The sequence below is a fragment of the Pezoporus wallicus genome, unplaced genomic scaffold (genome assembly GCF_028554395.1).
Source record: "Pezoporus wallicus isolate ANWC-B61680 ecotype Strahan unplaced genomic scaffold, APGP_CSIRO_Pwel_v1 contig_6597, whole genome shotgun sequence".
NCBI lineage: Eukaryota > Metazoa > Chordata > Aves > Psittaciformes > Psittacidae > Pezoporus > Pezoporus wallicus.
The window spans coordinates 789,454-1,366,169 of NW_026635331.1; the positions used below are offsets into that span (position 1 = coordinate 789,454).

The 576,716-nt window shown below is 38.5% G+C and overlaps 3 protein-coding genes and 1 long non-coding RNA gene across 15 annotated transcripts; 2 read left to right on the forward strand and 2 right to left on the reverse strand.

Annotated features, from left to right (window-relative positions):
- The first annotated feature begins 47,923 nt into the window (after nucleotides 1-47,923).
- On the forward strand, nucleotides 47,924-75,646 carry IL15 (interleukin 15). Of its 2 annotated transcripts, none has more exons than XM_057419284.1 (7): nucleotides 47,924-48,022; nucleotides 57,097-57,226; nucleotides 71,811-71,920; nucleotides 72,411-72,492; nucleotides 72,957-72,998; nucleotides 74,602-74,745; nucleotides 75,318-75,646. In XM_057419284.1, the coding sequence occupies exons 2-7, from the start codon at nucleotides 57,164-57,166 to the stop codon at nucleotides 75,429-75,431; spliced, it is 555 nt and encodes a 184-aa protein (XP_057275267.1). In that variant the 5' UTR covers nucleotides 47,924-48,022; nucleotides 57,097-57,163; the 3' UTR covers nucleotides 75,432-75,646. The 2 variants fall into 2 exon arrangements, with proteins under 2 accessions (XP_057275267.1, XP_057275275.1); XM_057419292.1 differs by lacking the exon at nucleotides 47,924-48,022 and adding an exon at nucleotides 53,506-53,621.
- A 65,595-nt stretch (nucleotides 75,647-141,241) lies between these two features.
- On the reverse strand, nucleotides 141,242-452,539 carry INPP4B (inositol polyphosphate-4-phosphatase type II B). 11 transcript variants are annotated; one of them, XM_057419360.1, is made up of 26 exons: nucleotides 430,668-430,692; nucleotides 409,940-409,991; nucleotides 340,346-340,430; nucleotides 329,562-329,786; nucleotides 327,813-327,857; nucleotides 307,766-307,884; nucleotides 305,892-306,008; nucleotides 263,607-263,657; nucleotides 260,559-260,638; nucleotides 251,661-251,772; nucleotides 248,649-248,721; nucleotides 241,836-241,983; nucleotides 231,270-231,400; nucleotides 225,499-225,603; nucleotides 218,382-218,490; nucleotides 209,095-209,272; nucleotides 204,608-204,820; nucleotides 199,408-199,552; nucleotides 189,657-189,829; nucleotides 188,507-188,630; nucleotides 187,352-187,469; nucleotides 182,730-182,870; nucleotides 179,368-179,465; nucleotides 175,524-175,636; nucleotides 171,301-171,455; nucleotides 143,329-144,709 (listed from the first exon to the last, which is right to left on the reverse strand). In XM_057419360.1, the coding sequence occupies exons 2-26, from the start codon at nucleotides 409,949-409,951 to the stop codon at nucleotides 144,535-144,537; spliced, it is 3,045 nt and encodes a 1,014-aa protein (XP_057275343.1). In that variant the 5' UTR covers nucleotides 409,952-409,991; nucleotides 430,668-430,692; the 3' UTR covers nucleotides 143,329-144,534. The 11 variants fall into 11 exon arrangements, with proteins under 11 accessions (XP_057275323.1, XP_057275311.1, XP_057275343.1 ...); XM_057419368.1 differs by lacking the exons at nucleotides 409,940-409,991; nucleotides 430,668-430,692 and adding an exon at nucleotides 452,012-452,539; XM_057419349.1 differs by lacking the exon at nucleotides 430,668-430,692 and having other exon boundaries at nucleotides 409,940-409,994.
- A 36,349-nt stretch (nucleotides 452,540-488,888) lies between these two features.
- LOC130604425 (uncharacterized) lies at nucleotides 488,889-490,675 on the reverse strand. The gene is made up of 3 exons (XR_008973451.1): nucleotides 490,607-490,675; nucleotides 489,422-489,523; nucleotides 488,889-489,090 (listed from the first exon to the last, which is right to left on the reverse strand). It is a non-coding gene; the product is annotated as an uncharacterized LOC130604425 (long non-coding RNA).
- A 28,700-nt stretch (nucleotides 490,676-519,375) lies between these two features.
- USP38 (ubiquitin specific peptidase 38) lies at nucleotides 519,376-540,925 on the forward strand. The gene is made up of 10 exons (XM_057419405.1): nucleotides 519,376-520,323; nucleotides 521,340-521,475; nucleotides 526,117-526,246; nucleotides 526,511-526,612; nucleotides 529,424-529,582; nucleotides 530,690-530,883; nucleotides 531,417-531,510; nucleotides 532,544-532,650; nucleotides 533,669-535,013; nucleotides 540,585-540,925. The coding sequence occupies exons 1-10, from the start codon at nucleotides 519,639-519,641 to the stop codon at nucleotides 540,744-540,746; spliced, it is 3,114 nt and encodes a 1,037-aa protein (XP_057275388.1). The 5' UTR covers nucleotides 519,376-519,638; the 3' UTR covers nucleotides 540,747-540,925.
- Nucleotides 540,926-576,716: the final 35,791 nt, after the last annotated feature.

Sequence of the window (576,716 nt, forward strand, 5' to 3'; positions counted from 1 at the left end):
GCAAAGGAAAAATGGCTTGAATACACTCTTAAAGAAGAATAGGCTTCACATGTACATGTTCTCTTTTCTATATTACCTGGTCTTAGCAGAAAAATGCTTTGCTGGCAATGCATTACACTGTGTAGAAGAGCTGAAGGGGTGCCTATATCATAGGACTAAAAGATTTCCAAACATTCGTGATTACAGAACTTAACTCCTATCTCCCCACAAACAAAGCAAAAACCCCTGAGTCTCAGACTCCAGGACAGCATTAAAGCTACAGCCTAGCAAGGCAGCTTTACTTTTGCCATGTGGCCTGTTTTACACTAGCTCTGTACACTGTTTGCTACGGTATCATCCCAGTTTAATTTTTCCTTAACATGGAAAAAAAAGCAGCCCATTTTTAGCTTAGTGGATCTGAAGGTAGAACGTAAGTCATTGTTCTGGCATTTCTCAGTTCCCATCTTCATCATTCTGAACTTTCGGACAGCTGCAATTCAACTTGACAGAGATGAAAAGGTTTCTTGTATGTTATCTTTCAGCACATTTCATGAAAGTGCGTAGTCAGGAAGAAAAGAGGAATGCTATCTGTACACCAGTTGAGAGACAGTGTTCTTTAGACACTGCAGAAATTAAATGCTAACTCCCCCCTGGGGACAGTATTCCACAGAATCTGTGCTCAAGTAACTCCATGTTCTTATTAATGAGCTTGATAATAAGAACTGGTCCCAGATCAAAGCCATACTCTGCTGGGTTTTGTACACAGATAATCTCAGCTTCACACCTTTCATAAAACACAAATCAACAGATGCTGAGAACAAGAGACAGCAGAGATCAGGAAGGGAGTCAGTATCATGGTACACAGCCTGCTTGCTATCTGTGCTTCTTCAGGCATCACCACAAAAGAAAATTTTAAAAGGGGACAAAACCTTTTTATCCTCTTTTGTAGGAGGAAAAAGCACAATCATGCCAGGTAATGAAGTGAAGCTGAAGAGACAAAACATTGATGCATTCCCTTTTGTTCAAAAACTCACAAAGTCAGCCCCCACAATGGGGAACACCTAAGTGCCTATGGTTTTTCTACCTACTGTATTTGCAGACTTCAAAGCCAGTGACTCCTTTGTGGTGACCCATTTAGCTTACATTTATGGTGTGCCACTTATTGCAATGTATCATTACATTTATGAGACTATTAACATATAATTTATTAATTATAATATATTATTAATATATAATAAAATATTATCTTCTTTCTTTATTATAATATTATGATATTATTTCTGATAACTATTTATGGTGCAATGTATCATTACATTTATGACACTGTTCCAATATATCAAGCTCTATCCTTCTGTCAGGAAAAAAGAAGCAGTAGGAAGGTTTTGTGTTGGATAAATAAACACCCCCACCCCCAGCTCTTACTTTTTCATCTTCTTACTCAGAACTAGTCTTGTGCTTGTTTTAGTTTTATTTTGCCTGTATTGCTTTCACAAATGCACTTAGGACACAGGCTTCCATCAGGGATTGTGATGCATTCTGTTTACATGCATCTGTACAAGTGTGTTTGGCAGATAGGAAAGAAAAGCATCTAACATGGATAAATAAGAACCTGAACGTACACAAGTCCATGGGACCTAATGAAATCCATCCACGGGTCCTGAAGGAGCTGGTGAACAAAGTTGCTACGCCACTGTCTATCACATTTGACAGATCATAGCAGTCAGGTGAAGTTCCCGATGACTGGAAAAAAGGAAATATAACCCCCATTTTCAAGAAGGGGAAAATGGATGACCCAGGGAACTACAGACCAGTCAGTCTCACCTCTGTGCCTGGCAAAATCTTGGAGCAGATTCTCCTGGAAGGCATGCTAAGGCACATGAAAATCAACAAGGTGCTTGGTGACAGCCAGCATGGCTTCACTAAGGGGAAATCCTGCCTGACCAATTTGGTGGCTTTCTATGATGGGGCTACAGAACTGATGGACAGGGGTAGAGCAGTTGATGTCATCTACCTGGACCTGTGCAAAGTGTTCGAGACTGTCCCACACGACATCCTTGTCTCTAAATTGGAGCGATATCAACTTGATGGATGGACCACTCGGTGGATAAAGAACTGGCTGGATGGCCGCACGCAAAGAGTTGTGGTCAATGGCTCAATGTCCGGCTGGAGACCAGTAACGAGTGGTGTCCCTCAGGGATCAGTGTTGGGACCGGTCTTGTTCAGCATCTTTGTTGCTGACATGGACAGTGGGATTGAGTGCGCCCTCAGCAAGTTTGCCGATGACACCAAGCTGTGTGGTTCGGTTGATACCCTGGAGGGAAGGAATGCCATCCAGAGGGACATTGACATGCTTGTGTTGTGGGCTGATGCCAACCTCATGAAGTTTAACCATGACAAGTGCAAGGTCCTACACCTGGCTCAGAGCAATCCCAGGCACAGCTACAGGTTGGGCAAAGAAGAGATTCAGAGCAACCCTGCAGAGAAGGACTTGGGGGTGTTGGTTGATGAGAAAATGTACATGAGCCGGCTTCAGTGTGTGCTTGCAGCCCAGAAAGCCAACCGTATCCTGGGCTGCATCAAAAGGAGCATGACCAACAGGTCGAAGGAGGTGATCCTGCCCCTCTCCTCTGCTCTTGTGAGACCTCACTTGGAGTGTTGTGTGCAGTTCTGGTGTCCTCAACATAAAAAGGACATGGAACTGTTGGAACAGGTCCAGAGAAGGGCCACGAGGATGATCAGGGGACTGGAGCAGCTCCCGTATGAAGACAGGCTGAGGAAGTTGGGGCTGTTCAGCCTGGAGAAGAGAAGGCTGCGTGGAGACCTCCTAGCAGCTTTCCGGTATCTGAAGGGGGCCTATAGGGATGCTGAGGAGGGACTCTTCATTAGGGACTGTAGTGACAGGACAAGGGGTAATGGGTTAAAACTTAAACAGAGGAAGTTTAGATTGGATGTAAGGAAGAAGTTCTTTACTGTGAGGGTGGTGAGCCACTGGCACAGGTTGCTCAAAGAAGTGATAAATGCTCCATCTCTGGCAGTGTTCAAGGCAAGGCTGGACAGAGCCTTGGGTGGCATGGTTTAGTGTGAGGTGTCCCTGCCCATGGCAGGCAGGTTGGAACTAGATAATCTGAAGGTCCTTTCCAACCCTAACTGTTCTATGATTCTATGATTCTAAATACAGACATGCATCAAATGGAATGGCAGGAGGAGGGGTGACAAAAAAAACAACCAACCAACCAGTTACAGACTGTGCATGTTTTGGATAGTAAGCAATAGGGTATACACCTTTATCTGTCCTTTACACTGTTTGTGTATTGAGAGACTATTCCCAAAAGCTGCACATTCTCTTAATTCCCCTTCCCATCCCTCCAGGAGCAGGGGGAGGGCAAAAGGGGGAGGGGGGGGGGGGGGGGAAGTGAGAGAGCAACTGCATGATTTATGGCTGACTTTGTTTAAACCACAACAGTTCTTTTTGGCACCCAACGTGGGGCACGAGGGGTTGAGATAACGGCAGACCTGACCAGATTAATAGTCACTCATCACAATGCTGATTTATTGGGTATCAGAGTTGTTTCTCTTGATCTCACAGTTTCAGAACGCTGTATCTTACTTAGACCCAGTGTTTGCTGTGTTAGTGTTTATCAAGTGTGGGGCTTGGGCTAAGGTTCTTGTCTCACTGTGCTTTATGGCAATGGCTTGTAACACGGGCGGGCTCCAGCAGCAGGGCGGGACGGACGTGGCCGTGGACTTGTACCTGGCCGTCCGGCTGCTCTTCACCGGCCTGGCCCTCGCCCTCGCCTCCGTCTTCGTGAGGCCGCGGGGAGCCGAGGGGGAGCGGCCCCGGGGACCAAGCGGCAGCGGGAGCTGGGCCGGAGGTCGGCAGGGAGCGGCTGCCGGTGGAGGAGGTCGGGGCGGTCGATGAGTGGAAGGAGGCAGCTGCCGAGCAGTGGGAGGAGGTGGCGGAGGAGCCGGGCCCTGCGGCCGAGCCCAGCCCCGCGGCGGCCCAGAGCTTCTCCCGACATCCGCGAGCCCGAGCCCCAGGAGGATGCAGGAGACCAGGCAGCATTTCCCAGCAAGGCAGAGGAGGAAGAGCTGGACTCAGGAAAAGAGAAGCCGGTGGTGGGAGAGCCGGCAAGCACAGCAGCTACACCAGCCCCAGTGACAAGTACAGCAGCATCAACTGAGAGTTCTGAAGGTTTTGAATGGCCTTTGGGTATCCTTGGGACCTGCCTGCTGATTGTGATGGGGATCAGCATGTTGGCACACACACAGACTGTGTTCTACCCACAACCATTTTGTCTGATCTCGAAAGTTAAGCAGAGTTGGGTTTGGGTCTTGTCTGGGGTTAGACAACGATATAGGACCAGGAGATTTTCCCCAAGGCTGGACAGTCATGAGTGGCAGGGTGTGGGGGACAATATGGGCGAGTATCAAGTCCACTGGGCCCCTCCAGTGCTTCAGAGATGGAAGGCAGCTGTATGGAGTCCCCAGCAAGAAGATGCAGAAACTGCTGAAGGGGACAATGAATTATTTTGAGCCTGGTGGGCCCATGGCACATCAGGCCAGCAGAGCAGAGATGCAACATACAGAAGGATGATCGAGGGGTGGACTTAGCAAGGGACACTATTGCCCAGGTTATTAACGAGTGTGAACACTGCACACAGCCTCTCCTGCTGTGTGAGGCCAACATCATGGACCAGATGGACACAGCAGCTTTATAGGGCCTGGTCCATGCCCTAAGATAAGAGTGCACTGAGATAAGAGCGATGGTATGTTGAAAATGTGGGATCTGAGCATGACGTGAATGGTATGGAATAAGGGGTGGATACTGTCCTGGGTTCAGCAGTAGCAGTCATTTTTTCTCCTTCTTAGTAGTGGTGCAGTGCTGTGTTTTTGACTTTTGGCCTGGGAACGGTGCTGGTAGCACCGATGTTTTTAGTTACTGCTCAAATGTTTGGTCTGGCCAAGGACTTTGTGAGCCTCATGCTCTGCCAGGGAGGAGGGGAAGCCAGGAGGAAGCAGAGACAGGACACCTGACCCAAACTGACCAAAGAGGTATTCCATACCACAGCACGTCATGCCCAGGATGTAACTGAGAGTTACCCAGAAGGGCTGGGACTGCAGGGTAGGACTAGGTATAGGTTGATGCTCGGTCGGGCTGGGGGGGGAGGCGCGTTATTGGTCTGCGGGTGGTGAGGTGTTGTATTCTCTTCCCTTGTTATTTCCTTTATCATTATTATTATTGGTGGTAGCAGTAGTGATTTGTGTTATACCTTAGTTACTGGGCTGTTCTTATCTTAACCCATGGGAGTTGCATTCTTTTGATTCTCCTTCCCATCCCTCCAGGAGGAGGGGGAGGGCAAAAAGGAGGGGGGGGAGTGAGAGAGCGACTGCGTGATTTATGGCTGACTTTGTTTAAACCACGACAGTGATACAGTTAAAGAGGACTGGACAGTACCAAGAAAATAGGCAGGAGTGGGGTGCATAGATGATTAGAAGGAAACTGGTTGTGCTGGAGAAAGAGGCTGTATTTTGGAAAAGAAACTGTATGCAGGGCTCAGGAGAACAAATACTTTCCTCAGTTTGATTTAAATTTACTGAATTCCCTACAAAAGGATGAAAAACTTGTGCAGGGGAGTACATACAAGTAATCTGGAGTGATTCTGGCTGTGTTCTTCTGCTGATTCTAGAATAATTGATTTCCGTACCTCTCCTGAAGTCTGTGCATCTGTCTGAGCTGGTGATGCTGTGCCCATGAGGATGTGACCTTTAGACTCAGCACAGCGACAGGACAGCATCTCGGGAATCAGCAGCAGTGAATGGAGCCGAGATTCCTCATCCCTATTTCCTGTAGGCAGAGCATTAGTATGAAAAAGGGAGAAAGGCTGGAGATCACCACACAGCTGGATCCTACTGCCAGAACACAGCAGGGATGGAGGGAAGCACGCAGTGCCACCACCACATCCGGGCACCCAGTGTGCTCCAACACACCTTCTCAAGGGACAGACAAACTGCTCTCCTTGTGGGCACAGCAAGCATAGTGTAGGAAAAGCGAGAGACTCCCATGGCTAATTGAACCTGCTGGTATCATTTTTAATTCCCTTTCTTTTGCTGTTATGATGGTTGATGTTCACCATCAAATTTATGTTAAATTTGGGTGAGAAGGTAAGGTGAGATTGCCTCAAACACCTTAGTGCTCTTAAAAAACTAAACCTAGGAAAAAATCTTACTTACGTACTTAGGGAATTATAAAGCATTACCTTTGTGGCTCTTGCTTCTATTTATGTGCAAACCAGAGGAACACCCTACTTTCTAGCAGCAGCTAAGCCTGAATGAACTGAGGGCTCAACACTCCCTGATTACTCTGAGCAAATATAAGGGCAGACTATTGTCAAAATGTGTAGCTGTATCTTTGTCAGCAGCCTGTGCTTGTGTCAGTACAGAGTGACTGCAGAATCACAGCCCCAGATTTATTTATTTTTTACAGACTTGTATTGTCTTGTGAAGACAAAAGAGAAACTTTAGACCATGTCTTGAAGGCATGCCCTTATATGTTACCTTCACTTCCACAGCCCCTCGTGTCAGTCCTATTGAATAGCTTTATGAATAGTGTCATAATACCTTAATTTGGATACTCAGTCTCAAGACTGTGTAACAAGGAGTGAGGCTGTCTTGTACTATCTTGTACCTTCCTCAGATTACTCTGAGGAAAGGAACTTTTTCCTGTAGTCACTGGATTTTCACCAACAAAAACATCAGCATGACCTGAAGAACTTCCTTCTTGCCTGAGAAAGAGAAGTGATACAAAATATTCCTTTTTGTTCTTTCCTGACCCAAAGTTTACTTCTGTTTTCACCTTGTTAGGGAAACAAAGTGCTAAACCAAACAAAAGCCAAAGGCATCATACCTTTCTTCCCCAGCACAACTTGAGTGTGGACTCCTCTCAGCACTGACATCCTCCAGGAGAGATAACTGGCTCCATGTGCTTGCAGTTCTTCTGGCTACTCATCTCACTCTGGTGTGTCATGTCCTATCACCTCCTTGTGCTTTCAAGCCAGAGGGGTTATTTCTTTCATTGTGGGCTACATACCATAAAGACCAATCTAACACAACTACAATTTATGCTAAATAGAAATTGTAAAAATTGCACTTGGAAATTCCTCAGTAACATCTGTTGTACTGGAAAACACCTGTACCGTACCGTAGAAAAGGGGTTCTATAGTTGAAAGTCTAAGCAACTTCTCACAGATTCAGATACCATTTTTTTTTTCCAGCAGACCTTAATATTAGCTGTAGAAAGATAACAGATTCTGCCTTCTATTTTTATTTAATTTTTAAAAAGAGTGTTCCTTACAGCTCACAATAAGCATTGGTCTTTGCTCATATTATGCCAATCCTTGGGATTCATGAAGTAAGCTTGGTATTAGGGTTTAAATTTGCTCAGCTCAAGCTCACTGATATGAAAGGAAGTATTTCTACAAACACTAGTGGGAGCTAGAACAAGGTTTATTTAAAAAGCCCAGCGGTTGTGTAAGCTTTTGCTTTTATTAGTGAAATAAACAGGAGGATAAAAATAGAGGAATACAATTTGGGTAGTGTTAAAGTTTTAGGTTCCTGAACAAAAACCTTCTCACAGGATTTCAGTTTATATGGCCAAAGACAGAACTATAGAATAATGCTGTGTAGGCTGGGATTACTTTTATGGGAGTATATTTATACATAATGGCTACATCAGAAATAACAAGTGAAACAAAAGTTGCAAAAGTTTGCAGATTCAGGCAGAGGAACTAGTTTCAACAATAAGAGGAAACAAAACAGAGAGAACTGAAATAATTAGATTAGCTTAATTGTAACCATTTCCAAATAGCGACAGACACAGAAACGTTCAGTAATTTTGTTAGGGGAGTAACCTGTGAATGGCAACGAGCAGTGTTCTCTTTAATGTGCACAGCTTGCAAGAGCCAACCTGTTCAACATAAATCGTATTCATTCTTCCTGCATATTGCCTTAAAAATTCAGCCCCTTTTTCTTTGGTAAAGCTCTGGTTCAGGTTTTCATTGTCTCACATGTCCACAACTGAAGTTTCCTTTTCCTGATTTCAACAAATCTACTTTCCCTCCCTGCAAAACCATTTAACACATTGCAGTAAAAATTACCTTACTGACTTACCACCTCTATTGTATTTTCATGCACCCTTCATCCATCATCTACGTCTTTCTTCTCCTAATGCATCATACAAGCTCTATACCTTGCTATTACCCACTTTTCTCAAAACACATGCTGGTCAATACTTGCTTGCAGATGACCAAGAAGATAAGAGATGGCTCTCCAGCTGCTGGTGCACTCCAGTACAGCTCCTTTCTCTTTTATCAGTTTCCTTTTGCAAATGAAAAGTTTCCTCTAAAGAAAATCTACAAAGTCATTTCAAATTTCTGCTTAAGACTTACTGACGCCTTCCCATGCACATAACACCTGGCAGTGATTCTTTGTCCTTATGTTGTGGTTACTCCCTGTATACTTACTCCCAACTCTCAAGCTCAGCTGGATGCTACATTTGGTTTTGCATCTGCTCATTTTCATATCACATATTAGGTTACAAGGTCTGTGAGGTGAAAGTTGGGCTATGTTTTCTACAGTATGTGACTGCTTTAGAAATACTCTATTACAAGATGAGAGGTTAAGCCTTTCAGAGGTGTGTGCATAAGATCTTGGCTCATTTAAAGCCTGGATATACATGGCTGAAAGCCAGCTTCAACATATGCCCCAGGGAGTGTTGATCCTGTATTTAGTTTTGAAAACGTCTCTGGCTTTTGCCTTCAGCTGGGATAAAGCAGTATGCCTCCTGGCAAACGGCCTAGGGTAGGTGGGAATGGATCACTGTGATAACCTGGGTTAGAAGGAGCAGTCACCCGTTGATACCCTTTCAGATCATTCTTTGAGAAAGATATAGAGTGCCTTAAAGGACCAGGAGACAAAAAGTGGCATTGCTGCATTACAATCTACTTTATTAGGCTGCTACATCCAGTGTTTGGTTCCCTCCAACTGTCTTCAGTCATGAGCTGAGGAAGTGCTACTGAAGCACTGCAGGGCTCATCACAGTGAGAATCTCCTCATTGCAGCTTTTCATTAATGAAGAATTGTCATGGGACAATCACTTGAAAAATAAGCAGTTGTATAGCTGTACACAAAATAGAGTCTATGCACATGGTTTTCTTCCCAGAGCCAAACTGCAGTCACCAGTCTTGTCACTGAGGAAGATGGCCCTTGCTGTGGAGCACTACAGTAGAAACAAAGGGTGATTTTTGTGGAATATGGAGGACCAGACATCAGGGAAGCCTCCTCCCTTTGCAGTCTTTTTAGCCTTCTGGGGCACAAATTAATGTCTGTCAGTAGATACGTTGGCAAACCAGGTGAAAATTCTTGCATGATGAAGGCAAGATTCTAAAAAAATTCTAGATTTTTAATTTAAACATTCTCATTATTTATTATATATAAGGAAGACTAAATGCAGCTGCAATGCAAATCACTACTCACGCATCATTCATTCACATCAGTAATTGCTCTCATATCTCTTAGAAAGGAAATAACAAACGCATGCAGCTAAAGACAAAAATAATGAGAGTGTGTGCATGATACTTGAGTGTCATGACCACTCTAATTAATCAGGACTGACAGCAGAAATCACTGCTAAACCACTATGAAATCATAGAGGAAAATGTTGGGTAAATGGGAAGATCTACTGGAATTTACAATTTACTTCAATTCTGTGTATGTACATGCACACACATGTAAAACTATATCCTGTAAAGAAAGAATGAGTTAAGCAGAGAAAAGAGAAAAGAAAAAAAGGCAGGAGGAGGAATGGAACAAAGCATCATTGCTGAAATGAAAAAGAGGTTCAGAAGTTAGAAAAGAAAGGCCAGCAAAAAAGGACTTGGCCATCAAGCAGCAAAGTCTGTTTCTCAACAAGCAGTGACAAATTGCTCAATCTCCTTCCTTTCTGACTGAAAGAAACCTATGCTAGGGGGCACGGGGGTGGGAGATACGCCCTGTATAGATTTGGCAGAGGTCACGAGATCTCTATCTAGTCCACAGCACTTGCACATCCAGGTCACTGCACAGTGAGACACTGCTGACAGTCAACAAAAAGAAAGCTATTTACTTTAGAGATTAGCCCTGGAAAATGGGAACAACCATGCAGGACCCAATGGCCTACAACAAAAGCAACATCATTTCTCATTACTGGACTCTTTCACAGAGTGAGTAATCTTTTCAGAAAGCTTCTAGGTAGCAGACTCTTAGGTTCATCTCCTCTTGTCCCTGTTGAACAGTCTTGCAACGGGCAAACATTGCAAACGCGAGTCATCTGAAGGAGAGCAGCCTCTCAGAAATCATGGGCTGCTCAAGGTGAGTGAAGGTGGCAGCAGCAAGCTCTTGCAGTGCTGAATCCTGCCTGACCTCAGAGGAGCCACTTCATTTAGAATAGCCTTCTCTTCAATTTCTGAGGCTTAAATTATCATAGTGTGTTTCTCGCTTAATAACATTTTAACACTGACATTATATTGCAATGTTAAAATTGGAATGTCATTTCAGGAAAACCTATAGCCACCCATGAAAATAAAATACAAACTATAACAAATAAAGAAGTCAACATGAAAAACTTTTTGGGAATAGTACAGAGGTATCTGTAAATAATACAAATACAGGTTGAATAGAGAACAGTCACAGAGATTGCTGAAAGTAACCCTGAGAAAGCCGATAAGGGAAAAAAATGTGAGGCTATGTGTGTAAATTCAGAGGAAGAACAAGGACCTTGTGTGTCATGCTCAGAAAATATGGATTCTAAGCATACCTCTATATTAGCAAATTTGGTAATGTCTATATTAATCCATTATATGGAGTTTCCTTCTTCCAAAACTTTTCCCTAGTAGTTACTATTTCCCACAAATATATCATTTTCAATGATATAAATACTAAAACAAACACAATACTGCTTCATGAAAACTGTACTTCATGAAATTGGCCCAAATGTCTCAAATAGCCAGTATTTGGAAAAGGATTTTGTTAAGAAAATCTCCTTTTCCACATCCTCTTTTTTAATTCAGTTTTACTTTTCATATTTAGTTAGAACTTCTGAAGATCTCTCTTTCTCTTGCTGTCAACATAAACAACAAAATACTGCATGTAAATTTTCCAAAGATTTTATCAAATGATATTTCAGGTAATTTTTTAGGGAAAAGTGCAGTGTTCTCTTTATGCCCTTAAAAGCTGGGAACCTGGCAAGGTGTGGCTGAACACCTGGCACTCAGTCAGTGCAATCACTTACATGTTCAGAAAAAGGTTATGGTTACAGTGCTTTAAGGTTAGCAACCAGTAGGGAAAGCATCCACGTGTGCTTTGCCCTGCAGCCTAAGGGGCAACTAATGACAGCCTGCTGGATCATGCAGAGCTGCCTGAGGCATGGCCTGAGACCCATAGCCAGGGCAGGTAGAGAGGCGGTGTTTGGGTGCACACCTGCTGTGCTTTGCATAGCAGGTAGATTTACTCCTCTGTGTTCCACAGAGAGCAGAGTCTGTAGCTGCGCTGCTGAAGTGTTCTACATAAAATAAGGCACCATACGTAGGGCGAAATTTGTGAGTCACTGGGGTCAAGACCACCTTTTGTCATCTGTACCTTTAAAGGCTGCATCATCCCTGACATTTTCTGGCATTTCTTTCTCACAATTAGAGCTCTTTTATCTTATTTCGTTTTTATTTAAACCAGCTGAACTGAAGAGAAGGCTCCATTTTAAAATGTGGCTGCCATTAGAGGTGGTGTTTCAGTGCAGGAAGATGTAATACAACTCTGCACTGTACCACTGTGTATTGTTTAATTCTCCAAACGGCCAAGGGGCAGATAGCAGTATAAAAGATCAGCTGCACAAACCCAGTAGTGACACAAATTGCTGACGTGGAGCCCTTCTGACCAATATTTTTCTCATGCTTTCTGATTTTGCCTGTCACCTGGGACAGGCATCTTAATAGTACAGACACACTTTAATACGGTACAATCCATGTCCTCCAAATTGTCTCCTGGAGCTATCCAGGTGGTTGTTAAGTGATATGATCATTAAAAGAGAGTGACAGCCTCATACAGTACAGAGCATTAGGGAATATCAAGACCTGGGGACTGTCTGTGAGTCCTCCCTGACCCAAAAAAGACACAACAGTAGGTGAGTGGAGAAATACAACTAAAGAATATCTCAGCTAAGCACCTTCCTTATTTTGGTCTCTTTAGGTGAATCTCTTACTCACCACTTTGATGTGGACCAGGCCTGATAAACAAACCGGGTGACTCATTTGTACATGCAAGTGGGAATTCAGTGGCTGAAGCAAAGCTCAGACTTTGGCTTAGATGTTGCCAGAAGAAACCTGCGTGTTCCAGCCCTGTACTGCTCACTGCAGCACTGAATGCAGCAAGGATGAAGTACCATCAAACAGCTCAGGGGAGAATGAAATAGTATCTTCACTTTGCTTAGGATGTAAGTTTTACCTGCCTTACAGGAATCCAGGGCTTCACTGGTAGACAAGGCACGTGTGTCCCAGATCCTTTGTAACAGTTCTCATTGGTAGATCCAACACAGAAAATCCCTGTGCTTCTCAGTGGACAGAGATATTATGGATTCAAAGCAAAAGCACAGAAAAAGCTGGGAAGAGCTTGAAACAGGTTCACCCAAAAAAAAAATAAAAATGAGATGAATCATACCCGCTGCTAATGCAATTGGTCTTTTATTGCAAGAGCGGCTTTCAAATTCAAAGGCCATCCTTTCTTAACTTCTGAGTCATGTATCCAGAGAGCCACTGGACAGACTTCTGTTCCTTGGAGTGCCTAGATGAAAAGAAGGATATGGCTCTGTTAGCCAGATCTCCACTGAATACACAGCTGGGATCTAAGGCAGCTTTGCAATTCTGACCTTTGGTCACTCCCTTTCTCCTGCAGATGGTGGGACTCACCCAGAAGAGCTGCTCTGGCACTGCCCCACTGCATTTGAACTGTAAGAGAGAAATCAAATAGTTATCTCAGCTTAGGAAATAGTCCAAATCAGTTTGAATGCCAACAACAAACTACAGGCAGGTGTGCGAAGAGATAATACTTAATAATGCATAGCCTAAGCTATGGGTTCTGTACGATTAGCAGAACAGGGTGGCTGCATCCAGTTAATTCAAATATCTCTTCCCAACACATCAGTGCCTGATGAACAGAAGAGCAGGCAGAGAAGGGACAGTGCCTTGATTTTCATTCTGCAAGGGAACTCAAATGATAACTCCTGTCGCTAACACCTGACAATGACAGCTAGCCTGGGCAAACTGGAATTCTGAACACAGAACATGTTGTAGGGTTCTGGGGTTTTGTTTTTTTTATTTTCAACACACACCTCCCCAGCCCCATTTCCTCAGAACACTGAACTACTCTGAGGTTAGCCCTGGCCAAGCTGGCAATTTATTAGAGAAAAAAACCCAAACTTTTCCTCAAAGGATAAGTGAGGGTGAGGAGACGTTCACCATGTGAAAATATTTCTTCTTCTTTTTTTTTTTTTTTTTAGTAACAGATCCAGCAAAAAGTCAAAATGGAACACCAATGAGGGAATGAGAAAAGGGGGTGCTTAAGAAATGTCACCTCCTCTATCTTCTCTTGAGATACTGTTCACCCTATACTGCACCGATCAACAGCATAAGAGTCTCATCTTAACTTTGATCTGATCCACACATGTTCGTAAGTGCTGCAGGGGAAAAGCTTGGCAACAGAAAGCATTCTTATGACTTGGGGTGTACTCCTGCTCTTCAAATACTGGAAACAGTAAAAGATAAAGAGACAATGAGGAACAAGTGAGAACCGTTTCCCACAGATGCCGGAGCCAAACCAGTCTGCTGGCTAAGGCTGAAGAAGAAAGATGTTAATTCCTGTGGCCTCAAAGACAAATGGCGTTAGCCATGTCTCCGGCGGATTGAATAGCAGCACGAGTTCTGCCAAGAGCTCAAGTGCGCTTACTGGTATGTATTTGTTACTGCAGGTCCACAGCAAATAATGCCAGGGCTGTGCATGATGACCCAGCAGTACTAATTTGATCTGGATCATGTCCTGGTATTTCTGGCAGATTAGCCAAGGTGCACACCATAAAGAGTGCTTTAATGCTGGTTAGATGAGAATAAGCAGTACTAAATCTGACATAAAGCATGATAGTACAATATTAAGCTGTTGAATCTGCTGCTTTTAAACAAATCCGAATTGGCAGGGTGAGTTTACACTGGATTAGTGTGATGTGCAATGTGGCCAGAACCTCTCCAATCCCAATTTAAAAATTCTAAAGTTGGATTTACTATATAATCAATAGATGGCCTCAACTGAACTCTTTAAAATGAATCTGCTCAATGCACTGCACACCACCTGGTGCACTGCTACTAACTATCTCAGCAGAGAAGTATGTTTCAGCGACAGCTGGAAAATCCCTAGCCCCTCTCCCTCTTGCTTCAGCAGTAGGCAGCATCCCAGTAGGGTGAAAAAGGATGAGCATATGGCTAAACCCATTACTGACATTCTTACAGCATTTAACTTCTGTCCCTGGGCTTGTTTAAATGCAATTTGTGGTGCACCTTCTCTTTTTCCCAGCAAGGACCACTGAGATGGAACATGTACACAGGCTAAAACTAAAAGAGACCCGGTGGAAAAAAGGCACTTAAACTGAGGATGTGTGTGTCAAGGGCCAGGAAATGTTCTATGGAAACATCGTGCCTCATAGGGAGATAAATATGCAGCTTAGAGGCAATAATGTAAGAGTTATGGGAAACAGCGGTCCTGGGACCTGTTACCACAGCTACCTCAAGAAACAAAAACAGTAATTCATATTATGAAGCAATGGTAATGAAACAATGGTAATGGTGTGACTAATGCTTGCAAAGACACTCAGTTCACGTGCACACAGGCTACAGAAGCTGGCTTCCATTACTGCAAACAGAGTGTATACACAACGGGCAGCTTATTGCAGCTGACATATAATCTCAGGAGCAGTGATAAAGGAGAAATATTAGACTTGATATGTAGATAGAAGAATTAGCCTCATTTTGAGGCTAAGCAGCAAATGTGGTTGCCAATAAGATAACTCAGAAAAGCAAGCCATGCCACTATTTAAAATGTATTATGGCTGATGTACAGAATATCAATTGCAGCTGGCTAGCGGGGCAGGGAAAACCACAGGCTGGAGTATTGAATTAAGTGCCAGACTTCATTTGAAATACAAGGTGGAAGAGAACAGCAATCAGGAAGTCTCTCTTCTCTTTATAAAGCATCTATAATTATAAGGAGAGAGTCTCCAGGAGAGCAGATTGAATTTAAAAGCAAACCCCTCTGTGTCTGTTGGCCAGTCTATTCCAGCCTGCCAAAGCACAGGATTCCCAACAGGGAACTTGGTCAAGCCCAGGCAGAGCTGCAAAGAAGAGCCATTGAAACTAGCAGCAAATGCATCACAACCTCTTTCACAAAGCTGGTGTTACCAAAAGACACCGAGCAGTGCACTGTAAATAATGGAGGTCACCTGACCTGAGCAAATAAGCCTTCCTACTTTATATACCTGTAGCATCTGCAGGTATATAAAATAGGAAGGCTCTGCCAGGCAGAATTTCTACTGTGACAGAAGATAGAAATCAGATGTTCAAACCCTGGCCACATCACTAGATACAATTATTAATGGAGGACCTCAGCTGCCTGCCAAAGGATCCCGTGTCAACTGAACCAGCTCCAGAGAGACTCATTGTCTTAATCACAACACCCTCACCTGAAAATATGAGAGGTCAAAGAAGAAGGTGCCAAGATGTGACAACTGTTTAATGTGCTGAGAATGCAATATTACACTGAATAATCACAGACTGCAGCTGAGCAGAAATGAAATCCCATAAACATTAGGAATCTTCTGAGGAACTGAAAGGCATGAAGCATATACTGACAGGACTTGAGCTATTGCATAACTCTTGCAGCTTGCAAAGCTTTTAAAACGATTGATTTGCAATCAATGCCGTAAGGTAAGAATAGACACAGGAACTGGAAGTTGTAAAACAAAGTAAAAGAACCCAACATTACTATGAGTGAGACATCAATTTCGAAGTATTACATCTTTTACAAGTACAGCAACAGTTCTGTGCACAGAGAGGAGTCCAAGAAACAGCAGCACTGGTGTAAAGCTAACAGCATACATGTGTAGACAGGCGCACAAATGTGGGTGGGTGGAAAAGTAGATCTAATCTATGCTCTTGGGCACAGAGCAATTATTTTGTGACACGGAGTGGATACATGGTCTGTTCATAACCAAACAGCACCAAGCAGAGTTTGTTCATGTTGTACCACTGGTTATTGCACAGTAACAACTGGGCAGCTTACTAACTGTAGCAGACATTTACAGCAAGAACTGTTTCCACAGACAAGCACTACACCCAGACGCTAAAGGCTCCATAGAACTGTAAGCACTCTCTCAACATAAATCTCTCCACTGGGCTTTTACCGAGACAAAACACACTCCAGGGCTGGCCATTCTATCATGAGTAAGTGCCACACAGACTGCTCTCTAAGGAGTAAGCAGCTGTCTAAGCAAGGTAAAGTTTACTTAGAAGGCATAAAGTATAATCCAGAAAATCATGGATTGGTTTCTTCACACTTGGGACATCAGCCATTTCTAGGCATGTCAATAATGCTGAACTCAAGACTAACAAGTTAATTCTTGTTGAAAGATCAAGATATTTACTGCTACTGCCCTATTGCTAGTTCTTGAACTTTGTTGTTTTGAAGTTCAGGTTGTAATCCCAAATACAATTTATTAGAAGAGGCACTCCCATTTCCCTCCTGTATTTATAATGAAGAATCTACAGAAGAGTAATATGGAGTACCAAGATTTTAGCAGCTTTTTGGCACATGTCTCATCTGAAAGAGGATTAAACCCAAGACAAACTGCTCTTTCAGGTCACTTACATGATTTTTGAATTACATTTTCCTCCAGCTGATCCTGACAAGGTATGACTCTAAGATTTTTAAAAAGCTTTCCCAATAACATTTTATAATAGCTGTCCAAGGCAAGAAATGGCACATTGGTGATGCAAAGAGCTTCTAACTCAGTAAAATGCTGTTTTACAAAACAATCTTTTATTTATTTCTTTTTTCCCTTTTAGAAAATAGCCTCTTTGTCCTTTCTAACTCTTCATCCATCTTCTCTGTTTCAATGTCCATTTATGTAAGGTATTTGATAAAGCTTGTTTACTTGCTTGCGAACTGTTGTGGTTTAAACCCAGTCAGGTAACTTGTTCACTCACTCCCAGTGAGTGGTGCCGAGCTGACAATCGAGGTCCGTCCCCCCCCCACCGGGGCTCTCCCCTTCCCCGCTCCCGGAGGAACGGGGAGGAGGATCGAAAGAGTGCAACTCCTACGGGTTGAGACAAGAACAGTCCAGCAACCAATGTACAACACAAATCACCACCGCTACCACCACCAACAACAATGATAAGGGAAAATAACAAGGGAAGAGAATACGATACCACCGGCCAAGAAAACGAGTTCCACCCGGAAGCCCGTGTCCTTCCGGGTAAACTCCCAGTTACCCCCCACCCCGGGCATGACGTGCTGTGGTATGGAATACCTCCTTGGCTAGCCTGGGTCAGGCACCCCATCTCTGCTTCCTCACAGCTTCCCCTCCTCCCTGGAAGAGCATGAGCCTCACAAAGTCCTTGGTCAGGGTAAACATCACTTAGCAACAACCGAAAACATCAGCTTCACCAGCACTCTTCCCAGGCTGGAAGTCAAAACACAGCACTGCACCAGCTAACACAAAGGAAAAACATGACTGCTACTGCTGAACCCAGGACACAATCCAAGGAAATATTGTGTACTATTAAAGCCAGGCCAACACTGTTTTAATAGTCTGTCCAGGAACTTTTGTTTGGTATCAATCTCTGCCACTGTTTTGCAATAGTAGCTTATTTGAAATCAGTGTCTAAGGTCAAAAAGCAAAGGAAAGCTCTTTACCCCTGAGATATCTGGAGCTGAGCCTCCCCAACCCACCCCCCCACCCCCCCAAGTGTTTTGCAGTGATGGGGAGGACAGATGAATGAAAAGGACTAAGGAAATGTAAAGGAGAGACACTTTTTTTTGCTTATATAGTTTGGACAGACCTGCAGTTTCAGCAGAGCAAATTGTCTGTGCCCAAAGCGGACATAGAAGTTTCGGCATTTGCATTTTTAGCATTTACTTTTAGAACAGTAATTTCCAGGCTGGGGATGCAAAGGTAGCCTAAAAAATATATATATAGATATATATATAAAAAAAGGAAAGGGAAAGTAAGATTCTGTTAAAATGACTCTTGTAACTGTCTACTGTGGAAAGCTTTTGATGCCTTCTGGGAACCAAGAGACAAGAATCTATCTAGAAGTCTCCCAAATGCTCAAGAAGTTAAGTCCTTCACACTAGAACCTGAAAAAAGAGCTGCTTGAGCAGTGGTGCAAAGCAGAAGAAAGGAGGAGTAGGGATATGAAACAAATACCAGAGATAGACGTGCTTTGAAAGTGGGGCTCAGCTACTGACATTTATGCCAGTCACTGTCAGATGCTGGTGAATCTGGCTCAGCCTGGCAATGACAAACTCGATAGGAGCTGCTGTGGGGCCAAGGCTGGTGTTTTGCACAAGCAGAGGTGACGGCTGTTTCCAGATCCCAGAAAGTCACAGTCCAGGAAAGTCGCTAGCACATTGATCAGTTATACATAAAGGCATATATATACCTGGATTAGCCATTATGTGGATCAGTAACTACATGTACAACAGGCTTGGAGAGTGGCATGTGGATACTATAGGTGCCTTTATTGGTTTCCTCAAAATGGAAAAAACCCACCCAAATATCTACATATCATGAATTAAGCATTATGTGTTACTCTGTCTTTCTGCTTTGTTGGTGGTCTTTCTTTTTGCTTACCAAGATGTCATTGATGTCAACTAACTTGTTTGAATGGTGGAAGCATTAACACACTAGAAAACTGGGTTTCATGTTGCAAAGCTTATGGTGGAGAGGTTTCAGCTCATTTTTGTCTCTTCTTTCTTTAATGTGGTAGCACCTGCTATTACCAACTCATTTGTTGTTACAAAAGAAGAACATCAGCTCATTAGGACCAGAAAGCTTAGACTGATCTTTCGCATTTCTGAAGCTGTGTTTCAGTAAGGGTGCATTAAAATTTGCCGCTGGTCCCTGTTACTTCCAGTCTAGTCATGGAAGAGCAGCTTTTCTTAAGTGTACTGTTGGAAGCAAGGATAGATATGTGTTTCCCAGCATAACAGTGATGTTATGTAGACTTCAGTGGTCTGGCAACAAAAGTAAGGATCCTGCAGAGAACCATCCATAAAATGTCCATCCCAGCAAAGACAGGCATAAATGGTTCAAGTGAAAATCCAGGCAAACTTCTCAGCAAAGAGGCTTCAAAGACAGGAGCAACAGAATTTGGAGAAAGAAAAGGAGAAAGTTCAGACATCAAGAACTTAAACACTATTCATGCCTAAAAATTAAATCTGAAACACCTTTGTAAGTAGGCATGTAAATGAGCTGCTTCACTACTGTGTGTAAATATGCAGTACTGCCCATGAATTCATACCTTCAGTCAGCTCATTTGTATATATGATTGACAGCCTCAGATGGAAAGCTTGATAAACATACAACATCCAGAGGCTTCAACTTGGTTTAAGTATATATATTTTTTATTTTTATCATACCTGTTCCTGGCTCTCAGACTGTCACTTTTACCATAGAACTGCTTACTTCTCCCTTCCTTCTGTTTTCACCATTTTCTTTTCAGCTTTAGTTGTGTATAGGGGATAATAAAATGGAGAGTGGAATAAGTGAGATATAGATACCCAAAGCAGTTCAAGCTGGCTGTGCTTCAGCTGCTGAATTGTAATTTGTTGAACTCCTGCCAAGTTTTGTGCAAGGATATGCCAAAAGGGTGTTTCCTTAACGGTTAAAGAATGTTTCACACGAACCAGATTGACCATTTATACCACAAAGCAACCAGCATCAGTGACACTAGGAAATATTTTGCTTCTAATGCATCTTGAAGGAAAATTCATTGAGCTTCCACTGTGGAGAAGTCTATAAGGACTTTTACACATGCTTTATCTCAATTACAGCTTCAGGAATGCAGCTAAATATGTTGGAAATGAACAGGGAAAAAATATCTGTGCATCTGTAATAGCATTCTTAGGAGGCTCTGACCATTTGGCTCTGATGAAGAAACATCTGAAAACATTAGAGAAATGCCCTGGGGGAAAAAACTCCCTCTCTGGTAGTCCTAGTTTTCAAAGGGCACAAAAGAGACTTAGAGACTGACACAATCTGTTACCATCAGTTATCATCAGTATCTTTGCTCCTTTTATACACCTTAAATTGCTATTGGTTTTTGAAGGTTGCTTAAAATGAAGACCAGTTTTGGAGAAAAACATTCAAATAGTTAATAGCTTTAAGCAGATTACAGGGCCTTTCTTGGAATGGACAGTGCTAACTGAAAGTAGATATGCAGTTAGAAAGGAGCTTATTAAAATATCGAACACACAACACAGTAGACTGTAGAATGACCCAGTTCAGGAAAATGGTGCAGCGTGTACTTCTTTAGCCTTTTTCGACTGAATAGCAAGATAAACACTGTGCTAATGTAGGATATTTTTAACACCCTGGTTTTGAAAGCCAGGCCCCACGCCAATTTTTACCTGGAATGAGATTAAGGAGAATAAGATTTATTTGGCTTAAAAGATAGGACTTCTGTTGTTATGAGTCAATGAATAGTTATAATTGTTTTTTTTTTTGTCTATTGTTTTTCATTTGATGTTTTTTCCCTTTTAGAGGTTACTTCTCACTGAGACATCAAACCAGTTTTGATACCTACATTATTGCCAAATTGTAAAGATGGTTAAGGTCATGGTAGACTGACCACGAAAATGAAAGAGCTATTTTGCTAAGCATAAAAATTTGCAAGAAAATCTTAGCCTGTTTCTACTCTCTGAGATCGCATTAGTGGTCACTCTGTTAGTCTTTGAAAACCACTAAAATCCTGGTACTAATCTAGGATCTTTAGAATGCAGCAGATTACCTGTAGAAATGAAAATTTTCCCCATTATATCAGTTTTTTTCTTCTCTAGTTTTATCTTCAAGCAGCAAACAAACAAGCTACATTGCACTAAAAGGCAAAGAAGAAATCCAAATATGCCATATTTGCACCCTGAAAAAACATGCAAACCTAAAGAGTACGTTGTTACTTAGTAACTCGTCAGACTTCCTATTGTGGCAGAGTTTATCAGCAAAACATTATACAACAGTAACAGTTGCAAGATAGCTACTCATAGTTCAGGAAAATCAGAAAGATAAGTTTATTTTCTTAACAGCACCAGAAAGCCTATTTTTTATCTTCTTTCTTCATTTTTTTTAAGAGGCTGATGACAGTAAACCACATGATACATTTGTGTAATTATGTGATAAGAGCATTGTGCAAGCCTATTGTAATACTGGATTCTTGGAGGACATCAGAGAATTGTATTTGATTCTGCAAATGCGTTGAAATCAGCTGGGCTGACAACACTAGCCAAGGATCTGGTTGTATGTGTGAAGAATACATCTGACTGACTTGAGTGAAGGAAGGTCTCTCCTTGATCACCCTCATAAGGACTAAAGTTTGTATCATAGTTCAAATGATACCAGTAAGAAAGAAGATATCACTAGCACTCTTGATAATAGTTTTGTTCACATACTTGGTCAAGTTAATTTCTGAGGTAATTCTAGCTGAAGCTGTTCAGACTACAACAGGCATTAATTAATCCATTAGATTTGTCCATTAACTGTTCTCTTGAGACATAATCTGACTGACCAGCATGCGATGTACACACACTGCTAGGAAAATAGCTGCTAATAATAGTGACTTTAGTGAAGTGAAAACACGTGCCAACTGAATTCCAATGCATGCAGGAGAATATGCTGGCAATTGAAGCAAACAAAACAACACAGTAACTATGCCATTGTTACCCTGCAATGGCTGTGACAACACAGAGCATAAGGACAACTGGAAATCTAAAGGAAGATTAAAGATGCCACCCCTGAAGAGGAAATCTACAGAACAATTCACCTAGGTCCATAGCACCATTTTACATCAAAAGCAAACAAAAATATCTCTGAAGTGACACCAGGCACTTCATGTCACCATTTGTGTCATACACATTGAGAAGAACACTCAATAAAGCTCACCTCATCCATCAAAAGAGATCTCAATGAGAACTCTGCTCTGAAGGACAGCTGGGCCTTTGAACAAGTCATTGCATATTACTCAGAAACTTACCATGAGGCTAAAGGATAAACTGGCACTAAATACAAACCTCTGATTGTTATATTCTACCCTAAGCAGAAACTTTAATAAAAAAAAATCTTAAAGAACTAAAATGTATTCTAGAAAAGCGTAATATTGTGAAAAAACTTTGCCCATAAACCTCTCTGCTAGCCTTAAAGCTCAGAATCTTGGTGGACCTGATCACCAGCAGCAAATGACCTAAAGGAACTTTGCTGCTGGTGATCAGATCAGTCAAATTTCTGACCTTTATTTATAAATTTCATCCTGGAAGCTGGTGAAGCTTCCAAACTATTGGTGCCATTTTTGTAACTCTGTCAAACTCTATAGAGGTAGCTACGGACTACTGGACTGATCTCAGAAATGCTGCCAGAACAAGAGCAGCACTTGTTAGTACTGATTGTCAGAAAGAGCAGAAACAGAACTCTGGAGTCAGGGCACAACAGTGGAAAAGCAAAAAGAACAAAAGGTTCTTAGTATGTGCTTTGAGAATTGGTAAAATATGTAAATTCAGGGCAGCTGAAGATGTAATATCTGCTATCGTAACATCTTTGGTACCTGAAAATGAGGATCAACTTTACCATTTAAAACCCCACCATAATATTTCAGTCCTATATAGAAAGCACAGACATTTAATCTCTGCTGATTTACTCTGCTAACCCTTTCGTCATGGGCATTTGCTCAGCACTTGCACTTGGGTACCAAAGTGCTTATTATATTCTAACACATTTCTAGTACGTGTCATAAAGTGTTGTGTTTGTTTTTTTTTTCAAATACAGCATAATCTCTTGTGCTTTTAACCAGAGGCCTTTCCATGGCACGACCCACTTAGATCTGCAGTTAATACTGTTAAGCATTTTATTTTTTTAGTTCTCCAGGATAAGCAGTTACAGAATGGCAAGGCCACCTATACCATAAAACACTCACCAAGGACACTGCAGAATCACTGTCACTCCAGACACGTAAGATGGGCTGAAGAAAGCAGTAATAAACATGCAGCACAAAACTGCTCAACACTGGATGTAAAACAGTTAAGTAAACACTTCCATCTGTGCTCTGACACTTGGATTATTGCTAAAGCTTAAATTCTGAGACTCAGTGATCAGTGGCACTAAACAGACTGTACCAGCTCAGCATTTGTAACATATACCCTCTCAAATCTTGACAAGGGAATGCCATCTAAAGCTAAATACCTCTTAGTTTTCTTTAAGATATGAATGAACAGTAAACCAGTGAAAGAGTTTAACAACTTCCAGAAAGGATTCCAGTTCCTTTGTTGAGACTGACTGGAAATAGCCAGAACTATACAGTATCATGTTAGTCATTCCAAAGCCCTTTCACCAAAACACTGTCACTTCATTGCAACAGACTGTTCAACTTTGTCAGACCTTAGTCAAATTAATACAATCATAAAAATCCATTAGCAGGACAAAGCAAATGCAGGACAAATACTCTAATGTACCATCACAGAGCTGCCATGCCTTACACAGCTGTGCTTTGTTACTGTACTTTGTACTTTGGTGACACAGTTTTCCTGGAAAGTTGCTTCTGGCCAGCATGGGATTTGTAGAAATATGTTTAAGGCAACAAAGATGAGACAAAGAATGCCTTTTTGGTGCACAAAGGAAATCTGATGGTAAGAGCAGTGTTTTGATGTTATTTCTTGTGTAGCAATTCCTCTGTTCCAGTGCTGGCTCTCATTGTTTCTGAGAAGTAATGGAAGTGCTTTAGGGCCAAGACTCTACTCAAGAAAGGCGGCAACAGCAGAATTGTTTCAGCCAAGGTGGCCTAACACTCTGTTCCTTTTCTCCTTTTTATTATCCCACTTGTCTCTGTGAGTGCAAAGTACAGTTTTCTCCTACGTGGCTTCCTCTGGCAACCCAGGACAGCTGTTCAACTCCTGACAGTTGTTCCTCATCTCTGCTAGATTGCATTTTGCCACCTCTGCTTCAGAAAGGAGTGCCAGGAAGCTTCCCACATCCTTTTGCCTAATCTAGGAGGCGATCCAGCTTCTCTGTGCAAATCTTGTCTCTTTTATTCCATGAAGAGTTTCAGAGAGGAAAAAACCTAAAATAAGGCATGTTCTACAGTATCCCCAGCAAGTTATTATAGACTATTTAACATTATTGATTTATATGTGTAAACTTTAATAGAGACTTTTAAAATACAGATTTTTGTATCAGTTATGCAATAAAACCAGACTGCTATTAGGCAATTAAGCAAGCAATCCCAGATTACAGCTTCTAATTACAGTCTATTTAAACAGACCATGATGGCAAAAACAGAAGAGCAACTAGTTTTGATCTAATAAAAGTATTGAAGTCTGGACAAATATTTTAAGAATAGAATTTTTATGTTTTCGTTTTACACCCATAACTTGTTTTGTTTGTTGTTTTTTTTTTTGGTTGGGTTTGGGTTTTTTTTAAGTGATGAAAATACAGGAGAAAAGTTTACAAATTATTAAATATTGACTGCCAAGATTATGGTGAGTGCTTGACAATTATCATTCAAAACCATTAGATTAGCGCCCACTTTAAGAAAGCCCAAGGAACATTTCCTGTAGGAAGCTTATGCAGAAGAAGCAATATATTTCATTTGCATTGTTAAAACTTCATCCAGAGACTCCTAGATGAAGACCACACTGCAAAGAACTGCTCGGGGCACTAATCTACAACAGTAGCAGTTCTATGCTTGCTAACGAGTATAAATACCAGAAAACACAGAAGTTAGATACAGGTGACAGCAGGAAAGGAAGTCAAAACTTGCTGAGAAATCTGTGCTACCATTATCCTGTTGCAAACCAGCAGTCTGGCAGGCGATCATGGAGTGTCATGGCAGAGAAATTTAGAACCAGTCAGCTGGAAAGACTATGGAAAATAAATCAAGACAGCATTTGTTATAGCTAGAAGATGACAAGCAGCTTATCAGGGACAGTTCTGTGCCTGCATTTAGCAAGAGTTCTTCTAATCTTACGTTATCAAAAAGTACATGAAGATATTGCTATAAAGCTAAAAAAAAGATTGAGGAGCACTAAAAAAAAATAATTATCTTACAAGAAACCCCAAACCAAAAAAATGCCTTTTGTGGCTGCATTCACTAAATATTGTAGAAGAAGATTAAGAAGATTATTGTACAAGAAGAAATATTGTACATCTCTTAGATGTCCAAGAAAATAAGCAATATTAAGCAAGTGGAAAATAGGACTTCATATTAAGATCATTAAAGACAGCGGGGAAGAAAAAACAAAAGAGACCTGTTAATGCCAGCATCATTCACAAGACACCTATATTTAGTTAGTATTAAAACTGGATATTCAGAATCAAGTTCTGAACTGTGAATCACAGATAGTGCTCTAAGCAATAATTTTGGTTTTACTATACAGAGATGTTTTAAATGCTTCCAAACACTTGCCATTAAGCTTTTTCTTTTTTCCCTGTCTTTTTTTCTTTTTCAAGCAAGAAGATATGTTTCCTAAAATCTTTTCAGCCAGCTGGCTGCACATTGCCCAAAGTTGTATCCATATGTCTTATGACTTTGGCTTTGTAGCATATGGCTTTACAGCACTTTCAAAGGTAGCAGAAATAGGTGTTGTGAACCTCAGATAATTAAAGGAACAGGAAGACAAGTTCATTTAAAAAAATTCTCACAACACATCAAAGAACAGAAGCAGTAAGTGCAGTGATAAAAGTCCTGCAGTCAATTTCACTGGACATTCTTCCCTGCAAAATCCAAAAATTAAGGCTACTATTTCTGCACTGGAAAGTTCCAGAATTATTTGACTTGAACATTATTTTTTTTTTTCACTTTAGAGTCTAAATGGGCCAACCTGAATCTCCAGCAAATGGGTTCACAACTGAATGAAATTTAAAGACAGGAGAAATAAACCACAGCAAATAAAATAAAATGAAATAAAATAAAATAAAATAAAATAAAATAAAATAAAATGAAATAAAATAAAATAAAATAAACCAACAAAACTAAAGAAATCAACAACTCAGCAAGTCAATGGAAGCAGACTGCTAGAGATGGGCAAGCCATGGTGTCCATAATTTTATTCATTATGAAATTAACTTCTGGTTTTTAAAGAAGGTTACAGCCCCCAGGTTTAGCCTTCTTGAGCCACTAGAGAAGCAAACACCAGGGTTCATTCAATGGTTTGCATACAGCAAGAAATAAATTTCACTTTCATGGACGTTCTGAGAAAAGCTCCCATTAACACACAGGGAAGTACAACTGAAATTTAAAATAACCTACAAACCTTAGCATTTTTATTCTATTTCTACTCTTGCTTCTAAGTTTCAACTCTTAATTCTGAATTGTCAACATCTCTCCTTGAGCTTTATTGTCAGTGCAAAACTGTCCTAAGCAACCTGACAATTTTCTCCCTACTGCTCTTGTATTTATGAAACTAGATCCAAGAAAAGGCTAATATGAACAAAAAATGATCAGCAATTTAAGAGTTCATGCCCAAACCTGTAATTAATAGGCACAATAAATTAAAGGCCTAGAAATTCAGCTGAGGGCTACATCTGGAGCTACACTATTAAAAGGGGTGCCAAACAACTAACTTGTAAAAGGAAAGAATGGCACTGGGTTTTTTATTGAAAAGGAAGGATGTAACTACCAAACTCTGGAGGGCTCAGGGCTGTGGATTTGAACAGAGAGGAGCTAAGAAGAGGAAACCAAATGGCCAAAAAGTCCAGAAGCTTAAAATTCCAAGTTGATAACTAAACATATACTCATTCCCAAGAGATACAAAAAGAGAAATGACATACACACAAAAAGACCCCTCTCTCAGTTTCAGAGGTTATACAAACAAGTACAGACTTCATATATTTAAAGAATCAAAGGTGTTATTAGTTGGAAGATAAATAATATTGGATATCACAAAGAATGCCAATAGGAATTTAAGTACAGTCATTGTCTACAGCCAACACTGGAACTTTGAACATAACCTTGCTATATGCTCCCAACATAAGAAGAGTTTAAAAGAAATGATATGTTAGTCACAAGGCGACTAAATGCTTTCATGCCATTTCTTCATTTGTTTGATCCATTATGCTGCAAGTTAGAAAGGTCTTACAGCACCTAGTAAAATCCCTGTTAAGAAAGATTCTGGACTGGAACTTTCCTGACCATTTATTCTGCTATTTATACTTAGAAGAAGTCAAAAGGAGCAGAAAAAACTTCTTCTCCAGCTTGTGTCGGAAGAGCTGCCTTTGTAGTTACAATAGTGACAACTTTAAACAGAAAACATGTTCGTGGTCAGTGGCATATCTTGATGTCAATATTCAGTCAGGAAAGAGAATAGGTGAGGGCCACATACAAGCTATGCTTATGGGAAGGACTGAGGTAGGCCTGTATTTAGCTGTACTCATTATTAAACCCTAGATTTAAGCTATTTTCGTGTCCTCAGTATTTTGCTTGGTAACCAAGGAAGTTCTTCATGAGAGAGGCAGAGATACAAAGAATCCTACATTCAGATGCCTGGTTAGTTAGAATGTCTTTACAGTGCACTGCTTCATTACAGGAAGAAAATAGATGCTGTGTTGCATGGACCTCACTGTCCTTGGCTATCCCATCATTAATTGGAATTTAGGAAACTCAACATCTTGAAATACCTGTTTTTCAAAATGTCAATTCCCTTAATGAGTCAGTCTGAAAGAAAGCATATAATCTATGGCATCTCCAAATTAAACTCTAAATACCCAGTTAAATGATCTATTAAATAATGCTTCTTCTGGGCATACTCTACAGGAAGAGAAGGGGCACTACAATAAATTTCACAAAGACATGATGTCCAGGAAGGATTTCTCACATGAAAAAGTCTTATCATCTAGTCTTCTATCTGCTTGCCTCTCCTGACTGTGGCTCTTCTACACTGCAGTGTTCTGCGGACTGAACCCCAACCAGATATTGTTCAAATTTTTGTTGCAGACTGTGACAACTTCTTTAACTCTGTTCACCGCCAAGCTATGCTTCGTTCACATTCTCATTTCTTTTTGGTACTAAAAGAAAAAGAAATCTGAGAAGTTATTCTGAAAGCTGGGCAACAAATGCCAGATGATTCCTAAAGCTGGACAAAAAAAAAGTATCTTACAATATACATAAGGCAGAGTTAGTGTCACCAGACACACAAGTGATCTGACTTCACAGTTTGTTTTTGAAGTTTTGAGCCATAAAACTTGTTTGTAAAACTAGTGTGGTTCAAACTATTCTATTTCTTGCTGTTGAATTCAGGTAAACTTAACAGACATGTATATATCAAACTGACATCATATTGCAGGATTTTCTTCCCTGACCACTTGTTTATCAATCCCCAATCCACCTTTCTTCCTCCCTGTCATTTGTGATCCTGAAATATCCTTTTTGTTTGCTTTCAAGCTTCTCTGAGGATTATTGTTATTGTTTTTATAATTTAAATCTCATTTTAGCTCCTATCTGCCTTTAAATTTCATAGCTGCTCTTCATTTCGATGTGCCTGATAACACATTCTTGTCTCCTCATCCCAGGAGGCTTCTGCAATACCATTTGCCTCTTGAAGGCCCTCAATTTTGCAAGATACCAGCAGCACCTACAAGTACACTGAGAACCGCTGCAGACACAAAGCTGTTCCTCATGAGCCTTTGCTATGTTAACTTGGAATTAACTCTTTCCGAAGTCTTAAAATTGCCACCTTTCTTTGGCAATATACATATCCCAGTTGGTGTGGTAAATAGGGACAAGGCACAGAGTCATTTAGGATACCTTTTCCACATTTCCCTCTGAGATAATGTGGGGCTTCTTTGCTAGGCTATTAATTTGATAGACTGTTTAGTCTGGAGAAAAGGATGCTCAGGGGTAGACCTTATCTCTCTCTGCAGCTACCTGAAAGGAGGTTGTAGTGAGGTGTGTGTCCATCTCTTCTCCTAGGTAACAAGCAATAAGAAAAGAGGAAATGGTCTCAATTTGCACCAGGGGAGGTTTAGATTGGCTAACAGGGAAAAATTCTTTACCAAAAGGGTTGTCAAGCATTGGAACAGGCTGCCCAGCAAAGTGGTGATTTCACCTTGCCAAATATTACCTCAACAGATAAAACATTAATCACTGGAGGTTTTTTTTGGTTTTGTTTCTGTTTTAGTGGTGGTTGTCCAAACAGTCTCAGTTGTTATATATACTCCATAAGGAGCAGAGATGTGGCTCCTACTTTTAAAATGTTGTGATCTAATAATGGGAATGGTGTCTTTCAGCATTAGATGAAGACCTGGTAACCAAAGAGATGGAACAGTGTGCACCAAGATATCTACTGAAACTAGTGGTGGAGCATGTGCCCAAAATGTTCTGTCAGTGGTGCAGGATGGCCTTTTTGCATCTGGTCCCTTCTGTATAACCTGGTACTGTAAAATCTATCCCGTATCCTCCCCCTTCTCTGCATGATGCTGTAGCTTGGGCCAGAAAGAATGATGGCCCTAAGAAGCCTTTGCTACTTCAGGGTAAGGAAGACTCTCTGGAGATCTCCTACACACCAGCTGACCCTGCACGTTGCAAATCAGTATATTTGCACAGACAGATTATTCTTGTAGTTCCAATTTTATAGAAAACAAAACACAGTAATCCATTTTCCTGTAGTTTTTAGAAAGTTACTCACAAAAAATCAGATAGGAGAATGTCAGCTGAAGAGAAAGGATACATCCTGCATTCAGACCTGCATGGTGAAAAATTCTTGTTACCCTCACTAGATTGCTTCTACTATTAGTGGGAGTGCTTCATGTTGTTGAAGAGATACGTAGTGTTAGCTGAAACCAGAATAGGACAAAGCACTTTCTAATTCATTGAGTACAAACAGCAAAGTCCTTTCTGTAACAAGCAGCTGTAAACAATGAAGCACAGGTGCAAGGTACTTAACCTGTCACAGCTAAGATACACAAGCTGCAAACACAAGGGTAAGCTCCTGATTTTCCACCAAGCAGGAAATTAATAAAATGTTTGAAGCTGAGAAGAAGCCAGACGTGGCAATGCTTGTAAGACAGGGCATAATAAGCACTTATTGTTGTATGGAACTCACTGAAGTTACTTTAAATTATAATTTAGAAACATTAAAATGTATACTACACATTTATTTGTATTGGTACCAGAGTTACTTGTATTGGTACCAAGGAGACCCAGTCAGGATTTCAGTACTCTTGAAAGTAGCATCCTGGCTTGTATCAGAACTACTGTGGCCAGCAGGACTAGGGAAGTGATCATCCCCCTGTACTCAGTACTGGTAAGGCTGCACCTCAAATACTGGGTTCAGTTTTGGGCCTCACTACAAGAAAGATATTGAGGTGCTAGAGTGTGTCCAAAGAAGAGCAACAAAGCTGATGAAGGGTCTAAAGAACAAGTCCTGTGACCAAATTCTGTGAGGAGATGCTAAGGGAACTGGGATTGTTTAGTCTGGAGAAAAGGAGGGTCAGGGGAGACCTTATCTCTCTCTGCAACTATCTGAAAGGAGGTTGTAGTGAGGTGTGTGTCCGTCTCTTCTCCTAGGTAACAAGCAATGAAATGGTCTCAATTTGCACCAGGGGAGGTTTAGATTGGCTAACAGGGAAAAAAATCTTTACCAAAGTGTTATCAAGCATTGGAACAGCTGCCCAGGGAAGTGGTTAAATCACCATCCCTGGAGGTATTTAAAAGATGTATAGATGTGGCTGTTAGGGACATGGCTTAGTGGTGGACTTGGCAGCACTAGGTCTATAGTCAAACTTGATGATCTTAAAAATCTTTTCTAACCTAAATAACTTTATGATTCTATGAAACTGCTGACCAGGTCCAAGGGTGACTTATGGGCCTAACAGCAAGATTTATTGAATTCAGCAAGATGAGAAGAAAGCTATTAGACTTTTGTGCTTTGTAATAAAGAGAAGCGTGTAACATCTAAGCAGTGCTCTGGAAGGAAAGACCTATCTTCCTTTTTCCTCCCCTGAAAACTCTGACTGGCATCTGCTACAGAGAGAGCAGCTCCTAGAGACAGTTTTCTGCTTCAGTCTTTACCACTTTGTAGTTACCTTACTTTACTTGTCAGTCATGGGGAAATGACCCTACGAGGCTGTCAAGGATTTTGCTTCTTCAGCTTCCACTTCTGCTTCACAATCACAGATTCTTCCAGCACAGCCCACCACTGCTGCCTGCAGCTTGTCTTGTACTTACAGCTGGCTGTTCCCTCTCACCTCCAGCTGTGAAGATGCATTCCCCTTTCCCTCTCCTTTACTTGCTGCATCTCCTAAATTCAGCATGCTTCCTGGCAGCTACCTTCTTTGTCAGATTCCTGAAATACCTCCAGTTTTTCCTTCATCAGCCTGTGCATACAAAACTATGTCTTAGCTCTAGACAACACTCAAAGAAGCCATAGGATTTTTTTCAGAGCACAGCTTCTCTAGAGTCAAATAAATAGTCTAGGATAAAAGTGTCTGCAATCATCTCCAAATTCACAGAGAGACAGTCAGTATTGGAGCAATATTCAATTGCATCAATTTGACCTTGTCATTTGGAGCCCACCAAAGAAGCTGTGAAATCCTTATAAAAGTAGGACTGTAAGGTCTAACAAACTTCAGAAATTGTACTGGTTTAGACAGCCTGCTTGAGGAGGAGGATGGACTCGGTGACCTCTAACATCTCGTTGAATCTTATTTTTTTATCAGCTCCTGCAGAGGTTCTCCAAAGGGCTTTAAATATGTGTGGGCTAAAAAGATAATTATTTTTAATGAGAGCCATGATTCTAATCTCACTGTGCAACTTCCAGGGGGCTGCATAGTGCTAAGCATATTATTCAGGTCCTGTAGAGTTTTCCCAAGTTAAAAAATACTGCAAGCGTTGCTTGAAGTTCTGTCTAACCAGCAGTATTGAGTCACTAATGACACTGGCAGCTCTTTCACCCTTTCTCTTGCTATTAAAAAAAAAAAAAAAAATTTCAAAAGAAAAATAATTTTTATGGCCTCATTCTCTGTATTGTTGACTTTTCACTGTGTCTTCAGTGTATTTACTGAAAACCGTAATGTTTCTTCATATTTGCCCAGGTAGGGATGTTTGACCTTTCATAGGGATTTTGCTTTAATTAAAATCATCTGAAACAAGTGAAGTTTGCTCCTTTTCAAAGTAATTGGACTAATGCAAACATTTTCTGTGCCTAATTCAAACAAGTATAAATGGTCTGACATTAAATGAGGTTAAAAAGTCCCCTACAAACTACCACCACTGTTACTAAATTTAATTAAGATAGAACAGCATGCAATTTAAATGGGACAGTGTTGCACAAAAATGGCAGCACAGAAAAATGATTCTAATGTCATTAAAGGTAATTGGAAGCAAGGGTTATTAAATGACAATGTAATTAACAGGCTAATGAATACCATATTAGGGTTGTTATTAACAATGAAATTTGCAAACACACATGGAAAACTTGTTAGGAATATCACACCATTAGAGATATTACAAGGCAAAACTCTACAAACAAATTATGCAGCAATTTATCTGATGATGATACAATGCTCAAGCCATGTAGCAGTAGTTAAGCCTCTTGCCCTATCACCCTTCTCTTCTATCAAGTTAAGTGATAATTATCACAGATTTAACTATGAAATATGTGCTTCAAGAAATTTTGCCGTTCTAAAATTCTGTGTAGAACTCACCAAAGTAACGTTGTTTGATAAGGCAATGATTAAAGTTGGGGGAAGCCCAATGACTGCAGGCAGCCTATGCCCTGCAGCTATAAAGAAGCCACCTTTGGGATTCAGCACTAAGTAATCTACACTACTCCACACAGATGAACAATAAGGGTTCTGCTACATAGGGTTAATGTAGTTTTATGCATAAATGAAATTATTTCCACTTTTAATAGGAGTATTTGGGCTGGCTACTTTTCCATGAACCCCTGCTAAATAGCAGTTGGAAGAGTGCTGGCTCAGATCTAGACGACTATCCTTTGCATGGCAGTTTGTCAGCATTTCAGTGCTTGAAGGGAAACTTCAGGGACAGGACAGGAAGGATGACTGTTCTCAATGAGGAAGAGACCATAATGAACAATGTAAAAACTGATAAAATTAAAGAATTACAGAAGAGCCTGACTGTGGTTTCAGATTTCTTGCTCCAGAAGAGCTTGGATGTGTTCACAGTGATTTAAGGAATCTATAGTATTCTTGCTGCCTTGAGATAGTTTCAGTAGAAGATGTTGCAGTTGAACAAGTATTAGCTATAGCATGCCCTTTTCACTGGATATAGTTTATGTTTCATTCTGGTGCTGTAGAACGCTTCAGCATTTTTGAGCATGAAAATCACATTTACAAGTTTGGGCTTAGGCATGTGACAAGATGTCCCACTTGTCCTGCGTCTAATTGTTAATAACAATTTGTTATTTTGGATTTTAAAGGCTTTTCCATAATGCAAAGGCAATTGGTTAATAAGACAGTAAATAAGTAAACTTGCGACAGATCTTTGATTCTGTTTGGTTTCTGCAACATTGTTATTTTTACATGCATTTTACAACACACTCTTAGCAAGATGGATTTATCTTCTGTTAAACTTGTTAACATGAAGAGCCAAGTAAAAAGACCCATCTTTCCAAAAAGACAAATATAATCTCAAATGGCTTACCACAGTCAAATAAGTTAACGCTGGTTTCCCAGAGGCTGCAAATGGACAAACATACAGGGCTGAAAGGAATATGAAGTATGCCACAGAACAACCAAAATTGCTGGAATTGGATTATGGAGAATAGTGGAATGGGGAATAGTGAAGTGCTGATTAAAAATTTAACACTAGAATTTTAAAGAAAGATTTTACTTAACTAGCAAATACTAGGTAAGAAAATATGTTACAAAAGTGTGATTACAAAGAGGAAGGACAAAAATATTAGTAACAACCACTTTCTTGCAATTATACCAGACTGATTTTCTTAGAAGACCTTGCAAGTAACTCCAGTTTATAAGCATTTTTTTACAGGTCAAAATGCTTAAGTTTTCACCAAGAAAAAAATTTTTCTTGATGAGTGATCAGATCTGAAGATTCAGACTCCTAAGCTAGAATGCAGAGTCATAAACAACAGGCAAACTATTGAATATATACATGAAAAATTACACAATTTCCTCTTCCTCTACAAATAAACTTTTCTAGGTAAACATATACTTCATCCCTAGCTGGTCTGTCCAAACAAACTGAAGTGTATTGAACAAATTATCAAAACATATCTTCAACCCAAATCTATTTAATGGAAAAAAAGAGAACCAAAGACATCTGGAGGAGACAGGAAGAGAAACAAAGACAATGGCAATATGTAGGAAATTATAGTTTAAATAAACCCAAGATTTATCTCCTAATAACCCTTCACTCAAAAATTGTAATTGCTTCATATTCAAGATTCTTTTCTTCACAGTAGTCATTTTGACCCAAAGAAAATTTTTCAGCAATTACTCTTCTGCCAAGATTCAAAACACTGGCATTGTTTAAATAAAAATCTATATATGTAATCACAGTATTTGGTGGAGCCAGTAAGCTCAGAGCCATAGTCAGTTATAGAAAACATGAATGAAACTCTTAAAATATCAACAAAAAGGATCACACTGAACCCTGAAAGAGACTGCATCTTGCAAGATAAGAATTAGATTATTTATCAGTTCCCAAAATGATATCCTATCAAAAGTTGAAAATCTTTGGTTGGCATATACATTTCTTACCTGTAATCCTTTGGAAATGAAAGGTATACCTTTATTTTGAGGTTGCTATTGAAGTGATCTGAGCTAGAATCACTTTATTCCTGAATAGAGGCAACAGAACACAGGTGGTAATTCTCTTCATTTATGCATATCACTCTAATTGCTTTGCCTTAGTTTTCTAAATCTCTCTGTAGAGAAGCTCTTACGTGGATTAACATCAAAGCTGTTACAATATGTTCAGACTTTTGTAACACTTTCTTTGGTTGTTAATGAAAATATTAACAAAAAATTGACATTCATGCTAGTGTGAAGTATGGCATAAAAGAATCTTCCTAAAATTGTCAGCAAAAGCAGAACTAGTAATTCAAACAACTATGTTTTGGGATTGAGTTTTGATGCTCCTTGAAACAGCAGGGGAAAAAAAAACACTACTTGCTTCAACATACTAGAAAAAAACATTTATTTATCTCAGAGTAAAGCACCAGCTTAATCATGCTATTGATAGAAACAAGATAGGGTTTTATTTGAAGTAAGAAATGCTATTTCTCTTCTGCTGTAGGCTGCTTTAGTTGTCTGTAAGAGTTTGACTTCTATACAGTCCAGGAAAAACATGCACACACCGTTTTTACCTAAAGCAGTTGCTGCCATTCAGACCATGTAACTTTCCTGCAGACAAGATACTTTTCAGCAAGTGCCTACATGGAGTTATAAGCATTATATCATATATTCACAGAGTGGCCCTGCTTTTCAAATCATAAAAGTATACCAGTAGTGTTTACAATGCTTTCCTTGGTAATGAATATAACAATATATCAAGAAATTGAGCACTTCCAAAGGGTCACTGCCTTTTGCAGCTTCTGTTGTGAGTAGTCCTAGGTTTTTAAGCATGGTAGAAAGGGCCAAGGGAAGATGAAGAAGGGACTGGGTTTGTGTTCCCTAGACAGAAACTTTTCCCTGGTATGTGTCAACAGATAGACACAATAGCTAGTTCTGACTGCTGGAGCCACCAGTACAGTAGTTAACCCATTTTATTCATACTGTTGATTGGCTTTTTAACAGTGATAAAAAAGTGTAGTTCACACAACTCTTCTCCTTATTGTTAAAAACACTTCCTGGAAAATATCCCATCAGTTACATCTAGTGAATTTATGGAAAGCTCTTTTTACTTAAGCTATGTAGCCTAGAAAAAAAAAAAAAATCTTAAATTCTGCAGAATAAATCTCCATTGACTGTGTGAAAAAATCCATTGTGTATGGATGTAAGCTGAGCAAACAAGCTAATTCTTCAACTACACATCTTTTTAGTTTAGTATTCATTAATATCCCCCATTTGACGATGGTTTCATTTACAGATATGCAATTGAAAACTGAATTGTAATAGTCATTTAGTCAAGAAGAAGCAACTTATAAAAGTCAGTTCATTTAAAGAAAGAGGACACATTACTGCATGCTTTCACTTACTACTCACTATGAATAGCACAGAGTAAATAGATAGCATTTCCTAGCTTTTATTTAAAACTTTTCAGTTCCACATGAAACAAAGCTAGCACTTCAATTTGCAGTACTAATTCCAAATACATAAATGAAAGTAATCCTAACAATGTCAAGATTTGTTCACAAACCACAAAAAACTTGATTTAAGGTACAGTTCTTCTGTAGAAATTGTAAAATCATTTTTCACTCAAAAGTTAAGAAATGGCTGTTTCCATATTGCCTTATCTTCTAAGGTGGGTGAGGAAAAAAAAATAATAAAAAAGGTTAGAAGAATTAAACACCTATCTAAATTTCTTAAAATCCTAACATCCCACCTGAAAATTTATTTTACCTGGTCACTTGGCTATCTGGCTAAGAGAAGTTAAGATACTTTTATTGAACTGAAGCTCATTTAAAAACTTACAAACTTCAGTGAACTATCCTGCAACATTAAACCACTAGGCTCCTCTCAACATTTACACTCTTTTCAACTTAGAAATAATATGTTTTCTTTTCCTGTCAACATGTCTTTTTGACTTCTCTTCTTTGTTTGCAATAATGCTCATATATGTTACTAGAATGGTCTATTATTTCATATCTCATACACTCCACAGAGTCAAAGGTTCTAGAAAACCAATTAAATTGGTTGTGGCTTTTGAAACACAAATCTTTTCATCTTCAGAGATATCTGCACATCTGCTAACTCCGCTTGGTAATCTACTGTATGGAATTGTCTGTTTTTTAAAGTCAGCACTTTCTCCTATCCTTGTGATTCCTAGATGTGAAAATCTTCCATAAACCTTCCTTAAGAAGTCCATATTAACAGTTTCACTTACAGGATAATCATCTCAAATTTTGATATTTGTACTTTATAAGTACCTTCATCTTTCTGCATGACCATAATGCAAGTGAAATTTTTCAGAGTGAAAAAATCTTAGAAAACTGACTCTTTCTTATAAACACCTATTTCAGATATGCTAACTAGCATCCTAATGTTTATTAGTTATAACACCACCAACCGTTATTGCAGAGAAGAACGTGATATAATATTGTGTTTTGGGTAGAAATGTAGTTTCTCTGGAGGTGAAAACTACAAAATATTCTATACTGGTACGCATTGATCATGTAGCAGCAAAACTGCAGGCTATACCAATTTATAGCAGCTGCTGTTTCCTCACCTGACATGTGTTTCAAATCTGTCAATCTCTAAAACGGTTTAGTGGTGGACTTGGCAGTGCTGGATTAATGGTTTTACTCAGTGATTTTGTAGAACCGTTAAGGTTGAAAATCACCTGTCCTATCCCTGTTGCTTACTATTTTTCTGATACTCTGCTTGGGATAGGTTTATAAGTGAAACATGCATTCCAGTGTCAGACAAGTTTTTACTTTGCCTGTTTGTAATATTTCTAGATGTATAATCTATAAACTAGTAGCAATACATTATGGATATTTTAAACATATCACCCTCCCTGCCCACTCATCCTTGCATGGAGGAGCAGCATTTTTGGCCCTGATTTAGAGCATATAATGCTCACTTCACTCTGGTCCTCTATAAGTTCTTTTTGAGTACCTCCAAGGCCTGTCTCTCTGCTATGTGTTTTCTCATTCTCTCGGTTCCCCTACATTTCCCACAGCATCCTACCTTTGGTGTGCTCCTCTCTTCACAGCCCTGTGAAGTTCTTCAGTGTATTGGAGGTTTTGAAGAGCACTTCAATAAAATATCCACTAGGTATGGTTTATACACACACATTCATGCCTTGAGGCAGAAGGATGGAATAAACAATGTCACAAAACCTTTACAATTCAATTTTTGGTTTAACACAGATAACTAAAAACTGCATTTTACAGGCAACTGAAGAACATTTCATATACATCAGAAAAATCAGTGATGTATTTTAAAGCAAAATATTAAAAGAAAGTGTAATCACAAATGAGGGGGAATCACAAATGAAAGACTCATCTAAATCTGAAGGGTCAACCTCCTTATTTGGGAAAGAAATGGAAAGGAGAGAAAGTAAATAGTAGAATCCTTGATAAAATCTCAGATCCTAACAGACCCTTTCAGACAGAGATATTACATATATATCCACCATTACCTCTTGAATAACTTTTAGCATGGCACAGGAAGCTTTCTGTTGTTGACTGATGTTTACAGAGTGTGAAGTTGCCTCCTTATGGTAGCAGTGCTCATCTTCACAGCAGAGTAGTATGGGTCAACACGACCATGAAATCTAAGTTTTGCTTTGGAAAGGAAAAAGGATCAGTGGAGACTAGTGCTGTAAGAACAGAACTTGTGAGCAGATCGTCAGCAAAAACTGGAGCAGGGAGGAGGAAAGAGAAACCCCACAGAAATCACGATGTGAATGACCACAGGAAACCATCTCTGCTCTTCTCAGGTGAGGAAGTTATTTTCAAATGATCAGGTGGAATATATTAATATTTCTAATACTTTTAAACCCTCAAGTTACACAGCAATTGTCCTTCACCAGTCACACAATGGCCATTTACATTCCCCAGGCAGACATGAGAGTCACCAGTTCAGATATTCACCCTGCTTCTGAGAAATGTACAAAATAGCAAAACCCACCACTTTAAGCTAAACTTCCTATTTCAGCCAAAGTAAAGCATACGGCATTTTATTAAAAGTTGCTAAATATAGCTTTTGTTAATTAGGGTGACTGGCAATGAAAAATGCCTCCAAGACTTTGTAGTTCAGGATGTTATGAACTTACACCACCACCAGAATTCCAAATCACTTTTTCCTACATTCAGTGCAAAGACTTAGCCCTTTCTCCCAGTCAAAGTGGATCTCTAGCTCCTCTGGGGTCCCAGATGACAACTGTGTTTATCAGATTTTTAGGTCTCAGTTTCTATTGATATGTGTATGAGGGTAGATTAAAATTGATTTCATACAGTCACCCAGGAATGAAACAAGTAAAGCATGCAATTTTATGTACCAGCGGCATGTAATGCAAATCTAGGAAATTACAGAGTCTCCACTGGTATAAATACGTGGAAAGGTTTGCAAGAAAGTGTAATATCAGCAGGAACTCCATTGTATCCCTCCCCTAAGCCACACAACATTAATTTTAAAGACAGGAAACTATTTACATTGGGACCCGCACAAAAATAGATGTGCTTTGCTAAATTCAGTGGGAGTCATTTCAGAAGGAATCCTGTGGTAAAAAAGCCTGAAATGACAAGATCTTGCCAGTGATTTAGGTATCTGGGAAGTGACAAGAAATGCTACAATTTTCTGCATCTAAGATTTTGGAGAGATTTTATCAGCCTTTCTCAGGTGACATCAAGTCGACTGTTCTGTGGTGTGCCTACACTGACTACCTTTCCACATCTTGCAGGTTCACTACTTAGTATCTTCATCACATAGGATTTATGGACTATATGTAGTTGCACTCTCACAAACAGAAATCTTTTTGAGGCGATGTATTTTCCTGAGTTTGAGATTCATTTGTTTATTAAATACATACATGAAGCCTAATAGCCATATAGATCATTACTTGCATTCTTAATTGAGATGTCCTCTAGAGTCTTTTAAACTCCATTTCATAGCTTGTTCCAGTGAAAAAATGTCTTTGCCTATATTGATTAAAATTCAGTATACATTACTTTTATTTATATTCCAGCTATATCTGGATGCTACTCTTTGATTATACTTGACAAAGTACTGTATAAGTAGCTTCTGAAGACATAGAAAAGAAGTCAAAGTTATCAACAGTGGGTGGTTTGACTCTCATCTCTTCAGCATTGTTTTATTACAAAAAGCTGGGTTTTTTTCTCTCACATTTTCAACTCTGCAGAGTACCATAATCTGCTGAGCACCTTTCATCTTTTATTTCAATGCACAGAAACTTTGATCTAACTGTAATGACAAAAGATTTTGGTTTACTATCAGTTTCCTCAGATTGGACATCATTGCAGTGGCAATTTAAAGGGCTGCTGCTACTTCACACTCCATGTTTGGACACAACCCAGAAGTCAGTCTTTGGTCTTCCCCTATTTTGCACAATCTTGAGCAGGTTGCAGATTTCCTGGAATAGCAAGAACTGCAAGTAATAGATCAGCGGCAGCTAGACATGCTGATATTAGGAAACACTGAAATTCTCACGCAGCTAAATGTCACATTATAGGCCTCGTATCTCTGGAAAGCAGGGATCTTCTTTTTTCACTGTGGGTGGGCCTGGTCTGGCCAGGGGTCTGAGCAGTTGCAAAGCCACCATCAACAGTCTCTGCTTCTGTTCTTGTCCACTGTTTGTACTTGCAAGTCAGCTCCATTTTGGACCTTGATATAGACAATTCACCAGAACTGCTCACTAGATCAGAGGCCTGCTACAGGAAATCCTGTCCATGAGCATCTCATCTTTGGCTTGTTTCAGGGTACATCAAAGTACACATCGATAAATAATCAGGGAAATGGACAATTTTGGAAAATCCCTGTACATTTCTGCTGCTATGTGCTTGGTGTGGTTTAAGCTCAGTCATAAATCACACAGTCGCTCTCTCACTCCCCACCTCTTTCCTCCCCCGGCTCCCAGAAGGATGGGGAGGAGAATCAAAAGACTGTAACTCCCACAGGCTGAGATAAGAACAGTCCAGTAACTCAGGTATAACACAAGCCACTGCCGCTACCACCAATAATAATGATAAGGGAAATGACAAGGGAAGAGAATTCAATACCACCCGCCGACACCCAGCCCAAGTGAGCAGTGATCTAGCCCTTCCAGGGAACACTCAGTTTACATCCTGGGCATGACATGCTGTAGTATGGAATACCTCTTTGGCTAGTTTGGGTCAGCTGTCCTGTCTCTGCTTCCTCCTGGCTTCTCCTCCTCCGTGGCAGAGCATGAGACTCAGAAAGTCCTTGGTCAGAGTAAACATTTGAGCAGTAACTAAAAACATCTGTGCTATCAGCGCTGTTCCCAGGTCAAAAACACAGCACTGCACCAGCTACTCAGGAGAAAAATGACTGCTACTGCTGAACCCAGGACAGTGCCATCATATGATTTCCTATAATGAATTTTAGTGACACAGTCTAATCAGTCACAAGACAGAGGATAGAAGAATTCAGGGAAAGCAGTGGAGGTTAAAAATGGGGAATCTCTATTGTTATGCATATCGACCATTTCTGTGTCCCATGCAGGGCCAGTGAAAGCAGAGGCACCATTCAGAGGAAGCTGCTGCTTCTGAATAACAGATGCTGTGGGGAAAGGTAAGAAATAACAGATGGGACAAATTGCTGATCTGAGGACAGTAAGCTAGCAAAAAAATCCAAGGACTGAAATGAAAAATTACCAGTTATTGATAGTAAATTTCAAAACACTATTTTTTCATCATCTAATCAAAACTTTTGGTAGCTCCCAGTGCATTCATCCTTTCTGTACATAGTATCCTACATATTAAGACTTCCCACAGAAAGCACATTGATTTTTTTCATGTAAAGGAGCAAGCAATATATTGTGGGTTGATGTGAGAGTTTAATATTGCACAAGTGTGTCATAATACACAAAAAGGCTCTTTATATAGCCTAGTAACCTGAAAGTGATGCAATAAAACCAAAGACAACCTTGAATTTGGTATGATTCCTAACTTAAAGTTAAACTACTTGGAGAAATCCCTTTCCTTCCTTTTGGCTAAATACAGTATGTTGTGCAGAATCTCTTCAATTTCCAGTGTTTACAATACATTCTGTCCACTTGGTAGCCAAAGTTCTTGTTTTCTCTATACAAAAATTACTTTCCACTGAGTGATTTATACCTTTGTCACAAAAGCTGAGTGTTAAAGAAACCAGTGGTAATACAGTATAATGAAACTATGGAACAGTATTATCAAATGAGAAATATGATACATATGTCATGGTTATTATATTTAGTATTAAAAAGGAAAAAAAGGGGAAATAATCTTGATAGAATACACATCATTGCTCAGTTGCATTCTTACATCTTTCAGCTCTCTTTTGTGTGTTATTTCTTTTTGGTAAGACTTATTGATCTGTATCGCCATATGAGTTAGGATCTAATTCTCCTATATTCCTGAAAGCTCCAACTGCAAATAGTAAAGTGAGACACAAAGCAGGCTGTTAACCTCAGACAGGGTGTCCACAAAACTAAGACTGAGAAATCTCAACAAATTGTTTTGACAAACAGTTAACTTTGAGGAAAACTATCCCCCTCCCATGTGACACCGTTTCATTATTACGATGTTTCATTTTAACTCTTCAATTTACTGTTCTTGAATTTCTGTTGAGTAACACTTATAAGACGCTTATCTAATAAAATAAAAGATTAAATTTGACAGGTATGTTTTGGATGTTGTGGTTTGAAGTGAAGAAAGGTACTGCTTTCAGGGGCGGATCCTGAAAAACCCGCAAAAGGCTTTTCCCAGGCCTGCTAATTCAGTCTGTGTCCTGTTCAGCATGTGAAACCTAACAGTTACATCTGCCTGACTCCCAAGGCACACTGTGCTAGGCTTCAGCTACCCAGTTCAGAAAGTGCCAAGTTATCTAAAGAATGTGCATAAATTCCTAAATTCACACCTAAATTCAAGAAAGCATTTCAGTAGAGAATGATTCCTACAGGAACTAGCTGGGAACTTAAATAAGGATTAGATTCTCCAACAGTTTTGTGGATTTGGCATGTAGCTCTCTCCATCAGAGACCACTGAGACAGAGTGGACTGCAAGACTTTTATGGTCTGGCCACTGTGCTCCAAGTTGATTGACACAGGGAGAAATAACACAGTATAGCTTGAGAGAACTGCTATAATGAAGACATGCCTTTTGGGATATTGGCCAGCTTTTTTATTCACATATTTATTCTATTTTATGCATGATTTTTCTGTATCTGTCATGCAAATTAGGAATGGATCTTTAAGGAAAACTTTTAGGCTGCAATACTGCAAATATTTTGTCTCAATAAGATAGTGTTTGTTCACAAGGCACTAAACAGAACACTTAAGATTATAGGTTCCTCACATGACTCCAACTAAGAGCTGCTCATTTCTCTGTGTTAGCTTTTTTCAGATACAAAAACATATTCCTACTAATTTTAAGCATTAAATAGCATTAAATGTTCTCGCCTTTGTTTTCTTTTTTTGTTTTTTTTTTTTTTCTAATTTAGCAATTGATGTGGTTTATTTTGGAAAGACTGTATCTTTAAATAGGAATGTCTCATGCTTAGCGGCAATAGCTTATAAATTATAACATGCCAGAAATACTGTGAATGCTTCTGAAAGGCAGAATATTAATATATCTCCAGATGTGTGTAGAAATTAAATAGCATTTTTTAGATGTCGTAAGTTTTTAAGAACCAATCTGAAGAGTTTGTAATTTAGAACACATTATAATTGAGTAAGAAAAAAGAAACAGATTATCCAAAGTCCTATACCAGCCATGAAGTTGCATAGATTTTCACTCATTCCTACCTAGTAATATGTTTCGTATACTGCATATCCTACCACAGCAATTACTCCACCATACAATTATTTCAGTCTTGAATACAGGTTTACGTGCTATTACAGCACTAGTGCAGGGCAATTCCCAAAGTCAGTTATGTGTATGGTTTGCTGAAGTTTTATGATTTCCAGAAATACACCTTCCTAGCATATATCAAAGACCTAAGTCCCTCATCATAAAAGTTCCCCTCTATCTTCTCCTGATGAGGAGCAAGGCACTTGACTGCTAGCCATTACCACTAGAATCAAGGCTCACCTTATCTGAATCAACATGCAGCAATGAGGAATGCTGGTGGGATGACTGGGATGTGAATCCCTACAGGCAAAAAACTGTTTCCCCTTGACTTAAGTCCTCCAGCTGCCATGCTGGGATTGGGAGGAGCCAAAGTTGTACATGCTTATCTGCTCTTTATATCAACTCTGTCACCTAAAGCAAGAAAACAACAGCTCTTTAATTTTCTGATGCAGAAATTCATGAGATTAATAATTGAGGGTGTAGTAGTTCAGCCCTGCGGCAAAACTTCAAACATAGCAGAAACAGTATAATAAAAAAATACTCAGGAAGATACATTATTCAAATTGCAATTACCATCCTCTGCATCTGCCTGTACATTTGGGTTCAGGTTCTCTAAAAATCTTGGAGTTCAGTGTACATAAATAAAAAGAAACTCATTATGCTTATGAGAGCATAATGGCTTATCAAAGCTGATGTCTTATAGAGCAGGCCTCCATTTCAAGACTTTTTTAAAAAAGAACTGATACCAAGACAGCAGGTGAGAAGAGCACAGCGCAGTCCCATCTTTAAGCACTCAGAAATTTAGCAAAGAAAGTTGGCTCTGAGCTGGGTGTTTTGGGGGCCGTCCTGAAGGTATCCTGCTCTGCAAGAATTGCCATTTTTTCCCAGGCCGCCTTCAGAAAACATGGCATTTTTCTACAATCACTCATATCACATTGCTCTGAAAGAGCCTTCTTCCCCCGTTTTTCACTCTTGCCCCTGTAGCAATACTTCCTCTCCTGGTGTTCAGCAGCAGAACTAATACTAGTTCCAAAGGAATGAATTTCATGAAAGTACGGACAAACTTTTAAGAGTATAGCAAACCCAAACTTTTTGTTGGCTATTCTGCAGCCACACAAAACACTTGGGTCCTGTTCCTTCAAATCAGGATGGTCATGTTTGATTTTTCAGTTATCCTGTTGTATTTTCAAGATTATATTCATGCATCTGTTTTCACTTTACTTACATTCTTCCTCACTTCGCTTACAATACTAAATAAGAATTTAGTAGCTCATTAGTGAGAGCAATTGCCAATATCTTGCCAAATAGCCTGTGTCCACTATAAATGAATCTTGCATAAACTAGAAAGGGGTATTATGCTCGTAAGAGAGTAATTTATGCTACAAATAAACACCTTGATATGGTTAGTAGTGTGTAGGTGACCATAAAATGTCCCTTGTGTAATTAGGAAGGATATTTTTGTGTAATTAAGAAAATGAATGAGAATTAAATTTTGAGGGAGTGCAGGTGGTATTGCCACTCTCTTGTAACATGTACTGATACTTGCATTATTTTTGCCTGCAATGACTTCAGTGTTAGGGGCAGTTTTTATGTTAAGCTAGAAATTAAGACTTTTTAACTAGCCAGCAAAATCCAATTCTTAAAAAGGAACAAACCCAGAGAGGTAGTTAAAAACAAAATAAAAATCCACCCTATGTGCAGTATTTCCGTTTCCCAGTGTTCAAAGGAAATTGTCTGGAAAGTGATAAAAAAAAAAAAAAATTGAGTGATTCTTCCTCTTTTCACGCAGAATAACTCATGAATACCTAAAGCTTTGTGTGCCTGGTTTTGGCTGTTTGCTTATAAATTTTTCCTAGTTGAGAAAATTCTGACAAATTATAGTACAGAGAAGGCACCATGTCAAAAAGTGAAGACAAGCGGAAAACAATCTATTTTCCTTCAGTTTTAAACAGCAACAAATATGAGAGACTTTGGGATCCCAAGTCCAAATACATTCACATGTATACTTGAAATCATTCACTCCCGTTCTTTGAGCTGGAGTAAACTGAAGGTGTTTATGTAAACAGAGGTGTTTATGACCACTTTGTCTTAGAAGAAGTACGCCTTATCACAAGACAGTAAACAAGCATGTTCCTTTGGTTTATTTATTCAGGCTGGTGTTTTTTCCTGCAAAGCTGGTACCTCCCTTTCACTTCATTTTTGTACAATTCCAGCCAAGTCTGTATTTTCATTTTCTCTTTCAGATCCTGCTCAGGTTTCTAGCAGCCTCCAGCTGAGTTAGATTCCACCTCCGAGATCTCCACAACCGCTTAAAAAGTGACGTTAAAACTCTACACTGAGACATAGTGCAAGGTAGCTGCTTTTCTGGAGACACAGACGCAATGTCATCTGAGAGAGACAAGAGTCCCTGGAGAGCATGCAATTGTGCGTTCTGCTTTTTTGTCTTGTGTTCAACTGCTGGAAGGTTCTTTGCAGTGGTAGTGACTGCAAACCAGATCCTGTACAGGAGCTAATCAGTGTGGTGACATTTCCCTTTGGCGCCTCCTCTGCATCCAGAACAGATACTAGACCCAAGCATTGGACCACAGGGTACTGTGCACAGGGATGCTGAGAAATGACAGTAAGCTGCTTCATGTAGTGAATCTGTCATGGGGCGCTGTTAGGGAACACTCAGTTCCAGTCCTGATTTCTCTCTTTTGTACAACAGTTGTTCAAGGTATAGCAGTTTTACTAATGTCCTTAAGTAGATTTTCTGAATCTGATGGTAATAGAATATCACAGCACATGAAACTGACTGCTATTGTTCAGCAGTTTTGTAATAGTATTCCTGGTAAAAAAAAAATAAAAAAAAGTTATTTCACTGAGAAACAGGAAGGAAATGTCTAACTCTAGAAACATACCTCTCCTTCAGTAAGGAGTCAGTAGTTTCTAAACCATTCTCATTTAGCTGCAGAATATTTTTACCACCTCACAGAGTGTGACATGCACAGAATAACAACCAGCACCCACAGAAGAAGATAACTCTTCTGGACAAAAGAAGACCACACAGACAGGAAGTACCACTTTCACTGGTGCCTCTGGAGTGTATGACTCTTCAGAGGTGGGTCTTGGAAACCTGAGAGCACTCCCAGGCAGCTGCCAAGTTTCACCTGCAGGGCAATGTTTATGAAGTTTAACTCAAGTTAGAAAGTTTTTTCATTGTGAGGTGTCTAAGCAGGATTTAGAACTACAGCTGCCATACCCTGTGATTATCATAGGCACTAACCGCCTGTTCTTGACAGCTAGAATCCGCAACTTTAGAGTTCAGTGCAATTTGCAGAGAATTGTTTCAGTTCCTTTACAGGGATCCTCTTCTGATGTCACCTGGACTTATGACACCTCTCTGCCCTGTCCTCCCACAGCATGTCAGATGCTGCACCTTTTGGAGAAGCTCTTTGGTATCCTTGAAACCCTCTTCCACGGCTGTGCTCTTCTTTCTCGGTCTTGCCGAGAGGCAACTCATGTTTCCCCCCTTGTGGTAGCTGCGCAGTAGAACACTGAAAAGGCTGAGGAGGAGGAGTTACAGCATAAAGCTACAGTGTTTGCTTCTAAGTTACGCAACTCTTCAGAGCTCAGGCTGGGAAGGATACATTTAAGCTATGAAGGGGAAGTGACCGTGCAGAGACAACTGTACACTTTCTTCCCTTTGTGGAAGGATAAGAGGTCGCATGTATAAATGTTGCTGTTTGGACCAGCAATAAGCTGCCTTTCTTGTTTGTCAGTCACTTGGTTGCCTTCTGAATCACAGGTATATGTCTTTCACCACGATTTAGTTCTGTTTTTTCACAAGTTTCAACTTTTCTCAGAAACAGCAGTAGGAAATCCTTAGTATCTGCTCTTTGTGGTGAGAATAAGTTCTGTGCTATATTTAGTACATAGTCCTATGTTATTATATAACAACTGAAAGTAAAAGAGAATGGAGAAGGAGGGGTGGAGCAGTGCCGCTGTCACTAGTGCAAACTTTATTCTAACTTCTGTGCTGGCTTGCTGCATGGCTTTTCTGAGACTTGTGAGTATTTTACAGCTTTTAACATCCTCTTGGTTTGCTTTCTTTCTCGTATCGAAAAAATACATCATTTAGCTTGCAATTGGTTTTGGTTAATGTTTTTTAAAATTGTCTCATAAGGTTTGTTATAAATATAAAAGACATAGCTCAAGTACTGTATTTAACCTTATACCTGGTACCTGTTTCTCCGTTTCTGCTGTGTGAAAGACATCAGCAAGTACAGAGGGTTGGTGCTAGCCAGTGAAAATTCATTGTTGTTTCCTAACAAACTCACACAGCAAACATGAGAAAACAACAGATATTGCTGTGGTTGTGGTTTACATTGCAAGACAGAAATAAAAAGCTGGGAGAAAAGTTATTTACTGTCTTAGTGTATACACTTGAAGGAACATTAAATGCAGGCAAGGAACTGAAAATCTTCAGTCAAGTGGAAACCTACTGAAAACAGTCATATGGAGACACTGTAGCTGATAGCAGTATGATAGGGAGGTATTAGCCTGTTGTAAATCTGAGTAAGCAAATGCATTTATAAATCTGTTGTTAAAAATACTACTTTCCACCTAATAAAACTTAAAGGCAGGAGGAAAAAGAAGTGGGGCAGAAACTTGTGAAGGATTCTGTTGTCAGAACCTGCAAAATTTCATATGTAAAAGTCAGTGTTAGGAAATTCTTCTTGCTCTGCACAACCCCTACCTTGTGATTCTTTCTGTATATAGGAGGTATATTTGTGCTGCTTTCTTTTAAGAGTCTGATCTTGCAGAACAAATTTGTGATTATAATTATCACAGTATGTTTTTATATACTTTCCAAATAGTCATTAGCACAGTACTTGCTTTGCCTGTTATGATTGTGTTTGTTTCTTTTTACAGTTATCAATTTATACGATGTACTAGATAAATGGAAAGGTATCACACTTATATCTTGGAAGGAGATACTTCATTAGAGATCAGCTTAGTATAAACCAATGAGTTTTATAGATCAATAGAGGTATTCAATTCGTTCTTTGGAAGCCTACTGGACTGTTCTAAACTCTTTAAGAACAAGTAACATGGCTTTATAGCCTGTCACAATCAATTCAGCTCTATGAAAAACAGTGAAGGTCGGCTTTGCAAGCTCTTTATAGTGCAGCATTATAAGGAGGCAAGCAGCTCCAGTCCCGGCATGATCGGCCGTGGAGAGCTCTAGTGTGGTGCACAGGGAGGTTCTTGAACTGGGGAACCTGATAGGAGCTGAGAGAGCCACCAGGAGCCTGCAGCTTAGGTGACGGTGGCTCACGGGACCTGGAGCAATGGTGAGCAAGCCCCCTGCTCCGTGTGTAAAAGTCACTAGGGAGCGTGAGCCACCAGGGCAGGCAAGCAGGGTGTGGTGCGGCAGTCTGCGCAGCAGCTCAGGCAGAAGGGCTTTCAGAAAGGGCCCTGTCAGCTCGATTAAGGAGCAATGGTATCTATCTGACGGAAGTCATGGCCTCTCCAAGCTCTGCAGCCACCATGACTGACACAGCTGCCAGCCCAGTGTGAGACTGCAGCATGTAATATGGAGGATCCCCTATCCTCTCTCTGCCTGGCTGAACACAACAACTTTAAAGGACAGAGGTCAATGGCAGCAAGTTCCTGCCTGGCACAGCAGGTGAAGCCTTTAACACCATTTCCCACAGCATTCCCCTGGAGAAATTGGCTGCTGATGGTTTGGACAGCCGGACTGTTCCCTGGGTGAAAGAACTGGCTGAATGGCTGAGCCAAAAGAGTTGTGGTGAAAGGAGTTACATCCAGTTGGGGGCCAGTTGGTGGCCAGTCACAGGTGGCATTCCCCAGGGCTGTTCAGTTGGGCCAGTTCTGTTTTATATCTTTATCAGCGATCTGAATGAGGGGACTGAGTGCACCCTCAGCAGAGCTTGCAGACAACACCAACTTGGGTGGGAGTGTTGCCTGGTGGAATGTCTAGAGAGCAAGTCATATGAGGAGTGGCTGAGGAACTGGGGTTATTTAGCCTGGAGAAAAGAAGGCTGAAGGGAGATCTTATGTCTCTCTACAATGACCTAAAGGATGTTGTAGCAATGTGAGGGTTGGTCTCTTCTCCTGAGTAATAAGTGATAGGACAAGAGGAAACAGCCACAAGTTGTGAGTTGTGCCAGGGGAGGTTTAGATTGGCTGTTAGGAAAAATATCTTCACCAAAAAGGCTATCAAGCATTGGAACAGCTGCCCAGGGAAGTGGTTGAGTCACCACCCTGCAGGCATCTAAAAGATGTGTAGATTATGCATAGAGACATGGTTCAGCGGTGGACTTGGCAGCACCAGGTTAGCAGTTGTTCCAAAATGATTCTGTGATACACTGCTGTCTTCAGGAATGTGTTAATTGTTTTAGGAAAAGAATATTATGGTCAGATGAATTCTGAGGCTTCCTAGATCTTCAATGAAAATAGAGATCACAGGGGACAGAGGTACAAGCTGATGGGGAGTAATTGGGTTGTATGGATAACACAGTGCTAGAATTTTTGTGGAGATTGAAATGTTCCTTCTTACTTCTGCTTGCAGTCTCTTCCAAGCTATGGCCAGTAATAGATTTGACACAAACTTCCAGTGTCAGGTCCAGGGTTCTGTCAAATGTTTCCTTCTTCTGTGCTGAGGTAGTTCAGCTTGCTGCAGCAAGTAGATCAAGGAAAAGGACAATCCAGAACAGCCCCTCTGTGAGACATGTTGTTTTATCAAAATAACTGTTTTGTGGTGTAAAGCAGATCACTGTTCTGCAGGTCAGTAAAGTGTTATTGCCTGTAGGGATTAGTAATGCACAGCAGCCCAACCTTACCTGCTCGAACAAAGTACATATTTTATTCCTTTTTTTTTTTTTTAATTTTTTTTTTTTTAATATGACATGGTCTTGTTGCTATATCCTCTATTTCATGACTGCACCATCAGTAGAAGTTAAACCCTGGAGAGTGAATTGGATTCATGTTTTTCATGAGGTCTTTCCATGGACTTAAAAACTCAGACTGGAAAAGAGTGACTTCAAAGTTTATGTTAACTACAGGAATGTAATGCACTGCCAATTCTCGTTATTATAATACATTTTCACCATAATACACCAATACATAATACACCAAATTATAGCATGTTAGGCAAAGCAAAAACATCTCAAATATGCTCATTTGCTGCTCATGCAGGCTAAAATATTTCTAATTTTCAAAAGTATTACAAAAGTAATTGCTCAGAAATGGAGGGGAGAAATCCGTGCTATCAATTATTTATTATCAGCTATTCATTATTCAGAGAAATATGTATAAAGCAAAACCTTTGTTTTTATCAGGAGTTCCCAAATTTAAACACATTCTTCTTACTCAGCCCAGTTTTCTGATTCCCATTTCATAGGATTTGATAGGACAGGATTTCACTCCAGGAATAAATGCTGACATATTAACGAACATGCTGATATAGCTGTCTTTGCAAAGACCAAACTCTGGTAGAATGCATTATTAATAGGTCCTCATGCGAATATATGCTTAGAACTCCTTTTTGAGCTGGAGTTGAAAGAGACAGGACCATGTTGGAGATCCCCAATACCTGGGCAGACAGATTATTCTTTCACAGAAAAAAGGACTTCTGATTTCATATCATTAATCACAGATCAATTTACTTTCTCACTGCTTATTTGCCAAATACTGAGCCTTAGCGGTTGGTGTCCACCACAGAGGTTCCTGCCTACTGAACGGTCCCCTGCTCTTGCTGGGCCAGAGCTGTTCCCATGATGGGTGCTATGATCCCATGCCCAGAATGAACCTGAAGGAAAAGAAGAAAGAAGTAAGAGATAAGAGAAAGACATTTCATTCAAACTGTCTGTACTGTATCAATACAAGCAAAGACCCCGCTTGGCCAGGGCTGAGTGCCACCTTTGAGATAATATTCTCTACATCCCTGTGAGAGGTCTAGTCTGGAATTTCCTCCACATCCTTTAGTTGATGTGGGGCCTTTTCTCCACCATCCTTCAGGATTTACGGGCAGCTGGGGCTAGATTTTTATATCGTGATGACAATACAAAGAATTCAGGCACCTCATCAGGTAATTGTCCTGGGTTCAGCAGGGCTGGGGGGGTGAGTTATCGGTCAGCTGGTGGTGAGATGTTGTATTCTCTTACCTTGTTATTTCCTTTATCATTATTATTATTGGTGGTAGCAGTAGTGATTTGTGTTATACCTTAGTTACTAAACTGTTCTTATCTCAACCTGTGGGAGTTGCATTCATTTCGATTCTCCTCTCCATCCCTCCGGGAGTAGGGGGAGAGCAAGAAGAAGGGGGGGGGGGGGGGGGGAGTGAGTGAACGAGCCCTCTGCCTGGTTTTAAACCATGACAGTAATAAAAGCTTTCTGTCTTCCATTCATAAATTAATGTACTAGTGTAAAATAAGGAGACTGATACTTGTTTTAGCCAAGAAATTAGTGAAGAGCAGCAGAAATATTTGGAAGCCAGCAGGAGATGTGCAATATAATTAAACTGTTGTCACTGCTGATAGGTTATTATCAGCAGGTAACAAGATATATGCATGATTACAAACCGTCTTACAGTATTTTGTGCTATAACAGACGAGGTATGTCTTTAGTGGCAGAACAGGGTGATAACTCAGATATTCTTGCCATTATAGCTGCTATAAATTGCAACTTAACAGTTTAATAGTTTATCAATTAACTCGAGTGCCAATGCTTAAAAATTCTTTACCAAAAAACTGCTGATATTTTTACCCACAGAAAAATTGTTTCTAAGATCCTGCTTTATAAAAATAGCTGTAGACTAGAAGGATTGCAGTCTGTGACTGTTAAAAAAATCTCCTAGCAAAGTTGTGAAGCCAGTCCACCCATGACTAGAATTTACCAAATTTTTAGGGTGCCTTTTTGTAAATATAATTTACTGGCTGTAATTTATTTTTGAGTAGAGGAATCACCATATTCTAAACCACTGGCCAAAACTGGTTTACACTCTGCTTTTCCGTGGCTTTAGTCTCTGCCAGAAGGCTATGAATGTCAAGTGCTCAGTAATTTTCTTTCCTATTTAAGCTATAAATAAGGACAGTGTAGAGAAATTTATTGTCTCAGCTGAAGAAAGGACTTGAACTCATCAGGGATGTCAGGTCACTGTCTGCCACATATCCTGTTTGTTGCAGATACAAAATATGATGATGCAGTTGTTGAGCTTATGATCTTATCAACAACATTTGCAGTAGAAAACCCATTTTATGTAAAGGAATAACAACACTGACAAGTTTTAATTTCACATATCATAAGTGTATGAACTTCTTATGAATAGTTAACATGTTACTAATTATTATTAACATAATATCAATTCTGTAACCAACATGATGGAAAATCAGGTATGAACTCTGTCACTTGCCAGAGATAAATGCATACACCACTGGTACAAGTGCCATAATTCTTAATTAACCAATGCAGCATAAAAAATGGCCAAAGTGTAACTGTCTGTGTTCCTGCAAAAGGAAGTAAGAACCTTGCCTGCCCTTCCCGGACTAAGGAGAGGTGTTGCAGGAACACGGAAATCTATGTGCCTGACATCTGAAAGCTGCAGCTGGTTACTGCCATCAACCTGCTTGTGAGAGTAAAAGGTGTCAATGTAAGCACACCTGTTAAAAAATAACTACTTATACCTGTTTGTATAAGCCATACTGGCTTTCTCCTGGGCCATGGAGCCTCAGTTTGAATGTCATTAAAATACTAGACATCTGCCTATCTGTTGAAAATGAGTGCATGTAGTGTGTTTTTAAGAACACAGGAATGGGAGTCACAGTAATTCTTGCAGGCGCATCTACTGTAGCCTGTGGAAGAAAAAAAACATGTATGGTTTGTTACCCTGCTAGTGTACTTTGGTAATGGTGTAGTTGCTAGGTGGAGTTTTTCATTATGCTGTTTCTTGGCAGGGTAAATAAATAGTGTTTCATATTTCTGAGTTTAGATCAGTTCTGAGTTAACCTGATTAGTTTTACTCAGGGCTGCCACATGGAGTGTAGCTCACTGCTGGGCAGCAGAGAGGATGAGAAGGAATATAGCACTGGGAGCACACCTGGGATTGCACAGGTCTCTGTTATCAACCTGGGTATTCCAAGTGTAATCCTGCCCTGTGATGACCAGCACTGGATGCTGGTGATGGCAGAAATCATCAGACTGAGGCTTACATGATGCCTTGCTGCTTACAGCTTTCATTCATTTTATTTAATTCTTTTTTTTTTTTTTAATTTAATAAAAAAATGTCTTCAGCCTTAGTTGCACTATATCTTACAGTAATTTGTTATACAGGCCCAAGAAATGTAATTTTACACCGGCTAGAATATATAAATATATAGACAGAAATATAAAACCAAGGAAAACCAGGAAACGCAGATGTCCTGTATTTCATGTATTCTTTTTTCTGGCCCCATGTCTGATTTGCTACACATTACTTGCACCACATTGTAAATCCAGAATAATTAATTTTATTTGCCCTCCCTCTTTGGCATCTATCAGTATAGTATGCAACTGCTTCTTGGACTTGAATTAGTTCATTTTTCTCTGAAGTCCTGAAGTGTAAGAAAATGGGAATTTTACTTTGAAAAAAGACTGGAATATTAGAAAAACCTACGATTTCGGGTCCAGTATATGATACATGGAAATAGATACTTATTTTTTTTTTAGGAGATTGTTTAGCACTCTCAAGGATTGTCTTGTGTTCACCCAGTATATTCTGTTGCAGCTGTGAGAACTCAATGCTTTTTTGAACTAAACTCTGTAGAGGGCACTCATTTCTTCAAACTGCAGCATCTACATTGGAGAAACATGCATCTGAGCTAACTGACTATGACTAGAAATATATACTTGGGGACCATGAAACACCTCATCCTAAAGGCAGATACACAAAGCAACTGAAAGACTAGATTTTTTGTAGGAGGGAACTCACTTAGAAAATGATCACCGCTTGTGAAAAATATGGGTTAAGGAACTTGTCTGAATCGTATGAAGATGGTGATGAAGGCAGGGATGGGACTCTTCTTCAGGGCTGCTTTCAGCTGCCTTTTTCATTGAACTCATGTTTTTCTTTCTGTGATCTTCTGTCTCCTTTTCTATACATCTTTCATGTTTAAATAAGGACATTTATATACTGTTTTTTTTCAAAAGCTTGGTCCATTTAGTGAACAGAATCCATTTTGTTCATCAATCTTGTGAGAGAAAAAGGAAATTGTTACATCACAGAATCATAGAATGGTTTAGGTTGGAAGGGACCATCAAGATCATCCAGTTCCAACCCCTCTGCCATGGGCAAGAACACCTTCCACTAGGCCAGGTTGCTCAAAGTCCCATCCAATCTGGCCTTGAACACTACCAGGGAGGGGGCAGCCACAGCTTCTGTGATTAAAGATTTAATACCTTATGAAAATTAGGAACTCATAGGAAAGCAGTGAACATGGGATTGAGTTTCAAGTTCTCAAGAAGAATATGCTTAGTGTTCATAAATCCTTATGCTCCACTCAACCTTTCCTTATTCCTTTCACCTCTACCCTTTCTTAATTCTTTGCAGTGCTTTCCATTCATAGTACTCAAATTCCACTGCTGTGCACCAGCAGCATCACAGATTTCTGTTCTTCAGCATTCACCATGTTTTTCCTGTAGGAAATACAAAGAGTTCTGCCTGCCTCTGAGCTTCCAAGATGGATTATGTTCATTGTGAAGAGACTGCTGGAGACCAACTACACAGTGCCAACAAATCACTTCCACAATTATGTAAACTAAGGCACTCATGACTTGGCCAAGTTTATGCAGGTTTTCTGGGCTGCCAACTTGAACACATTACTAAAAAGCACAGCTTTAATTAGATGGTTATAAGCATTTTCTTTAGATGAAAGAAGTGCATATTTCTGCTAATTTATTTTTGGAAATGACTGAACTACTCTTGATGGAACTTAAAAGAAAATAACTAGCCTGAGAAAGTAATTCAGTGTTGGAAATTTCAGCTCTAACAATTTCAGCTTGACCAAACTGAGAGCAACTGAGAGAGTCTTACTGTTTGAGACCCAGCTGCAGAAGGCCCTAAGAAAACTGTAGGCAATAGTCCCTTTACCTATATGGAAATAGGACTGTGTTCCTAGCCTATATCTTTGAAATTATCAGTGTTTAGTTTAATTTTCTAGGAAAATAATGCTCACACAATCACCCATCTGTGCATTTTTGTATATTTCTTCCTCCCTCATCCATCAGATTTTTTAATTCAAGGCCTAATTCATTGAATAATTTATGTTGGAAAAGGCATCTACAGGTCACCCCTTCCAGCCTCCCATCTAAAGCAGTGCTAACTTCAAAATTAGAGCAGTTTGCTCCAGTCTTGGTTGATTTTTTAATACCTCTGAGGATGGAGCTTCCACAACTTCCATAAGTAGGCTCCTTCAAAAAATTATTTCTTGCTGATTGCATTGGGACTCCTTTTATTGTGTCATCTGTAAAAAGTTAAATGAAGTGGGGAATGAGCTGGGTTAAACAGTTGCCATGATCCTTACTATGAAAACACTGCTTAAATGGTATAGTGGGTTGCTGCTGACCCAGCCTTGGTTCTTCTCATTTATTCTCTTCTAATTTATTTTATAAGATAAGGGAGACCAAAAGTAAAACCACACAGCTGGACTGTACTGTGTCTATGTAAAAGGCAACTATTAAAAGCAATTGTCAGGCTGTGCTGTAACAGGAGATCTCTACCAGTCCTTTATAAAAAGCAGAATTATACTGATATCAATGACTTTAATATTAGCTACTTGGGCAACAACCTCTCTTCTGATTATCATCAGAAGTCACAAAAATTATCTTCTGATGACAATATAGATTCTTGAGGGGGAACACCCTTTACATTGCAAAATTCAAAGATGAGTCTCTATTATCTAGACAAAAATAACCCTTTCAGAAAGTTTGTCTTGTGTTTTCCTTTAATTTAGAAGACTTAAAGAGATTTGCAATAATTACTTGCGAAATTTCAGCAACTTCCTGCTTTGGATGCTCTTAATAACAGGCTGAGAGACACTCAGAACTCTATTGACACATTACATATGCTTTTTCCTCATTTAGGTCCCACAGTGTGCTTTCCTGATACAGATTCTGTGCTTCTGTTCTGAGTAATGATTCAGCAGGCAGGATGCTGGGGATGGTGCAGCCAACACAAAACTCTGCCAGGGCATTGAGCAGGCTGGAGAGTCAGGTAAGTGTCACTTAAACATGACGTTTTAGGAAATTTCAGGACAGCTTTAAATGTTATTTTACAGCCCAACAAGAAAGCTAGGTAATACAACAAATCTAAGGCTTGAAAACATTTCCAGTATTTTAGATGAGATCACTAGCACCCTGTAATTTTCTGCTCTGTTTTTCTCACTCCTTGTTGTCCATTTGTACCAGAATTACATAGTAAATATGTCTGGACTTTTTCACGTTTTTCAGTTTATTTGTGGCCCATCAAGTTCTAGCAGAGTTTTTCTTTTGCTTGGACTTATGTCTCTGTCTAGCTGACCTTTTGTAACACGCAAGACCATAAACCCTGAACCTCAAGTGTTTGATACATGAGGAAAATCCTTGCAAGTGTCCAGCCTCTGTAGTACTATTCATAACTCCCAACATACTTTCTAGGTGATTAGGTATCAGTTGCATTTCCACTGTGCAGCGTGGCCAGGTGACCTTGTTATAACCCAGAAGCCATTAGCATATGGCACTCAGTACCCCCTAGGCTCACGTGCAGCTCTGCACTGGCCTTCCCTTCTTCCATGTAGGCTCCTCCTTTCCTGAGCAGTGAGGGAGTTCCCTCCTGGAGCTGAGGGATGTGGCAACCTGAGGTGGGATTCTCCCCTTTGATTGTCCAATGGCAACAAGCAGAACAGAGATCTGCCTGCATGGTTCCTTGCCATGGAGATAAAAACTGAGTGCCTCAGCTGTGGGCCCTCATCTGTGCGAGAGCTGAAGCAGGGTTTCAAGGCAAGCATACATCCCTGCCACCATGGCTCTTCCATGTCTTCACAGCCCCATCCCTCCCTGCCAGCATACTGCACTGTGGATAGACTGGTCCCTGTGTAAAGCCAGTCTTCCTAATGTGCAGGCAGAAAAAGCAGTATTTCAAGACTATTGAAACCTGGCCTAGGTGTCATTGCAAAGTGCTTGGCTTAGTAGCCTATTGCCAGTAGCACACTTGGTTCCATTTTAATGGATGTTCTCAGTTTGCTTCCATTAGAAAAAAAGTAGTATAGCATTAACACAGTGTAGTATAGAATTAACACAGTGTATACATTCATAAAATTTTCAGTTTTTCAATATACAGATGATAGTGCCACTTTTATTTTCTAAAAAAAAAAAAAAAATCCAGAGGCAAATATAATGAGTTTGTTTCAGCAAAGCTATTATCTTTTTCTGATATTCATCATGCTGATAGTCAAGCAACTAAGTAGCATATAAATTATTGAAATTAATTCCTATTATTCACTGCACTTTATAAAAGACAAAAATCAGACATAGAGTTTGGCTGTGTATTAGTGAAATTTTGCTAGCAAAATTTTAACCACTTTGGAAATGACTCATTAAGTATCCCTGAACTGAGCTTATCCCCTGACTGAATGTTAATCCATATCTTCTGCAATTGTAAATCAAAAGGAATATGAATATACTATGGATTGAGAAATTCATGTCTTTAGGCAATCATCACAATTAAAGTAAACAAACACAGCTAGAGCTTTATGGTATTTTGCTCCACTGATTTTGATCTCCTGTGCTTGGTTTTGCTCACTTCTGCTTAGCTCCTGGAGACCCACGGAGGACAATTAAAAGCAGGTAGGAAATTTAGAAAAATGTAAATCTGCCCCATCACATCCGAGATGGTTAGGAGCAATGAGCAAATTCATTCTTTCCAGAAACCTTCAAAATCATTCATATACTACTGAGATTCTGATATACAGTATGTTGCTATCAGGTCTGAATATGACTACTGAAGAAAATTTATACCAGACCCTATTCCTAGAAAATATCTTAAAAGATCTTATAGCTCTATAAAACCCACAAGGCTTTAGAATATTAAAGGGATGCATTAAGCTATTCTAATGTAATTGGTGCATGAATCAACGTGCTTGGTTCTGTTTCTGCTAAATTGCATAGTTAAAATGTTATTGCATTCACTCTTTCTAAAAATAGAATTCAAATACATGAGAGCTAACAATATCATGTAGAAAGAGTCTATTTAGAGTAAGAGACACGTACCTTTATGAGGACTCTGTGTAGGTTAATTTTGAGATTAAAATATAAAGACTTTGGTAAGTCAGTCCACCGTTCATTTTCTGTAAATGTTGAAACAAATGCTTATTACAGAACACACACTTATTTAATTTGTATGGTAAAACTTGAAGGAAATACAGTGGAGATATTAAATTTGGTTTGATTTTAAGGAGACATTTTCATTGACAACTTCATCTCAGGAACACTCCCACCCTTTCATAAAGGCTGGACTTTTTCAATGTAAAGTTTTTCAGGATGTGATGAAGCATTTGGGGTGTAATACTGCTGAATGATGTGAAATAAATCTGCCCTTGCAATCCTGATTTATGAGGGGGATTGACTTATTCCTCTAGCCAGAAACACAGTGTATGCATATGTGTTGGAGAAAGAGTGATGTGCAAGCTGGAGCTGGCAAAGACCAGAGGGAGAAAGAGTAGAACTGAACACTGTTCTCAATAGAAAGCTCTGTATAAGGAAGTGCTTCAGAAGGCACCTTGGAACATGAGAGGAGCTTAAGATTTTTGAAGGAAAATGGGCCAAGTTGTTGTACTTACATGATTCTTTTTGTGTTCCATTTTCAAGCGGAGAACTCTTGAAACATCTATGTTGTCTTTGTAAGTTATTATGAGGTAATTTTGTTTGGAATACTTCTGGTTATCAGCTTAAGGATGAAGGAGACCTTCTAGAGGTTTTGTTCCGCACCGTAACTTCAGTGGTGCTGGGAAATGTGAAAATAACACCAGGAGCTAGAAGGTGAACTTCATAGGCTGAACTTACTCCATGTTTTGGTATGAATGTGATTTCTACCACATCTATTCTGTAACTGAATGGATGCCTACCTTGATTAGTCCAAAATATTTTTGGAATATAAAACAGTAGAGTTATCACTACAGACATTGATTTTATATGCATTCCTTGGCTGATGCCATCATTTCTCCCCAAAGGAGTCAGTATTTTAAAATCAGGCCATTTGCTTTCATTTTCTTACCAGATAGAAGCCAGTTGCTGGAAGCTAGAGAGAATATAGGGAAACCCTAGTGAAGAGCTCTGAATTCCACACAGGCATAAAAAAAAATCTGTTATGGGTATCTACTGTTACCAATTACATTAGCTGATCAGCACACAAAGTGTAGCTCTCCTTTCTAGTACTCAAATTTATCTGGATCTTTGAGAAAACAATCTTCAGCAGTTGGGATACCTATAATCCAGGCAACTTAAATGGCTTTCCTACTCTGTCTTTCGTATTATTCCGTACTGAAAACCACTTAACTTGTATATTGTACACAAAACCCCTTACACCACTAACATTTGTTACCTAATAGAACCTGAACATATTATAAATGTATGATGATACATTATTGATATATTCACTCTTCAGGTATCTATGAGAATTTTTCCTGAGGGAATCTTTGTGAAGCTTTTCTCATGTTCTACTTTTAAAAGGATTTTTTTTTCCTGTCTTCCTTTTTTTAAATTTTTTTTTCAGTTTTTTGAAGGACAAAATTTCCAGTCATCTCTAGCCATTATGTAACTGAAAATATCTCTCAGATTCATAAGATTTTATGGATGTCTGTAGATTATTTTGTATAATTTAAATGGCACATGAATATTTAAGGTCTCATTTAAAATTGTGTGCAATTTCAAGACACATAGGTCATAGTGAGGACAAAGTAGTTATCTGGTAGTTTTCATCCAGCTAAAGATGAGTATCTTGACAATAACACAGATTTATGTGCTGTGCATATGTGACAACTTTTAACAGTAAACCAATGGGTAATTTGACTACCACTCTGAGTTAGATAAGTGTTGAAAGTGAAGTGTGAAAGTTGAGACTGCCAACTCAAGCTTTGTATTACACTTAGTAGAAGTGATTGTTCAACAATAAGGTTAACCACAAGATGGAGGGCTAGTAATGATCCCCTGTGCTTTCTAGGTTCTGAAGGCCTTTGCAAGTACCTTTCCTAACAGCTGAGTGCTCATACCATAGTGAAAGTACAGTATCATCCAAGAACTTGGACTGATTTATCTCAAAGCAATTTAAGACACCTGTTTTGTCCTGACTGAAATATCAGCAAACAAAAACCCCTTCATTTAAATCATGGGTCTTAATTTTGATTTATATTTATATTTCTGTTCTGTTCTAAAGAAAAGGTCATTTTCTCTAGTTCACATGACCACTACATTTTTCTGCAAAGGAAAGAAGCCTTTTCTTTAAAAATACTACTTAGTATTTCTAATAGAAGAAAAAAAAAAACAACAATGAGCCACATTTCTTAGGCATTTTTGTAACATACACATTCAGATTCTTAACTATTGCAATGTTTTATCCTATCAGATAATGAGTGATGTCTTTACTTGCTTGTTTGTTTTGTAATTTGCTTACAACTTTGGTCAGTCTTTAATTCCAAAGAAATGGGAATTGAAGTAACATGTTCAAGAAATATTTGAATCTTGTCTTGTGTGAATTTAATATGATTAGCTAAACTATTTCTGATACAGAAGAAAAAGTTGCATTCTCTAAGCAACAGGTCATTCTTTTTGCTCAGATTTTCTGAAGGACAAGGAAACATCTTTGGAAAAAAAAAATACTAAGCATTTGACTAGTATAAAAGCCTCCTTCTTACTGAAGCTGAAATAATAAGATCATATTTATCATCCCTTCATCTGATCACAAGCTTGGGTCATGGGATACGACTTTGCTATATACTCTGAAGAACTTTGTATGCACCTTGGTGCCAAAAGTAATCTTAAAAGTGTGATATATCGTTCCAGGTAATCAGAATTAGTAAATGGTAGCACTTCCATGCATTTTTTTAATTCATAGTTTGCAACTACTAGAGAAGAAAGTTTGTTTACTCTTTTTCAGCTAGGTTGCTCAGTTTTGAAATAGCTATTGTAAATGATGAAAATGTTCTCATAGTGCCTGCTGGACTGAAACAAAAATAAATAGATTGAAAACAAAGAAATGAAATACTTGTTTTCAGGAAAATGGTAAATACCAGAATTTGTTCCATTGTAATGTCTGAAAATAATATGTGCATTTATCAAGGCAGTGACATTGTGACTTTTAGAAAACTCAAGCTAACCTGAAAAATTGAAGGTATGCTCCCTTAGGTTATGCATGCTTGTAAAAACAGTACTCTTTAGAAAATTATATTATGAAGAAGCCTCATTAATGCAACATTTTGCATTTTTACATTACTTACCATTAGATTTTAAGTTTAGAGCTTAACATTGCCTGTCAAAATTTGAAATGTAAGCTGAAAAAAAAAATTATGTGGAAGAAACTGCTACATAAAAGTCTAAAAAATCCATTAAAAAGCAAATATTTATCTATGCCAATAAACAGCAGGAAAAAAAGGCTAGAGAAGTTATAAAATTGAAAACACTAGCCCCGAATCTGACAAGCTTTGGAGGATGTTTCAGTATACTCTTCTCTTGGCATTTACAACTGGCTGTGATTGGAGACACCAGACCTAGAGGACTTTCACTTACAGTCAGCTCTGCTATTCCTAAATTCAGTGTGCTCCTTTAATTCATATCAGGGATATGTACCTAATTTTTAACCTGTAAGGACTACAACCCTTCCTTATCTGCCTATTACAAGTTACCCTCAAGGTACATACTACCTGAAGACCACCAGGGGCTAATGAAGAGTTATTTTTTGTGACATGAATTTCTGCAGTCCTTTGAGTGTACAGGACCTGTGCACAGAAGATTTAATATAAAACAGGTTTTCAACAAGATGATGCCTGCACGGCCACTTTGATGCAAAACTGTTATTGGCTGCCTATACAGGCCTAAGACAAAGATCAGTAATGTCAGTCAGGCTCTGAAAGCAAAATGTAGAGAACCCCATGTGCAGATACAGCAACTTGCAGGCTCAATATGCAAGTGTAAAACAAATAATAGTATTAAGTCTGGCCTAACCAATTTGAAAGAAGACCGTGTGGAACTTACATGGCATTTGGGTGAATATCTGCCAAAACCAAAATCTATTATCTTGTCTTAGAAAGAAAACAAAGTAAATTATTTCACAGTGTTGCCTTCCTTTGGTGTCAAGCAAGCAGTAAGATGGTGGAAGAGCAAAGAGAAATCTATATAAAAGAGCAGGCCTAATATTGCCTTCAGCAAGCCCAGTATTACTCAGGCAAACAGTATAACACACAGTTCTTAATATCTTTGTTAATTTAATTTTTTTTCCACAAAAAAAAAAAAGACTATGATTGTGAGTCAGATCAAACACTATCTCAGCCCTTGCTTAGAATGACATTGAACTAATCCCTAGCTTTACCATTCAAAAGTGATGAAAAAACTTGCTTGAAAAGATGCTATGGGGAAGTATTATCTTTAGCTTATCCTCCTCTAATGCCTTCCCACAAGGTGGATGTGGCAAATTTACTAAACCAGTTACCTGCAGCTGATTCAGGCATTTATTTCAGTGAGAGCTGCTGAAAGCAGTCTGTTTTGAAAATGAGACTGATTGATTGACAGATGTTGATCTGCAGATGTGCACTTTCTAATTTATAAGTAAGTAGTATTAATTTTTCTGTCAGGCTACATTTTCTCCCCAAATGTTCCTTTTACTTAACAAGACTAATCACAGCTTTGTAAAAAATTCATATATAGATATATATTAATTTAATAGAATTGATTGACTTTTTGCCATGTGATCATGAGTTCAACTCACAATGTATATTTCATCTCTTACAATTTATCTTGTGTCTTGTAGGAGCTTATCAGAAACATTTATTATCACTCAATTACCGTCAACAAATTGAGTTGCTTTTGGCTTAACATCTTGTATGTTAAATCAATGAAGTAAGAAATCCCAGAATGCAGACCTGTAATTTTATCCAAGAGTTTACTGCTTTTCAATATTGTTCCACACAGCTTTATAATATAAAGGCAACCAGGGATTTATTTGTGCTTTGCAGTATTGCCAATTATTTTACGTACAGCTACTTTTAACATCTGCGTGAAGTTCTTTTTTCAGTCTTTTTAAAAGTACTTTTGTCTAAATGAATGTACTCACTAGCACAGACTCATCTTGCCCTGTCTGAAAGAAAATTTGAAGTTTTCCAAATGAGTGCTGTGCTGCACTGTTAAGAACTATGACTACCATTTATTCTTTTTTTTTTAAGAGCTACAATACAGAAACCACTTTGTTATAATTTACTATTGCTTGAGCTCTCATTAGTTTGCACACACATAACCTCTTCCATTCTTCTATATATTCTGGGCTTGACTGCCAAGAAGCGAAGGAAAACAATCACCCGTACAAATGGAAGAAACCTGAAATAATGATGACGACTGCATCGCATCCACCACTATATATACAGAAAAAGTAGTTCATCATGCAATCTCAGAATTTGTTGCATTTCACAAAAATACAGTCAAAATTTACATGAAAGTGGGTGGCTTCTGTAGCACATATTAGAGCTTTTCCAATAATCATCTTCCTATATCCTGGGGCAAGAGACTCAGGATGACTGTTCAGTTGTTGTAAGTTTTACTGCATTGTTATTTTTAAGTGATTTAGAATAATATAAAGCAGAAATAATTTCCTTTCTAAGTTTGTTTGCATTAGCATATATTATTTAGTTTCTGAGATGAGTATTTTGCTAGGACTGAGATATTTTTTGTCCAGCAGTTGCTCATGTGAAAACTATTTTCTAACTCTCATGCATCAGTATGACATCCTTTATACTTTTTACTGTTTAACTTTCCATGTTTGGGACTGGTTTCTATGTCAACATTCTACCCCTAAGTGCACAAAAATTTTATCCGTAATTGTATTTTTGGTCCCTGTTGGATATTTGTTTCTGTGATGTAAAAATATCACAAATATAGGGAGTGCCTAACACTATATATATGTAGATCAGGACACCTTCTGCTAAGCAAACTTCAGTGCTGACTAGTTCTCCCTCTTTTTTTATGTGTTTTATTAATGCCTTTTACATTTCAAATATCCTGTAATTGAACTGCTTACTAATCTGGGAGAATATACTCTGAAAGGTCTTTCCATTAATTATTGCATCCTGAGGGTGGTCATTTGGGGATAGATGGTCAAAGCCAACCGTCTGTACCCTACAAATGAGATTTTTTTTGTTGTGTATTTTGTCTTTACTGACTATGCCTTTAACTCATAAATTCTGCCATTACCAAGGCTTGGGGCTTCTCTATTTATCAATCACAGTGTTTGTCAAACCTATCATTAATATCATCTATATCTGCATCAGAACCACATTAAGTTGATCTTTCATAATTTAAGAAGTGATCAGTACCTTGAGAAGACTGACATTACATGGAAGGATGTAAAAAGAAGGCAACATGTATTAGCTTTCTCTTCTGGCTGGATTTCGCCAGCTGGCAAAAAAATGCTTAAGAGAGATCCTGAATTGACACGCAAAGGGTAAGTCTAACCTATGGAGTATGCAACATGTTTGACATCCTGGTCTCTCAAGCATGTAAATAGGAACCTGGCACCCCCATTTCAAGCAGAGCTGTTAGTGGAAGAGGCCTGTGGTCATGGAGTATGCGTGGTTCTGAGGCTTTGAATGACAAACTAGCAAAAGCAGACAGACTAAAAGGAAAGCTTTTAATTCACAATGTTTATACTTACATTCTACTCCTAATACTGCAGCCCTAAATACTGCAGTGCTTCTGTTGGGCTTCACTGCTACTGTGACTGTGAGGCTCTTTGCAAAGGTATAGGATGATTCTTTGCATGAAGGACAAACTTCCTTTCAGGCCTATAGCCAAGCCGGGATAGGACACACCTTCATAAGGCAATGGTATAAGCCCCAGGTCTCAAATATGTTTTGCAAAAAAAGGTCAAAGGAAATATTTAACTTCTTATATTCCAAATTCTGAAGTTTAAGGTATTGAGCAGAATAGCAACTACTCTGTGACCTTTTCAAACAGGTATTGCAGGTATTGCAAACTTTACTTTCTGGCATAAACGCCAATCAGCAAAAGCATATAGGAGAAGGAAGTCCTACTCGATGACTGTCAAAAGCAAATCAACAAGTATTTAAGCAAATCAGGAACACATAAATGCATTAGTGATTAAACGGAAAGTTTCCTGCTATGCTGATAACTGAGAATACTCTTTTGAAGGTCAGCACTATGCACATACAAGCAGAATAAGCTGGGTAGGATAGTACTCCACAGGAGAGTCACCACTATGCGATAAAAAGAAGAAAAACTATAGTTCTTGGGGGAGGGGAGTGAAAGGGAAGTAATAAAACAGGAATAATGCTTAAAGAATGCCCTATTTTAAAATGACAGCTGCAAAAATGATTTATCCTGCCTAACTCTAGCTAAATACAGAACTTCTATAAGAACACTTTAGCTTTGTGAAATAAAGGCTTGAAGGCATAACGATCTAAGGCATGCTTTGGCTCTCATCCAGAAAAGCATTCAAGCATGTGATTCAGTTTAACACTCAGTAATTCCACTGACTTCCTTTTTGGATCAGCACAAGCTAGACAGAAACTTGGAAAACTTGCTTTTTGCCTTCAAACCTTGAGGAGGAGAGCTGCTGGTAACACCTGGTGGAGTTTGAGGGCTGATTTCATAAACTTATATGCCAACATGGGAAGGAAGGGAGAAGAGAAACTAGAAGGGCTGTGGAACCATACATATTCAGGCACCATGATAGCAAAGAAGCAACTTTTTAATGACTGCTGCATAAAATTTTGTTTAGAACAGAAATTATCAGAGCTGTAAAACATATTTGTTTGATAGATGGGACTAGTCTGTAAAAACTGGGAAAGATAATTCCCAATTAAGGCCCTGGTACTAGATTCCTTCGTAGGAAAATATTACCTTCTGTGAATGTGCAACATCTCTGATACACAAATGAAATTCATCTCAAAGTCTGTTTAGAGGGCTGCACCTATAGGTTGCATCTGCTACAGAGTTTCTGATTGTTTCAGAGTACATTATTGTGGTCCTCTGTTTTTATCTCTGAATTCTATCCCATCAGGATAAATACATTCATGACACTAATTAATTTAAAGGGTCTTTATTTCCCTTTGGTTGTTACCGTTACACTACCTAGACAAACTTAGGAATGAAAGAGCACAGACAGTGAGTCTGCTCCCTTGACTTGCAGTGTTTTTTAGCATTTACTCCATCACAAGGCACTAAGAACATGTCTTTCCTCTAAAACTCACTCATGATCCATGAAAATTTTATATCAAAATTACTTATTGAAGGGCTCAATACTGAAGCAGCTATCTAGTTCAGAAGTATTGCTTTATGAGCTCTATTCCTTTTTTTAGTCACTTCCATTAGTTTATGAAACCTTTACTCTCCACAGCTTCTCCCTGAAAAAAAAAATCTTAAAAAAAGGTTTTGTTTGTTTTTTTTTTTTCCCTACAAAGCTAGGATACAAATAGGAAAACCATCTTCTCTTTCCAATCTTAAAGATTATGATATTAAAAATGCTCTCTTTGCTTCTGCGCATAGAGAAAGAGCTCCAATATGGGAAATGTATACATAGATGCAGCACTCTAGTTGTGCACCTATTTGGTGCCTTGTCCCTTTTAAAGGGATTGTGCTAGCACAAGAGGATAAAAAATTACTTAGCGGAGGCAACAAGCAAGAGAACAGCAGAGGAAGAGCCACAGGATGATACTGTGTTGGGGGAGGAGGCAGAGTTCTCTAAAGGAGGCTGTAATTATTCTGGCAAAGGAGAAACTAAATGAGAAGAATTGCAGAAACAATGCAAATGAATGGGTGTAGAGCTTTGCTCTGCGTAATGTGGACAGTACTTAAAAATGAATCTGAAAAAAATACTTTAGATCTAAGATATTGCTTAAGAAAACGTCCAAGGACTAGAGAGCTGGAGGTGTTGGTATGATTTTAGAGAGAAATTTGCAGCAGCAACAGAGAAAAGAGATGTAGAGCACTGGAGGATGAAGGCGAGCACCCAGCAGAAACAAAACATTGTGTGGCAACAAGTCAAAGAATAGCAACACGTCATACATACAGAAAAAGGAAACCAAGAAGCCAAGTATGAACAAAAATGGAATATGGTTTGTTACAGAGAGAGCAGTCTGAGAAAGATTTGCTTACAAGAATGTGAAATGGAAGGTCGGTGACACCTCTCAGCACTACTGAGACTAGGCAGAAAACCTAGAGCAAAGGGAGAAAGGACTAATGAAGGAAAAAGCTGTGTGCTAGAGGTCAAGAAGTCAAGTCAAAAATTGAGAATAACAAAAAATTAAGCAGGTTAGAACTTGCGGGTTTTGTTGTTGTTTGTTGGTTGGTTGGTTTGGATTTTTTTGGGTGGGAGGGGTGGGAGAGGAAGTGGTGGTGGTGTTGTAAATAGTGAGAGATTCTTCAAACAATCCAGGACTCTGAAAGGGCTGGATATAAAGTTCTGGCAGGGGAGCACAGTGAAGTATGACTCACCAGTGTGATACAGTCATGAAGAAAAGAGTGCCACTATCTAGTTCCTTATTTCCCATGAAAGGTGAAAATATTAGCACCAGTTTATAAACTCTTCATGAGATCTCAGTACATTGTACACTTCAGGGCACTTGTTCCCAAGAACAGTGGAGCAGATGAGGATTCATAGAATCATAGAATCAACTAGGCTGGAAAAGACCTTTAAGATCACCAAGTCCAACCTTTACCCCATGTTTGATTGTGTGTAGAACTATCCTATGAGACATGCAACTGCTCTAGGCTGTTGTACGAGGTAAGCAATCCAGCATGTGCCCCAATTTCTTGTTAAAAAAAAAAAAAAATTACTCATAATAAGTAAATATTAAAAAAAAAAGTACGACTGTGGCTTAGATTTTACTCAGTGGTGTCTGCTTTCAAAGTGCTTAATTTTAACTTTATTACATAAAACAAGAGTATTCCTTTCCCAGATAGATTATAATGTGTATCATATCTCTTATCTGTAGTTCAGAATAGCGTGTGCTCACTGACAAAGGTTTTAATCCTTAACTTAGATGTTATCAGAACAAAAGCTACAAATGAAAATGTGTATGTGTTTGACTATGAGCTGCTTGCTCCCTTGTCCAAAGTTCAAGCTTCTATAAAACAAGGGTATCAGAGATATAATGAAGACTGGGACAAACTGGTTAATGATTAAACAGAGTAAGAAAAGGAAAAAATGACACTAGCCACAGAAAATATTTACAACAACATGTGTTCAAGGCAGGAGAATAATTTGTCCAAACATGTGAGCTAACAATTCTTATGTTGTTGGGTACAGTTTGGATGAACTAATTAAGATATTTATTTAAAGAATGGCCCTAATTTGTTGAAAGGAATGCATCAGCTGATCTATTTGATGTCAAGAACCTCTTTCTCTGTAAACAAATGGAATACCCTTTAAAGTATATATTTTACAATCAGTACAAGTTCTCTGTTACTTCTAAAACTTTTATTTTAAATTAGCAGTGATTATTTCCTTACAATAAAATTGTTACCTACTGTATTTAAGAAAACCAAAGATCAAGACAGGTACATAAATCATTAAGTGTTCCATTGTCATCATGGTGAACAAGTATTAAAAAAAGGAAACAAATGACAAATTAATGATAACCCTGACCTATTATTCAATAAGTCCTATAATATATCATTTTCCTCACCTTCTACAGCATAAATTTGACAATGCATTTGGACTGGAACTCCCTCTAAAATAAGCTTTTTAAGGCCCCATAATATTAACTATGAAACACAAAGCTGGTAAGTGCTTTTGGGCCCAACATAAGTCTTTCATATTTTCATTTGTAGCCACTTCATTTGATAGAAATTAGCTTGTAAAATTATCAAAATTAATATTTTTTAAATGTTTCTAATGCATTTTAGATAATTTTGTTAAAATATTTTAAGAAATTTAAATATGGGATTAAAAACTATATACTTCAGCCGTATCCAACAAATCAGATTTTCCATTTCTTTAAATGTACCTGAGGTTTCCACATAAGGCTACTTTTGAGCTTCTAGTAAATAATTTTTTGAAAGCCATAAACAAATTTTTAATGACAGGGAAATCAAATCAAAACAGTCAGTGTGCAGATTTATACACAAGCACACAAACAAACAGAATTAACCATGAAGAATTTTAGATCAAACAATATTAAATGTGGAAATTTACAGCCTTTCTGTCATACTGTAATAAAATGATTTAGCTCATACTTTGGGTAACAGCACAACATTATCGCTACTGAAATGGTTCAAAAAATAGATAATTACTTGCTGTGGTCTTATTGTAATTTAGATTATCTGTTTATCATTCATGTATAAACTTGTTTAACAGGTTTTGGAGAAACGTGATAAAAGGGTCTGGCACTGCTTTACCTGATAGAGTGTGGAAATTTATGTACTGATAAGGTTATTATGCTATTTCAGCTATATCTATCGGTTTTGAAAACAAAATATTTGTAATGTATTTAAAACATTTTCTATTTAAGGGAATAAAAAATCTTTTTTACAAATTTGCCAGTAGATAAGGCAGCTTTCAGTAAGTTAGCTGCAAAACTGACAATCACAGAATCATAGAATGGTTTGAGTTGGAAGGGACCTTAAGAAAGATCATCTAGTTCCGACTGCCTTATGCAATATATAGGCAAAATATGGAATGAGCCCTCATCTCAATATATTTACGACTGCACAATGCTAGCTTTTGTTTTACTATGTTCTTTGGTCCATTTTTAAATATTCACCTGCAAGTTAGTATGTAAATAAACTACTGCTCAAGAAATTAAGTCAGTTAATAAAAATGTGTTGTACATATGGTAAGACGTCAAACTTTAGATCAAAATACAGTTGCTAATGGTTGGTTGATTGTAGGTTGATAATTCACCTAGCTCTGTGAAGGAGCTGCAGTAGCTGAAATCAAAGGGCTTGTGACTCTGGAGCAAAGGTTCACAGGCTGTGCACAGTGAAATATTTGCTGATGGTCAATGCACATCTCACAGCTCCTCCTTATTTTCAGTTGTCGAACTCCACTAACAGAATTCTTCAATGCATCACTTCCCAGTATTAGATATGCATACACTACATAAAGAAGTATAAATATATACTGTATCTGAATATTACATTTAAGATCTAGACACATAACTATAGCATTAGATGTATTCAGTACATTTTCTCATATATGCAATGACGATACTGTAAGTAATGTTATAATTGTAGGTAATTCATAGAATTTAGCTGGCAGAAAGTAACCAGGGGAAAGCTCTCTAGGGAGAAAAACAAAGCAAAAGTTCTTTAATATTGTTCCTGCATTAAATTGCAGTCTGCAGTATAAACAGGTAAACAAATCGGAAGCCCAGGATGAGTTCAAATTTTGCAATGCATCTTCAGCTTCTGATTTTCCGCCAACTGTTTTGTGAACTGATTATATATTTCTGCAAGCTACAAATCAGTTGGTCTTTCAATTTACACACAGGTAGTCTTGTCTTGATTGGGTGTCTTGTCAAATTGGCTAATGAAGTCAGTACTACAGAAAAATTCTATGAAATCAGATTGTGACAAGCTATCATCTCGGTTGTGTCTTTCAGAAAACACACCTGAAAAGTATTTGTCTGCAATATCAGCTGTATCTTCTTCTGAACAGCCATTTCTTTGGCCTTTTAAAGAATGAGAGGGGACTTATCATCTTCTTCCTGTGGTAACTACAAAGTCAATGTTAATTATACAGTAAATACAGTGTTATCCATAGCAGGAGGAAATCTTCCTGTACACAAAAAAGTACTTCTAAAATGCAAATAAAATTTGTAAAATTCCCACAGGGTGTAAGGTAGAAATTCCATAGTAGCAGGGTGTGGAGAATTTTGAGTATAAGAGACTTTGAAATTTGTGAGTTTTTCATACACTTAAAAAGAACTGTAGGAATTTTACGTTATGTAGTTGAACCCTTCTCTTGCACTACGTTCTATAAAACTGTTCTTTTCAAAAAGTCATTGACTACTTATACAGCGTGTGACTAAGATAGCGTTCTTATGAATCTATATGATTTGTCAAATATACTTGCCCTACACATTTGCATATGTATACATGTAAACAATGTAACTATAGTATCTTAATCTCTGACTCTTGTTTTCAGCATAAACATGTATACCTACTGTTTAGGCTAATGGTCACTGGTGTTCTTGTTCTAGTGCTTATGTACCAAAGACAGCAGCAGGTCATTGCAAGTGGGCGGAAGTTCTGAAAGATTTGGAGCAGATCAAGGCATCCAAAGTAAGTGCATAAAGAAGTCAGCATTTCATATAATCATAAGAACAGACATAATTAAATATTCGGCTCTGTACTTGCCTGAGAAGTGTCAGTGATAGGGAGCAGGAAAAGGGATGGTGTTTGTCTGATGCTGTTTCATGGGTAGAAGCAAAGGACTGGAAGGGTAAAAGGAACTGGGTTTGACCAAATACTGCATAGAATTAAATATTATTTTCTTTCTCACTTTTCCTAAGAAAAGGGGCAGTGGGCTTGGAAGTTTGCTAGTTAGGAGAAAGTACTGTGGGACTCTATTCTGATGAGTCCTCCACACAGGTTACTAGGTGACTTTAAGATATCCTGACTTGCTGGCTCCCAGTACCTGGATGGATTGTGCCTTTTTACTTGGAGCTAATCCATGTCTTGCAGTTGACTTTATTATCTGTAAAACTTAGTTAATGTTCAAAATTCTAACTCTCATTTTCTTTTAGGATATTGATGTCAGTTTATATACTGCGGACACAGATGAGGATGTAAGTAAAGTCAAAATTTTACCACAACTGGTCTAATATATTAGCTTCATTTGTTCACTATAACTTACTCTTAAGGCAGCCTTGGTTATATTTGATAAAAGTTTCAGCAATCAAATAATTTGCCTTGGAAGAAACAGTTTTGTTAAGTACTTATGATAAACTATGTAAGCAGGTATTATTTTTATTGAATCACCATCTATTAAAATTAATCTATTAAAAGGGATGACCTAAAATTTTCCTAAACAAACTCTGTTAAAATAATGTTGGTGTTCATTTGTAATTTGAGGGAGGAATAAAGTGACAAAGGAAATACTTCCAAAGATGATTATTTAACACCATGCACTATTTTATGGAATAAAATACTGGAGAAGTGGAACATGGAATAAAATACTAGAGAAGTGGAACATGGAATATATCTACCTGTGACTTCTCATCTTTTGTCATTAGCTCAACAGCAAATACCTAGGTACTCTCAAGGATTTAGACTTCTAGTAGCTGTAGGTTATAAATTATCCTGCAAGGGATGAATTATGTTAATTTGCCAATATAATTCTTCATACAACCATAGAACCCTATGTAAAATATGATGATCTTAAAAGCAGTTTCATTCCTAAAGAGATTTTTTCATAACCTGTAGCTGTGGAACTCAGTCTGCACTCCATGGAACACATGCATCCCACCAAGAACATGAATCCAGCCAATACCCCACTCCTAGAGTTCACTTTAGGTAAAGTCCTGGTGGAACTGGCTGGATTGATTACTGTGGTAGTAGCCTGCTTCTGAGACACTGCTTTCCTGACCACAAACTTTTCACACAAGAACAGTGCCAAACAGACAATACATGAATACTTCACATAAAGAGTTAATCAAAGATTTCCTGGAAATGATGGACTGTCTACTTCAGTGCAGAACAGCCTCAGTGTGCATGCAGAACACAGTAACGCTGATGTATTCAGTGGATCTGGCAAGCCTGAGGAAGCATAGTCTGATGTGTCTGTACGGTTAGCCTTGTACATGACAGAAAAAAGGTCACAAAATATGCACATCTGTATTCACACACACATTATCTTAAGTGAACTGAGCCATTGATTCATCCATTGTAATGGCTGACTTAATAGCTGATAATGTCACAAAGTTTTTCTTATGGTCAGACGACTTATTCTTGGCTTTATTGTTGACTTGGTGGAGAAATTAGTAGTCCTGCTGCTTCTTAATTTCACTTCTCACCTACCTATTCTGAATTCAGATCTCTGAATGAAAACGTAAGAACTACAAAGAATAATACTAATTTAAATTCGCTATGTTTATTTATATCCCAAATTCCTAGCCTAATTAAATATTTTCGTATGTTCTTCACCAAGACACTACAAATCACCTCATCTTAGCATATTGGCTGGCCTTTATGTTTAACAAATATAATGATCTTAACTAACACTAACACTCTCACAGCCAATCTTTGGAGAGACTTATAAGTATTTGAACAGTAGGAAAAGATATCCAGTAAAGAAATACCATCTACTTTGTGGTAAGTAAGTTATGTCTTACATTTACTTATTTATTTTTAATAGTAAAACTTACAAATTTTTATTTTTTTTTTTTCCAGACAGAATGCCAAGAACCTGTAATAAGATGCTTTTTCTTGGAGACAAAAGTGATTCTTCAAGAATGTCTTATCAAAAACTGTAGTAAGACACAGGATGTATTGAACATATGGAAAAATGGAAATGCTAGCTTAGAAACTAACAAGGTAAGAAACACCAGCAGTCTATGGAAAAAAAAAACCCAACCAAACAAAAAACGTTTCTTCAGTAGCAGAAATACTGCTTTTGTTATATAAAAAGTGGGATTGTACAGATTAAAGCAAATAAAATTGAGTAACCTGTACATATAACAATGAAAAAGCTACACATACAACAATGGAAATGCAGAATTTAGTATGTTTTAGAAAGACACCCATCAAAGGAAATACTTCTGACTGTGCTTGCATACATATATCAGTGTTTGAATCTGTACGCATACATCACAATTTGTAACTTCAGCATCTAAAGTCAGGTATGCCCAGACACATACAGAGAAATAGCTTAGTTTTCAAAGGGACAGCCACTTGTATCTCTCACTGAAATGCTGTGTTTTTGAAAGATGATTCTACTGAGAAAGCAAGCAGGAAGCTGCACACACGAGTACCATGGAAGCCTCCAGCAATGCTTTCTTTAGCCATTGACTACATTGGTGTTACTCACAAGAACCAGACAAAGGGCTAGTTCTCTAGTAGAACAAATAGGTCAGTCCCCTGCTTTACTATTATGTTTTGTTTTTCAGTTGAATTCCACAACATCATCAAAATGCAAAGAATGTGAAGAGTATGAAGAAAAAAATTTTACAGAATTTATACAGAGTTTTGTAAAGGCTATACAGAAGGAATGCAAGCACTGACCAAAAGACACAAGCTGGGAAGAGGATTCCTCCACAAACATCCTCAGAGAAATTAGATTATCGCCCGCAATAAACTGGAAAGAACATCACGCACAATCCTCATTACATAGTATAACATGTAAACAAGGAATAATAAAATCCTTGTATATTGAATACATGCAAGTTATATTACTTATGTATTATAAATGAAAGGGATTTCACAGGGTTTAAAGCTTCTTCTTGACTTAAATATTCCTTAATTTTTGGTAAGTCCACGGAAAAGAACTGTCTAACTTATCCACTTTTGAACAAAATTCTCTAAGATCTTAGAGTATCTGCAGTAGGAGCCTCCTTATGAACATCAGTTCAGGGCTAACTGAATGGGGTTTCGGAGAAAAGCTCTTCTAGTTATTATTATTATTATTATTATTATTAACATAAAATTATCATACTCTGTGGAAGGATTTGTCTATAGCTATTTCTGTTATTTGAACCTTATCCCTCTACCATCTGTGCTCCTAGAAGATCCTAGCTCATTTCTGACTTCTGTTGTTAGTCATATCTGACAGTTTTCTTTCCCTGATATTTTTGATTTTTCTATGAATAAAGGAGGTGATCAAGACTCTTACTTAACAAAAAAAAAAAAAAAAATTCTATATAGTAGAACTCCTTCCTATGTAATAGTTTGTAAATTTGGCCTCTTTTTGTGGTAAGCAGTCAGGAATCACTTTTGACCAGTTATTGGAAATCATGATAACCGTGTACCTAAGACTCTGGTAGGTCTGAAATGTTGCCCAGTCTTCTTTCAACTCTTCCTAAAGTAACTTGCTTTCTTCATGATTCATAATCATATCACATCAACTGCTATCCGTAACAAGTAATTCTTTCCTCCGGGCACCACCAGCTCTCCATCTTCATTTGATAAATGGCTGAGTCATTCAGCTGTCCACTTACCAGGAAAGAAGTCTCAATCTCATTATGGCAACAAATACACTGTCTGGTACTCTCTTATGGTTGGCTAAGTCCCAACAGTCAGTCTTCAGCACTCTGAGGAGCTGAATCTCCAGTAAACTACAAGAAGAAAGAACATAAATGTGACCATAGTTGGTGTCACCTTCCAGGTGACTTATAGACTGATTGGTAAATTCATAAGCACATTGATATTGGGATTAAACACTGGCAGAGGTATCGCAGAAGAAATAAACAAATTATTTGCCACTGCAAAACATCGATGAAAGAAGTGTTTATTACATAGTTTGGGTGAAGTAAGCTGGTTCTGCATTTTAATGTTTTCTTTAAAACAACAGTATGCAGTGAACATAATTTCCTGATGCCACATGCATAGACAAGGTACAAGCTGTGGTCTTTAATCAAAGATAAGCAGGGATTTTTGGTATTTCTATCTGTGAGGGAGCTTGACACACAGTCCAGCAGCATTCATGATGGGAGACATAAGCATCTCCTTTGCTAATGTAGTTTTCTTTATCATGGCCACTGTGGAAATCATTTACCTGATTAATTTTATTCTGTTTTTCATTAAATCATTTACCAGTGCAAGTATGTTATATAGTGTGAATTTGTCTTTCCAAAACAATATTGCTAAGTCTGTGACCACTCAGCTTGCCACCCTGTTAGCCACTTTTTTTGTGGACATCAACTATATCTCTTTTATTTGATTTCATCTCTACCTGTTCCATATTCTAGAACCAAAAAAGGCCATTTGCTAATCCAGTTTTCCAGTATTTCTCCTGACTCCTTCCTTTTCCTGATAGTTAAGCTGACAACTGAAAGTTTTTCTACATCCTGACTCCTATGGTTATAAGAAATGATCTGATCAGTATAAATCATGGACTAAATTCAGGCCAGGTTGATATTTTTTTCAGAGAGGGAGTTAAAACATATCCCAGAGGAAAAGATTCTATATAACTAAGACATGCATGAGTCTGATCTGACTTGTTAGTACTTCAGGTAGAACGATAAAAACTAATTCAGGATGCCTACTTTAAAGGTAAACATCCCTAGTGTTTACCTAAACATCCCTTCCACACAAGGTCTAGTCATTTTTGCAAATTTTTTGTGGCATTTACTATCTTTTCTTTTCCAACTGCTGTTAGTAAATATTAAGAAAAGATTAATACTCAGTTTGGGACTAATGTAACTCATAGCAGTGTCTCTATGTTCAGAAAGAAAAATAGCCTTATCTTTTAACACAGAAGAGAAGAATAATGCTCTTCCACACAAGTTTTGAACTACATAATTCTGTGTTCCTGACTTTGCAATAATTTAAAATCTATTTGTCCTTTCCTTTCCTGGTGTTCAGTATCCATATTTCTGTCTACATTTAAACTGGATAATGTAATAGCGCTAGTGCAGATGATATATGACATTCACTACCTTCCTGTTATTTTGTCATACCCTGAAGATCAATACTGGTAGCTCATCAATAGAATGTCTCTGGTGTCTTCAAATATTTGAGCACCTGTTGATCAGGTACCATGCAGGTAATTTTACAGGAGATGTTTGAAAGTCCTCACAGTTTAAAGTGAGTTCTGGATCAGCATCAGTATATATATATATACTAGAACTATTAGCTATAATACCTTACTCCTAAAACACATAAGAGAATTTAACCAATAATTTCTGCAGTCCAGGTTTTCTTTTAAGCAGTCCATGTGTGCTTCATGACCAATAGATTTCAGTTTCAACAATATCTGACTGTCCTTTACAATTATAGGATGCAGTATGGATTATCAATTTCTTTTCCCTAGTAGACATTTGGACCTTAAAGGTAGCATTTCCCAGTTTACCCTCAATTTTTTTAAAGTCAGCTAAATTTCTGACTGAGGTTATACAACGATTTACCTGTGTGGATGCATAAGCCTGTAAAAAATTAATCACTGCCTCGTTTAGTGCTCCATTTGTCCCTTCTTTAACCAATAAGATTTTAATGGGTGAGATGCCCCCGTTGAGAAGCCAGCAGCCATGGGAACCTTAAGAGCAAGGAAATGGCAGGCTAATACAGACCTGCAGGTCTATAGCTGGCGGTCTGTTTTACCCAGGAGGAAACAGATGAGGTAACTCCTCATTTGACTTGAGTGATGGTATGAGTGCCTTCATCTTTTCTCCATTCAAATCCCTTTTTAAGGGACTAATATTAGTGTTCACTGATGTTAGGTCATTTGGAAATGAGAACTTTGTGAAAGCCAGACTCATTAATGGTAGTGGGAAAAAACAAATTCTGAACAGCAGCAAACTCTGTTGTTGGGAGCTTCACTGTTTTGGGGAAAAATATATATTAAAAAAAAAGAGGATTCTTTGCCTGCAGAGAAGCAGCTGTGTGCTCAGGAGAAATGTCAGATTATCTCTTGTTCATATGGCTATGTAAGGAAAATAATAGGAACATAAGCTAAGATCTATTTTGGCAAAAGCGCAGAGACACAGACGTTTGAGTCTGTACCCATGTACTGTGGCAATACTTACAAAGGGGGGCAAATATTGTGTTTCTTATATATATCAACATATATATATCAGTAGCTAAGGCAGTGTTTCAGCTGCTTCGACCCTTCAACCAAACGTCCAGATCCAAAATTTAATAGAAGCCCAGGATGGCAGCTGCTCTAGAAGCTGGTACAGTGTATGTTGATTTAATCTCCTGAAAGCAACAGCCTGCTCGCTCTTCATTGTTTTTCCTGCTGTAGCTTTCTAAACAGGCTCAACAGAGATTTCAGTAGAGATTCCTTTTTAAAAAAAAAAGGTTTTTTGGGGGGGTGTTTTTATAGGTCTAGTTCAGCACCTCAGAAATAGTGATACTGTTACCTGCCTTAACAGAAAATGTCACTGAATTACCATTGCCGGAATGTTTTGACAGTTATATTTTTGAGTACCGCAGAACTGTTCAATTTTTCAGTACTTCTGCTTCTGACATAAAGGTGCAGCAGATAATAGGGATTCAAGTGGCTACTCTGAAACAACAATATTAACATCTTCTCACACCAGAGGACCAGTGAATGTTTCCACAAGTATCACCTATTTTGCAAAGTGAGTTAAAGGACATCTGCATTTACACAAAAAGCTACTTTTTTTTACGTTTATGGCCTCCAGGAAAACTGATTGGAACAAAGGTGTGTTACAAATTAGCTCTCCTATGACACATAGCACTAGATAATCACATTACTACCCTTATCAAGTACATAAATGACACGTACAATTATTGGCTATCTGATACGTATAGACAGCTGCATCACAGAAGTTGTGGTTCTACTGTCCACTAAACCCAAACTAAGTGCCCTGTCTTCCTTGCAAACCTCTTTCTCTGCCTGCCATCCTTTCCTGCTTTAATGTGGGCAACACCTCAAAAGGATGGAGCTATTAATATTCTGTTGTATTTCTTATAGGAAAATATGGAACAAATATATAGGGACAGTATTAAAATAATGTAATTTAAAATTAGCCTAGGTGTAATTATCAATAACTCCAGTGCTGTAAGATTTGCTTTTCTCACAGCTATACTCAAAGGTGACTGAGCTGCCAATTGCCTCCTTCTAGTATCAGAAAGAAAGGAAAAATGGAGCATCCACTACAGGACTGAAAGCAAACAGCAGGAAGGAAAAGAAGTGAGAGCCACCTTAAATGATAATGGTGAAAACAAATTCATCCCAACTCACTGTGAATCTACTGCATCAGTTCTTTCTGAGTAACAGAATTTGGCAAGGGGCTGGATGAAAAGAAGGATATGCCTGCAATTTCAAAGTTAAACAATAAATTTCAGAGTCCTTCTCACAACTGCAGTCAAATCATTCATATCTTCCCTCTAACAAGCACTAAAGGGGCCTTAGAGAAGACTTCGGAAATTCCCATCCTGAGTCCCTCAGCCATGGTCATGATGGGATGTCTTGGCAGGAGGAATAAGAATGTGATAATGAACTAGATGCTTAGAACAAATGGACGAAGCCAAAGCAAGAGACACAAATTTCATTGTATCCTTAAGTTAGTATTGCTGTTCTTAAGTATAGAAAACACATTAAACTTTAACCAAAGTGACCTTTACTTGCAGCTCTTCCATATGAAGGTGTACCTTACTAGCAACAGAAACAGCGTTGCATACCAGAACTTCAGTACAGTCAGGAGACTGACAGGACACTGAGCCACACTTAAAACAGGGCTATTCTGTAGTGTATTAAGAGCTACACCTTCACTAGAAGAAGAGAAGAAACATTTAAACTTTGCCACTATGCTTTCTGTGGAATGTTACTTGCATGCACTTAAGGACAGAAAGCAAGCCATAAATGAGGTTATTTATTTTGCAATAATAAAATCAAATCATCATCTCTAAACTGTTTCCCTCCAAAACCTGGCAATGTTGGAGAATCCTCTGCATTAAAAGGCTTAATTAGGCCAGTAATTAACACCTTAAATAAAGATATAAAGAAATAAAAATCTTCCAAAACCTCAGCCCTTTCTGAATACTTATTAGCTGTGGTATATTCTTAGTCAAGTCAAGCTGATCAGGAATCATTTGGATTTGTAAAAGTGAGAGAGAAGATGGGCAAACACAATGAAGAATGAAACACCCATTTCAATGACTTATTTATACCATGGCATAGGCAGATCACTACCTCTTAAAATGAGAAACATACGGGGGAAAAAGGAACAGAAATCAGGTGGATTTCTGGGAAATGTCTTGATAAATGCCTAAGACTAAAGCAGCTTATTTTAACTTTAGCATACAAACTGATATCTTACCCTGGTTCCCTTCCTTCTGAGTCTGAATTTGATTTTTCAGAGATGAATGATGACTAACTATTGGGTAAAATCTTTAAAGTCTAAGCCAGATGGTGAATGGGGAAGGAAGCAGTTGAAGAAATATCAGGAGTCATCTAAGGTGTGAGTCAGTCTTTAGAACATGCACTTGTGGACAAAACAAATGAACTGACGTAAATACCTTCATCTTCAAATAGTTTATTAGAGTCCATTTGGAAAAACATATGCCCAATAGAACAGGATCAGACAGAGTTCCTATCAACTATGACTCTAATGCTGTCACACAAGAAAAGAATCGAATCTTTCATCCTATTCCTTAGAAATCTAATTTTCCTGGAGAACACAAATGGGTTTATATTCCAGGCATGTCTCCACAGTCCTTTCATATTTCTAAAAGCCAAGTTTTTCCTTCAGATTTATCTTGTAATACAACTAGTCTTTTATCATATTCAAATTCCTTAGGCAAGAAAAAATCAGCAGCATCGTTTCACTCCCAGACTGTAATTCCATGAAGTCCTGAACCCCACAAACTTTGCCCTCTTTTAAATTTTCTTAGTGAGATTCAGTACTACTCCACGCTTTCCACTTCAATATATACAGAATGGTTTCTAGCACACTTTTTTCACAAGTTGTATTTGAGGAAAACAAAGAGCTGCAACTAACTTTTTATATGTCAAGTTGCTTTCTTGAAATAAAAATTTAAAATGCAGTGACAGCATTGCTGACAGAGCCTGCATTAGACCCAAATACAGTATTTCTGTTGTGAGAGGAACAGAAGCCTTCAGCTTGCAGCTTTTTTCTTATTCAGTGCCTTTCATGAAGCAACTGTACTGGACTTTTCAAAATTAAATACTGCATATATTATTACACAGCCTTAGTGGCTGTTCTACCACAAAGGACAGATCTTGTTAAAGTGGCAAAAGAGAATTTAAGAGAAATTTAAAATATATCATTAGAATGTTTCTAAGGTGGCAAAAAATGATAACATTATATTATAGCAATGTGCTACCTGTGCCATAGGTAAAACTGAGAAACAATTCTATTTGAAAGCTGCCTTTTCCAGCTCTCAAAGACTCATGTGTTTCCTGCAGATAGCTTGAAATCTGTAGTCTTGCAGTAATAGAGGACTGCGGTGGGTTGACCCTGGCTGGACGTGAGGTGTCCACCAAAGCTACTTTATCACTCCTGTCCTCAGCTGTACAGGCGAAAAAAAAGATAAGAAAAGGCCTGTGGGCTGGGACAAGCACAGGGAGAGATCACTCACCTATTATCATTACAGGCATAAGAGACTTTACTCGAGGAAAAGTAGTTTAATTTATTACCAATCAAATTAGAGTAGAATAATGAGAAATCAAGCCAATTCTTAAAAATACCTTCCCCTTGACCCTCTCTTCTTCCCAGGCTTAACATTAGCCATAGATTCTCCAGCTTCCCCCCTAAGCAGCAGAGGGGGGCAGGGAATAGGGATTGTGGACAGTTCATCACATATTCATCCCATTGGCAGGCAGCTAAAACATCCTTCTCTTACCAAACCTATTTCCAGCACAAATCTAAAACATAACCTCATAGTAGGTACTATGAAGAAAATTAACTCTATGCCAGCCAAAACCAGCACAAGTAGCAATACTGAATAGCAGGTGCTCATCATCACCAATCGTGACAGCTGAGAATTTCTTCTCCTCATTAACCTTAATTGTGACCTTTTAGAGCACATTTTATAAGAATCTTTTTTTTCTTCTTTTATTCACAAGATAACAAATGAGAGGTTAATCTGTATTTGCTTTAGTTGTTCCTTTGGTAAGCTTGCTACAACTGGTTCAAGGAAAATGAGATCATTATAAATAATTTCTGCAACTTTTTTCTATAACAAGTTTCTTGCTTTCATGAATCATTTGACATTTTAAATTTTTTACTGATGTCTTCAGATAACACTTCTCTGTCTTACACTGCCTACTGCAGTGACTGGGCTTCATTTTACCCCAAACAATCTTCCTACAGCCAGTATCAGGCATTTGGATAAGGTAACTCATCCAAAATCCCTTGGCTGTACTGCATTTTTATCACTTGCCATAATTCCGTTTTAGGACCTCATCCTCTACTATTTTGTATCACTAATAAATTATGAAGATCTACCTGGGACAACTTAGACATCAGTAATTGAATTTCTTAAATTGCTTTTAAGTTCTCCAGCTATGACATATAAGGTGCAGAGGTTAACTACTGGCTTAAAGACCTAAAGGGATTTTTGTCAGTTTAACATCCCCTTTTTGACCTCATGATCTTCTGAGATCTTCTGAAAGCACTGATAACTCTGGGTATACTGTTTTGTTTCAGCATTGGTGAAGGAATCTCAAGCAAGCATCAATTGTGTCAGCAGGTGGGACATAGGCTTTTCCAGGTATGTGCTTGTACATGAACTCCATTGTGCAGAGGAGCTTCTAGAAGTCCCATTAGCAGCTGAGTAGGACAGTAATGATACCTATCAGGCTATCACAGAACATGGGGTTTATGCCGATAATTTTCTTCTAGGCAAGCTGCCTTAAAAAACAATTCCAAAACAATTCCTGTTCTCATGGCTTTCTCAAAGGCTTCTATGCCTACACAAATAAAAAAAAAAGGGTGAGGAGTTATTTCTTGGCCCCAAGACCAACTAGCAAAGCACAGCTTATCTGGGGGTGAGCACATGAAGGAATGAATCTGCATCTAGTGCCAGAAAGCACTAGAATGCACTGCCGTGACATAAAGGAACAGGGCAAAAATGATAGCACCACTGTCAATATGCTATGAGAAGTCACAGGGAAAGGGTGAAGGCATAGAAAGTAATTTGTTTTTCTTCTCTGGTCCTTTAAGTTATTGTAACAACTAAATACTAAAGCTGACAAGATTTGGAATTTAGACACACTGTGACTTCTCTTACTAAGCTGTTAGCTGTGTCTTCCAAGCCGCAAACCATGACCAACTCAAGATGTACTGTATGTTTAAACCAGAACGTCCTTTCTGCCTACAAGTAGCATCTGAAGTGCAAACCATCTTGGTGATGGTGATCTCTAACACCTAATGGTGATCTCTAACACCTATAGGTTCTCTGTAACCACCACAAACAACAAAACCCTGGGAAACTGAGACATAAAAGAATGACACACAGTTATTTCCTTGGCTGAATATCATGTCCATGAATGCTGAGACTAGCAAATCTCAAGGTTCTGAGAAGCAGGGAGTAAGAATTCAGTCACACATGCATCAGTCACTGTTTTCAACAGCAACCCATGCCATGAATATCTTTGTTTATGAACAACATAAATCAAAATCTGCCTTTAGCCTTTCCACAATAAAACACTTCCTTTCTTCATGGTAAAAATAATGCATGTGCTTCATTTTACACCCCTCTCCTCCTTAAGGTTGTTAGACTTCCCTTTTCCTCTTAACATCCAGGCTACACTCATCTCCAACCTAATTGCTGTCAATCGCAAGATCGCTCTAAGTAAGTTCTGCAGCTGAAGCAGTGCTGAACAATTAGGGCTCTTGAGATGCCCATCCACTCCTTTCTTAATGCCATGTACTTCCCCCTGCAAGAAAAAACTTCTGCTCGATTCCATCACAGTAAATTCCTTCCAGACTGCATCATCCTCTCACTGTCAAAATGCTTCAATTATATCGCAGTAGCAATGCTTAAGGGTGAAGGCCACTTCAATGCAGGCAAATCTTTAGCTATGAGATCTGTACTGCTTAAGGTTGTCTGTGCATTTTTGGTCATCAGAGTAAATTTTGTTGAACAAGGCATTCCAGAAGGGTATGATTGTATCTCCAGTCAACCCTAACTCTGTATTAAAGTTTTCTGTTCATCAGCTACAGTGTACCAAATAGATCAGTTATAACTATGGTTATAGAAAATAGATCTTAGAATTACTTAGTAGAACAAAACAAGAACTTTATAAAAGTCTTTTATGGTCCAAAAAGGCAAACCAATTCTCACTCCAAAAGTTGTCTTAACTCCTCAGATGCTGCCAGAACGTACTTCAGATGAGTTTTTGCACAATAGCTAGGACACTGGGAGATATGTTTTAACTTAAACTGTGCATCTGGACAACATTTCTGCAAGGAAAAGCTGTTTACTTGAAACAATATTGACTCACAGCTGTTGCTACAACAAAAGCATATCAAGAGAGCAGAACTCTATTAATGCTAAAGAGTATTAGTGGCTGTTTTCTGCCTGTAAGCAGAGTTGCAAAATTTTTTACTTGAAAATATTTTCTATCAGAGACACCTATTACATCTTCAGAAGCAGTCTTTTAAGCAACTTCCTAACTTACAGCTTTATTATAAGACTACGGATGTCCTTGTGAAAAGAGGATTACAAACGTATGTCAAAAAATGTGTACTGCAGTAGCTGGCATTTTTCTTATGCCCTAGGGTAACGCTGTGTGGATTACTAACACATATAAAGAGACTATAGATTACATTCTCAAAACTTCTCAGGATTTGAGGGAAATTTACAGAGGTTTTTAAACTGTATTCCAAACAGAATTACTGGAATTTTCAATTTTTAGTATCTAAAAAATACGCCAACTTAAACTTAGTCTGAAATGGCTCAGTCAATCCAGCAAAAGCAGCTCAACAGTAAAAATTTTGGCTATATCTGAAGTGACTATAAATTTTTTGAAAGACATTCTTTGTGTAAAACTGTAATCTCTTTTAAATATATGGCAGTGCTTCTGTGTAGGTTTTTTCAAGATTGTTCAAATACTGTATGTTATGTACCTCTGGCAATGCCGTGAGTTGTACAAACTCATTCTCGTTTTGCAAATATAATGGTAAAACCCACCTTCTGTTTGAGATTGCATTTTTTCTTGATGAGTAGACCTGAAAGTGTCTTTTATGTGTTAAAGTCAGAGACCTGAGTTCTCTCAAATATACACAAGTTATTTTAAAATTAAGAGTTTCTAATCCTATTTTTACCTCCCTTAAAAATACTCAAAACTTTCCCAGAATATATTCTAACAGGGAACATTACTATAAATCTTAGGTCAGAATTTCTATAATTTCACTGTAAGCATTCCAACTGTTAGCAATTAAATACATTTCTGGAAAGAAACCCTACAACATTCCTAGTGAGGGTAGAGGGTTACGTAAAGAATAAAACGAAAATGCAAATCCCCATTTTGATAAGCAAAGTATATCATACCCCAATTCGAACAAGAGTTAGACAGAAAGGGAGAGGGGAGGTAGGAATGAAAAGAATGGGAAACAGCAGAGGGAATATCAAGATCAGAGGAGAAGGAGGTGCTCTATGCCACTGGAACAGATATTCCCTCCAGTCACCAGATTGGAGCATTTGGATATTTCCCAAAGGAATGGCAGCCCATGAAGAGCCCATGCAGGAGCAGATTTTTCCTGAAGGACTACAGCCCGTGGGGACAGTCCATACCACAGCAGGGGAACAGTGTGAAAGGAATGGCAAAGAATCCGGTATGTACTGGCAATCCTACCCCCTCATACCGTCCTGCCTGCTACTCAGGGGTGAGTGTAGAGACGTTCAGAGTGATGGAATGAAGCTGAGCACGGTGAAGTGGGAGGAAAGGTGTTTAAAAGGTTGTATTTAGTTCTAACACCCTAGTGTATTTTAACTGGTAATAAATTAGATAAACTTTCCCCAACTGGAGTCTGTTTTGCCCGCTACAGTAATTGGTAAGCAATCTGCCTATCTTTATCTTGACCCACAAGCTTTCCCATCCTATTCTCCGTCTCTGCCCTGCTGAGGAAGGGGAGTGAGCGAGTGTGAAGATGGGGAAAGTTTGTCCCTTAGGTGAGGTAAACCCACCATACCCATGCCATGCACTTTCAGTATAGAACTGTTGCCAGAAGGTATCTGAGATCAGAGGCATGTAAATTACAGAGATCCTTAATCATACTTCACTGCACACAAATGACCTTGGAGTTTTTTATTCCATCCTCAACATGGTCTACTCAATCTATTCAGTGCACTAAATACATTTGGGAGTTGCTGTGGATTAAAGATTAGCTGTGACAAACTGAACTTTTCAACCAAGTAACCAAGGGGAAAATACCAATTAAGCAATGTTGCAGTTCCACACAGGCAAAGCATGCGTTCAAATAGCTATTCAAACTACATGGCCAGAAGTAATTTGTAGGCTGTACGACTAAATTAACAAACAGCATATGGATTTCCCCGTGCTCCCATTTCTATGTGCATGCAGTCCCAAAGAGGGTTTCTTACCATAGCTGGAGACCCAGGGTTAATGAATAACTGTGCCTAGACCTTTCCTCCCTATAAAGCCATAACACTACCGCAAAAGAAAACACAAAGAATTTATGATTGTGAATGTCCTCTATCAAAAGAAAACCTACTCTGAAAGATTAGTCTGTTCTAGTCCTCAACAGTATTTGAGGCTTAAGAAGTTGCACATTAGAGTTTAGTATCTTACTACAGCAGTTAAAAAACCCCCACAACTCAGCAGTGAAATACTGTGCCGTGTTCTGGCCCTTCATATGCTGGAGGTTTTCCCAAATAGCTTCCAGGATAGGCCAAATTAACAGTAGCAGTGAACAGAATCACAGTTTGGCTCAGTGGACTAATTAATCTCTTCTTGTAAATGTTTAAGTTATACCAATTTTATTAACAAAACCCTCTTGCAACACATGCAGTTGTGCAATGCCTTTTATGGAACAGGCAGCACATGATAAATTATAACCATTAGCCTAAATCACAACAGTATCTCTCTTTAAACCTGAGGCATCCATAATACAATTATTAGAGTATCTATATTTTAAAAAAATGATGAGTAACCCTAACAAAAATAGAAGCAGAGAAGAAAGCATTACTGAAAAACAGTTGGAAAGTAAATGTTTAGGATAATTTTATACTCTAAGCCCAAGCTAAAGAGAAGAATTTGTTAGGATTCTCTTCCAGGAAGGAGTCCAAGCAGAGAAATCAGCAGTCATAAAAGGAAAACCACTACCCCACCCCCAAGTCTCTCAATCTGAAATCATCAGTTGCTGTAAATATACAAAATAGGTGTGTAAAAGAGAAGCAGCTACCAGCTGCTTACCTTTTAAAAGAAATTTTGGGGCATATAACCAGTTTCATGCTTCTCCATGCTTCATGTGTCAACAAGGCTGCGACAGATGTCCTATGAAAATGGCTTGCATTTGCCACTTTATCTTACTAAAAGAGCTTTTCTTCCTTTTTCATTTCAGCTCCTCAAACCTATGATTCACCTCAGGTTAAATAGACTCTGATTTTTAAAAACTAAACTAAACACTGTGTTTTGGACTTAGGAGTGTTTGTGCTTTTGTCACAGACTGATTTTGTACTTTGTGGCTTCCTCACTGAAGCAACAGTAGCACTGTTGCTTGGAAAACTTTCATTGAAGTTTTGGAAGAAAAACTTCAGCAGTACTGTTTTTCTTGGAAAAGATATGGTAGTGGGATCTTTATGGGCTATAGCTTCCCCGAGATAGGAAATCTACAGGGCAGACTGCAGAAGAACACATATTATTAAGCAGAGGTGTTACAATATTATAACTGAAATTAAGTGCTGAAGTAAAATTTACAATTTGTGCCAGACTGGTAAGCACCAAATAGTGTGGCAAGCCATTTTCAGAAGTGTTGCTATACCTTTGAGCACAGAAAATTAGATTAAAAGAGAAATTATCAATCAGCAGTAACAACATTTTTCCTTTTAAATTCTCTGTTTTGCTGCCTCATGACCTCTATATGATTTATAACCATACTCCTGTTTATTGCCCAGTTGTCTATTCAGAAATACACTACAGGGTTAATCTTCTCTCTTGCACTTGGCTACAGCTTTAGTACAGCAGTTTGTGAATAATTATAGCGAAAGTGATTTTGATAATGAAATGATTCTCAACACGTATTTTTCAGAGCACAGTTTCACTTTCTAATGATGCAGATGTTCTGCAAATGACACCACCACATATAAGATATGTATATCTGAAGAAATTTCTGAAAAGTGGGAAACCTCAAGGCACATTCATCACCAACAGGTCTCTCCTATCCTACAGATGGCATTGGCAGTTTCATACTAAATACACTTGAAAGCTCATTTTACATATATACACTAATAATTCCAATAGCTCACAAATGAAAATCAGAGTTTTTCCAGCACAAAGATGCATTTTCTTTAATATGAGTATTTCAAAACCATCTGCTCTGTCCCTTAAAGTTTAACAGACTGAACTTTAACAGACTAAACTTTGTCTAAGAATATGTAGACATAGGGTAGGGATTACAAACAAGAATTGTCACTTTCTGAAGTAGAACTCTGTCTTGATCTTCCCACAGAATCTGTGCCTGATGAGAAATCTGTCTTAGCACTTGTTTGGGATTTCCACAAAGGCATCAAATTTCTCCTTTAACTTACAGCTGTATATCAAAGACTGAAAATAATCCTTATGTTTCAGTGCTCACACACTTCATACTTTCCTACTATCCAATTTTTAGCATATGCTTCAGATACCTTGTGATGGGTGATGAATTCCCAGAGGTGTATGTAGTGCTGGACTTAGGAGGAGAAATATACTTTAAAAGTTTCATTATTAGACTGGATTTCTGCTGGATCAAGGTCTAGTGAAAAGGTAACAAAAGAACTGTAATCCTACATTTTTCTGGCAAATTTTGATTAAATTTTATAAAAATGCAGGGGTTTGGGTTTGTTTTTTTGTTTTGTTTTGTTTTGTTTTTCTTTCCAGTTGTACTGGGCAGACCATTCAGTTAGAATAGTTCTTTAGCAACTGACAAGCCTTATAGATCTGCAGTTGTAAGCCCCAGAGTTGAGACTTTTTTTTTTTGTCTATCTAACGAAGTATGCAAAAGAAGCAGATAATTATCATGGGATTGGATAGGGACGATTTAAATCTTCAGTAAAGAGTTTGAAAATGCAATTAAATGTTTGCCTGGTAGCCTTCAAGCATAACAAACATTTGTCTTTGAATTCCATTCAGGTAAAGGCTTAATCTTCATAAACTCCACTTCAAGAATCCCGTAATGTTTGAGATTGAAGGGACCTCCAGAGATCATCTGCTCCAACCCCACTGCTCAAGCAGAGTCATCTGGAGGAGGCTGTCCATAAGCATGTCCAGTTGGCTTTTGAATATCAGCTTTCTTTAACTGTAGCTAAGAAATAATCAGAGCTGTTAGTGGTGGTCTTGTTTTGTTCTCTGGTGATCACCAAGAAATTGTCTTCATGCAGAAAAACAAATAGTTCTGCTTTACGTAAAGTTTGTCCCAGTTCCCACAGCATCCTGGAAAAGACATTCTGACCAATTGTGGACTTTGAACTCAGCCTAAGAACAATATGCTAGCATTGCTATGACTGCAGACATGATAGTACGCGTGTACGCGTGTGTGTATGTATATACACATATATTTATATGTGATATGTGTTCTCAATCTGAAGGAATTGTTCTAAAGAGAAGTAGTGCTTTTTGCATATCATATTCTATGCATTTTAACTAGATTGCACATCTGCTTGATGGTCAGCAAAAGCTGGTATAAAGAATTTCAGAGTTTAATGGTCACACCTGGATTAATAATTTCGTAAAAGACTGCAACATTTTAAATGTAAGGGTAGATTAGAAATTCACCATTTAATAGCTTAGTGTGCTCTTTCCAGATTCAACCAAAACCCCTTGACTCTCTTAGGTACTTAACAACAATATGGACAATTAAGCAAAATGGAAGAGCACAGAGAAAATAGCTCACTGTGCATTAAAACACAGCAGAGGATTCAAAGATAGACTGATCTACAATTTAAAGATGGTTCATTACTAGAATTTAACCAACCAACAGTTGATACTTTATATCTGATAACGGCATATTTCACCTTGGCATATATTTCTCCAGCTAGGCACTAGAAAAAATTTCCTGAGATCTCTCTTAAGACCACTCCCTTTTTTCAAGTACTTCTGTTTGAACAAACTGTACTTGAAAACACCTGAGCACATCTCATCATAAGATTACTTTTCAGTCACACCCTAATAAAAAAATATTTCTTGTTCAGCAAACATGCACTAAGCAAACAAGAAAAGCCCTTGCCCTTTGCTAGCACTCTTAATTCCCTGAAGTCTCATTTAAAGATTGTCAATGGAATGGGCAGCTCTGTACTGCATTAAAGAAGATAATTTCGCCATTAAACGAAAGTCAGTTAGTTATTTTTGTTAAAAGTATTTTCTAGCCTGAAGTCAGTCTGTAACTTGTTTTCTCATATCAGAATATTTCCTGTAGTAGAAATGAAGTTGAGAGGGTGTTCTGAGTATTGTACAGATTAACATGATAATTCCCCGTTTAAACCATTGGACTACCTTAGAGCATGGGTACTCAAAGCTGCATAGCTATGAAAGAAAGTTTGAATGCTGCTGTCCTGAGGCAGAAAATGGATTGTATTTTTCAGTGGTGGAAGAGGTGCCATGGGGAACTGGCGAAGAGAGGTTTTATCTAGGAAGAGGTTGACCGTTGAAAAGCAGTAGTGCGTGGAAATTTCATAGCAGCTCTATCACATTTCAGGCCTTAAAGGCAAGTGTGCATACAAGTGCTGTTATTATTAGAGGAGTGTGTTATTATGGAGAGTTCATCTATGACAGATACAGATGATGTCAAACTTTGCGCTGGTATTTTCTGGGACAAAATTTTCTTCATAGAGGCTAGTATCGGCCATGTTTTGGATTTGTGCAGGAAGTAGTGTTGGTAACATAGGGATGTTTTCATTATGTGCTTACACAGATTCAAAGCCTTTGCTGCTTCTCACCCCACCCCACCAGCGAGTAGGCTGGGGCTGCATAAGAGGTTAGGAGGGAACACAGCCAGGACAGCTGAACCCAACTAACCCAAGGGACTTTCCATGCCGTATGATGTCATAACCTGGGGAGAGATATATCATATATATGATGATATAAAGCTGGGGGAAGAAGGAGGGGACATTCAGAGTGATGAAGTTTGTCTTCCTAACTGTTACATGTGATGGAACCCTGCTTTCTTGGAGATGGCTGAACACCAGCCTGGCAATGAGTAGTGAATGAATTCCTTGTTTTGCTTTGCTTGTGTGCACTGCTTTTGCTTTGCTTATTAAACTGTCTGTCTCAACCCATGAGTATTTTTACTTTTCTGATTCTCTTCCTCATTCCACTGAGAGTGAGCAAGTGGCTGTGTGGTGCTTAGTTGCTGGGTAGGGCTAAACCATGACATACTTGCTTCATCAGAAATAAATATGGGACATCAAACCCCATTAATAAGCACAATAACATATGCTCATAGTAAATGTCCTTGGCAAGCTCAGATTCTTAAAGTTTGAAGTCCAATCTGTGTTACTTTGCTTTGACAGCCACTGAGGATGTCTGCCCTGTATTTCCCTGGCTGTTCCTTTTGATAGCTGGGGATGTTTGTCTGAGCCTGAAGTCAGAGTTGGGAAGAGTTCCAGGTGAATCAACCTCTGAGTCAGTTTTTGCTATGTTCCCAAGTCTTCCTACCAGGGGAATCAGCTGATTCACCTCAAATGAGAGAGATAGGGGCTAACATGGCAGAAATGGCAGAGGCTGTGACCTGAGACATGAGTATTGCCTCAACATGAGTACCAAGTTCCTTTCCTGCACAGTGTATCACTACACTTTTCTTCTAGTGCCTTAAAGATAGAACTACATCATTCACTTCAGCAAGACTGTTTCTGTATTGCACAACTAGACTTTATAAAGCTAAGTTTGTATGTTATCCTCTCACTCCCAAACACTTAAGAGTATCAAACTTCTTTCTTAGTATTTTGAAAATACTCTCTAGTGGCCACTAAAACACCTCCTGAGATGTGAAGAAAGCATGATTCCCATTAGGGTAATTTCAGATTGCTTTTGAATTCTCTATTTAATTAGGATAAAGATTACTACAACATAACAAACCAATTAACAGAGAAGTTGGAGAAGCTGATTTCAAGAGGCTATGTAGATTTAATACTTTTACTCCTAATTCTCTCAGACCCTGTTTCCCCTCTGTTCAGATATGAGTCTTGCCTTCCTGTGTCCAAAACTCTGCTTCACCATGTGCCATTCTGCAATCTGTCCAAGCACAGTTTCAGGACAGGCAGAGAAAGATCTCTTCAAACCTGAAGCAGGAGTTAAGCAGGCACCTAACCTGGGGAGGCCCTGCAAATTCTCAATATCCAGCACTGCATATAACACTTCACTGAAGAGGAAAGACAGTGAGGAGTAAGAAATTATTCTTTTTGTGAGGGAATAAAAGAGGCATAATTAACAGCAATGCCTCTACAGTACTTTGAATTTTTAAAATGCTACATGCTTTATGCATTTATGAGATTAAAAAAAATAGGAGCACAAGAACAAGTAATGGGAATGTGGTTTGCAGACTACTCTTTAAACTCAGGGGTCAGATTCTGAATATCTACAAATCATGATCTGAGTTTTGATTTCATCTCAGTCTCCTGTGAACTTCCTTTCCACAGTAGCACTAGGACTATCTGAAAAGGGAAATGTACTCCTATTTAATAATAATTACATATTATTTACTGTTATTATTTCTGCTCTTACTGCTATAATTATGCAAGCATGTTTGTGAATTTAGAACCACAATTTATAGTGGTGTATATCTATCTTAAGCTAGTAGGCTTATTTAAAACTTATTTGTGTCCAGGCTTCCACAGCAGCCTTCTAAACTTCAGTATCAGTAGATCTCATGGCTCATTACCTGGTCTGCTAATGCCCACAACTCATTTTACTCACCTAAGTGATATAGATGTTAAACATTTAAAGACTGCACTATTTGCCACAGAGCCACATCAATTATAAATAGCAAATAGCATTGCAAAGATCTTAAATTTTACTTTTATTGGGGACTCACTTTGAGAAGAAAGAAGAGTGCTTCTTGTTGCTGTCAGTTCTAATATTATGGCTAAGGCACTGATAATTTGAGTCTTGGTGACGTTATTTTGTGAACTATGACAAAACTGATTAAAAGAAGTAAATATGATGGAATCACAATGATGGTACTTTTTTTTGTATTGATATAGCCCTGGGAAGGCAAACAAAAGTAAAGGCACATTATGCTGTTCCTTGTACAAACACAAGTAGGTAGTGACTGCCCTGAAGAGATTATAGTCTCAGTAATTTACATAGATTACAGAGTAATAGGTATTGAATACTATGATTCTCCTTCTAGATCTATTGATACATGATGACAACATATCTCACCTATTTTAACTGATGATGAAATACTTCAAATATCTAATACAAAGGAAGGAATTTCTGGCAATCCAACAAATTGTATCCCTCAAGCCCCAGTCAACACCTGTTAGGAAAAATGCTGTTTCTCATACAGAGCAGTTGTTGTATCTTCCAGCTTCTATTCAGTGATGAATATCTGGGAGCTGTTCTTAAAATTACTAAATTTTAAAAATAACACCATCAGTTACGTTTCATGCTTTCCATGTTTAGCAGAATAGAAAGGCTCAACATGAAAAAGTTAATAGCCTATTTCATGCATCTTTCCTAAAGGGAGACAAAATTCAAGCTCAAAGGAATGCTGCTAGTCTCATCAAGCCACTTAGATGTCTTAAAAGAAGTTTTCTATCCCTTTACAGCTACCCCGGTATTATAAACAGTACTGCTAGTATATACAATAAAGGCCATGTTTTGTTTAAAGTACAAATAAAGGTCGGTCAGATATATTTTATTCAGAGATTTTAATCAATGTCTCATGTAAGTGAAAATGGCCAATACTGCAAATGCAGTTAGATTACAATGTTGTTAGACTTCTTGAAGGTCACAGTTACTCCAATGAAGCTTTCTTTTGCTCATTTCATGTCTCAGGGTTTTCTTCATGAACAAAATGCAAACAACAATGTAAGCAGTTGGGCCTCAGCATGTGACTTTATTGTCATTGAGAACTTTACTACTGATGTGAGTCAGCCCAGCAGGAATAAATCCAGGGCACACATGATTTCTGATGCTTCTCACACCTCACCACTGGATCTGCTGGTATATCCTTAAATGCTGCATAGACATGAAACACTGATTTTCCTCAGTTCCTAAGTCACCATTCATAATGACTTAACTGCAAACTTAATTTCTGAGGAGATTCAGTTGGTGATGATATTCTCCCACTCTGTTCTTCCCCTTCCTGCTTCTTAAACTGACTAGAGACCACATCCATTCAGTAGTTGTTGTAGACACCTGAAGAAAGTAAGACCTTTAATTTTTTTTCTTCTCACTTTCATCATTCTCTATTACATAAATTTTAATTTTCTACAGTTTGTATTTTATCTCATATGGTTGAAGTCTTTACTGTGGAATAAGGTTCTCTTCCTCTGACTTACCTGCTTCTGTTAACCTACACACAGATAGTCACCTTTTAAGGGTAACAGTTACAAACACCCCTATCTCATTCTGCGGCACTACGTATCTTGTGAAACAAGTGGAAAATGAAAACTTAGCAATGTGTACTGTTTTCTCTCTGAACCTCAATTGTTTTCTTTATTTTAAAGTACGTTTGACTACTTTACTGATACAAAATCTTCATCCTATCAAAGACATCAAATTCAAAAGAGTGATGATGTGATGAATGAGCTGTATTGCTTTGCTTTTCATGTGCCCACAGCTGAATTCTTTAGAAGGTCCAATTTCACAGTCAGGCTTCCCCTCTGCCCTCATTTATGTCATCAAACACAGCTGGATCAAATCTAATATAAAATCTTTATTTTATCCCTTTTGAAAAAGCAATGAGTGAGAAAATTAGGGGATGGTTTAACTTAAGTTTAACTAAAAATTTCTGAGCAAGAAAAAGTGGAAAAAAGTTATCTAGTCAAAGAAAAAAATCAACTTACCAAAACTAAATATTTTATATTCATCTGATATGGAATGTTCTCATCGGAAGCAAAAGACTACCATGCTTTTCAATCAGTCACATTTTGAAGGAAAACAAAACGTTTTTAATTAGAATATAAGGGAAATCCCACAACTTCTCTCTCCCCCCCCCCCGTCAGATGTGTTAATTAAAGCTTGTAGAACAAATTCTAGAAGAACAATCTTGCAAAAAAAATTTGTTATTATCTGGAAGTCCTATGAAATGGTGTATAGCATTTTTGTGTGTGTGTGCATGTGTTGGTTGTTTTAGCACAGGTGTTACTTCTATCAGTAACAACATAAGTCAATTAATGAAACTGCATTTTCTTGTATTTAGATATACGATATTTATGACATATTTAAATATAAATATTTTAAACTATAAGGCATTAAGCCCGAATGTTTCTGCTAAAACCACAAAATCACAGATAAAACTCTAAAATATGCAAATATGCAAAATATGTAAAAAGACCTGCATATGGATCACATAGCAAGAACACATAAAACCTAAATATTTACTCCATTATGACTCATATTTCTTTAAATGTTCTGAAAAAATCTCATGATGCCCTAAGGACATAATACTAAAATCGTAAAAAATTGAATGACAAAAATTAATGATGTGCTCAAAGAAACCATAGCAGTCCACTATTATTTTTAGAAAGCTGAAGTCACTGAACCAATGTGGAAGAGGTATTCTTAGTAACTCTTAACCCACTAATACCAAAAATTTAGCTCACTGACCCTTGCAGAGCTTTTAATCAAACCCCTGTCTGTCCAGGGTTTTATCAGACTTGGATAGATCGTAACACTACATGGTTTAGGCAGAACTTGTTGAATCTTGCAGCCTCTCTCTGTGTTCAGCTGACATTTACCAGTAGCTACTGGCATCAACACTAATCTCTATCCTAAAAGCATCCTTAACCTTATCAAAAAAACCCTTTGGGATCCACACTTAATTACACAGTGTGTGTCAGGTCAGCTCCAAATTTAGCCTGGCAGCTTCCCCTGGACCATAAATTTACCTTTGTTTTTCTTGGAGTCCTACCCCTAAAGGGGAGGTAGAAAACAGAAGGAAAAAAACCCAAACCATATGGGATGGCCTTAAAAAGATATCTCCAGTAAGAAAAAGCTCATATTGGAGATAAATGGATATTTTTTACTCAGCAATATATATAAAGGCATTTTTATCCCATTCTTTGTCAGTTGGGGAAAGGGGGAAAGTATTTTAAGGGGAAAAGCAGTCATTTGAATAAAGTTGAAGAACCAGCAGAGTACCTTCTAAGGAATTTGACCATTAATCTTTTTTTACTGTGATAAAATTTATAACTAAAATTTGGGTCAGTGGTCAATCAAGTAAGCAAACGCAAATGCAGAGATGAAGTGAACAGGAAGTGTTGCGACTTCCCTAAGGAGAAAAACTAAAAAACCCAGCTACAGCCAAAGGCATATGTTCAAAAGCTGGCTTTGGCCTCTTCTCCAAATGCTTAGGATCTCAAGCTGATGATAGGACAATGAAAAAAAAGCAATAATAGGACAGCTGCTTCTGGCACAGCTGTTGTTTCCTTCTTTCTTCAGTGCCCAGAACATGATTCAGAGCAAAAGCTACTGCAATTATTGTAACAGAAATAGCAGATAGGTCAGATACCACTCATGTCTGGAACTACATGATCTTAAGGACCTTTCCAACCCTAACTATTCTATGATTCTAATAAGAACATGACCACAGACAAAAAAGTGCACTTAAAGGCACACTGGTATCCCTTGGTTTCTTTTAGCATTTTTTTTTCATAAAATGACCAAGAACAAACTGAAGGTTCACAGACTAGTCTCAGTCTGAGAATATTTTAAGCTGACATTTCAAACTTTAGATCTGGTTCAAACTGTCAAACAAAACTTGTTTTGTCAAAAATACATCTAACACCGATATTGTCCACCAAAAAAAAAAAAAAGGACCAAAAAACTTTGGAAAAAAAAGGTTTCATGGGCTGAGTTTTCCAACTTGTTTACAGTCTTTCAATATATGAAATTACATTATGCAACTGAACTTCAAATGCTTTAAGTGAAAACCTGAAAACACACATATGACAGGACCACACATCACTAGAATTTATTAAATGAAATGAAGATCAGTATTTATTATTTTGCAATCTAGCTCCATTCAAAACAATTTTTTTGGTTGTTCAAATCTTTAATGTTCCAGCCTGCTTCAGGACTCACTGAAAGTGATGGATCTATTCCAACCTATTTCAACAAGGCTTCCACCAGATCTCCTGTAGAATTACAAGATGTTTTAGTTGTTCAAACATGAGAAACATGGGGGGGGGGGGGGTGTCTTTTTTTTTTTTTTCTTAACTGGAATTTAAATTTAATTAATTTATATCAATTTTCTGCCATGGACAACCCAAAACATAGCCCAATTTCAGTTGTTCTTTGACTGAATTCTTTACAGATGGTACACTTTACAAGTAGAGCCCTTGTAGGCACAATTACACACTGAGTCATTCATTTGATATTTATAAAATCATAACAGAAGTTTTTGCACTGCATTTAAACATTATGGAGACAACTCAGAATTTTTTATAACAAAAATTTGATGCATTTATTTTTCCCTAACAGTTTAGAATTATTCAGTTTCACTTGCTTCTGGAACAAATTTGACTGCCACTGTTTCAAAAAAAAAAAATACCCTACCAAAGCCATCACATCAATACATGAGCAGGGGGGTGCTGAATTAGCCCCTGTTGTCCCTGAAGTGGTAGCTTCTCTTGTGATAATGGTACTTACTTGGCTGCAACTGCATATCAAGATACCTGTAGTCTGGAAAAGTGAGCTGTAAACTACATTAATCCTGTATTTCTTCTTATTGAAATAAAACAAGTAGTGAGAAGCAGCTTTCCATCCGTAAGGAAATGACAAATAGCATATTATACATTAGCAAAATGATATTTATTTATTTATCTTGCATTCTTTTATGACACAGTAATTGCTTCTCTGAGCTATTGCCAAATACTGCTGGAAACAGATCGGCTATCTGACCTCTGCAGTTTCCACAGACTTTGGGTCTATATGTCTCTCTGACTGAGATCCTGATCAAGTTCATTCACTGGATGCCTGCTAAAAATCCAAGTTTGGCACCCACATCTGAGAGGTTAGTGAATGGTAAGTCCAGCCCTATTTTTAGTCAGGTATGAAATCCGAGAGGAGTAGTAACTCTCCCTTCTGCTATAATGGACAATGATGGCATAGCTTCCTTTAGGGCAAGATCAAAGGCACATCATCTTGCACCTAAGCATTGACAAACTGATGCTACAGATGTAAGTTCACACCCAATACCATACTGATACAAGCTCAAACATCTTGGCAAATGATACTCTGGACAGTATTAGTGCTCCATGTTCCTGTTCTCTGTAAATGTGTGTTGCCTCAGCTATGTTTTCAATGGTGACATGTTTTCATGAATATACTCTGTTGAATAAGTATAGTCAGTTCAGTCAAGTCTGTATTCAGAGAAAGCAGTTCACATGAGCTACATTAAATCACTTGAAGAAAGGCAATCTTTTGAAGCCTTGTGCCAGCTATATAAACTCTGTATCAGAGAGGATCAAGGTTTCCAGCAAATCACTCTCCTTTCTTACACCTCAAGCAGGAAATCTGTCTTCAGGCAAATGGCTAATATTCATCCTTACTCCTACGTTCATCTTACTCCTCCAGTATTCATTGAAATGCTTGTTCTCTGTGAGTAAGGAGAAAGCAGAAAACAGGGTTGAAAGGACTCTCAATTTTGTTCCCTGAAACTGTTGTTTTTTATGATTTGTCTTGGCGATCACAATGGGTTCTAGTTTAACGTTCACAAACTCAGTGAAGCTTTTGACACCTCCTTGTCCAGAAGTTGGAAAGAGTATCACATTACAGATAAGTTTGATGTTGTAAGGCAGACTGTTACAGGTCATAAAATACCTCTAAATATATTCCTGGCTGTGCTGGTTCTGTTACCTTTCCGGTAGAAGAGTGATGAAATTACAGAAATAATGTACTTTCATGGTCTCTGAATGAATGACAAGAACCCTCATAGAAACAAGAGGCCTTCTAACAATCAAGGTAATCTGAACTATTTGCAGGCCAATTTTTATCCTTTGCAACTTTCCAAGATAGAATCATAGAATCATAGAATAGTTAGGGTTGGAAAGGACCTTAAGATCATCAAGTTCCGACCCCCCTGCCATGGGCAGGGACACCTCACACTAAACCATGCCACCCAAGGCTCTGTCCAGCCTGGCCTTGAACACCACCAGGGATGGAGCAATCACAGCCTCCCTGGGAAACTCATTCCAGTGCCTCAGCAGCGCCTCAGTAAAGAACTTCTTCCTTACATCCAGCCTAAACTTCCCCTGTTTAAGTTTTAATCCGTTACCCCTTGTCCTATCACTATAGTCCCTAATGAAGAGTCCCTCCCCAGCATCCCTATAGGCCCCTTCAGATACTGGAAGCTGCTAGGAGGTCTCCACGCAGCCTTCTCTTCTCCAGGCTGAACAGCCCCAACTTCCTCAGCCTGTCTTCATACGGGAGCTGCTCCAGTCCCCTGATCATCCTCGTGGCCCTCCTCTGGATTTCTTCTAACTGCTCCATGTCCTTTTTATGTTGAGGACACCAGAACTGCACACAATACTCCAGGTGAGGTCTCACGAGAGCAGAGTAGAGGGGCAGGATCACCTCCTTCGAGCTCCTGGTCACGATCCTCTTGATACAGCCCAGGATATGGTTGGGTTTCTGGGCTGTGAGTGCATACTGAAGCCAGCTCATGTTCATTTTCTCATTGACCAACACCCCCAAGTCCTTCTCCACAGGGCTGCTCTGAATCTCTTCCCTGCCCAACCTGTAGCTGTGCTTGGGATTGCTCTGACCCAGGTGTAGGACCTTGCACTTTGCATGGTAAACTAAATATAGATAAAGATAGCAAAGGTGAGATCTATTCAGCCTCACTCTATCCTGCTTACATGGATCTTTTGTACTTCTGAGAATCTGAAGTCCTGTCTCTTTTAACTCTCTTCAAAAACAAAATTATTGACTTTATCTCAATAGAGAAGAAAATGGTTATGTGCATTTACATCCTCTAAGTATCTAGCCTAACATCTTGTCTAAAAAGTTGACTTCATTCCGCCTAGTTGGAAAACACTGTTATTCTGAATTAGTTACATTTTTTTCCTTTTTTATTTTGCTGCTTAATACATTTTCTTATGAAGAGATGGGGTTTGGGGCATAGATTTTTTTTTTTCCTTTGTTCTACAGAGTTCTTGCTAATAGCAAAGTGCTGAGAACCTCAGAGGATTTTAAACAGTAGTAAAGACTAGGGTCACAAGTTTATGCATCAATTTTATTTTTAAGTAAACAGTTCTCCTGGAGCTGTCTTCTAAAAATTAATACATATCAAATATGATAGCTGAGGGAAATAGGGAATTTTTTTAATTTCTGTTTTACACATAGATATAATGTTTTCTGACACTATTAGCTTTGAACTGTATTTCTGTAGTACATTATAGAAAAGTCATTTAATGCTGAAAGTTTAAATTGCCGTGTGGAAAAAGGACCAGTGTCATGAAAGTGAAGAGGGTCTTTAAAAAGGAAGGTTAAAAGGGCATTCTGTTATGCTCTGGAATAATCTTGATTTTTACCATCTTAGGGCAGGTCTTGAGATTCTTACCCTTTCCTCTCCATTCTCTCTTCTCAGAATTACTCATTCCTGTGAGCTCCAGAGTCCTGCTGTGTTTTATCATCTACAATATCCCTGATTTGTGACAAAATTCTGTGTCACTGGAATTGCTTCAAATAGATAAGAACATTTTCAGAACTTAATTAATAGAATTGAGATAAAAGATATACAGATCTCAGCAAGACAGATACTGTACTAGAACTGCCCTTCAGAAACTTATCTAATGCTTTCCAGGTTATCTTTACCTTTCAGAAAAGTAAAAACTATGATACTCTGATGACATGCAAACTCTGGGGGTGAAACTCCTAGAAGTCCTCAAGCAGAATGGCATAAGCCCTGCTTCATGGCATTCTTTAAAGGACTTCAGTTTTAAACTACACTGGTCAGACCCTTTCCTAATATACCAACCATATAGGTATTATAAATGTGATCTGGGGTTGTTTTTCTTTTAGAGACTAGCACCCAATTCACAGATCTCCAGTGTGAAGCCATGATAGAATAATTACCATGCTTATCAATTTTTTTTTGATGTCTAGAGAGAGATTTTTTTCACTCACACTAGAAGGAACAGATGTTACATCTCTTAACAGGAATCCTGTTGGTGTTCTTTTTTGTTTTTTTTTGTTTGTTTGTTTTGTTTGTTTTTTTAAGGTATTATTCTTATTTATCCTGAGTTGTGACTATTCTATGCAGGAAACAAGGAGGGCTTAGGCTAGGTGTGTTTTCTCCTTGTCATGTTTAGCTGCTAGATGCTATCTCAGTACTGTGACACACACAACCAAACAATATCAGTCACCCTATCTCCAAAACACTAAGCTGGGTATGCAAAGGGAAAATATGGCAAAAGTACTTACTCCCTGCTTCACTCCCCCAGTTGGGATTATTTAACTCTTACCTGTCTGTTCCTCAACCTGATTGAGCTAATATAAAATAGAGTTGGTACCCCACAACAATATATTAAAACAATCTGCATTCTGCTGCTTTTATGGGGTAGTGCCCAGCTTTGATGAAGATTTTAAAAAGGGACACACGTTCCTGAAGACCACTGGAGCAAAGATGGCTGCCCATATATGATGCAAGAGGATGACCTGGGAATACCTCTGCCAGTTCTCCTCAAAAGTATTTCCACGTAGTTCTTGAAATTTCAGAAGACAAAGAGCAGCATTTTTAAAAGGTCCTTGGTATCTGTTCCTTTCTTGTCCCAACTGGCATTTTTTTTCCAAAATTTCTTACTGTTTCAGGAGTTGTTTGGCCAACAGTGGAAAGCTGGAGAAGTCTAAACTTGCACCAGATATCCCTTCATTGCACCTCCAGAAAATTCTTCTGAGCTCCAAAATCTAGGAAAGAAATTTAGCATCATCTTAATCTGCCAGCTATAGGCAGAATCAAGCAAAAGGCAAACTCCCAAATGAAAGTCTTAATTATAGTGCTATGAGCTATAATTCAAGTCTCCTGAAGACCCTTCTGGAAGCACTCTTTTCTAGGATCTCTTTTCCACCTAGGTGGCTAACTAGGTGGAGGGAACTAAGCACAATAGAGTTATTAATCTGTCATATATCAGAAGCCCCAGTCATATAAAAGGGATATTGGCACTGTGACTTTCACTACAAAAACCACCTCCGTGAGAATCACCTGCTAATTAATTTATATTACAGCTGGCAGTGTTAGGCTTCCAGAGAAGACCAAGCTTTGGAGGCTTTTTTCCACTCTCTCTGTTTATGAATTAAGCAGACACTACTGAAGCTGCAACATGCAACCTTGTCGGATCCTGTCCCATGCTGTTGGCCAATTCTAAGAAAACTTTACTTCCAACACATGGCTAAAAGCTTATTACTATTACCATCTTCTTATCATTTGTGGCAAGTCTCTTCTCTTTAGGGTGGTCTCAACTTCTGACTTCCGACCTTGTCATTTAAAATTCTAACTGGAGCAGTCATTGTCACTTTCTGACATGATGTGATCTGTGGAGCCAGTAAAACATAACATGGTGACCTATATAGAAAACCTGTGGAGCCAGCACAAGGGCACAGCTTTGAGACGCCTATGTCAGTTCTTGTAAGGAGATGTAGGTGCTACTACTTCACACAGAGTTAGTGTTTTGCTGAAGCAAAGGTGCACACATCATGCAGAACTGGGAACAATTTCTGTGGTGAATTATTATTCGCCTTTGCTTACCTTAATGGGAAATCCTTGCTTGATGACCTGATGGCACCTACACATAAAAAGAATATAGGGTAAGACTTATCATAGGGAAGAGATGACCTCTGCTGACAGTTACAAAAAACTAAAATCAATCTTCAGTGAACCTTTTATTTTCACTTTTGACAGGCGCTAGTGCAGGCTATTTTTTCCTGATGAAGTTATTTGTGTGACACTCTTTTTCCAGTTGTCAGCTTCTCCTATGTCAGAGGCAATACCATTTATAAAGGAATCACAGGCTGTACATTTCAGGGGGATATGGGCAACCCTCTTTGCTTTAATGCTTTTCAAGAACATGTACTTCTTTTTAGAATATTCATCACACTTGGGAAAAATCCAAAACTATTTCTCAGTGCCTTCAACAAGCTATTTGTACTGAAATATTCCTGCTCTCTATATGGAATTGTTACACGAACCTGAAAACCCGCAAGCCTAAAAACACACACTAAGCCCTGAAATGCATATTAAAAATTGAAAGAAAATGTTTTCTTTCTTATTTTTTTAATGATTGTCAATCTTATCGATTAATCCAGTTTATAGAACTCTCATTTTACTTTTTTTCCACTGGTCAGTCATACCTACTCTTGGAAATCTTTGGTGGAATCATGCAGGGAGAAGAGACTACCTATAACATAAAAATCTTTCATATATTACCATCAGTAAATGAAGATAGATTTTCACACAGTCTACATGGAATCCTTTCTAAAACCTGTGAGTGTCAGATCAACACACAGATTCAGGTTCACAGATTTAATATCAAAATGGAGTCCCAGAGGTAGCAAGCAGAGAAAAGATGAAAACACCTTTTATCTGAATATTACTCAACTTTGAGTCCTTATTAATTCAGAAGGCAAAATACAGCATTTATCATTAAAAGTTGTTACCAAGATTTTTGTAGTGATAAGATCAGATGCTCTTTTTTTCTCTTACATTTTTGTAGCCCCTGTGTTATATTGATTTTCTCCTGAGAATATATAAGGTAGGTTTGGTACGACATTTCATTGCACTGGTTTGAAAGAAATTGTGCAAATGAATGGGCAATGATTTGATTTGTCAGTGAACCAAGGTTGAACGACTTACTAGTCTTACTAGGATCCAGGGAAGATTTGATATGATGCATTAGGTGATGATCTTCTGGAACATTTAATGACATTGACTCACCTGTATTCATTTTCTAGCCTATGAAAACTAGATGCTCTGTACTAGCTTAACATGTTTTTGAAAACTGGCATTCTTGCAATGAGATTCAAAGGTTATCAGTCTAGTAAGCTATAATAAACAAATAGTTTAATTTCACCCAGAAAGATAAATGGTAGCATTCACAGAGCAATTAACATAATACGTATCTTTAAAATAGTTATTCAAACAGCCCAAATTGCCATCATAGAGTTTGCTGCAGAAAAAAAAAAAAGAAAAATGAGTAAAATGAATGTATTTTAAATAAAATAGGGCCAAGGACTAAATTTGAAAAACTGGATTGAATGCTAGTGAAACACTCAGAGTCAGTCAATAGGACAAAGATTTTATATGAAGCTACTTCTTTTTACTTTGGCTTTGCACATAAAAATCATAGCTCCTCAGCTGATTAATTTTTATTTTATGATCAAAAGCAACACCTTGTATGACTTTCACAGCTACTTTGTCTCCTCAGTTGTAGACACGGTACTACTCAGTGATGCTTTTAGCTACCATTGGGGAATTTGCCTTGATAGATCCAAACCTTTCTAGAATATACCACATTCTTCTTTTAAGTGCTACAACCTCTAAAACACAATAGAGAAACTGCAGTTTGAAAAAATTAATGCTGATAAATCCAGACCTCCTTTTTAATTGTGAAAATAGGGGTTTACACATATTATACTTCAGGATCACAAGATGGATGTTACTCTAACTTCCAATAGATGCCAATATGTGGAATAAACATGTCTAAGAGACTACAATAGACAAGATCATTATATCACTCCACAGACCCAAAAGCAAGGCTCCCGTTGAGATCAAAAAGCCCATCCTCCTTCCTTGACTACATATTGTATCTCCGTATTCAAACTTTAATATATAATAAAACCCTATCAAGCCTTATTGATACACCTATTAAGAAATAAAGCACATTGAAGTCTCTAGAATTCACATAGCTTGTCTTCTGCCTAATCTATGTAGCCTATTAATTTTCACAGACCCTGTAGTTCAGCGACAAGTGTACGCTGTGCATACAGGCAATCACTTCTATTGTTTCTACCTAAAAATGTGCTCATTCCAGGAGGGCAGCTTTTCTCCGAGCCTTGCACTGAAAGCAAATGTTGAGGTGATTACCTACAATGTATTAAGAAAAAGAAACCCAAAGCAAAACCCAAACCAAACCAAGTATTTCCCTATTCCTTGCACAGTGCACAGTTTAGCACTGTAGGTTTATAAGATGATTCAAGGAATTTGTGTAGCTCATTCTTATTCAGACAAGCCCTTCTCAAGCCTATAACTTTAGAATACAAGTCACTATGAGCAAATAACAAACTGAAGCAAGATTCAAACATGCGCGAAATATGCCTGCCAGTATCAATCCATTCATTATCACCAGATAACTCTCCAAGCCAACATACCTGATTTTCAGTTATGGAATACCTTCATCTTTACAGCACTTACCAAAGTCCCACTGCCTTGGAGAAGCTGAACTTTATCCTCCTATGTGTTATACTGAAATCAGTCTGTTTCTAGGCTGTGTGCTATCATGAAGACAATATATTGAAACGAAATGAATGGAAAAGATGTTATAAGTACTTTGTTATGGCATTTAGTAGTGAAAGGGGAAAATGTGTTACATATTTAGTCTTTATACCCAAAAAGTTTGTAATATTTTCTTAACTTGAATTCCTCTGGTTTGGAATCTATCCCAACTACTTCTATACCATTCATTATAATATCACAGGTGCGCTACCCCAAAAGCTTTAATCTTAAAACCCCTATGAGAATAACAGAAGAGTCATGCCAACAGGAATGCTGGCACAGAAAAACTTACCTGTCATAAGATTGCAAATAAGAAAGAAATATTTGAAGCTAACGCACAAGGTGGGGACACAGTGGCAGAACATAGTAACAGAGGCAAGAAAACAAGGAAATCAAGGCACAGTCTGCACACCAGTACTGCAGTTGTGTGAGCTGAGAAGTTGTGTGCAGAGGGTAATACCATTCTGCTGCCGATTTCTTACACCTTTGGAGGCAAGACATGGGAAAAGCTCATTTCTTTCAGTTCAGTTCGAGCAACACTAAATAGTTCAATTGTCTGAGCTGTGAACAGTCCTTTTGTCTAAACCACTTCTCACTAATTACTTGCCTGCCAAAAATACGTTGCTCATTCTATTCTTTGTCAGATGCAATTAATGCAAATTCAGTTTCATACTAAAATTATTTATTGTGTATCTTTCGTGAATCTCTGTTTGACAGCATACTATTAAATTACAAGTGCTGTGGTGTAAAAGGAATAGTTGTAATAAGTATTTGTATCTTTTGTATAAACTTATCATATCTGATGCCTTCCATTTTAAAGGACATGAAAGTCGTCTTCTTTCACCTTCCTCCTAGCAAACAGAGGTCTGAGCTAGGTAAATTGTCAGTCACTGCCTCAACTTGTCAAGCAGAGGTTAATGGACACAACGGCACGGGAATGCCTTCTTGCACTCATCCGACTGCTGCTGTGAGAGAAGCGTACAGGGGTGATCTCTAAACTTTTCTGTCTCAGTATGTCAATACAGTGTATCCATTCATGCTTGGTCAGGTCTTACTGCACTGTTCAGAGAGTCGTGGGCATGTTTCCAATACAGCGTCCTGCCCTCCTGTCACCAATTATTCCGGGGCTGCCCTGCCCTTTATTTTTATCAGGCCTGTTCTTAATCTATCTGTAGCTATTCCTGTCCCATGATTTCAGATCTTAATTTTTTCTAACACACACATTTGATTCTAAAATGTTCCATTTGGCACTTGTCATCTTTCGAAGAATTCTCACCTACACTGTCTAATGACCTTCTCATGTCTGTTTTATTTTATGCCTTACCTTCCACTCCAGACAGTAATACTATTAGTGCACTGTCTGAATAAAGCTTCACTTTGACATCAGATGCAATGTTTTATTATACTGCAATTTTGTCAATTTCTCTGCAGCACTTAGCAGCTAAGAGGTACCTTTTTTAAACCTCAGTGTTGGCTGAAATATCAAACCTTATCAAGCCCCCTGAGCGTGTCAAAGGGTCTTTCTCATTCTGTTGGGTTTTTTTTTGCTGAGTCACTTCAATATTCTATATATTTTCCTAGTTGCGACCACCCGATCTTCTTGACAGATATATATATATATTACTTAAATATAGTAACCCAGCTACATGGATTTACTGTCCAAGGTGAATCCAGTTTTCTAAGAATTATCATGATCAATTAAATGTGTCTTCCACTTATGCTCAGGATTGTCCAGCTTTGACAACTGGAATAGAAAGGCTAGACAGAGGAGAGGATAAACTGAATTCCTAGCTAGTGGAGGGATTTCATGCGGGGGGAGTGTGTGTGTGTGTGCATGAGAATGTGCCTATACCGCTCCATGTGTTTTGATTTAGAAAATAAAGGGCATACATATCTGATAACTAGAAAAAATAACAGCTCCTGCTGTTGCCAGTGAAAAGGATATTTATACAATCCAAATTAAGTTCTATCAGCTCATCCAGCACCATGTTCCTCTCTATGCACTTCAAGAGCAGAGTGACAATCCAGATCCTAATATCACATAGAATAGAATCATAGAATCATAGAATCATAGAATAGTTTGTGTCGGAAAGGACCTTAAGATCATCAAGTTCCGACCCCCTGCCATGGGCAGGGACACCTCACACTAAACCATCTCACCCAAGGCTCTGTCCAGCCTGGCCTTGAACACCACCAGGATTGGAGCATTCACAACCACCCTGGGCAACCCATTCCAGTGCCTCAGCAGCGCCTCAGTAAAGAACTTCCTCCTTATATCCAATATAAACTTCCCCTGTTTAAGTTTTAATCCGTTACCCCTTGGCCTTTCACTACAGTCCCTAATGAAGAGTCCCTCCCCAGCATCCTTATAGCCCCCTTCAGATACCGGAAGGCTGCTATGAGGTCTCCATGCAGCCTTCTCTTCTCCAGGCTGAACAGCCCCAACTCTCTCAGCCTATCTTCATACGGGAGGTGCTCCAGTCCCCTGATCATCCTCGTGGCCCTCCTCTGGACTTGTTCCAACCACTCCATGTCCTTTTTATGTTGAGGACACCAGAAGTGCACACAATACTCTAAGTGAGGCCTCACGAGAGCACAGGGCACAAAGCTGCTCTGAATCTCTTCTCTGCCCAACCTGTAGCTGTGCCTGGGATTGCTCTGACCCAGGTGTAGGACCTAGCACTTGGCATGGTTAAACTTCATGAGGTTGGCATCAGCCCACCTCACAAGTGTGTCAAGGTCCCTCTGGATGGCATTCCTTCCCTCCAGGGTATCAACCAAACCACACAGCTTGGTGTCATCAGCAAACTTGCTGAGGGCGCACTCAATCCTACTCTCCATGTCACCAACAGAGATGTTAAACAAGACCGGTCCCAACACCGATCCCTGAAGGACACCACTCGTTACTGGTCTCCAGCTGGACATTGAGCCATTGACCACAGCTCTTTGCGTGCGGCCATCCAGCCAGTTCTTTATCCACCCAGTGGTTCATCCATTGAATTGATGTCGCTCCAATTTAGAGACAAGGATGTCATGTGGGACAGTGTCGAATGCTTTGCACAAGTCCAGGTAGATGACATCAACTGCTCTACCCCTGTCCATCAGTTCTGTAGCCCCATTATAGAAGGCCACCAAATTGGTCAGGCAGGATTTCCCCTTAGTGAAGCCATGCTGGCTGTCACCAAGCACCTTGTTGTTTTTCATGTGCCTTAGCATGCCTTCCAGGAGAATCTGCTCCAAGATTTTGCCAGGCACAGAGGTGAGACTGACTGGTCTGTAGTTCCCTGGGTCATCCATTTCCCCCTTCTTGAAAATGGGGGTTATATTTCCCTTTTTCCAGTCATCGGGAACTTCACCTGACTGCCATGATTTTTCAAATATGATGGACAGTGGCTTAGCAACTTAATTCACCAGCTCCTTCAGGACCCACAGGTGGATTTCATCAGGTCCCATAGACTTGTGTACGTTCAGGTTCTTAAGATGGTCTTGAACCAGGTCCTTTCATACAGTGGGCCTAGGGTCTTCATTCTCACAGTTCCTGCATCTGGACTTGGGGGGTGTGGTCAGAGCCTTTGCCAGAGAAGATAGAGGCAAAGAAGTCATTCAGAACCTCAGCCTTCTTCAAATCCAGGGTAGCCAGTTCTCCTGACAGCTTCTGGAGGGGGCCTACATTGTCTCTAGCCTGTCTTCTATTCGCTATATACCTATAGAATCCTTTCCTGTTATCCTTCACATCCCTAGCCAAGTTTAATTCTAACCGGGCCTTAGCTTTCCTAACCTGGTCCCTAGCTTCCCAGACAACATCCCTGTATTCTTCCCAGGCCACCTGTCCTTGCCTCCACCTTTTATAAGCCTCTTTTTGCCTTTGAATTTTCCTCAGCAGCTCCTTACCCATCCAAGGAGGTCTCCTGGCCCTCCTGCTGCACTTCCTTCTGGTTGGGATGCAAAACTCCTGAGCTTGCAGTTGGTGATCCTTGAATGTCAACCAACAGTCTTGGCCCCCCCTGCCCTCTAGGGCTATATCCCATTGAACCTTACTAAGCAGGTTCCTGAAGAGGCCAAAGTCTGCTCTCTTGAAGTCCAGGGCAGTGAGCTTGCTGCACGCTCTTCTCACTGTCCTGGGGATCTCAAATTTGAGCATCTCATGATCGCTTCATCCAAGGCTGCCCTGGAGCGTCACATTTCCAGCGAGCCCTTCCCTGCTGGTGAGCACGAGGTCAAGCATGGCACCTCTCCTTGTCGGCTCCTCTATTACTTGCAGAAGGAAGTTGTCTTCCACCACCATTGAGGAACCTCCTGGATTGCTTGTGCCAGGCCGTACCGTCGCTCCAACAGATGTCAGGGTGGTTGAAGTCCCCCATGAGCGAGCGTGAGGCTGTTCCTATCTGTCTGTAGAGTGCTTCATCCACAGAGTCCTCTTGATCAGGCAGTCTGTAACAGATCCCCACAATAATGTCTCCCATCGCTGTTCTAACCTGTCCCCAGACAGAGTTCCATACTTTCCAGCCTATCCCTAACACAAATCACAACTCCCCCTCCCCACCTGCCAGGCTTGTCTTTTCTAAAGAGCCTGTAACCTTCCATTCCAACACTCCAACACTCCAGTCACAGGAACCATCCCACCACGTTTCTGTGATGCCTATTATATCCTACCCCGGTAGACGTGCACACATCTCTAATTCCTCTTGTTTGTTCCCCATGCTACGGGCATTTGTATAGAGGCATCTGAACTGAGCTCCAAATGAAGCCGGCTCATTGGCTGGAGCAGCTGGAATATCTCTACATTGCTCCAAGCATTTATTATAGGTGCTGGCAACTGACTCGGTGTGTTGGGATGGAATGATGCTCCCCTCCCCAATGATCTTAAATTATTTGATAGCAGGTTGCTTGAAAAACTGGGGAACAAAGCAGTAAGATCAGAAAAGATGGTACATGCCCAAGTTCTCCATCCTGCATTGCTAAAGGCTGTTTTCTCCTTCACTGTTCAGCTGATTAGTAGATGAGCCCTGAAAATGCTCTGTAGAATTTGTAAAGACCTTAATTCAAAATACAGTTTCAAATGTTAAGCAACTAAGATAAGCATGTCAGTGATATAGGCAGCTCTTGAGGAGTTCTAGAATATACACTGTGGAAAGGAAGGACTGGCATCCCAAAAAGCTCAGAAAAATACTAATCATCTTGAACCTCAGAGCATTGAAAAAATGCACTTACTTGTTAGTTGCTTTGAAGAAACTTCAATTTTCAGAATTGGTAAGGGATTTCCTGTTTTACATTTAAGCCACAGAAGAGTTATTCCAGGCAGAAAATAGCATAAGAATTTGCTCAAGACCTGCTGTGCAGAAAGTCTACTACAAGGACAAACATTGCTACTTTCTTCATCAGCATTTCCAGGGACACTTGCAAACAGATGTCCTGATTAATCTGTTGTGAATTCTTTAAGAAATTCAACAGTTACAGAATTCCTGCTCATTCTGGAGATATCATTTGGATCAAACCATGTTCAAGCAAAAATGGGATTAAAAAGCAAACTGTTCATCTGAACAGCATTAAATCCTTTCTCATTCCTCTCACCATAAATCAAGAAAAAAGTTATCTGACTCCCAATTTGAGACCTCTGTACCCAGTGGTAGTTACAGATATGTTAAAAGCTAACTATGCCTCATGGAAAAAGAGCTTCAGGGAAAGCGGTCAGCTGTTTCCTGACATGTGTCAGATCCCTTATAAAACTCATGGGTGTGCCAGTTCCATGCATTAATTACCTGCAATGGACATCTGTTAATCAGAGGTTCCAGCCTCCTTCCCTATCACTCTCTCCTCAGATTTTTTGAAATAATTGTATCTGTTATTATGTCATTTCTCATCACAAGGGTCTAACAAGGAACAGCTTTCCTATTAACCACCTACCAGCTGTAAAAAGGATAAGCTGCTGAGTCAACACTGCCAACAAAATCTGTTTGCCTGAGGGAATGACAATGTCAGAAAGTCAAAAGGAATATAAAATATCTAGACTTAAATACAGCCTGACCAACACTGAATCTGTCCAGGTATTTCATTTAGAGAAAACACTTGCTCACAATATTAGCCTTGGCTTATTATTTTATGCAGAGGTGCCAGGCAAGTCCAAAGAGCTAAAAAAACTCCCACCTTTCCTAGCCTTACTCCTTGAAGCTCTGCTTCCCTTTCAGTTTAGATAGGGTGGGAAAGATAGTCTTTTGCAGGAACTACATAAGGAGTTTCACAGATGGCCTTTCGAGAGAGTTATGCAGATCTCTAAAGAGATGGCTTCTCAGCTGGCTCTTGTTAAGAGGCGGAATGTTTGTGTGTCAAACAGAGCCTTATGGTACTGAAGAGTTCCTGAGGTGCAAAATCCTTGAAAGCCTTCTGCCCATTTAACTCATTAGGAAAATAATTCCTACTGTGGAAAGATGATAGACTGTTGCTTTTTCCAGTGCTGCAAAGAAGGCAAGACTGCTGCTTTTACAACTCCATGACTGGATAAAAAATGCCACTGCTTACGGCAATTAAGCTACTGCCAGTGTCACTTAGTTCAAGAAAATGGAACACATCATCCCAGGAACCTTCCTTTACTTAAGCAGCTATTTGGAATATTTAAATTTCACACCAGCAAGAGGTGAAATAGTAGAGGTACGCATTATGGAACAGCTTCCAGTTGGGGAACAAAGCATACAGAATAAGAGAAAAAAATCCAAATAGCTCAATGCAAATTTGAGACAGATCCAGTCCCAGCATGATCATTCTGAAAACACAAGATTTTCTTGTCCAGCATCAAAGGTGTGACATCTTTGTTCTCAGAAATGTTCAGTCTCTGAAAGTAGAGCTAGACTCAAGATGCTCAGCATTTTCAAATACCAGACAAATACTGGAACCACTTGCCGGTTTACACCAGTTAATAATAAAGGAACCAAAGATTCATTCACTGCTCTGTCCCTCATGCATTATGGCTTGCAAGTGATTCTTTGGAAAAGTCTTTTAATCCTCCTGCATTTGAAAGTACAATTGGCTCCACAGAGCAATTGAGAGGGCTTAATTAAGAAGTCCTATACAAGCATTCAGCTCTTTCAGATTCTTAAATGCACATTCACTTTTGAACTTATTTCAAATGCAGAAATATCTTGAGCTGGAAGTTAAGCCTGACATTTTGATAAACCACCACGTCCCTTCCTCTGGCATCATTCATGCAGAGAAAAAGCAATCATTATTTCATAACCTCCAGGGAAGGGCAGTGCTGCTCAATTGCAGGCCAGCTCTGACACTACTTACTGTCAGCTAAACATGGGGCAATATCCAGCCCTGTGAAATTTGCTCTCTAACACTCTCCAAGCCTGTAACCCCTGCATGTGCTCCTCAGATCTTAAGAAAGGTCTCAAGTTGCATTCAGGCACTGAGTTTCCATGACCTAGGCTGGGATTTGAATAAACTTATTATTTCAAGAGGATTAACTTGTGATTAGTATTAATGTTGTGATTACTCCTTCGATAATCTTCCTTTTCAGTATGCCAAGTTTCTGTTTGTAGATTGATCAGATTCTTTATTACTAGTGTTGCTGCTATGGACAACACTATTTAGTTATTTTTATCAAGTCTCCATCTCAAAGGTCCAGAGAATACCACAATAAACAAATAACACAATAATAATAAATTCATATACTATTGGGAGTACAAATTTGCTTTATGTCAGAACATAAACCAGCATGATACTAACAATTAAATTCTGGGACTGTTTTCTAGACTCTCCAATACACACTAGCACCAGAGCAACTATTAAATACAGGGTTAATTTATAACTACAATTTTCTTAGTCCCATTTTCTGCCTTCCACCACTGAGGAACAGTACAAACCTGGTTATGAAAGGTGGCCAAGTAGTCTGAGATGAGAAAATGGCCTTATGAAACCAAAATTCATAAGACATTGACTGATACATTTAATAAGATTTACAGTTTACTCTCTTCCTGCTAAAATTCAGAACTTGTGAAGAAAAAAATCCAACCCTCCTTATCCATAAAATTCAAATACCACCCCATCCCCTCTTTCATTCAAGTACTGAAAAGGTACTTCAAGGTTTGGAAATTCAGCACCATGTATATTTATTAATCAATAATCCATATGGAAACTGTAAATTCTTATAAAATCTTCTGGACAATGCTACAAGACAAGTAAAAGCCTACTGCTACATGAACTTCTCACCCTTAATTTCCCTAACTTTTAAATGAATATATAATTTTTAGCACAACATATTTTCCATGTTAATTCTTCTATGTAATCTTCAAATGCTCTATAGTGAAACTTCATATTCACTTTATTTTATGCCATACAGTGATTCCTTTCTACTGTCATAATGCAATCTGAGGGGAAGTGAATACAAACCTACTTTCATGAATGTTGAGATATTAACAAACCAGAGCTTGATAGCAAAGCACTGATTACAATGCAACTAAATTGTGCTAAATTGCAAGAATTCACATGCTTAGTTTTTTATTTTTAAAAAAGAAAGCCACCTTAAATATAGAAAGAAATTAGATTAGCAGATTAGCAGAATCGTGCTCAACTGGCCACAGACCATACCTACCCGAGGTAGCTTCATGCTCTTTGATGGACAGTCTCAAATCATCCTCCAAGCATGCTTCCTTGTGAGGAACAGAAAAGTCATCATGGGATTTCATTTGAGTCCTGAATCTGTACCACACCTACATGTACTTCTAGGTATGATACTCTTCAGCTTTCTCTGCTTTTTTTCTTTTTTTTTTTCTTTCTTTTCTTTTTTTCTTGGGTGGGGCGAATTCAGCAATCTTATTTATTTGGTTGTTACACTCCTTCTGGGAATATTATATTACATTGTCAGCCTCTTCACCATGAAAATCCACCCTACAAATGCTTAAAAAAGAAGTGGAGGGGACTTTAATATCAAAAAAACCTCCTATTAAACTACTGCCACTTCGTTCAGTTTGTGGCTAAACAGAAAGTCATACACAGGCAGGGTGATGGGTCTTCTAATTATTTATTATCAAGTGTATGGTTATAAAAAAAAACATGCCTTCAACAACTTAGGGCTAGGGAAATAGTTTTTAGAAGTTAAAATTGTTATGTGTCAGTTTAATTTATGAAGGAATTGCAATATTTCCTTCTGTCATAAAACACCAACACAGACTGAACAAGAGGAAAACATCCTGGTGTTGGGCACTATGATCAGTCAAGTCACTTAGAAGCCAGCCTCACAATCCAGTCTGTTTTAGCACCATTTCTGCAGGTTTTTTGGCACAAGGGCTCTCTCTTCATTATACATAAGTTTCAAGCAGTAGGCAAAATGTGATCTTAATTTCTGAGCAGGGTCAGTAAGAGTTATCACAATACAAATAAAACCAGCTGAATTTCTTTGAGGGAAGAATGGTGGCATATTCCTCTGGAGTTCACTTGATAACTTAGCTTTGTTTTATTTAATTCTGGCCAATTTGTGCTCAGAACCAAAGAATTTTCAGCTAATACTGCTTGGATACAGCTACAAATAGAAGACTTTTTTCATAGTCCCCTTATGTGGATTTGTCAGGTACTTGTATCAGACTTAGTGGCCATCATGTAGTCAGTTTAGCACGCGTGTAGAAGTTTATATGGCTTATGTTAACAGAACCTCTATGCCCACAGATTCTGGGAATTCTGTATATACATACTTGACTGCTAAGAAACTACACCATACTGTAAATAAAAATACATCCCAGAAAAATAAATTTAAGACAAAATGCTGTTTGGGAAATGAAGGTTTTACAATTAAGAATACACTGTCAGAAGGGAGGCACTCCCTGAAGGGAAGCAGCAATTGATACAGAATACTAGAGACTTTGGGAAACAAAGTAGAGTAAAAGGACCCAAAGATAGTACATTACAAACTGTCGAAACTCATCAGCTTCACTGCACAAAGACAGTAGATGCTAAAATGAATAACTTTCTGTGTTGACAGGTGACTTCCTGAAGAATACGTTAGCATCTCAGAAGGACAGCTTTCTTTTCCAATCTCCTTTCTTTGCTTCAGTCTCCCCGTCCCCTTTACTAGAACTCTGCTAATTCATCAGGGGAGTGGGGAGGTGGGAATAAACAGTCAAGAGAATATACTAGTTGTAGGTGTTCTTACCTTACTTTATTACCCTTGGAGAATACTTATATAAAAGAAATTTTCTCTTTGTTCCAATAATGGCAGCACTGCAGCAAAAGTACACAGTGGTTCTACTTTGTCAAACAGTGTAATGTATTCCCATTCTAAAAGGCTGTCTGCTTATAGCTCTCCACAAAGTCCTTGCTAATGCTATCCATCTCATACAGACCATTAAAACCCTTGATTGTCAAAGTACAGAAAAACTTCAAAGACGGTCTTTGTTCTTAACTAAAAATAGTGTTTAACAGCTTAGCTTATTGTGTGGTTCTATTTCTGCTGGTCAAATCTTTACACCCTTACTCACAAGCCATGATAAATTTACATTTAAGCTTTAAAACTAAAAGATGAAATCTTGATGCCCTTAGTAAATTTTTATTCAGACTTTTTCAAGAAAGACATCTATACACACGCGAAGAAGAAAAAATCTGAAACAAATAAGATAGAGGATTATATGTGCAGAAACTCCTACTTCATTGAAAACTGCCCTAGCCCCTACCTGTGTTTTCTTACTGATCTGAAACCAAAATAAGCATGGCTGAAAATGAGAGTCCACACAGCCTTTTACAAAGGCTTATCTGTATTGGTCAAAGCACAGCTGATGTTGGGCAATATAATCTGTGCAGGAATAAAGGGTCAGCAGGGTCCGCAGCCTGTTGAAATGACCTATTTGAAAATGAATGTAGCACCTGAGGAAAAGAACATATTGGCTACACAAGTTCAGCAGCATCAGGAACCTGCCTGGTTCCATCTGAACTTGTTTAAACCCACACTGACAACAATGTAACTCAGGAAGGAGGTTTAGTTCCACCACCAACTTGCCACTTTCTATCTGGGGGTCTCCTATTTTGTCTGATTCTGGAATCTGATTTTTATCTCTGACCTGCTTAGGTCCTAGAAATTACTTGATTGCTTTGTGCCATGCTAGGAATTTTGTGCATCAATCTCCCTGTGCATTGGCTAACAGAAAGAATCAGGTTCTCCCATACAAAAAGTTGTATTTGTATTTTACAAGGTAACATTACCATTGGCTATTTATTAGGGCTTATGCACTGATGAGTAGTAAAAAGTACGTATTGAATAATGTTGGACTACATTTAGACCAGTTCAATTAGTGCAAAGAGATCCAACTTGTTTATTCAGGAAAAACTATCAGGAAAGAAAATACCTGACTATATACACCATTAACAAACATCTTTCAAGCAACAGCAGCTACAGAATACCAGGGATAATTTTGTTGCATTTTTTGATTTCTTTAAGGGAATAAAAGTAAGCTCAGAATGTGTCCTGTCTCAGTCTTCACTCTTTTTAACACCCTTGAAACTAAGCAAACTTTCTTGCAACATACTGGTTTTAGCTTGTGGCAGCTGATTAGCAACAGGGAATACAACTTCCTGTGCTACTTCTTCCCTCCAAACATCCTTCCCAGGCATTTCTGCGGCAGGTCATTTGTTTTCTGAAAGATTCACTGCAGCATTCCAGAGAGATTCAGGTGGACATTAGGAATATCTTTCCAAGATCAAAGATAGGAAGTCACGGGGATAAATGTGCCTGGATTGTTTTGCGGGAGAGTGAGGAGGCACTGTTCATTGTTTTTATTTTCCTCTGGAATCTCAGTGATATGCCAGCAATTTAAACATCATTCAGGAGTGAAACACAGAGGGAGATGGGCTTTGTAAACGCCAGTTTTCTATGATTCAATATGCTTTCCCATCAAAATGAGTTATTCAAGGGCAATTCACAGCTACTTAGGAGGAACAGAAATAGGTCCAATCTGCAGAATTCAGATTCGTAATTTACATACTGCAAGAGCTAAAGCTGACAAAGATTCAGAAATCTGGATTCAAGGACCCAGCCCTAAGGAAATGTTGCTGTAACATAATATTAATTCCTACAAATACTACTACCAACTCAATGAAAAACTTGAAAGTTGAGCTAATGGACATATTTGTATGGCCTAGAACCAAATAGGTAGAAAATCAAACCATTCCCAGTGGCCCTAGATATAAAGGATGAATGAGCTGTACTAATTAGCTTTTAACTTACAAGTGTAAATCAGGTTAATTAAAAATAAACTTTACCACACTACAGCACTGAACACAGCCCTTAACTCAAGTATAGATGAATAGATATAGCAAATTTGATCTAGATGCATTCATTGGGTTAATTAAAAGTCAGGCATGCATCTGCAGAACCAGACAGAGTATTTTATTTCTGAAAGGGTTGTTGGCAATTTGGGATTAAGAAAAAGAAGACAAAGAAGAAAATAAGCATCTGATCTCTGTTGAAGTTAAAAGGTTCTTTACACCAGAAAATCTAAAACACTGCTGACATGAGAAATGTTGACTCACAAGCCATGAGTGTTAAACACAATGTTTAACACAATGAGTGTTAAAGCACCTGCTACACAGGGTCTTCTGCACTGTCTTTTCTTATCTGTGGAGACTACGTTGTCTGTGGCATGAACAAGTTTAATTAAGTATGTTGAAGTAGCCTAATAACACTGCAATTTTAATACACTGATCTACAAACTGCAGAGGTTGAACTGCACCATACACAATTCAGACAGCCTGGTCATAAGGAGCTCAGGCCACAGACAGAGCAGACACTTTGATACAGTGTCCTTATCAGCCCCTTGGCAGGTATGGGTTCTTCCTGAGACACGTCACTATAGTCCACTCGAGGAAAATCTGTCCAACACTCAGCCTTTCAGTTGTAAGCAGTTTTCTTGCCAGGATGCTGCAACCTGTTTTTGCAGAGACCCCAGCATGCAACTGAAGCAGATTTGCTACACTTTGTTCTTATTTCTGCATCACAAGCACTTGCCTGCAGGCACAAACCCATTCCTGAATTAGCTTATCAGCTTCTTGCTCAGGAAAGTCAGCAGCACTGGATGCAAACTGACTAAGTAAATTTGTGTATAATATTTAAGATGATCTTGTTGGCAGATGCTTTAAATACATCTTCAGAAGTACAGCATTCTCTCTCACTTTTTCAGGAATATTCTTTTAAGAAACTACAATTGATGCATTCCCTAATGTGCTCCATAACTTCTTCATATGGAACTGTGTGTCAGGAAACATGTTAGGCAGACCTCCTCTGTATGGAGAAGCCCATAGATCACCTTGTTCAGCAAAAATTCAAGTACAGCAGTGTCTCAACTGGCTTCACAAGAGCTCTTGAAGTGAAACCTGATCCAACAAATGCAGCTATTTTATTATAATGCTTCTGCTTCCTTCCCCCCTAAGTGCATAAAATAGTAATTTAGATGGAAGAAAACACAATCTGTATGATGAAATGTTTTTCAAGAATGCTTCCTCCATAACAGTTTTGACAAATACAGTGCTGTGCACTCTGGTGAGCACCAAGGCAAAGCAGAACATCTGAACAAAGAGACTGCAGATGGGTGAATAAACTGGGCCACCAACTACCTTCAGTCCAACAAACTTACTTCAACAGCCAAAATGGCAAAATTCACATCTAGAATTGGAGAAGGTCGATTCTTGCTGGATTTCTGCCATTACAATTTAAAAGTATGCTCAAAGTACATGAGAACTGGAAACCTGCCTGAGGTGAACCCAGTGTGAGGGAAAGAAGTTGGCATCTGTAAGCTCAATCCCCATCTTAGTTATTCCAGTAGACTATAAAATTCAGTCAAAGATGATGAGGTCTTATGTTCTGACAATGTTCAAAATCTATGCTGGTTTACTCACAAAGCTGAGATAATTGAGCAATAATTCCTCTTGTATTTCAGTCACTACTTTGCCTGTAAAACCAGCTGATTAATTTGACATACCCCAGAATGCAGAAAACCAGTGCAAAATATACTTCTTTAAAGTTGCATATTTTACTTAAAGGAAAACTGTTGAGGAGTATAAAACTAATTCTAAGCACTATCACAAAGTACAAGAGAAGGATAAACTTAAATTATGTCATTATAGTTTTAATAAAGTTTGATTAGCAATCAGTTAGCATGACAGCAGGTTCCAAATATGTCACTGCTAATGTTAGGATGAGGAAATGTAAAACCTATTTGACCGCAAGGGAAAGAACAGACTTTTAAACAAAACCATAGATCTAGAATACTCTGCATATACACAAGGTAGATACAAATTTTCTTTAAATAAATAATTAAAAAGGCACATATAAGGCAGTAGAGTCTAACTGCAAGTACCTTGTCAATGTATTTATTATTAGCAACCTAAAGTTGGTAACCATATCTTAGTAACTTAAAGATAAATAAATTACATATGTGGTTTTGCAGCACCTGCTTTGAGGGACAGTCAGACTTTCTGGATTTGAACTTTATCATCTGTGGGAGATAGATCAGATCATAGTTTTAGATGTGATCTTTCCTCATCAGAAAGCACCTGGCATTCCAAATCAACTTTGTCTCAGACTATATCAACTCAGCATTCAGTGCTGAATTTTGAGTTGTAAAAAACTCATCACTTCAACGCCAAAACAAAATCACCCAGCTGGGTTCCTACTAACAGCAAGTGAGTGAGGCTGAAACTGTTCGAAAATTCACTGTTGGTGTATTTTGGCATTAATAGACATCTCTTGCTGAAGGCGTTCTGATTTCCTTGTCACTCCTGTCTTGCTCTTATGTCAGATAAAATATGCCACTGACAGTCAGACTGGTAACTGCAACTTTGTTTTGAAGGGAGAGAATGCACCTAAAATCTGATTGAAAAGCCTTGGTTTTGTTCACGTTATGTGCACTTCTAAGAGACAGAGAAGCTTCAGGAACCTACATAGTCTAACCACTCTACTGGCAAAATCAATAAAGAAGTAAGTGTTGCAATTTTTTCAGGTGGCAGAATTACAAATATGTGAAGAAGTGAGCTATTTTAACATGCTTGAGATTATGGGTTTACTTAAACCAGATTCTTATATAGCTTCTGACATGTAATCATCTGGAAATGAAAAATGGAAGAGCTTGACTCAGTTTGGGTATGCCACACTAGCTGAGATCTGATTATGAAAGTAGAAGAAAGGGGGCGAGGGGGATTATGTGGGAATATGTTCTCCTTTACCATCCTTTGGAAGTTTTAACACATATTTTAACATTTAAATTAAACTTTACTGTGTTTGAATTATAGTTGAATGCTCATTTGAAGTTTTGTGCTGAGCAGTTCTAGTTAAAACTTTCATGATTATGGTACCTCCTAAAGTATCAAGAGTGTCATCAAGTATTTTACCGTTATTCAGTTCAGCCAGCTGGTCAGGAAAAGCAAGAGGGAGGTTATCTTTATATCCTTTCATTACTGTCTATTTCCCAGATGATTTGATCTTACCAGAAGGCTGGAGTTGACCCCTAGAGTATCTTCTGCTGGAGACATCAGTATAAGGACATATGGGAATCAGCCATTGGACAAATCTTTCTTCCATTCCTTCCCTCTCTGCAAAACACAGACTCACTGTACACCTCTGTTCTGCTCCAGCACTTGGAGGAAAGAGTGTGGTGTGATTTCATATGGCAGAAGAGTAAAGATGTAGCACAAGAAGCCCCCTCTGAAGTTGGAGAAGACATGCAAGTGGCATTACCCTGCTCCAAGAAGTGGTCAAAGAGGAGGCAGTGAAAAAAGCAGGGACAAGAAATGGTTATCCTAGTAACACTGGCTGCAATGCCATTGTGTGTTGCTTAGAAATTTAGAGCTGCAGTACTCTATTTAGTAGCAGAATATTAATGCTGCCACACTTCACTGGCTTCACACAAGAAATTTGCTTAATTTATACCACACTGGAATCTTTACCAACATGGGGGAGAGAGATATGTGAAACAAGAAATGGACATAAGAACCTTGACTTTACTGGAGTTAATTCAGTAAATTCAGACTTCAGGGGACTCCAGACTTTATTTTTGGTTGAAACAGAAAGATACTGGAATATACAAAAGACAAAAATATCTTTAAAAAATTACATATCCCTCTAATTTTTTTTTTTTCTTCCAGTGTAAAGAAATCTCAGCTGAGAGAGAGACAGCTCTGTGGAGCTCACTATAGGTCTGTCACTACTAATTATGTCTGCTTCTGCTCCAGCACTACAGAAGTGTGTGACAGAGCACTTACATTTTAAAATAGCATTATACTGTTTCATTAGGCCATAAGAACTCAACAGTATTTAAAATACACATGCGTTCACATTTATTTCTTAAAGTATTTCCTTGCCAGGCAAGTTTTTCTCAACTCAAATGAGGACTTCAGGAACATTTATACAGTCTTTTTGAATGCTTTAAGCAGAGGAGAAATGCCAGGAAAGGTAACGTAATTAGGTCTTTAGTGTGAAATTAGCTGCTAGACTGCAGCCATGAAACAAACGAGAAAGTATAAGTTCTAGATAAAATTAATTGTCCCTCATATACACTGATCAAGGACATAAGCTTCATAGCACCAAGTGACAGAAAAGTTCAAGGTAGTGGGAGCAAAAAACAAAATGCTCGTAACTGCTAATGACACGTCCACCTCTGTATGTGAAATTGAAGGCAGGGAAATCACTGCCATAACAATAGCTCACTGTAAGGAGGAACAGTCAAAACCAAACCACACTGTGTGTCAACAATCTGCTTAATTGTTCCTTATGTGACACCACGCACACCTTTTAAAGTCCTGCAAGCAAATTTTTGCCAGTCACTTTCCTCAGCAGACAGGCCTGTCTATGCTAATAATACATTTTCCCCTGGTTTTCACTGCCTTTTTATAACATGTAATAGTTTAATTTCATAGGTCAAGTGACTGCTGCTTAATTTCTCTCTCTTCCATGGCTAAGAAGAAATTCTTCATAGCTTATACTTCATAATTGAAACAAGCATCTCCACACTGTTGTCTGTTAAGTACAGCATCACATACTGATCCATAATTCAATTATTTAATTCAGGAGTGTCAATTTTCCTTTATTTGTACAGGCAAGTAAAACCAAGAACTCTTCTGAGAAAAGCAGAGTAGATTTTTACAGACTATGAGACAAACAGTCAAAGTCGCCCCTCAGGACACATCACTGCTTCAGAAAATACTCTGGCACTGCTAGACACAATAGGAAGTTTTAGGAGATCTCTTGCACAGACTCCATGAATTTCTAGCTGTGTATTCTCAAGCTATTCTATGCGTGCATCATGGAGAGTGCACAAAAACAAGGCTGCACCAACATGTACAAAATATTTTGTGGGAACAATGTTACAGAGGCCACTTCTGGAATCTTGAGCACAGACAATGTTAATATGTGCTTGCCCTTTTCCCAGCATGTCTGTATTTACACTTGAAACTATTGTCCGTTTTAAATTTCTGCGTTCAGCTTGCATCTCCGACCTGAGACTGCTCTATCCTCAATCAAAAATCCTGACACTACAGTGCCAGTGCTGACAGTAATTGTGCATATGTCTATTAAATGTTGGACACAGCATCAAGAGTTTTACATGCTTGAAAGACCTGCCTGTCTACAGCTCACGTTCACTATCTAAGTACAGGCATGCAGACTGAGGCACAGACTTGTGGAACATACTGTGGTCATTGCACATACGCAATAAAATTGCTTTATTTGATAGGTTGGGTTAATGTCACCATGGGGTCAAAAGGAGAAAATTCTAGACAAATGCTAGCTCAAAAATGCCTTAACTTTGACATTGTATGCCTGGTGGCATTATGGGATATTTCTTTCCCATGAAAAGTCATGGTGTTCTACAGAGTCCTCAGACACAGGGCACCTGAAGAATCCTCTTGTTCTCTGGTGAACTCTGGTAACATTGCCAGAGCCCTGGTAGCCCATATGACTAAAGGCCGTTTCAGAATCTAAGCCCAAAACTAGCGTCACACACTGATTGGTCTACCTAACTGCAGGAGACTTTCAAGCACCTCAGCTCTTTTCTTGCAGTCTCAAATTCCTCAGCTGCTACCACAAACGAGCACCCAAAATCTTCCTTACATCAGAGTTCCCAGAACAAAATTAGGACAAGATTGCTTCCAGATAAGGCAGGGTTTACAGTCATTTCAAGGGAGAAAAAAAGAATAGATAACACTGGTCTGTTGAATATACCATCACACTGCAAGTTCATTTGTATCACATAACCTGACAATGATTTGAAAGATAAGAATCTTAACTTCTGATGGTGCCTATCTTGTATGTTAACTGCTGTCTAACCGCAGTGAACTATTTGCTTTTATGCAGGTGTGACTCATGGCCTATGAATAACAAGAATCAATAGTAAATGCATTGCTATATTTTGCACTAGAATACAATCTCTAGCCTGCAACCCTGGCAAAAGTTCATTTCATTTCATTTCAAGAAAACAAAAAATTAAGCCTTAAGTATTTCTTTTAGATCCTATCTATGTCAGGTTGTAACAGCTTGTATGTCATACAGTGAATTTAATAGACTGCATACACGAAAAAAAAGGCACTGCTACACAGAGTTAAGCATTTACTAAATTGCAGTGCTTGAACAAACATTTCCTGTAAGTTTTACATTTTGTATGTCACACGTGTATTCACCTGAGGCATGTGTCCAGGAAATGTGAAAAAACAACACGATAGCGTTCACAATCCACATACCTTGTCAGGCATCATTAATTCTGTAAGCAGGCTTACAAGGAACTGAAATCTCAGGACCACCGTTGTCTCAAGAGTCCAAGAAGGCTATTAAAATCCCACACTGAAATCTCGTATGCCAAAGGGCCCTGATTTGATTCCTGAAGACAACATATCGGGAAGGTAGCAATAAGGTAACATTGTCTTTTACAGCACTTAATGAAACATGATGTCTACATCAACAAAAACAAATAGTTACAGACATAAAGAAAATATGCAACAGTCTGATCCAGAAAAGTCCTTGCCCAATGCTAACTTTTTGTGTAAATGCTAAGTGAACCCTCACCGCCCCACTCAAAGGAAAACTGATTAATCCGCATGACACCTGCAGTGAGCACTCCCATGAACTCCAGAAACTCCAAGAGTATGAAATCAGAGTAGAAAAAAGTTATAAATCTATAGATTTTTAAGCCCTCATGAATTCTTAACAATAGTTTTCTTTGCTACTTTAATATCTAATATTTGCTGGATAAAGAAAATTTAAAAAAAATCAGGGTGCAGACAATGCCAAGGACACGGCATTTTCAGTTTTTACTTCCCGAGGTAACATATCTGTGGGCAAAGACCATGGACCTGGAAGAACACGCTGACAGATTCCACTGCAAGAATCAGCAAAGCCTGCCACCCTGCAGGGGTGGCATTTTAGCAGTTCAAGGAACTTGAATGATGCTGTGTTTGTAGCCAGAACAACTATCCACCTATATATAACCTTGAATCTGCCACAGGCAGGTTGGTCTGGATTGTTCTTTTATATTCTGTAAGAGGATTTTTAAAAATAAAAGAGAATTAAAGGTACTCACTTCTACATGCCGTTAGCTAACAAGGTGGACTCTGAAGTTGTGAAGCTTGCAAGTTTTTCTTGCAGTCTTGCCATCCCTGGCCATGCTGCACAAACACACCTTTGACACACCCCCTCCTTGGAAATGCTAACAACTCGCTGTTAGCGTGCCCCATCCCCTGAGGCCATGCTTGGTCCCTGCCAGGGGACAGCAGCAGCCTCTGCACACCCCACCACAACCACCCCTTGACTTCTCCACAGCCCTGAAGGGCAGCCTCTTGCGCCTTCCCTCAAAACAAACACACCACGGCAGCAGCAGAAAGACCTTGTGGCACGCATCTTCAGTAGAAAAAGCTGGAGGGGTGGTGGTGGTGGTGGTGTTTTTTGTCTTTAAAACAAAGCGTACTTAGAGCTCTGATTTTTTAAGGCAAAAGGAGGAAACAACGTTGAAAATGTATCTTCCGCCTTGTCCGTTCTGTCAAGGTGAAGCCTTTACCTCAGGGTGCTCTGAGCTCACCGATAGGTGGCGCTTCCTGGGAGGGAATACCACGGAGCCCTCCCGCCGCCTCTAGGGAGAAGCCTTGTGACTGTCATGGCCTCCGGGGCTGTGGCTGTGTGCTCCCGCGCCTCCCACCTCATCCGGATGAGCTACCTCACACATAGGCAGGTTGCAGAGCTTTCCTCACCTCCCCACACGTTTCAGAAGGTTCTCCTACCCCTGCAGCAGAACAGCCCAGAGGAGTTTCTGCAAGAGGGTCACAGCTAGCCGTGCCCACTGTAGGGTGCCCCCCAGCTTTGAAAAACCCTCTCACTCAGTCGTTGACACTTGGAGAGTCTGCCTTTGAGGAAGGCAGGTCAGAGCTTTCTACATGATGGCAGCCATACGCTGAGGTGGGGCTGATCAACATGAGATGTTGGCTCCCGCTAGGAGCTTTGTCTTTCCATGTACCTGACTACCTCTCAAATTACAAAGTATTTCACCGAGGTATATCTAAAAGACCCCAGTTCTCTAGATACTAACAATGTTTGTGGCTGCATGCACACACTGTCTGTGATGAAGTGGTTCTCTGCAAGGCACTGGGGAAGCACATGGATCAATGGCTTTTCTTCACTGTGCCAATTCCTTTGGCATTGGACCCAACATGCTCTGCTCTGCTTGCCACTGGAGCGATTAAACTCAAGGATGCTTTCATTAGTGACTATATTTTAAATATATCTGGAAGGGCTGAGAAATACGGGGGGGGGGGGGGGGGGGAGAATATATTAAAAAAAAATGATTATGTTTGGGATGGTTGCTCAAACCCCTCTGTTTAAATAGCTATTCCACTACCATTCCAGTTCTTAGCATTTAAATGACTGAGAAGTAGAGGACATTAAAAGAGGTTTCTCAGAAGTGCTGAGTATTTGTTATTTCACTGACAGGCTGCAACCTCCAAAGAGTGAACCTCCTCATTCATCTCTTTTCCTTTAGCCTGCAAGGAAGCCATTTTGGCAGGGCACAGGCCAGAGGACACCTGGGGCAGCCAACCTGTGATGTCATTGCTTTTTATGATAGTGCAGATTTGAAAAATGCCAACAAATTTCTTGTCAGCACCGCTGTAAATAATGTGTAATTTCACTGCAAATCTGGGCAACATCTTAACACTTCCTGGAGACTCAGAGAAGCAGGTCCCTGAGGAGAGGAATCCAGTACATGGTATTCATGTTGCTGCTTTATTTGACAGTTTAATCTCACAATTGGGATGCTTAAAGCAATGTGGCTGTTTGTTCATCCCATAAAATGGTGGTCCTGCATTCCCTCCACTGCCGCTCCAAGTCACAGGGCTGGTGGGTGTCCGGCTGATGGCTTTACCTGCTGTGCTGTCCACACGATTTATAATAACAAAGATTTGTCACCTTTACAGATTAAAAAACTTGGCATTACAGCTCGGCACATGCTTTGAGATTGAATTAGCACATGGAGAAGGAGCCAATAGAGTCCCTACCTGAAATGGGAAAGCATGCATTTTATTTACCACTAATTTTGAAACTTTCTTTCACCTAGTAAAAAATTGAAAGTAGATAAGCAGCTTGACCAATAGCCAACTTTTAATATTACTCTCTCGTCTGCAAATGGATTACGGGCTATAGCCATAAATAACTTGCTTATTCTTAATGTCACTCCAGAGTGAAAGCTGTAGCTGGTTAAATGCAAGAAGTGCTTCCCGATTATTCAAAAGGATTTTTGGTACTGAATTTTGCAGACTGTCAACATAATACGAACTTATCACGACAAGCCTATGTTGGCTTCCTTAAAACAGCTTTTATCTTGCTTTTCACACCTTTAGGGTTCTTGAAAATACCTATTCTAATACATCTTAGGCTCCTTCTTCTTTTTGAACAGCTTCCCCCCCCCCCCCCCCCCCCCAGCTGAACAGCAGTGGCAGCTGGCAGGTGCTGTGGCCAGGATTCAGACACTAATCTGAACTATTTTTCAAAACTCCTCATCTAGTCCCTTCCTAACCAGAAAGAGATCAGCACCTTTAGAGGACAGTTCACACATTCCTCAAAGAGCTGGATTTAAGATGTTTCGGGCTGTGACTATTTCTCTCCTTCGAATATAAATGACAACTAGACTAAAATTAGGCAACAAAAGTTAGGTGACATAACCCCGTACCTCAGTCTCCCCTTTATCGTAAACCCCCTGACTATGTATTTCAACTTGCTGGTTTTGAATTGCCTATCCTAAAACTAAGGATTACCTCACCTGAACCTAATCTGAGCTAAGATGCACAGTGCTCTTTCCTTTATCCAAACATGGCCAAGCTTCAGCTTCAATTTCTTGTACTAGATGGTTTTGATTCAGTAACCATGACTGGTGAAGAACAGTATATGAGACCCATGCTCTGAGAAGGCTCACAGGTGCTTCTTACATACCCTACTGAGTCTTTATGCATGGATGGGGTCTCATTCATGATCAAATGGAAATTTTCCGAAGACAAATTGGCAATGGCCTTGGGATTTTTCTTGCTCTCAGCTATGCGTGATTATCTGGGCATATTTTACCTGATTCATGGCAAACTAAAATAAAGGCCAAAGGTGCTTATGATAACCACTGGGTTTTGCAAGCAATTAATTTAATATTTCTGAAGAGTAAAGTCCTTTAGTGTAACTAAAGTATTTGGGTTTAAAGTATAAGTACCTCTTATAATATAAAGCATGGAACAGATCATCTCTTCTGTCCACAAGCCCTAGGAAACTCTATAGAATAAAGCTGATTTTCTTCAGTGGGATTTTGTACTTGGACAACGAAATTCTTCAACATTTAGGGACATTATGATTAATTTAATGATTCGATTGATTTTATGATTTAACTTCAGTCCAGCAACAAGTTATTGTGAAAGTGGTTTGATCATGGCATTGTTTTCTGTTTAGTAACAGTAGAATACAGTTTAGTTCTGTTTATAACAGTAGAATACCTTCAAAAATATGCTTTCTTAATTGTATCATTGCTTTATAACAACCATCTCCTTCCAGACAGGTATGGTTGGATTATAAGTATTTTCTTTGACCTTCCCCACTTATGGACGTAATAGGAAACTGCTGGTTTTGCCTATTATACCTGGATACACATGTGAAATTAAATCCTTTGCTTTTAATTTATATTCTTCTATCAGTTATGATAAGATCCGACATGACATAAAACAAGCGCACAACTTTTTTCCCCATATCCATCTATTTGGGCTATTGTTTGTCTTCTTGTCTTTGTTGTGGTACGTTCAGATATAAATAACCTCTTACAAAACTCTCTGCAGGGAAAAGAAACAGTGAATGAATTATCGACTACCTACAAATATAACTAATAAAATATGGAAGTATAATAAAGAAAAGATCCACCTTAAACAAAACATGTAATTTTAAAATTTGATGATAGTCTTAATGATACCTAATTTATCACTGAAAGAAACACAATTTTTTTAATTTTTTTTTTAAGACATTAATGTGTGGAATTCATCACAATTACTTCAGATGATCAAAAGAAATAAAGTCGCACTGGATTTAGATTGCAGTCTTAGCACTGCAATGGCAATGTATTATATCCCGAGTCATCTGCAAAAATCTCAGTACAGTTAGCAGCTTGGAAATGTGTGATCAGTACTGTTTTCACTGCTGAAGTCTACATCTCAGCCTCTAGAATATATCATCACAATGAGTGTAATTTGCTGTAGAATAAGGCACAGAGAAAAATGTGTGATGTCTCTGTATTCCCACTGGTGCACAATATATATGTACATAGTTATGGAGAAAAATATATATTACTGTGCACTACACTAATCCCCTTATATTTTTTGCCCTTTTGCTTTATGTCCTTTTCTAGACAGTGGAAGAGGATGAAAATTATCAGGCAATAAAAAGCTGTAGCAAATGCCAGACAAAGTAATAGAGGAGCTTAACATACTGCCGCCATTCCAAGGTCAAGCTGCTGTGACACGGATTGCTTTAGGAGAGCAAAGGTGTGTAAGTACAAACATGCAGCTGCTTAAAACAGGGATATAACACACTTCTATCTACCTTATGTGCTGAACTAGAATTTAAGTTACATTAATTGCTATTCATCTTCATTTTGGTGTTTCAGTAATACATTACATTAATAGCAGATATTATGACACATTTCCTTGTCAAATACAGTCATGTACTGAGCAGTGCACTAGGAGAAAATGATTGAGGAAACTGTTGAAGTGGAAAAATAGTCTTTACTACCATGCAAGAGGGCTGAGCTTGCTATTCTAGTTTTTAAGTTTTAAACATGCTGATCAAAAATGCCAACACCCAGGATACTTGAAGTTTTCCTGACAGATTTGGCTAATTTTCCTAACTTTTTCATTTGTTTAATATCTGATTTCAGATGGAATGAGAAATGGGTTTGTTTGTTTGTTCCTCCCCCCTTCCCCCTTAATGCACATTATGAATAAATTGTCCACTGGGCTATGGCCCCATTACAAATTGAAAATAACCTATCAGAAAAACCTTAGGAGTCATCCTCCACCTGCAAGCCATAATAAATAAATAAATAAATAAATAAATAAACCATACCTTCCAAAATGAAAGTTGGAACAAAAATAGAATCCTGAAGACTGACATACTTTGTGTTCCAATTTAGCAATTATTTGCTTGCTTGCTTGATTTAAAAATTTATATAAAGACTTCACCAAAATCCTGGGTTGGGTTGTGTACAAATAACATTGTACAAATATTGTTTACAAAGCACACTTTTTTTGTTTTTTTTCCTGTTGTCATATTTATTGTTCTGTGTTCCACAAGCTAGGGTAACTTCGTATTTGTGGGTGCACACTGTATTCTTACAGCACGTGCTACTTCAAAACTTTACTGGATGACCAGGCGACTTTCTACTAAAGGGTAAATGAAGTGTGCACCTGCAAATTTGAAGTTTATCTACATTCATCCTAGCGTGGATGCAAGATGTAAGCCCAAGTTAAAGAAATGGAACAAAAGTCAGATCAAAATGTGCTCTATAGCTGAGAGATAAAACAAATGTGCATTTTGAAGAAGGTAAGTGGCAATTATACCTGACATTCTCTGAACTGCATTTGATTATCCTGCAGAAGATTAGGTGGGTAGTTTCTGATCTCTTTGGCTCATGTTTAGAATAATTTTACTACGGATTCTGGGCTTTGGTGTTCTTGCTTGAATCCACATCATAACTTTGCCTTCTTAACAAAGCTTCATGAAAACTCATTTTAAAATATAAATTTTTCAGGCCTAGGAGAAGCAGGTGTTCTACTTATCACTGCCTTCATCTGAAAAGGCTAATGTGCGTATTATCCCTACTGTGTAATAAAATCTGAAGTGATTCACAGAGCCTACATTTTACTGAAGTCCCTTATATTTGCAATTGGCTAGGCATATCAAAAGCAAAGTGGAGATGCAGAATTTTCTCTTGGTGAATCTGATCTCTGCTTTGGAGGTATCATCTAGTAGCATGACTTGTATACAGTATTCACTGAGCCTGCATTTACTCAGTAAAGAGTACTTTATCGAGGAGTTCTGCAGCTGCTCAAAGGGCAAAGTTCATACAGCAGTTCTCCTAACCCGCTTCTCCATCCAGGTTCCCAAGTTATTACACAAACAAGCAGCAAAAGCAGGAAGCCAGACTGCAAAAAATTCTGGCAGAGGAAAACTAAGTACAAGAACATTCAAATGGAGTCACATCTCTATATTGCTGATTGTGCTTGGGTTTTGTTCAAAGATGGACGATTCAGATTCACCAGAGTATCTATTCAAAGAAGGCATCTCTCATGTATCTGGTTATCTTCTGTAAAACCATCCTTTCTGAGAACATGAACTCATATCTAGTTGATTAGACGATTAATCATTAATGAAAAAGAAGCCAAGAGGGGATAGAGTAAGACAAAAAGGCCAAGATATTTACCAGACCACAGGATTGTGGCAGCTTTTCTCATCCATAGAGGTGCAATCATGAACAGTGAAAACATCCAAAGATTACTAGATCCACACAGACCCAGGCCCAGATAGTATGCCATCCGCTTCTCCCAGACCTACTTCCCTAAATGAAGCAAGTGGAGCAATTAATCTGTCATTGAGCACACGATCTTGTTCACTGCCATTGCTGAGGGTCCATGACATCAGTGGCTCAAGGGTCTTATGCAATTCCAGTTTTTTGTGGGTATTTAAACCCTCGGTGCTCAAACTGGTTCAAAGATCCACATGTGGATCTGTAAGTGGAGCACACCTGTGAGAACAATGATCTGTTTGTAGGCCCATCACTAAATAGCACTGAACTACTCGTTTTCTAACTAAAACAAACAAAACCATCTACTAAAGTATAATCACAGCACGATCAGTAATTGAAATATCTAAAACATTTTATGATTCTCATCACAGAAAAATGTAAGCAGCATCAAAATCCTAATCCCAAAGATGTACATTGTTTGTACAGAAGACATATACCAACTCTTAAGTAGCAGTCATCTGGAAAAAGAATCCATAATTAGGAAATGTACCTTTCAAGGCACTAATCATAGTGGAGTTTTGAGTTTGCGTAATTGTAATTAAAAGACAAATCCATTGATTTGGGTACAAGAGCTACCCTTCAAAACCTGTCACTTCATAGCAGTCTCTTTCTCCAGACACTTAACAGCTATGGTAACTGGAAGTTGCTCTTTGAGCACAGAAATTAGCAAGAGTTATCTCTGATGCTGGCTTTGCATAAGTCGGTATAGGTAGGTAGTCTGCTTCATGCTCTTGAACATAACAATTAGGCATTTTTCTTAATCTAAAATTCCTCTTTGTGGAAATGGTTATTTGTGTGTGTGTGTGTATGCAGACAGTTAATAATTTGACGGGCATTTTAGTTCCTTAGTACTGCTAGAAGTGTATTTGCTCTTTCATAATGTCCAAACAAATTATCTGTTAAAAATAAACTGTGTTGTAGCATAGTGTGAAATGGAATTTAGAAGGCAGAAGATCAAAAGGAATTAAGTGCCAGAGCTCTGTCGTATGTGCTTGTAAAAATCGATTTGACTTAATAAGTTTAATGCAAAAGGGAATTGCGTTGCGTGCAATGCTTTCCTGTTGATTTTTAAAAGTGTGGGAGCACATCTCTGCTGATGTCCATTGATTAAGCCCATGAATACATAAACTGAGTGCTTCACCTTTTTTTCTTTAAACTAATTCACAGAAAAACCCCAGCTAACAGCTGCTACTTTCCACTCATATGAAATACTTCTTTTTTTCTTTTCCCCATGTTGACATTTAAGAAGTCCTGATTTGTTTAATTTATTGTTTTTTAATAACACTCTGTTTCAACAAACGTGGAGGTGCTGTGTCACTGGAAGTTATAGGTAGCTGTTTAAAGCACTGTTTATATTATGTAACAATATTTTGTGAGTTTGGGGATTTTGGTTGTTTTTCAGGGTGAAAGTTAGCTTGGTTTGGATCAAAAGCTCCTGTGGAATGGCAGAAATATTGAACCTGTCTGGACAAGCAAGTAATTTCTGTTCATATTGGGTCATGTAATCAGCCTCTAAAAGGTCTTTTAGTCTTTGGGTGTGAAATCAAGAGACACAATGCTTATCAATCATAAGAAGACTGCCTTGATGCATTCTCACACTTCTTACCTTCTCAGTAAGCACTGTCATGGTCCCTTCCTTTTGTGAGAACAAACGAAGTGGTATAACCACTTTTCTGCAAAATTGTTTTGCCTGTATGAGGATGTACATGCATGACACCTGCTTGGCTGAGCAGCCACAGCTCTTAAACAATCGTGTTGTTTGTTCAAGGACATTTTTCGTATTTATGTTGATAAACTGGTAGTCTATTTCCATCGTAGCTGCTACCAGAGTCACGAAGCAGCAAAACATTCCAACTCCAAGAATATCTGAGATGACAAAAGTTGAATGCAGTTTAAGGTGTACAGATTAGGTTGTGACCTTCCTTATCTGTCCTTGACTAGTCAGAGATGTCTTTGCTCTCTTATTACAGCTGTTTATCTGCTGGGTCTCTGATATACATCCCATAAACTTAACTGTGAGTTCCACCACATAACTTGAGTATGTTAATTATAGTCATACAGCTGCTATATTTGATGAGAACACAGGAGCCATGGTGCAGTATCGGGGGGTGGAGTGGCTGGGGTTGTTTTTCTCGCCCATTGCTCCCTAAGACTAAAACATTGTGCATGGAACCAAGTGGTAAGAAGGCTGGTTTATTGTGAAGTTTCTTTTGGGATTACTGTGCCCCAGTTTAGCCTAATTGAGAGCTGCCATATTATGGAGCAGGCAGGAGAATTTGGCTGCTGGAAACCAGTGCTGTGTGTCTGTATGTCACACATTAACATCAGTCTCTTCTTTCCCACAAAGACTTTTTTAAGTCTCCATCTGGAAACAGAACCAAGTCAGATGACCCAATTTATGAACATCCTTCTGACCCATCTTTATTACTATTTCTGATATTCTGGTCTTGTTGGAAAAATACTAAGAGACAGATTATGATATTTCATTAACCTGAGCTTCTTACTATCTGCCATACCAGAAGGAAACTGAATTAAAATAGAAATAGAATTGTATTTGCAAAGAAAACTTACCTTGACTGAAGTAGCGCTAGGGAAAATAGAATTAAACTTTTATTTATGAGATGTACATTTTCCTTTGGTAAGTCCTAAAACAAGTTGGAAGCCTACATTTTGCTAACAAAACCAGCCCCCATTCACATGCTTTTGAACATTTTACTGCACATATCCTTTCTAAACAGACCATGTTAAAGACATATATTTACTTCCCTGTGTAAGTTCACTAGAGTTCGCTATTCATTATAATAATTTACAGGAAATTGCCATCAGCTGTTATGCATACTAAAAGAGTAGTCACAGACCACGACCATGAGCAAGTTCTTGTGTGTGGCCTTGTACAAACAAAAAGTTTTTGACATTCACAGTTCTGAACCAAAGTCCAGGAATCCAAATGCTTCTGAGTCTGCTATCAAAATCTTGGTCCTTGGAGTTTCTCTCCTGAAGTGCCCAATTTTTGATCCTTCGCTTGTGATTAATGACTTCAGGATCAGACCTCAGACTTCTCTGTGTTTCAAAATATGTGTTTCACACTGAAAGAAAACCTCTAAGGACTGGTATCACCCAAGGGGCAAATTCTGTTGTGGCAATCAGTGCTTATGCCTGACAGTTGTTCTAACTCTGTTCAAGTCAGCAGTTTAAACTGCTTTGTCCTGTAAATTACAGCAATCACAAATTATTCTTGCATGAAAAATGGATATCCACATGGAATTTGGTGAGGAAAGAAAATGAACACAGCGGTGTTTTTCCCTTGTTCTTATGCAGTTTTTCTCACAGGCTTGCACCTGCAGCTCCATACTGTTAGGTCAGGCACTTAAAGGAACTGATTGCCACTGGCAAAGACTTCTCCCCTTCCTTCCCCCCTCTTCCTGCCTCTCGGTTGTAGCTTTTGGTTTCCATTAGAGACTCAAAGACATGCACAAAGCCTCACAGCTGGTCAGCAGACAGAACTGCCCTGATTGAGGCCTTTGGTCACTGCTGACAGCGTTACAAGCAGGAATGATCACCCCAAGGCTTGAGCTCTTAAGGCTCCTGACAGGAATGGCAGAATCAGTCTGGGAAACACCCCCTAGTGAGTCACTGGGAAGTATGTTCTCTTGCCCTTTTCCCCCTCCTGTTTTTCCTCAGGAATAACTTACCATTAGAGTTAACATCCGCCATACTACAGGCCCTTTTGTGCAACACTTTCAATAGCAAAACTGTATTCAACTGCTAGAAGTATAAATTTCAGTTTTTTACTTGATCTTATTTAACTGCCTTTCCCCATCCCACAGTATATCAAGAATATGCAGGTGTATATATAATATGCATGTGCATACCTATATATACACACAAGAAAAAAAAATAGTCTCAGCTACTCTTTGCATCCAAATTCTTACCCCAGTTAATTTGGAAGCATTTACATAATCTCCACTAACAATGCCAAAAGTCTTTTCTGCAGCAGAGCAAGTGTACTTCTCATCTATGTATGGGGTTAGGGCTGTGCTTGGACAGCCTACACAGAAATGCATAGAGTCTGTTTATTTGGGCAAAGCAAGCAGCACGCAGACCAGTTTGCATCTGGACTCTTACTGCCCTTAATTCCATTAACAACAGCTGTCACAACTATGAATGTTTGTGATCCATACAAGATTCAACACTAAGTGCACAGGAGAGCTCTCAAGGACTTGCCTCCCAGAAGCAGCATTTGTGTACATATACTCTCGGTGCCAACAACACACAGCCCAATGCAGACCACTGCAGACCGTGGTTCAGAAACATCAGGTCATACTTCTACTCAAACATGATGCAAAGTAACTTTGGAAAGGGAATTGGTGAAAATGTGTTTTTACTATGATACCAGTCTATTATCTCATTACAGCTGTAGGCTCTTTCTCCTTTTCACTCTTGCATTGTCATGAGAAAAGTGGTTCCCAGCTGACACGGAAGATAAAAACCATAAGCATGCAAAGTGAGACAAAGCAGTTTTTAAAGACTGCCACTTTTATTACTACGAGAAAAAATTCCTAGGCTGAATGCTAACAGCTTTTCAACATTAGTTCCTGGTGCTTTCTAATGGGAGTTACCAAGAACCTTGCAGGGAATTAAAATTTCACGCTATATATCACAATAAAACTAAACATGCTAACACATAAACAGAGAAAGTAAAGTATGCAACAAGCTTCTAATCATAGCACTAATAATACAGAAGGTGAGCCACATTTATCATGCATCCTAAAAGAAGGCCTATGTGTTATATTTCAGCCAACCATGGAGAACTTACCTTTCACTGCAATGACAGATCATACAATACATCTAGTTACCAACAGCAGCTCAAAAAAAAAAAGCACAGAAGCAACCCTTACTTATTGTCCAATGTCTAGCATCCAGCATTAAGACAGTGAAGACAAAATACCAGCCACAGCATGCCACATCACGTTTTAAAAGTCTTAATAATGGAAGACGTTAATTCCACCTCTGTTACACTGAATAACTCTCCACAGATCAATAGTTATGTGAAATAGGCTTCCTTATGTTTACATGAACATTGTTTTAAATTAGAAAATGCAGGACCCACCTGGCTCTGAGATGAAAGTTGTAGTAAGACTAGGAATAATAGGAACAATTAATTTACGGCCATTGCAGACTTTTTACTGTTGTATTCTCAAATATCTGCTCCTAGCAGTGATGAGACCTGTGGGAAGGCTTCCATTGACTCCTTTAGCAGGGAACCACTCCCAGCATCATGTGTGATCTGAGCAACACCACCGTAATGAAAATGAAAAATGAGTCACAAACAAAATAAGTCAGAAACATAAAAAATAAACATCACATTTATTTAAATAAAAATATACACACAGTGTACAATGGACATGGCTTACAGACAGCAATGAAACAAAAATGCTAAATCCTGAAATATAAAGAGTTGAATTGCTACAGTTGTGCTTCATTTCTCTGAACAAACACACACTATGGATTGAAGTGCTATTGATGTTACTTATACACAGCCCCATGTGCTCCAGAGTGTGAGACAGGAACATTACAAGGAATAGCTGTACAAAATGAAAACAAGTACCAAAGTAACTGGGGATTTTAGAAATTTTAAAGTCAGACCATTCATAAACAAAAGAGAAGTGCTGAGAACTTTTGAAGTACTTTGCATGCACGGAAAGCATACAAAACACCACTGCAAACAGTTAGAGATCTAAGTAAGAGCAGTACGGTCCAAATCTCAGCATTCCCAAGTACACAGATCCAGGGCGCTCTATTATCACAGCCAGATTCCTACTGCAACTCTTCCTCCCTGTCAGGACACAAACCTCATGCTTTATGTTCCAGCTCTTTGGAACATAAATGTATTGGCTCAAAACAGTCCTCTAGTTTATGTATTCTGAAGTATTAAGTTTCATGTTTATTTGAGCAAATGCAAGTTTTTAATCTTGCATCATGAGTATCATGCTGAAATTTATTGTTGTTATATTACTTACTCAGCAGGTGCTATAAGAGAGAGATTAAAAAATGCTTGAGTGCTGCAGAGTGTAAGCTGAATGCTCTGGCAATACAGCAGTCAATGTGCTGCGTGACTAAAGAAAAACAAAAGCAATGTTCCAGAGACTGAAGTCTGGGATTTTTTTTCTTTTCTGCTTTAAAAAGGTATTTGTGTATTTAAGTTTTGTTGTGAAGGACACTAAATTATTTTAAAGCATTTTGATTGTAGACATCTGCTTTTAAGCTACAAATAAGTGAAAAGATGCAAGTTCATGTCTCATGGCATTGCCTGTACAGCTCAATTTCTTTACAATTAGAAAAAGCATAAATATAGATATAAATGGTTTCAAGTTTACATCATAGCCAACTGACATGATACACATTTAAGGCTGTTAACTGATTACATACATTAATTCCACAAGTAATTTTGCTACATAGTTTTAATGTCACTTCTTTCTTTACTACACTGGTTGATGTTCAGTGCATTTTCTGCTTTTTATAAGTGGCCTACAGGATTTCCTGGAACTTGTGTTTAAACAAGAAATAAAAATAAGCTTATTTTCTGAAGCTCTTGATAGGCATATTATACAGTGGGCTTCGAAATGATATATTGCACTTTTTTTCCACTTACATTACTAGCAATGATTTAGAATACCATTACAATTTATTTCACTATAAATAAGTGAATTTTCATCAGGACTGATTGATTTAGACACATAAAGTATTTGTTAATTCCCTTATTCCATTTACCTAACGCCAAAATCCAGACAGCACAAAAAATTAAGGCTCTTCCTCAGTTAACATTTTGTTTCGGCTGTCCTCCTAAATTGTTTTTTCTTTATAATACATACATTGCTAGCATTCCATGAAAATACACAACTTCACATACACACAAATCAGATAACATAATGAAAAACTTCTGTCCCCTAGTTGCTCTATAAAAGCCAAAGTATAAACATTAACAAGAACATATTTTATACTTCCTAAAAGAAGGCCAATCAATAACATCAGGTATAGGCATGCTATGCATTGTAACAGTATTACAGTCAACTCTGAGGAAAAAAAAACACCTACTTTAACCTCTATTTAGACACTAGTCTGTGGTACAAACCCTCTATATAAACCTGTAATGCATTATACATATATTCAAAGCTAGAGTCCCTTATTTCAGGATTGCTCAAGGCAGATCCTGATGACTTTATTTCTACAAATAATGTCCTCAGTAAGTAAGCAGGATTTAGCTTTAGATACCAGATATATCTTTGGAGGTTCATCTCCTAGCCCTAGAGAACTGCTCTGCCCTCAAAGTAGATTATTTCATAACTTAGAAAAGTTTTAACAGAGGAGATATGGAACATCTTCTGTGAATCTGCCACCAAAATCAGAATACTTCTCTTAACCCTTTGCAAAACAAATGGTGTAGTTTGTTCATAAAACCTCATCTGCTTAATTTTACTCACAGAGAACTACAAGGATAGTGCAACACCTCAAAGATGATTTAACTCATCTGTTAGGCATTCAAACAATGCACAGGGGTTGAAGCAGCTTCCACAAAGAGTACTCCGAGTAATGTAACTATCAAACTGCAGCAAACCCTCTTTGTTTCTTCATAAAAAGCAATCCAGAAAACCCACTTGTTTGGAATCCATGCTCAGCTAACAGTTCTCCTTTAATGACCCAGCCTTTGCTTGTATGACCTCCAGTAGCCCACAGCAGGCAATGACCAAACCAGGAAACATTTGAGCCTGATTCAGTACTGAAGCAGCAACAAGGCTCTTTTAGGAGACTTTGAACCACACCAGTTGGTATACAAGGGTATCATGACCTACAAAAACATGTTCCTATAAAACAACTGGCTTAAAATAGTTCAGCCTATTCAGCTCAAAACCCAGCCTACTCTTCTGTAATGGCCCAAGCTCAATGAAGTTTCACTGTAGTACACTGATGTGGGGTTTGGTTTCTTTTCTGTTTTATTTAGTTTCAGAAGACATGATGGGAAAGGCTGTTAAAACAAAAAAGGACAGGAATGCAATGCCTTTTTTTTTTTTTCCCCATCCAACCACCCCCCAGAAAGTATATGGGGAAAAAATCTTCAATAGAAAAGTAACATGATAGTGTTAACAGCAATTTAGAACCAAAATGGGATTAAAGTGCTGAGACAAGATCTTGAAAGGCTATTTTCCTGATAAGAAGACAATCCATAGAATTTCATATTTTGAACTTGACAGGATGCCCATGGGACATGAAATGAAGAATTATAGGAAACCATAGTACTCACCAGTGAATACCATCCCCACAGAGACTTTTACAGCTGGTTTCAGAATTACAGTAGGAAGGCAGCATTCTCTCCTGTACATCTCTAGGATTATTTCAGAGATGCACAAGGAATTTACTGCTAGTTCTAAATTGCACATGTAGGTATTTTTAAGCTAATAACATAGCAGATAGTGAGGACTAGTGCAGCAACAGAACATTACATTACTGCCCTAGGAAGACTTAGGTTCCATATATCCACAAAAAAGTTCTGTACAGATCAGCTATGCTATAGTTAAAGACCCAAACAAAAATTTATGAACATGTCCACCCACCCAATGAGTACTGCCCACTTCTACTGCTACACAACAGGAAAAAAATCAAGGCATTATATTCTCATCTGCCTGAGCTTAGCTATGATGCAACACCAACTCTTTTGACATCTGTCGAAGTAACACATTCCAGAAGAACAAAGAAGTAACTCATGACAGTGCATTATAAAATAATCAACAGATGCACCAACACACCATTTAAATGAACTACTTTTCTTTGAAAAAGGTTCCAATTAGTTAGGTAAACATATTGTATAGGTGAATTCCTGTCTTCACTGAAGTCAGTGAATATTGGAACAAGGGTCTCTTCCTGATGTTCTATGAGCCCCAAAGCCTGATCATGCAAATATACAAGATGGCTTTAATTTTAGGTCATCTGCATGTACTTATCCAATTAGAATTTGCAGAATCAGGCTCTTAAATATAATTTTTACTGGCATAGTTACAGATTTATACCCAGGTAATGGGTATTAATGGATTAAAAGCAACAAGTTATAACTCACAGTTCATTAACATTTCTTTGACTTCCATAGCAGTAAGAAAACATTAACTTCTTTATCCATGGTAATTACAATTTCCTCCAGATGTGCACATTCCCAGTGTGGTTTCATTCAAATAAAATTCTCACACTTCTGCTCCAGGTATTTTTTTTTCTCAAAATTAAGGCATTACATAAAGGTCAGTAACCAGTGAATAGTGGGGGGGGTTAATTGTATTTCTCTCTGGGAGGCAGAAGGCAGCAATAAATAGACACAATTAGAAAACACATGTTCTTTGCAAGACAAATTTCAGGACTAACACAAGCTGGCAGAAGCACTAACATTCATTTTGAAAGCTGATAGTTCTTCATCCTACAGTGTCTATATGCAGCATTACAAAGTTGATATAAATCAGCTGCGGTGGCTAACTAGTCCTAATACAGCAGGTTACTCATAATTATAAGATATCTCTTAGGCTCTGTAATAACATACATGTCCTTATAGCATGAAGATACATTGTCTCCTGTATATATAACTAATTTTCCTTATCTCTAAAGAACATATAGTTTTAAGGGTTTATAGTAAACGTGAACAGGACAGGTCAAATTCAGGTCACCTTACTGAAGAATTAATCCCCCTGATTTCGATGTGATTTATAAGAAAGTGAAATGAGTGTTACTTGGCTGTGGTACAGCAAGCCAAGAATGATACATCCAAATAAACCGCAAGGAAACAGAATGGAATTACTGAAATTACAGGCTGTAATTACTAAAAACATATTAAGAAGCTACCATGCTTATGTAAAGAAGATAAATGTAATTACTAAAATTATATTTAACCCAGGCATTAACATTAGAATCTTTTGTAAACACTTCCGTGAAGGATTTCATCATTAGTGACCAAGAACTTGGTGCCATGCTGGTTCCAGAAAACACTATTTTCAGCAGTAAGAGACCCCTTAAATCAAATCTCAGGTTTTGGTTCGGAGTCAGTATGTCACCTTGCAGATTGCTAACCTCAGTTACTATAGCAAATGACATTTGCCTTCGTAATCTTCAATCAAATGACCCAAATAACTAATTCTAGCTGGTGTATGAGTCATACTAACCTTCAACTTCACAAAGAAGAGTTGAATATATTTGGTTTTGAGAATATTCAGTCCATTTCTTTTTATGGTATTTTATTTCATAATAACTAACTGAAGTTATTTTAACGTATAATGATGAAACCTGATAAAAATAACATCTCAACTGGTTACACATTCCCAATTAGTAAGCTATAAACAGTGATTTTTATATTCACTAATTAGCATGATGTATGTTCCTGATCACACTTTTGTTAAACTTAGGTGTCAGCTTTTCCATATGTCCCTTCTGGAGGTCTGTAGTACTTTGGGAAAGCCATCAGCTGTATCATGTTGAATGCATACTTTCTGCATTTGACATTCTTCAGCACATTCTCTATGCGGCATCCTTCTCTAGTGAAAGGGGGAAAAAGTACAACTTCATGAAACACAGAATAAATAAATACGCTTTATTTGTTCATTGCAGAGTTTCAGCAACAGTTGAAGTAAAAATAACAAAGATTCAACTTTACATTTCTGTTTTCCACAAGTGATGATACATCTTACAAAATTAAATCCAAGGCCAGGCCCAGTACAGTTATTGCCCTCAGAAACAGGTGATAAGATTTTCCCCCCTCCAATATATTTGCCCTTGAGGTTTTAAAGTTTAGTAAAAATAATTTAAATACTTTAATTATTAATTTGTTCTAATTCCATAAATATATTTGTCTCTTAAACCTTCTCATAGTTTTTTTTCCAAATTGTTTGCTATATATGTTAAGAGTACACATTGCCCTAAAAATGCGTATTCTAGGAATAAGGCATTTTATTAAGTCTGGCCCTAGAGATTTGCAAAGGAAAGTTTCATCTCTGCTTCATTTCTTGTACGTTCAGCTTTGCAATGAAGAAAAAGAAAAATAAAAAAAAGCTTTTCAAACAGCCCAATGCAACACTGCTTTAGAAAGGAATGATGTTTCTTCACATAGAGTACAAAAGTCACAAGTGCCAAAGTGGTGCATCAAGACATAAACAGGACTTTGTTAAAAAGAATATAAAAGTGTCTTGAAAGCAAAAGCAACTAAAGCAACAATTACAAACAGGTGAATTTCATTACAAAACAGAACCTACTCCATTCCATTTAGTTACTTGACAGAAAGTGGTTAGTTGTAGTAAAGTAATAATCGTTTGTTAAACAAAAAAGATCCCATCAGCTAGTAGCAATGAAAAGAATACAGAGAAAGTTAAGTCTCACAAACCACCACCCTGAAATATTGGTCTAGGGGTTAGTTTGTGTTGTGCAAATTCTTTTTTAATCCTCTTATTTTTTTTTGTCAGACTAATTACTCTGGAAAGAGGAGTTCAAGCATTCAGGATTCCACATCTTCTTGTATACAGTGACAGCATTGTAAGCGGGCTTTCTTTGAGCTAATTAAAGTGGGAAAGCTTTACCATAAACAGAAAGAGCAAATCAATTCACTCAATGCATAGTATATTTCTTAAAGTTTAGTAAAAAAAAAAAAACAAAACCATAATACATGTCAGTCATTTCTATCTTAAAGATGAATCCTTGGGGTCTGAGATTGTAGAAATATTACAGCATAATTCCTTTTTCTAAAGTTAGTTTGTTGCTGTTTGTAGAAAAGAAAGGAACACAAGTGAAGTTTATTGATATTTGGCTAATAGCAAAGCAAGACTCAAGATAAGCCACACAACCAGCAAGTGTGAGCTGACAAGCAGCAAGGCGACAGGATAGAAGTGTCGAGAAGTTGGCTTGTTATCAGTTAGACAGCCTGTTTCGGGATCATCCGATTCATTCAGTGCTCCCTGGATTTGTCTGCTGTTAAACAGGGGAAGTTAGGAACAAACAGAACAGCATTTAAACAGCAAAGAAAGCCAACATTAAGTATTTTGACAAAGTGAAACCATATAACCATTTCAATGAAAGAAATTTATGATAAGTACTTCCAATGTACTTATTATGTCTACAGCTGATATGAGCAGCGCGATGACCAGGTGTCTAAGAGGTTATTAAGCCTGCTAGTTGCCTTGGAGTAGTACTCACGATTAACATTAAATAACTTATGAGATGAACTATACTACCACTAAAAAGAACACACACACACCAAACAGAAATGAAATAAGAGAAGTTAAAAAAAAAGTTAAGGAAGCAAAGAGAAAAAGATCATGCATATGTCACGATGCAACACTGACAAAAGACTGTCTCCATGGTGTTTGCAGGCTTTTCAGTCCTGCTTCATTATTTATTAGGAAATATATAGGCAGAAATAGAATGTGCACGTGCTCTTTTTTGAAAGAATTAACAACTATCCTTCAACAGTTTTAAATGACGGTATATTGACTCCTTAAAAAAATCACCAGTGCCGGTGGAAGTCAACAGCAGTTCTTTCTATTTAAAGGCTCACACCTACATTCCTGTAATTACCTTATACCTTTGTCAAGTCAACTCAGCCAGGAACTAATCTGGTCACAGCAAACTTCTACTAAATCACTTGAAGTTGCACAGTCACTGTCCTGTCAGAGCAGCAGGAATTCTTTCAAATCACTGTCAATCTCTTCTATTATAGTCTTGGTAGCTTCTCTGCAAGTAGAATTATGTATAGTTCAACTATACCCTTCAATCCCTCCAAATTTAACTTCATTGGTATATACTCAGGAGTCCTTATTAGTCCTTTGGCCAGTAAGAACTTAGAAGATTTTCACTTTTCTATATACTATGAATATTCTGGGATGAAAAGATAACTCACCATTTTTCCCTGTGGACCTAAGAATAACCACATATACAAATTATGACACAGTGCTTTTTCAGCAGCACATGTCCCAGTTATGCTGATTTTCAAGAAAGAAAATGCTGGCAGACTAGAAAGAGGCTGCAGAACAGTAAAGGTAATATCACACAATGCCAGGTAAAATGAGAAGGGTACATCAAGACAGCAGCTATCACTTCATGTTACAGAAAGCCTGCCCTTCTGACCTGCATGTTAAAAGGCAATGTTGAGTTTTCTGAGCTTGGATAGCAAGAAAGGTGCAAGAACTGCATTTACAGTATTTTAGACAAAATTCTTTCAGAAACTGTCAAGGAACTGTTTGATATGCTGACTTTGTCAACACTGTGGCTTATACCAAAAGAAATAACTCTGTGTTCAGACCAACCCAGTTAATACACAGTCTCCCACAGCATCCTCACAGCTAAATTGAGGAAGTGTGGTCCGGATGATCAGGTAGTGAGGTGGACTGTGAACTGGCTGAAGGAGAGAAGCCAGAGAGTTGTAGTCTATGGGGCGGAGTCTAGTTGGAGGCCTGTAACTAATGGAGTGCCTCAAGGGTCAGTACTGGGACAGGTATTATTTAATATATTCATCAATGATTTAGATGAGGGAATTGAGTGTACTATCAGCAAGTTTGCTGATGACACTAAGCTGGGAGGAGTGGCTGACACCCCAGAAGGCTGCGCTGCCATCCAGCGAGACCTGGACAGGCTGGAGAGTTGGGCAGGGAATAACTTGATGAAGTATAACAAGGGAAAGTGCAGAGTCCTGAATCTGGGCAGGAACAACCCCAGGTTCCAGTATAGGTTGGGAAACGACCTGTTTAGAGAGCAGTGTAGGGGAGAGGGACCTGGGGGTCCTAGTGGACGACAGGATGACCATGAGCCAACACTGTGCCCTTGTGGCCAAGAAGGCCAATGGCATCCTGGGGTGTATTAGAAGGGCGGTGGTTAGTAGGTCCAGAGAGGTCCTCCTTCCCCTCTACTCTGCCCTGGTGAGACCCCATCTGGAATATTGTGTCCAGTTCTGGGCCCCTCAGTTCAAGAAGGACAGGGAGCTGCTGGAGAGAGTCCAGCGCAGGGCAACGAAGATGATTAAGGGAGTGGAGCATCTCCCTTATGAGGAAACACTGAGGGAGCTGGGTCTCTATAGTTTGGAGAAGAGGAGACTGAGGGGTGACCTTATTAGTGTCTATAAATATATAAAGGGGGAGTGTCACGAGGATGGAGCCAGGCTCTACTCAGTGGCGAACAATGATAGGACAAGGGGTAATGGGTACAAACTGGAACACAAGAGGTTCCACTTAAACTTGAGAAGAAACTTCTTCTCGGTGAGGATGACGGAACACTGGAACAGGCTGCCCAGGGAGGTTGTGGAGTCTCCTTCCCTGGAGACATTCAAAACCTGCCTGGACACATTCCTGTGTAACATTATCTAGGTGTTCCTGCTCCGGCCGGGGGATTGGACTAGATGATCTTTCGAGGTCCCTTCCAATCTCTAGCATACTGTGTGATACTGCGTGTAATACCTTTTTCCTGTGGTCCACCCCCAGAACTTACTTCCTCTTCTGCTCACAGTGATAACATTTGGGATCAGCTGAGGACTAACTGCATTGCTCTTTGTTAATTTTCTCCTTTATCATGTATCTTTATATACTTTTAAAAACATTTTGCCTGCTGTTTTTCCTTTTCCCTCCTTAATCTCTCCAGGGTCCCAAAAGTCTGCCTCTTTGACCCTTTTGCACTGTTCTCTCACTCCTTTTCTACTCTTGGAGGTGAGCCTGCTGGTTTCACTTCTCCCCCATCAAGCCCACAATGGAGAGCTCTAGCTCTATCCTCATATTCCTGTCTATTTCTTCCCAGTCACAGAGCCCAGGTGCTTTTGGACTGTCCTTCTTCCCAGTCACAGAGCCCAGGTGCTTTTGGACTGTCTTCCACCACAGACTTCATATGTGCACCTATGGCACAGCAGATACACAGACCAAACTCTTTCCTCTGAAATGATCCACCTAGGCAGCAACAAAGTTCAACAGTCAGTAAGTTTGCACAGCCATGGCATTAGCCACTGTGAGGTAGAGCTTTAGCTTTGCATGCTAACTAACACTTTACTCTGAGCTGGCTGAGTTACACACATTTGCCTCTTCAGGAAGGAACCCTCCTACTTCTGCCATTTGCCTTGCTCTGTTTTGCCCCATGTCTCATTGACAGTGTGACTGTCTTTTATCTATGTTTCTACAAGTCCCATTAGCATCAGTGACATTTATGCAGATGTAATGATGGAAATGCAGATAAAAGCCATTTCTTCTATTATTTCCAACAGAAAAACCTACAGTACATTTGTTCTTTGATATTCTGAAAACAATGATCAGTGTCTTTCAACATAAGTCCTATCTTCCCCCCAGAGAAACCACAGTGAACAGCTGAGGGACAGGGACTTCTGTTCCACAGATTAGTCATATCATTCTATGCAAGATTCAATAAGATATCTTCAAAATAGAGCAAGAGGATCCAACTCCATTGTCAGCTTCCTAAGAACAGGCTGAGCAGAATACCTAAACATGCATTTAATTTAAGAGGAATATTTGATCACAGACAGGTGTCTTGCTAAGCTCTGCTAATACTTTTCAATGCACTGCAGTGACAATGTCTTCTAACACATCTTAAAGCATTCTCTGCAGTGACTAATGTATCTACTTAAAGCGAGGCCCTACACCCAGCTGTCAGCAGCATGACAACGCTGCTTCCCCTGGCTCATCAACACCTGTAGAAGTTTTCCTGCAAACAGCATGAATTCAGCTGGTGCCATGTCAGCTGGATTGATTTGCCTTCTGACTGACACTCAGCACAACCAGAACAGTGACATCTGACCCTGTTATGGTGGAGTAATCGTTTTGGATGGTATAACCATTGTTTTGGATGTTCCTTCCATCACAAACCATACTCTCAACTCACACCAAAGGGAAGGAAGAAGACTCCCAAAATACCCAAGTTTTTATTTTGTACACAAGTACTCAATTTAAAGAGGAACAGTGAAAGCTTCTAAATCCGTAACGCCTAGGGACGTGAACACCTCTCCAGCCTACAGTACTATTTCTATTTATTTACTTTCAAATTGTTCATTTGAGGCTTACAACATAGCACCAATATAACATCATAACAGCCAAGGGTGCTGTAAGTTTAATGATGATATAACCATTTCAGTCTGCCTTCTATCTCACTTGGTATTTTATCATCTTAAACTCCTATTGGGATAATGCTGCATACCTATCAAATGAGGCAAAGGCAAAACAGCAGGTATTCTCTGTTGTTTTTAAATTCAGATGATAAATTGTTTGAACCTCTAAGCAGTGGAGCAGAGATAATGAAAATGATGTGAGGAAAAAAGAAGCCTCTCAAGAGTCCTTATAAAGCTAAGCACACATATGAAGGCATAGTCTGGCTTTTGATTATCAGTCACACTGACATCCCTGAGCAAGGTTTTTGGAGTTGCATTTTATCGCTTTGGGATATATGCTTCTCTTGTTAGAACTTTTTCAGCTCCAGCTACTAATGATACTAGAAATTCTAAAGTGTCCTAAAGCAGTGCTTCAGGTAGAATACATAGGCAGCTCTTCCAGTGCTAGCAGGACTTCAGTCTGAATTCATGTCTTGCAGTACGCATACTTTGGGGAAAGTTTCCTTTATTGCAGACAGACTCAAGCAAGCAGTTTCTGAGCCTGTTGGGTTTTTCTTGTCAAACTCCAGTGCTGACACAGACAAATGGCAAAAGTGAGACGCTTCTCTTTAACCCCATCCAACAACAGCAGCACAAATATTTCTTCAACTAGAAGGGATTGCTAACAGTTCTTAATCTTAAACAATTTTGCTTATTTATTCCTTTTAAGACTATCGCAATCAAGAACTTTCAAGAAAAAAACCTGTAAAGTGTGTTTTCAGCCCTCAGAGACTCTAAACAGAATACTGTCTGCTTGCTTGCTTTTTTTAAAAAAAACAAAACAAAACCCCACAATTTTTTTTGAGTGAAAGCAGCTTAATTTCTACATTACATATGTTACTGTGATTCACTCTAAAGACTTCAGAGAAGAATCAAGTGTTTCAACATGCTGCACTACAGTTCTAGAAGGCAGCCTTAAAGTTTTCAAAGGAGAAAGATGGGATCCTTGTGAACATCTCTTGGCCATCATGTAGATACTGCACTATAATATCTAGAAGAATAAAACATGTTTCAGAAGGCAATAAACAGATCTCAGACTAGTCCTGGAGGACTGCTGAATCACAGCAGAACTCAGATAAAACATATAACAGAATACAGCAACCTTTTATGTTAAGATACAAAGTCAATACAATAAAACCTCCAATAATTTGTTAGAAAATGTTTCTGCATTGTTTGAAAATGGAAGGGAACCATAAGAGACATCTTCTGTATCAACAATCTTTATAATATTTCTTTTTCTGATGCATATTGTTGTCAATAACATACATTTTTTCCCTCAAATCTAAATGGTATTAGATACAGTAAAAGATGCTAGAAATCAATTTTTGCTGGTTATGTGATTCTATAATTTCCACTCTGGTTCAAAACAAACAACTGGCATTACTGAAACTGATGAGCAGTTCAGATCGAAGAATACTGTTCCAGTATTCTTCAAATATGAATCCTGAACTGAATCCAGTCAGGGATTTAAACATATATCAACAATACAAACAACCCAATGTGTTTACCAAATTTTCACCTTAACCCCCTGTTTTTGTTTTACCTTTTGTACTGCAACTTTTTTCCCTATTCTTTTTGTTTTTATCAGTATCCTTTATTTCCCTACTCCTTTTGTCTTCCTTGTTTGGTTATAACACCAAAATGTTCCTTTTCTAACACCATTATTTAGAACATAAAAAGGAGAGCACAAGATATAACATGAGGCCTGTCCACTGAGTTTGGCCAAGCAGCAGGTTCACAACGTAGTCATGATGACATGACACCTAGATCTTGAAAAACAGTCAATATACAGTAATTCAGTTTTTTGTGCTCAAACTATACCACTGTTACTGAGGGTCCTCAGTCTGCCCAGAGGAAAAGATTCCATTTTGAGGAGCTGGCCAGAAACAGCAGGGTACTGGAGGCTCAGCTCTGCTCACATTACAGATTTTCAACACTACTATGAACAGGCCATAATGGTTCAGTGCAGAGCACCAGATTCATAAATACACACTCTTGCAGTAGTACTTAATAAGAGGCTAGGAGACATTTGGTCTTGCACCCACACAAACACATCCAGGAAAACCCAACTGTCTTATGTGATCACACAGATAGACATGAGGACTTGGGAAGGAATGGTGAAGTAAAAAGCCAAATTACACAGCCGCTGTCTTTCAATCTCCAGCGTATGTGTTCTCATTGAAGTCAAACTAATTAAAACTAATTATTAATGTCTGAATTTCCCACCAATTTTTTCAGCTGAGCTGTTTTTGAATATCCAGGGGCAAGTGAGAGAGAGGCATACCCCACATACGCAGGCAAAATTCACAATCTATTAGCTGATTGTATGTACTGTCTAGATTAAGACATTAAACTAATTCTGAGATAAAATTTAGGAAAATATTCATACTTTGGATAAAAGGTACAAAAGCATGTGCTCATCTACTGTTTGCTAAATATGCAATGATAAAACATCAGAACACCATTTGTTTTTTCACATGACTGCAGTTTAGTAACAACAAAAATAGTTCCCAAATTAGGTATTTTGTTACTTACCAAAACTAGACAATATAGTTAAGAGTTTGATTATTGCATGGCATATATTAAACTTCCTAAAATACAGTACACGTTAACCCAGATCTATTCATAATAGACCACACCTGACAGTTTCAGCCCAAGATGGGAAAAAGTCTAAGAGAAGCATTTTGGCTTCCTGTTTGTGAAAGCCATTTTTGTTTCAATATTGTCCTACATTAGAGAAAGTCAAAGAGAAAATGCTGAAATATTAAATGCTAAGTTAAACATTTTTAATTTGTTTAGACAGTATTTCAGACAGATCTGGAAAACAGAAAAATTCCCAGTTTGGTTAATTCTGTCCCAAAATTGTTGGCTCACCACAAAGTAAACCCCCTACTATTTGCCCATGTTACCTTTTAACGTGCCATTAACACTGAAAAATAGATGAGCAACTGCAAGGTTTATATCTAATATGCACAAAAGATGTGCTATTTGATAATATACATCTCCCCCAGTGTTAGTCCAGCACTTCAGAAATCTCATCTGAATGCAGGAGAATTAGTGTCTTCCTTTGTGACCTATACAAGATTCCTCCAAGAATGTTTCTTCCTTCAACATTAAAGAGTAACTACATAGTAAAATAGTAACATTGACAAAATTCATACAGTGAAAATATAATAAAAATAAATGAAACATTCCAGTTAGAATCACAACCCATTTTCCTCACTGCTGTTTTTAAGACACCTAAATTAACAGTTTAAATCCACCCTGAGCAGTTCCGGGCTGCTGAAGCTGAACAGCAAGATCAAGTTCACAGTCTGTATCTCTGTCTCGTTTTTGGCCAAAAGAGATTGCCAACCAGAAGCCCCCACATGGGAATAGTCCCTTGGTCATGCCAACTCCCAAACTGCCCTGAGTTCACCAAACAGCGTGCTAAAATCCACCATAATCATATGTGGAAACATTTAATAATTTCATGACTGAGATCATGTCCTAGAAACATCCCCCAGGGGGTTTTAATTTACAAGTACGGGCAGAGGCTTCAAGTCCTGCAAAGTCATTCTGGTCTTCTTACCAGAGATTAACTTCAGAACTGAAAAGTGATGGGTTCACAGCAGAGATTCTTCTTTACCTGTCAAGCCAGCTGAGTGGTTTTTGAAACATGATTTTCACCTCTATTATTCTCCAAGCAGAGGATTTGCTGTTTCATTCTACTATTTACCAATACTGCTGTGCAGTACTACACATAAATTCTACAAAGGTTTCTCTTTCTGTCAAAAAATATGGTTCTAATAATCTTCCCAGACACTCTTCTATAAAGTATTAGGATTACATATATGGGAAATGTTCACGACAAAATTGCAAAATCTTTCCTGACAGACTTCTCTTGCAAGGTTTGAAATTCAATCCAATGTGCAACCAATATTAAAGCAAATGTGATCTATGTCTTCGTGCAGGAAAAGAACCAAACAAAAAAAACCACAACCAAGCCATAAGATGAATCTGGGGTTTCTTAGAGATCTAAGCAGGTGTGAAATGATGATGACTACAATGTTTGAGTAAGTTCTGAATACACAAGACATTTCCCTGCCATAAGGTTATGGCACTACTATAATTGGCCAGTGAGTCACACTTATTTCCGGTCTGTTTCTGTCATAGCAAGGGAGCTTTATGAAGAATATGATCATATATTCAGCTCACATAGCACAGTGAAACAAACCCATGATAAATTATCTCTTTTATATGTCTAATCAGATTTTAAATGCTTCCTGTTGACCATGAAAAATCTTCATGAATCATCCCTCTTCTTCTGGCAAAGATTTTTTTCTAGCCTTTTTTCCCCCATGGTGAGGACAAGTGACAAAGCTGATTTAAGAGGCAAAAAAGGCTTCTTGTACAACCAAAACAGTCATGCATGAAGAATGATGCTTAAAATCTGATGTTAATTTCTACATGTTCAAATCTATGGGTAGAATGACAGAATTAAAATCAGAGAGAACTGTTGGTTTAAACAGAGGATCACAATCTGTATTGCATTTGTAATTCGGGTCATTTTAAGTGAGGAGGGTGTTGAACAGCAGGAAGTATAAATTTGAATATTGTAATTTACTGTTTTATACCTGCACATTCAGTTTGAGATATACAACAGGAGGAATGTGACTGCTGCTGATTAATGACACCAATTCACCTCATCTCATCATGAGATTAACCAATGTATGAGTCATACAAAAAATCACAGGAAAGATCTGAAAACCACTCTTCCATTTCAAATAAACAATGACAGTTCATTAATTGCTTTCAGCTAACATACTGATACAGGTTTTTTTTAGAAAACATTAGCAGTTTGATACCTGGTCTGTTCTGATCCCAGCCATTCTTCAAGTGCTGATGTCCCTCACAGTACATTTGTGAGGGTGCATTTATGCAAAGGGATTTAGCACATATGTAGAGTCCCCAGTCACAAAATGCACCAAACCCTGATTTTAGCTGGTGGCACTGGTACCAGGAGCAGCACTAATGCAGCGCCCCCACTCACACTAGGTCGACAGCTAAACAGAATTTACCCAAAAACACATAGGCTGGGATGCAGACTGTTGCAATCTGAAGATTGCACTCAACAGTCCTACCAATAAAACACCTTATCTTTTGTTTAGGAAGTTGATTTTAGCCATAACTAAGACAGTTTCATAAAATGCAAACAACATCCTATTCAAATCCCAAATGTGCTGCATTTTCCATCCACTTCCTTCAGAGCAAATGACAGAGCTGGGCTGAAATTCTTATGAAGTGCCTTGAGGGTGGCTGTCATCCCTTCTGGAAACAGGATATATGTAGAGACTTTGAAGAACAAATCCTTTCTATAGGAAATTGAGAGTGGATATGACTGTTTTCTCTTTAATTGTTTTGTTTAAGCATTTAGAAGACAGCCAAAATTGGTTTGGAGCCTGTTCTCAGGCTTTTCTTTCTCAGATACCAAGGAGGAGGACTGAAGCTGAAATATTTTACAAGCTTTTTCTCTTTGTTGTCACTACTCAGGTTTGTAAGGCAATTTTTATGCCAAATGATGCTGCAGGTTCCACATTAAGTTTCAGATAGACTCTCCCAGCTCCCTTCATCGTATCTCAGAAAGTGAATATTAGCATAGACCATCACATTTTAAGCAAAGATAGAACTGCAGTGATAGGGAGAGTGAAGAGATGAAAACCCTGTCCTGGTTTCAAGCTGGGATAGAGTTAATTTTCTTTTTAGTAGCTGGTGCTAAAGTGCTGGGTTTTTGCTTTAGTCTGACCATGACAAACCCATACAGTTTTCCTCCTACAATTTCCAGAAAAGAAATGACCTTTTAAAGACTTGAGATCACTATAGACTGAAGGCTCAATAAACAGTGTATTTACCTCCTGCATCCCAAAGCCTTTGCTAGCAGCAAGGAGTAAGAAAACAAATTATAACACAGGGGCAAATACCTTCCTCTCTATCATACTGCTACATTTTCCTTACTGTTACAAAGAAATGAAGAACATGGCTTGGATCAGTGCAGTCACAGTAATTCAGAGTTTGCCAAAGATGAAAGATACAGCTCTTAGGATATGCTCTATGAACTACATTCAGGACTCCCTGAATGGAAAAAAAGAAGAGTTCACTACACTGCAGTGTCACTTAATGATGAGATAAGTCACTGACAGATGAAAAAAACACAGATTTACTTCTTGACCTGGATTGAACCATCAGACACTACATTTTTTAAATATTTTATTTTATTTTTTTCTGTATGGCAGACTGAGTTATCTCAAACTCGTGATCAGTACAGAGGAAACATTCTCACCAGAATAGTCACTACAATGCTTTGGGAAATGCAGCTTGCAAAAAACTACAGAAATCTGCCAGTTCCTGCAACTTTGAAGTCTCAGGGATAGAGACAATTTAAGAATGAATATCCCCAGATACATCCACAGCAAGCTGCATGTGTAAGTGTAAAGCAGTTCAGAAGTGGGGCTTTCCGCTAATTGCCATCACTTACTACTAAGCAGATAGATACTGTCTTAAAAGTGGTTTTAACTGTGGAAAAAACGGCGTTTTACTATGAAAATTCCAAAACATGTCACATAAAATTAGAAACACCAAAGAGTTTGTGGATAACTTATTCACTTATAATCTACCACTATTTCCTTCTGAAGTAGCAGCAAGCCAGTATCAATGTTTGAGCATTTCCTTCCTTCCCCAGGATAGGACATGGAAGATAGCAGGAGGGTATAAATCTTCCCTCACTCAGATGGTGGATTATACTGCCTACAGTACAATCTATTATGTATGCTGGTAATTTTGCATGCTGGAAGGTAAACATTTTAAGAAACATTTCAGCAAGACACTATCTGATGGTGCTCCCACTTTAGATCAATGTTGCACCAATTTTCCAGAAAATCCCTATCTTTTGAAATAACTTCAGTGCTCCTAGAACACAACACTGAATGAGATTGTGCTGAGGGCAATTTCAGCACCTCTGTTTCACACTCTATAAAAGAATGCAGTTCTCAACCCAGTCAATTCTGAGACATTTTAATCCTGGTATTGCTCATGCTTCTTTTGTCATTAAGAAAAACAGTAACACTTATTCACATGCTTAAAGTGTATGGCTTGAGTAACTGTGAGCCAGAGGCCAGGCGGTCAGACAGAAAAATCTACAGTGCAGCCAAAAAAGCACATAAGTTGTTAATTAGAAACACTTCATCCCCCCCAGATGCCTATTACAATGGCAGGCCTTAAGGAATTCTGCTTCCCTTTTAATTTCTAATAAATGCTAATGCCCTTCAATTATCTTGTTAATGTATCCCACACTAACCACCCTGGGAATGACAGTGCCACTCCAGGCCCAGTGAGATGTGTCAGCATTCACAGCCCTCCCCAGCACTTGCTCACAGCCAATGAACTATAAAAAAGTACCTCCTTCTCCTTGTCTTTTGGTTAATACCGCATTTCTGGGGCCGTTGGACAGCACTTACAGGCTTCTAGTAACTAAACAATTTCCCTTTTTGGCATAGATTTACTGCACTGGTAAGAACACAGCAGAGACCAAAACTTTCAAACTGCTTAAATGATCCTCTGCCATAAGCACAATTACATATGGACAAGCATGCGATGTTCTTTTTTAAAAGATCTCAACCATTTTCATAGTTTAACTCTCAATTAACCTTTACTAAAAACTAGATCAGCTTCACATCATCTCATCAGAGCCCAGCCTACACACAGAAAGGATGCCGGAACCAAGCTTGTCTCATTTTATTAGTATTTAATTTTGTGTTAGTTAAAAGTAAGTTCTGTAATGTGCTATTAATGTGCTGCTAGTGACAGCTGCAATAAAATCAATACAACACAAAAGCTGCATTTAACAGCAGAAGTAAGTTTTAAAAATTACCACTGTCAAGCTACAGGCATCTCTTGTTACCTCATTGATATATACATGGGACAGAGTTTGCTGTGCACTGGTTACATACCACTAAGTTAACAACATCCTTCTCCTCTCGAACAACACGGTTAAAACAGGCAAGCAGTATTTCTTTTATTTAACTCTCACTAGTGCTATTACTAGCCCTATTTTTATTCAGTTTTGCTCTTTGCAGGAACACTTAATGACGGCAGATAGGAGATTCAAACAGAGCTAAAAGCATGTGAGAGGCCAGCAATTCTACTTATCAGTTTATGTACATCAATGCAGAATATTTTGGGGCATGAAATAATACATGACATTTTCCCAGGTACGGTACACAGTAATGAAATACATGTAAAAATACTGTAGAAAATTGAAAACATGATATTGCATCCTAAACTGGATTTTTTTTCAGTGGAAAAAAATGACAATTTTACATTGGCTCAATGATGTTTTCTTGAGTTTAGAATAATTAACCACTGAAGAAGTAACAGGCAACCTGGGGGAAGGAAAGAGTTATCTATGAACATTTTTTTCCCTAAAGAGGAGATACTAATGTTTTTTCTTCCATGTTACAGTGCTTTACGATCTCCAGCCTGTACTTGTGCTGCCACTGCATCACTTACAAAAATGAATCACACAAGCCTCAGATTTTCTTTCCAGCACCATAAATAAGGTCAAACGGGATGGCTAACAACATAATGTTTCAGGCTCGTTTGACTACAGACTATTTTGAATGGACAATCTCGATTTTTTTTCTCTGTAATGGAAATAAAAGGAAAAAAAAAAAGAAGACTTATGAGGAAGCAATTGTCTGGCTTGGGCTATGTTACAATGTGGTACAGAACATTAAGCTCTGCAAGAAGATTAAATGTCTTTTCATTTCTCTTTTGGCATTCCATGCCCAATGGAGTATGGGTAGCAAGTTTAAAGTTTTCATTTTTGCCATAAAAGATCATTTGACTTGTTCCTCTCCACTGTAATATGTATTTCATTTAATAAACCTTGTAATTAAGAAAACCTTACTAAAAAGCACTTTTCTATTCAAGGATTAAAATTCAGAGGGGGTTCATTTAGTTCTATTAGTTTTAACATCTGTGTTTGAAGTTGCAGATAGCTTCAAAAGTAACTGTTGAGGTAATACACTGCTTCATTTACAATGGAAACTGGATGCTTAATGCATTTTGTAATGCAGTAATATCAAAGTTTTAGTATTTGAATAAAGCAGCCCACCGCAATAGCAGGTGTTGGTCCTGTCTGGGAAAAGGTCTTTTGGCTTCTGCTAGCCCAGTGTGGCTATATGGTAATATATAACCACTGATCACAGAGATCACGCCACAGAAAGCCATGTGTTGGAATGTTTGTGACCTCCTCTGTGGGGTGTCTATATTTCTAACCAGTGTCTGTAGGTTTAGATCCTTGGACTTTCCTATAGCTATTGCAGTTTTATTTCAGATAAAGGCTGTTTGTCAGCTGAGTGTATTAAAGATACAGGGCACAAACCAGTATTTTAGGAAAGACATCAATTTCTAAATTCAAAGAATTTGAGGGAGACACTGGCTGTTATCACCACAGCACCCACTGACCTGCACAGCTGGAACTGAAACATGTTTATGAGTTCTCCTTTCCAAATGGTTTTAATTGGTTTGATCATTCTCTGTTTCATAGGATTAGTCTCTTTGTCTTACTAACTCATTATTTCCTACAGTTATCATATCATGATTCTCTTTTCTTCTTTTGGGTATGCATTTTGGTGGGTCTCACTCAAATGTAAGAGCTGAATTCCAGATGTTCTTACTATATTAACTCTAAGGCACGCAAAGCAGAAAATTTCAGGTTTTAATCTGCTCAAGAGACAAACAGTCTCAGAATAGAACCATATCTGGAAAATACCCGTACTGTGTCTGAGTGCTTGGATAAGTACACAGGAGATAATCAAAACCATGAGTGCAAGTTCATTACCACCTCATTTCAAGTTTTACCTTGGAATTAAATTGAGACTAAAATGTGTTTTGTTGTTCCTATTGTGCTGCACAGAGAAAGATTCTTCATGACAGCAGGAAGAATGATTGCCTTTGGAACTGAAAACATCAAATTTGAGATACCTTTTTCACAGAATAACTTAAAAATCAGCTAAGAGTACAAACATCTTTCTAGACTAGTGTGCTATGTGTTTGCTCAGCACCCTCCTACCAACAAACACACATTGCCTGAAAGTGAGAAAAAGTGTCTGATTTGAAAAATGCTGGCACACTCAAGTTTCATTATCCTCCCTGAAACACCAGAAACAATAGCTCTACCGCCTTGTATCAAGTGACTGAATTTTCCCAGCTCTTCTAGCTCAGTAAAATCTTCATCTACAAACAAGTATCTTCATCTGAAGACAGTAAACCTGCAGGGCAACTCAGGACACAAAGGTCTCAAGTCTTTTAGCTGAATTTTAATTGCCAGTCAAGGCATGTAAAACAACCAGAAGCCACAGTGATATAGAAATAAAAGCACTCTAAGAACTGTTCCTTGTCTTGGAAAGAATATCTGTGAAGTTTGTAAGCCATTTTTAAAAATTCTTTTTATGAAGTCACAGAATAAAACAGCAGCATGTGACAAAATGAAATGCACCAACTCCTACGTTTCTACATTTTATCTGACTCTGTGTCTGAGCATGCATGTTATGGGCTATACCACACAGACCAACACACTGAGCAGGCAAAACTCTGCTGTATGCAATGGTGCCTTGTCAAGGCACCTATGAAAGGTGATTTCAGTCCTCTTCAGCCAGAAATATATTTTACTGACTTTTAATCTACTGGATTAAAATTACACAAATTACAGCCAGGCAGACAATAACCTTGGTCACAAAAAACCCCAAACCAACCCTCTTAATACTTCTGTAGAGCACAGTAAGCATGAAGCATAAGGTCATATCCACTCTAAGGGCTTCATGAAACAACGCGATTTTCCCTTCAAGAAAGTGCAGGAGGAAGTGAGTTGCAAGAGGAACACTAGACAGTATCTTACAGAGCTCAGCAAGGCAGGCTAGCAGGGGAAAAACAGTCCTATAGCAGTAAAGTGAATACTCCTCTGCCTGGCAGCACCTCTTGGGCCACTTGCTCTTCACAAAAGTTAAAATAAAGAGCATATTAGTGGCCGGACATGCACGAGCTCACTTTAAGAATGAATTCAAGCAGCATCTTCACATGATGATAATGATGTTAATCTGTGTAACTGAAATGTCAAACTGTATTTAAAGTAATTGTCTACAAATTTGCTGATAATACCATTATAGCAGCAAGTTTTTACAGAGAAAGAGGAAACAGGCAGCAACCTTCTCCCCTAAGCAGCAAGACAGCAAGAAAGCAAGAGAAGACTTTATTCAGTGCGATGTTGAGAAGGACTGTCCACCAGTGCTCAGGCAGTTCATGCACCTGTTTAGCAGAGTCCAGGAGGGAAAGAGGCTTTAACTGTGCAGACAGTCAATATGAACCCAGCCATGTAAGCATGAACCCAAGTAGCAAGAGGGAGTGGGAAAATTATTAATGTGTAGAATAGTGTAGAATTGCTATTGCACATGCAAGTACAGCATCATAACTTCTGTTTAACACAAGCCAGACAATGAGAAAAGTCTCTGTTTATGAAAAGTAGATCCAAATTCAATTTCCAACAAAGGAAAGGACTGTGTGGTCATGAGCAAGTGACGTGACTTTTCATCTTTATCCTGAACAGGATGTGAAAAAGATACACGTGCCTTTCTTTATCTCATCCTCTGCTTGTCAATTATAACCTTTTTGAGTCAAGAACATTTGACATTAAGAACTGTTTGCACATCTGCTCAAATCTCAGCTTTTGACCTACTTCTAAAACATTTACCTAGTGGTTATTATAAGAAAGGCATTTAGTACATATGCAGCTTACCATGTTAGCAGTTGCTATACGGGTGAAAAAGTGAAGAATACAATACAAATAAGAAATGATAAGCAATTAGAAAGTTTCACACTTTCTTCAGGAAACAAACTCATGTTGCAACTTTTTTATGATAAGATCTTAAATGAGAGAGGACATCTTAGAAATACCTAGCAACTTTAACTAACAACATATAAGTAGGACAGAACATATTCTAATTGCACACTGATGACAACAAAAGGTGAAACAGAAAAGGCTGAACATGTCAGTGGTTTTTTAAAAACTCATGAATAAATATTCTAACCAGTTACAACCAATATTATCAAAGCAGATTCTTCTGGAATTCCAGAATCAATTCATAGACCTTTGAGAATGAGATATACTGTAACTGCCTCCCTTTGTCTGATGCTACTTTGATCATTTCAAAACCAACCAATAATGCCTTTGACAGACTGCCAGTTCAGCCATTTTTATTAGCTTCCCTCAGCCATCTTATTACAAACTTAGAACACAGATCATGCCAGTCTTGGTTAAACTAAGTGAGCTAAAACCCCAAACAAACAAAACCCCAAAACAAACCAGATTAAAGGTGCTGATTTTTGTTTCCTGGCTGAAATGTATTTTGAAAAACATTCCAAAACAATCTACTGCGCACACTCCCCTTTTCTGTTTACCACACCACCTCAAGGCAGTCTGCTGGATGCTGCTCAGCAAACCTTTCTGTTGCTGATTACTTTGTAATCTGTAGATGCTCCACTGCCAACAGTTATGAATAAACTAGAAATGGATTTAAATTAAAAAAAAAAAATCAACAACTTCAGAGCAGAAAGGAGTGGTTTTTTTTTTTGTACAAGAACTTTATTTTGGCAAGAACAATATTTTCATCAGACTTATCAGTATACCCAAGACACAAACTATTAATGAGATGATCTTAAAGCAAGACCTTTCTTATAAACATATGACTAATCTGCTCCTTAATCCTTTCTTAAGTATTCTAAAAAAGTTCCTCATATCAATGCTGTTGAGTGGCGTGGGTCTGTGGCTGAGGAGAAAATACTTATTTTTTTAAAGCAAGGTGCAGCTCATTGATCTACTGCTGATAATAATTTGCTGCCTTTTCAGTCTGTCTTCCTATAGAAGCAAACGTTACATGTTAGTGCTTGTTGTGAGGGGAAGGCAGATGCATCTGTGTATTCTTGCAGCCTTTGGGCATGCTAACTGATTTCATTTGAATTCGAGTGAGGGATAAGAAACCTCAAAGATTATTATGTTCTCACCAGTGTAAGGAAATACAGCCAAGTTGCAGAGACACGGTCCGAGTGGGAGGCTGTAGCATGAGACTGAAGCTGCTTACACATTAGGAAACACATATGGTTAATGAGAGGAGTAGAAAGAAATTTCTTATAAATGCCAAACTGGGAAAAACTTCAGTTGGGCCTCAGACAATCATTCCCCAAGAAAGTCTATAAGCCATGAAAGGGTACAGAAAACTTTTATTCACCCTAAAAAGAGACACAAACCTGACCTCATATTCCTTCATGGAGTTACGTTGGTATGGTAGGCTTTATTCCTGCTAGTAACAGTGTTTATATTAAAATTACAGATGTTCAGAATATTTCAAGAGTTATCAAATTACTCCCAAAAGCACTATTTACTCCTTTAAGGAATAAAAAAAAATAACTGATTCAAATAAAGAATGATACCCCTAATACCACAGTACTACGAAATCTGTCACACAAGGCTAAGTAAAGGTTCCAAGTACCACAGGCAGAGGCATCTCTTGCCTTATTAACAGCTGATCTCAGTAGGAGGCTAAGTCATATACCCCAAATATTTCATCCCATGACAGAAGTTACAGGGAACAGTGATTTACTTCTCACCCTCCAACCTCCCCTGTCAATGGGACTTTAACTTGGCTAAGCCTTGCTTGGGATCCCAGGGCCCTGCACAGATAGAAACTCTGCTCTGGCACCTACCTGGGGCAGTACGAGCATCTCCAACAGAGGAGAAAAGCCACTGCTGGAAGACAATCCGCATGTGGCAACAACACCAGGCTGGGGAGAGAAGATAAGCTGGCAGGGAAGTAAGTGCACAGCAGGGCACAAAAACAGCACTGCAGATGCACAGCCAAGTGCCCAGTGATTTTGGCACTAGCTATGTTTGGAGTCACAATACAACTACAGCACCACTAAGCCCCAGGGTTGCAGAAACCACTTTAACTGTTAGAACAGTAGAAGTCAACTGTGGAGTGATTTGGCTGTGCACTTTGGGAGGGCTCCAACCTTTCCTTTGCATTAACTTCCTTATAAACACATACTTCCTATTCATACAGATTATACTAGAGGCTTAGGCTATTAAGAACACAGGTTCCCAGAATTATCTCCCGAATTTATCTCTGAATGATCAAGAGAACAGGATACCAATATAATGCTGCTGGCTCTGTTATTGAGTGTAGCTCCAGACAACTACAGATAACATCATGGAAATAGAAAATCCATAATAAACAGGCCAAATGGAAACTCCTTTGGTCACTCCACTCCTGACAGTTACCACGACTTCTGCTGGCAAGGAAACACTGAGAAACAATGTGCTGCTGCTAGCTATGGCAGTGAAAGAAGTTGCTGTAATGATGAGGACACATTCACGAAATAACATTCACTAAATCAGAGCTGCCTCAGAGAGTAACAACTAGAAACCACTATTAAAATTCACTCCTGAACTGAGCTAAGCAAGGCTATTCTCAGAGGAGTTCTTCAAAATATCACACACCAAGTTGAACGCATTATCATACACTGCAGGACAGAAAGAAACATGGAAATGATCACTGGAAAAGGGAAATAGAGCAGCAGACAGAAGGGGAAAACAACAGCAACAATCACCTGAATAAAAAAAGGCAGGGATCCTATGAAAGAAAACTGGAACAGGGATGCTGGATGAGAACAGATGATGACTATGTGAACAGGGAGTACTCCAAAAGAAACTAAGTTTGATGAAGGAATTAAGGGAGCCTAAACTGAGAGTAAAAATTGACCTCAAAGTGTCTATTACCTGCTTTCTACATTAGCCAACTAATGCTATAGCCTGACATTGCATCATCTTTCTCCTGAAGAAGTGCACAAACTTCTATTACAAAACCACCTTTCTGGAATAGCAGCTAGGTGCCACTCTTTCCCGTGTCCCCTCCAACTTCTCCACAGTCTGTACATGGCTGGGAAGGAAGTCTGTACATGCAGGAAGGAAGTTACATACTCTCCCTGCCCATGTTACATTATTCTGAGAGGAATATTGTTTTAGAGCAGATAAATTCTTGAAGAGATTGGATCCATGATAAATTTAGCCAGCTATTGTATGCTGTTACTACCCGCTTATTTCCTGCTCTCTTCTTATCTAAATTTTAGACTTGGCAGTGTTGCTTTACCCGAGAGATTTAGCTGTACATGGTCAAAGCCATAGTAATGCAGCTGTGGCACATGGAGATTTAACAGGTGATAAATATGCATGGACTTTCCTCACACACTCTCCCAGAAAATCTTAATAGAAGTGAAATATAATAGGAAGAAATCTGGTATTCCTCACTCTGGTGAATAAAATGCATCTAGTTTCTGATTTCAGGTAAGACCTAGTCTTTCACAGGAAGATCTGAATAAGCAATGGCATAAGCATTAAAGCACCCAATGAATGAAGCAATTAATAGTCTTCCATGGATGACTAGAAGAATCTCAAAAGTAAACCCCAAACCATATTTTCAGATAACCTGACTGCTTGCATGCTAGATTTGCCCACCATAGCAGGTGAAGTCCACGAAAACCATGGTCCGATTATGTACAACAAAAGTGACAAACACTTTACATTAGGGGTGCAAATAGTGTAAGCACTTTCCTTTTTTAATTAATCAAGACGCAGAGTCTAAGATCACTGCTGCACTATTAAGGATCCAAACAGACTGTGGTACTATATGGGAAAGCAAATTTATTGGGTAAGGTTTTTTCATTTGGCTGGTTTTGAAAACTAAGTGATCCTAGCATGCACCTGGTAATTAATTACGCACCTTTCTCATTGCCTCTACTGAATAATTAAAACATGCACTGAGAGAGAAGGCATAGTTCAAGTCTCTAGACTCTCATTTGGGTCAAGATAAGGCAAGTACTAATATGGGCTAGATAACAGATCATTTACCCTGTTGATATCTCAGAAGAAGTCAGAGTAGGGTGAGTTTATGATTGGAATTCCTTTAAATCTGGTTCTCCTCTGGAGAACTGTGACATATACATGTGTAAGTCAGAAGGCAAGGACTCCCTTCAGCAAAAAAGGTCACAGGGAATCACAGTTTGTTTCTTGTCACAAAGCTAAAACACAAACATGGCCAGTTTCTTTTTTCATGAAAAAGGATTCTTTTTTTCCCCTGTAATACACTGCAATGCTATGTTAGTATATTTTACTGGTCATCAGTTAAAATTTACTGAGAGGTTCTGAGTCCTCAGGTAGGAAGGTACCCACCTTTCCCACATAATCAATGAAGGAGAAGAAGGTGCATTTCAAGGACTCACCCACCTAAGGCTGGTGTCAAAATGTGGAGGTGATACAGACTACTTACAGGTACTTCCTCCCCTGGACTGACAGGAATACTAAGCATTTACTTCAGAAATTCTGGTTTACAGCCTGCTGAAAAGCTAAGGGGTTTGGTGACATAGCCTGGGTCACAGCTCTAAATATTCCTTGCAAAGAGTGGCAAAGTTTTTTACTGTTGTCCTTGAACACTCCCTTCCTCCCCAGTGAGTAGTCCAATAATATTATTATGGGTTCCAGGGGAAGAGCAACTATAATTACACAATGTTTTCCATTGAGATTCTACTTTCAATTGTTCATTCATTTTGAATGGATTAAATTCAAATTTCAAATGCCATGTAAAGAAGTAAAAAGAATACAGCTTTTTTTTTTTTTTTTTTTTTTTGTGATGGTTACTAGAACCTCTACCCTGAAGAGCAGGAGTTGATATTCTGCACCAAGGTAATAAAGGTATGAGAGATATAACTATTGTAAGAGCCTGCTCCTGCTAGAATCTCAAATCACCTCTTCCTAACAAGGACTTGTTAAAATTCAGCAGGTACACTCTTTGAGGATTTAATTTATGCTGAACGTCTGCCAGGTCAAGGGGTTAGACAAGACTTTTCCTTGCTGTTCTTCTCCATGACAAGTGATGACCGTTGCAACACGAAGCAAAGGCAATGAGGCAGGGGGACTGATGCTCTCCGCTGTTCTCTCTACATTGTTACTGAAGCTATGGACAAGCTCTGGAGAAGACAAAGACACCCACATGCACCACAGAGGAGGAAGGAGCAACCAGAGGGAACTATTCGAGCACTAGTCTGGTGAAAAAAAGGAAGATGAGAACATTCTCATGAGAGAGTTCTCAGGACTCTGACTGGGGTGTTGATCAGAAAGGAGTCTGAAGTCAATATCTGGGAAGATGTTGGAGAAATGAGGTACGAGAGAAATGAAACTTTGGCAATCAGCTAGAAAACATGCCCCTGCAAAACATGGACTTGAACATCTGACCCCAGTGGAGCAGACAAAATGTGTGAGAATGTATTACAAAACAACGGCCCATTTTACTTACCTAATTAGCCCATGTAGAAGCCTGAACCTCACCAATGAACTTCCTGAGCCTGACAAGGTGCAAAGTGCAAATAAAGTGTGTTTGGGTTTCCCTGTTTCCTTATTTTTTGGAAATCTTAAGAACCAGAGCATGGCTTTCAAGACGCATTATAAAGATCAGCTCTGTGAAACGGAGTACTCATATTAGAAAACCTTAGATTTAACACAGCCTTTTCAAGCTACTGTTTGATATTTTGTCAACAACAGTTGTCTGCACATGGATCCCAGTCTCTGGTCCTGTCTCTTTGCTTCTGCTTCCCAGCCCATGCAGCAATTGCAGCACTGTGGTGTTTGGTATAGGGCCTTCCATGGCCAAGGTCATCTCAGCCTGGACTTAGATTCTTGCCCAGAACATCTGATAAAGAGCTGTTAGAGCCATCCTATCTTCTCAACCCACAAATCTTTGAGATGATCTGTAAGAAAAGATGCCCTCAAACAGCTCTATAAAAAGTAACTCTTTACTTCATAATTGGGCCATCAAGATCCCATACCTTGTTGTCCAGACCTTTCATTCTCTGTATTTATGCTTCAATCAGATTTTTGATAGGCAATTTATCTAAAATAATCTGAAATATCTTTGACTGCTGTTTCAAGTGAAAACAGTGTGTCCTACATTGAGACAAATTTTGTATTCAATGTCTGAAATACCTGACAGGTATTATGCCCTGCTAAGAATGATGATAAAGCTGAAAGCCTGGAGGCTTCACCATATACAGTGAACTTGTCATTTCATTTGCTTGGTTTTACTTTTGAGGTTTTATTGGAAACATGCTCAAAACCCAGGAGATTCTGAGGTTACTCACTACCCAGGGCCTCCAAAAGGAGCCCTGTCATCACCAAAACTTTAAAATTACACAGGTTCAGAAAAGAAAAAAAGGGAAAAGGACAATCCAATGAGTTTTACAGAACTGCTTCTAGTGTGCTGCTTACCAGAGTCCAGCCTCCCTGGTAAGTGGCCAGCTCTAAAGACAAAAAGTATAATCCTTTGACAGATACTGAAAGGAGCACAGGTAAATCAGCTTTTTTTCTCGCCCCTGCCTCTTGGAATATAGTTAACATTTAATGATAGGAAATATTCCCATATTGGGGAAGGGAAAAGTAGGAACAGAATATTGATGACTGTGACAGATTATGATCTGAAAGCATCAGCAATATTATAAATATGATGCAAATTGCAAGCATTTGGTACAGAGGGGGAAAACGCATTGATTTTCCTTATTCTACACTATGCCTGTCACTAAAATCAATGGACATCACATACACATACCAAGGAAACTACAATATGGAGCATTATTTATGGAATAGCTGCTTCACATACACATCAATTACAACACCATAATGGCTAGAGCTGCACCCAGAAGACAAAACCACGTATTACACGCTAAGTGATGAGAAGCTGGAATTCCTGTCATCGTTTCACCACATTTTTCATATGCTAAAGGGACAACTAATGGAAGCATTTTTGTACAGTTTTTCTTCTTTCTTCCTTTTTCTCATTTTAGGAAGCAAAAAACATATAATCACTACAAGCCACTGATTCCACTTACAAACTAAGTCATTAAATAACAGCTACTGGCAGTTATTTTCCAAAACAGCACTGTGCAACATATATTAAAGCAAGCACACCAAAACATCTGAAATTGCCACTGGTTTGCTCAAAATTCTAGGGATGTTAGAGAAGCTGAAAAACAGCAGCATGCAGAAGTCAGTATCTCCAAACTTTCGGTGGCCAGAAAACACAAACCCATAAGCACATGCTTCCATTTTACAACAGCCAGCAAAGCTGTGTCAGCACTGGCAGGAAAAGAAAAAAGCTTTAGAGCTACACAGGCACCTCTATAATTTTTGTATCTCAAAATCATGGCATTTCCAATAGAGGCTGCTTTTGATTCACCATTTGCTTCTACCACTCTGTTTCACAGTACTCTGTCTCTCTTACTGTTAACTCTTGAAAGAAACCTTTCAAAGATCAATTCAGGCCATTAGGATTCTGGATGTTAAAATTGAATTTTTCTGTTCTACTAGTTGTTTTGAAAGGCTTAGAAGTGATTTGTGGCAATCAGCATAAAGGGATTTGACTGGCAGAGTTTAACTAAGTGACCTAGAGAAGGTTCATCAGGGGAAAATTGCTAAAATCATAAACTGAATGGCAAACAGAGCTTTTGTCTGTCTGCTCTTAAAACAAAATAGGTTCTTTTAAATGTGAAAATCATTCTAAAAGCTTCTACAGGTAGTCAATGAAAAGCATAGAAATGCACAGCATAATCTTTCAAATAACACTCTGCAATAGTAATCAAACAAAAAGAAAGGATCAAGCATCACAATGATTATTAAACAAGTCTGTTGACCTCATTCACACAAACCTCAAAACCACAGCTGCCAAACTTCCCTCAGGTAAAATACATGAGATGTAGCTGAAACACCGTCTGTCTTCCTGTGGAAATTATGGCTTTTTCCCCTCTCATCTCTTTTGCCTGACTGCTCTTTCCTTCCCAGTTTGCTTTCTCAAACTGCCTTTCTTTGCAACTGACCTTTCTCCATCTGCCTACAAGTCGCGAGCCCAGCTGGAGGGTCCATGCCACACTAGTGTGGCAGTCAGTGGTGGCAAGGGAGGGAAGCCTGTGTCATCCAGCACTGTTCCAGAAGCACCTCCAGCAACAGATGGGCAGTGGGGAGGGAGAAACAGTCCCTGCTGAATGTATGTAGCACCAAAGATACCAAAAAAAGCACCCAAAGGCAGCTCTTGGTGAGAGCACCATGGAGTTAAGCACTGTGTGTCCCCATTTGACATTGTTTTTCCTCTGTTCTGAATTTTTGGGCTTTCATTTGCCAGCTCATGAGAAAAAAATAGTTAGCCTTTTTTTTTTTTTCCAACCTCCACTTATGTGAACAATGTTACACAGATCAAAACTAGCCCAGGTAAAAGATCTATTTATTTCTTATCCTGATGGTGCAGGTTATTTTGTATGCCACTGCGACACTAATTGCAAGGCTCTTGCTTTAAATCCCAGACAATCTTACCACCCAGACAATCCTACCACCCTACAATTTCCCAAGCCAAAATTATTACCTTCCATCCGAACACAGCATCTAACATCAGTTTAAGGCTATTTCAAGTTAATTTATTGGATATTAGTAGGATAAAACTTTTCTCTGTTCAAAACTACAGCATATCATAGAAGTAACTTTTGTGATGGTGCTTCAACCTCATATATCCATCCACCCATTTATTTTTTGTTTTCTCCAGATTTTCTGGGCTTTTCACCATTCCTCTGCAACTCCAATTTACTGTTGCCTTCAAACAGAATTGACGTGTTAATCTTCTCAGCCTTCAGACCAGTTATACGATACAAAAGCACTCAAAGTCACTCATATTTTAGTCTACAAAAACCTACTACACTTTCATACTAACAAGTTTGTATGAATACAAGGTCTGTTTTTTTTTCTTTTTAAAATCATATTTGTATCTGTGAAACTTTTCCTATCTACTGCTCAATGCTATTCTAACATAATAATGGTTTTATGTAATTAGTTTGCCTGTATCTGGTAATTTACTGTAGCTTACACACTTTTGTATTTATTGGAGACATAAAAGGAAAAAAAACAACATTTGAAATGCCAACATAAATGAAATTTAACACAGAAAACTCAGAAATTGTTCATTAATGGTAAAATATGAGGTTATGAAAGACTGCACACAAGTCATTCACTCACTGAAATACTGCAGAGACAAAGGGATTTTTGCAAGGCATGTACAAAATTATATACCTCATTTTAATACAGGACACTGCATTAGCACCTTGCAAAACAAACCTGCACTGAAGCCACCTCAGTCCTCTGCTCAATTACTCTTTGTAAACATTACTTTGTTTCTTTAGAATATCTATCTTTGCCAAAAGACAAAAGGACCCTACCTGTGTAAACCTACAGTGCTAATGTAGACATTAAACACCTAATCTGACTATACTAAATATTAAGGTCAGGAATTACCAGTTACAGAATTTAAACATGATTATTTACATAGTAAGATCCAAATCCAACGTAGAACCAAGCTGTGTTTCACAGAAGTGCAAGCTATGACTCCTTGCTGGCTCACCAGAGTATTTTCTGTTAGTTTTGCAGTGACCTTTTTTATTTGCTAGAGACCTAAGTTGAATGTTATAGATACATTTTTTAAACTCTTACAGAAAACACACTGCAGTACTGATTAAAGCCAACGATGAAAGCTTCTTTAGAGAATACAGCATCTGGATTAATTTCATGATCAAAACTTGCTTGCTCAATTTCTTTTTTTTTTTATTCATCAGGGTCATTTAATCAGAAATCTTTACATCTTTTAATTACACACTGCTGATAGAATCAGCCTCAATTTCTGCATAGCTATAATTTAGAATTAAAAATTTTATTTTTTTAAAGCATAGTAAAGATTTTATCAGATATTAATGGCAACACCATCAGTCCAAACTAACTTTATTTTTAATAACATGAGGTAAGAAGAACTGCCATCTGTAAAAAATATTTATACTTCTTTCACAATATTTGTATAAGTTTTACAGAAATTTTGAATGAGTGCATAAACATCTTAAAAATGTATTTTAAAACAGAAATTAACTTTCATTTTTTAATTTATATTGTCATAAAAGGTTGTTAAGTCTTGTGAAAGCCTAAGAAATTGTTAAAATAACTGCTATTTACTTGGTCAAATGCTACAGTCAGTGGTGACACTTCCAAGGTTTCACTTATCTATCTTAGAAACTGTTAATTACTGCTAAAACACACAGTTGTGAAGCCCTTGCATGCAGAAGTGACTTACCAGCTGGCATGCTGCGGGTCAAGCTGTGCTAAATCAGGACGGGGGCCTATCACACATTTGCAACTGGCTTTAGACCCTTTTGTACCATACTTAGTTCCTGGCTCAGCCCAAAATGCAAGGAATATGCAAAAATCTCCACATACCTTCTCATACAGTCCAGCGCCCGAATAAAGAAGTCTTTGTGAAGCTGATGTTCATCCCTCAAGATGGAGCACTGCTCCAGCGTCACTGACATGGATGTCCGGTCTTTGGCACTTTTGCAACAGGTGAAACGGACTCCATTCATCTTACGGCAAATCTGAAACACATGCAGATGTCAAAAGATTGCTCTTTTCACACCTTGTGTTCTCTACGCACTACACAAACTGAAACTCCCACAGTTTGGCAATCACAGAATACAGAGAACTGAAGTATTTCTCAAGAAGAAAAAAGCTATAAAAGATAGTAATTCCAATGGCTACTGATGTGTGCCTTTGCAGTTAAATCTACTGTGGGGATTTTAATATTCTAAGGATTATGCTGGCCTGACACAGTGCCACAAAAGGTGAAAATGTGCTGAAAAAACCTGCAAACTTATCTTTTCACAGAACCATAGAATGGTTTGGGTTGGAAGAGACCTTAAAGCTCATCTAGTTTCAACCTCCTGCCATGAGCAGGGCCACCTTCCACTAGATCAGGTTGCTCAAAGCCCCTTCTAACCTGGCCTTGAACACTGTCAGGGATGGACCAGCCACAACAACATTTATAAATTTGCAGCATTAACACTCCACTAAAATAGAACCAAAAGATCATAGCTACTGCTCTATAGCCCATTTCCAATTTGTCCATATGACACATTTTAAAAGCAGATCTTCAAGGCTTTCACTAGGAGGACAAACGTACAAATAACCTGCTCATTGAAGGAAAAAAGCCTTTCTTTATTTTAAAAGCACGCTGCACAGTCTTGTACTGCAATTGCAGTCAAGTCTCTCTCCTGCCCACCCCAACACCACCCCCTCAATGAAGCAAGAAATTGGTGGTGGATCCAAAAAAATTAAAATCAAAACCAAAATCTACTACTCTTAGTCCTAAGCATTTTAAGCAAGTCACTAAAATGTGTGGACTACAGCTTATGAAACCATAGCATCCAAAATTCTGAACTTGAAATATAAAGTATTTGTGTTAGCCTAGACTATAAAAGGAAAAGTTTCTTCAATTTTTTCCTCATTTTCTGTGAGAACCACCCTATTCAATTAGAGCTAAATTGTCTGAACACCCAATTAATGCTGAAAAGCAAAGAAGAACTTCAGCAAGTCTTACCTCAAGCTCATGGACATAGAGGACAAACATCTTACGAGGGTACGGATTCAGACACATCTGTATTTAAATATAGTCCTTGTTTTTAAGAGGTAAACTGTTCCACTCATGACCCAGAACAACTAAAGTTTAACACAGATGACTGCCATGGATTGTCTACTTTCAGTGTACATTTTGGCACAATTATAAGGAATAAGGGAAACATATTTCTGAGGATAATTTCACACCTTAAGAATCAATCTGTTGTTGTGCCAGCCCATTAGTTTATGCTTTGGGTTCAAACAATATTTAACTAGAAAAAGAAAATTTTGAAGGAAAGCTGGCGTGCCCAAGTGTGGGTTTGCCTTTCCCCTGGTATAATTTGGCCTAAGTAAAGGCAGTACTTTTATTTGCTTGCTCCTATCCTTGGGAAATCATAGCTGTAACAGTATCTAAAAAGGAAATATGAGAATAGGGCATGCAATAAATTACAGCAATTAGGCTTGATCCTAAGGAACTTCCCAGCTTGGCTATCAAGGGTTTACTTCAGATCCTGCAGGGTGAAACTTCATAATCTTGCTTCAGCCAATAAGCACTTCCTTATCTGTTAATTGCATTAGTCTCAAAAGTTGAATTTTTTTAGATGATACTGTGAAAGAAGTTAACTGTTTAATTGAGGAGATTAATTCTCCTTACACTGTTTCTTTTGAAGTCCATGATTAATTGTGACTATTTGAAGTGAATGAATCATAAGAAAAAAACAGGTAATTATTCCAGATGAGCCTCTCATGCAGAGAAGGGAGACTAAATCCCAAACGTGGGCTGGCAGCACATAAATTGCTGGCTAGAGAGAGTCAGTTTTGAACTGTGAAGCATTCTAGGCACAATACGCAAATTACTGTACGCACAAACTTGTTTTGCATTGAAGCACAGTACAAAAGTCTCAATCATTTTAAAGTGGATTAAATAGAAAACAATCTGTTCACTTAAACAAATTATAAAATCCTTAGATTTGGATTTAAGAAGAAGCATAGGTTAACCAGATGGGCTGGTCCACAAAAATCCTCACAATGACGCAGTTCACTAAGTAGCAGCAGTTAAACAAAGTAAATAATTAAAACTGGCAAACAGTGATCTGATTGCTCTAGAATATACTCTATTTGTTTCTCGTGATCTAAGACAAAAGATGAAGGGGCAGTTTTGGAGATCAGAATATAGCATTTAAGTCTTTATCCCATTATATTTAGAATAAGAAATATTTGTGATACCAATTTGCAAAAGCTGACTTTTAGAACACAGCTGTATTCTCAGGGTCCCATTACACAAGGGATTACATGCAGATGTGGATACTTATGCATGTCCATCTAGAATCTACTGAAATAACAAAGTGATATCCATACATACTTTCCAATAAATAAATGTAATATAGTGCAACAATGTGTAAATCAATGAGTCATTTCAGAAAGTTACAGTAAGGTAACATGAGGAGAAGCAGAATACAGCGAAGGAAAAATCTGAATCAGTTTGAATGTTCAAAGAATGCTTTTTACCCATGAAATTGTTTCCAGAGAATCCTGACTAGATAGTAGAAGACAATATTCTATAGCCAAAGATTAAGGAAATTTTCATATAACTCATTTTACATTACCCTGTACTGATTTATCTTATACTTCTTCAAAAAGCAATGTTTCATAGTAATTGCAGAACTTGTACTATTAGAAAGGCCTCTGATTTTACTCACAAGAGATTTATACTGCAATAGCATGTGATAATATTTATGAACCACAAGGCAAAATGTTATTAGCAATATAAAAAATTACAGCAGTGTTATTAATACAAAGACATAGCTAATATTGTCTTGTTCCTCATGTTAATGAAGAGACATGGAAAATTTAATTAATATTTTTTATCAAATACTTGTTTCCCTTGAAGGGTATATGCATTTGAAAGTTCCCCCAAATGCATGGTCTTGCTTCAATTCTAGTAAATAAAGGTTGAGCCTCTACTTAGAGACACCAAGGGTGTCTATTCTTATTACATGGTTGAATTCCACATTCCTGAAAATCTTGAGCTCTTTATGAGTATCTAAGGTAATTTATTTGGTTGGGGTTTTTGTTTGTTTGTTTTTAACACAGAACTGGGAAACAAAAAGAAATTATGTAAATAAAGCAAAGTAAGTATCATTCGTTGTTTGATAAACATTTTTGTGTTCTGTGTCTGAACATCTGCCCTTTGCATATAAAGCTTATCAGTGCCCTTGGAGTGGCTGTCACAGTGACACTAGCTAAAAACCCCCATAAAATGTGATTGACAAGAAGTTGTGCTGATACAATTAAACACTTGTTTACAAAACATAAGTACTAAAAAGTTGAGTACAGCAGTATTTAACAAAAGGTAGAGCAAGTAATTATGTCCTCAGGAGTTATGGACACTAAACAATAAAAGGAAGGTATTTTGAATAACCAAAATTTATATTATCAAAGAATGGATATGATTTTAAAGAAACAAGAAAAAAAGTTAGATACTGTAGCTGAATTCTGTATTGTCTCTCCCATATGACGTGCTATGCATGATCATCCAAACAATTAATTCTGTCCATACTGGGGATGAAGGGATTCCTCTGCCTAAAACTGGACTCAGTTAAGCAAAAAAACATGCCCCAAACAATACATAAACCTCTTTTATCCTGTTATACAACTCACTGATATAAACGAAAATTTCTGCATCTGGAGCAAAACAATCCTGAGCAGCAGCACAGGACATGGACTGCCTGGCTAAGAGAAGCTTTGCAGTAAAGGGGCTGGAGGAAGTAGGGGACAACAAAGTGACCAAGACCTTCTCTCTTTGAATTCTAGCAGGTTCTACAAGTTAAGAAAGCAGGAAAATATAATATCTGTAATTTAACTGTAGGAAGAAGAGATACATGCATGAGTGGGATGAGAGCCCATCAGAATGGAAACGTTAGAGAGCCATTTCAGCCTATCTACTTTAATCAATGAGTTTCCCAATTACATCCTTAAAATGCATTGTGCTTACAGTGTCAGCAGGCATACGAAAATCATGTGAACACATATGAAACAAGAGGACTCACCGTCGCAGCCAGCCACATGATTTCTACATTCTTTCTCTTTTTGGCCTGGATATTTTGATGGAGATTTTCTAGCAATCCCTTTAAATCATTTTGTTCTTGAAAATGTGGTAGACCTGAAAAAAATGGTTGATGAGTAGAGAAATAATCAAGCATATAAAAATCTGCTTTGATGGGATGCATTTTTTAGGTCAAAGTATTTTGCTTTTGTTACATCTCATTTTTCTTAGAAAATGATGCTTTACTTCCTAATATAAGAAGAGGGTTAAACAACACTAAACACCACCACCACACCACACACATCCCCCCAGATTTAACAAAGGATATTTCTCAGTCTGAGGAACTTTGATTTTGAAATACAAAATAATTTCAGGTTTACTTAAAATCCAAAATTATACCTAATTGCCTTAGGTATGGCAGCTGAGCTGACATTTTATTATCATAGATGTCTCGTGGCAACTCAAGAATAAGCAATTTAATTTGCTCTTCTGTTTTGTGGGTTTGTTTTAATGTTACCTTTATCTTCATTAGTTTTGAAAATCAGCAGAAACAATCAAAATCTGCTTTTCAAATTTACTTCTTCAAGCCCCAAGCCTAAGATTTGCACTCAATTCAAAGAGTGAGGCAAGTACTAATGCAGGTCAAAATCAATTCTCCTAATGTGATCACAGCTGGAATGATCCCTCTTATCAACAGGCTTTTACCTTTTATCTGTAATGAATTCTGTAGTTTCCCCTATCCGTGATTCATAGTAAGAAGTAATTTAAATATACTCAAGAACTATTCTAAAAATGTCTAAGCTGCCTTACTCATACTGCTCTGCCAAAAAGAAAAAACTGCAGAAAAAGCACATTCAAACTAGTTTTGCAATAATCTTAATAAGGATTGTTTCATCTTTGTATTACAATTCCTGATCAGACAATTAGATAATGCAGAGCATATAAAAATACGTTACAACCTGCTAGACTATTATATTTACCTTGCACCTGCTTCTTTCGAACACATAGCATACAACGAGTTCTCTAAAAAGATGCTTCCAGATTATGGGAATGCATAACTAGGTAAGTATTTTATTGTTTCATAGCAGTTTTCCCTTGGTTCACAGCGTAAAATGAGTCATCTCAGAGAGATGACTTCACCACAGGTAAAGCAAGATTCTCCTAATTTATAGTATCAGCAAACGAGCTGCATCTTGACTGGATGTGATTGATCACTTAAATTCTTTGTGTCATAAAGCAGCATTAAACCATCAAATCATTCTTATAGATTATAAGGGGGAAAAGCCTGGAAGTACGTAACAGACTCACAGACTTTGTGTTGAAAATGCACGTACCGCTACATGCATTATTATGCTATGGAATAAAATCTTTGTTTGCTGGATTTCTAAACCTTGCATGTATCCCTCCTCTCACACGGGACAATGATGAACTGATGTTGCTGTGGGTGTTGGGTATCAAACCAGCAACACTGAATATCACTCATGACATGAGTTTCTTCATGTTTTCAGCTGTTTGAGTTCTAAACTGTTCAATTAATCAGGTACTACTAAACAACAATCACACATTTTTTCTACCCTTACTATCATTAGCTACTCCATAAAAGCAGTACTAATTTGGTGCCTAAATCAGTGCTACATTTGGTTGGCATTTTTAGTAGGAATCTTTCTGGAAACACATTTTTATTTAGTTTTCAGAGTTTCCTATTAGATAATTAAAGAGATTAAGAAACAGGTGAGTGACACAGTGCATATTCATCTAAAAGAAGACAAATCAGTGTTCAGTATATAGTTACATGCAGCTGAAGACTTTTAGTAATTGGGAAGACAGAGAAAGCTAGAATATTATTTGCAATCAGAATTACAGAGATGAAAGAAAAAACAGTAAAGGTGGTAATACTTTCATGGGAGTGGAAAATTGAATTCATTGAAATGGAATATATGAATGAAGAGCAGGCAAGTGAGGCTGCCTAAGGGTGGTGGATGCATCAGCCTGGCCAACAGGCTGTGAGTCCCTAAATTCTGTCTGGCTTTACAAGAACTGTTTTTGTAACTAAGAGCTTTCTGAGCTGGGTGAGTCCTGAACTTATTTTGCAGCAAAGATTTGGCATTACAGGAACCTATCTGGAAAGGTGTGACAAAACCATCAAGGAGCCATCAATGCTGAATGACTCTCACTTCACCACAACACCAGGGCTGCTGCCAGCTTGCATGGAGGGTTAGCTTCTTAAGAACATGAGCACAGAGGTAAGGAGACAGGAAAGGAATTGAAGTCCTCCCGCAGCTGAATGATTTGGAGAGCTTGACTTTGTTTTTCCAGGGAGCTGGTTTAAAAGACATGTTTCTCCAAGCCAAGAGTGATTCCAAGTGAGTGTCCAAGACTGATTCCATGCAATGGCAGGGCGCTACTGGGTAAGGCAATGGAACCAGAAGGTGCTTTGTCTTTTGTAAAAATTCGGATGAAAAACAGACTCAGATCTTAGAGGCAGAGAAAAAGCAAGAAGGCAATAATAACCAGAAAAGACATGATGAATTAGATAAGCGTAGTTCTTAAAAGCCTGCACAGTCTGGAAGAAGTCCAGGAAGACTGTGTGGCTCACTAATAATCCTTCTGCAAGAAGACAGTACAAGGTTAGTTTCTGTTACTGAAAAGTGGCCAATCCTATCTGCATGCAAATTTTTGCTTTTATATAATCTGAACCATTTATGAGGTAGCAAATCTACCTTAGACCTAACCCCAGATGAGGTTAGTTTTTCAGGATACTTTCTTGGCAGGATTCCCTTAAATTAATTACTAACTCTTGTATGAGTTTCTCTGTAGAAATCCTAGAAATCCTAGAGCCAGGGGTGGATGATGGGCATACTGGCCACTGTTTAACAACAGAACTTTCATTTCTGTCACAGTTATTAACATCTGAAAATTACCCTGAGATAAAAGATAAGTATATACACATATACAGTGACACACTAGATATAACTCCCAGTACATACATGTAGTAGATAATTTGCAAAACTAACCAACACAAGGTATGCTGTATAAGAACAGAAGCTTTGCAAGGGATTTTAACAGGTAGTATTCACCATGAGAAGGCACATGCAAATCCTGTAGGATGACAGGCCTTTAGATTTAAAAGATTCATCCCCCCCTTTATAAAAAGGGAAGGAACAGAGACTGAAATCCAATCTATTTAAAACAAGGCCATAAAATTTGCATCATTTGGGAATACAGTTTAGGCATTTAGACCACTTTAATAGGATTAGATTGATACAAATGGTCTTTTCAGTGTTTGCTTTCAAGAATCAGAGTAACAGACTCGTAATATTTATGATACCAAATTTCTGTAAAATTGAAATATAGGGCCCATTCTAATGGAACCCTGTTATTCACATCAGTGACATTATGATGTGGCTCACTGCTTGCATTTGCATCTGCCAGTTTCTCAGTGGTTTGCCATACCTTAATACATTTGCAAAATACGAATGGAGGGAATGACTGAAACTGATGAAAATTCCCACCAAGTATTTCTGTACAAATATATTAGGTACAGACTGTCCTCTACTTGAAATATCAAAAGGCATATTATACTAAGATTCAAAAGAGCTGTTTGGGGCATCATTATGCTCTTTCACTCTCCCTGTAGTTTCTGCCGTGGTGTTGGGCAATCACTACTGACTTCAGCAGGGCTGTGTACAGGCCATGTTCAGAGCGTTAAACTGTATGGAACAAGTTATGGGACTGAGGCCTAAATCTAAAAGCTGCACACTAATACTGTGGTAACATTACTTTCTTAGAATCTTCTATCTATCAAACCTTTTCAAAGCCATTTGCACATTGCATTATTTTGTACTTACAATCAGGAGGCATTTTTTCTGTAAACAGCTTGTAATATTTTTTTAGAAGTTCTAAGTTTTCCTGGTTAATGTTTTCCTGCAAAGTGGTATCTCCAAACCTATAAAAAAGCACAATGAAACGATGGAAAAGAAAATCCCAAACAAATGACCAAAACTAAACCAAAGCTAAATTATCCTTCAGAATGATTTCTCTGCATGCAGAAATCATAGAACCATAGAACAGTTTGAGTTGGAAAAGACCTTAAAAATCATCCAGTTCCAACCCCCTGATACAGGCAAGGACACCGTCCACAGGACTTTATTTTTTTTATTCCCCTCCCTTCCAGCACTGAATGTAGTAGATTTTGTCAAACATGTAGTTGCTAATCTCTCATATGCTTTGTAACTAATATTTTAATACTTCAGAATGAGGTCATTACACATGGATAATTTTTCCAAAATCATATGGACAGAGTAATCCATTTACAGACAAACATTCAATAAAGCACATATTTTTTTTATCTTCACAAATCCTGCATAAATGCAAGGGCTCTTTGTGGGAATTTCAGATGGCACCACAGGTTGAGAACAACATCTCTTACATCTCTTACTGCTCTTGCTTAAGTGTATTCATTTCTACCAGAGCAGGACAATATTGAAGCCACACAAGATGGAAGATATTCAAGTGTCAGGTGGAAAACCTGAAGAAATATTTTCTGCTATGGTCTGAGAATATTTGCTATAAATAGTCAAACATTACTTCTCTGGGCCCTTTCTGACCTAACACTGCTGAGCTGTTGGTTATCTTGGTTTCTTGTATCTGAAGCCAATGACAGTACCATTTCCGTGTTGTTGAGCAGTGATTTCACCATTAAGCTTTACAGAGTTATGACCTGCAGGCTAGCTGGCTTCAGTTGTCTTCATTTAAGCTTACTGTGGCACACAGACCTCAGCAGTTGCTTGACAGTGCTGCAGCTGGCTCAGGAACATGTTCTGGGCTTTCTTGCAGCAGCAGAGTCTGCTGGGAACACATCCCCTAATCCTAGTTATTCTGCACTTCACAGAAAATCCAGACAACATCAGGATGCCATTATGCTTACCCATGAACTGACCATAGCTACATAGGCAAGTATCTTTATCTACAAGATCAAAATTCTTGCAACAGCCAAGTTGTAGAAAATACAGGCTAAAAAAGAAATATATAATATAAATCTCCTGGTAGCTCTGCTGCGAGAGATATGAGTATAAAGACAGGAATGTCCCTTGGGCAGTTAGGACTCATCTCTAGAACAGCCTTGAAATAAAGAAAAGGGAGACAGAGAAGGAAATGGTGGAGTACAGAAAGAGAGACGTGGAAAGGTAAACCTCTTCAGGACAGGTAAGTTTTCTCTACCAGGCGGAGAAAAGGGAACACAAATCAGAAGATACCAAATGTACTGTTACATCATGCAGAAGGAAATGAAACATTCAAACACGCTAAAGAGGGAAAAGACTACTTCCTCAGTAGCCATGGCTGCACTGTCACATAAGAATATTTCTTTTAAATCAGATACATTCTCAACTGTGCTGTACTGAAGAGATGTTTTCATCTAAATAAAGCAACATTTTCTAGAAATTTATCACAAAATTTTCTTTCTAGTCTAGTCTCATTTTAATTTCCCCCACAAAAAATATTTTTTACCTAAAAGCATGTGCAGTGTTTCCAATCTCAAAGACAAAGGTGCAGCTTTAGGAGTTAAGCAGTATTTTGAATTAAGTCTAACGTTTACACCTGTAAGTGAATGCAGAAAAAACTGTTTCTGCATGGAATAATCCAACTTGACTTTTTTTTGAGAGAGAGAGATATATATTAGTATACATAGATTTATTTATAGATCTACACATATTATTTTTTCATTCATGGCTTTCTTTGTCCATAATGTAAAATCCCCACTGTGAACAAGACTACCAGTCTTCCTATAACGCCACCTGCAAGCCAGACATCTTTTCACACCAACTCCTCTCTACAAGCCCCCATATATCCAGGCTGCTTCTAAATCTTGTCAAATATTTCTTCAGGGCATTTGTAATGTAATAGTCCTTCCTGCCTATCCCACCCATGTATGCTGTCATGAACTTGCTTCTTCGTTCCTGCATACTCCTCTGCTTTTGGAGAAACCTGTTGTGTCCCAGTCACAATTGTCATGACTGATTTTTTTGATGTTGTACCCTATCACCTTGGCCATGTCACTCCTCTCATAGCATCACTTTTCCCTTCTTAATGCCATCAAGTATAAGCCATTTTAATTTTCAAGAACGTTTCAAGTTCTCTAACCCACTACTTGACTTTTTCAACAGTAAAATGCCAGGTTTTACCATTTTATGATTCAGCCTATGTCTCTCATTTCAATTTTCTATCTAAATATTCTCATACATCACCACTCACAATTTAGAGAAGTTCCCCACAGATATCCACAAAGATACCTGATGGCATTCCTTAGAAGACTTCCTTAAAAGACAAAAGACTACTTTTACTCTGCTGTCTACATAGAACAGGACATGAAACTCCTGCTGTGTTTAACTTCTTGCTTACTGTCCAGTTAACTTCTTTTTTCGCTATTTCACTCTATTTCCCCAGCTACACTTGCTTTTGAGTTTGTAGTGAATGCAATCTAATGATAAATGTCTCTCCGATGCCCTGTTAATAAAACCAGTTAAGGAAGAAAAGAAAAAGTAGCTGTTCATTATTGACGTCTGCCTTGCAGTTTTAGGACTGCACAAACTTGATAATTAAACATCATGGACAGATAACCTTCTCTTGGAAAACTAACAGGCTGCTGAAACTTTGACTTTTATTGTGCTAATTAATTAGTTTCCAGCAATCTTTTCAGAGGATTAATATTAGCACATCAGAACTATAACATTAGCCTTAACGTTTCTACAAACATAAAACTAAGCATTCCCTATTACTAACTAACACTCCTCAGCCCTGGGAAAAAGCCCTAAAAAGTTGTGAAAAATGATCTCTTTCTAGCTTATGACTTGCCCAGCATCTTCAACTCCGCTTCTAAGATAATGAGAATTTTCAATTTTCAAACTCATATTTGAAACAAACTTCTACATCTGTGAAATAGAAATTAATTTAATATCTGTATCCAGAGGAAACTTGGCATTGGCCGTGTGAAACGCACCCCTGCATGTGGTCATATCTTCACTTGGACTTATCATTATTTTGCATGGCTTCATAGCTTGTGCTTATTTCCTTTAATACATTTTAAAATACACACCAAGCAAATGTGAGATGGTCCAGCAACAAGTAACAAAACGTTTATTTTTAGTCCTGGGAGATACCCTATACTAGCACAGCATACTTGGATAGAAAATGAAACATGGTTTTCTCTTACCTCTCTGCAAGTGTTTGCTGTTCATTGATTCCAACATTAAAGAGTACCGGATACATGCGAAGTAGCTTTCCTTCTTTAATCTCTTGTGGTAGCAACTCAAACATCTTTGCTGGAAGCTGGACCTCTATAACATAATGTTCACTAGGAAAATAAAAAGATGAATAAGGATGGGCGTATCAATTAGTTTGCTTGAAATTATAGCCTTCCTAAATTATAGAGAGCATGGAGACTTATAAATCAGTCCTTCCCTTTTCCCCTTAATTGTTTCGAAGCATAAAATGTGATGATTCAGTTTGCTGGCTTTAAGAGGATAACCGAGCTATATGGAAAAAAGGCAGGTAAATATAACCACACACTCCTGATAGCGACTTCTTTACTGAAGTGAAAATAGGACTAAGGATGAAAGCAGTAAAACATCTTCAGCTACGAAAACATAAGTGAGAACTCCTCAAATATTAAAATGCATCCTAGTGAGTTACCACAACTCCCTTTTGGAAGTCATGACTTGATCCTGTATCCACTCTAAATGCAATATGAGCAAAAACCTTTCAGAAAAGCTCAAAGCAAAATTCCCATTTTCTTCAGCAGCTGGATTTTCTCCCTGGGGATAGAAAGCACCACCAGTAACAAAACTGACTCTGTGAAGATAATAACTGAAGGCTCATTACACAAACATGAATCCTATTTTAGGAGAAGAGATGTAATATAGAACAGCTGTGGTTATATGTTTGTGTTTGGTCTGATTTTATGAAAAACATGTTATTTTGGCTGCCAGTCTAAACTCTTATTATATGGAACCCTCAAAGTTGAATTTGAGGACTAATGACTGACCCCACAACAGAAACAACAGCATGCTGTTAACTTGAGGTTTATTAGGTTTCTTTCAATTATTAGAGCAATCAGTCTAATAAAAGAGGAACAGACTAGAAGCAAATCCATTTGTCTCCATGATCTGGCATTTTAATCATTCAAACATGGCCAACCGATAACGAAGACTGAGGCTTTCTCTCCGGCAGAGCACATCTGGTGTACCACCAAGAAGGAAGAGTATTACAGCAACAGAAGGGAAGGAAGATCTACATCCTACCTACAGAAACCAGGCCTAGAAAGTCACACAACTTCTGCATGTAAACTTCAGCTAGTAAAATTTTTTGCAGCTATTAAAAGAAATCTATCATGAAGTCACTTCAACCCTTATTTTAATCAATCACATGCTTGCTAAGAAATTAAAATACAGTCTGGATTTCCCATGTGTAGAATTTGGGAAAGAAGACTCAGAAAACCTTGAAGAAAAGAGACAGTTTCTGCACTAGGTCTGACAGGCTTGGCAAACTGGAGGGATGAGTGGCACTATCTCAGAGCAGGTGTTCGGATATGTATTTTAGCTTAGAAGAGTTCATGGTTGCATTTGAACCTCTATACTGTCCACATATCTGAGAGCAAAATATAATAGATCCAGTACAGACTTGTGACTGAATTGTAATTACATGCAACTAGGGCAACAGCATATGCCTTGGTTCTGCCTTGGTACAGGTTAGAACTAATGTGTAATCTCTGAGCAAATGCCAAATGCTCCCTACTGAGGGGGGTTCTCAGTTTTCAATGGAGGATACATGCCTTAGAAGGGGGAAAAAAATAAGTGTGTGTGAAGAAACAGTTTCATTCCCCAGATAAGTCTATTTGGTTTGTGTTTTGTTTAATTAATTCACCTGTGTGAAAGAAATAGTGAGTTAGCAAGGATGACAGTAAAGAACTCAAATGACCTTTGTATAAAAGCATTCATTCACAGGCTGCATGAGAGCTCTCCTAGTTGCTGTCAGGTACTGCCAGGAGATTTTTCTGTGATGGAGTGCTTTCATGAGGTTGAGAAGAAATGTTGGTTTAGTCTAATTCGAAGAGCATACACTGATGAACCAAAATGCCACCAAATCCTTGCACTGCTACATTTCACACCCCCAAATCACTACAAAACTTTCGGTGTGTGAAAGAACATTAGGAAATGCTGTCCTTTAGGCATGATAAATTAACATTGGTGTCATTTGAGAGCCTCCCCTTGCCCCCTCCCTTATTTTTTTCTTCCTTTCTTTTGAAACATTTTTAGAAGTCTCACAGATAATCCGTGGTAACTCTGAAAAAAAAACCAACGAACTCTAATTGCACAATGAAAACAACTCATTTCTGATCATGTAAGTAAAAGGCTCCCAAGCTTTCACATTGCTGCCCAGAAATGGTACTGAAGTCAGGTGGGCAAAAAAGAAAAAAATAATTCAAAGTACTGAAATCTGGAAGACTTGCTTGATCTTAATTTACTGAAGATTTTACAGGTCCTGTGCTTCTATTTAAACATTAAACACTAATACAGCCGTAAATTTTATTGCCATGTCATGTCTGTCTTTTTGTGGCTAGAATTAGTGCAGAGATACCATCTTTTTTCAGCATGAGATGAGTAAGGTAACTACCACTTTTTCCAATACGAAGGAAATATCAGTACATAATTTTTAACATTCAACGATCTCTCAGGGCAACCAGGTGTAGAAATCCAGCATGTTTAAGAGAGTAAATAATAAATCATATCTTTCTGAAAAAATTATATAAATTTTGGCATTATACACTGTTTAAGAATATCCCTTTCTTTGATTTTATTTGCCTTATTCTCTAATATTTGCTATCATTCCATATCAAGGCATTTATATACACCTTTGCTTTGCAACAAAAAAAACAATGCACACATGGTCAGTCACTGCATCTCAGCTGGGAAGTGTTTACCTACCTCTTCTTTTATCTGAGTGATGACTTTTTAGATCATTCCAATGTGGCTGTGAAAGTGCTAGTCTGATAGCGGGCTTCATTGAAAACATGGTATCAAATCCTGCAGTGCCTCAAAGTTCAGATGTACAAATACTTTTATAAAATTCTTCTATAGAATGTAAGTATAATAAAATACTACAATCTAATGCTTATAATAATAAAAGAACGTGAGCACCTGAACTAAACTTCACTTTTCGTGGATGGCCAGGGTCAGCCACCCACATCAGCAGGTTAGCACACTGATAGTCAATGCCACCACTCTTTGGATTGATTGTTTGTGTACATGGAATCTCAGTCTTAAGCGCTTCCCCAGAAAAACAATTGCAAGTGAATACTCTGACTCTGCAAGATAAGAATTTGAATTAATCTTCTGTCTTGCATTTCTAGAGTCTTTCGGCCTCATTTTATTGAGCCACACCATGTAAACAAGCCAAACGATCCTACACACTAATTAGAAATAACTAAGTTTTCCACTGTCTTCTCTTTTTATGCTTGACTTCCAATGTTGTGTGATAGGAGCTGTCTCACCACAGCTCTAACAAGAATGAGGCTCCTACGCATAAGCTTTTAAGATTTTAATTTTTTTTTTCCCTGATACCGATTCCATCCAGTGAACACCTGCCAGTAAGTACAGTACAGCAATCACAGGCAGTAACTCTTCTTCCTAAAGACTGACTACTCCATCAACCCAGAATGCCTCAGGCAGCTCAAAACTCAAGTCTCTTTTCAAGCCAGGACCTCCTAGCGTGACAGTTCAGTGTACTGCAGTAATGGCAGCAAGCCAGTAAATGTAGCTGCTGGATTTTTCAAGCTTTTTGACTGCTGTAATCTGCAAAGGATGTATGTCTTCTGTTTTACGTACACATCATAATTATTCTTAATTATTCCCGATGCATTGCCTATCATACTCCGGCCATCCTGCTATTTATTTCAATCCTTTCTCAGCAGGCCCATAGAATAAGAGTGAATTATCCCAGATAATTAAGTAAATCAGTGGTGAAAAGCCTCTTCAGAAGAAACACATCTTTTCTAAAAGTTCTTGCTTTTAGCTGAATTTAATTTACGGTCATCTTAAGAATAATGATACTACTAAGGAAGTGATTTCTGCAAAAGTAAAAACATTTGGAGCTTCAGACTAGAATAATACCAAAGATAAAACCCCAATTCCTCCTGTGTAACAACCTATTAACCCTCTCATAGCCATAATTCATGAAGTTTATGTCCTGATATTCAGCAGTGCTTATGCGAGATGCGTAATGTACCAGTGGCTTTGCCCAGGATTTTTGAGGTTGCGTATGTCCTGTGTGGTCTTCAGCAACTAAGATAGGCTTCATTTTTCAGAAGTTACCACTAGGTTTTGGTGCCTGAGTTTTTCAGTTTTTGTCTTAAGATCATGAAGGCCTAACTCTTAGAAATGTAATTTCATTTGTCACAATGAAATACAAGTTCTGGAAACCTCAAACCCAACGTTTCTTCAGTTAGAGGCCACTTTTGTAAATACTGACCTTGTCACCTCTCTTTGAATCAGTATGAAAAACACAACAGACACTCTGCATGACCCAGACACTGTTTTGATTAATTTGTTTTAATAATTGGAACTTTTAGCTTTTCATCAGGAAAGTAACCCAGAACCCATTTTAATGCTAGCTTTGCAAATCACTACTACCTCATTATATCCCCACTCACCTCATGAAAAGTAAAACTACTGCACTTTCCATGTAATAGAATTCAGCAACAAGAAAAACACTATCTGGGCTTTTCATGTGCTACAGATTAAAATACATGCCATGGGCTCCAGGAAACAAAATTCTTACCGCCTTCCAGTTATGATAGGCAAAAAATCTTCTGATTTGGCTTCGATGACTTTAAACATTACTTTCTGCAAATCTGAAATTCCCACAGCCATGTCTTCCAGCATCCCTGCTTCTTCACCTATATGGAAAGATTACAGAGGCTCTTAACAGAGTAGATATATCAGTCACTGAATAGGTTAGAGTAAAGCAATACAGGGATTATATGTTCCAGTCTGTGCTTCTAAAAAATCACAGTCCTAGATCTACATTAAAGTAATCTACATAAAAGCAAACTGATTTTTAGAACTGCTGACAATTCTCTGTGGCCTAAATGATAACTATGAGTATTAAGTACCACTGAAAATCAGGCTGCTCTGTATGTGCATACAATAACCTCAAAAAAAGCCTCTTTTGTCTATTCTGAAAGTGTTTTTAAAGACCATCCTACTGATGGAGGACAAAGGTTTTGAGAATAACAAGCATCATGCAAAAGGGAGCCTGATAGCAATCTCCAAGTGAGGATCTGCAGTTGCCTGTGCATTAAAGAGCTGCACAAATGCTAAATCCCTACTTCGGTCAAAATCTCTAATTTGGGGAAGGATCCAATACATCCAGCATTTTAAAACATAAGGTAGTTTCTCCCTCCAAACGTTCTTTTTAATAAGTATCAAATGATGACATCTATAACAAGCTAGGAATTAAAGAGCTTTCAAGCTATCTTCACATCAACAATACTGGTGTGTTCAGGGCAGAGGCTAATAAGAGTCAGTAACTGTTTAAGTCTGCTGTTTGGATTAGCTTTATAAACCTGCTTAGGTCAAACGCCTCTACAAATGGAGACAGGTTTTATTAAAGCCAAAAGTTCCACTAGCTGTACAGAGGAAGAAGTCTCCTGTATTTAAGATGATGTTTTTCAGCACTCTGCATGGAATAATTAGTAGCTAGTGTTCTCAGAGGAATTGAGAATAAAATGAATGAGTAATTTTTGATGCAGAATTGACAGCACAGTATCAATGACTTCAACCATGCTATTATATGGAAGCCTACTGTCTCCTAAGGATAGTACTTGTTGATTCGTAAGCCAAATTACTGGAAGCAGAACAGAGGTTAAAATAAGAACCTCCTGGGTAAACTGGTCTGAATACATAAGAAACTTTGTCCAAGAACAATACTTACTATATGTACTAAGGAGTCCTTCATATTGCACAAGCAATCCAACAGTATGAAGCTGCTGTAAAAATCCTTGATCATGCAAACCTGTGTGCAGTTTGATTATAAACCCACAGACCAATCCAGCGAGCTATAAAGACAGTGAAACCATATGAAATCAACAGATGTACTGTTATAGCACAGTTGAAATGAGGCTTGCTATCATTATGAGCAAAAGAAATAATATTTAGATATTTGAGGAAAACAGCATAGATATTTCTGTTCAGTGACTACATACATAATTTCATATTAATATATTATTGAGGCATTTTTTGGTGTAAAAAGCAGTGAAATACTCCCTTATTTTACATTAGATAAGCTTCATTTATTTGTGGGGTTATGTGCTATTTACACTGACAGAAGCAAGACCAGAATGTCCACTGGCAGGCTGTAAACACGTAAGATTGTGAATTATGATGGATTTGAAAGCAGTTAGACACCCAATGCAACTGAATCTCCTTGGCAGTTGCCCTCTAACTCTTTAATTATGTTGGGAAAAACATATAACTTAAGGGAGAAATTAGATGAATCATTCAGAGAAAAATCTGTCTGGAAAATAAGATCTACAGAAGATCAAAAGCACTTCAGTTATTAAAAGAAGACAAGTCTGAGAAGAAACATACTAATAGTCTTCAAACACATAAAATACTGCTACAATCTGATAACAGATAACCTGTTCTTCATTTCCAAGGTAACCGAGGTAAAAAAATACCTAACTTGAACAGCAGCAAGCTAGGTATTATATTCCAGGCTATATAATATTCCTGGCTAGACACGAGAACTTGACCTACAGGTGAGGATACTGGCATATAATCTAGGAAAACTAAAAATAACTTTATGGATCCTTCTTTGTGAAAAAAAGAGGACTAGGTAACCTTTTCCGGTCCATTGCAGACCTTCTTAACTCAGTGATACAGTTACTATGGATTTCCATCTACTATTATTTTCCCTATCACATTATAACATAATTAAGTGGATGTAATGGCAAATATAGGAAAAAAAGTTGTGTTAAACTGAGAAGAGGAAAAAAAAAACCAACAGAAAATCACAAACACTGGCATGAATAAAATGCTTAATTATAGCAACAGTAGGAGATAAGTGACACAAAACAACCTACTGCTTGACTAAAGACAATGTCTCTTCTTAGGGTCAGCATCAAACACTGTGGCAAACCACAGGCAAGTTCCTGGAGCAGAACAAATGCCATTGATTGCTTTGCCCTGGTCACCACTTCTCCCATGCAGTCCTTCAGTGTAATCACCAGGGGATATAGCTGCTCATACCAGTCACCTAGAACAAGATAAAATATTTGTTCCAAAACAGAAAACTTGCGATTACAATGCTTTTCAGAATGAAAAGAGGGCTGCAGTGGCTGCATAGATTGTCCTACATTTTACAACTCTGCAACTCTATCCTAACTGCTGCAGTACAGCAAAGAACATCAGAGGTGTTGGAGGTAGAAATCCAGCATACCACCAAGACTGAGGCTAAATCCTTTGCCTGAATCCAACTATATCCTGAAACAATGACTTTTTAACAGACCTAACCTCTCTGTAAAACTTGCATTAAAGTGTCATAAACAGAGCATACAGGGATACACATGAAAACACATTTAGCACAAGATGAATACTGTGGAGATGAAGATTTCCTATTGTTTCCAGCACTAACAGCTTGTTATCTAAACAAACAGAGTACCACCAAAAAACAGACGGAAGAGACTATAATTAAGAAAAAGTGAGTGCCAGAAAGCAAAACAAGAATAAACAGGTATCTGGAAGGGTATTATCTGTTTGATATATAGGCTGGAAAAAATGTTAACGTTCAGGTCACATTCTTTTTCTTTTTAGCCTCTCTTTAGATTGTTCTCTTTAAATATCTAGATATACTGAACTCTTTTTTTTTTTTAGGTACTTCAAGTGGAGAGATTTAGGACTTCTGTCATACGTTTTGCTCTATTAAAATACATGCTAGAAATATCAGGAAACATAAGCCAGTGAAAATGCTTGAAAAACAGGACTCCTTAATATATTACAAATGAAATGAAGTGATGTCTAGGAACGGAGGAAAATCGAAACAGCTTACTCTAACTTGCCTAATTCCCAAGCTGTTCCTGAATTTTCCAGGACTTAATAAAACCATACCTGCATGGTAGTTGCACATAGGTTTGCCTACCTCTCCAAGCTGATCAAATGACAATAAAAAAACCACCCTCCTTGAGAATCTGCATCTCAGTTTCATTGTTACAGTTCAAAATAAAAGAGAAAACAACACTGCAGAAGAATCTATATAAAAATAGGGAGTGTAACTGACAACACAGTCCATCGCTTACTCATATTTTCTGTAGATTAGTGTAATTAAGAGTCAATGATAATTAAAATCTGTTCCATTTAAATTGTAATTAGATGGAAGACAACAGTACATTGTTTCAGGTAACATTCTGAGTCAGGCCAATGAAATACTCATTAGTTCTGGAGAAGTTCTTTAGGCAGGAAGACATAGCTGCCTGTTGCAAAGTCAATTTGGCTATGCTCCAGAAAAGTAGCTAAATTAATACAACTGTAGCCAAGAAGACTGGATAGAACTTTGAAAGCCAGGAGAAACTGAAAAAAAAAGAAAAGAAAAAGTGCAGGAATGAGGAAATAGGAACAAGGACAGAGCAGTCACAGAGAACAACTTGAGTTCCTCTGCAAATAATGTTTTTGTGATCAGGCAACATGCATTCTAACACAGTCATACATATTTAAATGTGAGTAATACAGACTGAAGAACCACTCGCAGTTATGAATTTAGAGCCATCATGAACAAAATAGAACATAAGCCATCCCCTATTTCATGCTCCAGCAAAAAGAGGTGATCTTATACATGCCACTGACTAAGACAGCACTTACACGCCATGTGCCAAGATCTGGTGTACACATTTTAAGGAGACTGCTGAAAAAAACCCAAGAGCTTGCAAGACTTAGAGTAGTTTAATCTCTTTAAAGCCTATCAAAAAGGCTGAGCAGCAACTTGATGTCCCCTCTTCATGAGGAGAAAATAACAAGTACTAACAAGGGAACAAAAGTGAAAGAACAACCAAAGGCCAGAGGCTACTGTGAGACACAGTCAATTTTAGAAATAAGGTAAACAAGAAGGTGTGACATACTGAAAGTCAGACTAGACAGACCAGACAATTTAAACTCTCCTTTTGAGTCTTAAATTATAGCAATTTATTAAATTAATCAATAAATAAATTCCAAGGAAAGCAACTGCAGCAGAACAAGATCAAAAGATGAAACGCCTACTGAACCTGTCAACAGGGCTGTATGTGACTAAAACAGAATTTCTTTTCTGCTTCCAACTTGAGCAAATAATGAAAAAGATCATACCTGGCCACTTTAAAGCAGATCTCAAGGTATTGATAAGTAGACATGTTCTATTTTCATGGGAAAGCAGAGATGGATACAGACATAGCCAAGGATCTCGCAAGTACACTGACAGCCAGGGCAAGAGAGAAAAAGCTGAATTTCTTGAACTAGCCACACTTTGTGAACCTGCTATTACAATTTCAGATTATGTGGGCAGGGCTAAAAACCCTTACTGACACTCTTGTTCATAAAAGAGGGGGTCACATACTGGTCACATAATACTTAGATCTGACTCTACTGAGCTCCCAAACTTAACCAGTCAATCCGCAGTGTATTTCTGCTTCTTTATGAACATAACTTTGTACTTGCCCTTATTGAGCTGTATCCTAGTATTTCAGTGCTCCATTTCATCAAGATCCATTCTAATCCTGCTCCCATGGTGCTTAAAGCCTCTCCCAGCCTTAAGCATCTGCAAATTTTATAAGCATCATTCATATTTCATAAGCTAAGTCAGTAATGAAAATACTGAATAACACCAGACCCAGAACAAATGTAAGTGGATTCTACCTCATATAGCCCTCCAGATTGGCAGTAAACAACTGATAACCACCTTCTATTATTATTTTCCAAATTATTTTGCACATACCTTTTAGTACCTTCAAGATCATTTTCTCACAAGGCTGTTTTTGGGGAAATTATGTGTCTGGAATACTAACTTACTAGAGTAATTTTTGTCAGTAACAGTTGTATTAACAAGGAATCCAAAGATCTGAAATTCTCAAGGCCATTTTTTTATTGAAGGGCATTCATGCTATATATATTAAAAATAAATCCTATTGAGTACTTAAAGTCGCAAAGAATGCAGAGCTTTATTTATACATATATTTTGTTTTGTAGAAAACAATAAAAAACTGAAAATTTGTTGGAAATATTACCCTAATGACTGAGGAAAGAGAAATTATTTTATTATAGAATATAAATAGTATTGTACTTGCCAAAAGGAAAGAAGACAAAACGAAAGCCTCTTGTGATTAAGTTATCCATAGCTATCATCCTACTCCTTCCTCACACTGAAAATCCCTGCTCAAAATTAGTAAGGATGTCCAATCCCCAGAAGGTGGAGCTAGTTAGTAAATCTAAGAGAGGGATTGCACTGTTTCTTGAAAACAGAAAATTTATGCACGGACTAGTATATTCCCATGTCTATCCATTAATTTTAAAGCAAGTTTTGTGTGTTAAGTTCAAAATATGAGATATATCTTATGCTGAGACCAGGATCTTAGAAAGGACAACTCTAAAGAGAAATCTATACAGCTGCTCAATCTTCGGTCTGTTAAAAATCACCATATGTCACTTGTTATGCAGAATATCCTGTTGGAAATACTTCAGCAAGAATATAAATCAGGGTCATTCATTAATAATGCACAGAGCTCAAAATATTAATCAGAAGCACTTGCTTAATAGCAAGTACAACAGCTTTTAAGTTGCTCCTTGAAACTGAGAAGCACGGTGAAACTGAAGTTACTGAAACGTAAAAAAAACCTGTATTTTGAAGCTTACAAGAAGACTCAGTAGAATTCAGAAAATAAAACTGTCTTGTATGCAAGGCATCAATATGGAAAATGAATAAAAATAATAAAAAGCTATTATTTGTAAAGGGAGCTTTAAATCCCTGGTCTAAAATCAGGCTTAGACCTAACTTGCCACAACATCGTTGACATGTGAGGATACTGTTTGGGTAAAAGCTACTGCTTACACATCTGAATTTGGGGAGAGATGCAAGATGCCCTACTACTCCTGCTTCATGAGAAAACTGGCAGTCAGCTCAGAATCAACTGTTGCTGTAAAGAAGGTACAGAGGGCCAGCCATGGCTCAGGACCTCTGCTACAGCACAGAATAATGATAGCTTTTCAGAATCACTTTTGTGTTCAACACATTCAAGAACTCACATATTGACACTTCAGGTGACAAATCACAAGGTTTCTGTCCTTGATACCATGGAAAATCTTTTGAAGAAGACTGAAGAGTAAGCATCTCAAAAAAGACATTAGGAACAAGAACAGAAGCAATAAGGAGACTACAGGATAACTGTCAGGTTGCTAAAATGACAAAGGCAGCATGTTAGTGGTGGACTTGGTAGTCCTGAGGTAACAGTTGGACTTTATGAACTTAAAGGTCTCTTCCAAGCTTGCTGATTCTATGTACTGTTTGGAATATCCAACGATGAGTCAAAGCCCATTGATGAAGCAAGGAAACTCAATTCAAAAATTGTTCTAGTCAGCCACTGGAAAGGAAACTAAGGACATAAAAGCCAAACACATTAAAATGGAAAATGGAAGAATGAAATTAAAAGAAGTGGTATCACCACTATGCAGTTAGTGTATGATTAAAACATATGAATATGTGCAGCAAAGCACCAGTAATACTCCACTTTCATTGCTAACAGAGGGCTTTGGAAGGTCAGTTTATGACAGGATTTGCCCTTTTGTTGCCAGAAAACACCCATCAGTCCCATGTTCTCTTAATCAGCATGCCTGTACAGGCAAATGACCTGTTTAGCACCCAGCTAGTCATTTCCATGTGCTAATATTCAAGTTGCAATATGTCAAACTGCATGTTACATTTGATAGAGTTTGGCAGAAAAGCAAGCTTCTGCTCTGTTCAAAGTCAGACCCATTGAAGTGCTTATTAAAATGTGCTGGTAATAAAACAGGAAAAGCTCCGAGGCTTTGGAATTTGACTTCTATCTCCTTCTGCCCTGGCAACAGAGTAAAAAGCCAATTCTGCCACTGCTGTCTGCACCACTTAAAAATCAGTGGAAATCTTTGAAGGATTCAAGTCACCTCAAAATATAAGTGGTATGAAGTTAAAAACTGAATACAGAATTAAAAGCAAAAGAAAGCATAACAGAGGGCCGTACAGACATATGGTAATGAATGCAACAGCAGCTACCCACAACTTTTCACTGTAGCTAACCACTTACCCCCCCTTACTACCTGGATATACAAATAATCCATGATAGGATTGAAATAATAGAGCTCAAAGGATGTAATTGAGTTGTCTCAACATCACAGATCGAACATTAGGCAAAATCTGCCCTATGGAAAAAGGCAAACAAAACAACCAACACAAAACAGCAGTAAACCCCTCAAAGTAGGCAATGTAAACATCATGGTACTATTAATCCACAGTACGAATTTACTCACCTAGGACAGGAACATCCTTCTGACTTTTTTATTTTCTTTCTTGAGAGGCTTAAAAACTGACTTAGTAGAGCTCAAGTATTAAACTTGGCAGCATAGAAAGGTCAGCTTCCTACCCCATATTGCCACTCTGCTCTTGGAGCTCGGTTTAACTTTAGTATGAGAGCCAAGCTCTTTGAAGAAAGAATGAGGTTTTATGCTCATAATTCTGTGGCATTTCTCAAAGGAATACCAAAAATTTGCAAAAGCCTGCATAAGTCTTCCTGGTGTTTCTGCAGTTAATGTAATAGTAGTTGCTTTGCACAGTTTGGGTGTCCAGAAGAACAATCTTGAAATCTTGGGTATTTATTATTCCATTGCAATCATCTGAGACTTTCTATACTGTCACATGGATTAATAGTGAAAATGGAAACCATCTAATGTTACATATACAAGTGTGTCCGCAGCTTCAGTCACAAGGAAAACAGAAAAAAGCAGCAATGACAATAACAGACATTAAGCTAAGGAAATCTAAAATACTCAAAACATAGGAGTAATGGATAAAACTCACTCTAGAAGTGTTGTGCACCTATTTAAAAATTAGTTTGTTGATTCAGTTAAATAGTATTCCTTTCCCTTTACACATTTTTAAGCTTCCTTTATTAGCCAAATTACTTGGAGAAAGCACTGGAATTATATGCTGGGCTACATATAGCCCAGGTAAGTACTCTATCAAAAAGAGCAGGATGATACAAAAGTGTGGGGGAAAAGAAAAAAATGTGCAGAAATAGAGCTGAAGTAAAGGCAAGCCTAAGAGAACAGGAAAGAAAAATGTGAGGAAAGCAAAGAGAAAGTTTTTCACAAGTCTTTTGTCTCCACAAAATAAATATCTGCTACTCATGCGAATACAGACCAAGGGAGAATTCTTCATTTTCCTGACTAAATGGTAACTTACACTAAAAGCTCTTCTTCTGAGGATGCAAACAAAACCAGAACACAGCTTTATTTCACTTTTCTACCAGCACTGCATTAGGAGGGATGAACTGAAAGACAGAAAGGTTGAATCTAGACTTTGAGTCCCCACCAGGTATCAGATTATTCAACAAAAATTAACCCACACATGCCTGCAGCAATGTGGCTATGAACAGATGTTTCCCTTCATTCTAGCTAGGAAATATGGCACCATTTCCCAGGCGCTCTTTGCTACCTCTGCTGAAGGTTACCATTGGTCCATTCATCTGCCCAGCAACATAGTTTATGGTTCCGTAATTCACTTCAGGCAAAATCCAGGTACAATCACACTGCCAGCTTAAATTGCCCGAGATCATGTGGTGAATTTTGCATGTAGAAAAACAGGGAGTACTTGCACAGAGCCAGCGGAGGAATGGCTTGGTGGTAATTCTGATGGTGTGGTACAAGGAGCAGATGGAACCAACAGATTCTTTTAGCAGCACAGCTACACACGGAGACCTGTTAGGGACAGTGTAAGCATAAGAGCAAACTACCATGTTTCACTGGCACCTCTAATGCTGCAGGACATGCTTTCACATTCTGACTCTCATGGAAAAAGAAGAGGCAAAAATAAAAAGGATTTAATGTTGTCAAGTAGTTCTCTGAGACAAACCGCTCTGGAGTTGAAACAATAAAAATCCTCCCTCTCCTTTAAAATCCATCTACTCTTCTCGATTTATCCTGCAGAGAAATCATAATCCTGCAACTGATGAAACCACAGCATGTTACCTTGGTAACTGATAACTCAAATTCAGTCTTAAGAATACACTCAAAGGTCAGACTGCATGAAAAGTTAGGCTAAGGAAGGTATAATTCATACTGAAAGGTAAGCACGAGAAAAAAGTGCCACTGATATTTCTAATGACAAAAAGTCCACACAATAAATGTTCGGGGTTGGGGGTGGTGGAAAAAAGAGAATAAGATCACATGATGTCAACGCTGAGACTGCAAATATAAACCTATCTTAGGAAGCTCTGAATACATGTTATGAAAACATCTATTGTTATAGGAATATGCTAGTGCATCAAGTTACTGTCATAATGTCTTCTGTCATCTAAAATGAACACGCATGCAGTCTTTTTCATCTTTATCATTGTTATATGGTACAAAAATAAAGTATTGAAACAGTCAGGTTCACTAATATAAGCAAATATTTCATCCTATATTTATGGTGCACTTTTCATTGTTTTGCTCAAACCCTGGGTATTCCCCATTTTTCTTACAAACATCAGTACAATGTTTCTTCAGCTCAACTCCAGCACTGAAGCAGTTTCAGAATCAAAGATCTATCTGTGCCCATATATTTGCACTGTTGATGAAACGTTATGCTCAAATTATGGTATAATATAATTGCAAGATACAACAAGCTTTCTGTATATGTAATGTTTGTGAATTGTACGTAGCATAAAATTGTAATTTGAGAAATATATTTCTGGGTGTAAACACGGTATGACTTTATATCTAGGAAAAAGTTATGAGCCCATACAAACCAGGCTTCGGATGTAAAATGGAGAAGAATTAAGGTAGAATTTATAACCCTAAACTTAGAATCTCAACCTCTATGTAGGTGTTTCACGGTGAGTCTTTAAGGCTTCACATCAAACTTCAGAGAGAGGATGCAGATTAAAAAAGTCCATATAAACCCCCACTCTCATAGAGAAGTCAAGCATGAAAAATTCTGGCACCAAAGGCAATGGTTTTGAAAATCATCAGGCAAGCAATTTTGGATGGTGTGTGCCAAAAACCTGGCTGGCTCTTCAGAAAGTTCCATCCTTTAAGTTAGTCCTATAAAAGAAAGGAATTGTAAAACATCTCCATTTCTCCATGACCTTGAAAGTCCTATAAATTGTCAAAGGCACTGCAAGATGCTCTCATGAAAATATCATTGGGAAATTATGTCTTCCTCATAAAGGAGAACATGAAAACAGTGATCTGCCCCACAAATCTGCAGTTTCCATGTGGCAGAACACTCAGCACAACTCATCAGAAGCACTGATTGTGCTCTCACAGAAGAAAACTTGTACTGATTCAAGAGAAAAGGGAAGTCCCCGAAATGAAGGGGGAAACAAAAAAAGGAGTAATTTATTCCAGTGCCGTAACATCTTCATATTTTTTGTGTCCTTGGCCTGTCAGCTCCACAAGACAACCCAGCCGAATGAAACACATCTATAATTTTCAAACCATTATTCCTTAGCAAGAAGTACTTTTCATTCTATTTGATGACTGCTTATTATAGTACCTAAAAGGAAGTAACTCTTAAGGGGTTTTGGCTTTGTGAGCTAAAAGCTGTAACCAATATTTCATTTGCCTGTGTAGGGTGTGAGCCTGAATCAAAGCTAAGAGCATGTTTTTTGTAACTCCAATGGACTGCTTATGTACATTTTATGGATTATACAGACCAACAGAGGACATGTTCAGGGTTGAAGAGAGTGAAGGAAAATCTGTAAACATTTACTTTGCTAAGAGTGGCAAAAAGCATCCAGAAAGAATTATACTAAGTCATTATTTCTTTTCAGACTGGAGAGGGAGAGGGAAATCTGAAGCTCCATAAAATAAAGTAGTTGTGGCATTTGTTTGTTCTATGGAGTTTTTTTGTTTGTTTGGTTGTTGTTTTTTTTTAACTGAAGAGTTGGACTCCCACCAGTATCACTGAGGAGCTGTTTCATTTTATCCAACACACTTGCACATCGCAAAGTCTTGCGGGATTTCAGAATCAGATTTAATCTATGCTTAGAGAAAGCAATATGGAATGTAGCCATAGGATATCAGAAGATTTGGTGACAACGGCCTGTTGTTGATAAAGTTTTCTTCACATCTCATGGCATCACTTTACTTAGCCCTCAGTATTGACACACACTGACACCTGTATTCAGGGAAAAATGAATTTTAGCAAGTCAGAAAACAAAAATCAGTGTAACACTTCAGAAAGTATAACAGTTTACAGGAGAATGACACAAAGAGAACGTTCACCTTTCTTGTAAGTAAGACACACTCCATTTTTTTTTCTTAAAACAGTATATTCAAGTAAAATCTGAAATGAATTAAACTACATCAACCTTCAAAGGAAAACACTGTTGCTTCAACAGGTTTTCATTGTAGCACAGAAAAAAAAAAGAAAAAAAAAAGAGCATAGCAAGAAGTTTGAGCACACAAGGGAACTATAATTTGACAAATAGCCTTCCATCCTTCAAGGCTAGAACTATGCAAACCTTGCTATCGGCACTCTCATGAAAGATACTACTGACCCTTCTCTATATTGCTTTTCTGTGACTTTTTCCATGTTTATTTACTCTAGTCAGTGATTAAAAAAAACAAAAGCTTGCTTACCACCTGTATGAAACACCTTGCAATCTGCTGCTGAAGGATCATTTTCACCCTCTTTAGTGTTGCTGACGTTGTCTTTTTCAAGTAATCTGTCCACCATGGCAATAACACAGTTTAAACTCTTTCCCACATTGGCCCATACCCTGTCCTGAAAAAGCATAATTATCACTGCACATTACTGAAGAATTAAAAGAAGAGACAATACTAACTTCTTACTAACACCTTGAAGTGGAGATGTGCAAATTACTGTAAGTATTATTGGGAAGATTAGGTGTCAGCATATTACTATTTTTCTCATTCTACAGCCTTCTACCAACTTAATCCTTTTTTGTGTATTTTTTTTTTCTTGCAGTATAAATGACTGAACTGAAACTGTTTGGGGTTTTTAGACACTGTAAAACACACATACTTCAAAGTCTACGCTAAAGTGCGTGCTAGGTTTCATGCCCAATTACAACAAACTGAGCGGTTTGTCTATTTGAAACAATAAAGAGAGCAGACATACAAAGCCTTGCCAAATCAAATCTCCTGTGCAACTGCCATTTTTTTGCCATAGTACATGACAACCTCTTTTTGATAATTTAACATACCCTCCATTTTATCACATCAGTTACTCTGTTAAAGTAAATGTAAATAAAATTAAAAGCCTAGAATTAGAAACTTGCTTTCATGACACGTTTATTAGGTAACACAATTTCAATTTTGTTCTTCACCTGTCACACAAACTGCAACCATCATGCTTAACTGAGTTTATAATAAATATGAGAATTACAGATGTAACAGAATGATAGAATGAATTCTGTACAACAGAACAGGAGACATAATATGGAGTGAAAGACAAAGCTGTTATGGAACACAGATACAGGAAGGGTCCTTCAGGTGCTGGATGCTGCAGAAATTGAAGCTCTTGTACCTACTTATATGGATCTGAATAAGAAAAAGGAAACAACCAAGCTGTACAGAAATGAGGCTGTACAGAAGGCTAGCAGTCAGAAAAAACCCAGAACATAAACCCACAGGAAAAAAAAACATATACATGTTTTAACACCAAGTCATTCTGAAACTAATGCAGAGCAATCAGTTTGCTTGAAGATTGAAAAATGGGAAGATAATATCACTGCTTTTCTTTCTACTTTATAATAGCCACAAGCATTATACATATGTAGCCCTTGAGGCAAAAGACAGTAAGAGACAAGGTTAAAGAAAACTTAAACCTGAGAAATACCGTAGTTCTATAAAAATGGTAACACCTGGAAGTTTGGTGAAGGCAAAGTTAGAACTATGGCAAAAATTCAAACTAAGATTCCTTTTTAACTATACGCCACACTTCTTAGGCCATTATCCTGATCACAGGAATCTGATCTTTCCCTGTTCCCTCCAACTGAGGCCACACCCCACAACAAGCAGGCATCCTTGTGTCCTGAGGGACACGACATGGGCCTGCAGACTGTTGAACTGTATTTGCTGAATCTGTACAGAAACACAGCTGCTCAGTGTTGCTGCAGCAACGTAATTTCCCTTTCTTCCGTCTGCTAGGGGAGTTTAATCCCAACACAAAGAGTGATGCTTAATGAGCATCTGGAGTTACTGCATAAGTAACACGAATATGAGCCCTTGTTTCATTTTGGAAAGAACACTTTTTTCAAGCCACCTATTAAGCCAACACTGAGAGGATGTCTATAAAATATTCACATAAACATCCCCTGAAGGTTTAGAAGCAAAATGTTGACAGAAAGCTCATCCTTATTATCAAATAGAATCACAGAATAGTTAGGGTTGGAAAGCACCTTAAATATCTGACTGTTTTACATATGGGCATGTGAGATGGAGCAAAAGCCTGTCCTGCAGTCCTTTTTCTCCACAGTGGAGGTTCCTGGGATTAGAAGATATCACTATAGGAGGACAGAAAAAGTAGATGTGTCTACCATTCATCGTGACATTATTCTGTTTACACCAAAGATGGCCACATTTTGCCAAGAATACTGCTGAAATTTTGTAGTTTGGTAAGAACAATTCTCAATTAAAAACGCAATTTCCAATCAGTGAAAAACAAGTGACACCCTATTAGTCTCTGCGATCAGAAATCCATCCATTTAATGTTCTTTGTCATCCCATACTAGTCCCATAATTTTTCCTTTAGCCAAGCACATTTTACACCCATTTTTCACCTTTGTAAGTGGTGTATTTTCAATCCGCCTAAGAACTACCTTACAGGCCACCATTCTGCAGCATGTGCCAGGTTAAAGCACAAAATGACACCCCCAGCCTCTCAAATAAACATCCTTGTAAGCCCTCTGTGTGATGTGAGTGATCAGAAGAAAATAAGTCTTATTTCTCAACACACTGAACTACTATGACCCTAGATTCCCAAGTAAGGATGCTTCTTCCCTGATACCAGTTTTTCCACCAGTTGTTGTGGATCTAATTGGATGGTAAGTTTACAGCTGTGGAGTGAAAGAACAAGAGAAACAAGGTTTCTTGCTCCTTCTCCTTACAGCTTCAAGATCAAAAGTCAAGCCAATGACAGGGAAGGTGGAAAGGGCTTCACCCTGCTGGGACAAGGCAACGACACACTGACATCTTTTACTTCTTTCAAATTTTAGAAGCCATTATTGAGTCCCAGCACATGGGGGGAGAGGGGGGGTGTTGCTGGTTAGAAATGGCCACAGATGCACTTCTCTTGTTGCCTGTGGTGTGGCACTGCCAGGCACACATGCATACTCAGAATGATGTCCACGAAAAGCCAGGCCTTGTCATCACAGAAAGCCGATCACTTTTCTTAAGACATTTAAAAATGAACCTGTATAAAGCAAATATCTTAACTAATGTGCATGATTAACCCCCTCCTGTGATGCGGCAGTACTTTGGAATGGAATATACTGCACACAGGTCAGTATGTCAGACCTGTGTCTGAGTACCATGTCAGTAGTTGAACATAACTTACTGGAAACACCATTTTATCTGTTCTTTGTAGCTTCAACTATGTTAAGTAGTCAGTCATAAACGTAAAGCAGAGAAAGCTTCAAATGCAATGTGCCTACCTTTTCTTGTATTATACATGATAACATGCTTTGTTCTTTCCTGCAGGGAAGTTCTAGGACAGCAGAAGCAGCTGGCAAGAGGAGAAGAGACTATCTACCCAGAGGCAATCTGAAACTCTCATATATTTTTCCTTCAACAGTAATGCTTTACTATTGCTTATGTGTAGTGCACAATCCATATCACTGTCAGTTACTATGGGATGAATATTTGCACTTGGCATCAAAGAGAGGTACAACACAGTCTTGCTATCCAGAAGGATGCTTTTTGGAAAACACTAATCCCTCAGTGAAATAGTATCCTGCACAGTTAAGAAATTGGGAGTTACTCCTTACAGATAAATTTGGATGCGAGGGAAGGGGGTAGACCTCACCTACTGCCTTGAATTCACTTTTGTGATAGTTTGTAAGGTAATGAAGTCATTGGAAGTGGATGGAACAGGGTTATCTTTATGTCAAGCTTTTTTAGCTTGACGCCATTGGTTTAGATTTCAGGCAAAACTAAGATTGAAAATCCAACTGTAAAATGCAGGTCTAGAGCTTAATAATAGAGTGGGAAAAAACAAAACAAAAAAGAAGGATACAGTACCATGCATACAAGGCAATGTATCTCAAAGTTTTTCCCTTTATAGTTGATTTTCAGAGTAGATTAAGCATTTTTCATACTTCACATGCATTTATTCTTTCTCTTTTCATCATGCTCATAACAATTTGATCATTACAACTACCATTATTCATTACCTAGATTGACAGAAAGAACTGAAAAATAATGGAAGTCTAATCTATCAAATTTAGAAAAAAACAAAATTTCTCTAGTATTTATACTGTCTTAAGTTTGACAATAACTGACTCAGTTTAACTCAGAAAATACTTCAGGATACGCTTCAATCAAGCAGGTAATCTCACTAATTCAGCAGAAAAAAATAGATAAACTGTGAACTAATGTGCTTATATGTTTTAAGAGATGAGAATCAAGCACCTGGCAGAAAAAAAATCAAAAATCAATAATGAAATACAGTAAAGCTAGTGTCTCTGCAGAGAAGCTAAATGACAGTACTAAACTAAAATACGGCTTGCACAAAAATGCTACTTTTCCAATGTAAAATTTCTCCCTTTTATCAAATCTATTGTGATATTTATCTGAATGTTTCAACAGCTGAAAACAAACATTTTGGGTTTCATTTCAAGGAAAGAGCCACCATTCTGGCCCATTGGGTTGTTGAGAAAACATGAAAAAGTTAATTCAAGGCTCTAAAACCAGCAGACAAATAAAAGAATAAGTTATTTATTGTTTAACTCTCATGACTATTTAATGCATGGGGTTAGAGACAATTGTCTTTCTCTAGAAGAAACGTATTCTTCTTCCCTTATTTGTGGTATGGACAAAAATCACAGTTCAGGTGCAAGTTCTGTACCTCATGCAAGTTATTAATAATTTACAATAGCAATTAATATGCTGGCATCCTTTATGTTCATGAGAATACAGTAATGAACTGAAAGCATGAGCCTGAACTGAATAAAAATAGCTTGAGTTCAGGGCACATGTAACAAAGCAGCAGATCCATTATGAACACATCCACCAAAATAATTAATTTACAAAATCTCAGCCATATAAATAATAAAAATCTTTGGAAGATATGCTAAGAATGTTAAAATCTAAAAGCCATGTGTAATTTTCAATGCAATCTCAGACATCCTAAGACCCCAAAACCCCTAAGAACAGGGTCTAAGGAAAAACAGCTCTTTTCTTGCTGAGAATTAATTCATGTGTATTTAAACTATTTATATTCAGCCTTTGGAAAAAAAAAAAAGAAAATAATTTTCCTTCATAATAATGTATGCTACTCTAGTTTCCTTAAATCTGCCTAACTAGCAAAAAGAACTTCAGAAGGACCAAAGACTATTTCCCTGTCTGTGCAAAGAGATATTCTGGCTGTTACATGTACAACCAAGGAGCAACACAGAAGCACACTCTAGTTGGGAAAATTCTTTCGAGTTATTTTTGAATCTGTATGGTATCTGAAAAATAGTTTTTCACAGTTTTGCACCCCTTTCCCCTCCCCCTCCCAATAGTACGTGACAAGGACATTTAGAGCTTGTATGTGTTTATGCTGATTTGGAGGGGTTTAGTATTGAATAGCAGCTAAGAGTTTATGACTACTTACCCACTCCTCTTCATCATATTCAGAATGATGGGGTATAGAGTCCTGTCTTTTAATCTGAGAAGGATGATCCTGATGCTGCAAATCACCCCCCTCTTCGGTACTGTTTTTAGGCATAGCTGGTTTCTTGAGGACACAGCCAGGCCGAGCTGTGTATAGTGCCAAAAGAGCACTTCTGACCAGCTGATCCTTAAATGCATGCACAAATAACTCTGTCTGGAAAAAAAAAAAAAAAAAAAGTATGAATGAGGAGGTTAGACCAAGGAAGGCAACACTGCAACGTAACTATTATAGGACTGAATTATCCTTAGGTAGAGTGGATATTGGTTTCAGGCAGGCCTGAGAGGTAGAAAACAAAGTACAGCTACAGTGAGGAATGATTCAAGGGGCATAGGGATATCATCACATTCTACAATCCCACTGTTCTAAGGATTAAGATAAAAGTACAGTATCTGTCATAGAGATGATTATCTTTGCACACAATCCTATTCTATTCGACTTCAAGAATTTGCCTGCAAGGATGAACCTCTACAAGGATCAGTTCCAAGAGTAACCAGCCACAGCTCAGTAATTTCTGAATAAATGTCACATAAAATGTAATTAACAAATTGAATAAAATCACACCACTCTACACTGCTAAGACCTCAGCACTTGCAAAAGCAGTGTTTCCAGAGAGAAATTTTGGTACCTGATGGTATCAACCCACCTATCGCGGCAGGTGAAAACACCTGATTTCTAGCTTTAGTTCAATTATTTTTAAAGACAGGAAACCTTGAAGTAGTTTTTCTAGGCTCTCTGAAGATGTTATTCAATCACTGCATGATTTTTCTAAATCCTTCTTGTTGACTGTGACAGCTGAAAGTTCACTGTATTTTTAAAACCTTCAACCTCTCTGCAGTATTTATCTCCTTTCCACCCCAACAAGAAAAGGAAAATGCTTTCTCCATTTGGCCTTTTAGCATCTCTAGATCCTCTTCATGTAAAAGCATTTGCTGTTGCCACCATTCTGCCAGGCATGCTTTTTTTGCTAGTACTGGCTGCCCTTCTGTATGCCTAATCCGCCTCAACTTTTCTTACTTTCCTGCATCTATACCCCCTCAAAAGTTCACTGACATTTAGACCACAATGCTCTAAATAATTGATGGTTTTCTTAAAGCTCTGGCTGCTGGGTTAGGTACCCGCTTGAAAAGTTTCTGCTTCTTTTACTTTTTTCTTTCTTTTTCAGTACTATAGGACAATTTCAGTTTTCTACATTTCCAGCCTCCAAATGGTGCATGCTCAGGGAATTCATAGTTTCTGGGGAATACTGCTAGCAAAACCTAACAACCCTCTATAAAGAAGAAGCAAAGTGAGACTTGGTAGAGTTGCATGGTAACAGCAGAGCTTATCTTCAAGAATCTTCTACAGTATTGTATTGGGAGAATCTAAACTACTTTGCTTGTCTGTCCTTAGAAATGACAACATCATGGCTTTACTGAGATTTTACGCCTCCCTTTCCACTTGAAGTCTGCTTGAGATCGTTTCATGTCTCTGCATCAGGCATGGTAGACTCAAAAGAGCTTTACATTTCAGAAATTTTATGTATTGGACAATTTGAAGTAAGGAATGACCACTGTGACTGTAATATATATTAGGTAAATACCTGAAAAGTCTAAGCAATTTAAATTAACATAAATATTTTATAGGGAAAGTTCATTTTAAGAAGCAAACTGGCATGGAAGCAAACCTCCATTTTTCTATATAGAGACTAAAAGGCTTCTGTAATTAAATTCTGTTCTGGGATTCCATTGGTTTAACAACAATCTACATTTCAGCTGCATTTTCTTACTGCTACATTTGCAGAACATCACTATTTATAAAATTGTATTGCAATCACAAAACAAGTCTATACAAAGAAATGAAAACTTTGCAATTTCCTTTAGATACTCAACCAAAGAATATTTCTGCAAACAAAGATAGGCATAGCTGGAAAATGAACTTATCAAGCCTACTGCAAGCTGCAAATTCTGATATATTTGTCGACAGTTAAAGGCTTTCTTAATCAATTAACAGAAAACGTTGATAAAAGGTTAGTCTCAGGAAAACACTATAGCAAATTGCAAATTATACACAGAGAAGTAAAACTATGCTTACTATGAGAAAATAAGCTCAATTTAAGAAGCAGCAGTGGAATTATTTGATTTTCCACTTCCAAGCCATGCACCCAGTCTTTCCAACATACTTAGCCGTAATTCACCTTACTGATAGCTCAGACATACTCCCTGCTACCTAATGTTTTTAGACAGAATTATTCTTTATATCATGCTTAACGTTATCTTAAAGTGTTATCCTTTTTAATATATTTGAGGAATTTAATCACCAGAAAAATCATTTTTACAATTTCCTCAAATAGCAGTTTCACTCCTAAATTTCTAGCAAGTTAAAATGTATGAGAACATTTCTATTTTACATATAAAATAGTATACAAAAGGTAGGAGAGCAGAATTGCCTCACATGCATAAGAATATAGGTAGGCTTCACATAATTCTATTCAGAAGAGCATACCAAACTATCTTAAATGTAAGCAGGGAAACTTTGTTAGTCTTAATTCTCCCATACTGGACCAGATTATATAGATAGGCTATTTTAGAATATTGAGATGATGCTTTGCATTACCTATGAGGGACTCAGCTGCAGCACTCTGTGGTTTCACTCAGTCTGGGGTTTTGAAACTTAGCATTGGCTTTCTCTGAAGCTGTTTCTTGGTCTTTCTTTTCCAAATGAAATACCTCCTTTCTTTTTCACAGACAGCTGTGCCTCTACACTAGTTTCCCCAGCAAGGGTCCCACCCTTTTTCTCAGTTATGTGTCTTCTCCTCAGAGTAAATTTGGGAATAGCCAGGGAAGCAGGTATTCAGTCATTCACGCAGCAGTTGTTCAGAAAACTGGATTCATCTCTTCCAAGCAAAAGGTGGAGGATAGACAGAAACTATGGGCTGTAGGTGGACTACGTCAGGTTAGACTCCTGCTTCCACATCTGGGAACCTGTGCTCCAATACTAACCAGCAATTTAAGCCTGGTCCTGAATAGTTGATATGGACATATATAACTAAATGACAAACGATAAAATATCTGTGACTTCTCCAAACTCAATGGATTGTCTTTTTTAGCCCTCTTCTGTGGCCAGACTCTCCAATAGGCCATGGCTCAAACAATCAGTCAGTATCACAGCTGCCTGCAGCCACTCTGAAATCATTCAGTCCTCCAGCCCAGGCAGGCAAAGGTGGCAAGGGCAAAGCCAGTGGCTATAGCCACAAACAAATTCTTTAGCAACTGGGTCTTGGATCTTCACAACAAACACTTTGTTTGATTTGCTTTATTTTTGTTTGCATATTTCTCCGAACTAAGGACTAACACAGTGGCTCCACTTTTTCTACATGCAGCTAAGAATGGCCTCCTTTGTATGACATGGAAAGGTATGCTATAACTACCACAACACCCACTCCCCACTCTTCCTTAATCTACAGGCTGAATTCTACTTCCCTACATTGTTCTTGACATTCAGTGACTCCAATATTCTCAGAGTTACTGTGGATTTACACATCTGTAACCAAGAGCAATGTTTATCTCCCCCATGGCTCCAATGTAATGCCTTCACAGTATGTGACTGAGTTCAATATTCAGATTTGAAACTCTCCCATTGAAAGATGTACTGCTGGGATAATAGTGCTCAACAGACCACAGGGGTTGCTACTTCCCAATAGCTGAAGATATATTGAAATGATTATTGATAGTGTCATTAAGCCATATTGAGATCACATTACAGAAGGTATGGCCCATGAAGCGATGGGAAACTTTTTTCCAACCCCTCTGGTCAGAGCGTAAGATAACATATGTTTAAAAGTACTTCTGACTTCAGCTAATCTATAGTATCACTCTGTGAGACAGGTGGAAAATATTATCCTCCTTAATTTAGAGCTAAAGAAGCTAACATGAGGAAAAGCCTACAGCTACAGCAGAATATAATACAAGAAAGAGAATTAAAATTTGAGACCTCCTGGTGCCAACTTCTCCTTCCAGATTGTATCACCATTTCTGATCATGGTATAATTCTAAACATTAGCTCAAACCTGGCTTAAGCTACCTCCCACAAGCTCAAATTTGAAGTATGAAAGAAAGAGAAATAAAATAACCATTTATCACGCTGCAAAATCATTTAAAATAATCTATTTTTTTTATAAACCCCAGTGTGTGGCCACTAGAGGATAACAGACACACATGAAATTAATTATACTTTCAAATAAAGACAACCTTTATAGTTTTCATTTATTTTCTATACAGAAAATGCTAAATAATATTCTTTTTCTAATAGCAACATTCTGAAGCTTATTTTAGCAGGGCTTATTTAACATTTGCTGATGCTGTGAAAGTCAATTTATTCAGGAAAAAAAACACCAGTAGTTAGAGAGTTGGTTATTCCATTTTCCATTGCAGTGAAGATTTGAATCTTACTTTTTCTGAAAGCATCTTTAAAGAATTCTTCAAGCTGTCTGGAGAATGCTGGCTTGCAGAATTAAGTAGCAGGTCTGCATGGCTTGATATGAGAGGTTGTAGATGATTGATGTTGCTGAGAACTTCTTTTGCCTTGGCTGTGTTTTCAGGTGAATAGTAAATACACTGGTATCCAGTACTGTAATAACAGAGAAAGAGTCACAAAACATCAAAGTCATTTCTGCTATTAATAGCAATGCTTAATGTGCTAAAAATTTTACCTGGTTTTCCAAACAATGGCAGAGACCTAAACTCCACCGATATCATTGAAATGCTCCTTATTTAAGGCTAAAACCAACTCCTTGTTAGAACAGTAGAGGACAACAGACTGCCCACTACCAAATGCTCCAAGCAGTACTGTTCAACTTAATCATCCCTGTGAGTGATGGATCTTAACACAAGAAAAACAGGTTTTTATTTATTTATTTTAAAAAACGTAATTCTGGAGAAATGAAATGTTTGACCAAGTCACTGAATAATCACAAAGGTCATAAGGCTCCTTGTTTTTCCAACTTGACTCCCCATCACATTATTACCTACCACATTAAGTCTTTCAAAATGAGCCATTACTGTTTAATTGATCAGTGGCCCACACTATGTTTTGATTAGCATCAGTGATGTCCAGGAATCGGTAATAACCAGAGCTATCTCAAATAAAAAGCATGTGTCTCATTTGCAAGAAAAGACATAGAAATAGGGTATGGGAGTTAATTACTACAAAACCACACAAATGAACACTGCAAACTTTCTACTTTTAACTGTTTGCAAACTACTGCAATTCTTTTGCATTCCTACCCCTTGGTTGTTTTTTTTTCTCCAACACTTCCTAATCATGCAATATCCTTTTCATAACATTATTCCAAAATACCATTTTAGACAGCTTGCACACACCTGTATTCTTCGATGTAGTATACATCTCCCCACCTAAAACTCTTGTATCTAATCTATTTATAAAGCCCTGCTTCAGCCTTTTGGAGAAACTAACCAAAACCTTCTGCAGTTTCAGGTTAACCTATAATGTTAACAAGGAAAAACTGTAATCAAGCAACACCTAGAACATTACTAATGCCAGAGCAACATACATGCTAGTCCCCAGTTGGTTCTGTAAGCCTATCCCTTTTCTCTTGGGTTCTTTTACCAGACGTCCTTTAGACCCTTCTGCCCTCTCCCAACCATTTTAATTTCCTTCTTAATTTCACATATTAAGACCTGAAATTTGTGCAATCCTTCGAACAATATATGCTGTTTTTCATTTCAGTCTTTCCCCAGATCTCTTCATTCCCCTATCAGAAATGAATTCTAAATTAAATTTAATTTGATAAAGGACATATGCAATGCACATTCAGAAGTCTAAATGAAGCCACTTCCTTACAACTTAAACGGCTCAAGTCTTGTGCCAAATAAGGATAGATGCAAGCAGTCTTAAAATTAAGCCTCTTGCTTAGACACTTTGCTAAGTTGCAGTCACAAATTTCAAAATACCCCAACCTACTTCTCCATCTTTCAATGATGTCTCTATTTTTAGATACAATTCGTTGTGGAGGTAGCCTACATGAAGGGCATCTGAGTCAGCGAAGCTTTGCCATGATCAGTCATGCTACCAGTCACATCAAAATCACTATGCGTCTCCAATTTGCAGTCCACTACATGAATTGCTGTACCGCTGAGTGCAGAGGCCAGAGTTCCGAATATTTCAACAAAATGAATAGTACAAACTATCTCTCCTACTGATTTTGGAAGGAAAAAAAAAAAAATCCCTGTCCCTCTGGGAAATGAGGAATTGGCCACAGGATTGCCTTCAAGGTGCAAACACTTAGTGAAATGAACTTCCAAAGTTAGAGCTCTCTAAATTTACCACAGCTCTCAAGCTGTCAGAGTCAGTAGACAGGGCAGGGGCAAAGAGTAATCTTTGTAGTGAATTGTAGTGAAGACATAGTCTTAAAAGTCTTGATGCTTCACAGCCCTGAATAATCTTCTCTAATTTCCCTTCAGGCTTCCCCCTCCCATTATTAAACAGCCTTTTTGCAGTTTGAATCTGGCTAAAACTGTTATCAAGTGCACCATGCACACACTTCTTTCTGGGATTCCCCTCTGCCTTTAATTCCCAGATCATTTTCACTCATCTCCCACAGCTCCAAGCTTCACCAAATATTGCAGCAGAAAAGCCACAGTCAATGGTATAAGAAAAGAAACAGGAAAGAGAGATACTAAACCTGTAGGTAGTTCTCATTCTAATAAAGGCAATCATAGTTTTTAAATAAAGAAAATAATAAACAGAGAATGAGTTTTTCTTCAAAATGAAGTGTTCAATCAGGCCTCATTATTTGGCTAATTTTAACATTTCCTGACCCCCAGAAAGCATGATATGATTCCAAATAGTCAGTTTCTTTCAGAATTTGAGGGAAACTTTTCTCCTCCAAGAAAGCGCATAATTATTATCGAGAAACAACACGTTTGGGAGTATCTGAAATTTCTAATTGTTGTGTCTCAACAGCGTTCCACCTAAGACTAGCCTAAGATTTTCCGTGGCCTTGCCATTCATGAAAAGACATTACTACTTCCAAGTCACTGAAATTAGTTCTTTATAAATAACTACTTTTAGAGCTTGATGCCACATACAGCTGTGGTATATAAGCAGCATTACTTAAAAGAAGCAGCTACCAAAAGAACATGTAGAGAAACTTTTCACAGGTGTCACAATGCAGAAACTAGATGAAGGGAATTACAAGTAAGAAAGTTTTGCACTGGGCCAAAGGCTGCATGAGTAGGTCCAGTGCGGGATGCCAGCAGCACTATGAAAACCTACCTTTGATATGCAAAATGTATTGTTAGTCAGGTACCTTTTGAAAAACTCTATAATAATGTCTTCTGGGTTAAGTTTCAAAGCTCTCACTAAGCATATTTAATCATTTCCACATATTGGCACCATCATTAACTATGTACATATGACTGTCAGTGGTCATTTCATTTTGAAAATTGGTTTAATGACACGGTCATGTAATTTGAATAAAGATTACATTGACTAGATCTGCAATTTAAATTAACAAAGTTTTTTGCCTGAGAATAAATACTGCAATATGATAAATGTCTGATTTTTAATGACACTCCAAGTAACTCCACTCCTGCTGTTAACTGAGTAATTTGTGTGACTGAGTTAAATTATCACCATCTGGGACTGGGTTAAAATCTTTCAATAATGAACATTTGACCTTGCTTTTTTCAACAGTCAAAACCACAGACAATAACAGCAAGAATCCAGTTAAAGTATACGCAGCCAGAACCTGTACACCCAGATAACCTCCAGCTTACATACATTACAGAAGATACCAATTCAGTGGCTTATTTATGCATCACATATATTCTGTCTGAAGAGGGAAGTGAGGCTCAAAAATAAATTGAAACATTAAAACCTCTCAACCTCAGAACAATTTGCTGCTTCAGGAAACAAAACTAAACAATGTTATCAGTGCCGAGATTTTCATGTTACCAGTGAAGATTTCCCTTGCAACTTGGAAATTCTGACTTTGAATACTGAGGAAAATAAAATTATTAGTTCTAATGTATCCTTACTTACTAAGTCCAAATCTCCACAAATCCTTATCTTGAAGCAATGGCTAAGGCTATATGCACAGCTTCTCTTGGTATTCTTCTATTTCCTCTTCATTCCTAACTGACCCTTGGAATAACTACATCACTGCCTTCAGCTGGTTATGTTGGACACAAGTTTCAGTCAAAAGAAAGGTCAAGATGCTCTTCATCAGCCCTCTGGAGACCTAAGTAGGACTGAAGCCACAGGGGCATAGGTGAATCTTATAGTGAATCTTCCTAGGAAGACTAAGTCCAGGCAGACTGCATGCCCAGGGAAAGCCTTCCAAAGTTCTTTAAATTAATTTAAGAGTATCTTTACATTGGTGTGACTTCATGGATCCATGGAAGAGGAACAGTTTTCTTGCTCTCCAAAACATGATCCTTTCTAACCTTCACATACAAAGCTCCTCAACTCCTTCTTCCCTTCTTTTTACAGCCCCAGTCCCTTTTCTTTTATACCTGCTTAAGGAAATGCTTCAGGCAATTCTGTTCTGAGTGCCTAGCTGTCCTGGGTTCAGCAGTAGCAGTCATGTTTCTCCTCCTTGGTAGCTGGTGCAGTGCAGTGTTTTGACTTTCGGCTCGGGAACAGAGCTGATAGAGATGTTTTGGTTTGGCCAAGGACTTTGTGAGCCTCATGCTCTGCCAGGGAGGAGGGGAAGCCGGGAGGAAGCAGGGACAGGACACCTGACCCAAACTGACCAAAGGGGTATTCCATACCACAGCACGTCATGCCCAGGATGTAACTGGGAGTTAGCCAGAAGGGCTGGGAGACTGCAGGGTTGGAGGAGGTATCGGTCGGAGCTTGGTTGGGCTTGGGGGGCAAGTAATCGGTCAGCGGGTGGTGAGGTGTTGTATTCTGTTCCCTTGTTATTTCCTTTATCATTATTATCATTGGTGGTAGCAGTAGTGATTTGTGTTATACCTTAGTTACTAAACTGTTCTTATCTCAACCTGTGGGAGTTGCACTCTTTTGATTCTCCTCTCCGTCCCTCCGAGAGCAGGGGGAGGGCAAGAAAGGGGGGGAAGTGAACGAACGAATTACCTGACTGGGTTTAAACCACGACACTAGCACCTGGAAAATACTGATGAGATTTTTATATCTCAACAAATAGTATAATCTTTGTTAGTTTCCCAGCAAAACTTCCAACAACACTGATTTATGGCCAATGAAAAAAAAAATGTTCATCTCCATGAAGTCTAATCTTTCTTTCTCACACACACGTAGGAATACACACACACAAAAAAAAAACCAAAACAAAACAAACTACAGTGGAAAGTGGGCAAAGAATAACATCTCTGTGAACAGTGCAATGCATGACAGGCTGTGGTTTCCCTTTGAGAATAAAGGCTACAACTAGATGAAATGCAATTCGTTATTATTTCAACGGCTCTGGGATTTTCTGTGGAACAGTACCATTTCAGGTTCCTCAGAGAATGGAAATGGGTTGAAGGAAGACCTCAGAACTGATAAAATTTTTGGTAACATGTATATTTGTAAAGAAACACACCTCACACCTTGACCAAAAGCTAGGAGTAGTCAAAGAAAAGAGGGTCCTTTTGGGCAGTTTAAACCCAAATTAAATAATTATGGCTTTAGAAAAAGAAAAAAAATCAACAGAAAATCCATTTCAGTGCTATTCCAGATTTACGCCTGTGCTAATTTAAAGCAGGGTAATTTCTGCAGAACATGCTAGAAATAGTCTACAAAACTGTAATGAATTACAGCACCTAATGCAGCTTGTGGGATACCCATTTTTCTTGATGGTGAGTACCACGGCATTAAAAGTCTTGTAATCATAAGGCTACGTGTTTTGGCTACACCAGAGATTATCAAATTAGATTTTAAATTAGAAAAAAAGTCCTCGAAAGTACCTTGAAAGTGATTTATGCACATTTTGAGTAGCCAGACATTATATGTGTGTAACTTACTGCATACAGTATAATGTATACTGCCTTATGTTCCTGCACAAATGAGCTCTAAAAATAATTTGCTATGCCATCTAGACTGGTGATGATGATGATGAAGACTACAAGGCCTTCCATTTGCAGGAAGGAGAAGTAACCTATACCAGCAGGCCAACAGAAGACTGAATCTGAACAACTGACTGACTTTCTCTTTTAGCTAGAAATAAGGAAGGAAAAAAAAAAGAATAAACCAATACAACATCATGAAAAAAAAATGAACCGAATCTGTATTGTTTTGTACACATACAGTTCATATTGTGCAATGATTTCACATATTGTGATCAAACTTCAATGATTTGGATTTAAATGTGATTATGCCTAAAGAAGATAAAAAAAAAAATCCTTTCCTCTTACTGGTCTTGTGAAGTTCATCGCTAGCTACACTAAAGGGACAGACATATTAGAGCCATGTCTTATAGACAGGCCTGACATTTGCAGTAGCAAAGCCTTTTATCTATGTTTTTGTTGCAAATCAAAACCAGTACAGATTGTGAATGGGTAATAAAATAATGGCCCTGCTTTCAGACTGCATACCATTAAGTCTTGTTTTCCAACTTCTCCCTATTATTTGAGATCAGATTTTTAGAATTTTTTTTTTTTTAATATGATTTTCTCAGTGGTAACAAATGAGAGATCTGCAAAAATACTGCATTTTTAAATAAATAATATTATATAATACCTTCCCCTCTCTTTTGCCTGCACAAAATACGTATGTAATAGAAAATTTCTATACGTAATAGAAAATATGCCTGCCCTACCTTCAGATACACATTTTCCACAATTCTCTGTTTGATAAACTTTCATGAAACATATGTTTCAATCTTGTTCTAGTTTGGCAATTGCAAATGCAATTATGCTCTTGCAAAGCAGGATATAACCTTGCTACCAGCTGACAGTTCCTCTTGTTAATTCCACAAGCATAGATTTGAGCAAGGAATATTTTGTGATATGGCGATACTGTTGAATATTTCAATTACCTATTCTAATAATCAGCCTGAAGGTCAAAGGCATGCAAGGCATTCTGTCATGTGCTAACAGTATCCTGAAAGCTATCAGGATTGGCTTGAGAAATAATCTCTTCCCATATCTGTCTCTATGTATTCAGCTCAGTTCGCCTAGAGGAAACGGCTGCTAAATCTGCATTCTTTTTCTGTTCATTTTATATTCTGACTGATCTCTCAAGGTGTCACTTCTTCCTTCAACCAGACCCTCAGAAAAGCTGCTCCCATTGTAAACCAGAAAATTTAAATTGTAAAAGCTGCCCCTGAAAATGCTCTTTGTCCTCAAACTATCCTCATGCAGTTAAACAAACAGGTGCCTACAAAATAAAGTTGTCATTGCCACAGTGAAAGAAATTCTCCGTGGCAAGAATGAGAATGGTCACTTCTTGTCTATATTTAAAGTAGACCAGTTCTTCAATATTCAAATAAGTGAGATCATATTCAGAGCTTACTTGCTCCTGTCTTTTGACTCATATGAGATCTTCTAGTTGAGTTTGCTCTGTGCTGCTCTCAAAGACAGATGAATTTTGGAGGTTTCCTCTTTTCTACTTCATGGGAATTCATATGCTAAGTGTCCATTTCTTCAGGTCTGGTAAGTGATTCGCTAAAATGGCAGTCCCCTGTTTTCAATGCTCAAAATTAAGTTTGGTAGCCTGATGGAGGCTCTCTTTCTTTTTTTTTTAGGAAGAGTCTGCGAGGATACTAACAGTTACCCTAGTTATATCATCCTAAATACAGATTTTTGCTCTTCCGTGGGAACAAGGAAACATGAGAACTGCACTGTCAGAGTAAAAGTCCAGTACTCTGTCCTTGAAAGTCACCAAAATACAAGTGCTTCTGAGGGATGCAAATAAGTCTAAGCAGCAAGGCAAATATAAGGTGATGTGTAGGCACTTTGAAATAGGTATGAAATGCTGTGATAAAATCTGCACAAAGCTTTACCTTGTGCTCTTGATCACAATCTATCAACTTAGAGGTCTACATGATTGAGTCAGTAAAAGAAGAGTGAATGAAAATGAGAAGAGGCTGTGCAGCACTGAGTATCCTTTGCCATAGAACATTGAATAGGATCTGAAGAAATGAGTCTAGCCCATCATATTCTGTTCTCCTGTTATGGCATCTAAGAAACAAGAGCATTGTCTACCCATTCCTATGAGATATTGCAATATGTTCTCCCAGGAAGAACTCAAGAAAGACTAGGTCTCTTCCCTATAAAGCATTTTCCTTCAAGGAACAGAAATCGCAGTTAATGATTTCAAGTGTGCCTCACAGCTATCTTCCATTTTGGGAAATCACATTTTGTCAATATGGATATGCTGCAGGACTGCGCAAGTGAGAAACAGTTCATTTTCTGAAAGCAAAACACTTTGAAGTTCTTTATATCACTTATGACATTATTTTCTTCTTATGAAATGTAATAAAAACCCACTAAATACAACTCCAACTATATTAATCAGATAGTTAAAAAGCAGCTATTTTACGAAATGCCTTTAGACATTTTCTTTATCGTGTACTTCATAAACCTCCGTATCATGGGGCTAAGGCTGCCTATTCAGTCGCTGATAGTAGAATATGTACCTATCATCAAAACGAAGTCCACTCGTGGGTCTTGTGTGAACAGTGATGTTCATGTTTCACTAGCAAGCTTTCTTGTCAGAGGTGGCAGGGAAATGAAAGACTTTGGAAGATTTAATAAGCTTTTTATGTCATGCAATACAAAGAGAAAAATAATAATGCAGCTTTCAAAGGAAATAAATCTGCTGGTTTCAGTTTGGTTTTAGTATTGATGCCAATTTCTAGTCAACCTAGAAGTCAACAATAGATTTTTGTAATTTCTGCTCATTCTTTATGATATTGTAACTATGAAAATTTTCTTAGCATTTAAAACAATGGAATTCATTTTCTACAGAGCATCCCAATGCTTAGATTAGCACATATGCAGTACCTTCCTGCATTCTCTTTTGAATGTTGTGCCACCGACTGCATGAGGTTGGCACAGTTAGTTGAAGCATTGAGCAGTCACAGCTATGGGTGCTGCCAGTGACAGCTGTGGCTGCTTGAAATTTCTTAACAGCTATAGCAACAAACACAAATACGTCCAATTCTTGGTTAGCAAAACATGCAACTAACAGTATTGTACGTGTTGAGTAGTAACAAAGCATATGAGTACTGCAATAAACTGAAACCTTAGTTAGGGTTTTATCTTTGCTTATTCTCGTTTCATCTTTCTGAAAAACAAGAGGAGTTCCTTATTCACTTCACAGACATGCTAAAAATACTTTTGTTCACATATACCCAAAGCTGTCAGAAATGAAGTTACTGTTTATTGAAAAATTGTCTCTAGCCACTTTCCACTTAGCACAAAAATTACCAAAACACTATCTCATTCTGCACAGCATGTTTTCAGGCACTGATATTCCTCAAGTTCCCAAAATATAGGAAGAAAATGTCACAATTTTGAGTTTGTGTTCAAAAATGGGTCTTGGCACTAGAAGTAAACTCTGCTTCAATTTTGCAGCCCAATAAAGCAGAGAAGATAAAGGAAATAGGTTATAAATGCATCCTTGTTCAGTCCTACTAGATTTTAATCTTCCATGTGTTCAGCAGGGTAAACCATTTTGTTACTCAAGTGAGCTCATAACATTTTAATGCAACTTTAATGATATTTTCCTAGCTACTTATAAAATTACTTACTTTCGTCTTTCTGCCTCAAATTTACTCAGTAGTTTTCGGAGACCACCATTCTTAAATCCTTGGAAATGAGCCGCTGGCGCTCCCACCGTGATGACATCATACAGAGCATCTGGAACAGCAACAGACAAGCACAGAGATTTGCATGGGCCTATCCCCATGGTATGGCAACACTATGATATTTACTCTACAAGATATGAGGACAACAGGTCTATATTAGTTCCAACGAATAATAGAGAATCTGTGTCTCAAGGAGGCCCAAAGGCTAATCAATCTTTCCATATAGCCACCTGCTCACCTTTGAAAGTTTATCTGATTTATTGCTACATCTAAATTATATGCCACAGCACAGAACAATATTCTAGCTCTGCAGTTTACAAAGCTGCCAAGTAAATTGCCCCTTTGTGTATTTCACTTTATTACCCCTTCCATTATTTAACTTGCAATTATGTTGAGATGCACAAGTTCATGCATTTTAGAGTCAAAAGAGACCATTATGATGGAACTGAAGAGTCTGACTGCTTGAATTACAGCTAATGATTCCAGCATCAAGTTTATATTTTCTGGCTGAGTAAAGGCATCTTTAAAAACAAACAAACAAACCAACACAATCTGATTCTGATTTAAAAACTTCAAGTGACAATGAGTTTTCTATATTCCAAGAGAAGTTGCTCCAAAGATTAATCAATCTCCAAAAGATTAGTCAAATCTCCACTTATTTCCTGCTTTGAATTTGTTTAGCTTCCACTTGCAGATATAATTACCTGTTTAATGCTAAATTGAAGAACCCTGTTCTATGACATGTACTTCCTTTTTATATATGCTTATAAACACAGAGAATGTCAGTAGTCTTCAGCTGAAAAGCTAACAGAACGGAAAATATACCATACTATTGAAATTCTTGATGAGACAACAAACTGTTATTATTCTCTGTATGTACCTGATATCTTGTGACATACGGGATGAACTTTTCCTGTATGGTTACAGAACTGGAGGTGGAACATCACCTTAAAAACAGCCTTTCATTTTGTGCCTGTGATTGATTGTCAATGCAGAAATGAAGATTTAATTACACCCCAAACCACAATAATTATTCCTTCAAGGTTTAAATTTACATTTGCAGAATTTATGTTTGCAGTAAGCAGTACCTGTTTTGTGCCCAAGCTTACTGGAGGTATAAAAATACAGGTCAGAATGCCTCATTCTTACAATGTATTTCTAAAGGAAGCGTTAGTGGAGTTTTTTCTGTGAACTGTTTTACTCATTAAGGAAGCTTTGCATTTAAATTAAAATCTAATCCATTCCTAAAATAGAACTTTTCTTGCATTTTGATGATAAATATCCCTAGAAGCAAGAACACTGTAGAAATGATTCACAGTTAATGAACTATGTTTTATTTCCAGAGTTGAATGTCAAAGCATATTCGCTCAAATTGATTTGCACTCTAATTGTGACTCTTCAATTTCTACTTAAAAGGAGAAGTGACATAATTTCATTAGCCTAAGGTGAGCATCAAGATTCTTCAATAGCCCATTCTTTCAGGTCTTAACAGACATTAGTCCATACTACATAATCTTGGGCTATTAGAGCTCTATCAGTACTTGAAAATGAGTAGTTCTATTCCTTAAAAAAAAAATGGTGGCTTGAAACCAAAATAAGATATGAACCCATCAGGGTAACTGAATAATGGCTTCTGAATATGTTTACAGATTAACTCAAGAAAATACTTAAAAGAGTAAACCCTGGTGCTTTTGCTGCCTCTGTTTTAAAAAGAAATAGTGACCCTGCTTATAGCTAACTTTATGGAGGATTTGCCCACAGCGAAGCTTTAATTCAGCCTATGGCATCTTCTTATCATGGTCAAGGATGTTTGAGACACAAACACACCCAGAACTTCTTAGCATCTACCCCATGCAAGCAAACATAGGAGAGTGAGAGTGGCTAAGAAGAAGAAAATGTCTATGACCCTAGTAACAGCCACAGGGCAGTCTCAGTCCCACTTTCCAGAGGACAGTATGCTGGAAAGTGCTGCAAGGAATGCCTTTTAATGTGGTCTGCTTTCACATAAGTGAAGCTTCTTGTAAGGCATATGCAGGGTCAGCATGAGTGCACTGGTATAGGAATGCTCCATTAACTCACAACCATTGTCCAGTTCAAGAACAGATGACTGTTGACAATACAGTGGAGACAGACCTTAAAATCCAGCAGAGAGTTGTAGGAGCTGAACCATACTGTCAGCATGCTTCTCCCAAAATATTAATTAATAGGTGTTAGAAAGACCCCTCAACTGTTCTTCAAATACCTACTTCAGAAACTGAAGGAAGAAAACGCAGAAGATTGGAGTGCAAGGAAACAGAGCTTTGAGTTAATCATTTCATACCAATTATTTTGACTCAAAAATATCACTCACCTCCTACTGGTACAAGTGAAACACTAACACCAATTACACTTGCCCAAAACCAACAATCCCTTCACCATGCAGAAATATAAACTACCTGCCCATCGCCCTTCACAAATAAAACACAGCTTTTGCAACATGGTGACATCCACAGTGACAGAAGTTCCATAAACCTAGGCTTTACCAGACCAATTTAAAGAGCTGAGGGATTTTTATGTCAAGCACAGCTGAATATTGAACTGAAGTAACGTGTTTGCCTTCATAGAGATGGTATCTCCCACTGGCCAGAAGCAAAATAAAAATTTCTTCAGTCCACCAAATTTGTTTAAAACAAACACACTTAATGTATGAACAGGGACAAAAGCAAAGCTATGGCAATATATAAAACTGAACTTTGTAGTATAATGAACAAAGCAAGGTGTGGTGTTTATCAAATACATAGGGATTCAGTTATCCCATAATGAAATAGTATTTTTCTCAAAGCTGTTTCTACTGTAAGTTTAAACACACAGGTATTTTCTATTCCATGTCAGTCGCCAACAATATCCAAAATCAAAGTTCGGTAAAAGTAAGCCTGTAATTGAACATGTTGAACAAAAAAGCACATATCAGTGGGCATGCATATATGGTCACTGGGATTAAAACCTATTTTGCATTCCCAAAATTAAGACATCTGACAAGGTAGAGGGTTAATGATAGTTTTATGGCTCATCAGCTTGTTTAATCACCACCTCTGTGAATGTTTACAGAACTAAAGAGATGGGATGGTAGCTATGTAATAGACAGAGAAATAATTTATCCAACCAAAGGCAAATATAATAAAAATCAATTGCTTTTTGCTGTATCCATACTATAGTGCTAGCAAAATATCCTAAACGTATTGAGGAACCCATTTTGTAAACAGAGAAATAAAAAGAGCTCCTTGTAACTAAGGTGTCAGTCCCAGAAATACGGGCAAGCAGAAATACCCTGATTTTAACACAAGTTCACTTCTCTATTAATGTTTTATGATCTCTAAACTCGAGTGTAACAAGAACAGTTTTATCTAATTCTTACATCAGCAAACCAAACATTAGCTAAAGAAAAAAGGGAGTGTTTAATAACATCAAGCTCTAAATTCAGAATATTATTCTAACATTTAATTCTTTCTGTACCCTTTTCAATTATGGATTAACCATATGCCACAAGTAAAATTATTTCGGAGGAGAAAGGAGAAAATTCATTGAAAACAAAAGAAAACAAAACTCCAGCAGTGCAAAAGTTGGGGGTGATTAAGTAGCATATTTCATTCCACTTTTTTATTTAGCAAATAAACATACAATGTCCTGTGGCCAGAGGTTTTCTTGAAAAGACGTAAAATTACAGTTCTGGCCATGTGAAGTCATTACAAATCTAAAAATGCTTTTGAGTGAATTAACTTCAAAAAAGTAGCTACATTAAAATTCATGCTGTCATATTCTGTCACAATAACTCCCCATCTCGTTAAAATGTTTGGAGGAACCATTGTTTAGTAGAAGAAATAACAAAATATTGACACAATACAGTACCTAACAGATACTCAGAAGTTCCCATGTTCTAAATTGGAATGAACATCAGCAGTACACAGTCTAGTACTCCCACAATCATTGTTTCTACAGACCATTTTACAATCTGCTTAGATGCAGAGTGTATTTACAAGGCAAAACCTTACAGTGTAATTTACAAGTTTCTACAGTGATAGCAAATTTAATAATATCAATTTATCAATAAATTATTCACTGTACTATGATTTGCTTATATACAATCATTTATCTGTAAAGGATGCTGCTAAAATTATATGCAAGCAACAGTAGCAGAATTCTGTATGAAACAGAATCACAGATGACATTACATAAAATTATCACCCTTTCCATAAGGTATCAGATGTTCACAGTATTTTCAGTATAATCAGAGAGATATTTTCATTTAATGCTAAGCAAATGCTTACATGGCACAGGTTAGCACTGAATAAGCTGATTTAGGCACAGGCAGCATTGGGCTTATTAAGGCTTCCTGAGAAATAGGATATATTTGGAGAAGGCTGAGGTTCTCAATGACAACTTTGCCTCAGTCTTCACCGGCAAGTACTCTAGCCACACTGCCCATGTCTTGGAAGACAGATGCAGGGACTGTGAGAATGGAGACCTTAGGCCCATTGTAGGAGAGGATCAGATCTGAGATCATCTTAGGAACCTGAATGTGCACAAGTCCAAGGGATCTGATGAAATCCATCCACAAGTCCCAAAGAAGCTGGCAGATGAAGTTGCTAAGCCACTGTCCATCATATTTGAAAGATCACGGCAGTCAGGTGAATTTCCTGACCACTGGAAGAAGGGTAATATAACCCCCATTTTCAAGAACAGGAAAATGGAAGACCCGGAGAAATACAGATCAGTCAGTCTCAGTCTCATCTCTGTGCCTGACAGGATCATGGAGCACATTCTCCTGGAAATCATGCTAGGGCACATCAAAACAACAAGGTGCTTGGTGACAGCCAGCATGGCTTCACTAAGGGGAAATCCTGCCTGACCAATTTGGTGGCCTTCTACGATGGGACTACAGAACTGATGAATAGGGGCAAAGCAGTTGACATCATCCATCCAGACTTGTGCAAAGCGTTTGACACTGCACCATGCGACATCCTTGTCTCTAAACTGGAAAGACATCAATTTGATAAACCACCTGGTGGATAAAGAATTGGCTGGATGGCCGCACAGAGAGTTGCAGTCAATGGCTCCATGTCCAATGGGAGACCAGTAATAAGTGATGTCCCTCAGGGGTCAGTGTTGGGACCGATCCTGTTCAAGGACGGTGGGACTGAGTGCACCCTCAGCAAGTTTGCCGAGGACACCAAGCTGTGTGGTTCAGTTGATACGCTGGAAGGAAGGAATGCCATTCAGAGGGACCTGGTTAGATATAAGGAAGAAGTTCTTTACTGTGAGGGTGGTGAGGCACTGGAATGGGTTGCTCAAAGAAGTGATAAATGCTCCATCCCTGGCAGCGTTCAAGGCAAGGCTGGACAGAGCCTTGGGTGAGATGGTTTAGTGTGAGGCATCCCTGCCCATGACGGTGGGGTTGGAACTACATGATCTTAAGGTCCTTTCCAACCCAAACCATCCTATGATAATAAGTTTAGAAGTAACACCACCCCCAACTGAACCGTGCAACTCACATCACCTAGGCTGGTAAGTTTACCCTAGCAGTCTCTAGGAGGAAATATTTTGTGCTTTTATCACTATCTCTGGTGGCACAGTGAGGGGAAAAAAAAAAACAACAAACCAACCAACCAGAAACACCTCAGAAACCAGACAGGTAAGACTTGCTTTTTTTACACTGCACTGACATTATACACCACAATGGAAAATTAAGCCAATGGTCTAGAAGGATGTGACTCTTACTGAACACTGTGCAGTGTGTCAGTATGAATCATGACAGTATTAGTACTGCACTGCAACCACACATTATTTTGAATCATACATAAGCTACCAATACATTTCAGTGAACATATATTCTACATTTACTTATTTGTTCAAAGTTTTATAGAAACAACATGAGCACAACACACCTGGAATTTATATAAAAAAAACAAACCACAACTTAAAAGAAATATTGTTAACCACCTCTTAGTTTTTCATCTGCTACCAGTATCCAAAACTTGTGCCTTCAGAAGATGAGGCAGAGAAATCCCTTGCACAGCTTTAAATTTGGGCCTGATTCCTACTTTCCAGCACAGATCCAGGTCTTCTAGTCAATCCCAGTGGCAGTGTCTGCATGCTAGTTTAAGAATTTGAAATCTGGAGGGTGGGCAAGCTGTTGACTTCTTTGATCTCATGATTTAAGTGTGGTCTTTTATGGACAGTACATAATCAGTTGCCCTAGAAATCATTCCAAACAACACCCAAACTGGAAAGCTTGGATTTTAGAAGCAGATGTACAGGCATGAGAGAATGAAATCAAAGCCTTTGGGAAGACAGGTTCCAGACATGTATACAAAACAAAGGCAAGAAATAAACACACAAAGTTTCTAGAGCCCATTAAAGTGAAAAAAATAAACAATTTAAGCCTGTAAAGCACAGATTTTTAAATAACAAATTTGGAAGATTGATTTTGATTTTATTAGAAAAACAAAACCACCAAACCAAACCAAGCAACAATCTGGTCATGCAAGAAACCATCTGTATCAAATCTTACAATACTGCACAAATTTTACAAATGAGCTAATACTGCACAAACTTCACTAACTGGCAAAATGCATGCAACAGGAAATGAATCTCAGAATTTTCTTTATAAGTCACTGTATTTCTTGTGATATGCTTTTCTCCTCAGCATTCTCCAAACTGATAAAAGTCCAAACTGCACATAAATTTACTAAAAAATGAATCAATGTAATAATATTATTTTTCATGCTTTTTATCTGTAGCATCTTTTTGTCCCACCTACAAAATTTAACAAGAGTGATTAAGTGAAAAATTCAAAATTACTAAGATTCAACTCTCTAAACAGCATACCTTTCAGTTCCATTGCAGTTTTAAATCTGAAAGCATGTCCACCCAATGTTCATCCTTAAAACAGGATAAACAGATTCAGATATCTACATCTTAAAATGAGCTACAGTGAAAACCATATCACTTAGTTGAATGTTTAATTGTATTTCAAAACATACTTCGTCATACTTGGAAAATTTCTCTGCAGAATATACTTTACCTTTCAATCGAGGACTATGCACATGCATTCTTTGCAGATGAAGATTTATTGGGATGAATTCTAATGTTTTTTCTCCTTTGTTACAGCTTGGTTTGAAGGAAGAACCTGAAAAACAAAAGTTTAAAGAATCATTATCTTAAGCACCCAGCAGATGTTTTGTCTTCTTTTTAATGTGAGGACAATACTTGTATGTTAGGAGTCTTCTTTAATTTACTTTTAATGTGTAACTGTATATTAGGAGAAGAATGGTTCACTAACTGAGTCTCAGCATGTATCCGTATTGGAAGCAACAAAACAGCTTTTAATTCAGAGAACAATCTAATTTTTCAGTCTAGGTGATAGACATCTTTTCCTGCTGTTTGAAATTGCTCTGCAGTCTGCTGGAAACAATGTCACAGTTAATGTGTATTATGTTTATTCTGTGCTAAACACACAGGGATACAGAGCTGTGGAGGTACTACATTTTCACCAAGTTACATTCTTTTTTCTTCAAGCAAAAGGATTACATTGACAAGGCTATGCATTCTTCCTAAAAATTTCAAATAAAGAAATATAAACTAGCTTAAAAAAAGCTATAAATGGGTTTTCTTTCTAAAAAGCCAGAACCAGAAGCAGCGCAATGTACTGGGAAAAAAAAATAAAATCTGGTTGCATAATTCCAAAATGTAAGATTATGATTAACTCTATGATGGCATAAAGGAATATAATTAAAGCCTGACAGTATGAAAATGTAATTTACCTGGAGATATTTGATAACAGTATATGCATATATAAAATTAAAGGGTGTAAATTAGGAAAGAGTCCTATCTTCTCACTCAGGCACCCAACATTTATCTAGACAATTTTTTTCAGCACACTATCATTTCCAAAGGTCTTTGAAAAGGTTCAATCTGTTCAAGATTTTCTTAACAGGAAAATATGAAATATTTTAAATTCTTCTTTTTGACTCCATCAATCAAGATCTGCTAGGGGTTATCCGTGGAAACTGCGACAGATTACAATAAACTAAGCATTGAGCTTCCCAATGCAAATCACATTGCCAGAGGGCACCAGTGATGCTCCAGACCAGCCAGGCTTGGTTAGGCTGCTACCTAAGCTTAGTAACTAAATAATATAACTAAGATTAAGAGCAAAAGTAGAAAGAAAAGCAACTAACAGAAGTCAAAGGTTCAGCTTTTACAGAAAATTTGCAGATGCAAGCTGAAACGAGGAACCATGGATGATGAAGAATACCAGCAGGAAACCTGCACCTGGAGAGCACAGAAAGACAAAATTATAGGAACAGTAAAGGGAACTTCAACTGTATGAGGAACAGTGTAGATGAGGAGACTGCAAATCATTAGGAAGGAAATCCAAAAGAGTGCAGATTATTTATCAGAATTCAGCTGAAATCAAGATCAAAGCTTAAGGAATGATAACTGCATCTGAGACAAGGAAACACTGGCAGACTAAGATAAGAGTAAGATGTCAGCAGATTAAAAGGGACAGGCAAAAGAAGAGTAGGAGGGAAGAGAAGAGCCTGCTTTCCCTGGAGTACACTTCTGTTCTGGGCTGGAGTTGCATACATGCAGCACTGCTGAGTCTTGTTACTCCTCTTTTCAGGGAAGAGCTGTGAAGCAGAATCCCTTCCTGTCCAGCACCAGAAACACATGGGATAATAACCACCCACTGGTATCAGTTATTCTGTTTACTCAGGTATGCGATATTAATGCAGTGGCATTAATACCTCGGTCTGTGTTTGCCAGTATCATCCATGTGATTAAACTAATTTTTAATGAAGTTTGTTAGTTTTTAAATAACCCAGCAAGTTGTATTTAATGACCGAGAAAACTACAACCCCTCTATTCAAACCGTTGTTGTTATTGTCGCAAGATTAAACTCTTCAAAGTTAGGAAATACAGGAATATGGATACAACCTTCATCTGACATCCATCTGAAGAGGAACTCCGAAATAGACTTCAATGACTTATCACATTCTAGCTTTTTTTCCAGCTCATTGAATGTCTCTGCTGCTCACTTTAGAAATAGTGATTCAATATTTTGTTTCCAACTTTTACTTAGGTATCTGGATTCAAATATACTGCTCAAGCCTCCCACAAAGACAGGATTATTCATTCCCTCAAACCTGTTTACTGCATCCCAACAGTTTCTAAGGGTTTTACAAATATTTATAGAATAATTTTAACTGGCTGAGAAAAAGGGTTATAATTTTATCCATTCTAATGGCAGACAATAAAAGTCAAATAATTTAAGAAAACAATGCATCAATATGAGATATGGAGGATGTCATTCTGCAGAGCACGCATTATAATGCAACATCACATTCCATTTTGGAAGCGCAGCTCCCACTGAGCTGAATTACATCCATGAGTACTGAGTACGTCTGCAAAACAGCTGGTGTCTATTGACAGGCTTCCAAAAAAGGACATCGCACACTAACCAGTTCTGAAGGCTGTCTTGCCTAGTGTCACATAAGGACCTTTGTGATAGAGGCAGGGATTGCCTTAAACTAGATGGACAGGATTTTCAGTTTGATGACTGAAATGGAAAGAAAAGAAAAAAAAAGAGAAAAGGTGTGTTTGGAAATCATCTCAGGTCAAACTAAAATGCACAAAAAAAAATAATTTTCAAAGTTCTACTCCCTCCCCAAACCACCAAATCTGTGTTTTAAATTAACCTAAAATTATTTGTTCTGATGTTCTCTAACCCTTTTAGATTTATGTTTCCTTGAAACAAAAATACTTGTCATTCTCTAAAATTCTCCCCCATTTTTGAGGGGAGTTGTTTGCCAAAACAACTCAAATTTGAAATAGTCATAACTTCCTTAAACCTCCATTTTCAGTAAATACGCTGTTAAATCAAAACTGCTAACAGTAATGCAGTCTCCTGATACTTTCAAGTGCAATCTCTCAAATTTAACAAGAAATAGCCTTCTCCATTAAATTCCACAAATAGCTCAACTGAATCTGAAGTAACTATCTCTCAGAAAACCCAGCATGTGATTGTATAGGAGAAATGAGGGAATATTTTGGAAAAAAAAAGAATTACTTGCAGATGCTATCTCCCCTCTCTACATCGCTTATGAGTTAACAGTCTTCCCTAGTGCTGATACAAAAGGAAGTTGGAGATATGTGCATCTAGATGACTCACATGGAATTGTTCCTTAGAAGTGGATTTATCATCTAATTTAATTGTGACATCTAATAAGCTATTGCAGGGTTGAGAGTAAATGTTGTCTTCATTAGAAGGACTAGGCTATTATTTGGCTTTAAAATGTGCAGTTAGCCCACTGATCACAATAAAATAAGTCTTTGAATGTTAAAGTAACTTTTTTTCACACAAGATGCAAAATCAGGGGTATTCCAAGTATAAACAAGTACTGTATTAGTAAGGAGGTATACCTGTGTGTTAGCCAGCAAATTAACATCTTCCCCTTATTTCTCATCTTCACTACAATTATTAGGTTGCTTTGTTTCCTGCTTTGTTTGTTTTCAGAGAGATGTTCCTACACTTTTTCGTATGGGCTGGTTCTGTTCTCCTCAGACCAGGTTCCCTGGTCTGTTGCAGTTATCTCAAACCACAGTCAAGACAGGTCATTAACATCACCAATCTTTTCAATTTCACTTGGACTTCCAGGATTTATGCTTAATAGATTACAGTGTCTATTTTCATTTTATTCTCAAAAGTTTATTTCAATCTTTTCCTGCAAGTTATAATTATTACATAGATTCTTTCATAATCTGTATTTATTGCCTTGCATATGATATTTTATTATTTCAAAATGTTATTAGCTCAGCATTAAAAGCCACATTTACATCAGTTAAAACACGGAAACATAGGAAGTGTCATTCTGGATCAGAGTGCAGTCTGCCAAAATCAGATCTGATGATGGAAAACAATCATAAATACAAGGAATTACACTTCTGCAACCAAACTGCAAAATGTTATACAACATTTAGTGTAAGAGATGAGCTTTTTTCCCGAACACACACACTCATTAAAGCAGGTGATGAACTGCTCCCAAAATGTTTAGTTTCATTTAGGGACTCTGTTTTGCTCATACACTGAAACAGGGTTTCTCTTTTCCTGTGACCAAGAAAGTCACTGAACTCCAGAGAGTAATCTGCAATGAGAAATACCATACTCAGTCCTGTATTAGAAGATGATTGCTAAAGGATAAAAGTACAGTTTGAATGAACATTTTGGAAGGGAAAGATTTGTGTCTCAACTACTCAGTGCAGCAAATTCATTCTAAGCACTGAATTCTTTAAAAGAAATAGTTATTCTGCTATGCATTTTAGTTGTATATTGAGCTAAAACCCGGTTAATCCATTTCTCAGTAGACACAGAAAAAGTTTTGTTTGCTATAACTAATTGAGAAATTGAAAGCTATAACTCATTAAGAAAATACTGCAAATTTTCCATAACTATATACCAGATATTTCAAAAGATTGTATAATTTGCACCTCTATTTTTACAGAGTTTCATAACCATAACGTATCCCTCCTTCAGGAATATTCTAGGTTGCAAACTTCTGTATATGTAACACAAAGTGCAGTGTTGACCTCTGACACATACTGCTGTGCCTACACACACGTAAGTGTGGGAGTAGGGCCACAGTGGGAACATCTAGCAGTGAGACTATGTAGCAAAACAGCATATGCAAGCAATAATGTCATCAAAAACACGTATTTGAGATGGTGATTGTGAGGACTGGTGTTAGAAATCTGACACCAGCAAGAAAGCAGCAACAATAACAAGGCCTTTGTAGTAAGTTAGAACAAATGTGTCCATTTCCTTCCAGAACATATCAAAAATAGTGGTGCGTGTGAGTGTGTGTGTGTAGGAGGCACACCAGGAGGAAGAGGCAAAAAGTTACGCTATATACTGACAGAAATCTTTGTTTGCTCTAAATACAGTGTTATACAGGAAATAATCACAGTAGTCTCACAAAATAGAAAAGAATTATCCTAAGTTCCTTGAACGATTACGTGAACAATCAACTTGTCTTGTTATGAATAAGAATTGCTACAGGAGGAAAAGCCTAGCTGCCTTTTCTTCACATTTGTCACTGATGCTTCTTCCACTGCCGTGCAAACGCTCTCACCACAGGACTCTGGCAGATATGAACTGAACAAGCACCCAGAGCACATCTGAATATAAGACCACAGCTTCCACATGAAGAAAGGTGAGGCAGCACATGCTGCTATTTCTGGACTGAGAGCAGACTGACCATCCCATGTTAATTCTGTGTTTTTCTGGCACAGTGTGGGCAATGACAACCACTACACCAAGGAGATGTAATGCATAGCTAGATATTAATGTTCTCCTGTAGACTGTTAAATGCGACTTCCTTAATGAAACCTCATTAGGTCTCAAGAAAAACTGACAAAACCACCTCTAATGGTGGTTTCAATTAGCAGATCAGAGCAGTCTGTCCAAGAGAACATGCAATTAAAACATGCACACGCACACTCACTCCTATTTATTTTTTTTTTATTTTGGCTGTTGTGTAACCAATAGATGAAGAAACAGGGCACCTGTGAGATCTCAGAATTACAAATATTTCATTTCTATGTGTTTTATTTCTGCTGAATACACCAATCGCAGAATGGTTTGGGTTGGAAGGGACCTTGAAGATCACCTAAGTTCCAACCTCCTGCCATGGGCAGGGTCACCTTCCACCTAGACCTGGTTGCTGAAAGCCCCCCCCAGCCTGGTTTAACTGCTCCAGAAGAGGAGCATGGAATTTTGGAGCCATAGATTCATACCTGTGTGCTTCCCAAGCTCTGCAAGAGTATCCTGGTACATGCTCAGCATCTGATCACAATGAGCAATAACACTTTTTCGCATATTGTCCCAGTGAGGGGCAAGTTCTCCCAGATCTTTAAGTTCTTGATTCCTGTATCAAAAGGCAAAAAGATAAGGTTAATTAACTCATGAATTTGTTAACATTCATCTAAATTAATCTAAAACCAGTTTATTAAAAAAAAAGGACTTTCTAACAGAAATAAAATCTGTTTTCATGACACTTGTAAAATCTGCTGATTTCAGCTCATTTTTTCAGCTACACAATAAAGAAAGTCGATTCAGTCAACAGTACAGTAATTTCTGTTCAAAACTCAACTGGTACCAATGCAATAGCCTGCAAAGTGAAATATTATTTCTTCCTTGGAGGTAAGAAGGCTTCCAGGCTCCAGAGAGCTGTGCTCACAGCAATTCTTTGTGAAGAGATACTAAACACCATTGTAAAGAATTCGAAGCTTGCTTCTTTGGCAATGCTTGCAGCATAGGTATTTTGATACACTCTACTCTTTAGATACTTTCATATATACCATAAACACAGTTTTAATAGTGTTTCTTCGGAAGTCAGTTTAACCAACACACCAGCCCTGCCCACATTTCTTTAGTGCTTAAAACACACAAACTGAAAAACCCCACCAGTCCCCTTAATCTTCAGCCTTACAGCTGTGTTCATCAGGTCTGTTATGGTAACCAAACATGTCACTGAAAATCCAAAAGGAAATCCTTTAGCAAATTATCAGTTTTCCTGTACACTCTTGAGGGCTGACCTGAGTGAAATAGAGATCACTTTAATTTCCTACACAAACACGCATAGTCACAGTACACTGGGCTTTCTGTTTGTTTTCCCCACTTGCAAAGGAAGTTCATCCTATACATAACCCAGAGCCACTTTGGGGGATTTGCTGTTAAAGAAACTGATAATGAAAGATACTGACTCTTCAAACACTTGGAATTGTTCAGGAGAAAACTTGCACAACAACAACCAACTACTTTTCCACAAAGTACTGAGCAGACTGTTGCACTGCAATTCTTGGAAGTCTCAAAAAAAGATTTCCAAATTTCCTCTCACCTATAGGAAAATTACTGAGGTAAAAGAAAAAACAAGGGGAAAAGGGGCAGAAAGGTGAAAAAAATACCAGTGAGAATGTGGCAGAGGAACATGGCAGAGGAACACTACAACAGCTCTGACTCCTAGCCATAAATTATTTCTTAAAATTATTTCTTAAACAGAACACCCCACACTTGATACACTGATGTTGCCTGCATCATCATTAGCTTCGAATGAGAGTGAACACCACTAGAATAAGCTATCTAGGCATAATTCTGTACCTGGTGAATAGAACAACCAAAATCAAGCAGATTGCACTGGAAGCAGTATTAAGACTGTTTGTTTATATATGTTCTTGAATGTATCAAAATGGAAACATAGATTACAATACATGAGCTCACTGGGAGTTTACTAATGACTTATAGTTACTTTTTTCCATTTCATTCAATCTGAAGAACAGAAGTAGATGAAACTTAACTTTCCTCCATCATCAGTACAAGCTGGTAAAGCTGCAGCTGAAGAATCATCAGCAGTAAGAGGACAAACCCACCATTTTCAACCACCGTTCTCCTTGCACGTTTTTATCAGTTTAAAATGAGGCATCCCATTAAATGAAAATCTCAGGGCTTCCTCCTAAAAAACCTCCTAAGATTTGTCAGGGTATACAATTTGATTTATTTGCAATGGCAATATTTTGGCACTTAGTATTTATTTTTGTCTTATTTAATAGTTTTAGCAACAGTATTTGGACCTGTTTGAGTTCCAAAACTTTACTGCTCCTCCCATACAGAAGTATAATATTCATAGAATCAGAAATAGTTTGGGTTGGAAAGGACCTTAAAGCTCATTTAGTTCTACCCCTCCTGCCACGGGCAGGGACACCTTCCACTAGACCAGGTTGCTCAAAGCCTCCTCCAGCCTGGCCTTGAACACTGCCAGGGACAGGGCAGCCACAGCTTCTCTGGGCAACCTGTCTCACTGCCCTCATTGTGAAGAATTTTACTACAGAGTGAGGGGTCAGCACATCAATATGCTACATGCACAGCACTCTATGCCATGGAAAACTCACTGCTGAGGCTTTGCTCCCTGCCTTTATCTAAGCCCACTCCTGGAGCTTTTGGTCCCAAGCTCAAGTCAAGCAACAGCAGAAACAGAAATCCCTTACCTCAGACTAAACTATTCAGCCTAAAACCAAAACTGGTTTAACTGGCTGATTATACATTAACTGCATTGACACCAACGGGAAGGGAAAGTTCAAATCCCACCACATTATCTTTAACATGTTTTCAAGAAATGTCAAATCCTGCTCTTATCGTTGTCTACAAGATTTCTATTTGCTTCATCTCAGAAACACAAATGCATCACTGAGGTCAAAACACAGCCACTAGTATGTCATAAAAAGACACATCTTATCCACAGTGTTTTAATAAAGTGAATGTGCAGTTTTATATTAAATCTAGACCATATATAGCATGAAAACTCTGAACAGTACCTTTTCTAAATTTATTTTCATTTAAAAATACAGTAAAGCCAACGCATGAGATAACAGGATTATATGTCATAAATGCTAGCACTCCAAAATTAGCCTTTTTGCAAATTATGTCTCTTTTTTCCAAATACTAACATGTAAGACAGAGGATTTAGATAGTATTTGTGTCTTATGATTTCTTACTATTTGTCACTGCTTTTGTTGCTCAGTAAAAGTCTGAATTATGGCTAAAAAAAGATTTTTCCTATATCTAACCTCCATCAACAACACTCCATAGTACCAAGCTTTATCACCATTGTTTTGAAGGGCCCTTCCCAAAAGAAAACAAACAGATTGAAGAAACATAACATTTTTCAAATGTGGAAGTTTATAGTTTGCACTAATACCCACAACAACAATCTTAAAAATCTTTGTTTTAATAATATTTATACCAGAACTTATTTCATTGAATAACTTTAAAAAACACACTTTAACCAATAATTGTGTCGAACAAAAACTGCTATAAAAGAAAATTAATATTTATAATATATATTGGCTCTAGCTCTACAGAGGGGAAATCAGTTACTGATTCACCTTTTCAGTGCAGCCATGGAATTTTGAATAGCTTGTCAACAAAGCAGTAAGCTCAGCGCAAACTCAATATTGTTATAACAGTGATTTATCATCATCTTCTCCCACTGCAAATCCCCTCTCGAAGCATTTTCCAGGTAACTGTACGCATCATCATGACAGATCTGGTGCTTAGCATGAACTTCAACTGTTTTTCCAGAATGAAAATACAAGTTTTGTCTACATCTTGCTGTCCAGTTCCTCAAGCTGTCTCCTGGATAGTCTTTTCTGTCAATGTACAACAAAACTCCCACACAGGAGCGTGCCTCAACTTTGTCTCTTCCCTTGATTACTTCAGTATCTTCCTTGGTGGCCTTGACATAATCTTGCCTCCTTTGTACCTAACCAGAATGAGGATGTAAATAGTCTGTCCCATCCATCCTAGTTCACTTCAAACATCAGCTAATCAGCTTATTTTTAAGCTTTTCTCAGGTACTTTTGGTTTTTCACATCCACTCTTTCCTTTAGTAGACGAATTATGCCAGCTTTTACTGAGCACTTCCCATTATGGTTAGAAACAGTTCTCCATTAAAAAAAGTCTAAACTCTACCTGTTACCCTTTCTTCAAAACTCTTCTGTGACATTATGGCAGAAAAATTCTGTAATGGATCCTGGTCTGCTGAAAGCACTATATACCACAGTGATTGTTAGTATAAAGATTAATGATCATTGATGCTATCACAGCACAATTTTGAAGAGATGAAAAAGTCTAACTTATGAGACTCCTCAGGATCCCACAGCACTATTAGAACTGTCATAAACCTTCATTCTAGACTCTTACTTAAAATCAACAACTTCTTTTACTCTGAATGTCTTACCGATTTATTCAGCTACAATTCATGGGCACTGTGCCCTTTAGGAAACTCAAGCTTTACCCCGCCTCTGCCTGCTGAGTGGAATTACAGTCACTGCACAAGCTGTTACACGGATATGCAGGGTGGTTTAAGAGGATCCGTGCATGGACTGAAACAGCTATACTCTTCTTTATGAACAACTGCACCAGGGCATCCAAAACAGCATGACTGGATACATTTCTGACAATAGCAGCAGTTAAATACTGTTGCCATTAGTCTCAAAGTAAAACTACATGCAATTTTCTTGTTCCAAGAAAATGTTCGATGAAGCCCATTATGAAATGATGGTTGAGCACCCAAGGCTCAAACTAATATTCTGCCTTTTGATTTATCAACTCATGCTTTTCCTTTTTTTTTTTTTTTTTTGAGAACACCTTACGTACATGATTATAGTAAACTACTAAAAGTACCTGAAAGAGGAACAAATAATTTCTACTTAATCAGTTCGTGCTTTGTGCCATGCTCTCTAATGACCATAGTAATGGCAAAAGACTCTTTCTCATCATTTTGGGTATGAGGAGATAGAAACAGCTTAGAAGCCTAAAGGAAAAATATTCAATGCTGAAAATTTAAAATACTGAATTCTGTAAGGAGTATTTTGAACAAGTGATACGCATCATGCTCACAATTATTAGAAGAAAGTCCTAATACTGAAATTATGTTCCAAAAGAACTTGTTTTGCAAAACAACAACTAGGTTCAACAGCCCAGACACCACTGTGGAAAGCACAGTGAAAACCTGTGGTTAGCGACAGTAAACTCAAAACAAAGCAAAAAACCCAGCAGCAAGATATTAAGATGAGCATAATTCAGAAGGGGACATACCATCAATGAACCGTTTTGAATTCAATTATTCTGTTGCAGAAAAGTGAACAGCAGGAACAGCCATTTGCATCATCAAGGACATAGCACAAATCTTCCCAAATTGAAAGATGAAGTTGAAAAGATCAGTGTAATTACACAAAGAGATAATTAAGAGGACATATGACAAAAGCACATAAACCACAAATGACGCATGAAGACAAAGTAGTAGTTTTTGATTCATTCAGCTTCAAAAATCTAGTCTTGCATGTCCCAGTGAAGCAAACATGACAAGTTCAAATATAAAAAAAGAAAGTGATTTTTGCCTCCACTAAGAAAAATTAGCTTCTGAAATCCAATTTCAGAAAACGTGAGAAGCAAAGTGCTTAGCAGGATCCAAACCAAGATGAAATATATCTGCATATCATATCTGCAAAAGTTTTACAAAGTTATAAATACAACAAAGTTCTGCATCTTTAGAAAACAGGAGCTTTGGAGTAAATATACACCATAAGCTTTAGGGCATGACTCAATCACTTGTAAGTAAAGGAAGTTTAGAAGCTTTCTTTTAAGGAAAGGAACACAGGAACTATTTTTCTCTAAGAAATTTTTCTTTAAAGTGTACATGTTTATGGATAAACCTTTTTTTTAATTTATTTTGTTTCGTTTTGTTTTTTGTTTGTTTGTTTTTTTTTTTTTTCTGTAGAACAGAAACTGACAAAATTACTCTCATTTTACTTTACCACAAGTTATTGTCCTGTGATGCACAGGCAGTTACCCATCAGAATGTTCTCCCAAGAAATACAACATTCTCCCAAGAAATGAAAGAATTGTAGCTTTTTTACTATAATGTTTCTCAAACAGATAAGTAATTACTAAGGAGGATTTAATCTCTTATGGAGAAGCTACCACAAAAAAAGTGAATAAAAGGATACTTTTGTTTCTTTCTCAATAATTTTTACATAGAACCTCTAGAAAATAATTGTTTTTTTGTTGGCTTTTTTTTTCTTTACATATTTTCCCAAACCTTTCAGGTTCTGGTAAACCTGACCTGACAGGTAAGTAAAAACTAAAATGTAGGTTCTGCCTGTCTCCTGCGTTCAACATTTGTTTAAGAAACAAAAGAAACAAACACCAAACCCAAACCACCCCAAAAACACAAGCCACAACACACATTAAAAATATTTTAAAACCTGTTTTTTTTATATATATATAGAAAATTGACTAGGATTTTTAAAGGCTTGAGAATATTTTATACTGTTCCCGAAAGATGGAGGTTTTGCATTTCTATCTATCACTATCCCCTTTTTATTATTCAAAAGTGTAGACAATATACAAGCTAAATTAAACTCATCTCTTCCTTCCTCCCTTAAAATTTGCCCTTCCTTGGATATTTTATTGCCTGGGTTTATCTTTGAAAGACTCGAGATCTTCAAACAGCACGGTCATTTGAGGTTAATTCTGTGATTCACATTTAATAGCAGAGGATAATCTGCATCACACTTTGCAAAGAGTCTCAAATTCAGTAATACCCTAAATGGCACCTGTGGAATTTACACTTTAATAGTATAGTATATTTTAGCTATGCTGTATAGAATTGTTTTAGGGTTCTTCAGTTGTTTTTTAAATTCTACCAATTCATCAAGAAACACTAGAATCGTCTCAAGACAATGTTGCTTCAGCTGTATGATATAAGCAAAAACATTTTATTCTCATAGTTTATATTTATAACTTCATTTCTTTCAGCTTGGAATCACATGTGACAAGATTAATCACATTATTAATTGCATTATTACTCAAGCATTTAAACAGTTTTGTGGGTTTCTTTTTTCTCCAATATATTAATCAGAGTGCTCATCCAAAATAAACAGTGAGAATCTTTATGACATGAGCAACATATTAAAACTGCACAAAGCTTTTCTAATTGCCTTAATGCCTCTAATTTATATTCTCTGCACCCCCACTGACATGAATAGCACCAACTTGGTGCTATTAGGACCACATATAAGTACTGCTAAGTGCAAAATCTCTAGTTAACAATGTAAAAATTTAAATGCTTCTTATGACAGAATTTGAGTGTGTTAATTATAATCTTGAGAAAGAGATTATTTTTTTGCTTTGGCTTTTTGTCCTTCACAATGATGTGGGAGGCTCTAATAAGGCCTACAAGTTTTATCATTTACTCAGCATGGACCAGGCATGATGTGCACAGATATAACACCCGGAAATTTTAGCAGCCACTGAGACTGCACTACAACTTTAAACACTCAATAACAAACTAAAATGCATGTAAAATGCATGCACCATCATGCACATGCATGTAGTTGAGCTACATTTTTTGGAAAAAATTGGAAAAATTACTTCTTTGAACATTTGTGCTAGGTAGTTACTTACTTACTAGGTGAACATTTTGTGCTAGATAGTCACTTGAAAACCTTACTTGGGTTTTCAATGTCCTTAAGTAGAGAGCACAGTAACAGTGCCTGTCTAAATGCAGCTGGTTCAAACAGCTTCAAAATTCATGGTAAGTTTACTTAGAATAACTGTTTGTTTTTTTTTCTTAATGCTATTACCTCTTATTAATACAATATTTTTGCAGTGCAATTGCTCGAAAATCAGTCGCGTAAAAAATAACATGCAAAGGTCCAGAAAGAGCGATGCCTACTCCCAATACACAGCATTTTTGCCTGGGGCTCCATTGCTCTATGGAAGTTGTGCATTAAAAGATAGTACAAAAACATACATCTTTCAGACAGTCTGAACTTTGTCCCTATCCCGTAATGTTACAAGAAAGAAATCAAAAAACAGACAAACAGCACAGATTTGCACAAGAAAAGGCTATCGGAGTTGGGACAGAACAGCCACTCCTGATGCAGAAGGAAAGCTTCAGCATGCTTTGTACTCTGGAGAGAGGGTTCAAGCAAAGTTCAGCAATTTATCCTTGGAATCTGTTTATTGGTTGTGACCACAAATGCCATGGGCCAAATTCTGCTGTAAGTAAGTGGAATTTCCTTTCAGTCAAAGCTGAGTTTGGTTCCAAGAGACTCAAAAGAGTGGTGGCAAATCTGAAAGAGCCTGTACTGCAGCCTCCACTGTAAACTAATTCTGCTGTTGTGCTATCTAGTGCAACACCAATTACATCTACACCTGCAAGCTTAGATTATATGGGTCAGCCAACCTTCTGAACAATGACTGTGAACTACTAAGTCTTTCATCTAACAATTAGGTTCAAAGAACTTCTTGGCTAATCATGCATGATAGGTGCAAAGTATCTGAACGAGATTTGTGTAAAGAAATATTAAAGACTAGGGAAAGGACTCATTGAAAAAACTTACGGAAGAAATAGAAATAATTCCTTAATAAAACCAGCAAAGCAAACTGTATGACCATTGTTAGAACAATAAAAATGACCATGTAACTCCTATTAAAAATTCTTCCAGGGAGGTTTGAAGGATAAAATCTGTAATATATGCATATCTTTAAAAATAGTATCTCATACTGGAAAGCAAAGCTAAACGTCCTTAGGAGTTCCATACTTCAGACTAGCACATCAGTAAATGAAAAAGTTTGGTTAACAGTGAATACGAGAGATAAACAATCTTAGGAGCTATGCGAAAAGGGAATTCAAATTACATTTTAAAATACAACACTGAATGGGATTAACACTTCACTTGGATATTTTTTTTATAGACAATTGCTTCATTGAAGCCAGAATAGGAATAGAATGAAATAGACTGAGGATGATAAGAAATTACCTCTGAGACAAAAAATATTTATTCTTTTATACCAACTGGGGAAAAAAGATGCAGAGAAGAATACTTCAGAAGAGAATAGCCTCAAGATGCTGCAATGTAATTTTTGCACAAGTTCAAGAACTAACATAACAATATCCTTCTAACATCTTTCTATCAGTTTAACAATGTAAGGAGTCCACAAAATTTTGCAATAATTGCACATCTTTGCATTTATTTCAATAAGCAAAGCCTGTACAAAACTGAAGCTCCAACCTGCACACTTATATGATGATAGGTAACACACACTGCCCCTATTCCCACCATCTGCTGGTATTCTACCGCAAGTTGTTGCTCCTCTTGGCTGGTCTTACCTCCTCTCTCAGATCGATACAATCACTATGCCTCTCTTTTTCTTACACCCACACTTTCTACTATGCTCAAACAGCTAGCCACGTTTTGGCAGTCAGGAAAATCAGAACAACTCAATTTTTGAGCAACTTTTACTTCAGTTTCTTCCTCAAAGCCTTTCTTTATATTGGTAAGTATTGAATAATCACTTAAAAAGCCCCAAACTATGGTGATTCTTTACTATGACTTTATCCAAGGAGGTGAATGCTATAATATGAAATAACAGCCAGTGCCTTATGCCTTTGGAGAGAATAACGCAGTAGTAGTAAAAGCGGTTAAAGCAATCCTCTAACATTTAAAAGGCATTTACCCATGGGGCAAATGAAAATCTAGGAAGCAGATGAACTGTGCAAGTCAGCATAATCTATTTTTATTGCTTACTAAAAAAGCCTTACATGTTAGTATTCTCAAACAAGATCAGGCCATAAATGCATAAACACAGTAATAAATGAATAAAAGGAAGTATTATAACAATTCATATGATTATTATAAGCCATCATCACCATGCGTAAGTATGTATCTGTTCACTGACTTTATTAAAAGCAAGATTGTGGTCTCTCACATGCTATTATATTGGCATAAAAAGATCATACGGAAGCAGCAGATGGGGTGAATAAAAAAAGAGAAAAGAACCTCCTATTGCAGGACAAACAGCCACTGTAAACAACCATGAGCAACCCCCTCTGATGGAGTTGCATGAAAGTGCACAGGGTGGCTTTGGGAAGCAGTTAATCTCACACATGAGACCAAATGCCTACCTATTTGTGAAGCAACTTTCATGGGGAAAGAAGCAACATTTCTCCACACCACCCATTCTCATTGGAAAAAGAAAGTATGCTTTCAGGAAAGCCCTGGACTGCTTAAAACACTGCTTTTTTCCACAGTTGTATCAGCACAACTTACATGTATTCAAGGACAGGCTACCATTCTAGTTGCTGCAGTCAGAATTTGGACATACAAAGGATTTTGGGACACCTGCACTCCCTGTCCTCTTTTATCCCCAGGCCATACATACGTACTGTAATGATCCTCAGATGTCCCTCGTGGTTACAAGACCAAATGGAAACAAAGACTTCAAAAGTTCAGTTACTTTGGTATCCTTTTCTTATGCCAACTAATTTACATTAGTCAGAGAAATGCGATTTATATTTTCAGTGCTCCTTTGTTAACTACAAACATGCTATTTTCCCTTACTTGCATAATGTTTGCCTGTGACATTAGCACTTCCCAGACACAAAGCTAAACACACTACAATGTAGATCACTCCCTTGTAATGTGTAGTTTCTGTATAAATTGTTAACTTTTCAGAACATTTACACTGTTAACCAATGTTGATGCTTACACATTTAATGTCATAACTGCTCTTTAGCACAGCTCATTGCTCAGAACTTATGAAGTCACTGGAGTCCTAAAAATTCTGAACAATCTATGCTATTGTTCAGTTACTGCTGTAAATTCTTAGCAGCCAAAATGATTGCTATATTTTGCCTATTTCATACTAAAAAATTATATTTTAAGCTCATCACTTACATTATTGCAACTCAGAAAAATAAAATCTAGTATTTGCTGTTGCTACTTCTTCTTCCTTACCTTCTCATATCCTCCTTTATGTGCAGATTGATCAGCTCTTTCGGAACATGGAAAGAGAGGGTGGTCTCAGCCATCTGTTCCCGGATCCGCATCCACTTGTTGTCAGAAGTAGGGAATCTATATAACTTACAGATTGGGTTTTTTAACACTGCAGAGAGGAAAAATTATATCATTACTTTACTGTGGTTATATGACTCTCTGAAAATTTATGACAAAAATTATATTAAAAAATAATACACTATTTCCTGCTTTGCTTCCAGAGTTAATTTTAGAACCATTACAATTCTATTAAAAACATTAGATTGTTATTTAATTTATTATAGCAGCATGTGGAGGACAAAGTATTACTAGTAGAGTAGATAAATCATGTTTTCCCTGCACAGGAGGTCTCCTGTGAATTTAGCATTTCAGTGTAGTGAGAATGTAAATTATGGTCTCTATTCTTACACTTTGGCTACAGTTGGAAAAAATTAAATGCAGAAACAGAAAATGAACTCACATACAGTCAATGCCATTGCTCACCATCTGCTAGAATCACTCACGTTGATAATAAATTGCATGGGACAAGTGAAGCATGCCTCAGTTTAGCTATAACTAATACATCTCCATGATATGCACACACAGAAGTCACTAATACAGATGGTGTGCATCTGCATTAAAGGAAACTTGACCATTGATGTGGTCAAAAGGATGTCATTTTATAGTCAGCCTGATCACTGACTTCATCAATAGACTGCCACTACATAAAAATAAGTATAAGAAACCTATAAATATGATAAACACACTGCTCTCAGCATCTATCTTGACATAGGAAAATCACGTTACTTGATGTCTTGGAAGGTCTTACTAAAAGACCTATCATATTTTTTATCTTAAAGCTCTCACGTGTTAGCTATGTTTCCGTTCAGATCTTACAATGATGGTCTATAATAAAGGTGAGAAATTTCTATCCTCTCCTTTCCTTCCTTTTGATTTTTTTTTTTTTTTTTTTTTGCAGGAAGAGCAAATGAGGAAAGAGCTGAGAAAGAGAACTTTGATCTGACAAGCTTACCTGGAGAAAAAAAGACTCTCGTTTAACACACACATCATACAACTCAGAATGACTTTGGACAGCCATCCAAATCCTCCAACAGTACCTTTCTATCAGCCTTCTGGAAAAAGCTGCCTCAGAGCAGGCTCCAATTGATCTGCCACTGAATGGTCTATAACTCCTAGGAATGCATTTTCCATGTGTGCTGCAAGGAAACTGTTACTGTCAAAATGACATCTACTAATAGAAATTTCAGCTTCAGAACTCACTTCCACCATTACTGCTTATGTAGGCTTATTTACGGGGAATGAAAAACACAGACCAAGTTTTTGAATACACACAAACTGTCTTGTCTATTTAATCAAATTGTTTTTAACAGAAGTTCCTTCAGAAAGGCTAAAACAAGATTAAATTTGAAGAGAAACTGGAAGTCTTTTTTGAGTCATTTTGCCTTTACTTAGCAGCGTTTTTACTTACAAAAACTGAATTCTGACTTACTGTTATGAAATAGGCCTAATAGATGCTTGATAGCTATGGCATAACATATGCGGAATAACAACAATTTTTCTTTACTATTAATACCCCCAAATACTTCAATGTGCAAGCATCTTAACACACATTACACAGTTCCAGAAACCTCATCACACAGACTTAACTAGTGTCTACTACAAAAAAAAAATCCCATCCAAGTCCTTTGCCTATGATCAACTTAAACCTTAGTGTCTGGACTTTATTATATTGATTATATTGATTAAAATATGCTGTAATACTTTCCTATTTTCCTCCTTTTTTGCTGAGATACTTCTAATTAACAAAATCAGATTTGTCAATATTATCGCAGCCTTTGTAAATCCACAAAGTAGATATATGGCACCTATCATCTTCCAGGATCAAGACAGGGAATGACAATCTTCAGATGTCAGGGACGGCTCAAGAAACTAAGGGCTAATTCAGGTCTGCCCTTAAAGAGACACTTGCCAAAACACAGATGATGATTTAATGGGGTACAAACTGGAACACAAGAGGTTCCACTTAAACTTGAGAAGAAACTTCTTCTCAGTGAGGGTGACGGAACACTGGAACAGGCTGCCCAGGGAGGATGCGGAGTCTCCTTCCCTGGAGACATTCAAAACCCGCCTGGACACATTCCTGTGTAACATTATCTAGGTGTTCCTGCTCCGGCAGGGGGATTGGACTAGATGATCTTTTGAGGTCCCTTCCAATCTCTAGCATACTGTGTGTGTGTGTGTGTGTGCGTGTGTGATTTTGTCATTGTTGTGCGGGTGACATTTTTTGTGTATGTGTGTGTGGGGTTGTGTTTTTTTGTTTTTAATTCCACCTGCTCTTTAGGAGCAGGTTGATAATTTTTTATTACAATATTTTTAATATTAGGATATTTTTATTTTTATTAGGATATTTCAAATGATGATGCCGCAGGCACAAAAAGCTCTTTTCTCTATTTTACCTTATTATGTCTAGTTCCTAAGAAGTTATCAAAAGATGTTTTTCCAAGAATAGCCCTCATATTTGTACTCAATCTATTACATTCAAAAATTAACATTTGTCTGTGAGAACCTAACACATGTATGTAGCTCCACAATCTATTTTCACCTATCTCCCTACCATTACCACAACCACCATAGGGAAAAAAACAAAGCCAAACAAAAAAACTCCAGCAGAACTGCAGCACGACAGCAAGGGAGACCAGGAATAACTTTGAAAATGTGGATCAGAAAGTTGTGACTTTTATCACTGTTAGAACCATTAAACTACAATTCAAGTACTACCTCCAAGTCTGAATTTTCAGATGGGGATAATCTCAAACGTGTTGCAAGTTAAAAAAAAAAAAAAAAAAAAAGAAAAAAAAAAAATATATAGCCAAAAAATCTCTCCATGGGTTATAAAGAAAATTTAATTTAAAAACTGAGAAAAAAAAAAACGAGAAAAAAACCTCACTAAAGCTTGAGACCATCAACAGGAGCTGCAAAATACTTGACATCATGTGTTTCCATAAAAATCTCATGTGTTTTCCTTTCCAATTACAACAATAATTGCTTTCTAATTACAACAAGTCATCTAAAAACAAATTCTAGAAGGCATGTAAAACCACCCAAATAGTAAGAATGGCAAGACTAGATTAGTTTTTTATAAAAAGTAGTTATTAAAATGACTCAAAGCTTCATAAAGGTAATCCTTCCGATATTTAGACAGTGATCATGAAAAACACTGAAAAAAGCCCAACCCAAGAGATGAACTGCTCTGTTTAAAAAGAAAAACCTGTTCTAAAAGCCTTTCTCTACGGTAATGAAGCCTAAAAGCCAATGCCATATCTTTAACTAGCCATATTTCTGGAAATTATCATTTTTAAATTTAAAGACTTCTGTGGTTTTATTCCATGCAATATCCTTTACACTTCTTCCCCTGCAAGTAAAATGAAAACATAATAAAAGATTGGATACTTTTTTTCATTTTTGTTCCCTATCAAACATAGATCAAAACATACTGCTGCCATATATTAATTTACTAAGTGTTTCTAACTACATCTTCCTTTGTCACATAGGTGTATTATGCATATAACCTTGGGAAGAATAATTAAAATTTTCTTAGTTTTTGCTTAATTTCAATTACTTTTATTCTCTTTTTTATTGCAAAGTTCAATTTGTTTACATGAAAACAATCAGCAAACTCTCCTGTGTTATAAACAAATAACTGAATTTCAAGACACACAAAGTTAATCTCTTGGGGTATAAATGGAACAATGATAAGACTCTGAAATATGATACTCATTCCCGCTCACTCGGTAAGTGCCTCATAACTCACTTGAGGGCTGTGAGTTCCTTATATTAAGATTTAAATTTCAGAGGAATGCCAATGTGTATCTATTCCTACAGACTTCAAGATTCACACAGGGGTAGTTTTTCAGTTTCACAGTTTTGAAGGCCTGATAAACCACAGGAGATAGTAAAAGAATTTGTTACAACAGTATATACATGTACTAAATACATATCTATATGGAATATATACTGCACTGTAATAGTTCTGTGTGTACACAGCAGGGAAAGTAGTGCAGGCAATGCTGATGTTATCAGGTTGCCTGTAATGTACTTGTACTGTATTACTGATATTGTTCCTTTCCCTTCAGTCCCTGTTTTTGATTGCCTCTAATTCTGCCACACAAATTTGTCTGGCTTAAACTGATTATTTTCTGAAATTTCCAGATACACAGAATGAGGCCAGAAATCTGCAACAGAAAATTCTGTGCTTTATAAACTTGAATTCTGACAGCAGATCTTTTACAGGGATGTGCAATTTCACCATATATGACAACAACATAAGCATCGGGAGAGAAATTTCAGTATGTAAAAACTCAAAACTTGAACTTTACAGCTCCTACATGCACCAAGGGTCTACCTTTACTGAAAATTCTTGCGGCCTTCCCAGTTTCTACCACCACCAAAACTGTGCACATGACAATCATACAGAGTGGATGAATATGTTTCTGGGCAGAGCTACTGCGTCGTACAATATGCTTAAGGGCAGCACTGAATTACCCATGTGAGAAAGCCGGTCTACAGACAACACAGGAATTTGATCCACATGAAGAACAGTCACAACAGTGTGCTGGACAAGAAGTCTAACTGGGTGGGCAAAAAGGTTGAGAATATAAAAGAAGAGCTAAAATTTTATAAAAGAAGAAATTGGGAATTCAGTAAAGAGACTGAGACTGACAAAACCTGGAACTAGTGCCAGGTGTCAGCAGGGAAGTGGAGGCAACTGGAGTGAGAAGAGGAAGTCACAACCACAGGAAACAGACTGAAGAGTATGTATTTACTAGAACAAACTTCTTGTGACCGAAAACTTTTTTCAATATCCTGTGTGCTGTCATTTCTTGCATACGCATCTGCAGTTCTGATTTTTTCCCTCAACTCTTTTAAATAACAAAAAGTGATCAACCAAACAAAAACCTACCCTAGTAATGTTGGGTGGGAGTTTTGGTTTTATATTGTGTGTTTGTATATGAGAACAATAAATGTAGAAATGTTAAGCACTGTCTAGATAAACAAAAAAGTCATGTGCAAATACTCTTGAAAAGTGATCTAGACTTCCCCCCCCCCCCCCCCCAAAAAAAAAAAAAAAAAAAAAAAAAAAAAAAAAAAAAAAAAAAAAAAAAAAAAAAAACAAAAAAAAAACCACAAAAAAAACAATGAAACTCACTCAACAGAGACAGCAAATTGAAAGAAATCAGCTGGGAATCAGTAACATTTTCTCTGTACAGAAATGTCATTTCATTAAGACCCACTAATGTGGGTGACATAGAGAATCAGAATCAAGGAATGGCTGCACTGAGTTGGGCCAAATTGTTCAACTGGCTCTGTATCATGTCTCCAAGAGCCATAAATAGACACCTAAATATTCAAGATACTCTTCCTGCCTCCAGTGATTTTCAGTTCAGGAATTTCTGGAGCCAGATGTAGATCCTGTGTATTTAGTAATTCTCAATGAGTATCATTTCCACAAACATATCTAGCCTCATGTTGAACTGTTGAAAAGAAATGGCAGCTCTGAAGAAGAAATTCTTCCTTGCTTTTGATCTAGTCTCAACAAGTCACAGAAAAAAAAAATCACAGCATTCATATATACATGGAAAAAAACTATTTTTTGAAGGCTTCTAGTGCTTCCCTCAGACTGCAAAGCTAGTCTAATAAGTCTGTCCTATCAGTGAAGTCATATGAACAAGTTTCATTAAAGGCTTTAAAACTTCAGTAACATTTGTCCTCAAATGTATGCAGCAAACACACAGAATTCTTGACAGCACTGTGGTTTCCGATGACCCATATAACTTATTTGTGACATTGTTACTGCAGAGTAATGGAGATTCATAAACTTGGGCTAATAAAACTTTTATGGTGCAGCATATCAGCATGGAATATTTCTCAGTATAATTAAAGAGAAACAGATCTAGTTGAACACTGGACACTTAAGCCCAGAGTTCAGCCAGAACTGAGAACACCCTGCCAACAGCTTCCTTCATTTTAGGACATACAGCTTCCAGATCAAACTGAAATTGCCACTTCATTAACTATGACAGAAATTAATTCTCCAGGGTATGCAGTTACAAATAATGCATAATTATTTTTTAGACAAAACTATCAGGTTAATTCCATGCCCACCGAAGTCACTAACAGTCTTGAAAATCATTGAATGGTAAAGACATAGAAGTGCTTGTTTCAGAAAGCATAATTGACATAGCAGTCTTCCAGTATCTGAATGGGGCCTATAGGGATGCTGGGGAGGGACTCTTCCTTAGGGACTGTAGTGACAGGACAAGGGGTAACGGGTTAAAACTTAAACAGGGGAAGTTTAGATTGGATATAAGGAGGAAATTCTTTCCTGTTAGGGTGGTGAGGCACTGGAATGGGTTGCCCAGGGAGGTTGTGAATGCTCCATCCCTGGCAGTGTTCAAGGTCAGGTTGGGCAAAGCCTTGGGTGAGATGGTTTAGTGTGAGGTGTCCCTGCCCATGTCAGGGGGGTTGGAACTTGATGATCTTAAGGTCCTTTCCAACCCTAACTATTCTATCTATGATTCTATGACATATATTTCTGGAAGTTTTCTTTACATTTCTCAGTAAAATGATACTGTCAAATAGGTACAAAACATTAAAATATTAAAAATTTGTGCATCATTTGAAGAGCCTTTTAAGAGCTCTGCCCCAAATCTTTGTGATTTCGTCAGGATCTGACATAGCATTGCAACACATTTTTACGGATGTTAGAATACTTACCTGCATTTAATGAAGGCAAATTGTCTTTACCACTTATGCCTTCAGTGGCTGCACCTTCACGAACCAATGCACACTACAAAAGAAATGCAATAACAAATGTAACACATTCAGGTGTTACAAGGAAATTCATAGCAGTTTATAAAAGGCAGAATGAAAAACATCACTGATAATGTAACCTCTCAACCCTTAATTATAATTTACATTTTCCTCTTTATAGTCCCATTTCATTATACTGTAACACAATCAGAACTATAACAGAGAAAATGGCAAAATATGATCTGCTATTTCATAATAAAACAGAAAGGTTTCTTACAGCAGAGGTTAAAATAATTTTTGACAACTTTTGTGCTTTCAGAGAGCTTTCTGGTGACAATGTAGTTTTCACATGCAGTGTCAGAAAGCACTCCATTGATTTTTAAACAACAGAAAAGTAGAAACCACGGAAAGCCTTTAAAATGTACTCATAGTGTGTGATTGAAGTAATTTGTTATACAAGTGAATTGAAGATTTCTTTGATCAGGGTATAAAGGTATTAAAAGTTCATGGCAAAATCAGCAGTGTAAACCTATGTTAAATGCACATTTTTAATGCTTCTCCTACCTCCAGTCAGAAAAAAATAACAGCCTCTAAAGGTGATAGGGAGCTCCTAGGGCTTCCCCAGTTCCTAGATACTCTGTTGCAGAGCTTAAAAAAGCAAGACACGATGTATTGTCCCACCAGTTGATATCTCAGACTGAATTTAACTATCACCTTACACTTCCATGAGGAATTCCCTGTACGTAGTTAATCTAATGAATTGTCAAACCTGATTCAGAACTTACTTCTTTGAAATAATTCAATAACTTTACAGTCTCACAATTGCATCCTCACTATGAACATAGAAACCAAAACACCATGGTGCAACTAATATATAAAAACTAAGGAATCCTTTAAAGACCACAGAAAATTGAACTGTCATGAGGCTTGTCTTTCTTGACAAGTATTAGAACCCCCTAAAATCATAGAATCAACTAGGTTGGAAAAGACTAAGATCATCAAGTCCAACCATTATCTCAGGACTGCCAAGACCACCACTTAATCATATTACTGAGGGCCTCACCTACACAGTTTTTGAACACTTCCAGGGATGGTGATTTCACCACTACCCTGGGCAGGCTGTTCAAATACCTGATTACCCTCTCTGGAAATAAATTTTTCCTAATATCCTATGTAAACCTCCCCTGGCGCAGCTTGAGTATATTACCTGTTGTCCTGTCACTTGTTGCGTGGGAGAAGACACCAACCCCCACCTCACTACAACCTCCTTTCAGGTAGTTTTAGAGAGTGATAAGGTCCCCTCTGAGCCTTCTCCAGACTAAACAACCCCAGTTCCCTCAGCCAATCCTCATTAGACTTATCCTCCAGACCCTTCACCAGCTTTGTTGCCCTTCTCTGGACCCACTCCAGCACCTCAATGTCTTTCTTGCAGTGAGAGGCCCAGAACTGAACACAGGATTCCAGGTGCAGCCTCACCAGTGTCAAGTACAGGGTGATGATCACTTCCCTGGCCCTGCTGGCTATGCTATTTCTGGCTCCCTCAGGCTAGACAGAGTTCATTCACTATATGCCAAATAACTGTGGGAAGCTTTATTCCATATTTTGAAATAGAAGAAAAGCAAAATGAAAGAGAAGGCTGAAAAAATGGTTCATTTGGTGTATCTTGTGGAAGTTTTGCAGTACAAAACCACGAAGATTTCAGTGTTTGTTGGCTTCTTTGAACTGGTCCCACTGGTCTATTGCTTTAAAAGGGCATTAAAGTTTTTTAAGAAGAATGGTGAAAAAAGGAATGTAAAATCTATCCTCAGAATTTGGCTCAAAAGCAGACTGCTTTGGCTGAGCAGGAAAGGTATTCAGAACAATTCCCCCAAAGCTAGCTTCTTACATGTTACTTTCAGACAAAATAATGCAGTCCTTAAACTTACATTCCCTGAAGCATTATCTAATGTAATTTTTTTCTTTTCCCCACTAATAACAGAATACACCATAGTGTATAGCAATACACCATAGTATCAGGGCTGCAAAAATTCTGTTAGTAAGAATGAGGCTGCAGACACAGAGATAGGAGGAGGCAATCCTGTACAGGTATGTCAGATACCATCAGTTAGGGAGCCAGTTAGAGAGACCTTTTTATTAACTGCAAATCATTCAAGCTCTGATTTCCTTGTTCTGAGCAGTCATTTCTGAATTTCCTCCAATCCTAAACCTCTTGTCATCATAGAGAAAGCCCATCCTTTCCATGTTCCTTCCTTTGCTTTTTTTTTAAACTCTCAAATCCACTCTCCCCGTTTCAACTTCAACTGCAGTCTCCACCACTTTTGCCTGCAACAACCTGCCTACTTAAGAGCATTTTTGCTCTTTGCAAGCCCTTCTATCTTTTCTCTTGCCCCACACCATAAGCATCCAACTTAAAATCCCTACATACAACCTTCTGATCAACACCGCTCTATGCTACCACTTTAAGCCATCATTGCTATGCCATCCCTCCCATTGATTTTCCCCACAGCTGTGTGCTCCCATGAAATGCAGCTGAACCTTCCCCTTTGCAAGGGGACTCATCTCTTCTTTGGCTTGCTTGTCTGTCATTCTTTCAAGGTTTTCAATATTGTGGGCACAGGTTGCACATAAAAATCCATGGACTTCAAGGGCAGAAAAGGGAGGAACTGTCCAAGGGAAAAATAAGATTTATGGTGTCTCTATGGACATTTTTTGATTAGGAGTGATCAAATACAATCAGTTGAGATCAAAATTAGCTCTTTTTTTCCTAAAGAGGGGGAAGGACTAGGAAACTAAGGATAGAATGTTACTCTGTAGGTTTTCATTAAAAACTATTTTTAGTTTAGGGATAGTAAGTGTACATAGTACTTTATTCTGGAAATTTTTTATTATATCTGTAACCCAATTTGGAATTAGCAATTTAGGTATTTGGCAAAGCTGATCATTCTAATTAAGGCTCACAATGAACTGAGTTTCTACCTTTTGATCCTGGGCATCTGTTGTGATGTGGTCTGTTTCACCATCCTCTAGCTCTCCCATCTTCACAAGATTGACTTCAATGGTACCAACTGTCTTCCCACCATCAGAAGTCCTAGGGAAAAAAATCCACACATTGGGTCATCTACAGCACCGCATGCATTCAGTAAAAACATTGTTGATAAACATTTAGTTCCCTCTCCATTCTGCCAACTATGTCCCTGCCCATGGCAGGGGGGTGGAACTAGATGATCTTAAAGTCCTTTCCAATCCTAACCATTCTATGATTCTAATCATAAACCAAATACTAACAATAAGGCACTCTGTATTTTCTCCAAATTCCTTAAAATAGCAATCAAAGTTTTCACCACAAAACTGAGGATGGGTAAGTGCTATAAATGGTGCAAGAATCCATGAATATGCCAAGCTTTTATTCTAGACATTATTCTGTGTGTGAACCATGAGAGAAAGGGCTGTAACACTGCACCAATACCTTGCCTATGAGCTTCAATCTCATTGCACAACACACTGCTTTGTTTCCTAACATAATCTGTGAAGAAAGGGCATGCTCAGTATATTAATAAACCTCCTGCTAAACCAAAATAATGAAACTAATCCCAATATCACTTTTCCTTTCCAAGTCCTTCTGTAATAATTCAGAATCAGTCCCGTTTCTTCAACTATATGGGAGAAGATAATATAGTTCCAGATGAACACCTTTATTATCATCTCTGCAAACAATTTACTTCCAATTAAGCGAAAATAAATAGCAATTCAGATTTACATCTCCCAAGAGTACTGCTCACTACCTTTTAGGAGAAACCAAGGTTTAAACTCCAAAGAGGTACTGAATGCTTTTCAGCTTTCACTAGTAGCAAAACACCAAGGTTAATGGTGCAGTCTATCTTCCCTGGCTTATTCTGAACAACTGGGTTTTTTGAAAGAAAGGATGAAAAACAAACCGAACAGCCTTCTCCTCATTTCACCAACCAGGAGAAAGACTGCAATCCAAGGCCTGTCCTGCTGCATGGAACAATACCATACGGAGGCACCAGAGCTGTACAGCTCCATGAGATAATTCTCACTGCCTTGGAAGAGCTGAGAACACCTGAGCAGCACTACACCGACACACATTGTCTCCCGCTCTCAGGCAGGGCAGGCCTTGGACTTTGCCATGCACAGGCTTTCCCAGAGTGCCTGCTCATGTTCCAGGTAGAAGCACGCTGTCTCTGCCTTTTCCTCACACGATTTGACATCATCTGTATTTCTGCATGCAGCATAAGGCCTTAATTAAGTCAGAGCATGTCAAATCTTCACACTGACTCAAGTTAAGTGCATATGTCAGTCTTTTCAGGCATGGATACTTATTTATTATGCTAAATCAAAACTTTCATTTTTTTACAGTGAAGTCTCAAAATACAGCTACCCTCAAGCTTCAAAATTAAATAATTATTTTGGTTGCAAACCATTATTCTTTAATATGTGACTCATTAAAATACATTCATCTTGTAACTACACAAATTAAATTTGTTCTTACATAAAAACTTGCAAAATTGACATAATTCTTCATATTTTACATGTGTCACTACTTCATTTCCTCTAAGCCAAATTCATTACTGACAATAAAATAAAGGAACAATAAAAAATGAACCAATTCCAGACAGCCTCACAACCAAAGAAGCCTATGTTAATTAACAAAACACACAAAAGAAATAAGAAGTGTTCAATGTCCAAAGGGTTTTTATGAGCAAAAATGTACAATAATTTTGAAATGCATGAGCAGAACTTAACTGCCTTCTGAATGAAGAACATTCCCCTGAGTTGCTACAGCTTAGTGGTTTGATTTCATTTGTTTTCCCCTTCCTGTGTCAAACCAGCATGCAAACTAGGCTAACTCAACAAATCGACTACAGCATTTCCAAGGGGAAAGGGACTACAACAGATGTTATCAAATCACCTATACCTTTAAAAATCAGAGTAAAATGTGTGGCTGTGAGACTGAAAATTTTCCAACAGCTTAATGTGTCCCAACTAAAGCGTACAAGTGGACAACCTCATTACCAGGCTGACATAAATATGCAACAGCACTTTACTGTTATTCTAGTCTGAAAGGAAAATGTTGCATCCATTTGACTTTCAGAAGTAAAATCTTGCCCATCCTCTTTTAAGAAACACATTTTTCTAAGCCTAAAGAGACCTGCAAGTCTGAGACTGACCTACATAAAACAGATCTGATTTAAAACTACATCAGAGGAAATTAAGAGTATAAAGAGATGTTGAGCAAAGCGGAGCTTAATTTTCAAATGAACTACTACAAGCCAAAAAGGTATGTTGCTCAAGTAAAATAAAATTAAAAAAAAAAAAAGCCAATTGTGTTTTCCCAGTCCTTGTCTCCCTTCCCTTAGAACACTAAATATTTCTCCTCATTGCTGTTATTAGAGGTTTGGCCTCAGTATGGCAGTGGGCAGTGCATTGCTTGCCTGCACAACTAGCAGTATAGATTTGGAAGCTTACTCTATACACGTTGCACTTCTTCTCAAAATCACTCCTGTTCTGGTCTAATATATATCTAATATTACAATTTGAAACATGCAGTATCTGCAAGAGGTCATGCAACAGAATAAAACTAAATGGTGGGACACTGCATTGCAGTTATACTACTTCCTCCATTTCTCTTCTCTTTCCACATGGAAATATGAAAACACAATTAAAACAAAACAAAAACAAGAAACAACAACAGCAACAACAACTAAAAACCTCAACCACCCTATGCTACAGGCATGCAAATCAACAAAGAGCTCTATAAATGCCCAAGGAGAAAGTGCCATTAGCTGTGTCAGACACTGTGAATGTAAAATACCACTGGTGCATGAGTCTGCAAACAACACACACATTTAAAACTTTCAAGCAACATCAGAAGGTTAAGATTTAGCTTGAAAGAAAATTAAAAGCAAAAAACAGAAGTGATGCACTGGGAAAAATAAGTCTAGTGATTATACTTAGATAAAAATCTTCATTACTTTGCACTAACAGAAACAGTATAGCACACATACATACACATATATGTATACACGTCATGCCATTTCCCTGGACAGACAGGAAAAGACAGTCTCACACAAACACACTGATGCTCAACAGAGCATTAGGAGAATAATTAATTAGTTTTAGACGACTTCATAATGCATTAGGATAGAATCAGCTTATTTACTGCAGTTTAATAAAAGCAAATGGTGCACTCTGTACTCTCGCAGTGCAGTGAAGACTGTCCCTGCATCAAATGGCTCATGGTCATGTAACAAGAGATACAGTAGACCTAAAAGACAAACGATTGTATCTTCATAAAACTGCAGAGGGACAGTGGAGATGAGGAATATAGCAATAAGAATTTAAAAAAAAAAAAAAAGCCCATATATGGCTCAAACTCTCGTTTATAGAATTGGAAAATTGCTGATTATTTTTAGAAGCTTGAGAGAAGGAGCACCAATGGCCTGCAGAGCATCTGAATTTGGAATATGACCAATGAAAAGGAGATCAAGTGTTGGAAGCATGATTTCTAAACCAGATTTTAGAATCCAGTGTCACAGGATGCAGGCTTTGGCAGCAAAGCTAGCAATATTTCAGTCTATCCCTAACCATGCAGCGTAACCTGACTGCACACTGTAGTGCTCACTGCACCTACCACAGCCATAAGCTTGTGATATTTTGCACTCACTAAGCTGAAGTCACTAAGGACCCATCTTCTGCTGAACCTTGTGGAGGGGATTCCAAGTGAAGCAGTTTGTTTTGAACTTAAAAAAAAAAAACAAACAAAAAAAAAACCAAACAAAAAAAACCAACCAAAACCCACAAACTTCTATCAGTGTTAAAAGCAACACTGCTGTTCTATGTTCTACTCACTGAGCCAAACCACAGACTTTGGAAGCCATCATGAAATCAGCTCAGGCTTAAAACTACAATTACTTACTAATGCTTCTAATATGAACTTGTAGTTTATTATACACATGGATTTCCCTACCACATTAAGTCCTCAAGAATCACCAGGTCAGTATCAGTTCCCTCAAAGGCAAGGTAAGGAGCTAGTCAGCACCATCACAAGCAGCAGGAATACATGCTCACCTGAATACTTCTAGCAACGAAAGGTTGACCCAAGCATCCAGAAAGAAAGATGGTAACAAGATAATGGTAGAAAAGCAAATGAGCTGGAAGGACTGAGAACAGCAGCCATTTGCCACCAATGCTGTGCACATCAAGTCTCATTGTTGCACAGTGAATATGCAAATTTAGGCCTGCTAATTGGTTCCCATGGCCATACTTTTCTTCCAAAAAATAAAACAAAAACCAAAACCAAAATAAAACCTCAAGAATACAAGGAAAGAGAAGCAGAGAGTGTATTTGCCCAGCTATGTCAATTATACATGACAAAGTGAGTGACTGCATCCTGAAATGCAAACTGCATGACTTGCCATCTAGCAGGCAGCCCCTTTCTTCAAAGCATAATACACAATAAATGCCATTAGTATAGCCTAACATTGCATTCTAAGGTAAATAAAGTTTTTCACTGTTCGATTCCTTCTCAGTTTTCATGATCCAACGTACTGTTGATTAAGCTTCATGTCAAAACAAGTTTCACCTCAACTGAATGGACGATTTGCCTCGCTTAATAATGCCAAGCCATTGTCCACCTGCTTCCTGCGGTGGATGACATGACATGAAGCAGCCAAGAAACAATTTCAGGATGAAGATAAGTAAAAATAGTTGTAGGAAGACTTGGGCTGAATTTTAATGGGGAAAAGAAGCTAAATACATAGTATTTTACAGTCATCATTTGCTAATGAAGTTATATGTACATAAATGACTGCAAGAATTAGTGTGCTGCTTTCAATTTGTCTTTAGTTAGTTAAACATTACGAATGTAACTACTACTAAAGTGCAGTTACATGTCTTCCGGCCTACTGAACTACAAGATGCTTGCAGAACAGTGCTAGGAGGGACAAAAGTCAGAGGGATTTCTTTAACGGAGTCTTGGAGTTGCTTTTTTTTGAACTTTCCAAAAATAACTACAGTTAATTTTTATCTCCTTTATTTAAAGGAGAGAGGTTCAGTCCTGCCCAAGATAAATGAAAATAAGGCAGCTAAAAAATCAGATTGATAGATAAAAAGATATGGTCCAAGAGGTCAAGTACAGTCACACGTTTAAAGAATGTCTGTACACCACATGACTGACAGACATCCACAGGCATGTTCTCTCAAGTGATCTGTATAATTCATGCACTGCATCCTAGTTCTTGTTTTTTGTATGGTTAGTTCCATCACTACAGAGTTCTTGTTTACAGGGGCCAAAGGATGCAAGCGGCATTGATATTACCCTAGTTTCATCTTGAAGTACCCTACTTACAATTTTGTACTGTCTACTAAGAGGAGCATCTCAGACAGATGGACCTTATTTTTACAGAGAGAGCAAAAGAGTACTTTCATCTTTTTCTTCTGCTGCTTCTTACATGTAACTTACTGGAAATCATACCAAAATCACCCAGTTAAAGATGACTTTCTTGGAAACAGACAAACTGTTACCACAGGGGAAGCAGCTAATGGAAATACTAGTTGCTAGCCCTTTACAGAAAGCCTCAACCAAGCAAAAAAACCACATTGTGCTGTTCTTAAAAGAAAGGCATGACAAAAAGATCCTCCAAACTGAACATGAAAAAAAAATTAAAATTTATTTAATAAACTATTATTAATTACTAAAATAGTGATAATTATCTAACTCATTTACAAAGTAAAAAAAAGGATGTGTGGTTTGTTGTTTTTTTTTTTTTAATTGAATACACTGCAGCATATAGACACTATTAAGAAATATTCTGTGACTGGCTGTAGCTTTGACTTCTGTTTTATTCAAGAGCCCATTTTATTCTGTTCATCATCACAGCCTTGTGAGAAAGCTGGAAACAAGTGGCATTGCATTACCATTACAAAATAAAACTTTTTGTTCTATAGAAAGCATATCTGCTTTTATAAATTTCATATTGAAAACCACAATCCCAAGTCTCTACTAACTAAATTTCTTCTGCCAACATCAGTTGCATACATCATCAGCATCAAAGCAATTTTATAAATTGACCTGCTCTGGTTCTACACAGACATAGGTGTACACATCTACAATAAACACTCAGACATTAGCTTAGAGCACCTTCATAGGGAAGAAAGGACAATCACAATAAATTCTTTTGCAGTGGTTTTGTAACTTGATTCCTTCATCACTATGAACGTACACTGGTGAGGAAAAGCAAGGAATTGTAGATGTATGCCACCCCTCCACAAAATAACTGAGAAAAATACAAGAATATTTCTTTAAAAATATTTTTATATTATTGTGTGCCTCATAAAAGACAATGGCATGACATAATAAATAAGGGAAAAAAACCCACAACACCCTGGAAAAAGTAATCAGATACTATAATTGCACCAATATTTACAGAGCACACCAAAGATCTATTTCCGGACACTTAAATCTTTACTTTAGATCTAGCAAAGCAGTATCTCAGTCCCAGGCAGTATATGGTAAACTCCCATCCAAAGTATATCAACAACAATTAAATAGAACTGCAGGCTCTGATAAGGCTCCCTTATCCTCCTGAGGGGAGCTAATATAATAAGGCAATTAAAGGAAAGCAAGTTCCAACCCAAACCATTCCAGGATTCTATGCTAATATTTGTCTTTTAATGTTAGCTGCATAAAGAGGACATACAAGACTAAAAATAATAAATAAAAGCAACCCTGAAAAGGATTAGAGCTTCAGTTAAAACTAACCTGGCAATCTGTCACCTGTGGATTATTAGTTATCCATCTGAACTTTTTATTTACAAATTAGATGGGCTAGATACAAAATACCCTGAAACTTTCCTGACACTTTACATTCTGTCAATTATTATGGCACCTGTCAGAGGCATTCTTTCAGATCAAGTTTTCAGTATGTCAGTCAGAGAGGCAAAGTTTGTCCCAAAGAACTTGAGACAACTCGAAATTCTGTAACAAAAGACTTACAAACAGTAAATTGGTATTTGTTTATCTAGCCATACAATTCCATAGGGAGTAGTCAGTTCACATTTGATTGGATTGGTTTCTTCTGTAAGAAAAAGTTACCTGCCGATTAGGCATGACATTATCTGCATTTGGGAGAAATTAAAATCAAGGCATTTTGTTAACTTTGCCCTTTAAACTACGCATGTATGTAACTACTATTCTTATAATAGGAAAGCACGTGTGGTAATAAACCAAAAATACTTCAGGAAGTTTCTGTTTAAAAAATATACAGTGTCCTCAACACAGTGACAATACCACAACATCACTGAAATGGTTTGCAATTTGGGCCTCCATCCAAGTGAAGCCTGGCTTCATGTGAAGGAATAAAGAATACAACACAACTTTTCTACAGCACTTATGTACAGTATCCTAGGCAGAACATATACCAGCATCTCAGTTTTCCTAGGCACAGCTTCTTTCCTCCCAAAAATGTGGCTATGTAGAAGCACCATGAGTTCAGGTACTTGCTCTGTGATGTGTACCTGTACATAACCAGTAATCACAAATAAGTCTCCGTTGTTCTTGCAAAAATCAACTCAACAAAATCCCAGCATTATATAAAGTCCAAAGAATTAATTCAGAAAAATCAGTGCCTAAAATGTGTCCCCTAACCTTCAAAAAGATTCATATCTTTATACACCTTAGGCCATGCAAGTCAGTATCAGGGGTGAAAACTTCATGTTTTTTCCTCAGTGCACAGCTTTCAGAACTACCTGTTTAGCCCAGTTCTGAATATGGGCTCTGATTCACCTGCAGCATTGTATGCTGTGCCACTCATACTGCCATCTGCGTTTGGCTGCATGTAACAATAGTTTAGGAGATTACAACCAGAACTATCTGTTCAGCCCAGCCCTAGTTTTTAATTATGGGCCCTGACTCTCCTGCAGTATTGTACACTGTGCCACTCATTAGAGTTGTACATCACCCCCATACTGGCATTTGAGTTTGGCTGCATGTAACAATAGTTTAGAATTTGACAACCGATTTCACGTAAGAGAAGCCTTGAGTCACTGGGTCCACCATCTTTAAATATGTCTAGTAAACAAACCAGAAAACTGTACAGTGTTAAATCTTTAAACCACACATATCAAATGATATTTAGAATTTTCTGTTCCTTTCTAAAGGAAACTTTGAAAGGACATCCCCTACTTCAAATTCCCTGCAATTCTTCCATAGACTATCATACTAAAAAATTGCTAACCTTTTCTAATCTGACACGAAGCAAGCCCCAGCTTAAAGAATCAATATTTCATTTTGACTTTGTGCATGGTAGACATAGAAGCATTTCAAGTTGACATCTAATAAACCTGAAGTAATACAGAGTTTCATAGTCAAGCAGCAATTATAGAATCATTTAGGTTGGAAAAGACTTTTGAAATCATGGAATCCAACCATAAACCTAACACTGCTAAATCCACTGCTAAACCATGTCCCTAACTGCCACATCTAGATGTCTTTTAAATACCCCCTGAAATTATGACACCACCACTTCCCTGGGCAGCCTGTTCCAATACTTAACACCATTTTGGTGAAGAATTTTTTCCTAATAGCAAACCTAAACCTCCCCTGGCACAACTTGAGGCCATCGCATCCTATCACTTGGAAAAAGAGACCAACTCTCACCTCAGTACAAACTCCTTTCAGGTAGTTGCAGAGAGTGGTAAGCTCTCTCCTCAGCTTCCTTTCCTCCAGGCTTAACAACCCCAGTTCCCTCAGCTGCTCCTCACAGAACTTGCCCTCTAGACCCTTCACTAGATTCATTGCTCTTCTCTGGATGTGAAATCCCATAGGTTATTAATTCAACAGAGGAAAACACTTACCTGAGGGTAAGGGTCAACTGTTGCTCCTTTGACTTTACCAAGTCTGCTACTCTAAAAGTCGTACAGCCCAGGAAGCTTCTCTAGAAAACAAAGCAGAAAGAAAAGGTAAGGTCTCCATTAGTTTTTGAAGTTTTCATTACTACTTTTTTTTTTTTTTTTGTGTCACGCTTCAAAATCTTTCTTTGCTCCCTAGAAAATATTATATTCCAATAGAGTCAATTTGACACACTATCCAGTAGAAATTCTTTTATGCACCTGTAACATGATTATCAGTAAATTGTTAAACTTTGATTTTACAGGCAGGAACCTCTCTCTCTTTTATTAAGTACAGTCTGACAACCTGACAAAATGACAGGTTGCAAAACGTACGGCCATAGGAGAACTTCTGTTCAGCACAAGCACACTTGCATTTTGCATCATCTTCTTTCCATAACTGTAATTTTTAGATTACAAGAAATTTTAAGTTTTCAGTATTTTATCAAAGCTGGGTTTGCTATATTTTTTCTTCAGACCTTAGGCACTACCATCTATGAATTGCAAAAATCTCATCTGGCCAACTTTGCCCCAGAAACAATGGGAAAGAAAGTAATAGTCTACAGCCATCTTCTATCCATTTATCTTTCAAATATGTGACTCAACATCACTTGCTCTGAATAAATTATAATGAGATCTTAAAACTACAGTGAATTTTTGCAAGAAAATAATAAGAAATACAGTTTCTTTTCATTACATTACACTAATTTTACTGTTGGAATGCAAAGTAGAATTCCAAGCTATATTATACATGTTCTTGGATATACAAATTAAAGAAAATCAAGTTGCTCTGAGTTGACATACGCTGCATGTAGATAGCAACTTTCCCCTTTAGGAAAACAGAGAATTTGTTGCTACAGAGAAGTGTAACTTCCTCTAGTAAAAACACCCTGCAGCCTGATTTCTTGCAGGAACACCAGCTGGATATTGAGTGTTTGAATGCTAACAATAAAGCCCTTCCTTATGATAGGTTTTCTTGCATGTAAAACATACAGTTCAAATCAAAATTCTCAATTTAGGTAAGCACTGACACTGGTCTCCAAGTGGGTAACTAAGTCATCACTTATGGCCCATTCCTATTCATGACACAGGCTTAGATTTCCCGTGCTTTGGTTGGCAGTTAAGTAGCAAAGGAAAAAAGATGCAAGCTGAGAGTCTATGGAAGGCTGGGAAAACAGCAGATTTGGGAAGTGTTGAACAGGAAGTAAGGAAGAAAAAATAAGACAGCCAGACAAACAAAGTTGAAGGTTAGTTTTCCCTGCCAAAATGAAACATGTACTTTTACAAGAAATACGTCCAGGTGTGACACACCTAGAGTGAATATACAGATAGTTCCGTCTTCTTTTAGATCAGTCAATGACAGTGTTTCTTCACTAAAACTCTGTGGTAGCATGGTAAACACAAATTAGTTACCTCTTTACAAGAGTAGGAAGATAAATATCCTTAGTAAAATAAGAACACGTTCTGCAGCACAATGTCTATATAGCAGCCTCTAATCTGGTATTTTATGGCATATAAATGCTTATATTTTCAACCTTACCATTTGAAAAGAGGGAGGAGAATATTTGGAATGAAACTGATAGAAGTTGGGTCACTTAGGTGTTCTTTCTGCAGCACAATAGAACTGTAAACCCATTTAAGAACCCTAAGTCAGGGTTCACATATGACCAGGGCTAAGAAACAATTATATTGCTCTCTTACACAATCTAGGAGCTTTGGTCACTGTACCAAGTAACGAGCTCTCAGCATCATTATCTAGTTCTCCAGGGTCATGAAATTAAAGGTGAATAATTTTATGGGCTTAAAAAAATTCTACTCACTTGCTTGGTTTTTATTTTTATGCTTATTTAGAATTAGGTTTTCTTTGCCTGACAATTAGGAGTTATTTTCAAAATTAAATAAAACTGTGAATGATCCCATGAAGAGAGTTATGCTAATGTTCAAGGGATCTAATTTCAAACAATGCCGGAGAATACTTTTTCACACTGATTTAGATACCAGTATTCTACCCTGAGGACTGAACTGGCAGCATACAAACCAGTCTAACTTTGCATACCTGATCTGGAGAAGCTTTAAAGGCAGGCTTTAAACAGAACTGCTGCTGCAATGTTAATTATAGAGTAAAGTTCCTCTGTAATTTTGCTAGTGGAGTACTTACGATTATAAATGTTAAGATATGTGCCTTGTGTAGTTTAATGAATAGTCTCAGCTAGCCAAAGAGAAAAGTCTCCATAATAGCTATATGAAAAGTTGAAACACATCGATTATTTCACTCAGATTGAACTTGCTGCCAAGCTACAGGTTTTTCAAACACTAGCTGAAGTCCTGGAAACTGTGCCAAGGAGGCCCTGGTAATGCAGGAACATCACCTTAAGCTAAAAGTTTCAAAATCCAGTTGGTTTAACTATTTGCAGATGTAAATCTGATACCTGCACCAGACGTTTGGTCTTCTATTCAGCTCTTGCAGGACCAACATTTCCCAGCCCCATGAGGTATCTGTATTACCTGGGAGGTTTCTCAGACCCAGAAATTACATCCCAATACCTTTGCCAAAATTTTCACAGATCTACACAGCAAAATAAGTCCTCCATATGTCACTAGTGTAATTTCTTAAGATGGACTCAAAAGCAACTCTTACAGCAGAACTTTTTATACTCTGCACATGAAAACCAGAAAGTCAACAGGTCAGGCTCATTTGAGCAACATGATTCCAAGGCTCTTGATCTCATCCAGATTGCTTGTATGGCAGTAGCAGGAAGTCTAAACAGTTGTACTTGCCTCAAGATAATTTCAGTTAAAAGGATTTTCAAGAACAATGTGAATGGGATTTCAGCAGACACTGAGACCATTAATGGTACCTTGATTTTTTTATTCATTTAATTCTGCTAGCAAAAAAGCTTGTCAGCTCCTGTTTAGCAGTTAGGCAGAACACCATTTCTCTTCATCGGGTGTCTGTGTCTGTTGATGAGCTGAGAAATAAAATCAATTACTAAAAAAAAAAATAAAATTGCTTACTCCAGTATCTGCTCTCGGCTCCTTGTGATCAGGTAGGACACTAGTGCGGACCTGAGAAAGGAAGAAGAAAAAAACAATGCATTTTTTTCCTCATACTTTCTACATTATGGAGATAAATTTAAAGGGAGGAATATATGTATATATAATTTAATAAAAATAATCTATAATTTAAAACCACAGTATCTTCTGGTTCCTATGAGGAAAGTCTCTTACCACTAAACATTTGTCAGTCTGAAGTTTCCTGATTCTCTAAAGGAGAAAGACTGTGTGCTCAGTTGTTCCTTTCATAAAATTAGACTCATTGCCTCTAACCTGAATGCCAGAATTCTTCATCTAGAGTTGTTAACTGGAATCAAAATTTTCAACCACAAATGAAAGAACACAGTACATTAGAAAGTATTCTATCCAAATAAGCACTTGCCTTTGCAGGCTGATCTGCCAAAGACATCCTGATCCCCAGTCTCACACAATGAGAGCCCTGTCTCCTCCTACCAATTTCTGAGCATCTTCGAGGTGACAGATATTTGTAGATATTCATAGAAGGAATGTAGAGACAACAGGGATCTCCAGCTGCCCCTGCATTTGCTGCAGGGTGGAGCTGCTTTTGTACACCACTACTTTCATTCCACAAGAAAACGTATGGGACAACATACAGTAATATAGGGGGGCTGATTTAGTGTCTGTATAATTTTATTGTTGAATGTTGGTTAAGAACAGAGAACCAATTAAACAGTAAAACTGGGATAGAATAAGTGTAAGAGAACCTCTGTAACACCCCCTAACATGGTGTGCCTGAGCCAAAACAGCCCATAGAATTAGCTTGCTGGTAAAAGGATGCCAGCTTCAGCAACTCACAAGGGAGGCATGTACTGAGGATTCGCATCTGTTCGATTACCTAGCCTAAATAACAGATATCCATTTACAGCAGGGCCCCCCAAGGAACAATTTTTGGCTTGATTTCAAAGTAAAACTCAATCTCATTTTGCAAAACTGTAAGCAGAAGACTAATTTTTGTCCCATGCCCTCAAATGCATCTCTTAGTTCTTTTATTCTAGCTGCAACTTACCATACAAAGAGAAAACCTTACTTTAAAACAAAGCTAATTTTGCCTTCCTGTTTTTTATCCTAAATACAGTGTGTTGTTAGAAAAGGCCAACAAAAATCTACTACAGAGACACAACAAAGTAGAACCATAGCTTTTCTGAGTTAGCTCTTATGCCTTGATTGTGTACAGTGAGAAGAACTATTTTTCCACAAAAGCATAAAGATAACAAAGAAATGCTATAATTAATGTAGTAACGGGCAGCATATTTTAGAAATCTGTGGGATTCCTCAATTTGGTGTAATTTTAAATTTAGATTTTTTTCCACTAATAGAACCATAGAATAGTTAGGGTTTGAAAGGACCTTAAGATCATCTAGTTCCAGCGATAGTATCACGCAGGCATTTGGCTTTCTATAGCATACTAGTAAAAAATTTTCAACACCAAATTTGTGTCAAAAATTTACCTGTAAATACTTCAAGTCACGAATTAAAATAAAACTACTGATATTTCCTTGGTGGTGGTACTTGTTTCACCCTTTCAGAGGTTGGAAAGATAACTTATAGACCTGTTTCTTAAAAGAAGGAAGGGTGTCTATGACAGGCCATAAGATTCTACACCAGTAAAAAGCTGAGCCTCAAACAACATCTGGCCCAACATGGAAGTGAGGTATTTCCATTTTCTAATTGCTATGGATATTTATTCAAGAAACACAACAAATAATTTAAAAATGAAACTTTCTCTTCCTCACTGATTTATAAGAAGCAGCAGCCCAGCAAGTATTTTCAAACATGTGTAATTGGTTTTGCATGAAACTGAGGTGTGCTTTAAAGCACAAGGAAGCCTAAGTGTCTTTTATGCTTATAGAAACTAATGGACTCCAAACATAGGCTTAGAATCACAGAATATTCCTTTCTTTTCCTGGATGAAGTCTCAGTTCAGGAGAACTTATTTCTGCTTTTCTGGCCCAGCAGAGGAGTGGAAAAGGATGTCAACACCTGACAAACCTACAGCATAAACCTTCCATATAAGCAAAATTTCATTATTCCAAATGGAGTTAAATAAAAAAAAAAATTTTTGTTGCTTGTTTGCAGTTCCAAACTCAATTTCATTAGTGTCACAATGAAAGGAATAGAAAAAGTATCCATAAACTTCAGGTTTGAGTTCTAAAATACTTTACAGTGCAGCTCCATGGTTCTTTTGTTTGTTTTCAGTTGGTTTAAACCACTTTATAACCAGTAATCATACAGCCAAATGTATGTAAGCACCATTGTTGGTGGGGCTGGCATTAGGCTGTTTTTCCCTCCTCTCTGAAATATATTTTTTTTGAAAGGAAACTGGATTTTTTGATCCAAGTGTACACAAATATTTATTATTCTTTAGAAACACTTTAAAATATTAATTAAAAAGTCATATATGTGTATGCAAACATATATGTAGGAGCTATTGTCTAGTCCCTTTCATGTTATCTATTGGCTGAGTTCCCAAACATACTCTCAGAATACTGCAATTATCAGAATCCTATTATGAGATGTCCACATAGACCCAGGCCAGCAACATCACAAATACAGTCAGATAGTTTGCAACAAAATATAAAATCTAAGAAAGAACTCAACTCTAACCCCAATGCACAATTTATTTTTTTTTTAAGAAAAGACATACAAAGGATTTATAAAAGCAAATATTCTCCCAGTACATTGCCTGATTTAACAAACTACTGTACTTTTTTAAACATAGTCACAAACCAACTTTTCCCTAATGGACCTAATAGTATTCTAAAACAACTACAAAATATAAATACAAACAAAAAGGCAGATTTTAATATCAAGCATCCATTATTCTGTTAGAATTTGAGTTTTGTCATTATTTGCTCTAGGTTTTCCTGTGCAAAAAGCAAACCTCTGAAGGGTGAGTTTTAGTTTGGTGTGAGGCTGAACATCCCTGGAATAACACACATTGCAGCCTTACCTTCCCAGACAAGAGATGTATGAAGAGACAAAAGAAGTAAGCAAGAAAAACTGCTTGTAAACTAGGTCAAATGCAAAATGTTTGTGACAAGTATTCATTCCAATGATTTAGTTTGTAAAATAATATAGCTATCTTGTATGCACCACAGCTTGCAAACCAGTAAGAACACTAGAGTGGGTACTCAGGATACATTTCATTTTCTTTAAATCTCATGTAGAACAATATGCACTGAATAGCTATTCTTATACTTTAAAGTGCATTTATCACAGACATATCCAAGTGTCAAATTTCTCTAGGCATAAATGTTAAATTCAGCTTTAATTAACTGTCTTTTAGTATAAGGCAGCTTCATATGATTAAAAAGAACATTTCTTTCAGTCACTCATGGCAGTTTGAGCTGCATCCACACACACTGTCAAAGTTCAGAAAACTGAATCATTACCATTTTCAAAACTATTGTGCCTGCCCTTAGTTAAAGCCTTTGCATTTCAGTTTGTGATCAAAGGTCATGTTCACAGGGCACTTAAGTTTTCAAACAAATGTTAGATCCTTTTCTCAGTTACTCTAGATTTACCTCATCAAATCACCAGCAGTTTCCAATGACTTCCCAGTACCTATTGCTGTTGGCTGCTCAAATGCACTATTCTCTCACTGCTGTTATATGATACCAGCATCTCACTACAACTATGTACACACCATTTCAGACAAAGCATAGGATGAGAGACCACTGAAAGTAGTCACTAAAAAATTGACTTATACTGTTTCAATATAGCACCTTCCATGAAGGCATTCACAATATCACCTCATCAGTATACAGCTGGCAGTGGCATAAGAACACATGCTGACAATTTTACTTTTATGTTACCCGGAGGTGATCTGGGACAGTGACCATCTGCACCTTTCTTTCTCCAAAAGCACACAGTGTTCACTTTGCACAGAAAGTGAACACTGAACTCTGCTAACACAGCCATCACAACTCCACAGACAGCTGCCATGGATAGTCAGTCCCCAGCTTCACCACCACTGCCTACCAACCATGCAGCACCAATCATCAGAGTCAGGGAGTAACCACTTGTCTTGTAACCTTTTCATCACTGAAGTTGTAGCTCCATGTATATGTGCTGGATGAGCTGAAAATGCTGAAATTGTTACTAGGTTCTGCAACAATATTGATCAGCTTTTATAGGATAGATCCCATTCCTGTACATGCAGCAAATTAATTTTTAAAAGAAGATAATGATGAGACACTGTGCACATTTACCAGCTATTTATTTTCATTATATAGATTAACAATTTGCTAAATAGTTCAATCAGCAAAGTAAAACACTTCAATCAATATTTGCTGGATACCTGCTTATTGGCTGGAGGACAAAGACTATACAGTAATTTTCCAACCTTTAGTGCATAGTTGTTTCTCAGAGTCCATATAAAACAAAAAAGAAATTTTTTTCACAATAGACATGCATCTGGTACTGAAGGGTTTACAGTTCCAATGGAAAGCTGTTATGCAGAGACACTAAAGATGAAAACAAATAAAAGGAATATAAGCTATATAAACTTCACTGCTATGCTTTTGCAGTAGTACAATACATGTTTTATTATATAGTATAGTCTATAAGAAACATTATATATTTATATTCATAAAATATAGAATAAAAAGTGATAAAATATTGTCTATATTTTCCCTACTATCTATAGTAAGGAAACTGGGACTTTCTCTACTATATGCATGCCCCTATTATCTGCTGTATACCAAGTGACATTTTCAGCTGTTTATTTATCTGAAAGGGTCAAATATAAGGGCAGGCATATCTGCATATGGTTGGATACTTTTTATAGGCAATGTTAGATCTTGACTCTCGTGCAGTGTGTGGAGTCAGAATAATTGGAGTCAGAATAATTCATTTGTGCAGCACTGAGACTATTTACTACCTCCAGGCACACTTTTCAAGAAATAATGTAGGCATAATATGAGCATAATAGAAAATACAAACTTCTCAGTCTCTAAGAATCATCTTAAATTGCTTTTCTTCCCAAATTCTCTGCAACCGAATATCTTTATCTTCTCTGTGTAGGGTGTACCTTTGCATGCTTTCTAGATAAAAGTACCAACACATGGTACAAGATAAGCATTACAAGATCCCCCTGGGCAAAGGCTGAGGTGAACAGAATTTAACAGCTTATGTAGGTGCATAACTAGGTGTTTGAATAAGAAGCAGAAAAATACAAAAGCCTTGAGTATTTGATTACAAATACAATTTTGTTTATTTTTACAGCTCGGGCATGTGATCAGAGCTGCCTCCAAAACCTCAGGAACTCTATTGAGTGCATCACAAAGAAGATGCCACTTTGCAACATCCAAATGGATGCTGAAAGAGATCAAGGGACAGAAAAAATCTGTACCTTATGAGTGCTTTGCATATGCTCAGAGAGTCAGATCAGATGCAGCAAGGCTTATTAACTCAGCATAGTTGCCATCCACAGCAGAGCAGTACTCCCTTGCACCATGCCTCTTACGCAGAACGATACTGACAGTATCTGTACAAGGGCCCACTGCATCCCAGATTCCTGGAGGAGGTTATGGTTCCGGTATAGGGGCTGAGTCAGCCTGGCTGACCACTTACGCTGCTGACACTTGGTCTGCAAATTACCAAACCCAAATAGGAGCTGACTGTACTGAAGATGTGCTAGGAGGAAAAAAGGCAGCTCCTGTTAATGTTCTTCCCCTGCAAAGCACTAGGATCACATACACAGCTTCTTTCCCCAGTGTGCTCCAAAACTGAAACACACAAAACTGAAAATCACACATTTAAAACACAGTTATAACAACCTCTCTGTATCTAGGTCTATTCTCTTCCACAGCTATTCGTATGAGAAATAACTAATCCTTGAAGGTAAAACCCCAAGTTTAATTTATCTCTTAGAGTCAATGTAAACATAAATAAGCTGTCAAATCTACCCATATAAATCTTTATTACATTTTCAGGGTATACAATGAAAAAAGAGAAGGAAGAAACTGTTTATTTACCTTGTTAATGAAGTACACAGCATGAGCACTAAATTCAATGTTTATAACCTATTAGAAAGAGCTTTTCTTTTTTTCACTGAGAAAGATCTGTCAACTGTAAGGTTATGTTAGAGATTAAAAGTGGCAAAGAAAAATGGTCTTTATAAATTGGACATAATTAACATTTGAGTCTTGGCATCATTAAAAATAGATGCTGCTAGTAATCTGCTCTTTATTGAAACCTGGGGTACAGATATTCTGCCAGTATCAGTTGCTGCAGTATGCCGCTTTACAGGGAGAAGAAATTGCTGTGTATTGCTGCACCCAGTTAGCTCTCAGCTAAGACTTAATGTAGACCTCTCCTGCAAAGCATTCTTGTTCTGCACCATGAGATCACTGTCACACCTCTGTGAACTGCTGCTAGCAAAAGATGACCTCTGCATTGTGGTTTCAACACACACAGATTGCATGCAGGAAGAAACACCTACAAGTGATGGTTCAAGCACTGCAGCGGTCCAAAACACCATCCATTCTCAGATGCAACTGAGAATAGGACACAGCACACCACAGCACTCATCATCTGCAACCATTATAATGACCACTGGTAGTAAAATAATGAAATACAGGATTTTTCCTCCATCTCTCAGTTTTTCTGAACAAAGCCCAACCATGTGAAGAAGCTTTCTGTAGTCTTATTATACATACTGAATATTCTAGACATTTCCTTGGATATCATTTTTATATAATACTACATCATATTTGAAATCTGTAGTCATTAAAGACAGCCAGTAGGCTGGTTGCTCTTTCCCTTGCCCCCCACCATAATTTCTGGGAATCACCCCTTCAAAATCTGTTGCATACTGGGAACAATCCACAAAACCTGAAGAGTAAAAATCCCCTCCAAAGTGCCTGTGATGCCTGCTCTTCCCTGCTCACTTTCACTGTGAAATAAAAGCCACAGAAGACAAATTCTAGCTTCTGTCAGCAAGCTAATGATGGAGCACTCCTAAGCTTTTTTGGTTATTCATTTATATGGGCAGCCAATGGGGAGTTGTTATTTGCTCAAATCTGAATACCTCAGGCCAGTTACTACAATTCCACCATCCAAAGATCACTGAAACAGACTCCACAATTCAAAAAAAAAGCAGCTGTTAATGGCAGCCAGGGAATCCCAGATGTTCTGGCAACCTGCATCCCAAAGAATACTCACTCCAGTATGATCAAGAAAATAAGATGCAGAAATATATAGAGAGGCTTTTCTCTCACACTTTTTCTCCCCACCACCACCCCATTCCCTCACCCCATCTAGCTATGCATATTGCTTGAGCAAAACATGACTGATCTGGCAATTTCTCTGTCTGTCCATATGAGCAACTTGCTCCCCTGAAGCAACCCAAGTGTTTAAGCTGGAATTTCAAGGAAAAATGCCTTCTGAGACTGAAAGTATTCAGCACTGCTCACAGGGCCTGAGGCAGCTGGATAGAGGGAGGAAAAATTTAAAAAAACATCTCATTTCCATATGAGTATCAGAGAACCTGTGCCAAAACCCCATGCTAGAGAAGCCAAGGAAAGAACTTGTACTCTAACCACATATTGCAGGGGAGATTTCAGAGGCTACAAGCCAAGAGTGGTGAAAAGCACATCCAGTTGTCTCATAAGCAGCCAGTCAACACAATCTCACTTCAGTATATGACACACAACTTAAATCAAGGCAAATATTGCTGGACTGATCAGATGATGAGCTCAATGGCATTACAAAATTACCATAACACAATCTTCCGCATCAAAACTTGAATAAAGATTGCTGAGTATGACTACAATGACAAAATCAATTGGAAATCCCATTTTTTAATTTACTGAATAGACAGTCTATTTTTGAGTATGCTAAAATCTGCATTTCATAATTTGTATCTATTGCCATAAAAATCTTAGTAAGTTCTTCAGAACTCTTACTATAAATTAAACATGACACCATTTACACTGATGAGCCAGTTACTTAAAAGCAGCACAGTTTATATTTGCATTTAGCATAGGTATTTCCAACACTCCCAGTTCCTCAGCAGATTGCAACATTTACTCAAATGGCAGAAGCTTATTCACATATTAAATACAGAAAGGAATCTTGCTGCCTTAACCAAATCCAGGCTTTTCAACACTATACAAAATCTCCATCAGTCTACTGACTCATGGGAGCAGCTGAAAATGAGAACTCAGAATTTAAAATGCTCTGCAGCTGGGGCAGTAATGTCCCCAGTACACACCTTCACCTAAGTTTGCCATAGAAGCTCATATTACCCCTCTGCCTATACCTGAATGCGTTGCCTGTTGGGGCCCTTAAGGTCCCAAATTACCTTAAGCTAATTTGAATGAACTGTTTTTACATGAGGTAGAGAACTGACAAACTATCAGCCCCCACAGAAGCACCAAATTGTCATGAGATTATCCAGGAAGAAAGGTAAAGATTTTATCCTCTCCCTCTTCCATTGTAAGGTAACTTATTAACATGAGATTTTGAACGTTAAAGTGAACATTTTAGAGCGATTCTGCTCAGCCAGTCTCAACCTTTTTCATTTCCTACTGTGTCTCTCTTGGGAATTCCAGCATTGTTTTTTTCCTGAAGTTACTGCTACATGCAGCTGCAGCAGTAACACCACCAGAAAGAACTTTCGTCATAGAACCATAGAATGGTTTGGGTTGGAAGGAACCTTGAGGAACATCCGGTTCCATCCCCCCTGCCATGGGCAGGGACACCTTCCACTAGACCAGGTTGCTCCAAGCGCAGTCCAACCTGGCCTTAAACACTTCCAGGGATGATCCATCCATCCATGTGAAGACTTAAAATGAGTAGCATTATTTCCCTAAAGTCTGTGCCATGTTTACATGCAGCACCCATCCACCAGTACTCCAGACATCCATAAGAGTTGTTGAGAGGAGCAGAGAAAGCTGCTTCAGCTCTACTATATAAAAGAATACGTGTAGAGTGCATATTTTCTGACTAACCCTACTCTCTTCAAAAACAGTCATGAAAGTTGGAAAAGTGATCAACAACCTGATATTTTAATAAAAAGAAATATTAGCAACACAGGGCTCTAAGAACCTCTACATCATTTGCTCCAATATTTTACTGTCACAGACACCACATAATAAACCCCCCTTCACACATTTTTGAACTACACCTTGAAATTATTTTAATTTTTTCTCCCACCCTTGTGACTGGAAGGCCATTCCAAAAAATGATTGCTATAATAGTTCAGAGTAATTTTCTAATTTGCAGCCCAGCATTATTCATGGAGAGTTTATACTCATTTGTTCTTCTGCCAACATGGTCTTTTAGCTAAGTAATTATTTTCTGTTCCTCATACTGGTCTCCTGATGTATTCATAAGAAAGGAATCATATGCTCTCTCATACTTCATTTTGTTAGGATAATTAGCCAAGCTTTTCCAATACACTGTCATACAACAGGCTCTCCATTCCTCAGACTAGCTGATCTGTTCCAGTCCTAATTCATCTTTCTTGAATGTGAATGATCACATTACTGACAGCTTTCTAGAAAAGCCCTAACTCAGGTGTATTGAACATAATTCCCTGGATTCATCCAGGAATCACGCTTGCCTCTCTCTGCTGCATTACATCCCACTTTGATCAACTCACTTACCTGTGTTATCTTTCACGTAATTTGTTTCCAATGCATGAAGCCTTAGTTCATCCAAAAAGTTCATGTTAGTAGAAAATATATATTTTTGCCTTGTCTTGTGTGTGTATATACATAACTATATATGTACTTGGAGACTACTGTTTTTTCATCCCATTTCTCTTATTCCAGGCTGAGTGCCTTGAAGCAGCTCCATGGGTAAAGAATTCTCTCAGCTGGCAACCCCTTTTCCTTTAGGACATCAGAAGCTTTCTTCACACACCAAATTTTTCTTTAAGTGGAAGCTTGAAGGAGTCTCACATATATTTCCAGAAAAGCAAGGAAAATAAGAGTTATCAATAAGGATTTTTCTTTTGTTATTATGACAGTTTGTGATAATGTTTAAAAAATAGTGGAGGCTAAGGGCTGGTGGCAATATTACCTAACAGATGGTAATTCGTTTCTGCTTTGGGGATATCTGGGTAAAACTGCTCATCAGATATACTATCGTAGAAGGCATAAATATAGGTTAGAGAATGAGAGGGAGTACCTACAATTTTGGGGGACTTGTTACAAGCTCTGTTTTCTTTGCCTTAGTAGACACTATCTATTAACAAAAGCCCAGTTTAGCAAACTTATCGCTGTACTTCCATAGACAATGGCCCTCTCAACCTTCAGAACTGCAGTACTGTCATGAGAATGACTATTGTGCCCAGAGTTCCCACATACTTCATCTGCATTGTTAGCAATCCAGGCTTGAGAGGTGCAAGGAATTTTCTCACAGGAACATTCAAAAGTCCCTGGGAAAATAAACATTCCCAACAATCCAAACATTCCCAACTATCCAAATATAAACATTTCCAAAAGTATCTACAATGAAAAAAATATTTTTTGTCTTTTGTTTGAGGCTTTTCTTTTTTTTTTTTTTTTTCAATTTGAGAAAGCATTTCATTATTGAACTACACCAATCAAACCTGCATAACCGGAATCAAGTTCTTAAGTGTATAAATACTCCAACAAATGACCTACTGCTCAGCCATCTTTAAACAAACAATCTTTGATAGCATTCTGACCTTCGCACAACCCCTCTCTCTCTTCTGAGATTAGAACTGAAAGGGGGGTTATATATTTATTTATTAAAGAAATTCACTTCTGGCTTCAGAAGTAATTTCAAGATAGATACCTCACCTCTCTCATGATCTAAATTAGTTTCTGCTTTAAAGGTATGAAGTAGATGTCACTGGATGCAGTTATCGCTGCGGGCCTATTTACTCTGCATCAACCTAAATACAGTTTTGTACCTACAAGGCAAGGCAAAAAGCAGACTTCACACAGTTCCTTTACTTCTCAATGCAAAGCTGTAAGAGGGACAACTTAATGTTAGAAGCATTTCATTGTTTTATCAGTGAAATTAGTCACTTCTGCATAAAATGTACATGATTTTGATCTCAAACCATTTTACAGAAAGACTTGTTTTCCTCATCTGAGTACACATCACAGTGCTTGACTGCCATATTCAGATAAATCCTTTTTTTCCCACATTACATTATCATCTTTTTTCTTTTAAGCATAACTGCAATCTCCAAGACATAACCCTTTTCTATAAGCACAACTGAGGTCTTACAGAGTTAGAAGCCAGTAAGTTATGAGAAGCCTACTTTCAGACTGCTAAGTAGGGTCAGGAAAGCTGATAGTCATGGCTGCCCATGGTAAGTAATTAAATTCTGACTTTTATGAAATGCAAAGTGTGAATAATGACACTAGGTAAATATTTTAAATTAATTGTTTCTTTCACAATTTATATACTGATGGCACAAAAAGATTCTAACGCTCAGAGTAAACACCAAATAGATATAAATATTTTCACTACTTAAAAAAAAAAGAAGAAAAAAAAGATTCACTTTTTTCTGAAACTAAAAAGTGGTAATTTTCTGAGATTGTTTCAAACATGCTTTATCAGCAAATAAACAGAAGATATTAGGAACAGTATTCTTAGCAAAGATGTTTAAGTCTGAAATTTGATCATGCTTCTATTTCTAGAAATCATTTATACGTTCTTTCTTGCATTCAACTTGCAAATTCTTATTCAGCAATTCAGCAAAATAATGTTTTCTGCAAAAGAAGATAGCTGTTATTAGACAAGCTGATATGAGATGGAAAGAAATGGACAACTTTGGTTTTTGTATATGAAGTCTCTTTCAGGAACTCAAAAAAGCTTGTGCTCCTCAAAACTTGTTTCCTCCAACATACCTCCTTGTCTAACAAAACGCCACCAACTCCATTCTCACCCACCAGACATTTTCTGTGAGATATCCAGATGTCAGCCACAACACTACAGCTTATTAAATGAAGCTGCCTCAACCAGGAGACAGGAAAGCTGTAGCACAAATGCTGATGACAGCTCTCCTCCCTTTCATATTTTACATGCTGCTTCTTCCCTTCTGATGTGCAGTATAATTTCTCACTATTGCATCCTTTGCTGCTTCCAAGAGAGCTCTGCTAAGATGACAGCACTTGCTGCCTCACCCTTTACCTCCTCACCAAATGACATGAAATACCATAGGGTGCAGAGATTTACAGTCACTATCATATCTCAGGATATACTCAAATTGGCATCAGGAACGGGAATTGGAAATTTTACACAGGCATGCATTTCAATGCCACCAAGCAGCAACTCATTTTAAAAATTACTCTGTCAGTAAACACCTTGAGCTAGTTGTCTTCCAAAAACCATTAAAAGTTAAGTTGGTTACAGGAGGTGTATGAGATTCTATTTAACTTTGGTCCAAGTCTAGGGAAAGTAGCTTACGGAAGATACCTGTATTTTAAATCATTAACAGTTCTCAGAGAGATCAAAATTAGTATTAGAAATTCACTAAAAAGTCTGCCCTACAAAAGCAGGGGATAAAAGGAGCACATGCACATTGCAGCTGGAATGATTTTATGTCATGTAGATTAGATGACAAAGATTTGATTTCTGTCTAAATAAATCAAAAGAACAGATCTTGCCATAGATGACGTAACTTTGTATAATTTTTAATGGCTGACTACAGACACTACAATGTCTTGAGGACTTTTGAAAACAAGTAGGGGATTCTATCTACTTAATAAGCAACACATAGGCTATGCTTCCAAAACTGTGTTAGTAGCCTTACATATAAAAATTATTTTAATTCACCAGCTTCACAGGCACAGCACCAGTTTCACTCAAGCACAAGTAATACAACAAATAATACAGAAAAGCTTAGCAAATATAGGCTTTAGCAAAGTGAAGTGGTCGTTTTCACTTTAAGCAAGTACAATTGCACAGCCTACAATTTCTCCTCACTCCTTTCCCCTGGCAGAGGGAATAATTATTTATAAAAGAAAAGCATTTTAACACCAGATGTGTTATATGAATGGTAGTTAGACATGTAAAAATATGGTAATCTCTTCAGCTTGAGGATAGGTTATGATACAGTGCTCTGATAATTGCACAGCATCCTATATGCTGACAGGATGGTGGTAGTTTTAGAAAATTAATGTTTAGAGGCCTCCCTCTTCCACATATCATATCTAAAAGTGAAAAAGATATATGCAACAAAGAACAGCTTGTATGTGAAATAATGCTGTACTCATAGAGAATCTTCCAACTCATTCAATAAATTCTCTGTAAATTGTTGCAGACCCTCTACATCCAATGTGATTATTATAGCAGCTGTCTGAACTCAGCACATTGCAAATGGACCCTTTAAACAGAAATCAGAAGAAAGTCAAGACACCACTGGATAAAATGCATACATCTTCATCTAACTAATTCTAGCATGCATTTGGATTGGGTCTGTCTGAGATGGAGTTAATTTTCCTCATAGAAGCACTCATAGTGCTGTACTTTGTACTGCTAAATAGAAACGTGTTGATAATACACTAGTGTCCTGGCATTATGGCTGCTTCTCCAGCATCCCCTCTCACCCACAGACTGGGGGTGGCCCAGAGCATGGAAAAGGACACAGCCAGGACAGCTGACCCAAACTGACCAAATGGATATTCAGACCACATGACATTTGCTCAGCAATAAAAGCTAAAAGAAAGGAGAAGGAAGAGGGTGCATTCATTATTTATGATGTTTGTCTTCTAGGGCAACCACTACATGCACTGAAGCCTTGCTTCCCAGGAAGTGGCTGGACATTGCCTGCTGATGGGAAATAGAGAACAAAATCTTTGTTTTCCTTTGCTTCTGCAAATGGTATTGGCTTTTGCTTTATTAAACTGCCTTTATCTTGACCCAAGAGGCTTTTTTTTAAATCTTATTTCCCACTCCCTGCCTCCCATCCTGCTGAGGAGGGGGGTGACAGGGTGGCTTGGTGGACACCTAGTGTCCAGCCATGGTCAACCCACTACACATCTCAAGACATGAACTGATCTAGCATGAATATCAAGGCTCATTTGCCTAGTTTTCTAATAAAACCCATGCAATTTCCAGTGTTAAAAAAAACACATCCAGCAACTGAATTGTAGAATTTTATTTAGAAGCAAACCCCAAAAATAAAACCCCAGATGCCAAAACCAACACCCTCCTCTTCCATTTATGACTTTCATTTCTTCACCTTTCTGCAGGTGAGCAGCCAGGATGCTTATCCAGAACAATAACAGCCACAGTTACAAATGACAAAAAAAGAACATGAGAATGTAATGAGGGCAGTGAATACTGAAGGTATTGGGATGAACTCTTGCTCAACATCTGTAATTTATCCTACCTATGAATGGAACAAACACAAAGAGGATAACATAGCTTACAAGCAAGTGGATACATAGAAAATTAAATTCAGTATCAGTCATGTTAGAGTAGTTATGAGACTAGTGTGTCATATCTGCTTTTCTAGCATCAGCTACTTGAAATGCGTATGTATGCATGGGACAAGTTTATTTCATATTACAAACTTAGTCTCATCAAGAGATATGGTATTTTGAATAACACTCCATTTTATAGATTGCTCTCATGCCAGATCATTTTAAATTACTAGTTAGATGCAAGAACAAACACTTAATTGCATTGTATTATGGGCTGCATTAAATATTGTATTAGTCAGTGGCTTTTTCCCAACAGTTCCCAAAATAATTTTTAAACTGAAGACCACAAAGAAGTCTGGATATAAGAAAAGTAAAATTACCAGAGAAACAGGCTACAAAAAGCTATTTGTGTTCCAAATTCACACGGAGGAACATGAGAAATGGGATAAGGAAAAGCGGGGATAAAGGTCCTGATTCAGGAAAGCATTCTATTTTGAGGCATTTCAGCAGCTGTCTAAATACCATTGATATCCCAAATGAAAGCAAAGGAGAACTTAGAAGTTAAAAAGGAAATTTTCAGTTTTACAGTAAATTGATTAATTTTAAAGAAAAAACTTGCTTAATGGTAGATGATACTTTATGAAAATATACATGATATAGTGGAAAGAGTGTATTACTTAAGGGGGGAGGAGACATTTTATAAACCTGATTGGAAACTGTCAATACAATAGGCTATTAAACTTTCTTACATGTATTTCCCAACTTGGTGATTATTTTTCACAGCGCTAGTATCATCAGACTGCTTGAAATGAAGACTGAAACTTTTCCCTGATCTTAAAATGTCCCATAAAACATGCCTTGATTTATTCCCTCATTTATACATACTTAATATCTCAAAAGAAGAATAAAAGGGGTCAAAATGCTTTTCAATATTTGACTAACAAAACTTTACTACATGGAAAAATATTTTAAAAATCTAATGAGTTAAGAATTTAACTAAAAAAGCTCTCGGCAAAATAAAAATATATAAAATATATGTTATACATAGAACTATAAAAGTATACAAATTGGTTACTTATATGCCTTTAAGACACAATCTCAAAGAAGTTACATTTTTTCCTGTTGCATTCTGTAACTTCATGAAGTCACTCTGCTCAGTTTAAAGCACTAAGAGATATTGAAATAATACCTAATCTAATACTGTTGCAAGAACCTTAGCTTCAAAATTGTCAACATAAGCATCATCACAGAGCAGTGATCACTTTATTAAATTCTCCATCTCTTGTTTTTAAAAAGATGAGAGTGAAATAAACTCAACATTAATGAACTTCAGTTCATTCCCTCTGAAAACTAAAACATACTTGGACTTATTTGAAAGGCCACATTTAAAAATAATAGCTGAGTATTCTTTTACAAGGAAAGCCTAGCATTGATCCAAATTCCACATGAGGCTTCAGCTCAAGATAATATTTGCGTTAACGAAATGTGTATGACAGGTCGGATTTAAACACTGCAGATTAAAATTCTCATCTTCCTACACAAAGATCATGGTACAGAAAGGCAGTGAATTATGCTTCACTCTCTACATCATCATTGCTCCACAAACCTGTGAGCAATTCGCAATTGCATGTACCTTGAGAGGAACAGTTTAAGGGCGTATGATGGTCCCCAAAAATAAAAAATAAAAAAAACCCTCAAGATTGCTCTGAGTTAACGGTACTTGCCTTCTTCCTTGTATACAAGAGAAGAAACCAAGACCCCTGAATGAATTCACAAGGTGTTTCACAAACACAAAAGTGACAGAATTCTCTGCAGGGAGAGGGGAAGCCCACTCACCATGTGAAATAAGAAGTACTTAAAATCTAGAAGCCTCTTATCTGTGACCTCATGGAAATTCTTTTCTGATCTACATTCATATCCAGAAAGCCATCTAACATCTATTTAAAATTAAATTCTTTTGCCCTCCAGAACTGAGGGCCGAGGCTATTGGAGTCCATACAGAAAGTCCCAGATGTTCTCAATGTCCTTTCATTTCTGTCATGCTAATTTTTTTTTATACCATCACAATTTAATATAGCTGTTAATTTATTCTCCTACAAAGCATCTTTGGTCTTAGTACATACCAATTTCTTCCCATGACAACTGCATGCAGGAAGGGCTGCCACAGTGAAACATGCAGTTCCTGAAATGACACCTCACTTAATACCTCACCATTGCTCCTGAGAACAACGGTATTTTCAGCCTCTGTCAGAGAGTATCAATTCAGATTCCATGATACCCAGAAAAAATCCAGACCCTGCTTTTCTTCAAAATTCATATGCCAACTGCAGTGTATCTGCTTTCTGGGGTCTTTTTCTCTTATAAGAGAGTATGAATGATTCTCCTTCCCTCAACAGTGAGATAAACACAGAAAGCTGCAAGCCCCTGCAGAGGGAAGTTAACATTTACATCTCAGTCTTGACAGTACTAGTAAGGGGCACATACCAGAAGGTAACTTTCCAAGATTTATGAGTTCCCCCAAACAGAAAGGTTTTTGAGTTGGAATGCCAGACACTTCCACTCTTTTCCGTTCTTCACCGCCAAGAATTTAACACTGAAGAAAGTTTGCTACAGAAGTTTTCTTTCCATATAATATATAATTAAGTTTTATAACTGATGTGTAGAGCAAACATAAAGCACGTTACCCTATTTTATATTACAGGCATAAAAAGGAAACATACGTAAAGAAACCCTTTCATAAAAAAAAAAAATACCATTTACCATTTCATAATTTTATTTATGAACATAAAAGTAGAAGCCTTGGAAAAGATCCACCGCTGCTGGAGGACATGCATCAGGACTACTTTTCAGTGTACCAGTTTGCCTATTTCACTTCTGACTTTAGTTCCTACTTAAAAATACTAATACTCCAGAATGTATATTCAAAACCTTGGTTCTTCCAAGGAAAATGCTAAGAAGCAGGAGCTGGAAGCATTAGCTCTGTGGCCAAAGGTCTCCTACTAATGCTTCTCTGCTCCTGTGCAGATCGAAGATATTTTTATAATTGTGCACTTCACTTGACAAGTGCCCACATTTAAGTGATCTCCTGCCACTACTAGAGCTATCATCAACAACCAAATACAACGCATTTCAGAAAAAATGGTTCAAAAAGTCAAGTCTGGCAGATTATTTTTTTCCTGCTAAAACCTGATCGTTATAATGACAAAGACTAATTCATGTTTTAAACCACTAGTTAATCTTCTGTGTTACAGATGTGTTACAGATGTGTTACAGATGTGTTACAGATGTGCTAAAGACTTCTCGAGAGCAGAGCCACTATTTTTGTTTCATTTCACCTAAATACAGGGCCATCTCAGTAAACTATTCTTTCCAAGAAAGAAATGCTGCAGACTGACCATCATTTTGCCTTGAAAACATTTCTCTGTAAACTGCCAGTACCGAATGAGTATCATTTAACAAAACCATGCTTCCTGAGCAAAGGCTCAGTTTGTTTCCCAAAGAGCAACAACGAAAGCCTCTTCCAGTTACGCAGTTCAGTTGTATCAACAGCGATATTTTTTCCTCTCACTTTTATCTCCCCTAAATTTCCCACATCCTCCACCGATAACAAACAGTCCCAACACATTCTTTATAAATCCCGCTTCGCTGGCAACCCATGAATCATCTGACAACATAATTGCTCTTGCATGCAGGGCACAGCCAAAGGTTGCCTTATGGCACAGGGCCAATATAATACATATACTTGCTCTTAAGACACTAGGAGTCAGCATGGTTACACTGAACCCCTTTCTCAGAAAAGAGCTCAACTTGTTTTTTGCAGGTTTTTTTTTCCAGTAATCAGAAATTGAAATAGGCTCTGTGCTTGACTTGCAGCAGCCAGTTCGCGCTCATGAAGTTCATGTCACAAAGGAAAGTCCTCTCCACTTTCTTAAATGTCCACATTCACAGCTTTTTCCTATTAAAGCCTTTGCAAACTGGATCTGCAGACTTTCAAATTCAAAATGATGGAAGTTCACAAATATGCCTTTCAGCTTTCTTTTAATACTCATCACAGCCTGTGGCCAAACATATTCCTGGATGTTATATGCCAAGCATTTATAATAGGGTTCCATAGAAATCCTTTGTTGTACAAATACTTAATTACTGTACTTACACTATGTCATTTTCCATGAAAACACACACACCAGTCTGAGTTGTGATTGTTCTGTAATGTAGCCCAGACTTCCCTGCTTTTTACTTATACAGAATAAAAATCTGTTCTCTCCATGTGTGAAAAAAAAGTTTCTCATAAATGGCTTTGTGCTTTTGCAAATTACAGGAATTCCTGTACAATGGGTCAGGAGAGTCTGACACTTCTTAAAAAAAGGAGGGGGAGGAATAATCTCCACGTTTGCATATTAAAATAAGCAACATTTTTCACCTTTTTTTCACAGTCAAAAAAGAGTGAAAACAAGCTGCAGTAAATAATTAAAGTGAAACAAACCCCCAGGGGCTAACCGGAAACAAAGTAGGACTACACAAAGTATGTCAGTGAAGGTTATACAGAATAACATTTAAATAAAAGATGGCTCAATTAGGTAACTAAATGAAATACCACTTCAAATCACATACCTTCTCATCAGCCACAATAATACCTTGTGGAACTCCTACCCCAATATGTCCCCTCCTGCAACAAAGGGATAATAAACCCAGCAGCTACAGCAACACCTCAGGTACTAATTCTTTGCGACAGATGCCCGTTCATTTCTGGTAGACAGATGAACTCTAGTCACAAAACCATTAAAAGAAAAATTCAGCTTCTGCTGCTTTTATTACCTTTGAGGAAGAAAAAGAAGCATGTTACAGTCCTGCTATTTGGTTTAGCTGCTGAGAAACTGTTTCAAATTATAGCACTCTTACTCCATCCTGGTCAGCACTGTGCATATAGAGAAAGGGTAGGGGAAAAGCAGTAACTTCCCATTTTCCACACACCCCAAGACCACCAGAAATACAACAAATTGCTTACAGGGAATTTAGCTACAGGAAACTAAAACTACTTGTCTCTGTGACTGATACTTTTACAAGGAACACTAGCAGTTCCATTTCAAAACTCCTTGCTGGTCAATGCAACCAGAAAATGGCCTTTCAGTAGTAGTACACATACTGCATCTAGGAAGAAGTGCGAAAGCCTGCACCAGGATGAAAACTCAATTCCAAAGCCACTTGTAGCCCACTGCATCCTGGGTAAGAAAGATGAAATGCTCAGATAAAATGTAGATCTTAATGTCAAAGTAGCTCCCAGCATCACCTAAAAGCACGGAAATCCTTTAACCAAGAACAAAGGAGTCAAGATGAAGCTTCTGAAGCATCCCAGACTTCATGCAACAACTGTATGTAGCAACATCTAAACAAGGCAAGGAGTAGCGTATTAAAGACTCCAAACTGCTTGAAGCTTCTCAACATTCCTTTGTTTAAAATGATTAATGACAACAAAAATGACAGAATTTTGTTAGAAAGAGAGCTTCCTTGCAATCAAGTGTTGTTAGAAAAGGAAAAAGGGCATACAAATGGATGAAAGGACATGGACCTGTTGGAGTATGTCCAGAGGAGGCCACCAAGATGATAAGAGAGCTGGAGCACCTATCCTAAGAACACAGGCTGAGAGAGCTGGGGTGGTTCAGCCTGGAGAAGAGAAGGCTCTTCTCTACTGTGAGGGTGATGAGACACCGGCACAGGTTGCCCAGAGCAGTTGTGGCTGCCCCATCCCTGGCAGCATTCAAGGCCAGGTTGGATGGGGCTTTGAGCAACCTCGTCTAATGGAAAGTGTCCCTACCAGTGGGAGGGGGTTACAACTAGATGAGCTTTAATGTCCCTTCCAACCTAAACAATTTTACAGTGCATCCTGTTAAAACGGAAAGTTAGCTCTAGAACATCCCATGCATTTCTCTGTATAACACATGCATTTCCTCCATTTTACTGAGGCAGAAGCACCTATTTACATAGCCACTATTTTCATGCTTAGCATCTTCAGTCACTAAGACTGGTTACCTAATACTTTGATCCTACCAATGTACACATATTTGATCTCATGCACTGGGAGTAATCCCATAAAAATCAAATCCTCTACAGCATAGAAATATAATATTTGTGACTTGCCTGTGATAATATAGTAAGCCTGGGATAAAATTAGGAACATAGGTTCTTGTCTCCTGTTCCACATACCACTGGATTACTCAGCTTCCTTCCTCTGTTCACAGTTGGGGGTATCCCCCTAATGAATATATTTCTGCATTCCAACCACTGTGCTGGTTTAATACCTCTTCAAAGCCCAAGACTTAATTGAAACCATCCCAAAAAAACACAAGTCTCAGCCACACAACTCAGCTGGGCAGAGCTACATTAAAAGGCAGGCTATTCAGAGACATGTGACGTGTAACTCCCATACTTTCTCTCATCCAGCATGCTATCCAAGAGATTTATCTCCTCAGAGCACTTAGAAACAGGGCCAGCAAAACACAATGGACCTCTCAGCTATGAGCACCTTCAGGTTCTGAAGAAGAACTTGGGTACTGCCTTAAGACAGAAAACACTACATATGAAACTATTTGAAGGGCCATGGTTGCTTAGCCACCTTTCTTTTATAACCTCAGATGTTGTTAATACACTAAAGCCAGTGTGTAAATACACTTGACTGGTTTTACTACTACACCAGTAATCTAGTCATTTTAATGACAAATATAAAATTATTTTGGAAAACAAAAACATTGAAGTTAGACTAAGTAAAAAAAAAAGTTATATTTGTACATCACTTTTTAATACCCTTTTCATTCAGGCTGTACAACGGAAATGTTATCAAGGAAGACAGAACTACTATTTTTCATTCACAGTTCAAAATCTGGGGATTTGAAAGCTGTGTCCCATGCCTAGTGGTGCAATGAAAGTTTCTGCACTAGCTGCATATGTCATTTCTGTTCTCCAGTAAAACAAGCAGGAAATATAATGCCAACACTCATAAGTAAAATAAAATGTCTTAACTCCTTGTACTTAATGAGGCTTTTTTTTGAAAAGGCTTCTTTTTTTTTGGCATATCCACACTAAATTGAGCATTTTAACTCTTAATTTCACTGCTACCTCCCACTTCCCTAAACTCAATACCAAACACCAAACAATGCACTGTCTTTGAAACAAACAGTACAGCTGCAGTTACTTCACTGCACATGTGATTTCTGCAACGGTTTCCATTCTAGGAACACTAATATACCAGCATAATTTCTGCCCTAACAACATCTAAGCCACTAATGGCTATTTTCTTCAAAGCCAGTAAAACAAGGAAAAAAGCATAAAAGGAGACAAGAAATTCCTGTTGAAACTTCAGAATTTTTAGACCATAACAAAAAGAATGAAATTATAGTATCATTTTAATTAAATATGATATACTTATTCAGAACAGCCCTTTCTCAAAGATGTCTCATGGGAAATTGGATTCAGATGAATGCTAAATGGCAGCAATTTAGTAAGGAAAGTACAGTCTGAACAAAAAATGTTCTTCACAGGGGAAGAGTCAATAAGTGTAAGGAAAAGTGTGCTGTTTCACAGGTATTTTCCAAGTACGAAATGCTTTTCCGGTCACGCTTTTTGTAAAATAGATACTACTTAAAACAATTAAGGGCCACTCCTAGCTTTGCCAATGTGAATTAGAGGCAAATTCAGGTCACTGAAGTAACACCACTACAAAAGCAGAAGCTTTGGGCCTGTAAAAGAGAATCTGGTATGAAAAAGGAACCAAATAGTAATTTTTGCAGTAATATTTTCAAACTCATTTTAAGAATTTTGATACTTCAGTGCTGTTTCTTACATGAAAAAGGTTCTTTCACTAAGCAGACAAAGGGGAGAACATAGTCTGAGGACCCACGACAACAATTCAGGACTCCGTTTTCTTAACAGATGGATTTACCTCTGAGCAAGATGGACCCATTCTTTCCTTTAAATACAAGAGAAGAATCTTTAAGAACTCAAAACTGCCAAGGAGAAACGTCTTACACCAGGAACATATCTTAAGCTTGAAACCCTTATTTTCTCCATAGAAAAGCAATTACTTGATAAACAAGAGAAAATTAGTCAATGACCAGGATCCCATAAAATCAGGTTTCTTCTGCAGAAATTTAAGTATTTCCTAAGCTTATTTAAAAATTTGTTGCAAAGTTTGTTGTTGACTAAGTTTAAAATGCTCATGAGTGGATTTTGTTTATGTACATTTGAAACACTGTTCTATCACAATAGTTTCATTATTCATTATAATTATTCATTATTTCATGAAGACAACTTAAAGTTAGGACTGTCCAAGTGAGATTCTCTATGTACTTGACTAGACTTCCAGCAAAACAAATGCAACTGTGTGCTTTAAAGATATCTGCATTACTTTCTGATATGTTACTCTAGCTCAGTGTTAAAACTAAATCTTCCTAAGGAATCATAAAACTGAGAAGGGGAAAAATCTAAAGAGTGAACAACACTGATATGTGAAGCATGTAAAACCACCTGAGGGTTTTGATCACCTGCAAGCAACCTAAAACGTCCTGCTGCCATTTGGAACACACCAACAGACTGAGATCCAAACAGATTTGAAGGTGCTGTCAGAAACGCTGCAAATAAACTGTGGTAGGCACTAAAGCAAAATGTAACTATGTAGCCCAATGTGAAAAGAATGAATGACGTGTTTAACCTGGAAAGTATTTGGAAATATAAACCACCAATTAATATAATGAAACCAGACCCTAACCCTCCATGTTAGACATAACTTACAGAGCGCAGAAAAATCTCACGGATGTCAAGCCTCTCAAATGTGTTATAGGAGAAAAGAAGCAAAAAGCCAAACCACCCACCACCCCAGAACTCCATCAGCTGTGATTCAAACTGTTGTTAATGCGGTTTCCTCAGGTCCCATTAGCTCACAGTGTTTCATGTTCTTCATAGTTAGACTTTAACATCATCAGTAGGCTGACAAGGACAGTGGATAGTCTAGTTGGCATGTTACTAAAAACTGCAAGTTATTCTGGATCTTCCCAGTAATTTAAGATTTAGTCATGATTTTGCATCTCCCCTGACTGGTGACTGTATTACTGATGGTTGCCACAATATTTATACATACATATGTATATTCTTATTAGGAAAATACACATGTTCATTAAACAGAGATAAAGCAGACTGATTTCTTATTTTCTTTCAGTAAGATAACCGATTGTCTAGACAAAGGAAATGCCGTAGCTTTTATCTTCTGGACTGCAATAAAGCAGTTGATATAGTGGCTTTTCAAAAATGTATTAGCTGGTTAGAAAGAAATTAGAATAACAGACTGACTAACCAGGAAATGGCAGGGTTGAAACAGTAATAACGGTTCCTTGAGACTCAGTGGCAGGGCTAATTTTTTTCATATTTTCACTGAACACTACAGCAAAAATTGCAGAAGCTTTGAAATAAAATTTGAAAGGCAGGATCTGTAACAAGTAAAACCACAAAGGGATACAGAAAGAATTACACATGGGAGACCTGAGTAACAGGCACGTAACTGTATCAAGTATAAGGCGATGCATTCAATTAGTAACAACTAGCACTTCCGCTACAAGCTAGAAGCGTGCTAGTTCAGGAAACAGCAGCAGAAAGACTTAGGCATACCACTCATTGGCAGGCTGAGCATGAGGCATCAACAACTTTGAAAAAAAGCAAATTCCTTTTCAGATATATCAGGAAAGGTATTTCCACATTATGAGCAATACTGTACACACTTGACATTCATATTCAAGAAATAGGATTAAGAATGCTGGTAAGAATGGTTAACAACTTTTAGGTAGTAAGACTAAAATAGTTCAATTTATTGTGTTTTTTTAGCATCACAAAACAAGAGCTGCAAGGAGAGATGATTATTCTAAATGAATGCAACTTCCCATTAATATCAAAGGAAGGAGATCTATTAAAACTAGGGTAGTACTCCCCAGACTTTAAAACTGGGGCTGCTGGAAATTAGAGAAGGAAAATGGACCTTCCAATTTCATATTCTCACTGACATCTGATGCAAGAGACATTCTTAGCATATGCTGATAAAGCAAATAAAAGTTATACCCCTCCTCCAAAAGACCATATTTTTCGAATGTTACTGAAACACTGTAAATTGCCTTTGAGCTTTACTCCCCTTGAATTCTTCTGGGCACTGCTTGGCTGCTGTTATGCTCATATTGCCCTGCGGACTATGACTGCTATTCTAGGCTAGAGCAGAGATACCCTGCTATGAAGTCTAAATCATTTTTAACCATTTAGCCTATGTACATCCAATATGCAGCATGACAAATTCAGACAAATCTGAATTCCTGCCTGGTACTGAGGTGCTTTCATAAGTATGAGCATTCTCCTGCTTATAATAGTTATTGTTGTGCATATATCAATATGAGCACAGATCACTATTTTATTCCACACACTTCTTATCAGCCTATTCTCCATTTCAAATTACTTTAAATGGAAAGAAAAACAAACAAAAAAAGCTGAACAAACATGCACCCCCAAAAAAACACACACACAAAAAAAAACCACCCAAAACAAGACTCCCAAGAATCAAAAAATTACTACCTATTTTAAAAGTCATTTTAAGAAATATTTGTTATGACATATATTCACACTGCCACAATAAGAGGTATTCCCTGCACCAAAATCCCCTGATACTTCAAAGAGTTTAGCCTTAAATCTTCATAAATTCAGCCTGAAGCCAGTTTTCATGCCCACAAAAACTCAGAAACCATGAATTTACAAAGGACATGCTGACAGAGCTGAACTTTTATCAAGAGTATTCTCCCTGCTATATTAAACACTTAATTTCCTTTCCAGTAGTCCTATATAACAAACATCTAGAAGCAAAGGACCACAGCCTTCACAGACTTCCCTGTGACTCTAAGAACAAGTGTAATGAAGATATTATTTATATCTCAGTTCAAAAACACAGCTGTTAATTAAAAAACAAGGGCACAGGCTGAATCCAAATTTACTAATTGTCTTTTAACCCTTTTAATTTATCAAAATCCCCCTTTGTCACATATTTACTATTGCTTTACCTCTTTCAAAACAAAAGTCCTCGTTCTTTTTCTGTCTTTTTCTGACTTTTCCAAGTCATTCAGATTCAGTGCACCTGTTCTCACTGTTCTGAATGGTCAGTTCAATTTTTAGATGGCTTTAACTCACTGAACTAACCAACATCAATCTTCATACCCTCTAGAAAACAAAACAAAATACACATTTTACACATTAAAAACCCACCATGCTTTTGAACTGAACAGTCCATTTACAAAATATAAAAGACATTACGTAATTCCTAATTGTGAAATTCTAACCAAATCCCACAATACACTTCTCACCAGGCATATAAGACAAAATTATGTTATAGTAACTACCTGCATGTTCAAGTTCAAAGAACAGTAAAACAGAATGACAGACTAAACACAGTGATACCTACACAGTTTACCAACAGAAATGTGAGGGAAGCTGCAGATCACATTAGTAATATTTTGGAATTCAGTCCAAAATGTTTCAATGCAAACAGTCTGTTCTGCTGAATTACTACTTCTTTATGGTTATGGCAACTCTTTCCTGAAAATACTTTATCTTGATGACAGGTTGATTGTCTATAAAACTCCCAGGCATGGGTTTCCAGATTCTTTATTCCAAAGGTATTCCTACCCGATCTTCAATCCTCAGAGTCTTCATCTCACTGTACTTGTACCTAGTAAAACTGCATTAAAACCCGAGTTTCTCCCCCATCTTTCAGGTCCTATCAGCCATATATAAGTGAATTTCTTCATCTTGATTTTGTAAAATAATCACCAAGGCAAGGACTAGAAGCTGAGACACTGTTCTCCCCCAGACTGCCCAAAGTCTCTACGTATCACTGTGTAGGCCAATATACCGCCCACCCCGCCATCTGATTACAGGAGAGCTGTAATCAATTTTCCTATTACAAACTGTTAGAAGCCAGTCTGAGGTACAATCTGATAGCCAGGAATGTATTCCATCCACACTACTGGTCGATTAACTCCTGAAAAGGTACTTGACCTCCATCTTGAAAGTTTATGGAGCATATCACTTTGTGCTGCCACACAGACATCTGTAAAAGAGATGCTATAGTGGACACCAATCTGGCAAAGTTAGAGTCACATTTTCTAAAAGTATGTAGAGACTGAAAATGGTGTTGGCAAACTTCTTTAGGCAGCATTAAAGGCATCTAAGTAGGTATAGGTTGACCAAAAGTATCTCAAGTAGCTAAAAAATGGAAAATTGGATGCTTAACTTCATTAGAATCCATACAGGAGCTCACTGGCATCTTTAGGTGTGTACATATCTCCAGTCTGAATATCTTTCTAAATTCAACCCATAAGCCTTAGCATAATCTTCAGCTACAGTGAAAATTGATGTGGGGGAAGGCAGGGGGGAAGAGAAAAGAGTCAAGACCTTGTGTTTGATTCCTAAAAAGCACCTTAAACAATCCAGTACCATTCCAGAGCTTTCACGTTTTTTTTCCAGTCCAGTGTATAAGCTATGATTTCCTCAATGACTACTGTGGCATATGAGTTAGTTGCATCCTTTGTCTCTTAAGAGAATATCTGGAAAACTGGCTTTTTTCTTGCTTTTTGTTTGCACTGGAGTGGAGCATCTATGCTAAAACACAAAAAGTAACTGATAAAGTGACATGAAAGAGAGTCTGCCACAAATTACATGAACCCCAAGGTGAACAAAAATTATGTAAGAATCAACTCAGTCTTCGCAGCTGCCAACTGAACAAAAAATATTCAATGAAATCCATTCCAAAAAGTTCTCTTTTGTTTAAGAGCGACGTGTCTTGTGCTTTAAAAGACAGCCTAATGAGGAAGGATCATGAAACGGAAGCTGTAACAAGCCTCACTGTCACTTTTCAGAAGTCTAGACATTTGCCAGCAGACCAAATAAAGCTGACTAAAGTCATTTTGTGAAGGTTTTAGGGCCTCTGTCAAGCCTTAGCTAGCTAGAGCTGCTAGCTCTGCACCGCCAGGTTACTACCATGCTGGTTGCCCCAGTGCAAGCTGCTCTAGTCAAATGGGGCCCCTACACTAATAAAAAGTGCTGGGGAGTCCACGGCAAATCACATTTGACTCACTACTGAAACACATCTTCAAGTTTCTGAACTGAACGATAGGAACTTCTACAGTAAGTTGTGACATGAGCGTATCAAAAGTTCACAGTGAATTCAACAAGTTCCATGAAGATTAGTGAGGCATCCATCCTTGCTTTTTCTCTACTTTTCTTCAACAAATTCCTTTTCCATTGCAAGTAAGACTGTAGATTCATATATGATTTCTGGAGACATTTCCGTACATTTACAGTATAGAAAGTTTGCATTAAGACGAAATTTTTGGAGTTAAATTACATCCAGAGCTCAATTCAAATGCTTCAAAAATACTAACAGCTCTGGGGGAGAAAATGCAGCTTGCACTGACGTACTGCAAACATCATTTTCTATCATAAAAAGTGCTGTAATTAATATTATCTTTAAGACTGTCCAGAGAATCCAGTTAAGCAGAATGTCTTTGCTCATTCGGGAAGTATCTTACTTTAATACATCCTTGCTCATGATGAGGATTTACTCCTGAAACAGAAGTCTGGTTCCCTATGTTCATCCATGTTCTTGATTCAAATAGCTACAGCTGCCGGACAAACACCTTCTAATACCTTCAGTAAGGTATGACTTCAGCTTTTATCTTCAAGCAGTGTGTAGCATTACCATCTCTTAGTCGAACAGTTGTTAACTCCAGAGGTGAGTACATTTAACTTTAAATTAAGAGTATCTCTTTCTCTTCCTCTATAGAAACTACATTTGCACATGACAAGAGGGTCCAATTCCTTGTTGCAATATTGCCGTGCAGACACACTTTCTGCTGGAGGTCTGGCAGCATAGTTTGCAAAATACTCCTGAGAATTCTCCTACAAATAACACGCAGCTAGGTCTTATTGACAGAAACTGACATACTCAACTGCTTTCCACAGGGTAAGCGCACTAACCCATACTATAGACAGGCTTGCCTGAACTCTGAAGCTTCCAAACAGATCAAGCACAAAGGGAAAAGCACTGTGGCCTTTTATTTAGGTACCCCCCACACTGAGTAATTTCTGTGTGGCACAGACACTTTGAGCCTGAGGTAGAGCTGTTAGATTGTTAGAAGCAACGTGGGCAGGAGCTGAAGGGCCATGCAGCTCACAGGTTCAGCATCCTCCAGCTTACTCCAAAGACATTTCACACTCTTCAGCCTACATGTTGTATATAAGGATTTATGCAAACGTGAGGACAGAAAACTTGCCATCAAAAGGCATGCATAGAGACTGCACACTTTGCAAAACTTTGCAATGGTGCTATATTCAATTAGATAACTAACATTAAAATAATTATCTGCTGCCATGAGGCTTTTATTGTAAAAATGGGATGATATACATGCAGATTTCTTCAGACTAACAGGGCCACCACTGTCCTTCCTTGCACAAATATTTTCCAGTGAATAAACTGCTGCAAGTTACTATTCAGTACCAAAATATTCTGAATACAGTAACATTTTCATAAAACCCCAGAGGAGATGCAGTACGTGCTGCAAACAACTCTGTATTTGAACTAATGCCACCAGAGAAATACTGTGGTCACACGTTACCTCCACTTTCAGATACAGACATTAGAGGAAAGGACTGATTAACAGAACTGGGAAAAATCCAATTCTGGATATGAAGCTACCAATGTAACAATAACAGCCCTGCTTCTTAGATTTTCCTCTCTAAAAAAGAAAGGTCAAGGAGATACACAGTTAACTTCATTAGTGGTTACAAGTGCCATATAGATTTAGAAATAGGAAAAAGCACTAAGAAATAAATAAGTAAATAAAGATATCTGCTATGGTAGCCTGCATTTCGGCTCTTTTCTTCTAACATCCTGAAGAAACCATACCTCAAAAAGTAGAGCCCTTTCTAACACACTTTGTCAATGTAAATACACGTACACATGTTCCCCCAGCATACACAGGAACTGTTCTGTTTATACAGGACACTGACCTTCAGTGCTATTCAGCATTTCGATACAGACCATTTTCATCTTCCTTAGGATTTTGTTATTATTGACTCTAGAAACAACATATGGAAGAAAAGTCAGAGCACTAAACAGCACACACTGCTCTTTTAGACCATGTGGGACAAACTCCAATCTTTTCACCCAGCTTATAAAATAAACTACTTAAATGTGATCTTCTCAGTGATCTGAAAACTGGGAAAGGAGGAAGAGATTAGAAAGGAACAACTGAAGCCCTCCTCTAAAAATGAATTTAAAAAGCTTCATGTAAATAAATGCACCCTTCAGAATTTCAGCCTTCTCTCTTGGAAATGTTATTATTGCTCAGATACTAACCTATATTCTGGGCTGCAAGCAGCACCCCGCCCTCAGACTTCCTGCCAGCCCAGGCTCCAGAAATTATGCCACGTGGAAATTTTGTCTCACCCAGTCAGCTAGAGCTGACAAGTTTAAAGTACCATCAGGCCAAGCATCTTGCTAGAAACAAACCCTTACCCCCAAAAAGCATCCCCTAACCAAACCAAAACCACTTCAAGAGAAATAAATCATACAAGATGGAACATTCTTGGCCCTCTTTCCCCCAACATTTCAAGGCTCCTTTGACCAATACCACCACTTAAAGCAGGATTCATTTCACGGAAGACAAGAAAATAAACTAGCTTCAGAAATTTGAGGCAAAACCAAATGTCCTCCAAACCCACTGTATTTTTTGGTAAGGTGAGGTGTTGTTACAGGTGTTCTTACAGCATCAGCTTTGGCTAATTTGGGAGAAAGTGTTTATCTGCTTAAAATAAGTGCTAATAATAATGTACGATTATTATACTAATTCAATCACAATCAAAACATTTCCCTCTTTGAAAAAGGCAACTTAAATATTTCACTGAAAAATTAAGTGGCTTTACTAAAGTATGATAAGCTTTTTCTCATAGTTTGTAGCACTAAATCTGAACGAGCCATGAATAAATCTCATGAATGAGAAACCACAAATAAAATGAAGTTACTTGAAATTACTACTTTGGTGTAGATAAGCAAACTACACACAATTCCATATTCCCTGAATAGGACATTTTTTTTAAGATAGTAAGAAACAGACTTCCATAACTCATCATATTGTACTTGCTAGTAGTATCAGCACATACTGCCTGCATTTTTCAAGGAAAATAAAACATGCATTTTACTTACAGTTGTTTTAGCTACTAATGCTCTAAGTTCCATGTTTATAGAGGCTGAAACTGAATTTGTTCCCCCTTCCCTAGTTTTCATACTCAGTATCACACACAAAAAAAGCATTACAACTTATTATACTCAATATTAGCATATTAGTGACTGCAGAAGCAACTGACACTAACACCACCACCTAACCTAAAAGCCTTAGGTACAGAAAACAAGAATATGCAGGTATAGTGTAATTACATGGACTCTGGATTAGCAAAGCAATTGTAGAGAAGCATGGTCTTCATTTTACCTAAGCTTTCTGTTTCCATCACACGACTTTGTAGTCTTTGTATTATTCTTATTTTAGTGAATTCTGTATTCAGAATTTGTTTGTATATAAACTCAAAGACCTACTATCTTGAGGCTTCACAGTACTAATAGCTATTTCTCCAGCAATTCCTTCCATAGCCTAATGTGTCATTATTCTTTCTAACAGTAATGTCAAAGGAACTGGGACTTGAAGCTCACTCCAGAGATCCAGCTCTACCTGTATGCAAACACACACATCCACCTCTAACAGTATGCAAGCCTGAGATGGAAAGGGGTGGGCTATTTAAGTTCTTAGCGTATCAAAGTTTGGCCGCACTTTATACTTCAATCTCTCTGCCTCTGCACATGAGTCTCCTTTCCCTCTGATACTTTCTGCCTGTCACATCTCTAGCAATCTTTTTGCTTGGCCAGCTACTCCCCATCTCCCACTCGCATGCCCAAATCAAATTTCAGCAGTCATGAAACAGAAAACAGCCAAACAAACTACTTCAGCGTGGTGTGTCATCTACAATAGCAATGATGGTACTACCCTGCTATGCGCTACTAGATTGGTCATCTAGAACACACCTAGAACTGAGACTCTTGAGATTCTTCCTAGCCACCCAGTATGCATTTTGTATTGGAATGTTGGCCAAATACTCACCACGTCTCTCCTCCTGGTTTCTAGGAGAGGACTGGTAACTGATAAGGCCAAGGATGTCTTAAGACAGTGAACCTCTGGACACAAGTCTCACACAGTATTGTACATACATGGAAACAGTCTTTCAGGAAGCCTCTCAACGGAACAGGGTATATGTATCTATATTTTAATTTACACTGAAAGGACAGTCTTTTTTCTGTTATACCCAAACCTGAAAGCCATTTGGGCATAGTTAATTAGAAACTTTCTTGTCACAGGGGTGATGTTATTTCAGAACAGGGTAGCAATAACTGGGCAGTAACTGTCCAGAGCTCCCACACTGAGAGATAATTTCTTGAGCAAGAGCCTTGCAATTACTTCTTTTTGAAGAGCCTCCAAGTTATTCCCCAGGAACAGAGGCAGTGAGGATCCACAGCTAGAACAAATCAAGTACCTCCATGCTTGATTTCACTAAGGCAGGTGTGTGTCAAAATCCGAGCCTTGCAAGCATCTCAAAGACACACTGACTGCTGCCTTCTACAGGAAATAAATCGCATTTGTCCCACACAACACAGATTTTATCAGGAAGAACACTATCCTGTCCAAAGTAATCTCACCAGAGAAATAGTTTTCTCCAAAACAAAACTTACAAATCTGCATTTTATGACAAAGCAGATCCATACAGTGGCTCATGGTGCACATGCTGTTGCAATCAAAGGAATCAGCTTTTATCACTCAATGCATCTAGAAAAAAAGGTTTAGAGCTTTTGATTGCTTCTGACACTCCCAGTAAAACTTCTAAAGGGTAAAGAAGGGAACATAAAACTGTGATCCAGTACTGCCTCTGGTCCTGCTCCCAGATTTTGGTGGAAGTAGTACAGACATAAACTTACTAGACAGTAACACACCTGCCTAATTTTGTGCTAACAGATGCAAAACAGAGAAGGCAGTATCCTCCACTCTTCCTTCCGCGCCATAGAGATCCAGTGATTTCTTTGTTTTGCCTAAAAATAACACAGTGACAAATGCTCATATTCTTCTATAGAACCAAAAACCTAAGCAATATAGGCAACAATATGTAACCATGAGACACACAAAGCAAGAACACTTCAGCCTCCACCAGAAATAATTGTACATTTCAAGTCATATCAATGTACTACACCCATAGTTAAAAAGTTTTCTTCTAATCCCACAAGAATACATACTCTAGTATTGGTACAAATGTACTACTCCTTGGTGTGCATGACAACAAACTTGCTTATCAACTTGTAGACAAAATAGTATTTTTAAATTTCTTTCTAGTGAAAGCTTCAATTTCACTTGAATATGGCTCAGGTGTAATATTTACAGTCAAAACTGACAGAACAGTCTTTGCAAATTGGTATCTCTGGTTTTGTTCTAAACAAAGTTACCTCAAAAGCTCTATGAACCATTACATACAAACCATTACAATGGTTGTTTTAAATACTGTGCCTTACTGATAACATGCTGAAACTGGCAGAGAAAACTGGGGAAGAACAACAAAGATAGGGAAAGGAGGTATAAGGAAAATAGACAGTGTTCCCTACTCCAAATTGAAATTAAAAAAAAAAAAATATAAAAAAAAAGGGAAAAATGAAATCTTACCAATATTGTTTGGATAATTGTGACTTGTAGCTTTTTCATTTCACATTAGTGAGACCGCATATACAACAAAGGGTATAAGGATAATAAGACTGCAAGAATAAGCATCAACAGCTGCATGGTACTATAAAAAACTTCAACTATTCTTGCTTTACAAATATCATAGCTGTGATGAAAAGAACTCCAGAGGGGAAAAAAGAAAAAGAAAGAAAAAATCCACCAAATTCGCAACACCCCAGAATGCTGGGAAAACACACCAAACATACTAAACATAATCCTACCTAATGTCACTGTGCCAGTGACTGCTTGACAAAGATCCATGACCTCATCAATGAGTAATAAATTCAAGGTGATGGAAGGCAGCTTACTTCTCAGTGAAAGGAAATCTCATATACCACAAAGTGCTGTAACACTACAAAGGAGTTGATACTGTGTGCACTGAAACTCTGAGTTTAACTGTTGATGTTTGTAATGTTAATTCACATTTATGCTGGAGAGATTTTCAGAAAAGCAAATGCACTACACTTTGACTATGTTACCGACTATATTTGTCCTTTGTTCTCTTAGTTTTCCAGCCAACATTGCACAAACTGCAAACGGTTTATTAAAAAACTGCATGTTAGAAAGCCAGATTGTTTTCCCCTCTTTTTATGATCATGCAATCCATGGTGAAGAAGACAAAATAAAGAACAGATCAAAACAAAATCCCCATTTCTGGCATGAAAAAAGGCAAGCATGGAGAATTTCAGCCACATGGGAATTTGCTTCTGTAGTATACTGCATAATGATTGCATAAAGAGGTTTTGATTACTGTAAAATTCAATGATACATGCATTTCTAACAACACTGGAATTCCTAAATGATTACATAAACCTTGCATGTTTATTCATCAAATATTTAAAGTACAGCATAATTCAAATCATTTAACTAGTTCACTCCGAACAATTTATTATGCTCTTCTAACAAAAACTTGCTCACGAAGATAGTCTCACGTTAAGTCCAATGCATGCAACTCTTTTTTAAATAGAATTATTTCCTCAGCTTTACTTTGAAAGTACAAAATTTCAAATGCAAACATTTCCTGGTGCAAATATATCCATAACTGTATAGAACACTCTTGTGAGACACATGGTAATGGAGAAAAGTCTGTTTTAATAAACTGAATTTGTTCCATTTTCCCAGAACATACACACAAAAACTTGAAAAGAAAAATCTGTTTCCAAACTGGTTTTAAGTGCCTGCTTTCGTAACACAACAGCTCCATACATATTTCTTTACATCCTTTCAATCCTTATTGCATCTAAATATATTAAGTATTATATTTTTGAAATATTTTTGCCACTGAAGGACTAGATTTTAACTATGCTGAACCTTTTACTTATTACATCAATATTGGTAAGTGCCTTTCTCTGAAGAGAGATAGAAGAGGTAGCTAGCAAAGTTAGCTTTTGCACAGGAGTTAGTGGGCCCCATTGAAAAAGCTTTAAATTAGATTTGAAGGGGAAAGGGGGTAAAACCGGGTTTACCTGACATAAGCCTGGGGGCCCAGTGTTAGAGGGATGGTGTGCTAGCAATGTCCTTAGGTCTGCCAACTCAGTGGAGGCAGGGGACAGAGATCTATGTGGCAGCAAAGACGCAACGGCTATTGATGTGTTAGAAACCACTGAAGCACCAGAGAATGGTCACACAGGAATTAGGGCTTCTCCCCCCAAAAAGGTGGGGATCAATAGCCCAGTTGAAGTGCATGACACCAATGCATGCAGCATGGGCAACAAACAGGAAGAGCTGGAAGACATTGTGCGGTGGGAAAACTATGACATAGTTGCCATCACAGAAACACAGTGGGATGACTCTGATAACTGGAGTGCTGAAATGGATGGCTCTAGACTCTTCAGAAGGGAGAGGCAATGAAAGAGAGGTGGTGGGGTAGCCCTAAATGTTAGGGACTGTTTTGATTATCTAGAGCTTAATGATGGCAATAACAGGCTTGAGTGTCTATGAGTAAGAATCAGGGGAAAGGCCAACAAGACAGGTATAGTGGTCGGAGTCTGTTACAGACCACTCAACTAGGAAGAAGAGGCAGATGAAATGTTCTGTAAGCAGCTGAGAGAAGTCTCACAATTGCTAGCCTGCATTGTTGTGGGGGACTTCAACTTACCATACAACTGCTGGAAACACAACATAGCAGAGAGCCAACAGTCTCAAAGGTTCCTGGAGACCTTCCTGACTCAGCTGGTGAGTGAGCCAACTAGGGAAGGCACCCACTGGACCTGTTTGTGAACAGAGAAGGACTTGTGGGTGATGTGACAGTTGGAGGCCATCTTGAGCACAATGACCATGAAATGATAGAGGTTTTGATTCTTGGAGAAGTACGGATAGGGGAGTCAGCAGAACTGCTACCTTAGACTTCCGGAGGGCAGACGTCAGCCTTTTTAGAAGACTGGTTGACAGAATCCATTGGAAGGAGAGTCTAGGAAAGCAGGAAATTCTTAGAGAAGGAAATCTTAAATGTGCAGGAGCAGGCCGTCCCATGTGCCAAAAGATTAGACAGCAGAAAGAGGACTGGCATGGCTGAACAGACAGCTTCAGCTGGAACACCGGAATAAATAGAAGACCTTATGAACTTCAGCAAAAGGGGTGGGCAACTCAGGAGGACTACAAGGATGTTGTGAGGTTGTGAAAAGAGAAAATTAGAAGGGCCAAAACCCAACTAGAAATTAATCTGGCTACCTCTGCAAATAACAAATACAAATGCTTCTATAAATACAGTAGCAAAAAAAAGGAGGGATAAGGAGAATCCCCATCCTTTACTGCAAACACAGTTACAAAGGAAGAGGAAAAGGCTGAGCTTACTTAATGCCTTCTCTGCCTTAGTCTTTCATAGTAAGGCCAGTCATTCTCCAGGTAGCCAGTCCCCTGAGCTGGAAGAGCAGATCATTCACCTTTCTTATGAAAGGGAAATCACCAGTGAGGACAGATCTTATCCTTTGAGTCATTCAAACATTCCCATGTTGCTGCCTTTAGTAGAAGGAAATCCTTCATGCTTGCAGTGCTGGGGCTGCCCATGAGGGCTGCAGCACCCTGCCTGACAAGAGCACTAGCCCCCCCTCCTGAAGAACCGCTCCTCCAGTGTCTCCTCCAAGGAACACCAGGTCAAAGGCACTATGAAGGAAAGCGTATCAACCATTTGAAAGGAAAGAAGCATGTTCTTCAACCTGAGGTCGTGTTTTCACAGCCAGCTTGCTCCACACTTACTAAAGGAACACCATGCTCTTCTTCCTCTATTCACTGCTTTATGCATATTTCAGAGGAAAATATTCCAGCCTTCTATAGCAGGCACATGACTCTTGAACCTTAAAAGTCATCATTAGAAATGAGAGGGCAGTGCAATAACCACCTTGGATCTGTTTGACTATTCCTATGTGCTCCATGCCAGTCAAGCGAGGGATGGAGCAATGAATATCTATGAATATGCATACACAAGTACTCATGGAAAAATGACACATTTGCAGTCTTTTTGAACAGTGCTACAGAGATTAGAAAAATCACACCTATGTTACTGAAATTCTTAGCTGGTTAAAATAAAAATCTACAGGAAAATGTTATCTTTTACTATTTGGCTCTTTTATTTCTAAGCAATTCCAAGGCAACCCCTCACATTTTTACAGAATACAATTAGTCTCATCACTATGTAGTTTTACAGCAGTTTTCCAAAATGTCAGTTCTCAGAGCAAACCTTTGCCTCATGTGAGGCAGCAGTAACACTTGATTGACAGAGCAGGTAGAAAAGGAAAAGAAAAATGGAAAATTAACAAATAGTAGATTACAACTTTCTGTGAAGATACAGCAATAGGGAGGAGTTTGCCTTAAACAGGAAAACAATAATAAGAGGGTATGAGAAATAGTAGGATGAAAAGTAGAATGCATTCAAAGAGAGAAGGAATTTTGGAAAGTCAAATCCTCCCATTGAATTTTCAAGGGCTAAGCACAAACAGCAGTAAGGCTACAAATGGACTTTAAGTCTATACCTGTAACTTTCCCGGTCCTGATGCTTATCCCCAATTCTCTTACAGATACACTAAGATATATGAAACCTTATCTGTAACCCTCAGCCACTTCAAAGAAAGATTTTATTTCAATATAAATCCAAATGAAAGTCAGCAGTTTGAATTTCCCTTTATACATCCAGACTTTTTAAAAATTCTGAGAAAGACTAATAAATAATACTTCAGGTGGATTCCACATGCATGTGCCCAGAAGAATAAAAAGATCTCTCCCTCCCAGTATCTCTAACAATAGCATTTAGTAAGAATCTATAGTCTGATGCAAAAGGGAAACTACATCTATCAGCAAGTATGTATTTGTGAAAAAAAAAAAAATTTACATGATGTTGAAGAGACACACGAACATCTGAAGCTTTACTGCACGTATTTCTGTTGGTAGGACCATGGTACTATACAGTACTGCTCTATTAAGAAGAATGAGATATTAAGAGTTTCTAATTTAAAGCAATATTTTCCTAAAAATTCTTCAGAGATTACAGTGACCAGAACTGAGAAAAGGAAGAATTAAGTGTTTTTTCTCTAAACAAAGTCAAGCACTTCCAACAGCACTTTAAGTTTTAAAGAAAAAGTAAAAGCAGCTGGAGTAGTTTTAGCATTCACAAAAGGGAGGGACTGAGAGCACTCCAGTACAGGCAGAGTGCAGGTAGATGATAGACAAGCTTTCACATTTATTTCTGCTAATGCGTTTCACATCCTGCTCTGCAGTGTTCCTAATATTCAAGCCATGGGGCCTCTTCAGCAGAGATGACAAACCACACTAAAGTGTGTGGTGGTTTTGTGATATAGATCGATGCCCACAAGGGAAAGTGGAATGCTGTCACTTCAGATTTGGCTTCACAACCAGACTCACAACGCATCTTTTAATGACAGGCAGTCTTCATTTCCTACTCATTCCAGTGTGATTCCATTTTAACAGAGATACTTGCAATACAAAGAAGCATGCAAAGAAAAACCTTTTGCAAATTTTCATTCATAGTAAGCAAGTTTAATAGAAGATTCAAATCTCACCAGTTAAAAGACATGCAATTTGAAGCCTAAATAATCTAAATTTTCACTTTATAACATACGTTTCCACATCTGAAGCTTCACTTTTATCCCTCCTCCTCTTAAAATTAGCAAATTCATCTAACTTTATTCTCAGCGATTAAGAGAAAATTTGGGAAATAACAAATGCATGACCAGACTGTAGAATGAATAAATATTTCAACTGAATTTTATACATCCCATTTCTCCTTGCTTTCAGGAGATTGCACTGGAGTGGCTGTTTATATCTAAATGTGAATTTCAGTACTTATATTCATCTAAAGGAGATTATATCTACCTGCTGCTCTTTAAGGTAAACAGCAAAGACATCCATTAAATCAGTAACCCTAGTTAGGATATGGAGTCTCTCTCTCCTCTTGAAAATAAGGGGAAACTGTGAAGGGGTGGTGCAGAGACCAGACACAGAAAGTTGTCAACCAGGACAGCTTTTACAAGATCTTGTTGCATTAAAACACACATAATCCCACCAAACATTTTTCAAACCCACTTTACATACAGAAAAGTCAGTGTAATGAGATTTTCAGATATAGATGAGGCAACAGAAGAACCAATCTTGTAAAACAAGCAAACAAAAGTCTCACCAGAGCTAAATGTTACAGTACCGTAAATATAACCACACTGCTCAACACAACGAAGTTCAGAATGCTTGCTGCAGGACACAACTATGTATATTCTAAACACAGAACAGAAAGACTGCCCTCTCCCAGATTAGACACTAAGCACTCCCTCCTCTTAATATAACACAAATTCATCTATTTTGTATTTCCTGTGAGTCTGTCACATGGCAGTGCTACCCGATTTGTGCTAAACGGTATTTTCAAAGAGAATAAATCTGGCGTCAGTTTTAAAACTCGCTAGACCAAACTTGCATGCTTACAGGAAAGATAAGAATAGCATGTCTGTGCAAAAGTAGTACAGAGGTGGTATTTTAACAGCATATGAGCCTCTAATTCCAATTTTCTTCCACACTTTTCTTGAAAAACACTTAACAGGTGTAGCTCCACCATTACAACAAAACTCAGCTATCAAAATCTTCAAGACAGTGCAGCTCAAGCTGCTTTAACCCAAGGCAATACGGAAAGAAAATCATGATGTAGAAACAGATGTCACTGTACATTTTTCAGAATATGGCATTACCCATTGCTTTGTATGCATGGCTCCACCAGATGTATTAAAATTACACTTCTTAACACACTATATTAGCTTCTTTTTTCCAAATATATAGAAGTAAAGTAGGAATAGCATAGTCTTTATTAAAAGTTTCTATTTACACTGCATGGCAGCAATGCCAAAACAAAAATCTGGTTGTCTCTCACCAGGGAGTATCCACTTTCCCTTTAGCATTATGTGTGCACAAACTGAGCAGTATTTAATTCTTTCTGTATTACAGTAAACATCCAACAGGTTTAAATAAGACCTAATTCTTTCATATGGACAGAGGCAGGTTTAGCTAAAACCCAAGAAATTACTTTACCCTGTGATGCACCCACTGCCCTTTCCCTGCCTTTTCTAGTCTTCTATTAGTGGTAGTAAGATCCTGCTGAGTTTAATGCACACAATTCACTTCCTTTAGTTTCATTTTAATTACACAGGAAAAAAAGAAAAAAATAAGCATATATTTGTGATGAAGGATATTAACTACTTTGAACTGGTTAACTGAACTAATCAGGTTTAGTACAGCTCTGACTTTGTGGAAATTCCTATTACTGTAGCTTGTTGCCCAATTTTTGCAAAATATTTTGCAGTGTCAGATTCCAGGTTTATTCTGCCATAAGTGCTCACTTGTATGAACTCATGGAAGGTATGGAAGCATGGCCTAGATGACCAAAATGACCTAACAGTCATGAAGCAACCATTAAGGTCTGTGCAGCTGCAGCTATGCTGGTAATGATATCAAGCTGTAGCAGATTTAAACCTTGACTTTTCCAAATCTATATACACCTCCAGACTCAAAAGTCACCTGAATGAATAGAAAAATGCAACGGCTTCCAATTATAGGAAAGTCAAGTTATTAGTTAGATCATTACTGATATTCTAGGATGAAAATAGAAATCTAAATATTGGCATAAATGAAGTCACAGCCTGGGTGGCCCAGGGTCATTCACACATGCTGCAGTCTACCTTGATTTAAATCTTATAGCTTATTTACATTTTTTCTTACCTACATCTAGTTGTAAGATGGCGAAGCAGTAACATCTTTCCTTATAAAAAAATATTATAAACTATAGATCTGGAATGTTTTACACAGGAACTACATAACTGGTATGAAAAAAAAGAAAAAGGTATTCTCTCCTGTGACTTACAAGCTATGTTAATAGCATTCTCTGGGAGAGACTTCACTCCTGTATTACAATTTTAAGGAGCAGTTATAAATAGTTCTTAAAAGGTTTTAAAAACTTATCAAATTATATTAATTCTCTAGGCTAGATCTTGCCTTGTGTAAAAAGCAATAGAGAGGTCTGCCACTAGAAGAGTAGTAGTACAAGGATAACTGAATCAAGTACATTTTTTTTGCTTACAGATGGGATATTATCTTCTATCATCTGTCAGTCACAATAGAAACTGCAAGAGAAGGGACAAAGTCAAACTCCCTTCACTCAATTCCCCTATCTGTCCATGGGTGACAATTCTACTGAATAAACAGCAGATCCTATTTTAAGCCCCTGTAGTCTTAAACCATAACAAAAAATTAAAACATACACACTATGAAAATATGCATACATGCCTTTTCTCTGGTAATGCTTAAACAGAAAATATAACTTAGTCTCTAAACCGAAAGAAATATATAGATTCTACATCTAAAATATTCCACATATTCCCATTAAAAAAACAAAAACAAAAAACAAAAACCAACACAGTAAGGAGACAGATCCAACCTGGTTGCTCACAAGAGTCCAAAATTTAAACAAATATATCAACTATTTTCTACCTGAAAAACATTAGAAATCCTCTAAACATATAACTTTACTTTTGCAAGCAGTTCAAAGACACTCTTAAGTTGTAAACTATGCCTTTAATTTCCTTCTTATGGATAATGAACGCATATACAGTCATGACATGAGTTTGCACAGTCTTTAATCATATTGGGAGCCAATTACAGATATGTAAAGGGCAGCTCAGCTAATAAAATACAGGTATCAAGGGCCATTTTTGATGCCCAAGAGAAAACTATCAGCTTGACTCCAGCTGCCACAGAAGAAAAACACACATTTCCCATAGGTCCTATGATATCTTTTAGCTCTATAAGGCTGTCTTAGATCACCTGGAGCACATGCGATGCCACTCAAGGCCTATATTTAGCAGTTACATCACTCAAACACTCCTGTTGACCTCCATATATTATCTCAAGAGTAACTGTTTCTCAGCATAAAAAGATGATGGTGAAACAAAAAATATGCAGTACTGGAACTCAGAATGATTTGCCTTTAGCAATGACACACAAGACCTTGGACTCTCACAAACCAGTAACAGCAAGCAGCCACTGCAGACCTGCAGGTACCATCACGCAAGAGATTAAAATAAAGTATAATTATCTCTCTCAAACACCAGGTTACAGGCTATACCATCATTCTGGTGTGGGTATATATATTATCAGAAACATTTTCTGAAAAATTATTCACAGTGGTGTTATCTCTCTCTTTTGCATATGTTCTCTGCCATCAAAAAGCACAGAAGACTAATCTTTTGTTTGCCAGGAATTCCTGTGCCGATTCGTGCAACCAATGAAACAGCAGCAAAGGGTCCATCATAAGCCTGGCTCTCTTTTTCTACTCTCTAACTTAACAACAAAAAATAAACTACATTTTAAGTATAAAAGAAGAGCAAAACCAATTCACATAAACCTATTTCCCCAATTTGCAAACTCGCTAAAGAGAGCCAAAGAACCATGTGGAATCGTCAGTACGATTTATGCAAGAAATGAAGCAAAGCACTTACCGTGTCTTGAGATTTATCTTTGACATCGTAGACTGTTAGCTTTATTTTAGTCTCCTCATAGATAGGGTATTCCGGTGGGAATGTCACACCAGTTAAAAACAGTGGATCTTTTGTACCCTGTGTAACATGAGTAAACATTCAGTAAGGTAACAGCTGCGCAATGTGTAGTGTACCAGTGCAGATGTACAGAAACTGTGGGCTCTTTCAAAAACTTTGCTTCTACAGCAGAGAGATCTGAAAAGCTAAGTATTATCCAATCAATACGAAAACTGGAGAACTTTAAAACTTTGTCAGGAAAGTTTCAAATAACTTTCTGGAAAGTTTTTCAACTGGAAGAGATATTAAGTGTTTCTGAAACAGAGACTAACAACATGCCTTTAAACAACTCAGCAGATATCAGTATCTGGAATACAACATGCAATAAACCATCCCTTTCTTTCTCGCACAATACTCTCTGAAAGTACCACAGTTTCATATTAATTTAAATAACCTAAAAATAAAACTTACACACAAACAAAAAAAAAAAGAGATCTTCATTAAATCACAATGTCTACAGAAATGCTATGGACACTCCCTGTATTACATTAAGCATTCTGCTTTGTGGGGAGGGGATTACACTACCCCTCTTAGGCAGTAGTGGGGCAAGAAAACATTCCTGTATTTTGTAACATGATTACATCTAAAAGCTCTACAAAGAGGTAACTATTATCACAGCTTCAAGCACACAGACAATTAAATGAAACATATAAAATGGTGCTTATCATTTCCTAATGTTTAATTATAGTTAATTTCCAAAGACTACCAGGCTAGTATCCTTAAATTTTTGTAGAAAACAGCTTTTCTGTGCCCCTTTCTTCCCCCTCCCCTAAACCCTGACTGTGAAGCTAAGAGCCTTGACACACCAAATTCAGGGATTTATTCAGATCTAGGACATTGTGTTAGGAAATGCATCAACTTCTATACATACATATATTCCATCTTCTGCACAACATCATTGCAGACAGTCTGCAATGAAACATCCTGATCAGACACAAGATACCTGAATTAAGCAGTTTCAGGATGGTTGATGGCTGAAACTATAACAATTTAATTAGTAGTTGGCTGAAACTGATCACACAAAGAGCGCATGAAATATTTCTACTGTATTTAACAGTTGAAAGAAGCCTTTGGCAAAACCCTGTGTGTGTTTATAATAAGACTTCCCACTTCTTAATGAGTCTCTCCAGTAAGTTAAACAAGTTACACCTACATTGCCTGCTCACACTTCATTTTCTCTGTGAACCATTTTTGCTGGTTTTGACACTTACGCTTATACAGCAAAGCGAAGATATAATACGTGATGCAAGACACTAATTATTTTATATAAAGTCACAGACATACATACACTCCTTCCCTGATTTTAAAATATTAGGCTACTTCTAGAAATTGCAAAACATCAACTTTCCAATGGAAAAAAATAGAACAAGAAACAGGATAACAGACCATACAATACACCTATGTTCTTCTGTAATTTAAAAATACTTTACCAACTCACTGCACTCGTAATTTAGTTTTACTTTGCACTGCCTTGTTCTTTCATGAGAGTAACTATTCCCTGTTTCATTCTAGACTTACGTCTGGAGAACCGGAGTATTCTCTACATCTCTACTTGGAACAACACAGCTTTAATGAAAAGCCAAGTTCATTTCTAACTGTTTATCCTGGTTAAATGCCAAGAACTACAGAACACTCTTAGGTATGCTTTAGTAACTGCCAGAGTGTGCTTGTCTTACCTCAGACTATGCACTAACTTGTTTTATTTCTCATTCCCTTTCTAAGGAAGAAACGAGCTATTTATTAATCAACATGTTAATTGAATTAAGAAAGACTCTCACCTCCACGATTTCAGTGCTTGAATACCTCGTCAAAATGTGCTCTGCTGGATATAGCACTGAGACTTGTACGAATGTATTCAGCTTCCGATCACGGGTAGCAGTCACTAGATCCTTGCATGCTGGAGACAGTACAAAATAAAAATGAAATTCTCAAAAGAAAACTCTGGGAAAAAGCTGTCACAGGCACAGGACAAAGCAGACTAAGCGCCGGCTCCAGATCAGATCTCTAGAGACAAGCCGATTTAACAGAGGAAGTCCCTTGGAAGTAACTTACAGAAATAGGAAGTCACATGCTGCAGCACTGAACTGAGATTTCGTTTCCACTAAAAATACTTGCAGCTTCTGCAAAGCTCCGTGCCAGAGGCTCATCAGCTCCAGTATATGAATGTGCGTGCGCATACACACACACTTACACACACTGCAACATTAGGTAATTTTACATAAGTACTTATTCCATTTGCCACAAAATCTCCCTTAGCAGCCTAATTTGAGCATCTCTTGTCTGACAATTTTCACAGTACACAACCATTTTAAACACATTCTAAACTAGTTAAATGCTCTCAGTGATTAGGTTAGTTTACACAGTCTGATACTACATTGGGAACTTTTTAGTAGAATTAATCACTGAGTAAAAATCTACGTAACTAAAAGCAGACAGCAAAACAACCAATTCTTTTGTCTGGCATATAAATTAGAAGAATAATTGTATTCTGGCTATGTCACATCATTATTAAACCTTATTCTAGCAAACAAGTATAGAGAAATTCAGCTCTTGTTTAATAATTTGCTGTTACCCTGGGCTCACTAATGCAGGTGACTGAGTTCACTCTTTAGACTAATACACCTCATCCCTTCTAACCAAAAGGATGAAAGCACCAAAATGGAAAAGGAGAAAAGAAACAAGTGCCCCATTAGCTGTTCTGCAGAAGGGATGTAGACTAATGAGGCATGCACTGGTTCAAAAGCAAAACCCATTCACCTTACATTCTTCAGCAGAGAAGACACAACAGTGAATACTGTGATAGCACCTAGCTAGTGCTTTCTGCGGAGCATCACACTACACTGGGAACTTAGAATCCAGAGGAAAGGAAAGCAAACCCCATGGGTTTGGAGAGGCTAATTGTCAAGAAAATGCTGTGAAATTTTCTAGGAGTCACTGCCAACCACGGGCTTCCTCAAGTGCACCTGACCTTTAGCGTTTTGAAAGATGAGTGATTATCTTCACAGCAAGCAAACCTGGCCTGATGAGAAGTCAAGGCAAGGAAAGGTCTGATACATACAAAAGGCCAACTCAGCTTGGTTTATACTTTTTTTTTTTTTTTTTGAGTGGGGGGGCTAGGGCCTGCTGCTTGAGGAAATAAAAGGAAAACTGGCTGAAGGTTTTACCACTCCTTCCATAACAGTTAAAAGAAAAGGGAAAAAGGAAGCAACTAAATCTAATCTTCACTGAGCATTTTGAAGCTTTTGCTTTAGCCCAAACTCCCAATGTAATCTCTTGATAGACAGTCTCAAACTGACCCCATCATAATTTGGTGGTACAAGTAGGATAAGACAAAAAGGAAAAAAGAAGGGAAAAAGGAAGGGAAAACAAGAGACAGGAAACTTAGGAAAAATTAAAATAAATCTCCCCAAAACTCCACCAGTGACTCTGGCAGGAACCCTGCAGCTGAACTCTTGTAAAAGGTACTGGAGTATGTTGGAGATAAGTCCCCCATAAATAATAATTTGATTTACTTGTGGGATGTCTCAAATATATAAACTAGGTGTGACTAATTCCAATAGCACAGGCTTTTATCCTACTGACAAACCTTCAACAATAGGAAGAAGATTTGCACTAAGTGGTTACCACCTTGGTGATATTTGAGCATAGGCGACGACTAATTTCTATGATAGCAGGACAATCCAGTCATTAGATCATTTTCCTGCAAGAAGGCAGCTTAGTAACACTATCTAGAATTTCATTGGGTACAGCTGACATGAAGATAATTCACTTGTATCTCTCCAATGGGGAGTACCAGCACAAAGTACCAGAACTCTTTAGAAAATCCTAGGGCAGAAGGATAAATGAAATTAAATAAAACCTCTGCCTACTTTGTCTCTATTGTGACATTGTGCTACTGCTGTTCACAACTATTTCTTCAGTTAGAGGGGATATTCGGTAAGGTTGATGCTGGCAGAGAAATGATTTTGTATGACACAGAATCTGTTAGTTTGAGCACAGTGCACCACTTCCCTTAAAAACAGCCCAACTGAACTATTTAACACAACATAAGGACTACTTTTAAGCTGATAGCAAAGAAAGAAGTTTTTTTTTATATCCTCTTTATAGCCTGGCAAGTTCCACAGCCCCACATGGCATTACTGCCCTTTGAACTATTTTACTGCCAGTATCTCTGAAAATCTTAAGGCTTCTCAAAAAACAGCCAACACACTTCGGAAAAAGCAAAACATTACGTGGCTGTGGAAGTGGAACTCCAGCTACATGTTATATATTTAAACACATCCACTAGGCGTTATTGACATACTATTCAAAAAGAAACTGTTGAAAACACAAACATTAAAGGCTTGCTAAGGCTGTTTTCTTAACTGCAAATATAGTACAGCAAAAGCAGGTAACAGTGTCAATGCATTTCCCATCATAACCTACAGCCAAGCAGACCATATAATAGGTCACACTAACACTTTATTATGCTTGAATTAATTCTGAAAAAATTCCTCAACAAAACTCAGTGAAATGAAGTGACAGCTTGTACCTACATGTCAAAAGTATATGAATCTACTCATTGTGACTGTTGACTCAGTGTAGAAGCTTGAATCATCCAATCTCCTGGTGATCCCATCTCTTCTAAGCCTATCAGCATACAATGAATGTTTAAGGAAGAACGGTATTAGGGATAATTTATGCTTTTACATCACCAAAGAAAGAAGCTAAGATGACAGGAAGAGAACTCCTCTAAATATTAAGCAAAGAAGAAGAAGAAAAGACAGCAAAGCAATCACTACGTATAGAGCAAAATGAAAGGCTTCAGGGAAAAAGAACTGCTCTAGAATATATTTACAAATATTTATGTATTTTGAAAAATTCTGTGGTTTACATATAAAACTGTCTAACCCTTTTAAATGCCTTAAAACAGATAACATTTAATCAATCATCCTTCAACATTTATTTTTCTAAAGAATAAAAGCAAAGAGAATATTGTTACGAACATTACTGTTGTTGTTCTACTATTAAAACTATAATACTATTCTTACATGAATCCCAGTAAACAAGTGCTCCTTGTCTATCAGTCATGCCTATACACTGACCTGTACATTCCAGTACCATTACAACGCACACAAACTATGTGTGCTGTAAATGCAAAATGCACAAGTAGCCGTTTGACTCTCGAGTCCTGCCACATTCAATATTTCACTAGCTTCTATGCTGCGCTGACATGCTGGCTGCGCTCTTCATCCTTCTGTGAGCGTGTGTGCTCATGTAAAGACAACAGAGGAGAAAGACTAGTTACTGTTTCCTCAAAACTGGGCTATAATATAAACAGAGCAGAATTTTGCTTCACCGTTTCAGTGATTGATTCATTGGATCTGGGAGGATTTTCTGAAAACACTACCTCCATAGAGGAACAGAGCACAGAGAGAAAGATTGAAAAATCCCTCTGAGTATATGAAAATGAAAAGGGGTAAAGCAAAACAAAATATAGTGTGAAAATTCATCATCTACCTTCCGTGGAACTGTAACAGTTCTGACCAGGCATTCAGCACTACTCCAAGTGCTAAGCCCACTGGAGCCAAAATAAATGAATCTGGTAGAGAAATGGGGAGATGCAGCATCTCCCAGAACTTAAAAAGGTCCCGTAGCTGGAGCAAATAGACATGGGCAGAGGGAGTGAAAGACACCCTGAGCTCAGAGTTCACAGAGCTGTTTGGGAAGGAAGCCAAGGACTAGCAAAAAAAAATGGTAAATGGCATTGAAATTGCAATGTTTATTTTTGTTAGTGAGGGAAACTACAGCACACTGGAGAATGTCTTCCCAGACTACAGATTCACACAATGCGTATATTAGCCTACATGACAATTTGAAAGGTAGCTTTTCCTCTAATTGGTGACAGAAACACAATTTCCCACAGCTTCATCTCTCTCCATTTTCCAAACCAAAACTTATTCCAAGGGGCTAGCAAGGGACACAAATTAAGCACCACAGCCCCGCTGTCCCCAGGGCACACTATTTTGCATGCTGTCAAAACAGAACAGAAAATTAGTAGTATCTGAGGACAAGAGACATGGGAGAAGCCTGTGTGTCTCACACACATGCATATGTGAACATAATGTTCAAAAGTTGTTTGGAGATTTTTTTCATTTCATTGGCATTGCAGCAGTGTTATTATCCCAAAGCAACTTAGTTTATAAATAATAATGCACAGTCTGTCTTGGTAGACTAATTAACTGAGGTGCAGCTATTCCTTAGGGAGCAAAAGGACACATTAAATAAGAGAACACTATATTCAGACCTGTGCTACATGCAGAACGCTAAACAGTACACCGATTTCCTTCCTCCACCCTGGGGGTTGTTGAGAAGGACGGGGAGGTGTACGAGAAGGAAGGGCACACCACCACTGCTTCTGTCTCTGCTGCGAACACACAGCATTAACCAAGCTTGCTGAAAAGAATACCTTCAGTAAGGCACATATAAAGGCTTAGGAATAATCCAACTTCAGAACACAGAGGAAAGGCTTTGGCCATACTTTTGAAGTAGGAATGTAAATACAGCTGCAAGAGGGATGAGAACAGGACAAAGATGTGTTCTTTGCATGGCAAAACATGCCTGAAAGCAAATGAGAGAAACATCTGGGGACTGGTATTAACACAGAAAGATGTTAATGAGCACCCCTCCAGATAGTGCTCCACAATAAATATTATTAATTAGTTTATCATAAATATTCCTAATTGGCCATCCCATTCACATTTCAGAGGAATGCTTCAGTTTGCTGGTTGCTCAAGAGCACTTCTACCTAGGGACCAAAAGAACAGAGAAGCTACTCCAACAACAATTTGCAATGTGGACTCCCAGTAAAATTTACTGTACTACACTAAATATCAAAGGATGCAGCCACAGAAATTATAATATTCATGTTATTGCAAAATGAGGTCACAGTTACATAGCCATGAAAAAGCTGTGTATTAGGAGGGACACTCTTTAACAGTAGTGACTAAAACAGATGGTCAGACTCAGGCAAACTTTGCAATGAAAAGAATCTCTATGTAACAGAAGACTACATTTGGATCGCATACAAATCAGTAGAGAACCACTGACTTTTACCTAAAAAAATGTTCAAGATGACTGTTTCTGTCTCTGGAGATGAGACTTGTATAAAGATAAAATACAATTCTGCTCTCTGGAATGTACAGCTGGTTGCTAAAGTAACCTAGTTGTAGCTCAAGGAAATGCACATACGTAATACAACTAGTATCCTTTGGGGCATGCCTGTAATTAACAGCAGGAAGAAGATTTCTACCAACAGTCCAAGGAGAAAGAGATGACAGGGAAGTCTCATCAGGTAAAGCATGAAGAAAGGTATCTCTAAGAAATCTCTACAAATACAGATCTGGGTGAAAAAAAAACCACAACCACCACCAATATTAGCAGTACTCACTGTAAGTAATACCTCAATATGCTGTCCAGAAAAACATCAATTGTCACCCACTTAATTTGCAGCTAAAAGAGCAATCATTTAGGAGTCATTGAAATAAGACACACGAGTGCTGCTGAAGGAAAATACAGTATGCTGATGGAGGATGGGATAAGTGATCATGGCCAGGAGTTGAGACAGCAGCTGCACTCATCTTCCTATTTGCATATGAAGCAATAGATCTGGTTGGAATTACCACTGTGAAAATCAGAAGTGATTTATTTCAGAGTAAGTTCTGCCCACCCTGGCTTTTGCAGTACTAAAGAAATTTTAGGGTGTCTTTTTTCTGTTTTACTGAAAGCTTCATACCGTACTGGAGCATTAAGTATGCATTCAGTGCATTAAGATGCACTTCTTAACTGCATCCTTCTGCTTTCTCCAAGAAGGTAAAATAAACACAAAGGCTTAGACTAACTTTTCATTGCCATTACCAGCAGCAGTAATAGTCACATCCTGCATGTGGGTCTCAATTCTTTTGACATGTTAGAACAGGCCTATTTCATACTGCAGTTTCGCTATTCAGCCTGGACAGTCCCAGTTGCTTACACAGTTTGATAGATGAAGAAACTCAGGAAAGAGGCTGACTGAATCATCGTACAGCTCATAGGCATCATATTTCCACCGCAGAACTGAATGCATGGCTACACGTGTTAACCGTTCATTCAGTGCTATTTACATTTTGGTAGTGCCTTAATCCATTGCTAATGAAAGCTGTCTGTTTGAGCACGTTCACTGCTAACAACCATGCTCCTCCAGCTTTATTTACAACTGTGTATAACTGACTTCTGTCACCCCTGTGCTCCAGGCTTAAGCTATACAATAGCAACAAGGTCACAGAAGCGAATTCATAGCTTTACTCATAACAGCTGGCTCCTTAAGTTATGAAAAAACTGCTCTTGATCAATATTTTTAAGCTCCTTTAATTTTTGAAACTCTATCTGAAAAATGTGTCTCTGTGTATCTTCGTAATTCTTCCAGAAAAAGACTGCATTTCCTTACTGAGCACACTGTGCCTCTAACAGCACAAAGAACTCTGAGATGCTGCAGCAGTCTAGTGACCCCAAAGCAGAGGCTCTTGCTATTACTTTAGATTCTCAATTGTCATCGCTACCTTCTGTCCAAAACTGTACCAGGCAGAGCCATGAGCAGAAATGGTAGTTATGCTTGAACCTGAAGGTGAACTCAGTTCTCTGCTGAGAGAAATAAGAAGGAAAAAAGAGAGGAAAAAATTTGCTTAGTCTTACAAAAACTTGCTATATATTACTACACTCCAAAATATATTCATATCAAAATTATTTTTGATACTGCTATTCCAAGGCTATGATTTATTTTGGTATTGTTAGAACTTTAGAATACCACAAAAGCATTTAAACCTCCTGAAACAGAGTGAAAAACTATTTCCCCCTTCGCCTTCTCCCAACATAATCACATCAAGTATCAAATAAAGAAGAAAACTTGCTGCAATTTTTCTGAGATTTCTCACGATCCCCAAAATTGAGTGGCTACAAGTTTAAGTACCAACCAAGGAATCAGAAGAACAGCAAATGGTATACAGACTTCTTATTTTCTTTTAGCTTTAAGTTTCTTTATGCTGTAAGCTCATAACAAACAACCAGAACCTGTATCAATTTCTCCATATTCTATAAATAAAATATATTCTGCTGATTCCTAACTTTGTCCTTATCTTCAGAAATATAATAAATGCGCAAAAATATATCAGCAATACAACAAGAGGATGAAAAGAAACAAAAATGCCAAGTCACTCTCAAAGTTTTCCATCTGCCACATTTTTTTCCTAACAGCATACATTGCTTCCTTTGACATAAGCATTTATATAGTGCTATGCCAGTTGTCAAGTGAAGCATTACGGGGTTTTGATCCTCAGAGTGCAGTATTACTTTACAATACTGTTGAGACAGTCTTTTCCTCTAATACGTAAAGAAAATTCAGCTGTTGCTTAGTCTTACTCCAAATCCATGTCATCATATAAATCCTTACAACATACTTTCAGGCTTGGCAAGGAAAGAAGCTTCCCTTGAAAAGTAAAGGAAGCAACACAAGAGTCCAGGAGCTACAGCAGACAACAAGCTTCAGAAAAAACTCTAAGCAACCTTAAATCTTTCAGGGTGCTTCTTCACTGAAGTACAGCTGCTTTGATGAACTACTCTGCCTTCTGGGTAGAAGTCCAACTACAGGAACCGAGACCTCATCAGGGAGTGTTCCACCCTGCTTCTTCAGCATGTCATGCAGCCTGGATAGGCCTTCAGAGTCCCACAGCTATTACAACCTAAGCTAGCTGCTGTTAACACTGACCCGAGCACATCTAAACAATAGTGAGGTTTTAGAGGCTGTGATGAGGATGTCATTTCCACATAAACTTCTTTGAAGCCAGCTCTAATTAATTATAAGCTAATAAACCATGCGGCCATAGCCCTGATGACCGTGAGACACTGCGAGTGAACAGAACTGTTAATTTCTTCTTCGAGTGAAAATGTTACATAGTAAAGGCAATCACGATGAAGGTGCCAGGACAAGGGTGCAGTAAGGACTGCAACTCACAAAAGACTGACAATAGTTAGACTTGGAAGCCAAACTACTGCTCCACTGTCTAACGGAACATTTGTCCGAGAAGAGTTGTGTTCCTTCCTTTACATATGCCAAGGATGGAGCCTCTGTGAAGGGAGAGGAAGCAGTGTAGTTTGGATCAACTTCACAAAGATTCCTAAAAATCCAACACCCATGGGAGCACAGCAGAAAGGTTTGAGCATTGTAATACTCTCCATCTGTAGTGCTCAAATGAGCCAGAACATAACCTTTAAAAAAAAGCAGTCAGCGTATTATTGAGCTGTATGATTCTACTGGATTTTTTTATTATACCCCCCATTGGGATGCTAAATGATAGCTTGATTCACACTTGGTTCTCGTTACATAGGTGCCTGTCAAATGTTGAAGTATTGAGTCTCTGTCTAAAAAGAGGGTCCTCCCAGAAAATGGAAAGCAAAGCATTAGTCACTCCAATGTGCCACAGGTCATTTTTCAGCAAAACAAAACCCACGCTCTTTGACATGTCTAAAAGTAAACCAGACTAAAATGTACTTCAAAGTCAAGGCAAAGAAAAGCAAGAGACACTTTTAATCAAAGGAGAAAATAGATTTCTGCAACCCAGAACAATCACTTTAAACCCTATAATGATTAAATTTCCTAGGCAGGAAATGCACGATAAATGCTAAGTAATCTGCATGCAAGCTGCAGGTAAAACGATAAGATGTTCTAATATCAGTAAGACTTGTCTGAAAAGGTGGCAATTATGGATTAATACCTAAACTAAAGATCCAAGTAAGAGACAATGCTTTACTCCTCAGGGGATTTTGAAACAGCCATTTCGACAATTAAATTAAGATGATTTTAATAGCATGGAACCAGCATGAAACAGCAAAGTATAACCCCTTTTTAAGGAATTAAAAAACAAAACCAAACTCAAAATAAACCAAAAACACATACTTGTGTCTTTTCACGTTAATGACAGAGTCCAGAAATAATAAAAGCTCACAGATCAAGGGTTGTGTCAAAGGGCAAGAATTCATCTCCCATGAGCGTTTTGGATTTGTTTACTCACATATTCTGAAGAAAAAATGTTTACTCCTAAACTCTTCCAAATGTACATCCCAACCATGAGAACTCTACTGATAGACACAAACAGCCTTTAAAAAAGTATAGGGTGACAAAAACCATACTGACTGTAGTTGTTGTGACACACTCAGATGTCATCTTAAAGTAACATTTTTAAAGCACTTATATTTATTTGCATTGCCAGTTTCTTCAAAATCAACATCGAGTTCATCTCCTCAAAGATACCAGCTCATAATTATTACTCTGTTAACTCACAGATTTACAAAAGGTCTGCAAACTTGTATTTTGAGAGAGATTCAAAAAGAGGAGATATTAACTATTTCTACAGAGCAGTAGGACCCAACGTGCTGCATGCTAAACCAGAAAGTTGGATCTTTATACTATAAATAGACTGTCATTTCTAGCGGGAGTTTCTTCAAAGGTGAAAACCTGCTATTTACATGTTACAATACTAGGGTGAAACTGCCTTGGTTTTGATGAGTTGACACATGTAAAGATAGAGCTTTCTCTTCTTCGCAGAGAAATAATTGTAATTATTTCAACTCCTTTGTACAAAGAAATATTATTTAAGGATTAAAGGTGGGGAGAAGACCTTCATGTATCTCTGCAGAGACACCCCCTGGCAGATCTGAGATTTAAATCCAGAATGACCTAGGTATTCCTGCTCTTCACCTCAATGGGAGCATGTTCAGATCTCGAAGTTGAAAACAGTGCTAGCCCATTTTACTTTCTAAAGCAGTTCATTTATAATCCTACACCCAACAATCCTCAGCCTTTTGGGTGTGAAGAATTCTGGTCTTCAAAGAATGCCAAGATTAAACTCTTCTTAACTCATAATGAAATTCTGTACTCATTCAGTCTCTCAGAAATCAATCTTAAATGCAACAGGATTTCAGATTAAAGTGTCAGCTTTGACTTGTTCTGAACATTTGAACTACATTTCAGTCAAGCATTTTTTAAATTTAGTTGAATTTATTTTGTTTCAGTTTCATATTCCACATAACAGGAAAAAAAAAACTAAAAATCTAGTTTATCACAATAATTGAAGTGTTCATAAATGTACTAGAAACTTTATTATCCACATGAGATGGAGGTAAAACAATGAAGCAAAGCATTCTTAGGTATTCAGCAAAGCCCTTCAAAGCATCTCGGGTCAGTCTGCTTGTCATGCTACACACAACATCATGTGGTGCTGCATTTAAGAGAATTCCATTTTTTTCAGGACCTGCAGAGGAACCTCTTTTTCAAGTCAAATCTCCCCACAGGACATGCATTTGAAAACTGCCCAAAATAAGTGCATCTGTTACTAATGTGCTCAAAAGAGAGATGACTTCAACCTTCTGTTAATTAGATGTTTTGCTTTTTACAGAACTTCTGTTTCTACATATGAGGAGTGAAAAAAAATAAGTCCACTGGGAAATGTTTTATAACATGAAAGTCTTACTGCAATTATTTCTACAGGCATAATTAGAGATGTATTTAACGACTGCCATTTCAAAGACAAATGTTCAGTTAATGCTGTGCTGTACCATAAGAGTCAAAAAAGTCAAGAGCTATCATGCTTTGAATTACTTAAAAATGTTTTAGTTAAAATACTATTGGCCTAACAGAATTGCTTCATGTCTGTTTAGTCATTACCATTCTGCACAACAGGAAGCATGAACATAACCACTGTAACCTGTAAATAATCAATTTGCTTTTTGTCACCCAAGTGATCTGTACTCTTTTGCAATTGCCAGGTGACTATCTTCAAGGAGAACAACACATAAGGAAAGAGATGCAGAGTTCTCCCAAAAATTCTTCATGAAGCATTTTACAGACTGGGCTAAAGGTTAGAAAAGACCAGCTGCAAAAAGTGACAGCAAAAAGTCAAGCGTAAAGACACAAAAAGACAGAGATGTCCACAAGTAGGTTATAAACAGACTGCTCTAAGCCTCTGCACACCTGCTATGTGGCTTTGAAGGTATTTAAAGTCTCCAGATATTTAAGCTTTCAACTGTAAGAGGTCTCTACATCCCTGCAGGTTGGCTTCTGGGCATGTCCCACTTGCCTTTGCCTTAACAATGCTGAGCCTATCTCTGTCCCTGTCAAGATTTGCAAACCACACACCTATCTTGACAGTATCAGGCTGGCAGGCAGTGGCAGGGCACAGTTGCTAGTCCACGCTCTGCAAGAACATCACTGCTGATTTCCTTCACACAGACCCAGTGGGACAGCTGAAGAAGAAATAGGGCCCATTTTAACTCAGTAGAATACCTGACTAGAAAGAGGTCAGAAACAGGGCAGATCCACAGAGGTTTATCATTCTGCCCACCTCTAACATAGCAGCTACACACCACAAAGTTACCAGTTATTACACAAAAGACAGCATATGAGCAGACACTCAGGTCTTCCTCTTGAATCTGTCCCACCTTGATTTAGAAAAGGAATTTGTACTGGAAGAAGGTGTAGAGGGGACAAAAGTTAATTTGAAAGGTAATGTCTATATTTTACATACATTATTTTACATTCACTTGTCACTGAATTCAAGTCACTGCCCATGGTCACTCCAGAATTCAGGTCCACTTCACTGGAAAAAAAGGCTAATCACCCAGCAGTCATCCTCAGCTTATTTTGTCTTTGACCCAAATTCTTTTACTCACAGAGAAAGGGGGAAGAGTTTCAACTAGGGGCACAAGCGTCCATTTCAATTTAATTCCTGGCCAACTCTACTGCTGTAAATACATATTCAGTAAACATTCTATTTCAAGCTTGCACTTTGCAAGCATTCCCACTAGTTAGTCTTCCCTGTGAGAATATACAGAAAAAAAATAAACTAAACTATGCATGCAGATGTACAAAAAAAGGCCCTAAAACATAAAAATGAGCACCAATAAGATATTATCTCAGGCAAAGAGTATTCACAAAATTTTAATTCCACATTTACTCTACTCCAGTCCTAACACATTCTCTGCCCCAAAAGCAAAGCAATTCAGGCTGCTGTCATACCCTTATGTGAGGCACACTAAACATACCCTAAGGCGTTTAGTAACAGTGCAAGAATGGAAGTTCCCTAAAACTGCTTGAGTCAACAAGGATGGCAACAATTCTAAATTACGTTTAAATTAGACTGAAGAATTATATGAAGAATTTGCTGGGGAAGACAGTCTGGGTTATTCCTGCTTCAGGTAAAGGCAAACCCACTCGTGGGATTGCTTTTGCTCAGGGACCTGGATATACTTGGTGGGTAATGCGGGAAGATGGGGATGATTTAGATTTAGAGCTCCTAAAAAAATTACAGATAGAGGCAACAGACATCTTATTATCAACATATGGTACAGCCTGAGACAAGAGTCCATTGCAAGCCCACCATGAAGAAAATCCTATTGGCAAGTTACATGACAAATCCCTGCCACATAGATCTCAGGATCAGTCTTCCCTTGAAGCTCAATGAACTTCAGAATGAGAATGAGCTTCAACTAGTCCAACCCTCTTCCCAAATCAGCATCAGCTACAGCAGGTTGCCAGGATTGTGTCCAGTTGAGTTTTGACCATCTGCAAGGATGGAGACTTCCCAACTTCCCTACATCACCTGTGTCAGCGTTTACCACCCTCAAAATAAAAATGTCTGTGTATGGGGAATTGTGTTCTGATTGAATTTCATGTGCGTTTATCTTCAGCCCACAGTCTCTTGTTTTTTCACCACGCATAACTGAGAACAGTCTGGCTCCCTCACACTCAATCTCTCATACCAGGTATTTAGACACAAGGATAAGATCCCCTATGAGCCTTCTCTTCTCCAGGCTGAGCAGGGCAAGCCTCTCCCAATATGAAGGATGCTCCAGTTCCTTACTAACCTCCAGTCCCTGAATCGTGTTACTTTTGGCATCCCGGCTGACTGTCCAGTAATTCCAAAATACAAGCTATTTCTCATACCTTCCTGGAATAAATCCCATGACTCTAAGGGACATCAGACAGCAGCATAGAGAACTACGATTTCAGCCACTGAAGAATAAAACAAGGAATACTAAAAACGTCTCAGTGGCATACACGATTTCTTTTTTAAGTAGAAATAAAGCTTAAAACTTTAATGCTACTAGACATTGCAGTTTGATGGAAAAAGAAAAAAAAACAACCCCAAGAAACCCTTCCACTAGGAGAAGCATTGTAGTTTTAAAAGATTTATGAAAAAGTAGTTTATTTCTAGTATTGAAGCTATGGAGTAGACTAACATTTATTGCTGAAAAGCATCTGCAGCCACTATATGCCTCCTAAGGCCCCCTGACAACAGTATGGTTAAGGAATTTAAAAATAAATAAATAAATAAATAAGGAAGGAAAAAAAAAATCAATTACATCCTGAATAGTTAAAATGTCAGCTTCCTGGGAGGTAGAGAAAGGTTGTAAGAAGGCAGCAATGCCAGGACTGCCATCCAATTTTCTGTTGTAGGTAAGGAAGTCTTACAGAGCTTTCTGTAAGAACAAAGGAATAACTCATCCTTATTTGGCTTGTTGCTCTCTGTGCATAAACATCTGCAATAGAAATGACTCTAAGTAACTAGTCCTTTTCATTCAGACCAGTTTCCTGGAACCGCAGTGGAATCACTCATGGACTCATTATGTATCAGGTAAGCACAAAGCCATCAGGTCACATAAAAGCGTGGATGTGTTGGTCATGCAACAGGGGAGTGGGCTAAATGCCAGTCCACCTAGGAAGCCCATAAAAACTCCTTCCACAGCAGAGAATTGCAAGGTAAGGCACTGTTCTCTGTTCCCAGCTCAGCCACTGGGATCTCACACAGCTCTGCCACTTGCTCTGTTCTCCCACTCCAGCATTCTAAAGACTGAATGTGTAGTAGGCTACACCCATACATGCACATACACACACCCCCCCCCAAATCAAATCTCATAGTATGAGGTCTAAGAGACCTATGTGGGAGGCATGAAGGGAATCTGAAGAGACTCATTTGAAAGAACAAGCTTCAAAAACTTAAATGGAAAGAGTATATATGTTGGCAAGACAAATAGGAGAAAGTATGCACGGTAGGAGGTGTAATTTGGGGGAAAAGTAGGAAAAGAAAAATGATGAAGAAAAAAGAGCAGCAGCATGTGCCAAAAATAACTTCTCTCTAACTTAATGATATTAATCTTATATTCCTATGAACTACCTTAAAAATACCCTGGAAACACACATTTTCAGTTTCATCAGAATTTAAAAGTCCTTGTCACATCCAACAGAACACCCAGTACTTCAGAAGCCAAGCACTGCACTTGGAAAAATACTAAAGGAGAAATTATGGTCCATACTGAGTTGTTTGTTTGTTTTAATCTATGTGAGAAAAGTTATTAAGATAGCTCAATTTTCACAGAATCACATTATATCTGCACCTACATCTACAAATTCTTAACTAATTCAGGAACCCTTTTCATAAGTAACTTTCAATAAACCTTATAAGTTATATTAGAGGTTTCTGATTGCTTTGAGCATTTTACCTCAGAACCTAGAATTAGTTCAGGCAAAGCAGCACAAGTACCTTTACTGGTAAGGAATGAGGTAGATGAACCACACTAAAACTGAGCTGTTATAACTAATCTGCTCCCAGCACCCAGCACCAATGCGGCACTGATCTAGCAGCCAACCTCACAGAAAACTTTACAGTTTTCAGCACAGACACAACCTTATCCCTTTAAAATTCTGAATAGAAGGAATTTTGCACAATAGACAATACTTATGTAGTTGTCCCGGGTTCAGCAGTAGCAGTCATTTTTTTCCTTCTTGGTAGCTGGTGCAGTGCAGTGTTTTGACTTTTGGCCTGGGAGCAGAACTGATAGTGATGTTTTGGTTTGGCCAAGGACTTTGTGAGCCTCATGCTCTGCCAGGGAGGAGGGGAAGCCGGGAGGAAGCAGAGACAGGACACCTGACCCAAACTGACCAAAGAGGTATTCCATACCACAGCACGTCATGCCCAGGATGTAACTGGGAGTTAGCCGGAAGGGCTGGGAGACTGCAGGGTTGGAGGAGGTATCGGTCGGAGCTTGGTCGGGCTGAGGGGGGCAAGTTATCGGTCGGCTGGTGCTGAGGTGTTGTACTCTCTTCCCTTGTTATTTCCTTTATCATTATTATCATTGGTGGTAGCAGTAGTGATTTGTGTTATACCTTAGTTACTAAACTGTTCTTATCTCAACCTGGGGGAGTTGCATTCTTTTCGGTTCTCCTCTCCGTCCCTCCGGGAGTAGGGGGAGGGAAAGAAGTGGGGGGAGTGAGTGAACGAGTTACCTGACTGGGTTTAAACCACGACAGTAGTCTATGAGAAAAATGTGAAGTAGACAGAAATACCAATTTCAATATCAAGAAGAAACTGATTTTATTAAGAAGCCTACCAGTTTTATTTATGATGTTAAAAAGGAAGGTCCTTCCTAGTTTTATGTTCCTTTCTCCCTGGCCTTGTAAATATAGCACTTTGCTAACTCTGACAAGATTCCAGAATTTGCACATTTCTGACAGAATTTAATCCTATTATCTGCTGCATCGCTCAAGAACTAAGATGATAAAACCCTGTCTCTCAGAATGGTTAAATTCCAATAAAATCCTTTCAACTGTTAAATAGCTTTTCAAATTCAGGTATCTACAAACCCCTTGCTAAAGAGATTAGCAATAGCTATTCAAAATTTATCTCTAGATAACAATTTATACTAAAACATGTGTTGCTGTGAGAAATATTATTCTATGAGATTTAAAATCTCCCTTAGTAACAGCCCTGATTTATACACATTCATATTTACAAGGCTGTCATCCACTTTCTCCTGATAGTTCAAATACAGTCAAGTAAGGGTAGTTCCATCAGTAAAATTTAACATCAGTAAAACTAGGAAGAAAACCTGACTAGCTGTTTTGGTGTAAGATGAAATTTGTGTAGGGCTAGAGCAAATTCATGTCAAATTCACTAAACTGTGTCAACAAAAAACGATGAAATGTAAACAGAAAAATAACATTTTAGTAAAGCACAAACCCACCTTTCACGTTCATATTTTTGCTAATACTGTTGCTAACATGGTCAACATTTGACCTTTTTTTGAGGGATACACCCTCAGCATAAAGCATCACTTTCAATTCAATTCATGGAGAAGGGATCACTTTTTAAATCTAACAAAAAATGTAATTTATTGTTTTTTAATTGGCTAACAGAACAAAGTATCAGTTGTTCACCAACTCATAATATGACAACCAGGTTAGAAAGGAAAATTCTGCTAGGATCAGGACTCTGACTCTGGGCTTATGGTATGGACAAAGAAAAAGAAAAAAAAAAAAAGTACTTCTGCTTATCACTCTTCTAGGAACAACTGCTGCTGAAAAAGCTGCAGATTATGTTTCAGAATTGGAAAAATCATTTAGTCATGGTATTTGAGCAACATCCATACACCATTTAAGTTCACAGAGGTAAATCTGCTTCAAGACCTTTTTCAAAAGATGCCATCACAATATTATTCTGAGAAAATAAGACCGTAAAGAATAAATTCTTCTGCATTTACAGTTAGCTCTTGTCAAATCCACTAGTCAGTAAAATGAAAAAATAAATATCCCCCAAATTTTAATTTTTAATTCATTCAGCTACTTGTTGAAGTTTTCTGTGAGTTGTGCATTGTTTAATGAGATTTTGCAAAATGATGTAACCACGGGTTACATTATTCTGTACCTTGAAAAGTACCTAGAGGCTGTGCAACATTAGGTCAGTCCATTAGACTTCACTGCCCTAACGTACTTCCCAAGAAACTGAAAGCTTTTGGAGATGCTGGACAGGTGCTTTCATTGAAGTTAGTACCTGAATATGCTTATAACGTGTGCAGAGGCATTCCTTTCTCTACAGTTCTCTAGATTATTATACTTAACAGCCACAACTGCAATATCCTTTGCTTTCTCTTAACAATTCTAGTCAATTAGACTGTAGTGGGTCATAATGAATTCGATTGGTCATTGGTAGAGTTACAAACTTTTCTTTTAGACCATTTTTCAAATTTATTTCTCCATATTAACATCATGTTCATTACTGATTTCATGTTTGAGCACTTTGACAATCAACTGTGCATTCTGCCCTGCTGCTTCTTTTTTTTTTAATTGAGTTTTCTTGTGGTGTTTTGACAATTTCCCATCAAGTAAATGCAACTACCTTTAGAGGTGGAAGCTCTTAAAGACTTCAAAATAGTGTTTACCAACATGCAAAATATAATTTATTTCCCATAACTTATTACATAATGCTTTAGCTAAGTTCTGATAAAGTAGGTACACTGAAACCAATGCAAAGTCAGGAACCTACAACCGTATTTAGATAGCTCTGGGACTCAAAGGCTGGGATGTTAGAAGCAACTAAGAACAGTAACTCCAAAATAAACATCTATAAAAGAAGTGACTTTGTGCATTTCAAAGTCATGGGAAAAATTCTTACCAGCTTCACTGTTTGTTAGATTAGGTCTTTATTTAGGCCCAGGATCTGCCTTTATTCCTTTTGCTCTATTCCTTCGCTCTACTTCACCTGCACAGACTGACACATGCTACCTCTTAGTGTTTCACAAAACAGCATGCAGAACAGAATGACTTGAAAAGCCAAACAAGAAGAAGTTTGAAAAGTAAAAGTTCCCAACAGTTATAAGGCTCAAAAAACAGCCATATTTCCAGAGTCCTCAGGAATACAAAAATTAAAAATCTTAGTCTAAAGCAAGATCTGACTACAAAATATGGAATGTTACAAGATCAGGTAGAATCCCAAAAGTGCTGAGTATATTGCATTGGGAAGCTATAATTCAGAAGATTTTTATCATTTCCTTTAACCTCAAGAAACTAAAACCAAAACCAAACCACCACCATACAAAACAAAAACAATCACCAAAACACCCAAAACACTTTACTAACCTTTAAAATAAAAGGAAGACAATATTTTGGACATTTTATAAAGAGAACACTTTCCAGAGTGTTTCAGAAGAGTTACAAACTACAATTATATGATAATTGTCAACTTTTTAATATAGTTAAAAAATGTATATATTAACTGGCACAAGCAAATGTCTATTTACATACATATATCATATGCTACTTAGTATTGTTCATATAAAGCATATGAACAAAATTATAGATATAAGCAACTCTTTCAGGACTAGAAACTAGTATTATAGGTTAGCAACTGTTAGATTTGCCTTCCAAATTCTAAATGCTAAAGACCAGTCTAATCAAGTTGAAACATCTCTACAGAGCCCCAGGATTTAGTTACACAAGTTAAGCAAACATTGCAGCAATGTGCTTGCTTGAAGCAAATGTCTTTCTCATCCCAGCTTACCATGCCTTGGTTTGCTTCACAGAGAGATCTTCAAAGTCCTTGACTAGCTAAAGCTAAAGTCAAGTCTTTAATTTGACATAAACCAAGCCTTCAAATGGCAAGATCCTGCCAAGGGGCAGCTATCCAGCTTGGCTGGCACAGCAAGGCAGGTCACGTTTCCCAGATGCAGGGACCAGCCTGTCAGAATGAGAGTCCCTTCCACCTCTGTCAATAACCAGGTGAACAGCAGAAAAGACATCTTGATTGGCTGCCTTTGCAAGAGGTATTTTAACTAGCTGGTTGGGCCAAACAGCATATGCATACTTCAGAGCTAAACTGTTCCTGTCTCACTCATCAGAAAGGTGTTTGCTGCATACCTGTACATTAAACATATAAGTAGCACAGTAGTGGTGAGTGGGGTGGCTGGGGCTAGGAAAGCTGGCATGGATATGTTGACACTCCAGGAAGATTTCTAACTGTTAGGACAAAATTGAAGTCTTCCATGGACCATGCAGCCACTGAAAGGGGATTCCCCCAATGTAAATGTGCTACACTTAAATATATAGTACTATTTTAGGACCAAGACACTAAGAATCAGCTTTACATATTCCCTATACTGCCAAATATCCCTGACTTAAGACATTAACCACGAATATCAGTCAAAACCAAGAGATTTACACTGTTACTCTTATTTATTACCCAAGCAGCAGCAGAAGTCAGTGTGTAAGATCATTCACAGAGCTGCAACGGCTCAATCAATAATGCTGCAGAACAAACCACAGAACATAAATTCCTAATAGAAACAACCAAATGCAATACACAAATACTGATACCAAGAGTTAACAGAGCTCTGCTCAGCATGAGCCTGAACAAGTCTGAAAATGGCTTTACATCGGTTTTACACTTCTGCCCGCTGGGGTACATTTGTCACTGAAAGCAAGTTCTCCTGATGTACAGCTCATCTAATTTGCAGTCACTGCTTGTAGCACCTTCTTCCGCTCTCCTATGTCACACCACAATCATTCTGGGAGTTTATTATCCCTCGAGTATAGCGATTACTAGCTATGTCCAAATACTACAGTCACGTCACCTACAGCATGTATAGAAAGGCACAGAAAAGTTAAAATAACTTTTAACAATTATTACAGCGCAGTAATTCCCCAACACAAAGCTAGGCCTTTCTCCATGCCAACATTTAACCATTTCAGCAGAAACAGTCCCTACAGGAAAAAACACTACTCAACAAAGTTTTTGTAATGCTATAACTGTCAGTTTTTAAAAGGCATACAGGTAAAGCTACCAAGATAGAGTTAAGATAATCTAAAAATTATTGTATCAGACAGAAGTACATCTGCCCCAAAGGGTGCAGCTTTAGGGTACCAGCTAAATACAAACTCTTCACACACACAGGCCACTGCAATTAGAAGAAGACAAAACTGTATCTTACCAAGACTGAACTCCAGCTTTGGCTCATTTGCAATTCTCTGAATACCTTTCAGGAAAAAAAAATAAAATATATATATATATCTCATAATTAGACTTCAGTGTTCAGCTTTTTAATACATAGTCAAACTTTCAAACGTCTAATTCATACTCTTATCTGCCACTGCCATGAGAATAACACTTCACGTTAACCAACTTACAGTGAAAGACACCTGTGCGTGAAATATTTGTTGAAAAAAAAAAAAATTCTGTTTTTGAAGAAGACATTTTTCTTTTTAATAGAAACTTTCTGTTGCTGGGAAAGAAAACCAAGAAAAAAAAAAAAGCCCCAACCTTTCATCCTTTCATAGTTGTACTTGACTAGTTTTGTACTTGTAAGATTTTTCTATCATAACAACTAACAATATATCTGATGAAAAAAATTAAACCTAATTACTCATTCTTAAGTAGTGACGTCATTCCACTAAAAACAGACAAAAAACATTCTGTGGAAGTATGTAAATCAGGTTAATACAGTAGAATAAACCAGCTACATATATGTTGGAAAGCAACAAAACCAACTTCTTTTTGGTTTTGGAAAGTATCACATTAATTCCTCTTCTCATATACCAAGGGCAATAAGAATATTTCAATTCCCTTCATTGCAAAATTACATTCTAGTGCATATTTTAGTGCAAAGGCCAATATATTCTTACTGCACTGGAATAAAGGAGTGAACCACAGAGCAGCAACAAGAGTAATGTAGGAATGATAATTAAAAAACACAGTTGTTCACCCACTGCAGGAAGTAATTGCATCACAACTATGGTATCAATGAACCTTGTAGAAATTGAACTGTCTCCTGTTGGCATTTACATGTTGTCTCCAGTGAGCATTACTGAGTATTTGCCGTTACTGAAGAAATTGGTCAGATGGGAAGGACCAAGTATATGAACTGGAACGCAAGATTTTTTTAAAAAAAAAAAAAAAAAAAAATCCACAAAAAACTCCAACCCACATTGTTCTCATTACTATAGCTAATCATTCAGGGCTGTGCAAGAAAAATTACAGCTGCAGAGCTTAAAAAGGCCTTGGTCAATAAGAGACAACATGATTTCATTTTATTTCTTTTTTTTTTTTTTAATGAAATTATACCAAATTTCCAAGTTGAATTCTGCTACTAGCAGCATCAGCATATTGGTTTCGAACACCTTTATCAATATACTGGATACGGACTTGATTAAGTAGCTGGGCAACTGAAATATAGTGCCCAGAGCACTATATGATATCATAAATCCAGAGCACCAAAGATGACTCAACATATAGCTATGTGCTTTCAAATCCCCAGCATGCTTTTATAAGCAATACTAATTCAAGCACCACTAAGGCTTTATACACATTTATCAAAGTTATCAGTCTACATTTTAAACAGCAGTCCATATGCTTATATAGAACATAAAAGAGGAAAAGATTATTTCTAACTAAATAACATCTAAGTCTTATAAAGAAAACAGATTAGGGAGAGAAAGTCAGAAACACAGTGATCACACATCTGTTCCCCAAAGTTTATCTGTATAAATAAAAATACATCAGGTAATGACATTTAAAGATAATTTTCATTAGTTTACTGCCTCTACAATTGCACTTTGTCAAGCAACAAGTTAAAACATAATTATGCACCTTGTTAGTGAATGTACTTGTACTGATACAGACAGAAGGACATTTTTAGTGTACCACTCAATAATACTCAATAAAACGAGTATTATGCACTTACTTGTAAAGTGTGGCTCTCCTAGACTGTCTACTTGGGATGAGGGGACAAACTGTCGTGCTTCATCTGATGATCTCTCCTCTTTGATTTCCATGATCAACCTCCGGAGCTGTTGAATTTTATTCTGCAAACCTTCTGAGTTTGCCTCTCCCAGTGCCACAGCCCAGGATTCACAATCTGGCTTTGATGCAGCTTCAAGGTAAAGATCTGGTTCTCCGCTCTGAAACTCTGTGCTCAGAAAACATAAACACAATTTTTAGGATCATGAAAATACTGATGCCACACAATTAAAAGCATCACACACAGATTTCTTTTTATGGTCACAGAACCATGCACCCCAGCCACCCCTTGAATCAAACTCCCAGTTCTTTTGTACTCAGTGCTGTACTGAGTCTATCCCCAGAGTGGTTCCAAAAGCAATTAATATATTGCTAAACTAGGTGGCGGAATCAAACTGAAATAGGAAATGCTTTCTTAGCACAGATTCCACAGGCTAGCAGCTCCTCTGTAAAGACTCAACAGGTTGTATGTGGGAGCTTCTGACCTCATTAATATCCACATGTTGTTTGCTGTTCTGCCTGAAGTCTAATTGTTTAATGATTAGATTTTCTAAAAGAAAATGAAGAAGGAGGGGAAAAAAGCAGAAGCTCCCAAGGAATCCAGGTAAGTAGCAAAGGTCAGTCATTTGATTAAGATTAGAACAAGAAGTAAAAACACCTCTTAGGCATTTCAAATTCTGCAATGTAGATGGCTTCACAGAGGCACAAATTCAATGTGACATTTAGTGCAACAAGCACTGAGAAAAATAAACTGGGGGGGGGGGGAAATCACTGCTTCTTTAAAACAAGTTGCCAAGTGATTTAGAAACTTAAAACCCTACAAAACACCTGTGCTACTGTATTAATCAGGACTGAAGTATTTGTTTGGACATCAGAATCATTTTGACTCAAATAAGCCATTGATCACATTAGTGGATGAAACAGTACACTTAAATGTTTTCATACTTAGCCTGAAAATCCAAACAACATAGAAAAGTTTTTTTCAGCACAAAGTAAGCTTAAATTCCCTTTTACTAGCTTGAGTATCTCACCTTGGGCACTTACCCACATGCTATTCTAAACCCATCTGCACTTCATAAACTGAGCATCTGCCACTTATAATTTACTCTGCTTTTATTGTTGTGGGGGGAACAAAAGACGCAAACCTCAAGTCTGGAAGCCTCTTGAACTGTACCAGCAAAAATGCCTGTAGAGGCAAGACAAGTTTTTTTGTCTGGGGGTGTATCTAAGGAAATCTGTGTGACTGCAGCTGCTGCTAAAAATGCTGGATAAGACTTCACATACCAGTCAGACTACAGAATTCGTAAGGAAAGACTGGAAAGAAGAGCAGGAAGCAAGGGAACATCTTTCTGGATTCACAGGCAATTTAAGCAGTGCTAATAATGATTCAAACTCTTGCCTCAGCCCTCAGTCATAAAACAAGGTATTCAGTTCTTGAGACAAGAATATTCAAAACCATAGAGAGCTGCATATGTTCATCAGATCCTTGTTTACATACAAAATACCTGCTTGAATGATCAAACCTAAAGCTGTGTTTTATTGTTTGTCAAAAATGGTTTTAGAGACATGGAAGTTTCAGCTGTAAGCTCTGCTACTGCATTGAGCCATAAGGGCAGTAACCTTCAAAAAGACTGGAAATTAGAAGAGGCGATAACTTTTCTGATGCTCTGGTAAGATCTGCAACAGCACAATGGTCTACTTTCTTCTGTCACTGACCTCAGTGATTCAGAAGTTCATTTTTATTTCATAATATTTTGGAGCTGCCAGTGGAAAAAGGACAGGAAAAAAGAGGCACGTAGTTAACCAGCATCAAGACCGAAATTAATCAGCAGTGATTCTACTTAAAAAAATCAGATCTTCTAGGCATGCAAAGCACCTGCTTACACCATTCAGCCTTTAAAAGAACAACTTTAATAAAAGCAGTCTGAAAATCCAAGATACTTTAGCTGAGGAAAAACTGCAGAGAAACAAGCCAACACTTAGCATCCAAAATACGAGTATACCAAGGTGTTCTTTTCTTTCTGTTCTTTATTTTTAAATGCAAATAGGAACAGTGATCTTGTCTTGAAACATCCTAGCACTAGCTAGATAAAAAACATCTGCTTTGGGAGGAAATAAATGTTTTGCAATTGAAATCATGCTATTTATATTTACTTCTCAGCTGTGGAAATCAGACTGCCAAGCACAAAAAGCATACTGAATCACCCTTAATATGCATGGAACCAGAAATGGATAGTGAAATGCAGTACAAGTGGGCATAATTCACTGTATTCTGATCTAACAGGTGCCAGTTTTGCTATCTGGAAATTCATTCTAAACTATCACTTCAAAACACTACAGTCTGCTATATTTAGATCTTTGGAGTACTCTGACAGCTAGGTTAAATTCTGAAAAGCATATTAAAATACCTGAAAATATTCATCACTGCAAATGTAGAAAGTTTTATTCTGCAGATCCAGCAGTTGGCAAGTTACATATTTCCCCCAGTGTTTCAATGCATGTAATGTTTACAGACAACAAGTTCACATACTGGAACACACATAAGCAATGTCCAAAATGCACATTGGCAAACACGTCTGTTGCAATAAAGGAGCAACAGGTTTATTTATATAATAAAGATCATCAGCTCTTTTTTCTCCCAGACTATGGGGACTGTTATTTTAAATCAGCTGAATACAAGAAACCCTAGCAAGCTCAGAAAAAACTTAGCTGAAATGAGTCTGAAATGAACAGACCCACAAATGTAATGAAGGCCTTGAATGAGTGGTAGACATATCAGCAGAATTATATTTGTATTGCGTCCTAAACGCAGGAGTATTTCATGAGTGGACAAAAGCACTTTATGCTTTACAATGAAGTAGTTACCATACATGAGCATCCTTTGTTATGCTGTCACTGCAACATGAGTTACCATGAGTTAATTCTGGAAAAAAATCCTGACCTTTTCAGAATATTTACTACTGATTTCAACAAGACCAGTTCTTTATCTGGTAAACATTCCTAGTTTTATTGTTATAATTTCTGATTAAGAGGACATGCAAGATCTAGGAATATACAACACTAAGATAATTTTCTATCTATTTGGGAATCTGCAATAGTAGAAAAGTAATTTTCATCTTACTGCTGCGAAACATTGCTAGTAGGTATTCAAGTTCGATGGAATAAACCCACGGAAGACATTCATGCAGTTAAACACAATGGCTTTCATCGCAAAATAAACATTCAACTTACTAACCCTAAATTCAGTAGGAAATGGTATGTAATTCTATCTTCACCTCTTTTTCTTCTTGAACTGAAGGTGGTCTACATAGCTACAAGAAGCAACCAAAGACCTTTTGATAGCTTGCATAAACTCAAAAAACAGAAATAAAGAGAAAGATTCTGAGGCCAGACACTGGGACACTGATGTAAACAACAGTTGCCTGAAAGTGTCTGTCCCAGCAATAGATTTGTATATCTCTAACTGAATTCATTACCTATTTAAATCAACATTTTACAAAGCTTTGTCCTCAGCTTTTCCAAGATCTCTCATTTGTTTCCTGGAAGCTAGGAGAGTGCTTAAAAGCAAAAGTACTGCTACTATACTACTTACATTAATATAAGAGCAAATCTAAAAATGTGTAAAGTCAGATGTATTTATATTTGCCATTAAACACTACTCCGCAATTACAATAAATTGCCAACTATAAAATATTTCTTCTCATTTCTCTACACTGTTAGTTCAGTTTTGATCTGTCTGGCTGAAAATAAATTAATGGTCACAGCTACTAGCCACAGGAGAGGAGGAGGGGAGAGAAAAGGCCATATATTACTAACTTTAATGCATGAAATGGTCTCTAAATGTGAGCACTGACACTTGGATAACACAACTGACACTTGGATAACGCTGCAAAAGCAAGCTAACACTGAGGGATCATTGATGACATTTGTGGGAACAAATTCTGTACCAGAGCATTCCGTGTTTGCTCTACAACAGGTGTGTTCCAGTATCTGAAGGGGGCCTACAAGGATGCTGGGGAGGGACTCTTCATTAGGGACTGTGGTGATAGGACAAGGGGTAATGGGTTAAAACTTAAATAGGGGAAGTTTAGATTGGATATAAGGAAGAAGTTCTTTACTGTAAGGGTGGTGAGGCACTGGAATGGGTTGCCCAGGGAACTTGTGAATCCTCCATCCCTGGTGGTGTTCAAGGCCAGGCTGGACAGAGCCTTGGGTGACATGGTTTATAGTGCGAGGTGTCCCTGCCCACGGCAGAGGGGATCGAACTAGATGATCTTAAGGTCCTTTCCAACCTTAACTATTCTGTGATTCTATGACACACACAAGCAAAAAGTAATTCTCAGATGTTACCTCAGCAGTGGAAAATGGTTGAGAATATCAATGAGCCACTGCCACTCAAAAATATAAAGCACCATCACAGCTAACCACCATATGCTGTAACAAAAGTAGAACAGAAGCTTTGATACGTAAATTATGTCCGCAGGATATTTCTAATACAGACATCAGAAGCTTTTAATTCACAAAGCTGACTGAATCCTATATGCTGATGTATTTCATCTTCAAATTAGTAGTGACGAAATCATCCTGTGGTTACTCATGGTGCCAAGTTAATCTTGCTTTGGAAGTTAAATTTCAATCAAAGATAAAAAAATTAATTAAGAATCTTATCTTCAGCGTTGTTTTTTATATTTTGCAATGTTGGAATAAAGTTAAATAGAGATTGCAATGGTAACTTATATAAGTCCCCACAGAAGCCTGAGGTATTTGAAATTAATATAGTGTGATATCCCAGGATGACTACTGCAGTACAAAACTTTGTTTCTTTTAATATCTGGAGGCTTTCATACATGCCACATTGCTCCTTCCCTTTCATTAAGTAACTACCACACCTATACTAGAAGCAAGGCAGACCACACAAATATTTACATACCACAATGGTATCTCAAGATCACTGAGCAGAAGTACCACAGCACTCATTTTACGTACTGAGGCCTTTGCAAAACAGTAGACTGCTTTTGCTGAGAGGAAGTAGATCGCATGACTGGCTGGACCATCAGTCCCCCTTAAAAAAAGCAGCATTCACAGATCTTGATTCTATGTCTGGGTCTGCAAGAGTAATCTTAGCATATGCCTCACTTACTCTATAGGTAAAATGGAGTGATACTGATCTGCCTTTCCAACCCACTACTACTGAAGGCAACAAAAAGCTCCAAGGTGAAGTGACTTGCATACTACACATGGCAAAAGGGAATGCTTGCCATCTTAAGGGTATTCCTATATGCAGGCCTTCCCCCCCCCGATGCACACTGCAATGTGTTTTAGATAACTATGACCTTTCCCCAATAGCTCTGTCTTCTTCCTGTTCCCTCCCTTCCTCCTTGCACCTCACCAGCCCTACCTGGCTATTAGAGCTCTTATCTCTCCATAGTTCTCACTAAGGGATCACACACAGTAATGCAATTAAAATAACTTTAAAGAAATCTCTTATCCTGAAAAGCAGAAGAGATACACAGATCAAGACAAGGCAGTCCTTGAATGCTGCCTCTCATCTGATTGAATTTCATTGTGCCTGAGTCTCTTGGATTCGTTCCCAATTTTGTGTTGCACATGACATAGAGGGAAGGAGGCAGACAGTTCTTTGCTCTCACCCACATGAGGCTATAGACAACAGAGCGGTCAAATTCAGGTTGCTCTTGGGACCAGTTCAAACACCTAGCCACACAGCTCTAATTGTCCTGTTCCAGAGAATCACAACAGTAACCAAGAACTACCAACATTAATACAAGTTTTTTGTTCCTGATTGCTTATCTGTTTGCATCTGCTGCTCAAACAGTGACACATCTGGAAGCGGATGAAACGCTTAGAAGAAAAAAACCCTGACACAGATTAACAGTGTTGTGTTGACCTGGGCCTGCTGCCAGCCACCTGCCCAGCCCCTCACTCACCCCCTTCTCCTCAGCAGCACCAGGAGACAAAAAAACCCCAGCAGCTCATGGGTGAGGTTAAAGAGAGGGAGACCACTTACTAATCATCACCACAGGCAAAACAGATTCATAGGAAAAATAACTTAACATACTGTAAATTAATAGTGCTGACTACGGAGAAAGACCTTTTCCCTCCTCCACTCTCCCCCATTTTCCCAGGCTCAACTTCGCTCTCCTTTTTACTCCTCTACCTTCCCACATGAAAGTCAGAGGGCTTGAGTGGTTTTGATCAGCCCATAAGTGCTCCTCTGCTGTTCCTTCCCCCTCACACTTCACCCATGGCTGCAAGGAAATACCTCCTCCACTTCGGTCCCCCAGGGAGCTGCAGGGGAATCTCTGCTTGGCCTAGAGAGCCTCCTCCCCGCCATGTGCTCTCACTCTGGCCCTCACAGGGCTGCTTCCCACACTTTCCCCTCACTCCTCACAGCTGGGCAGTATCTCACCATCTCCAAAACATGCTTTCCCTAAGGCACCCGCAAGGCTGAGGGGCAGAGCCCTGAGGGGGGTCACCTGGAACCGGTTGGAACCAGCTGAGTCCGGCACAGGGTAGCCCCTGCCACTCCTCAGGGAGACTGCCTTGCAGAACCCCTCCTTGCCAGCACCTGGACACATACACTCAGAAGTGTCACTGCCGATAACAGGGTTTCCAAGGTCCAGCAGAGACACAGCTGTGCTCTAAATAGTTATGTATTTCTGTGCCCAGGGAGGCTATGATGCCTGCCTGCATTGTGCAAGCTTAGATCACAGAACCATGGAGTGATTTGGAAGGGACGATAGAAATTTCATGCAGTTCCAACCCCCTGTCATAGGCAGGGACACCTTCCACTAGACCAGGTTGCTCAAAGACCCATCTAACCTGGCCTTGAACATTGCCAGGGATGGGGCAGCCACAGCTTCCATAGGCAACCTGTGACAGTGTCTCACCACCCTCACAGTGTAGAACTTCTTAATACCTAATTTAAATCTCCCCTCTGTCAGTTTAAAGCCATTCTCCCTTGTCCTATCCCTACATGCACTTGTAGGAAGCACCTCTCCAGATTTCTTTAGGCACTGGAAGCTGCTCTAAGGTCTCCCTGGAGCCTTCTTTTCTCTAGGCTGATCAAGCCCAGCTCTCTCAGCCTGTCCTCATAGGAGAGGTGCTCCAGCCCTCCGATCATCTTTGTGGCCCTCCTTTGGTCTCACTCCAAGAAGTCCATGTCCTTAATGTTGGGAGACTCAGAACAAATGCAGCACTTGAGGTGGAAGTGGGAAGGTGATTCTCCCTGCTCAACTTGCTGGTCATGCGTCTTTAGATGCAACCCAGCATATGGCTGGCTTTCTGGCCTGAAAACATACACTTCTGGCTGATGTTGAGCTTCTTGTAAACCAACACCCCCGAGTCCTTCTCCTTAGGGCTGCTCTCAATCCAGTCTCTGCCCAGCCTATATTTGTGCCTGGGACTGCCCTGACCCAGGTCATGACCTTGGACTTGGCCTTTTTGAACTTCAGGGGGTTCATGGCCCACGTCTCAAGCCTGTCAAGGTCCCCTCAGACTGCTCTTGGCTATATCACTGGTGCGCACATTAAAACAAAAGCAGCAGATAACAGTAAGTGGACTGTATGAGGCTTGATGGTCTCTCAGCGACATCCCTGACACATGCCCTCAGCGAGCAGCACACTTCTCTAGAGAGGGTGTCAGGTTGGTAAATGGGTGACTCTGAACCTCTCAGAAGAGAGTCACTTGTACTCTCACCCATTGCCTTTTGATGGCATGAAAATGGTGGTTATTCCTGAGAAGAATCCAAGGGAAGGCAGTTAACAGTGCACTGCTCAAACATCTTAGTGCACAGCAGCAGTTTCCAGTTTTAAGATCTTTTTGGACAAAAGGGTTGAAACACTTTCCTTATTACACCCTCCAGGATTTCAGGAATGAATCACATATGTATGAACTGTCACAGTCAGATCCTACTCACACTGTTCTGCTAATAGCAACTAGTTTCTGGAAAGGCATGCAAGAAGCCAGCCACATACAGAACAACAGTCACCTAACAAGTCCTCCTATTTTCTTTCATGTTCTGCTTAGAAACCTTTTGAGATAGATTGCTTTGGGAGCACTACACTTGAAGCACTGGGAGGATTATCCGCTGCAATTGCCTGAAATCTTCTGTACTCCCATTATGTTCCAGTGCCCACACCACCTTGAGGCAATGATCAGCTCCACAGTATCACTAGATGCTGCATAAAAGTGTCCTTATTTTTCCTTTCATGTTAACTTCACTGCCCTATATTACATTCTCTTCCTAGATACCCAAATTACTCTCAGTTTCTCACTCTTCCTTATGTCTCCTGGGATTCAGCCCACCACTCAGAGAAATATGGAGGCAATTGGCCGAAAGCTCGCTCTAACCATTCCCTCACGGTTCCAAGTTGACCCACCAGCTAATTATCTTCATCTCCAAGCCTGCAAGTCCCTTCCCAGCCATACCCCAAATTAAACCTTGAAGATCAACTCTACTTCCTTCCATGGAGCTGTTTCTGTTTTCCTGCACAGCTCTCTTCCATCTGTTCCACGAGGAATTTGACATTATGAGCAGGTATGATCTATTCCTGCTTTCACCCAAATTCTTTAAAAGTCTCAGATAGATATTTTAAAGTTTTTCTGGCTCCCAATGGCTAAGGGATATATTTTTGTGAGAATACAGCTAGTTTTTCATTATCAAAGACCCCACTGACAACGATCTCTTCTTACTTTCTGAGTTTCGCTTTTCTTCCCCATTTTGTCTTCTGAATTTTGTTCTCACCTATGGTACATGGATTATTACACTTCTTTTGGTAGTTTATCATCACTCAGTACACAATATATCATTTTCATTTGTCTTCAGTTCTGTTCTAATACCTCATAATAGTCTGGCTTTCTTTTTCTTTTCCCATCCAACAAAGCAGCAGCAGCCAGGCCGTTGTCCTTGTTCTCCGGCACAGGAAGATTGCCAAGTTTGAAATCCATTTCTCATATACCTGTCTGTCTCTTCTCTATTTTCTTGCTGTATTCCTTCAGTTGCACCCCAGGCATTCATCCTCATTTGCTGGCTCTGCATACCTAGACTTCTCTGCACTGCTTCTTCATTTCTTCTTTAATACGTTTTTAGAGGCTGGTCAGAATGCCACCCCTACTTCTAACCACACTACTGACCTTCAAAAACTTTGTTTTGAAAAGTCTGTCTCTCAGCTAGCGATTTCTCTTCGTAAGTATGCAAGCATATTTCTTCCTCCACACATATTCACAGTCTTTCTCCACAGGCAGCTTGAAGTGCTTACTCAATATTCATTGTTGTCTACTTTCCCAGCTTTTAGACTTAAAACCTGCCAGTCTCACTGCCACAGAAACTGCCCTGTTTGCAGGCTTCAGAGCTAATTGAGAGTCCTGTCAGCAATCACAACTGTATTCTTGGTTCAGTTTAGCAGCATTATGTTCAAGCATTGTAAAAGAAGTGCCAGAACACAACTGGCATGACTGTATTTCTACTCAAACTATAACATCACCACCTCATAAAGCTGATGATTCCAATCAATGAGTTGGACTCAATTAGGGCACAATTTAAAATGTCTCAATTTGAGAGTCAATGGTAATCATTCAGCTGTTATAATTAGGCAAAGCAATGCTTCCAAATCCAGAAAGAAGTCTTTTTTGGTGCAGTGCCTCAACATGAGGAAGAGACAAGAGACTTAATTCCACTAATAAATATGCAGGATTTGAGCTACTCCCCAGAAAAGGATAAACCCCACAATACTGCCTTCTCAAACATGACCAAAACCTAAGGCCAGGTTAGACGGACCTTTGAACAAATTGGTCTGGTAGAAGGTGTCCCTGCCCATGGCAGGAGGGTCAGAACCAGATGATCTTTAAGATCCCTTCCAACCCAAACCATTCTATGAGAATATGAATCACTTCAGCATGTGAGGAAAAAAGTTAGCATAATTAATGTAACATTTCCATTGAAGTGGACTGGGGGTTTTGCTGATTATAAAGAAAGTAGGAACTTCTACCAAATGCAAAGCTGGCCATCATCCTACAAATGCAACATAACCTTTTTTCCCCTGTAGCTACTTTTACCAGCCTGCTACTTTTACAAAAACTGCTCTTAGGCCATTACAGCCAATAGAAAATATCATATAGATCTAAGGACTTCAAACCTCTGCAGTGGTATCAGAAAGAATCCACATCATAAAAAATTTCTACCACAATGGCTACTGGAGATTTATTCCTGGAAATTGTCAGCCTTTTCTCCAAATAAAATCAATCCTTGCACTTCAATAATTATTCCTATTTCTATGAAATAACTATTTTTTCATAGTATTTTTAACACTTTCATTAATGAAGAGTTGATAGGAGGAGACAAAAACAGGAAATCCCCTCATTTAATGGTGAGGTTGGCAAATAATCATTCAAGAATAAGATGAATTGGCTATGCATCAATATAAACCCCATATTGTACATAATATCTAACAAAACTGAACCTCAAACGTCTACTTATTGTCAGTTGAAGATTATGATATATGGCTTTCACCTGATTTTAGAAAAAGTAAATAGCTTCTAAGATTTTCTTTTTTGGCATGAATTCAGAGAGAAGCAGTGTTCAGACATGGGCATTTAACAGACAAGAGAATGTATTTTAGCTAAATTTTTAGCAAGTTTCAGTAGCTGAGTTTGTTATTTTTATTGACAGTAAAAATTGACACTGAACATATTGAGCTATGTCTTACTTACTGAGAACTATTGAAACATCTGTTTTACTCCTGAACTCCACAATCCAGCAGCGCTCCAGGATTACCACTTCAGAGGCTTCAGAACTCTGAGACATAAAATATGAGACAATGTTGGGATTTGGAACCTGACTGGGAAGTCCTTCTGTTTAGCTGTTTACATCCAATGCAACATGTAGATATATAAAGACAACAAAGCATAAAAGTCACCAGGCAGATGGATACAGGCGTTCTTTAATTACTGATCTGTGCCATCCTACTTCAGCTCTATGAGCTATAATGGGAATAAACTGTTAGAAAAGACCATGCCAGAAACTAAGAAAAAAGGAACTCAGTAGTTAGCTTTTTTCTCCTATTGCAGGTATTCAAAAGTTTAGCTGCCACCTCATTCCTAAACAAATCAGGCAAGTCTAGCTCATTCCAACTTTCATATTTACTGAATCAAATGTCAGATTCCATTAGAAGAGTAGGATACTTTCAAGGAAACAAAATAACAGTCTTACAGCAGGCATTTCACTTCAATTTTTATTTAAAAGGGATTTCTTTATCATCACTTGAAACTTTGAATGTTGTCTCTAGCTATGCAATTCAAATGACATTAAGTGATATGGGGACCTATTGCAGAGTGCAATATGATACAAATCACCACTATCATTTTTTGACTGCTCTGCAGAGAAGATGCAGGCTCTTCTAGTTTAGTATGACTCATTTTTCACAAGAGTGAAGCTATCAATCACTCCCTCAGAATTTATCCTTTTTACCTTAAAACTTCTATTATCCATTTTTTATCCCTAACATCTGGTAACAAATAACCCTTAGAACATGTACCCATACATTCCCTCATTGCCGGTTCACAACACAAATGCTGCAGAGCTCATTCTCTACTTCAGTGAGATTCTGCAGAGATGAATGTAAACTTACTTTAACATTCCTTCCTCAGGTACTTCTTTATTCAAGTGATCCTAAACATGAAAACTTTTTCATACTGTATTCCAATTTTACCAAAAGCCTGAACTTTAGTTCCACACATGACATTTAACAAATGACTCCATAAAACAGGTCATATTTGTAACACATGCTTAATATACACAGGTTTTCTTGTCTGCCTCTTTCTCCACATTTATACTGCACTATTTGTTCTGCCAGAATCACATTCTGCCAAGAGGTTTGTATTCGTTTTGAAATGGATGGCCTGATTCTGCGTTTTCTCACAAAAAGACCCTTTACTTACTTAGTAATCTTTCATAAGAAAAAAGTGAAAATTTAATACAGTAAGACAGTAAGACCACAGTTAAGACTGATGAGTAATGATATCCCTGAGAAAGTCTTTCCCCCCCCGCCACCTTTTACCACTTATTAAATGAACACTCCAAACCCAGTTATCAAAGCATAAATCAACATCCAAAAGTCATAAAGGTTAAAATAAAACAGAGGTCCAAGGAAAAAGCACATGATGTTATACTGAAATATGCCAGAGGTCGAAAGAGAAATAGACTCAGAAAAAGCAATCAGACTTATCTAGAAACCACTTGTACACTGACTTGCTTGAAATATTATTCAGGCTGGGTTGGTCTAAAACGGATGCATTGTCCTGTAGACTGAAATCCAGCTAATTGATTAGTCAATAAAATTTTAAAAGGGAGAAAGCAGTAAAACAGTAAGTTAAGGGAGAAATACAAGCGCTATGTTGGGAATTCTTAATTTGTAGAATCCAGTGAGTCAAGCATATGTGGTAACCCAGACGCAATTCTCAGGTGCTGCTGAGAGAGACATTCTTTGAGGTTCTACATGGTAAAGTAAAATACAAAAAGTCTTTAAGGGCAACAGATCAAGTCACCTTGGGAAAACAGGCAATAATAGTTCAAAAACAAATATCAGACTAATTTGAAAAAGTTCTTTTACTGCAATACTGCTGAAACACTTTGAATTTTTCAGATTTTGAAGGAAAATATCAACATCAATAGTCTCCCAGACTTGAAAAGTGGGTAATGCAGCGTGATTCCTTTAAAAGCTGGCAATCTTTCAGAAGAGATATGACCAAACAGAGGGGTTTATTTCAGAAGTTAACAAAGATCTGAGACAATTTAACACTCAGCTGTGAGTACGTAAGACTCCTATACACTCTGTCCAAAAACTAGACAATCAAACCTAACAGCTTTTTCTCTTTTCACCGCTATAGAAAATGGTTCCTCTGCTGATATTCATGCTCCAGAGATGAAACCAGCAAATGTAACAACTCCATAGACTTAGATTTCCTCCAAAATATATATCTAAAATAAGTGGAAACCTGTCAGTACGTAAAGAGAAGCAACTATCTGTTTCTTGTCTTTCAGACAAGTCGGGTATTCAGAAAGGCCTGGAATGAAGAATCACAGCTTCCATGTAGCTTGTTATAACTGTCAACATTTAAAGGCTTTATGTTTGGATTTGTATATGAAAGGGATATGTATAATACAAACAAATTGGCAAATGGTTAGAAAAAGATAACTATAAAATCATTAACAAGAATTTGTACGAGTAAGGTTTGTCTTGATGCAGTTGACGTACAAGAGTAACTACAAACACAAAAGAGACCATTCAGGGTTATTTGAAGTTTTATGCATTTATGAAAGCAGATGCTACAGCCCAAGAACCTCTTTAGAGATAACCTACTGAACTCCCTACACCAGTGGAAGTGGGAATGAAACAATGCTACATCTTCAAATTAATCTGACTGCTTTTCCAAGGCACACAATCAAGTACAGTGATCAGAGCATCTGATGCATTTACTCTTCCTGTATGCAAGAGGGAACAAGTGGGGAAACAAAAGATGAAAGAGCATAAGGCTGCCAGAAAAGAAAGTATATATTGCTGCAAAACATCTCCCACATCATGACACAAAATGGAAGAAAAATACCTTCTGAATACTATTACTGCAGACTTTCAATCATTTAGATGAGCTGTGCTCTGTCAAACAAAGAACTAACAAAAAATGCATTTAAAAATGAAATGACAAAATTGTAATCAAGGGAACCATTATGCATATCCGAGAGATCAGTTTTGTTTTTCAGTATCTAAGGAGATCCAAAATTTCTCTCTAAGTTCATTATGTGACCTTCTTTGGACTAGCTTCCTTCCACCTCAGGTGCAATTTTAAATAAAAGGGTAACTTCTAACAAACTGGTCTTTATGCACAGCAAATAGGATCAAAATCAGCTCTGTAGTAATGTGTAATTATCTAATATATTGGGGTTTGCTTCCTACCATTGATAATTTTGGATAATTGTCATAAAGTACTTACTGGATCAAGCCAAATGTCAAACAGCAACTAGGCCTTGAACTATTACATCTTTCTTAAAATACTGACAAAGTCTACAGGCACACCACCACTGCCCAGATCATGAAATTGTGTTGAAACACTGATCTGAGGAGAAAATTAAAAGATCCCTAAATTTAACTTAAGCATCATAGCAAACTGCTGAAGTAGAAGAGTGCCCAACACCTAGAATCAACAGAAACCCTTCCAATTCACTTTGCCAAATGATTGGCCAAGTTTTGCTGTTGTAAATCCAAAGTACTGCTCTACAACTAAAGCCACTACTGTCTGTTGTTAACTGTCATGAGTTTCAAATCAGAGTGGTGAAGACATCCCTGTTTCTGGGGAATCCATGCATAAAACTGAAATAAGAGACAGTTATACCAGATCACATGAGCAGACGCCTGCTAACTGTATATTCATACCTGCATAACTGTACACAGCTCCTTTTAACATCAAGGAAGCTTAATGATATTAAACTGGCAACCATCAGTCAAGTACCTAGCTCCAGATTCCTGAGTCTGCCAAAGTATACATTGTATGGAGGCATTTTCTGACAAAGTGTAACATTTTTGCAGTTAGAAAGCATAAAAACTTCAAACACATTCTACAGTAGAAAGCACACAGTATTTGAAATTACACTGGCACTTTTTTTTAGCTGTTTCTAACTCCACAAAATTTGCAACCTACGAGGTAAGCAGACTATGTAATAACAACTACGTTATTGCAGACTCAAGCCTGCCATTTTAGCTTCGATTGGGCAGGGGAAAAGAAAAAAAATGCTTTTGAAAAAATTAAAGCACTGAGAAACTCTTAAAACTGTCAGTGTCGTATCTGAACTATTTTTTCATTCCTGTAGATCTGACTTGATGTATCACTGGGAGGGGAGGAAGTGTGTCATTATAAAAAGGTTTTACAATAGGAGGGTGGTTGTTGTACGGAGGGAGGAAAAAAAATAATCTACTGTTATCTATATCAAGTCAGGAACTGAACTGACAGCTAAAATTGGAAGTGACATTCCAAGCAATTCCTCTGTGCTAAAACAGTAAGTAGAAAAGTGAAGTTATAGCATTGTAGAAAAACCAAACACCACAGAAAGTAAAAAATCTTCTAATAAGACATTTCAAAAGGCCTCCAGAGTTAAACAGGGCAGGTGTGTGTGTGTGTGAATTTCACAGTTCATTTTCTTAAAAGCTTATTTTTGCAAACTTGAAACAATTAAATTCAAAAGTGTGATAGAGTAGGGATGCTACATATACCTATCCATTTATCATTCCTTTCAAATCAATTATATTCTGCTGCATCTAAACGTATTCCTATGATTAAAACAAGTTAAAGACAAATGTTACCGAAAGGTAACAAAACATAACTAGAATGGACGAAATTATAGTCACACAGAAGTACAAAAAAGGCTATGCTAGGGAATAAAAAAAAATAAAAACTTTCAAGACGTCAGTGATGAGAATTCATTTCCTGCCTGCTATTAAAGTACTTGCAATAGAGGAGTTTGCCTGAAGGGACTGGTAGCAGCAGGTGAAGTTTATCAAATTATTTTGAGCCCATATCATCTCTCCCTCAAACTGCAAAGTCATCACTGCCCACCACTTAATAAAAGATGTATCTAATGACTTTCACTTAAAGCCTTAGAGGAAAAGTTGGTCACTGAGGAAACATGAAAGACCAGGTATTTGGGAACCTACAAGGCTGCTTTCAGTGATATACATGCTAAGAGCCTACTTGCAAGAGTAGAAAGTGAAGCGCCTGCTCCTAATTAGGGACTCTTACCTACTTCCACCATGTATCTACATCCTGACTGTGTAAACCTGGCTCAGAAAATCTCAGTGTCCTCATGCTCCTGCTGAAGGCTGGCTTTCCTGGAGGATAGCTAGAAAACTGTATTCGGCTGTGGGGCCTCCAATGTAAGAGGGAGGTAAATCTGTTGGAGCAACTCCAGAGGTGGCCACGAAGATGGTCAGAGGGCTGGAGCCCCTCTCCTACACAGAGAGGCTGAGAGAGCTGGGCTTGATCAGCCTGGAGAAGAGATGGCTCTGGGGAGACTTAGGGCAGCTTCCAGTACCGAAAGGGCCTACAAGAAATCTAGAGAGGGGCTTTTTACAAGGGCAGGCAGTGACAGGACAAGGGGAATGGCTTTAAACTGACAGGAGAGATTCAGACTAGGTATTAAGAAGTTCTTTACTATGAGGGTGGTGAGACACTGGCAGAGGTTGCTCAGGGAAGTTGTGGCTGTGCATCCCTGGCAGTGTTCAAAGCTAAGTTGGATGTGTCTTTGAGCAACCTGGTCTACTGGAAGATGTTCCTGCCCACGGCAGGGAGGTTGGAACTGCATGATCTTTAAGGTTCCTTCCAACCCAAATCATTCTGCGATTATAAGACTAGGAATAGATGTGATATGACCACTGTCTCTTGGCACGCCTACAGTGTGACCAGAGGTCTGCAACACATAGCAAGCACATAAGGGTATTAACGATAGCCTAGTGTTAACCTATCTTGCTCTGACACCAGTACAAACAAAGTCCTAATGGCATTAAAAATAGCACAAGCTGTACAACTTGCCTAGGATCCTGAGTTTTTACAGCTCCACTGGTACCGGAAGATGAGCTAGTCAGATTGATACTAGCTCAATAACGTATGCATGTGCTCAGGTCTTGCTTTTGACTACGCTATAAACATTACCACCTACATTTGCTATTTCAGTGTTAGCACAGATAAGGTTCATCATCATGCAGTTAAAGCACAGCTTTTATATATATATGAACAAGAAAAAAGAAAACATGAATTGTCAGGGTAATTTCATTCACAAACAGAAAAGCTAAGTCTTAAATTTATTTCAATGCATTTCTACAGCACTATTATGTCCATTGCCAAATAAAGCAAAATACACTGTTCTAATTTTGAGGTATTAACAAATAACTGCATGACACATACAAGCATATAATTTGCAGAATAAAAACTGCCCCTTTAAGTGTTGGCAAGCAGTATTCATGTAGTTCCAACCTCCCTGCCATGGGCAGGGACATCTTCCACTAGACCAGGTTGCTCAAAGACACATCCAGCCTAGCCTCGAACACTGCCAGCAATGGGCAGCCACAATTTCCCTGGACAACCTGTGCCAGTGTCTCATCACCCTCATAGTGAAGTGTCCTTTAATATTATATATTCTTCTGCTGTATTAATATTCCAATCCTGTACCTGTTCAGTAATGCAAAGCCAAAGACCCAAACTGCATGATAAGGAAAAATATGCTTCCCGAGCATCTGATGAGATGCTTCGATTACTCCAGACATGCTGAAACCTGGTAGTTCATTGCAACAACCTTTACAAACTGGCAGCTCTCTGAAAGATACTCAAATAATCTTTTTCAAAAAATACTCTCTCCACTGTGATTAATCCATCAGGCAATGCTACCAGATCCCAGCTTCAAGCTGACAATATAATACCAATAATCTGTATTCACTCTGGAAAATGTTGACTTACATCTCTGAACAAGTCCTGCAGTACAGAAAAGGACTTTTAATAGACTACTACCTTTAGCAAATGTGAATATTTAACCAACAGCAATTTTCTTTTCAGTTTAAAAATGCATCAGGAGTATATAATAATGATGTACAAATACACACTCTCTTAATACACACCCCATATTTACTCAGTTTATTATACATGAGTATAATTGAGAAATTAAAATTAGACACTTTCTACATTCTGCACACAGCTTGAAACAATCTCAAATTTCCCTGTCTACCTAAAAAGTTTATTGTATTCAGTTCAAATACAAATTAGTGAAATGTTTTAAAGTTATATTCTGGTGCTGGATCACTCCACCACATACCTCCTATGTTTTTTTTTAAAAAAAAAAAAACAAATCCCTGTGTTCTACACTTTTTGGCTATTATATAAAAACCATGTTATTACTATCTGGCACAGTTCCCATTACAGTGCCTTCTAACTTCAAAAATAACTGAAAATAAGAATTAAATGTTACCTGCATGTTAAAATTAGATATGACAGCTTATAGAATCATTTAGACTGGAAAAGGCCTTTTAGATCATGAAGCCCAACTGTTAACCCAGCACTGCCAAGTCCGCCACTAAACCACATCCCTAAGTGCCACATCTACATGGCTTTTAAATACAAAAAAATCCAGGTTTTTATCCAGTGAAATGTATGCCCATATAAGCCACAAACAGCCAATTTCTCCAGCAGAATGCTGTGGGAAATGGTGTCAAAGGCTTTACCAAAGGCTAAGTACACAGCATCCAGAGCCTTTCCTGCAACCACTCAGTGGGCCACCTTGTCATAGAAGATCAGGTTAATGAAGCAGGACTTGCCAAGCAAGATTATATTAGCTCTGATTGCCAAAAGTTTGAAGAAGCAGGGTATGATGACAATTATTGCACTGTGCTGCTATAATACTCCCCTTGGCAACGAGAAGAAGAACTGCCACAGAGGATTCCTAGAATAAGGGCATCAGTGAACTACTGGAATGGGACCAACAGGCAGTACAAAGTCTTTGCTTGTAACAGTGGAACCAGCATCATGAATATATTTCAGTTATGCAAGTGAAAAAAAAAAAACAGCAAAACACAAAACCCAGGAGCTCAGTAGAATACTGGGCACAATAGTTCCCTGACACAGGGTCTAAACATGGGCTGCACAGCCCGTGCAATAAAGGCGGTGAGAAACATTTTCTGGGTGGCACTGAGTCCCATGCTAGTAAATCCATACTGAAATTAGTTTAGCTACTTTTTTTTTTTTCAGTCTTAAAAAGTACTCCTAGCAAGCAGAAATGGTTGCTGTTTGCCATTCCCAAAATATGACAGGGGTGGAAGAGTCAAAGAGGTCATCAGTCAGGAAGAGAGGAGGGAGAGAAGTGCATGCTGGTACACTCGCAGTCACAACTTTCTTAAATCCCTAGCAGTTCCAGCTCAATTAGGGCAGCATCAGGTCTTTGTGTTTCGGACACTGCATGCTGAAAAGCTAGAGGATACTTGAACCCCGATCTTGACTACTCAGTAAGTTAGCATCAGACTTCCTCACCTCATTGCTTACCTTCTTCTCACCATTTACGCACACGTGACAGAACCAGCCTCAACACAAATCGCTGTTGATGCACTCCACTGTAAGAACTGGCCAAGCAGTTGTAGTTCCTAGACCTTATACTTTATTCAACTAGATATCCATGCTAGACTTCTCCCTATTACAATGTAGTGATCTGCATTATTTGTATAAGAACGTGGAAAAAAAAACAGATTGAAAGGCAAATGAAGGATCTAAGTGCCTATTAAGAAAACAAATAGATTTGTTCATATAATATTTTTGCTTTTCTTGGCAGCAAAAGATGTTTTCAAGGATCATACTGACCATTCATTGATTTAAATGATGCACAAACTGCATGTGCAGTTATTCAAACACATTTAAAACTGGATCACCGTGACAAACACGGTATTTAAAAAAAATATTTCAGGTGCAGAGAAAAAACAAGACCAAACTGCATTCCACTGCTTGGCCTCCAACAAGTAATGTTGTGCAAATTACCATGGCAGAGAACCATGCTTTCTTCAAAAGTTAGTTTCATGATCCACACAACCCCAAAGAGACAGCCTCAGGATGGACTTTCTTAACAAAATACCTTTCTTCACAGTACCTCTCCTTTCAATATAAATCTTGTGTTTTCCGCTGAAGGTTTTCAGAAAGTGAAAAAAACAATCCAAAATTCACTATATGCTGACAACTTTCCTCAAAACTTAAATTTTTGCAGTGTTTTCATTCCAATTTTTAAGTGTTTTGGATATTTTCAATTATAAACCCTAAGTGCTAATATATCCAATATATGCATTGTAAATATAACTCCTTCTCTTCTGATTCCTTGGACTGCCAATAATGCTGTTTACTTTTACTTGAAAGCAAGCTTCGATTCCTTCCTACCCCAAAGCTTTAATCTTCTGCACAATGCTTTTGAAAGAAGCAAACAAAATATTTTTCAAGATGCTCGACACTCAGTGTGCTAAGAGATGGATGTTGTGTGATTACTTATAGTCCCTAAGAGCACAAAAAAATTTTCTAGCAGACCTGTACATTGCCTCCAGGTAGCCCTTTCCCAATGTCAGTAAGTTTCAACTTCTAAACAGAGAACTGAATCAAAAGAAGCCTCTTAGTTCTTTTTTTAAATGCGTTCATTTTAGCTTCCTTACTCCTCCAGCATTTGTTTATCCTCTCCTCCCTATTTTTGCAACTGAAGGAATGCCAGCACTCCAGATCACTCCCAAGCTCAAAGGCAAGTAACAACACATGCCAGAGCATAGCTCTGCCTTTAACCTGTCCTGGCACCCATGCCAAGACCAGACATGTCTGTGTTCTTTGCAACAGCAACAGAATTAAGCCCTTGATATTCTGCATGCATATCTGTCATATTTTATGTTTGAGGAAAAACAAAATAACAACAAAAAAGACCACAGAAACCTAGTTTTGTTACAGCCATGGAAAGAAAGATGAGAGGGCTTTTTTACCGCTCAGAGAAACTTTTCTTCTTATATTCCCTTACAAACAGTAAGTCACTGAACATAAAAGGCAGAGTGAGCAGTTCATGTGTGGGCACCCTAAGGAAAACCATCTAGGTTATAAGCTCACAGTTTAGAAAGCTTATATCATACTCTGTGAATGGGAGAGACTTATTAGACTTCATCAATTTTAGTTCTAAAAAGAAAAACAGCTCCCTTACCTACTGATTAACACCGTTATTTCAGACATGGTACTGACTTTCTGATCTTCGATTTTACATCTCAGGAGCTCTCACTAAGCAGGACCAAGGAAAGTATTCATGTGATAAATTGCAGCAGCTAGATGCTTGGGAATTAGAACACAAACACTGTAAGCAGCAAGAATAATTTTTAGCCAGTTAAATACCACAGGAAATGGTGGCATGTCACAAATATTAAGTCCATCACACTTTATATGTAATAAGCAAATTTTGAATATAGATTTTGAAAAACCAAATGCCTCTTCTCAAAACAATGTTTATTGTTGTTTCCTAGAACATCATGCATTCCTATTTTAGGATATTTATAAAAACAAAAAGTAAAAATGAACAAGTGTTTTTAAAAAAAGTAAAAATATGTTCATGCAGACAACTGATACAGGACCAAACCAGCCAGACATCAGTAGGACAGTTCTCATAAAACAGTTGCTTTAATCTCTCAGGCCATCCTCAAGGGAAAGCTACATACCTCTTCTCAACTATGAGCTTTGGCATGGAGAAGGACATTTTACAGGCAACTAGACCGACGTAAGAGCCAAAATGTGTAACTCTGCTAGACACCAAATGTATCCAATTGGTCATAAAATAAAAATATGGGCTCAATAAGATTTCTCCCTCCAGAGCCAACTCCTCGTATTCCACCAGCTATAAAGTGACTGTCTCTTCCACTCAGGAGACAAACGCTTTCTCATCTCTTCCCTCCACCAAGAACACCTTATCTGCTCTTCTCCTGCCTCCTCTCCTAGGAACTCCCTTTCCGTTCTGAGATGGTAAAATTGATCCATATTTAATTGAACACTGAGCAACACTATTTAGCTTTGAATGTTGGTATTTTGATTTCAAACCTTATCAAAGGCATTTGTGGTCAAAAGCTTGCCACTTCTCATCTGTCACTTGGTCTAATAAATTCCATAGCCTCCAACTAACAATCTTGATTATGTTCTCACATCACCACAGATACACCATCACCACTGCTGTTCAGAGCAACACGCACAAAAAGGAAGTAGGAGTCATAAGCACACAAAGAAATTTTAGGAAAGCTATTTTTAACAGTTAGGAAAGAAAGATCAAAAAGTGTGAGCAAAATGGGTACCTACTTGTTTGAGTGGGCATGCAATAGCACCTTTAAATTCAAACAGAATTTAGTGACTTGATGTGCAGTGCAAATAAACTTTTCAAAGATATTTATCAAAGAGGACCACTGGGGTTTTAACCTTTTTTAAATTATGATGATTAAATACATTACAGGAAAATTTTACCTGTACTTTGACCTTTCCACCTTCTCTCTGCAAAAAATTCAATTCCTTTTCTTTCTGCCCTTTCCAAAAATCAAGGTATATTTAAGAAGAAAAATCACAAAATGCAGCCCCAGCCCAGGACTATGAACTCCAGCTATGCAAACACTATTTGAAGAAAAGAGCATGAAGAACAAAAAAGTCCACCTGCAGAAACTACTAACAAACAGTCTTCCAGATTCTCCAATATTTAAGTGTCACGTTCTATATCCAAATCAGAAACAAAACCAAATAAAGGCATCATAAGGTTAGTTTACTCAAATGCCATTACCCAGAAACTGCCTGTTGATTACAGTATCAACAGGCCCTAAATATTTATTTATACATAAATATTATTTCAATATGTTTTAAGTGCCTCAATAGTGTAGCAACTAGTTTCTACGGTACCATGTGCTGGCTATAAAGAACAAGCATAACACAGATTGTTAAAATTAATGGTAAGTGACAAGCTCTGGCATGCCTTGAAACAAATATCCTCTGTGGAATCAGAATAAAAATATTCAACCACTGATTCAAAACACAGGCATTCATAATCTTAAAAAACTAGATTACAACTTCCATCTTTTTTAAAGCATTCCACTTTAAACAGGGAGGCTTTGTTCAAAACTATTTACTAATTTAAGAAATAGAGGGGTTTATACTCACCTGGAAAAGACAGCTAAAAACAATTAGTGCTTTTACTTCCACAGGCACACTCGAGATTGTGGCCTTATGAAAAATAAAAAAGACTGTGAAGCTGTGAAGCACTTCCCACATAAAGTTATTTAGGGGTACATTGATAGTGACACAACAAATTATAAGTTTCAAGTTGCAAAGAACTACTGCATTTCCTAAACTAACATCTTGGCTCCTACAAAAAAAAAAAAAAAAAACAACAAAAAAAACAGGATTTAAGAAAAAAAAAAAGGGGGGGGGGGGGATAAAACCCCATGCCCACCAAAAAATACTGCCTAATAGAACAGAAATATATTTCTATTCTTGTCTACCTTAGCTGTCTTCCAGGGGAACCATACTGCTTATCACCCCAGTTATGCCAGTATCTTACAAAAATTCAAACTTCATTTCCTAACCTGATTACTTTCACAGTAAAAGAACCATTTTCCTCACAACAGAACTCAGAAAATGAAAAGTGCTTAAACAAATAAACAACACAGTAATTGTTGCATCTGTCCAAAAGCCCACACAGCATTGTGAGCATCTATGGTAGTGAACGAGGCAAATAAATAAGGAATTCATTAAGAACAGGGCTAACACATCACCATGCTTCTCCAAAACACCTCCAGGCGTCTACTAGTCTTGGTCATGGACTTTTCTGAACCAATGGGTAATTGTGTTTAGTGCATTTGTATTGATTCCTCCGACATACAACATTTGTCTATATGTCCACTTCTGCTTTTTGTTACAATTGCCACATTTTTTTCTGGCATTACTTTAATTTTATTTTAAATAAACTTCTGCAAAAGCCATTCTTCTAGTCTGCTGAACCTCCAAGACAACCACAGCAAACAAAAATAAAATCCCCAGTAAAACGGTGTTTGAAAACACGTGTAAATATGCAGAAAGCTTACAGCACAGATACATTTAATGCACAAAAAAAAAGGACAATATAGATGACTAAAGAGTTCCTACAAAGAAACTAGAGGAATTTCTTTAATTTCTACCTCTGAAAATCTGAGCTTGGCTATAAGATTCATATGAAACTACTGCAAGGATCTTACCCAAATTTGTAGTAAGTTTTAAACCTGGGACACATTTGCTAAGTAATGCTGTTCAACCTCATTTGGAGAGACCAATTCTGGCAGACTTAACAGCAGATCGTCCTCAAGGAAAACTTAGTTTTATATGCAATGTGCTGATACACAATCTCAAAAGAGTCTGCGCATTTGAATAGCCCAAGAAAGAAGCCACGGGTTGCTTACAAAACTATGTATGAGCAAACATCCATTGTAAATTTTATGACTCACTATGCAGACTTAGGTTAAACTTATTCTCATCACAAGTGAGTTTAAGACTAATCATGAACACATTTGTTTTGTGGGGAAAAGAAACAATTTGACATTGTAGCATTCACTTTTTAAGTTGATGCTTACAGGTCTTTACATAAAATATTCTAAAAACTCACTGGCAACCAACAACGATTTCACTGCATGCTCTCTGAGCAAGCATAGGATATAACAGCCTTTATCTTATTCTTCTGCATTTTCATCCTCCTTTGGTCATAAAAGGACAGCTTTGAGTTTCTGAAACAATCATTTCAAATACTCAATTACCGATAACAGTAATTAACTTCCCCCAAAGTATTTTCAGAACAAAACTAAAATACATTCCTGGCTGTTATTAAAAAAAGGTGCAGCTGAAAGCCCTGGATTAAAGATGATGAAGCTGTACAGTGTTCTGGAAATGTCAATGTTTATTGCAACATAACAGCCTAGAAACACTTTTCAGAGGCAAGTTTAACCTTCATCTGGGCTTCACATTCTGACTTGAAGCTGTAATTACTGGTCTCACAAAGGGAGAAAAAACAATCTCTAATGTCAGTTTTAGCACTGATCTCAGAGAGTAAATAAAAAAACAACTGTCTAATCTACATTATAAATGCAATTTCAGCCAGAGTACGCCCTCACAAAAAAGTCACAGACCCTCCCAAAATGCCACAAAAAACACTTTTCCTTACAGACACTGAAATAAGTAATAATCCCATTTCAAAAAGCTGTTTCCAATCTATGTGTAGCTTTCATTTGTGTGCAAACACAAGGAACTATGTCCATTCACTTGCAAACAGATGCCTATACAACACTAACACATAGCATTACACATTTGACCCTTTGGAGTTTTAAAATGATTTAATTGCCATGCTGCCAAATCCTCCAAGGCAGACTTTCACAAACAGTTCACATGCAAAGGAGAAACACTTAGTGAACAGCAAAGTTAAATGTTCTCAGTGTGAAGTCAGTTTAATGCTACTTCTCATGTTTCCACTTACTAGTTTTATTTTCCATAGACAGGAAAACAGAAAAAAGTTTCCCCAAAAGAACTTTTACAGACAGTTCTCTCATTTAGCAGCCTCATCACTGCTTCATCATTTAAATACCCTCAAAGTCATTTATTGCTTCCTGTACCATCTCACTGTAACTGCTTTGTCCTAAACATTAAGTATTAGATATTCCCCAGCAAACTGATCAAAATGGCGTAGCATAAAGGGCAACCAACAATCTAGGCTATAATTAAATAACAGCACATTAAAGAATTAGTACAATGTTTATACTCAGTTGCATAGAAACCCTGTGAAACGACTTACAACATTGACTTCAGTACTCAGTATTGTTCATCATATTACTACTAATTTATATGTCAAAGCAGCTAACAGTGAGTTTCAAAGCAGTACAGAAGATGCATGTTTATCATACTACGACACTGCAATCACATTTGATAAAGAATGAGGAAAATTTACCACCTGAACATCTCAAAGGTAATATAGACAATTAAACTATTTTGTGTCCATCCCAGATATACTTCAGGACATTACGAGCTGGCAAACAGCCTGGTAAAATAGTAGGGCAGGCATGGCAACACTGCTTCACATGCACTTGCAGTTCTCTTTGTCAAACACCACTAAATCCCACCAGCCAGGACCCAGAGATGAATCACAGAATCATACCACAAAGAAGGAAATGCTGTCATGTCTGTATTGTCAAGGGACCACAGGAATAGATCATCAACTGTGGTCTGATATTCCTTCCTGGAACTCTTCAAAGAGTGGGAATACAAACTATTTCCTTATCTTTCAGAATTTTTAAGAAAAAATAATCATATTTTCACCCCTAACTGGAACCCCTACAGATCTCTTTCAAAATCCCATTGTGGGGGAAGCCTGCAGCCACCAGCTCTCTGTTTCCTCAATGAGCACATTAGCTCTGAAGCCTGGTTTTCACAAGTCTTCACAGGCCATGGGTCTGGCCCCTCTGCCCTTGCACCTTCCCAGAGTTTGGAGCAAAAGGGCGGATAAAGCTGAGCAACACTATATAATCAATGTACCAGTGTTACAGAAAGATGAGTTGATATGACCATGCAACCAAACCAAGTTTTAACCACCTCTGCGTAGAAGAACCATAGACAATGATCCTGAATATAGATGTTCACCAAGAGACAAGGAGGAGATGAAGGAATGGACATAAAAGCAGCAAGGACAAAGCTTAGTAAAGTATTTCAAAATTGAGCACTGGTGCTGTGGCTGGTAGTACTTGTAGTCAGGTGTAAAGAGAGGGAAGGGGTGTCTCCACATGCCTGTTCATTAACCACATTAGTCTGTGTACTTTAGAAAAAAAACAATGAAGATAGAAAAACATTAAGCAACATAGAAACAAAATGTTTTATCTGTTCTGCTCTTTACAATCCAAACTAATCACTACTAAATAGGTACCTTAAGAGTAATTAAAGAATCCCATATGCAGAAATAAATTATACAGAAGATTACTTAAAAGTTCTGGCTCCAAGTGTCATTTCCAGACACAATGAAGCACTTCTGAAGGGCTTTTTTGTTTCATATCAATACAGCAAAGAAGAAAAATTTAGGATTTTAAGCATTTTTAAGCTTGTAGCTATAATTACTCTGTTCTAAGGACCCAATATAACTGCAGTAATTTCCAAAAAAGAAAAAAAAAAAAAAAAAAGAAAGAATTCAATTAGGCTCATTCCACCTAATCTTCCTCAGTACTGCCAGGGATGTGCACAATTGGTCTTTGTTGATTCTTTACCACAGAACATCTCTTGAGATAAGTTTCTCACACAAGCAAGAAGTCCACAAGTGAGTCATCTTTCAAGAACACTTTATCCAATGCAACGTTTTAAAGAGAACTACAGTGAGCATTTAAGCTCTTTTGCTGATTCTAAATTGACACACACCGAGCCGTTTCTTAAACTCAGCTAGTTTAATCCAAGCAAGTGGCAGGAATATTAAGCAGCAGTACCATATCCATAAGTTTAAACACACACAAAAATAAATCCAAACTTTCAAGGCCAACTCTTTCATGCTCTTTCGTGAATAAAAATAGTGCTGGTATCCCAACACTGAAAAAAGAACCAGGAAAACTGCCAGAATCATGTGTTTTTAATCATAGTGCTTAAAACTGGAAATTTGCTTTTAGGAAAAATTGCAATGCTTTTATACTCAAAGTCAATGCATTCTCTTTATCACAGTGGTTGAGCTCTTTTCTCAGAGCATAGCCACCAAACAAAAAACACAACAGAAGAGTAAGAGTAATGTTACAGAAGGACTTTTCCCATTAAGACATTTTGCATAGATAGGCTGAGAAAGTTGGGGCTGTTCAGCCTGGAGAAGAGAAGGCTCTGGAGACCTCAGAGCAGCCTTCCAGTATCTGAAGGGGGCCTACAAGGATGCTGGAGAGAGACTCTTCATTAGGGATTGCAGTGATAGGACAAGGGGTAACGGGTTAAAACTTAACCTGGGAAAGTTTAGATTGGATATAAGGAGGAAGTTCTTTACTGTAAGGGTGGTGAGGCACCAGAATGGGTTGCGCAGGGAAGTTGTGAATGCTCCATCCCTGGCGGTTTTCAAGGCCAGGCTGGACAGAGCCTTAGGTGAGATGGTTTAGTGTGAGGTGTCCCTGCCCATGGCAGGGGAGTTGGAACTACATGATCTTAAGGTCCTTTCCAATCCTAACTATTTTACGTTTCTATGTCTTTAGACCTTAAACAGTTAAACTGTGTCAAGAATCAATGGTATAAAGGCCAACTTGAATCCAGAATGGCAAGATGTTAACAAGCCTCTTTGCATGACAGGATCCTCCATCCATACAGACTCAAACTGACCGATTATCTCTCTCGCACTCTAAGTCAAGGTTGCCAGAAAGGCCTAAAAAATTTACAGGTAGGTATTTCTGCAAACACAAATCACTAATATCAAGTGATGTTTATGTAAGAGCATAGTAGGTTATGAAGACATAAAGGCTATATTGAAGGTTCAGCTGTCTTGTTCTATTTAATTTCCTGTTTGCATTTCATCTTCTGAGAAGCATACTGTATTAGTGAGGGAATATACTGAAATTATATCGTAATTATAACTAAATTGGTTTTCCCAGCAAGCACACTGTAGTAGACAGAAATATGGAAGGGTTTGTGGTTTGTTTGGTTTGCTTTTTTTCCTCTTCTTTCCCACTTTACACTAGGGACTGGATGGTAACACAAAAGCATAATAATACAGGGGTACATAAAGCACAGGGGAAGGACCAAGAAATCTCCCAGACTTTAACAACTCCTGTCACAGTTTCAGTTCCTATGCTCTGCTGAAGTAGGTGATCGTCCAGCCAGGTTGGATGAAGCTTTAAGCAACCTGGTCTAGTGGAAGGTGTCCCTGCCCGTGAGAGGGTGTTGGAATTAGTCTTTGAGGTCCCTTTCAATTGAAACCATTCTATGATTTATGACAAAGGCCACAGGAAGAGGTCTTCAAGAGACAATGAGTTTGCTGTATGACAGTTTTTCACAACGCTTCCCACAAGCAGCGAGATTGTGGCATCCTCCTCTCTCTGGGCCACTACCAAACATAGGCTCAGTTGCAGTATAGGAAAGCAGCAGAAAGCCTAGTGTTTCACATCTTCCCCAGCAACTGCTGCTAGCCTAACAGTCTAGCTACTTTCATTTCAGCCTGAGAAACTTGCAATGCAGCTGGAAAAACACCCCCAAATCCCATACATTCGTTTGTACAATATTTCATTTGGGATCCGTTTATTAACCTTAGGTAACAGTTCTGTAACTGCCTACCCCATTTGGCCTCAGTGTAAAGCGGTTAACACAGAATGTAAATCTTAGCCTCTTGCCATTTGTGAAGGCATCAGAATTACTTGAAGAGTTAGCTTCATAACTGAAAATACAGTAGATGTTGTGAAATGCCATTTCTATAACAAGCTCATCATGAAAACATACACCCACACTCATTTCACATTTAAAATGAAAATCTCTCTTATGCAAGTATAATAGAGTGAAGGCTGGAGCCAAGTGTTTTACCTCTGAGCTGCTTTAAGAGACTTTTGTTTTAAACTGATGAATAATGCAGCCAACAGATTTTTTGGACATAGTTGAAGAATCTCTCATGACAGGTGACCACAAGATAAATTGCAAGAGTAACTGCAAAAGCCACAGCAACTTTACAGTACAGTGCAAAAGCATCATAAGCACTTAACACCACCATGGGGAAAAAGCCTGTATCCACTCCTGTGAGTACAGCAGAACTAACAGCACAGCCATCCTGCTAAACACCACTGGCCACGTGATGCACACCCTTCACTCAGCAGAAACCCCCACCTCAAACAGCAGTGCCTGAGCAGCAGTGCTAAACCACAGGCAGAGGTGAGTTGGTAATAAAGGTTTTTACTAGGGCATGTAGGTATAGAACAAAGGGGAATGGCTTTAAAATGAAAGAGGGGAGATCTAGATTAGATATTAAGTAGCTCTTTACTGTGAGGGTGGTAAGGCCCTGGCACAGGTTGTCTAGAGAAACTGGGGCTGCCCCCTCCCTGGCAGTGTTCAAGGCCAGGTTGGACAGGGCTTTGAGCAACGTGGTCTAGTGGAAGGTGTCCCTGATTGGAACCATATGATCGTTAAGGTCCCTTCTAACCCAAACCATCCTATGTTTCTATGATACGTGAGAAGGAACAAACTCCCTCCAGCACCTCAATTTGCAGCTAATCAGATTTACAGTAAGTACAGGGTAGCCCTACAACCAGCACCATCAGCACAACTATTGAGGGAGTGAACATTAGCAAAGGGCAGGAATTTGTACTAGCAGCACCATTTCTGAGGAAAATGTACATGGAGCCACTCACTTAGTTGCAGACGAGGGCTTTAGTACTTTCCTGAGTTAGGGTCTTCCTTATAAAGCTCCAGAGCAGCACAGTAGCATTGCAGAGAGCTGCATGTAACAGGCAGTCTATGTCTTTCTCTTTTCTATTACAATTACAAGCCAGCACTAAACACCTGCAATTCACCCTGATTGAAATAGCCTACCTATTTTAAGCTTCCCAGGTTGCCAGTACAGAGTCAGAACTTTGCACCACAACTGAAGACAGACTGTCACACCCAAGCAACTGCAGGCAGCTGTGCTGGGCTCCTTCCAGCTGCTCCCTCAGCTCTGCATGAATGCCACTGCTGATAAACCCTCCCAAGAGTGGTGCCAAGGCTATTTAAACTTCAAGAGGTCATTCATCACGAAGTCTTTGGGTATACGAGGACTTCAGCCTTAACTGAGGCTATGCTGACCTACATAAGCCCCACACTTTGACGTAATTGGCTGTAAGCTACTTGATAAATGGATACATTATAATGTTTTCATTTTGCCAGGAAAAAGATGGTCTCTTTTACAGCGTAATTGCATTGTGAAATCACATCTCTTCAGTACATAAACTAAAACAAGCTGTGCCCAAAACACAAGACTTACTCTTAAATTACTTAAATTATCACTGTCATGGCTATAATAACCAAAACAGATTTGCTAGTTTGCAAACGCCATAAAAAAGTGTTATTCTGAAAAATTATTAATTATAACACAAGAGGTTCCACTTAAACTTGAGAAGAAACTTCTTCTCAGTGAGGGTGACAGAACACTGGAACAGGCTGCCCAGGGAGGTTGTGGAGTCTCCTTCCCTGGAGACATTCAAAACCTGCCTGGACACATTCCTGTGTAACATTATCTAGGTGTTCCTGCTCCGGCAGGGGGATTGGACTAGATGATCTTTTGAGGTCCCTTCCAATCTCTAGCATACTGTGATACTGTGATAGGTAACACTATAGCACAAGGAGTTGGCAAGAAAACAGACTGTCAGTTATGTATTGTCACCTTCTGTTTTATATACCAACAGGAATAAAAGCATCTGAATCAAAGATGCATGATGGATTTGCTGCTGTTAAGCAATTATCAAAGACCTACCATGCCAAAAATGTGAAAAGATAAGTAAAAGGTCCCATTTGGTATTTTCAGTCTGGGTTAAACAACCTGATATAACTTGGCAACTGTAATAAAGTTCTGTTGTATTGAGATCAATCTGCTTCTGCATCACTGGGTACAAACTCCTGTTAAGCCTTTAGGCTCCCTCCATTCTAGGTGTCAATTTTGACCCAGATCTGGGCTCATTAAACACAAATCCTTAAACATTCTTTTTCACGGAAAAAAAAAATATCCTCACATATAAGATCAGCAAATAAGCTCACTCTCGTCTTCAGTAAGTAGGAGCAAGAAATCAGCCATGCTACATTTCAGTACAGCATCGTGACAGACAAACATTTCTAGGGTAAAGTCTCTTGTTCCTACTCCTGCTCCTTTATGTTGGTCAAATGGGCTGCAATAGGAAGAAAGGCTGTAAACGTCAACATAACACTCAACCTGTAGGAGATGTTGTGCAGAAAACAGTCCACAAGGATTTGGGGGTTCAACTTGGGTACTGCCCAGCCCAGCCTAAACAACTGCCAGTTTGGCAGCCCTGCCATAAAAGCTCATGCTAGACTGTTCACTCCATCAGCCTGACTTCAGACTTAGCAGCAAGTACACATCTGAGCTCCTGATCCCTGAATTGTGCAAATGAAGAATATAGCCTCATCATACAGAGATGGGCCTCCCAACCCCTGCACTCAGTCTTTCCATATGCAGAAGATAAGATGGTATGGGTGAGAGCTTTTCTGGGACCTGTCCACAATTCTGCTGCAGCTAAGCAGCTCATTTTGCTGTTTTCTACTGCATTATTCTCCATGAAAAATATTTCACATGTAATTTTTTTTTTTTTTAAACTAAAGGTCGTAATTTCTTCCAACATGGAAAACAGACCATTAAATGAAGAAATGGTTTTGGTTGTCACAAGAGCCATCTGAACTACAAAAAAATGGGTACAGAGGAAGTGGTCTGATACCTACTATGCTATGCCACACCACCCAAATTCCCCCTCCCTCCCCCCAAATACAGAAAACACACAGTTAAATTGTGATTAACACCACCATAAACAAGTTTGTTCACTGTGAAATCTTTTTTCGCTATTACATGATCTATTTTCACAGTTCATTCCTTCAAAGCTCTCACTTTTAGACATCTAAAAGGCCCTCGCATAACCTAGAGGCTCTTGAACTAGGGAAGCCACAGCTTTATCTGGAATGAAGGATTTGGAGCAGCCTGCCACAAAATCCAAGAAATTTAAGCTAAATTCACTGCCAATCTTTCCTTGTGATTTTTATGGAATTTCCTTCATGAGGTTCTCCATAAGCAGCATCAGTCTTAGCCTGAACAGGACTAGCCCAACCAGATATAAATGAAAATGTTCTTCTGCTAGCTAAGTGAACTGAATCAATACAAGAACCATCAGAAGAACATAGAACTGTACCACTAGGACCAAGGGAGAATCCAAGGAATGTGATTACTTGCCTTCAACAGCAACACATTATCGGTCTGCTCACTTACATGGCAGAGCATCAGCTGCAGATTTAAACCACTAGTTAAAATAAGGTGATGATGATAACTCAAACCAGTATTATTTCAAGCCTACTATAAGGTTAAAAAAAAATTTAAAATTACTCATATTCTCTCTTCAAATGTTAATGGTTTTCTCACACCTTTTAGAAATTATTTAAAAATGGAAACACAGGTTCAGGAAGAAGGTTTTTTAAAAAGGAATAAACAAGTGGATTCCTTAAGGAAAAGCACTACACAGGCACAAGGCATACAGGATTCTCAGTTTAATCCATACCAGAACTTACTTCTTAATTTCCTGGCTGCTTTCCCATTAAAATTTCAATTTGGCATTCCAGTAAAATGTCTTTTCAATAGGCACTACAGCTGTGCATTTCAAGTTCAATAAAGATCAAAATAAAAGACCATCATCCATTAACTAACACTCTTGAAGTAGTTTGAGAAGACTTTCCTGGGCAAACAAAATTTTTAAAACAATTAAATGCGAGACAATAAACAAAGCAGAAGCCCAGTAAGAGACATAAACCCTTGACCACCAGCTCATACTCCTGGCTGGAAAACCCACTACCTCTATTCCACCACAGCTGCCATCAGTTTCTGAATACACAAAGCAGTCACAGCTGCTCCAGCGACATTTGAAGCCCTGCAGAACAAAATACTTCTTAATCCTGATGGCTGCAAGATGTCATTGTAAATCCAAAGAACATCTGCCTCACTGCTAGCTGAATAGATATATGGTTTCCTTTTGGTGCATAGCAATGTGAGCTTACAATCTGCTTTTGGCTTCACCTGTTTTTCTTCAGGAAATAATCACCATACTAACATCACAAATTGCCAAAACATTTGCATAAAACAACAATTAACTTTAAGAGAACACACATGCCAATGTTAAACGTGACAATTATATGGTTCCACTATGTTGCAGTGGCAAGACTTTGATTGAGAAATGAAAAAAGACACCTATGATTAAAGATAAAGATCACAGAGCATTCTTAGCAGTAGGACTAAATCCCAGGGAGCACACTTAAATGCTACTTGCAGTGGTAAAGCACTTGAACCAAAGTTCCTTAATTTTTATAGAAAAAAACAACAGAAGAAATTTAATCTTTACACTGCAGAATAAAACCAGTGTCTTCAAATGATAAGACCCACAACACTTTGAATGGTGTAATCAATAGAGAGCATTCAAATCCAAACTCAATGATAACTATAACCTCATTTCAGTTTAGAGATTGCCTTCTGGAACCGTGCTCATGCAAATGATGATGTCCAAAAACGAAGAGGTAGCTTAACATAGCAGAATTGAAGCAAGCAGAAACCAGAATCCTTGCCCACATCAGTATAACTCAGATTATCCTATTATTTCATAAGAACAGCTATTGAGGTTATGAACACCTTTTCCAGAGTCTGCGAAGGTGTTAAGTAGATGCTTTGAGTGAACTAAAGTAAGAAGGCCCCACTTAACTAGATAATCAGTTAGAGATGCTGGCAAATTTTCACAATACCTAAAGGTTTTCTTCTTAAATACTTGACAGCTTGGGCCAGCAATAATCACTGCAAGCAACATAATCACCACAGCCTAAATTAGAAGAGTAGCTAGCGACAGCAGTGTTTCAGTACAGCAACTGCGATAATGATCTTTCAGACCTTATTCAAACAACTTTTCATGGGATGTGAAACGACAGCCACGTATTCAGCTGTGAGGAGAGCAGAACCCAGCTCTATCTGAAAATACAGAAAGAGTTCTCCAAATGATTTCAAAATTCTTTTTTATGTGGTATCTCCCACCAAGCTCACTGATATAATGCTGTAATTAAATAATACCAATGAGTTTTAAGCTCATCAAGCACCCTGTGTCCTTCATAAATAAGCTTGTATAAGGTCATTAATTTGGAGACTACTAAGGTTTCAGTCATACAGACTAGCTATATTACTAGTTTTTCTCCCAATTAGCTCAACGAGATTACCGATTTACATTCTTTTAGTATCCCTAAAAACTCATCAATTTTTCCATCTAGACTAATTCCTCCTCCTCCTCTACCTAAGAAAGCTTTATCTACAGCATTAAATTCTGTTATCAAAGGATGAGAGGAGTCAGAAAAAAAAAGTCCTTCTTGCTTGTTCAAAAGCACAGACCAGAAGTGCTGCTACTGCTCTGAAGAGATCCAAGTGATATTCCACTACAGGCCTGAAGACAAAGTGAGCAGCTCTCCTTCTAGAGAGACTTCGACCAAGAAAAGATAGATTAAAATCTAGAGGATGCCTTTGAAACACTTATGAACTTGAAAACCACAGGGGCAGGATCTGTTATTTGAGAAGCTGAGATCAGGCACTCCATCTGGGAATATCCTCCCTTACCAAGGTTCATAATTCACAAATTCAAATCCATTCAAGCAGGCAGCAAAGAACTCTTCAAGAATAATTGACTACTATTAAGCCTCATTCTTGCTGAAACCAGCAGACTCCCATTAGCAAAATCTCCATTCTATGATCACTCGACTCATACTGACTTTTAGAGGTGTCATTCATATATTTTAACTCCAGTTGTGTTCAAATCCCTTGGGGTGTTTGGTTGGAGTGGGGGAGTGTGGTTTGTTTTGTTTAGGGTTGGTTTGTGGGTTTGGTTTTCTTTTTCTCTTTGAGGTTTTTGGGGGAGTTTTGTGTTTCATTGTTTTGGTTGTTTGTGGTTTTTCCACTCTATTCTTGAAGACTGCCCTACATTTTCTCAGACAAAAAAGGAGCCATGTACAATCCACCAAACATTATATAGACAGTTTTATTGAATAAACTGTAAATTCCTCAAAAAAAAAAAATAAAACAAAACACAACCCCCCCAAATAAACTAAATACAAACAAAAAAAAAAATCCAACAACTAACACCACAGTCTGACAAGCTCCTTCCTAATACTTCATGAATTGAGGTTTAACAGTGTATCAATCTGTTTGATACACTTTGTATGTATGAACTTACAATTGTATGTTCAATCCTATTTACTAAATTGTCAGATTAGTCATTAAAAAAAGCCATAGAAATAACATGAAATAACTATTCCGAGTAAAACAGTTACAACAGTTAAGCCTGCTTCGTCTGCAGTTACATTCCTATCAGCCCTCAATCACCGGAGTCGTTTGCTCTCCCATCGCTTTTTCTGTATATCCTACCATCTGATGCACAGTGATGACTAATTACTTTCCCCTATTCCACTGCTACTTGTCCATACATTTGGTTGCTATTTTAAGTGGTACTGTTACTTTGCTACATATCTATTGTGAACTTCTTGAAGTAAAGATAATACATGACTTGATGATGTGCAACACAAAGACACTGAATCATATCACACATTTCCAGACTTGGAGACAAAGGCCAACACAAACCCTACAGCTGTCAACTTCCTTTTTAAATGTGCTGACAAAAGTAAAAATCAGCAATTCACAATGAAGTCACTCAGTCTGAGGTTAGGTTATAAACTTCAGAAAGGCCTACACTGTACACTCAAATAAAGAACCCAACAACTCCAGGGAAACATAGATCAGGTTCTTTTTTCTTTTTAATTATTATTTTGATAGGTTCGCAACTGGGGGAAAATTTCCACGTACAACTCAAGCTCACAGCGAAAAGGTGCATTTAGAAAAACGGGATCTTTTCTTAGAATTTAAAAGACAAAATTTATTTTTAAAACCCAGCTGGTGCTTTCAAAAGAAGAACAAACTGGGTTTAGTTTCCTGCTACAACTGCTCTTCAGCCCAAAGCAACCAGACCTAATCTTCCCCCAAACAGGGCTGTCCTTTTCACATGAAAGGAGGAAGTATCTTATGTCTTTAACCAGCCATTCTGGGTTCCATGTAATCTATTGAGGTCTAGGCTGAGAATTGGATTCGTTTTTGCAAATATTGTGCACTTCAAAAAAATCGTGGAGCCCAGCTGTAAAGAGAGTACTCCAAAATACAGAATATTTGAGCAGCACTAGCCAATAGTAGCCCACAAAAAGCTCTCAGGGAAGCAAATTTGAATGAACTGCAGGTGTCTCATTAGTTTATAAATTTACTTCAGCTCCAGTGTGGATATTCTCATTCTCAGGCAGGAAATTGCAAAACCAAGGACACTTTAGTTCTGAATGAGAAGCATGCGCATGAAGGTTCACCTTACTTGTGATAAGCAAACAGGAGAAAATAACAGTAAAAAACAGCGGCTTTTCTTTCTTTCTTGTAATTGATCTCAGTCTTTAATATGACCAAAAGTGATACCTGTGTGAATGACAGCAAAAAAAATTGCCCACAGGTTCAATAAAAAGAGAGAGAATTCCCAGTTTCAGTGTGACGTCAGCCAACAGGAGGCATATGGAAGCTGATGGTAATGCTACTAACAAACCACCACTGAAAATAAGGAAGTATGACCTACTTTTGTTAATAAATATCTAACGTTTCCCACTGTCCCAGCTTAACAACTCAGTAAGATACTTTTGTGCTCAGTACAGTATCAACTGAGAGGCTTCTCTAAAGTATATCCTATAATCCTGCAGGAAATATGCAAAACCAGCCAATCTGGCTTCTATCTTCCAGGAAGCATGAGGTTTTCAGATGAACATGAAATTCTGAAGAAAGAATGAATATGGTCAAGTTGTGCAATTCAAAATTAAGAAGTTAATCCTAAAACAAACTGGCTGTGAAAACATACCAAATAACTTTTGGACACCACATATATGAAGTCCCTGAAGAGTCAAATACTGAAAACTTGACCTAATTCTGCCCCTTAGCCCACTGTGAAACTGTGGCTACCAAGCTTCCCAAATTAACAATGTTACCATTGCACACTACTAAAGCAATTAAGGTTTATCCACTATCATGAACATATTCCAGGGAGATGACACCTTCTCTAGTTCTGCAACCCAAAGAAATTTGGGAATTTCATTACTATCATTATTTGGGGATTTGCCATCATGAATCCTATTGCTAAGAGAAGCAACTTCAACCTGATACTTAGGTTACAGAAGAGGCTCTGCTGAGTCTTGCTCCTCAGTGGGACCCTGCCTGCTATTGCTCCCACTGCACTGAGATGGGAAGTTTATTCCCTTCTATGGAGGGCAGGAAACCAGGCAATCCAATTCCATGTTAGCACTAAAGCTGCTTTGTGAAGCATTGCCTAAATTCTCTATTATGCATACAGTGCTGGGTAACAAATACTTGCTAAGGAAAGGACTACTGTTTATATAAGAAAATTCAGGCCTAGAAGCTGTTAATATTGTGCTGGCACCATTTAGTGAAAAAGCTGGAAAAGATAACATGCAAAATACTGTAAAGATGATGCATTGTGTGTTCACACACAAATGGCCACTTCTGCCATGCTGGTCTTGCAAAATAATACCCTTAAAAAAAAAAACACTGTAACATAAGTGTTGACAATATTAACAGTGACATCGCATTTCATCAATTTTACTACGTCCTTCCTCATCCTTCCTTTACTTTCCACCATTGTCAACACCTGACTTGTGTATTTATCATTCCAGGTTAAAAAAAATCTCACCTTTGCAGATTAGCTTACCTTGGGACTTGCAGAGTTTTCAGCTTTGAAGCAAAGAAACTTTGACAGACCTTACAGAAATATTTCATTCATACCCATAGGAAAGCTAATACAGAATACTAGTGGGAGCACTACTGCCAATGGAAAAAAGAGACTGAGAACCAAAGTTCAATGGAAATTAGAGCAAAAAGTGCATGGGCCAGAAATAAAATTAAATTCAGGCTGAACACATGTAGGAAAACACACCTGTGGGAAAAGAGCCCAAAATAAGAATATACTTGGTAAGAACTATTGCTTAAAGATTATGACTAATGACAGAAATTCAAATGAAAGTATTAAATGCACTGTGCTATTATGGAAGTTGAATGATTTCTGTAATAGGTAAGTGGGACATTTAGCACTCTTTGGGGCTGTAACAACAGTACAAGTTTCCTTTCATTCCCCTCAAAATGGATCTCTGCCCTGGAGAAATCATTTTCAACCATTCATAAAATGTTCCATTTTATTCATTTTACTGCTCTCCTCCTCCTATGAAACAGGATCTTTCCACTTTATTTCCCTCTACTCCTGGTCCAAAATATAACATTCTTTCCTTCAAGAGATACATGCTTTCTCCTACAAGATCATCAGCCCTTCAGCACTGAGACGGGAATTAGTTGGAAAATCATCACCACCTTCAACAAGACAATAAAGAAGAAGAAAATAGAACATCCATGAATAAACTGTAGCTGATTATCCAGTGACTCATAAGAGAATAATCAGGCAGAAAAGCCAAATTCAAACAATTTGAAAGAGAAGTTATAATCCTTCTGAAGTGTTTGAACTTTATGACCAGATATTTACCTTAGGAACACAAAAAGTTATATTCAAGTATTCTACATTGTATTATAATAGAAACTGTACAGAAACTACTTGAGAGTTACATCTAAAATGTCCTCGAGCTATTTTTTACCTAATTTTTTCCATCCTCTTTTAGTCTTTTAAGTTATAAGAATATATTCACCATCTTATGTCATAGATTTTAAATTACTCTTTAAAGATACTCTTTTTATCTTGAGGAAAAAAAAATTAAGCAAGAAAAGTATTTAAAATTTAGGGACATTGGACTACCTGAGCCTCCACTTTGTTTACAGCATCATTAAATATTCATTGCCACACTAAGCAAACTCCCTTTTCATTTCCAAAGATGTAATTGGAAAATCAACCCTAACTTCTGGGTGAGTGGGCTCCCCCCTCTCCCCTTCAAAAGTGGAAAATAATCAGACCCACTGAAATACACAGCATGATACTGTGAAAAGAAGAACATCCAATGAAAGGTAAAGCATTTGTGCCAAGACATGCTTGGCACACATCCGTAAGAATCCAAAGATTAAAAGCAAGAAACTAAAAGGAAAAGAACATTTTTAACCAGAAGACCTAAGACTGGTAAATCTCTCTCACTGAAAAAAAGATTTCTGTATGCAAAGTACTGACTGAGGAGTTGTTCCAGAAGCAGGTACAGTTCACTGCATGGTTCCAAAAAGCTTCAAATTCCTGGTGCCATGCCACTGCTGTCACATTGTAATACAAGAGCCAGCCTTGCAACAAAAGTAATCACTTAGAGCAGAAAAACTTTGAAAACTATGAATGCAAAAAGGTGTGACTGCAGATAAATGAGCCATCTTGATATCTTCACTTAGGATGGCATCATCTCTCCCCTGGTCCCAGGTTTTGATTTTACTAAATTGAAGTGATACTCATTAAGAACCTTCAAAGCCACTTTGAGAAACAAGCCTAAAAAGAGAAAGTTCAAAATGGTTATTTCAAGTCTTCTTCCAGATGCCTCCAACTCTGGAAAATCTGCGTGACTGCTTCTCTACTTAAATGCATTGGCTGGACTCCCATACAACTCTACTGCTGCTAACAAAAATAAGAAATCAAACCTTCATTTTCCATCTCTTTCATGAAGACTGCATTCAGAGAGACAAGAAAAAAGGAAATAAAAAGAAGAAAATCAGTTTCAACACTTATGTAATGACTTGTTCCCAAACATGGGTTTAGACTACATTTGCTTGAGAATATAAATGATCGCTCTTGTGCATTAAAAGCTGTGTTTATACGGTTATACTGCTTATAAACCCAATGATGAAACAGTAAACACTGCCTACTAGGCTTAATTTTACACTGACATCAAGCTTTGAAAGCCTTTAAAAAATAAAATATAAAGAGGGTGGATTAAGCAGCACAGAACCTTAAGGTATACTGAGAAATACTATGGTTTGCTCCTCATCTAGCCATGTTTTTCAGCTGATGAGAATTCATATTCACTTTTGTCACAAGAGACTGGTGTATAGTATACAAACATCTGTGTGCCTAACATATCCCTTTCAACTCCACAGTGACTCAGGAATTACACTAAGACTTAATTCAATTTCAGCATTCAAATTTTGGATTAAGTTGTAGTCTCTACATTCAGTAGAATCACTGTCACAACACAGGCTGCTATTTTGTTGTAAAAGTTCTTCTAAGATGGAGGCAGGAAGACAAGATAATCTTATAACACTGTTAGCTATTCTACCCTTTACAACATATAAAACAATTTTCTTCCTTTTATAACTTCAGTGGATATAAAAGCATAGCTATTAATAGAGCCCCTTTTGACCAACAAAGATTTCTACTAGACTGATGTGAAAGTCGCTTAGTACTGAAAATAAGCCAGAAAACTTTTTGAAAGCTATGTACACCACCTATGAAAATAAACTGCCTCAGTAAGTTGCCTATAATGCATATCCCTTGTTACAGGGTGACTGTCACCCCATCTAGCAAGACATCAGCTTGCACCTTTCCAGCTTTGCAATGCTGAGGAAATCAATTTGAATCCACAAAACTTGAAAACATCAGAATCAAATGAAGTCCATCTTGTTGTTTTGTATTTTCCAAGTAGAGTATCCCATTTCTGTCCCTCTACAGTTATGAGCAGCCTGTGTAAAGCAGGCCCAAGTACCTTCTGCTGCCTTTTCCTGGAGCAGGTTGCAATGTCTAGCGTCACCCATCAAGACAAAATCATAATCCAATCCAATTTACACATAAAGACATTAAAGAAGAACACCTTCATTTTTCTCAAATAAGTCTCTAACATTAAAACAGGAAGAGTTTTCACAGAAGCATCAAAAACAGGTAACACAAGGAAATGAAACAGCTGAAAGCTAAATTAAGACATGGCATAACAAGATTTCTGTCTCTGTCTCAGCTAAGTCTATCTAGAAGAAAAACTGAAAAAAAAGAAAAAAAAAAAGAAGCTGTCAGTCCCTCGGCTCTTTAGAACACCCTGCTTTTTAAATTCCATTTATGGACAGGAACCAAGCAGTAATTCCTCTAGAGATTTGAACAGTGTTTCTGACAAGATTTACATAATTTAGGCTCCCTTTGGCTGTGACTACAAACCTAAACAGAACATTTCAGAAACGTGGCAATACAGCACAGTACAAGCTGGCACAATAACAAAGATAGCTACTTCCACTAGTTGAACAGAAGAATCCGAAGCAACCAACAGGCTTCAGGGTAGATATTTTGCTGGGGGGATAGGAGGTGCTGGTTGGCTGGGTTTTTTTGTAAAGAAATTTTTACTAAGTCACTACCATCATGTTTCAAGACCAGATTTCCACTTATAGGCGATTTTCCATCAGGGGTGTTTTAGTGGAAGTCTTATAATCTGAAATCCTCAAGCCTCATTAAAAAAAAACGTAGCCAAATCTAAAAGGCTATCTTATTGGCCTGCCTTAAAAGAAAGTTTGCAGTTCAAAAGTCTAAGCTTAAATACTAATAAGAATTTGAGCAACCCTACCTCAGCATCCAGTTTTCAGTCTCCACACTGCCACTGTGTCCACTTCTGGATGCACACAAGGGTCTATTCTCAATTCCCACAGCCAACAGCAAAAATACAGTAACACAGAGCAGCAAGCAAGTAGAAAATAGAGATACTCATTCCTTGCAATACTTCGACGTCCTCCAAGCAAACAGCAGCAATAAAGAGAAGATACTCCGTAGGCCTCAAGTCAAACAGGATGTAGTAAAGAACTCAATCATCCACACAAAGAATTCCAGCCTTTCATACTTCTTCTGTAACACTAAAAGCAGTACCATCAAAACCTTTGCAAACCACTATTATTTCATCAGTATGACCAGCCACAGCAGGTCACACACTTTACAGATGAAAATTGTAGTGCCTCAGATTAAGCATGGAGGGTAATTGCTAACCTAAGATGATTCAAAACAGCTGTAAATTCCAAGAATCCGTTTTAGCTTTAAAGCCTTCCCCAGAATAGGAGTGACCAAGAAGTATCTCTATCATAAAACGGTTTGAGTCAGAAAGGACCTTAGGACCATTCCGTTCCAACCCCCTGCCATGGGCAGGGACACCTTCCACTAGACCAAGTTGGCCAAAGCCTCATTCAACCTGGCCTTGAACATAGGGAGTTCCTTGGCCAGGGATGAACTTAGTGCAAATTTGCCATTTTTTAAAACAACGATGACATGCAGTTCCCCAAGCTGCATGCAAATTTGTGGGGTTTCCATACTCTTAACCTAAAGGGTATAACAGTAGACAGAACCAGTTCCCCATATTACAAAAGTATAGGCAAACATAAGCTTACAAGACTTCACTGGTTTTGACACAAATTCATGCCACACCTTCCAAACAGGAGGGTGGGGAGGGAGGAAATAATCCTGCTTTCTAATAGGCAGTATTTTCATTTGAAGTTTGGAATCTTTTTGCTAGCGAATATCCTACATCCAATCACTATCCAAATATTTTTTTTTTATTTTTTTTAATAAGACACTCAACACAGCTCTGATCTACTCTTTTTGTCTTTGTGGATAATTTCTCCTTATTTTAAAGGATCTCTCTCATCCACATACACAACAGTATTTTAGAAACTTTAAACAATGGCTTAATTTAGCTGCTAAACAGCGGGCCAACACTGTCACAGGCAGGCAACAACGACGACTTTAATTACCTCATTACTGGAGCTCTTAATTCACATAGCTGCAAATTCTATGGCTGTTTTACCCTAATTATTCATGTAATGGTCAACAAAACCACCACAACCTATCAACGAAAGGTTACTAGCAAAATTAAAAACTCCTGTAGGTTAATTTCAATACCCAAGCAAAAAGTGGGTTTCTTTCAGTTAAAGATTTTAAAACAGATACAGTTGAAATGAAATACTAGCATGGGAAATAAGCAGGAGGAGTTGGAAACCTGTGTTAAGTCAGGAGACTATGATCTGGTGGCAATTACAGAGACGTGGTGGGACAGCTCACATGACTGGAATATAGTCATGGAGGGCTATGTCCTTTTCAGGAAAGACAGGCCAGCCAGGCAGGGTGGTGGGGTTGCTCTTTATGTACGGGAGCAACTACAATGCACTGAGTTCTGTCCAGGGACAGACGACGAGTGAGTTGGGAGTCTGTGGGTGAGAATTAAGGGGCAGGCTGGCAGGGGGGATACTGTTGTAGGTGTCTGTTACAGACCACCGGATCAGGGTGAGGAAGTTGACGAGGCCTTCTACAGGCAGCTGAGAGCGGCCTCACAATCACAGGCCGTGGTCATCGTGGGGGATTTTAACTTCCCTGATGTTTGCTGGAAGGACCACTCGGCAACCCAGCCGCAGTCCAGGAGGTTCCTCCAGTGTATGGATGATAACTTCCTCCTGCAAATGGTGGATGAGCCGACCAGGAGAGGAGCGCTGCTGGATCTCATCCTCACTAACAAGGAGGGTCTGGTCGAAGCAGTAAGGGTTGAGGGCTGACTTGGTTGCAGCAACCACGAGATGGTGGAATTCAGGATCTTGTGTGGTAGGACCAGTAGAATTGCAACCCTGGACTTTGGCAGGGCAAACTTTGGCCTTTTCAAGCAACTGCTAGGGGAAATCCCATGGGCAAGGCTGTTTGAAGGTAAAGGGGCCCAAGATAGTTGGTTGGCATTCAAGGATTGCTTTTTCCGAGCTCAAGATCGGAGCATCCCGACACGTAGGAAGTCAAGGAAGAGGGCCAGGAGACCTGCGTGGCTAAATAGGGAATTGCTGGGTATGCTCAAGTGGAAGAGGAGAGTTTACAGGTCATGGAAGGAGGGGCTGGCAGCCTGGGAGGAATATAAGGCTGCTGCTAGAGGATGTAGGAAGGCAGCTAGGATGACTAAGGCCTCCTTAGAATTAAACCTGGTGAGAAGGGTCAAGGACAGCAAAAAGAGCTTTTTCAAATACATGGCAGATAAAACTAACACTAGAGGCAATGTAGGCCCACTGATGAACGGGATGGGTGCCCTGGTGACAGAAGATACAGAGATGGCAGAGTTACTGAATGCCTTCTTTGTCTCTGTCTACTCTGCTGCAGGCAGTCCTGAAGAGCCCTGTACCCCTGAGACCTTAGATGAAGTCAGGTCGATGGAGCGGTTTGCCTTAGTCGATGAGGAATGGGTTAGAGACCAGTTGAGCAATCTGGACATCCATAAATCCATGGGTCCAGATGGGATGCACCCGCGGGTGCTGAGGGAACTGGCGGAAGTCATTGCTAGACCACTCTCCATCATCTTTACCAAGTCTTGGGAAACGGGAAAGGTGCCTGAGGACTGGAGGAAAGCAAATGTCACTCCAGTCTTCAAAAAGGGCAAGAAGGAGGACCCGGGTAACTATAGACCGGTCAGCCTCAACTCCATCCCTGGGAAAGTGATGGAACACCTTATCCTTGGTGCCATCTTAAGGCATATCAAGGATAAGAGGGTTATGAGGGGCAGTCAACATGGCTTCACCAGGGGGAAATCATGTTTGACCAATCTCTTAGCCTTTTATGAGGAAATAACACAGTGGATGGATGATGGCAGAGCGGTGGATGTGGTCTACCTTGACTTCAGCAAAGCATTTGACACAGTCTCCCACAGGATCCTCACAGCTAAATTGAGGAAGTGTGGTCCGGATGATCAGGTAGTGAGGTGGACTGTGAACTGGCTGAAGGAGAGAACCCAGAGAGTTGTAGTCTATGGGGCTGAGTCTAGTTGGAGGCCTGTATCTAGTGGAGTGCCTCAAGGGTCAGCACTGGGACCAGTATTATTTAATATATTCATCAACGATTTAGATGAGGGAATTGAGTGTACTATCAGCAAGTTTGCTGATGACACTAAGCTGGGAGGAGTGGCTGACACCCCAGAAGGCTGCGCTGCCATCCAGCGAGACCTGGACAGGCTGGAGAGTTGGGCAGGGAATAACTTGATGAAATATAACAAGGGAAAGTGTAGAGTCCTGCATCCGGGCAGGAACAACCCCAGGTTCCAGTATAGGTTGGGAAACCTGTTAGAGAGCAGTGTAGGGGAGAGGGACCTGGGGGTCCTAGTGGACGACAGGATGACCATGAGCCAACACTGTGCCCTTGTGGCCAAGAAGGCCAATGGCATCCTGGGGTGTATTAGAAGGGCAGTGGTTAGTAGGTCCAGAGAGGTCCTCCTTCCCCTCTACTCTGCCCTGGTGAGATCCCATCTGGAATATTGTGTCCAGTTCTGGGCCCCTCAGTTCAAGAAGGACAGGGAGCTGCTGGAGAGAGTCCAGCGCAGGGCAACGAAGATGATTAAGGGAGTGGAGCATCTCCCTTATGAGGAAACACTGAGGGAGCTGGGTCTCTATAGTTTGGAGAAGAGGAGACTGAGGGGTGACCTTATTAGTGTATATAAATATATAAAGGGGGAGTGTCACGAGGATGGAGCCAGGCTCTACTCAGTGGCAAACAATGATAGGACAAGGGGTAATGGGTACAAACTGGAACACAAGAGGTTCCACTTAAACTTGAGAAGAAACTTCTTCTCAGTGAGGGTGACAGAACACTGGAACAGGCTGCCCAGGGAGATTGTGGAGTCTCCTTCCCTGGAGACATTCAAAACCTGCCTGGACACATTCCTGTGTAACATTATCTAGGTGTTCCTGCTGGGGGATTGGACTAGATGATCTTTTGAGGTCCCTTCCAATCTCTAGCATACTGTGATACTGTGAATGTGGGATGTTGCCAACAGTGCAGAAAAATCTGCAATCAAAACAGAATCAACAGCTTCACAGTTTTGAAGGCGTGCACTAATACTACACATACTGCATTTCAAAGGCCATCACAGCACTCACTTGACGTCATTCAGCTTCTGCCTCTGTGGAAGTTGAGGGCAGACAAGCAGAACACCAGAGTTACTGCCAAATGAACAGATCATTGACCAGTATCGCCTCTTTGAATCAGCAAGGTCTTTGTGTACCATTTCACAGTGAACTTGAGGTTACACAGAAACAGAAAAGACTCATTTCTTTCACAGCCTCATCCGCTGCTTCTAATTGACTTAATCTCACACTCGATTAGCTCCTGTGAAGTCTGACCTTAAGAATTGCCCGGTGACAAAGGAAAGTGGAAGGCAATCTTATCTAAATCAAGGGCCTCAACTTCTCCCCAAGCTTCTGCTTCTCATTAGCTTACCACCTATGAAAAGTCAAAGAAAATTATTGTACTAGTTATGCCTATACTGGTGGCAGAGCCTGGATTCGGGAACATTTCTAGTATGTCCCATAATTCAAACTTTGCATATTTATGTGGCAGCAGTTGAGCCTTTTTCCTTCACCACATTTTGTTCTGCAGATTCCTCGAAATCTGTACTTCATCATATTTGTGAATCCCAGCAGTCTGAACCCAGGTGATTTACTCAAAATGGAGCAGACAGACACACAGAGGGGCTAAATCAACAGTTACCTCTGCCAACAGAAACCTTTCTCAGGGTTTTTAAGACTCTCTTGACTGAAGATGTTGGTCTTCAAAATTAGAGCCACAGGGGAACAAAATAGCACAGTTTTGCTGTAGTTAATCTGAAATGCATTCAACCAGTAAAGTCCTTAAAACCAGACATCGTACAAAAAATCTATGAGCAGTCTGGCATTATTCCATGATTAAATAATTTAAATTTCTAATCTCATTTGGAACATTATATTCCTTCTTTGTTTAATGAAAGAAATTTCTCAAAAGCAGTAACTGCCTGTCTGCCTTTTAAAGCTCTCAGACAGCTGAAGCTCTTCTTTCTAGTCCTCTATTTCGTAACTTAGATCTGGGGAATAATACAATCATAATATAATACTGCTCTATAGAATACAAAAACATTCTTTAATAACAGTCTTAGTCATCTAGCATGTGTTTTGGAAGAGATTTTAGGGTTATTTTTTATAGTTTCTTAATAAACAGGAAAGTTGACATTATCAAATACTTTGTTTTGCTCTCTTCTGTATTGCAATTCTAATTTCTGTTATTTCATATCCACCACAATTTAAGTGCTGCACAAAACTGCATTACAGAAAAGCTGAACTAGCAAAACACTCTTGTCTGTCATCAGGGACATACTGCTTAGATCACAGGCAGTCACATCTAGAGTCCCAAAAGCAACACTTATACATCAGGCTACTTGATAATTATTTAGCCAGCAGAGGCTGAAAACAGGCTAACATTCAGTAAGCAACTCCATACACAGACTTTAAAATTCTGGTGTGTTACACTGATTTAAAACTAAATAATATAAATTAAAATAATAAACCCCTCACAGTCTATGACAACAATCTAATACACTTCTGGTGTTCAAATCATACTAGAGAATCCCTGAGCATGATCAGAAGATTCTCTCAATGGTTTCTGGTCTCAGTAGCAAGCCACATACATATAATACTGTTGAAGACTCGAAACTGTTTCAAGTCTCTAACTCAGATGCACATGAGAAAGTTAAAACCTAAATTAAATACAGTTTCTTCCAATCAAGCCTTGTAAGACACTTCAGTGTATCAAACTATTTTTCAGGGCTCAAATACAATATGAGTTAGAAATCCTCTACTTCTGTTTCTCTTGATGTTAAATAGGGTTTTGTGAAGAACAATAATAAAGCAGCAGCTAGTCTGTTCTTTTCAGTCCAAGACTATCAGTCGGATATGTATATGAAGTGACATCTAATCAAAGACAACAGGACAATCTCACCACTTACCACTATGATAGATAAATATATGAGAATCTTTAAAGATAAGGAAGCTATCAAAGCTCCTTTATTCTGGAGTTACTTTTTTGAACTATTCATTAAGAGAGGTAGAAAGAAATACAGTATTTCATACACAAGGGAATCCTTTCTTTAAAATGGAAGTACACAGGTAAACTAACTGTGAGAAATTCATCATTTCTGAAAGAAAAATGTATGCAATTCACAATTATTCATAAGACAGATGAGAACACTTCTCTCTCTGACCCAGGTCATAAAAGTTACAACAGACTTATTGTAATGGTTCCCATTTTGGAAGGCTACCAAAGACAAGAAGGAAAACACTACTTTGAGACTCCCTGCAGTGAAAAGGTATTTCTAAATTCACAGAAGTTAAATAAAATGAACTAAAACTCATTTATTTCTCTTGGACTCCCCTTAAAGGCCCAGTGCTGCTGAAAGCAATAAAACTAGCTATTACATTTCCCTTCCATACACAGGAGTAAAATAAAAAATAAAAATACAAAAACCACTTCCATCTACTTGCCTGAAACAGGTTGTCTTCTGTCATTCTCCTCTGGAGACACCATTTGCTCATGAGGTATCAACTCTCCATATGCTGAAATAAGAATATTACCTTTTTTCTTCAAAATGTTGCTCTTAGATATAAACTTGAATTCTGAATTAATTACTTTGATTAAATTAAGGTTTCCATTTGCTAGTTCCAAGACCAACCTTATCCTAAACGGTAAGTATCCATAAAATAAGTACTATATGAATTTTGATAATGATTTTACAAGAAAACATCATGAATATATACTATTTAAAGATATCCTGCAGAGTTTGCAGTCTTGGGCGAATTACTCACACAAATTAGAAGAAACTCCAAGTTCCTCACCTAACAAGCAACAATTGCAGTTACACAAACAAAACCACCAGGGTAATGAAATCGCTGCATCAATCGCTAGCTCCAGATCTGCTGTTTCCCTACTCTTCCAGTTTGGAAAAAGTCTTAGTCAAAGCCCACAGCCTTATATACTATGTTTACATGTAAAATTGAGGGGGGGGGGGGGATATCCAAGTTAGTTTTTGCTTTTAGAAATTTCTCAGTCAATGAATGCAGGATTGTCAAATGCAAGGCAGATCAGCAGACTGCCCTTGAAAGCAAACCTTCTGATGCAATTTAAGATAAAACAATAGTTTTCACTATCTTAAAGCAAAGGAGAAATCCTATACTCTTCTATGGCTTGAACTGGGAACAAAGTGCAGTTAATTCTACCATCAGAAAAGTCATTTCTGAAACATAGCAGCTTTTTCTACTAGAATATAGCTTCCATTCTACTCAAATTATTTATCCTCTTACTTTAGCTGAGGCTTAATTAGAGGAATAGAAGAAAGGGATATTGGGCGGGGGGGTGGGACTTAATTAAAAACATCAAGTACCTAATAGACAGTAAAAGCATTCATAATTACTGCATGTACTGGTGACTTGGTTGGAACTTATCACAAAAGTTAGGACTACTGCAGGCTTTCATTACATTTAGAATTATTAGTTTTACTTATCCACAAAAGGAAGACAAGAGGCTCAGCTCAGCCAAGTGCCACAAGGAGAGCACAGGGGGAAGGAAGGAAAGACTGCTATTACATTGGGGCACCCATTTGGTCACTGCACCAGCTTTTGTGAGTTTATTATTAAATCTGAAAGAAATGGCCCTCGGATCATCAATCTGTTTCCATGTGCCAGTGTATTTTTTGATTTGTATATGCAAATTTCCAGGGGTGATTTCCCAGCTATTGTCAAGGCCATTAGAAACCATCTTTCTTCACAATGGTTAGGTCTATTAGCACAGCAATATCCTTATGAATTCAGACAGCCAAATCACATGGAAAACTGATTCCTAACACTAGCTATATTATATCTATTATATCATTACAAAAAGTATCTTATTGCACCCCAGCCAAATCTGTAACTACTGGAACTGCTCTCAATTTCTTTTTTAAATGCATCCATCCATTCTTCACAAGCAAAACCCACAGATGTAATTATTCAATACCTTTTAAAATATCCTGAAGGTAACAAGCCTGCTTGCATATTGAGAGCTTGAAAGTAGACTGTCTTTCAATATTACAGTCTTATCTGAAAGTTTAGAGAATATTTCTCACAGGGACAGACTGGGATACCTAACCTGTGCCTGGGAAACTGCTACTCAGGTATTTTTCCCATTGCCATCTAGTCATTTTTAGAATCGTCCTTTAATTCTAAAACAGATTGTCTCCAGAAGAAAAAGAAGAGTAAATTTTTTTAAAAAGGAAAAATATATATCTATGTGAAGGTAAAATTCACCAGGTTTCAAAATAACCTAGCTACTATGAAATTCTTGGCTAATTCTTTTCCATTTTACAATCCAGTGAATATTACAGGAAACATACATATACATATATCCTTAAGCACCTCTCCTCAATCCTGCCCACAGCCCTCCCAACAAGCTGATTCTTCACTCAACACACATTCTTGTCTTCTGTTCACCTATTCCACCGTAAAACAGAGGATATACCTGAAAAATATAGCACCCCATCATCACATACGTGCATTTTACAGTGAAACTCATCAGCTTCACCGAAGTCACAGAAGGTACTTTGGTATCATGCCAGTATAGCATGAAAAGTATTTGGGCAGAAAGGTGCAGATGAATGTCAGGCAAACTATCCTGTGTATCAGGATTGTACAGGCCTGATCAGGTCTGCACAGCAGAGAGCTGGTGGCATCATATTTGAGCTACTCAGCTCCACAGAACATTAAATACTGCAATATAAAATGGGACAGAGGGCTGGTGGAAGAGATCCTCAAGCAAAGCCCTACCCTTAACACAAATCATTCTCACTCCCCAGTGTATCACCTTAACTAGCTGCAGAAGGAAAGGCTTTTTTAGGACAAGTGAACTTCTTTATATCCAGAAGAATGCTCTCTAGTGCAAGGGCAACACTGCTGCTGTGATACAGCTAGAACCCAAGTGTCTGCTATCAAAAGGCACAGCACAGAGACCTGCACATTATTTCAAGAAATAAACAATTAACAGCATAACTTTTGGCATTCAGCACAACCCACCGCTTGGATATTTTGGTTAGTTAAATGCTTCAGATAGTTTACATGGGAAAACATTGATGCTAAAATGTACACTTCGCAGCATAAACTTGATAATGTGGTTAACTGCCAGTACTAAGAAGGAAAAGAAAACAGGGTGAGTGATAAGGTTAAAGCCATTAACTTTGCCAGTAAATTATGAGGGTGCATTATGAAGGCAAAGTAAAAATGCTTTAAACAACAAAAATACTATCACTACTCTGTCCTCAATCAATTACAAATAATATCAAAAAAACCCCACCCTATCTCTAAGCAGCACTTGCCATCACCATTTCAAAAGCCTCATCAGAACGCAGAATCCCTGATTTCACAGCACTCTGAAACCTAGTGACTCTAATTGAACTGCACAGCACCTTGAGGGATCTGTAAACAAAATAAACACTAAAAAATTCATACTGGAGTGTAAAAACGCTCACAGCTTGTAGCACAAGTCAACACTCTTGACCTTTATCTGATTATCTTAAGCCATTTATGAACTTGGAGTAAAGAAAATCCAGTAAATTACTTCTTTTAACATAGTCTGAAAAACAGTAGAATACTGGCTGGTGTGGGATAAGATACCTGCGGGGATAGTGTGCATTTCAACCATCCCCTCAAGCTTACATGGCTGGATCCCAGTTCTGTCGCTCAGGCAGAAAACAGTCAATGGGGAACCCTGCGGCATTTCTCACGTACTTAAAGAGAAGAATAGAAACAACTTTGTGCTACACATTGTGTACCGTATATTGTTCTCCTGTAACAATAACTTTAGAAGTTCAAAAGCATGGTTTGTGATGCTTTCTCAACTGTTTATCACTGCTTCCATCCTATCATAGCCTTATTAGCATACACACACATGCATATGCACGTAAATGTACATAAATTCAAATATCTAACTTGAAAATGCACATCTTGAGATCCCACATTTATTTTTTTAGGCAACCATTTAGCACATAAAGGAAAAGCAATGTGCTGCATGCTTACATAACCTCCTGGACTGGCTGATCTAGAGAAAATAAATCACTTAGAGCAAAGGGAATGATTCTGCCTCTAATGTAATCAGCATGCTGCTCAGAGCACAAATTTACTTGCAGCAGAACAGACAAACCTCATCCAGAGTAGTATATACCCAAATCATCAACTGTTTCTATTTAAAACAAAGATTTCTCAAAACAAAATGACTGAGATGTGAGAATTTCCAATTTTTTTTTCTTTTTTTCTTTTTTTCTTTTTTTTTTAGGTTTTTAGGACACCTAACACAATTTTTTCCACTTCTAAAACCCTGTTAATATGAAGATTAAACTTATAAGCATTTATTTATACTAAGAAGCATGAAATAAAGATGTAAGACATAGCTTAATTAGATACCTAGAGATTTTCCACATTTTCAATTTCTACATTCTGCTACCTTGCAGACATAGAGCTCTGTGAAATAGAGCAGAGGGGGACAACACTACAATCTAAAGACAAGGTATATGCAGAGTAACTCTTTGGGTTACTATTAAAAGGTACAACACCCCAGAACAGAGACTGTGCAAAATTGTAAGGTTAACTCTGAATTGCTCACAATACTAGGAATACTACAAATGATAACATAAAAGCTATATTCCTTCCTGCCTCTGTCCTACACAAAACACTTGTATACCAAAGGTTAAGACTACCAGCTCACAAAGTCCTCAAAGAAAACATGTTAACGGCCTCACCTATCCCCATCACCACCAGATTAATTCTTTAATTTTTTTTTTCTTCTATTTTGCACAACTGCCCAAATTAAAAAGGTATAAATGACAAATTTCAAAGAGGAGAGCTGGGGAACTTGCCAACAGAATAGGAACTAAAGTGAGAGAGAGAAAGCTGATACACTTTCCTGTCAGTCTGTGAAGACTTTACGTATTACAGTTACAACTTCAGTAGCCTTTGCCTATTATGCCAGAGCCTCATGTGGCAACAGATGCCAATCTGGCTGGCTGAAATCAAACTGAACTAATTTAAAACCAGTCAAGGTTCAGCTGCCTTTTGTCCCCTGGTGCTTTTTGAGCATTTAAGCCTTTTGAATACTGATGCTTAAAACAAGACAGAGGGCATGATTTTACTACTACAAAGTAATAAAACCAAACTCAATAAAGCTCAACATATTAGAATTTTTTTTTTTAGAATCCATAGCAGTAGCAATAAATCCATTCATTAAAATTACTATCAAAAGTGACCCCTGACAGAGCAACTCTTTTTTACATGGTATGGCAGTTGACCTTCAAGAAAAACCCCACCTGTCATACCAAGGTACTTGTGCCAAACCTGCTGTTCAACACACCAACTGTACAAAACACTGCTGGCAATCCAGGACTCAGCCTTCTGCTTTAATCTTCCACTATTACTTTGTTATTTTGAACACACTAAGTAGATGGACATTTCCATTCCAACTCTTCAAGTAAGGAGTTTTCCCTGTGTTCCCAAACAACAGTATGCTTTGTTTATTGGGGTTTCCTTCCATCTTTCTATTGCTTTACATTAGATATTTATAAACTGCAGAATAATGACTAAAGACTGTTTTAGCTATCAATAACAAAGTTACATATTGCAAGCATCTAATTCATGGTGAAATCAGGGGATGAATTTGGCTTCCCACAGAGGATTCCCAAATTACTTTGTACATCAAATTAGACAAGAAAACCAAAAATAAGTACAGCTGAAGAGACCTAAAGCTACAAAATAATTACTGAAAGCAGTTGCCAAATTTTCCATGCTGCAAACAAGTAATGCTTCCATAGATGGATCAAAGTTAACACACAAAGGGGCTTTTACAAAACAAAAATAAAACAAAAACTCCACTCACAAACAGAAGGGAAAGTTTAGTAACAGACATAAAGCAGCGTTTCTTCATTCATTAAGTTTGTACATAATTCCTAGCATCAGAATTGCTGGGGGTATTGTTTTTCCTGGAGTTTCTCCTGCAACAGATAGCTCATTGTGGAAGTTGCAGGCTCTTACCTTCCTAGCCATCCATGGCTACATACTATCTGCCTCTTCCTAAAAGAGATCAATTTCTGACTCTGACTCATGGTTTTGTGACCAGTTAGAGGGGTTTTGTAACCAATTTATTATTTTGACAGGTATTTACATGACAGCTGATTTGTATCATGATATTTCTAATATTTAGCTGAAAAGAAAAAGATTATTTACTGCATTTCTGTCAAAGGGCACTGAAGGAGAACCAACCAAGACTAAAAAACCTTACGTTTCAGCAGAGACATAAATCTTGGAGGGAAGCACAAGATAGCCTCAGTGTAATCTCTGAAAAGCAGGTCAACACAGAGCATTCATGTAACCAAAAGACTGCTATTCCATAGGCTTCCAAAGATGCTCAAGGAGGGTTGGTGCAACAGAGGCCTCACATCTGCCTGTACACATGCATCCCTGTCCCACGTGAGTGAAACCTCAGGCAAACAGAGCACCATCCAACTGCAGGGATGACCTCAAAGCAAATATTTGCCTTTCTCCCAGAGAGCAACAATCGGACAATACCCCTCCTGCGCTGCTTGCTTGGCTTAGCCTTGGTCCAAAAAGACCTTTTAGATAATACGTCTCCCAAACTTTACATTATCGGACTGAGTAAGATAAGCAAGCCTGATACTACATATATCCTCAAGTTTTTTTTGGTTCAGGGAGCCAGGGGAGAGAGAATAATATTTCTCTCTGCAGTCTTTGCCTTCTGGTTTATAAACAAAGCACAACTATAGCCCTCTTCCATGACTTTCACACAGCCTTCATACAAGTAAAACAAATCAGCACAGAGGTCAAGCATAATGCACTTACATATATACTACAGAAAACCCTGGATTTTGTGGTAATGTGAGCGGAATTTTAACACAATGCTGTAATTTGTTTTCAAACAGCAACAGCTTTAAATTTTTGAGCGAGTTTCCTCTATTGAAAATTAAATTTAGAAGTCCACTAAATTGGAGGCCCATCAGCTTTTCAGTTACTAAGAATTACATACTTAATTCCATACCCAGTATTTAAACTAACAGAAACTTGAGAACTTGCTGTATTTGAGTTAACACATGCCTCAACAAGTTCTAGCAGTAAGGTCACTGCCAATGCACACAGAATTACAGGCAACAAATTTGCATTCTTTTGTCAGCAAGAAAAACTGCAGTAGTCTTGCAGCTGTAGCCCAATGTATCTTCAATTCCAAATATTGACAAATACTGTACTTGCAGGTGACGACTGGATGACTTTCTAAGATAGGCTAAGATTTAGCTGGTTTACTGAGAAATAATTAGGCTCAAGAGGTTAAATGGGTGTTAAATCAGGAGCAGACTGTTAAAATTTGATTTAGGAGGCACAGTATTTCTTATTGCATGGTGAATGATGAGTAGGTGCTGAAGTCGTTCAACCTCTTGAATAACTAGACTCTTGAGTAGAAGTAAAAAAGCAGTCACAGTTTGTTAGCTGAACCATTTTAATGTTTTCCATCCTTACAGCATCCTTTCTAACATACTTAAAATATTCCTTACATAAAGTAAATATTAATTTACTTCAATAATGTGGAAAAGAATTAGTTCATTATATCAGTTACTAGTCTGTCTTGATTAATAGGTAGGGATAATTATTATAACATACAATACTAAGAGTCACAAAATTTGTCAAGTTTAATGGCTTCTTAAAATTGCAACATAATATTGATATGCTTAGTAACACTGAAATTATGTAGTTTCTGAAACACGGATTGCATGAAAATAAAAAAAAAAATGCTAGTACAAAATAAGAAAAGAAGATGGCTAATGCATAAAAAGGATTTTGGGATGAAAATGGAGAAAATGGACAAAATGGAAGAACAAACAGAGCTATAGGGGGAAATAAACTGGGGATTTCAAGCAAAACAGGAAGAATGAAAACACCTCTCCCTCAAGAAACAGGAGAGAAAGCTGACAGAGAGAAGGAAGATGGAAGAAACAAAAAGACCTGACTAGACTAAAAGAAACCACATCAAGTCCCACATAAGACAACTAGATTAAGAGAACAGCTAAAACAGATAATATCCCTGCAACAATTTGATCAGAATGAAGCCCAAAGAACATGCTAAGCATCTTATATACTAGAGAAATCCAGTTTGAAGCTTTCAGGAAACAAGCAACCTGACATCTGAAAAAAAGGACCACCAGTCCAACATTTTATATATATAATTATAAAACTGTTTAGGTTGGAGAAGACCTTTAAGATCAAGTCCAACCATTAACCTAGCACTGCCAAGCCCGCCACTGAAACATGTCCACCATATCCCTAAGCACCTCATCTTCTAAACAACTCTAGGGATAGTGACTCACCACTTCCCTGGGCAACCTCTTCCAATGTTTGATAACTCTTTCAGTGAAGAATTTTTTCCTAATAGCCAACCTAAACCTCCCCCGGTGCAACTTAAGGCCATTGCCTCTCGCTCTATTTTTTGTCACTCGGGAAAAGAGACCAATGCCCACCTCGGTACAAAACCTTTCAGACCAAGTATATGGCCAGGTGCTTACCACATTGAACTTTAAGGGAATTACCACATTCCCTTACAAGCTCTTCAAGCTTAGTGTCTTCCACACAAGTCTGGAACTGTGACACTGCAAAAGCGTCTCTTCCTCTCAATCCATTTAATGAAAGCAAGCCCACATACAGCAAACTGCGTTTTCAGCTCTTACACAGATCAGGAAGAAATTCAATTCCAAAGTATAGGGTTTGGGTTGTTGGTTTTTTTTTAGGGGGAGAAGGCTTGTTGTGATGTGGGTTGTTTGGTTGGAGTTCCGGGCGGGAGGGTTTTGGTTGTTTGGTTGGTGACTTTGGTGTTTTGTTTATTTTAAGAGAGACCTACATGAATGCTACAATGAAGAAGTAATTACAGCAGTCATTGCTCTAAAGAGCTGGTCATCAAACACTGGACAGCAGGATCAGGATCAACCTGGTGCAGAGAGTATAACCTATTCACCAATTCAAGCACATCTCAACTACAATTTCTGCAGTTCCTCAAGAGCAAAGTTTCTACTCCTACTCTCACTTTTACTAAGAAGTGAGTATGCAGAGGGCAATGCTATTACAAAAAACAGCAGGCTGCCCAACTACCACTGAGGGAAAAGTACCACAAAGTACATTCTGAAAAAAACACCCTTTAAGAATAATTCCATATATATTCAAATTCTAACTCAGCAAGAAAAGAATCTGTAAAAAGGATATTTTTTCTTCTGTATTCATCACCTTTAAAAGTTGCTGTTTCTCTATGTGTCTTTCTTCACTGAACCTTACTGATCCTCTTACCCTACATTTTACATTAATCAGCACTATTCCATTCATGTTTTTACTCATAACACAACATATTTTCTGAGGTATCCAATAGTCATAATTGTTGCAGCATGATTTGACAGGGTATTCATCTCCCATTTGGTTATCTCAGCCACTGAAGGACCTCTTTTTCATGAACTGCTCCTACTATGACAGATACCATCTCTATATCATGCCATGAAAAGTATGGAAGTGAGATGTATATCAGCATTCCGTTCCTGGAAAACAAACTTACCCTGTTGTGTGGCTTTCAGTAAGTGGCAGCAGCAAAGTAGATACACAAAAAATACAGCCGACTCTATTAGTAACAAGGAAGAACAAAGAGAACAAGAGGAATTCAAGACTTGAAAAGGCTCAGTCAAGTGAATATCTTCCTGAGGTCTGCAAAGCACAAAACAGGACATGCTACAAAACAGTACTACATTCCTGTATTGGGATAATCCTTCAGTAATCCTTTGTTAATCCACACCCAAAATCTGTGCAGAAACAAGCATGTGAAATACTACTTATATTAGTATTGTCAACATCACAATTACGCAATCTTAAGGTAGCTCTGTTCTATTTTACATTTGCTTCTTTTCCTCAAAGATGATAGATACTCTACCCTGCCATTGGTAGATTGCAATGAAGATTTTTTTCAAACTAGTGAGATTGTAAAGCAGGATTTCCAGTATTCTTACTTGTAAGTTTTCTCCTAAAAGCTTGTCCTGAGAATTTATAAATAGTCCCCTGCAATGTTCCTGAACTATCTAGAAATACCAAATTCCCAGCTAAAGACACAAAAAGGCATTTTTAATAATTTCAATATTCATCTTCTTCCTAGCTTGATTAGCCATCTTTCTCATTTATCCTGGATACACTCAACGTAATGCATACTGAATTTTATCTTTCTCTTCAGGGCATAACCCTAAAAACCTTAAGCCCACAGTAATCACACTCAAAATGACTCGGAATAGTTTGGGTTGGATAGAACCTTACAGCTCATCCGGTTTCAACCCCATGCCATGGGGAAGGACACCTTCCACTAGACCAGGCTGCCCAAACCACATGGGAAAGTTTGGAAAGCCGTATACCTTGTCTGCCTCTCAGTTATTGTATCCTCTGTTACTAGTACACAAATATAAAATAACACTCAAGGTGTAAGCTGATCTATTGCTGACATCAAGTTATTAAATAAAAGTAGATAGATTTTCTTTGGTATAGAATGTTAACTAATCAAGTAAGGTGAACTGTATTACAAAACTTTCATCTTAAGTGAGACTGCAAGCAAACAAATGCATATTAATATACATCTCAACCACAAAATTTAATGTCACCAAAAAGGACAAAAAAGACAAGATAGTCTGAAGCATGCGATACAGTCACCTGTAATGACACGAAGGAACGGTATTTTTGGCACCATGCACTATTCCAAATAATGTATATAATAAAGTTCAGGGGCTACATTTGCTGAAGCTGGTTATCATTCAGCTCTGTAATCTGAAACAGTGACACTAACACTCACTATTCCTTTTAAAATTTCCAAAGTAAAAAAGTATATTGACACTGACAGAAAGATAAGATGCCAAAAATATGCCTCTGAAGAACTTTGCTTAAACACAAATATTTTCTTAACCAAAGTTAAACAGAACTAAATTTGGAAAATTCAAAGTTTGTTTAACCTATATTAACTTTTAATTAGAATATAATATATCCTTTTGCATAATACAGCCTACTAAACCAGCCAGTATTGTGTCATTCCAAAAACACGTCATTTCAAGTAAAAAAAATTTAAAAAAATCCTGTGAAGTTTATCAAAGGCTACTTTTAGAAAGAATGCTCAGTTACTGCAAAAAAAATTCTCTTCTTTAAATCTACAGACTTCTGAATCACACTCCACCTAGTTTCAGCATCTAAGGGTCTTACCAGCTATAGGGAAGTTTCCAAATACTGTTCTCAGCCTGCTTTTAGAGGCATCCTGCCCAACAGAGCAATAAAATCTCAAATTGATTATTGAATTTGAGGAACGCCATTGTCTTCCTTTGCTAAGAACCCAAAGGAGTTTAAGCAATTTTACTGAAGTGTCTGTTTTGGAGCATAAACTGAGATCCTACCACAGGAGACTCAAGATAATTGTCTAGTTTAAGATAAGGAAGTTAAATCACATGACTAGCTAGTACTTGACAAGCTATATTCCATTTAGAGTGGTGTAGTGTGAATAATATCTAGTGTGAATAAGATGAGGGGAAACGTTGCAATAGAAGTTGAGGAACAGTCTCAAGCTTCCTTCCAGTTCTCAGTGTACGTTTGCACACGAATACACAGTGAAATGGCCATCACACTGCTCACTTTTTACAGTTGGAAATTCTTAGAATACAGTTTACCTTAATCTCTTTCTAGAACTACACATGTGTTGAGCTACACTTCAGAAGAGCTAACCAGAATTAAGGCCTTGCCACAACCTGCTGATCTGGGAAAAACAAAATACGTCATGGAAACAGTCTGGTAAGTGCTAGCTAGAGTCCCTGGATTCCATGGCTATTGAAAGGTGACCTGGCCTAAGGCTAGCAATATACCTATGGCCTTCAGATCTCACAATCCAAAAAACAGGCAGCAGTGTGGAAAGAGCTGTCCAGGAAAAAACAAAGTACATACACCACCACCTCACCTCCCCCCATAAACACCACCTAAATACACACACCTGAATCTTTAAAGGAGGTTTAAAAAAAAAAAAAACAAAACAGCAAAAAAACTATCCAGTTGTTTCTTTCTGTTACCAGTTAATTATAAATATTCTGTTTACTCCAGTTTTACAGAGCATCTCACTCTAAAATTCTACTCCTTCCCCATTTGTAAATGTTTCCTTACATACTGGACTTGAAAATGCTCCTACTTCAGCATGGGAGAAGGAAAAAAAAAAAAAATCTTTGCCTCTCTAATTTCAGTCCTTTTTTTTTTTTTTTCTTTAATTTGGAATGGTAAAGATCATCACAACACAATGCTGAGCATATGTTAATGCAAGGGAATGAATCAAAATGGGAACACCTGTCTTTGAACATTTCTGAAGTTTAATTTATTTTAAAGCACAGCCAAAAAAGTAACATTTTTTCCCTTGACATTATCCTCCAATTCATACTTAAGTGTCTTTCATACTTCTGAAAGCCATAACAGCCAGCAATACATAAAAAGTAAGCTGCAGTTTCAGAAATCCATTTCCCTACTTTACAAGCCACAACAATATTAATTAATAGGCAAGAGCTGGCCTCCTTCAACAGTCTTCTATTCACTTTGGATTGGAAAATATATATTCTTGTACAAGTAGAATACTTGAATATTTACAGTTTTGGAACTCCTGCACGACTGGAAAGGAAGGAGAAGGAGCCAGCAATGTTTCAGAACAGTGCTTCATTGAGGAGGCTTTTCACTGTTCCATATTTCACCAGTTATTCTACGGAGAAAGAAATATAACCTGCTTCTCTGAAAAACAAAAAACATTTAGAGATTCCCCTTAGGGGAAACTTTAAGGAATAAACAAAGATCACACACAAGACTCAATGCCAGGCTTCCTTGGGTTTATTTTCAGCTATACAGCTCTCAAAATCTCCACCAACTCAGACAGAATAGGCCCCTATCCTTAAACAGGCAAAGTTCTAATAAGTTTTAGAAGTAGATGGCAATACTTTAGCTTTCCCATAGAAATGGGAAGAGGTGTAGAAAGTCAAATTTAGAGATCTTAAGCTGTCATCAGCAAGATTCCATCATTCCACCAAAAGTTTTTTGATGTGGCTGGCAAGTTTCAGTGTGCATCGTCAGGACCATCCTAAAAGACAGCAGTGACAATTTAGGTGGTGTCTAGCATCAGGGACAAAAAACCCTATAACGTTCTTTCAAGGATGGGAACTCCTTGCTGACAGGAAGCAGGAAGGGCACAGGTAGAAATAACAACCTTAAGGGATAAAATGCAAAATTCAGTGCCAAACCACCTTGTCTTGAGTGACCTTTCCCATTAGGCAGGGAAGCAATGGGTTTATTGTTTCATGTGTCTCCATTACAGGAGGGTCACCAACATAATCCTGATTCATGATAAGCAGGAAGAGATGAAGACCAGAAATCATCATGGAAGCACAATTCATGTATTCTAGAAATTCTGATTAGGGAAACATAAGCTAATTTCCATTGATAACTTATCTTACCCTGTGATGTTTACATACAAATCACACTGCTTTCTTCATAGGAGGCAAGCCCTTCCTTTCAGGTTGTTTTTCTACACCGTCAGCAGAGAAGAATGTTTTAAAATGTACATCTACAAATATCTGGTTTAGGAATACAAGCAAGCAGTGAAATGATTACTATAAAGATTCTCTCAACTTTGAGCTTCGCACTCAAAAATAAAAACCTCCTAAAAGGAAGGTGAGGAATAAGGCATATAATCAAAAAACAGAGCAAGCAATTAAGAAATTAAATAGCAAATTATAGTTTTACCTCGTACTCAATTTATCTTTGTATAATTTAAAACATGTACTTAAAACCTCTTTTGAAAAACAATTAGAAGAATATTCCTCCATTCAACAGAAAAGCATGTGCAGAATACCACAGAATGCAAAGAAGATTTGGATTTCCTATTATTCAACGGACAGCTAAAGAAGGAAACCGCTCTGAAGAATATTTCCAGATTTTTTTTCTTTTGGAAGGTGACAAAGTTGTTAGCGTTAACAGGTCAGACAATACACAACTTGTTTTCAGCTCCAAGCAGAAAGAAACTGAAAATATTTCTCTCCAAACTAAACTTTCAGATGCAAAAATAGTGATGTAGAGGCTAAAAGCATAGGTGGTTCACAGAATCAGACAAAAGATATTTGCATCTGCTACGGATCGGGGTGTGGGGTGCACAGACACTGAAAAATCAGAGTACCTATGAATAAAAAAAAACCAAAAAAACTAAAAAGGCAAATAGTGCATTCCTGCCCATGACACTCCTGTTCCTGCTCTCATGCCACTTTAAGCTTAAGATGTCCTTCTATGTTGATTCAACCTGGCTGAACACCAAAGTAAAACACCACTGAATAAACAAGGACTCATTTATTTTGTAAGGTATGAAAATTCATTCTAGCATTTTTTGTGAGCAATTTTATCAGGGGCAGGAGATGGGCAGGCACAGGGGAATATGATCTATTCTTCCACAAGGTAGAGACAACTGTTCTTCCCAAGTTTCCCTACAGAGAAATTCAGAACCTTTCAGGCAATATTTTTACTTAAAAGACTAGCATGAAACCCCATGTAATGAAAAAATGTTAAGACTAAAGCTATCAATAAGGAAAGAAATACAATACACTAGCAGACCAAAATGGGAACAGGTACAATTTAGATGTAACTCTATAGGATAAACACACAGTTTGGGTACTCACTGCTGCATCCAGAAAGCTTTACTCAACTCCATGGATCAAATGCAGCCAGGCTGTGTAAAACAGTTGTGGGAAAATTAGCTCTATGCATCTGTCAGATTGCATATACAATCTTTCTGAAGCTTAACATTGTATCAATGTGTGTAAGAGTCTAGAGCAAGCAAACAGGTTGGCAGCTATCTGTATCATCAGGTAAAGGGAAATTTGTTAAGGTGAAATACAAAGCTTTTGTGTCTATCTTCAAGAAACACATATTTTAATCCAAATTCAGATTAAGACTTTTTATGTTTTACTGGATCATTTCTGGTACTGTTGGCTAATTAACAGATTTCTTAAAGTTTTTGTAATATCAAAAAATGCACGACTGATTTTGGTAAGTATGCACAAATAATGTCTCAATGATTTCCTCCCCCTCCAATTTTTCTCTATTAGGACTGAAAATCTTTATTCTCTTATTCTAGGAAATAAACTATTAGGTCTGGTAACAGTAGTATATTTAGGGTTAGGGTTATTTTGCAAAAAAAAAAAAAAATCTTTGGAAGAATATTTAAAAAAAAAAAACAACAAAAAAAGGAGAAGTAGTAACTTTAATTGTAAGTAGAAGTAGTCACAGTGAAGCAGCTTATGAGTGTGCAAAGCATGAATAAGCATCAGGCTGAAACTCAAAAGGAAAGTCTGTTACATCAGGAAACAGCAATATGAATTGCGTTTGCCAGACTGGAACAAAGACTACCACACAAATCCATGAGGTCTGGCTGCAGCCATGGAAGTCTAGGCCTTTAAGGGAATCTGCCTAAGACAGACAGCTAACAAATTAGAGAATAACTATGCATGAAGACTTTTGCTCTATCGCTTGTACCCATGAACAATAAAATAGCAAATAAACAAATACAAAAGCAAACCCCAACACCACACCCCGCACACACACTAGCAAACCCCTGCATCTCTGCAGATTCACAGAGGCAGAAGCCTGTCCACATGTTATTTTCAACTCTCCCAGCTTCAGCGGTTCCTGAAGTGGCAGAAAGCTGTACTGGCCTAACTCATGTTAGTGTAGAGAGGGTAGAGGACTGGGTCTTCATGTGGTCCATAACATGGAAGGAAGAGAAATTCTGGATCTCCTTCCACATCTTGCATTTCTGCACCTGGGACTCTATTTGGTTATTTCCTGTCATGTCAAGATTATCAATTTTAATATCACTAGGATTATGTATCTCAAAATCCTATATCCACTTCTTTTTGGAGGAGGGAGAAGGGAAAGTTAGCAAACCTTTATTAGGAAGATGAGATAAGGGGATAAACTGTATTTTCTTCCTGGTTTAAAATCTGCCAGATAAAACTTGGCATTTTTATTTGTATTGCCTTTCCTAACAATAATCCTTCTTTCTCCGCAGAGAACACTTTAACGAAAACCATTTTTATTTCAGAACTAAGAAACATGTCAAATAAAAGCAAAATAAATTTTAAAAATTTCTTCTCTCCAGGCTACAGACTGCTTAAGTTTTCTAGCAGAGGCTACCAAACTTCCTTACAAAGGTCAAACTTCAGCAGTATTTAAACCCTCTGATTATTATTAATAGCCTGTGACTGAGCCCACTATGCCTTTTCTGTAATTACAGAATACCAGGTTGGAAGGCACCCCAAGGATCATCTGGTCCAGCCTCTCTTGGCAAAAAGCACAGTCTAGACAAGATGGCCCAGAACCCTGTCTGGCTGAATATTAAAAATGCCCAACACTAGGGAACCCGCCACCTTCCTGGGGAGGTTATTCCAGAGGCTGTTTGTTCTCACTGTGAAAAATTTTCCTCTAGGTGTCCAACCAGAATGACTCCAGGAGTAACTTGTGCCCGTTACCCCTCATCTTTTCTACGTGACTCCTTTTAAAGAGAACCTCCATCTTCTTTGTAGCCACTCTCCCAATACTGGAGCAGGGTGATAACTGATCCCCTGAGCCTTCTTTACTCATGTAATATGAAAGCATTAACTCACAGCACCACACAGGACACATCTATGCAGCAGTCTCCAGATGGAGAGCCCAGCTGGCTTTCCACAAGAGCCCACTAGCCTGCCCAGGATCCTGGGTGAACATCATGTAAGCAAAGACCAGGCTACTGTAGTTATGCTGCCACCATGACAAGCCAGTTAGCTACACTGTCCTGGGTTCAGCAGTAGCAGTCATTTTTTTTCTCCTTCTTGGTAGCTGGTGCAGTGCAGTGTTTTGACTTTCAGCTCGGGAACAGAGCTGATAAAAGGATGTTTTGGTTTGGCCAAGGACTTTGTGAGCCTCATGCTCTGCCAGGGAGGAGGGGAAGCCAGGAGAAAGCAGAGACAGGACACCTGACCCAAACTGACCAAAGAGGTATTCCATACCACAGCACGTCATGCCCAGGATGTAACTGAGAGTTAGCCAGAAGGGCTGGGAGACGGCAGGGTTGGAGGAGGTATCGGTCGGAGCTTGGTCGGGCTTGGGGGGCGAGTTATCGGTCAGCTGGTGCTGAGGTGTTGTATTCTCTTCCCTTGTTATTTCCTTTATCATTATTATCATTGGTGGTAGCAGTAGTGATTTGTGTTATACCTTAGTTACTAAACTGTTCTTATCTCAACCCGTGGGAGTTGCACTCTCTCGATCCTCCTCCCCGTTCCTCCGGGAGCGGGGAAGGGGAGAGCCCCGGTGCAGGGGGGGGGGGAGACGGACACGGACCTTGATTGTTGTCAGCTCGGCACCACTCACTGGGAGTGAGTGAACAAGTTACCTGACTGGGTTTAAACCACGACATACACATACACTCATAAAAGCTTAACATGTCCCTTCCAACTGTAGCATGGACAGAGCAACAGTTTTTCAGACTTTTGTCGACACATAGATTTGCTTAGGTTGGAAAAGACCTTTAAGTTCCTCGAGCTCAACTGTTAACCCAGCACTGCCAAGTCCAACACTAAGCCACGTCCCCAAGCACCACAGCTACACATCTTTTAAATACTTCCAGGGGCGGGGACTGAGCCACTTCCCTGGGCAGCCCTTTTGATGAAGAAATTCGTTCTAACTCTCATCTAAACCATCCCTGGCACAACTCTCAATCCATCACTTCCCACCTGCAATTCTCTCCACACTAGATTAATTAGCATTTCAAATAACTCTTTAAAGTTTCTAGTGTTAATACACATAAAAACCATACTCTTTTCCTTCAATTCACATCCATCTTTTTGAATTGGCTAGATAAAAACCTAAGTTTTAATAGTGACTGTTCCAAGTGTTAATTATTTTTTTGCCACAGGAATTCTGTTTGTACCCTAGTTTCTCAGCACAATTTTAAATTACTTCAAAACATTAATATTAAAATGGACAGAATGGAGTTGGTTTATTGTTTTTCCCCACACAAGTTAACTGAAGCTGTGAGAAAAAAGCGCAGCACAGCTTGTTCCAACCAGCACCAGAAAAAGTCTCAGTTCCTTTTAACACAATCACACTGTGATCACTGGAGACCACAAAAGGAAAGATTCCAAGACAAAAGACAGCAAGTACCAATACCTTAAAACCATTTTTTAAAACATAAGATGGGTCTTTAAAGTGCTCAGTGAGATTTGCAGGATCGCTTAGAAGACTTTGCCTCTGCCTATGTCCATACCATGGCTATTAAAATAATGTTAAGCGGAGTGTAACGTATCAAAGCCTTGATAAAACCCAGACCAAGTAACACTGATTACTTATCAAACCATTGATAAAAGAAGCTTTGCTCCTCAAACACAGAAAATCTCAGCAGTAAAAGCTGATCATACAGTGTATTTATTTCTCTAAAATCCATTCCAAAATGCAAACACATTGGCCTCACTGAATCCCATTATGTGCTTGGACTACATTGACATTAATCCTCAGAATGTCCCATTAGAATTTAAGTCTGTTTATTTAACCTTCCTATGTATCTAGGAGATATCCGTAAAATCAAAGACTGTGTCAGCTAAAAGCAGTTCCACCTACTAATTTTGAGACGGTGGTGGTGTCCTGGCTATTTTTGGAGAAGGGGGACTTTTGTACAGGCTTTTTTTAAAGGAACAGATGATCTACTTATTTTTACCTTCTGTCTCAACTTTGTAGCAGATCAGCAAGCCACCATCAAAGTAACTCTTGAAAAAAAAGACTGAGTGAACAGCTGTAGATTCTTCAAAATCACTCATAAATCTACTCAGGAAAGTAGTGCTGCATTATGAAATCCCTACCCCAATGAAATCAAACCACCCGAACCTGGTAGGAGCTTGTCACTTGGGTACCACGCTGCAGTAGTATCTGCAATGCACTTAACAGAAATAGAATTAATTGTCATCCTTTAAAAAGTTGATCCATTAGCATTAGCGTGTTAGGCTGTGATAAAAAGGAGACATCACTGGTAATGCTGAGGCTTATCTTCTCATGGGAATACTTCAGAGTGTTCTTATATTAGGAAAGCTTTTATAGCCTTCTGAAACAGCACATAGATATCCACTTTGGTTTCACAAACTTTTGCTTTCCACATCTGTTCTATTCTTTGTAAATATTGCTCTAAAGGAAAGGTCAATGGCAAAAGTCTACAGATACATTCAATATCAGGCAGACTTTTCAAATAGTCAAGAGGACCAGAAGTCTAAGAACTTGAGTAAACCTAGAAAAAACTAAAGGCCAGATGCATGTGATTAAAAGAAACAAACCCAAAGCCACACAAAATAAAAACATATCACAAAAAAAAAACAAACAATAAAACAAACAAAAACCAAAAAGGAACTCAAAAAAAACTCAAAACAAACAAAACCAAAACCACACAAACAACCTAAAACACACCAAGGAGTTGATTCTCAATAAAAATTCCACCCAAGAAAAAAAAAAAAGAAATAATAGGAAAAAAAAACCCACACCCACAAAACCACACCACCAAACTCTCCCAAAACCCAGCAATACTATTTAATGTATTGGATCTGCCATTGTTTCCTTCTTTCTATGAAAGAAAATGTTCAACTTCAGCTACAGATTGTTTTCCACACCATTTGCAACTTCCGAACTTCTATTAGGTAGCTACAATAAAGTCCCGCATATCATCAAGTGCAAGTTCTTGATTAATTTAACATCTGCAGTTAAAAAAAGTGTTTAATTTACCCCTAAAAAATTTACCCCTAAAAGTTAGATTAATATCCTGCCCAGTCCTTGCCTATGATTAGTATTGCCAGGTACACAGTAGTATATTTCAAATTTTTCTATTGAAGAGCTCTACTGTACTGGACAAACATGTAGAAATTATAATACTGAATAAAACCGGAGAAACAGGAAGATAAAGAGTTAACAGGCTTTGTATAAAAGATATATGTCATAAGCTTGTTAGAGTTATCAGAAGCATTGGTGCAGCACACACGAACTTTTAAAAAGAAATTTTTTCAAGGTCCTTCACCAATTTCTTCAAAAAGTTACACTGCAAAGTCATAAAGGGCAAATGTCTGGCATTAACAGATGCCCAGGAACAACGATGTGTACAATGAGGCGGTAACATTTTCTAATGCCAACAAAAGAGACTCAAACCTAAAACTGAGGGCAAAGCTATAGGCTCTCAGTATCCTCACAACCGAGTCATAATATAAATAAAAAAAAAAACAAACCACTCCCCCCCCCTCCCAAAAAAAAAAAAAAAAAAAAATCAGTGCCGATACATGCAAACTGTATACATTTGCCAAAACACATTTACTTTTATAACACTGAACTTAAAATTAGCTATCACCACTCAGCAAATATTTTCTCATGGCACTGGGGAGAAGTCAGCTCAGTTCTGAGAGCTGTTCAGAAAAAGAAAGGGAACAGTAAACAGTGCTTAGTGAAGATACTGAAGGAGAAGGTAGTCTTTTGACCTTAACAGTCAGTAGCTGCTGACAAACCAAAGGCCAGAGCCTCTCTTATAAACTGGGGGCACTCAACTTATTCAAGGAGAAAGTCTCATTAAATCTCAGAGTGAAGATGGGTATGGAAACCACCATTATTATTCTTGGCCCACCCAGGAGCCTGTGCAAGCAAGGCTACCCTTCAACACTACCTAGTTGACCTCTGTCCTAATACATCTTCAGGTCCCAGTACAACCAGGATCTTGTCCTCACCGCACTCATCTCCACGTTGATACCAAGATGACACATAGCAGTCACCCCTCATCCCTACCACAACCAAGTCATGGCAGCTGGGTTACAGTTAGGCCCTCAAGAGGGGTAAAAGAGCCCTTCCCTAAATCACTTTTCAGAAGCCATAGGACATCTTTCCTAGGTGAACCCCTCTCAAAAAGGCAGAAAAGAAAGCACATGAGCAGAACAAAACAAAACTTTATGCTTCACTTCCTAAAGGGGCAGCATAGATCAAGCTACTCTCAAAACTTGAGAGCCACTGACATAGCAAGCACTAAGGGGAGAAGAGGAAAAAAAAAAGAATAAAAAGGCTAGTCAGGATCACCTGGGATGCAATGTAAACAGCAGCACCCTGATGTTTGTGTATATATACGCACAGCTCCTCTCCTCCTATCTGCTCAATACAACCTTTACTAATGACTATACGGTCAGGCAAGCACAGACTAGCCAGAAGATCATCTTTGATGGTACAAGGCTCTACCCACAAACTCCTTGGGCTGGCTGGCATCAATCATTTTGCAGCTGCAAGATGACTCTAGCTGTGCATATACTCCTCCTTCCCTTCTCTCTTCATCTAGCTCATAAAAGTCTAAACCGAGGTTAATCAGCAGCCTCTGGCTTCAAAACCCTGCTTTCAGCTAAAAATAAAAGCCAGTTTTGCCCTTGGTGAATTATTTCAGTGGCATGTTTCTTTCTTAGGATTAGTTAACGTTAGCCTAAGATGTTCATTTGGCTGGTAACCTAAAACTACTGTCTGAAGAGATTGCTGCTGCCATCTACTGACAACTTCCTTTATAAACAAAACATAAACTGAGACAAACTGATTCCAATAGGAAACCCCAGCATGCACAAACTGGCAGCCAGGCTACACTATCTAAGACGGTAACGAAGCATGAATAACACTTCATCGTGGGCTCAGACCCCTTACAGTGAAGGAAGAGTTTAGGCATCCTGACAAACTGGTTTACTTATACAGAAAAAGTGATGCATTGGTTTTGGGGGCGAGGTTTTGTTTCTTAAATAAAAGAAGGGGGCATATTCCTTTGACTACTAGTCACTCAGCACTAAAGAAATGTGGGAATACTATTTCAAAGATAAATCTTTAACTTTCACAGCATTTTCTCTTAGAAGTAATATTCCAGTTCAGATTAACACAATTGAAAGTGCCAGTTCTGTGCTTGGCTTGATACAGTTTTATCTTCCTAAGGGCTCTTCACTAGAATGCATTGTCAAACAGTTTCATAGGCCAAGCAGCTCTTCCAGCTACAGCTGATACCAACTTCAAAACAATTCTTTAGCAGAGATTCACAGATTGCAGCAGGAGTTGCCTCTTACCACAGCATGTTATTCCACAGGTATTATTAGCCTTTCTCCATCCCTAGGTTTCTTTCATGTGTTAGGAGCTAATATTCTATGAGATAACTGTGAAGTATTTCAGTTGCAGTCTACCCAGCTAGGACTGCCACACATTGTCTGCTCAGCATGTGCACACAGAGTTCCAAAGCCTTTCTTGTTTCCAGCATAGCTATTGGGTCTTCTCTCACTAAAAACAGATGGATATAAGAGTTATCTCTAAAAACCATAGCTTACATAGCAAAAATTGTCACCCAGGTCTCCCAAAATAGCTATAGAACCTAAGAGAGTTGTGATGTTGGAAACTTAAATAGCGAATGTCTGCTCAGCCCCAGGACTCTCTCCGCAGCCATGCGTGAAGCTGCTCAACAAACACATCTGCCAGACCCTGCACTTTCCAAGAACCACCTCAGGGTTCACTGAAGCACCAAATACAGCGACATCCAGTAAACCAAGACAGAAAGCACACAGGGATGCTCTATAACCTTTTGCTAAAGAGTTATCTATGCAATTATCTATTCTAAATAAGATTGGTACTTGATTACTGCCAGTAAGTAATTCTAACATATACAATTCCATGTATTATGTAACTGCAACACAGTAATTGCTGTAGGAATAGCAAAGCACAAACAACTATAAAAAAATAGCTAATTCTATTAGATAACACAAATTTAGGGATTTGCTCAGATTAAATGTTTATATATATCACTGGAGCCTTTACAAATACAGATCAAGGACCACAGGACCTAATGATATTATCCACTGTACAGAGAGAGAGAACATAGATGTCAAACCACAAGAAAAGCCAGAGAGTTTATATACCAGACACCCAAGTCCATGTCAGCCTGTATGAGAAACAACGATAAATAAATAGCGTTATCATTATGAGCCTGTAAGCATCGTAGAAAAGAAGATATATAAAGGCAAAACTTAAGAGAAAAATTACATTTCTTACTAAGTATCTTGTTTTAGTACTTCCTTGTTGGTTCCACAGACCTATGAAAGCAGGCACTGTGCTAGACACCACTCAAAGTCAGAAGGACTTTAAATGTAGACCAGGTAGGATACTGGAGGCTGGGAAAAAAACTTCATAGTGAAAATAAAGAGCTTACAAAAGAAAAGACGCAAGAGTCAGGTGCAAATGAAAGAGCAACAGTCAGAAAAAAAAAAATCACAAACAGAAAGCCAAAACAAAAAATAAACAAACAAACAAAAAAAAACAGGGAATCTATTTTTCAACAGCTGTAATGGATATAACCAAACCTCATCTTCACCAAGATCAGGAGAGAGGTATTTCAGTAAATGAAAACACAAAATAAGATTATCCCAGTCTAGAGTTTTAGGTGATAGAGAGAAAAGTGGTCCATCTAGAAAAGAATCTGGAAAAACACAGACATAGCCAGAACATGAATACTCAGAAACACATTCCTTTTGAAAGCAATGCTAAAAATGGTATGAGTAGCAGGAAGAGAAATGATGTTTGCTTCAGCCATCAAAAGCAATGGGGGGGAAGAGCTTGATAGGAAAGATTAAGCAGCTGTTGGATTCCCGCTGAAATTGAATTCATGGCTAAATGCACAGGAAGAGGTCTCTGAAAAGCAAGATGAAAGTGGAATTTGGAGAAACAGGTATTTAGGCAGATGCAGATGCAATTTAATACTGAAGAATATGCAGTTTTAAGTCAGTTTTGCTCTGTGTGCTTCAACTCTAGGTAGAGTATATCATGAATCCCCAAAAAGCATAAAATCAAAGGGAGAAGCTGCAAATGACCAGGAGAAAATGGAGTCAGTGAGCTATCATTCAAAGTGGCAGACAATCACATGAACAAGCGAGATGCTTCTTAGCTCTCGTTTGGAAGAGGTTATTCAAAGGATATTACTGTAAGACTGTTCTGAAGACTGCAAGAGATGGCAACAGGACTGGGAAAGAGTGGGATGGAAATGCCATGGGTAACACTGTAATCAAAGTAGTCATAGACTTCAGATACGAACGAGTAATGAGCACAGCTTGGGGAGCAGGTAGGTAAAGGACAGGTAGCACAAAAAAAGTAAGGATTAAAGCATGCTTATGCCATGAAAAAGCTAAAGGAAAGGAAGACACTATGGAACAAGTTAAGCAAGAGATTAAAGCAGGCAGAAGAAAACCAGAAGACAGAATGGAATTATCAAAGCAAGCACTGGTTTTAAGAAAGGTCTGCCTCCGACAGCAGAAGAAGTAAAGGGAGCGCTTCACTATCTGGAATAAGTCAGTAACATCTGGAGGCAGGAAGGAGCAACTGCAAGGTAAGTGACAGAATCAAAGATGGCATGAAGACAGTATGGCTTGCCAGGATCCTGTGAAGATGGGAGAAAAGAGAGATATAAAGTCATTCAATTCATAGTAAAAATAGGAGCAAATAACGTTTGTCCTTACTTGATGGCTATAAATTCCATTTTCAAGTACTGTTGGAAGGCAGACTCCAGCAAGTCAGCACATTCACCTTACTGGTACCACACAGGCTCTCAGTAACAAAGCTCACTGTGCCCTTGCTATCAACATGGTGCTCTAAGCTTGCAGTGGGTCTGCAGAACTAAAATATATGGGTCTAGGTCAGCACTACAATTGCTTTGCAGGAAGAGCTACTAAGAAAATTGAGGGTTATGCTTGTCTGCTTACTGTTCTGCCCCAACTATTGCAGGCAACTACATGGTCCCCACATGATCTCTTCACTGGCAGCATGAAGACAGCTGCTTCCTGCCCCCTAAGGCTACACTGGTATTATGTATCATGTTTAGTGGGGTTTTAAGGCTAGAGTTTACAGCATTCAACTAGCATAGAGCTCTCTACACAGCATTTTTCCAATCCAATATGGCTAAAAAGATCAAGAAATTCTGGGGAAAAAAAAACTATTATTTAAATTGAGACATTAAAAAAAAAAAAAATTCTAAAATACCTTTACAGTATAACATAAGGGGCAACACAACTGGTTGTTATTTAAAGATAGGCCCAGTCTAAGAAATGGACTTAAAACACATAGAAGACATCTCACTGACTTAAACACATTACTACAGCAACAGGATGCAATACCTTACTGAGGAAGGTTAAAATCATCATTCCAACACTACACATCTCAGTTAAATGGAGGAAAAAGTACATGCGAGGTTTGGACTGAGAATCTTCAGACTTCTGAGCCATGTAAGGGTTGATACAGCTTCCAGATCTGCTTATGCCACAGTTCTGTCATTTTCTGCTTGTCTCTAACTAGCACACTTCCTAGTGTAAATCAAAATCTTACCAACACAGTAACAACATATTTCACTGAAACTTTCTGAAAAGATATTACAGACCCAGATTCACTTACCTGCTTGTCAGCTTACAGACACTGCAAAACACGGTCATAACCAATACCAAACAAGTAGCATTTAACAAAAAAATGCAACATCAGCAGTGACATTCAATGCCAAAGCAATGCTATACAGCACAGCAACACTTACACTGGCTGCTCAGACCTTAAACACACTGATATAGAGCATGCTCTAGAAAACTGAAATCACTGCTGAAAAATGGTTTATAAAAAGTACATCCTTAGCCAGAAGAGACACTTTTATTTCGAGATGCCCTGGAGAGATCACCGACTTACAGAACGCTAAACCACACACAGAGAGAAAACCCCATAGTCCAACAGACCAGAAAAGGCCTCACAGCTCTAATATAAAGCATTCTCACTCTGTAAGAGTATTTAAAACATATCAGAGCTATACAGCTATGCTTAAATGCTGAAAATACACTGTGCATACCTGCCTGACTGCAGAGCAGATTCATTGATAGCCTTACATTTTTATGGCATAACTTACATACAACTACACCATGAAAATCCAAGTAACGTTTTCACAGCTGCATTACAGTGTAATTTACATCAGAAATACATCAGAAGTCATTTTTCTATTATTTCTACCTTTCACATGGTTCTCTTGTTATTGATTTATGAGTCAATCTGAAATCTTACTTTGAGGCCTTTTTCCCATTACCAGTACATTACAGTTGTGATAAATGCTACAAGAACATAATTTATGTTAAGTTTCCACAAACATTGCAAGAAAGCTTGCAATTATTGACAGCACAACCATTTAGATTTGCTCATAATCTCATCTACAAAATCTTAAACCTAATAATGCATTTGGTTTAAGGAAAAATAAATCATTACTAGAGAAGTCTCAAAATATTATCAAACTTTCACTTAATTGTCTCTGGCAGCAGGTGTATTGTAGCACTTCCATTTACACCTGTGTAGCTAAATCTGTCATTTCTTCAGTATAAATCCTTTGGTTTCAGTGGGTTAGGAAACAAGCATATAGATCCACTACAGTATGAACATGTTATACAAGTTTGCTACCACAACACTATTGAGATTTGGACAATGAGGAATGGCTTTAAACTGACAGAGGGGAGATTTAGATTAGATATTAGGAAGAAGCTCTTCCCTGTGAGGGTGGTGAGGCACTGGCATGGGTTGCCCAGAGAAACTGTGGCTGCCCCATCCCTGGCAGTGTTCAAGACCAGGATGGACAGAGCTTTGAGCAACCTGATCTAGTGGAAGGTGTCCCTGCCCATGGCAGGGGGATCGGAATTAGATGATTTTAAGGTCCCTTCCAGCCCAAACCATTCTATGGTCTGTGATTAAAGAAAAAAGGACAGCTTTATCATTTTATGTCTGAAATATGGCTGCTAATTTAAAGTACTTTCAGCACCCATAACAGCTTTTATTTTAAATATGGCCATCATTTAACTAAACTTCTTTTCCTTTACATGATTATTTTAAAAAAAATCAATACATCATGGAAGTCTTAAAAGGCAGCCTTTCACGCAAAAAAGCAGTGTGGGTTTATTGAGCCAGTGCATGGACAAATTGCCCTAACAGATTGGAATGATTACCCCCTAAGGATCATTAAGCCACAAATTAAGAAAGATTTATACAATAGATACACTAATGACTCTCCTAGAGAATCCACCACAGACTATTGATCAAAAATCTATTTTAAAATAAACTCCTAAATATATATTCAAAAATTAGTAGGAATGTCAAAGTGTTTATTCAATAAAACATAATGGGCCCTCTGGAACTATTACCAAGATGCAAAAACATAATTGTAGTTTTTAGTGTATTTTTTACTGTAGATTACAAATAATTTAGAAAACTGGCTAAGTATCAGCATTACCATTTGGGAATATTAGTATATGGGAAAATGAACCATAGACGGGTTAGGTAGCTTCTTTTTTGACTTCAGTACAAACACTCCAATTTCACACATATATAGCAAACAGTAGGGTTTGTGGTTTTTGGTTTTTTTTTTAAGACAGGAAATTATTCTGAAGGACCTAAACCAGAAAAGAAGGAAATGACACAGCATGACATTTGGTATTAAAAAAAAAAAAAGAGAAAAAAACATCTCTGTAAATTCCCATCTGTAATTAAAAACAAAACAAGTAAACAATACTGCAATCCCCAAAGAGATCTGACACTTCTAATCAAAAGTCCCCTTCCATACTGATGAAAGAAGGCACGTAAATATATAATACTTATTATATGCATAAGCAACTGTTGCCTGACAATCTTCCTCCCAGTTTCCCCCTCACATGAGTTCTGGAAGAAAGTACCTCCAGGTTGGAATTGGATAGAATCTAAGTAAGTAAATAACGTGAGGCACACGGCACTTTCTAGTTCCCTAGTTCCAAATATCAACTGTTTTGAAAACATTAATAAAACTACTTTTAAGTATTTTGGACTAGGATCCATAAAAATTGCTCCAAGATTAGCACAATGTCAAACTTTTCTCTAGAAGCCCTGTCACACATGAGGCTCCCCAGCCCAGTCAGCACTGCTAAGCATGGCTTTAGGAAGCACAGCTGCAAAACTACTGCCTTCAAAAGCATATAGTATATTGACAGTGTTCCAATAGACACAAGTGCACACATCTACCACCTCCCCAGAAGTGGACAGAAAGCCTACACAGAAACTCAAGGGTTTGGGACTTCACACAGGAAGGAATAAACATACACTTGCCACAAAGGACAGTATCTGTGGTTGGCTGACAGCAAGCTGTCAGCCACCCACCCAGCTGCTGTCTGACTCCTCCTCTCCCCCCCGGACTGGTGGAGAAAATGAAATTTAAAAGCTCATGTGTTAAGAGGAAGATGGGAAGATGGAAAGATCACTTACCAGTTACTATCACACACCAAACAGACTTAACCCAGTGAAAACTGATCTAGTTTATTGCCAAATAAAATAGACCTGGATGGTGAGAAACAAAGACAAGGACTAAAGCAGCTTCTTCCCCCACCTCCTTTTCCCCAGGGCTCAGCTTCACTCCATTCTCTACCTCCTCCCCACTCCCCGAGTGAGGATGAAGAATGCAGTTGCAGTCAGTCAATAATGGTTCCTCTCTGCTACTCTTTCCTCCTCACACTTTTTCCCTGCTCCAGCATGGGGTCCTTCCCATGGGCTGCAGACACTGACCATCTGCTCCAGCATAGGAGCTGCAGTTCCTTCCAGAAGGACCCTCTCCAGCATGGGCTAGCTATGGGCTCTAGATCACTAGATCACTCAGTACATATCCATGTACTCTGGCATAGTCTCCTCCATAGACTTCAGGAGAATATCTCTTCCCATACTTGGAGCAGATCCTTCCTCTGCTCCTTCTCTGACCTTCTGTGTGTTTGCAGGGCTGCTTCTCACACTTCCTCACTGCTGTGCAGCATTTTGCCCTTTCTTAAATACATTTTCCCAGAAGCACCACTTGCTGATGGATCCCTGACTTTTTCCTCACAAAGACCACTCCTGCAGATCCCTTACTCCCACAGCTGTATCACCTAGAACCAGTACCTACCATGTGGTAGGAAGCCGGGGGGGGGGGGGGGGAAGAAAAGGGAGAGAGGACAGAGAAAAAAAAATAAAAAATAAAAAAACACCAACCCACCTACCCACACCACACTGAAGTCTCCAAAGGAAAAAGTTTCACCAACACCAGCAGATGCCAGATTATGCCTCAGGCCTACAAGCATGTCTACTACCAAGCCCACTCAAAGTCCAAAATAACCAATTCCACTGCTAGACCAAGGAAAATGAATGTCCTTAAGATGCCTAATAGGTTATTCTGCTGCATCCAATATGATAAAGTGGATGGAATAAACCACATTTTTTCCTCACACTGAAAATATATTGCCACACTAAAGATTTACAGCACAAATAAGTCAGGAAGCATCCTTTGCAATTTCATAGGGAAGAATTTTCTTCTATACAAGTAGTATAATTTATGTACATTTGAACTAGAATGACAATCTGTCATTAAACTATAAGCATTTGTATATGCAGACATGCACGTACCTCCGAAAGCAATTAAGGAATAGCAGCAAATCAGTCTTCATTTCACAACAATGACTTCTGGAGTTAACTATTCAGCATTCGGATGAGCTTCTAAAACAACAGAGTTACTTTTCTTCTACATCAAGCCATAACCCAAGTCAGGTCCCAGCAACAAAAATAGGAACATGGCTTCATCAGTGCTGTTCTGGGAACATCTTTCACACTCTACATTACATGAATTATCAAAGGTTTCAGTAGGATATTAAAAGCAGGAAATTGGCAACTATGCTTAAGATGCTTAATAACTTCTATGATAAGATCATTTTTAGTTATTATTATCCTGCAAACTACACTCCCAGAATTCAAACTATGATTTCTTATCTGCTTCAAATGGGGTCTGCTTCAAATGGGAACCCTGTCCATTTCCAGAATGAGATATGGGGCTGGAAAAAGGGAGCAAAAAAGGAAAATACACGGTACACTCCCTTCTGTCATCACAGCATACAAGTTGCTTGGTTTTATTTACTTAGTATGCCTATAAATTGCACCCTTTGAAACAGGGATTTGAGATTCAGGGGAGATAGGTCTCTGTCAAAGGAGCTATCCTTTACAGTACCCAACAAGATGAAGCCTCTGAAAATGACCATTTTACAAATTCCTAGGCTATAAGCTGACTAGGAAGTACTACATCATTTAGTTTGATATATTGTAAGACGCTGCCCTTTAATCACTCAGTGATCTCTGTACTGAGCTTACTAAGCTGTGGCATTTTAAAACTGAGAACCCACTATATCTCATCACACTTGGGTTTCAGTGACTAATCATCCTGTGATCATCTGAATTTGTCCAACTTGAATATCCAAGTTTTTCTCTTATTCTGATCTCCCTAATTAAGGAAAGTACCTGATACAAATCCCCTTTGGAAGCACTTTGACATTAATCAGGTCACTAGTCTTATTGATAAACTAAGATTTGTCACATATCCCGGCTCCATATGTAACTACAGCAAATTTTGAAAACTTCTTTACACAAGGAAACCAGAATGAGATGTAGTTTTATAAAACTGACCTATACATAGAGACAAAAATCACCCACCTATTTAACTGGTTCAGTCAAAACACAGCATTTCAAGGGGAATTCCCATTTATTTACTAGTTGGTTGGTTGATTTGATGGTCCAACTGAGCTTGCCTCATCTTCCATCCATCTGCATCTCATCTACACATTAAAATACATACATACACACCACACACCATATGAACCCAAGCACCAATCCACACTAAACCCTCTAGTATAGTAACATTAATTCTCTGAATTTCCAGAGCCAAAGTGATAGCTATATTTGATTTCAGCAAAATTCTCCTACTCTTCACAGCTGCAAAGTTGCTCAAAATATTCCCTGAAACTGTTTTACAAAATGCCAGAGGCTCCCATGAAAATAGGAGACTTGGAGGAATACAGAGTCGAAGAAAGCAGTTTGAAACTTAGAGCCTTTTACTAAAAATAGTCTCTGCAAGTCATACAGCAGAATGATAACTTCTGAGGGTGTGACAAAGGGGTGACCATAAACTTGCTTTCACCTATGTAGGTGAAGGACTTCTTGGTCCTTCTACCACCCAGGGGAACGCAGCCATATGGAACTCAGGCCACAGAAACATTTACATCACACAGTCTCATTTGTTTGCATGCATACAGAAATCTACCCCATGCTCCTGAACAGGTAGCAAATACTGCTTTAAAAGTATGCTGTATGTGCACATTCATAACTATATTAAAATAAGCCACTATATCCCATTGACAAAAATCTTTCAAACAGAATATGCAATCTGTCAAGCAGTACTATAATTTCCATCCAAATGCTAGACCACAGAGTATAAAAATACCCTAGAAGCCAATTATAAAACACTTATGGTTAACAGGTAAGTATCTCAATCTTCATACTACTCCCTAATTCAATACAATCCAGCGCTATTTTCAGGCAACTACAGAAGCAGTGTTCAGAATATCAGACAGAAAGGGCAAAAAAAAAGAGCAATTCCGCACTCAGTGCTTGCTCCTTCCAGAGGATGAGTGGCCTAGACTCCTAATAAAGCCAATGACAAATGAGGGCACTCAGCAGCTCCTGCAAGACCCCCACTGTGTGCCATGGTCAGACCCTATTTTAATAGGCCCTCCATTTTAAGCACATAATTACTCTTTACAACAAAGGAATTAAAAATAAAAGTACTCTTGATAAACATAGTTACAAAACCACACTAAAAAACTGTAGTAGGGGTCAGAAATTGCATCTTGAACATTAACACATTACCTTATACAGCTGTGAGACTTTGCTTTCATTATTCCAGTGGATTTGGTGGAGTAATTCTAGATTTAGACCTGCATGTGTTATAAGCAGAACCTGGCCATAGATTCAGCTAAGGCATGTTGATATCATGAAAAATACTGAGTGTTGAAGGAAAACAATGGGGTGGGGTTTTCTTCATCTCCACTATTCTAATAATAGTGATTTTTTTTTTCTCCCTGAAAACACAATGCCAAGAGCTATCATGAAAAAAGGATCACTCAAGTTTTCACTAATTAGACTAACACATCAAGAAAAGCAATAGGAAAATGAATTACCTTATTTTTCATTAGAAAAAGCAGATTTCCTTTCAGACGGCACCATCTCTCTCTCAGTTCTACATGCAAAGAAGTAAGAGATTAAGAAAAACAACCTTTTGTCTTCACACATTAAATGCTTCTTAAAGAAGATGCATTAGTTATAAAGGTCAGGAAAAAAAGAATCATTAACAACCAAAAAAAGCCAGCTTCACTCAGCAGCTGCCTATGTACAACATGCTGTTAAATGCCAAGCAACTTCCCAGAAGGTTTCTTCTACTCTGCAGCCAAGAGAATTGGTGACTGCGGCACACACTCAACAATGTTTTCTCTGTTTTCCTCCCTTTTCCTCACATTGGAGCAGAAACAGCCACTTGGGCATGGAACAGCTTGTTCTTCAATTATTTCAAGAGATGAAATATAATCCTTGTTAAGACACAAAAACATTTACTATCCCACTTAGATTACAACACACTAATCTAAATTTATAATTGTTAGAAAATAAGAACTAAGCAAATGAAACCTAAATACTCACAGTCATTTTGTTATTGCTCTTACTACACTTTTAAAAAGTGCTTAACCAATGGGAACAACAACATATTTGTGTTTATACACATGCAGGCACTTAAACTTTTAAAAACAGGGAATGCTTCAGAACTTTAGGGTTGGTGAGTGGGTCCAAAAGGGTTCAAAAGTTACTCTTCCTGAACTTTCCACTTTTAAAATTGCATAATTTTTCTTCTTAAAAAAGCACTTGTGTATACATCTCTAGGTACAGACAGATACATATATATACCTGCTATACAGATGTGAGCACTTCAGACAAACCCGATGCCACTTCTTCACATACGAGGGAAAGGCCTTACGTAAGATATATTCCTTTTTCTTTCTGAGAGGGCATGTGAAACCCCACATGTCCACACAGCAGCCAATCTTGAACTGCTAGGGAGCAGGAAGAACAGCTGTGCCCTAAGATCATGTTATTCCACAGCTACCTCTGTGGAACTCTTGTACTTACCTCAAAGCTGGCGATTGCTAGAGACATAACATGGACCAGGGGGGATGGAGGGCCTATATTGTTACAATAAATAAATAAGATTCTTTTTCCTTCCTCTTGATAATTTCAATAGGCAACATTTAAAAAAATCAGAATAGCTTTTCCCCCACAGGAGAGTGGAAGGTTTACGCTCCCAGGCACAGGACATAAAATAACTGGTTTCACTTATAACCAGGGTTGGTTTTTAGAAAAAGAATTGAACTTCCTAGGTATTTGCAGATGTATTAGAGTACAAGAACAACACAGAAAATAATACAGATGCATATCCACCAACTAAAAATCTAAACACAGTTATCAGAGGCAAGGATGCTGCTTTAGAGTAGAAGTACAGGACCCTGCTAAGACTAAATTCTATCCTCCAGAACCCTGTAGGGACCAAAAGGAAGGAATGTTACATTCACACTGCTGCTTTTTCTCATAAAAGTCATTTTTATATAGGACTGTGAAAGTCACTACCTCGTAAGTGTGAAAAATAAGCAAGTCCAAAGATTAGTCAGACTAACGATGATCAGTGGATAGTATACCAGCGGATAGCATATACAGTGACCAAAACACCTCAAGAGAAGTGACCCTTCTCTCAAGGAGTCATAATCTGATTGCTGAAAGCCAGAAGGATTTACAGGGCAAAAGGAACATCCTACACATGCATAGTTTTTTTAAACACTTTCCTAGATTCTATCACCACTGACCATGGCACAGAGAGCCCATGATAGTGGGTTAGATGAATGTTTGGTCTGTCTCTGGTCAACCTAAGGTTTTTAGTGGCAATATCAGTATTCACGAGGGAAGAAAACTTAAAAACATCCTCATAAACACCATACATTCACTGGACATGCTGCCTACAACAAGAACATGGGGAGAGAATCCTCTTGAGGAACCTCAAAGCAGCCAAAAAGAAAAGCTCACTAGTATTATCTCCAAGAAATTTGCTGTATCCTCCACAGGAAACTGTCTACTTGCCATTAGAAAATAAATATTCTGAAAATGTGGCACAAAATTTTCTCATCCACTCATCATAATTGAGGCTGTGTTCGTTTGGGTTTGTTTGGTTTTTTTTTTCCCCAAAATAAGCATAAGCATAATACAATGAAGATCAACTGGGACAAGTGAAAATAAAACATTTGCTGTGGCTGAAATTATTGCATTAGAGCTGATTTTACAGCTAAACAGGAGCTATTTCTTAACAGCTACCGAGGGAACAGACATTTATTCAAGCTTACTGGAAATTGAAAGACATTTAAAACATGATCATAAAAGCCTGAAGAAACCTGCAAAAGAGGTAGGAAGTGAGCCATGGAAAATCTATAATGATAAAAGAACAGGTTTTGAGTATGGGAGGGGCAGCTCCTGAGGAACTGAAAATAGGGTGACTAATGACTAGTGATAAGCAATCACAAGTAGTAAAAATCAATCTTTCTTAACAGGAAAAAATAATTAAAATAATAATAATAATGTAAGAACCAAGTACTGTTTCTCAGAGACATGACAAAGGAAGCTTGAAAACTTAAGCAAACTAAAGAGCTAGCTTTAAACTTCTTTATTTAGAAGGTATTTAGCACCACTCAAGCATCAGTAATGAAGAAAACTGAAAACTCCAAGGTGCATGTGATTAGTGAAACTGCAAGCTGACAACTGCAACACAGGTAGTTTTCAGTGCAAGTCATTTTACCTATTAATTTTTCATCCCCGACCACCCTGCAAATCTTCAGTTTTCCTTCCTTGTCAAAAGAAACTGATGGTTGCCTGGCCAGCAAAGCCAGATCTTTAGCACTGAATCTCATGGTGCTGCCAGGGAAGAGAATGAAGATGAGTAAGAACGGAGGAAGACAATGATGATGCTATTTAGTTTGTTGAAGCTGAGGAAAACCTAAGCCACAGATATGAGGGTCAACTGAAATATCAAAAACAAAACAAAAAGCAAGAGATGGCGTTTTTTGTTGTGTTTTCCACTCCTGTGTCCTCCAAACACCATACTATCTTTCATAGTATGGGGGTAGTGCAAGTAATAGGGAAAAACCGCAAGGTTATATGGGTGACAACATCTCCCACATACATTTTAAGAAACAAAAATGTATGTTTTGCTTTCCATTGTCTCTATAACCTCATGCAGAAGCTATAATTTTACCCTGCATTTCCACAGTTTATCAATACTGCTAAAAATACATTCTGGCTATAGGCATATAAATAACTAGGAAGCTCAAACAGGTATTCAAGGGGCAGGGGTAGAAGGCAAGATTGCCTTGTACTTCCATCTCCTTCACCGGAACAATAACTGTAAAAAAATATGAAGTATTAACTATAAAAGTTCACTATATACTCTAGTATTCATGTTTGTTATACTGATGCTGATTAGGACACCAAGTGCTTCCTATTGGTTTATGGTATATCCTAACAGTTTTCAATTCTGGAACACTTTCTTCTGTACTTTCAGGAAATGAGGTCTTGTTCCTCACCCCCCAATCAAAAATAAAACAAGAAAAAAGAAAAAAGAAAAAAAAAAAACCACAACCACAAAACCAACAGTTTTCGGTTATTAGAACTACATCTACTGAACCTAGTGAAAAAATTATACTGGACATATACATGAGAGATCTTTTCTTCTCTCATAGCTCCTCCTTGGTTTGTCTGAAATTAATTTAATATTAGGTTCTATAGCTGTAATTTTGACCAGTGGAAGGCTGGAAACATATGTTTATGTCCAAATTACAGTTAACAGCACCATGCTGCAAGGAAGGCAAAATAAGGCCAGAAGTGTATTTCTAAATAGATCTGCCTTTTAAGCCACAAAATATTCTATGCTCTTATTCAATCCTCTTCATTGTTTTTTTGGGTTTTTTTTTCAGATGGTTAATACTCTTACACACTTTAAAAAGGCATCTAATGCACAGCACACGGGCTTCAGAATCCAGTTTCGGTCTCTAAATCAGAAGCCTTTGTTCTTTAGAGGACAGCACTGACACCATCTGATGGAGAACTACAACTCTTAATTCCTGATCAAGTTCCTCAGTTGTTGAGCTAAAGGATAAGTTACATCTTTTGCACTGTATCTTTCTATTTGCCCTTTCATTCCTACTTTCCCCCTTTATATTTACTTCCTTTGTTCAAGTTTATTCCTCAATAAATGACTGCTGCTGTCTCCTTTAATTTCTAATGGCCAAACCACAGCCAATTCCAACAGCACTACAATGGCAAAAGCAGACCAAACTCAACTATTAATAGAGCCAAGCCATAAATATGACATCCAGAAGATAAGTCTCCAAGTCTTTTTTCTGTTTTTTTCCTCCTACAAAGGTTCTACAATTCTATGGAGAACTGCCATAAAGCTAAAGCTCTTTTCCCTTTCATTATCAAATACCTTTGCAAGCCAGAAACAGAATAGCTGCAAGCATTCCTAGCACATATCTAAGCAGTAGAAGGTTGCAGCTTCCTTTTCCATTCATTCCCATACATACATGTTCTGTTTTGTTTTCCCTTCAGCATCAGCAGCAACACTTCATTTTTTAAGCCCATCTTCATGCCTTTGGCTCCATTTCATAATCTTGTTGAAATTACAACCTTATAACAACATGGTCATCACAGAACCAGGCCAGCAATTTACAACATACAAGGGTGCTGCTGTGCCAAAAATGAGCTACTGACTCCAACAGAGGTTCCATGCAGGTACAGATGGCTATGTTTGGTGAATTGATGGACTACAACTATGAAAATATGAGTCACATAGCACTTACAAAAAGTCTATTTATCATACACTGTAATCTAATACTACAAACATCCAGCATTGAAGATCAAATCCATCAGGGGCAGGGGAAGCTGCTGGCTTGGCCACATGATATACAAAACCCAGCCACCATGACCCTTGCAAAAGGCTTACAAGGGCATACAGAGATTTGGGGACTGGCAACGCATACATTCCTGCTAGCCTTTGCAGGCTCAGTGGAATTAATTGTTGGTTTTGGTTTACAGCCACAGACTATATTTTTAACAACAAAGCACACTGTTTGCAATAGACCTACTTGTTTTTAAAAACAGCAGACCTAAATTTGGCAAGGTAAATAATTTTTGTGATCTCCAGCTGTGCACTGTTTTGTTATCCCCTGGTCCCCTCTCAGGCAGATATCTTTCACACCTCTCACATAGCTTATTGGTAGCCTTCTTGTTTTAGAGAAGGCAGTTCTAGAAATCCAACTGCAACCTACTTAGTTACTGGTTTGCGAACTAATCAGTTTCAGTCCATTGTGTAAGCCACTTATAAATCTACACTAAACAGCATTTTCAGGTGTAGCTGTACAGATACTTTAGATTGGTTCTATCTTTTTGAATAGCATGAAGGAAGTCAGACACTATGAGCCTGGTCCCAGGTGGAAAAGTCATTGAAAAACATCAGCAAGCATACAAAGCCTATGCTATCAAAGAAATGAAGGTTACTGGCTAAACTCTAATTATGCTTAAATGGAGTAATTACTGTAATGCATGAACTTATGTAATTTACATAGAATTGCAAAACACAGAAGACCAGAGGACAGGTTATAAGCTGCTATTTAAGGAAGCTTTTGTTTTCCAGCAAAGGGAAAAACAGAACCAGGTGAACAGAACATTATGGTTTTCTGGAGAGCTCATGAAAAGGAATAAAGAAACACCAGGAAGTGATGTGCATATTGATTTTGGTATTTCCCTCCCTCCCCCCCAAGATGTTCTATCGATTGCACGTATCTATCTGTAAAGTGGTAATGGTCTAGAAATTCCTTTAATCACACCTGGGCATCACTTGCTTTGCAGATGAACCATAACATGCAAATCATGTGGGACAGCAAGAGTGGTACACAGCAATTAAAACCCCTGAGACAGCATGCTTTGGTACATATACGCCTGTCTCAGACTTTAAATGTGAGGCAGCTTGGCCAGCAGAGATCCACAGTGCTAATAATCAAGGTGCCTGTTCCCTGGAAATTTGCCAGAGAAGCTAAACTAATCTGACAATGTCTGAATATTATTCAAACCTAAAAGGCCTAAGAGACTGTGGGATTCAAACTTGCATTTAACTTAGAAGCTTAATGACTATCCAAAGGTGATCACAGCCAGAGCTGACACAACAATAAAATTAAAAGGTAAAAAACTGACGGGAGTGTCTGTGTTCAGCTGTAGCACTGGGTCTCCTTGAAGGAGCAGCAAGACCGTTTAGCTCAATAATCTACTTCCGTTTTGTAATAAAGCTGTCAGTTGGGGAAACTACTTAGTTACATAGTACCTTTGAATGTTTCTGCTAGCTAATCGCTTTCCTAGCATGATCTCCAATAGGAAAGATATTATCTTCAGCTATTTAACACTGGTGGTTGAAGAGACTGGCATTATTTAATACTTGTGGTTAGAGAGAGTCATGCTGCATCTAAAGTCTCTCTCAATATTTCTCCCCACACAATCACCACAACCATAATTCAGGTGGAAACCAGACCAGTCAATTACTTTGCAAGCGGCCAGGAGAGAAAGAGGTGGAGGAATCTATGTCCTTGGAAGCAATAATTTCAGAACAGATGAAGTTCTGACAGCTCACGGACCACAGAATTTATTAAATCTGTTAGATGTCCGCTGTCCCCTCATATTTGCCATTATCCTTTTGATGATCACTTTCTCTGGATGTGGAACAATTATAACTATTTGATTCACATGACACAGAAGAGTTGAGATATATTGTAACTATTAAGTACCAGCCATATAGTTGCCTATTTTTGATTATCACAATGAGAAATATGTATATTTTTGATCACTTGAAGATATGTTAGACCACCTCTTTCCCTATACATAAATGTTAGAAGTCAATCGAAACTGTCAGCATGTTCAAGTAATATTAAATTACAGGGAAGTTTTACCAAGTAAAACCTGTACAAAATTGACTTCAACACATGAGACCAGCATGAAAAAAGCTATACACTGAAGCAATCTGCAGCCCCTGCATCCTGCAGGACAGCTACTAAGATATATTTTATTAGTTTCTGATACCACCATACAGCAGCTGTGCAAAGTACTAAATGTGGGAGTTTCACTAGTGCCAATGCAAAACAGAGTAAAGACATTTATGGCTGCATACCCTACCCTGAAACACCTTCAACACTATATTTCAGGTTCCAAGTTTTCTTAAGTGCAGTTCAAAATTAAAGAACTTAGCACATAATACTTTGCAGCTTTCATTAGTGCTGCATTTGAGGCTAGGTATTTTGGTAAAGTGTTAAAACACAAGCTTTCTAATGATGCAATCTCCTAAACCTCCTAAACAAAGCCAACAAAATCAGCTGCCTGATTTCAGCAATTTCAAAAAGAAAAACACTAGAACTCATGTCTGCAAGTCCTCAGAGACCCTGCCAAATACATTCTGAATTCCGCTTCTCTTCCTTTGAAAAGGTACAATATTTTTAGTTCACATCATTTTGCATTAAGAGCTTCTTTAATCTTCGGAACACACACAGTGCAGGAAACAGCCTTCAAAAGAAAAGCTGCAAAATTAGTCCACAGTTTTGTTTTCAATAATGGTATTCTTTTTAAGCAAAAAGGTATTGCTAATTCCACATATTGTCTCTTTGTTTCACCCATAATTATTAGGCCATAAAATATAAATGGGATGCATTATGCCCCCCACACACACCTAAAATTCTCCATTCTACCACTGATCCCTGCACATTCAAACAAAACACTAGGTTTTATTCCCTCAATCCAAGACAGAAGAATACAATGCAGTGTCAGCAAAAAGAATATATGACAGGAGTTCCAAATATGCAGATATATCCATATATCCAAATGAAAAGTTTGAAAATCTAAATCGTATCTCAGTTTTACCTTTAAAATCAGTAACAGGTGATCAGCTGATTAGGTAAGAAAACTGTCCTGGCTTACATAAATTTGGAGACTGTATTCCAAAAAAGGTTTCAGGGGATCTGCAGAAATCAATCTTCATACAGGGGGATAAAAGAGCAGGGAAACATTTGTCTTTAACCACAACCTTCCTTTTAGTAATTTTTTCCTCTCACTGAGGGAAGATAGGCAAGATCTATATACCAACTATCACTAAATGCTAAATTATCTACATAAGATATCTATTTGCAATACAAAGTTGTTTCTTTCTATAGGAAGTTACAGATGCCTATCAGCAGACATGCAGTCAACTGAGCTGATGGGAAAAAAAAACAGTTTATTTCTATCTTTCTGATCTGTTCATTTCTATCTTCTGGCTATCTATCTCCTACTAGCTACACTAAAGCTAGGCCGATCATATATTGTTTGTCATTTTACCTTATACTTTGTTAGGCTGACAGCACTGTTGTAATCTACTTGAAAAGATCATAATTTTAACCTAGTTCAAATGTTGCTTCCCACCATTTATCAACCACTATAGTCTTCCAAAAGAAAAATTAGAATTAAAAGAACGACAGGCCTACAATATTCAGCAAGTTAGTAAGACATGTCACTTCCTAGAACCTAGCTTTCCTAGTCTGCATAAAAGAACAGTAACAAAGAAAAACTATTTTGAATGTGTGTAGAGGGCAGGCAGTAGAAACCTTAAATAGTTATCTGTTTTTCTCAGTAGTACCAGTGGTCATATCAGTCCTATTTTATGCTGAAACACACACATACCATATTTTAACAACTTTTATGGCTTTATCCTCAGACTCACCACCCTAACCTCACAGTGCCCTAAAAAACAACATGGGAGCTCCAGCCAAGAAGACTCTCTCTAACCAGAGCCAGCTGTCTCCCAAGGGAGGTATGACTTTGCAATGGCATCATACAGCACTACATGAACTAAACCAACCAGCACCCGTCTATCAGTATCACTACTGTCTGCAAGGCCCTTTTAAAGTCTTAAAACTAACATGACTTTAAAAGTAAAGTATCTACTCAAAGGAAAAAAAGAAAAAAAAATAAAGCTGTGAGAGGTGAACTACTGATTTGGAGGCAAATGATGAAAACGTAAATGCTGGTTTGGCTGGAAGGTATTCCCTTCAGCTGAAAAAAAAAGCAAGCAACTACACAGAACAGCTTTGTCTTCCCTTCCTCTGACAGACTTCACAGTCAAGCACATTCCTAAATGATTCATGCAGTTCCCCAGAGCTCAGATGTGACCTTTTTGAAAAAAAAAAAAAAAAAAAAAAGAAATATATATATATATATATTCTTGCATTTTGCTTCCCCCAAGAAGGATAATACAAACACTTAACTGCAAACAGGTATAACCTGGCACACCTACTGAATGATATAGTTCTAGCAATGGATACTGATCCAACCAAAAACCAGCTCTGTGAAAATAAAGTAATCTTTCAGTTGCATGAGCTGCCCCATGTGGTTCGTGGCCAAACAGCCTGTACCACGCAAGGCAGAGAACTGAACAAGAATCAGGCTGTTGCTTTCATCAGCACGGCCACCTTACCATGACTTAAAGAGTTCAAACTGCAACTTCCCTCAGGTTCTGCTTGAGCAGCCTCTGGCCTGACACAGGCTCCTGGGGAAAGGTCACCCTTCTTCTTCATGGCAGCACCAGTGCTGATGCAGCCAAGCACATCACCTTAAGGAACTTACTTTGATCAATACCAACCTCATCAAGCTGTTCCCTGATCAAACTGGCTACCTGGCTGCAAAAATGCCAGCGCCAGCCCAAAACAGAGGACAAGAGTTTGCAGCCACAGGTAATCTTTCTGCAGATGACCACAGATGTGTCATCTTAGTATGACAGTATAGCTGCAGCCTTAGGACAAAATTCATGTATAAAGCACTTCAGACAGTCCTTGCTCATCAAGCTTCCTGGCAAATCCAAATTAATCCGTGAGCTTTTCTCAAATCTCCTACTACACTTTTAAGCACCACTGTCTTAAATTCTTGTCTCCCACATGTGCCCAGGTGACTGCTGCCCTGCCACACTGCCTGCCTTCCACTGATGAACAGGATAACCACACTAGCTACAAGTTTTCCTTGGGCCAGCCAGAAACATGGATTTATCAAACTTACCCACTTCAAAACCAGCACTAGAAAACAAACACCAGAAGATTAAGTCAGTCTTCCAAAAGCTTATTCAAAGGCAACTGCATCATTAATGCTTCAAAGACATCAGCTACACACAAATTACTCTGTCAGTGAGTTCAGACACTATGATGACACTGTGGTTTCAGAGCAGGTGGTCTCCAGCTAAATAACAGTATTTCAGTGACTAGTTACAAATTTATTTACACAGCAGATTCCTTTCTCTAGGCTCCAAGAATGTAAACACCCAAACCTTTTGTAACCTGCCGTTTAAATGAAACAAAACCCCAAAATAAACCTTAGTATAACTCTATTCACACAATAGTAGGCAAACTAGTCTGGAGGAGGTAGCGTGCGGCAACCACTGATCCCATAAAGGGATGAGGGGAGGACACACCAACCCATTTAAAAAAAATACTGCATAATATTAAAAAAGGCAGCATGCTCCATTCTGCAAGAGACAGTATCTGAGTGGCAATAACTGGAACTTTTGCCTCTAGAAGACTTATTTCCTCTCTCTTCCAATATCTATAAAGGATGCAAAAGACAGAGGCAAACAAAGTACAACATAACTGTGACACAAATTTTACTGGTCATTTTTACTGTAACAGCCAAATTACTGCACTGAGACAGCAGCTTGTAGTCTAATATACAAGATTTTCTTCATTTTTTTGATCTTAAAAAGCTTACAGAACTGTTTGGGGACTATATTCCTTAACCTTTTTTGCTTTGCATCATATCCTAGTACCAAACAACTTCAACAGTCTTACCACCTATGCTGACAAAAAGGTTACCACATTGCTGAGAAAACACAGTGATGAGATTTTCTCTCTACTACTCCCCATTCCCCAAACATATGATATCTGGGGTTTATCTGAGTTATAAACGTTAAAGAGATTTTAACAGCATATTTGAGAGATTTGGGGTTCATTTGAGCTCTAAAAAGATTTTCCTAGAAAACTAAGTCAAGTCAGCCACATAGTAAAATACAACCCTGTATTTCTAATTTTAAGTACTTGGAACAAAATTCTTCCACTACATTTCAGACAGCTCTGGAATTCACCACTTTTTATTTTGGCATTAACAGGAAGGAACCCCTCCCTCTTTTCTTAATAGTATTAATTCTGCATTGGCTGTCTTTTCCCCACACAGTGTTCAAGAAAATAACAGAAGTGGTTTTCCTTACAGAAACTCTTTAACACACCTGTGAAGGTACAGCAGAGGCTTCACTTTCACTCTCACAGTTTCAGGAGAGACCATGAGCTCTCCTGCCCCTGCACTTTTCAAGGGAAAAAGATTACTGGGCTTCCCTCAAACTGACAAAAGGGAAGAGTGGAAAAGCAAGGGAGTTAATATTTTATGATGTCAATTAATTTGGATAATTAGAAGTCAAGCAAAACACCAGGGAGAGGAGGGGAGAATCTTTATATGAAGTACATTCCCTACTTAAATATACTGCTCCTGAATGTTCACAAATATCTGATTACCTACAATTTTAATTAAAAAGCCACTACCACTGTTAAGAATGTAATTGCTGAACAAATAAATCTAGGAAATTGTGACTTAGAGCTATTCTATTAAGAAAGAGCAATAAATTGCTTTAACTGTGTCCCATTAATAATGAGTCAATTTCTATATGCAATGGAAGTCTCAGTTCAGCAGAAGCTATTATGTTATCTGGGGAAGGGAATATTCAGCAAGAGATGCAAAACAAAATTACAGGGGGAAGAAATGCAACAAAACTCGTGGAACATGAAAACCACTAAAGGACATAACTGCTTTATACTGACCCGGAAGCTACAGCAATAACAAGTCAAGATCAATGACATATCCTCAATTAGCAGATAGGAATAAAGTTTATATATTTTTAAATAAAGAATAAGACACCCCAAAAAGACTTACAAGCTTCACAGGTTTTTTTTTAACCAAGTAGATGATGGTATCTCCCTAAATTCACCCAAAGTGAAAAAAGAATAGAAGAAAGAGCAAAGTGATACTTTAGAACTGCAACTTGAATCCAAGGCCAAAGGATGACACAGAAGACAATAAAGCTCTCCTCACATACCCATTTCAGTTTAGATTAGGACCTGTGTATTTGCAAGCACAAATTGCAAATGGCTTCTTCCTTGACTTATTCCATGGTGACCATATGACTGCTGATTTTTTGATTGCATAATTCTATGCTATTACAACCTGTGACACAGACACCATGTGTGGAAATTCAAAATCTACTAATGCCTTCCCATGCAGACAGGCAATTTGGGAACTTTAACACTTAAGTTAAAATTCCTATTCTTGAATATCCATCATTACACTACCTAATTTCACTAATACGCAACTTTTCACTAGCTGGAAAGACAGAGTAAAAAAAAAAATCCTAGAAAATAAATCTTATTTCACAAGTTATTAATTGGGCAATAGAGGCATATATATAACTGTATTTCTGTGTACAATTATCTACTCTATAATAAATGACACCCTACTCTTTTCAGCTACAAGGGATAGTGGGCAAATATTCTTTTTAACAACCTTAGTTTGAAGAAGCTGGAACTGACAAGTAGCCCAGCTACATCAAATCCACAAAAGTTACATGGTTTTCAGATTAAACACCACATGCAATGATAAAAAGTTGACAGCAGTAAAGAAAGTAAGACTGTCACAGTTACATACAAAATACAAAATTCAGGAGTTGGTTTCCTAAGATACACTTCTTCAGTAGAGAATTATTTGGGTAAAGAACCTATGACTTCTGTATTAAGAGACAATTATTACAAAACAGGTACACCTGAATTAAGTGCATGGGTTTGTATTAAACATGAAACATAACTATGTTTTTTTACCAGAGGCAGTCAAGGTCTGAGTGTTTCTGTGATAAAAAATGAAGGTGCACAGTAGTACAAGGCAAGCTCCTTGGCACAGAAACTGAGCTTGCTTCAGTGAATGGTTGTTAACAGCCTCTTTTCCATCCCTAGTAAAATCACACCTGATTGCCCAGCCTGGAAAAGCTGCCTAACATCTAACTGAAGGATTTTCACCTACATTTTAATCAGACTTATACACTTTGAAGGATTCTCAGGTTCTAAAAGATCCTCTGAGCAAGAATAAACAGGGAAAACAGCCCGAAGCAGAGAAACAGAACTTAGGAGACCAACAAACCCAAGGCACAAAAAAAAAAACACAACACAACCACCCTAAAAAGGCTAAAAAAAGAAAGAACATCCCTCTGGGGTTCAGCTTGCAAAGCTCTGCTTTGGTGGTTATACACAGGCTGTTCCTTGGTTACACTTGCATTATTTGCTTTCCTCTCATCTTGTCACAGAGGCAAAGCAGAATACCTAGAGCTTGGCCAGGGCTCTGAGTAAGTTCCTCTCATCAATATGGGTACTAGTGAGCTTTTGACACATGTTTGCAGCACGCAGTGACGCAGCAGTAAAGTTTCACAGCCTGTGGAGAAGGCTTCACACAGTAAGCACAGTCTGAGGAAGATGCCTTCCAAGTGAAAATCCCAGATAGCACTGGAGCAGTTACCAATGTGTACTAGTGACACACGGCCAGAACATCACAGGTACTTGAGAAAAAATACACCCATACAAACAGAGTGACTACATAACGGTACAATTAACTCAGCCAAAAATAAATTTTAATAGCACCCTAATGAACTACCTTCCTCCTCCTCCTTACTGCAACACTCCTTTACAGTTCCATTTCAGCACTGCAGACTTGCAGTTATTTTGATCTTAACTTTATCTGCATGCATTAAGAGATATGAATCTCTTAAGATATACATATTTCAGAATGAATGCTCCCTTTTGCATGAAATAATCAGGAATATTAGATAACTTACAACACATTTCTCTAGAATGTGAGGCAAAAGCATTTTTCTTAGAAAGGCAGTTCAAGGACATGCTTCTATAAGTCTACTTCAAGACTGCAGACTCTGTGGAAAGAGCCAACGGAGAGTAACAACTGGACTACAATACCACAAAAAGAAGGAACATTTGGGGACAGAGAAAGAAAGTACCAAATATATGCTAATGATTTTAAAGGTGATAAGAGAAGCATCAGGGTTGATTTTAGAGCTGAAATAATGAGCATGTCTAGCCTGGGAAGAGTAGAGTTGGCAGGAACAGGAAGAAGGATATGCGAAGGACTGCAGAAAGAGCATCCTGTGCAGAAGCTACTGGCTGATCTAGAAGGGTAATAGAGAGGTAAAGAAGGGAACATGTTCAAATCTCAGGGTTCAGTCCTGCAAGGAGTCAGTTTTATGATCCTACCACAGCTTCTTCCAGCTCTTGAACAAACCCAGGAAAGGTGGCTGCTCTGTGAATCAGCAGCTCTTCTTGCAGCTGGTGGGGAGGAATACGTTCTGCAATTGAACATAACAGCCTTAAAACTGTTATTTCAAATAGAATATCAATGGCTTTAGGACTTTTTTCCTCTTGTTTTTGAATTTTCAGACATTAGTCTAAACTATTTTGTTCACCTTGCTTCAAGGCAGAAAAGCAACTTGCGCGGGAGTTAGACAAAGAGGTTTAAGAAACTTCAATTCTGCTGGTAAATAGCTGTTTGCCTTATCCTGAGAACATCTTAAAAACTGCAGACTGCAAGTACACACACACATGCACGCACACAAACAGTATTTTACAAAAGCGTTCCAGTTAATTTACCCAGCATAGGCTGTTGTAGTCCCAGCATACACACCAATTCACCTTACAAGTCAGGCAAAAAAAAAAAAAAAAAACAACGTATCCATAAATGACTTGAAAACTGATTTCTTCCTTAATTTCCTCAAGGCATTCAGACAATTAGGAGTATGTTAGTTGGAGGACAAGCACAGTGCCAAGATTCTCTGGTTCCTTCTCAGACTTAACTGTCTCCTTCCCTTCCCTGCAAACAGATTTTTAAAATAAAATTTAAAAAGAAAAAAGGAAGACTGAAATTTTGCATTTTGTTTGGAATGCCACTAAATTGGCATTTTCTTTGTACATTCTAGGTAAATATGACCAAAGTTTTAACTTCTGCTCACCATTTCTATTTGATTTTAAAATGTTATTCCTCCCCAGTCCAAGCAAGTCCAAACTGACCCAGAAGACTCCTTTATTAAGCCATTTACTGTTTACTTTCTTCCCCAAAAAAAATGTTTGCTAAATTTAATTAGTCTATGGATATGTCAAATAGCTTCTCCTGCTCTACCAAAATACAAAGATTCAACTTTTCTTCTGCTCAAGGAAAATAGTATAACATTAACCTAAAATTTCTGCTTAGGGAGATGCATAAGCAACTCCCTTGCCATTAGCACAAGTGTCAAGACCAGTCACATCAGACTATTTCTGCAGGTGAATGGAAGAGGTGTGAAGGCTAGAGGGGTAGCAGGTGAAGGAGGGGTATTGTTATTATTGCCTGGGTATTTTTGGTGCTGCTGCTTTTGAAATGTGCAAGAACGAAAGACTGTTCCTATGTTACTTTTCAAGCACAAAAAATTACCAAGGGTCAGAAACTTGTCAGATATAACATCATCTGTTTTAAAGGCCTGAGGTCCTATAAAACATTTCTCTTGACGTGGAAATGAAAGGCTTAGGGCAACTCTTTTTGTAAGTGTCACAGTGGCATTTCAACTTAATTGGATTTAATCCTCAGAAGAAACTGTAACAAAAAGTTACTCCTTGTAAAGCTTGTATAGATAATACAAAGAGACAAACTGATTACAACCAGTCACTTACTGGTTACCTACTTACAGACACCAGTCAGGCAGTGGAACCCAAAAAGCACACACTGGACACAGGATTAGTCCAACCACATTAAAAAACAAACCAAAAGAGACCTCTGAGTTACCTACTATTACATACAGCATCAGAATAAAATCCTTTTCATAATATGTATTATTGAGCTCAAACCTAAAAGCAGCTAGATAGCTTTGTCTCAATATCCCCAAAGGAATGTCGTTCCAGCACCTGACTGGTTGAACGGCAAGAACCTTCAGTAATTTTCAGCCTACATATCTTAATGTCCAAATTATCCACATTATTATGCCAACACTGACCTTTAAGTTACATTTATATTCTCTTCTTTCCCTTACAGAAGTGTCAAAGCAAACCAAGCTTTGGGTTTGTTTTTTTTTAATCATTCCCCTGTAGGGAATGCTTTCCAGTCCTCATAACCCTCCCCTGAACCCATTTCTGAAGAAAATATACAGGACTGAAAACATAAATACTCAAGATACACACAGTATGTGTTAAAACTATAGTATTCCAAACCAGCCCCACCTGTTCTTGGTCCCACCTTTTATTTTCAAATTTAAAAATTGTTTGAGGTCTCAACCACAATATCTTGGCCCTACCTACCATTATCAGAGACACTGGTATGCATGAAGGTACTCTCTTCACAGTGTGTCTAAGTAATTTCAATTTTTACTCCATCACAATTACCTGTTTCCAGATCCAGCACTGCATCTAATACAGGAATCTACCAATGCCATAGCAGTCTCTTACCACCTTTCACTAAACTGGCATAGGGCTCTATTTCACTTACACTGTCTCTAAATTATTAGAGCAAAATATCATGTATTATAATGTTTTTCAATAACCCCTGTTTCTGGCTTTCTTGAAAACACTGCATCCTTCAATATCCATGTTCTGTCATGACTCTTATGCTACTATCTTATAGTTGTGATATCCAACTTAACATGCTGCAGTTCCAATTTTTTTATACCCCAAGTTCCTGATAATTGCACAGAAGTGTTTCAGCTTTGTACTTCACCTAAGAAAATCTTAGTTTCATTCAAAGCTGGCACAGCCATAACTACTAGCTATTCTCAGAAATATTTATTACACTTAACTTTAATTAGCCACTGTTTTGTATAGTTACATCACTTTTTCTGTTGTGCTACGCTGGGTTTCCTACCCCTTTTCATGTATACTTTAAAGGAAAAAAAAAAAATAGGCATCATGCAGATTATCACATTTCTCAGTTTTAAATTCTTCAGCAACAGCATATATTCTCAATGTCAGCAAGCTGTTTCTGCAAATTATAGTTTCAGTTCATCTTTTAAGACTCTTCTTCCAGTAGGCACATTTTTCATGGCTAAAATTTCCAAATCCTGTCTGTAGGACCAGGTCTTCCTTCCACCCTGCCCTTAAGTAAAACAGGTTATTACCTTCACTGCCATGGGTTACCTGGAGCTTCTAGTGACTCATTTTCTAACCATTAACAAGGAGGTGGGGTTGGGGATAGGCATTCTCACAGGAAAATACAGGGCAGATTTATTTCTAAATATTCTCTCTTTCTAAAAGCTACTAAACATACTCCTCTAGTATTAAAAATCCCAGTACCCTAACTGAAGTTAGAAAACATTCAAACTGAAATGGGCTTATGAATGTCTTTTCATACACAAAAAAATGTATGAAACACCTTAGTTCTATATTCATAGCAAAACTTAGAACTGCAATGGTACTAACATAATAAGAAAGCTCCAAATCTCAAACAGTGGCTTGTCGGTTTTCTTAAGCAACAATAAAGAAAACCATGACAGTGCATGAAAGCAGCAGTCATAAATCTGTCCCTCTGCACTCCCCACATGTAAAATGAAGTCAGAAGCAATTCAGATAAAGAAACAATAGAAAACACTATCTCTGTCACTAGGAGATACTGATAGAAAAACAAGCTCTACTTACTAAAAGAGAATGCAAAATTTAAAAATGTGCAGAATATAAGCAGAAAAGACAAAAAGTTGCAGTTTCTCACTGCATAGAACAGGAAAAGCTAATATAACAATTCTGTTCTACATCCTTAAGACAGGTTTCTAACTAGTCCATTTAAAACACTTAAAATTCTTTGAGATTATATTATTTACAAGAAGCTTTGCTTAAGTTCATAAAGTTATCATGGAACACTAATTTATTGGGCCTATTTATGAAATTATAGTACTTTCTCTTATGAAAAGCACAGCAAACTTTTTTAGCATGTATTTTCTGAAGATACTTGGTCTTTGAGTCTTTATTAGGAAGAACAGATGTTATTCACACATACTTGAAGTAAATATGAATATTTTTCCCCATTTTGCATGCCCCTCTCAATCTCAGTAACATGGTTGCTAATAACAGTATATGGCTTTTAAAGAAAAACTGCACTTGGAGTCACTGTGAAAGAACAAACAGAGCAGTAGCTGGTATTTTCTTCTCTCTACTATTGTGTGATTTATGGAGGGGGGCAAGTAAACAAGAGGTTGCACATAATCGTAACAGTACAAGTTTGTTTTTACAAACCATTGGTTTCCTATACAGAGGAGATGCAAACAGTAACGCTAGCGAAACACTACATGGATTCAATAACAAAAGTATTTTGGTACTTAATCCAATGTTTATGGACATTTGAGTTAAACCCCATATTCCTGTACGAAAGCTAATTATATGCAGATAATTTTACCAAAAAGCTCTGAGCCAGGTTATTTAAAATACAGAGCCCGCTCTTGGGCTCCAGGCTATGTCACAGCAGCTTAAATCCCTAAAACCAAAGCTACAACTGCATCTTTTGAAGTACTAAAGATGACAATGACCATTATCTCCAGTTCATGCCATCTAAGAGCTATTCATCTATTCCTAGAACAGAATCTCACCCATTTTACAGAAAGGAAAAAGAAAAGCCAGTCCTTTTCAGAAATTTTAAATGCAACTTCACACAGCAATACAGAAATGCAGTAACTGTGTGAACACACTTGGGCAAACACAAGAGGGAACATCTGCTGGAAGGGCACCACATAAATTCTCCCAGGGCATTCACAGCCATCAACTCACTCCTTCAAGCAAGTCTGGCCCTACTGCAAGCATTAACCTAACCCTATTTCTTGTTTACTCAGCCTCATTTTACTAGCAGGTATTTAATTTCAGGAACAATACAAGTCACACGTATTTCACCTGGACAAAGTCTGAATAACTTGCCTAGAGTATATAATCAGACAAGTCTAGTAAAACAAGAAAAGCTGCTTTGATGCATACTAGACTTTTAAAACTAAAATAATAATTCTACTGTAACTAATTTAGATTTGGTTTCCAAAATATTTTTCCAGCAACTGGCTATATTTGTAATACACAGATGAGCAAATTTATGGTCTGTCTTTGACTACTGACTCTCTCTTCTTTATTATCAATTCCTAATCTAGTCGCAATTTTAGGATTCCTTTGAAGACAGCAAACTTATCAACCTGTATTTCACAAAAACCGTAAAAAGATGGAAGTTTCTCCCAAGTATTATGCTCAAACGGCTACCAGTTCTTTATCCAGAACTGTTATGTACTCAGATGGAATTCACTGATGCAGATACAAGACATTTAAATGATAGCTAGTAAATAAACTGCATGCACGAATTGATGGGGTTAAAGAAAAAAAATTATTTACTGAAAAACCTAAAATAGGATTGATCACATAAAGGATTAGGAGGATATAGTAGCACACGTTATACCTAAATTAATCCATCTGGGATTAAGAGACCAACTCACTGATAGGACTTCTGGGTAGTATTAGATGAATGACTCAAAAATCATTTCGGATTTACCCTGGGATTAGACAGCAGGTAACTCTCAGTATGACAGACTGCATCTCTATTTTTGTGTCCAAACACAATAGGAACCAACTTGTACCAATATACAACCACTTATTGTGAATTTTATAAATTTTAAAACACAGTGAACAACCTATTCAACTGCAAATGGCCCCTGTGTCCAAGGAAGAAATTCTGGAGTCTAGATGTGTATCCTTAAATGGAAACTGATGAGGATTACTGATAAAACCTTTAGACTTCTACCACAGCCTATACAGAATAAGAGAATGGTATGTCCTCAGAGGACAGAAAATACTAAGGCATCAAGTTCTGCTACTGAAGAAGAGAAGAAAAACACACGTGAGTCCCAAAATAAAAGGATAAGGAAAGGTATTAATCTCGTGTTCTCACAAGGACACAAACCAAAGAGCTCCTAGAAAAAATAAAAACAAGCATAGCATGGGTTTATTTACAAATGAAGTACAAATCCATACTTTCTAACTTACAAGATTCATCAATAAATAAGGCATAGATAGCTCCATATTTCCTTCACAGCAGATCTCTGCAGGTGCAGATAGGACAAAAATCTGCATATTGTGGGATTTACTGTTGCTAGGCATTATTTTGTGTAGAATAACAGGGATCAGAGGAAGCATGGGAGAAGCATGGGGAAGCAAGGGGGCAGCACAAAACCAGCAGACACTGTGTGACCAGAAATATATCTAACATGATGCCGCAATGGACACCCACAGTTATTTTCAAAGGATTTGTATTGATGAGGAATTAACACTATTAATCTTTTTAGAGCTAGCTTCAATTTAATCAGCAGATTTTTCATGCAATTGGAGACCACACTGATGCAGACAGCACATATTTGCCACAGCTTTCTTTGGGCTGCTATATAATACAAAGCCTATATTCCAACGCTGATTAATCCAACAGCTTTTAGGTAACTTTCAAAGCTCCCTCTTTATGAGCCAGGACCAGGCTGAGCATAGAGACAAAAAGAACACTGTTGTGACTCAACAGATAATAATCAAGAATTACTTTTAAAATAAAAACTATTACACACAATGACCCTACCTGAACTTCATGTGTCAAGACACTGGCTTCAAGAAACTAGCATTGATTGCTTTTGCTTTTTCCCCTCCTCCTTGCAACTTTTTATCTTCGACAAAGCTTACTCTCTCCCTCTCATACTCTACTGACTTTAGCTGTAACAGCATTAAATTGTAGTGCTCCTCGTCACCACTCCTCCCTACTTGCAGAAGGCACCACCCCCACAGCAAAGGGGACAAAAATAAAGATATGCCCATCCTCAGCATCTGCTCTTCAAAACAAATGAGCACTGCTATCAACACAAACTCACCTGGCTGAGACCAGTGACAGCCAAGAGCCAAAACATTTGCTTCTGCTGTCCAGCACTACTTCCCCAGCCCCTTCAGCGAGATACAGCAGATCTCATCATCTGCTTTCTACTCTTATACCCCATTCCCCTATACTAAGCTAGGATCCAGGGATCTCGGGATGTTCAGTAATAAAACTCTGGTTTAATGCCTGAATGTTTCTTTTAAACATGGATGAATCATAACCCCTGAAGGTTATGGTTTTCCAGACTTGCAAGACCACTCCTGATGTCATAGCATATCTGATAACCACTATTAATAAGAAAACAATCAAGCAGATAAATGCAAATGAACAATTTCCTAAGATCTGAAAGGACTCAGTGCTGTATCTAGAGGATGGCACAGTTTTATTTCTTGGCCTAAAATTTAAGAAAAGAATTCAGAAACAAGCAAACAAAAATTCAAGTATCTCTCTGCCCACCTGGAGTACTGATTATCCAGAGAGCTGCTGTTTTCTCCTGCCAATCTTCTCCACTCATGTTCCTTTTATGAGAGCACATAATCTGCCCCACTGAGTCTGATTACAGACTAGACATGGCTAACTATAGACTGGTGTAATTCTGTTTGCAATAAAATCATTCCTCAGCAGAGGTCTTTACAAGGTGGCTCTATGCTACTCAAAACCTTGGTAGACAAAGCAGGCCCTGAAAAATCACAGATAGATGCTTGTTAGTGGTGTGATCCTGCAAATGCTTTGGCTTTTCAGCGACTGGTCACTTGATCAATGACTGTACAACTTCAACTCACTTCTGTTTCTCTTCTACCATAGTTCTCTACCATACACATTTTGGTTAACTAGAAAAAGAAAGAAAAAACCTTCAATCCTCACTCAGTCTTTGCAGTCAATCAGCCAACACATGGTATATTTGTGGAGCAAATGTTTCAGACATGTTAAAAAGGTCGATGACACACTTCACGAGTTGTGAAACAGTGACCTCTGCTTAGTCACAAGACTGTCATTTCACAGACACAAGATTCTGGTTCTGCAGATTGAGCCTTGGAAGAATCACCAAGTTCCTGGACAGAGATTATAGGCCTGACAGTTTGATTTATTCATTTTCTTTAAGAGTTGCAAAGACATTAGATGTGTCTGAATGCTCGTGCCTTCCAGAGGAAAAGTAATTTTCTATTTCCAGGATGAAAGTGGCACTATAAGTAGTATGTTCTCTCACTTTGATGAAGAAATTCATTTCTGTACAGACTGCCCTGACGGGAAGGATAAGAAGAATGGAATAGCTAACTAAGCAACGCTTCTGGTCAGGAGACACGCAAAACCAGCAATTTATTGTTCTGCTCCTTACATTCTACCACTCCTACCAACACAAATCAAGCTCAGCTGAATGGGTAATGGAGCAGAAAGCAACAACTGATCATCTTGCTGAAATTTTCTTCAGGAAAAAAAAAATAAAAGCTTATATCTAAGTCGTACTGACAGAGAACACAAAAAAAACCCACACCTGTGAGAATCAGAAAACATTATTAAAAGAATCCATCTAAAGAAAAAGTGGAAGTTTAGCTTTGAGAATATTTTCTAGTTAAATTCACATTCTCAACAGAATATTATGCTGAGGTGAGCTATGATTTCACTTACATTAGAAAAAATAATTAAAACTAAGATTGTGAGTTAAATATTCTTCCACCGCTGCAGCAACTTACTTACTGACTCCCCAGTAAGTAAGGAGATCAAAAATACATACACAGAATGAAAGTAGTCCAAGATCGTTCATGGACTCATCACTGTGCCAAGGCATAAAGGACTTCTGGATACCTACAGCTCAAATAAAAAGGTAAAACAGTGATACCTTCATAGTGCCACAGCACTCTCTGACAGTGGGATGAACATACGCATACAGTTGGTATTAAGAACCTAAGCAACAAAGACCTGCCTTTCATTAAGGCCATTAATTATGGCATCCTGGTCAAAGTCTGACTAACTCTAAGAAACATACCTAGAATTTCCTATGCAGTTGCAAAGAGATACTGTTTTTCCCTTTGTCCGTAACAGTGGCTATTTAATTCTGTTAAATGCCTGCTGCATTTCACCCCTACATGGTAAAGATAAATAAACAAATAAAAATCCAGCAAAAAAAAGCCTGACACCTACTAATGTATATATATTTCACGTATCTGGTTGCACAGAGTTTGAAACCATTTCAAAAAGAAGAGGAAAAAAGGAGAGTTGTATCTAAATTAAGTATTTCACTTCTCTACTCTGGGCTAATCCTTAGAAGAAGCCATAATGTGGCTGGTAGTAAACAAAACCCTCATCTCCTCAGTCACAAAATGGTCTTAAATCTCCTTTCACCCCAGGGAGAGAGGTGCTGGAAGCCAATCTGAGCATGAGAAAAGCAATTTACCCAAAGCACCTTATGCTTGGACTAATCTGAACAGCACAGATACTGTAAGGCATCAGCTCAAAACTGACATAAATTAGAACAATCCCAACTGATCCTGAAGAGAGAAAAGTAACAGATTAATCTTCTGCTGTCCCAGAATCCAGTACTGTACTTCAGATCTTGCACTCTGGAGATGATCATCAGTGTGGGGCATCTATCTAGTTAACAGAAAAGGAGCCCCGAAGACAAAGCATATCTCAGGTTTCTCAGTAGCGCTGCTCTGCCTCCAGCAGTACTGCACTTGTCACAGAAGACAGCGGTGTCACCGGCTGCCACGTATCACAGGTGAAGGACATTTAATACATCTGAATGTATATATCAGCAGCATTAATGACATTTACTCTAAATCAGAGCATTTAAAACACAAAAGTAGAGAAAGGGTAGTTTAGCTCCTAATAACTACATTGTAGTAACCGTATCTTACTACAACTCTTTGCCATACCCAGCAAGAGCCAAGGGTGTCTCCTTTAGGTCTGATATTGTCTGGCAGTTTGCTGGTTTTCTTACTTGGCAGGCCTCACTCAAGACATTTTAATGAATGCTTTGTTCATCTCTTGTTTGAATTTATAGGTCTTCAGGTTAAGTGAAAGGCTAAGTACAGATTCTAGTATGCAGTCCATGTCTATTTAAATGCATGTCAAAATTTTGAAATGCTACTGTACCAAAATGGTTCCATCAAATCCCTTATCCATAAGAAAGGAAATAAAAGGAGGCCTAGCTTGAGGTCAAATTTTACAGTCATTAAATGAGCACAGCTCCCACTGACAGCTGCTTTCTCTCCCATTTTATTTAATTTACATGGATGCAGATGAAACAATCAATAGATTTGACTGGTAATTTGCATATTAAAACTAAAGGAAGAAAACCACAGTAAGAAGTGGTTAAAAAAATACAACAGTAAGTTTAGAGCCTAGGCGTATTGGCCCAGAAAAGTATAATTTGCCTCTTTTTACGTCATCGGGGACTCAACTGTGTGGTACTAGTTCTGCCCCCTTCCTTTCTTGGATCTGCTAAATTATGCTGCAAGGAATGAAGAGTACCAGTTCACCAGCAGCTACTGACAGATAAACACAGATTCCAACTCAGCACTGCACTTGGTATTAATTTATTTTTTATTGTTGTTTTTGTTACCATATTAAGTATTTCAGTTACTGCATTCAGGTCATCCAGTCCAATAAATGCATTGCTGTCCTGTACCAACCAATGACAGAATACTCCTATCACTCTTTCATTTCATAAGGGAGAACTCAATACTACCTGGCAAGGATTTGCATGCTCTTCTGTCTGTGTTTTCCTGTCAGTGGTAAGAAGTGACAAAAAAAGAGAAACTTACAAAGAAGAACTTGTTATGACCTTCTCAGAGCACTGGGCTACTAAACCCAGACTAGGTAGATCCTGTACAATCCACCTTCCCGTACAGTCCACCTGGAGTGGGAGGAAACACAGCAACCAACCTTCATTTAACAAGATACGGACTTTAGCAAAAAAAAGTACTAGTGACTACCACGAGATTCTCTCTCATTTAATGTCTATCTATAACATACATTTCCAAGTCTTCTGATAACTCCCTGGTGAGCAAATTTTCATCTGTCCACAGAATAAAGCTTTTTTTCCATCTAACTAAATTTTACTATTACCCAAGTAGCTTGCAACCAGTCATTCTGCTCCAGTAGGATAAGAAATTGGTCTCATTTTTACAGATTAAGATTGCTTAATTAAGATTACTTATTCCTGTGATACATCAGAAAATTACAATCACTCCCCATTCTCTTCAAATTGAAAAGGGTGACTAGATTTATTTTTTTTAATTAGCATTTTGATTATGGCTTGCTGTCCTGGGTTCAGCAGTAGCAGTCATTTTTCTCCTTCTTGGTAGCTGGTGCAGTGCTGTGTTTTGACTTTCAACCTGATGTCTTGGTCTGGCCAAGGACTTTGTGAGCCTCATGCTCTGACAGGGAGGAGGGGAAGCCAGGAGGAAGCAGAGACAGGACACCTGACCCAAACTGACCAAAGAAGTATTCTATACCACAGCATGTCATGCCCAGGATGTAACTGGGAGTGACCCAGAAGGGCTGGGACTGCAGGGTTGGAGGAGGTATTGGTCAGAGCTTGGTCGGGCTGGGGGGGTGAGTTATCGGTCGGCTGGTGGTGAGATGTTGTATTCTCTTCCCTTGCTATTTCCTTTATCGTTATTATTACTGGTGGTAGCAGTAGTGATTTGTGTTATACCTTAGTTACTGAACTGTTCTTATCTCAACCTGGGGGAGTTGCATTCTTTTTGATTCTCCTCTCCATCCCTCCGGGGGTAGGGGGAGGGAAAGAAGGGGGGGAGTGAGTGAACGAGTTGCCGGACTGGGTTTAAACCATGACACTTGCACAAGGTTTTTGATAGGCACGAGGCAATTTATTTGTATGCTATCCAAAATAAATTGCATTTTATTGGTAAACTATATTAAATTTTTAAAACCTTTAATTTTATATTTGAATGTTATACCTATAGAGGCATAGGAATGTAGCTTGAAAACTAAGGACTATGTTCAACATGCAAGTGAGAGGGTTTTTGTTTGGGGTTTTCCAGAGAAAAAGAAAAAGGCAACAGCTATACGTCATGCCCTGAAGTAAGCTGCACCTAATTTTTATGAAGAAAAACAGGCAGGAACTAGGAGAAACACAAAAATGTCATCTTTTCCCTTGTTCTCCCAGTATTTCTGTCATTTCTCATTTTTCTGGTCTAAGAGTTTCGCTAACTGCCCAAAGGTTTGTGCAATCAACTTCTTTGCAGCTGCACTGCTATCACCACCAAAACCAGGAGACAAGACATATAATGAGACAATTTAGTTACTTTTCCATTTGATTTCCTTAGTCTAAAGCCACACACACAACCTTTCAGCTTCTTTTCCTCATCACTGAATTAATAGAATTTGTCAGGAAAACAGGCTCAAAAACTGAGGAAGAAAACAATGAAGACAGCAAAACAAACTAAAGGACCATCACTTCACCTCCAGCTTTCCAGGCTATCAGTGCTCATTCTTTTCACTCTTACTAAAATATTCTCATCCTGATCCTTCATACCTACCTCTTACTTCAATTACCCCTTGCTCTCATTCCGTGAACTACCAAGTCTTTTTTCTCGCAAAGCAAAATTTCCATCACTTCCAACATAAACTTTCTCTAGAAAAATGTTCTTTTCCCAAATCTTTCTCAGATAAACATGGTTATTTTTTTCCATATACAGGCAGAAATTCTCTACAAGGATGTACCTTAAACAGTTTTATGTATTTCACTAAAGAAAGATATTTTCCAGCCAGAAACGCTATACTTTTGTGTTGAAAATAATTACATTTCCTACATTCAGTGTGAAGAATAACATTACATTTTAGACTGAGGCAGAAAACTATCAATTATAAAGACACAAATGAGAAGAAATGTTGAACAATTGTCTCAGTATATGGCAATACATAGTTCTAACCAGGTTATTAAATAATTCTTACTTATATTGCATTACAACTAAGCCAAAGAACAGGAAACTGGGCTAGTGAGCAGCCAAAAGCACAAACAAAAGTGCCCCTGTACCCTGGGGAGGGGAAATGGTGGAGGCACAAGGAAACTGGAAAAAATCTTGGAAAAAAATCTTCAGAAAAGATATTCAAAACAAAACTCACAGCAAGACTTTTAATAAACCCACTAATGTGCTCTGGTTTTAATAAGGATGCAGTTTTAAAACTGAAGACTTTAACTGAGGTTAATTTCTTGGTCTGATCTGAACCTTCTGTTACGCTGAAGTCATCAACTACGACCGGCAAACTGCCCTGCAGAGTGAAACCCTTACAAGCATGCATCTAAGGAGATAACTGAAGACCTTAATCAAGGTTGATTTGTTGGTCTGATCTGAAACTTCTGTTCCAGTTAAGTCATCAACTATGACCAGCAAACGGCCCTGCTTAGTGAAATCCTTGCAGGCATACATCTAAGGAGACAACTTTTCCACTGCATCTCACTTTTACTTATACACTTCCACAAATGAAAAATAGAGCTGAAAAACATCAAGTGCCAAAGACAGAGCAGCACAGAAGTACATGCCATCTGTGCCAACCCAGAGTTTACTGTAGTGCGGACACAGATGAGAACTTTCAGCTTTGTTTTTCAGGATTATGATAATTTAAAAATCTACAAATACGGATCTCAATCTAAATTCCTCCCTTGAGCTTGATGTTTATTTAGTTCCAACGTAATCCAACTTCTGGCAGACACATACAAAGGAAGATTTTATGCCTCACCCCTTAAGCAAAGAATGATTAATAAGCACCAAAATTCCAACAGAACTATGAGATATCTTACCTATCTAGTCTACCAAAAGGACTTTGAGCTACTTCTTATGACATTGAATAAAATATTAATGTTGCTTAATATTACTCTTAACATTAAGAATCCTCACATTTTAAATATTAAATCCACAATTAAAAGTAAGATTGGAAAACTACTTGCAAAAATGTGTTAGATAACTATGCACTGTAATAATATGAAGTTGAATCTAGCTGCTGTTATCAATAATCACTGCATGAAGAGATACACATGTGAATGCTCCAACTCAAAACATCTCCAAATTCTACCAGAGAAGCACAAGGTAGCAGCACAACTAGGCACAACAGGAAAACTTGATACATACTGTTACCTACAGCTAGTGTAAGCACCATAGCGGAAGCTTCTTCAGAGAACGCTGCTTTCGTTTGGTTTCACAACTACCTCTGGCATGCCTATGTTTTCTCTCTTGCTGCCCTTCTGGCACTGAGCTCTATGTATGTTAATTTACATTTAAGCACTTGGTTCCTGCTTTTTTCCCCAACTACAGTAAAACAGTCAGTGACTAATGCATCTACATAGACCAGTGAGAATGCCAGAAATTTATAAAGTAATGCTGCTATTTGCAAATACCACATTACATATTCTGTAAAGATTTAGAAAACCAAGTACAAGTAAAAATGTTATTTTAAACTAAAGGCTGAAAGTACTACATTGATTCACTCTGAATGTTTAGGTTAATAGTGACTGAAATAGTGATTTTAGATATGGCAGCTCTACTTACAGTCCAGCCTCAAGCTTCACATAAACACTTATCTTTACTTCAGCAATTGAGTGCTTCCCTGGGCAATCCAGTCACTACCATTTCCGTACACTTTCCATGTGCTAATGAGTACGTTCACCTTGTAATGCTGTAGCCACAGTAGTGCTACAACAGATAAGACACAGTTTGCAGGCCAAGACAGCACCCACACCACTATCTTCTGCATCTTAGTGCAAATAGCACTTGCTTGATTGCACAGATGATGTACTGCTCTATCTCAGAGAAAAGTGAAAATTGGCCAGACCAAAACATTATTTTTAATAATTTATATATTCATTTCTTTGAATATTTTGAAAATGTTAAACTCCTGAACCTAGAATCATACCTAGTGATACTATATTCTGTATAAAGGGCTTTAAGATCTCACCTGCTTCTTCTCCCTGATCTCTGCCCTTAAAAAACACAAGTAGTAATTTCGCAATTGATGCCCTCATCCACTCACTTCTTATCCCTCAACCTTACTTATTTTGCATAGTAAAATAAGGAGGAGGATGTTTGGCTTGATACTATTACCCCAACCATATATAGTATTATTTTATCTCGTTATGACATACAGACTGGTAAGGAGAGGAATGACAGGTACTTAACAAGCCATTCCAAATCCCCATGTTAAATCCCCGGATAAATTGTGGAATAAAAGTCCTATCAATGCTGTCCAGGTTAACTTGTCTACTAATTAAAGCTCCTGCTCCTGGTGGAGTTTTGAGGAGACCAGATACCATATGGAGTTAGTGGGGGAAAAAAATGGATTCACACTGATTTTGCAACACTTTCACTCTCACCTTTGGGTGCAGAAATCTCTCTCAATAGAGTAACCAAGGGAAAATATGGTGAAAGATATTCTCATATTTTTCTGCAGCAGAATAAAAAAACCTCTTTACATTTTCTCCCTTCAAAAAAATAATTGCTCTTTTCCTTCTTACATTGTCCTATATTGGAAAGCCATTCATTCCAAATCACACGTAAAACAAAACACAGCTTCTTCAAGCTTCAAAATTGGTGAATTTACAGTTGCCTAAATCCATCCCCTACTCCAACACAGCACTGCAGCTTACATAATGCTTCTTGAACAACAGTGCATTTCCATATGATTTGGAAGTTGTTCTCTGGTATGCTAATATAGGTTAACTTTGTGATTCTCAAGTGCCTAACTGCCTTTCATCTGTCAACTGTAAAGTTGTTTATATCTTTACTATGAACCAACACTTCTGATTTTTAAATTAATCTACAGACTGTATGTTGGCTTGCCTACTATTCATTCTTTCCTAGACCGGTTAATAAACTAAAATATCTCCACTGGCTGCTGTTACTAAAGAAATCAATAAATAATAGTTTCACTGTTTGGTGCTTTTTTCTTTAGTTTTTAAATACCTAAGCATATTTTCTAACAGTGAATCTCTCATTAAAACTACCATTACACATGAATGAGATAAAAAACATATTTCCCTATGAAAAAGCCTGAGCAGACTCATTGGTAGAAGTGAAAAAACTTTAATTAGCTATGAATCATCAAGCCCAACCTCCTGCCATACACAGAGACACCTTCCATTAGACCTGGTTCCTCAAAGCCCCATCCAACCCAGCCTTGAACACTGCCAGGGATGGGGCAGCCACAGTTGCTCTGTGCAACCTGTTTGAGTGTCTCACCACCCTCATAGTGAAGAGCTTCTTTCTAATGTCTAATCTAAACCCACCCTCTTTCAGGTCTTCTTTTATGAAGAAAAAACAAAAAACAAAAAAAAAAACAAACAAAAAACAAAAAACAAAAAAAAAACAAACAAAAAAAAAAGCAATGAAATATCAGGTAGTTAGGATTTGAAAAAATAAAACAAGAAAACAAAAACAGGACACCAGGCTGTTTGCACACGCCAAAGTTCAGAAAGTTCCCTTTCTAAAGTGTTGCATTTACAGGCAAAGTATTAATGTCTGTAGAAAGACTAATGGTTTTCCAACATATGTCTTTGATAAATGGGTTAACTAAATTAGGTTTGATTTTTTTTTTCTTTTTTTTAATTAAGTTGGTCCCTTGCCTGGAGCAGCCAGAGTTGTTTACCCACAATGGCCATGAAATTCCCTGTGTTTGATGGTTTAATTATCTCCTTCTTGTCTGGTAATTCTTTAAAGGCATTGCTTTTGTGTGCGTGTGTGTGTGTGTGTGTGTGTGTGGCATAGCAAACAAAAAAGAATTATCTGTCTGTCCTTCTCTGTTCAATCCCTTGAATTTACTTACACTTTGTGTTCCCTTCTTCACATATGATGACTTGTAAGTTGATGGACTAAGGCACTGTTTATTATAAACATCGTATAAATTATTTTCGTTATTTTCAGTTACCTGAGCCACTGTAGTCCATGACCTACACAGACACCTGCTACCTACATATACTACAAGATGTGAATTTTATTTACTTGCTTGGTTGCATCATCTGTCAGATACAGAAAATTCTACCTAGAAGAGCATGGCAAGTTACATGCATCTCCCACCTCAACACAAGGTCCTGGCTTACACTGTCTGTTTCTGTTAGGTGTTTGGGTATGATAAGAGCTAGGTCTGAAAGCTGTGAATATCCTTCACTGGGCTAGAATGGAAACAATACTATTCGGCAAAAATAGAACAAGCTGAAAGATAACCATGTATGAAGAAAGAGCAAAAACCAGAATTGCATACAGAGACTTTACAAGTTTTCTTCACTAACAAACACAAGTGTACCAAACACTTCTCCTTATATTCCAAAAAAAACTATATAAACCTTTAAAAAAAAACAAAAAACAAAAAACCCACACCTGACTGCTGAACAGTATGTAAGAACAGAATTTACTTCAGTACACGGTTTGCTTGACCAACAGTAGTTCTACACATAGAACTTAAATTACATCTTCATCAAGAACTGGAACAAATAAACTCATTATTATGAACAAATTAAAACAAAGCTTTTTATCTCCTAAATAACCATCAAGACTAACACTACAGGACAGTTTAAAAGGCAAATCCTACTCACCAACCTACTACACTACATGGGTTTGGAGGGACCTTAAAGTCTAGTTCAACTCCCCCTGCCATGGAGAGGGACACCTCCCACTAGACCAGGCTGCTCAAAGCCCCATCCAACCTGGCCTTGAACACTGCCAGGAATGGGGCAGTCACATGACTTCTTTGGGCAACCTGTTCACCTGCCTCACCACCCTAATTTTAATTAATTACTTCCTTATGTCCAATCTGAATCTGCTGTCTTTCTGTTTAAAGCCACTATGCCCTGTCACTACATATCCTGGTAAAAAGTCCCTCCCCTTTGTAATAAGCCCCCTTCTTATAAGTAGTAAAAGGCCTCAGTAAGGTCTCCCTGGAGCTTTCTCTACGCTGAACCCCAGCTCTCTCACCCTTTCTTTGGAGGAGAGGCTCCAGCCCTTTGATAATATTTGTGGTACTCTTCTGAACCCACTCTAACAGATCCGTGTATTTCCTGTACTAAGGACTCCAGAGCTGGATTCAGTACCCCAGGTGGGGTCTCACATAAGCTTAGTAGAGGGAAATAATCACCTCCCTTGACCCACTGGCCATGCTTCTTTTAATGTGAACCAGAATACAGCCTGCTTCCTGGGCTGCAAGCACATTCCCAGCCCATTTCTAATTTTTCATGCACCAGTATCTCCAAGTTTCCTCAGCAGGATTGCTCTCACTCAGCTGACCATACAGTCTGTACTGACACTGGTGACTGCCTTGACTCAGGTGCAGGACCTTGAACTTGGTGTTTTTGAAGTCCACGAGGTTCACATTGGCTCACTTATCTCAAGTATAAGAAGGTCCCTTTGGATGTTAAAAACTTACCATAGGGTGTCCAGACGTGAAGCTTACCAAAAGGTGTCTAGAAAGAAAGGATTAGAGACCTTGCCTTACCAGGACATCATGCCAGGCAGGCAAAAGAAGAAGGAAAACAGGAAATAGACTGGAAAGTCTGGATTTCTGTTCTTTGTGTTGTATGAACAATACAAAAGACAAAGAACAGGGCACATTATCACAGACAACACAAATAGTAAAACAGATCCAGGAATGTTTCAAGATGTTCACAAATCCAAATTAAAGACACTGAAAATTCTGGTGCTCTCCATGACCCAAATGCATCCTGATGCACTCCTGCCTCATAAAGGGAGTCAGTCTCACATGCAGCTCATCATCTCCTCATATACACAGTTCTCTAAACATAAACAAGGACAAATCAACCTTTGCAGTAAGATGGAAAGTGGCCAAGCACACAAAGATTTAACTTCATTGTTAAAGATTCAGGAAAGCTGCAACACTGGGACTGTTCACGGCACATCCCTTCATTCCCCATCTAGTAGAAAACTTCTAATAGCCCTGACATTTATATGACCCCCCCTGAGGATCCCTGCTCTGTTTTGGTTTAGTTTTTCCCAGCTGGAACAGTTCATGAGGACAAAGCTATTCATTATTTTTGTATTTACTAAAAGAGGTAACCACAACCCTCAGATCACTGCTTCAGGCAAAATGCCCAAGCATGTCATTCCATTGTAACATGCCAACATTGATTGTTAAGGTAGTTTCAGTGCACTGAAAATAAGAAACATAATTTATCTTTCAAAAAAGAGTACTTTATTCTTGTGTTGCTATAAATCTTAATAAATATTCATAGACAACTCTAGGATACGTCATTAGCAAGCTGTTCAAAAAACTGAGCAAGTGCCGAATTAGGTATTTTAAATAATTATTATAAATGTATCTTCTCATAGCAACATGGAAACAGTTGTAGCATTTTTCTTAAGTAGAACATGGATTTATTGAAATAGGAGAGCTAACAAATGCTACCACCTGGAAGAAGACTGCAAGGTTTTCCTGTACTAGAAAAATAAACAGACTACTCCAAATGGGTTAGTTTCCCATTGTCCCCACTGCTCTGCTCAGAAATTACTTGTTCCCAGGAGCTCCAGAGACTCTGTTTGCTTTACTTTTTCTAGGACTCATCACCTTATTCCCAAATAATTCCTCTAGCTTGCATCCATGCCCACGTAACAGCCAAAAAAGCTGTACCTGCAACTGAACTGCTCATGGTAACAGAAATAGAAGAATTTTCTCCTACACCCCCAAAAGAGTAAACTGAACAAAAGTTTCTAACCCTCCTTGCAATGTCATACTACCAAGAACAGGAAGTTTAGAGGGTTACTTTGGTAGCCTGATGGATTTTTGATCACACACCATGCCATAGGCATGATATACTCAGTAGCATCCCGAACACTTAGACAACCATGAGACCCATTCTCAAGAGTAAAGTTTTAGAGAACAAGCCGACAGACCTCAAATGATAGCCAAATACCAGAACAAAAATATCAGGAAACTGGGTGATCAACCTCAGGGGGAGAGGGGGGGAGGGAGGGTGGGGGAGAATATAGGACTTGATACTTACCATCCCACGTGCACAGATCAAGCCTCCACAGCCTTGATAAAACACAATCCCAAACTGGACAAAGGCATTTCAGTTTCCCCATGATCATGGTTGGAGGTGAGAGCATTGGACACCAGATCAGACAGTTTATTTCTGGAATACTTTTTATACAGGTCTAAAATAGACTGCCAGTTAATCTTGTATTCCTTTCACTCTGTGAGTCAGTCAGTGACTTCTCACAGCTTGCTTTTGTCAGCGATCAGCTCTGTTAGATTCCTAAACACCATTATATCAGTGTTCAGCTGCAAATAATAGGACAACTCCTATACATATTAATTTAGGCATCCACAAATTTTTTTTTAATAAACTGGTGTTTAACATGTTTGGAGGGTTTTTTTTTTTGTGCAAGGTTACCACAGTTTGCCATTCAATTAAGAACACTAATCAAAACAAAACATACAAATAAGAAAATTACCTGTGAATGCTGAACCAAAAGATCTGAACAAGTATGTGGTTATCTCAATTTACACTTGGAGCTCAAGCAACAGCTAAGATTCTGAGCTGCCAAGGAGAATTTACACAAGGTTTCCTTTGCTGCAATCTATAAATGATAGAAGTTGAAACTGTATTTTCAAAAGACAATATAAATGTAGAGAGACACTACTTGCTGTGTACCTCAAAGACCCGTATGTACACATATAGTATCTCTCCAAGCACAGGTTTACTAGAACAATTACATTTTCTGCTGGTATATCTTTCACATTATCTTAAAAATACTGATATTAGAGGTATTAATGGTACCTCACACTTGCTTCTGTGAAAAGCATTATAATAGTAGCAGAAAAGCAAGAAAAGAGATGTATTATTACCTCACTGAACGCTCCTACTATTTTATAGTACTTTTCTATCTTCTACTTAAAAGGAGTCATTATCAGAAGCTGTGATGTTGTACAACATTCTCTCCTCAAACATATTCAGCATGTCATGACTTAGATCTTAAGCATGCACAATCTTCCTAATTTACCACCAGATTGATTACTCATCAATTTTAGTGCAAAGTACTACATATAGTCACATGCATATTTTGACTGCCTGAGTATATTTAATAATTCCGGGATGTGGACAGTTTTGCTTTTTCCAATACTCAGTTCCAAAGAAGCTATTCTGACAGGGTTTTTCATTTTGTCAGAGAAAGAAAATCCAATTTACAAAAACATAAAGCTTTCACGGTGTTACATCAAACTGCTTTCTAATTTCACTTGCAAATATATAACAAAGCAGTACAACAACTATGCACACAACCTTTATAGGCTGGGTCCTCTAATCCCTCTTGCTTTTTCTGCTTTAGCAGGGTAGTCTGCCTCTAGGATAGCACATATTCATGATACAGAAACTGATTTAAAGGTTTCTTATAGATGTGATTTTTGCCATCCTGATCAAGAATTTTGTATAATCAGACACTGCTGAAAGAAAACTTGCAAAGCACTCCAAGGTCTACTAACAGGGGGTGTACTTTGCTCACAAACAACTCTCTTAATTCCCATTGCCAAGGAAGCCCCATTGCAATGCTTGAATAACATTAAGATGCATTTGGTCTTTTTCAGGCTTATACATTGTACCAGTCTTTAAAAGACTAACATCACAGCAACTGCTTTCATATATATGGCTTCACACACACAGGCACTTCCTGTAAAAGAAAGATAATAAACTGTAACAGTACATGCAATTTGATGTCAGTAATTTGCCCCAGAGATTTTGTACAGTTTAATTTGTTTTAAAAATACTGACATATATGTACCAAGTCATCCTAGGTAAATGATGAATGGCCATAATACAACTATAAGATATTAAAATGAAGTCTCACCCATCGTTGTTTTATCAGTTGATAGCTTTTATCTTACAGTTTTAAAACATTCATCTCAAATAACATTTTCAAAAATACCTGTGGTTTTCCTAACCAATAAATAACTACAAACACAAGCCAGCTAACCAAGAATAAACTGTAGACTGAACTTACAGCATGCCAGCTGTCTTGCAGTAACTGCCCAAACAAGGTAAATTCAAGATAAAATTACACCATGAAAAATAAGTGACCTGATATTTAACAGGAGTATGCGCTGTAAATGTATGCTCATCTATGAACTAAGGCCTAAGTGTGGCAGCTTCTACCGGGTTTGTTAAGAATTCCAAATGTCTCAAGGCTTCTCCATATTTTGCAGTGCCATCTAGTGTAGGCTGTACTCACACATCCTAAGCTTCCAACTATGAGTACCTCAGGTATTCAAAACCATAAAACCTTCCACAAAAATAGCAGCCACTGCTTTCATTTATTTTACTTGGAAACTGTCAGTTCCTAGAAGGAAAAGGCTACATTAGCCAGTTGAAACAAAATACCAAAACCTAAAGCTATCTGACATTGACAGATAACCAAAAGCTGAAAAAAATTCCTAGAGATACAATTAAGAATATCTATATTTTTATCTCGGTGGCTAAACAATCAGCAAATATGATTCATTTGGGAGCCTGTTTAATGTACATTCACTAAGTGAAAACTTAATTAATGCATCTTAATCATATCTGTTTGTATAGAAACTACAGATCAAATTAGAGTATTTCTCAACAGCAGGTCTAAACAGAGAATGCTTATTTCAGTATGTTAATTGTTTAAATCAGGTGTTTCTTCATCGCTTATATCCTCAATCTTTATTCCTAGGTTTAATCACTGGATCGCTGCCTGATCATGCTGCTCCTCTGGAAAGAGCGGTTAGGACAGCAGGACAGCAGGAAAGTTTGCTTTATGATCAGCTTGCCCCCCAGAGGCAACATTGCCATCTTTACCACTTCCAGCTAACAGAGAGGCTACTTCATGTGGCTGTTCTACAAAAGCCGCATGAATCGTGTATCATAACAGTAACAGAAATTTGAGATATAGTGTACCTCTATAGCTGCCTCTTGAAGGGGAAAAAAATAATAAATTAACTACCCAACCCACACACTTACTTGGCTAAAGCAAAAAGGCACTTTTAATGCACACTCCAACTTTTAGATTATTAATTTGAAAAAGATCTCATCAATTGAAAGTACATTTTAAAACTATAAAAATAGCAGACTGACGTTATTCTGAACGTCAAATACTGTTCTCATTTACAGTATAAACTGCAATAACCCATGAAAGGGAACTATTCCAGAATTATGTCATTATAGCAGAGAAAGTAATATATAAAAATCCTTTCTACTGACACCTGAGTTTTTTAGCCACTTACACATGCACAAAGGAAACAAAATCCAAGCAGAGCAGCGATGTTAGTGCTGTAACAGAAACTGTTTGATACCAAAGCATTGATGTGTTCTGCCTAATGCTCCATTCTCACAGCAGTAAATACACAAAATACCAAGTCACATTTAGTGCCTAGACTTTTACACCTATTTTCATGGGTTTGAGTCATTTTTGTAACAGAAATATGCACCCTAGGTTCACTGCATCTTAGTAAGATTGCATTGCTATAATATACTAAGATCACAGTTTCTAAGTAAACAATACAAAAAAACCTGATAGTACATAAAAAGCTGTCAAAATACAATAAAAGCTTATTTCCTCTTAACTGTCTATTACACATCTACCTCTTACAACCACAATAAAAAAACGACTCTTTTCAGTGCCTGTTAAGGAATTTCACTCTATTTTCCAAATTAGTGTTTTCACAGCAAGCAAGAAACTCCTACTGACAAGTGTACAGCTAACAGAATTAAAAAAACTGATACAAATGAAAGTGGTTTAGCTATACATACCTGGTAAGTTTAAGGGAAAATGATCCCCAGACAGACTTAGCTCAGCTTGACTATACTACTATACTTGGGGTAAATTCTCACTGAGGTCACAGCATAGGGTGAAATTTCATAGAAACAGAATATGCAACAAAATAAAAAGCATCCACCAACAACACACAGATGGATTTGATTTTTTTCATGTCATGGCACAGAGTAACAGAGCACAAACTCAGCCTGCCAAAGAAATTAACTTGATCAACAGCATCACATTGAACAACTTTGACACTGTATTATGTCAAGTAAGCACCTTTAGCTTGTGTTGTCTTCTGTATTTTCATTAAATATAACCTTCTTCAACATTAAAAACAACGTCAAGGAACCTATGGGGCAGATTCACTGACAAACTAGAAGAGGCTGAGATTGCCAACCTGAGATAAAAAAGCCTATTAGCATCCTAACCTATGGAAAGCAATATTAAACCTCCTGTGCAGCTACATAGTTGAAACTACTATAAACAGAAGACCTGTCTTGCCCAATCTCTTCTGGATTCAGAAGGGTGTTAAGTTCTATAGAAGTTGGACCTAAAGCACCTTAGAAACAGAAGTAATCCTATGTTCTTAAATAGTCCCACTAAAGGTACATCAAACAATTTAAAACCCATTTCTGAAACATATAAGCAAACTGTATCATTGTAAACTTGTAAAAGCTAGAGTAAGCACATGCAATTTATTCTATTCACTCCCTCTTAAAACACAAATTAATATACGTACCATGTATGGTGCAAGATACCCACATTACTTTTCAGTATGTTTTCTCAGTATACCTTGCCAAAAAGGGACACAAGACTTGGAAGACAGACAACGTATCCTGTCTCCTAACAGGAATTTTCATAGCATAGTATTATAGAAATCGGATTTGGTGTTTGAGGTTCTGACAGAAGAAATGAGAAAAAATGAGAAAAAACCCTCTTGTCTGAAATGATCTGTTACTGACCTGGACAAATTAACTTAATCTATCTTTTCAGTTCATGGGGAAAATAAACTAAAGAATCCCTCCATCACTAGCTTATAGGTTTTCTCTCTTCTTAGTATTCAGCTGGCAAGCAGTTAACATAGTCTTCCAAACAGCAGGAAACTGAAATTCACAAACCTCAACTCCATTTTAAAATTGCCAGTGTGGATTTTGTATCAAGATTCTGTCTTTTTCATTAAAATCCTTTATCATTGTGAGGACATCTATGAGCTGAAGTTCAGCACGGTACTCAAACCTTGTGTAATTCAGATGGCCTTTCAAAGCTTGCCTCAGGTTTTCTGTAACAGTTCAACTAGCTCACCCAGCTCTCCCATGTGGATAACTGACCAGATCCTCATCTGGCAGAGTTAAGGGAGAATTAGGCATTCCTAAAAAAAAAATAATAAAGCTTAAGGACTGCAAGAGCAAAACCAACTATTGCTCCTAAAGAAGGAGATGGAGAATCTGGGACAAAATTGTAGCAAGACTCACTGATCCATAGGAGAAATCAGGTAGCATGGGGAGGGCTCCTAAACCCAGGGTAAATAGTAGGCAAGACCAAAGGGTTGGTGAGGCCAGGACAGCCACCTCTCCCTAAACAACATTTCAGCCTTCCATCCATGCCAAGTTTTGACACATGAACTTAGATTTGGAAGTTATTCTAAAAAGCCAAGGAAAAGTACTTCACAGAATTTGATTTACATCAGTCCAGATTACTTTAGAAGGAATTCTTATTCAAAAGTGTGATAACTATCATTCGCCGTTCATCAATGGTTACAATAAAATATTAATGTAATACGAAAGACTTACTAAACCAAACAAAACTAGCCCTTTCTAAAAACTTTCCATCAGTCAGAGCATTTGACATACAGGAAAAGTTATGAAAATATAAACTGGTGAGAGAGACATAGCCAACTGCTGAAGTAGTTAAGAATGCTAGTTCAAGTTATCAGAAATTTTAAAGAAACATTAGTGTTGAGAGTAATTGTCCACCTTTTACTTTGTCTCTCTTGGCAAACTATCTTACCTCCTCCTGCTAATCTGTTGCATAAATCCAAAATGTATTGTTTGCATATTTCACTGCCAAAGTCATATCTGCAACAAGCTAAATAATTCAGCAGACATATCAATCTAACTACTTTTCTTCAAAATTCGTAGTGAATTTAGGCCTAGGCCTATTTGAACAATTACTTCATCTGCAGACTATCTTGCAGCCTCCATTCTTGACTGTCAACTAGCAGCAGTATGCTCCACGGCTGACTTCGGTGCTCCAGGCAGACCTTCTATAGCTGCTTTTTTGGGGGGTTGGTTTTGATTTTTTGTCTTCTTGCAGTACAGTAAGCATCCAGGTACTAAGCACAGCATAAATCATGCATTTTGATTCGCAAAACCTTTACCTAATGTTGTGAAATCTTCAGGTCAGATCAGCAGATAAGGAGACAGTCATAATGGAGGAAGATCTGTAGGAGGCATGTGGATATACCTGCTCAAACTGATATACCCTACCCTGAGGAAGACAGAATTCTTTGATCAGAAAGAACTAAGGCAGTCTCACGGTTAAGTCCCTCCACAGAAACCAGAGCAAATGAGAGATCAGCAGCACTTGCAAGGTTTGAGGAACCCATGGAGAACTGGAACTTGAAACTTTAAGTAGTCCAAGAGAGCCAGTAAAAGAAAAGCTTTGTTTTAAAGAAAGATTTAATTTTATTTTAAGCACTATAAAAGCTGTCAAAAAGCAGAGGCAAAAAAAGCAAAAATAGGGCCCTGAAGTAAGTAACACTGCCACATGTTCCCACTAATGTCATAAGGGATGTAAAAATCTCACAGGACTAATTTCTGCTCATATTAATCTTGTGACTTGCCCCTTAATTTTAGTGGAATTATCAGAATGTGTGAAGTAAATACCGTTCAGTCCTGCATGGATAGTTACAGTAATGAGGACTTACATGCACAAACCTCATCCAATATACAGGTTCACAGGACAAGAAAACTAAGATACCACAGGGCTTTAAAGCCAATTCAAACTTGATCAAGAAAAATGAAAATAACATTAAAAAATATCAAATTACTGGAACACTGCCTTTTAAAGGCTGCTATCACACTTGTAAATAAATACTTATGTGAATATAAGACGTTTCATTAGTAGCTACTTATTTACATAAATTCTTGCTTTGATACAGACTAAGAAACATTTTCCCCATCATTCTTGCCATGTAGATATCTTTTAGAGTGCCTGTAAACCAGTGAAGACTGAAAATTAGTCTTGTTGAGGTTCAAAGCCAGATTTAAATGGCATATATATAGCCATCTATTAGTATCTATTTTAAAACATCATTAATGGGTAAATAAACAAGTAAATTTATTTCTGTTAAGGAAGAGAAATGGAAACATAATTCCACATCAAATGAAAACACTGTTCCACAGAGACTTCATCCTATTATTTCTATTTCAAATAAGACGCTGGGCTAGCTTCGGAGACAAGGCAAGCAGATAGCACCAGCTCTGCTATCCTTGCTTCCAAAATCTGTACGTCGTTTTGGGGAAAAGAAAATAGAGCTCCACTTCATCACAGTTCAGGAATTAAATATCACCCCTATACCCCTTCCTCAGGCTGATACGATTCCAAGTTACAACTCTGCTCAACTTGTTTATATGTAATACCTTCCTTGTGGTTATCATCACATTTCAGCAGACGCTATTATCTGCAATATGGGGATCCTATAGCTCTATTACTCCATCAAATTAACCCCTCAACGGCGCCTACAGAGCCTGCTACCCTCCTCATCAGCCAAGTAACTCCAACTTTCAAACGTGACAGAAAGCTGCGGCAAAGAGGGTCCTCAAGCCCCCCACAACGCCCCTTCAGAGGAGGCACGGCCGCGGGGGGCGGCCAGGCGCCGCGGTCAAGGCGGCACAGAGGCTCCCCGGCAGGCAACGCCGCTGTCGCCAAGAGAAAGTAGGAGACGTGCCCCGCGAGGCCGAGCTGGAAGTTACCCCGTCAGCGCCGGTCCCCCCGCGCCCGCGGTGATACCCGCAGAGCGGCGGCGGGCCGTGCGGGGGTCCCCGGTGCGGCAGGGCCGCCTCCCTTCCCTCAACCCCGGCCGTGAGGGGGCGCGGGGCCCGCCCCAGGAGACAGGAGAGCGGCAGCCGCTGTCAGCGCGCCCCCGGCCGGGTCGGCGCTCGCAGGGCGGAAGCCCTGGACGAGAGCGCCTTTGCTTTCTGCCAAGGGCTGCGCACACCTCGCAGGCTAAAACCTCAAGAAACTTGACAAGGGAGTGCAAGGGAGGGACTTCGGGAGAACCGATCCCCGGCTTTTACCCTCTTCCGACGCGCCAGCGGGTAAACGAGAAAACAAACCCCTCGCCGGCAGAACGCGCCCCGCATCCCGCCTCCTCTGAGCGGCAGTTACCTGCTGGCGACTGTGCGCCCGTCCGGCGGGGCGACCGGCGCCGCACTTTCCTCCGGTGCGAGCGTGTGCCTCTAGGTGCCTGCCGAGCCTGCTATTTATAGTCTGGAGCCTCCAGCAGCGCAACGGCGACAGAAGAAGAAGGGCTGAGCGCCCCGGCAGCCACCGCCAAGCCTGCCCGTCCCACTCCCTGCCGCCTCAGGGAGGGCGAGTGGCGGCTGCCGCTCTCCGCGGGCACAGGCGCTCCTGCTACCGGCGCCGCCCTCGGGTCAATCTCCTCCCAGTGTGCCCGCAGCCCGGCGGCGGTCCCGCAGGTAGCGCCCCTGAGCCCGCGGCGGGGAAAGGAGCCTGCAGCCGTCTCGGCCTCTCTCTGAGCCCTGCGGCCGGCAGGCAGGCAGTGCAGCGCGGCGCGGCTCGGCTCAGCCGCGCGGAGGTGACCCGCTACTGCTGCTGCTGGAGGAGGCGAGACCGACAGTGGGGTGTGGGAGGGAGAAGCCGCCGCTTGCCATTCACCTCCTGCCGCCCAGAGGGAGCCCAGCCGCCGCGGCCGCCGCTCGAGCGCTAGGGGCCGAGAGGTTGTGGCGGGAGCCCGCCGGCCCGAGGTGACGGCTGTACGAGGCGGGGGTCCCTCCCGATGAACCGTGCGCCAGCACTCTACCGAACTAACGAGCTTCTCACCGGCACTTCCTCCCAGGGCTGGAGGTGCTCTCCAAGTCACGGTCACCCAGGTGAACACAGTACAGAGCCAGGGGAAAACGCTGGTTATTCCCCGTCTTAGCGCTGCAGCGCTAGGGCTCCCTAGGGGGCAAGCGAATGGCTTCTGGGAGCCGCTGGGCTGGCTTCCTGTGAGCTTCAAAAGTTTGGGAGTGGGCGGTGAGGGAACCCTCTTCCTGCCAGCGTTGAAGGTGGGAGGGCTTCACCCAGCCTCCGACCGGCGACCCCGATCAACAAACTGCTAATGGCTAAGTAAACCCGGCCCTTGGTCCGCAGGGAGCCGCAGCCCCCTCATTCCAGCTTTGTAGGGGCACCAGTGGCCGCCCTTGAGGCAAGGTGAGGGGGCACTTTTTGTGCGTTGCTCCTCCAGAAAGAATTACTGCATCTAGGCGATGCTGGGCTTTGCGTGATCAGTCCGATACTGAAGGTCCTTTCCAACCCAAACTATTCTGTGATTCCTCACGAAGAACGCCCTCAGGTGACCCTGATGGCCAAGCTGACCTCTTTGGCTTGCACAAAGCTCAGCTAGTACATGCCACATGGGCTGTCATCTGAAAACTGGTTTGGTGTGCAAGGCATCAGAGGAATTAATAAAAGTAATTTCTAAAGCATCTTACTCACTTGATAATAATCTCTATAAAATCCTTTTTTTTTTAATGTAGTTGGATGAATTATGGTATTTCAAACTTCAGTTAATCCTATTAAGACTGCTTGAACATTATAGTATAGCAGGACACCATCTGGGATTTGAGCTGCGTAAGTAACTCCTATGCCATCATACACAAACCAACTGAAGTTAATGCAGATTAGATAGCTACCTTAACTTACTAAGTATCATTTGTTACAGGGCTGGATTTTAGGGTTTTCTACGTTGTAGTAGCTGCAGTCATCTACACGGTACCAGGACAAAGGCTGACAATGGTATGTGCAAGGCAAGACTGACTTAGTTTCAAGACCTTGAAGTTACAGAGAGAAAAACTTGTGAGCAGAGGGGAGCTAACCAAATACTTGCATTATAAGCTACATAAAAATTTAAAGGAAAACTTCTGATGCACAAGAGAGAGAAATTTGGCCATGTCCAAACACTTAAACATAAGAAGTAATACACAAAAACCTAGCTTGATGTTAAAAAAAAACAAAACCAAACATATGTAAAGCTACTCATGCATTAATGTTTGCAGTTTTAGGCTTATTCTGAACAAACCATTGTAACAAAGTGAAACTGCCTTTTAAATTCAGAGATTAGTCTTTTGAATATCTTCCACAAACAATATTTTGCTTCTCACAACAAGAATTTCTTCATAATCTTCCTTCTTGTTCAGTTTTTAATGTTCCACAGTATACCACAGTAGAAAAGATCCTGCTGGCACAGGAATCGGTACCAGCAGGCTCAGAGCACCACTGATGAAAATCTGGCTCGTGAGCAGAGAACTTGAAAACTTAACTACACGTAATTCAGTAGCATAGGCTGCTTCTTTCTTTGTACTCCCTTAAGAACTGAGCACTGAGTAGGTCTGTGGTTACTTTTCAAATGAAAGCAATCTAAATCTCTTAGATGTGTTCAGAACTGAGGACAGTCTGTCAAATTGCTGTCCTGTTAGATTCACAAGGAATTGTAATAAGAATGCCTGCTTATTTATTTCAGTAATGAAACCTTAAATACACAAAGCACTGAACATGCAAGGAGCAGTTATAAAAAGTATAGTCTTGATATATGATATTCCTTGGGCAAGCCTTGTTGTACAGCTAGTCATACTGCAGAGCCCAAGAAGGAAAAAAGGCTAATTTTTAAATTACTCTGATGTTAAGATGCAAGATGTTAGTGGACAGTGCCTGTTCAGAAACCTGCCATGTGTCAATATGGGGGGGGGGGGGGGGGGGGGAAGATAATCAGTTTTATCCCCTCTGAAATGTTTTGAAATGGATATATAGCCTAAACCTCTCTTTCATCATACAGTCAAAATTTTCAGAGCTTGAAATTACACTTAAGCAGAAAAAATGTCTTCTAATGTTCAAAAATTCTGAGCTCAAAATGATTTCAAATGTGTTTCAGTGGTCCCTATCTCTGAAAGTCACATTTCCGTAAGTGCCTAGATGTGGATTTAGGGTGTCTAACTACATCCACTCAAGCTTGAAAATTTTAGTGTACATATACCTGTGCTTCAGAATAAATGTATCAGAAAGCTTAAGACAAGCTAAAAGCATTCTCAACAAAGCAATGCAGACTTGAGCCATTAGAAGAAGAGACACCAACCTGACAAAGTACTTGACTGGATTATTCATATCATCCTGGTATACAGAAAGTAGCATTTGAAGCTCAGTCTTTAGCAGATAACTGTACCAGCAGGAGAAAAATTTAAATGAAGAACCTACTGGGGGGTCTTTTTTCCTGTTACTTACTTAAAGGTATTTCTCGGTATTTTCCAAATCAATGTGCTTCTTTCTTCAAAATCTTCCTTTCTGCTATCTCCACAACTCCTATATGTATGATCTCCTATATTCCACCTTATAAATATTAGGTATAACTAAGTTTCCTGTTCTGATATGATTCTGTTTCACGGAGTCAAATCAAGAATCTCTTATTCACAAAGAAAGTAAGTGAGGGAAGGAGCAAACAAGAAATTGATCTGAGACAGACTTAAGACTTCCCAAGGGAACAGCACATGGAGCTACTGGAGAATATCCTTGCTCTGCTAGCCAGATTGGATCTGGCTAGCAAGGTTTACTGTTTCCAGACCAAGGCCTGGGATCAAAGAGAGCACCAAATAATTAAAGAACTTCAGGATGAGAAAAAAAAAGTAGGATTTAATGGCCTATCAGCAGCTGGAGTAAACTGTCTCTGCTGGAGAAGCTCTAGCAAGCTATCGAAGTCTGCCATTGCACAGGAGGGAATAACAGGATTGACAAGAATTTACTAAACTTTCACGGAAAGGCAAAGGTCTAAGCAAGAGGAAACGCAAATCTTTATTGCTATAGGCCTTTGTTCAGAGTACATTTTGATGGATAGAAACAGTTTGTTTTCAAGCAGCTCTTTTTGTGTTATCTTCAATCAGTGTTCTGTGTAACAGTTTACCAAGAGAGAGAAGTTAATGTACACCAAATGCAATATGGGTCTGTCATGCTAACCTTGTTAGGAAGCAGGGCTGTATCAGCCAGAGCAGTTAAATTTAGTCTCAGTATCCAAGGAAGACTGAAGAGGATCTAAAGTATTCTATATTCCTGAGCACTGAAACATCTTTGAAGGTAAAAACTAGAGTAAAAATCCAAGGCTGCTTGTTCTCTGGATAGCTAGTATGAATGACTGCATAGCATAATTGCATTGCTTCCACATGTTAACCGCAATACAGCAAAGAATACTAATTTTATATATACTTTTTAACTGCAAAGTACTAGGCAGTCAAAAATTACATCCTAATGAAAGCATAAACCATTCCCATATCAGTGTCTGATGGCTCCCACCTCTTAAAGCTACTGTCCTCTTCATGGTGGAACCAGCAACCCTTCCTGAAGCCAAAGGGTGCTTCTGACACTGACTCAAAAACTAAAGCACCAAATGAAAATCAGCAAAAATACATCTAAGCAAAGTAGGACTGAACTTGACTGGTACAGCTTCCTGCGTAGCAGTGTCACTGTAGATTACTACACAAAATGAAATCTGTGAACTATGGCAGGCTCTTAACAAACAGAATCACTGACCGTGAACTACAGTTTGGCTTTTGGTGCCTCACACTTTGTTACTTACTTACACAGATGATGAATGTGTGCAAAAATTTACCCTGCTAATCTAATAATGATTTATACCCAATATACGTAGTACAATGCAGCTACAGAATTATTGCTAAAGAAGCAAGAAGATGGTGAACTTGGTTCTGCAAGGGAATGAAAACCATGCATTACTGAAAAAAATAAGGTCTTTACAGGTTGTTCTGTGTGGATAATCAAATGTACGAGTAGCTCCACTGCTAACATAAAACAAGTTTCAGGATCAACACTCACCAGAAGAGTTGTATAGCTAATATATTGGAGGTGAAACTAAAATTGAGATAAAAATCATACTATCAAATATCAAAGAAAGCAATGCCAAAGGAAAACACTTCCTCAGTTATCTGAAATGATCACACAACCTTCCATCAAAAGACAGTGAAGGAAAACAATACAGAACCACTGGAGAAAATCACTGCAGAGATAGTGTCATACTGTGTACTAAATGAGATGAAGTGGTAGTGCAGATCATAAAAAAAAAGCCCAAACCAAAATTAAGTCCCGTCCTGAGTATATCACACCTCCTGCTGAAAGACAGATTTGCTTCCTTTACACTTTAGCAATATTTATTATGTTTGTTGTACGAGTAGGGAATGATGGTAACAAACTGACCCAACGCAATTGTTTTTCTGTACATTGGATATATCATGCAAATATTTATCATCAAAGCCAACCTGAACAGTCATTTCACTTCTTGCCCCACTGTCAGGAAGAAGTCAGTCTCAGTCTTAGAAATCCCAGACAAAGCACTATTACACTATTAATGCTCTCTTTTTTTGTTATTTATTGCTGTGCAAAATTTTGTATCAAACCAAAGAACAACAAACAGAGTTCCGAAGGCCTCGAACATGATTTTATCACTAATATGACCTTGGAAATATCGTATTTATATGACACACAATGCTGAATAATGTAATTCTACTCTGCTGTTCAAAGCATGGTACTGGAATGACTTTATTGCCTCTGTGTCAGGTAGTCTCTTTTAAAGCTTATCCACTGCATCATGTGTTCTGGCCACTTTGACGATAATGCAGTTATGTGCCCAGGCCTATGCTGGTTCATATTTGCCAGGCCAGACAGACACATGCAGATCTTGTACTAAAGACTGTGGGGCTGCAGCCAAAAGAAGAAAAAAAAAAAAAAGGAGTTTTACTTTCATTTTGTGGTCATTTTGCACTAACATAAATGACTATGCAGTAAGCAAGGCTTTAAAGAATCAAGATAAGGGATTAAATTATTAGTCCAGTTCCATTAGTACAAACTCTGTAGACTTTAGGGACCTTTTTACTACCTACTTATGGGACAGAAACCATAGTTTTTATTAGGTCTACTAGTATTGTATGCCATCTTTCAGGCCAAGTGCCCTGTTATTGGATGTTGAATGCTTAACCTCTGCCAAAAAATCACACTGCTCTGTTTTATCTCAGAAGGCAAAAATACTTCAATATCTTTCAGCAATACTTGTGTGGGACAGAAGGTGAAAGGCCAAGCCAGCAGTTAGTTTACTGTCTGAAACAATAAAGTCATCAGACAAGCTGAAATAGAAGCAATACATGATTCTTTACGTGCTGACAAGATTTCGCCATTGCTTTCTTCATGTTCCTAACGTAGGCTAAATTTCAAGGAAGGTTTGTACAATGCCAGAACAGACCTATTTTAAAGCATTGAGCTGATGTCCATCAGAGGGAAAAAAAAAAATCTATCAAGAAAATTTCTTAACTTCCTCCTTAGCTCCCAAAGCCAAACCCCAACCCTACTCCTGTGGCTTTAAGTGAAGTTTCATGCCACTTTTCATTCCACCACAACAACCCCTACAAATTAGAGTTTAGACTTCTAGTTTTATTCTCATGAATTAGAACTATAACCATTCCCTTCTTACAAAAAGAATTTTAATTATCTGCTCCCTTTAAAACTCTGCCAAAAACTCAGGAAAACCTGTGTTTGTCCCAAATTTAATCCCATATTCCCTTTGTCTCACCATTCAGAGAGAAAACTGTCCTCTGGGCCATGCCTACAAAAAGAGTATCCCTGGCAATGGCCAGCTGTTCCCAATTCTCTCATTTTCCAAAGGGACAAATTGGCACAGAGCAGCTGCGTTCATATTTGCATTGCCCTCCACTGGTGTAATTACTTGTGTAGTATTTTATTGAAGATAACTTTCTCTCAAATTATGATGGCATTTATTTGTTTTTTACTTTGCATGGTAAAAATTAAAAGGTTTGATGCAACAGAAAACCAAGCCCTTACAGCTTTTCAGTGCTTCTGGTGGAGCATTTCACACAGTAGTTCACACTCTCCTTTGAAATAGATTTTAGCTCCATTCGTGGCAGCTGGTTGAAGATGAGCAACATCTAAAATACTGAAAATCCACAAATGCCTGCCAGATTGAAGTAGCAAGATGATAGGATACCTTATCATTGGCATCTTCATAAAATGATTATGTGATTCCATTCTCATTTAAAATCTATTTCCTTTTACAGCTGCATACATATATCCTCTGATGCATAGTCTGCAAATTCATAGCAAGAGTAGCTCAACAAGATACCACACTTGTATGAAAACTTAACACTTGGAAAGTAAAGAAAAAAGTACTCTCTTCCATATAAAAGTAGGTTTCTAGAGCTTGGAAAGAACCTTCAGGAATAAGGTGTGAATGCAAATAGAAACATAATCTTGAGAAGCTACATTTTACACCATTTACTCACCATTCCTTCTTCACTGGATGGGAGTCCAGGCCTGTGTGACAGGTGGATCTGATAATTGAGGGAGTGCTTTCTGCAAGTCCATACATGCTTCAAAGGGAATGTCATAAATGACAAAAGTAGATTAACCACATTAAATACCAACTGGCAAAATCAAGGACTCACAAGATACTGCCAGTGCTCAAGGCAGAAAGTGAGCAGGTTTGAATAGCACATAGTGGGCCGTTGCAGGTATAGCATCTCAGGGGAGACATCTGTAGGAGGGGCTGGCTTCCAGCCCCATCTGAATACCAGCGGCAGGGAGCTCCTGTCTACCTGCCACAGAGCTAAGATGTTACCAGTCAGCTAATTAGCAACATCTTGCCTCTTGAAGGGGAAACCTCTTCTTGCTCTTGCTGAGCTTCTGCTGAGCTCCTGCTGTCACACTTTTCCTCTAATTTAAGACAGAAAAATACAGCTCAAGACACCCCTTGCTTGGAAATTTGCTAGTCTTGTTCTAATCAACTAATGCTTTAAAACACAGCTGCCTTGATTTCAGAGAAGTTTTACTTGTAGGATAACTTCCTATCAGTATTTTGTCTGGGTTTATTCATTTACCTGTAATGTACCCAGGCCTTTGCTGGACAATGAATTTTCTTCTGTTTCCTACACAACGGCAGACCCCCTGCAGGCTCTCACCCCGATCATTTTATACTGGTCACAGCAGGACTTTAAAAAGGATATATTTTACTACACAGATGAGCAATCATTTTCAAAATCCTTTGCAGCATTTTCCTACCCACTGTGCTTCAATTCACAATTTGATGCCATTCAAAAATAGCAGTCTCTTGTCTGTGTATGATATTGTAGCTTGTCTAAACGTAAATGCTTAATCTAAAATCATCACCACTTAATGGTGTATTCTTTTCTCTGTACTGCAATTTAAAACAGTAATACAAAGAATATTTTGGAGAGCTTGATATATTCCCAGCTGATTATGTCCCTCACTTTTCATCTGCTGATCTTTGATATATTTTGGATTTTGACCCTGTCTGTCCTGTAGAAACTTGTACGTAACATGAATTGACTGGCTAAGAGTTAATGATGTTCACTGCTTCAAGTTGGCTGTACATTCTGCTGGCCAAAGTCTGTTTTTTCTGTTGTGTTCAGAAAAAGTATCTGCCTTGCATTACAAATTAAATTAAATAAATGGAAATAATTAATGCGAGGTGATTGATAGTGAGGATGGTCAGATTTAGTTCCAGCTTTGTCACTGATCTGTTACAGAGTTTTTAGAGTTTTGCTAGGTTTGCATGGATCTGACCCACTTGTAAAATAGCTATAATCTTCCTTGGAGAATTCACCAGGTACTGTTAGCTTTGGGCCCTAGCTATAGCTGGCCTTTCAGCACCTGTTTGCCATTCAGGGTATAAAACCTTGTTTTGACCAAGAAAAATGAATTAATTTTGGGAAACATCATGGGAAACCCTTTCCTTTGTGTGTCAAATGGCAGTAGATTGCCTCAAAGTGCTTGGGAGAAAGTAAAATCGTATGAAATTGTTGGCCTAAAAAGGCTCGCAAAGCTTAGGAAGGAACCATATTTTCTTTGAGTCTTTCTCAGACTATTGCCTGCTTCACTCTCCATGTCTAGAACTTTAATTAATTGAGGCATTAAGCACAATTTAAAATCCTCCACCAACAGACACTACAGGAGAGCAAAGTATTATTATTCATTTTAAGAGGAACATATTTAAAATAATTTAAGTCATATGTCAGGTCATATGAGAAGTCAAGTCCATTTTTATCAAGAATTAACAACTCTCAGCTTCTGTGTTTAGCAGTAGATTAGTTTCAAGAACTGTCCCCTGCTCCTTCCTGACTTTTATCTAGGTCATCTTCATGCATGCAAATATTCCCCTGAAGTTACTCTCATGAATCACAGAATCGTAGAATGGTTAGGGTTGGAAGGGACCTTAAGATCATGAAGCTTTAGGACCTCTTTCTGCAGCTCCACAGTAAGAATATTTAGCTCCATGCTTTATGTATTTGTCTGCAAATGTTCTAATATCTTGATGCTATCACAAAAAAATAAAGGTTTCTGTGTTCTGGAGCAGAACCACGTAGAGCAGATAGCTATAGAGATACAGCACATCTTGTAAGAGAGAAACATATTTTCTTGTTCGTCTTCAAAAAATATATATATTTGGTAGGTATGTAACAGTAACTCCAGAGTGTTAATTTGCTTGGTTAACTGCCTATAGATAAATGTATTAAGAGTAAGTAATATTGCAGCTATTTCAAGGTTAATTAATCTAGGTGACCACCACTATTTTTGTAAAGACTACTTATTAAAAGGAAACTTACTTTCACAGTCAAAGTATAACTCCATTACAATATAATGTTTCCATTCATCCTTTAATTTTTTGTCTCTTTTATTAGTTAACTAACATTAGTTGCTAAGTAGAAATTAACTTTAGAGTTATAAACATACATGCTCCCGGAAGAATATTTTAACAAGTGTAGATGGTGCTAATATGTAAACACTGTAACCACTTCCCCTCTGTTATTTTTAGGGAGTAAAAGTAAGATAAACTGGTGTACACATACATTGCTTGTAAGTCAAGCAAAAAAAAAGAAATAGAAAATACAGCTTCTTACAGAAGTATTAAGTTATCTGTATTTTAGACATTGGGTCAGAGTCTGTTCACTTTTTTTTTCCCTGCAACACATGCAAATAAATTCTTTTGGATCCAGCTGAACTGTTCTGAAGCTGCAGCATCTAAGAACAGGATTCAGCTACTCTGTGAGAGATGAACATGTAACTGCCTGCCAGCCAATCACAGGTAGTATTTATCTTGCACCTTTAATGTTTCTTGTTAAAATTAAACAGCAGAACCTCAGGAAACGTGACCCAAGTAGCTTAATTCTGCTGTGGTTGGGGAGGGAGTGAGAAATGAGCTGAAAGGGAAGGATGGAGGTGTACAGCAAGTCAGAGGCAAACGCTGCAGCCACACTGCACGGCTTCTCCACCTTCAGACTGTATAATGACAGGCGTTGTGGCTACCTTGTCTTTTCCCTAGCATTACTCAGAGCTTGTATGAGCAGCCACCATTAGAGGGTTTGATGTTGCTAGGATGTTGGGGACAAAGGAGGAGAAAAGCCTGTGCTGTACATGGCACAGGGGCTGTTTTGTGGAGAGACAGTAATCTTTCAAATCAACCTCAAAACGTTTTGTGGAGAACACAAAGTGAGATGAGAAGAGGGGAAGCAAATTCTGGCTTCCACAGGGTCACTGTCTAGCAAGCTTTGCCTTCTTCTGTGGGAAGAAATTCAAGTTCTTGTAGAAATGTTGCATTCCTACTGCAATGTATACTGGGGCAAATACTGATTTTCTTTAAGACTTCTTGAAAATCTCATTCCAGAAAAGACGTATGTTTTACTTTTCCTGTCTTTCGTGTGCAAATAGTGGTCTGCATGAGGAGGTTGTTTGCAATTTACTTTAAATGAAGAAAAAAAAAAGAAAGAGAAGAAACAATAGTAAATAAAATTGTGTGTGAACTGTGGAATTCTGGGTTTGTATGTAACATTTTTTGAGACAAATTCTCCTTCAGGTGAAAATAATCCCCACAGAGGAGTTTTTCCCAAACATTTATTGGATGTAAGAAGTAATGGCTATATATTAAACAGAGTCCTCGAGTCAGAGCTGGTTCACCTGTGCCTTGCTCAGAGGGCATGCAGAATGAGCTCCAACTTGCCTGCAAAAGACAGGGTGAACATATGCCCCTTGTGGCTTGAAGACAAAATTAGCCTGCACGTGAAACTGGCTAGAGGGGAAACATATAAACTGCATAATGTTAATATCACAGCACTACTTCTAAGTTAGCAGTTCATTTTCCTCGCCTTAATGAGGGCAGGGGTTAAAACATGGAGAATAAACAAGCATTTCACAATTAGAGGGGAGAATTGGATGGCAGGGTAGAACAGGAAACCTGTGAAATTGCTATTAGTAATGAGTCTGCAAGAGCTTGAGTCTATCAAGTGCTTCCACTACCACTTTACTTTCTGAAGAAACTGCTGAATGCCACCTCTCTTGATTACACCTTCAGAAATTGATTTATTTTCATACTCATTTTCATATTAAATCTTGGAAAGCAAGGGGAGCTGAGGTATGACAACGGATTTTGTGACAGAAGATAGAAGAATGTCAGGGCTTCTTGCCATTCACTGTTCATATGCTTATTTTTCTTGTACATTGAAACTCTTCTTTGTATAACTGACATTAAGACAATCATCTCAAAATATGGGAAAGTGGTATGACTACAGAGATAACCCAGACAAAATCTGAGCAAGGACTGAGAAGCACAATAAAATCTGATGCTCTTCAAGGTGTTGCAGTCCTTCATTTAGCATGACATTTATTACCTCAACAGCTACTGGCAACAGCATCTTCACTTTCTTGCCAGATGTATTCTGGTGCATGATGTTTTTCTTGTGACAAAACTTGTTATAAATAAAGGAGATGGAAGATTAAACCAATGACCATGGTTTTATCAAGGAATTTCTCCCTCAGACTATAGGCTGATAGTTACTGTGCTGTGATAGTTACTGCACTTCATGTAAAATGTAATGGGATGCTTTAAATCTCCAAGTACTATTTCTGTAAATATGTTTGTTAGAAAAGAGAAAACAAAGAGCTATCATAACATGAAATACTATCAAAATGGAGTAGTGTTGATTTAGGTACCAAGTTTATGCTTTTCAGCACAGATGTAATCTACTCTGATCAGCAGTGAAACATTTATTCCCCTTACTTTAGGATTTCCAGAAGAAATGGTGTATAGAAGAGTGGTAAACAAGTCTCAATCCACATGCCTCTACAGCGTTCTTAACAAAGGGAACAGTGTAATAATATAATGGCTAAAATGTCAGGAAATATACCAAAATGTTTCTTTAAAATAAACCTGTATTGGCTGATTGGGTACATGGAATCCAGCATTTTTCTCACCTGACATTTTCCAGGCTGTGAGATCAGGTAGTATGCAGATGAAAAATATCTATTGCATTCTGTGGTGCGCTACATGCAGGCAATCAAATCTGTATGAGTACATTTCAACCAAAAAAGAACATTTCTGAAGTTCCTTTATTTACTGATCAAGCAAAACTCCTAAAAATGAAAGAAAAACAAACCATCTGCAGACAAAGTAATAGTCTGAAATCTCTGATATGCAGTGTTAAAGCAAGATTGGTTTGTAAAGAAAGACAGTTCTTATTTTACATTTTTATTTTACTTTTTTTTTTTTTTTATGAGGATTTAGGAAAAAAAACAAACCCAAACCCCAGATGTCATCTCCTGCGCCTGGTGGCTGGACTGAAATATGTATTTAATTATATTTGTGGATATTCAGAAATATTGGCAGGGATTTAAAATACCCATAACTGAGCAGAAATGCTACCTTTGGTTATGGCCCAATTTTGGCCCATATAAAATGATAGCATGATGGCTGCAAGAAATGTCTGTAATTCCTTTCAAAAACATGAAATAACATGGAACCTGCCCTGGTTTCACTGCATCACTGTGTAATGTGATTCTATCAAAATGTTCAGCCTGGGTATACTTACTGCTTCACATTCAAGCATGCAGAATTTACCATGTTAAGATGAAATGCAATAATTATATAGGCCACTTGACCTGTTCTTATTTTCTTCTCGCTGGATCTTTAAACAAAATCCAAAAAGAAGCTCAGAGAGATGCAAGCTGAAATAGGAAGGAACTGATCTTTGTTCCCCATGAAGGAGGAACACAGCAGCTTGTTCAGCTCCAGTGTGAGCTGTAATGCAGTATGGCGTGTCCCTCCCTTCTCTACGCTTTCCCAGACAGTAGTTGCCATAAACAATATTGTAATATTGTCATGTTGTAAGCAAGCTAATCATGTCACACATTAGGATGATAACGTAAACAGCATAAATGTCTGTTATTGCCACAATAACAGTTTCAGCATAGGAGCCAACACAAGGAGGAATAGGAACATAAGAAAATAAGGCCATTATACAGAGATCATTCTGGTTAACAGATTAAGATCTACCTCCAAAAAGTTGCTCTTCTCTTCACAATAACTGAGTCAAGCCTTCACTGCCTCTTGTTTAGGCGCATTTCTACAGCACCATTTTTCATTCCTCTCTAAATCGATGATTTCATTGATTTATCTGGCTTTTTGACATGGCTGTCATTTATTAGAATGGTGAAGAGATATTGGAGTAGGCAGAACAATCAAGAAGAGGAGAGGTGAGAGGAAGCGCATACAAACCAAAGCATTTTATGGAAAAGGTCCACTGAATAATAAACTATTAAAAACTTCCCTGGGGTATTACTTTTATACATTCTGTACAGTTTAACAGAGAATTGTGTTGTATAATAGAAGTCAAAAATCACATAGGGATAACTTTTTAGTAGGAATAAATGTTTTGTTAGAGCAATTTCTAAGGGAATTTTATTTAATTTCTTTAGAAATGAAGTTACTTTTATGTAATTAAGAAATAAAACAATCTTGAAGAATATACTCAATTAAAGGCACTAAGCAGACCAGCAGTAAACAGACCATTTTTGGTTGATTATTATCACTTAAACAGTGTAAACTTTGATGCATTTTGTTTGATTTGAGCTACTGTTACATATTATGAATATAGAAAAAAAACAAACATATAACTACATGGAGTTGTATAGTCCAGGAAAAATGCAAGTCAACAGAGAGAGCCCTACTCTAATTTGGCAAGTAGGAATTACCCAGTCCTGTGGGCCTTACCACAAAAAAACAGATTTCAAGTATGGGCAACAGTTCATTTTACCACTACCTTGCTGACCATCATTTGAAGAGGTAGCCATATGCAAATATATTTTTGTCTCTTTAACATAAAAATTAGGCAAATCATTTTCCTCTAACATCTCTGTTCCTTCCTGGTCCCATACAAATAAGCAAGGTAAGTTTGCTATGAAGTAATTCATTTATTTGCTCTTCAGCTAAAAACTTACCAGTATGTAATGCTAGATACAAGGAAGTTCTTTACTGTGAGGGTGGTGAGATGCTGGAACAGATTTCCCAGAAAAATTGTGGCTGCCCCTTCCCTGGAATTGTTCAAGGCCAGGTTGGATGGGGCTTTGAGCAACCTGGTCTAGTGGAAGGTGTCCCTGCCCATGGCAGGGGAGTTTGAACTAGCTGAGATTTAAGGTCCTTCCAACCCAAACCATTCTATGGCTCTATGATTCTGTAACTTCACCATGCCTAGTCAAAATCACATAAAAGACCAGTTTGTTCAACCTTTTCTTTGGAGATGAAATTGTAGCACAAGCAGGCTATCCTTTGCCATCCTTTGCCAGGCTAATGCCTCACCTTGCTCATCCTCCCCGGATGTGCAGGAAGTCGGTGGCACAGTACAGAGAAGCAATGACCACATACAGGACACAGCTCTGCATTTTGGTTTCCCAAGGAGTCCCAAAGAAGAAAGGAGAGAAGTGCTGTGGAAAAAAAAGAGCCTGGAAAGAAACTGAACTGCATCTGACAGTAACACTTCATTTCCTATAAAACACTCTTTTGTCTGGAGCAATGCTTGCAAGCAGGGTTGTCACAGTCTGCCTATTCTCTGCTGAAGTGGAGTGGCCCCACAGAGCCTGTCCTTCCAACACACTTCCAGATAAATCCAGACTCCTTGTTTAGGTAATCTTGCAGAGTTTCCCATAACATAGGTATATATATTGCCCCTGATGGATGGCTCTGCAACCTGGTGCTAGATGGGAAGTTACAAATGGATACAGAGTTTTAGTAATGTGTTAATAAAAAACCCAATTAAGATCAAAATACCTTCCACAAGGTTAACATAAAAAGTGATATGTTAAGTGAAATTACACTAAGGAATAAATGGCAAATGCCTGCTTATCTCTGAGTGGGACTTTCATGAATAATCCAGCATGCTTCCTAATGATAATGAAAGTGCCCATGTCTTATATATTAGAATTACTTCCCCCTTAGTCTCTGCAGGCTAAAAGCGTTGCCTATTGTTGAACACCATGCTAGGATGAAGAGGTGCTAACACAAGGTTTGATTTTTATGTTGATAGTCTACTGCAGTTACAGGTTAGTACTTGTTATTTGCTTTCCCACAAGCCCACAGAAATGGTACTGCACACCTATGTCATTGTATAAAAGATGTTTTATATTTCTCAGCTAATGGATATCTTTTGACAACATATATCTAAAAATTAAAACTAGCCAAAAACCTGTTAAAAAGGAACTCCAGGGGTTACCTCGATGACGCTGGCGTGGTGGAGTCATTAAGAGGGGAGCCCTGACTTTAAATGAAGAATTCAGCTGATACATATAGTAACACATTAAATTTAAAATTTATATCAGGAAGGATGAGGTCAAATACAGAGTTGGTGGGGATTAACTCTTTTTATAGAAAAATTATACTTTCAGGAATATATATACATACTGACAGTATAATTCTCTTGAATTACAGAAGTGAAAGTGGCATGGCAGGGGGAAGAGATTACTGGTTAGTTTATTAGGGTTTCTAGAATTGGTGGGTTACCCAAGAGACGTTTTAGTTACAGACTAATGAACTGGAAAAGATACTTGGAGAAAAAGGATATGGTAGTTGATATAGTTCACAAAGCATTAGTTAAGCCTTGTGAATCTGATGGACAACAAATTATTGTTGAAACAGCTCAAATCTAAAGAACATTTTTCTGTGTCATTTGTTTCAACTTGCTCTTCTTTGTCACCTAAAATCAAGGAAATAGCTGTGCAGCATGTTTTTATGGGCCACATCAGTGACAAGTTTATTCTCCTGCCATTTCCCTTGTACATTTTTCCTGCCTGAAATGAAACAGGCAGGGAGTACCTCTCTCGAACAATGGCAGATTTAAACTGGAGCAGCCTGCTGCTCACTATTCCAAGACCGTTTTTTGTTGCTCTGGCAGCATAAAAGAGACTTAAATGGGTGTAAAAGGGTAGCTTGCACTCACTTTAACTACCCCATTACATTGCCTCTGCTGTATAAAGTAGCTTCAGAGTAACCAACAATCCAGACCTAAATGTTAAGTGTTACAGTTTTATTGCATGCCTGGTATTGCTACAAACCTAAACTTGGGATATTCGGTCCTGTTGCCACAGACATAGGAGGATTTACAAATTCCAGCATGGTCTCTACAGTATTATCTATTACACTCATGTAGGGTCAAAGTATGCAGAAACTTTGTATGTTTAGCAAATTGCAGCTAAGCATTTTAATTCAATATCCACCAGATAACTCTCCAGGGCACAAGATGAGATGCCAGAGTTTATTTGCTTTGTTTGCTAGACTAAGATTTCTCTGTGAACTGCTCTGGATATGTATTTTAGCCAGAGGAGCTTCACAAAGACTTTGAGAATATTGTTTTCAGTGTAGGTTTGCTTTGAACCTCCAAACATAGCATGGCCTGCAACTTGAAATTGCTTTGCCATGTTACCGATATAATGTTATAGAAAAACATAAGCAAACCATGCGGGCTTGGACAAAAGATCCAGTCAACCTAGTATTTTGTTTCCACCAAGGGTCAAATGCGGATACCTGAGGAACAGGATGAACATAAGTGGTCTTCTCCTGAGTCTTTCCCACACTTCAGCCTTTTGCAACTCAGGGGATTCCTGAACCAGACTTGGTTTCAGGGCAGTGAGCATCCCTCTACAGATTTCCCTTACATAAGTTCATGCTGTCTTCACCCAAATGCCACTAAACCATTCACAACATCCTGTGGCAAAAAGTTCCTCAGGTCTACTATCAATTGCATGGAAACCATGTTTTGAATTTGTCTTCTGTTGGTTGTGTTTGATGTCTTTTTGTTCTCGTAGTGGAAGCAACTGAACAGTCAATCACTATCCACCCTGTCATGTCACTCATTGGTTTACATCCCTCAGGCATCTCTTTTTCCAGTCTGAAGGATTCACATCTATTTAATCCTGCCTTTAACTGGAATTGTTCCAATAGCTTTGATGTGCCTGTTGCCATTTTCTGAACCTTTCCAGTTCTCCTACATCCTTTGGAACGCAGGGCCCAGAACAGCGTGTGGTATTCAAAGGTGAGCAATGGTTCTCTGTTGTGTTCTCTGTTCTTTTCCTCACAGTTTCTAATGCTAGATTAACTTTTTTTGACTGCAGTTGGGCATTGACCAGAAATTTTCATAAAACTGTCTTTTGCAAACCCGGTACCTCATTTTCTACTGTCACTAGGAAATGCAGAGTTCATTTAAACTTAAGGGTTTTTTTCCCTTTCACAGTTGAGTTACATTAAATTTCAGTTTCCACTGTGTTATTACTAAGATCATGGGATCTTTTGCCAATATTTCTTAACTGGACTTTTTTACTGTGTTATCAGCAGTTTTTCATCTCACTGCTCATCATCTTTCCCAGATTATTTATGAATATATTGCATAACCTAGATGCTGGCATTGATGCTGCAGACAAGGTCTCTCCACTGCCAAATTATTCACTTACTTCTATCCTCTGACAATGGTCATTTAACAACATTTTTATCCACACAATCTTTCCCCTTATGCCACTGTTACGAGGTTTCAGTAAGAGATTTCATACATAACTCAACATCTACTGGAAATCCAGGTGGATTACATCAACTCTATCACCCTAAACTTAATATTTAGACAACTTCAAGAAGCTTGTGAGACTCCGCTCCTTATAAGCATTCAGCTCCTCACCAGGGTACTATATTTCTCCACTATTTCTCCTAAAGTTCCTCACTAGTCACTAGTTCCTCAAATGTAATCTGGAAGGATTTAATTTTTCCCATTATGAATACAATATAATGTCTGTATTTGAATTATTAGTATTTTATTGCCTATTTCTTTTTGTAAGTCTCCTCTGCTGTAATGGTAGGTTATTCAGACGTGCCTACAGGATTAGGGCGCTTTGAATATCCCGTCATAGAAATTGTCTTTATTCACATTGGACTGAATTCAGCACCATTGAAGTAAAGGTGATCTTAGCCCCTTCATTTGATGTGACAAAAGACCAAATTAATTCTTGCCTCATACTGTTATCGTAAAAGGTTACAATATTATCACAAAGGCTGAGTGCTCTTTATATGTTTCCCCCCCCCCCAGATTATATATTTTTTTGCTTTGTGCAACTATTAGTGGATTCATTCAATCAAACCTTAATTTAAGATGAATTAACTTATTCACTCCTGATGTTTTATCTCCTGTTGTCCTGATGCATAGCCTCATTCATTTGAAATCTAGCCCTGCCACATCTATAGCTATTTCACTGTTCTCTTATCCACTTAAATCAGCACATTGCTGCAAGCCTCTGTTCTGATGTCTACAGTCTTCTTACTCCAGGGTGCTGGAACACAACTGTGTTTGTCCTACAACCAGTATTTCTTCTGTGCTTGTATGGACCTAATGCTTGTAAATTCCCAATCTAAATAGAGCCTGGAAATGACTGTTCTGCTTTTTAGTAGGTTCATTTCCTTTCTTTTTAATTTCTCAGTGACAGATATCTCCATAATTAGGAAATCAACTTTCTCCCTGAAAAATAGTTAAATGGTATTCATTGGAATTCACATGACAGAAATGTAAGGATTTACACAGAATCTGCTTTCGCCTCTCAAACAAATGTGGGTAACAGTGTGCAGGCTTGGAAAGCTATTACTCTATGCACCACTTCAAGGTAAGCTATTCCCACAAGTATCTTATTGTCTTCCCATTGATCAGTGGTAGGCTTTGTAAAAGTCTGGTAATGCTTTTGGAAAAAGGAAGCTGCCTAGAAATAGAGAGGGCCAGAAAAGCTACTAAGATCAAATGCCATTTACCTATCCTGTGGTGCTCCTTGGAGGCTAGAAACCCCATTTCTTACAGAGCTCCAAGACTAGCTATGAACAAGGATCCCCAAGGTGATGAAAAGCCTTCAACATGCTCCCCTTTTAGTCTGTGCTGTCATGGTGCTCCCCAGTCTCCACCACTGGTTTTGAGTGAAAACAGAACTTCAGCCATTTGTTAACAAGTCCAACTCCTTTCCTGCATGCTACAATTTGGAAAACAACAAAAAAACAGTGCAAAGGAGTGATCTAGAGATTTTCTTCCTGTAACAGTTTCTTTTTTTCATTCTGCCATAGGAAGGGGTGATTTGGTCCATAAAGAGCAGAGGAGGGAAGGACTTTAGAGAGCTCTTGTCAGGGGCCTAGCTCTATTCCCTCTAAAGAGCTGAGTCTGCTGAGTCTACTGAAATGAGCCAGCTGATGAGCATTTTTGATAACACTGCTCTACACATGTTATTCTCAGACAGACAGTGGAGCTGGGCATAAGATTTCTGAAACATCCTTTCCCTGGAGGAACATCAGCAAGCCCTGTCTCATTGAGGGACAGTTCTCTTCTCCTTTTCTCATTACCATATCCTGATTAGAATTCAGTGTAAAGATTAATGATAGCAGGACTGGTTGTGGTTGGACATTTTTAGGCCACAAATATGCTGTTACATAATCAGATGGTTTAATCTTTTCATAAGGATGCATTTCTTTATCATAAGAAGATACAGGGTTTGTTTGCTACAAGAAGTAATAGTTATACTTTAATAATAGAAATCTGAGTTGTTTATTCAGAGTCAAGGTTTTTATGACTCCTGAGCCAGTGATGCCCAGTAATTAGATCTGTAGCTTTTGGCTCCTTATTATTCATGCTGCCGTATTAGAAGGATTACATTTATATATTGGTGAGCCAAATAAGATTTTTCTTTTATGAATACTGAACTTCTGAGAGGTTTTTTTAATTAGTAACAGTGGAATTAATGCTTTGAAGGCATTTTTATTAAAATGATGATCTCAGTGGACACTATGCAGTAACATGGGTTGAAAAGTAGGACATATGTCGGAGAGGAAATGCAAAGATTTTTTACACTTGCTTTAATCACAAATCCAGGCAAAATGACAAAAATCTCCCTATTTTTCATGGCCAACATATTATAAAATACTTTGAGCTGATAAGGATCAAACTTCTTTTTAAGTTTGTAAAAGAGGAAGTGGTAAACTTGAAGGAAATCCTTTTGTCCCTTGTACAGCAAAATGTTTTTATAATGCACCTTAAAGCACATGATATGGTTGATACAGTCTCCCAAAATGTTTTAATTCACTTTAGTAAGCTCTTTCCAGTGGAAAAATCTTTGAAAAACTTCTAAGCAGCTTTGTGCAGCAAAACCATAGCTCAGCATTGCAAAGATATGCTGAATTCAGAACTGTTTTTCTTGGGATGTGCTTCTACCAACCTGTGCAGCACTGCCATGAGGCCAAAATGCTACAGGGTTGAGCTTCACTGAACTAGGCACTTCTCTGCAGAAGACAAAGACAGCCCTACGCCGATGGCATGCAGTTTAGATGCTGTCAGTCTCAGTACACGGAAAATAAAGCACAGCACAGAGACAGCACATGTCATGCAGGAAGTCAGCAGTGGAACTAAGATGTGAACCTGTGCTTACTCTCAGGTCAGTGCCTTGATCAAAGGGTTATTCTTCCACCTTTGAATTGCTTTCAAGTCACGTGGCTTGGAGTTTCTGTTGAACCTCAATTTTGGACAAAGCTCCCCTCATTTTTAACTGCATGCCTGTTAGAAATACTTATTTCCCTAGAGTTTATTTTTTGTTTATTTTTCCTAGATCACTGAAACTGCTATTTACCTTCTGAGGTTAGTGAAGAATTATGAAATGGTCCATGCTCCCTTAACTGCTTCAGTTTTTCCACACAGGATCTGATCAGAGAACTTCGAATAGGGATCTAAACCACAGGGGATCAGGTGCCTTGAGATACTGTTATGGACACATCATACACTTGCAGTTTCTAGAAGGTTTGAACAGTGGATCACACTATGCAATAAACATCCTGTTCATTTTTCCCTTAAAAGTTTTGAGTCCATGTGCTTAATAACAGTTCTAATTGGGTGCAAAAAAGTCAATATTCTTGCTAATAGCAACCTGACAGATATTTCCTCCTTCTAAAAATATTACTACTGTTCAATTTTTTTGAGATTTTGTGATCCTATTTGTTACTGAGAGTGTGCATTCTTGGGCAAAAGAGATTTCCCTAAGGGCAAGATAACAGCTAAATCAAATGTAAGTGCAAGGCTTGCATTAAGATATCATACAGCCCAAAACTATAAATATTTTAAGTCACTCTACATTCAGTGTTATGATGTACATGGGAGTGAAACTGACCCAAATTTACCCTGTTTTGAAGCAGAATTATGTGATGCAGGTGCTTAAGAAATACCATAGAGTTCCAATAAATGCATAATGGCAAAAGAGACATTATTTTAGCATAGCATTTCTAAACCAAATGGAAAATGTGTACATTTCCTCTGCATACTCCAAGTACACAAATAAGGAAACTTGCTACTTACTAGTCTTGTTATCTGATAGTACATACATGGCCATAACTTTAACCTGAGCTTAAGAGACGATTAGTATTTTTGTTCGAAAATATCAGGGAAATAAGCTGATTATTGCAGCCAGAGCTAGCCAGGGACTACTTAAAATATTCTAGGAAAGATATTAGTAAGGACGTCAAAGTAAGAGAATAGGGTCTTAAAACTCCCTTTCTTGGTGGCTTACACATTTAAATACATAGACCATGCCCCAAGTCTGCTGGACCTAGAACCTATCTGTTAATTCATGCCTAGCAAGAACAATTAGCAGAACACACTTTCTACAGTCATTGGAGAGAACAGGAGATGCTAACTTCTGCTTCTCCATCTCACAGCTGTATTTCTCACCTGTGCTTATCCTCAGGAAAAAAATAAAAGAGAACCTAACCTTCTTGTGTTGTAAGAAACAACCCTATGTACCTTATATCATGAAACAAAATGTTCAAATATCCATGACATTTCCATATATTATTTAGGGCTTTTTTTTTTCCTTGATTAAATTTTAATCTTGAAGACCTTGATTTCATTTTGCTGGATTCATGTATTTCAAAATCCCCCCGCTGTTTAAAACAAAGCTATAGATAAATTGTCCTTTTAAAAATCCAGAACATGCATCATCTGAAACAGTCCACTTTTCATGTTTCACAGGGCTACAGGCTTTTTTACTTCTTAACCTCTTAACCTCCTGATTTACATAAAAGCTTTATATGCCACGATCTAATTCCATGGCAATTCATTTTTCCTTCCACATAGGACTAAAGTAGCAATCTTTTTCTTCTCCTTATTTTTTTCTCTTGAAAAATTGAATAACAAATCTGTGTTTCTGTACTATGAAGTGAATTATCTGGCTGATTGAAAAGGCTCAGAATGATTCCTTAGGAAATTCTTTATACCTTTTTTCCTTTTAAAGAAACGTCCCTTTTCAACAAAATGGTCCCTCCAGATTAAAGTAGTTTTGCTGCAATGGTTTTGGACATTGATTTACAATAGAGCTGTATATTGTTTGAAAGAAGAAAGTCTAGAGGGCAGTACTCAGAACAAAGCTGCTATGGCTTTTATAAAGTCAGTAACACATTGCAAAAAGCCCTGTGCTGCAGAATGGCTCAAGTTCCCTAATGGGAAACCCAGTGGCCTTCAATCTTGTGCCTTAACATGCCTGATGTTTGAACTCCTCTTTCCACACTGTAATCAAGAAGGCAGATTAAGTCAACACTTATTACCTTGCAGCTGATTAGTGACGAGCATATAGGGACAGTCAGCTGCCACAGCCAAGCCACGGGAAATGGATCACTCTGAAGTCTCTCCACAGCCCAGTTAAGTTGAGCCTGTTAGGGAAGGATACTGGAGAAGTGATGCTCTGCACAGAATTTGCTTCCTACTCCTTTCAACACAATCTCCCATTTCCCTTGTAATCCCCACACCAGATTACTTCTGGAAATACTAAATCTAAATCTATTCATTGTGTAAGTATACCTTAAATCAGTTCATTTCTCCTGCTCACAGAAACCTGTACCCCAGCAGACACCGAGGAGGGGAGACAGTGAGCCTATGGCATTGACACTCCTTTCCCATTCACCCTTAACTTTCCTCTCAGCTTCTGCACACGACAGCATTCCCCACCACTTCAGTACTTTCCAGTGTCCTCATCACATTAACAGAATACAGATGACTGCAGAGAGGAATTTAGGTGAAACAACAGATTTCTTCCAACCTAGCGAAGGATTAGAGGAATAGAGGATTTTTGCTTGTTCTGTGCTATGCCTTTACACAAAACTTGGAGGCAGTCAGCAGAAAGGAGAAGCAAGCCCAGGGCCTTTGTCCAGCAGCTACCTCTGCCTTTAACTTCCCATCTCTCTATGCTGCTGTTTATGAAATTGTAATGGTAGTAGTAAAACAAATGCAAATAAATTATGTATGGATGAATACATTTTTGGATGAATAAATTATAGGAGTCATGCTGACTTTCAAGAGTAATAGTTGTTGCAGTTCATGCTTGAGATGGGCTGTCAAGGGGGTTTCTCCTGGATCCACCAGCAATTGCACTGCAGTGCTGCAGGCCCCAAGAGCAGGGTCTTGCCAGAATGGAGCAGTCCATCTGCACAGGCAGGGGCAGAGGCAAAGGCAGAAGCAGTCTTGCTGCCAGCATATACTGCAGGCAGGGCAGTGTGAGAGGCAGCCTCCTGCAGCTAGGGCCCTCGTGCAGGTAGCACTGCTGACTGGGAGCAAATACACATTTTGAAGGGAAAAAACTCAATAGCCTAGATTAGTCTAAAGTACCCCTTCATTTGCTGTTGGCATCCCGAGGGAGCTAAGAAAGGCATCTGAACTCAGTACCTTCCCAGCCTCCAGAGTTGCCCTTCTCCCAGGCTGCTCAAAGCCCCATTCAACCTGGCCTCAAACACTTCCAGGGATGGGGCAGCCACAGCTTCTCTGGGTAACCTGTGCCAGTGTCTCACCACCCTCAGAGTAAAGAATTTTTTCCTAATATCTAATCTAAATTTATGCTCTTTCAGTTTAAAGCCATCTTCCCTTGTCCTATCATTACATGCCACCTGGTTGCTCTGAAGGAAATATATTATTGTTTTCCAACATGCTTTCAATTTTTCCATTTTACTAAATTTACCATATTTTTACTAAAAATTAGGAGCATCTAACAAAACATTCTTGGATCCTGTGCTTCCGTTAAGAAGAAAAATTCTATTCCAATTCAAATCAATAAACATACAAAAATACAGACTAAACTTTAACTGTATATTTAGTTATATAGTGTATATATATACAGAAGCCATATACGTTTAAGAGCATATTATATATAAAACATAGATCCTTCAGTATGTTATAGTATGCTATAGAATACTATTTACTGTATATAGTATATAATATATATTGTATTTTATACATATAGTATATTATACATATATACTGTATATAGTATATTATACATAGCATGTATAACTATATATCATGTATATAGTTAACATAAATATTTAGAATTAAATTTTATGTAAATACAATGCTTTGAAATTATTTGCATATATTGTATATACTGTTTGTTAAGAAAATTCACTATTTAAATCAATAGAATTATTTAGCAAAGCATAAACATGGAGCATTATGCTTTCTTCAGAATCATAAAAGAACCATTGATCTTTCAAAGCAGATCTATCGTAACAGTCACAGAAATCTCTCTAAAGCATTCAATAAAGCATTCAATACAATATACAGTAAAACAAAATATAGTAAAAGCTGGAATATTAAATAAGATATTAAATTTATAGTAAAGGAACTCAACCTAAACATATGGACAATATTGCTGTAATGAAAAATAAGTTTTAGCCAAAATGTAATTATTAAAATAGGGCACAGAGGCAGGAATGTATTTCAAGAAAATCTGTAACTCTTTGAATTCAACCTTTTTTTTTTGTAGCTGATCCCAACCTTATGTTCTAAGGCCTACCTAGTTGCTAGAGGTTATTATGTTTTATTATTGCCTGATAACAAACATTTAATTAACTTGGTGATAATTTCAGCACAAAATGCTCTAGAAATGCAAACTGAATGAATCATCATTAACTCAGACTATAAAATAACCAGCTCCAAAAAACAGTATTTCTTTAAAATATATAAAAGAAGTTGAAGGGCTCTTTTAAAACCAGGACAAAGAGAATTTTCAATAAGCTGACTGTAGCTGAAGTTCAAATTACAATAGGCAGGCAACTTTCATTTTACATTGTACAAAAGAAAACCCTGCAACAGGTTTCATACCCTACTATGATATATGTTGTTCCTTTAGTGATTGTTCCATTTTTAGAGGGAAAATATGCTGCTAAACTGTGTCTAACTTGAGGACTGGGATGTGCCTCCCATGGTGCCCATGCCCCAGTCACATCCTGATTCCTCTTTGTTGGGCCCTGGTTCCATTAAGCTCTGGATCCCTTCCTGCATGCAGGGTTTTGGGGAATGACATTTAAACACCTGAACCAAAGGGAAGAACTATTCTAACTTTTATACATTAACTAGGCCCCTAATTTACTCACCTGTGCAATCGGGATTTCTCAATGTGCATAATGTGTTGCAGTCTTGCTGCTGAAGTTTGTATCACAAACACACACCAGGTTTTGGCTTTAGTGTGTGCAGACATGCTATGGTGCATGAACTATGGACATTACTCTTTCTTGCCTCCTTGTATCCTCCCTTGTACCCAACCCATAGGCTGAAACTTATCTTTTATTTACATTTTTTGCATTTTAGATTGGCTTACATGGAAACTGGCCTTCAAGTTCAAGCTGTGCGTGTGTACTTGTGGGTGTATTTCCATTCCTTCAATAGTATTTTCATAGCCTGGCCACACTTAATCTAATACGATTGAGGAATCCCCAAAATAATTTGGTTTCTATAAGTTCTGTTAATATAGACGGTTACGTAGAGAGGAAGCTCCACACAGAGCCTGGACTGAGGGAAATGCACCAACATGTGCTCATACATTAGATGCTGGAGGATCTATGTTGGGGGACAGAGGCAGAGACACTTCTGAGTAATACTACAAGCAGGAAAACATTCCATTAAATTTACACCTTCTAAAATCTATGCTAAAATCCACCAAGTATGATTGAAAACCAGACTTCAATAGTTTCAGCGCTTAGAGAAGTCATTGTTGTCTCAGCTTGGATCCTACCTTCTCTCCTCCCTCCATGCCCCACAGGGACTCCCAGAGAGGAGCACAGAGCTTATCAGTCAAGAACAGTGAAATTAATTAATAGAGGACAGCTGTACTCAACAAGTATACTCTGCATTTATGTAATCTATTAGCTTCCTTGTGAGCTTTGTCCTGTTTGTAGATCTAGGCATTTAGCCAGAAGAGGTGTTGCTTTAAAACTAAATGTCAAATTCTTAGATGAGAATTAATGGAACAGATGCTAACCAGAACTACAATGATCTCAGTACTTTGTCCATACTCCTAAGATGTCCATATTCACCTCACTTTTCCCTTATAGCAGTTTCTGCTATGTCATCCAATTTAAAACAGAAAAGGCAAACTAATTTCTTTTTGCTCTTTAACAGAAGTCCCTCTGTTCTCTGTAATATCAGCTTTGACACTGAACTCAAAAAGTTTTACCTTTCAGCTGCTTTTAAACTCTACACTGAAATAAGAAAATGATTTTGTCTTGAGAAAACCTGATGGACTTTATTCAGTTTATTCCAAGACACTTGCTTAGTTTCTCCTGGTAACTTCTTTGACAAAAAGATGCTGAATTTCAAGAAGGCAAAAAGTGATTTAACTTTGCCGGTCTTTTTGGTGAGAATTAAGAGTGCATCACCATGTTGCTATTTTAGCTTAAAGTCTTCAAAGCTGATGTCTTTAGCATTGTGGAATCCCTCAACTAAATTGTTTGTTTAAAGTCCAAAGTTCATCCAATGCAGACTCACAGAGGATATGATATGACTTCCTTGCCTGCTGCATATTTTAATAAGAAAGCAACAGTATTTGTAATATTTGTAAAAACTACATAATAACAAAATATATATATATAATCTTTAGCAGATGTTCTGTAGTAACTTCAATAATTTAAAAATATCCAGATAGGTTACCTTTTGGTGCAGAAATATGGGGTATCAAAACTAGCTTCAAGTTAAACTCCAGTGCAATTCTCATTGCTCCAGTTGAGTTGCATCAGGGATAACTGGGCAGTTTCTTGGTTCTTAAATCCAAACACTGCATAAGGCTAGACTTATAAAAAAATATGTGCCTTGTACTTGAGAACAGTAGAATTTAATTTCAGAAAGGGAACCAAGTAAAATTATTTATAAATGCTACTCAGTATGTAACTTACTGGTCTGGGAATAGTATTAAATTTCTTATTAAAAAGCTGATATAATCCAATCCCTAATTAAAAAAAAAATTAATACAAAAGGCAATTTCCAGTTAAGATGTTTTTTATCTTTGTGAACTGTGACACTGTAAAGTGTCAGATTTTAAATACTGGAAGAATTTTCCTGAGCAGATGAGGTGTTTTAAGGAATGACTATCAAATACTAGAGAAAGACAAAGCTTTGGCACAGTGATGGCTGATAGTGCCTGCTTCACGACCACCAAAAAAAACCCCAAAATAGTCATTTGATCCTGCATTTTTGAATGTTTCTGGTTTTATTCAGATGTTTTAGACAGAGGTAAGTATTAAACAAAACTTTGAGATCAGAACATCCCAGACTGATATACTGTTAAAATAGTAAGGATTTTTAGAAAAAACAAACCAACCAACAAAACAAACAAAACCCCACAAAAACAAACCCTGGCATGTTTCTTTATTTAAGATGTATATTACTGCTTGTCTGCTACCCAGTGCCAGAGACTACCCGACCTAGAAGCCTTTCATTTGTTTCACTCGAGGGCATTAGGTTGCTTCTGAGTTAAAACTGAGAAGCTGGATTGTTTGCTTTTGAGAATAAACCTGTCCCTGCCATCATCTGGTGGATGGAGAATGAGCTGAGATGCACAGCAGCGATGCACATGCTTATCCCTGAGCACACAATGTTGCTTCAGCTCCATCTGATGCACTGGTGAGTACTTGGCCATCACGCTGCTGGCCATCAACAGCAGTGCTAGAGAGAAGACAGCTACAGTGGGCTACCTCTGCTCCCTCCCTGGCCCGACAGTGCCAAACAGGAACATCCATTTTCTTGTACTGTACATCATTTCACTATGTGCTTCCTTTAAAAGCAACCTAGGATTTAAGATACAAATATGGGGGGTACCCATGTTTGCTGCAGTTTCTGGAGTACAAAAATGCTTAAGTGGAGATAAGCAATCTGTTTTTCTTCAAAGAAAGGCTGTCTAAAGCTGGTAGCTCACACGAGGATTGCTTAATGACGCATCAAAATCTTTTAAAAACAGATGCAAGATTGGCAGACAAGTGATTTTGTGTTTGGGGGCCAGGCAGGTGAACAGGATTATTCATCTTGTCTGGCACCAACCTTCTGCCTTGTTTGTATATTGATTTCTGCCGGAGCTACTTCTAAACTAAAGGCTATGAAGTGTGCATTTGCACCCCACATCTTAGAGGCTGACTTCATTTATTGTCAGATTTTCTAGTGACCACTCAGCCTGAGTATGCATTTTAGTTAAACTAGCCATTAATGCAGACGGAGAATGAACTTACGACAGTATCTGGCATGGTAGAAAGTAGGCTCTGTGATAAATGTATCTAGCACTTCAGACACTTTAGATTCCTCTGGGACAGTTGCAACATCTTGGAGTGATCACTGCATCATAAAGCTGGAGATCATAGGTTAATTGGAAAGTCTGCTAATGCAGTAGTTGTACTGGAGATATGAAGAACCGCCCTGCTTCTTCACAGAATTTTACTTCAGATGCTCTAACCCTTACTTCTGTGAAGAAAGAAAACCCACTGTTATTCAAAAGCTGAGAAAAAAAAACCCAAACACCATACTTCTTGGTCTATTCTAAGATCTACATGGAATTGGTTTCCAAAATCATTTACAGACTGTAGGAGTCCTTTAAAGTCACTGGACCAAATCCTGCCTTTGTTACTCAGATTGATTAAACAGATCAAATGCCCATCAAGTTATGTGGGAATTAAACATGAGTTTCTCCTCAGCAAGGAAAGAAAAGACGACAGGACTGAGCTCAACGGTAATTTAAATGACAGGGAAAAACTAAGATGCTTTCCTTAGGGCATTTTCTTTATGTGTTGAGCAAGCAAACTGTTTAACACATTCTGACATGTATGTTAGTGCCAGACACCTGCACAGCTGGCATACTTGCCTAATAATTGGATGTTTTTCTTCCACTGGGCTCAGATTATAAGAAAAGAAAAAAACTATACTTTCAGGCTTGAGATTTTGAGGTGCAAAGGACCAACAAGTGATGATGACCACCTTGCAGGGGGGTTTCTATACCACTCTACAGCAAGTGGTTTTCCCCTCACTGGAGTTCAACTACTGTAAAAGAGCACAGTTCCTCCAGCCAGTGCAGCACAGATGGGCTGAATGCTGTTTTCTAGCAAATCAGGAGCCATAGGGTTTGTTTTGCCCATTCTGACAACAGTCATTAGCAACTAAGTTTAAATGCAATCAAATTTGACCAGTATGCAAGAAGAAGAAAGCATAATTGTGTGTGATTCAGATAGAAGTCTTTATTTAGATCCACCTCTACCACAAAAGTGATTACCTGAAAATGAAACAGCTAATTTTTTGGGCTCTGCAAGGTACAAGGAATATTACAGAGACTGGAAAATGCACAGCATATTGCAAAATATTAAATTACAAGACCACACAATAGTAATACGGTTTTCAGTTTAATGTAAGAAAAGTGGTTGAAGGCAAAAGGGCACACATCTTAATATCTGCTAGGCTCTTCCTGTAGACTCTTATGCCATTACTTGAAGCTGTGAACTCTTAAATGTCTTCTGTGAAGGACAGAAAAAAACAAATGTCTGATGATATCCAAACCCTTCCTTTGTAGGAAAGAAAGATTTATTTGAAGAAGATTATCATGTCAAATGTGACTGATAGCATGTCGAATATGCATGGTGAGTTGGCCAAAAAAGTGGTTTGCAACTCCTCTCTGCTCTCATTCCTACATAGTAAGCCATGATTCTGGTTAGCAAGAAGTTTTTGAATTCTGTTACAAATTCATGGTAGTTGGCTTTTACTGTGGGGTATAGGAAAGAAGAAGGAAAATTATAGTTTTTATAATGCAATGGAATATACCTTTCATAGCAACACTTCTTAGTTACAGGCACTGTGCTACAACCTAAACGTATTTGTATCATGGGCAGATCTAATGTTGCTGGACACAGAGATTGCTTAGGTTAGGGGAGAGGCTGAGTACAGAGGCTCCTTCTCCACAGCTGTGTTCACTAAAATAACACCACTGGACATACCTAGCCAGCCTACATACCCCAGCCTTGGGGTTTTCTCCCCATCAGTTTGGTGCATATGACAACCGATCAGAAGAAAACCTTAAGTGGGAGTTCAGCACAGGGCTTTGTTTCTAACAGTACTTGCAAAACCAGGCGGCTCCTTGGAAGCGTGGAGTCAGTGCACGGTGTCAGAATCCACTGCAAGCAGCAGAGAAGCCCTGAGGAAGGCGCCTACCTAACCACATAGGAAGGGTTCACACAGAGACAAAGCTCATTCCTTGTCTCTGGCTCCTGAAGCTGTTCCTATGTAAAAGAACCAAGTTTTAATTGTAATCTGTCACAGCTGTCAAAATATCTGGCCAATCAAATCTGGGATCCCTGCTACATATATTGTAGCAGGAATTTTATGCATCTCTTTCTTATTGAAGTTTCTGAAATTACAATCCAGATTCCGGCCTGCTCCATCCCCTTTGGGCTCCTGCAAAGGGCAGACACTGAAAAATGCATCAACTTGTATAGAACAGAACCTCACCACAGGTAGCCTACAGTAGGCATAAAGGTACTGTAGCTTACCTACAGCATTATAGCTGTACTGAAAGCAGGGAAAAGTGGGATGGGGCTGTGCTGCACATCAGGAGAACTTCCCTGGCATTGTCTATGAACAGAACTGCTTCAGTTTTATACTTGAAACTAGTCCTGCATTCTGTGGACGTTAAAAATGACCACAGAATCATAGAATGGCTTGAGCTGGAAGGGATCTTAGAGCTCATCTAGTTCCAACCCCTCTGCCACAGGCAGGGACACCTTGCACTAGACCAGGGTGCTCAAAATCCCATCCAACCTGGCCTTGAACTTTGCCAGTTACAGAAAAAAAAAAAAAAATGCTTCTGAGTTGTCTGTATTCATTTTCTTATGTCATTGTTGTTGGTAATTATATAAAAATATAATTATTATAATCTTGTAATTAGTTCTTTACAATAATTATACTGTGTTTCTATAAGTGCCCTTGATTGGTCATTTTCGTATGCAGGGCTTTTAGAAAAGTGATAAAGCCATTCAATTTTTTGTTTCTATTTATAGTTTCATCTGCCTTCTATCTAAGGTAATAAATAAATAATGATTTTGAGTGGTAAAATATATAATATAATAACATAAATAATTTCAGCAACCATATAACTCTTACTATTTTTTATTACCCTACTGGTAAAAATAATGCTGAAAATGTATTACAAGAATCTGTATGAAAGCACTAAAGTAAAATGGTCATAAAACCAATCACATGTTTTATAGAAACAGGAGTATGAAATCACATTGTGTGAGGTTTTCTGCTGCAAAGCAATTTATCATGTAAGAAAAGACAACTTTCTGCTGTTTCTAAGCACCTAACGTGTTCAACTTTTTGAGACCCATGAAGAAGTAGGTTTTATTATTTTCAATTTCCAAAACCTTTACTCTGGTCATGCTAGCACAATCTTTCAGGTCCAGTGGTAGAGTAATTTGCCAGTTCTGGTAAGTCTGCAAGAGTTACCCCCTTCCTTTTATATTCTGAAGTCTCAGGCATCTTGTATACTCCTTTCTTTAGCTGTAAATGATCTCCATTTCCTAATACCACAGGAATATTTCATTGGCTCAACTTTTGGGATGTGCTCAAATTTAATGCATAAACCCCACAATGTGGGAAAGTAAAAACAAATTTAATGCACACAGGTTTAGAAAGACTTTCAGTTAATTCAGTTGAGGTACTATTTCAGATATTTCTCTTTAAGAAGCAACTTTGAGCTCACACACTTCACAAATCACTAATGTGACACCTAGGCTCCTTTTATTCACCTTTTGTAGTCCTTGATTTATAGCATGATTTGATTCACATTACATGAAAGGTCTATGAATATCTCCGGGCAGTAAGTTCAAATTAGATCAGCCATGTTATTCCAGTTTATTTCCACTACTTTATTAAAGGATACCAAACAACGCAAACATTCTTACTTAACAGTCCTAAACTTTATCCTATAACTTCCTTCCTAAAAACATGCTTGCTATCCAAAATGGAATTCTTCTGCAGCCATCCGTGTAAGCTCCATGAAATAGAGCGCTGCATCTTCACAAGACACTACACCCTTTTGAGTCATTTTTACGCAATATAGTTGAAGGGAATTTTTTCTGCCCAAGCTCTACTCTTGTAATGGCATATGTTGTTATTTAAAACATGCGTACAACTATTTATATTGGCAGTCTAATAAGGTGTTGAACTAAAACCTTCAAGAATGTTTTAATTTGATGGTATTTAGTGGACTACAGTTCTGTTTATTGCAAAGCAAACCGTACAGTTTTCTCCATGATTAGAGAATAGCTTAGTAATAAACAATACTGCAAACCACCCAATCTACATTTCCTTTTTCAAGTTGCAGGCAGTGACAAAATAGGAGGACTATTTATGTGACACTATTTATGTAAATAGTGTCACTTTTAACTTGAGTTCAGTAGTCTGGCTGCTGTAAAACAGTTGGTATAACCTGTTACTGAGATGGGGAGAGAAGTGAGCACAGGAGGAAATAAAGTGAAAGGAACCAGAGATTCAAACCCTTTCACTTCCCATCAAAAAGAAGTAACTGGTGTTAGCATAAAAGTGTACTGTTTTAAGGATATGAATATCAGTCCCAAGAAAACTGTAAAAATATCAGGCTAGAGCATACCTTCTCTGAAGCTTAATATTTACAGAACCTGTTTTCTCCCTTCACTAATTTTCTTAGCTCTTGGCTATTTTCCCAGGCAGTGGTTTCTCAAGCAAGTGTATTGTGACCTAAATGCTAGACTGGTTGTAAGATAACTTAAAATGCAGAGTAAGAAACAGTACTTTAAAGTCAGCATTTCCCACCTATGAAGGGTACTGTTTCTCATATACAATTTGTGCATTTGCTCACAGCAGTCACCCTGTTTCCCTGTGCAATTATGCTATTACTGCTCTGACAACAGACCTATGTATAGTACTGAGATGCTTCACTCTTCATCAAATGCCCTGTTGGGGTGTCTGGAAATTTTGATTCACTGACTCTTGGTTCAAAACCTTCACAGTCACTTTTTAATTCCTCCTGAACCGTCACATCTGATAACCTGAACACAATTTCTTTCAGACTCTCTCAGAAGAGTTTAAGCAAATGTCTTAAACTTGTCTCCCACCCGTCCCCCTTTCTTTTCCCACCCCCTGAAAATAGTCATAATAATGTTAGTGACCTGGTTACACCACCATAATCTGGATTTATTCCATTGCCTTTGAAGAAGCTAATCTGCATTTACCTGTGTGTTACTGAGCTGAAATCCAGCTCAGTGGGGCCACTCGTGTGGAGGATTTGGTCCTTGTAAAATTTTGTAACATTGTTTAACAGCTATCACACAAATAGGAATGAAAACGTAATCCTGACCCAAAATCTAAGCAATTGACAGTATCTTTTAGCATCATGTCACAGAGCAGGAAAGGGATTTTTTCTGGTAGCTGGGCCAAAATGACAGGATGCACTTGATTTTAGGCTTTGGTTTCACACATTAATCAAGCTTTATTAGCATAATGACTGCTAGTCTTTCCCCTTTTCTCCAGGTCTAGTATTTTGATGGAGCAAAACCAGATAATGAATCTGGCTGTCTGGTATTAACAAACCAAACCACAGACACCTCTGCAAACATCTGTAAGGGATACTGCTTCACCTTCCTCAGCGGAGTTCACAACTCCAAAAACAGATCAAAGGATTTGGCGGAAGGTTCAGAGGGAAAAGATGATGTTTTTCTCCATTTAGTTGTTTGCCTTTTAAGCCTTTCTTCTTCCTTTATACTGCAATTTCTTTTTTTCTCCCTATCAGCGAGTCTGCTCTGGAAAAATGCCCTTCTGTGGAGGTGTTAACTGAAGGACAAAACCTGACAAGTCAGAGGTCAAAACTCATCCAGCTCTCCTCTTATAAGGTCTTCTGACTAGCACCAAAAATATTATTCCCTAGTTTTTTAAAGGCTAACCGTTGTTTCTTCCAGCAGTTTCTGGGGCACTTTCATTTTGGATGCTTGTCAAAACCTACTTCTCTCATGCAACTGAGAATAGGGCAATCCCCAAGCCTTGCAGATGGGGACAAATCTCTGATTTCATCCACAAAACTTCTGGTAGGTAGGAGAGCTTCTAAATCGCTGCTGCAGTGAGTTCGTAACAGCATCAGTTAAATGGCATGGGGAATTAATGACAGTGCAAACTGGGAATGGCAATTAGATATGTAAGAAAATAAATACGAGGCAGTATTAAATATAGGTCAAAAATGTATATAAGACCAGAACCCCTTAACCATCCTGACAGTTACATTTCTGCCTGTAAACAAACAACCAGTTATGCACAGCAGCCCTTAATAAAAGAACTGATAAAAGATGAGAACTTACTGAGAAGGGCAGAGGATGATAAACTATTTTGGTCTTAGAAAGCAGATTCCTCTCTATTTCAATACCAGTCATACTTACCCCTTTGCTCACAGAATACTGAAAACAAAACACAAGGTTTCAACTCCTTGATCAGGAACTACTGGTGTTATAAATATGTAAGAGGAGATTAAATTGCCACAAAGCAGCAAACGAAAGCTTTTTTTTTTTTTTATAATCCGTGTTATACTACAATGTAGATAAAAAGAAGGAAAAGGTTCATTCGGCATAACAGGCTGAGCACTGGGTGTTTAAAGATAGCTCCAGGTGAAGAGTGGTCTAGTGATCTGCCTTACATCCCTCTTCCTGCAGCGAGTAAGCCTGGTCCTCCAGGCAACTCTTGCGGCAATGCTAGAGGGGCTTCAGGGGGAGAAGCTGGGTGGGATCCTGCCTGATGATCAGAGCAAGAAACATGAAGGAAAGACTGTGAGCAGCAGGTAGCCATAAAATGGGACAGTCTATGGTTTCAGGTGTTCTCTGTGGTGTCTGGGTTGGGGTGAGAGATCATTTCCTTATTGAGAGCCCTAGTGGAGCTCTCTCACAGAATAAGGAGGATCTGGGATAAGTCTTTCTACACATATTTAGGCCAATTCCAGCACACCTACCCATACTTTCAGATGATGGAGTGCAGCCCAGCTCCATCCTGGAAGGCACAGATCCACATTAACATGGCAGGTCCAGGCTAGATGGATGATCTGTGAGACAACATAGAGTTCCTTGTGGAGAAGGTGACCATACTCCCAGAACTGCTGCCTCAGTGCTCTCTTTGATTTGCTGGTTTTCCTGAAATCTCCCTCAGTGGAAAGGTGGTTTCTGCCTCATATTCACCATGGTAACGTGCTTCCTTTTGGTTAGGCTGGCTCAGGGTTCAACACTGAGGGGCAGTCAAGTCCGTATTGAACTATGGCTGTGAAAATAGAAGGAAAGCAACTCCAAAGAGGAGGACAAGAAAACACCACAGCTCCTGCTACTTTCAGAAAACAAGAAGTACATCTGTTTTTACTAATGCTAAATCAGTGCAGAGCAAATAAAAAAAGCTATTATATCTAAATGGTTATCTTTTAATACCCGCTTTGCACTATTAGTAAAAAAAGTTGAGCAACGGTGACCTGGATCTTTCCTGATCTTTTCTTCAGACTACAGTGAATGAAATGGACTCCATTTATCTAAGATCCCACATAAGATTTCAGCTAATACAAGCCCTCAACATTCTGTGTTATCTATTTTTTTTTTTGTGTATGTGTTCTCTAAAATCCTGCAGTTTGTGGGATAGGAACCTGCTGCTTGGTATATAACTCCTGCTACAGTGTGCTTTGCACAAGGCTATTGCAGTAATTAATTACTATAAGGAAGATCCCTTCTGCTTAATTGTTGCTTGGCCCCAGATTAACTGTGCAAAACATATAAATCCCACCACAGAAAGTGGAATCCAGCCAGGAACAGGCTAGCCTTCTGTGATCTGGCACAGGTTGCCCAGAGAAGCTGTATATGTCCCACCCGTGGCAGTGTTCAAGGCAGGTTGGACAGGGTTTGAGAAACCTGGCCTAGTGGGAAGGTGTCCCTGCCCATGGCAGGGGGTTTGGCACTGCATGATTTTTAAGGTCTCTTCTAACCTAAACCATCCTATGATTCTGTGAATTCTAAGTGATTTTTCTCTACAGTCACTTTCTTAGGAGCAACAAGCTGTTCAAATGAAAGTCTTGTTACTTCACAAAGAAAAAAAAAAAAAAAGCCATTTATCTACCATTGCCAAAGAATGAACAATTAAGAACACACCTAAGTATATCAAGATGCTAAATATACAGATAATCTTGACAGCCCCGTATTTATTCTCCTTCCTAAAATTAACTGCTAAGAATGTGATTCTGTTCTAGGTGCATGACCAGTTGCAGGAGGAGAAATATTGTTGCCTGTGAGCTATTAAAAAAAAAAGGTATTTTTATGCTTCACGGAGGACGTAAATGCCCCTGACTTATGTGCTGAGCAGAGGTACATGAGTCAGCGTGTTGGAGGGATGGAGCTCTACTCTCCATCATTATGTGATTGAGGATGCTGGGTGCAAGGTTGGAAGTAAGCATTTCTTGTCTCTGTGCCAGGAAGACAGTCTCATGGCCCACTCAGGAGCTATTCCTAATAAAAACACCTCTGTAAAACAGCAGAGTATTTGGTCATGACAATCTATGCTTCAGCATAAGGAAATTACTGTAGTAGAGAAAGTTTTCAGCAAAATGAAAAACATTTTTATAAATCATAGAGTTTTTGGAGGGAAAAAAAAAGGTGCTTAAAAAACAGTCCTTCCTGCTTACATCCCAGGAAGCCAGAATTAGTCGCCTTCCCTGTAGGCAATTTAAGTAGAAAGGGCAAGGATTCAATAAACATCATGACTGAACTGCCCTTTAACATCTAAGAGATGGCGACTGAGCATAAAGGCACTTATGAAAGAACTATCAAGGGGAAGTGAACATTGCCACTACCTCTGCTGAATATCTTCTGTGAATACAGGAATTGAGTCTTGAAGCCTGCTACCAGCACCTTTTATTAACTTTGGTGAATAACTGAATACAATGCTTATCAATCTGAAACGGAAAAAAAGCATGGAAATCATGCATACTGATACCATTTGCCTAATGACACATTCAGGCACCATAGTCCACATTTTCAGTGCCTGCATATGTAGCTTTCTAATGTTTTATTATTTCTTCTTAAGCCAGAAATGTCACACATTTCTCAGTCATCTTTTAGAGCTTTCTTAAGACTGTTCCATCATCAAGCTGCAAGTAAGAGCATCACCAGGACAAGCATGCCCTGATAATCTTAGCTGTTCCATCCTGCACCCAGCCACACTCCTAGAGTCCTAGAAGTGGCAGTGAAGCCACATTACCTGTCCTAAGCCATGGAGAAGTCATCTCCTATACAGACAAAAAGCTCCTGGAACCACTTGTGCCCAGACATGGGATCTGTCATCCAAATGTAATCCTTTTACAGCTTCATTTCAAGAAAGCAGTCTTGAAATGATTGCCTTTTCACCCTTCTCACCTCTCTCCCCCATCCTAATTTAAAAGTTAAGTAGGACCACCCTCAAAACATTGGCAGGATCAGTTGGAACCACTGAGTTGTGAAGAGGCATAGGTGCAAGAGCCCTGGCACCTGAGAGCAATGAGGGGTACCAATGGAGGAGCGAGTGCCCAAAGTTGACCTAGCAGCTTGCTGGGGAAGCTCAGTTGCTTTGGCCCTTCCAGAAGAAATTTTTTACTAACACTTGAAATAGTTTAGTTTCCTGCTGGGGAAAGAGAGGTAAACCCCGGCAGCCAGGGTGCAAAGTGCCCACTGCATTGGGAAATGACTGCCTGACACAAGCCTGTGTTTTTCAAGCAGACCCTAAGAGCAAGTTTGATTTTAGGAGCTCATCTCAAATATGAAGTAAAGACAATAGTAAAATTTGTCATTATCTGCTTATTCAGAAATATTACCATACCATTATAGGCTTCTCAAAGTTGTCAGATTATAAATAAATAAACATCTACAAGGTGGGAAATGCAAGCCTGACCCAAGCTGATGAGAGCTGTATCATGATCAGCTTGTAAACACCCTTTCTGAATTGCATTATCCAGTTTCAAATGTCAGAGGCATCCTCTGGAAGTGCCAAGCCAAATTCTTACATGTTCTTTATCCACTTTTCTCGTGGAAGGCCTTTACACCAGCTAGTGAAGCAGATCATGCTTACTTCTGCATTTAAAAAAGAAGTAAACATCAGTCACAGTTCAGCCAATGCTCCCAGCTGTCCTGGGTTCAGCAGTAGCAGTCATTTTTCTCCTTCTTGGTAGCTGGTGCAGTGCAGTGTTTTGACTTTTGGCTTGGGAACAGAGCTGATAACAATGATGTTTTGGTTTATACAAGGACTTTGTGAGCCTCATGCTCTTCCAGGGAGGAGGGAAGCCAGGATGAAGCAGAGACAGGACACCTGACCCAAGCTAGCCAAAGAGGTATTCCATACCACAGCACGTCATGCCCAGGATGTAACTGAGAGCTACCCGGAAGGACTGGGACTGCAGGCTTGGAGGAGGTATGGGTCGGTGCTTGATCGGGCTGGGGGGGGGGGGGGGGGGGGGGCGGCGAGTTATCAGTTGGCTGGTGGTGGGTGGTGACCTGATGTATTCTCTTCCCTTGTTATCTCCTTTATCATTATTATTATTGGTGGTAGCAGTAGTGATCTGTGTTATACCTTAGTTACTAAACTGTTCTTATCTCAACCCGTGGGAGTTGCATTCTTTTCAATTCTCCTCTCCGTCCCTCCGGGAGTAGGGGGAGAGCAAGAAGGGGGGAGTGAGTGAACGAGCCCTCTGCCTGGTTTTAAACCACGACACCAGCCAAGCCACTGCCCCTAGAAGGGCACCCTGCTTTGTCATTTTACCTTTTATCTTTGCATAGTGAGAAAGAGTAGCAACTAGCAAGTCATGGTGGTGCTCTTTTGATAAAATTAGAACAAGAAAGAGACTCTTGAACTACTGATTTGATTTAGGCTGATGACCAAGGGCAACTTTCCACCAAATCTTCTGTCAAGTAGAAGAAAATGATGCTGCATGTCCAGTTCTCATCCATTTAGTGCTCCAAACCCAGAGAATTTTTGATCCTGCATATCTGCCTACCAGATAAGAAGCCAACAGCTTCAGAATCAGAGCTTTGCTTGCCCTCATACTTTGTGTACCAGTTAGTACACAAACTCTAAAACCTTGCCTACCAAAGAAGAAAATGCACATTATTCTGAATTGGGCAATGCGGAGCGTTGGGAGGATATGTGATGAAAAGCACTTTTTACACTCTCAATGTTTAAAGGGCTCTTTTTAAATTTACACTTCCTGATTACAGTGACCTCCGTAATAACTTTCATTTGAGTTCTTCCAATTTCAGTAGGAATGAGACACCTCAAAGGAAAATGAGGTTTCAGGAAGTGATTCAGAAATTGGTATTATCACTTGTATCTGTTAAGGCTTGTTCTTTCAGCTATATGCTTGCTTTTTTTTTTTTTTTTTTTTTTTTAATCTAGTATGTAAGTGTCTGCTAAGTATCATCTCACTTTACCAAGGAGGTTGCAAAACACAAGGGGGGGGAGAAGGCTGGGTTCGTACTGCTGCATTTCTAAACAGTAACAGGAGAGATCATTTTACACTCAAAGCTTTCTGCAGTGTGTATACTGCCCACTTCAGATGGGCAGTCTGATTGTCCTTACGTTCAAATATCAAACTCTCAGATTTCTAAAAATACTTCTAGATTTTTTTTTTTCCCTTGTAGTTTTAACTCCTTTTTAAACCTCCTGGTTCTCTGGTTATGTTAGATGTCTGCCACCCTCACTAGAAATCTTGACATGTTTCTCCAGAATGACCTTTATCTTACACTGAACTAAAAGCTTCAGAGAGTAAACATAAGGTCTTCCTTACCATTTCCATGTTTATTTTGCTGCAGGCTGCATCTGATCACAAAACTGACACCACTCCCACTCCATGGGAATGTTTCTTATTTAGAAAAATAGCAAATAAACCAGCACAGAGAAATCAAGTTATAACAGATACCCATTGCACAGTGTCCTCTCTCCCAGTCAGTAATGAATCACTTCCTCAGTGCTGTGAGAAAGGGGCATCGAGTTGCTGAAGGTGCCTGATTTCAAAAGAAGCCAACTAAGATACATGATGCCATGCTGTACTTGTTGGAGAGGATAAAAATCAGAAAAACAAAACGATACAGGAATTTGTATGGCTAATAGTTGCTTTTATTTTTTGCCCTACAGAGCATAGGCCATTTTGGAGGTTAAAAATTAAACCTCAAATAAAATGAGGGCAAATTATCAATTACTGCAACTTCCAGAAGATCATCCAGATCATCCCATATGATCTGCAGACTACTGTACACCCCAGAAACCATCCAGAGCTACGCACGCAGGCCTTTACCCTAGTCCACCTCCTATAACTCTCTCTGCATGCAGGTGCTAATGCAAAAGCTTTTCCAGGTCACTTAGCTTGGGCCCATAACCCCACAAATTGTATACACAGCTGCCTCCTCTGGCCCTGACAGGTTCGACAATAATCAAAGGAAAAGAAAACATCTCCCACAAAGCCTTGAAACAAATACTATGTGTTATTTTACAGAGATTTTGTCAAGTGCGAGCAGCCTAGCACAGGTACCCTGAGGGGACTGCAGGTGGCGGGCCTGTTGCGTCTGCAGTCTGAAGTGCTTGGGATTTTCCCCACCGCTGTCTTACACAGCTATGCAGTGAGGCCATGAACTGTTGGATTTTACAGCATTTCAAACATCTAATGGCTAAAGTACAGCAGAAGATTAATGTGTAGCTTGTACGCTGGTTCTCCAAGTAGCCTGTTCTTACATTAGCTAAGTGATGACTCCTTCACCATAAATATCAGAGGGACGGAGATTAGACTTTGCGTTTGCAATTTCTGGATTCCTCATGATGAAATAGGCCACATTCAGGCAGTGTTGTCATTTTTTATTCATCACAGGTAACGTAATTCTGATCACTGCTATAGGCTATTTTGTCACTATATATAATCTTGCAACTTTCACACAATTTTTGCAAAGCAAAATGCGAATGAGGAACTAATCCCCCTCAAAATGTCTTACAGCTTGGAGGGAAAGAGTTTTATCTATGTGACCAAAGGCTAATTGTTCAAGTCCCAGCTGTTCTGCCAACTGTGGTTAATATTTTTCTGCCCTTCACAACCCAAGACATTACATTCAATTGCACAGTAATTACTATTCCCCAGTTCTGCAGAAAAAGAGAGTCTAAATGTGATTTGGACAGCATTGAAACCAGGACTGACAGGCCAGTAAGGCCTCTTGCTCAGACTGAGGAGAAGTCAGATCAGATGCTTCTAGAATAATTTGCTTCTCTATATATACTGAATTAACATATGACTTGAGTTAAAATTTGCATTAATATGCCTTTTATTGGTGTATATTTGTTGCTTTGACTAGCAGCATCCAGCCCTTTAAGGACAAGCTGTGGCAGCCTCCATGCTTTGCTGAGACTGTGCTTCTCAGACTGCAGCATGCACTCCAGTGGTGGAAGGCTGACTACCTCAAATCAGTACACAAACTAGGGTGCAGAGTGATGCTACTGACAAGGGTGGCACCCAACAAAAATGAAGAAATAACATTGAGCACCCTTTGTCCTAGGCAGCTTCACTTGTATTCCAGAAACAAGGCTGACTGGGTCTGTGCAAAATCCAAAAAGATTAGGGCTTAATATAATAAGCCTCTTCCCAGAACAGAAAGTGTGGCAAATGAACGATACAGCCTGTCACCTCTTGATACCAAATTAAATCCTGCCTGGTTCAAGCAGGGATTAAAATTTATTCCCAGCTAATTGACGTTTGGAGTCACCGCACCAGATTAATTAGTCTCAGCTCCAGCTTCGGCTTTACGTATTTGCCTGCGCAGCTTTGAGGTAGTTTTTCTAGGTCATGCACAAACTTTTGCTGTGTGCTTGTTTGCATGAGAGAGTGCAGAGCCCCCCTGAAAATTCCCATTGGTAAACCCACTGGGGCGGCTGCAACCGACTCAGTCTGAATGTGGAAGGACTGGCAAAATTATAATAATCTCCAAGGGCCAGGCTGGTGGGAGTGCATAGAGCAGCAGAGAGACAAAAACACGGGTAAGTACTGTGGGCTTTGGTCTGATTTTGTGATAGTCAACATTTTGCTGCTGTTGGTGTGATATAGCGAGCTGCCATGATCAAGTATGGCCTTTGCTCTAAATCGCAACAAACCCAAATGTAATCACAACTGATGGAAACTATGCGAAAAGAAATAAATTTAAAGAGGTGTCCCAGACAGTTTAGCAGCCATGCCTTCCCATTTCCATATTTCCTCTTTCTAAAGTAAGAGTACATAGTGGTGACTGGAAAATGAAATATTTAAATTCCAAGCTGGAAAAAAAAGGCAGGTTATTGCAATTTTTTCAATTAATCATGATTTTTGTAACGCAAGTTCACAATCAAATCATGTAAATAAATTATAAATGTTCCATTACATTAATTTATGCAAAGACATTTTAAATACCAGTAAAACCCAAGACACTTCATTCTGCAGCTGTTTGATAAGACATTTAAATGTTTTCCAAAAGATTTCTCCTCTCTTTAAAAGAAAGTTTCTTCAAAGTAAAAGATATAACGGGGAGAGGAGAAGAAATACCAGATAAAATTGTGTTTCTTTATAAAAACTGTTTCAATAAAATGTTTTATTAGCTTTGAGTACACGTGCTTCTTTCAAATTATCTGGACGGAAAAAATTGGAAGTCAGAAGGATTGAATGCTATTAGAATAAAATTCCACTTAAAGAAGGACAACAGGCAATTGTCTCTGATTTAGAGCTAGAAGTGTGTTAGTGCCATTCTTCCCTTCTGGGGACTGTTCACCCTCAACCAAAACAACCCTGTCTTAGTTTATGAGAAAATCAGGATGAGCTGCTATAACAAAATGCCAATTGCAATTCAACTGGGATTTCATCCTGCTCCGAGAAACAGCCATCATAAAATTTTTACATTAGGAAATACATCCTGTTACTACACTTTAGGGTTTCATATTATTCCAGCTATTTCTCCCATTACCAGCTCTCAATCCAGCAATTCTGCCTCAGCAGCCTGCAAGCAAAGTCTATTTCACAACATCTCCATGCTGCACTTAAAGTGTCTGCAGAACAAAAATGATGTCATTCTGGGTCCTGTATGGAATCTGCAAAGTGTTTCTTCCTGCACTCTCCCACATTATGGCTGTTATGTGTATCTATTCCAGCCTTTCCTTTAACATAGTAGAGGGTGCCAGTTACAATGAAAGGGACAGCTAGTACCATCTGAAGCTACCTTCCCACCTCCTCAGGAGGTCACTGTATTCATGAGTGACACTTGAGTTGTGTCTTCAGAGATATTCTTTGTATTCACAAGGATTATATGTATCCATCAACATTTCCTAAGTGAACACTGACAATTTTATCTCATTGTAGTAGGCTGTAGGCACACAACTGTATCTCCTGTGCTGTAATCCTACAGTTGTCACATAAAAGTGGTCACCACACCAGCAGCTGGTTACGTGAAGGAGGGTTGCCAGGGAAGTACTCAGCAGGGTTTTAGTTGTCTGAACTGGAAGCAGGAAAACATGACTGTAGGCAACTGCAGATAACCTGGTCTGTGTGGGCCATGGACAAAGAATTACTGGTAGAGTCCAAAAATAAATTTGATCCCGTAATACTTGAATGTTTACACTACCTCACAAAATTTTAATTTTTAGAGTCCTTCTCTTCACTACCCTCAAAAATGTAAGGACAAGAAGAAAATTGAGGATTTGCTGCAGTCGCTTGAAATCTTCGGGGAAAACTGCAAATATTTCTGTTTCCACCATTCTGAGAAGGCCAGGAAAGGGAGAAAGTGATATTTGTATGGAGACTGCATTCTCGCTCCAGTACCAGCTTTCCTAACAGCTAATGCATAATACAAAGTTTATCCTGACAAGTTGTGTGAATATTGCTTTCTGAAAGCATGAAGTGCTGTGGTTAAACCTACAGCACTGATAACATTGCTGTGTGCACTGAAGCCGATTCCCAGCTGCCGGAAGCTCTTCCAGGAGGTGCCCCTTCAGAGTATTTGTAAACACCTACACACACCACTGAAAAGGATTACAGAGATTTGTGAAAGGGGAAATAAAATGTCTATAAAAAGAAGCATTTTCTTACTAGATATGTTTTGGTTGGGTTTGGGTTTGTTGTTTTTTTTCTATCTGGGTTTTCATTTCTGGATAGCAGAAGCAGAAATATGGTAAATGTACTTTCTTGATTAACTGACTTCTGCCTGCTGGCAGATAAACTCAGTTTATTTCATCCATTTATTCTACCATCTATTACGTTTAGTATAGCTACGTTCCATATGATTTAAGGAAATTTCATTATATTTCCTATACTGAATTTCTGTACTTCACATTTTGCTGGTAAAATAGAAACATGGGGCATTGATTAATAAGCATCATATAATCCTTAGACACATTTAGTAAATCACTCTGCCACTATAGACTTTCATCAGACATATAAATAGAAGGAACAAAGGAAACTACACGGTAACATTTGTAATAAAATCATCCAAATTACTATCACTTGTAGTGTTTATATGATACTAACACAATGTTTGATCATGATAGAGAAGGAAAAAATAACTTGGCACAAAATTAAAAAAAAACAAAAGGTTGTAAAAAATGAGCCTTCATATACTAAAACCTAACCACATCACACAAAAATGAATATGGTGATAAAAAAATGCATCACAGATGATTTGTTCCATCTGTATGTCATTTGCCACTGAGCACTCTATCAACAACATGTGGTAATATCAAACTGCTACAGGATTATCAATTATCAGGGATTATTCATGATCAAGATCCAGGATTATTACTTATCAAACTGCCTGATGTTTACTACAAATGAACTAAAAGTACTCCCTGTCTCAGTCCACAACCTTGCAATGGGCCAAGTAGTAATGGCTTTGAAGGCTTCTGATGTAGGGTCAGGATTTTCTTGTTGGAGGGGAGGTCACTGTGATCAAGGTATTTTCCAGTTGTACTTAGGTACATTGTATCTATCTAGATTTGATAAATAACCATTTCACTTACTACTTTTTAAGGAAAAGAACCAGAAGGCTATGTTAAGAAAAAGAAAAGAATTTTCTTTCTCTTTAAGTTTCCATTCATACCTTGTGTTCTTTTTCTTGGGAACCTCACTGTCATGAAGCACCACCTCAGGGCCCAAGTTAGTATGAACCAGACTGAAAGTTAAATACATCAGCACCCTGGTCCTCTGTAGCATATAGAAGGCCCTCAAGACAGGTTCAACATGGAAGTTATCCACAAGAGTCTCTGAAACATGTGCATCTCCATCTCCAGCTGAATTCAATAGGAACCTAGCTTATTGTCTCAAAAAGATTTGTATCAGATTTGTTAGTTTATCAATTAAAACTATCTCCTCCTCTACCTCCCATTCTCTCTTGTCACACAAATTACAAACCCTTTGGACAGGACTATGTAACTTTAGCTAGGTTATCTTCTTCTTATGCACCATGACTGGTATATGGCCTTTGAAGGACAAGCTACATTTCATGGAAAGCTGACTGAACGGGGAGAAACAGGTGCACTGCACATTTTCCTATGGAGATTCAAATAATAGGTCATTTGCACTCTTAGAAACAGATGATGACAGCAATGTTTGATCTGATTTCCTTTTAAAGGGAGATACAATACCAACTGATCCATGTATTTATAAAAATGTGCATATCCCCTTTGGATTTTATTCAGCACTGACTTGCAGAGATATGCTAACATAAATTCATTTATCAAATATACAAAACCAGTATCTTTAGTTTCTTACCACCAAGAAGCATAGAAACACGAGCTTTTTCCCACCATAAAAATATGTCTGCTTTGCCAAGGTTACATAATTTCTAGCTTGGTTCTTTGAAAATCACAAAAATAGTTCCTACTTCAGGAGCAAATTCACTCCTCAAGTGCGATCAGAATCACATCTGCTGAATTTTAGTGATAAAAAGCAAGTTTTCTTCATGTCAGACTCTAGAACTGTAACAGGTAAGAGCACATACTCCCTAATCCAAGGACAGAAATCTGATACATTGTTAAACTAAATAATTTCTAAAGACCAGTGCCTGTATGGTGCTGGGAGCCCTGCATTCCTGGGTCCTGTCCATGGCAGCACAGGCTGCTCAGTAGTGCAGGGGTGTCACTTCTTAGAAACTTTACATCTCTGGCTGTCACTTGTTATCAAGCACCGATATATGCAGTTGAGACTTTGTTAATGAGGTATAAGGGCTACTTCTCCACACAGACTCAGGATGAAAGTTTGCTTATTTACTGTATTATTTTTTTGTGTACCAGCCATAGCTGTTAATTAAACACAGGCACTCCTCTAAATGCAAAGATGGGAACTAGGGCTCCAGGGCTATATGAGTCTGCATTTTAGTAGTTTGTAAAAAAAACTATGTAAGAACTTCACTGAGTAAGCTAATAATTACAGTAGAGGACTGCAGGGCCTTCCTAAACTGATCCTCAGCAGCAAGAGAGTAAGGAGGCCACTTCAGCAACAGGGAACTCCGAAGGGAGAGTAGCATAGCAGCTCATTTAACAGCTTCTTAAGACTCCAAAATTCTCTTAACTAAATACTGCAGAAAACTGAAAGAAGTTACAGGGCTACAGTCAATCTTCCCACTCGTAGGCTCTAATCCTTTTATTAGCCTATCAGTTGGCTAGTCAGGTGAGAGAAAATATTTGCCATTACATTTAAAATCAGGGTTAAGTGTTCACCACAAATCTCAATATCTGGTCTTAGGATGATAAGAAGCCAACCATGCAACTTTGAAAACACAGAATCATAGAATCATAGAATAGTTAGGGGTGGGAAGGACCTTAAGATCATCTAGTTCCAGCACCCCTGCCATGGGCAGGGACACCTCACACTAAACCATCTCACCCAAGGCTTCATCTAACCTGGCCTTGAACACCGCCAGGTATGGAACATTCACAACTTCCTTGGGCAACCCATTCCGTGCTTCACCACCCTTTACAGTAAAGAACTTCCTCCCTATAGCCAATCTAAACTTCCCCTGTTTAAGTTTTAACCCATTACCCCTTGTCCTATCACTACAGTTCCAAATGAGGAGTTCCTCCCCAGCATCCCTATAGGCCTCCTTCAGGTACTGGAAGGCTGCTATGAGGTCTCCACGCAGCCTTCTCTTCTCCAGGATGAACAGCCCCAAATTTCTCAGCCTATCTTCATACGGGAGCTGCTCCAGTCCCCTGATCATCCTCGTGGCCCTCCTCTGGACTTGTTCCAACAGTTCCATGTCCTTTTTATGTTGAGGACACCAGAAGTGCACACAATACTCCAGGTGAGGTCTCACAAGAGCAGAGGAGAGGGGCAGGATCACCTCCTTCGACCTGCTGGTCACGCTCCTTTTGATGCAACCCGGGATACGGTTGGCTTTCTGGGCTGCGAGTGCACACTGCCTGCTCATGTTCATTTTCTCATCGACAGCACCCCCAAGTCCTTTTCTGCAGGGCTGCTCTGAATCTCTTCTCTGCCCAACCTGTAGCTGTGCTTGGGATTGCTCCGACCCAGGTGTAGGATCTTGCACTTGTCATGGTTAAACTTCATAAGGTTGGCATCAGCCCACCTCACAAGTGTGTCAAGGTCCCTCTGGATGGCATTCCTTCCCTCCAGGGTACCAACTGAACCACACAGCTTGGTGTCATCGGCAAACTTGCTGAGGGCACACTCAATAATTAGAACAGCTCTTGACTTGTGAGTTGCCATGAGTTGGCCACCAATACCCTTACTCAAACAAAAATGGAGCCTCAATTCCTGCATAAAATCAGGGAAATAAATGTTCCTGCATGACACGCAGGGTCTTTCCTTGAGCATGTGTCCAGTCCAGGCCAGTCCAGCCAGAAGTACTGCTGGCGAGGACTGCCCTGGAGCATTATTCACATCCCACAGGAAGATAACAGCAGAGTGATCACAATGAGCTTACACATTCCTCTCAGCAGCTCTTCTGCTGGTAATGGAAACAGGGCATCACCATGGGGAATGAAAAGACAGTTTCACTATCTCTGCAGAGATGATGGTATTTCCTGGTTTAACCACTGAACCATAAACATTGACACCAAACCATAAACATAAGTATCTGCTGGAAATAATACACTGCAGTTTCATTTTACTAACTGTTTTCTGGCTGTGTTCAATTAAGTACATTAAAATTATTTCTCAGTAGTCATTTCCCATTGCTTTCAATGCCTTCATCCCTCATTCAGGATCAGAGAAGCAGTAACCGCATTAACAGCAATGCCTTCACAGTCTGGATGGCATAGAGAGTTTTCATATGAGGAAGAAAGGAATTATACATGAATAAGATAGTGAAGGCACAAGGGAAAGGAAAGAGGAAAGTGATTTAGCAAAGCATTTCAAATGTTTTAATAAATCATAAATTTACACTGAAATGTCACTTCAGCAAGTTTTCTTACACTGATCACCAAACGACGATTATACTCTTTGTGTGTATGCGAGAAGCTATTAAAGTGCTGTTATATTTGCACAGCATTTCTGAGGAAAAATACTGATTGGAGCATAAAGAATTTCAATTTTTACTACTACTTGGTCTTTTCACATAGTCTCCATTAGTTCAGCAAGAAAATGAAATATAACAAGTGTGCAATCTAAGCCACAGATCTCAGAGACCCCCCAAAAAATATGAAATCCAGAAAAACCTGGATTCCTATTTCATGGAAAACGTAATAACTTTATGCTCTAATGATTTTTAATGCAGCAGATCTTGGAGAGAAGATGTAAGATGATGCCACGCAGAAATGCAAGAAAATATTTTTTGAAGTGGAAGAATCAGATAAATCATGAATCACCAGTGTCAATGCTAAATCTGCGCACGTTCTCATTGCTATTTTTAGATCACTGACCACCATCCTACTGTCCTTGCCCAAGGATTTTAAGCAGTGTTTTCAAAGACTTACAAGCAAACAAGACAAGCAAACATGAGGAATCCACATAATCACCACAGTACTTTCTGACTTTCTCTTCTGCTCTGGGCTGCAACTTTCCAGTGAAACTACTATTCCATCCCCAAATGTTGAGTTTCAAGCCAGAAAGTATTTGCAGATTCAGTTACAAAACAACTGACTGATGGATAGATGTAAAAATCAATAGGAATGGATATAAGTCATCAGGGATAAGCCAGCTACCAATGATACTGAAAATCCCATCTAGCTTTGCTTCCACAGAAAAGATTCAACCATGCCAAAAGCAGATATTGTAATTAGTACATTTGATGTGGTTTTAAAGATATCTCTCTGTGGCAGGTAGACTCTCAATGGTCTATCTTTACATATATTCCTGCTATATCTCAAGATCTTTTATTTTTTTTTTTTGCTACAGATCTAGCTCTTAATGGCACTAAATTCAACAAGATTCAAGCAAATGCATGCTAAGAAGAGCAAATACTTAAACAAAAACTTGGTTTTTTAAACATGCTGCCTTTGTACTACTATAATCATCTTAGTCATCTGGACATAGCATAATTTTCTTAAACTTTCTGTAATACTCCAAGACAATAAAAACATAAGCAAAATGATTACAGAGGGCAGCAAAACTAGCACTGCCTTTTCCCCTTTACCCTCCCATTTTTTCCTTTCTCATCTCATCAGATGTTTTATAACCACAGGATTAGAATGATGTAGGTTAGAAGGGACCTCTGGAGGTCATTTGGTCCACTGCACTAAGCATCACCAACTTCAAAGTCAGATCCAGCTTCAAAACAAGACCAAGTTACCAGTCCAATGACGGAACTGGTCTAAGAATGGAGATTCCATAACATTCCCAGGCAGCCTGATTCAATGACTGTCAAACCTCCTTTGTTTTTCCTAGTTTATCTGGAATTTCCCTTGTGGCAATTTGTGCCTTCCTTGAGTCTACATACTCTTTCGGCTCCCTTTAACAGTGACTGAGGCAAAAAATGGGTACAACGCAAAACCACTTTTGTTACTTTAGACAACTGTCTGGTTGGCAGGGAAACATGTTTTCATTGCTAATACTGAGATCTACATAATTCAGTCTGAATGTTTTAGCAAAGAGAAGATAAGGATATCTTAATCGGTCTTTAGTCCCTGGAAAGAAGTTAATGCCTCTATCAGAAAAATGAGGATAAAAATCACTGTTTGAGAGATGCTAAATTATTTTCTGCATAAAGCTCATATAGCCCAAGGGAGAATATGGAATGGCAGCAAAAGGCAATGGCTATTTTTAAAAGAAAACATTACTGAAGCAGTATTTCATTTAACTGAGATTATAGCTAAAAATGGGTAAGTATAGACCTTCTCAGGTATTACCATGGCAAAGAAGCTCTTAGATAATTATGTGGAAGAGCGGAGGAAAACTCAGAAAGACATGGAACACACAGTGTGCTACTCCACTGATCTCTGATCTGTGTCTCCTGGTTAATATAGTAATATGAATGACATGAGAGTTGGCTTCTACATTCTTTTTGGGGGGCTTGGGGTTTAGTTTTGGGTTTTGTTTTTGTTTTGTTGTTTGGTTTTTTGGCTTTTTTTGTTGTTGTATTTTCCCCATGAAATGTTTGGTTTGCTGTTTCTGTGAGCGAAAAAAAATATAGGTTCTAGGTATTGACAGTTTGACATAACAGCTTAGATTATCCATTGCACCTTATAAAATAATTAGCCTGGAAGTGAAGAATCGAGTTCAAGAATGTGCTAAATGGAGCAATCATCCAGCAAAGTGAACAGGGAAAGGATTTTGCAGTTATAGTGGAAGAATCACTGAAACATCCATCTGTTCAGTACACATATGCAATAAAGGAGACAAATGAAATAGTATGTTTTTACATGTTGTGCTGTGTGATCAGAATAAAAACAAGAGAGATTACAGGATGTGCTGTGTAAGTCCCACTGCTTGCTGTATGGGGCACCATGCATTTACAGAGCTACTAATGTGATAAAACCAAGTCTTAACACCATAAGGCAATTTCTGTGGAGCTGAAGATACACTCATATTAAAAAACAAAAAAAAAAAAAAAAGGACTTCAGCATGGCCTAACAGAACTGGAAATTGTGAAGGGGATTAACAAAACTAATAGAAATAAAGCTTTAATGCTAGAAAGCCATTTACAAGCTAGAGGAGATAGCTCCAAGTAGCCTACTCGTTGTTTGACTAATGAACTCAGACAGCTATTCCATTCAAACACTTGCAGTCATACAAAATAAGTTACCAAATAATTAAAACAAACATAAAATGAATTCAATGAGTGCAAGTGATGGTTTGTTTATTTTGGTGAGAAGGCAGAAAACACACCTACTAAAAAAGTAATCTGCACATGCAGACCCCTGACTGTAGCTAATACACCCTGGGGCAGCACTGAAAATGCTCATTTTCATAGTTATGAAATAGTTGGCAAGCTGATTAGTAGCAGACAAAGGTTGTAGTTAAATAAAAAATGGCTTATTGATTTCTGATCAACTTCCCATCAGTTTTATCTCAAGTGTACTCACCAAGCACCCTTTAGTGCTAGTAGCTCTTTAATGTAATGCTCTGCTCTGCCAATGGAATGGTCCTGACCCTGGAAAGGTCCCACAGTACTGCTTTCTGTGTCGTGGGCCCAAGCACACTGTGCAAGGACAACTGGCAGCAGATTTTCTTCAAATTATCTGTACTAACATAATTCTTGTGCTGATGTGGATGTACTCAGCATATTCAAATGAGCTCCTGTTGTGTAGTACAGCCCCAAGTGCTGATGTGAGTATACCCCAGGTACTAGTAGGCCTCTACTGCCAGGATTTAACTTCTCTGTTTCTGTAGGAGTGCTGGTATCATTACAAGACATTCAAGGACAGGAGCAGAAGCAGCACGGACACGCAGGAACATAGTGTTAAGAGAACTGAAAAATTCCAGCTCAGGTTTACACTACTGACAAAAGAGGGTGCTCAGAACTTCTTCAGAAGCAGTGTGATGCAAACTTCTGAGTAGCACTAATCAAAGGGAAAAATCCACCTGTTAGTGCTCTCTTGAAGTCACTCCAAAGATGAATTTGACCCCTAGTGGAATGACAGCATAATCAAATGACATCAAGGGAAAGGGCTTTAAATCACACTTAACTCTAGTTATATTATTTTTATTGCATTACTGTATTTTTGTTATGTATGACTTACTCTTCATTTGTTGGTGTTATGGTAATATTCCATAAGTTGTTTAAGATTTTATTAGCACTTTGTCTTGTTTGACAGCTTTATTCACGCACCAACTCAAGAGATTTTATAATTGTACTTTCCATTATTGATATATTTCCATATGAACACCAGAGTAAGGTGTTATAACAATATAACTGAAAGAAAAGGAGCCTAATTTCTTTTTATACTGCAGAGGTGATTCTGCTTCCAGCAAGTATGAATACTTTAGCTCAGGACCTCCTACGGAAACAAGGAAAATTTTTTCAGTGGTCTGCTAAGTTGACATTTCAGACTTATCTCAAGAGAGTAACAACAACTTAAAGTGATTTTGGCAATAATGCCGAGGTCTACCAGCATTCCCCATGAAATAATGGTCAGGTCCCTGGAGAGCTACCTCAAGCTCCTAAGTTTTCCTGTCAACTGAGGGAAAACTTTGCACTCTCCTCTAACCTCACTCTCAGAATAAGGCTCACATGTGGTGTCTGATGTGGGGAACTGCTATTTTGGCAGTGTACATTCAAGCTGGCAGCTGCTAACTTCACAATAAAAAACGCCTGGATCTTCAAACCTTCTGTGCTGAGATATTCATAAAAAGAGACGGGACTACCATTTTTAGCAGCATCCCACAAGCAAGCAGTCAGGCAGGTGAACAAACCAAGGTACTGCTAAAGGAAGACAGCTGACAAGTGCAAGTTTCTACTCAGGCTATTTTTCACGCAACACAATGACCTTGACACCTATGCATGCACACAGGGACAGAAGGGGAAGACATGTTGTGTGCCTTAGCTTTGACTATGCCAGATCTTCTGCCATCTTCGTCGAGCAGAGATGCAGTTAGACCCTATGCTGAGAAACCCCAGATGCAGAGGGAACACTCCCTCTCTTCTCCATACTTGCAGAGAACAAACTGTCTTTCAGTATTTGGAGACTGTCCACAGAGTTTGAGAGAGTCATTTATCCCACAATGCAAGTGCCCAAGCCCAGACTGTCAAAAGCTCAGATTGTTTTCCATCATCTTTTAGGATTTTCATCTTTCTTTGAGAAACAACCATTCCAGTCTTGCCTAAAAGACTCTCTCCTTCTTTTCCTATGGAGATATTTTACCTTTCTAGAATAAATTAACCACCCCCTTTGGACAGTTTACTTTTTAACTGAGGAAAGACAGCTGGAACCTCTTCACCTCCTGCCTTCCAGTCTTTCCTGCTCATGCACTCTGGCTTGACAGGTTGGCATTTAGACGCCTACAGAGGTCTCCTGGTGATAGCCCTGCCAACCAGAGGAGCCTACTGGAAAACCCCTCCTACGGTCACCCCCAGCAGATTAGACTATTTGGAGCTTTCCCCAGTTAATTCCTGCGTTGTCTCCCTTATGGCTTCTAGGTCACTCCTTTTGCTCCTGACTTTTAACTCCATTTCCATGATGGACTTATCTTACACAGGGATGTGAGACAGCTCCCAGGCAGAAATGGATTTCACACACCAAAACTTTGCAAGCCACACTTTTAAAAGGAAGACAAATTCTATTTTCTTTAGCTAATCTTTTCCTGTAATTATTATTAGCAGCAAAAAGCAGTTACATTAATACAGCCAAGCTGAATAAGCAGGTTGTTTCATTTTCTCCTAGGAGAAGAAAAAAAAAAGAAAACAAAACAGGAGCATATCTTTCAATGATTGATTTTTTTTTGTTGTTTTTAATGTCACCATGATTCCCAAGCCTTTATTCTCCAGGTGGCTCTTTTTGAGTGTAGCAGGAGCTAGCTGCTCCTTCACAAATGGCAGCTGGGGCAGTCGCAGCTACCCACACAGGGTCCAACAGGGCAAGGTCTGGCAGCCAGGGCCTGTCCCACCACCCCAGCCAAGAACAGGGCAACTGTGAGGGGGACCAGCCCAGATGCATTGCTGGGACAGGGGATGTCCTTCCCATGAACCAGCCCATCTTTCTCAGCTGGCCACTGCTCCTGTGGAGGCTGATTGTGGAAACAGACAAACTGATGGACGGGACAGTGGAAACAGGCTGCCCTCAGCTTCACACGGCTGTGCTCAGAGCACACCCAGGTCTCCTATGCCTGCCCACATTTTGTTATATTGTCTATGGACAGTCTGCAGGGGGCATAAGGGACTGGAAGGGTAGGGAGAAGAAAGACAGAAAGGCAAACTTCTCTTTCCACATGGAGAAATGAGGTGTGGAGAATCTTCACTCAAATTCAAACTGACAAATTAAATGTCATCAGTGCTTCAGATGAACACATTCATCTGCAGAGGCCTGTTTCTGCCAGCTGCTTGTAAAGCAGACTTTGGGGGAAAGCAAGGGGAACTGAAGAGACAGCTATGAAAACCATCAGGTTTTCCATGTCTCTGAAGTGGCGGAAACAGGCAGACATCTGACCGCAGGACCTGCATCACCACTGACCAGCTTAAAAACTAGCATTGTGGTACTTCTCATTTTGCAACTTTGAAACATGTGACCAGCTTATCAGTGCTGTTTTTGCCAACACTGTTTTCGCCAACACTGTTTTCCTACTGAGCAGACCCATGATGGAAAAATCATGGATATCCTGACCTGCTCTGTTACTCCTCAACCACACTGGAAGAGGGATTGTGTGTAAGTGCCAATTCCCGCTGCAGCTGGAATGTGCTGCATCGGAACAAGAGAAGTGTAATGAACTGAAAAAGCTCACAGCTGCATGGCTATCAGGAGAGAAAAGAATGCCATTTAGTAACAAGTTGATACACTATATTGGTTCATGTCTAAATTTATTCCTCCTCAGACAGACAAGTGCCTGCATTAAGTAAAAAGCTTAGTGAATACATTAAATACTGGAAATAACACACTAATACTATTTACAGCACATGGTGATGTGGCCTTATTATTTCAAGATGACAGTGGCTTTTCTGCTAAAAACTTTGTGAATATTACAATTTCTAATTTCCACACTAAATCTCAGTTAAATTACCATGAGTCTCAAAGACTCATGAAATTAAATGGAACAATTCACAGCACCAAAAATGTGTTTTACATGTCCAGACAAATCTGATTATCATCATACTCTTCAGAAATATGTTATATATTCCAAGCATGTCCGATTTTTCATTGTATTACCATTAAATGTGGTCTAACTTCAGCTGACAAATCAGAGAATAATAATTAGGATGAATCTGGTAATTTATTTCAGTGTTATGAGATTAATTATGTTACTGACAAGCAAGATAAGGTATTTGGACAATGCCATTAGATGGTTCTGAACAAATAAAATTTAATATTATGTTAAATGTATTCCTTAAAAGTATCCTCCATATAATAAGTAAGGTCTAGTAAAAAACAAACAAAATGTCACCTGTCATTTCCCATCCAAAGCCAGGATGCCTGGATTCTTACTGTCTTCCCCAAAAGGTAAAGAAGATTTCATGGTTATTGGTATGCTTTTGGGGGGTCCTGTTGAGAAAGCAGGTTATTGCTATTGCTCTAGATCCAGAACTGGGATTGTAGAGCTCACTTAATAAACACATTAATTTAATCCTGCTGAAACTGGGAAAGGCACAGCAGCCACTCAGAGCGAAGGGCAGCTTGTAACTGGCAGTTTCAGACTCGGATCACACTCAAATCAGCCCAGAACAGGATCCAGTTCTGTTAGTTACTGAAAGCTCATGCCAGTAGTACTGTCTCATTATTGAGATAAATAAGATGCACAAAGCCATGCCACAAACGTATTACATAATTCTGAGTTTCATGTGAAAAAGAGGCTTAAATATTATGCTAGTAGCTACACAAAATGAGAATTGAATGTACATTCCCTGAGCTCCTGCCCCACATCATCTAGCATACAGAAAGAACAATGTAAACCAACAGCTGGGATATGAACACTTTATCCATGCAATCTCTTAGGTACAATGTAAAGTGATCTACAATTAGTAATTATTCCAAATGTGGTATTACGCTCATCTATCACTCACTTGTGTTAGTCAATGCCATTCAGAAGATATTTTCTTGACCACATGGACACGAAATGAATTAATGCTGCACATAAAAGGAGCTGTACTATTACGCATAACCTAAGCTTAATCCTGTTTCTGTTTAATTAATACTAAGCAATGCTTTGCAAGGACAGGAGTAAGGCTGCTCTTCTTTAGAATCCCTTCTTTCTGTAAATCTTTCCTGTCCCAGTTAAGCTAATCAACATTCTTACAATGCTTTCTCATATGAAACTGTCAGTATTCCTTAAATGCGTTACTATCTACCAATTACCATTTTCTACCACTCATAACACTTCTTTTTCATTAGCACTTCAAAATATTCTCACGTTCTATAACATCTCATTAAACTGGAATCCTGATTATTTCTATTGTGCTAGCAAGTGTGTCACTGTCACTATAATGGTTATCTTTTTCCTATTTTAACTATCCAAATGAAGCAAAAATCAGTTCCACTTCATTCTTTCCAGATGAATCCCAACTCTTTTTATTTAGACACCCCTATTTATACTTATTTCCAATTCTACATAATTCCACTGTAATGAAACATCTTTTCATGGCATGTCCTCTGCAATCTTAACTGTCAGGAGATGAGCCTGCACACTAAAGCAAAACTATGAACAAGACTTTGGTAATCTCCATCCCATTCTGAAGCTCTTCTTAGCATGGCAGTGGCAAGGCCCTCTGTGGGTGGGGTTCCCTACTTACACATTGCCAGAAGAACCTATGTTCATGCAATATCACTTACTTTTTCCCTGCTGTGCAAAGTTAACACATTATTATTTTATCACTGCTGGAAATGTTCACTGTGAAGCAAGCCATGCCCTAGCACATGCTGTAAAAGCACAAAATGGAAAGAATCATCCAGTTCTTGAACACTGCCAATGCAAATATGAGCCAAGAAAGAAGAGATAACAAATAGATGGAGCATGGAGGTAGTAACAAGACAATCAAGGTCAGTGAAAAAAAGAATGATCACAGAAAGCAAAATGGAGCTCTTCTGTACCTATCACATCAAGACAGAGAGTGGCAGAGTCATGAAAAGAGAATGAGGTGGTTCCGAAGGTATTTATGAGGGTATGTGAGATGGAGCTTCATCAGGAAAAATGTTAGGTGGTTATAGAGGAGGATTTTCAAAAGCACCTAAGTCATTTTAGAACATGCATCCTATTGGCTTTTAGTAAGGCTGATATTCATAAAGCACTTTGAAAGCACAGGGTGTCATTTCTTGTCTTCCTGATCCACTTTCAAAACACAGATAAATTATAATATAAACAAAATCAAATTGCTTTACCAGCTAATGTCAGGCATAATTCTCTTAGAGTTCCAGGTACTGTAAAATCATTTTGTGGCCTTTGGTGAAACATTTAGACCTTCTATCAGACATGTCTATTTCACAAGCAAGTGTAGGCCACAATCTTTTGCAAGAGCTCTAGACAGTAGGAATGACAAACTTTAAATGACCAAGTATTAAAGACCTTTTAGCTTCAAAAGCATTGGTATTTGTGGAGTATTGGTAGAAAACAGGACTCATAAGTACCCAAGAGAGCACATTCAGGCCAGGATGGATGGTTTGACAGCACTGCTTGAACACAAGTATGTCAGCTGCCTAAACCATCCTCTTATCATGATGGGTTGCAGGGCATGAGGATGTTCACTGGTCATGGTTCAGTTTTGAAGGGGACCTGTCTAATACTGACAAGAATTCTTGGAAACAAGAATTTGAGTGCCCTGTGCAATCAGGCATTGCCCTCAGAGGAAGAGGTTTTCCAAGCCTTGACCTACTCTGAGAGGAAGGTACTTCTCCAGTATTAGCATAAATACAGATGCACAGCAGGTGAACAGTTGAAGCAAACTTAAAAAGTGAGCAGGAGCTAGGAAGCTGTTACTCTTACAATTATGAGATACAGTGCAAGAAACAACAGGAGACAAAAATCCTTATGTCAAACTGAAGTTCTGACTAGTGAGTGGCCAGACTGGAAGGTGACTGGCCTAAGGGGATGACAAGAGTATCAAGTACCTTTGAGCCCTCCCGAGGGGACAGACCTAAGCCAGATCTTTGTTGAGAAACTGAAATGGCAATTCTTTTTGTCAGAAAGAACACTCCATGTATATCTTAGGTGTCTGATTTACATTAAGCTAAAAAGCATTAACAAGACAAAAGCAAGTTATAGCCACTTAATAAAGAAATAATTTTCCTCTCTGTTATCCAAAATTTCCTACAGTAGTTTATGACACTATAAACCTTCTGTGATTCATTGCCTTTAAATCATTCTAGGAAAATGAAGATACTAAAAACATGCAACAACTACAGGGAAAAAAGTATCCACCTTCTTATTTGAGTAAGTTCTGTATCAAGCTGTCAGTATAACACCATATGATTTTCAAAAAATGGGGCTGGATCTGCCTCATGTTTTTTAAATGTTTTGGGCCAAGAGTAATGCATTTTCATTTTTTTTTCATATTGTAGATAATAAGTAGTAGATAATTTTGCCTTCAGTAAAGAAAAATAACTATTTTTCGACATGTATTTATGCCTTGTGTGAAATGAAGTTTTACTTTAAATAGGTCCTTTACCAGAAGAATGAGATCACTGAAATAAGGGCAGAAAAGTCCACGGTACACCCTGACACATGATTCAACATAAATAAGTTCTACAAGCTTAGTGTATTTGTCTAATCATATGTTATTTATAAAATTGAACATTTGCTTCTATGCTGCACTGTTCCAAACACTTTCTTTCCAACTTATTTCAGTGCATACAGAGCATCAGAAAAAGACTACGCTTCCCTCTGATGACAAGGAATCTGATACTGAAACAGGAACTGATTGAGACTGTGCCCAACTGTTCAGAGAACCAATTATTTTACACATTAACCTAAGCTCTCCTCAGCAGCTACTGTAAGTGAAGAACACATCAGATCCCGGTTTAAGACAAAATACCACCACTATTGAATTATCACAGGCTCCATCTGTGCTGAAATTTAAAATGGAATCCAAATAAAAATGTGTTTACACAATTTCACATTTCAGAGTACACATCTGACCCTGTGTTGTTTTTCTATACGACACAATTCTTTTCTTTATGGATCTTAAGTAAGCCTGAGCTACGGAAAATTTCCTTGCTGATCTAAATTTATACCAGAGAATTCAGCTATTCAAATAAAAAAACCACTACAATTCCTTTTGTTGTTATGCATTTGAATTAGTATACGCAACACCACAAAAAGTGTCAAAATATAGATAAACAGGCTTATTTTGGAATATTCTAAACCAAAATAATCTGAATTAGATATATTACTTCATTGCTAAGAATCCTTCCAGGGATTCAAATACTGGAGCTGAATTCAAAAAAGAAAAAGACCCAAACCCACAATCTAATAGGTCAATGAAATAGTAGCTGAGCAAACTCTTCCAAAAAATCATTAAACTGCACTGACATTTCTGACAGAAGATAGCAACTAACTGTAGATTCCGATTACCAGTGTGACTACACTGTGTCTTAGGGCTGTACTACTCCTTGTGATCTGCTCACTTAAGTGTGAAATCTCTGAGGATCTGTAAAAGACTAACATAATGCATTCATAGAATCATATCATGGAATGGTTTGGGTTGTAAGGGACCTTAAAGATCACCTAGTTCCAACCCCCTGCCATGAGCAGGGGCAGCTTCCTCTAGACAAAGTTGCCCAAAGCCGCACCTAACCTGGCCTTGAACACTGCCAGGGATGGGGCAGCCACAGCTTCTCTGGGCAACCTGTGCCAGTGCCTCACCACCCTCACAAGGAAGAACTTCTTCCTAATATCTAAACTAAATCTCTTCTTTGTCAGTTTAAAACCATTCCCTGTTGTCCCATCACTATATGCCTTTGCAAAAAGTCCCTCTCCAGATATTTCTTACAGGCCCTCTTTATGTAATGGAAGGCTGCTATAAGGTCTCCCCTCATGCTATCCCTGATTTTGGAGGATCTGTGCTAGTGGGTCTGCATCTGACTTCTGTTTCATTAAACATGCTTGCATAAAATACACTTTAGTTACTGTCTATTGATATTGTCCAAAGCTACTGTGTTCCTTGTTCCACAGTACTTCATTACTGGGTGTTTCAGGACTCCTTGAAGTCAAGTCAGACACCTTTTCTTAGTGTTGCAAGGAAAAAAGGTGTATGGACTCACATTCATGTGTCTGTCTTCCTCTTGCTCATCACAAGCATTAGAATAAAATGGCTGGTTTCTCTTGGTTTTGACAGAAGGTAGAAATTTCAGAGATGTAATGCTTTGACACTCCAGGTATGCTTTAAAAGCCAATATGACATGATGAAGCCGACTTTCTTTGGGTAATGAAGAACCAATCAACCCCACAAAGCATTAAAGCATATAACAGAGATGCTTAAAACAAGTGGCAGTCACCTCCAGTGCCAGAAGCAGAAGCTGTGCCCCTATGAATTAAAAGGTTGCATTGGTTATTATTTGAGGCAGGGTGGAGATACACGTGCTCAAGTTGAACCTAAACTGGGTATCTCTACAATGCAATGTAGGTTACACGCAGTCAGAATAATGACTAAGGATGAAAGAGCCCTCTGTCAGACACTTTTGACACAGAGTGTTTACTGAATAATTCAGAGTACTGGGAGCATAACGAAGGAAATACTGAGTTAGGACTTAGGAGCATGGACACTCTTTTAAGAAGAAACATAAATAAGCAATGACTTGTTTCACAACTGTAAGCAACTAGCTGCCAGGAAAGAATCAAGAGTAAGAAAGATAATGGTGAAACTGTAGACACCTGAACTTGCCTCAGGGTCCCAGCAGTACAGTTTTATAGAGAGACCAAAAACGAGATGCTAAGCGAAGTTTGTGACTGATTTACAATTGACAAACCCATCTTTGGATTTTTGATGGCTTAAGTGGAGAAAGAAGAATTACAATTATGACTTACGACAAAATTTTCAGATCCTGAGGAAACCAATACTTACACCTTGTCAAAATAATCAGAACAAAGCCAGTCATATAGTTTGCAAAATATATGAAGTCTGAGCAGGTAATGAGAGCATTACAGAAGTAAGAGAAAATTTAGACTCTATCTATGCTATAAAACACCACCGCACCTCTCCCCCCGCCCCCCCCCCCCCCAAAAAAAAAAAAAAAAGAAAACAAAAAAAAACCCAAAACCTAAGAAAAGAAAAACACTAAGGCATCAGAGTTTAAAAATGGCTCACAGATCTTACATGCTGTAGCAAACACAAGGCAAAACAAGACACAAGATGCAAGGCACAGTGAATTACTTCCCTTAGGAGGAGTATGCACATTTAAGTTGAGCCGCAGCCTCAGGCAATAATGACCAGTTGAGCATTACAGCAGTTAACTCAAAAAACCAAGGCTTCTTTTGTGCCACATTATCAGTCATATACTGGAACATTTTCTTTTCTTAGCTCACAGCAAAGGATTTCATACAAGCCAAAATGCTGGGTTAGTGAAAAAACTGTTGTAAATGTAAGAGAACAACTAGAAATGGTATACAGACATGCTTAATACCTCACAGGATGTATAAATCTTTCAGTACTGGCAAATCCCCAGGCTCTAATAAGCTGAAGCACCTCTTTTAAGGTACACACACCAATCAAGCCATGGTCATATCTTTGAGAGACAAACTTTTTGTTCTGTGAAACTTAACATGCCACTTTTTTTTTTTTCCCCCCTCTGTATTCTCAATGTATTTTTTTGTTTTTCTTTTAATGGTAATGCTCATTTGGTCCTCAGTTATTCCTTCAAATGTCATCCATAAAGCATATATCCAGAAGATCTGATAACATTAACTTCTTTGATATTTGGTCTTAGACAAATTACATTTTACAGTATCCTTTACAATACACATGGATAATATATGAAGAGGGAGGCAGCAGAAACCTGTAAGTCTGAAAAATGATTTGCACTCCTCATAGGAAGAAATGGCAATAAAAATAGGAGATTTATGATACAATTTACTCCTTCATTAAGCAGCAGGCATTGTAAGTGTCAGCCAATGCCTGTAAGGATTTCAGTACTGGCTCTGCCTAGTGTCTCATTAAAAACTTATAAAAGAAACAGCAGTCTAACTTAAGCTAACCCTGCTACTTTTTCAAATGAAGTGTACTGTCATAATTTTACAAATTAGAATATAGATCTATTTGGATGCCTGTTCAACTTGCAAACATTTCACCAAAATTCCAGAAACATCACATACTGAAAAACCTGTTAAGTCAGATGTGCATAATATGCAGTGGAGTACTATGCTTAATATTTTCTTCACCTACTGAATCTTTTCTTTCTAGAGAAAGGTGTGATATTTGACACATCTTTTGGGGCAGATTCAATGAAGTATGCATTGTTCTCTGTGACAGCCTTACAGCTGACTTCCACAGTCCATATTCTGTCTAATTCTGAGTTACAGATGACCTTGCAGGCAACCTACTTTTATCACTTTCTGTCAGATCTGGGCAGATGTTTAACTCTATTTCTATAAACAGACTATTTTCTCAGCAGGTATCTAAATTTAATCAAATGTATCATTTACCATGGGAAGCTCTTCATATAGGTACAGCTTTTCTTGTTTTAAAAGCAGTCTATACTTGAAAGAGACAATCACCATTACAAATTTTTTTCCTGAAAACAGTATGTATCACTGCATATGAATTCCTACATAATGCCACATATTCATACAAACACACTCAAGCTGCATTTGTATTGCAAATGTATGCATGCAAAATATGCACTTGCACAAGCAAAACAGATTAAGAATTGCACAAATTCAAAGGGGTTTGGCATTGCTTAGTTTGATTCTCTGTATTTAAATATCTAGCCTTATGCATCCTAAACATAATGCGGTTTATGTTGACTTTGAAATCTGGGACATATACTGTGAACATTTTGTGCAGTGCAAGAGAAGGAAAAGATATGGAGCCCCCAAAAATTTGCTTTTCAGACTGTCAGGGCTTTGAAAAGTTATGCACATCTTGCCAGTGAAATGTAAGTTGTTGGCATATACATAGCCCCTGGGTAGTTGCTGTGAATGTCAAGGTACCTTAAACCTTCCTGATCTCTGTAGGAACTTCACTGATGTAATTCTAAGTTTCACAAAGATGTAAGTGAAAAACAATCAAGGATAGTGTAATGCACAGCTAAGTTTCCAATTGTCCAAATACAGTTTAACCACCATTGTTTCACTATGGCTAGTACAGTCACTTTCATTAGGGTGTGCAATGAGATAGGCAGCAGTGAAAATGGTATATTTAGTAACAAGCAATTTTGTTTATTCATGTAATAGAATTGGCCAGTTATCCTTTTGAGTAGAAGGATGAAACACAAAATACACTTGCCATAGCAGATCAGCTGAGCCCCTTACTGAGACTCAGTAAAGAAGTACTGAATACTTAGTAAGGAAGGTAGATGTACCTACTAGAGAAGCCTGAGTCTAAAGACAGTATTTCAGCCAAAAGAAATCTGAGCCATGCTGAACTACAGAGACACTTCTTATTCCTGGAAATTTCCAGTGGCAGATGTGGGTCTACCAATTTATCTCACATGGATAAGCCTGCCTTTTAAAATACGAACTTTCTGGCCCCACAGTCCACACTGTATGCCTTTTAATCCCAAGAGAAGACCGAATCTCCTTAAACTTTTTAGTGTCTCAGCCTAATACCCTGACATATTATAGCCACACAAACACTGACAAGTACCTAGATCTCCCACCACCACTGCCCCTATCCACAGTTAATAGCTGTTTGGCTAAAGCTACAGATGCCCCGTTTTCACAGCAATTACTACACAGGTCTTTTCAATACTGGATGCAATCTCTGCAATATCTTCCTGTTACAACAGAGTAAAACCAACACAATTAAAGTCACATTCAGGCAGATATTGCTCCTTGAAACCACGAATATATATATCTTACATATGCAAAAACCGAATCATGAAAGATTGTATCCACAGGAGACAAAACAGGTCTTTCAAATCAAGGCTTCTTTCTTCAAAAATAAGGACCTGCATCGTGATAACTGCAGAGTGAATATAAATAAATAATTGCATCCCAGGTTTCATTGGGACCACATGCTGTGCTATTTTGACTTTTTGATGTCTTGTTATTGGATGAATAAACCTTTTGGACACGTGCCAGCGTACAACTAGAACATGATGACTCAGCATTCAGGCATTTTTAAACAACACTTTGAAAACTAAATCAAACTTTGCAGTGCTCTCAAGTACCTAGCTACTGCTATTTATATGTGACAGATACTGACCCTGTAGTTAAGCAAGCTGCTTGCAGCCACCAATGGAGTTGATACCAGAGCCATGATAAGCGCTCAGAAGCTCCTGACTCACAGAGCAGGTTCATGTTACGCTGAAACTGATCTAACAGCAAACTGTGACTGAAAAGGGAGGCCTGCTTGACATGTTCCCTGGGCTCCTGTTGCCCGGCTTGCACTACATTTAGCAGTCATCCAACCACACAGCCAAGCCACAGGACGCTCAATGTCAGATGCTCTGAACCTACTGCAGATACATGGAGATCCTACCTCTCAGGGAGGCTGAATTCACTGTACATGCAAAGTGGATATCTCTGTACATCAGCAGGAAGTCCAGACTTGCTCATGTGGGTGGCATAAGGAATGAGCAGATGTTGATCTAAAGCCTAACCAGCCCTTAGGATGGGCCTGCAGGATGGTCCCCTTACCTAAAAAATGTTCTGCTAGAAAGCAGTTATCTCAGTCACGAAGTATAAAATGTATGTAGGCTGACTGGATATCTTTAATCCAGCATTCTTAGTAAAAAGTCTCCTTTCTGCCTTTCTGTCTTCAAGATTCCTGAGTCATTAATGAAATGCCACCATGGTTAACCTTCTGATGTTATTTATGCTGTTTCACAGGAAGAGTAATTATTGTTCAGATTTGCCAATAATCTTTAGTTTTTGATGAAACACAACTGTTTTTTTTTTCCTTTTTCAAAGAAAATATTTTATATTTTATTCTCTGAAGAATTATTTTTCATTTTGTCACAGCTTAGTAACATATCTGTATATAGGAATTAGATTTCACTGAAAACAGAGGAACAGTCTGCGTTCCAGAATTTAGCACATAAGTATATATTGATAATTGCATATCTAATAATAAGGTTGTAATTAGGATCATCCCCACAGTTCAGGTTATTCTTAGCTCTGAGGTCATAAGCATACACAATGACTCAGCCAGTCACCGTAACTCTCAACCAGTCGGTTTTCATTGCTAGTTCTATTACTTGACATAAGCTCATTAAATAAGGATTTTGCACACTTGGTCATGAGGATGCAAATAAGAATATTATTTCCAAATTCTTATGCTAGAGGTTGCTAACACCCCCCCCCCCCCAACTATAGAGCTTCAAATATTAATTTTAGCTTTTCCCAGGACTGTAGATTTTCAGACCTTTTTGATCCTTTTTTGAGAAATTGCCTTATCTATGCAGAATAGATGTGACCAAGCTGCTAGACAGAATATCCGACTGTTAGGAAGACTGTTCTCTCATCCCAAGCAGCTGGCACTGCCTCCCCTACCATCCACAATGCTATGTAAAGAAGGACAAAGCAATGAAAACCTGCTCAAACCTTTGATCTCCCAGGTCACAAGAGCCGTGATGTTGCTAATCTAGAGCTACACATGCTATCTGCATTTCCTGCCTCTTCACGTGCCTGCAAGCCATCTGTACATCTTCAGCTTTTCAGGTGACCATTCCAGCTCTTTCACATTTGCTTCTGCTGCACTTGTTAGACATCAGATATTACCAGGGATTAATTATGCTCATTTCCCATAAATTCCTGATGCTGAATTACAGGTATTAGTCAACCACATACCATGAAGTTGTTTGTATTGAGAAAGAAGAGCACCACAAGGAAGGCTTTGCCAGCACACCCCACTTGTGGGACTGATGACCTGCCCTGAAGAATATTATTTGTCTACGGAAGTGGAGTTTGGTTTCTGGTTTGCATAATGCCAATTTTGTGACCTTTCTTGTTACCTAGTTCTCGGTCCCTGGAAACTGCATAATTCCCTACCGCTAGAAATAAATTCTGCTATGAAAAAACATGGTACACTAATACAATTTGAGTATTGGAAACTAAAGCTATCTAGAGCAAAACAAGGGATAAGCAGGCAATGTTCCTTAAAGACGGGAACATTCTCACAGCTGTTAAAGAGCAAAGGCTTCTCTTAAGTCAGCGTTGCTGGTTACAAGTAGACTTACAGGCCAGAATGCGTGACAGATAACGCAACCAACGCCAGTCACAGGAGAAAAGGGCCTCTGCACGCCGACTGAAGGCAGGATAGGCCTGCACATGGCCTCACCACTGCGGGGTAATCCCATGACTGCGACTAAACGGCGAAGATGCTGGCGGGACATTACATGTGCGACGGAGAAACCAAAACCCGAAGAGCATGCACTGGCGTTAGACTGTGCGAAAGAACTCTCCACGCCCAAAGAGTTCGCCACCCTTTCACCTCTGCTGGCCACCCGCCATGCCCGCTTCGCCCCGTCCTCACTCCCCATTGGCCGGCGCGCCAGCAAGGAGGCGGGCGTGCGGTGGCCGGTTGGCGCGTGTACAGGGCACGCTCGGGCCGGCAGGCCGGCTTCCTGTTTGTGCCGCTCAGCTTCCGGGTCAGCGGGAGAGCGTTGAGCGGTCGCCGTTGGGGCTGCGGCGCTGCCTCAGCTGGGGGCGGGGGAGCGGGGCTGGGGCTGCCACCGCCGCCCGGGTGAGGGGCCGGCGAGACGGGGCAAGAAAAGGGCGCGGGAGCGGCGGCTACCGCCGCCTGGGCGGCATAGCGCGGCGGGGCGGAGGAAGGGCCGCGGGGAGGCGGTGGCGGCCGCCTCTGCTGAGGCCTGGGCCGGCCCGCCGCCGCTCGGCCGATGTGCCCGGAGCACCCGCCATGGACAAGATCCTGGAGGGGCTGGTGAGTTCGTCTCACCCGCTGCCGCTAAAGCGGGTAATTGTGCGGCGGGTGGTGGAGTCGGCGGAGACGCCGCTGAGCCAGGCGCAGTGCCGCGCTATGTTCGCCCTCAGTACCCGGCTGGTGCTGCAGGGCCCCGACCCCTTCCAGCGGCAGGTGGGGCGGCAGGTGCTGGAGGCCTATGGCCGCTACCACCGCGACGAGTTCGAGGCCTTCTTCAACCGCGGGCTCGTCCTCGGCCTCCTGCAGCGCGGCTACGGCGAGCTGAGCAACCGCGACCCCGCCATCCTCGACTACATCCAGGCGGGGCTGCGGCTCATCATGAGTTGCCCCTCGGTGCTGGAGCTCTTCGAGCTGCTGCAGGTGGAGGCGCTGCGCCTGGTGTGCGAGCGGCCGGCGCCGCCGCTCTGCGCCCGCCTCTGCCAGCTGCTGGGCGACTTTCCGCAATGCCTACCCCGCGGCAGGAAGCTCTCGCTCGCCTTCTGCCAGCAACTGGTGCGCAGCATCGCCCATTTCCAGAGCCAAGGCACCCGGGAGGCCGAGCTGCGCCTCTACGTCTCGCAGGTGACACAGGTCAGCGGGCTTCTGCGCAGTGTCTGGAAGGCCGAGCCCGACACGCTGCTGCCCTCCCTGCAGGAGCTGTTCGCCATCATCTCTGCCGCCGGTGAGCGCCGCCCGATGGGGCCCTGGGGAATAAAGGGGGCGGGAGGGGTGCAGAGTAACGTGGGCGCTTGAGGAAAGCGGCAGGTTTGCCAGAGGGAAGAGCCCAACCGGTAGCATCGGGTAGCTTTGCAGGCATCGCCTAGGACCCGTTGCTTCCTTGCCCAGTTAATAAAGTGCAACTTTTGCCCGTGACAGAAGCAAAGCCCCCCCCCCAAGAAAAGCTAGAGGGGAGATAGTGGTTTATTTAGCTGCAGAGTAGGATAGTTTTGTTACTATATAAACAGAAAAATAAGCCCATCTCTTGTTGCAATACTGTAAGTGATAACACAGGAGCAACATTTGGGGTGTCCTGTTAGGAAAAACTAAAAGTGTCAGAAGCTACTCTTCCTTCTTGCTCCCTCCTGAGAGATACTTTGCGTCTTGGAACTGTGTAGTCTACAGAACTGGGGTGTGTGTAAGAAATACATAGAACTTTGGTGGTGTGGGAAGGATTCACTGTTTTCGTAATGTAGGTGCGATTGTAAGTAGGTCCTTTCTGACCTCAGAAATCTGTGAATTACTGTATAAGCTCACACTGGAAAGTACCTTTGATGTTGAGGCATCTGGGAAACTTGACATCCTAATAATGTATTTCCCCATGGTTAGCAAGCAGTTGCTGAGATAGGATGTGGGACGTATCAGGTGTATTGGATCCCTAGGCTTAACATGAAGAATGATAAATAATTATATGGTACTTCTTTTTAGAGAAAAAAAACAAACTACCTACTTCTCAGCTCTGTTGAGGTGGAGGAGGAAGTTGGCAGACTCACTTTCTTGCATGGATAAAAACAAAAGGAGTTTATTTGCTCTGTTCATTGTCCTTAATCCATTGAAACCCTTAAATTTTGTTTTAGTTTGTGATAATAGAATCCACTCGAAACTTTACAACTATAGTGAAGTTGTAGGGTGGAAGATAAAGCATATTGTTTTCTGTGAGGTTTTCTTTTTAGTTTCTTACATTATGTTCAACTGTTACAGATACTTCATTTGAACCTTCTGTTGCACTGGCAAGTCTTGTGCAGCACATACCATTACAGATGATTACTGTACTCATCAGGAGCCTTACTACAGATCCAAATGTGAAAGATGCAAGTATGACTCAAGCTCTGTGCAGGTACTGTATTTCATTGTAAAGGGAAGAAAAGTCTTTTTTTCATTATTCTTGCCTTTGTTGAAGTTGTTTGTCATTTAGGTTAAAAAAAAAATTAAAAAATAAAAATGGTGTTCAAAGTTATGCTGTTTAGCGTGTTAAGGTAATGTATATTTATGATGTTATGTTACTGGTATGGTTTCCGTTTAAGTTTGTTGCTTCATTGCAAATATGCCTTCTTTCTCATGCTATTCTAGGGTGGATGAAGAGTAGGGCTGTATAGAAACAAAGAGGAAGCCAGGCCTGTTCCTTTTAGATATCACCTTATGTTTAGATCCCCTACCTTATGGGAGATGGCTAAATAGGAAACTTGACAGGGTTTGCAGTCAATGTGAGAAATAAAGCCTTGTTTTCAGAAGATCAACCTTTATGCTTTTTCTAGAAGCAGTGATGCTCTTACATGATTCTTACCCATACTCTCTCTTCTGAAGAGAGGAGACAGAAATGAGTTTTACTGCTTATTTTTGAGGATTTTTTTTCTGGTTTACATATCTCCATTACTTTTTAGTAGGATTCAGAGGGGACAGTCTTACTTCCATCTTCATTCCAGCTCCGAAGTTTTTGTGGGTGTTCGGTGAATGAAAGAATAGAAATAATGTAAAACCAATTGCGTATTATGCTTCTTATTACTAATCTAAACATGACTAAACACTGAGATTAGTAGCACTGTTAACAGGCTGTGATTCAGGTTGCAGTCTTGGTTAGTATCTTCAGATATGTGAATACTAGTGATGCAGAAGAATACCAGTGGGAGAAGGATGAAGACCTTGAAGATCTTTGAATTATTTATTTAAAAGCATATGTAACAAGCTGTTATTGAGCACTGAAGAGTAGAAAAATGAGTGAAGCAATTAAACAGGAATCTGTTAGAAATTTGTGTTAAGAATAACAAGTCTCAACTAAAATTATTTGTTAACTACATCCATTTGAATTAGTGTAATATGCATTTATGTAATGTAACGTGTATCTTGATGAAATACTGAGTTTTCACACTGAAAATGTGCTTACAGTTGAAAACATCATTAATGAGAAGCAGCATCATTAATACTGTAATATGGGGTAATAAGACATACTACTTAGGGCTTTGAAAAGAATCTGCTCAACTGAACAGACTTTAACAAAGCTGTGTACCCAGCCTGAAATGCAAAACTGTGAAGTTCAGAAGGATTTGTACATGCTAATAATCTGCCAGTAGTGTGCTGGTTATGAATTTTCATGTTAGTGCAATTTTAACGTTTATGTGGTATTATCCGTTTCAACATAATGTGATTGTATAATGGTGGCTTTAGAACGGCTTCTCTGTATGCCTCTGCTTAGGGAAGTAATGCCGTACTGAACTTTGGGTATAATAGGAGCTGTTATTAGCAAATAAGTGATCTTTCTGAATACTAGTCCTGTGGTGCTTTTTTTCCTCTTGTTTTCGAAAGGACAGTGAAATCTTACTTGCCTTATTCATTCTTTGAAGTAATACTTGATTTTAAGAGCCTCTAGTTCTGTTCCATGGAACTTTTCTGGTACCCCTTGTTATTTTTGTAGGTACTCTTACGTCATGTACCTCTAGCAACCCTTTGCAGCAATTACTCTCCTCTGTCTTAGAGGAGTATTGTAGAAAGGATAATGCAGTTGGAAAGTCTGGAGCACCAAATGACAATGTTGTCATAAGGCTTGCATCGTTCCCAGGAGATGCAGAACTCTGGGCACAGTAAGGTCTCCTGATGAGAATCAAAAGACCTTTGGTGACTGTCAATTAGAGCTCTTACTGCTCACTTCCATGACACTGCAGAGTCTGTCTAAAGTAAAACATAAGTTATAAATACTCTGCAATTAGAAAACTAATAAATTGTTCAGCTGAGGTTGCATTAGGCATAGGTTTGTATAAGAAAAGTTCTTGCTTTTTAGCATCACTGAGCTGCTCTTAATTGGCTCAGCTGTCTCATGAAACCTTATCTGTAGCATCAGTGTTGAATCTTTTCTGGGATATATGACTGCTTCAGAAGTCTCGGAGGAAGTTGACTGCGTATAGTTAGTATGTTGTTTTCACAAGTGTCTTTGAGGAACTGAAAATGTTCCTAAGAAAAAGTCCTGACGTGACCAGGCCCTTTGTCCTATTGGTAAAATTGTAAAATACTGTAAAAATGCTATGCTGAGGGGAGAGGTGGGGAGTGGGTATGTGCCAGGTAGTCTGGGGATCTTCTGTTATTGTTTTGTTCTCTTTCTAATCTGAGGAATTTGTACCTGAGCTGCTAAGCTCTTTGATGTGGCTAAGATGATATTATTGTGAAAGAAGCAACCGTCTGAAATTGCAGAGATACTTATTTTTAATATCAAGAGATATTGGAAATATCCTTGTTAGGCACGCAAGTGGATAGCAGACCTGCTCAATTTAGGGTGATATGCAGCAAATGGTCCCCTTAGGCCTTTAAGGTTCTCTTAATCTGGTAAACACAAAAAAGATCCTTTGTGGTTTTATTTATGATCATCATGTCCCATATTAAGATCTGCCTTTGCATTAAAAATGCAGTCATTGATTGCAACAGGGCAGGAGCCAAGTAAATGCAATGCAGAGAGGATTTAATAAGCAAAGTGTCTAATCTTCACCTACTAGATCTCAGATTTGATGCTATTTAGGATAGTGTGAAGCATGTTTGCAGATTCACTTCTGTTTCTTTTGCCTTTTGTTTCTGCTCTAAAGAGCATTGATTTTGCTTTTAAGAGCAGAATCAGATTTTAAGGATGGGAATTCTGTTTGTATCAGTCACGCAAGAAGTTATGCGTCTCTTCACAAGGTTAATCATACTGAAAGTATAGCCATTGTCCTATTAGTAACAAGGTTGAATAGTTTGGTAGTTAATTATACTGACGAGAGATGACACAGGATTGCCCATCATATAACCAGAGCAAAGGAATGGAGCATGGGGAGCCCTAGCTTCCGCCAAAAAGCATCCTTTTTCTTTTGGTGTTTGTGAGACAGCGTGATTGAAGGTGCTAGAGTATAGAGGTGGTGATCAGATGGCTTATAACAGTGGTTCTGATGTAGGGCTCTACAGAATACTCTTCATTTGTATAGAAAGTTAATTAAGAGAACCAAATTTATGTGCAGGTGTTAGTGCCACTGTTGAAAAGTATCAAGCCTGCAAATTGTTGGGAGGTGAAGACAATAGGACTACAAGGGTTGGGGCCTGGTTTTAGGTTAATTCTTTGCAGGCAAAAGCAATTTTTGCCTAGTTTTTTGGTCCCCATTTTAGAAAGTATATGGAAAGGGTGCTCAGAATAAACATGTTTGAATTTAACATGTTGAGGAAATGAGAGCCTTGTGGAAATTCAGGACAATGATTATGATCTTGCCATATTTTCTCCCAAGTTCTAGGTTTTGTTTTGTTTTTGTTTTTTTTTTATTCCTAGTAATAAGAGATAAACTGTGTAAGATCTGTGCTGGCTGTCCTGAAGACTCCTTATTTTAGAGAGAGCTTTGAATGCTGTATATGCAGATAGTACATAATTCTGAGATACATAAATTTTAGAATGTGTGCTATACATTTTTGAGATCCAGATTATAAACTCTGTGAATTTAGATTGTTTATGGTAATACAGCATGCTCAGAATGCATGTCTGGTGTTGCTAAAGACTGCCATTTAGTTTGGAATCTGAGGATTGAAACCCTTAGTCTGTTTGGAGCTCTTTTAATTTCTGGGAAGAACATAAGGGCTGATAGTTTTGCTTCAGAGTGATAATCACTAGCTGTGCCTATTAGTGATAGCGGCTGTTTACTAGACTGTAACTGGTTGTGTGCTAGAATTTAGCCCCTTAAAATAATGTATCTTTGAGGAGCTTTTTCAGAAAATATGTTAAGAAATATACTTCTAACTTCCTGTTTCTACAGATTTAGTGAAGCTTTTGGAAGTCATCTGGCTCAGTCCTGCTCATAGCAGGGCCAGTTTGAAAGTCAGACATTGCTCAGGGCCTTGTCTAATTAACATAAGAGCTTTCTGCAAGGAAGTCCTTTTTCCTTTGCTGTAGTGAAATTCTTCTTTTCAGGGCACATACAGGCCACAGGCTGCTGATGGTTATTATAAGATCCTTATAACACCTGCTGCAATGTAGTTAAAATTAATAGATTTTATCTTTTTAACAGAGTATTTGAGTTGGCTTCAAGAAATGTAGTTCAAAGCTGAAAAAACTTAGTTTTAAGATTTAAACTTAATAGTTTGGGTCTAATTTGGGGTAAAAGGTATAGGAGGGGAGGTTCACTTTTTCACCTTCACTAATAAGTTTTTGCCCCAAAGTAAAAATGTTAGCTTAATGTCTGTAAAATCATTCTTAAATAACAAGTAACAATAATAGGCATTATACTTAATTTTATATGCTTCTGTATTTTTAGGGGGAGGGTGTATTTACTTTTAATGTATTAAATAGATCAGTATTTGTTATAGAGTTAGATTACTTCAGATAGAATTAGTCAAATTATAATCAGAATCATTCTTCCATTACTTCTCAGTCTCTTAAGTGTGTAACTATCTGGGTAAGAGATAAAAACTTTGTTGAGATTAAAAATGGTGACATATTGGCTTTTCTGTGTTATCTTTTTATTTTTCTTTAATCTTTCAGAATGATTGACTGGTTGTCCTGGCCTCTAGCTCAACATGTGGAAACATGGGTGATTGCACTGCTAAAAGGACTGGCTGCAGTCCAGAAATTTACAATTCTCATTGATGTCACTCTGCTTAAGATTGAGTTGGTATGTTGGAAAAGAACATTCAAAAATAAAGGAGAAAGGAATTTGTAACAGCCTTGCAATTGAGTAGCATCTTTTGTATTGCAGTAGATATTGTCATTCTGCAAAGAGAATGTAAATTTATCCATAGCTCTCAGTTGCATGCAGTGATTCTGACTGTTTCAAATTATTGTGAATTTGGAGGTCTGTTTACATTTTTACTGAAATTTAATTTTCTAGACTTGCTGAAATAAGTATGTGCTTTTGGTTTTTTTTTTTTTTTATTAGGTATTTAATCGACTGTGGTTTCCTCTAGTGAGGCCTGGTGCTCTTGCTGTCCTTTCCCATATGTTACTTAGTTTTCAGCATTCTCCAGAAGCTTTTCATTTGGTAAGTTAGTAAATAAATGGTTTTCAGTTATTTGAAATACTATTCACATTTTCTGAAGCAGGTGTCCAGAGTAACATAATTGGTTTGCTTGGATTTCCTCTGTTTCAAGGTTGCAGAATCGTATTTCTGTGTCTCACAGACCACTACTAGGTTTTTTAACTTCCAGGTTCAGCCACTTGATCTGTAACTGGAAATGAGCATTGTTCTTCCTGGTAATGTGTGTGTTTCTGGAAGTAGTATCTGGGCGCAGCATTGTTATCTTTGACCATATACTTCTGGAAATTCATTTATGTTGTGTGAAGTCTACTGATAAAGTTGGGTAGCAAGTAGAGTTTCAAGCACAACTCTTTGGGGAAAACAGATAACCAATTATCTGCTGTATATACCCTGGTCACCCTGGACAGGTGCCTGACATCAAGAAGTACTTTACTTCAAGAAAGCTATGCTATCTGTATTTCAGTGTATGTATGGGCAAACTGACTGATACTGTTTTTAATGGCCACGCAACAAAACACAGTTCACCAGTTGAAGTGATAATAGGGTATGATGATGACTGTCAGTACAGCAAGATGTGTTTATTCTCTATTCTCATACTTGGTGTTTAACTTACTGTTTAAGTGAAATGTCAGTCTTTCAGATTTAACCATAGTAAGTCTAGCACACTGTTTCTCCAAGCTGTCATCAAGGCTCTTGGGCCTGAAGGGGTCACAACCCTATGATTAGTGTCAGAGTAATTGCCTTATGTCTGTTACACTGCTTTTAATTATAGAGATCTGAAGTTTCTCTCCACTCCATTTCCATAACCTTGGCCTAGCATAGGAATTTAAGTTGTAAAGGAAAGAGCCAAGTAGCCTTGAAAAACATAAACATAAAAATGTTTCTTTTTAAAATAAACATTTTACACATTTACTGTTTTGCTTTTCTTTGTTCCTTAGAGAAAAAACATTCATGAGAAAAATGAAAAATGTGAGAAAGACTTATTCTAGAAGTAGGTGTTGGCTTTAACAACAAAAATTTCTACCATAGGCTGCATGCAGTACTGCATAACTCTCTGTTTTCAGATCTTCATGACCATTTTCTTTACTGTCAGTTTTTGAGCTACTCCTGTCATTTAGTATCCAATAATATTTTCCTGCACTTAAACTACTTGTTCACTTTTACATTCAGACCATTTCTTATAAAAAACTGTTAAATGCACATTTAATAAATATAAATTAATTTCCTTTGCATTGCATCTCAATTAACATTCCTCTTCCCTATGCTTGAGTGTTGTTAGCATAAATGACTTGGGGTTTTTTATAGAGGAGAAACACTGTCATGCACTAATGATACAGAACTTATCATGATGTATACTATGGAATTCTAAAATCTGATGTATAGAATGTTAATTCAGCCTCAAGCCAGAAGTGATATTTATGTATGCATTTGAAGTGTCATGTTCAGTATTATGCAGCATGCTGTAAGTAAGATTTTGGCTTTCAATTTGAGAGAGCTGAGAACCTGTACTTTTTTTCCATTCTTCTCCCTGTTTGTGCCAAATTATTGTATCTCGGACCTGCTTTACACAAATCTCATTCTTGGAGCTCAAGAGTTACTTTTTCTCATTGCTACGTACGCACACTTATAAAGTGGAAGAGCAACATTTTTTAATTGCAGCTTTCACTATTGATGCTGTAATACAGCGAACACTTAATTTTGGTGTCTTTTTTTAAACGGTGAATATCTTGCTTACCAAAGGAGTGGGATTTGTTTCTCCGTGGTGTAGAAATAGTCCTTATACTTAGAGAACAACTGATATTTGAAAAAGTGTCAAATGACTATTTTGCATGTGGCCTCTTTTACTTTGGTCTTTTGGAGTCTTGTAGTTGGTATGCTTTCCTACAATTACGATGTTTTTACAATTCACATTCTGTATTTCATGTCTTTACTGCCAGACAACTTGTAAGCTAATTTGTGATGGGAAGTTACTCTGTTTACGTCTTTCAAAGTTAACCCATTTTGATCACTTGAAAACTGCCATAAGGGGTCTAAAACATTTTGGTTCATGGCAAAAAGTCCCTATTCTTTGGGCCAGCATTGAAATAACTTTTCCTACATGATGTTTTAAGCATAATGTAAAGAAGTGTCTTGTGCATTTAGAAGTACAGAGCTGCACTGAAGAGGGGGAATGAGGTGGAGTAAACATTTCTGATTTATACACAATTTAAAATACTAATGAATCCTGAATTTGTCCTCAGAGTAAGCTAATTTCTTTTTTTTTTTTTTTTTTTTTTTGAGGCTCCAAAGTAAATGACTGTCTTGGTTTACTGAGCCTAGCTCCCTCACTAGGTGGAGCTGTGACCCAGCTTCTGTCTTGTAAGCTCAAGTAGTGTGACTGTATTAATTGGTTTCAGGTTCGAGGCGTTAGATTCTGTTAAACTGAAAGGTTTGTCTTTAAAAACCATTATCTGTGGAATTAGAACAGGATATTGCACTGTTAGTGGTGGTACAAAAGCAAAACATTTGCTGTCAGTATCCTTTTGAAGATGAGTACTTTGAACACTTGACCATTTCAGATTTTAAAATGCATTGTCGAATTTATAAGGTTATAAAACTTTATGTGAACTAGAGAGAACATTGAATAATTAATGGTGATATTTGAAAATTGTCGTAAGAATAATGTATGTTTTTTAAGTCATTGTTTCTCAACCACTTCCTTTTTTAAGAACAAAAGATCCCCTGTCATTTGTCATGTGTAAAACAGTAAAGCTGTCTGTAGGGGTTAAAAAAAAAGTAATTAACACCATTTGTTGTTTGTTTTTTCCCATGCAGATTGTCCCACATGTGGTTAGTTTGGTTCAGTCCTTCAAAAGAGATGGCTTACCTTCCAGTACAGCCTTTTTGATGCAGTTGACGGAGTTGATACACTGTATGATGTATCATTATTCAGGGTTTCCAGAGCTCTATGAACCTATTCTGGAAGCTATTAAGGTATATTAGGAATATTAAGAAGGTGGAATTTTTTTGTTCTGCTTTCCCAAACAAGAACGCTCTACTTCCATAGATCTATATTCTTTAGAACTTCCATTAGGAGAGAAGAGCTAACCACCTAATCTAAGGTCAATTCTAGCTGTATTGGGAATATGTTAGAAAAGTTGTTCTGACTGTCCATCATACAATTATAGCAGCCTTTAAAAAAGCCTGAAATGAGATCCTTTATTAAAAGTACAGTCTGTTTTTTTTTTTAAGCCTTATGTAACTATTAATACGCTTTTGTGAGGCTTACTCTAGGCATTTTGTTTCACCCCAAGCGAGAAACTCTAACTCTTCAAATATAAATTCACAGCACTGATAGTATTGAAGAGAAGTAGGTTCTGAGAAGTACTTGGCATAGTGTTAATTTTTGGCTAGCCTAAAACACCATTGCTAAGTACTACATCTTAATACTGCAGTCAGTAGTGCATGCCTCTGGGTAAAGGAAGATTGCCTGTGATGTTTCAAAGCAAAATTTGGTGCTTTTTTAGATAAATATTTAAGTTCATAATGCACTAAAGATAAAAAATAAAATTTAAAAGTATTTCCAAAACAAGTGAAAAAAAGAAAAAATTGAGAAAAATACAAAACAAAAAAACCCCACCCCAACTCTGGTATTGCTGCCTGATTTTTATAGCAATAGGATTGCAGTTAAATTTTTTTATGCTTAAAAAGCCCCTATCAAGTCAATTCCAAGTATTCTGAACTTTATTCTTTCATTCTTGTGTTTTGATTTGACAGCAGGAACAGACTTCAAGCAGAACAGAGAATACTTTAGAGGTCTATTAAAGTGTGTAATTCAAGGGTTCTGTGAATATGCAGGTCAAATGTGACAACTAGCCCCTTATTCCTGCAATTTGAGAGTTGAGTAAATCAAGACAGCTTTGACTAAGGTGGTTGCGAGGAAGAGAGGGGATGCATCTACTACACTACTGGGGATAGCAAGGCCCTGAACGAGCATGTGAAGCATTGGAAGCAAGTGAAGATAGACTGCTGAATCACAGGACCTATTGTAAAAACAAATACAGTTTTTTCTGTTAAGTGTGTTAAATGTTTCTCTTGTAGGATATGCCCAAACCCACTGAAGAGAAGATTAAGTTGATTCTCAATCAGAGTGCCTGGACTTCACAATCCAGTTCTTTGCCATCTTGTTTATCTAGACTTTCTGGAAAATCCGAAACTGGGAAGACAGGCCTAATTAATCTAGGAAACACTTGCTACATGAACAGTGTTATTCAGGCACTTTTTATGGCTACAGAGTAAGTCTTTTTTAATGGCTCCTTTCAGCAACTCATTTAATTGCAGATTAACTGCCACACTTGTGGCAGTCTTGCTTTACACATGTCCTGGGGTGTCTCAGCTTGGTATAACTGAGTGGATTTCTTTGCGCTCAGTTACTGATTGCTTTGCTGAAGTCCAGCTCTGTGAAACTGCAATTTTAGCCCTTAAAAATCCTGATTGTTCTGTCCAGTGTCAAGTCCCTTTTTCCTCACTGTCCCTGCTCCCTTGAGTGCTGTTGAAGTTTATGGTGATGCTTTTCTTATAATTTGGAAGCTGTTGAGGAAAAAAGAAACAACCCGTCTGTCTACAGCTTACTCTTACACATTTAAACGTTTAAAGAAATGGGGGTTTTGCAGTGTTAGTTCCTATCGTGCAGTAGTTTTACATCCAGGTATTGAAGTATTACATGTTTGCTTTTTTCCCAAAATGAAATAATAATCTGAGCTGCAATGGTAACTGCATTGTTATTAGAAATCTACCAAGGAAACTCATGTCTATCTCTCTTTTTCAGTTTCAGAAGACATGTTTTATCTCTGAATCTAAATGGGTGTAATTCACTAATGAGAAAATTACAGCATCTTTTTGCATTTTTGGCCCATACCCAGGTATGTCAGTTCACTTCATCTGCTGTTTTTTAAGCCCAGATCTGTATACCAAAATTTAGGAACAAACATGAATGCTATGGGAGTCCTCTTGACTATATTGGAAATACAAATATGTTTGTAGGGGAATGAGTCCCTCCAAATGTTCAGGTGGTGTGGTTGGGCGTGGAGAAACCTGTATTTCGTAAGTGGAACTTCCTGGTGTTGTGTCATTTTTATAAGTGGGCAGTAACAGCCTTTCTTTGAGAAGCCAAATGAAAAAATCCAAGAACTGACTTGATGTACAAGCTGACTTTATGCAACTTTCTAGGATAAATTGTGACTTTCTGCAGTGGTTTTTAGAACAAATTTTAGTGTAGTTCAAATTCTAAAGTGAACTAAAGCTCATTCTAAAGTTCAGAATATTTTGCTAGTGCTAGGAAGACATAAGACACTTTGTGCTCTTTGACTTACTAACAATAAGCTTGTGGAGTGCATGAGGCTGGATCACCTTGAATTGGTACTTATGAACTACTGGTGATGCTTTGAAGAAAGAAAACTTTTTTTTTTGTTTTAAGCTTGTGAGCAAGGGCAGTAACTGCTATTACGCTTAACATCTGGTTTACACTTGCTACACATTTAATCTTTGCCTGCAGGGTCCCTTGCTTGTATGTTTAAGACCAGATCTGTATACCAAAATTTAGGAACAAACATGATTCCATGGGAGTCCTCTTGACTGTACTGGAAATACAAATACGATATATTTGTAGGAGAATGAGTCTCTCCAAATGTAATCACTAGATTGTAGTAATCACTAAGTAGTAATAGTGATAATACTATAGACCCTCACAAATGTAGTAATCGCTAGAAGTGATTACTACAAAATTAAAGGGTGTCTCTTCCTATGATTAAGTGGTTTAAATGTTCACGTACTATGTTTCATATGATTCCTCTGGAGCAATGAACTCTGAAGTTCACTGGTTGGTATCAGAGTATTACTATCAATATTTTAAGTAGTTTTTGTGTAACCTTGTCTGTTCCTCTCTTACGCCAACAGAGGGAGGCATATGCTCCTAGAATTTTCTTTGAGGCTTCCAGACCACCATGGTTTACCCCTCGATCCCAGCAAGATTGCTCAGAATATCTCAGATTCCTGCTAGACAGGTATGGTTATCGTGCCATTGATGGGAAAGAATCTACACTCCTACCACATAATGTTGAACTCTGGGGAGCAGTCATGTAACAGTTCCACTGCCTAAGTGGGGATGGGGAATTTTGGCCCTCTGTTTTTCTGTGTGTTCTGAAATGTTTTTCATGGGTTTAATCTGTGGTAAAGTATGGATAACATCTTGTACCCACAACATTTAAAGCAGGTTATAGTGGTAGTAATGTTCCATTCTTAGAAATCTAAACTTGAGTGTTATGTTAATATCACGGTCCTGTTGTAAAATTAATGTGGCTGCTGAAAGCAGTGTAATCGTGCATTTGGAATTTCATGTTGGAAGAGACAGCTATATTTCATACAGGTCAGATAAGTAATGAAGAGATGCACATGCATTTATAACCGGTTTAATAAACAAGCAAATTAACTGTGGCATGGATAAAAATCCCTGATTTTATTAGTAGCCCTCTTTTGTTTTGGCTGAGATGTGGCTAAAAAAAAAAAATATTTGCTTCTCTACCCCCTTGCTGCCCTATCTTGGGTTTCTTTTTTGGTTTGTTTTTTCTTGCTGTAGTTTCTTAACTTTCTTGGCTAGAAAATCCTGACTTTTTCTTTGGAAATAGTCTGGCGCTAGATAAATAGCTGCTTGTTCTCTTATAAAATCTGACATACAGGACCAGTCAACTGGAGAACTGATTTATTAAGATAATGTAAGGGTAAATAAAAACGTTGTTTGTGAAGTTTGTTTTTTTATACTTGCTAGTTCTCAGTATATCCATTTTGTGTTCTGTTACATATAATGAAGCCCAAATTAAATGCATCTGTGCTTCTGTCGTTCTCTTTTGGGTAGTAGTGACCTGTATGGTTCAGGTTGCTTATAGCAACTTTTTAAATGTAAGACACTCTAGCCACTTCACAGTTGTATTTTTTACCATAACTGGAAAAAAGGTCTGAAATGGTGCAGCAATATTTGTTTGGAAAATAGCACAGCTACTTGGATTTATTTTTCTTTGTCTTCAGGCTGCATGAAGAAGAGAGAACTTTGAAAGCACTGTCTTCACTAAAGGCTCCTGAAAATATAATGAATGAAGAGTCCCAGACACAAGAAGCTGACCATAAAGCACAAGTATTTGCACCTTGTACAGAAAGTGAAGAAAGAACTCTGATAGAGAAGATGTTTGGAGGAAAGCTGAGGACTACTATATGCTGTTTGAACTGCAAAAGTATGTCTCAAAAAGAAGAAGCTTTCACAGATCTTTCTCTGGCTTTCTGTCCTCCAACTTCCTTGGAGAATGTTGGCCCAAAATGTATGGAAAGTTCTGAAATGAAAGATGATTGCATGGTGCAGACTAACACTTTAGCAAATAATCCTGCTGGAGAAACATCTCTCAGTAATTTGGAAGTGAATGGTGGATGTGATGCAATAGTGAGTGAAGGACCCATAAAAGATTTTTCTGCTGAGCCAAACTCTGAGAATACCGCAAATGCTAAACTTGACAAAGTTCAAGATAATAGAGATATGTCTCAGAGGCTAGTAGGTAAAAACACCCTGTCAGTTACAGACTTACTGAATTATTTTCTGGCACCTGAGATCCTCAGTGGAGACAATAAGTATTATTGTGAAAAGTGTGCCTCTCTGCAGAATGCTGAGAAAACTATGCAAATCATCGAGGAACCTGAATACCTCATTCTCACTCTTTTGAGATTTTCATATGATCCAAAGTGTCATATAAGGCGCAAAATCTTGGACAATGTTTCTCTGCCACTTGTTTTGGAGCTACCAGTCAAAAGAACAACATCCTCTCTAGGTGTAGATCCGGGAAGCTGGTCTGCTGGTGTTGAGATATCTGATATTGGAGAAAATCTTGCAAAAAAACTGAAGCCCTCGGGTGCTGATGAAGTGGCCTGCCCTCAATTGGTGCCCTACGCGTTAAGCTCTGTGGTGGTACATTCTGGTGTATCCTCTGAAAGTGGACATTATTATTCATATGCTAGAAATGTTACTGGGTCAGGGCCTTCAGCACTCTGCCACCAGTCTACAGCTCTTTCTTTAGTTTCTCCTCAGGATAAGTTGTTGACAGAGGAGAGTCCTTGCACTGTTGTAGAAAATGAGCTGGACATGGAGATACCAAGAGAATGGTTTCTGTTTAATGATAGCAGAGTGACGTTTACCTCATTTCAGTCAGTCCAGAAAATTACCAGTAGATTTCCAAAGGACACTGCTTATGTTCTGTTTTACAAAAAACAGAGCAGCGCCTGTGGCTTCAACACCAATTCAGCAAATGGACTCTGGGTAAATGGAGACCCACCCCTACAGAAGGACCTCATGGATGCAATTACAAAAGATAACAAACTGTACTTGCAGGTAAGGTGGAAATTGTGTATGAAGAGTAGTTTCCTTAAAACTCACAAGATGCAGCCTAAAAAAAAAAGGTCAGCTTTTAAATATTCTGGTATATTAACATGAATCGCCAACCTTGCTTCCATCTTGATACAGCTAGCTAGGTTTCACAGTACAGTGGTCACCATTAGATGGGAAGCATCAAGGACCATGACTTAAACTCATTTTGGTTTCATTTTTTAGTGGAGGTGCTCTCATGGGTTGTTCAACTACTTGTCATTCTATGCAGGAGAGACTTCAAACGGTTCTAATTTTCATTGGCTTTACTTTAGCTGCTCTTATAATCTGTTGGACTTGCTTTGCTTTGAACATCATGAGTATGTTTGGATGGTGTAACAGTAAAAGTGTGTTTTACTGTGTGCTTTTTGCTGGGATAAGCTGTTACTGTAAGAGTTGTAATCCTACTCCAATTAGAAAAACTAGGTAAATTCAAATTGAAAACAGCTAAATCTCACTATGGAAAATCCGTTAATAGCTGCAGGTATTTGCAAACATAAACAAGAGAACTGAGAGTTTAAATTGCAACTCTGCTGCTGTTCTCAGACTGTGGTTAAAGTGTTTGTATCCTAACCATCTTTGTTTATATGCCACCTCTTCTTGACCATGGTGTAGCACAAATAAGGCTTCTTTAAGTAGCAGTTGCAGATCATAGAATCATAGAATAGTTTGGTTGGAAGGGACCTTTAAAAATCATTTAGTCTAACTCCACTGTAGTGAGAGAGTGTATCTTCACGTAGATCAGGTTGCTCAGAGCCCATCCACCCTGCTCTTGAATGTTTCCAGGGATGGGGCGTTTATCACCAATATGGGCAACCTGTTCCAGTATTTCACCTCCCTTGCTGTAAAAATTTCTTCCTTTCTATCTAGTCTAGATTTACCTCTTTAAGTGCAAAACCATTACCCCATGTCGTATTGTGACGGGGTCCATCTGTCCAGGGGAGAGTGAAAAATAACCTGTGTTCCAGATTCCCTTGCCAATTGTCCGAAGGCCCTGAAGTCTCTTTGTACCACATGTTACAGCTTCATTGCTACCCACATGGAAGAGCAATAACAGCTAATGGTCTGAGGGCTATACCAGGGTAGGAAGTTTCCTAGTGATGTTCTTAACACGGGACCCAGGGCAGCAGCAGGCTTCCCTAAGAGAAGGGTATGTCTAGCATACTGGGCTCTCTGTTCCCATCAGAAGGCAGTTACCTACAAGTTTAAAGTAATTTTTCTTTCTCATGGAGGTGGCTGTGGTGTGGGGCATAAGCTTTTCTGACCATCTGTGGTGTAGATGGACTCATCCATTGACTGACCTTCCACAGCCAGAGCCTCATGCTTGTTGTACAGAGGCACCTGGGAAAGAAGAAGGGGGTTTGCCTATGCACTTGCCTCCAAAATAATGTCATGCTTTCAGTCAGAATTGCTGTGACTTCCATTGATGCATAAATGCATTAATTGAAATTTCAGTCTCAAAGCCAGATTATTATTTTGAGTATGGTTATGGCAGTATCTAGGTAATTGAGTAATCAGGGGGAGAAAAAAAACATTTTAAGAACACAACCTGAAGAAAAGTAGTAGAACTGCTACAGTGATACTTAACCTTTTTTATATAAAGCCAAGCATTTAAAGGTGGAACAGTGTCATCCACATGGAATATAAATCCTAGTAACTATTCTTTTTTGTGCATTTACTGATTGAATCCAATGTCTGTATTGACATACTGCACTGATACCAACAGGATAGGTGATTACCTGAGTATGTCTAACAGAGGCTATTTTCAAATATAAAGAAATGCTTTAGCCATCTCTTCGGATTTGAATGATGCTTTAGGAACAAGCAACACTGTCAGGATATCGATAAATTAATTTGTTAAATATTGAAGTTATTCATAAATATATTTCTCTGAATTAATATTTTCAAGACCATTTTGATGGGATTTCTGGAATATGAAGTTAATTAAGGAAAATTAAAATAGAAAAATCTTGATTAAATCTTAAATCGGAATCAGTGAAAATCCAGTATGATTTTATAAAAGTTCAAATCATTTGGTACGTATACAGAAAAACTGCTTTTTGATAATCTTTGAGATCAGACCTTTCTCTACTGAACACATAGCTGAAGTTTTATAAAGCATGAAAGTTAAGCTAGTAGTCTCTTGAAAACCTTTACTTCACAATTAAAAAATAAAAGTCTCAAAATGGAACACCCTCCCCCCCCCCAAAAAAAAAAAAACAACCCACCCAAACCCAAGTATATAGTACTTGTTTGGGGTTTATCTGGGGGGTTTTGGGTTGTGGTGTTTTTGTGTTGGGTTTTTTTTTCAATTTATGATTTTTTACCCATCTTTCCATTTTGAATACTTCAGTATTGGCTTTCTTTGTAGTGCTCTACTAATCTCAAGGTTGTTGAAATCCTGTTATTTTTTCACTTTAAGTGAGGCTGATAAGAAGCACTTAGTTATTTTTCTCAAATTAACACTAGTATTGTGATTGTATTTTTGAGAAGTTGCACTTCATTGTCCTCAAGAGTTCTAAACCAGTTAAGTGTGTACTTTTCTGTCCTGAGAAACTCTTTACTTTCTCGAAGAAACCTTCCAAAAATCTCTAGCTTACTGCTCTTGTTTTACTATTGTATACCAGTTTGCCACATGGTAAAATATTTTTATTTTAAGTAACAAAACCTGCAATATGGGTAGCTCCTGCTCCAGTTAAATTAAAAGTCCCATTCTGGGAGCAAGTGGAAAGCAGGGAGGTGGGGAGGGATGCTCTGATGCTCTATGTTATTCTTAGTCCAGAGAACTGTATTTACTATCGAGTTTTACTTAACTAATTTAGTATATGTTGGGAAAAATACAGTCATTCTGAAAACATTCATGATTGTTTTTAAGAAATAAGGATATTTCTTGGAAAAAATGCTAGTGCCGGATGCTATACTAGAAAAATTTAATATAGATTAATATTAATTCAGTATTTGACTTGAGAGAAGAAAGACATGTGCTCATTAGCTCCTGAACGGGAATAAAGCATGAAACCTCTTAAACAGCTAAATAATTTTACCTTTAGCATTGAAGATGCAAATAGTGTATGGGTTTTAAAGTTTCTTGACAGAGTATTAATAATTGATAATTTGATCACTGCTCCATATTTCTCTTGTCTGTGTGCATATATAGGTACCCTCCATCCAGCAGAGAAAATGTTGCGTACCCGGTAGAATTAAGCTAAGATCAGTACTGAGGTTTATTTTCTCAGTGCATTATGTCTGCTTCTGAGCAGTATTTCTAGGTGGTTGACAAAAGCTATGCTTGCAGCTCAATTACACTCTATACCGAATGCGGTGCGTGGCTCCAGAAATGAGTCATCCCTTGCATGTAAGTCATGTGCAAGGCACTGTGCTGTTGCTGTTTGTAGTAGTGATTCTTGCGTTGTCCCCTCTGCAAGGAAGCCTATTGAGAGTGAAACACTCGAACAGTTGTTAACAGTATTTTCAAAAGTATGAAATAAAGACATACGTAAAGTAGTTTGTCTTCATAGCTATTCCAGAACCTCATGCTATTCAGTAACAGTGATAAGGCAAATTCTGTCATGTTTCTAGCTAAATCTGGCAAAAAAAAAAAACAACAAACCAAAACCAACCCAAACAAACAAACCTTAGCTGTAAGAATCTAGTGGTCTTTTTTGTTTACAAATTTAAGACCTTTATTTAATACAGCATAATTGCAAACCTGTTGTTGATGCTTATATACATCTGTAGTACAGTTTTTTTATGTAAAACTCAACTACTGGGATTTAAGGTATAAAGTTGCCCTAAAACAGTTATCTGGAGGGGTGAAAGTGGAGCTGGGATTAAGGAGGAGGAGAGAGCAAGGAAAACTCCATTTTTGGTTTGGTACTGTGCTGCATCTAACCACTTTTCAGAAACAGTTTACCAAAAAAGCCAAACCAGCCCAGGAACAATGTAGCTAGTCTCCCACTATTTGGTTTTGAGAAGAAATTCTGTTCTATATTAAGCAGTTTTGCATTGTAGATTTTTAATGAAACAGGCTATTTATACAAGGCCTGGCATTTTAATCAACACTTTCTGTTGATTTCTGGTATTACAAGTGAGATCTTCCCTTGTTATTCCTAGTAAATTTACTTAAGTTTTTGATGTGTCTTACAGTTGGCAGATATGTGAGAATCCACATATTGCTGGAGATAGCATAAGATAGTCTTTCAGGAATATGGCCAGCATTTCAGTGTAGACAGTGTCCTCCAAATATCTTGTTACGTAATTTTGGAAACCAGCATGCCTTTCAGTTGTTAGTGTAAAATAGTTTCAAACTTACATTGTTTTTCTAAGAAGGCAGAGTAATTTAAACCCACAGGTACTATTTTTAGCACCTGTGAAAGTACATGGACAAGACTAAGTTTAGTTCTTTCATGGTAGTATAATACAAACAGTTTTCCAGGTTCTTGGCTCTGTTCCTTGCTTTCACCAGGAATTGGAGAAGAAAAGAACAATTCAAGGTGACCCATGTAATTACTAAAACCTTGTTAAAATTTCCTCCCTTTGCCTTTAGGGAGTTAGGTAGTGATGAAGTGTCATGTGAAGGAGGCTATTGGTATTGAGTCTTAGCACATGAATGCTTCCATTTTGTTTCCTAGAGAAATAAAGCTTGTACAGGTCTGCTGTGTTTTTTCTTGTCAGTATTCCAGAGCCCAACACCTGCCTTCAATTTTTGAAGCTCTTGACCAGTTTGAGAAAGAGATACTTAAGAAATTGCTGCAAGGTTTATGAAGCTGGTTGGCCAGAGACAAAGTAGTATATGATCCCTCTAATGAGGGAAAAGCCTGTGCTCATCTCTATCTTAGATGTCTAAGAAGCCACAGGCGCATTCAGCTGAAAAAACAGCTGCCAGAAGCCTTTTCTTGGTCCTGCTGTTTGTGCAGGTTCTTTTTCCAGCAGCTGACCCTGTTTTTTATGAGAGTTCCTTAGAATTACTAATGTTAAATAAGAGTTAGCATAGCAATAACACTTGAAAGTTTAAAAAACTGCATTGAATGGAAACTAAATAGTTTTCCATCTTCTTGCCTTTTTCTGAGTATGTTGTTAGTCTATGCGGTTGATTGAACGGAATGAAAAGAAGTCTTTTAGATAATTAACATTTAATTGTCTTACCTTTCTATTTGGCAACCAAGAACGAGGGCATCTTAAAATTGATAGGAGGAAAAGTCATGTAAAACATGTATCAAAACCTGCTGTTTTGTGAGCTTTTGGTCATCAGTTTTAATTCTTTAGTAACATCCCATGTTCATAAAAAATACAATTGTAGCATAAACTTAAATGGATTTAATTATGATGCACGTGTACTTAGTTTTCAGCAAAATTGCACATCTTGGATTGGCTGTGGATATTCAACCTGATTTTCAAAAAAGCCATTCAGACTTGGGAGTCCAGAAGTTAGTGATGTTTCAAAAAACTGCTTCAAAATTTACTAGAAATAAGCTGCTTCAAGGACTTGAAGTTGTTGGATTTTTTTTTTTTTTTTAATCTTTTATTCTTTCATTTCAGGAGCAAGAGCTTAGTGCTAGAACACAGGCACTTCAAGCTGCCTCAGCCTCATGCTCTTTCCGACCCAATGGATTTGATGACAATGACCCCCCAGGAAGTTGTGGACCTACAGGTGGAGGAGGAGGGGGTGGGTTCAGTACTGTTGGTAGATTAGTCTTTTGACTATGAAGACACCCTGGAATACACTGGTTCCGAAGCAGCTCTGTACTGCTGAGGACAACTGAAATAGTGAACTTTGTCAGATAATGTACTGAGACTTGATCTGTGTTTCAAAAGCAAATGTTGGGGGCTTTTTGGTTATGTTCTATCTGAAATAAATAAGCGCATAACAGAAAAAACTACCTCTTTAAAATTCAGTTGCTTTTATAGAAAGATACACTTGACCTAAAGACATAAAATGGAGACTTTTAAGTAGTTGCTAATGATACTGCATTGAACTGAATGCATGCGCTTCCATCAGTTTCTGTTTTCCTCATCCACTGAGTGAAGAATGTTTGTCTTTTTACTTTGATGGGATTGCTTTATGTGGAAATCCTTTCAGATGGGCTAAACTGCATACATAGTCTATCGCCTCCACCTTATTTTCAAATCCACTATGGATTTCCAGAGATGATGCAATTTATAATGAAGGCAATAACTTACATGTGACATAATGCAGTACTTTTCAGGTCAAAAATTATTAAATATATTTCCATTATAAATGTCAAGAAGAAAGAATAATTTATAAATATTTGCTAAGTTGTTTTCCAAAAAAGTGCATGTTCTGTAGGAACAATGTTTTTAAATAGAAGTTGTTAACTTTGTAGCATTTCTAATTGTTTTGAGGATTTTAAAATTATTTCAGGGGATATATCTGCTGTGTATTGGAAAGGAAGAGATTCTGTATGTGCCTTGCAGTACTGTAACTTAAACTTTCTGAGGCTGCAGAAAAGGGGAAAAATGAGTTAGTTGGTTTTTCGGGTTTTTTGTCAGTATTAGAAATCAGTACACTTATAGTATCTCTTATGTTTCTAGCAGTACAAATCTGGTAGTTGGAAATGGAGTATGTTGTGTTATGATTTTGATTTAAAAAAAACATACCTAGTGATCCACAACTTTAGTGGCCTGTGTTGCCAAGAAAAAGGTGGTCATAAATACTGAGCTATATTTGTGAAATCACAGAGAGGCTACCTGTATTGATCCTTGCTGAAGATCTCTGCCTCTATGAGTTCTCTGAAGTTTTCCCTTCTGATTTTGCTTGTAGTGAGAAATTTCTGGTGGGTTCAGGTTTTAACTGTCTACAGAAGACAAAAATGATGTTGTCCATGGAGCAGTGTTGGCTTTCTTGTTAGGCCAGCAGAGGTTGAGCATACACTCTCAGAAGTCTTGGCAGAAATAGCAACTTAAGTTTTGATGTGCAATGAGGGTAACAGAAGGAGTTACACTGTTGAATCTGGTGATTAATTCTTAACTTGAATAACCTTATAGTGAAGTGTAAATTTCTTTAAAGTATTTTTACAAAATCCTGCAATTTTACTGTGTTTTTATATTCTACTAGGTGACAAAGGGCATCCTTAAAAAGCATGCAAACCTGGCAGATGTTAGCTTAACTGTACAAAATACATTTCTTAGAAAATGCCTATTAAAAGCATAAAATAAGTAGAAAATTAAACCTTACTCATATTAAATATATGGGGTTAGTCTGAAAGATAACTTAGCTTGCAAGCTATTTTTATATTATCACTAAAACTATGCTATTTGCTCTGCTATAGGGTCAGATATCACTGCTCAAGAAAGCTAGAGCAGCTCAAATTCATTTTTCCAAGTTTCCAAGCTTTGTTTTGACTGCAGTACCTTGGCTTTGACCTATGCTTTTCATTGCTATCTCAGTTGTAGGTCTCTGAATCTGGGGATTCAGCTGTGGAAATGTTGAATGTTATGAGACTAGTGTGAGGAACATTCTCATTTTGTTGTGCTTGGATGAGGTTTTCTTGAAAACTCACTTTACTTTGAAATTCTGTAATTATCAATCTAAGAGGGTTTTTTATTTCCTTTCAGGCTTCTCTGCCAGTTAGCTCTGGTTTCAGAATGTTTTGTATAACAGGTTAATTTGGCTTTTCTCTCCCAGATTATGGGGACACACTAAAAAGCTGTCTACTGTTTGCATTACAATGGGAATATTTTGTCTCTCTATTAATTTACTGTTCATTTTGAAACACTAGTAAGGAGAAGCGGGGGCAAGTGTTTTTACTCTATATGAAATTATAATTTGGTCAAGTACAGCTTTGGTTTTATGTTCTCACAGTAAAAAATACAAATTATGTAGCCCATCTAAAAATAATGTGCAGTATGAGTTTTGTATACCTATTGTACTATATTTAATTCATGAGATCATAGGTTTTCTACACCCTTGTTTGCCTGTTCTAAATTAAGTGTTAAATATGGAAATTTTATAAGAGTAATGCCAGTAGGGTTGGATCTCCTTAGGTATAAAGTGATTGTATGTCTGAAACTGAAAGTAACTTCTTCCTTTCTCTTTGTTGACTTCTGTTGATGCCGTTACTTTGAGGTTTACGAATAGACTTTAAAATTCAGAATACGTATTGACAAGTCTGCTTGCTGACCTGACAAATATTGTAGGCTGATTCAGGCCTAACTTGGAAGGTTTCAATAAAACTAATGCAAGTGGAGAAGTTTCCTGCTTTAAAATGTACATCTTTTTTCATGGTTTACGGTAATGATGTTGCATGCTCTTATCTTCTGGACATAATATGAGATCAGTGTACATATGGTACTTCGATTTTTGTTGCCTGTGAATGAATGCTGGATGATTCGTTTATTGACCTTTTGGGCTCCATTCTTTGTTTTCTATCTAAGTTGAATAGGTAGAAAGATAACAAAATACATAATATTGTTTCCTAAGCTTAGGCCTTTTTCTTGTTTCCTTTCACAAAGGATGTGCTGTTGTACCAAACTCAAGGATGATACGTCTTTCTAAAATTTTATTTCCTTTTAACACGACAGATTGTGTTTTGGCTTTTGTTTTACTGGTTAGTGGAGTGGTATTAACTGTCTTTGATACAGTTCACTTTGTACAGTTTTTTTCACGTGGAACGTTGCAGTGGACTGCTGTGAATTTCTCCTCCGTAACAAATGATTACAGTATCTACAAGCTCAGTTAAGAGGAGAGAAAAGGCTTCTTTGGATAACTGAACAATTCACACCGCCTGGCTGGCTCCTTTTCAATTCTTTCCCCCTCCCCCTTGTTCTTTACTCTGGAAAGTTTAATATTTTATTTGCTGTATGCTCTGGAAGTTTTAATGGGTAAGCTTTTTTTTTTCCCTTTTTGTTGTTTTGTTTTTTTTTTAAATCTGTAGCATAGTTTTTTATGGAGTCAGAATCTTTTTTTTTGTCTGTATGAATGTCAAGGGGAAGGGCAGAAGTACTCCGGGCTAAAGGAGTGTTAGAACAAAAGCAAGTGGGTATAAGTTTCTGTAAATAAGATTTAGATTAGAAACGAAATTCCTGATTACTAGAACTAATTCTGGAACAGCCTTCCAGGCAGAGACCTGCTTTGAAGGAAGAGCCAAGTATATCTATGAAAGAAATTAAATGCAAAGTGGTGTCTGAATAATAGGCAACTAGACTTGATAAACCAGAGGCTCTTTCCTAGAGTTTTCTTTTGGGCCTCCCATCATGCCACATTGCTGGTTTTCTTTTTAAGGCTCCAAGATTAAAGTATAAATGAAGGGAATGCTAAATATGACAGCAAAGATTGACTGCTCAGTTTTGGGTGGTGTCGGTCTCTGATTTAGGGGAGCAAGGCATGGAAATTATGAAATGATAGAAAGTGAAAGCTAGAAAGACTTGTGATCCAAGGAAATGTGTCCCATTCCTAACACGGGCAATTACCTGGTTAACAGCCTACTATGGGGTATACAGTGGGTTGTAGCACTTGGTATCCTTAGGCTGTAATCAGATGTAAACTATTGGACTTTTTTAATGTGTGATCAAATGATCTATGATCTAAACAAGAGATCAGATTACGTAGTCTTAAAAACTTTCATGTTCCCTATAGCCAGTCATCATAGGTCTACCTTAATCTGAATACATAGCTATGAGTAACATGCTCTTAAATCACACAGGTGTCAGGTCAGGTGAAACAGAACTAGCCAAACTGAAGCAGAGATGGATGGTTTGCAATATGATATGCTGCTTTCTTATTTAAAACAGAAGTATTTTTTTCTAAGTCTTCTGGATTCTAGGAAGGTATGTAGATTCAGGATACACATTTTTTTGTTGCTTGTTTTTTCCAGTGTGGGCAATATTTTTAGGAATCGGTTGTAAAAGTGCTGGAATAGGCATGTAAAAATGCACAACCTTCACTGCAGCCTTGGTAAACAGCATGCTACCACATGCACTGCAATGCTGGGATACTTGCTGGTGGCCGTTTGGGACCTTCACCTTCCTCTGCATCTCTGGGTGGCCAGAGGCAGCCACCCTGTGGTGTCTCCTCAGCATTTATGTCTGCAGCAAGGACCACGAGAGGAGTCTGAAGTGTTGAGGTGCTAGCTCAAGTCAGGCACAGTCCCCAAACCCCCAGAAACATCCCAAGGCCCAGAGTGTGTAGCTCAAGGATCCCTTGCAGCACTGAGACCAGGTGGCAAGCAGCAAGAGAGGTTGCATGATTTCACATGGGGATGGTGTGTGGAGTGGGGAGTGGTAAAGGAGAAGTGCTGGTGCAGGACTAAAGCAAGACTACTGAACTGCAAAAACAAAAGGGTAGCTGTAATCTGATTTGGAAGTTGTGTATGTTTTAGTGATAATTTCGTATGTATCTGATAAAAAGTTGTAACTTCAGTGTAACTGAACACCAAAGGATACTCTGTCAACAAGGCTTTGTTGTCCAGGCCTCGTCTCTCTCTAAAATTTGTTGTATCAGCATACTTAAATAGAAAAAAATCTTCATTAGGTGTATAGAAAACATGAAATGTGCTGCTGAGTGTTTCAGATTGACAGTAAAAAAATAAGTTTAGCAACAGGATGGTGTTAGCAATTGTGATTGGTTTAGCAGCTGTAGTATCGTACAGCATTCTCAAGGCCAGTGGTCTCCAAACTTTTTTTGATTGCACACCCCATCAGTAAAAACTTGAAGTGTGCAGACAATGTATGTGTATTTATTCATTTATAATACATTGTACTACTGTCCTAATATATTATGTACTTGCACAAGAGTAGAAATTGAAAAAGTATGAGATAAAGATGAAATAAACACTATTTTTAAATTACTTACAAATTTGTTTATTAATGGGATAAGATACACTTTCTTCTTGCACCCAGATGGATTGACTTGCACATCCACTGAGTTGCAGGCAGTTTACTTTAGAGACCACTTTCTCTTGGTTGTAGTTTTGAAAAGAGTTTTACCTTGATGGGAACAGGTGTCAAAATTGACCTGTTTATAATAGTGGTTTCTTTTACTCAGTGAATATAGCATGTTATCATTACTTTATATTGCATGACTATGTTGTGGATCTGTGTTTATTCTGAGTTCTTAAAAAATTTGATGCAAGGGCTATGAACTGTTTCACCATTTGTTTTTCTGCAGCACGTGTTAAATGACAAGAAAGAGGTGTCAGCCTTAACTGGTTTGCAGAGGCGCAAAGCCATTCCAGTTCTGAGGGGAGGGCATGTCCATTACCAAATGCAGGAATGTATTAGTACTTGACTTTAGAGGTTAGTACCATTTTTCAAATGACTTGCCCTTTTCCAAGTGTTCTCTAAAGAATTACAATATTTAGTTGCCAACTCCTTGAAAGCCATTTCATTTTCTTGCTGTATCTCTTAGTGTTCTACTGAACTACAGTTGAAATATTTTTTTGCAGTGTGCCTGTTCTTAAATCATGTTGTAAAGTGGCTTAAATGTTTAATAGTCTTTCATCTTAGCTTTTAAAAATGGATGGGATAAATGAGTGGTTTACTATACACATGTTGGGCTACATAAAGAAGTCAAAAAATATATATATTAATGCCTCAGAAGATGTCTGAAAGTATTTTATTTTTTTTTTGCTTGAGTTGAAAGAAAGATGTTCCAGTAAAATATAACAGTGGTGGGGTTGTTATGGGGATTGTAAACTTTAAATCTCAGCTTGAAGGATCTCACACAAAAACATGCGAAATAAATTGGAGCAGAGAGCTCCTAATGGGCCAACTAGATCTGGAGAACCAAGTGTTGGGCAGCAGCTGAATTTCATGTGTATTTCAGTTGCAGTGATAAGGCAGTGTTTCATTTGAGTTGTCTTCTCAGTTGGTGTTACTTAAATCTTCATCATTTTTGACCTTCAGTTTGTTGAATTAATAAAGAACATCATCATTGGTAAAAATGCAGCAGTTACCAATGAAATGAAAGTTACAGTACAGAAACATTCAGGCCTCCTGTAAATAAAGACAAGGTTCTTCAAGGCTGTTTTCAATTCTTGTATATTTTTCCTCAAGGTTCCACAGACTATAGGTTTGAAAGGAGGTTTTTTAGTTTGGTTGTTTTTTTCCTTAACTACAAGAATACCTAGGAAACTCAAACAATGAACAGGCCAGGTAATAATGGATAAACTACTCCTGGGTGGTGAACTGTGTGAGAGGGAAGGGAAAGTTTTGGGTTGCCCTTAGAATGTGTAGTTTGAAGTTGAGTCTCTTCTAGTTGGCTGCCCACAACCTCCCTCTGGCATTAGAAACAGCTGCCTTTATGTGGTCTCAGGATTAAACTTGGTACTGCCTGTGAGGATGAAATCGTGGGAACCTTCTCTTTATCCAAGACCTATTCAGACTAACTGAAGAATTATTCTTGACCTGAGCTATTTCAGTTTTGCCTTGCTTTAAGTAACAAACCTGCTAACGGCCAAGGTAAAGGAGAGATCAAGCTTTAACATAATAAAGGACCTAACAATGATTTAAAGGGGAAAAAAAAAAATAAATATTGTATGGCTCCAGTGGGAGCTGCTTGTTCTCTGCTGGACTTTAAAAATCCCAGGGCTGCAAAGGGTGTTTCCTGCTGATGAGAGCATGAGAGCAGCAGCTATGTAGAATTTACTGGGAAAGTGAATTGGCTGCAATATAAACAAGCAGCTAGGTGGATGATTTCATCATCTGGGTTTGTCTGCTGTATTTTGCATTTGGGGATTGATGTGAATGAAGCTGTGTGAGGATAATAAGCAATATGAATCTGAGGATGTGGAATAGAAAACAAACAGGCCTCAAGTAGTTACTTTCTTAAAAGCAGTTACTAACACTTCTGCAGAAGAACAATCAGTTCCTGGAACGGAATCCTAGGTGGTGTTGGTGTGATCTTGCATGGCAGCCTACAGCAGTGCTGCTGCTCCCATGCTTTCATAGGGTGTGTTAGGGTGGAAGGCATCTATGGAAAGACTAAAACATTATTAGTACACTAGACCTGAAATGCACCCTTTGTTCATAGACCACAGGCTTAAGTATAGTCACAGATGAAGAACATTTCCTTTCATCACAGGTATGGAGGAGTAGAGAATTCTTCCTGAAGCTTCTCATTTTCCTGGAAGCACATCTAATACGGAGTTTGTGTATTGTGGTCAGTATTTCTTCTCCAGTTGTGAATATGTAGCATAAGCCACAAGCTGGGAGAAACTTCAACTAAGCAAGCTTCTAACTGCTTATTTGACAGGGCTGCTTTTAAACTGGGAGTCAGCTCATCTTCATCTAACTTATCCTTGGTACTAAGGAAATGCCAAGTAGATGAGACCAGAATGACCGACAGCAGCTCTCTCACGTTCCCCATCTCACTTCTGGGAATGGACATGAATGCTCAGCTTTGAAGAGGATTTGATGAAAGGAAAACAACCAGAGGTTTTTTAAAAAGGGGAGGGAAAAGCTGGAAAGAAATGTGAACAAGAGCTTCAGAGTATGTGGGTATGCAAAGCTGTGGATTTCCTACTCTTATTTTTGAGACCAAAGAGAAGATGTTTAAGCAAAATCTTAACAACTTCACATGTCATGTATGCATAAATTAAAACCTTTGTGGGAAAAAATACAACAGTGATTTGGTCAGGGTAACCGTGACCTACTTGTTTTCATTAATATTTCAGCTACACTTATGCCCAGCCTCCTATCTGTCTACATTGTATTCAAGCAAATACTTTTTGGGAAAAATAAATATTTGGGGTTTGTCTTTTTAACTTAATAGCTATTTTCAAAGGAGATTCATTTTTTTCCAAGTAACTCTTCTGCCTGAATATTCTTCCCACTTTCTTACAGGGTGATGCACACTCTTACATATTGTAAGAATTTGTGCAGTCTGATGTGAATAGGTATCTTAGGTTGTTTATAGTCTCATCCCTGAAGTCTCCTTAACCTCCAGATTTTCATTAGGATAGATGTTCTCCTTCAGATTACTAGGACCCAGCAAGATTATTCTCTTTATTCCCTTCCTACTTGAAAAAACAGGAATGAAGCTAGAGACTCACTGGGTAAGAAAAACTGCAGGATCACTAAGCAGGGAAAATTTCTCAGCAGCTCTGTGTTTAGTAGTGGTTTTCACCTGTTCTGCCCTGTCCATCTGGCAACTCTTTATCTTATTCTCCCCTAAACAAATTCAGGGGAATAAATTCTCATGGTACTTATGAAATGTTTCTTGCTGTGGCTTCATCAGTGTTGTGGTGTTTTCCCTGTTTACATCCCCCCTCCCACTCCTCAAGTCTCTTGCAGCTGCCAGTTGACTCTCATACAGGACGCAGATCATCTTGTACGCTGCATGCTTTTTGGCACTGGGCTGAATGTAACAGCATGTGTTTCTTGGTTAGCTTTTAAATGCTACTGTGATAAACTTAAATCTCATCAAACATGGGATAGCATAATAAAAAATATTAAAAAATTAAAAATGCAGTTAAAAAGTCAAAATGAGCTATTGCATCTATATAACCTGATGTGACTCAGTAAAGCCTCTGTTTTGTATGTAGAAATTCAGACAAGTAGCAGTTACAGTAAAGTTTTGTGTTTCTTCAACAGTTTAAGAACTTCTCAAGAAGCGTGCATGCCCAGTGGTAGAAGGAAGTAGCATAGTGGTAGCTGTGCTTCAGGTGCTTGTAGGGAATTGCATTATTAAGAGGTTCCCACAAAGGCCAATTGGTACTCATCTTTAAGCAAAGGCTTGTGGTTGCAGGTGCTTGAACCATGAACACTTTAGTGCCAGATTAGATAATTTTTCTGAATAATGCTGAACTACATGGCAGCAAAACCTTTCTGCTGGTGATAAGGCTTGGTGATTCACTGCTGGCTTGAGGAAATGGCAAATTACGGCTCTCTTCATTCAGATGGAGCCATAGGCACTGGTAGTGATGGTGGAGGGTAACAGAAATGTTTACTTAGTTGTCTTCACCTTGTAGTCACAGTGAACTAAGTAGTGACTTAGTGTGACTGCCAAGTAGAAGCTTGCCCTTTAATCGCAGGGTAGTAAAAGCTGTGAAGAAAATTGTTTTGTGACTTCCAAATGCGTTACTACTTTTGAGGGCAGAGGAGTATCTGAAATTGAATTTCACAGTTGTTGGCTATAAATTAATCTGTGCAAATGGATTATAGTATGTAAAGAATGGGAAGGAATATTTCTTATTAAACTACCTTGTCTCAAGTATTCTTGTACAATCTTGCCTGTTTTTTCCCTAATTGGCCTACTTCAGGTATCAGTTGTGGCTTCAGCTATGTATTGTTTTCAGGGACTTCTTTGTTGCATCTTGACATAAGGTTTTAACTTGCTTTGGGTAGCATAAGCTTTTATAAATATAATCAAAGTATTATCATTTAAATACAAGTGGTTTTAAATGACTTTGTTACTGATGTCCCTGATGTATTAATTTGGAGTAATTATGTGTTCATCCAGTAGAGAGCACTAATGACACTACTATGTTGCAGTTCACATTCCCATCAAATTCTTCAGCACTGTCTTAGAATACTGTGCTGGGCTGGGATTGGGACTCCTGATGTTTCTCAGAATCAGTGTATGGCTGAACCTCTGCTATAAACAGTTTGGGGGAAAAGAGTGTAAAGGAGGAGTTAGCAGGAAATGATAAGCTTAACATTTGCCCACAGTTTGGAGCTGCAGCAATACTCCAGTCTCTCCTTTGCATTGAATAGCTAAGTGATGGCTTTTGGTGTGGAAGTTGATTAACATTCCTCTTTTAGTGGCTGGTGCTAAAACTGTTGGGATAAATGGCTGACTGCTGGTGTTGCAAGTATCTTAAAGGTCTCAGGACAGTCAGTAGTATAATCAAGGTGATTCCTGCTTCTCTGTATAAAGGCAAAATTTGCATCAGCAGTGGCTAAAATAGCGTTTTTATTAATAATCTTTTGAGAGCTGAGACAGCTAAGCTGGACGTGAGATAGTTCACTGAAGCTGAAATTCTTGAGTCCTCAGGGATGATGTAGCATGAATGAGAAAGACTAACTTGTCTTTAATATGTCAAGTGGAGTTTGTGGCTAGCAGCTTAAAAATAACAATCCCTATACTCACTTTGTGAGAAAATTAGATGGAGCCAATGAGAAAATATAAGCAGACCTATAAAAATGTTTCAAAATAACTTTGGGAAGAGTATCTCAAATCTGTGTCCTGGGTAAAACATCTCACTGTGCTGCCCAGCAGTCTGAATGTGTTTGTTCAGAACAGCTCGGCAAACTGTTAACCGTAGTTCTGGATCATGAAGGAGGAAAAGGTGCTTTTATTCTTCCTTAGGGTTATAGAAAAATTTTAATAATGTGATCAGAGTAAGTTAATCATCCTAAACATAAGGCAATCTGAAACAATCACACTGAGAAGCATGAGTTATAGTAATTCATCTCAATCTTGGATGAATTTAAGAATAACTGAGGCAATATCTTTATTACATTATTTGTAAGGACTTGGGGGGGGGGGGGGCAACAGCCACACATGAACTTGGAGAAGCACCTTTATGCTTATTGTATTAGCTGATGTTTGGTTTGAATTTGATTTAGGAGGCTGCAGTATTACCTCAGAAACAACCCCCAGTTAGAAAAGATTCCATTTAACATGTGGGGAGACTGATCTAAGCATGGGTAAGATGCTGTATTTATCTAAAATACATGATGTGACTTATAAAAAAATAGCATCTTTATACATTTAAAAGTCAAATTAGTATGGAAAACCTCCTTTCTTGGGGGAAAATATTCACTAGTTAGGAGAATTTCAGGTTTCTTCTGAGTAAAAATGGGTACTTTTAAGAGGGCAGTCATGGTTTTTGGTTGGAGATTTGTGTATTTTGATAATCTGAATGCGATAATGCAGCTAGCATGTTATTTAATTCTTTTTTACTTTTAATTGCATTTTCCAATTGGTCCTAAAATCTGCCATCTGGTAACAATCTACATTAAAATATTGTCATTCCTAAAAGTAATGGGAGTCTCGCCATGGACTTCAAGTCCAGGATTTCATTCTTCTCTTCATCTTGCATGACTATTGCTATTCAGGGTGTGGCAAATATACTATATTCTGCATCCTGATTTATGTGAGCATTTGCTGAGCAGATGTTAGGGAGCTAAACTAGTTCATTTCAATCCATCTCTCATATAGCAACTGAAAAAGTGAGGCTAGATCGGTCTCAGGTGTGATTCTGTTCACTTGAGATGGTTATAGCGATTACAGTTTCTGATGAGTCAGAAACATCATGCTGGATTTAAAAAGTACAGCTATAAACTAAACAAGGATTTATTACTTCTGCTGATGTGAGCAAGCTGACCAAGCCAACACTGCTGCTGTGTGAGTGGCTAAGGAGGGGGGGAGTAGAGGCAAGGCTCAAAGAGTGAGGGCCACGTGGGTGCTGGGTTTCCAGCTCAGCTGCTGATGTGGTGGACTTCCTTCTTCAGGTCATCACCTCTCCCTGAAGTGGGGTCACCACCTAGGCACCTGTGATGAGAGGAGTGCCTTTCTGTGTATAAACCACTTGAGTTCTCTTTTCCCAGGATAAGCACTGGTCTAATGATACAAAGTAAGATTAGCCCTTGCTGATTAGCTTGAAAGAAGTAAGAAAAACCTCCCTTGCCACTTTTTTCAGTTGCAAAATACCTTGCACACTTCATTAGTTCAATAACCTTGTATGGGGGGGTAGGTGTTTGTCGAAAACCCAGTTTACAATGAAGATAAAATAAGAACATATAACTGGTGTATCTTGGCCAGAACCCACTATGGGAGTCGCTCCCACAGTTATGTCTGCTGGTTGCCAGCTCCTACTGAGCCTGGTATTTTCCCATTGCATTGTTTTTACTGATAGCTTCCATTCAGTAATAACAGAAGTCTTTGCAAGGGTGGAAGAGATTAACACTCTTTATAATTGAGTAAAGAAGTGTTAAGTGATTTCCACAGCCACTGTAGAATGAGTAGCCTGTATGATAAAGTAATCTTGTGATTTCTTTGTTCTTTACAGAAAGCAGTTGGTGAGCATTTTATGCCATGTTCAGATATAAAATAAGGTCTTTCCTGTTTTGAATCTCTTGGGGAGGAGCAGTAAATGAGGGAGGAAGGCTGCAAGAGATAATTAGTAAAATGCCCAGCTCATATATACATACAGTCACAAGATGAAGCGGTGCAGGGTTCTGTGTGGCAAAACATGGAGTAAATTTTGATGAGAAATAACAGTAAGGAAATAAAGCAGTCAGAATAAGATAATATCCTTTTTCCTTGTGTCTTCTTAAGGAAGACTAATACATGACAAACTGTTTAAATATTATTGGTGTTTAACTGGGAACTCCTGGTGTAACAGCAGTGGACAAAAGCTAAGCTCGATTTCTTGCTGGGAAAGAGGAGTGTGCTTGAGATAGCTTGCCTCTCTGTAACATCCCCCATCACAGAGGGATGTTGTCAGGCTCTGGCATTCAGACCCTTCAGACCCCCCATGGCTCTCTGAGTGCAGAAGAGCCACAATAATAAATGTTTCCATCTGCTTCTGGTTATGAGTTTGTATCTCACCATATTATTCTCCACAGTGATCCATGCACTTGAGACAGCCAGGCATGAATATTTCCAACAGCAAGAACCAAGATCACACCCTGAAAAGTCCCATCTGGTCCAAACCTGTTGTAGATTGCCTGCTGAGCAATGCAGGTCATTGTAAGATCATCACACTGATGTCCCATATGCTTATGAAGTCCTCTTCCCATATATTGGCTGTCTTGTTTTTCCAAGCTGTCTGTGGGATTAGCTCCTGCATTCCAAAATGGTTATCCTTTTGCTTGTATGGCTTTCTGCAGCAGGTGTGCTTCACTGTGGCCACAGGCCTGTGCACAAAATGTAGAAGATCTGCATGTAGGAGCCCAAATTTATGTGCGAGAAAGACCTTGGCTTTGGAGCTGTGTGTCGAAAGAGATGTAAGAATGACCACAGGCTCTGAATGTTTGGCATGAAGTGTTCAACTCCTCCAGTGAGTTTCCTCTGTTGCCCTGCTTCTGTTTCCCTCCCCTCCAGCCCAGTCATCCAAGTTAGGTAATTTACGCCTACCTACTGGAAGGAAGGAAGGAAGGAGGGGTGATTGATGGTGGTGGTTTTAGCTCTTGCAAGGTGCTTGGAGGCTGCAATAGTGACTGACAAGTGAAAACCTAAGCCTATAAACACCTGCAAATCTTGGTCATGCCTCAACCATTTGTGAAATCTCTGGGAAGATTAAACATGTGGGAATAAAGCTTCGTACTACATCATCTCATTCCTGAGTCTAGTTAATATTTGATTAATGCAGAGATAGGAAGTTAGTGAATGTTCAATTTAATAAGCACTTTTAAATTTGGGACTGAAATATGCAGTTTACATAGAAAGTCATTTTTAGAGGAGTGCCTTGTGAGCTCTTTGTAAACTCTGCAGGGTGGGGAGCATGTGTGTATCAATGTCTGCCCAGTGCAACTTTATGCAGAGTTTTTAGATCTTCAGTTTCTGTGCGTAAAATCATCTTCTTGGCAAAATTAATACTAAATAGTAGATCGCAGCCTTCTAGAAATTGGTTTTGGTTTTGTTTTTTGAAACTACTCTTGGGTTTTTGTTTAAAACAGAAAAAGCCACTCAGACTGGCATGCCAGTGCTTGTATTGAGATTCCTAAATTCCACAGTGTATCTTTTGGTATGTTCTTCTGTCCCTCTTCTCTTCTGAATAGTCTCTAAAGAGTCTGTAGGAGCTATTTCTCTTCAGTCTTTATCTGCACTGTCTCTGTCTAATATCTTTGGAAGTAAGCTGTAAGGAGTGGGGTTTACACACTGACCAGAACCCGATTCTGTTTCAGAGGACCTACGCTTATCAAATCATTATATAAAAAACTCCACACTTCTTGTGTCATCTTAAAAGGTGCTTGGTATTATGAGTAGAAGCTTAATGTCTTTAAGGTGTGTAATAGATATGAAATGTTATACAGTGTCCAGCTCTTTTTGCAGATGAGCAGTGACCTGCACAGTGAAGGCATGTGGAGAATTATTTGTGTGTAGGAACTAATTAGACTCACTGAAATTAGAAATCAGACTAATTGGTATTTTTAATGATTCTTAAGCCCACAGATGTGTCATAGAATCTTAAGATAAAGTTTCATAGGTGGATGAGCCAAATAAGCAGCTGGCAGCTATCAGAAGGGAGAGATACCATCCTGTCCTCTCCTCTCCTCTTACCTTGAGCTGGCTTTGGTGTTCATGACTGCATTTAAATCAATTTAAAGTACTTAAATGCCTTTGTATTCTGCTGAACGTTCCCACAGATATTCTGGCTTGCGTACAAAACAGTGTGGTGTGGGCTTTGGGTTTTTTTGTTGTTGTTTTTTGTTGGGGGGGTTTTAAATTCTTCTGGGACAGAAAATTGCATCAACCTCCTGTGCAATTGGACAAGTGCTGGTGTCAGCACAAGGGAGGGGGTGACCTGTGCATCTGGGGAGTGAAGGGAATGGGTTGAGAAGAGGGTATTGCAGAAAGGGAAAGGGAAGTCCTCCATTTCTAGAAGGGCTGGCATGTTAATTTGGCTCAGATTTATGATAGTGTTCTATACTTTTCCTTCAGTGTATTATAGATGTTCCCTTTAGGCAGCTAAAAGAGTGTGAGGGAGAGAATGGGGAGAAGTCCTGCCTGTGAAGTGAAGGATGCAAAATCCTCCTAATTAATTCACTAAGGAGGTATATGTATCTTTGTCTCATACTAATGTGTGAAGATGTTAAAACTTGCATTAGCAGACAGAAGGCACCACAGTAATGACATAAAGAATGGAGCTGACCTGCTTTTGATTTATTAATGGCACTAGTGGAATTTGAGCTGATTTATCAAGATGAGACTTTATCATGCTTAGTGCTTCTACACAAATAGCCCATAAATCATTCATCAATTACATCTCATTGAAAGTTACGTTTTGTTGTACTTCTTTCTGAAACCCCTGTAGGCATAGAAAAATGTTTTGATCTGTGTTCACATGTAATAAAGCTTTTTCTCCTTCCTCCTCTTACTGTATTTCACTAATTTGTTTATTTTGGTTTTTTTTTAAGGTCAAGAATATACCAGACTTGCACTGCCAATCATATTGTTTTGAAAGGACATGAGTTTGTGATGCTCACATAGCATTAAAAGTCTGCATGAGGGCAGTCTGAGGTGCCCTGGGAAAGCTTGGCACCTTGGGTTGCTTGGGTCTTAATCTTCCAAATGGTGGAGCATTAGGGGTTTTCTGAATGTTTTCAGACTAAGAGAATTCTGCAGTCTAAAGATGAGAACTTGTCTCTCTAACATTACTTGATTGTCTTGCTTTGTATTTGGTGTCAAAGCACTTACATCTCTCCCAGCGCTGCGAGTTCAGCAGTCACAGTATCACAGTATGCTAGAGATTGGAAGGGACCTCAAAAGATCATCTAGTCCCATCCCCCTGCCGGAGCAGGAACACCTAGATAATGTTACACAGGAATGTGTCCAGGCAGGTTTTGAATGTCTCCAGGGAAGGAGACTCCACAATCTCCCTGGGCAGCCTGTTCCAGTGTTCCGTCACCCTCACTGAGAAGAAGTTTCTTCTCAAGTTTAAGTGGAACCTCTTGTACCCATTACCCCTTGTCCTATCATTGTTTGCCACTGAGTAGAGCCTGGCTCCATCCTCGTGACACTCCCCCTTTATATATTTATATACACTAATAAGGTCACCCCTCAGTCTCCTCCAAACTATAGAGACCCAGCTCCCTCAGTGTTTCCTCATAAGGAAGATGCTCCACTCCATCATCTTAGTTGCCCTGCGCTGGACTCTCTCCAGCAGGTCCCTGTCCTTCTTGAACTGAGGGGCCCAGAACTGGACACAATATTCCAGATGGGGTCGCACCAGGGCAGAGTAGAGGGGAAGGAGGACCTCTCTGGACCTACTAACCACTGCCCTTCTAATACACCCCAGGATGCCATTGGCCTTCTTAGCCACAAGGGCACAGTGTTGGCTCATGGTCATCCTGTCATCCACTAGGACCCCCAGGTCCCTCTCCCCTACACTGCTCTCTAACAGGTCGTTTCCCAACCTATACTGGAACCTGGGGTTGTTCCTGCCCAGATGCAGGACTCTACACTTTCCCTTGTTATATTTCATCAAGTTATTCCCTGCCCAACTCTCCAGCCTGTCCAGGTCTCGCTGGATGGCAGCGCAGCCTTCTGGGGTGTCAGCCACTCCTCCCAGCTTAGTGTCATCAGCAAACTTGCTGATAGTACACTCAATTTCCTCATCTAAATCATTGATGAATATATTAAATAATACTGGTCCCAGTGCTGACCCTTGAGGCACTCCACTAGTTACAGGCCTCCAACTAGACTCAGCCCCATAGACTGCAACTCTCTGGCTTCTCTCCTTCAGCCAGTTCACAGTCCACCTCACTACCTGATCATCCAGACCACACTTCCTCAATTTAGCTGTGAGGATGCTGTGGGAGACTGCGTCAAATGCTTTGCTGAAGTCAAGGTAGTCCTCTTCCCACTCACCACCACTGGAGCTGAGGGTTATTTTAGCTTATCTGCTTGTAGCTAACACATGTTCCTTCCTCCACATAATTGGTCCAGTACGTCTGCCTGAAGCTGCACCCTTGATCTTTGATCTGAGGTACATTCATCTACCCAACCAGCTCTAGCATTTAACATGTTTCTCAGGGTTTGGTTAAAAGCATAGAGGCGATGACAGTTTTGCTTCTCGTTTTGCGAAATGAACAGCCTCAGCTAGTGCTTTCAGCCTCCCAGCTTTCCTCCACAAGTGTGCAGTAGCTGCTACAGAAGGATCCCCACACCTAGTGCAGGATTTGTCTCTGGAGTAGGAGCATGAGTGCTGCCTGCTAACCTTTTCATGGTTGTCAGCAGATGAATGGAAAATGGCCTCATGGTCAGGTGGCCAGCAGGCATGAGAAGAGGGAAGACAAATAGTGGCTTTGGGATTTGTTTTGCTAGGGCTTTTTTTTTGTGAACGAGAAGCAGCATTTCTCTGTATTATGCCTTATGGAAACAACAAATGAAAGAGGAATGGGTGAAAGAAGAAAACTGCAGATTTAGACAAAAGCTATAGCCCAGGAGTAAGAGAGCTAAATGCACTAATTGAAACCAACACTCTGCCTGGTACGTGATAGAGGTCATCAAAGCAGACTAAAATTAGTAAAGATACAAGCTAACACTACCAGCGGAGACAGATTGCCTGGAGGGCTTTTGTATCAACTTTTAATTCCTCAAGGCGAGCCAGTGAGAAAATTGTTCACATGAAGGGTGGATTGGCAGTGCTCTTTCCAAAATATTATTTTTGGGCTGCTCATCTCTTAGTGCCTGGCGACGTGGCTTCAGGGAAAGACACTGCACGTTTGAATAGCATGTGAGTTCTTGAAACCATACTGAGCCCTGGGGGATTCTTTATACGGTAACCAAAACCAAGCCAGAACTGCTAGTAAGGACAGTGTCCTCCAGGCAGTACTTGTTATTCAGCAAAAATACTTCAACATTTTAGTCTATTTAAGGTGTTTCCTCTACTTGGACACTTCAGTCTGCCTGCCTGTCGGCTGTCTAGTTAGTGGAAGTGCTTGGATTGCTTGCTCGTGGTTGAATTGAAATGCGTTACTGCATTCAGGCCAGGAAAGCTTAGCCTTTTGGTTTTGGTGCTCAGTCCTTTCCTAGGATATACCAGGAAGACTGGTATGCCCTTCAGCATAGAGGGCTTTTATTCTACATGTGTTCCCTTGCTCCCATTCAAGCTTTTAACAGCATTTTTAGAAACTGTGTGCTGAGTATAATACCCTTCTGGAGTTGTCATTTCCTTTGTTGGACTTTTGTGGGAAAAGATGAGAATAAACATAGGATCGTAGAATCATAGAATAGTTAGGGTTGGAAAGGACTTTAAGATCATCTAGTTCCAACCCCCCTGCCATGGGCAGGGACACCTCACACTAAACCATGTCACCCGAGGCTCAGCCCAACCTGGCCTTGAACACCAACAGGGGGTGTAGCATTCACAACTTCCTTGGGCAACCTGTTTCAGTGCATCACCACCCTTACAGTAAAGAACTTCCTCTGTATATCCAATCTAAACATCCCCTGTTTTAACCCATTACCCCTTGTCCTATCACTACAGTCCCCAGTGAAGAGTCCCTCCCCAGCATCCTTACAGCCCCCTTCAGATACTGGAAGGCTGCTATGAGGTCTCCACGCAGCCTTCTCTTCTCCAGGATGAACAGTCCCAACTTCCTCAGCCTGTCTTCATACGGGAGGTCCTGAAGTCCCCTGATCATCCTCGTGGCCCTCCTCTGGACTTGTTCCAACAGTTCCATGTCCTTTTTATGTTGAAGACATCAGAACTGCACACAATACTCCAGGTGAGGTCTCACGAGAGCAGAGGAGAGGGGCAGGATCACCTCCTTCAACCTGCTGGTCACGCTCCTTTTGATGCAGCCCAGGATACAGTTGGCTTTCTGGGCTGCAAGTGCACACTGAAGCCAGCTCATGTTCATTTTCTCATCAACCAGCACCCCCCAAATCCTTCTCCACAGGGCTGCTCTGAATCTCTTCTCTGCCCAACCTGTAGCTGTGCCTGGGGTTGTGTCCTGGGTTCAGCAGTAGCAGTCATGTTTCTCCTCCTTGGTAGCTGGTGCAGTGCAGTGTTTTGACTTTCAGCTTGGGAACAGAGCTGATAGCGATGTTTTTGGTTTGGCCAAGGACTTTGTGAGCCTCATGCTCTGCCAGGGAGGAGGGGAAGCCAGGAGGAAGCAGAGACAGGACACCTGACCCAAACTGACCAAAGAGGTATTCCACAGCACGTCATGCCCAGGATGTAACTGGGAGTTAGCCGGAAGGGCTGGGAGACTGCAGGGTTGGAGGAGGTATGGGTCGGTGCTTGGTTGGGCTGAGGGGGGCAAGTTATCGGTCGGCTGGTGCTGAGGTGTTGTATTCTCTTCCCTTGTTATTTCATTTATCATTATTATCATTGGTGGTAGCAGTAGTGATCTGTGTTATACCTTAGTTACTAAACTGTTCTTATCTCAACCCGTGGGAGTTGCATTCTTTTCGATTCTGCTCTCCGTCCCTCCGGGAGCAGGGGGAGGGCAAGAAAGGGGGGGGAAGTGAGCGAATGAGTTACCTGACTGGGTTTAAACCACGACAGGTTGCTCCGACCCAGGTGTAGGACCTTGCACTTGTCATGGTTAAACTTCATGAGGTTGGCATCAGCCCACCTCACAAGTGTGTCAAGGTCCCTCTGGATGGCATTCCTTCCCTCCAGGGTATCAACCGAACCACACAACTTGGTGTCATCGGCAAACTTGCTGAGGGCGCACTCACTCCCACTGTCCATGTTAGCAACAAAGATGTTGAACATCTCAGTCTGTGCATAAAGTTTATATGCATAAAATACATGCAAAGTATAAAATCCAAGCAAGAGAACTGTAACCATGAGAGGAATAAAGCTAACAGTAATGGATCCTTATATTGCAGATTTGGTGTGGGGATTGAGTTAGCACAGGCTCCCAGGGAAAAAAGAAAGAGGAGTTAGCACAGATCAGATAGGGGAAGGAGGGAATTAACTGTTGAAATGAAGATGGATGGATGGATGGATAGATAGATAGATAGATAGATAGATAGATAGATAGATAGATAGATAGATAGATAGATAGATATAGAGATAGATAGATAGATAGATAGATAGATAGATAGATAGATAGATAGATAGATAGATAGATAGATAGATAGATAGATAGATGGATGGATGGATGAAGCTCCTGGGACAGAATCCCAAATCACCTTGTGTAACACTTTGGGAAAGTTGCCCATGGTAATTGTACACTCCTGTACTTACGGAATTTAGGAAAAATTAAAAATAACAAAACCATAACATCCTAAGAAAATAAAGTCGATTTATATAACTTACAAAATATGTCTGTTTTAAAATAACTTCAGGCAGGTTTCATGGAGATTAAACCAACATTTGGTCAACAGGTCATAACTGGTTCCATTTATTTTGAACATTTATACTGACAGGCTTTGTACAGGAATTTTAACATACTGTAACAGTAAAACAGCAATTGGGAATGTGAAGAGAATGAAATTACTCACTTTGCCTAATTTAGACCACTGATAGAAGAGGTCAGATTCCCCAAGCTTCCCTCACAGCTGGGGGAAGGAGGGCTGAGCCAGTGGCTTTCCAGGAAGGTCTAAAGGTCGTAAAAACTGCAACAGCTACCATAAGGTTCCAGGCTTGACCTTAAAGAAGAATCTAGGCGAACTGTTTTTAGCGTCTGTATCAATGTAATTGTATGTCAATAAATAGTGCTGACCTCATGAGGTGTTTAGAAAGTAAACTCTCTCCTTACCTGGTAGTAATTGGGATCAGTTGGTTTTGTGTCACGATGTATTGCCGAACAAAAGTATGCTGCAAAGCACATTCTGTCTAAATAAAAATAGGCCACTGATCCTGATGTAACATCTTACAGTTTGTGAAAACCTGACCACTGCTCTTTAAATGTTACTAGATGTATAAGAAAATGCTCTTGGATTATCTCAAGATAAGCATGATCTACTGAGAGCGTCAGTAAACATTCAGGTTTTTATGATCTTGTTATCTTAATCTCTCTCTTGCTGTCTTTAGATGAGTAACTTAACAAATGGCGGAAGGTGGCCTTAGGTTCCCATAATAGTTTTTTGGATTTCTTTTTTTTTTTTTAGTGTGAAGTTCAGTGGGAGAGACTGGGTGAGAAGTGCTGGAAATACAAACGCAGTGTTGTCTTTGATAAACCACTTACCTGTCTGGATCAGCCTGTGTGCTAAGCTGTGGCGCCCGTAGCATTTAACTCTACATCGTTTCAGAGTGTGGTGACTGGAAGTAGCTGGGACAGCACAGCTTCCTCCCATGGCAGCAGCTCTGGAAAGAGGCGTGCTGCTCAGGATGGGAAGAAAGGAGACTTCAGCAGAGTACAGATACAACTCCCAAAAGCTGATTTTCATTTTAGGGCCCTCATGCAAACAAATATATGGGCACTGGTGTCTTGCTGGGGAAACAGAAGTGATGCATAAACCAGTGTGCAAGTTGAGCTACTAAATTTTTGCCAGTGGTCATGCAGTTTCTGTACAAAAATCTCAGCTTTCTGGAGTCAGAGCACTGACAAAAACATTGCTAAGCTCTCAGTCATCAATCTAAGTAAGGACTAGTTACTTTGCAAGAGATGCTGAATTAGACCTAAAGTAGAACATGGTAAAAGTTACTCAAGTGACCTTTACAGCACAATGAAACAGGAGAGAAGTCATTATAGCCACCTCATAGCCCTGGGAAACTGGGATGGAGTGACCTGACCAATGTTGTGTTGCTGTCAGTTAAGCTGGTAGTTGTGCTCTCAGCATTAGGTCAACTACCCCATAAAGAATAAAGGGGAAAGTGTAAATTGCTTATTTAATGCTTAGCAGGCAATTAGTTATTTATTGCAAAAAAAAAAAAAAAGCCTGGTGTGGGTGTAAAGGCAGCAGCATCTTTGAAGTCTGGCAGTGATTTTAAGTTATGCATACTTGTGGTCAGGGGAATCATAGAATCATAGAATTGTTAGGGTTGGAAAGGACCTTAAGATCATCAAGTTCCAACCCCCTGCCATGGGCAGGGACACCTTACGCTAAATCATATCACCCAAGGCCTCGTCCAGCCTGGCCTTGAACACTGCCAGGGATGGAGCATTCACAACCTCCCTGGGCAACCCATTCCAGTGCCTCACCACCCTAACAGGAAAGAATTTCCTTCTTATATCCAGCCTAAACTTCCCCTGTTTAAGTTTTAACCTGTTACCCCTTGTCCTGTCACTACAGTCCCTAATGAAGAGTCCCTCTCCAGCATCCCTATAGGCCCCCTTCAGATACTGGAAGGCTGCTATGAGGTCTCCACGCAGCCTTCTCTTCTCCAGGCTGAACAGCCCCAACTTCCTCAGCCTGTCTTCATACGGGAGCTGCTCCAGTCCCCTGATCATCCTCGTGGCCCTTCTCTGGACTTGTTCCAACAGTTCCATGTCCTTTTGATGTTGAGGACACCAGAACTGCACACAATACTCCAGGTGAGGTCTCACAAGAGCAGAGTAGAGGGGCAGGATCACCTCCTTCGACCTGCTGGTCACGCTCCTTTTGATGCAGCCCAGGATACGGTTGGCTTTCTGGGCTGCAAGCGCACACTGAAGCCAGCTCATGTTCATTTTCTCATCAACCAACACCCCCAAGTCCTTCTCTGCAGGGCTGCTCTGAATCTCTTCTCTGCCCAACCTGTAGCTCTGCCTGGGATTACTCCGACCCAGGTGTAGGACCTTGCACTTGTCATGGTTAAACTTCATGAGGTTGGCATCAGCCCACCTCACAAGCGTGTCAAGGTCCCTCTGGATGGCATTCCTTCCCTCCAGCCTATCAACCAAACAACACAGCTTGGTGTCATCGGCAAACTTGCTGAGGGCGCACTCAATCTCACTGTCCATGTCAGCAATGAAGATGTTGAACAAGACCGGTCCCAACACCGATCCCTGAGGGACACCACTCGTTACTGGTCTCCAGCCGGACACTCGAGCCATTGACCACAACTCTTTGTGTGCGGCCATCCAGCCGGTTCTTTATCCACTGAGTGGTCCATCCATCAAATTGATGTTGCTCCAACTAGATAGAATCTAGTCTATTCCACTAGATAGTATCTTTCTATCTAGTGCATTTCCAAAGTTCAGTTTTTTAAAAGACAGCTATATTTAATTTTAAAGGAAGCTATTCTGAGTGCCTAAGCACATATGTCACTCTCCTCATTCAAAATTGGATTAACAATAATAATAATGTAGGAGAGTCATGTTGGACTGTTGGGCTTTTGGGTCCAGCCTTTGTGAGCTTGAAACAGGTGACCACATGGGGAAGTAAGCTAGAAGTATGGGTTTCTAGCTGATTCGTGAGGGAGCCAGCTGATTCTCTCCAGTATAGAGGAAAGATCTGCATTTGTTTCTGTATGAAACCTACATGCAGACAGATAATGCAGGCAGAACTTTGTATCCAGGTAGATGGATTTACAGAAATTGAGATTACATTTCTTAAAAATCTTGACCTAGTAGATTTTTGCCATTGAAAGCCATAGAATCATAGAATAGTTAGGGTTGGAAAGGACCTTAAGAGCGTCTAGTTCCAACCCCCCTGCCAGGGGCAGAGGTACCTCACACTAGGCCATGTCACCCAAGGCTCTGTCCAACCTGGCCTTGAATACTACCACAGATGGGACATTTACCATTTCTTTGGGCAATCAGTTCCAGTGCCTCACCACCCTTACAGTAAGGAACTTCTTCCTTATACCCAGTCTAAACTTCCCCTGTTTAAGTTTTAACCCATTGCCCCTTGTCCTGTCAGTACTGTCTCTCTAATGAAGAGTCCCTCCCCAGCATCCTTATAGGCCCCCTTCAGATACTGGAAGGCTGCTATGAGGTCTCCACGCAGCCTTCTCTTCTCCAGGCTGAACAGCCCCAACTTTCTCAGCCTGTCTTCATACGGGAGGTGCTCCAGTCCCCTGATCATCCTCGTGGCCCTCCTCTGGACTTGTTCCAACAGTTCAATGTCCTTTTTTATGTTGAGGGCACCAGAACTATGCACAATACTCCAAGTAATCAAGAGTTCTTTTGTCCCTCTGGAAGATGCTCTGAGGGATGAACTTCTGTTAAAAACTTTTCATATTGAAAATATTCATACTGAAAGTATTTCATATTTTCATATGAAAGGATATTTAATTCCATTCTTCCTCTTCCCAAGTTAATGAAAGCATAAGAAACCATTTGTGATGAAAAGCTCTGGGCTTTTGTGTTCTTAGGAAAAGCAGGTGACAAAGTACTTGATCAGTGGCAGACCAGGAAAGCAGAAATAGGGGAAAAAACTCTCTATTTGCTACTTGCATAGTCAGCAGAAGTAGCAAGATTTACAACTACAGAAGAAAAACCACTGAAGTCTCTAAAAAACTTCATAAAGTGCTAAAAATCAGGTATCAGTTAAAAATGGCATCTGAAATAAACAATTTTCTGGAATGTGAAGATAAATTTTTAAGTATCTAGAACAGACAGAGCAGTTTGGTTTGCTGCCTTAGCTGGTGACTGGGGAAAGTCCTAGACCATCCCCCGAGCAGGACACCCAATGCATGCCCTGAAGAGGGGAGATGAACATTCAGTGTGCTGTGGGGAGGATGTGTGGACTCACATGTTAATAACTGTCAGTGACTAATAATTGTTAGTGACTTGATCTGGCCCCTGGAGCTTAAATTACAGATGTGAAAGAGAAAATTTCATCTTGTTTGAACTGGGACTCACCATTTGGGAGTTTCATCTTTTGCTCTTCTAGGTGTGCTCTGTGTAACTCTGGCTGTAGCTCATTTTCATCAGCTGTAAAATAGCAAAAATAATTATATTTCGTCTTGCGGAGTTATGTAAATGTGCAAGTGACAGAAGTATTATAGAGATGGCAAATATGGCGGGGGGGGGGGGGGGGGATAAAGAAACACATTGCCATAAATCTTCATTATACCTAAAATGCCCACAGAAATACATTTGGCTAAAAAGGATTGTTCTGTTGAACTGAAACTAAAATTCTTCCCGTTGTTAAACCAATGTTTGCTAGTTTACAACATGACTGGCTGCAATTTCGTCCCCTGGAGAAAATATCAAGTGTTTTGAAAAGGCATGTTACCTTGGCTGGTGCGCAGCTGTGTGCCAACCCTGAGGATTCCATTGCAAAGTCATGGCTAGACAATGAAGATCCCTTCTCTTGAGGTTAAAATAAGGTGGTCAAAAAAAAGGTATGCAAGCAGTAGGTGTACTTTAAATTGTATTTTTCCTGTCTTCAGAGTCCATAAATAGAATGGAAATTCAAGAAATGAACATTTCTGAACAACAGCATTTCAAGACAGCATGTTCTCTTATGTTTTCAATAAATTGTTCCAAGCTGTACAAATGTGTTTGCCAATCCTCAAAGCTATCATTTGCAGCCAGTTTTTTTTGGATGATAATAAGATTAATGATAAAATAACACTGAAAACAATTCTAAAATAACCTTAGGGATTTAATATAAATCCATAAATGCAAAGAAATTCTGAGTTAAGGCAGCCAGAGTGTATTTAACTTAGTCTTGTTTTGCTTCTCAACTACCATACATACAATTGTTCATTAGGAGAAAAGGGTCTGAGCACACTTGATAAAAGCACAAAACATATGTGCTATTTGAAAGAGCTGTAAACACAACAGTGCAAAGAGGATCCTGTGTTTATCTTAATTGCAAGTGATTCTCTGTTTGTTAGAATGGCTCAACAGTTCTAAAGAAAATATTATGCATTTTATTTTCCCTGCTTATTTTTTAATAATGTGTGGCTACCATTACATCCAGTTGTCATCAACTTTTTCCAATACTCGAGTTCATATTGTAATACTTTTATTACTGTTAGCTAGACCTCAGTTTTCTTGAAATAGAAAGTATTAATTGTTGTATAATACATCATGATGAAAGGTTTTATCTTAGAAGTATTATCTTTGTATTTATATAACATCTTTGTTATACAAATACTTGCCATAATTACTGTGCAAACAGTGGTGAAGCTTTTCAAGATAAAATATGCTAATTTTCTACAATTTTGGTTGTATAAACAAGCAAGAGAGAAAACCCACAGAAAGACTAAGCTGATATTGAAGTAGGTCTGACCAAATACTTTTGGGGAAATGAATATGCCTATTTATATCATATGAAGTTTAATCTTTGTGGGTAAACTGTGTTAAAAGGATATTACTGTAAGACAGTTTTAAAGTCAGGAAGTCCCTTTCACATGCTAGCTGTACTCCCCTATGTAATGCAAGTTCAGATATGGACTGTGAGAGATCATTTTTGTTTCCATGTTCTTCGCAGGTAGTCTTCATCTTGCACATTCCATATTCTTTGGCTGATCCTGAGACCTGAAACAGCTTTGCAGGATTCTGAGAACACACAGCTACAGCTGTGTCAAGCCATGTGATCAGAAAAATTAAATTTTTTAAAAATCAAATTTGTTTTTTTTGGCTGGATACCCAAAAGCCAATGGATACATTTGGCTTTAAACTTCACATATCTCAGATGCAAATCTGTATAATGGGGATAATAATACTCACTTTGCATGGGTTTTATACTGTTGTTTTGAAGGAGAGTTTTATGCCAAAATTCTTAAGCTTATGAAAGACGCAAACAAGGAAAATTCAACTGTGTAATTGTCCTGACAATAACAGGATTTATCGGCATGCTAGAAACTTTAAATCTGTTGCACAGACCTGCAACTTAATCTGAAGGAGCAATTATTAGTGGTATTAGGTTATAACCCTTCCTGCCACGGAAAAGCCTTATAAAGTCTAGTGTGCTCGTTGTAGACAGCATCTCTGAAGAGCTGCATTATGAAGTTCTGGCAAGTCTCTGCTGAATGTGTGCAAACTGCAGTTTTTCTAGACTTTTGCTGCATCACTAAGTTTCATTTGATTTTCAAAGGAGAATCCCGTAAGTCCCCCTGCAACCCAGATTTCTAGTCTTCTGTAAAGCTTCTCAAAGTTACATGTAGGCTAGAGTTTTCATATGGAAGATTTGGCATTAGGAAAACAGCATCTCCCTTTTCAGCTGCATTCTTGGGAATTAGTATGGGATTTGGCAGAAAATTTTACTTTTAAAAAAGACTGAAGAAGTCTCGTGGGATGAAAGAAATCGGGTCAAAGAGTTAAAACTGCAAAATTACAGGCAATGCAAAAAGGGGTCTTATAATGAGAAGGCTTGGGCAGCTAACATAATAATGATCCTACTATATTAGCCTGTAATTAGATCATTTCCTTCTGAGATGGCCAAGAAATAAATCCCTATAAATATGAGCTTGTGACACCAGTGCTGAGATAATATCATGTCTCTCACAAGTCGTTGCCTGAAATCCAAAGACATAAATGTATGGAAATATGAACTCCCATCACAGATATGAATGAACAGTGCTTTTGTGACATTGCCATCTGGGCCAGACATTCTAGAACTAGCAGGGAGCAACCCTGCATTTGGGTTGCTGAACACTTCCCCCTGTAAAAACGTCTTTCCCTATCTGGGAAAGCTGTAGGTCTTCCTCTGTGTATGGGAAGCTGCTGAAATTCAAGCAGAGGGAGCACCTTGGAGCCAGAGGAGTCCCTCTTCTGTAATGAGGAGGATGGAGGAGAAACAATGGGGATGGAGGGGAGAGCAAATTTTTCTTTTGAGTGGCTGTGAAACTTTGGTTCAGCTTAGCCTTAGGGAAGTCATGCTCCCAGGCCAGACCTAAACAACAGTGCTTAGTCAGCTTGGGTCTGTGGGAACACACATCTTCTCAAGGGGCATGAGTAAAGAGATTTGGGCTGGATATCCTTGGCAATTTCTTCTACTTCATCATTTTGACACAGGATATATGTTAGAGAAAGAATAACCCTTATTATAAATCTTCTGTTATTAATTATAATTGTTCAATTATATGGCAGTAGTGCGTATCAGCATTCAGCCCTGTTCTTGATGGTGGCTTATTATTGGGTCTTCAGACATAAAGAAAAACCAGGAAATAACATTCAGAAATCAGATCATTAGATGAAATATACTTAGGAAATGCTGAAGTGCTTGAAAATGCAACTCTTGAGGTGGTTGTGAGCATCCCTAATTTAGTCCTCTTGTGTTGTGTGCATTACTGTTCCTTCTTCAATGGCATGATCTCATCATCTTCTTTCCCGCATCTTCCCTTCACATGCAGAAACTCGATTCTCTGTAGGCTTTGGATGGTAGGTAATAAGTAGGTCACTAGCTGAATTGTGAAGACTATATTTCTTACAGCTATTGACCTCTCTGAACAGTCAATTCTGTACTTAAAGGCAGACTCCCTTGTAAAAAAAAGAGTAGCTTTTACCCATAAAACCAATGGTATTATCACAGAACTTGCAGGGAAGGGGGCTGAACAGCAGTTGTAGAAGCAGTCTGAGTTTTGGCAATACCTGGGTTTAAGAGAGCTTGATTTTGCCATCTTAATTGTGTGGGTAGGGCCTGCACAATTGCATGTGTGTCATTAACATTACAGAAATGAATAACCATTCAAAAGATCTTTCCTATGTGTATTGTGTTCTTTAGTCCATGAGGATTAACTCCTCTCTAGGCAAAGCTTCAAAAGGGAAAATTATGTACTATTAAAATAACCCATTTTAGAGCTTCATATTTTCACTTAGATCTTAATCAAGCTATTATTGTTATTAAAATATTCTGAAGTGAATTCAGATTTCATAAATATGGATTTATTTTTTTTTCTGAGCTGCTTTTGTGTGCAGAGCAAGTTAGAAGCGTGCATATAGCCTCTAATGGGACTTACTGGTTCCCACAGTGTTTGCTTGCAGTTTCTTCAGTGAGTCAGCTGGAGACCCTAGTGATCTCCAAAGTCTTTACCACATTTATTTTTCTGACATCTCATAAAGTCCCAATTGCAAGTGAGTCTCTTGCTAGATCTCATACATCCAATTTTCTCAAAATTTTCAAAAGGTACATTAAAAATCTGAATTATATTGGCAAAGCAAAATGAAATAGGTTGGAATAAAGCTCCTTCTGTGTGCTTAAGTCCCCTTTTTGTGGCTAAGTATTACAGCATTCTCACAACAGGGATGAATTGTGTCTTTTGGCATCTTTTTTTGTTTTTTTTTGTTTGTTTGTTTTGTTAGTTTAAAACCATCTCCTAATGTTTACCTAGTATATCTGGGATTTTTCAATTGAGCTTTATGATAACCATCATCTGTATGCTCATAAATCCAGGAATTCTGTACTCTGCTTACTTTTGTGGTTTTCCAGTAGCTATTAGTGAAAAGCTTTGCATACACAAATACAAAGCAATCTTTCAATTTAAGCTAAAACAGAAATAATCATCTCTCCCCTTCCACACACACTTAGGCCATTCCTTCTCCCCAGCATTAATTTTGCCCCTGCCCTTTGTTCCATTAAAGTGCATTTGTGATGAATGAGTCTGTAATATCTAATGTATTCAGGACATTATATTTCAGGCAATAAACCACAGGAGGAGGCTGGAAATCACTAGATTTCTCTCTTCAGGATGTTTTGGTTGCCTTCAGCCATCCAACAGCCTTCCACTGTTTCATGCAGTCACTAATAGTTTCTTGCATTAATGTCTGAGTTTCCCCTTCCGTTTGTTGCCGAGTTGGTCCCAATCACCTTTTCTCTGTTCTCCACTGAGCACCTTCTAATTTTATTTTCTTTTATTTTATTTTATTTTATTTTATTTCATTTTATTTTTAATCAGTACTTCTTCTTGTTAGCATAGCGAGTGAAAAATATGCACAACACGGATCTCTTCCTTTCACGTGACCCCTGTGAATTTGTGATCTACAATAGCTTTAGAAAGCTGCAGACAATGAGCTGTGGGACTTGCAGTGGCTCATGGCTATCTGTAGCACACAGCCTGATACCAGGCAAAGTAGGGAAGCCTAAACCCCATTTCCGTTCCTGCTTGTACCCTTTACATGTTAAATAACTGCCTCCTGATTTATAGGGATGCAAAGGAGAATGGAAATGAGCCAGTAGCTAAGAGCTCCTCTTGCTGGAGCTGTTAAGTGTGACGCCAGTCGGCTACAGGGTTTCTTTTGGCAAAGACTTTTACAACTGCAGAGTTGCTAAATACATCCGATGCACAGAAAGAAATTATTTTTTTAAATAAAATATGGAGCTAGGTCGTTGGAATTGCTCTTTAAATGAGGTAAAAATGCTGGAATAAGTATAAAATACGGGCTTTGCTGACTGAACATAAAGTGACCACAGGAGATAGTTGAAGAAGATAAGCATTGTGGTAATAAAAAGAACTGGTATACTGGTTTTGGCTGGGATACATGTAATTTTTTTTTTTTTTTTTTTTTGTGTGGTAGCTTGTATGGTGCTATGCTTTGGATTTGTGGCCAGAGCTGTGTTGGTAACAGGCCCATGGTTTAGCTACTGCTGAGCAGTGCCTGCATAGCATTGAAGCTTTCTGTTTCTCATGCTGCCCACCAGTGAGTACACTTGGGTGGCAGTGCCAGTTGGGAGGGGGCACAGCTGGGACACATGACGTTGTGAACAGCAATAAAACCTGAGTGAAAGGAGGAAGAAGGGAGGACTTTGGGGATAAAGTATTTGTATTCCCAAGTAGCTGTTACATGTATTGTAGCCTTGCTGTCCTGGGGATGTGTAAATACCTGCCTGCCAGCGGAAGAGTGCTGAATTCATTCCTTACTCTGCTTTGCTTGCACATGCAGCTTTTTCTTTATCTATTAAATTGTCTTTATCTCAACCTGTGAGTTTTCTTACTTTTTCCTTTGCCATTCTGCCCCCTGTCTTGCCTGGGTAGGGGTGAGTGAGGGGCTGTGTAGGGCTCAGCTACGTGCTGGAGTTAACCCACAACAAAAGCATAGCAGAGTTAAATTCTTGTCTGGGTGCGATTCTAAACCACTCAAGAGTCCCAGGAAGCAGTGTTCTCCAAATACTGTTTCAAACAGGATGGGATACAGCCCCAGGCTCGCAGAATTGCACAGGCTGGCAGTCACCTCTGGAGGTGGTCTTCTCCAGCCCCCTACTCAAAGCAGGGGAAAACAGAGCAGGTTGCCCAGGTCCATGCCTGTGGGTTTTGATAACTCCAGGGATGGAGACTCCACATCTTCTCTGGTCCCTCTATAGTTTTGTTTGGGAATAGCTCATAACCAGAAGTAAAGAGAATACACTTGAACATACTTTTTTTTTAGGAATTTAGAAAATGTTAATTTCTGCTTTTTGAAACCAAGTTGCAACCTTAAACTTGTCTCAAGTAGGCTAGACCAATGATCGCTGACTTTGAAAGGGTATATTACATGCAAAATGGATAGTAAAAAAAGTTGCTCTCTTACTCATTTGCTCCAGTTGAGCTGCTCTGGAACATTTTTTTCTCCATTTTCTCTGTTTGCTGTCTTTAGTGACCTTGGTTTAGTGACCTTGAAAGTATAATGGGACAAACTGTCTGCTGTCATATCTGGGACTGGTGCCACCAATAACAGGTCTTTTTTTCAGTGATCTTGACAGAGGCTTTGGTCCAGTGTTTCCCAGCAGTGCTGCAGAAGTCATGCACCTGCTTCCCTCTTCAGTATATCACAAACTCAGGTGTAAATGTTCCATGCAGTGAGGAAGTACATTTATGTATTTATTTATTAAAACAAAACAAAAAAATTCCTCTCTTTGACAGAAAAATGTGTACCAGATAAATATGTGGTTGAAAAAAATTTGCTTGTAAAACTGGTAATATGATTATGGGGTATTTTGCCTATGAGTAATGGATTGGAACCCATACCTGCTGCCAGAAAGTTGGTTTTGCTAATTTACACCACTGTAGCACTTCCAAAACCCCCTTTACGGTGGGGGTCCTGTTACTTCATAACCAGAGGAAGACACCTACCCTGCTCCTCCTGAAAAAGCCCATAAGGTCTATAAATGAAACAAGCACAGGGAGACCCTTGGGGATATAAAATAAAGATTTTAAGAAGAGGTAGAACTTTCCATGGCCCAAGAGATTTGGATCAAGATTTTCCAAAATTCAGAATTGTTTTAGAGCTGAACACTCACCCCACAGCTGCTTTTCATTTGAAAATTAATTTCCTCTTTTTTTTGCCTCCCAAGGTCTTCTTAAATATCTTTAGTAAATTAAAACTAAGTATTGCCAGCTCTACCAACAACTTTGCCTATATGGATATTCCATGAATAACTTCTACTTAACAGAATTAAGTAAAAAAAGTAATAAATTCAACCTTTCTTTCTCCCACAGTGCAGTCCACTCCCTTGCACAGGGTTCAGCTCTCAGTCCAGACCACCCACGTTATTAACGAGCGCTTTGATCTTGCCCTCCAACCACCTGGAACTGGATATCTGCCTTTTAAAATAGACTGCACCCTCTTTTACTTCCTAATGACCCAGGTATATTTTTCAGAACTTAAACACTTTGCAGACAACACTAATATCCACTCTATTGCTATACTTACTGCTGCAACGTTTACCATCTGGGGAAAAGGAAAATACAGGACAAAAGCAATCAGCACACAACATTTGCAGTAAACTAAAATGACACCTCATTATCCATTTCTGCACAACAAGAAAGTCATGCTTTCAATAGGGAACCTGAGGAATCAGGCTTGCACACTTATAGTTCCTGTGATTCTGGAGCCTACAGAAATCCAGGAGTACATAACCTTGTGGTTCAGAAGACTTGGTGTTATTGGTTAGTGCTTTAGGAGAAACTGGTTCCTTGAATCTGCCCAACGGCCTGTTGACTTGAGCCTCACAAATCTGCAAATAAATGTTCTGGAGAGCCAACATCTCTCCGTGGCTGTTGTCACTTACGCCACTCTTAGGTGTTGGACAAGAGCAAGTCTTGTCATTCTTAGGACTTCAACTCTGAGAGAGGTAATACTGAAGGGATCGTCCAAGCTTGATGAGACTGGGATGAGAGACCTGAGAAGCAGCACCATGAACTGTGAATGGAAGGATCAGTGAGATCTCTCTCTGTCTCACAGGTCTGTAGGGGACTTTAGCTTCCTAATTCCTTGGCATATCCATTGAGAGCAAAGAACAGGCTAGAATGATATAACTATAATACAATTATCAAAAGATATCTAAATGGTCCATTCCCATCTGCCTAGTAACTTCAGAAGTGAGCTCTCGGAGGAAAACAAATTGCCATCTGTGCTCTGGGAAAGAAAACACTGTAATTTCACATCTGCTGAAAGCGTGCCTGACCGCAGAAGGGGTCAGAAAGAAGAGTCCTGCTCAAGGAATCGCTGAGACAAACTCATGAATAATAGCAGTTACCTATGAAAATGCCATTACAAGTTTCTACCAAAAGAGCCTCTGTTTCTAGACACTATCACAGCACCAGCGATCAGGATCGTCCACCATTTCTCTGCTTCCAACCTTTCTTACATTCAGAGGAAACAATTTTTTTTAGAAGATAATTTCTTCTAGTGATAAGCAGCGCAGAAAGGAAAGGATTAAGGAAAATAAGAAACTGCTGATAAAGACATCAGAAGTGAAATACTGATCAACACTGAACTACATAAATAAAAGATAATTTACTGTAAATGATGGACTTTGGTCTTTGAGTTGAATTCAACCATAGTTTAACATCAATAATTGTCCCAAGGGTTTTGTTTGGCTTTTGTTTTTTAAATGTTCTCATCTTGTTTCTGGAAAAAAGATGTTATAACAGACCTGAAATGTGCTTGACCTACGTTCTTCAAGTTTAGAATGACACAACCGAGCCTGCATTCACATTCCAGTGTCTCGTCCTGAATAAACAGAAGCACCTTCCAGATGTGTTTGATACACTGATTACAATTCTGCACTGCAAACGTTGTATCAAGATTTCTTAATCACAAGCATTACTTTTTATTTAATGCAGGATTTTGCCTTCCAGTAAATTCATCTTTTGTTACTGACAAAGCCAGTTCTGCAAGGTGCAAACTGAAAGCCCTTTGAGGTTTATTTCCTGCCAGTACAGTTAGTCTATCACCACTGCATTAGCATCAGTAGGAGATAGAGGTTGAGATGATTGCAGACCACCATCAAGCCAAAGAAAGGGAGGATGGAGAAACACAGACTTTGTTGTATCCTGGTTTATCTGTTCTGTCTTTCCGATTAAAAACTCCATGGGATACAAAAGTGTCTGTAGTTCGGGATCTGTGTCATAGTATTGTCACAATAATTAGAACTCAGCACTGGTGAAACAATGCCATCTAATATGACTCTATTTGGAGACAGAAAGAAAAACATGTTTTAATGCATCACTACCTATTTTAATATGTTTTAAGGTAAAATTCAGCTCCCCTTATAGTCAGAGCTTTAGAAAGTATGTTAGCTATTCATAGGCCATAACAAATTTTACATTTGTTCCTCTCATTATTCATGCAGTGGGCTAAACAATATTTTTAAATGAGTTAATTAATACAGGTTTTGCTGAGATGTCTAAATACATAACCTGTTTTCCCAGACTAGATAGATGCTTATTGCAACACTGCATTTTAAGCTGCATTCCATTGCTTGGGAAAGATGTACTTAGTCCTTTGGAAAAGATCTCTAAGAAGTGAGAAGTTGAAAAATGCTGGCCTCGTCACTTTTTAGACCCAGTACATTTCCCTTTACTTGATGGTTGCCAAGAACTTTCACCCAGTAAGAATATATACACTTACATATATTCAGTTCACTTACACAGATCCATGCATTTCAAGACTGCCAGCAGTTACCAAACTACAGAATGACTGTTACACAAAATACTACTAAGCTCATCCCTTAGACCCTCAAGACCATCCATATAAATGGAAGGTAACATATTGTTAAGCAAACTTTGTTTGCTACTGAAGGAAAAAAAAAATCTTTCTGAAGTTATAAAAATTAATTTAACACGCTTGATGTAAATTTAACAGCCCTAACTCCAATGTACTTCTCTCTGTGGCATGACCCTTGCTTACACGTCAACTGGGGATGAGCCTGGTGATAGAATATTGTGATAATACAACACCTTCCTTTCTAATAACTGGAAATTAATTTTATTTTCTATGCTCACATTCAAATATGTTTTCATAAGGGATTGTTTTTCCTTTTGTATCCCTCAGACGTTATGTTCTGTCAGCTGCACAAAGGTTTCTGAAATAACCTTTTTTAAATGAAGTGCTTTCACTTCTCTACAGGTTGTCCCCTCCCACCCTCCTATGATAAGCTTTTTGTAGTTATTTCCATTGCTGTATCTGATACAATTGAAGAATATGTCCATGGCTGTTCAGGTCTGGAAATATAGTCTACCTTTTTCTAGCAGTGTTGCTAACATTACTAGTCTTTGTATTTTCTAACCAGAAGGCACAAAAGGATATTTGCTAGTACCACATTTCAGATTATCCGATTTTCTTCCTTTCAACAACATTAACTTCTTGTAATTCACATTCACAAGGCCCTGTGGGAAAAGTAAACCTTTTGTTAGACATTTTGAGATGTCATGTTCTTATTTTAACTCTAGTTTTTGTAAGGGAAAATAGCTGAACATGCTGTTCCCAGTTTTTCCCCAGTTTCTTTGAAACAATTTCCTTGGCTGGTCATACGTACTTCCAAGCTATCTGAACCTGCTACTCATAATGACTTTTTGTTTGCCTTCTACTTTTATTTAGAATAACTCATGTAAATTTTGGCTTTGCCACATTTGGTGATGACTCCTTGCCATCTGATTTTATTGACTCAAGTATTTGTTGCATTGTGTCGGTGACTGCCAAAAAGAATAGCATATTGTTTTAATTTCATATCTCGCCCCCTCGTTAGCTGCTGATAAGAGGATGTTTGTGATGAGCCTAGTGAGACACTTGGAGATAATGCCTGCCAGTGTCTTCTGTGGAGAGAACATACTTAGACCTCTTAGGAAACTTCCCCTCAGAAGCGCTCCCTGCCCTTTTCAATGACACATTTGTGATTTCATAGCAGGTACTTGATCATACCGAGGGATGATAGTTTGGGTTCTGTTGTTCACTTCACTGGGTGCAATTCGTTCTGCTGAACAGAAATTATTTGCATGCAGTATCAAGGAAATCGGGCAGTTAGTACAACTCCTCTGCTTGTACCTCCTCAGGGAGAGC

Bases quoted from the DNA above. Each gene is read 5' to 3' on its own strand.
- USP38 (XM_057419405.1), top strand. From the start codon at position 519,639: ATGGACAAGATCCTGGAGGGGCTGGTGAGTTCGTCTCACCCGCTGCCG. The intron at 529,583-530,689 runs GTATATTAGGAA...TTTCTCTTGTAG, and splicing joins CTATTCTGGAAGCTATTAAG to GATATGCCCAAACCCACTGA. The intron at 530,884-531,416 runs GTAAGTCTTTTT...TCTCTTTTTCAG, and splicing joins GCACTTTTTATGGCTACAGA to TTTCAGAAGACATGTTTTAT.
- INPP4B (XM_057419307.1), bottom strand. From the start codon at position 336,213: ATGTGTCCAGGTGCTGGCAAGGAGGGGTTCTGCAAGGCAGTCTCCCTG. The intron at 175,637-179,367 runs GTAAGTACAAAA...CATTTTTTTCAG, and splicing joins AGAAAAAATGCCTCCTGATT to GTCTACCACATTTTCAAGAA. The intron at 144,710-171,300 runs GTATGTGGAGAT...CCTGTTTAACAG, and splicing joins GCGCTGGACTGTATGAGAAG to CAGACAAATCCAGGGAGCAC.
- IL15 (XM_057419284.1), top strand. From the start codon at position 57,164: ATGCTGGGGATGGTGCAGCCAACACAAAACTCTGCCAGGGCATTGAGC. The intron at 71,921-72,410 runs GTAACTACAAAG...TTCTTGTTCTAG, and splicing joins CTTATCATCTTCTTCCTGTG to TGCTTATGTACCAAAGACAG. The intron at 72,493-72,956 runs GTAAGTGCATAA...ATTTTCTTTTAG, and splicing joins AGCAGATCAAGGCATCCAAA to GATATTGATGTCAGTTTATA.